This window comes from Dromiciops gliroides, chromosome 4 (genome assembly GCF_019393635.1).
Source record: "Dromiciops gliroides isolate mDroGli1 chromosome 4, mDroGli1.pri, whole genome shotgun sequence".
In the NCBI taxonomy this organism is placed as follows: domain Eukaryota; kingdom Metazoa; phylum Chordata; class Mammalia; order Microbiotheria; family Microbiotheriidae; genus Dromiciops; species Dromiciops gliroides.
The window spans coordinates 162,645,482-163,157,358 of record NC_057864.1 but is presented as its reverse complement, the minus strand read 5'-3'; the positions used below and the strand labels follow the sequence as shown (position 1 = coordinate 163,157,358).

General features: G+C 40.4%; 8 protein-coding genes, 1 long non-coding RNA gene, 1 other non-coding gene and 2 pseudogenes across 20 annotated transcripts; 6 read left to right on the top strand and 6 right to left on the bottom strand.

The window, feature by feature from the left end:
• Nucleotides 1-18,441: 18,441 nt before the first annotated feature.
• On the top strand, nucleotides 18,442-38,853 carry C4H17orf78 (chromosome 4 C17orf78 homolog). The gene is made up of 7 exons (XM_043964647.1): nucleotides 18,442-18,499; nucleotides 21,120-21,206; nucleotides 23,568-23,819; nucleotides 30,523-30,651; nucleotides 35,171-35,295; nucleotides 35,523-35,646; nucleotides 38,601-38,853. Exons 1-7 carry the CDS (start codon nucleotides 18,442-18,444, stop codon nucleotides 38,687-38,689), a joined length of 864 nt encoding a protein of 287 aa, XP_043820582.1. The 3' UTR covers nucleotides 38,690-38,853.
• Nucleotides 38,854-75,527: 36,674 nt separating this feature from the next.
• Nucleotides 75,528-77,495, bottom strand: LOC122725545. Its single transcript, XR_006352745.1, has 3 exons — nucleotides 77,383-77,495; nucleotides 75,747-75,876; nucleotides 75,528-75,625 (listed from the first exon to the last, which is right to left on the bottom strand). It is a non-coding gene; the product is annotated as an uncharacterized LOC122725545 (long non-coding RNA).
• On the top strand, nucleotides 77,455-141,828 carry TADA2A (transcriptional adaptor 2A). Of its 4 annotated transcripts, none has more exons than XR_006352744.1 (17): nucleotides 77,455-77,515; nucleotides 79,973-80,102; nucleotides 93,228-93,334; nucleotides 96,149-96,208; nucleotides 104,832-104,923; nucleotides 107,322-107,479; nucleotides 109,067-109,155; nucleotides 111,070-111,142; nucleotides 123,532-123,595; nucleotides 126,616-126,659; nucleotides 129,845-129,955; nucleotides 131,244-131,315; nucleotides 132,636-132,768; nucleotides 133,645-133,688; nucleotides 134,312-134,391; nucleotides 138,590-138,663; nucleotides 140,945-141,082. XR_006352744.1 is itself a non-coding variant. In XM_043962713.1 (17 exons), exons 2-17 carry the CDS (start codon nucleotides 80,078-80,080, stop codon nucleotides 141,128-141,130), a joined length of 1,386 nt encoding a protein of 461 aa, XP_043818648.1. In that variant the 5' UTR covers nucleotides 77,455-77,515; nucleotides 79,973-80,077; the 3' UTR covers nucleotides 141,131-141,828. The 4 variants fall into 4 exon arrangements, 3 of the variants coding, with proteins under 3 accessions (XP_043818648.1, XP_043818650.1, XP_043818649.1); XM_043962713.1 differs by having other exon boundaries at nucleotides 134,312-134,365; nucleotides 140,945-141,828; XM_043962714.1 differs by having other exon boundaries at nucleotides 77,467-77,535; nucleotides 134,312-134,365; nucleotides 140,945-141,828.
• Nucleotides 141,829-165,710: 23,882 nt separating this feature from the next.
• DUSP14 (dual specificity phosphatase 14) lies at nucleotides 165,711-203,083 on the top strand. The gene is made up of 3 exons (XM_044005516.1): nucleotides 165,711-165,901; nucleotides 199,007-199,099; nucleotides 201,480-203,083. Exon 3 carries the CDS (start codon nucleotides 201,571-201,573, stop codon nucleotides 202,165-202,167), a length of 597 nt encoding a protein of 198 aa, XP_043861451.1. The 5' UTR covers nucleotides 165,711-165,901; nucleotides 199,007-199,099; nucleotides 201,480-201,570; the 3' UTR covers nucleotides 202,168-203,083.
• Nucleotides 203,084-205,673: 2,590 nt separating this feature from the next.
• SYNRG (synergin gamma) lies at nucleotides 205,674-302,404 on the bottom strand. Of its 6 annotated transcripts, XM_044005509.1 has the most exons (23): nucleotides 302,239-302,404; nucleotides 297,900-297,940; nucleotides 291,408-291,526; nucleotides 271,329-271,459; nucleotides 267,440-267,545; nucleotides 266,163-266,274; nucleotides 262,257-262,559; nucleotides 261,508-261,741; nucleotides 260,474-260,551; nucleotides 255,322-255,518; nucleotides 254,367-254,615; nucleotides 253,538-253,671; nucleotides 247,552-247,667; nucleotides 247,293-247,355; nucleotides 241,686-242,642; nucleotides 233,263-233,850; nucleotides 231,888-232,051; nucleotides 228,676-228,729; nucleotides 226,814-226,910; nucleotides 226,147-226,295; nucleotides 208,809-208,919; nucleotides 208,379-208,414; nucleotides 205,674-207,166 (listed from the first exon to the last, which is right to left on the bottom strand). In XM_044005509.1, the coding sequence occupies exons 1-23, from the start codon at nucleotides 302,331-302,333 to the stop codon at nucleotides 207,035-207,037; spliced, it is 4,266 nt and encodes a 1,421-aa protein (XP_043861444.1). In that variant the 5' UTR covers nucleotides 302,334-302,404; the 3' UTR covers nucleotides 205,674-207,034. The 6 variants fall into 6 exon arrangements, with proteins under 6 accessions (XP_043861444.1, XP_043861445.1, XP_043861446.1 ...); XM_044005510.1 differs by lacking the exon at nucleotides 208,379-208,414; XM_044005511.1 differs by lacking the exon at nucleotides 261,508-261,741.
• On the bottom strand, nucleotides 249,583-249,684 carry LOC122727035. The gene has a single exon (XR_006353012.1). It is a non-coding gene; the product is annotated as a U6 spliceosomal RNA (small nuclear RNA).
• Nucleotides 302,405-305,450: 3,046 nt separating the features above from the next.
• Nucleotides 305,451-332,878, bottom strand: DDX52 (DExD-box helicase 52). 3 transcript variants are annotated; one of them, XM_043963467.1, is made up of 15 exons: nucleotides 332,710-332,878; nucleotides 331,283-331,499; nucleotides 330,592-330,731; nucleotides 326,123-326,308; nucleotides 323,413-323,556; nucleotides 322,524-322,635; nucleotides 322,030-322,102; nucleotides 320,647-320,850; nucleotides 319,966-320,056; nucleotides 315,392-315,514; nucleotides 315,075-315,225; nucleotides 314,820-314,895; nucleotides 311,744-311,815; nucleotides 311,052-311,144; nucleotides 305,451-306,493 (listed from the first exon to the last, which is right to left on the bottom strand). In XM_043963467.1, exons 1-15 carry the CDS (start codon nucleotides 332,794-332,796, stop codon nucleotides 306,400-306,402), a joined length of 1,863 nt encoding a protein of 620 aa, XP_043819402.1. In that variant the 5' UTR covers nucleotides 332,797-332,878; the 3' UTR covers nucleotides 305,451-306,399. The 3 variants fall into 3 exon arrangements, with proteins under 3 accessions (XP_043819402.1, XP_043819404.1, XP_043819403.1); XM_043963469.1 differs by having other exon boundaries at nucleotides 331,283-331,465; nucleotides 332,710-332,846; XM_043963468.1 differs by lacking the exons at nucleotides 305,451-306,493; nucleotides 311,052-311,144; nucleotides 311,744-311,815 and adding an exon at nucleotides 314,005-314,066.
• Nucleotides 332,879-361,018: 28,140 nt separating this feature from the next.
• Nucleotides 361,019-361,972, top strand: C4H1orf68 (chromosome 4 C1orf68 homolog). The gene has a single exon (XM_044000208.1). The coding sequence runs from the start codon at nucleotides 361,019-361,021 to the stop codon at nucleotides 361,970-361,972; it is 954 nt and encodes a 317-aa protein (XP_043856143.1).
• Nucleotides 361,973-401,608: 39,636 nt separating this feature from the next.
• LOC122753006 (keratinocyte proline rich protein) lies at nucleotides 401,609-403,744 on the top strand. The gene is made up of 4 exons (XM_044000071.1): nucleotides 401,609-401,725; nucleotides 401,813-402,561; nucleotides 402,604-403,151; nucleotides 403,446-403,744. The coding sequence occupies exons 1-4, from the start codon at nucleotides 401,609-401,611 to the stop codon at nucleotides 403,742-403,744; spliced, it is 1,713 nt and encodes a 570-aa protein (XP_043856006.1).
• Nucleotides 403,745-405,295: 1,551 nt separating this feature from the next.
• LOC122754767 lies at nucleotides 405,296-414,578 on the bottom strand (annotated as a pseudogene).
• A 61,771-nt stretch (nucleotides 414,579-476,349) lies between these two features.
• Nucleotides 476,350-476,872, bottom strand: LOC122725829 (annotated as a pseudogene).
• Nucleotides 476,873-480,144: 3,272 nt separating this feature from the next.
• On the top strand, nucleotides 480,145-510,425 carry IVL (involucrin). The gene is made up of 5 exons (XM_044003228.1): nucleotides 480,145-480,149; nucleotides 486,329-486,584; nucleotides 486,768-486,880; nucleotides 506,810-506,859; nucleotides 508,447-510,425. Exons 1-5 carry the CDS (start codon nucleotides 480,145-480,147, stop codon nucleotides 510,141-510,143), a joined length of 2,121 nt encoding a protein of 706 aa, XP_043859163.1. The 3' UTR covers nucleotides 510,144-510,425.
• Nucleotides 510,426-511,877: the final 1,452 nt, after the last annotated feature.

Sequence of the window (511,877 nt, the reverse complement as noted above, 5' to 3'; positions counted from 1 at the left end):
CTGCTGAGGTTGTCTTCTACCTAGGCTGTCCTTATCTTGACTGCATTAATTTATGCAGATGTTGTGTCCCCCTCGGCCCAGGAACTGTTCCTGCTGCTTTTCTGTTTCATCCCTTGGGCCTGGAACAATTTCACAAGTGCCCTCTATCTCAGCTTTATACTTCTCCTCCTGTACTTGAGCAAGTAGGTGGAAATCCACATCCCAAGTAAACCTCTTGCCCATCAACAGCAGAGCTTGTCACAGAAAAAAAGAAGATGAAAGGACAAAGCATAAAGGAAGACAAACAGAAATTGAAGCAAAACCAGGACTAAGGTCAGGGAGTGAAATAGGGATACACAGAATACTCAGCCAGATCATGTTCTCTTAGGTAATAGCCTGGACCAGTTGTTTATTCTGTAAATTGTCTGTCTTGGCATAGAGGAAAATTTGCTGGACTGGGAGCCAGGAAAGACATGGGTTCAAACCTGGCTGACCTCTGATAACTTACTTGCCATGAGATCATGGGCAAATCATTCTGAGTCTCTTCTCTCAGCAAAATAAGAATAATATAGGGGCAGCTAGGTGGCGCAGTGGATAGAGCATCAGCCCTGGATTCAGGAGGACCTGAGTTCAAATTTGACCTCAGACACTTGACACTTACTAGCTGTGTGACCCTGGGCAAGTCACTTAACCCCAATTTCCTCATTCAAAAAAAAAAAAATAAGGATAATATTAGCAGGGCTGTTGTGAGGATCAAATGAGATAATTCATGTGTAATGGCAGGGCTGACCAATGAGGGCCCAGGCCTTTCAAGCATGATTTGATTTGCCCTTCTTTGGGGGGGATCTAGACCACCCAATATTCTCTGCCTGCTTCCAATCCATCATGAGGAAGTTCAGAAGCCCATTTCGTCCAGGCAGAATTGAGGTTGTTACTATGTGATGATGAAGTCTTCTGGTTGCTTGAGGAGAGAGAAATAGTAATGACCTTGTAGAGGATGAGATACAGATAAGGATGCATATAAATGAGTCCAGTGGATAATCTCTTCCTCTCCTTCCCGGCAGGTTTCAGATAAGGAGGGTTGTTTTGAGCAGCTGGGTAGGGTGAGGGGAGGCAAGAGCTGGCTGGCTATTTCTCCCCACCACATTGCTCTGTGGGGAGAAATAGCCAGTCAGCTCTTCCTGGTTCTGTTACTTTACTTCTATTTTTTCCTGATCTTAGGTCAATAAGTATCCTAAAATAGACGCACCCAGGCAAGTGGTAATATAGGAAGTAGCATCAAAGCTATTCAAGATACAATCTGGGGGGCAGCTAGGTGGCACAGTAGATAGAGCACCAGTCCTGAAGTCAGGAATACCTGAGTTCAAATCCAGCCTCAGACACTTAACACTTACCAGCTGTGTGACCCTGGGCAAGTCACTTAACCCCAATTGCCTCACTAAAAAAAAAAGATACAATCTGCCAGAAACCAAAGCCCATAGTAGAGTCTGCTGGTAAAGAAGCCGAAACCGTTGAAGAAGCTTGATCTGTTTGATGCAGCCCCACATTAGATTGATCCATTAGTGAAGACAAGGACTCAGTCATGGCAAACAAGCCCAAAGAGAACTTGGTGAGGACTGTGAAAGAAAAAAGGATTTCCATGACAAGCAGGGTGATCCCAGAAAAACCTGGAAAGACTCATATGAACTGATGTATAGTGAAGTGAGCAGAACTGGGAGGACATTGTGCAGGATTATTCAATGAGCAATTGTAAATGATTTAACTGCTCTCAGCAATACAATGATCCGAGACAATCCATCCACCCCCATAGAAAGAACTGATAAAAAGAGCACTCGTGGATTGTGCATATATAACCTATATCAGATTGGTTGCGGTCTTGTGGAGTTGATGTCTTGGGGGGAGGAAAGAGAGGGAGGGAGAAAAATTTCAAACTCTGAATCTTACGAAAATGAATGTTGAAAACTACCCTTACATGTAACTGGAAAAATAAAATTAAATTAAAAAGAAAAGGGGATTTCCATGGCTAGGAGTCTTTAGGTAACCTACATCCCCATACATCCCCCACATATGTGCCTGACTTTATACCTCAAATTTGAGCACAATCTCTCCTTGTATATGTCCAAAGAAGGGGGAGGTGATAGTGATGTGGTGATTGAGTCGTGTCTGATTCTTCATGATCCTGTGAGTGCCAAAATCAGATATACTGAGAGCTATTTGGGTGGCTCGCCTTAATATTGGGGTCCCGGAAATATGAGGGACCTTTTTTTAGGTTTAATCTCCCCTCTGAATTATTCTTTTTAGATACTTCTCCCAGGCCTATCAGAAAGGAGACTCTAAGCTTTAGTTCACAAAAGGATCAGATTTTATTACTTGGGAATTGATTAAACAACAAAGATGAAACTAATAAAAAAATCAAAGATAAGGAAATGGGAAAATAGAACTACAGATGGATGCTCTTAACTCTAAACTTAGGGGCAGCTAGGTGGCGCAGTGGATAAAGCACCGGCCCTGGATTCAGGAGGACCTCAGTTCAAATCCGGCCTCAGACACTTGACACTTACTAGCTGTATGACCCTGGGCAAGTCACTTAACCCCAATTGCCCCGCAAAAAACAAACAAACAAACAAAAAACTCTAAACTTAGCCTAAGCTGGTCCAAAGGAATTTAGGGTTTTCTGTGAGTAACTCACCTAAGCCTGAATAGTCAGCCAGTCTAAGGTTGCTCACGCAGAGACAGCCGTTGCCAGACACAGAGCACAGTCCTGCCAGCCTTCTCTTCCTCCTTCATGTTCCCCTCCCAGAAATGGGAGGTTCCTCAAATTGATTGGCTGGTAGCCTTGATAGACAGTACCCACGAGCAAATGTCACTTCCTGATGCCAAGGACCTCGACCACATGGCTTGCCCTCAGAGGCCTTCTCCTCATGGCAGAGCTTTTCTACAGTAAGTCTCCAGCAGATGGCATCATTCTAATTGTTACATCGCATTTGGAGTTTTCTTAATAATTTTTTTTTTTTGGTGAGGCAATTGGGGTTAAGTGACTTGCCCAGGGTCACACAGCTAGTAAGTGTCAAGTGTCTGAGGTCGGATTTGAACTCAGGTCCTCCTGACTCCAGAGCCAGTGCTCTATCCACTGTGCCACCTAGCTGCCCCTCTTTGGGGTTTTCTTGGCAGAGATACTAGAGTGGTTTACCATTTCCTTCTCCAGTTCATTTTACAGATAAGGAAACCAAGGCAAACAGTGTTAAGTGACTTAGCCAGGGTCACACAGCTAGTAAGTATCTGAGGCCAAATTTGAAATCAGGTCTTCTTGACTCTAGCCCCAGTGCTCTATCCTGTGACCACTGTTCTTACTAAACCTCAATAAATACCTTTTTGTAAAAGCTAATTGATGTCTACTAGTATATTGGTAAGAGCATACCACATGAAACAAGAGTGTTGGATACCCCAAGCCCTCAAGGCTACTCCTAGAAACCTGAGGGTTAGTTCAGTGGGAGCTGGGGAAGTGAAATCAGAACTTGCTATCGACATGATATACTTTTCAGACCTTAAAGTACTATATAAAAGTTAGTTGTTCTTATTATTACTTTTCTCTGAAAGTTTCTCAGAAGCAGGGATCCCCATTATCTCAGAAGAATCCAATATGCAGCTCAATGTATATTCATTTGTCATATTTATGATGGATTACAGAAAGATATAGTAGGGAATGTGTCCAAAGGCCCAATAATAACTTGAATTTTTATATTTCTCTTTGATCCTTAGTTTCTTCATCTGGAAAACCAGAATTAATATTACCGTACCTACCTCACAGGCTTATTATGGGAGGATCAAATGAGATAATAGATGTAATATGTTTTGTAAGCCTTTAAGTGCTGCATGTCAGTTATGTGTATATATTTTTAGTGAGGATGAAGAGTAAGGAGAAACAACAGTGTCTTGACCCCCTGGAAATTGTCCAACGGCTCCATTGTTATGTAGATTTGCCTGACCTGTTTTGGGGGAAACTAATAGAATCATAGATTCTATTATGTAATATTATAGAATCGTAGAATCATAGGCTGGAAGGATGCTTAGAGTTCATGAAGTCTAGCCCCCTCATTTAATTAAAAATTTTTTTTTTTTAGTGAGGCAATTGGGGTTAAGTGACTTGCCCAGGGTCACACAGCTAGTAAGTGTTAAGTGTCTAAGGCCGGATTTGAACTCAGGTACTCCTGACTCAAGGGCCGGTGCTCTATCCACTGCGCCACCTAGCTGCCCCCAGCCCCCTCATTTAAAAAAAAAATTTACATCACCTTCATTTCTGAATGCATCCTTCCCTACTTTCTATAAGCTATTCCTCATAACCTCTCAAAATTATTTTAAACAAAGAAGTTCAGCAAAGCAAACCCACACATAGAAAAAAATCTGGCATTATTTGCAGCATCCCACACTAACAGTATACCACCTTCTCAAGGAAATGAGGGAGATGCCTTTTCATATCTCTTCTTTGTGGTCATTATAATTTCAAGGCATTCAATTTTAGTAGTTGTTATTGTTCTTTCCATTTACATTGTTGTAGTCACTGTGTATATTATTTTCCTGTTTCTGTTTACTTCACTTTGCAAAACTTCATAAACGTCTCCCCATGCCTCTCTGAATTAATGGATTCTTCTTCTTTTTTTTTGCTGGGCTATGAGGGTTAAGTGACTTGCCCAGAGTCACACAGCTGGTAAGAGTCAATTGTCAAGTGTTAAGTGTCTGAGGTCAGATTTGAACTCAGGTCTTCCTGAATCCAGGCTCAATGCTTTATCTACTACGCCACCTAGCTGCCTCAAATTCATTGATTCTTATAGCAGTCATATTCCATTACATTCCTGTACCACATTTCATTTAGTCATTCCCATTTCCACAGACATTTTTCAGTTCTTTGCTACAACAAAAAGCCCTGCTATAAATATTTTGGTGTATTTAGGGCCTTTCTTTTTATCACTGGGCTTCTTAGAACATATTCCTATCAATCAGATTGCTGAATCAAAGTATATGAACATTTTAATCAATTTCTTTGAAAACATGAATGAACCAATTCATAGCTCCATCAATAATGAATTAAAGTGCTTATCTTTTTCACAATTTCCCTAACATTAAAAGTTGTCCTATTTACCACTTGATGTGTGTGAGGTGAAACTTCAGGGTTTTGATTTGCATTTCTCTTATCCATGATTTGGAACAGTGTTTCATATACCTGTTAATAGTTTGAGAATTTTCTTTGGGAAATTGTTTATTTATATCCTATGACTACTTAACCTATTGAGGAATGAGAATGGATCATCAATTTAGAGCTGGATGGGACCTTAGAAGCCACATAGTCTAATTGATTTGCCCTCAGTTGAGAAAACCAAGCTCCAGAGGTGAAGTAACCAGCCCAAGGCCACTCATCTAGTGAGTAGCAGAGTTAAGTTTCGTGCCTTACTACCAACTCCCTTATTTGAGTTGATAACATATCATATCAAGGGTCTCTTTGACCTCTTACATTAAAATACCATATGCAGGGGGCAGCTAGGTGGCGCAGTAGATAGAGCACCGGCCCTGGATTCAGGAGGACCTGAGTTCAAATCTAGCCTCAGACCCTTGACACTTACTAGCTGTGTGACCCTGGGCAAGTCACTTAACCCCAATTGCCTCACACACACACAAAAAATCCATATGCAAACAAAAACAGAATTAAATCAAGTGATATAAAGAGAACCGGATATATGCATGATAATAAATAAATAAAACAAATAAACAAATAAAACATAATAAACAAATTAAAAAAGCACTTATTAAACCCTTAAAATATACCAAGTACTATGCCGTGTGGAGGATATAAATAGAAAAAAGGAGATAGTTTATTCTCTCAAGAAACTCATACTCTAATTGGGAGACACAAGAAAAAAGTTTGGCAGCAGGGAAAGATGGAAAGGAGGGAAGGAAGAAAAAAGAAGGAAAGAAAGAGGGAAGAAAGGAGAAAGGAAGGAAGGAAAGAAGGAAGGAAAGGGAGGGAAGGAAGGAAAGGAGGGAGGAAGAAAAGAAGAAGAAAAAAGAAGGAAAGGAGGGAAGGAAGGAGGAAGGAAGGAAGGAAAGAAGGAAGAAAGGGAAAAGGTAAAGAAAGAAAGAAAAGGAAGGATTTATTTCCCCTGACTGTGAATTCAGTCTAGGAGCTGGCCTCTGTTAGGATAATGAACTATTCTTAAAATTCCATATGTAATTGAAGTTCATGGTTTCATTCATATACCATTCTTTTTTTTGTTCTTTGTATATTGATATGTCTGTGTTTGTTGATGATGACTGTTCATGATTTTAAAAAGATGAAGAAAACACGTTTTCTGCCACCCTGTGTCATAGATGAGGAATAGCAAGAACTCAGACACTTCTCTCTCTTTCCCTGCCCCTGCAGGATCCAAATGGCAATACCTGAGTGCCAGGATACCCAGGAACTAGAACAGTTCTAGAGGCCAATCACAGAGAAAGGAGCTAGGGTCAAAAGAGCAATGACAAGAAAATATGTCAATAATAGGCTCTCTACCAGTTGTGAGGGAGAGAACTCTTGGCTGACCCCCACCCTCCTTAGGTGGAACCCCTCATTCCAAGCTACTCTCAAGAGGCTTTCTTTCTAGTCCCCATCCTCAACTCCTTGTCTGGGAAAGGTGTTTGAATTAACCTTCCTGGGTTCAACAAAAGAATGGAAAGTTACCTGAGGCAACTGACCTCAGATGGGACAGATTTGAACTCAAGGAGATTAGTCTTCCTGACTTCAGACCAGGCACTCTAACCACTATGCCAACTAGCTGCCTTTCAATCTAGTTAAAAGCCTCCATATTTTTGCTAGAGAATACTCTTTCAGCTTTAATCACATATAATCTTTCTCTCTAGATATCTCCACAATCACTTCAATCTCTGTTGTGTTTAAACTCAACAGGACACACACATACATACACACAGATTTTAACACACTAGTGAACACATTAATTTGAAGAAACTAGTTTCCTTAAACATTAATAGCAAATAAACAACAAAACCCTTTTAAAAAAAAACTCTTAAAAAACAAAGAATAGGAATACCACTCACCTCTCTCCCAGGATGGCACAACAGTGAAAGCAAGGATATTTGTATATACCACCAGTTTTGTTCCTGGCAACAGAGATGGTTAATGACCACTCAACATGGGCTTCATAGTCTTCCCTTTTTGAACTCTCTATTTTCTTTTATGTCAGTTTCCTGGTGGCCACAGTTGATACTCCTAGCAGTGGTGGCTTAAGTGAGGCATCCTCTCCTCCTCTTCTCAAAGGCAGTCATCATATCTGTACTAAGATTCCTCTTCTACCTCCTCCCTTGGAAATAAAGAAAGGCTAAGTCATCCCAGATTCAATAGGTTAACACTGAATACCGGGCTCCAATATTTGTGAAGTATCTGGGGAGTATGTGGGGATAAATTTTACAGTCCCTTGCAGAATCAAATGTGGTACATTTGATATCTGGAATTATATGTCATGGTATCAAAATAAGTACTTATCACAACAAGGATCATTAACACAACATCCCAGGTAATCATCTCAGGGTCCTATTTATAGCAATATCCTATAGCTCAACACTAAATGCTGTGGACATAGAAGTATATAAATCATTTTAAAGGATGCTTTAGGTACTATAAATCAAAATTACATGCAGAATATATTATATACACATGTCACTGCAGTTCATGCATGTCCAGAAAAAATCAGCAAATATTCATAACAGCAAAATAAAAATAAAGCTATAATAACATCAGTAGGCCCCAAAAGCAACAAAATATGCTGAAATAACGGTGTGTATATTTATATATATATATATATATATACAACAAATAGTAATGCTATGGATGGTAACTATAGTATGGTCATTATATTCATGATACACAAGCAAATAAAACATATAGAACAAAATAGCAAAACAAAAGCATAGTCAAAATGTAGTAACAGTAATTAATATGTGCACCAATGACTATGCAATTGCATGCAAGACATATATTGCATGGGTAAATATTAGCCTTATCATATGGATACACATGTAACCATTTCTCTAGTTTTCCTTGTTGAAGAAAAAATATTAACAGTAATACTGCACCCTCCAGTTCAGACCCAAGTCTGTTAGAAATAATTTTCTTAAATTTAACATTAATCTTTATCCAAAAGCAAGATCTGACTCCATAATGGTGAACCTATAAAGAAGAACCAGTTCCCTATCCATCCCTTCTCCCCACCTGGGGTCACTTGCAAGCCTTCCCCAGAGCATCCCAAAAGGGGATGAAGTCACTATCAAGTTTCCCTCTTTTAACAAAGAAGAAGAAAAAATTCCAACTCATTCCCTCAAATCTATATGCAAGCCATTTTTTTTTCCTTGGAGAGAGAGAGATTCCAAACTGGCACAGTCCTCTATGCGCTCCAGTGTGATTCTTTGGCTCAAGAAGAGTTCAGGTAGGGGCAGCTAGGTGGCGTGGGGCAGCTAGGTGGCACAGTGGATAGAGCACCAGCCCTGGAGTCAGGAGTACCTGAGTTCAAATCCGGCCTCAGACATTTAACACTTACTAGCTGTGTGGCCCTGGCAAGTCACTTAACCCCAATTGCCTCACTAAAAACAAAAACAAAAAGAAGAGTTCAGGTAATCTTTATAGGAATGAGAGAGAGAGAGAGAGAGAGAGAGAGGTCTCATATATATGTATATATATATATATACATATAAAATCTTAAAACAGTCTGTGTTAACATTTAAGAATTGAGCAACGGGGCAGTTAGGTGGCGCAGTGGATAAAGCACCAGCCCTGGATTCAGGAAGACCTGAGTTCAAATCCGGCCTCAGACACTTGACACTTACTAGCTGTGTGACCCTGGGCAAGTCACTTAACCCCCGTTGCCCCACAAAAACAAACAAACAAAAAGAATTGAGCAACCAAATCATTACCCCATTCTTCCTGAACCCTCACTCCTGGAGTTAAACAAAAGGACCTTGTCTTTTGCCTTAATATCTTAATCCTTTCTCATTGGAGAAGGGTGGATCCTAAGGCCAATCTTGACTGAAGAGCTAAATTTCATTATCTACCTTCATCCATTTTCCTACTTCAGGGTCTTTTTTTCCCTTTTGTCCTGAAATATGAACAACCCACCATTTCAAGGAACCTTTCCTAGGAATCTGGAAAGGGCTTTAAAAAAGGATACTTCTTAATATTTTCAGTTTTAATATAAATATGGTTTTAAATATGCTTTTACACCCTTGTAACATTATAAATTAGTATGTTCACCAGTCAAATAGACCTGGCTCTTTTGTGACCTCCTCTTCTATCTGCTACTATACCTGAGCTAGTTGACTTTCTTGGCTAACTGTGATTCTCATTGGAATAAGAGTTTTGTATCCCTGAATTGGAACTTAGGAAAGTCCCAGCTGGCTAGCTCTGTCAGATATATCTTTAAGGCTGAAATTCAAAGTAGGAAAAGTGCTGTCTCTGTATTCAGTCTTTTCCTGTTGTTTGAATTCACACAGTAGATAGACTTAACTTGAAACATCTCCTTCAGAAGGTCTTTGCTCAAATGGCAGACTTTTACTCTGAGTCCACTGAGGTAGAAATACATATTACCTTACCAGTTCATCAGGGAGTCTGATCAACTCACTTATACATAATAATAATAATAGTGAATTGTCTTTTAATTTTTTTTTTTTTTGTGGGGCAATGGGGATTGTGACTTGCCCAGGGTCACACAGCTAGTAAGTGTAAAGTGTCTGAGGCTGGATTTGAATTCAGGAACTCCTGAAGCCAGGGCCGGTGCTTTATCCACTGCACCACCTAGCTGCCCCATGAATTGTCTTTTACAGAACTCCCTCTAATGTCTGAGACTGTTTTGTAAATAGGCAAATTTCTCATTCTTTCCACAACCAGATATAGAATGTTGTTTGTCCTTCATTTACTAAGTGGATCAATGACCTCATGAGGTGATGTCTTGACTCCTGTGTAAATTGTATTTAAATGAGTCAGAGTTGCACAAAGTTATCAGTTTCACTCTCTTCCAGAGTTATTGAAGTTCAGTGGCAAAACTAAAGTCAAGATGACTGGCCATGTCCCAGAATACAGTGGATAACCTTGGTCTCTTCAATGTCTGACCAAGCTCTAAGCACTCCACAATGCCTGCTTCATCCACCTTCTTGGCCATTGGAACAAATTGTTCTCATCTGCCCATTCTGCCAAGGGAAGTCTTTACATGCTTGGGATAGACATCTCCCTAACTCACCAATAGGTTTGACGCCTGTTGGTTACCTTCAACCTGGTTTAGTCTGTCTGCCAAGAAGGTTTTACCAGGGTGTAGCCACTGTACATGCTATACAGGTGAGAGTTGAATGCCTGGTGGACACCAAAGGTGGATGAGCAGCTCTGAAAAGGGCTTAGCAAGTCCTCTCACCAGAGGTGATAGTCCTCCCTGAACACCCCATACTTATACCCCAGGTATAAAATAGCTTTCCATTGATCGCCTATCTTGTGTGTTCTGTGAACACCAAGATTTCTCAGCAAAACACCATGTGTGTTGGACAACCAGACAGTAAATTTCAAAAAACCTATCTGGGGCAACTAGGTGGCGCAGTGTGGATAAAACACAGACTCTGGATTCAGGAGGACCTGAGTTCAAATGCGGCCTCAGGCACCTGACACTTACCAGCTGTGTGACCCCGGGCAAGTCACTTAACCCTCATTGCCCTGCCCCCCCCCAAAAAGAAAGAATCTATCATCATTTGTTTCTTTTAAGTCAATAAGCATTTATTACATGTATATGTTGTGACTGGCACTGTACTAAGCATGGGGAATACAAATCCAAGTAGAAAGGAAGACAGTCTCTGCTCTCTAGGAGCTTAGGTTCTGTTGGGGAAAGACAACACAAAAAAAGCTGAAAAACCAGAGGGAAGGAAAGGAGGTCAAGGTACCAGGCAAGGAAACATGATAAAGTACTAAGAGTGCAGCCTGGAGAGAAATGAAGAGATGGAAATCATCTTTAAAATAGAGACTCTGGGGCAGCTAGGTGGCACAGTGGATAAAGCACCAGTCCTGGATTCAGGAGGTCCTGAGTTCAAATCCAGTCTCAGACACTTGACACTTACTAGCTGTGTGACTCTGGGCAAATTACTTAACCCTCATTGCCCTGCCCCCCCCCCCCAATGGAGACTCTGCAGGGAACCAACCAATCAGAGGCAAGGCTAGGGATGGTGAGTACTTCCAATATGAGAAATCTAGGGGTAAAATTAGCTTCCAGGGTGAAGACATTTCTTTTTTTTTCCTTTTCTTTTTTTTTTTTTTTTGCGGGGCAATGGGGGTTAAGTGACTTGCCCAGGGTCACACAGCTAGTAAGTGTCAAATGTCTGAGGCTGGATTTGAACCCAGGTACTCCTGAATCCAGGACTGGTGCTTTATCTACTGCGCCACCTAGCCGCCCCCAGTGAAGACATTTCTAAGGCATATTAGATAGAGTCCTAAGAGGTGGGAGAGAAATGAAAGTAGTTTTCTGAGCTGATATTGGAGCGGAGTGGTAGGCTTCCAATAGCTTTTCTCTCAACTGGGAGATATATCCATCAGGAATATCTGTGGTCTATCCAGCCTCAGAACATCCAAAGCATAAGTCAATAGTTAAGAATGGCTCTTGTTTTTGGTTTTTTTTCCTTTTTTCTTTTCTTTTCTTTTCTTTTTTTTTGTGGGGCAATGAGGATTAAGTGACTTTCCCAGGGTCACATAGCTAGTGTCAAGTATCTGAGGCTTGATTTGAACTCAGGTCCTCCTGAATCCAGGGCCAGTGCTTTATCCACTGTGCCACCTAGCTGTCCCCATGGATCTTGTTTTAACATCAGCAACAATGTGAGAAGCCTATTGTATCCTTCCTGGTGGAGGAATGCCTAATGTGATTTTTGTTCTGGTCTCAATGTCCCTAACATATATTCAATAATAGGTGGCTAAAGTACTTAGATTGTGGATACCCTTGAGGTTGGGAAGGTATAGTCCTAGACTTCTTAATGTCAGCCAAAGTTAACATGGGTTTTCAAAGTCTCGGCCTTGGTCTGTAGACCAAGTCTTTGAATGCTTGTTCACATTTGTCCATTCATCAGTCTCTAAAGGGGAGGGGAAAGGAAGGGAATAAGCATTTATATAGCACCCACTAGGTGCCAGGAACTATGCTAAGAGCTTTTATATGTATCTCATATGAGGGCTTTGTAGATTTTAATACAACTTTGCATTTCTTGCCCTTCTGTTTCTCAGTCTCTTAATCATATATACGTGAATGTGGTCATTCAGTCGTTTAGTCACGGAAGCCTCGTTCTAAACAGATGTGTGATAATAACTACCAAATCCTAGAAAAGTCCTTAGACCTTGAAAGTTCTATAGACTCATTATTTTATTTATTTATTTTTTTTGCGGGGCAATGGGGGTTAAGTGACTTGCCCAGGGTCACACAGCTAGTAAGTGTCAAGTGTCTGAGGCCGGATTTGAACTCAGGGACTCCTGATTCCAGGGCCAGTGCTCCATCCACTGTGCCACCTAGCCGCCCCCCTATAGACTCATTATTCACAAGTATTTCTATATTCTCTGGGCCAGTGCTCACACCTTGCTGAGATACTATGTGAGTCACATACTTGACAGAGGTTCTTCAGAACTGGCACTTGCCTAGTGAAAGCATCAGAGCATGTTCCTCTAGCCAAGCCAATACTTTCCTCAGTGTTGCCTCATATTCTTCCAGAGAGTTCCCAAAGATAATAATCTCATTAAAGTATACCAACATTTGTGGATAATTCATATTTATTTCTACTTTCTCCATCACTCTTTTTTTTTTTTTGTGAGGCAACTGGGGTTAAGTGACTTGCCCAGGGTCACACAGCTAGTTGTGTCAAGTGTCTGAGGCCAGATTTGAACTCAGGTCTTCCTGAATCCAGGGCTGGTGCTTTACCCACTGCAACACCTAGCTGCCCCCTCTCCATCACTCTTAGCAGGGACCTCCAAGAAGCTTTGGGACCAGGGGTGTGCTAGTGTACCATGGCTCTTTCTAGTATAGTACTCCAGGAATCTGTGTTTGGCCCTGGGCCTTTTAACTTTTTTTATCAATGACTTGGATAAAGACATAGGAGAGATTACTAGGAACCAGCTCAAAATGACCCATGAGAACTGATTGTTAAATTTACAGTGTTGGGGGAACTAGGTGGCGCAGTGGATAAAGTACCGGCCCTGGATTCAGGAGTACCTGAGTTCAAATCTGGCCTCAGACACTTGACACTTACTAGCTGTGTGACCCTGGGCAAGTCACTTAACCCCCACTGCCTTGCAAAAATAAAAAAAAAATTCACAGTGTTAGCATTTACATCTCAGAAATGAACAAATACTACAAATCAGGGCTTGACATATTGTTTTGCTGTCTAGACTTTAGAAAGTGATGGGAGAAAAATGTTAATAATGCAAATTAAACTGAAAATCGGGCCATGTATGCTTTTTCTGGAAAATCAATTGTTAATTATTTTCAATCACACCCCTGGTTGGGATATTACCTCAAACTGGCAAAAGACAACAAGAAATATGAAAGCATTCTTCTCCCTATCTTTTTCTGCCATAAGAATGAAGTAGTAGCCCCTGCTTAAGACTAATACCAAGAACTTCACGACAGTCCAGGGTGTCTGTCTTGAACTTGGCATGATGGTCCACTTCATTTCTTTTTTCAAGGCTGGTAGTCTACATACATTCATAACCCTTCATTTTTCTTTGGTACCAGCACGATAACTAATGTGCTAGATTCTCTGAAGATGCTGTTAAATGAGCAGATCTTTTAGATGGTTTCAGAGGTCTCCCATGACAGAAAAAGGAATTTTTCTAGGTCATTCCTAGGTCATTTTCTAGACCATTTCTAGATCAATGGTCAGGAATTGGTGAATTGTACCTCCTTTAGGCACATTCTATATCTCACTTATGCAGTTAGAACATGCCTGTACTCTTGCTGTGTTTCTGCCTCAATTGATCCTTTCATTCTTTTGGACCTATAGAATCACCAAAGTCAAATTTATCAGGACTAATTCTTTGCTTCAAGAACTAGCAACTCAGTGATGTTCTCTTTCACCACCATCTTCTCTTTTCATCATGCTGCTCTCTCTCTCCTGCCACAGCACATATGGTTTTTCAGTGACACTAGCAAGTCTCATTGACTTCATTATCTCTCTCATGAGACCTTCTTTCTTCCTCCTCAGTAATGGAGAAGGGCTAAGTGTATTACATCATCCCCAGTAGAATGTAAGCTTGGGGCAGCTAGGTGGCACAGTGGATAAAGCACCGGCCCTGGATTCAGGAGGACCTGAGTTCAAATCCGACCTCAGACAGTTTACACTAGCTGTGTGACCCTGGGCAAGTCACTTTACCCTCATTGCCCTGCAAAAAAAAAAAAGAAGAAGAAGAATGTAAGCTCACTGAGGGCAGGACAATGGACAATTCATCATTATTTTTTATCCCCAGTACCTGGCACATAGCTTTGCACATAGTAGATATTTAATAAAATACTTATTAAATTAAATTAGGTTGAATTAAACCTACTAAATGTGCATTCCCAGTGCCTTCTTCCAAATAAATACTGGACAAAAGATCTGATTTAATCCTGACTGGGATGGCTGTGGAGGCCTTGGACTTGGGCAAAGGAACTGAGTGGCACATTTGCTCCCATCTATGTCTATGTGTTGCTCCCATTGAGTCTATTGGACAAGGTGTTATAGCATGTACATTCCAATCTTTACACTTTAAGGCAGATGAAAGTCTTAGAGTAATCAAGAGACAAGATAGATGCATTAATAAAGATAGTTATCTAGTCAGAGATTGTCATAGAAGCAGCTAGGTGGCACCATGTATAGAATACCAGGCTTGAAGGTGGTAAGATCTGATTTGAAATTTGGCCTCAGGTTTTCTCTCACAACCTAGCTAATGTGGGAATGTTTTCCATGACTACTCATGTATGACTTATTTTGAAATGCTTGAGCTCTAGTGGGTGGGGGGTGGAAATGGAGGAGGAAGAGAAGTTGGAACACAAAGTTTTTAAAAATTGATGTTAAAATTTGGTTTTACATATATTTTGGAAAATAAAATTCTATTCAAGAGCAAAATAAAAAAATTTGGCCTCAGACATTTACCGCTGTATGACCCCAGGTAAGTCATTTAACCCCTGACTGCCTCAGTTTCCACAACTGTAAAGTGGGTCTAATAAATAGCACCTACCTCTCAGGGTTGTTGTGAGGCTCAATGGAGATATTTGTGAAGCATCTAACAAAGTGTCTGGCACATGATAGATGACTGATAAATGCTTATTTCCTTCCTTCATCCAAGATAACCTGTCAATACTTCCCTGAATTCTAGACAGTATAACTTCCACTCTGTAAGCTGGTCCTATCAGCCAGCATCCAGGGGAATTAGTAGTAGTAGTACTACTCTGATGCTCTGCAGAAATACCTATCATATGAAAGATAATTTAATCCATCAATAAACCAACAAACATATATTTAAATGCCTTCTATTTGCCAGGAATCGTACTAGGCACTGGGAATACAAAACCAAAAATGAAACAGTACCTGTCCTCAAGGAGCTTACATACTATCAAGGGAGACAACATGTATATATGCAAAATAGATGTAAGATGATTGGAGGAAGGACAACAGCCATTGGAAGGATCAGGCAAAGCTGAGAGTAGAATGTGATCCTGGAACTTTTCTTTCTTTCTTTCTTTCTTTCTTTCTTTCTTTCTTTCTTTCTTTCTTTCTTTCTTTCTTTCTTTCTTTCTTTCTTTCGCAGGGCAATGAGGGTTAAGTGACTTGTCCAGGGTCACACAGCTAGTTAAGTGTCAAGTGTCCGAGGCTGGATTTGAACTCAGGTACTCCTGAATCCAAGGCCAGTGCTTTATCCACAGCACCACCTAGCTGCCCCACTGGAACTAAGTTTTAAAGGAAACTCGGAATTCTTAGAACAGGAGGTAAAGACTGAGTACATGGGGGATAGTTGGTACAAAAATGTCAATCAATAAACCAACCTTTCTTAAACAACTACAATGTACTAGGCCTTGCACTAGTTACTAGGGATGCAAAGACAAAAGTGAGACAGTCCCTGCCCTCAAGATGGTTGCATTCTATAGAAGGGACACAACATGTTCACAGTTAACTGTAATACAGGTTCTCAACAAAATAAATGTAGCTATTTCAGGAGGAAATGTGGGGATTAGGAAAGGCCTCTTGAAGGAGGCGACCCTTGAGTTGAGCTTTGAAGGGAACTAGACATTCCAAGAGTTGAAAGTGAGGAAGGAGAGCCTTGCAGGTATGTCAGGTAGTCAGTGCAAAGGCATGGAGATGAAAGCATGTTATGTAGGAGGAATAGCTGGCAGGCCAGTTTAACAGGACTGTAGAATTCATGAAGAGAAGGAAGGTCTAAGAAACCTGAAAAGGTAGATTGGAATCTGGTTGTAAAGGACTTGAAAGGCAAAACAGAGGATTCTGTATTTTCTGTTAAAGGTAATAATGGGCCACTGGAGTTTATTGGGTAGAAGGTGACATGGTCAGACCCATACTTTAGTAAAATGTATGGAGAATAAAATGGAGGGAGAAACTTGAGGCAAGGAGACCAGTTAGTCCAGGAGAGAGATGATAAGGGACAACATCAGAGAAATAGCCTGTTGTGGTAGTAACAAAGTTGATAGGGAAAAGAGGAGGGAAGTTACATATGTGACTCTTTAGAGATAACAGATCCGAATTTTTGAGGGTGTACATGACTATATCACTATGTATAATCTTGGTTTTGCATATCTCAGCAAAGATTGTATTGATATAGTTGATACATATCTCAGTCTCTATCTATGTATGCCCTCTATATTTCTGTCCATCAGTCAACAAGCACTTATTAAGTGCCTATAACATGCTGGGAACTGTGTTAAGCATTGCTAATGTATGGGTCTTAAGTGAGAGACAGCTCAGCTTAATGGATACAAGGGTAGTATTAGAATCTGGAAGACCTGGGTTCAAGTCCTACATCTGACTCATACTCACTGTGTGATCACAGAAAAATAACTTCTTAGTGCCCCAGGCACTAAGAACTTAAAATCAAAATGACTTGCTGATCCCTATCAGTAGAAGGCATTTCCACAGTAGAAGTTCCTTGTACCAATAAGTCATAGGTAGGACCATAGATTTAAAGCTTTAGAAGTCAGTCCAGGGGCAGCTAGGTGGCGCAGTGGATATAGCACCGGCCCTGGATTCAGGAGGACCTGAGTTCAAATCCGGTCTCAGACCCTTGACACTTACTAGCTGTGTGACCCTAGGCAAGTCACTTAACCCCCATTGCCCTGCAATAAAAAAAAGTCCAATCTCATTTTACAGATGAGGAAACTGAGGCCCAGAGAGAGGTTAAGTGACTTGACCAAATCACACAGGTAGTAAGTGGCAGAGCTGGATTCTCTGACTCCTAATACACTTCTTTTCCCACTGCACACAGACACACACACATATATGTAAAAAATTTTTAAAATAAATACATTCTTAAATTATATTAAAATTTAAAATTCTATAGATGTATATATCTCTGGTACATAGCACAGTGCCTGCCACCTACAAGGTGCTTAATAAATTATTGTTAGGTCTTTTTTTTTCTTTTTTAATTTTTACAGGACAATGAGGGTTAAGTGACTTACCCAGGGTCACACAACTAGTACGTGTCAAATGTCTGGGGCCAAATTTGAACTCAGATCCTCCTGAAACCAAGGCTGGTGCTTTATCCACTGTACCACCTAACTGCCCCTTAATAAATCACTGTTAATTTGATTTGATTTAGTCTTTTGTGTCTTTGGGTATAAGTTTCTCTATGGTATTTTCTCTGTTAATGCCAATGAGAGCCCTTCCATTCATTCTCATTCTGTGTGTCCCTTGTCCAATTCCTCTGTTTGTCTGCATTGTATGTGTCTACGTGTGTCTATGCACAGGGCTCTGGTGCTTAATAGCAGTATGACCTGGGCAAGTAAGTCACTTAACCTCTCTACCAGTACCTTTCTTCCCCTATCAAATGAGGAGGTTGGACTAAATGATCATTAAGCTCTCCTCCAGATCTAAATCTTATGGGCAATGATGTATGCCTCTGTATACATGGGTGTATGTGTGCCCTCTCAGCCTGGGAAAACCTCCCCATGGTACAATTCCCTTTGTCAGCAATCTTGAGGAAGTTAGGGGAAGACCTCTTGAGTCAATCATTAATAAATTATTCTGCCTGTTCTCATATCAGCTCAAAGTCTTGATCATTGAGAAATGAAGCACATTTCTCTGGGTTCAACGAAACTCTCCTGAGATCAGACCTATCTCAACGGCAGTGGATATAGCTCAGCAACCCAGTTGAACTCCCAAAGCAGCCTTGGCAGATCAACTACCCAAAGGGGAACATGTGCTGTTGTGAATATGGATACAATTCTGTTCTTTAGTCTAATTCTTGCAGCTTATGATGCCAATCAGAAAGGTAAGGATGGCTCTTATCTTATTCCCCATAGAATTCAATGTTAAAGAGTTAAAATTAGTCTATAAAACCTCCTTTCTTACCACAGTGGAAACAAAGAGAACATGGAAGTCAAAATACCTCATAGATTATCCATCCCCTTCCTTTGGATAGGATTGTGTTAACCTGACCCAGAGAGATAGGAATTTCTTCTGTGATAGAAGCTTTTTGGCAAATACAATACCATCATCTTCCTTGGTCTTGTTGTCATGAATATGAGGCTCTACATCTATTACTCATCATGCACTTGTTCTGTAACCCATATATTTGTCATTCCCAAACCCCTCCCCCCCTTAATTCTAGTTCCTTCCTTCTGTTCATTCTACAGCTTGGTTGTTTGCACAGCTAAGCAAAGATTCATTGATACATCTGTATGCAAGTGAGCTGTATGCATGTGAGAGTATGAGTTCCTTGGGAGCAGGGACTGTCTTTTTACCTTTCACTGTACCCCCAGTGCTTTAAACCCTGCCTGACACATAGAAGGAGCTTAATATATATCGATTGACTGACCGGCTGAATGACAGCATCACTACTGGTTTCTGGGAACGGTTTGTCTCCAGGATTTTGAAAGCATTCTGAAAAGGATCTCCCAAGGACGCTAGTCCAGCCTGAGGCCAAGGGGCAGCAGGGATAGCTGTTACCAATATAACAGATGAAAAAACCCACAACTCCTTTGTGAGTCATGTAGAGTCATATTCGTTATGACTTACATAGAGGCATCCTATCCAGAGCTCTGCCCAAGAAGCTATCCAAAGTTCTCTTTATTAAAATAGGTCAGGTAGGGAACAGAAGGAAAAGGAAGCAAGGTTAGAACAAACAGGAGTGGGGGAATAGGGGACAGGCCTTCCTTCACCTCCTAACTCACGGAATTACAAAACTTCAGAGTAGAAGGGGACCTTGGCAATCAGTGTATACGTGAAAAATAATTCTTGCTTCGATATCCCCAACAAGGGGTCATTCTGTCTTTGCTTGAAGGACTTAGATGAGGGGTCACAGCCAACCCCATCTTTTAATTGCTCTTTTTCTTAGAAAAATTCTCCTGGCACCAAGCCTAAAGGTGCCTCTTTGACACTCCCATCTAGCTCGGCCCTCTGGTCATAAATAGTACAGATCTAATCTCTATCCTAGGAGGTTATCACATTCCACCTGAGCTCTCTCTTATCCAGTTGAAATATCCCCCATTCCTTTGATCAGTCCTCATATGCTCTGACGGCTCTTTCACTTTCTTCCCTCCTCCTCCCCCCCCACCCCGCCCCCAGTATTTGCATTGTACTAGATTAATTCATGTTTATTTGTTGTGATGTAAGTGTTCATTCTTCTTTTTATAAATTTTTGTTTTGAGTTCCCTGTTGGTCTCCCCAGCTAGACTGTAAATTCTCTGGGGGCAGAGACCACTGGCAGAAAACCCAGCTGTTTAATAGCCACATTTCCTTGAGTAAGTCATCTAACCTGTCAGAACCTCAGCTTCTCCAACTATAAAATGAGGACAATGCCTGGCCTATCTACCTGTGTAGTTAATATTCTTCCTCTCTCTCCACCTCTAAACCACATGAAAATAGGATCTATTAGTTTATTACCTAATCTGGGTCCCATCCTGGCATGGATTCGCTCAGTGGAGTTGAAGTAGTGTTAGATTTCAAGTCAGAATACCTGGGTTAGAATCCGGGCTCCGTCCCTTATGACCTGAGTGACCTTAGACAATTCACTCATCCTCTCTGTGCCTTAGTCTCTTCAGCTAAAACGAGGGGTTTGGACAAGATGACTTCTAAGGTCCCCTTCCACTTCTAAATCTATGATATTAAGTTTGCTTGATTCAAAGAAATGCAATTTGAAATTTATTAAATGGCTGTTTATACAGATCACCATGCTAGAAGAGGGGAGATACAAAGTGCACTGAAGATATTCCCCATGCCCTCATGGAACATAGTGTCTAGCAGATATAGTGTCCTGAACAGACTCAGATAAGTGTGATCCAAAGTAAAATAATCCCAGGATGAAAAGATCTCAGATCTAGAGCAGAAAGGGACTTCAGAAGCCATTTAATCCAACTCACTTTACAGATAAGGAAACTGAGGTACAAAGAAATTAAGTGACTTGTTAAGAGAGTCAAATGAGATGGTATATAATAGTCTAGATAGATAGATCGAGCAATAATGTAATAATGGCAATAACTTACCATATGCCATTCACTGTGCTATGTGCTAGAGATATAAATATAAGTTAGCAACATAGCCCTGACCTCCAAAAGTTTACATTCTAATAAGAGAAGACAACACATAAAAGAGTCTTTACATGGCTCCAATTGAAAATTGGTGGGAGGCAGGTGAAGGGAGGGAAGAGGAGGGTACCCACATGATGGGACATGGTGAGGAAATAGCCTGGGAGTGTGCTGGAGGCCTGGGCCCTGTCAGGATGTGGCAAAAGTTTGTCTATCAAACTCAGAGGAGTCCAAGATTCCAGTGGGATGGAGACGGTCATAGCATAGGATAACCCCTACTCTTATGATTAAAACCCTCAGAGCATCCAGGCACCTACTGAGTGGCCCTTCAATAAACACTGATTTTCTTCTCTCCACATTTCTCAGAACTCAAAGGCAGTAGCTGTCACATAGAGCAGTCTCCTGGACCATTCCCAAGGGACACTAGAGGCATCAAAGTGCTGCTGATACAAGGTAGGGGGACTTACCTTGGGCATTCACATCCCTATTCTGGAGCATTGTTCCTTCAGAAGGGGCCTTCTCTTTGCCTGAATCCTGAAGATTATGTGGAAGGTCTGCTTCTCTAAACCCTTTGTAAGATAATTACATAGCAAGCATAATGCTGGGGAGGTCTGAAGCTCCATGCCTACCACATGGGGGAGGCCAGAGCACAAACATGGAGAAGAACCAAACACCAGACACACTTGAGGAGGGGAGGGGGGCAGCATCAGAGAGCAGATGACCTTTCTCCAATGGAGAGTCTAGCCTCAAGATTCGTGACTGAAAGAAGTGAGGGTTAAAAGGGTGTCTTGGGAAGCATAAAAAACTCATTTCATAATTTAAAAAACAATCTGAGTTTTTAAAAATTAGGAGCATACTGAAACCCACCTTCTCCCTTGGTCCTCAGCCCCAGAGCCATATATGAACTAGGGATGAAGAAGGATACAATGGAAAGAGTGCTGATTTGGGGGAGGGAGAAGGTGCCACTTAGTACCTGTGTGACTCTTGGCCAAGTGACCTCACTTCTGGCCTCAGTTTCTTCATTTGTTAATTGATGGGATTTAGATTACATGACTTCTGAGATCCCTTGTAACTCTCTATGAGCTATGATCCTAAAAACCAGCCCAGGAGTACAGAGAGGGAATAGTGAACTCATCATTCAAATCATCACTTACTTGTATTTCTGTGAAGTCCTGGGCCATCCACACCACACCTCTGGGACCTCCTCACCCACCTGCTTTCTGCCCCCTGCTCTCAGGCTGCACAATTTTGGCCAAGTCACAGGCCTTCCTAGGCCTTAATGTCCCCACACTCATCATGGGGGAAGAAGGCCTTGACCAACAAGATAATAAAGGGATTCATGATAGCAAGACAGCAGAAAAGGAAGGGGAGGAAACCAGGGGTGACAAGCACATCACACACAATCACAACACGGAAGTATCCATCTGCTTTACCAGGCAGAGTGCCAGCCCCAGCTATTAGTCTCTTCCTCCAGGGAACTGCCAGGATGGCCATCTATTAAAACCTAAAAGAGGGAAGATTAGGTTAAAAACTACGCTGTTCTGAGTTGCTTGCTGAGTGGGCATGCGTCTATGTCTTTAAAAAAAAGGGGCATGGGGGGCGGCTAGGTGGTGCAGTGGATAAAGCACCGGCCCTGGATTCAGGAGTACCTGAGTTCAAATCCGGCCTCAGACACTTGACACTTACTAGCTGTGTGACCCTGGGCAAGTCACTTAACCCCCATTGCCCCACAAAAAAAAAAAATAATAAAAATAAATAAATAAAGGGGCATGCTGTAGAGGGAAGGGAGAAAGGAGGCAATCCAAAAGGTGGGGAAGAGGGGAAGGGAAGAGTAGAGAAAGGAGGAGAGGAGAGAGAAGGAAAGGGGAAGGGAGGGAAGGAAAGGGAAAGGGAGGAAGGAGAGAGGAGGAGAGGGGAGGGGATGAGAAGAGGAAGAGAAAGAGAATAGGAAAGGAGAACAGGGGAGGAAAGGGGAGGAGAAGAAGAGGAGAGGAGAGGGGAGAAGAAGAGAGGAAGAGGGAAGGGAAGAAGGGGAAGAGGAAAGGAGAAGAGGAGAAGGGAGGATAGGAGAGGAAAGGAGGAGAAAGAGAAGAAGGAATAGGGAAGAAAGGGAAGCAGAGGTGAGGAAAGGAGAGAAGGACAGGGGAAGGGAGGGCAAGAAAGGGAAGGGGAGGAAGAAGAGTGGAGGAGAAACAAAGAGATGAGAAGAGGAGGAGAAGGAGAATAGGAGAGGAGAGTGGGGAGAAAAGCGGAGGAAAGGAAGAGAAGGGGAAAAGAGGAAGAGGAGAGGTGAGAAGAAGAGAGGAGAAAGAAGGAGAGGAAAGGAGAAGAGAGAGGAGTAGAGAAGAAGGGAAGACGAGGGGAGGAAAAGAGAGAAGGGGAGGGGAGAGGAGAGGAGGAATGGGGAAGGAAGGTGAAAACAGTAAAAGAAAGGGGAAGAGAGGGAATCTAGGTGGCGCAATGGATAGAGCACCGGCCCTGGATTCAGGAAGACCTGAGTTCAAATCCAGCCTCAGACACTTGACATATACTATCTGTGTGACTCTGGGCAAGTCACTTAACCCCAATTGCCTCACCAAAAAAAAAAAAAAAAAAAAAGAAAGAAAGAAAGAAAAAAGAAAGGGGAAGAGAAGGGAGGAAGGATGGGAAGATGAAAGAAAAGAAGAAACAAGCAGAGTTTACGTTTGATTTGCAAGCTGCAGGTGAGGTTAGTGGTCCTTCAAAGGGCTTTGAGCCAGCCTTTTAATAAGTCCTCCCACTGCTCAGACTAAGACCTGACTTCCTTCTCTCACCTTTGCCCACCTCCCCTTCCAGAAGCCCAGGGAGAAATCAAAAGGGAAGCACCAAGCCAAAACCAGACAGTGGCCTCCCTTCAATGCCTTGGCTCCGGGAGCAAAGTGACAGTAGATCTTCGGGACCCAGAGAAAAGGCCAAAGGCCAGGTACACCCTGGAAAGCCTGAGTGTCATCACTGCCCCACTCCAGGACAGCCTCACTGGGCCGCGCTGCTACTTATCTACAGCACCCAAATTGTGGTCCCAGGACGGACTCCATCTTACAGTCCAAGGTGAGACGGAGGGCCCGTGGTTTGGAGGAAGCCCTTCTGACTAGGGATAGAAAGAAAAGCAGAAACAATCCCTGCCCTCAAGGACCTTGCTTTCTAACAGTTGAAGATCACATATGACACAGCTCTGAAGGGTGCCTTTTCCAGGGGGATGGGACCAAAGTCTAGAGCAAAGCTTCTTAAACTGTGGGTCCTGACCCCATATGGGGTCACATAACTGATTGTGGGAGTTGGGAAAAATTTGGTAACAATAAAAGGTTATATAGGCTCATTTTATATGCCTATATACCCAGTCATGTAAAACTTTCTTGGGCAAAATTGGGTTGTGAGTGGAAAAGTTTAAGAAGCCCTGCTCTAGAGAGTCAGAAGCATGGCCAGGGACTGGAATTAAGTATGGCTGGCCTGGGTAGTCTCCACAACGGAGGCCCTGAAAGCAGCTCACCAATGGGAGACGAGGGCCAGCATGGCAGAGCGGTATTAAGGGTGAGAAGGTCCCAGGTCCATGGTGAAAAAGCAACAGGTAGCAAAATCTGGGAGAGTTAAGAGCATATTGACTATGTCTTGTTAGAAGCAGCTAGGTAGCCAGGCCCTGGCTGGGAGTCTGAAAGACCTGAGTTCAAATCCAGCCTCAGATACTTGCTTGCTATATGACCCTGGGCAAATCGCTTAACCTCTATTTGCCTCAATTTCCTCATTCGTAAAATGGGATAATAATAGTACTTACCTGCCAGGATTGTTGTAATGCTCAAACAAGATAATAGTTGTAAAGCATCTGGCACATAGTAGGTCCTCTATAAATGTTAGCTATTATTATTATGTCCAAAAATGTGCCTCTTATTTTGGATTAACTTGTACATGTTTATATGAAACATTGTTGCTTCATGTTATTCATAAGCCTTAGGTTCTTCATTAAGTTTGTGTGTGTGCATGCACGCATGTATTGTCTCCTCAACTAGACTGAAATTTCTTAGAGCCTAGCTTCTTCTTCTTCTTCTTCTTCTTCTTCTTTTTTGGTGAGGCAGTTGGGGTTAAGTGACTTGTCCAGGGTCACACAGCTAGTAAGTGTTAAGTGTCTGAGGCCAGATTTGAACTCAGGTCTTCCTGACTCCAGGGCTGGTGCTCTATCCACTGTGCTACCTAGCTGCCCCTGAGCCTAACTTCTTAAACTATGAGTCACAACCCCATATGGGGTCATGTAACTGAATGTGGGGGTTGCAAAAAATTTGGCAACAGTAAAAGGCTATGTATACCTATTTTATATACCTATATACCCGGGGTTGTGTAAAAATTTCTCAGGCAAAAAGGGGTCACGAGTTGAAAAAGTTTAAGAAGTTCTGTCTTTGAGGACAAAGGACCCCTGGACTAGAGTCAGTAGGTCTGGCAAATTTTTTTCCCTCTCTTCCATAAAATGAAAGGATTGGCCTGATCTCCAAATGCTCTTCCAATTCTAACATTCTGTAATTCTGATTTGTGCTATTAGCTGATTTTCAAGGTATAAATGCTCATGCTGAAAATTTAACAATCGGCTCTCCAGAAGCCACTGGGGCTGGCTCCAGCACAGCCCTGCATCCCTCCTCGAATTGTGTCATGTTTATCCAAATTACTGATACAAATGTTAAGTAGCCCAGAGCCTGGCACAGTCCTTGGGGCACTCTACTGGAAAGGGCCATAGTTATGTTGTAAAGAAATATTTAATCAAGTGTATTGTAACTAACTAGAGAAAAGGAGATGGACCCCAAAGAAGGCGACAATCGGGTGGGCATTACAAAGTAAGGAAAAGTGAGATAGACAGACAAGGCCAAGTGCATGCCCTCTGGAAGGGACAAGAACCTCTGAACCTCTATAGGGCATGTGAAAATGCTGGGAAAGGATCACATGCCTTCTTCTTTTATTAAGTCTTTTTTTTGGGGGGGGGGAGGGCGGTGAGGCAATTGGAGTTAAGTGACTTGCCCAGGGTCACACAGCTAGTGTTAAATGTCTGAGTACAGATTTGAACGCAGGTCCTCCTGAATCCAGGGCTGGTGCTCTATCCACTGCACCACCTAGCTGCCCTACTTGCCCTCTTCTTTTGAGTCCCATCACCAGCTGGTTGAGCTGTCAGTCAAAACTCGGCCAGTCAGCAATGGCCTAACAAGCCAACTAAAATCATGGCACCAGTTTGAAGATGTCACTCTCCTCCCTAAGAAGCTTCCCTGACCCCCTGTGACCTCCAGGATCAAACACAAGCTCCTTTGTTTGAGATATGGAGCACAATGTGACTCCAGACTTTGGTGGTAGTGTTTTTTCCCCAGCTAATGACCCATTACTCCCTCTCAGCTCCCTCTCTTCTCCAGCCTTTGCACACCAGAAGCTGAGGGGGAAGCCAGAGGGTTCACACTCAGCTAAAGCCGGCCAGTGGTTCCCTGCCAGGGCCTTGGCGCACTTACTGTTCTCTATTCGTGTCCTTGTATCACCTGCCTCAGTTCCTTTCCACAGGCTCTCTGGATGCTCTCCCTCCTTACCTCTGCCCCTAGAAACCCTCTCAACTCAAGGGCCACCTTCGCCAACAGGCTTTTCTTGACCCCCCCGCCAGGTAGCAGTGCCACAACCACCCCCCCCTCCTAGGGAAATAATTTTGCCCTTATGCTAAATATATTTTGTATTTATTACTTTGATTGCAGATGCCCATTTCATCTTTGGTTTTATATTGTCGGCAGCCAGCACAGGGCTTGGCACACAACAGATACCTAATAAATCCTTGTTGAATCAAATGGAAGAGTTGGTCAGCCTGATGCTGATTGATGGCTCAGCCCACCAGAGAGGGAAAGATTGATTCAATAGAAAGATGTGACTGGTCCTGACCAGTAGCCCAAAGACGCAGATGCTTCAAGTCCCCTCTCCCCACCCCATAATTAGCTGGGGACAACTAGAGGGTACAGTGGATAGAGTGTTAGACCTGGAGTCAGGAAAACCCGAGTTCAAATGTGGTCTCAGACACTTCCTAGCTATGTGACTCTGGGTAAGTCACTGAACATCTGCCTGCCTCAGTTTCTTCATCTGTAAAATAAGGATAATAACATCACCCACTTCCCAGGATTATTGTGAGGTTCAGATGAGATGATATCTGTAAAGTTCTTTGCAAAACTCAAAGCACTTTAGAAATGCAATTATTATTTTTTTGCTATTATGAATAAGATTGGATATAATATCCTTGTACACACAGGCATGATGTAATGGAGGAACTCTCAGTCTGTGGTGAGATGACCTAATTTCATAAGATCATAGATTTAGAACTAAAAGGGATCTTAAAGGCCATCGAGTCCAACTCTCTCATTTTACAGATAGGAAACTGAGGCACAGAAAGATTACTCAGGATCATACAGTTTATAAGTAAGTGTCTGAGGGAGGATTCAAATTCAGGTCTTCCTGACATTCTATCCACCATGTCGTCAAGCTGCCTCTTGTTCTGCCGCTTATTACCTGTGTGACCTTGGGGAAGGCTTTTACTTCTCTGAGGCCCAGTTTCCAAAACTAAGAAAGGAGAGGGTTGGACTAAGCCTTTGAGATCCCTTCAAGCTCTAAGCCTACAATCCCATGATCCTTAGGGTATAGTCCTTGTAGTGAGATCACTGACTGGGTCAAAGGGTAAGAACAGTTTTATGGCTCACATTATATATGAGCAGATTGTAAGAAAGCCAAACCTCAATGAAGAGTGATAAATTTACAACTAGCAAATATGCTCTTGCTATATTAAACATGACAGGCAGGGTTGTGGATGGAAACAGAAGTGGGGACTTGTGTGCGTGTGTGAGAGAGAGCATGCCCAGGAAGCTGTGTGAAAGATTAAGCCAGTGAGTGGCTAAACATTAATTAAAGAATCTATATTCTGCAAGCGTAATTTTATGTTTTAGGTGATTGGCTTTTCCTTCAGTTTCCTGGCAAAAGTTCTATTTGCAAAATTCAAACCCTATGGTGGCGGAAGTTAGGAAGAACACATTTAGGTTGAGAGAATTCAGTGGCTCAATGGACCCCCAAGAAACCTGATGTTGGGGTAGGGCCTGCCCCAGCTTGAAACCCTAGGAATAACCAGCAGAACTGGGCCACTGAAGGACTGATTCTGAGAAAACTGTAATTAGGTCTGCACCAGGAAGGTATGACTCTTTAATCCACATAAGAGATATGATCTCCATTGTAAATCAATAAATTGGCACTTATTAATCAGACTTCTATGAGTTTGGTTATCAAGAATCAACCCCCAGGACAAACTAAAAAGGAGAGGGGTCTCCTGCCCCTGCAGGTCACATTAGACAAGTCACCCTCCCTCTCTGACCTCAGTTTTCTCTTTTTGAAGAGTTAGATTGGACCAATGGTTCTCAAAGTGAGGTCCTACAACTCCTTGGTCTCCCACAAAGTCAAAACCATCTGTATAATAACAATAAGTTCCTATCGTAGTAAATACTGACAGATCTAACCCATATAAACAAAAGGTTTTTTGTTTTGTTTTGTTTGTTTGTTTTTTGCAGGCAATGGGGGTTCTGACTTGCCCAGGGTCACACAGCTAGTAAGTGTCAAGTGTCTGAGGCCGGATTTGAACTCAGGTCCTCCTGAATCCAGGGCCGGTGCTTTAACCACTGCGCCATCTAGCTGCCCCTTGTTTTGTTTTTAAAGAATATAAAGGGTGGGGCAGCTAGATGCCCTAGTGGATAAAGCACCGGCCCTGGATTCAGGAGGAACTGAGTTCAAATCCGGCCTCAGACACTTGACACTTACTAGCTGTGTGACCCTGGGCAAGTCACTTAAGCCTCATTGCCCAGCCCCTCCAAAATAAATAAATATATATTTTTAAAAGGAATATAAAGGGGCCTTAATACTAGGGATTATGCATGGGATCCTTTTCAGCCCTAATAGTCCATGAATGAAATAGAAATTCTGAGCCAACAAAGCTGAGGATCCAGACCCTACAGGACAGAGGTAATCTTAACACACTTAAATTTCCCCTATCAACCTTATTCCCCAGTGACTAGGCAGGCTTACCATTCAAATGAACCTAAAATTCAGTAAACTGAATAACAACTCTTTTGTCAATGGAGCTTTTGGTGGAGGGGAGGTTCTGAAAGTGAAGCTCATTTTCTAGTTTTAGTTGATAAAATACTTTCCACATAATCCTGTGAAACAGACAGTACAGATTAATAATAATAATAATAATAATATTTACATAGTACTTTAAGGTTTGCAAAATGCCTTACAATTATTATCTTGTTTGATACGACAACCCCAGGAGGTAAGTTTATCCTGTTTTACAGATGAGAAAACTGAGGTTTAAAGTTATTAAGTGACTTGCCCACTTCTCTGATATTTTTAGTCTTTCAATTTTTAAATTTTATTTTTATTGATATCTTGCTTCTATATAATATTCAGCTAGAATTTGTATAAGTGCTTTAAGTTTTGCAAAGTGCTGTAAAATGTTATATAATTTGGCCCTCGCAGCAATCCTGTGAGGTAGATCTAATTTGTTGTTGTTTAGTCATTTTCATTCATGTCTGGCTCGTTGTGACCCCATTTGGGTTTTTCTTGGCAAAGATACTAGAGTATTTGCCATTTCCTTCTCCAGCTCATTTTACAGATGAAGAAACTAAGGCACTACATGCAATATTCCATGCCCATAGTACCCTACCTCTGGAAAGTAGGAATGGAGGCATCTTTTCCTCTACTCTTCTTCCAGATTTTACATTTGACAGATGGTTGTTACTCATAATTCATCTAGGTAGGGAGTATGTGTATTATCTTATTATTTTAATTAAAAGAACGGAGGCACTTGAGGCTTAGAGAGTTTATTGTTTTCCCCTGGCACACAGTAGGCACTTGCACTTGCACTTGCACTCACAAAGGGGGTTTAAGTCCTGGTTCTGCTCTTTCCCTGTATGACCTTGGGAATTCACATCACCATTCTGGACTTCGTAAGACCCTATGGTTTAGAGCTAGAAGGACTTCAGTGCAAGCTCCTTATTTTACATATGAAAACTGAGGCTCAGACTGGCTTCAGATCCAGTACTCCTGCTACTCTCTGGCCCGGTGTGAAATGAAGGAGCTGAATCAGATGACATCTAAGGTCTTTCCCAGTCCTAGATCCTACAATCAAGGAATTTCATGGCATCATTAAGGATAGAATGGGTTTTCGTGGTCCAACTGGGTTGGTCCTGTCCCTGTTGGAAGGCAGAGGGCATGGAGTGAGCTGAGCTCTGGAGGCCCCTTCTGCCTTGCTTTGCTTGCCATGATGAACCACTGCTTCTCCCTCCCCTTACCTACATATCCTGTACTCTTCCAAGTCCTTTCCGAAGCATTTGCTTGAATTCAGTCCAGCAGAGTGGGGTGGCAGATTTACTTGAACTTCAGAGTCCTTCATTAAGGAAAAAAAAGAAACCATTCCCCAGGTTAACTCCCAATAATGACATTATTACTATGACCCCGAGAGTGATAATGGAAGCCAGATACCATCATTCCTGCTGCCTAATCTTCCTGCAAACATTGGCCTCCTTTGACTATTTACTTAATATTGCTGCCCTCATTCACCCTGGCACTGCCTTCTGCCCATACCCTGTACCTGTGGGCTGGGGCAATGAGGTCATGGTGTAGCTCACTGTGTGCTACCTAGGGTGTTACTGGGTGACAAGAGAAACAGAGCAGAACACTCTCAAATGTTTGACTTCCAATGTTTCTTGATCTCTAGTGCTCTTACCTAATATCTCCAACTGTAAGTTCTACCCCCTGATTGAGGCTTCATCAGAAGGACTATCTACAACCACTATCATCACTACCATTGCAGAGGACAGAGAAGAGGAGAAGCCACCTATTACTGGTAACTATTGTCACTCTGTGGGACAGCAAGGCAGAGCATGAAGCTGGGTCAAGGGAAGAATGACAAGGATGAGAAATAAGGGGAATCCAGCAACAGCCTGGGCCTCTTTGTGAAAACTCTTTGAAAGTTTTCTGGAAGCTTGTGATAAACACAAAGTTTACATTTAATCATAATTAGAAGAATAACTGACGAGGGCAGCTAGATGGCGCAGTGGTAAAGCACTGGTCTTGGATTCAAGAGTACCTGAGTTCAAATCCGGCCTCAGACACTTGACACTTACTAGCTGTGTGACCCTGGGCAAGTCACTTAACCCTTGTTGCCCTGCAAAAACCAAACCAAAACAAAACCCCAAAACCAGAAGAATAACTGACTTTCATTTATTTACTTACCCATCATCCACACCTTCAATTTCATGATGATAGGGAACTCTGGGTATTGAAATATGTCTCACCAATGTAAATCAGCAACTCATTGACAGCTTTATAATTTTAGAAAGGGGCTGGGAGCAGTGAGGAATTAACAACAGGTAATATGTGTCAGAGGTAGAATTTGAACCCAAGTTTTCCTGACTCTAGGACAGACTTGCTATACATGAGTACTTCAAACTTTAAAAATCACTTTACATACATTACCTTATTTGAGTCTCCCAACAAGCCAATAAGATGAGTACTAGGATGACCATTTTATGCTTGATAAAACTAAGACTTGGAGAGAAGGTGATTTGCCCTGTCAAATAGTTTGCATCAGAAGTGAGTTTCAAAAAAAAATTTTTTTTAATTAAAAATTTTTTTAAATTGTTTAGAAGTGAGTTTCAAACCTAGCTCTCATCTGACTTTTTTTTAACTTTTACATTTGTGTCTCCAGGGTCTAACATGTATTAAGCACTTAATGCATTTTTGATTTGTTAATTGATTGAATCTATGACCTATCTACTATGCCACTTGGGAAAATTAGCTTGACTAAACATAAACATAGGTCCTTTGAACTTTGCACAATTATAACGATGACAGCCAAAGACACTGTCCTCAATGCAGGTGAAGTTGAGTTGTAAGATGCAGCATGGCACAGGGGATAAACTGCAATAAACATCTATTAAGCACCTACTATGTGCCAAGCACTTTGCACATGTTATCTCATTTTATCCCTACAAACATCCTGGGAAGTGGGTACTATTATAATTCCCATTTTACAGTTGAGGGAACTGAGATAGACAGAAAGTAAATGACTTTTCCCCAGGGCCACACAACTGATAATGTTTAAGGCTGGATTTGAACTCAGGTCTTATTGACTCCAGGCACAAGCTCTGTCAACTCTGCCACCTAGCTGCCTCTGAAATACTCCACTTACACTTAGGAAGCCCTGTGTTCAAATCCTGTTCTGACACTCCCTAGCTCTATATCCCATTGGCAAGATATCTCACTACTTTGAGCCTCAGTTTTCACATACATAAAATGAAGCCATTGGATTTGATCCTCCTAACCCCAGCTAAGATAGGTAACCTAACCTGTAGGTCCTAGCTTCTTAAACTGTGAGTCACAGGGCAGCTAGGTGGCGCAGTGGATAAAGCACCAGCCCTGGATTCAGGAGGACATGAGTTCAAATCCAGCCTCAGACACTTGATACTAGCTGTGTGACCCTGGGCAAGTCACGTAACCCTCATTGCCCCACCTCACAAAAAATTGCTTTAACTGTGGGTCACAGCCGCATATGGGGTTAACTGAATGTGGGGGTCACAAAAAATCTGGCAACAATAAAAGGTTATATATACTTATTTTATATACCTATATATTAATATGTCATATAATATAATGCTATGTGTTATATATTATATGTCACATAAACATTTCTCAGGCAAAAATGTATCGTGAGTGGAAAAAGTTTAAGAAGGCCTGCTGTAGGTAATGGAGTGCCACTGGAATTTACTGGGGGGATGTGGGAGGATTACATGATTGGATCTGTGCTTTAAGAAGATCACTGTGACAGCTGAGTGGAGGATGGAGTGTAATGGGGAGACTTGAGGTAGGGAGACCAACCAGCAGATTATTTTTTTAAATTTTATTTTGCGGGGCAATGGGGGTTAAGTGACTTGCCTAGTGTCACACAGCTAGTAAGTGTCAAGTGTCTGAGGCCAAATCTGCACTCAGGTCCTCCTGAATTTAGGGGCGGTGCTTTATCCACTACGCCACCTAGCTGCCCCCAACCAGCAGATTATTACTGTACTACAGGCATGAAATGATGAGGGCCTGACCTAAGGTGCTAGCAAAATCAGAGGAGAGATGCTAAAAGACAGAATTGACAGGACTCAATAATTGACTGGATATGGGGCAGGGTAGAAGGGGCAGTGGGAGTAAGGAATAGAGGATTTGAAACTGAATAAAATATCCAACCTCTCAGAGAAGCTCAAGTCCAAGCCAGGAGACCCCTCGAGTTTATAGAAAAGCAGCTGGGGCCTAGTGGAAAGTATATAGGATCTGGGGCCACAGAGGTCTGGTTTGGCATAAGGTCTCTGAGATATAGCTATAGACAGCCAGATGGATACATGAATGGATATATAGAGACAGACAGATGGAAAGAAAGATATAGATAGATAAATAGATATAAAAAGATAAATGTATGTGTGCATATACACAAATGTAGATAAATATACCAATATATGTATATTTGTGATATATATGTATGTTTATACAGATATATGTATATATATATACATATATACCAACTACCTGCTGTGCATGTATATATATGTGTGTATATACATATACATACACACACACACACACACACACACACACACACACACACATATAAATGTAGGCCTCAGTTTCCTCACATTCTCTAAGTTCCCATCCAGTTTTAAATATAGGAGCCTATGATCGGGGACTCCTCTGGGTCACAGTTTCCTCCTTTGTATAATGAGTGGGTGAGAGGCAGCATGGTATAATAGATAGAGAACCAGAGTTGGGAATGCCTGGGTTCAAAACCCACCCCTGACACACACTGCTTGTATGACTCTGGCAGGGCTGTGCTGAACCTTAGAGAACCTAGTGTTAAATTTCCAGTGCGAACATTTATTTACACCTTGAAAATCAACCAGTGCTACAAATCAGGGTTTGATTTCTTATTTTGTTGATTGTCTAGACTGAAGAAAGTGATGGAGAATATGTTAATGACTCAAATTAAACTTAAAAGTATGGCCTGTGTACATTGGGGGGGGGGGCAATGAAGGTTAAGTGACTTGCCCAGGGTCACACAGACAGTAAATTGTCAAGTGTCTGAGGCCGGATTTGAACTCAGGTCCTCTTGAATCCAAGGCTGGTGCTTTATTTACTGCACCACCTAGCTGCCCCCTTACTTTTTTTTTTTAAGAGAACCATTACACACATACACATACACACACTCCTGGACCATGGGCAAGTACCCAATCCCCTAAGTCCCACCAAAACCCCCCAATTCTCTAAGACTCTCAGCTGCTGAACTGACCTCCTCTGGGAGAAGGTGTTTGCTTATGTGATATTCCCTGTAGCAATAAAATCACATCCAGATCAAAAAGAAAAAGAAATAGTTTGACCCAATGGCCTTTAAAGTCCCTCCTATCTCTAAAATAAATGTTCCTATCACTATCTTTTCTGGGTCACTTCAGGCAAGTTCTGTACCTCTCTGGCCTCCAATTTCCTCTTTTATAAAACAAGGAGATTAGATTAATCCTTTTTTATTTTTACAAGTATTTATTATTTCTCCCTTCTACTGTCCCTGTGCCAATTGAACAATTTTTTAAAAATGGAAGTTAAAGCCCTCATGACAAATATATATATGGTCCAGTTTTTTTCCTTCTTTTTTGAGGTTTTCCTCTTGTGCTCTGATTCTTCTTTCACAAGATTACTAATGTAGAAATATATTTAATGTGATTGTACATATACAACCTATATCAGACTGCTTTCCATCTTGGGGAGGTGGGGGGGAAGGGAGGGTAGGAGAAAAAAAATTTGGAACTAAAAATCGTGTTGGAAACAAATGTTGAAAACTATCCTTATATGTAACTGGAAAATAATAAAATACTTAAAAAAAAAACCAACCCAAATATATATAGTCCAGCAAAACAAATTCCTACATGGGCCCTGTCCAAAAATACAGTATTCATTCTGCTTCTCAAGTTCATCATCTCTCTGTCAGGAGGTGGATGGTATTTTTCACCTTATAGAATAGAGTGGATTCCCAGGCAGCTAAATGGGGTAGTAGATAGAGATTCTTGGACTTGAACTCCTCAGACACATTACTACCTGTTTGACCTTGGACAAGTCACTTAATTTCCTCAGCCTTAGTTTCCTGAACTATAAAATGAAGATAACAAAAACATCATCTTCACAAGGTTGTTGTGAGGATCCAAGATAAGGCACGTACAACACTTTGCAAATGTTAAATCTATATATCAATGCCAGCTATTGTTACCAGATAACCACCAAAGTCCTTTCCAATTCTGATCAACCTTTGTCTTTCTTCTCCCCTTTTCTTGCCCACTCAGACACAGATGAGGACCTACTTCTGAGGAAGAAATGGAGCATTGTGGTCAAGGCCCTGATTGCTGTCACCCTGTTGATCAGTGGAATAGCAATAACAGTGTTTGTCATTTTTGAAGTCCCTTGCCCAGTAAGTTTGCTTCTCATAATGGAACCCTTGTCCACTGGGTCTAGGGAGACTATCTTTTGCCCATCAAACTCCCACAACCCCAGGGACATTACTCTGGAAAGAAGGGGTCTCAAGGAATCCTTTTGAGGACATACACCAGTTGGCTCATTCTTTTTGAGGGGAAAGAGGGGCTGAGGCATTGATGTTAAAATCAGTATCCTTAACTGCTGCTTCTATTCTGCCTTCAGCGTGAATGTCCTGGAGCAAGGAACTTGTGCCATTGTCAACTGTGGAGAAGAGAGAAGGTAGATGGTATCAGGGGAGAGCCCCAACCTGGGGCAACTGACAGCGCAATAACAGGAAAGCCTGAGAAGGAAAGTTGCTTGTTTTTCATAATGTTCCTAATTTGCATGGAAAGGACATCTCACTAGCTAACTATGTTTGGAGGGCTGTGGGAGGTGATGAGTCAGACTGCTTACCCTTTGCCCCAGAGGGCTGAACTAGGATCAATGGGCGGAAGCACAGAGATAGCTTGTAAGGAAAATTTCCCAACAAGGAGAGCAGTCCAGAAGAGGAGTAGGCTGCCTTAGGGAGGTAAACCCAGAGGTCTTTAAGCAAAGGCTAGTTGACTCTGTTGGAGATGTAAGAGAGGAGATTCTTAGCCAAGTACATAGGTACAGGTTGGACTCAGGTTCTGTGATTCTGCCATTGTAGATGGCATACAGCTTTGAGAGTGGAGGACAGACACCAGTAAGAGCACTGACTTGGACCCAAGATCAAAATTCAAATCACGTCCCCTACCGTTCACTTAATTGTGAAGTGGCCAGGGATACAGTGGCTAGTGCGCTGGACCTGGAATCTGGAAAGACCTGAATTCAAACACTGCCTCAGACACTTGAAAGCAGCATGACCCTGAACAAGTCACTTTCAGCCTCAATTTCTCCATGTGTAAAATGGAGAAAATAATGGCACCTTCCACATGAATCAAATGAGATAACACATTTAAAGTGTTTTGCAAACCTCAAAAACTAGCATGTGATCATGGGCAAGTTATTGAACCACTCTGGGACTCAGTTTTCTCCTAAATGACCTCTATATCATTTAGAACTTCGAGTTCTTGGTCTATGGTGCCATGACAAGACAGTGCCTAAGGCACTTCAAACCCTTCTTCCCAAAGCAGCTTCCTTATTCCTGGTCCTTTCCCAACCATACATGGGGCTGTGTGTACTACAGGCTCCCTCTGGTGTCTGACACAAGTACTGCAACCAGGCTCACTTTTTTATATCACAGGTAGACCCCACCTTGACTACAAGGAAGATTTGAGAGAAAGACCAGGCTCCTCTCCCTTCCATAAAGCACTGTCAGTATCACTCAGGAGTGGAAATATCAGGGTGTCTAATTCTAAAGCTTAAACAAATTGTGGATTCATTTGTTCCTTTATTAATTAATTTAACAAGCCATTATTAAGCTTCAACTATGTGCGCCTAGATATACAAAGACAAGAAAGAGATAGTCCTGTCTTCAAAGAGCTAACATGGGGGGGGGGGAATGCTACATATATACAAACAAATATGTATACGATAAATACAATAATTTCAGGAACCCTTAAGCTCTTACAAGGGGCAGGGGCGAATTAAGAAAGGTCTTGAATAGGAGGTAGCACCTGGGTTGAGTCTTCAAGGATTTCCAAGAGAAATAGTGGGGCAGCTAGGTGGCGCAGTGGATAGGGCACCGGCCCTGGATTCAGGAGGACCTGAGTTCAAATCCAGCCTCAGACACTTTACACACTTACTAGCTGTGTGACCCTAGGCAAGTCACTTAACCCCAATTGCCTCACCAAAAAAAAAAAAAAAAGAGAGAGAGAGAGAGAGAAATAGTAAAGGTAAAAAAAAGTTCTATTCAACTTATGCAAATAAAGGAATGAAAGCTCGAGATGGAATGCCACATGGAATGTAGTGTGTGTGATGAAGAGTCATCCTACACTTTGGTCTTCCTGAGTTTTCTCAGGTGACCTGTTGGTGGCCAGGTGGTGATGGTGACTGCTGCTGCCTGCCCTAGAAGCTACTCTGAGCTTTGCATTGTGGTGGATACCCAACAGGAAGACCTGGGTTTGAATCCTGCCTTGGACCTTTATGAGCTGTGTGACCACAGACAAGTCATCTAATGTCTCATATTCTTCATCTTTGAAATGAGTATAAACATAACTGTGGTCCCTCACCTCTCACCTCACAAGGCTGTTGTATGGCTCAAATGAGATCATGTGTATAAAACCCTTTGCAAACCTTCATGGACTATCTCAGTCAACAGCCAGTCTACAAACATTTATTAAGTACCTGCTGTATGCCAGACACTGCGCTAAGCCCCAGGGATATAGAGAGAAGCAAAAACTGACCCAAGGAGTACAGTCCAATGGGAAAGACAACATACAAGCTATCATAATGAAGTTTCTGGGAGCATGATGGAAAAAATCCTAAGAAATGCAGCCAGGTGGAATTCCCATATGTATGGGAATCAGAGAATGGTTGGCCCACGGGGCTTAAAATCTATACCTCTTTTGATAATGTAGCTGGTTTGACCTAGGTCTTGATGAAGAAAATAAATAAGGTCCTCATGGCTCAGCATTTGATTCTTAGTGTAGTTGCAGATGGAGGGGTCCTTTCTGTACATTACAGAGAGGGTCAGCCAGAGGTGGACCTTTGGGCTATAGGATCTATCTGGTCTATACCTACACCATTCAAACACTTTTTTTTTTTTTGGGTGAGGCAATTGGGGTTAAGTGACTTGCCCAGGGTCACACAGCTAGTAAGTGTTAAGTGTCTGAGGTCGGATTTGAACTCAGGTGCTCCTGATTCCAGGGCCGGTGCTCTATCCACTGTGCCACCTAGCTGCCCCCAAACACTTTCTTAAAAGAGGCGGCCGAAGCATTGCATACATTTTTTTTTTACCAGACTTGTGATTTCATTGGTGTAAGAAGTCCTTTCAACCAATACAAATCAGTGTCTGTTCTGCAACTTATAGTCTTAGAGAGCTAACTGGGGCATTGAGAAGGTCAATAACTTCCTCAGGGCCACATAGCCAGTATGAATCAGAGGTAGACCTTGAACTCAGGTCTTCTTGGCTCTAAGGGCAGTGCTCTATGCAATATGCTACTCTTCTTCTTACCAAGATCAATGGGTCACAAAGGGGTGGAATGAAATGACCTCAGAAATATAGGAGAGATAATGTTCCCTGTTAATAACCCTACTGTGGGCCATTTTGGGACCAATTGTGGGCCCATAGAACAGTCTGTTTGTATCCATTATTTTGTGTATTTCTTCTTGCTCTCTAGGTTGGACCCAGAAGTACAGAAGCTCCCAACTCATCTTCTCCCAAAATGGCATCTGACATCTTTGTTATTTACCAGACATACTTCTGAAAAACTCTTTTTCTAGGCACAGACAGATTACTGTTTCACATTGCCTTGTACACTGACCATCAGTGGTCAATTTTGTGTTCTATATTCCTATTCTGTCTTCACCCCACCATTCACAAGAGATAGCTGTTTCTTCTATAGCATATGCACTGCCAGCTGATATTAAAATCAAACTTTAAACACCAGTGAAAAGTTTGAATTCAGGATTCAAAGTGACCTTTGTGTACCCACAGCCTTGGCTTATATGACTCTGTTCATCTGTTAAGTACATATCCATTGGCACTCTTCTAATGAAAATCATGGATACATGGGGGTATCCTTTGATTGTAGCTCATTAGTGCCAAGATCAGTCATTACAATTTATTTTATTTTCTTAAGTTTTATCGGTGCCCTACATCTTCAATTTAGTGTTTAAATGGTCATAGTTACTTTGTCTATTGTTGCCCTGGTTCTGTTTGCTGACACCCTGCATTGGTTCATACAAATCTTCCCATCCTACGTTCCTCTGAATTGCATTTATGGTCATTATAATATCCCATTATATTTATATTCATATACCACAATTTGTTCAACCATTTCCCAATTAACCATCAAGCATTTATTATGTACCCACAATGTGCCAAGCATTGTGTTAAGCACTAGGCCCACAAAGACAACAACACAACAAAATGAAACAATTCTTGCTCTCAAGGAGCACAACTAAGGGAAATAGGAATATAAGGTCAGTTGGAAGGGATAGTGGTCATTAGAAAAGACACCGACTTTGTTTCTTTGCTACTACTACACACACAAAAAGACTGATATGAATATTTTAGTATCTTTAAGCCTCTCTGTCTTTGACCTCTCTGGAGGCACATGGCCATCCATGGGTTTCTGGATCAACGGGTATGAATGGTTTTGTGACTTTCTTCTCACAATTTGAAGTTATTTTCCAGAACAGTTGTGCTGTCCAGCTAACAACTCCAACAGCATGAGACCAGTATGTCATTTTTGAAGGACAATCTTAACTGCACAATTGTAGTCAATGAAAGTGACAAAAACAAAATACATCTTCTAGCCAGTGCGATGATCTTGTGTAACCTCCAGTCACATAAGTCTGTCAACAGTGTTCAAAGGAATCTCCTCAGGGGTGTTCCTCCCAGCCTTCCTTAATGCCACCTACAAATATATTTTTCATGGTTACATCTGGTCTTTGAGATTCCTTTCTGAAGACAGCCATCTTTGGCTTAGCAGCTCTGCCATCAACCTCTGGAGGTTTTGCATTCATGACCTATCTTCTCCACTGGGACATAGGTGACAAAAACCAAAACTCCTGACACTCTTGGTATTTGAGAACCCAGATACCATACTGTCTGTGACCATACCTTATTGCCCCAAATGGATCCTTAGACTCTCAGGCATCATCTTTCTACCCTCGAATTAGTAATCCGACTCCCCACTCTTTTCAGGTGATCCACAGTCTCATGTTCCATAGCTGTTGGCAACACCCTCTAAAGTATATATGGGAAGAAGGCAAGAGATGAAGCACAGAAGACTGGTAGGATGGGAGTACATAGGCAAACCTCATGCTCTGGGGCACGATCAGAGAAAAAGGAATCCAATACAAGAGTAGGGTTATGATCCTATGATAGTAGGATCATAAATCCAAAATGGAAGAGACCTCAGAAGTTATCTAGTTTAATCCTTTATTTTACAGATGAGGAAACTGAGGCACTAGGAAGTTAAGTAATTAGTCCAAGGTCATAGAGATAGTAAGCATCAGGGGCAGGATATGAATTCATGTTCCTTGATTACAAAGTCAGCACCCTTGCTGCATGCAATATTTTTTCTTAACCCGAGAGCCCTGGATTTTGACTACAATATTCCTGGGTGTTTTCATTTTGGAGTTTCTTTTTTTTTTCTTTTTTTAGGCAATTGGGGTTAAGTGACTTGCCCAGGGTCACACAGCTAGTAAGTGTCAATTATCTGAGGCCGGATTTGAACTCAGGTACTCCTGACTCCAGGGCCGGTCCTCTACCCACTGCACCACCTAACTGCCCATTTTGGAGTTTCTTTCAGAAAGTGAATGGTAGGGGCAGTTAGGTGGCACAGTGGATACAGCACCGGCCCTGGAGTCAGGAGTATCTGGGTTCAAATCCAGCCTCAGATAATTTATACTTACTAGCTGTGTGACCCTGGGCAAGTCACTTAACCCCAATTGCCTCACTTAAAAAAACAAACAGAAAAGAAAGTGAATGGTGGATTCTTTTGAATTTTCCTTTGTCTTCTGGTTCCAAGAAATCTGGACAGTTTTCTTTTATGATTTCTTGAAATATGATTTATAGGCTCTTTGTTGTTGTTGTTGTTCATACTTTCAGATAATTCAATGATTCTTACATTATCTCTCCTTGATCTATTTTCCAGGTTAATTTTTTTCTATGAAATATTTCATGTTTTCTTTATTTCTAAGTCTTTGGACTTTGTTTTTATTCTTTTTTTGATATCTCATGGAGTCATTAGTTTCCATTTGGCCAATTCCAATTTTTAAGGAGTTTTCTTCAGTGTGGTTTTATACTTCTTTAACTAAGCTGTTAATTCCCTTTTCATATCTTTCCTTCATAGCTCTCATTTATTTTTCCTTCTACCTCTCTACTCTGGTTTTTAATTTTTTTCCTTTTTAAGTCTTCCAGGAATTCTTGTTGGGTCTATGTCTTGTCTGAATTTTTTGTTGAGTCTTTGCTATTTCCTGGTAGCTCTTTATGATCATCTTTTTTTGGTTTGCTCATTCTTCTAGCCTCCTTCTTAACTTTGGACTTTATGTTAGTGCCATGTTCTAAATACTTCTGGTGGAGGAAGGGGAATATCTGGCCTGAGTTTTTATCCTTTTATGTCCTTTTACTGCTTTCACATACAGTCTGGTGGTCTGCAAGTTTTCAGGGTTCTCAAATTGGTGTGTGATCCAGGAAGATGTCTGTTCACTACTCCCCCTAATCTGAGCTCTTCAAGTTCCTGACCAGGTTTGGGACTATTGGTTTGTACATGGATGAATTTCAATACACTGTTGCTAGACTCAGTTACTATTAGCCCACTGAGAGGTTCAGGACTTCCAGGTGACTGAACTCCTGGCTCCCCTTTGGTCTGGAACTACTGCCCTGGTTAGTCCACAGGCTAAGGCTACCACACTGCCTCCCTAAAATCTAGTCCCTTTTTAAAAAATGTGTGGGACTCAATGTGTTAATGTAATGTGAACTAGACCTGTGATTTTATTGGTATGGGAAACGCCTGGATAAACTCATTCTACAAAGGCAGGCCAGTTTTAGAAAGTTTTCTAGAGAACTGAAGATTAAGTGATTTGCCCTGGATCACTCCGTAAGTATTTTGTCAGAGATGGAACTTGAACCCAGGTCTTTCTGGCCCTGAGGCAACTACACCATTCTACCCCTCTTGGTGGTAATGCAAGTGGTGATAGTGATGGTGAATAAATTGTATAGGTTTAAGGGAAAATTATGAATAGACCTTTGGATTGTCTTGGAGATTAGAGAAAACTATGGGAACTGTGAGAAAGAAAATAGTCATGTGGACTTGGCTATGCAAAAGTAACACAATTTATAGTTACTTATATGAATTGCTCAGCACTCAGTTTTAGATACCAACTAGCACAACAGCATTTATGTATATAGTAGAGAGATTTAGGGTTGACCCTTATAGGTAGCCTATGTGGGGCAATCTATACCCGCTACTAGCTCATTTTCCTCATTCATTCTCATTTTAGTTTCTTTTTCTTTTTCTTTTTTTTTTTGGTGAGGCAATTGGGGTTAAGTGACTTGCCCAGGATCACACAGCTAGTAAGTGTTAAGCATCTGAGGCCAGATTTGAACTCAGGTACTCCTGAATCCAGGGCCAGTGCCTTATCCACTGCGCCATCTAGCTGCCCCTCATTTTAGTTTCTAAGACATAAGTTTCTAAGTATGCTTTGCTATGTTGATGCTAATTACTAAAATAACAACATTTTTCATTAATTAATCAATTGGCTTTGAATTCCTATTCCAGTTTATTAAACTGGAAAAACCTCTTTTCTCATATGAATTTGTTCCTATAGACATGTATAAATGATATGGGTACATATATGTGTATATATGTATATGTATACACACATTGTGATCCCCTAATCTCCTAGCCTTAAACAAACATCTGAGTTACTGACTATGCTATTTATTTACAGTGTAACAAACAATAAAGCAAAGATGTAAATAATTATTTCCAATGTTGTCTATGAGAATGCTCACAACCAAAATCCTCTTTAACCATCATTACAACTGCTGACTTCTCAATTCTAGAAACACAGTTCCCAATATTTAGCTCTCTCATGATACCATTTAGATATCAAATATTTTAGTCTTTTCTCCAGAATTAAAAAAAAAAATTCTTCACAAGGTAAGTTTTAGATAGTTCTCTCAGGACATAAGTTCTCTTAGTCTTTTCCCCACTCTGTCCTCTCTTAAAACATCACAGTCTCTCCAGACTGTCAGTCAAGCCCTTGGTCTCCTCAGAGGTCCCCTCAAAGAATGACAGTTAAATTACCATTATCCAAAATTCCATTGCCTCTTAACAATACATTAACAGTATCTACACTCTCTTTAGAAAAGCCCTTTAAAACTGGTGTTAAATGTATATCATTAAGTATAATTTAAATTTTGACTATAATAGTAAACATTACACACCATGTTGGATCATTATAATATGTTCCTCGGGCAATATAATCATCTGCTCAAAAATTTTAAAAAATAAATAATTTTTCCATTTATATTATTTTTTTCCACTTACATTTTTTTTTTTGGCGGGGCAACAGGGGTTAAGTGACTTGGCCAGGGTCACATAGTTAGTAAGTGTCAAGTGTCTGAAGCCGGATTTGAACTCAGTTCTTCCTGAATCCAGGGCTGGTGCTTTATTCACTGTGCCACCTAGCTGCCCCCACTTACATTCTTTTTAGGAATTTTGAGTTCTAACTCCTTTCCCTTCCTCCACTCCTCTCCTTAAGAAGGCAACTTATTTGATGTAGATTATTCATGTACCATCATGCAAAATATATTTTCATATTAGTCAAGTTGTGAAAGAAAACACCAACCTCCCCAAAATAAAGAAAAAAATAAAGTTAAAAAAGTATGCTTCAATCTGCATTCATAGTCCATCAGTTCTTTCTCTGGAAGTGTATACCATTTTTTATCATGTCTTTCAGAATTGTCTTGGACCATTGTATTCCTGAGAATAGCTAAGTCATTCACAGTTGAGCATTGTACAATGTTGTTATTGTTGTGTACACTGTTTTTCTGAGGCAGTGTTCACTTTATTTTGCATCATTTCACATAAGTCTTTCCAGGTTTTTGTGAAATTATCCTGTTTGCCGTTTCTTATAGCACAATAGTATTCCATCACAATCAAAGACCATAATTTGTTCAGTTATTCCCTAAGTGATAGGAATTCCATCAATTTCTAATTTTTTTTTGCCACCACAAAAAGAGCTGTTATAAATATTTTTGTATACATAGGTCCTTTTCCTTTTTCCTTTCTTTTTTAAAAATCTCTTTGGGATATAGATCTAGTAGTGGTATTTCTGGGTCAAAGGATATGTGTGGTTTTATAGCCTTTTTAGCATAGTTCCAAATTGCTTTCCAGAATGGTTGGATCAGTTTACAACTCCACCAATAGTGCATCAGTGTCCCAATTTTTCCGCATGCCCTCCAACATTTATCATTTTCCTTTTCTGTCATATTAGCCAATCTAATACATATGAGGTGGTACCTCAAAGTTGTTTTAATTTCCATTTTTCTAATCAATAGTGATTTAGAGCAATTTTTCATGCAACTATCAATAGCTTTAATTTCTTCTTCTGAAAACTGCCCATTCATATATCATTTATAAATTAGAAAATGACTTGTATTCTTATAAATTTGACTCATTTCTCTGCAAATCTTTTTTCACAATTATAATTAATGTGTATTTCCTTCCATTCTATTTTTCCTTTGTTTATCCTTCTATTTCTCTTTTTATCCTGTTACTCCTCAAAAATGTTTTACTTCTGACTACTGTCTCCCCCAAACTGCCCTCCCTTCTATCAGCTGCCCCCTTTTTCTTTTCTCCTTTCCTCCTATTTCCCTGTAGGGTAAGATAGATGTCTCTACCAATTTAAGAGTCTATGTTTTTCTCTTTTTGAGCCAATTTCAATGAAAATAAAGTTAAAGCATTGTTTGTCACCCCCATGTGCCCCTCCACGTAAAATCTCTTTTGTGCCTCTTTTGTGAGATAATTTACCCTTTTCCTACATCTCCCTTCCTCCTTCTCCCAGTACATCCCTCTTTCTCACCTCTTTTTTAAATATCATTCCATCATAATTATCCCTCTTTCTCACTCCTTAATTTTTTAAAAGATATCATCCCATTATAGTTAACTCATACCCATACCCTCTATGTACACTCCTAACTGCTCTAATAATGATAAAGTTCTTAAAAGTTACAAGTATTATCTTCCCATGCAGGAATGTAAACAGTTTAAACTTATTGAATCCCTTATGATTTCTTTCCCATTTACTGTCTTTTTTTTTTTTTTTGCAGGGCAATGAGGGTTAAGTGACTTGCCCAGGGTCACACAGCTAGTAAGTATCAAGTGTCTGAGGCTGGATTTGAATTCAGATCCTCCTGAATCCAGGGCCAGTGCTTTATCCACTGTGCCACCTAGCTGCCCCCCCCCCCATTTACTGTCTTTATGCTTCACTTGAGTCTCATATTTTAAAGTCAAATTTTCTATTCAGCTCTGGTCTTTTGATCAGGAATGCTTGAAACCCCTCAATTTCATTAAATATCCATTTTTTCCCCTGAAGGATTATTTTAAGTTTTGATGGGTAGGTGATTCTTGGTTGAAAATTATCACCTTTGATTTCCAGAATATGATATTCCAAGTCCTCTGATTCTTTAATGTAGAAGCTACTAAATATTGTGTTATCCTGAGTGTGACTCCACGATATTCAAATTGTTTCTTTCTAGTTTGTAATATTTTCCTCCTTGACTTGTGAGCTCTGGAATTTGGCTATGATATTCCTGGGAGTTTTCTTTTTGAGATCTCTTTCAGGAGGTGTTCAGAAGATTCTTTCAATTTTTATTTGACCATCTGGTTCTAGGACATCAAGACAGTTTTATTTCATAATTTCTTGAAAGAGATGTTTGGGTTCTTTTTTTTATCATGGCTTTTAGGTAGTTCCATAATTCAAATTATCCCTCCTATATGTATTTTCCAGGTCACTTATTCCAGTGAAATATTTTCTTTTTTCCATTATTTTGATTTTGTTTTATTGTTTCTTAATATCTCATGGAGTCATTAGCTTCCACTTGCTCAATTATAGTTTTTGAGGAATTGTTTTCTTTGTTGACCTTTCATATCTCCTTTTCTATCTTGCCAATTCTGCTTTTTAAGGAGTTCTCTTCAGTGAATTATTATACACATTTTTCCATTTGGCCAATTTTACTTCTTAAGGGGTTCTACTCTTCAGAGGATTTTTATGCTTCTTTTACTATTTGGCCTATTCTGGGTTTCTTAGGTGTTATTTTCTTCAATACTTTTTGTGCCTTCTTTACCAAGCTGGTGATGCTTTTTTCATTATTTCCTTGCATCATTCTCATTTCTTTCCCCAATTTTTCCTCTACCTCTCTTATTTGGTTTTTAAATCCCCCCCTTTTTTTTTAGCTCTTCCAGAAATTATTTGGGGGGGGGGCTGAGACCAATTCACATTTTACTTTGAGGCTTTGGATGTAGCTGTTTTGACTTTTTCTTTTTCTGAGTTTGTGTTTTGAGCTCCCCTGTCACCAGAGTAATGTTCTATGGTCAAATTCTTTTGTTGGTGTTGTTATTTACTCATTTTTATAGCCAATTTCTTGACTTTATGTTAAAGTTGGGATTTGCTCCAAGAGTGGAAAGAGTAATTTCTCAAGTTTCAGATTTTTATGCTGTTTTCAGAGCTAGTTTTAGGGGTCTATAAGTTTTCAGTTTTTCCAAGGTGGTATGCTCTAAGAAGAGATGTAGTCATTGCTCTCCTAACCTGTGCTCTGGTATGTTAGTGACCACAAGCTCTCTCTCTACCTTGAAACAATGACCAGGGCCCTCACTACTCTGCAGCCTAGTGTTCTTGTACTCCTCCTAGCCTTGGGCTTACAACCAGAAACCTTGTATGGGCAATGCAATAGAATCCTTCACCCAGTGTCAGCAAATGGATCCCTATAATCTCCTTCTGAGCAGGAAATAATCAGACTAGGACCTAGGCATGCCATGTCCAACCCAAAAGACCAGGAAGTCCAATCTGAACCACAGAAGGAAACAAAGTTAGAACAACACCTGGACAACACATCATCCAGATAGACTTGTGCAGGAGCAGCTAGGTGGTGCCTCCTGAATTCAGGAGGACCTGAGTTCAAATATGGCCTCAGACACTTGACACTAGCTGGGTGACCCTGGGCAAGTCACTTAACCCTCATTGCCCCTCAAAAAACAAAACAAAACAGATAGACTTGTGCACAAACCACAGAGGAGATACAGTAAGAGAAAGGGCCAGGGCAAAAACTGGCAAGGAAAGCACCAGCTTTGGAATCTTATGGGAGTCCTGCTGCCAGTGCAATTAACATTTGGTTGGGGTCTGGAAGGATCTCAGCAAGAGACAGGGCCAACTCTTCTTTCATGATTGTGCAAGGAGACAGAGGAGCCAGGATCAAAATCTAAGCCCAGCCACCAAGAGAGTGAACTGAAACTTGGGAATTCCTGAAGGAGATAGGCCTGGTCTTAGCCATTATAACCAGGCCTAAGCAGAATCTGTCCACACCATGCATGAGTATGAGGTAGCGGAGTCTGAGCCAAACACAAGACCCCAATCCAGAAACTGAGGGTGGAAATAGGAGTAAACAGAAGAGAGTGTAGAGTACATTGAAGAAAGAACTTCTGAAAGAAGTCCAAGTAGTAAGCCCAGAATAAAAGAGTAACTCCACATTAAGACCAAGTAGAGTAGAAAAGAAAAGAATCACCTGGCTACAAGGACAATAAGAGTACCCAGAAGAAATGGAATAAGAGACACAAAAATAATGAAGGAAATGACATCAAGGGAGGAAAAAATGATGAGAAATAACACCTTAGAACATTTGGTGATAAACCTTACCCAAGAATTGAACTCCCTGAAAATTAGAATGAGAAAATTAGAAAAAAATATATGATTTGATAACAAGGAATATTAAAACAAAATCAAAAGATTAAAAAACTAGAAGAAATTGTAAGGCATCTACTATCAAATCCACCTAATTTCTTCCAACTAAGCAGATAGGTGGTATGGTAGATAGAATCCTGGGTCTGGAGTTGGGAAGACCTGAATTTAAATCTGGCCTCAGACACTGGCTATGTGATCCTGGACAAGCCATTTAACCTCTGTTTACTTCAGTTTCCTCAACTGTAAAATGGGGATAATAATAACATCTATCTCTCAGGGTTGTGAGGATCAAATAAGATCATACTGGGCAGCTAGGTGGTACAGTGGATAGAGCACCGGCCCTGGAGTCAGGAGTACCTGAGTTCAGATCCGGCCTCAGACACTTAACACTTACTAGCTGTGTGACCTTGGGCAAGTCATTTAACCCCAATTGCCTCACTAAAAAAAAAAAAAAAAGATCATACTAGGACAGTGCTTGGCACATAATAGGTGCCATGTAAATGAATGCTTATTCTATTCCATTCCACCTAGTATTCTGGATTCCTCAAAACTCTAGCAGCCCAAATAATTCTTTCTGGCAAGAAATTCCTGAGCCTGGCACAAAGGAATTTCAAGTACCATATAATCAATTAGAAATAAAGCAACATTTTCTAATGATTTTTAACAACTTATGTAGCCATTCAATCATGAGATATCTGTTGGGATCTCAAACTCAACATGGCCAAAATGGATCTTATTATCATTTCTCCTACAACCTGCCCTTCCTCCAAGCCACTCTTATTTCCTCACTTTTTTTGAGAGAGAGAGAGAGAGAGAGAGAATACATAAACATACACGTACACACACATTTTGATCAGGAAAAAGCTACTTTATCTGCCTCCTACTATACCCCCAATTAAGAAAGAAAGAAAGAAATACAAAACCCTCGTTGCAAATGTGTATAATCAAGCAAAACAAATTGCTATATTGGCCACATGGGGGAAAACAAAAGCCTCTGCACTCAGTCTTTCACCTCTCTCTCAGGAGGTGGGTAGCATTTTCATTATTAGTCCTCTAGAATCATGGTTGGTTATTATACTATAAGAGCTCCTAATTCTTTCAGACTTGTTTATCTTTACCATATTGCTATCACCGTATAAATTGTTCTAGTTCTGCCCACTTTACTTTGCAACAATTCATACTAGTCTTCTCAAGATGAAGAAATCATGCACGTATCCTTTTCATCATTTCTTACATAACATTAGTATTCTATTACATTTATATACCCTAATTTGTTCAGCCATTCTCTAATTGATGGTTACCTCTTCAGTTTCTATTGAAGGCACTTTCATCTCGCCAATCACAGTTAGTAGCTTCTGAGTCACAATTAGTTCTTCCCTCTCCCTCACCCCCACATCTAATCATTGACCTAGTCTCGCCAATTATTCCCCCATGATGTAACTAGCATCTGTCCCCCTTCACTCCACTTAGAGAATGACTCCCTTCACGCAGACTCTCATCACCTCTCACCTGGACTATTACAATAGTTCCTAATTGCTCTTCCTGCTACTGAGCTCTGAACTCTCCAATCTACTAAAACAATCTTCTGAAATTACAGGTTTGGACAGTTAAAAATTTTCAATGGTTCCTATGGTCTTTAGGATCAACTACAAATTCCTCGACCTAGTACTTAAGGCCCTTCACATTCTGGCTTGAACCCACCTTTCCAGACTTCCTTTCATATTATTCCCCTTCACACATCCCATGTTCTAGCCCATCTGGACTAGTAGTTATTCCTTCAACTTGACATTCTATCTCTAATTTTCACAAAGTCACACAAGCTGTCTCTCATGCCTGGAGTGGACTTTCCCCATCAATTTAGACTCTCAGAATCTTAATCTTCCTTCAGTTGACACCTCCACCACAGAGCCTTCCCTGATCTACCCCTCCACCCTACCAATGTGAGTACTTCCTCTGTCCTCATATTAACTTGCATTTACTGATCTTTGTAGATGTTATAGCCTTCTCCCCACCCCACACTGCTATAGAATATAGGCTCCTTGAGGAGAACTATTTTGTTCTCATTTTAGTATAAGTGGCAAGCATGCACTCCCACAAAGACACATACATACACAGACACACCCACGTACACACAGACACAAAAACACACACAGAGGCTTCCAGTCAACCACTTTGTGTATGACACATTTTTGTAACCCTCCCTTACTTTCCTCCTTCCTTCCCATATGGGGCCACTCAGGGTTAACCACAGCGGACCCAAACTCCCCATTCTTGAGTCACCACATGGCCCAAAGCAGCAAGTGCCCAAAGGTTAATTCATGCCTGTGGTTAGCTGGAAGCAGGCAGGGAATATATGTACCCATTTATTTGGAGGCATGTGTGTCTGTGTGTCCCCAGTGCCTTGCATGTGGTAGGGATTTCATAATGTTTGTTGAATTGAATTGAATGTGAGACCAGAGGAGTGTGGCAGGCAGGATTCTAAGGCAGCCAAGAAATGATGTGGGTTAATATAAATAAACGTTCCTGCGGAGAAGTAAGCTCCGGAGCTGCTTGTTCTCTTCCCTACTACAACAGTTTATTTAGAAGGTAAGGAGCTCATGTCAGTACTGGCCAATTTTGTCCTGCCCTCCTGCCTGCTGATGCTACAGAGTATCCAGAAGTTTCCACACTCAGCTGGGCCTGAGAATATTAAGTCTGGGCTGACAGCCAGCCTTTAGCAGAGCTCGTCCAAGCACTCACTGTAAACATTAAGAATGTAAACCTCATGGTTTGCTGGAGTTTAGGGGGCAGGGCAAATAGGAAATGTTTTTAAAGAGCCAATCCATGCCAGCTGAGGGTCTTTTCCATCTGTTGATTAGTGCTGTCAAATTATCAAATCTCCCCTGGCAAAAGTAAAGATTTCAGGGCTTAAGAGCTATGAAATATGTGAAATACTTATTTTTTAGTACCCTTTACAGATGTCAAGTCATTTTGTTAAGTAAATGTGCATAAAAATATATTACATATAACTAAAATGGCTCCTAAAATGATGGTGTTTTGTGCATTATATTTGAAAGCATCATTTATTTGAGCAATAAACTATATATTCTCCAAGTGAATTTGATTATAGAGTATTTGAATGATTAAATCCCAGTTCTGTCACTTGTTAGCAGGCAGCATGGTATAGCAGACTGAGTGCTGGGCTTAAAGCCAGGAAGACCTGGGTTCAAATCCTACCCCTTACACTGACCCCTGAGTCAGTCCCTTAATCTTTCTGGGCCTCCATTTCTTTCTTTTTTTTTTTGTGAGGCAATTGGGGTTAAGTGACTTGCCCAGGGTCACACAGCTAGTAAGTGTTAAGTGTCTGAGGCTGGATTTGAACTCAGGTCTTCCTGACTCCAGGGCAGGTGCTCTATCCACTGCACCACCTAGCTGCCCCGGGGGCCTCCATTTCTTTATCCGTAAAATGAAGAGATTGGATTAAATGGCCTGTACAATTCCTTCTAGCTATAAGTCTAGTGACTCATGATACATATGAACCGTCATGGTGCCAAGAGGAGGCTGGTTCCAACTTCCTGGGAAAGTTCACCAGGGACCTAAATTCCATAGGGTCCCTATTAAATTGACACTCTAACTAGAATCTTTGGGTTAATTCATTCTTACAACCTTTTCCTTGAATTCACAACTCTGTACAGGCAAACCTTACTTTATCGCTTCACATAAATTGTATTTTTTACAAATTGAAGGTTCATGGTAAAACTGAATTGAGTAAATCTACCAGTGCCATTTTTCCCACAGTGTGTGCTCACATCATGTCTGTGTCACATTTTGGCAATTCTTGCAATATTTCAAACTTTTAATTATTATTCTGTTATGATGATCTGTGATTAGTGATCTTTGATGTTACTATTATGGTTTTTTGTTTTGTTTTGTGGGGCAATGGGGGTTAAGTGACTTGCCCAGGGTCACACAGCTAGTAAGTGTCAAGTGTCTGAGGTCACATTTGAACTCAGGTCCTTCTGAATCCAGGGCTTGTGCTTTATCCACTACGCCACCTAGCTGCCCCTTGATGTTACTATTATGTAACTGTTTTGGGCTCCACAAACCGTGCCTATAAAAGGCAGAGAAGGCAAAGCATAAATGTTGTGTGTGTTCTGACTCCTCCACCAACAGGCTGATCCTGTCTCTCTCCCCCTCTCCTTGGGCTTCCCTATTCCCTGAGACACAACAATATTGAAATTAGGGCAACTGATAACCCTACAATGGCCTCTAACTCTTTTTTTTTTTGGTGAGGCAATTGGGGTTAAGTGACTTGCCCAGGGTCACACAGCTAGTAAGTGTCAAGTGTCTAAGGCCGGATTTGAACCCAGGTCCTCCTGAATCCAGGGCTGATGCTTTATCCACTGTGCCACCTAGCTGCCCCCTCTAACTCTTTTAAGTAAAAGGAAGAGTCAATCCATGAGGCAAACTTCATTGACTTATTTTAAGAAATTGCCCCAGCCACCCCAACCTTCAGCAACCACCACCCTGATCAATCAGCAGCTATCAACATTAGACAAGTTCCTCCACCAGCAAAAATATTATGAGTCGCTGAAAGCTCTGATGATAGTTAGCATTTTTTGCAATAAAGTATTTTTTAAAATTAAGGTATGTACATTGGGTTTTTTTAGACATAATATTATTGTACACTCAATACATTACTGTGAGGCAAACATAACTTTTACATACACTGGGAAACCAAAAAATTCATGTGACTCACTTTATTGCAGTATTTGTTTTATTACAGTGATCTGAAAGCAAACCTGCAGTATCTCCAAGGTATGCCTCTACTCCTTAGGGCCATTAATCCTTCCAAATTGCTTAGGACAGAAGGATCTATGATTTAGAGCTAAAAGAAAATTCAGTCATCTAATCCAACTTCCTCATTTTAGAGAAGAGAAAACTGAAACACACAGAAGTTAAATGACTTGCCCAGAGAGGGCAGCTAGGTGGCACAGTGGATAAAGCACCAGCCCTGGATTCAGGAGGACCTGAGTTCAAATTCAGCCTCAGACACTTGATACTTACCAGCTGTATGACCCTGGGCAAGTCACTTAACCCTCATTGCCCTGCAAAAAATAAACAAACAAACAAATAAATGAATGAATGACTTTCCAGGGTTGCACAGGTAATAAAGAGGTGGATCTAGGATTTGAACCTAAGACCTCTAACTCCAAATAGAACTCTTTTTATAATACCAGGATAATTCTTACCTCCTCCTCTAATCCCTGTCATTTATGTCAGATTATAGATCTAGAGCTAGAAGATACCTTCTCATTTTATCAATGAGGAAATGGAGGACCAAGGAGGTTAACTAATGTACCCAAGGTCACACAGGTAGTAAGCATCAGAGGTAGGACTGGAATCTAGGTCTTCTGTCTAGGACCAGTGCTCATTCTACTGAACCCAGCTTCCTCCTTTCATGACAAATGGTCAGAAATTCCTTTCTGTAGCTTCTCTATCACTTACCAACAGCCCCAGCCAGCTCAAGCTTCAAAAGTGCTCTTTGGTTATCCCTTTCTACTGTAAACAAACTCTTCTTCATCCTCAAACCCCCACCCCTTTTTTTTGTGGGGCAATGAGGGTTAAGTGACTTGCCCAGGGTCACACAGCTAGTAAATGTCAAGTGTCTGAGGCTGGATTTGAACTCAGGTACTCCTGAATCCAGGGCCGGTGCTCTATCCACTGTGCCACCTAGCTGCCCCAAACCCCTTCTTAATAGTAAGGTCTCCATTCTCCTATATTAACTAGAATGAGATTTTCTCCTGAAATCACTTTATTCCACTCTAATGGTTAGTCATAAGCTCTTAAGATCATAGATTTAGAACATGGTAGAGGCAGCCACCCTGCTGAAGTCTCTCAACATTTCTCTCTAAACAACTTTAAAACACCTCAAATAAAATTTTGGAGTGCCAGAGCCAACAAAAATTAGGCAAACCTTAAGAGGGAGGCAGGAGAATTCTATAATACTGGGGTGGATATGCCTCAGTGGCAACAGCAGCAGAAGCTTCAGAATCTCTTCTACAACTGCTCAGAAAGAAATTATAGCAGACCCTTTTTTGGCACTGGGTATAGCTGGTCTTAACTGTCAGCTCTGTTGCCCATAAACAGTTCTAGGTTCCAGGATAGAGAGGAGAACTGGTGGTCAGTCACAAGGGAATAGGGGACCTGGTCATAGTACCAAAACAGAGAGCAGCATTAGGGCATGCAGCTACAGGGGAGAAGGGGCCCTTCCTTGGTAATGACTAGAGTGTAGACCAAGAGAGTAGTGACTATATCTCTCCCAGGATTACACCACCTTGGAAGCACCAAAAGCTTGTAGACCCCAAGAACTAGCTCTGAAAACAATAGCACACACACACACACACAAAAGTCCTAAAGATTGGGACCTCCCCCTGAGTGAGCAGAGCCCAACTTTATAAAGATCAAAGTCAAGAAATAGGCTGGGGATGGAAGCGGGGGTGGGGTGGGGTGGGGGTGGGGCAGAGCCAAGATGGCAGAGGAAAGGCATTAAGAGCTCAGAGCTCCTGACACAATTACTCCAAAAAGCTCCAAACACAGTCATAAGACAACTCCTGGAGTAGAAGACTCACAAAAAGGTGGGCTGAGATTATTTTCCAGCCAAAGATGTCTTTGAAGTTAGCCAGGATGGGGTGCTGGGCTGGTAGTGGAGTCCAACCCCTCAATTGTGATCGTGTCAACACAGATCCAGCCCCAGGCAGGCTGCCCCAGAGAAACTTACCCCTGAGCCTCCAAATCAGCTGCAGCACCAGCGTCTTCTGGAACTAAGTTCACGATTGGGTGAGAGGGCTGAATGGCTGGCCAGGGGGGAAATACAGGGGTGTCTGTGGGAGCTGAGGAGGAATTTGGTAGTTCTAACACATCAGGGAACCAGGAAGAAAGCTTGAGTGGCAGAGGCCCCAGTGGGGGAAGGACACAGGCTAGAACCACAGCATACAAAGTTTTGCTGCCTGGTTAATTAGCAAGTGAGCCTGTGGTTATCTAAGGACCAGAGAACAGTGCAGGCAAGGGAAGAACCTGCCCTTGCTTAAATGGCAACACCTGGGACCCCCTGCAGCTTGGGAAAGTGTAGCTTAGAAGAAGAGCCCCACTGTAAGAAGGAGTTAAAAGTCAAGTAAAAGATGGGCAAGATGAGCAAGCAGAGGGGCAGCTAGGTGGTGCAGTGGATAAAGCACCAGTCTTGGATTCAGGAGGACCTGAGTTCAAATCCAGCCTCAGACACTTGACACTTGCTAGTTGCGTGACCCTGGGCAAGTCACTTAACCCTCATTGCCCAGCAAAAAAACAAACAAACAAACAAACAAAAAAAGATGAGCAAGCAGGAAAGTTGTGAACCATAGAAAGTTTCTTTAGTGACAAGGAAGATCAAGGTGCACCCTCAGAAGAGGATAGCAGGGCTCCTACACCCAAAGCTTCCAAGAAAAATATGAATTGGTCTCAGGCAATAGAGGCGCTCAAAACGAACTTTGAAGATAAAGTAAGAGAGGTAGAGGAAAAAATGGAAAGAGAAATGAGAGTGATGCAGGAAAGTCATGAGAAAAAAAAAGTCAACAGTTTGAAAAGCCAAATGGAAAAAAGGAGATACAAAAGCTCTCTGAAGAAAATAATTGCCTAAGAATTAGGATTGAACAAATGGAAGCTAGTGACTTTATGAGAAACCAAGACACAGTAAAGCAAATACAATTGAATGAAAAAATAGAGGGCAATATGAAATATCGCCTTGGAAAAACAGCTGACCTGGAAAATAGATCCAGGAGAGATAATTGGAAAATCATTGATCTACCTGAAAACCATGACCAAAATAAGAGCCTAGACATCATCTTCCAAGAAATTGTAAGGGAAAATTGCCCTGATATTCTAGACACAGAGGGTAAAATAGAAATTGAAAGAATCCACCAATCACCTCCAAAAAGAGATCCCAAAAGGAAAACTTCCAGGAATATTACAGCCACATTCCAGAGATCCCAGGTCATGGAGAAAATATTACAAGCAGATAGAAAAAAGGAATTCAAATACTGTGAAGCCATAGTTAGCATAACACAGGATTTAGCAGCTTCTACATTAAAGGATCAGAGGGCATGGAATATGATATTCCAGAGGGCAAAGGAACTGGGACTACAACCTAAAATAACCTACAAATAAATAACCCAGCAAAACTGTGTATAATGTTTCAGAGGGAAAATGGGACTTCAATGAAAAAGAGGACTTCCAGGCATTTGTGATGAAAAGACCCGAGCTGAATAGAAAATTTGACTTTCAAATACAAGACCCTAGAGAAGCGTAAAAAAGTAAATGGGGGGGGGGGGCTAGGTAGCACAGTGGATAAAGCACCAGCCCTGGAGTCAGGAGGACCTGAGTTCAAATCCAGCCTCAGACACTTGACACTTACTAGCTGTGTGACCCTGGGCAAGTCACTTAACCCTCATTGCCCTGCCAAAAAAACCCCGAAAAACAAAAAACAAAAACAAACAAACAAAAAAGTGTTATTGATGTCTTGGGGGCAGCTAGGTAGTACAGTGGATGGAGCACTGGCCCTGGAGTCAGGAAGACCTGAGTTCAAATCTGGCTTCAGACACTTAACACTTACTAGCTGTGTGACCCTGGGCAAGTGACTTAACCCCAATTGCCTCACCAAAAAAACCCAAAACAAAACAAAAAAAGGGGGCAGCTAGGTGGCACAGTGGATAGAGCACCGGCCCTGGAGTCAGGAGTACCTGAGTTCAAATCTGGCCTCAGACACTTAACACTTATTAGCTGTGTGACCCTGGGCAAGTCACTTAACCCCAATTGCCTCACTAAAAAAAAAAAAAGTAAATAGGAAAAAGAAATCATGAAGGACATTAAAAGGTTAAACTGTTTACATTCTTACTTGAGAAGATAATACTTCCAACTCATAACAACTCTCTCAGTATTAGGGCAGCTGAAAGGAATATGTATAGAAAGAGGGCACAGGTGTGAAATGAATATGAAATGATATCTGTAAAGCATTTGTCCATGTTTTTTGTGGGGCAGGCAAGATGGGGTGGCTTATGTCTGGGGCTGGATTTGGGCTTGAGGCCTCCTGGATACAGGGCTGGTGCTTTCTCCACTGTATCACCTCGCAGACCCATGATGACATCTTTAAAATAAAGTTAAGGGGTAAGAGAAATGCACTGGAAGAAAAGGAAAGGGAAAGGTGGAAGCGTGTAAAAAAGCTCACATAAAAGAAACAAGAAAAAGTTTATGGAGTGGAGGGGAAAATGGGGAAGGAGTGGGGGAGTGAGTGAGCCTTACTTTCATCATAATTGCTTCAAAGAGGGAATAATATAAACACTCAAGTGGGGATAGTAATATATTTTGCCTTGAGGGAAAGTGGGAGGGTAAGGGGAAAAGGGAGGGGGGAGATGAAGGAAGGGAGGGCAGATTGGAGCAGGGGGCAGTAAAAAGCAAAACACTTTTGAGGATGGATAGGGTGAAAGAAGATAGAAAATGGAGTAAATATCAAGGGGAAGGAATAGGATGGAGGGTAATACAATTAGCAATAGTAAGTGTGAAAGAAATGATGAGCAAGATGATATCAGAAGGACATATGAAAACTGTAAACCATCAACAGAGGAAGAACTGATGGTATTTGAATACAGATAGAAGTATAATTTTATTTGTTAGTCCCTCTTTCTAAAGTTATTCTATTTTCTTTCACAACTTGATTAATGTGAAGATGCTTGGCATAACTGTAGATGTATGACTTATATTGAATTGCTTGATTCCATAGGGAGGGTTGAGGAGGGAGGGAGGAAGAAAATTTAGAACACAAAGTTTTTAAAAAATCAATGTGGGGGCAGCTAGGTGGCACAGAGGATAGAGCACCGGCCCTGGAATCAGGAGTACCTGAGTTCAAATCCGGCCTCAGACACTTAACACTTACTAGCTGTGTGACCCTGGGCAAGTCACTTAACCCCAATTGCCTCACTAAAAAAAAAAAAAAATCAATGTGAAGAAGTGATGAGCAAGTAGATTTAAGAGAAATCTGGAAGGACTCACATGAACTGATGCTTAGTGAGATGATCAGAACCAGAAGAACATTGTATATAGTATCAACAACATTGTGTGTTGATCAACTGTGATAGTGGTAGGCCAGGGTGAAGTGGAGGCAGTATCTGCTGGAGTTGGGGTGAAGCGCCCTGGGTCTGAACCAGTGGACTGAATCAAGTAGTGGTGGCCCAGTGGGGGAGGGGCACAGGCATGCCAAGCTTCTGACCATAGAGAATCAGAGTTCAATCATACTTCTGTTTCTGAGTCAAAGAGAAAGTGGCTGTGGTTACTCACAGGCCAGGCAGGCTGAGAAGAAGCCCAATCACCCACTGGGACACACTGTAGCTCAAATAGTGTGTCCTGGAAGCAGTGCTACACTTTAAGAAGGAGTTAAAAGCCAAGAAATAGGAAGCCAAGATGAGTAGGGAGAGAAAGCAGCAGACCATCGAAAACTACTTTGGGGGAAAGGTAGACCACAATACACCCTCAGAAGAAAAAGATAATAACAAAGTCAAAGCTCCAACATTCAAAGCTTTCAATAAAAAATATGAATTGGTCTCAGGCCATGGAAGGACTCAAAAGGGACTTTGAAGAGAAAGTAGGAGAGATAGAAGGAAGATTTAGAGAGATGGAGGAAAGAATGGAAAGAGAAATAAGAGCAATGCAAGAAAGTCATGAGAAAAAAGTCAACAGTTTGAAAAGCCAAATGGGAAAAGAAATAGAAAAGCTCTCTCAAGAAAATAATTGCCTAAGAATTAGGATTGAACAAATGGAAGCTAGTGAGTGACCTTATGCAAAACCAAGACACAGTAAAGTAAATCCAACTGAACAAAAAATAGAGGGCGATATGAAATATCTCCTTGGAAAAACAGCTGACCTGGAAAACAGATCCAGGAGAGATAATTTGAAAATCATTGGACTATCTGAAAATCATGACCAAAATAAGAGCTTAGAATACATCCTCCAAGAGATTGTCAGGGGAAATTGCCCTGATATTCTAGAAGCAGAAGACAAAATAGAAATCGAAAGAATCCACTGATCACCTTCTGAAAGAGATCACAAAAGGAAAACCTCCAGGAATATTATAGCCAAATTCCAGAGTTCCCAGGTCAAGGAGAAAATATTGCAAGCAGCTAGAAAAAAGAATTCAAATACTGTGGAGGTCCAATAAGGCTAAAACAGGATCTAGCAGCATGTACATTAAAGGACCAGAGGGCATGGAATATGATATTCCAGAGGGCAAAGGAACTGGGACTACAGCCAAGAATCATGTACCCATCAAAACCTTCCAGAGGAAAAAATGGGACTTCAATGAAGAAGAGGACTTTCAGGCATTTGTGATGAAAAGACTTGAACTGAATAGAAAACTTGACTTTCAAATACAAGACCCTGGAGAAGCATAAAAAGGTAAACAGGTGGGGCAGCTAGGTGGCACAGTGGATAGAGCACTGGCCCTGGAGTCAGGAGTACCTGAGTTCAAATCTGGCCTCAGACACTTAAAACACACTTACTAACTGTGTGACTCTGGGCAAGTGACTTAACCCCAATTGCCTCACTAAAAAAAATTTTTTTAATTTTTAAAAAAAGGTAAACAGGAAAAAGACTTCATAAGGGATATTAAAAGATCAAACTGTTTACATTCCTACATGAGAAGACAATACTTTGAACTCATAAGAACTTTCTCAGTAATGAATTCACAGAAGACACAGGTCTGAACTGAATATGAAGGGATGATATCTGTAGTTTTGTTCTTTGTGAGGCAAACAGGGTGGGGTGTCTTATGTCTGGGGCCAGATTTGGGCTTGCGGCCTCCTGGGTTCAGGACTGGTGCTTTGTCCACTGTGCCACCTAGCTGCCCCATGATGACTTCTTTAGTATAAAATTAAAGGGGGAGAGGAATTCACTGGAGGAGGGGAAAGGGGAGAGATGGTCTGGGGAGAGGTAGTTCACATGAAGGAAACAAGAAAAAAGCTTATGGAGGGGAAGGGAAGAGGGGGAAGGAGTTGGGGAGTGAGTGAACCTTAATATCATCAGAATTGGTTCAAAGAGGGACTAACATACATACTCAAGTAGGTATAGTAATATATTTTTGCCCTGAGGGAGGGGAGGGAGATGGCGGGGGGGGGGGGGGGAGGAGAAGAAGGGAAGGAGGGAAGGGCAGTTTGGGGGAGAGAGCGGTAAAAAGCAAAACACTTTTTTTTTTTTTTTACATATAAGGTATTTTATTTTTTCCGTTACATGTAAAGATAGTTCTCAACTTTTGTTTATACAAGCTTTACAATTTCAGATTTTTCTCCCTCCCCCCTCCCCTAGACAGCAGGTAATCTGATATAGGTTATATCTATATATCTATATATCTATATACATCAAAACACTTTTTTTAAAAAAATTTTTTTGAGAGGCAATGGGGGTTAAGTGACTTGCCCAGAGTCATACAGCTAGTAAGTGTTAAGTGTCTAAGGTTGGCTTTGAACCCAGGTCTTCCTGAATCCAGGGCCAATGCTCTATCCACTGCACCACCTAGCTGCCCCAAAGCAAAACACTTTTGAGGAAGGTGAAGGTGTTCTGCATTACTGAACAAGTATGACATAATGAATTGCTTCATTTCATAGGGAGGGTTGAGGAGGGAGGGAGGAAGAAAAATTTGGAACACAGAATTAGCTCAAAGACCTTAATCTCATCAGAGTAGGTTCAAGGAGGGAATAACATTCATACCCAACTGGGAGGAGTAATCTATTTAACCCTATAGGAAGGTAGGAGGGGAAGAGGATAAGGAGGGAAGGGTGAAAAAAGGGAGTGCAGAGCAGGGGAGGGGACAGTCAGAAGTAAAACACTTTTGAGGAAGAATAGGTTAAAAGAAGATAGAAAATAGAGTAAATATCATGGGAAGGTAACAGGATGGAGGGAAATAGTTATGATGATTGATTATAATGGCAAAACATATGGTACCTATTTTGTTGGGCTACTATGAAGAAAATTCTTTGTCAAGTTTAAGGTACCATATACACGTTATGATGAACAGGATACTATCAGAAAAACCTAGAAAGACCTACATGAACTGAAGCAGAGTGAAATGTACTATATAAAAAATAACAGCAATAGTGTAAAATGATCTTCTGGGAAGCATGTGGTTATTTTGAGCAAGGCAATGATCCAATATAACCCTGAAGGACTGTGAGATTTAAATTGGATATTAGATCATAAATCTCCCTTCTTTAACCTTTCCCTTAATTTATCTCCCAGACTAGTAAATGGAAGAAGCTTCTGGTTTTCTAGTTAGAGCTTTTATTGTATGGTAGTTACAAGGTGATGTTGATTAGAGGGATAGGAAAGTAGAAATACAATACAAATTGTCTTAAGTCTAAGCTTAGTCTATATTCCGTATAAAACTCACCAAAAGCCCAAGGCCACTTTTGGGGAGAGAGAGACCGTGTCAAGCGCATGCTGCTGCTAACTGCGAGCCAGGCCGAGTCGAACTCCAGTCAGCATCTGTCTGTGCAGCGCAGTCAGGAGACCAGCAGAGCAGGAAAAAGAAAAATTGCAACCCATCTACAGAGAAAGAACTAATAGTATCTGAAAACAGATGGAAAGACATTTAAAAAAAATTTTTTTCTTCGACAATTCCTTATTCTGAAGTTTTGTTTTTTTAACTGTTTTCTCTCACAATCTAGCTAATGTGGGAATGTTTTCCATGACTACTCATATATAACTTATTTTGAATTGCTTGAGTTCTTGTGGGTGGGGGGTGGGAAGGGAGGAAGAGAAGTTGGAACACAAAGTTTTAAAAAATTGATGTCAAAATTTGTTTTTACATATATTTTAGAAAATAAAATTCTATTAAATTTTGATAAAAAGAATCCACAGTTCTTTTTTCTGTATGTAGAGAACATTTTCTTCATTGAGTTCTTTGAAATTGTTTTGGATCACTGCACTGCTGAGAAGAGCCAAGTCTATCACAGTTGATCATCACACAATGTTGTTGTTACTGTGTTCTCCTGGTTCTGCTCATCTTGCTCAGCATCAATTCATGTAAGTTCTTCCAGGTTTCTCTGAAATTGCCTGCTCATAGTTTCTTACAGCACAATAGTATTCCATTCTATTCATATACCACAACTTGTTCAGCCATTCCCCAAATGATAGGCATTCCCTCGATTTCCAATTCTTTCCCACCACAAAGAGAGCTGCTATAAATATTTGTGTACATGTGGGTCCTTTTCCCTCTTCTATGATGTCTTTGGGATCACAGTTCTTCATCAAACAATATTGCTGTCACTGTGCACAGCATTCTCCTGGTTCTGCTCACTTCACTATACATCAGTTCATCTAAGTCTTTCTGGGCCTTTCTGAAATTATCCTGGTTGTCATTTCTTATTGAGGTGTTTAATTTCAAAATAAATAATTTTTATCATCTAAGCCAACTCCTTGATATCACAGATGAGGTACCTAAGGTTGATATAGGTTAGGTGACTTGCCCATGGTTCTACAAGTAGAAAGTGGCAAAGTCTGGATTTGAGCTTGGCTCTTCCAACTCTGAGTCTAGTACTATTTCCATTATACCAGGCTTCCTCTTCCCTCAGGATCTGTCCTTCCAGCATTCCAGCTCTGTTAATCCCCAATCCTGGGTAACCAACATCATCTATCTTCTTCACCTTTAACCCCTAGTGGACAATGCCAGTAGATACTTAATGCTTTTTTCCTTCCTTCTTCTTGGCATGACATACTGGTCCACTTTAATTTTCTTGGGTTTTTTTTTCTTTTTCTTTTTTTGAGGGGCAATGAGGGTGAAGTGACTTGCCCAGGGTCACACAGCTAGTAAGTGTCAAGTGTTTGAGGCCGAATTTGAACTCAGGTCCTCTTGAATCCAGGGCCGGTGCTTTATCTACTGTGTCACCTAGCTGCCCCCCTAATTTTCTTGTTCAGTGAAAAGTAGATTACAAAAAAAAATGTTTTTTCCAATTACACGTAAAGATATTTTTTGAGTTCCAAATTTCTCTCCCTCTCTCTCTTCCCTCCCCCTTCCCAAAGCCAGCAAGCAATCTGATATAGGTTATATATTACAATCATGTTAAACATATTTCCACATTAGTTATATTGTAACAAATGGGGCAGCTAGGTGGCGCAGTGGATAAAGCATTGGTCTTGGATTCAGGAGGACCTGAGTTCAAATCCAGCCCCAGACACTTGACACTTACTAGCTGTGTGACCCTGGGCAAGTCACTTAACCCTCATTGCCCTTCCAAAAAAAAGAAAAAGAAAGAAATTAATCGGAACAAAAGGAAAAAAACACAAGAAAGAATAAACAGCAACAAAAATGCATCCACAAAAATGAAAATAGTATGCTTCAATCTGCATTCAGACTCCATAGTTCTTTTTCTGAATGTGGAGACCATTTTTGACCATGAGTCTTTTGTCATTGTTCATTGTATTGCCAAAAAGAGTTAAGTCTATCACAGTTAATCATCACACAATGTTGTTGATACTTTGTACAATGTTCTTTTGGTTCTTTTTATTTCACTCAGCATCAATTCATGCCTTTCCAGGTTTTTCTGAAATCCATCTGCTTATCATTTCTTACAACATAATAGTATTCCATTACATTCATATACCATAACTTGTTTAGCCATTCCCCAATTGATGGGCATCCCTTCAATTTCTAATTCTTTGCCACTACAAAAATAGCAGCTATAAATATTTTTGTACATGTGGGTCCTTTTCCCCTTTTTTATGATATCTTTGGGATATAGACCTAGTAATGGTATTGCTGGGTCAAAGGGTATGCACAGTTTTAGACTTATGGGCATGGTTCTGTTATGGGCCCATAGCACCCCAGAAGTTCTCTGGGGCACATCAAAGAACCTTCTTCTTGAGAAACTAAACCAGAGGACAGACACATCTAGAGAGATAAGTGGAACCAGATCTGACTGAGCTATCTCTGCAACCCCTACCCTTCATTCTAGTCTCCTTCAACCCTGGGGCGATGGGATTGGGTGTGGCTGCTTCCTTTGTGTCAGAAGGAGATGGCTTGAGAGATATGCAGCCACCCCTCACCCTATTCCTCCAGCTACCACCAGTGGGGGATGGTCCTCCCTCACTAAGGGAACTTTCCACAGTCAGATGGTCACCCCCATCAGTCCTCTATAAAAGTACCTGCCTGTCTCCTGCTTAACAAGATTGGTATCTCAGAGCCACTCTCTCTTTGCTATGCCTTTCTCCCCATGAGAAGTCCAAGGACTTCTTTTATGGTTTCCCTTCCCTTCCTCAGCCCAGAAATAAACTATTCTAACTGCTTTTGTGTGCAAGAGGGTGTAATTCTTTAAAGAGGAATTCCTAAGGAACCCAAACCCCTACCCCTATCCCCTACCCTTACCCCTTACCCCATTTTCCTCATGACAGTTCCAAATTGCTCTCTAGAATGGTTGGATAAGTTCACAGCTCCACCAAAAGTACATTAGTGTTCCAAATTTCCCACAACTCCTACAATATTTATTATTTTCCTTTTTTTTTTTTTGGTCATATTAGCCAATTGGATAGATGTGAGGTAGTACCTCACAGTGGTTTTGATTTGCATTTCTCTAATCAGTAGTGATTGATAATTTTTTTTTATATGGGTTTAGATAGCTTTAATTTCTTTATCTGAAAACTGCCTGTTCATATCCTTTCACCATTTCTCAACTTGTATTCTTATATATTTGATTCAGTTCTCTATATATTTTAGATATGAGGCCTTTATCAGAAACATTGGCTGTAAAAATTGTTTCCCAGCTTTCTGCTTTTCTTCTAATCTTGTTGGCCTTGGTTTTGTTTGTGCAAAACCTTTTTCATTTAATGTAGTCAAAATGATCCACTCTGCAATTCATAATGTTCTCTATTTCATCTTTGGTCATAAATTCTCCTCTCCAAAGATCTGACAAGTGAACTATTTCTTCCTTTTCTAATTTGCCTATGGTATCACCCTTTATGTCTAGATCATGAACCCATTTTGACTTGACTTTGGTGAACAGAATAAGATATTGGTCTATGCCTAGTTTCTGCCATACTGTTTTCCAGTTTTCCCAGCACTTTTTGTCAAATAGTGAATTCTTAGCCTGGAGGCTAGAATCTTTGAGTTTATCAAACAGGAGATTGCTATATCCACTTACTGCTGTGTTTTATGTGCCTAACCTATTCCACTGATCCACCTCTCTATTTCTTAGCCAGTACCAAATAGTTTTGATGATTGCTGCTTTATAATATAGTTTTAGATCTGGTACTGCTGGGCCACCTTCCTTTGCATTTTTCCCCCCATTAATTCCTTTGATATGCTTGACCTTTTGTTCTTTCATATGACTTTTATTATTTTTTTTCTAGCTCTATGAAATAATTTTTGGTGGTTTGATTGGTATGGCACTGAATAAGTAAATTAATTTAGGTAGAATTGTCATTTTTATTGTATTAGCATGGCCTACCCATGAGCAATTAATATTTTTCCATTTGTTTAGATCTGATTTTGTGTGAAAAGTGTTTTGTAATTGTGTTCATATAGTTCCTGGGTTTGCCTTTGTGGTGTTTAAAAATTTATGGGGTACCCTATCTATGTCCCAAGTGTTAGGGAACTTAGCTGGGATTTCTAATATATTGCTACTTAGAAATTAGAGGCTAAAGCACCAGTTTGGGGCATTAAGCATTTATTAAAGTATATTAAATATTAGTAAAGATAGAGCACATGGCTCAGAATGTTAAGAAGACCTATCTAGGATAGAGAGTGAGTAAAAGCACTTCTGCTCCCTCCAGTATTCCAGAGCCAAGAGAGACTCCAGCAGCATAAGCTCACTGAGGTCAGGAGGAGAGCCAGACCTTCCACACTGCTCAAAGCTAATTGGCTAGCATCATTCAAATCTATTGGTTTACTGAATCTGAGAGTGGTCCGGTGCAGTACGTGCTGATGTCAGAGTATGGAGAGCAGACCCTCTGAGGGGAAAAGCTTTCAGGTAGGTGTGCTTTTGAATGAGGTAACTTCCTGTAGGTAGTCAGCAAGGTCATTCTACATTTCCCTTTGTGATGTTTAAAATCTAAATGTGTTGTCTAAAAAAGCTAATGTGTGGTTGACTTAAATTAGAAGCTTTAGGGGCAGCTAGATGGTACAGTGGATAAAGCATTGGCCCTGGATTCAGGAGGACCTTACTTCAAATACAACCTCAGACACTTGACATTTACTGTGTGACCCTGGGCAAGTCACTTAACCCCAATTGCCTCACCTAAAAAAAAAATTAGAAGCTATAGCACCAGTCTTTGGGCATTAAGCATTTATTAAAGCATACCAGGTATTAGAAAAAAGAGAACATGTGTAGTTAAGAAAAGGCCTATCTAGCCTAGAGTTCCAGCTTGGTCTGGTTCTTCCTCAAGTCCTCCACCACAAGCCTGCTTCAATCACGAACTCCCTTCAAACTGAGTGTGGAAGCTTTTTATAGGTCTGGAGCAGAGGCGGTCCTTACACACTGCTTCAAGCTGATTGGTAGGCATCATCCAAATCCAATTGTTCACTGGTGTAGAAATTTATTTTGATTTGGGGACCCTACCTTTGGGCTGAGATTAGAAAGCCTCAGGCCCTCAGGGTCTCTTCTGTGTGGGAGGTGCTGGTGCCCCTCCTCCTCTGCTTCAGCTGAGTGAAAAAGCCCTGTGGGCTGTACAAGACGCCAGGTCAGACAGCTGGGGGGAAAAAAAGCCCCCAGCTCCCTCCGCCCTGAGTGTAGCTATCCGAAAGATCCTGGATAGCCTGTGCTGAGGCACAGGATGCTTAAGCATGCCCCCAGCCACAGCCACAGCCCTGGCTGGCGGATTAGCTTGGTGTGTGGGTGCAAAAAGCCCTGAGATTTGAGTGGAGAGAAGAAAAGGTATATATAGACCTGGGAGTTAGACAGCAATGGGGTGACGAGGGACAAGAGAGGCTGAGAAGGGGTTCGGATCGGACTAGAGATGGGGCTACAAGGACACAGGAGAAGACGAGAAGGACTAGGAGCAGGGAAAAGAGAGGCCAAAGGGCAGACTGACAGAGCAGACAGACAGAAGGTCAGTGAGAGAGAAACACAGGGGTTCAGCGGTGGCAGTTAGGAGGAAAGTTAGAAGCAGGGGGATTTACAAAGTGAAAGGGTACAGGCGGAGTTAGAAGAAAGTAGCTGAGTAGGGAAAGTGTAACATGCCCTGAGGCCAGAGGCAGCTAAGGCCCTTATTGTATTAAAAAAGTTCGAGGCACAGCAGATGGGAAAGAGACTCAGTGGAAAGAGATGCACAGCAACCAGTCAGGTTGTACATTTTATTTCCCTGTATTCTTAATTTTAAATAGTATCTCATAAATAAACTCTGCTTTGATTATTTAGTTAAGAGCCTTCTTAATCTTTAGTTAATCAATTTGGGAGTAGAGCAGTGTGGTGGAACTTTATAAATGGCCCATGCTAAGTTAATAGCAGTCAGATAGCCAGTTAGTCAACAGTCCCAGATTAAGTATCCCAGTCAGATTAGCCCTCAAAATTAGCCCTAGTCAGTAAAAATATTTTTACATTTGAATGGTAACCATGAAGGGACTTATGGCCCAAATTATAATTTTTCTAAACCTATAATTTTTCATTTAGTTATAATTTTTCATAAATCCAATTATATATAATTTTTCCAGATTAGATATACTTATTAATAATTAATTTTTTTACACTGGACTTAAAGGTGGTCTCGAGTTGAGTTCAAAGTCCTTAGCTGCTAAGAACAATACCTTCTTTTTTTTTTTTTTAGTGAGGCAATTGGGGTTAAGTGACTTGCCCAGGGTCACACAGCTAGTAAGTGTTAAGTGTCTGAGGCCCGATTTGAACTCAGGTACTCCTGATTCCAGGGCCGGTGCTCTATCCACTGTACCACCTAGCTTCCCCAGAACAATACCTTCTTAAGGGTTAGCCAGGTGTGGTTACAATCTAGTTAACTTGAAGTAGGCTAATCAGCAGTCAATCACTCTCACTTAATTCAATCAGTTTAGATTAATCTCCATGTGGGCCTTTGAGTATCTGCCAAATTCCATTATTTTCTCACACCTTGGCAGGTAGACTCCCAAATATGTTATATTGTCTATGATTATTTTAAATGGAATTTCTCTTTCTCTCTCTTGCTGCTGGACTTTATTGTTCATATATAGAAATGCTGATGATTTATGTGGGCTTATTTTATATCCTGCAACTTTGCTGAAGTTGTTAATTATTTCATGTAGTTTTTCAGCTGGTTCTTTAGGATTCTCTAAATGTACCATCTTATCATCTGCAAAGAGTGATAGTTCTGTTTCTTCCTTGTCTATTCTAATTCCTTTGATTTCTTTTTCTTCTCTTATTGCTATGGCTAACATTTCTAGTACAATATTGAACAATAGAAGTGATAATGGACATCCTTGTTTCACCCCTGATCTTATTGGGAATGCCCCTAACTTATACCCATTACATATAATACTTGCTGATGGTTTAAGATAGATACTATTTATCATCTTATGGAAAGCTCCATTTATTCCTGTGCTCTCTATGGTTTTAAAAGGAATGGGTGCTGTATTGTCAAAAGCTTTTTCTGCATCTATTGAGATAATCATATGATTTGGGCTAGTTTTGTTACTGATGTGGTTGATTATGTTGATAGTTTTCCTAATATTGAACCAGCCCTGCATTCCTGGTATAAATTCCACTTGGTAATAGTGTATTGTCCTGGTGAGAAATCACTGTAATCTCTTTGATAATATTCTATTTAGAATTTTTGCATCAATATTCATTAGGGAGATTGGTCAATAATTTCCTCTCTCTGTTTTTGTTCTTTCTGGTTTAGGTATCAGCACCATATTTATCTCATAAAAGGAATTTTTGGTAGGATTCCTTCTTCACCTATTTTCCCAAATAGTTTGTATGGTATTGGAATTGTTCTTTAAATGTTTGTTAGAATTCATTTGATTTCTTTTTTTGCAGGGCAATAAGGGTTAAGTGACTTGCCCAGGGTCACACAGCTAGTAAATGCCAAGTGTCTGAGGCTGATCTCAGGTCCTCCTGAATCCAAGGCTAGTGCTTTATCCACTGCACCACCTAGCTGCCCCTAGAAGTCATTTGTAAACCCTGGCCCTGGAGATTTTTTCTTAGGGAATTTATTGATGGCTTGTTAAATTTCTTTTTCTAAAATGGGCTCATTTAAGGATTTCATTTCCTTTTCTGATCACCTGGGCAATTAATATTTTTGTAGATATTCATCCAATTCATTTAGATTGTCAAATTTATTAGCATATATTTGGGCAAAATAGTTCCTAATTATTGCTTTAATTTCCTCTATGTTGGTGATGAGTTCACCCTTTTAATTTTTAATGCTGGTAATTTGGTTTTCTTCTTGCTTTTTTAAAAATCAAATTAACCAAAGGTTCACTTATTTTATTGGTTTTTTTATAGAACCAGCTCTTAGTTTTATTTATGAATTCTATAGTCTCCTTACCTTCAATTTTATTAATCTCTCCTTTAATTTTCAGAATTTTTCATTTGGTATTTAATTGAGGATTTTTAATTTGTTCTTTTTCTAGCTTTTTTAGTTGCATGCTCAATTCACTGGCCTCCTCTTTCTCTATTTTATTCATGTAGGCATCTAGAGAGACAAAATTTCCCCTAAGAACTGCTTTGGCTGCATCCCATAAGTTTTGGTATGTTGTCTCATTACTGTCATTCTTTTGGATGAAGTTATTGTTTCTATGATTTGTTGTTTGACCCACTCATTCTTTTTTTTTTTTTTGGTGAGGCAATGGGGGTTAAGTGACTTGCCCAGGATCACACAGCTAGTAAGTGTTAAGTGTCTGAGGCCACACTTGAACTCAGGTCCTCCTGACTCCAGGGCAGGTGCTCTATCCACTACGCCACCTAGCTGCCCCCCACTCATTCTTTAGGATGAGATTATTTAGTTTCCAATTAATTTTCAGTTTATCTTTCCATGGCTCTTTATTACATGTAATTTTTATTGCATCATAATCTGAAATAGATGCATTTAAAATTTCTGCCTTTCTACATTTGACTGTAAGGTTTTTATGCCCTAATACATGGTCAATTTTTGTGTACCACTGAGAAAAAGGTATATTCTTTTCTGTCTGCATTCAGTTTCCTCCAGAGATCTATTATATTTAATTTTTCTAAAATTCTATTCACCTCAACTTCTCTTATTAATTTTGTGGTTAGATTTATCTAGTTCTTAGAGGGGGAGGTTGAGGTCCCCCACTAATATACTTTTGCTATCTATTTCTTCCTGTAACTCACTTAACTTCTTCTCTAAGAATTTGGATGCTGTACCACTTGGTGCATATATGTTCAGCATTGATATTACTTCATTTTCTATGGTACCTTTTAGCAAGATGTAGTTTCCTTCCTTATCTCTTTTAAGTAGGTCAATTTTTGCTTTTGCTTTGTCTAAGGATTGCTACCCCTGCTTTTTTTTTTACTTCAGCTGAAGCTTAACATATTCTGCTCCAACCTTTTACTTTTACTCTTTGTGTATCTCTCTTTCAAATGTGTTTCTTGTAAACAACATAGTATAGAATTCTGATTTTTAATCCACTCTGCTATCTGCTTCTGTTTTATAGGAGAGTTCATCCCATTCACATTCACAGTTATAATTACTAACTATATTTCTTTGCATCCTATTTTCCCCCTTGTTTGTACTTTTCTCTTTCCTTCCTCCCTGCTCCTTCCATCCCTTCTCACTTGGATTTTGATTCTGGCTACCACCTCCTTCTATCAGCCCCACCTCCTTTTTGTCCCCTTCCCCTCCTAGTTTTCCCTTCCATTCTATCAGCACCCCACCCTTTTCTTTCCCCTTTCCCCTTTTAGTTCCCTATAGGGTGAGATAAAATTCTATACCCAATTGAGTGTTTATGTTATTCCCTCTTTGAGCCAAATCAGATGAGAGTAAGGTCAAAACAATGCTCACCCCTCCTTTCCCTCTACTGTAATAGGTCTTTTGTGCCTCTCCAAGTGATGTGACTTACCCCATTCTGCCTTCCCTTTCCTTTTCTCCCAGTATAATCCTTTTTGTTACCCCTTAAGGTTTTTTTTTTAATATCATCACATCAGAATCAACTTATACCCACCACACCTTCTGCCTATGTGTACTCCTCCTACCTTAATAAAGATACAGTTTTCAAGAGTTACAAATATCTTCTTCCCATGTAGGGAATCAAACATTTTAACCTTATTGAGTAACATGTTATGGTTTTTTCCTCTTTACCTTTTCATGCATCTCTTGAGTCTTGTATTTGTAGAGTGAATTTTCTGTTCAGTTCTGGGCTTTTCATTAGAAAAGTTTTAATGTCCTGCTTTTCATTGAATGGCCATCTTTTCCCCTGAAAGATTATAATTAATTTTGCTGGGTAGTACATTCTTGGTTGTAATCCCAGTTTCTTTGCCCTCTAGAATATCATATTCCAAGCCCTCCTATCCTTTAATGTTGAAGCTGCCAGGTCCTATGTTATTCTGATTGTTGCTCCTTGATATTTAAATTGTTTCTTTCTGGCTGCTTGTAGTATTTTCTCTTTTACTTGATAATTCTGGAATTTGGCTACAGTATTCCTTGGAGTTTTCCTTTTGGGGTCTCTTTCAGGAGGTGATTGGTAGATTCTTTCAATGATGATTTTTTCCTCTGGTTCTAAGATATTGGGGCATTTTTCCTTGATAATGTCATGAAATATACTGTCTAAGCTCTTTTCTTGATCATGGTCCTCAGGTAGTCCAATTATTCATAGGTTGTCCCTCCTGGACCTATTTTCCAAGTCTGTTGCTTTTCTAAAAAGGTATTTTGGAGACAGCTAGATGGCGCAGTGGATAGAGCACCGGCCCTGGATTCAGGAGTACCTGAGTTCAAATCTGGCCTCAGACCCTTAACACTTACTAGCTGTGTGACCCTGGGCAAGTCACTTAACCCCAATTGCCTTACTAAAAAAAAAAAAGATATTTTACATTTTCTTCTACTTTTATATTCTTTTGATTCTCCTTTATTTCTTCCTGTTGTCTCAGTGACTCATTAGCTTCCATTTGCCCAATTCTGATTCTTAAGGAATTATTTTTCCCAGTCAGTTTTAGCACTTCCTTTTCCATTTGGCCAATTTCAGTAGAATTAGAAACTTATTCTATTACCAAAGTTAAAATTTTAAACATAAGGGACAGATAGGTGGCACAGTGGATTAAAGCACCAGCCCTGGATTCAGGTGGACCTGAGTTCAAATCTGACCTCAACCACTTGATACTTGCTAGTTGTGTGACCCTGGGCGAGTCACTTAACCCCTGTTGCCCTGCAAAAATAAAAAAAATAATAATAAATTTGTAAACATAACTTTATGTTTAAGTTACCCAACAAAAGGAATAGTGAGGGCAGCAGTTTTTCATACCCACCAAAGAAAATTATCCCAGGTTCTTCTTCTGACTCTAGTATAAGAAGAGGCAGTAGCATTCTTTATTTATTTTTTATTTTCAGCAACAAACATTTATTTTATTTCCAGTTACATGTAAGGGTACTTTTCAACATTCATTTTCATAAGATTTAGAGTTCCAAATTTTTCTCCCTCCCTCCCTTTCCTCCCCTGCCCCCCCCAGATTGCAACCAGGTTATATATGTACAATCCACAAGTGTTCTTTTTATCAGTTCTTTCTATAGGGGTGCATAGTAAGCTTCCTCATTAGTTCTTTGGGATTGTCTTGGATCATTGCATTGCTGAGAATAGTTAAGTCATTCACAATTGCTCACTGAACAATACTGCTGTCACTATGCACAATGTCCTCCCAGCTCTGCTCACTTCATTACACATCAATGTTCATTAGTCTTTCCAGGTTTTTTGGGGATCATCCTGTTTGTCATTTCGTGCAGCACAAGACCATCCCACTACAATCATATAGCACAGTTTTTTCCATCATTCCTCAATTGATGGACATTTCCTTGATTCTCCATTCTTAACCTCGACCAAGAGTTGCTCTAAATATTTTTTGTACAATTTTTCCCCCTTTTCTCTTTTTCATGATTACTATTGTTTACTGTTTCCCTTCCATCCCATTCCCTTCCCCATGATATTTATTCTATTATCCATCTTCTTTCATCCTATCACCTTTCAAAAGGGATTTGCTTCTGTCTGTTCCCTCCCCCACTCTGCCCTTCCTTCTTTTGCCCCTCTCTTTTTATCCCCTTCCCCTCCTATTTTCCTGCAGGGTAAGAGAGATTACTCTACCCAATTGAGTGTGTACATTAGTCCTTCCTTGAGCCAATTCTAATGAGATTGAGGTCTTTGAGCCAATTTTAATGAGTGTTAGGCTCAATTACTACCCAGATTAAATAGATTACTCCACCCAGTTGGGTGTGTCTATTAGTCCCACCTTGAGGCAGCTCGGATGAGTTTAAGATCTTTGAGCCTTTTCTGATGAGTGTAAAATTCATTTACTGCCCTGCTCCTCTCCCATCTCTTCCCCCACCCTCCTCTGAGGGTGCCCCTCGGTCTTCCTTCTTATTGAAGAAACTTTCTATGGTCCTCACCCTTCTCTGTCTGCTCATCTTGCCTTTCTTTTACTTGACTTTTAGCTCCTTAAAGTGGGGCACTGTTTCCAGGCTGCAATATCCCAAGCTTAAGAAGTCCCAGGTGGTATGATTTAAGGAGAATCAGGTTCTTCCCTCGCCAGGCCTGTTCCCTGGTCCTTAGATGATCCCAGACCAACTTGCTAATCAACCAGCTTTGTGTGTTGTGGTTGTTAGCTCCAAGGAGCCTGTGCCCCTTCCCCACCTGGGCCACTGCTACTCAAGCCTACCTCCTGGTTCTCAGCAGGGGTGTAAAAATCCAAGTTCTGCCTTAGCACCAGCATAGACCCCTGTAGTCTCCCCCCTGCCCAGGGCTTAGCCCACTCACCAGACTGTGAGCATAGTTCCAGATGACACTGGTGCTTCAGCTGATTCAGAGGCTCTGGGGGTCTCCTTCTCTGGTGAGGCCTTCCTGGGACTGGATCTGTGTCAGGGTGATTGTGGGGTTGGGCTCGACTCCTGTATTAGCACAGTAGCTCCCTCCTTCTGACCTTCCAAGCCATTCTTGGTTAGAAGATGATTTCAGCACATTCTTTTGTGAGTTTTGCTGCTCTGGGCATTTTCCTATGGCGTTATTTGGATGTTTTTTGGAGCAATTGGTGCTCACTGCCTTTTTTCCCAGCAGTAGCATTCTTACTCTATAATCCAAATAGCCCAAGATAAGATATGGGTTTAAGCAAGTGGTAGTTAACACTAAAGATTTATAATCTCCACCTTGGTTTAGGAAGGGGAAATACCTTTGGGGCACAGTAGGGTGCAAGGGGACCAGGGCTAGGTTGAACAAGTGAATGGACTTAATAGTTAATCTAGCAGCAAGGTCTGCTCTGAGATTCCCTTGTACTATGTAGTTGGTAGCTTGGTGCCCTTGGCAGTACATAACCGAGATCTGACTGGGCAGATTTATGATAAAACCACAAAATAGCATTGTTTGTTATGAGGAAACAAAAATTTCCCCAATATGTACAGGTATAAACCAAAGATGCCCCCTCTATTCAATATCATCTGATTTTATGCTACAAATACTAGAAAACTAAGGATGAAAGAAAAAAATGAATTGCATAAACATAAGTGAAGAAGGAAATAAAAATATACCTTTGCAAACAGCATTATGGTTTTTTGAAATGTAATATTTACAGCACTTAAGGTTTATAAAGCAAACATTAGGGGGCAGCTAGGTGGCACAGTGGATAAGGCACTGGCCTTGGATTCAGGAGGACCTGAGTTCAAATCTGGCCACAGACACTTGACACTTATTAGCTGTGTGACCCTGGGCAAGTCATTTAACTCTCATTGCCCCACCCAAAAAAACAAAACAAAACAAAAAAATAAAGCAAACATTACAGATATTGCATTTCATCCTCATAATAACCCTTGGAGATAGGTACTATTATTGTCTTCATTTTATAGATCAAGAAACTGAGGCAAGCAGAGGTTAAATGACTTGTTCAGGATCACAGAGCTTAATAAGGCGCTGATGTTATTTTAGGAACTCATCAGGTCTTCCTAACCCCAAGTCCAGTACTCTGCCCCCTGTTCCCCTTAGCTGCCTCTGATAGCAGAGAATCAGCTAAGACACTTAAGCTAAGGGATGTAGTCAGTCTGTCTGTGAGAACCCATAAGCTAAGATTTAGTCAAGCAGCAGTGTGCAAAAGGAATCCATATAATCACCTGTATTATTTGGAAACTCTTGATGCTAGACTTACCCACATGGTAATCCACAAGGCTGGAAATGTCCATTCTTATGATTTCTGGTCTCTGACTTGTCCTCAGAAAAGAACACAGGAAGGCAGACAATGGTATCCAAGAACTGTACCTCTGAGAACTTCCCACTCAAGCTCACTTGGGCAAACACAGGCCTCTCACCATGAGCTTTTCCTGCAAGTTACCATTTTTTTGGGTTACTGTCAGAGAAATCTCTTCACCCCTTCTCCCACCTTGCTACACTTCAATATGGTAACTACCTTGTATTTATTGTTTCATTTTTTTGTCTTTATATTCTTACCATGTCTGGTATACAGTAGGTGCTGAATAAATGCTTTTTGATGGATTAATTACATTTATATTTATATTTGTCCATGTTTTCTCTCCCGATAGAAAGTAAACTCCTAGAAGACAGAGATTTCTTTTGTTTTCATCTTTGTATCCCCAGTATTTAGTATAGTACCTAAACACATAAAGGCACTTAACAAATGTTTGCTGATTGATTGCTTTACAAGATTTACTGACCTCCTTTTCCAATTTCCTTGATGATCTTCTTGGTAATATAAGACAGCCTACTCAGGTCTGTTGCATCTTTCTTCATTGTCCTTTGAGGGGCCTGTCTGATTCTTCTGAAATTTCTGTGTCCCATAATTTGCTATCATATGGCATAGAGGGGAGAATATTATTGTTAACAAGTAATGGGTTGGGGGCAGCTAGGTGGCACAGTGGATAAAGCACCAGCCCTGGATTCGGGAGGACCTGAGTTCAAAGCTGGCCTCAGACACTGGGCAAGTCACTTAACCCTCATTGCCTTGCAAAAAAAAAAAGTATGGGTCAGCTCTCAGTAAATGTCTGATGAGTGAATTAATTAATGAAGTACTAATTCACACAGAGGGTCATAAACATGACATTCATTAGTCCAATATGTACAAACAATAGAAAAAATATTTTCTTAATGTAATAAACATTTTTATTTATAGTTTGGGTTTCAATTTTTATCCATCCTTCCCTCCTCCCTCCCTGAGGAGCCAATCACTCAGATATGGGTCGGTTATACATGCATAATTATGTGAAACATTACCATATTTATCAGAAAAAAATATTTTTTTAAGGAAATGAACAAATTTGTGACATAAAGACCTAGGTTTGATGGAAAAGTGTAAACTTTAGTCAATATTCATCTTCCAATTCTGTATCTTATGAATGTGACTTGGGGTATCCCCTTCCTTCTGCTTTGATTTTCTTAGATCAGGTGATAGCTAGAGTCACTTTCCAGCTTTAAATCCCCTGGTCCATAAATAATTAAGAAAAGTTGGGAAAGACCTATCTTTAGGGTTGATTTCCAGGAAGACTTTCTCCTACATATCCCTTTTTAGGTTTCTGTTAATAATAATCAGAACACCAGTAACACCCATTTGTCTATCATTTTAAGGATAGAATATTCCCTATGTGATAGATGATGTATTACTATCTCTGGTTTACCAATGAAAAAACTGAGGCCAGGAGAGGAAAAATAAATGACTCAGGACTTATAGAATGTGAGATTTGGAAGGGACCTGGGAAACCAGCCAGTTGTGTCCAAAGTCACAAAGCTAATCAGTGATGAGGATGGAAGCGCTTAGCACAGTACCTAGCACATAGTAGGTGCTTAATGAATGGAACTGAAGCAGACTTCTATTTCAGGGAGCTGGACTGGCCATTCCTTATTCCCCCTGCAAACTATGTATAAACAAGATTCGGTCGAGATACATCGGAGTTAATCAAGAGCAGACTGATTTAAAAGATTCAACGTAAAACCTTACGTGGAAGATAATTAACATAAGATTAAAGAACACTGGGAAAGGCTTCTTGCGGACGATTGGTCTTTAAGGTGAGGCTTAAAAAACCCACAAGATAAAAGAAGAGCGAGCATTCTTGGCACGGGGAAGCCCGGTCTGGGGCTGGAGGTACTTGTCTTTACTTCTTTAGCGCCTAGCACAATGCTTGCTCGACGCACAGTAAGTGCTTAATAAATGCTTGTTGGATGTTATGCAAGAGCCGCCCGTGGAAAGTTATTTCTTCCTGATGCGCGGGACGAGCCAGATTTAAAACGCCAGTCTAGGTGTTTTTATCTAGGTAGCTGACGGCCGCTGAAAAAGCAAAATCAGGCCCAAGAACGTACCAAAGGCCGCGGAAGCGCGCATGCTCGGCGGGGCGGCGAGGGGAAGGGCCATAGGCGCGCGCGCACACTCCCCGTCTGCGTGCGCGCGAACGGCTCGGGGCTTCCTGGGTCTGGCGGAGGGGGACTCGGCGAGGTGAGGCGCGAGGACTCAGGGTGAGGGGCAGGGGGTGGGGCGCGGGAGGGGGGGTGGGCAAGAGCTGGGGGGGAGGAGGGAAGAGGGGAGGGAGTTGCCGGTCTTCGGCGGGAGGGTGCGCGGGGTCCCGGGCCGAGGCGGGCGTCGAGGCCGACGTAGCGGAGTGAGCGGAGAGGCACGCGTGGTCACGCAGCTACTGCGCCGGCGGGAGCAGAGCGGAGGGGGGCGGGGCGGGGCGGGGCAGGTGGGAGCGAGCCTGCGCTGGGGCCGCGCTCGCGACCCCCTCTGACCTCCAGCCCGTCTCCTCTGCTGAGAGCCCCTCCCTGCTCAAGCTCAGCTCCTGCCCCTCCCCCGCAGCCTCAGTTTTTCCATCTGTGCAATGGGAGCAGTTTATTCTTCCTTGACCCTGTAGCGATCAAAAAAATCCCTCACCCCAAAACTGTTTCCTGGGTGACCCTGGGCAAGTCATTTAATCTCTTCATCTGTAAAATGAGAAAGTTGGGCTACTTGGCCTCCTTCCTGTTCTAAATCTATGGCCTTATAACTTTGATAGTTAATAATAACTTTATATATATGTGTGTGTATACATATATATACACATATCTATATCATTTATCTTTCTATCTATCATCTAATTATCATCCATCTATCTAGTGCTTTCTGATTTGTAAAAACACTTTACCAATATTTTTTCATTTGATCCTCACAACCCTGGGAGGTAGGTGCTATTTTTTTTACATTTTACAGATGAGGAAACTGAGGCAAACGGGTTAAGTGATTTGTCTAGGGACGTAGCTAGGACAGGTTCGTTATTAACTACACTTTCCCACCTAGCTCCCTCTATAGTAGTAATTGCTGACCCTTATGTAGGCAGCTAGGCGGTGTAGTGGATTGAGTACTAGGCCTGGAATCAGGAAGATGGGTATCACCTGCCTATACAACAGATGCATGTGCTACATGCCTACTATGTTTGGAGCTAGGACAGAAGGTTAAAACAAACAAAAAATCCTCATCTTCAAGGATATTACATTCTATTGGGTGTAGGTCTTTACACAGATAAGAAAATATTTTTAATTGGGGAGGGGGGAAAGCAGTGACCAATGAAATGAAGGGGATGAGAAAAGGTTTCTTGTAGGAGATGGGGACTTTGAGTTGAGTCTTGAAGGAAGCATAGGTTCCTAAGAGCTGAGAGTGGGGAGGAAATGCATTCCAAGAGTGAAGGATACAGTCTATGCTAAGGCTCAGAGGTGGGAGATGGTTAGTAAATGGTTAGGCCTGGAACAAGGAAGTAGGCTACTCTGGCTGGAATAGAGAGTGCATGAAGCCGGGCAGCTATGTGGTGCAGCGGATAAAACACTGGCCCTGGATTCAGGAGGACCTGAGTTCAAATGTGACCTCAGACACTTGACACTTACTAGCTGTGTGACCCTGGGGAAGTCACTTAACCCTCATTGCCCCACAAAACAACAACAAAACACAATCAGAGAGTGCATGAAGGGGTCCAGTGTGATAGAAATATGAAAGAACAGGCTGGGACCTGTGCTGCTAGATTATGCAAAGGAATTTGCATTTCTCTTCCTCCTTTTCCCCCCTCTGATGGTTTGCTCCCCACTTAGTTCAATCTCAGTGGAATTATGCAGGTGTTAGCTGTATTTCCTGGTGAATAATGCCCTTCCATCAAACAGGTGATCCCAGGAGCCTAACAGCCAGTCTACTGTCAGTAGAGAGTGAAATCTGGCCTTCAAAGAACCAAGCTCTGAGTAATCACAGCTCATACTTACCTAGCATTTTTCAGAATGAGCTTTTCTCAGAACAGCCCAGTGAACAGTGAAAGCAGTTATTACCCGCATTTGACTGGGACTGAAACTGAGGCTGAGAAAGAGATGTCAATCAAATCAACCAGCTAACACTTATTAGGGCCGCTAGGTGGCCCAGTGAATAGAGCACTGGGCTTGGAATCAGACTCCTCATTAGTTCAAATCTGGCCTCAGACACTTACCAGCTGTGTGACCCTGGGCAATTAAATCACTTAACCCTGTTTGCCTCAGTTTCCTCATCTATAAAATGAGCTGGAGAAGGAAATGGCAAACCACTCGAGTACCTTTGCCAAGAAAACCCCAAAAGGGGTCACAAACAGAAACAACTCAACAACATTTATTAAGCACCTGCTGTATGCTAGGTAGTTGACTAGGTGCTCAGAATACAAAACTGAAAGTTAAATAGTTCCTACCCTCAAGGAATTTATATTAAGTGTGGAGAGACTGCTGTAACAAGATCTAAGTACACACAAAATAAATTAGAGTGACTTGCTAATAATCATTGGCAGGCCTGGGATTGGCACTAGGGTCTGCTGGTTCTTAAGTCCTTCCTTATTTCCATTCCCCCTGGCACTTCTTCATCCTTGCCCTTCTTTCCCCTCACCTGTGTGCCTCCTTCATTGACTTTGTCCGTTTGTAGGGATCACCACGTTCCCAGGGATTTGTTGGTGGTACTAGGATCCAGCCTTGAGGGAGACTTCCCACGTGGAGGGAGACCAGGGCTGCAGCCTCTGTCAGTGTGGGAATGGACAGATTGGGCTCCTTCAGTAGTAAGTATGACCTCAGGTGATTCTCGGTGGCATCTGGGGCAGAAACAGGAGGGCAGGGATGGAAACATTGTGGGTCTACCCATCAAGGTCTTTTGTGCATCTGATTGTGAAATTGCTTGAAATGCATCAAATCAGATTAAAATCATACATGTTTCTGTTCACTGTGCAGTGCCTGTAAGGCAGTGATTAGACATCCTTGTTCTGAAATTAGTGGAAAATTATGCAGAAAAGTGCTGGAGGATGAAGCTAGGAAGGTCATCCTAAAGCTTGATATTTTTTCCCCCTTTTAATAGCAATTTTCTCATTTTTATTGGTATCTTTTGTTTTTATATCACATTTCTAAAATGATTTCTCCCCCACCTTTACCCAACCAGTAACCTTGTAACAAAGATGTTAAAAGAATGGAAAAGACCATGGGTTAGTAAAACCAAGCAACACATCAACACAGACAGTATATGCACTATTCCATATCCATAGTCCCCCACCTCTGCAACAAAGGGATAAAGGTGTATTTTCTTAATTCTTCTCTGCAGCCAACCTTGGTCATTAGAATTATGCAGTATTCATTTCTTTTGTTCCTATTTCAGGTTCTTAGGTGTTTGTTGTTTTTTTTAAATCTTCCTAAACTTGATTTTAAAAAAATTTCCCCCAATTACATGTAAAAACATTTTTTAACATTCATTTTTTTTTAAATTTTGAGTTCCAAATTCTCTCTCTCTTTCCTTTCCCTCCCCCCTCTCTGAAATGGTAAGCAATTTGATAGAGGTTATATATGTGCAGTCATGCAAAACATATTTCTATAAGTCATATTATAAAAGAAGAAAAGAAAAAAAAACCCACAAAAAAGGAAATAAAGTAAAAAATAGTATGCTTTGATCTGCATTCAGATGCCATCAGTTCTTTATCTGGATGTGGATAGCATCTTTCATTATGAGTCCTTTGGGACTGTCTTAGATCATTGTATTGCTGAGAAGAGCTAAGTCATTCACAGTTGATCATCATACAATATTGCTTACTGTGTACAGTGTTCTCTTGGTTCTGCTCATTTCACTTTGCATCATTTTGTGTCTTTCCAGACTAAACTTTGATTTTATTTGTATTTATTTGTTTATTTTGATAATAAACATTTTTATTTAAAATTTTGAGTTCCAAATTCCATTCCTCTTTCCCTCCTCCCTCCCCGAGGCGTAAGCAATCACATATAGGTTATACATGTGCAATTATGTAAAACCTAACTATATTAGTCATTTTGTATAAGAAAACTCAAATAAAAGAAAAAAATTAAAGAAAGTGAAAAGTAGTATGCTTCAGTCTGTGTTCAATCAATATCAGTTATTTCTTTGGAGGTGGATAGTATGCTTCATTATTAGTCCTTTGGGATTGTCTTAGATCGTTATATTGCTGAGAATAGCTAAGTCATTCACAGTTGTGTGCACAACATTCTCCTGGTTCTTTCCACTTCATTATACATCAGTTCATACAAGTCTTTCCAAGGCTTTCTGATACCCTGCTTATCATTTCTTATAGGACAATAATATTCCATTACAATCATATACCACATCTTCTAAACCTTGATTTTAAAAAACAATAGGGTTTCTTTGCTGACTGTGAAGAATGTAGAGAAGCATGGGAAGGTTTAGAGTTCCAGGACTTGACAAAGAGTGAAGTTTACAGAATCAGAAAAACAATATATACTCAGTAACTACAGAAGTATAAATGAAAACATCAACAGCAATGAAAATAAGCACTGTATAATTATAAGGCCCAAACTTTTCCTCAAAGAAGAGATAAGAAAATATGTCTCCCTTCCTTTTTTGTTGAGTTAAGGGACTATGAATATGGAACATTTTATATGCTGTCAGGTTAGGTTTATGTATTGGTTGGTTTTACTGAAATAATTTTTGTGTTTTTTTTCTCTTTTGTTCTTTCTTCTTTGTCCTTTGAAGGAATAGCTTGTCCTGTGGTGGAGGGAAGAGGGATATGTTTTGAAATTAAGGTGATTTTTTTTTTTTTTTTGCGGGGCAATGGGGGATAAGTGACTTGCCCAGGGTCACACAGCTAGTAAGTGGCAAGTGTCTGAGGCTGGATTTGAACTCAGGTACTCCTGAATCCAGGGCCAGTGCTTTATCCACTGCGCCACCTAGCCGCCCCCTAAGGTGATATTTTTAAAAAGAGAGAACAATACAATTTTAACAATAGAATCTCTCAAGACACAGCCGGAGTGATGTGCTCATAACCAGAGATTGTAACATGCCAATGGAAGGAAAAAGAAAATGCCCCTTTTAGGTAGAATTTATCTTTTTAGAATATAACCTGAACAACAACAATAATAACAATATAAATCATTATTTTAAGAATCTGCTTTGGGACAGCTAGGTGGTGCAGTGGATGGAACACCAGCCCTGGATTCAGGAAGACCTGAGTTCAAATCCAGCCTCAGACACTTGACACTTACTAGCTGTGTGACCCTGGGCAAGTGACTTAACCCCAATTGCCTCGCCAAAAAAAAAAAAAAAAAAAAGAATCTGCTTTAATCAATATGGGTCCAACTTCTAGACCCCAATTCTTCCATGTCTTGAAATATAGTTTGATGAATTTCTGTGGCTAGAAAAAATTTATTAGCTGTCAGACAGCCTTCTAGTGAGGAGACTCTGAATTTCACTAGACTAGTCATCAGATCACTACACCATCCAGTACTTCTAGGTTGGGAGGCCTTTTTCAGAGATGGAACTTTGCTAGTGTAGCCTTTAAGAATCTAGGGTCAAGGGCAGCTAGGTGGTGCAGTGGATAAAGCACTGGCCCTGGATTCAGGAGGATCTGAGTTCAAATCCTATCTCAGACACTTGACACTTGCTAGCTGTGTGACCCTGGGCAAGTCACTCAACCCTCATTACCTTGCCCCCCCCAAACAAACAAACAAACAAAGCTTATGGGGCAGCTAGGTGGTGCAGTGGATAGAGCACCGGCCCTGGAGTCAGGAGTACCTGAGTTCAAATCCGGCCTTAGACACTTAACACTTACTAGCTGTGTGACCCTGGGCAAGTCACTTGACCCCAATTGCCTCACTAAAAAAAATCTAGGGTCATTATCTGTACCACAGTGGAGCATTGAAATAGGACTTTAGTTAAGGAATCAAGAATTATTAGCAGGGCCAGCTAGGTGGCTTAGTGGATAAAGCACTGACCCTGGATTCAGGAGGACCTGAGTTCAAATCCAGCCTCAGATGCTTGACATTTAATAGCTGTGTGACCCCAGGGCAAGTCACTTAATCCTCATTGCCCTGCAAAAAAAAGAAAGAAAGAAAAAAGAAATAATTATTATTGGATAAAGGAAAGAAATCTGTAAGAAGATTTCTATTTCCTTATCTCTCTTTCCCTATCCTCTTCACTCCCAGTTTCACCATAATGTATTCATGGCCTTTGAAATACAAAATTCTGTTATAGGGTTTGGGGGATTCATTGGACCAAGGATTGGAAAAAGGCTTTATGAATTATCATTTCTATTCCCCTGGTAGTATTTTTTCAAGGAAATACCCATTCAGCTTCTTTCCAATTCTGTCTTTCTCCTTCTGAGGGTTTTTCTGCTTTCTTTTTTTTTTTTTTTTGCGGGGCAATGGGGGTTAAGTGACTTGCCCAGGGTCACACAGCTAGTAAGTGTCTGAGGCAGGATTTGAACTCAGGTACTCCTGAATCCAGAGACAGTGCTTTATCCACTGCACCACCTAGCCGCCCCGTTATTCTACTTTCTTAAATGACTTTAAAATTGAAAACTCATAGAAAAAGCATCTGGTCTTGGGTTCAAATCCTGACTGCCACTCACCACCTGTATGACTTGGAGCAAATTGCTTTACCTCCCTGAGCCTTAGTTTTCCCATCTGTAAAATGAGGGAGTTGAGCTAAATGGCCTCTGAGGTCCCTTCTAGCTCTAAATTTGTGACCCCGTGATTCTAGAATCTGACTTAGGAAGGTTAAGTAACCTTAGAGAGGGAAGGTATAAGGGACCAAGGAGTCAGATTATCTTGAGTTTAGTAAAAACTGGCCTTCTTTAGTAAAAAGGTGGCCTCTGCCATGTAGTATAAAATATTCAATGTGTTGTCCATCCTTAAATTAAATTTAAAATGAGGAGAAATTGGGCACAATGTTGTCTCATTAATTAGTAAGTTCTGTCATTGGAAGCATGCTCAGATGGAGGCTGTATTACTGGTTAGGATGTTGTGAGAGGGGGTGCGGCTAGGTGGCGCAGTGGATAAAGCACCGGCCCTGGATTCAGGAGTTCCTGAGTTCAAATCCGGCCTCAGACACTTGACACTTACTGGCTGTGTGACCCTGGGCAAGTCACTTAACCCCATTGCCCCATTAAAAAAAAAAAAAAAGGATGTTGTGAGAGGGGATCTCGACATCCAGTGGAAAGTTTATTGAATAGAACTTGGCCTAGCTAAGCCCCCAGGTCCCTTCTCTGATTCCATCCCATTATGTTTTTATCCATGGAATTCAGGGCCCATGTCAGAAAGGACACATTTCTTTCCCAGTCATTTTTTTCTAGATCCCCATTTAGAAAAAAATATAAAGAATAAAAATCACCATGGCTGGTTGGGTAGTGAGCAGTGTTTTCTGGGCTTCGGGTGGTAAATGCTATTATAATACATTAAAAAATCCCACAAAACCCTGCCCTGCATTATACAGATTCATGTACCTTAAGAGCTTATGTTTTCTCAAACTTTTATCCTGCATCACAGAAAACAACCTTGCTAGGACAGCTCACACTACATTGGAAGCTAAGTTTAGGGGACCACAGCTCTGTGCCTCTGAATTTTTAGAGTCTCAGATGTTTTGGATTTCAGTCACATCACTAGTATTTCTGAATATGTTGTCATTGAAAGTCAGGAATGAGTTTCATTCCTTTTTAAATTTTTTTTTAATTTAAAGAAAAATATATATTTTTTTTATATTGCTATCATTTCCCATGATGCCCTCCTCCTCTGGGCAACCCCTCTTCCCCAACAGAATATTGTCTTACCATTAAATAACAAATCAGCACGTTGGCCATGTCTAAAGAATATAAATCACCTCCTGCACCCACAGGTCACCAACTTTCCTCTGAGGGGAGGGAGGTTTGTTTCATTGCAGTGAGAGGAGATAGTTTAGTCACTTTGTTTTCTTTTTGCATAATTCTAAATTGCTTTCCAAAATGGCTTTAAGTCAAGATTGGATACCCAAATGATTTGAGTTTTAAAGCTCCTCAGTGGCATTTGCCTTTTACATGATTGTCATCACATAAATTGTCCTAATTCTGCTTGCTTCCGTCCATATCAGTTCATACAAGGTGACTCTGGTTTCTTTAAATTCTTCATATTCATAATTTCTTATGGTGCAGTGATCTTCTATCATCCCACTCACATAATTGGTCTTGCCATTAAAAGGGGTTCATTTTTGGGACTAGCAAAGAGCAAGGGACCAATGTTCCTGTATTTGCAACCCAACTTTAGTATGTGTATACAATTCTTCATATCTGTGCATGTATGTATGTGCATATATACATATATACATAATATAAAACATATACAGATATGTGTACGTGTGTGCACACAGTGCAACACAGATATATGTGAATATACATGCACACATATCCACACACCTACATGAAGGTATCATACACAGGTGGATATGTGCAATCGACATGTGCACACGTGTGTACATGCCTGTATATGTGCGCACACATGTGTGTTTGTGCATATCCCCAAAGTTACACTTAAAAGCACACTTAAGAAAAAAACTAATTTTATTGATGTCTTTTGTTTTTACATCACAGTCATTTGTGGAAATTCCCTTTCTCCCTAAATTGAACCCTCGCTTATAATGAAGAGAAATAATCATGCAAAAATCCTTCATATAGTAACTACCTCTGCCAGTTTCTCCAGTCCCCTTCCATCAGATTTGTGTCTGGAAGCTTCTTGAGGGTAGGAACTCTGTTTTTTCTTGGTAAGTTATAGAACTCGACACATGGTGGAACCTGCATCAACACTAGAAAGTGAAGTGGGGGGTTTTTTTGAGGGGGGCAGGGCAGTGAGGGTTAAATGACTTGCCCAGGGTCACAGTTAAGTGTCAAGTGTTTGAGACCAGATTTGAACTCAGATCCTCCTGAAAGCCAGGCTGGTGCTTTATCCACTCTACCACCTAGCTGCCCCTGACGTGGTTATTTTTTTAAATTACTGGCAATCCTATGATGTATTTGTCATAGAACTGTCAATCTGGACAGTACCTTGGAGAGTAGCATTTTTGTATGTTTGAGCTCATCCTCTCCTTGGTGAACCTATGTATACTGGGTCACTGGGTTGTCACTATGAAATTCTCAGGTTTTCAATGAACCTAAAGTGCTCTTTTTGCTTATCATGACTGCAGGGAGGATATGTTATAGAGCCAGACAAACCAATAACAACACCCATTTGCAGGAACAAAAAGCCTTGGATCTCAGAAGGGGGATGGAGTGTGGCTGGCATGCCCAGATATCCAATTACCCTTTGGAAAAGTAATCTTTAGAACTGTTTGGTACTGATTATTAAAAAGATATAAAAGTAGATCAATGGAACAGACTAGATAAGAAAGAATCAGAAACAATCAAACTCAATAAATAACTCACTGTTTGATTAAACCTGCCAACATAAATTACTTGAGAAAGCTCTCTCTATTGGATAAGAACTTCCAGGAAAACTATAAGGCAGTTTGGGAGAAATTATTTTTAGATTAACTTCTTATAGTAAATACCACAGTAAAATCAAAAGCAACTATGTGATCTGAATATTAAAGGTCATGCCATAAAAGGAGAATTAGAAGAGAACCAGAACAAGTAGCTGTTACAGCCATGACTCAAGGAGAGATTAAATCAACAAGGGAGAACAACTGTTACCAAAGATAAAATAGATAATTTTAGTTACATGAAATTGCAAAGCTTTTTCCAGGAACAAAATCAATGCTATTAGGATCTCTACAATGAGTATGATATTCAAGATATATATGGAGGGGGCAACTAGGTGGCTTGGTGGATAAAGCACCAGCCCTGGATTCAGGAGGACCTGAGTTCAAATCCAGCCTTAGACACTTGATACTAGATGCGTGACCCTGGGCAAGTCACTTAACCCTCATTGCCCGGCACCAAAAAAACCCCCCCAAAACCACACACACACAAAACAAACAAACAAACAAAACAAGATATATATGGAACTGGGGCAGCTAGGTGGTACAGTGGATAGAGCACTGGCCCTGGATTCAGGAGGACCTGAGTTCAAATCCAGCCTCACACACTTGACAGTTACTAGATGTGTGACCCTGGGCAAGTCACTTAACAACAATTGCCTCACCCCCCCAAAAAAAGGATATATATGGAACTACACAAATATAGAAGACTAAGAACCATTTACCACAGAGAACAAACAGGTTGGTTTTTTTCCCCCTTAATAGTATTTTTTTTTCCAGTTACATGTAAGGACAGTTTTCAACATTCGTTTTTATAAGATTTTGAGTTTCAAATTTTCCTTCATTCTCTTCCCCTTCCCCAAGACAACAAGCAATCTGATATAGGTTATATATGGACAATCACATTAAACATATTTCCACATTAGTCATGTTGTGAAAAAAGAATCAGAACAAAAGGGAAAAACCTCAAAGAAGAAAAAAAACAAAAGAAAAAGTAAAAATAGCATGATTCAATCTGCATCCAGATTCCACAGTTCTTTTTCTGGATGTGGAGAGCATTTCCCATCATGAGTCCTTTGGAAATTTCTTGGATCATTGTATTGCTGAGAAAAGTCTATCACAGCTGATCATCATACAATGTTGCTGTTACTATGTACGTTGTTTTCCTGGTTCTGCTCACTTCACTCATTTAAGTCTTCTCAGGTTTTTCTGAAATCTACCTGCTCATCATTTCCTATAGCACAATAGTATTCTGTTACATTCATATAACGCAACTTGTTCAGCTATTCCCCAGTTGATGGGCAACCCCTCGATTTCCAATTCTTTGCCACCACAAAGAGAGCTGCTGTAAATATTTTTGTACATGTGGGTCCTTTTCCCTTTTTTATGTTCTCTTTGGGATACAGACCTAGTAGTGGTATTATGGGTCAAAGCGTATGCACAGCCCCATAGCACTTTAGACGTACTTTCAAATTGGTCTCCAGAATGGTTGGATCATTTCATAACTCCATTAGCAATGCATTAAGTGTTCCAATTTTCCCACATCTTCGACATTTATTATTTTCCTTTTTTGTCATATTAGCCAGTCTGCTAGGTGTAAGGTGTTATTTCAGAATTGTTTTCATTTGCATTTCTCTAATCAATAGTGATTTAGAACATTTTTTTCATATGACAATAGATAGCTTTAATTTCTTCATGTGAAAACTGCCAAACAAACAGATTTTAAGAGAATTGCAAAATTAAAACAACCATGTGAAAGAGTATTCCACATCACTTAGCAGTAAGAGGAAGGGAAATCAAAACAGCTCTTGAGATTTTCATCCCGTGCTCAACAAATTGGCAAAGATGAGAAAAAGCAGGAAAATCTATGATGTTGGAGGGGTTTTGGAAATACTCATACACTCATAATTATAGTGGTGGAGCTATGAATTCGTCTGACCATTTTGGAAAACAATTGAGAATTATCTCCCCCCCAGGTCCCCAAAATGACTAAAATATCTACTATATCCTTTGTCCCAAAGATCCCTCTGCTAGATATTTACATTAGGGGGTAAAGATAGAAAGAAGGGCCCCATATACATTAAAATATTTATAGCAGCACTTTTTATAGTAGCAAATAACTAGAAACAAAGTAGATACCAATCATTTGGAGAATGGCTAAAATATGTTGTTTTACATGTAATGTAATCAAGTACTATCATACCACTAAAAAAACTATGAGGACTACAGAGATTTATGGGAAGACTAGTTTTTTCCTTAATTTTCTTTTTTAAGGAACTTGATAAACATCATTTCCATTAACAGAAAAAGATTTCAACTAACTAGTACATGTTACTCTTTTACATGTTTGTATCAAGTACTAAGACTTGCTTTGTACTTTCTTTTTTTTAATTAGAAAAGTATTTTATTATTATCTAGTTACATGTAGAGATAGTTTTCAATATTTATTTTTATAAGATTTCTAGTTTCAAATTTTTCTCCCTTCCTCCCCTCCCTACCCCCTCCCCAAGACAGCAAGTAATCTGATATAGGTAATATATGTACAATCACATTAAATATATTTCTGTATTAGTCATATTGTGAAAGAAGAATCAGAGCAAAAGGGAAAAACCTCAAAAAAGAAAAACAAAGTAGAAATGGTATAGTTCAATCTGCATCTAGATTCCATAGTTCTTTTTTTTTCTGGATTTGGAGAGCATTTTCCATCATGAGTCCTTTGGAACTATCTTGGACCATTGTATTGCTGAGAAGTGTCAAGTCTATCACAGCTGATCAACACACAAAGTTGTTGATACTGTGTACAATGTTCTCCTGGTTCTGCTCATCTCACTCAGCATCAGTTTATGTAAGTCCTTCCAGGTTTCTCTGAAATCCACCTGCTCATCATTTCTTACAGCACAATAGTATTCCATTACATTCATATACCACAATTTGTTCAGCCATTCCCCAATTGATGGGCATCCCCCCAATTTCCAATTCCTTGTCACCACAAAAAGAGCAGCTATAAATATTTTTGTACATGTGGGTCCTTTTCCCTTTTTTATGATCTCTTTGGGTAAAAGACCTAATAGTGGTTGTTTTGTACTTTCTAGTATCTATCTAGTTAATATTTGCTGTCTCATAAGAAAGTACTTGGTACTTGCTAATCTGTTCTCTTTAAATGTTCCATCGATTCTCCTTTTTTTGCAGGGCAATTGGGGTTAAGTGACTTGCCGAGGGTCACACAGCTAGTAAGTGTCAAGTGTCTGAGGCCGGATTTGAACTCAGGTACTCCTGACTCCAGGGCCGGTACTTTAACCACTGCGCCACCTAGCTGCCCCTGAGATTTTTTTTTAAAAAAGGAGAATGGGGGCAGCTAAGTGGCACAGTTGGATAAAGCACCGGCCCTGGAGTCAGGAGTACCTGAGTTCAAATCCGGCCTCAGACACTTGACACTTACTAGCTGTGTGACCCTGGGCAAGTCACTTAACCCCAATTGCCTCACTAAAAAAAAACAAAAACAAAAACAAAACTCTATTCAACCTCCTTCCTCAAATCTCTCTCCCAAAATAAGAGAAGGGAAGGAGAAGGGAACAAGCATTTATTAAGCATCTATGATGTGCCAGGTACTGCAATCAGCACTTTCCAAATATTATCTCATTTGATCCTCGCCACATCTCCATTTCATAGTTCAAGAAACTGAGGCAGAGAAAAGTTACATGATTTGCCTAGGTTCACACAGCTAGTAAGTGTCTGAGACTGGATTTGAACACAGGTAGGTCTTCCTGATTCCATACCTAGCACTATATCATCTGCATTACCTAGTTGCTCTTCTTTATAATACATAACTCAAAACAGTCAATTAAAACAAAGTGACACGTTGGTCCTGTCTGAAAATATGTCTTCTTCATCTGCAATCCTTTTCCTTTCTGACAAAAGGTAGAAACCATGCTTCATCATCAGTCTTCTACAGTTACAATTGTTCATGACATTGATCAGTTTTTAGATCTTTTAAAATTGTCTTCCTTTACAATATTGTTATAATCATTGTGTATGTTCTTTCTGCTTCATTTCATATTTGTCTTCCCAGGTTTCTTGGAGATGTAGTACTGCTAACTCCCCTTTCCTCATTTCTTATAGCACAATAATTTTCTATTGTGTTCTTATACCATAATTTGTTTAGTTGGCCATTCCCAATTTATAGGCACCCACTTTATTTGAAGCTCTTTGTTTTAATAAAAAATGCTGCTATAAATATTTTTGTACATGTATGTCTTTGATCTCTTTGTAGTATATACTTAGTAGTGCTACTACTTAGTGGTGAGTTAGTGAGTCAAAAGGTGTGTAGAGTTTGATGCTTTTTTGGAAATAATTCCAAATTGCTTCCAAAATGGTTAGACTAATTTACAGCTTGATCAACAATGCCTTGTAGTGTGCCTGCCCTCCCACAGCCCTCCAGCAAATTGATATTTTCCTATTTCATCATTCTTGTGGTTTGAGATGGAACCTTAGAGTTGTTTTCATTTGCATTACTCTTTTTTTTTTTTTTTTTGGCGGTGCAATGAGGGTTAAGTGACTTGCCCAGGGTCACACAGCTAGTAAGTGTTAAGTGTCTGAGGCCGGATTTGAACTCAGGTACTCCTGACTCCAGGGCTGGTGCTCTATCCACTGCGCCACCTAGCTGCCCCCTGTATTACTCTTATTATTAGTGGATTGAAGTATTTTCTCATTTGATCATTGATAGCTGACTTTTCCTTTTTAACATTTATCTACTGGGGAATTTTTCTTATTCTTATATATCAATTTCCTGTATATGTCTTGAATATTAGAACTTTATTATTGACATTTGATAGAAACCATTTCTATTCTCATTCTAACTATATTGATTTTGTTTTGCTAAACCTTTTAAAATTTATTTAAAATTGTCATTTAAACTTTTTATCATTTTATCCATTTTTAGTTAAAATTTCTCTTATTAATAGTTGCAAAAATGTCTCTCTTCTTTCTCCTCTAATTTGTTTATGACATGATCTTTATATCTAAGCCACGTATCCATTAAATTTATTGTAATATATGGTGTGCAGTATTGCTCTAAACCTAATTTCTGCCAGACTACTTTCCAATTTTGGGGAGGGGTAGGGCAATGAGGGTTCAGTGACTTGCCCAGGGTCACACAGCTAGTAAGTGTCAAGTGTCTGAGATCAGATTTGAACTCAGGTCCTCCTGAATCCAGGGCTGGTGCTTTATCTACTGTGCCACCTAGCTGCCCCTACGAACTAGTTTTGATACTGCTTTGTAGTGTAGTTTTTGATCTGGTACTGTGGGGTACCCCTTCTTCCCACTTTTTTTTCATTATTTCCTTTGGGGTTCTTTACCATTTGTTGTTGTAGGTTACTTTTGTTATTATTTGGTTCATTCTATAAAGTAACTCTTTGGGAATTTGATTAGCAAGGCACTGTATTTGCAAATTAATTTAGGTAGTATTGTCATTTTTATTGTATTGGTTCAGCCCAGTCATGAGCAATAACTATCTCTCCAATTATTTAAGTCTCTATTTCTTTGAAGAATATTTTGAGTTGTATTCATTTAATTCCTATGTTTTTTTGGTGTGTAGATGACCAGATATTTTATATGTTCTATAATTATTTTCATTGTAATTTTTTCCTTTCTCTTTATGACAAATTTTGTTGCTTTCTTCATATATTCCTTTTCCTGTCCTTTTCATTCCTCTTTTAAAAACAACACAAGAGAGCAAAACCACACCCTACGCCTGTGTTCCTCTTTCTTAACTCTTTTTGTAACCCCTTACTAGAATGAGATTCTTAAGGGACACTCTTTTCTCCCCCATTAGAGTTTAAACACTTAATCCTCATTTAACACTTTCTAGTTTTTCCTATGTATTCACCTTCCTAGGTTTCTCTTGTCTCCTGTGGGTTTTTTTCAAAAATTCTATCCAGCACTGGTTTATTTGTCAGGAATGCTTGAAAGTCTTCTATTAATGTTCCATTTCTTCCCATGGGAAGAGTTTAATGAACTAAAGCAAAGTGAAATAAGCTGAACCATAAGAACAATTTATACAATAATTATAATCATGTATATAATTGAAATAGAAAAATATGATGAAAAGATAGCCCACAAAACCCTGAATACTATGTAATTAATGATGACCCTTGGCCATAAAGAAAATGGGAGAAAATACACCTTCCCACTTCTTTGTAGAAGTGGGGGAGTCTGTGGAATGGAATGTTTCATATCTTGTCGGATTTACTTGATATGTTGGTTAATTTTACTGAGCTGCTTTTTTTCTTTTGGGGGTGGCGTTATAAAAGATGACTCTCTTTAGAAGGGAATCACTGGGATGTATTTAGAAAAGAAGAGTGTAAAAAACCCAAAGTATCAATAAATTAAGACCAAAAATAATCATATCTTTTTTTTATCTTTTTTTCCTCTTTTCTAGATGATCCCTCCGATAAGCCTCCCTGCCGGGGTTGCTCTTCCTATCTCATGGAGCCCTATATCAAATGTGCTGAATGTGGACCTCCTCCATTCCTTCTCTGCTTGCAGGTAACTCACCAAGTAGCCCAAATATTTGCATCTCTCTCTCTCTTTCTCTTTTTTTTTTTTTACAACATTTTATTGATGTCCTTTTCTTTTTTTATTAATTTTATCACTGTCACTTCCCAATGACCCCCCCCTCCCAAATCACCCTTCTTTGTAACAAGGACAGTCAAACAAAACAAATAAACACACTCTCTAAAAATGTGTGTCTCACTTTATACTATAGTATAAAATGTGTGTCTCACTTTATACTATAGTTCACTACCTCTGTACTTAGAGGCAGGAGATATGTTTACCATTAGTCCTCTGAAGTCATGACTAAGCACTGCATTGATCAAAATTCTGAGCACTTGTTTTTCCTACCCTAGATCTATTGTCATAGCATAGAAGGAGATTAATGCTGGTTGTTCTGGTGGAACTTCATCTCTCCCATCCACACTGCCCAGCACAATAAAAGTATAGACCCTTAGTGTCGATGAAGATGACTATAGAGATCAACTAGTCCAGTATAACCACAGATCCAAGAATTCCATCTAAAACATCCCTGACAGGGGCAATACAGCCCTTGCTTGAAAACCACTAGCAAGAGGATATTCCTGTTTCCTGAGGCAACTATCTTATTGCTGGAAAACTCTAATTGTTAGGGAGTCCTTCCTTATCTTGAAGTGAAACCTGCTTCCCCTGAAGTTATTGTTCAGTCATTTCAGTTGTTTCCAGTTCTTCATGACCCCATTTGGGGTTTTCTTTGCAAAGATACTGGAGGGGTTTGCCATGTTCTTCTCTAGCTAATTTTACAGATGTGGAGACTGAGGCAGACAGGGTTAAATGACTTGCCCAGGGTCACATAGCTAGGAAGTGTCTGAGACTGGATTTGAACTCATGAAGATGAGTCTTCCTGTCTCTAGGCCTGGCACTCTATCTGCTCTACCACCTAATTCTCTGGAGTCAAGAAGCAAATCTCATCTCCCTTCTACATGAAAGCTATTTGAAGACAGATATCATGTCCCCCATAAATTATCTCATTTGATCCTCACAACAACCCTGGGAGGTAGATGCTATTATTATTCCCATTTTACAGATGAAGAAACAGAGAAAGGCAGAGGTTAAGTTGCTTGCCCAGGGTCACAGAGCTAGAAAGTGTCTGAGGTTATATTAGAACTCAGTTCTTCCTTGAGATTCTGTTCTTTTGGCTCATATTTTGGAAGCAGATCTGGCAGGTGTTGGTCTCCCTTTTACTTTAATACTTGTCCCTTTCCCTTCTTCCTTATTTATTAATTTTAAATACTAAGTTTTATTGATGTGATTTATTTTCACATCATGATCTTTTCTAGATATATTCTCTATCCAAGGAACCCTTCTTTATATAAGGAAAAAATTTAAGCACAGCCAACCTACGGAGTGACCGTGTCCAATAGGGCATGCGACATTCTACCCTGTAGACCCCCATTCCTCCAGAGAAAGAGGAATGGTACATTTCCTCATTTCTTCTTCAGGGCTGGTATTGACCATTGCAAAGTATTTTGAATTTGGCTTTTTTTTAAAGTGTTCTTTTCATTTACCTCTTAGTTATAGTGTATTTTTTCCTTGCTTGTTTTACTCTGCATTGAATTAGAGAAACTTTTCCAGGTTCTCTGAATTTCTTCCATTAGTATGTTCTAATGATTGAATCATGTTCCATTGCATTAATGTACTACAGTTTATTCGGCATCTCCGCTATCACAGTTTCTGCTTTCTTCCCCTATATCAAAGGCTGTATGGAAAACAGATAGAGAACTGGCCTTGAAGTCAGAAATATCCAAGTTCAGGTCCTACCCATGAAACCTACTAGCTGTGTGAACCTGGATAACCTCTCTGCTCTCAGCCAATCTCTAAGACTTTGAGTTGCAGAGAAAGTTCTGACCTGTATTGGTAGAAGGGAATTCCCTATACTAATGACACCATGGGTCAAGTACCTATCTCTATTTTTATTGCACCCAAAAGCTCTGCCATGAATATTTTGGTCCAAACAAACCCTTTCTTTCTGTGCCTTGGCACTCTTCACACTGCTTTGGTTGGGAAAACTAAAATACTGAGATAGTAAGTACACCCCAGGGGGAAGGATTGCTGCCCTTGATATAACCCAAGATATTGCTTTCTATCTTAACCTGATAGCAGTGAAACTTGTATAACAGACATGACAGTACATGACTGGGTTAGTCCAGACGGCCAGAAGGAGTCAGACCAGTCTGTGGAGATGCAGACAAAAGCCCCAATGTTAAGGCCATTGGCTTTGTCTTTCTATCTGACAGCCATTCTATCAATGGCTGTGGTGGCCAGTACCCTGTTTGATTGAAGCTTCAAACAAAAGACTTTGAAAACATTTTTTTTTTTTTTTTGCAGGGCAATGGGGATTAAGTGACTTGCCCAGGGTCACACAGCTAGTAAGTGTTAAGTGTCTGAGGCCGGATTTGAACTCAGGTCCTCCTGAATCCAGGGCTGGTGCTCTATCCACTGTGCCATCTAGCTGCCCCTGAAAACATTTTTAATGACAAGAACTGGGAATTCAAGTCTTTCCTCTAACACATACCTGGGTATGGGTCACTCAGGACTAGCTACTTAACTGCCATTGCTCTAGTGTTGCAAAGAAGGTGCCTACCTACAATGGTAGAGCACGTTTCCTTTCATGAGAATTCCTTACATCCAGTGAATTCACAGGTTCAGACCCCCCTGCCCTGTCCTATCCTAAGAACCCAAATATGAAAAAAAAATGATCTTTCTCTAACTTGTAAAGCAGCATTTGGAAAAGCTTGTGAGTCACCTGTTGTTTTCTCTGTTTGACAGTGCTTCACTCGAGGATTTGAATACAAGAAGCATCAAAGTGATCACACTTACGAAATAATGGTAAGAACATACATTACCAGATATCTTACAAGTCCTCAGTAATGTTAGAAAAGGGGGCTTTAGGGGCTCACTAGGCTACCACACTCATTTTGGAAATCAGGAAACTGAGGGCCAAGGAAGTGATTGGCCCAAGGTCACCCATTTAGTGGATAATAGAGTCAATGAGACACCAATCTGGGTCAGGAGACTCCTAGTCCATTGGTCTTTAGACCAGTTTTTGGTTTTGTTTTTTTTTGGTGAAATAATTGAGGTTAAGTGACTTGCCCAGGGTCACACAGCTAGTAAGTATTAAGTGTCTGCGGCCGGATTTGAACTCAAGTCCTCCTGAATCCAGGGTTGGTGCTCTATCCACTGTGCCACTTAGCTGCCCCAAGGCCAGTTTTTTGATATTCAGTTTCCTTGTTTATAAAATGAAGCTGCTAATACTTATCCTAAACACCTTATAGGGCTGTGGGAAAGATCAAAGGAGAAAGTACCTACACATCATTTTCAGTCACAGAGGGCCAAAGAGATATCAGCTGTCCTCATCTTTGGTTTCATCACCATCCATCTTGCCACTTTATTATTCCTTCCACATTTGCTTTTCTGGGCATCTTTTCCCCTGTATTCTTCCTTTTCTGACTTCAATAATAGTTGCATAGTAAGTTTTTTTGAAACTTCTTAGTCTACCAGGATATCTTGGCTCACAACTTTTACTTCACCACATATCATTGTGCAGCCCTTCAAAGCCTCCAGGACCCTGGAAGAGCTTCAAAGAGGTTCAGATCTTAAAGAACTCTATAAGAGGTCATTTTAATATTTATTTATTTATTAATTAACAAACATTTATTCTCTCCTTTCCACTGCCCCCCCTTCAAATAAACAAAGGAAAAAAATACCATCACAACAAATATGCACAGTCCAGTCAAGCAAATTTTTTCATTGGCCATGTCCAATAATGCATAGATTTTTTTCTGCATTTTGAGTCCATCATTTTTTCTCTCAGGAGGTGCTTCATTATCAGACATCTAGAATTATTGTTTGTCATTGATCAGAGTTCTTAAGTCTTATAGTGTTATCATTGTATAAATTGTTGTCGTGATTCTGCTCACTTCATTCTGCATCAGTTCACATAGCCTTCCCAGGTATCTCTCAAACTGTCTATTTTATAATTTCTTATGACACAGTAGCATTCCTTCACATTCATACACCATCATTTGTTTAGCAATGGGCACCCCTTTAGTTTCTAGTTTGGGGCTACTGTGAAAAAAACTATTATACATTTTTGTACATATGGGTCCTTTTCTTCTTCCTTTCATCTCTTTGGGATATATGCTCAGTAGTGGTATCACTGGGTCAAAGGGTATATACAGTTTAATGGCAGTAGGGGCATAATTCCAAATTGGCAGCACCAATTCTCAACTCTACCAACAGTGCATTCGTGTGTTTACCTGTATAGTGTATATCATTTTCTAAAAGGTCATTTTTTAAATAAATAAAAGTATTTTATTGTTTTCCAGTTACATATAAGGATAGTTTTCATAGTATTTTTAGTTCCAAATTTTTCTCCCACTCTCCCTTCCCTCTCTCCCCCCGAAAGACAGAAAGCAGTCTGATATAGGTTATATATGTATAATCACATTAAACATATTTCTGCACTAGTCATCTTGCAAAAGAAGAATCAGAGCACAAGGGAAAAACCTCAAAAAAGAAGAAAAAAATTAGCCCAAAAGTAGAAACAGTATGGTTCAATCTGCATTCATAATCCACAGTTCTTTTTTTCTGGATGTTGAGAACATTTTCTATCATTAGTTCTTTGAAACTGTTCTGGATTGTTCCACTGCTAAGAAAAGCCAAGTCTATCACCATTGTTCATCACACAATGTTGCTGTTACTGTGTACAATGTTCTCCTGGTTGTGCTTCTCTCAGTCTGCATCAGTTCATGTAAGTCCTTCTGGACTTCTCTGAACTCCTCCTGTTCATCATTTCTTACAGCACAATAGTATTCCATTACATTCATGTACCACAACTTGTTCAGCCATTTCCAAATTGATGGGCAACACCTCAGTTTACAATTCTTTGCCACCACAAAGAGAACTGCTATAAATATTTTTGTACATGTGGGTCTAAAAGGTCATTTTTTAAGTTTACTGATATACAGATGAGTTCTGGGTTTGTTTGTTTGTTTTTAAGTGTACAGATCAGTAATCACATCTATCTTGTGATCTCTCCAAAACACTACTCATCCATCCTGGCCCATCCGGTTCACCTCTTATTCATGGCCTCTCAAAAGTCTGCTGTGGGTGTCTGCCATGGGTGGTTCACCCAACATGATGGAGGCTTTCTTTACTTTTCCTGAACATCTTGAGGGTAGTTCTTCACCATACCTCACTCTTGCCATATGACCAGCCCATCTTCTCTTTCTATCATACAAATTCCTTCACTCTTGTTCTTTGAAATTTCTTGTTGGTAATGTATTACAACCTGCTCACACCCACCATATACTTTTCTTTCTTTAATTTTTTTTTTAGTGAGGCATTTGGGGTTAAGTGACTTGCCCAGGGTCACACAGCTAGTCAGTGTTAAGTGTCTGAGGCCGGATTTGAACTCAGGTAGTCCTGAATCCAGGGCTGGTGCTCTATCCACTGTGCCACCTAGCTGCCCCCACCATATACCTTTCTATGGTCTTCTATATGATCCTTATTTCTTCAGTTCTTCAGAAGCAAAGGTGTTCAAGGTCTCACTGCTATACATCAACACCAGGAAGAGTTTTGTATTGAATAGATGAGCTTTGGTGTTATGAGAACCTTGGTGTTGGTAAAAGTCCTTTGTAATTTCCCCTTAAGACTTTTTCAAGTTTAGGTATCATATTGTCTATCCCAGATATCCATACTGCTGGATAAGCTCTATAGGGTGTCCATTCAGGTATGCATGTTGAGATTTGGGTAGTAGACATTCTTCATTTGCTTGGTATGTCCTGTGTGGATAGACAGACCAAACTCCTTTGAATGATTATAGAGCTCTTCCAGGAAGCTCTGCAGTGTCTTGGGGCTCGATACATTCAGCCCAATGTCTGTCATCTGCAGCAGGAGTAGCTGAAGTATCTCACCATCCACAGGGAATCCTTCCTTGACCTGAGCTCTATGCTAGATCTTTCTCATCACAGTAGAGAAGACTTTAGGCATTCTCCCAATATATCTTCCTGGGTTTTCACCTCCCCTTATGTTTATTATCAGATCACTGAGCAAGATTATTTCTGTTCTTATGTGTTCTAAAGAATCTCAAGGGACTTTCATGTATGGATAGGAAGTACTTTGTTGTAAAATAGCTTACATGGTAGCATTTCTTTCTTTTTTTAAATTGGTAACCAACAACCAGTAAGCACAATGGCATCTTATATTCTGTATGTCTTTCATTTGGCTGTGAGGTGGTAAAGATGTGTCCCGTTGTTGAATCTTTTTGAAAGCCTACTTGTTGACTACATATACCCTCATCCATTCACTTATAGATGAGAACATAGGCACGCAGGTTGATGATTGTTTATATTCTCTTGATCGACTTTTTTTGGTATCAGTAAGATCTGAAATTTTTTCTCATTCCTTTGCTGTCTTCCCCTTCTTTAAATAGAACCCTCACAGTTGTATCACCTCCAGCATCAAGGCCCTCTAAATATACTTGATCTAATTTAGTTGCATTTCTGGTCTTCATTCTCTTGAGTGTTATTTGTTTTCTCTGTAAGCACTTTAGGGCTTGTGATAGGTGGTGGTTTCACTGTCCTCAACGGAGAAAAACAGTAGGAAACTATTTTTTATAATATGGTTTGAAATCGTGATTTTTATTGTCTTTTTTTTTTTTTAGTGAGGCAATTGGTATTAAGTGACTTGCCCAGGGTCACACAGCTAGTAAGTGTTAAGTGTCTGAGGCCGGATTTGAACTCAGGTACTCCTGACTCCAGGGCTGGTGCTCTATCCACTGAGCCACCTAGCTGCCCCCAAGGTTCTTTTTTTTTTTTTTGCAGGGCAATGGGGGTTAAGTGACTTGCCCAGGGTCACACAGCTAGTAAGTGTCAAGTGTCTGAGGCTGGATTTGAACTCAGGTACTCCTGAATCCAGGGCCGGTGCTTAATCCACTGAGCCACCTAGCCGCCCCTATTGTCTTTTTTTTTTAAGTAATTTTAAGGGTATTAAAAGAGGACTTTTCTGTAGTCCAGGAGTTTTTAACCTAGGGTCTTTGGGCTTGTTTTTTAAAATATTTTGATAACTGTTTCTGTATAATTTGTTTTCTCTGTAACCCTAAATGTTTTGTTTTATACATTCAAAAACATTATACTGAGAAGGGGCTAGTAGGCATCACCAGACTGTTCAAGGGGTCCATGAGAAAAATGAAATTAAGAACTCTTCCCATAGGGGAAGCTAGGTGGCACAGTGGATGGAGCACGGGCCCTGGAGTCAGGAGTACCTGAGTTCAAATCCGGCCTCAGACACTTAACACTTACTAGCTGTGTGACCCTGGGCAAGTCACTTAACCCCGATTGCCTCACTAAAAAAAAAAAACAACTCTTCCCATAAAATTATTTTTGTTCATTACTCTTTGTGTTCTCCAGGGTCTGGCATTTTACTATCCAACTTAGAGTTGCACAGGCTCAGGGGAAACTAGCTCATGCTTTCCAAACTCACAAAAGATCAACTGGCACTAGAATGCGAATTTATTCATTTAAAATTAGGAATATAAAATGTGAAGTGGCCCAAATATTCATTCTTAACATTTACAAACTGCTTTTTCCCAGTAGGAAAATCTCTTTGAGCAACTGAATTAAGATTTAAAAAATCATTTGGTGGGTATACAGAATGAGATCAGAGAAGGGTGAAGATCTTAAGGGATGATTCACTCAAGCTTGCTTGGCCTGATGAGTCACATTTCTCCACTATAAGGATGTATCTGCTAAAGTGGCCAGATTCTCTTGTTAGCCAGTTTGGTTCCCATCTCCCTTGGAAACCAAATTTCTCTGCAAGTTTAACTTTTTCCTTATTTAGTTTTTCCAATTAGATCATCTCTCTCTCTCTCTCTTTCTCTCATACACACAGAACACATTTACAGTGACAAATTGCTACTGTATATGTATGTGTGTGTGTGTGTATTTTAAATTTTCTCTGTTCCCTTTGGGGAGAGGATGAGTAGGGATGATGGGATCATAATACAGGCCTTTAGTATATAGACATCAGTTACTCCTTAAGAGTTCATACACTCCAGGCCTCTTCATTCAGATGGGGAATTTTCCCATTGACTTTCTCACCTTTTTCTAAATTTTATTTTCTACAGTAATAAAGATTATTGATTTTCCATATAGGAAACTTCAGATCATGTAAAAAAAAATTCTGGAAGGGGAGAGAGTCTAAATCATATCTTAGCTTCATATTAACAAGGTATTTTTGCTGTGGCAGGTGGAGCATGAATCAGAAACCCCGCAGGCTATATACCTTTTTGTCATTTGATTATTACATCTTTGAGTAGCTCCTTCCACAACTAGCCTTATGTTCATTACTTCCTGTTTGCCTTATTTTGTAGTTGGTGAGGATTGTTGGATTAATCTAAGGCCTTTGGGATGCACCGTGATATGGTGAAAAGAGTAGGCTGTTAGGTGGAATCAGTCAAGGACCTGGGTTTGAATCCCAGCTCAGATACTTTCTAGTCATGTGACATGAAGCAAGGCAAGAATCTCTGAACCTTAGTTTCCTCATCTGTAAAATGAGGGTAATAATGCTTGCAAGCATCACCTGCTTCCCAAGGTGGTTGTAAGGAAACCACTTTGCAAACTTTTTTTTCCTTAATAGTATTTTATTTTTTTCCAATTACATGTAAAGATAGTTTTCAACATTCACTTGTGTAAGATTGAGTTCCAAATTTTTCTCTCTCCCTCCCTTCCTTCTCCCCTGCTCAAGACAGAAAGCAATCTGATATAGGTTATATATGTATAATCACATTAAACATATTTCCATATTAGTCATATTGTGAAAGAAGAATCAGAACAAAATGGAAAACCACAAGAAAGAAAAAAATTAAAAAACAACAAATAAAGTGAAAATAGTATACCTGGATCTGTATTCAGACTCCATAGTTCTTTTTCTGGATGTGGAGAGCATTTTTCATCATGAGTCTTTTGGAATTGTTTTGGATCATTGTATTGCTGAGAAGAGCTAAGTTTATCATTGCATAATGTTGCTGTTACTGTACAATGTTCTCCTGGTTTTGCTCACTTCATTCAGCATCAGTTCATGTAAGTCTTTCCAAGTTTTTCTGAAATCTGACTGCTCATCATTTCTTGTAGCACAATAGTATTCTGTTACACTCATATAACATAACTTGTTCAGCCATTCCCTAATTGATGGGCATCTCTTCAATTTCCAATTCTTTGCCACCATAAAAATTGCTGCTATAAATATTTTTTGTATATGTTGGTCCTTTTCCTTTTTTATGATCTCTTTGGGATACAGACCTAGTGGTATATTGCTGGGTCAAAGGGTGTGCACAGTTTTATTAGAATAGTTCCAAATTAATCTCCAGAATGGTTGGATCAGTTCACAATTCTACCAACAATGCATTAGTGTTCCAACTTTCCCACATCTTCTGTAGCATTTATTATTTTCCTTTTTTGTCATATTAGCCAATCTGATAGGTGTGAGGTGGTACCACAAAGAAGTTTTAATTTCTATTTCTCTAGTTAATAGTGATTCAGAACTTTTTTTCATATGACTTCAGATAGCTTTAATTTCTTCATCTGAAAACTGCCTGTTAATATCCTTTGAACATTTCTCAATTGGGGAATGACTTGTATTCTTATAAATTTGATTCAGGGGCAGCTAGGTGGCGCAGTGGATAGAGCACCGGCCCTGGAGTCAGGAGGATCTAAGTTCAAATCCGGCCTCAGACACTTAACACTTACTAGCTGTGTGACCCTGGACAAGTCACTTAACCCCAATTGCCTCACTTAAAAAAAAAAATTGATTCAGTTCTCTATACATGTGAGAAATTAGGCCTTTATCAGAAGCACTGGTTGTAAAAATTGCTTCCCATCTTTCTGCTTTCCTTGGTTGTACTGATTTTTATTTGTTCAAAACCTTTCTAATGGAATCAAAATGATCCATCTTACTTTGCAAGCTTTTAAAGCCCTCTGTATATGATTTTCTGTTGTTCTCAAAGGTTGACAGGGATAAAAACACTTTTCATTGTTTTCAGGACCTTTCAGTAGGTGTATGACTTGCTGGATTTCAGAGTCCTATTCCTAGTCCTCCTGATTGGTAGTAGTTACTTTTGGGCTCCTTGTGTGCAGAGACTATGTCATGTTTCTCTAGTATTGACTAGTTTCTTTTTTTTTTTTTTTTGTGAGGCAATTGGGGTTAAGTGACTTGCCCAGGGTCACACAGCTAGGAAGTGTTAAGTGTCTGAGGTCGGATTTGAACTCAGGTCCCCTTGACTCCAGGGCCAGTGCTCTATCCACTGCGCCCCCTAGCTGCCCTAGTATTGACTAGTTTCTAACAATGCTAGTCCTCTAGGAAGACCTCACTAAATTTGGTGTAATGGCAATAAATTCTCAAAGGAATATTTATTATGAAAAGCACATACATATGTATGCCTAGATACCCAGAAGGTTTCTTGTGACAGGTATTTTAATGTTTCTTTTTGTTCCTTACCCAACAATGGTGGCTGATGGTTTTTTTACATTTTAAAATAATTTTATTGATACTTTTTTATCCCCTGCATTTTTTATCCCCTGCACAGCTCTTCCCTGCCTGCCCCAGAGAGCCATCCCTTCTAACAAGGAAGAAAAATAAGAAAAAAAAAATCAACAAAAATAACCAACACATTGACCAAGTATAACTTAGAATGTTGTGTAGAAGTGTTCCATACCTATAGTTGCTCACCTCTTCAATGAAGGAACAGAGATACATTTTCTCATCTCTTCTTTAGGACCAAGCTTGGTCATTATCATTTTAAAGGGCTTAATTTCAGTTGTTTTATTGTTATTCTTTCCACTTATACTATTGTAGTCATTGTACATATTGTTTTCCTGGTTCCCTTTATTTCACCTTGCATCAGTTCATCTAAGTCTTTTCAGGCTTCTCTGTGGCCCTTATAATAATCATTTTCTACAGCAAAGTTATATTAATTATATTTATTGGTTTAGCTATTCCGTGATTGATAGGTATCTACTTTGTTTCAGTTCTTTGCTACTTCAAAAAATGCTTATGTAAATATTTTGTTGTGTATCAGAATTTCTTCAGATTGATGACCTCCTTGAGGCATATATCGCAGTAGTAGGATCTCTGGGTCTCACAGAATGAACATTTTAGTCCCTTTTTTTGCATAAGGCCAGATTGAATTCCATTATGGCCAGACCAATTTATAGCTCCTCTCCACACTCCCTATTTCCATCTTTTGTCAGGTAGTGATATTTCCTAAAGAAGCTTTTATGTTGGGGGGAAATGGAGATGAGAGGCTGACGACTTATAGGAATTTAGTTCAGAAACCCCTTGGCACCATAATGATGCAGATTATTCAGCAAGACCAGAAACAATGATCAAAGATACCAGGACCCATTTCTACTATTTTGTAGTTAATTGATTTTTGTAAAATCACTTCCTTCAGACCTCAGACTTTCCTGTCCTTGATCCCAGCTGGACTGCTCAAGAGGAAATGGCCCTTCTGGAAGCTGTGATGGACTGTGGCTTTGGAAACTGGTGAGAGGTTTTTTATCCCTTTTTTTCTCTCTTTTTTTTTTAAGGTTATATATGTACAATCTACAAGTACTCTTTTTTTTCTTTTTAGTCTGTGTTCAATCAATGTCAGTTCTTTCTCTGGAGGTGGATAGTATGCTTTATCATTAGCCCTTTGGGATTGTCTTAGATCATCGCATTGCTGAGAATAGTTAAGTCATCCACAATTGCTCATAGAACAATACTGCTGTCACTGTGCACAATGTCCTTCTGGTTCTGCTCATTTCACTATATATCAGTTCATATGAGTTTTTCTGAAATAATCCTGCTTGTCATTTCTTATAGCACAATAATATTCCATTACAATCATATACCACAGCTTCTTCAGTCAAACTGGTGAGAGTTTTACCACTGCCCTACCCTGCCCTGCCCTGCTTGTTATTTTCCTAATCATGTCCCAGGAGAGGAGTTGCCACTGGATAAACAGGGCCTTCAAAAGGAGGAGTCCCAGAGCTCTGCTCTGGCCTGTGTGCTTGAGGCAGCTAGGTGGTGTAGTGGAGAGAGCACTAGATTGGGAGTCAGGAAGACCCCAGTTCAAATATTGCCTTAGATACTTACAAGCTGTGTGAGTCTAGGCAGTCAATTAACCTCTCTCACCCTCAGTTTTCTCATCTTTAACATAGGGGTAATGATAGTACCTACTTAGCTATGTGACCCTGGATAAGTCACTTAATCTCTGCTTGCCATAATCCACTGGAGAAAGAAATGGCAAACCACTCCAGTATCTGCCCAGAAAACCACACGGACAATATGGTCCACAGGGTCGCAAAGAGACATGACCGAACAACAACAACCACCTCATGGGTTGTTTTGAGGATGAAATGAGATGACGTATGTAAAGTGCTTTGCAAACCTTCAAATTCTATATGAATGATAGGTATTTTTGTTGTTGTTGTTGTCGTTACTACCACCCCTACTATTCTAGTTTCCTTCTGTGCCTTGATGATGGGTGAACTCATAAAGTTCACTGGGACGCTATGGGGATCTACACAAAATCTCCTTGGTTCCATCCTCACCAAAAGCATTGGTTTTTCCTTTCTGAACATAAGTGAAGTTTCATTTTCTCAAGCAGGTCATTTTTTTCTGTCTGCTTTTACAACTCCTTCTGTGCTATGCAAGGCTGAATCTCATTTCAGGGAGTCAGGCCCTTGGGGGTAGATATTTCTCACTTTTTGGTGATTCAATTTCTACAAATTCCATACTTGAATTTAAATTCTTCCCCCACTCTCAAGCTGTGGCCCTGGGCTGTGATGGGCAGAACTGTCCAGCATGCAAGGTCTTTGTTTTGAGACAATAAGTACAGACTTGTAGCTGGCCTAGAGTTTCATGCTTTTTCAAAGTACTTTTCTATACATAGTTTCATTCTGTCCTCATGATACCCCTGAGAAGTAGGTAGGGAGGTGTATTATGGTCCCAATTTACCAGTGAAGGAATGGAGGTCGATGAGAGAAATAAGTCGGCCAAGGTCTTATAACTGTTTGTCAGTAAATCCTGGTCTCCTGACTTCTATTTCTTCTACATTGTCCTCCTTTGTAATGTTTAAAGGATGGAAGTAGGATGCTGAACACTTGACAATAGTTCCCAGCTTCTTCTTTTTTCTAAGATTAATTTATTCCACAATTTTTTTTATCAAGTGCCCATTCAATTCAATAAGAATTTATTAAAGTTGAGTGTGAACCAGACAGTGTTCTAGGAAGTGCTGGGGATATAAAGACAAAAGTGGAAATGCCCCTGTCCTCAAAGAACTTACATTCTAATGGGCTGCCATTGTGGGCCTAGTATTGTACTAGGAACAGTGGGAGAAACAAAGTGATGTCTGTTCTTGAGAATATTACTAGCTGGCTTCCATCTGGTCCTTTACATTTTCTCTCCTTCAGAATAGGTTTGGGTTAATCCTCTCTTCATCTCCTTCCCTTTCCCCCTACCTCAATGTTGTGGGTGGGGGTGACATCCCCTTCCTCCCAATGCAGTAAAAAAACAAAGCTGAGACAATAGAGCTGTCCATGTTTGAGGAGTGATCCTTTCCTTAATGGAAAACCATCAGTCACAGATTTTTAGGGCCAGGGATAGTAACGTCCTATAACAGGTGGTAAAGTGAGAACTTCTAGTCCTCTGCTTGTATTTCTCAGACTGGCTGAATTTCAGAGGTCAGGTTGGATTCAGACCAGGTGTATACCTGTCTCATTCGTCTGCTGCTGCCTCTTTGATGCCAGTTTGGAGCTGCTGGTGTCAGATGTCAGACCTCTGATGGGTATGACCTTAAATAAGGCAAGAGCAGACTGTGTTTCTTAAAGTTACCCATAAATGAAAGCCTCTCCCACCCCCATCCCCCCAATACACTTTTTGCTCCTTCTCCCTCTAGGCAGGATGTGGCCAATCAGATGTGCACCAAGACCAAGGAAGAGTGTGAGAAACACTACATGAAACATTTCATCAACAACCCTCTTTTTGCTTCTACCCTGCTCAACCTCAAGCAAGCAGAGGAGGCAAAAACTGCCGACACAGCCATTCCATTCCAGTGTAAGTGCCTGCCTGCTGTTGTAAAGGACACTGGGCTTGTCCCAGAGCCTGCTTTTTGACGATTGAAGATAATAATGGCCAGGTGACTGGCTGCTCTAGGACTAGGGAGAGCCTGGTGAAAGAGAGAGGTGGAGTTGGCCAGGGCAGCTGCTGACAACCGATACCATGAGGTGGCAGGGAGGGGACCCATCCCTGTGGACAGAATGCAGGGTTGGGAGTCAGGGAGCCTAGGTCCTGTTTGCCCTTCTGTACCTACTCACTGAATCCCTTCAGGTGTATCAATTAACTTCAGTGCCTGCATCTGTAAGGTGAGACCTGAAAAAAAAAGTGACCCACCTCACTGGGCTGTCATGAGGACAAGACTGTTGGTGTGTCCCCTGCAGAGTTTCTGTGGAGAGACACATTATAGAAGTGCACTGTGTTTGATTATTAATCATCCAGTATTAAAGCTACATGGCAATGCATTGCTGTTGTCAGTACCAATAATGGTGGCTCTTCTTTAAAATGTATTTTTAGTTCATTGTGGCTTGAGGGACTCCCGGGCCCCTTTATAAGCATAACTAAAAACATGATGAATTATGAATGGGCATTGCTTCTGAATGGCTCGAAGCACAGGAGTAATGAGATACCAGTGCGTTTCTCTTCCCCGCCACACCCCCACTCCTAGCCTCAAATTGCCCCAGCCACAGCTTTATAGCTGTCTGATTCAGAGCTTTATAATCAATTGAGAACTAAAAGGAAATCCACTAATATTCTTCTGAGATCAGTATATTGAGAATTGTTCCAGGGAGTGAGGGATATGAGGAAGAGTGGATATTTGGGTCTGGGGAATAGTATGGAAACCTTCCTCACATTCAGTATTTAAATGAAAAATTGATAGGGACTCCCCAGGTTTCCTAAGGAGATTCTCTAAAGAATGTTTCAAATGTGTTAAATTAAAATAACATTACTGTGTTGAAGTAGGAGTGAGGAGAAACATACAGATTCTTTATTCTCTTGTTTATTGATCCTATCTGTTGTACATCCCTTTGTGGTATTATGTTACTATTTGTGTTGCTTTCTTGTATCACTGTTTTGTTAAGTCATCAAGTAAAACCCTAAATTCTGACTGGGTTTGAGTTCCCCTCTGACATATAATGACTGTGTGACCCTGGGCTCTTGGTAACTGTAAGACTATACATTTTGGAAAAGGTGCAATTTGCATTGGTAGAGGGAATTTCCTTGTCCAGGAGTTCCCTTTGCTAATGAAATCACAGGTCTAGTCCCAGTCCCTATTAATTATACAATTAACAGTCATAAGTTTTTTGATATACATAGAAAAACTCAAAAAGAAGATAGTATCTTGCCTTTTAAATATGTGGAAAAGGAGGTAGAAGAAGAGAAAGAATTTGGCACTGAAAAAAAAATTTTTTTTTAATTTAAGAGCATTGTAGAGGAAATTATAAATTCATCTTATGTAGTTGGTTTTTTTAAAATTGTGTATTAAATTTAACAAAATAATAACAAAATTCTCCTTTGTGTCCCCTTCTGAATTTCTTTTCGTTTTCATGTGTGTGTGTTTTAATATGAAACTCCAAACTCTTTCAGCTACAGATGATCCTCCAAGGCCTACCTTTGATTCACTGCTTTCCCGGGACATGGCAGGGTACATGCCAGCCCGAGCCGACTTCATTGAGGTAGGGAAACTTGATTCTTTCCTTGGGCACAATGGTAGAGTTTGCTTCTGTTGAGGATTCTGACTTCAGACCTGGGAGTTGGGCAGGATGGAGAGTGCAATGTCATCAAGGAGCCCAGGGGGATGCATTTTTCTATATATATATTGAAAGTTCAGTGGACCAAAAGGCCCCTTGGTAAGTGTAGGCTTCCCATCCTCTGACTGCCCTTTAATCACACATGACGTCTCATCTATGTGGTAGTAGGAGCACTTGTTAGTGTCTTCACACTAATTCAGTTCAATGAGCATTTCCCCATTGCCTATATATGCTAGGCAGGGACAGAATGGCAGATAGATGGAGACCTGGATAGGAAGGTTTAAGTTTCTGGTCCACTTTTGATACTGCTGGCTATGTTATTTTGGGAAAGTCACTTCTCAGTGGCCTTGGCAATTTTCTGAGACAATAAATGGCAAAGGAAGTGATGATCTGAATTGTATGAAGGAGTTCTTCATTGAGAGTTCCCCATACCAATTAAATCACAGGCCTGGTCCAAAAAGAAAAAAAAAAAGACCATATATAAAAACCATATTTACTTCCAAGAATGAATTTAACATAACTCAAGGAACATGAGGGTAATAGGGGTCCAGCAGCTCATAATGTTGCCATTTTGCTAATTTACCTAGATGCTAACTTTGCATTACTTTAGGGTTCATGATATCATCAGTGCGAACACTCCTTCCACCAGTACAGATTGCAATCCTTTTCTCCTTAGAGGATATTTTTATATATGTCATCAAAAAGATTCACCACCCAATGGCCAAACAACCAAATGCAGTCACCTGGATGGTGATGGGGCCAGCCACCGTGAACTTAGCCTGGATGATTCTTGGTTCATTCTCCCTCTCCCTCTCCCTCTCCCTCTCCCTCTCCCTCTCCCTCTCCCTCTCCCTCTCCCTCTCCCTCTCCCTCTCCCTCTCCCTCTCCCTCTCCCTCTCCCTCTCCCTCTCCCTCTCCCTCTCCCTCTCCCTCTCCCTCTCCTCTCCCTCTCCCTCTCCCTCTCCCTCTCCCTCTCCCTCTCCCTCTCCCTCTCCCTCTCCCTCTCCCTCTCCCTCTCCCTCTCCCTCTCCCTCTCCCTCTCCCTCTCCCTCTCCCTCTCCCTCTCCCTCTCTCTCTCTCTCTCTCTCTCTCTCTTTCTCTCTCTTCTGCTAGACCTGTACTTGAAGTTTTTCCAGCATGATGAGTCCTGCCAGAATGAAAGTTCCCCTGACATAGCCTTTGAGACTTCAGGGTCCCCTCTAAGCCCTGCCGAGACCTCCTCATAGGACTTTCATATGGAAAAACCTTATAGATTCCCTCATAACATTTCTTGACCTGCCACAAAGTGGCCCTGGTCTCGGGAGTTGCCATTACATCTGTGGCTTATAATGATACTTAACCACACTTACCATTCATGTGTATTCATCTTATGAACCAGCTCATCAACACAGTCAGTGCTGCCTTTTATGTCCATTGTCAACACGTAGTATTACAGAGGAACACAGCTTTCAGGGAATGACTCGAAGCTGACATTTTTGCCTTGGCATTTAATACCCTGAGGGGTGTGGGCTTCAGTTTTGTTTTTGAAACTAAACTGGCCTGTGTTTGGTTTCTTTTGATTGTTTCCTTTGGAATTCTCAGAAGTACTCACTTTTATGCTACCATTGCTAAGTGTTTTTCTACTGAGTAACTCCTCCACCTCACCCCACCCCACCTACCAGGTTCCCTCCACTTTACCATTAATTACTTAAAAGAAGGGTATCCTGGCTTCTTGTCATGTAGAGTGTCTTGTAATAGGTGTCCCACTGGATACTATTTCCTTTGGGATCATGTCCAAACTTAAGTAATTAAACTCAAGTGGATGGGGTTGGGCTGGGGGATTTGTGTCTCTTTTCTCAGGAGTTTGACAACTACGCAGAATGGGATTTGAGAGATATTGATTTTGTCGAGGACGATTCAGACATTTTACACGGTGAGTTTGAGAACCCTCTGATCAAAATCCTGAGATTATAGATTTAGATCCAAAAGGGACCTTAGAGATCAGATGATCTGACCTCCCATACTTTACAGATGAGGAAACTGAGACCCACAGTAGGCCTCTCTTGCTAGTTCAACTAAATTTGCATGTATTACTTTAGGGATTCATAATTTTATCAGTGTGAGCCCTACCTTCACTAACACTGATTGCAATCTTGTCCTCCTCAGTGTAAAATCTTTATGAGTATCTGTGATCAGAAGGATTCCCCACCCAATGGCCAAATGGTCACCTGGATGGTGATGGGGCCCCCCACTGTGAACTTGTCCAGGCTGATTCTCTAAAATGACTTTCCTAAAGTCATACAGGTAGGAAGACAGAGAGTTGAGATTCAAACCCAGGTGCTTCCTTTTCAGATCCAGGATTCTTTGGGCTGCCTTATGTTGACTGAAGTGAGAGAGTTAGGCCTCAATGAAGGTGGGGCTAGTCATCCTGGGGAGGAGGTTTGAAATCCCTTGCATCTCCAATCGTGTGCTCTTCCTCTTGGCTGAGAGGAGCCACCAGGGGAACAGACCTGTCTATATGATTTGGCCTTTACAGCCTTTCTGAGGACAAAGAACAGCGTCAAGACGTTAAGATTTTAATGATGACAGCCTCTGGCAGATTTGAGCTTGATCAGCCTACAATTTGCCAGAACAAAGAGCAGGAAAGTTAGAATCGACAGGAGTGGAATGTGTAGGGAGGAATATTTTGGCTTTCTCTTTGCTTAACACTGTTGAATTTTCTATGTTCCTGTGCTTGCATCTCTAGAATTCTTGCCCTAATTATCTATGATTCATTTCTACCCTCCCTTGGTAACTTAAACTATGAATGCCAAAGGGCTCTTGAGTGGGAGATACTGTCCCTTTTCTTTCCCTGCCCATCCACGATTAATTGCCTGTTCAAAAAAACTGCAAAAGTCAGTGTGTTCTTCCCCAGCAGTCTAGAGTCTAACAGGATACAACTGATAAATAACAAGGAGGACCTGAATTCCACAGTCCCCTGATGCTTAACTTTTTATCAGTGTTCTTTTACCTATTTAATTCAAAGCCACTGCTTAAGTGGAAAGGTGCAACAGGGTAGGAGGATGGATTTGGAATCATGATTCCCATTACTGACTATCCAAGTGACCTTGGGCATAAGCATGCCAGTCCTTGGTTTTCTTACATCTAGAAGGAGTTCGATACCCAAGGCACCATGCTAGATGTCAGGGACACAAGGATCCCTGATCTCAAGATATGTCCTCTTGAAGGAGACGACACCACTCCATCCATCCATGAACAAGCTCTTATTGAAGGCCTACTCTTTGCCTGGCACAATACTAAGTGGTAGAGAACCAAGGACAACAATCTTTGCTTCTGTTCTAATTAGGAGGGAGGGGCAAAGCTTACAACATAAACACAGATGGGAAAACACAAGATCTACACAAGGTAAATACACAGTTGCGCTCAATGACCGGCTCTACCCCTGGGATCCTTTTTGAATGCTAAATCACTGTTTCATTTTGAATTAAGGCCGACCCTGTTACTGGGGGGGGGGGTGGGGGGTGGAGACTGGATTCTGTTCATTCCCGTAGAGCGGCCTAGGCATTTGATAGACTCTACCAGTGACCCAGAGAGCCTTCATGAAAATTTTAACTTAAAAAAAAAATTCTCTCTACATATCATCTTAGAGGTTTTCTTTGCAAATTTCTTTCCCTCCTCTTCCCTCCTACACGACTTTGCAGAAAGACAAAGTGAGTCAGTTTCTACTAAAAGAGGAAAGCTTAACAGCCAGTCATTTTGGGCTCATCAGCTTCCTTATATTTGTTCTGTCTTATCCATCAGTAGCTTTTTCTTTTCAGTCCCAGTGATTCATGACGTTGCTCTTTCTCACCTCCTGTGGGGTTCCTTCATATTTCTCCCCCTCTTCCAAATCACCTTTAATTAAAGCCTCCAGTACCTCCTGGTTCTTAGCCCCTTTTGCTGGAGCCTTAGGCTGCCACATCACAAGAAAGGCAGCCTTGTAGAAAGCCATCTCCTGGGAGATCCTCTTCAGGAATTTGAACCTCTGCAAGGCACAAGTCTGATGTTATGATGTGGTGTTGGGTGGGGTGGGGTAGATGGAGCACTGGACTCAGGAGACCTGGGTTCAAATTCTTCTCTACTAGCTGTCTCACTGCAGACAAGTGGTTTAATCTCTCTGAGCCTCTGTATAGTGGGGTTTATGATCCCTGAATCTTCCCCTTTATAGAATTATTATGAGGGAAATTACAGACTTTAAAACATGACATGAATGGGAGTTTAGTGAGAGTGGGGTTTGCTACCAAGTTTGGATCATAGACTCAGAGCTGGAAAGAACCTGAGAAGCCATCAAGTTCAACCTCTTCATTTTACAGATGAGCAGACTGAGGCATGTAGAGGTTAATTGACTTGCCCAGGGTCACACAGCTAGTAAGTATCTTAAGTAAATTTGAACCCTTGTCTTCGTGACTCTGAGCCTAATGGTTATACCTTGATGAAACTTACTTTCATTTCTCAGCAGTACCACAGTAGCAGTGGGGGTGTGTTTGTTCATTTGATTTACCATTCTCAGTACCCATAGGATGTGCTTTTAGACCTATTTTGGGCACAGTATTGACAGAACTGCAGTTAACAGGTTAAAAAGAGTAAGGTTTAAAAATCCTAACTCATTCCCAATCCATATTCCAGGAAGGAGGGTCCTGCCATCTCATACCTCACTAATTTTCATTCAACCTGGGTTAGTGCTCCACACAGTGTCTGACACATAGTGGGATTGGGGTAGGAGCTGGACTTGGGATTTCATTGGTAAAGGAAACTCAAGTGAAGAAACTTCCTCTACCAATGTAGGTCAGTACATAGTAGACTTTTTTTTTTTTTTTTTGCAAGGGAAGGGTGGACGACAATCAGGGTTAAGTCACTTGCCCAGGGTTACATAGCTCATAAGTATCTGAGGCTGGATTTGACTTCAGGTCCTCCTGACTCCAGGGCCAGTGCTCTATTCACTGGGCCACCTAACTGCCCCACACAGTAGACCCTCAATAAATGTTTGTGGACTGATCAATAGGGCATCAGTTATTAATCCCGGCCAGTGTGTTGGTTTCAAGTGAATTGTCCAGGGTTGCACAGCCAGTAAATGTCTGAGGCAGGAGCTGAGCTTGTGTCTTCTGGACTCCTAAGTGAGCCCATTGTCCCTTTCCTATACCCTCCATGATGGTCTCCAAGTGACTTGGGAGACTGTAGGCCATTCAGCTGAGGCACTTTTGAAGGATGCTCAGACTTTAAAGAAGATGAGAGGCAGCAGAGTATGGTCCTTGCTTTAGGGCTTGGTGGGTTTAGAATGGCTCCTCCCTTGGCACAGTTTGAGAACTACCCCTGTGCAGTTCCTCCCCTCCCAGCACAGGAGATGAAGAGAAACACAAGATTGAGGAGAGGGAAGAGAAGATGAGGAAGGTTTCCAAAGATAGTTATCAAAGAATATGAAGTGAGAGCCACAATGGCCCTGTGGCTACAATGGAAGTAGAGACACTGTGACCTTGCCCTAGGTTTGCCTCTGACTCATTGGGTGATCTTAGGCCAGCCATTGGAACCTCCCTTTTGTCCCTTTGCTGCTAATAAAAAGGAGGTGACATTGATTAGTCAGCTATGTGTTTTGGACAGAAAGAAGGTGCATAAAGTAGCATTATTACCATTATGCAATCTTAGTTAGTATTAAGTGCATCCCTTTTAGATTTCCCCACTCATCAGTACTTAGAAGGAATAACTTGGTGGCATGTGGCAAAATGGCTGATGCCTCCAAACCCAGCCACCCCTTGGTATGCCCCAACAAAGACTGCGATTCATGCAATTTTTTTGACTCATGGAGTTTATTGTAGACCGGCAGTCCCTAGTGGAAGGAATGATGGACTTAGGAAAGTCCAAGTTCATTTCCTGACCCTTAGTAGGTATATGATCCCGGGCAAGTCTCTTTACCTCTCTGATACTCAGTTTCCTCATCTGTAAAAATGGAGAGAGCAATGCTGCTAATACATACTTCATAGGGTTGTGATCAGCTTCTGATAAGACAACATATACAGAGTGCTTGGCAGACATTAAGAAGCATGTCAGATGCTATTATTTCATTAAAAAATGGACTTTATGTTCCATTGTGGAGGTCTGGGTCACAATGGAGGGACGATTAATTGGATCTCAGTCCCTTGGGAAGGACTTTCAGAAAGGACTAATGAGGGAATGTGTGCTGTAATAGAAAAGGTGCTGGCTTTGGAGTGAAACAGGAGGCTGAGTTCAAACCCTAATTCTCATGTTTACTGCCTTTATGACCTTGGGCTTAATTTCCTTGGGGCTCAGTCAGTTTCTTTATCTGTAAAATGATGAGACTGAACCAAATGGCCTCTGTGTCTCTAATGCTTGTTGTGTTTGGTTATTTCAGTCATGTCCTACTCTTCATGGCAAAGATACTGACATGGTTTGCCAGTCCTTCTCCAGCTCCTTTTTACAGATGAGGAGCTAAGGCAAATAGGGTTGTGACTTGCCTAGGGTCATACAGTTAAATGTCTAAGGCCAGAGTTGAATTCAGGAAGATGAGCCTTCCTGATTCCAAGCCCAGTGCTCTATCCAAAGTACCACCTAGCTGCCCCCTCTAATCCTTACCTTCTCCCTTTGTGTGGCACAAAGAGATCCATCCTGGGCTTCTTTGGTCCACTCACCCATTCGCCTATTGATAATTTGTCCGTTTTATGTCTGAAGCATTATAGGCATATCATACATTCCTTGGATTTTGGGGGCTCTTCCAAAGAGCTCTCTTATATTAGTTGCCTCATATAACCTTACAACGTTCCTGGGGTGTAGGATTAGGTATTTAAAAAAACATTTTATAGAAGGTGAGACACACACACAGAAGCAAGTGATTTGCCTAAGGTCCTATTGTCAGGGAATGAACCAAGACCAGAGCTTTTATCCACTTAGTTGTACCATTGGCTCCCATCAGATTAATGGCAAGAAGGGAGGTCATGAAGAAAAAGACTAAAGAAACTTTGCCCATTTCTTCCAGGGAATACCTGACCCACAGGTTTCTACTGCTGTGATTGCAATAGGGATTGTAATTGGCCTGGCTCCTCTGGGGGACCATCAAGTCAGTATTTTTTCCCAGTCAAGCAGCAAGTGCCTTCTTTCAAAAAAATAGAAACATGTTGTCTGCTATTTTGAACAGTCTCGGAAATATATTGTGGTGGGTAGGAGTGCCTCGACTTCTGCCCACCTCTTAAAATATTTTAGGGCCAGCAATTTAAAAGCTTCACCATTGGTCCCCCATGTGATCAGAGAGAGACTGCTCCTTTCCCAAAGTGTGGATTTCAGCTGCCTTGCATCAGTGTGTATGTGGCTTGTTGGGTTTTGGTGTTTGTTTTTTTCAGTGGTCTCTCCGTCTGGTCTTTTGCTTTCTCTCCCTGTCTCCCAGCTGTTTTAAGTAAATCACGAACCAACCATTCTTATCCCTGTTATGTCTCCCTTCTCATTCCTATTCTGCTTGCATTACTGTGGTAGTCCCAGAGTTATTCACGCATTCAAGATATTGTAATCAGTCGCCTCTCTCTGAATGTGCTTTATAAAGAAAAGAGATGGCTTTGAATATGAATTTTACTCTGGGTGGATTCCAGTTTTCTCCTCCTCCCATTTGTTTCTAGCCCTGTGTGTTCCTTTCCCTCTCTTTTGTTTTTTTTCCCCAAAGCCAGTTGTACAAGTTTCAACTTTACTGAGAGGATCAAACAACAGGGGCGATTATCAGCAGTATTTATAGAATTTTTCCAACACAATCTCTTCATGTTTTTTCATTAAGTCCTTCCCACACAGATCACAGAAAATAACATGGTAGGTTAGTGTCTTGGAAGTTAAAAGAGTAAAGAAAAGAATTTGTCAGACGACTGAACTCATTACCCTCATTCTTCTTTCTGTCCTAAGCTGTGAGTTTCCTAAGTATGCCCAGCCTTATGGGAGACACAGTAAAATGCCATTAAAAACACCTTGGGGTTATATAAATCTGGCTTTGCTTTAGGTCACCACGTATCCCCATGTGTATAATGAGAATATGTGTGTTTGTACAGTGGAAAGACCATGTGTGTGGTAAAATGTAACAAGGATCTAACTAACCTAAGGTTGAATCCTACCTCCAATACTAACTCCATGACCATGACCAAGTCACTTAATATCTCTGAGCCTCAGTTTCCCCATCTGTGAAATAGGGATGATAAAATCTGAATTAATGAACCCTTTATTAGGCCCTTAACTGTGCAAAACACTGCTAAGTGCTGGGAATACAAATAGAGCCAAATAAAAAATACAAATGGGAACCCTACTCTCAGGGAGCTCACATTCTGGTGCATATGAAGAAGGTTTCAGCCTCAAGATAGATGGAAAAGGCATATGGTCCTTAGGATGCATCTGTTGTGAGGCTTAAATGAGATCATTTTATATAAAGCACTTTGAAAACTTTAAAGTACTAGAAAAATGTGAGTCATTATTATTATTATTATTATTATTATTATTATTATTATTATTAATTTCTGTCAGTATAACATAGAAAGTGACCATGGAGGTATTATTCTTTTTTTTTTTTTTTGCAGGGCAATGGGGGTTAAGTGACTTGCCCAGGGTCACACAACTAGTAAGTGTCAAGTGTCTGAGGCCGGATTTGAACTCAGGTACTCCTGAATCCAGAGCCGGTGCTTTATCCACTGTGCCATCTAGCCGCCCCTGGAGGTATTATTCTTGTTCGCCAACACTATTATTTTGAGGGGGTTCCAATTTATCTGCATTTTGGGATAAAATGGTCACGTTTAACATCTTTCCTAAAATATACTTAAACCATAATATTTAGGAAGAGAAATAAGAATAATGCTTTAGGGGACAGCTAGGTGGCTCAGTGGATAAAGCATCAGCCCTGGATTCAGGAGGACCTGAGTTCAAATCCGGCTTCAGACACTTGACACTTACTAGTTGTGTGACCCTGGGCAAGTCACTTAACCCTCATTGCCCCGCAAAAAAAAAGAAATGAAAAGAAAAGAAAAGAACAATGCTTTTTCAGGCTTTCATGATGTCTAGAGAAAGGCCAAGCATTGGGACCACTTTGAGGAATGGGGGTGGTCACCACTTGTCACAGCAGCACAGGCAAACATGAGTTTGTCCAAGAAGAGGGTCATCCCAGAACAAAAAGCCTAGGGAAGAGTGGCCTGTCAGTAAGAAAGAGTGAGACATAAATGAAATCTTCTTTTGTTTAATTCATGCATAATGGTCATTATAATTCTCATTGACTAACACCTTGAGGTTTACAAAGTGTTTTCCTCAGTAGATTCCTTAGAAATGGTGAGTGCGTGTACCATACCCATGAGGAAATGGAGGCTTCTAGAGATGAAATGATTTCCTTTGAAATACATCGCTAGGAAAGATTTGACCCAAGAATGGAACCCGGGCCTACTTCTAAGTCCCAGCCCAGGGTTCTTTCCAGTCAGGTTCCCAGAGTCACCTACCTGGGAAGTGTGATAGCTGGGCTTGGAAACCCAGGTCTTCTTCTTTCTTCAAACCTTGTGCTCTTTTTTTAAAAAAAATTATTAAAGGATTTTTACCCCTTTTTATAAATGAGGAAACTGAGACTCAGAGGAGACCAACAACTGACATCTAATGTCACAAAACTAAAAAAAATGGAAAAGCTGGGCCTGGAGCCCAGATCTGGCCCTGAGTCCAGTGTTTTCTCTACAAAATGCAATTTTGCTTATTGAAATATTATTTAACTCTGAGACAAGCTTAAAATTACAACTCCAGATGCCTTTTGTGGTAACTCAAGCTGTTTTTCTTTTTGGACCAGAACAGAGGAGGGTGTTCTGGATAGAGTAGCCCTTCTTCACGGCTGAGGATCTGAATCTCAGGCTTTGCTGCCCATTTAGCCCTGAGCTAGTTTCTGTTATAATTCTACAGATCTCCTGAGGATGAAGTGATGGGAGAGATGTGCTGCTTTATATTCCCAAACAGTTTTTCCTTCCTTGTTTGCCATCTCCAGGAAGGTTTCTCTGATGTGCTTAGGCAGGGTGGTATAATAAAGTGTCCTGGACTTGGCATTGGAAGAACCCTGGCTTCCAGCTCTGCCTCTGCTTACTTGATATGGAACCATGAGTGAGTCACTTAACCTCCACTGAGTCTCTTTTTCCTCCTATATAAAAGGGAAATATGATATTTCTACTACCTACTTTATAGGATTGTTGTGAGGCTCACAGGAGAAAATGCTTTGTAAATCTCAAAGAGTTTTGTAAATGCCAGCTATTATGGCTATTTCCTGGCAGCTTAGTTTTAAGATTACACGTTGGCTCCAAATTGGTGAATCTGATGAGATGATCTGGTCTTGGTTTTTCTCTTTGGATCACTCTATTTTTTTTTCTACCATAAAATCTAATACTAAAGGAGAGTACAGATTGAGTGCTGACTCATTCCTGTCATGGACTAGGCTGGTACCACCTTAACTTGAGCTTGCCTCTCAACTTCCTTAGAAGAGAAATCAAAGGGATTATGATTTGAATTTACCAGAGTTCTCGAGGCCCTAGGGAGAGGACCATGACAGGTTGTGTCATTGAACTAGGACAGCTCCCTCAGAAGAAATGATTCCAGTGTTGGGAAGAAAAGGGAAAAAACATAGACACAACTGAAGGTTTTGCCTTACATCCAAGCTGGTATATTGTTTGTTAATTCTGATAACATTTTCTAGGTGCATAATGCAGCACTCAAGATAGGCCATCTGCCCAGGCCTGTTTCTTTTGGGAATACATTGGCACTTAATAATGGCGAAAAAAATCTCTGTTGGCTCCCTTCAAGCCAAAAGAAGGGGGGAAAAAATCCCACCAGCCCACACAAAACTTATTTAAGGATATACCAATTCATCAAGATATTTCTAGGACCTACCCAGAAAATGTAACCTTAGGATGCCTTCAGAATCCATGGAAATCTAAATGAGAAGAATGATTCAGAGTAGCGTGGATTGGTTACATGATCACCCCCCCCCCACACCAACCCCAGCTCCCCACGTTTTTTCTAGAGTTGGCAAGAGTTTGTCTTTCTTTACCAACTGCTTTCTTCCTCTCTAGACTAGAGACTTGCTGACTTAAAAATCTGAGACTTTGAGGGCATTTCAAATACAAACCTTCTTTCAAAATAAGTATTTCATTCTCAATTAACCATGGTAATAGGAAACAGTGAAATTGAGTCCATAGATAATGAAAAATAAGTACCTGTTGGACAATATTATTGACATCTCTCCTACCCAGGCTTTTTTTTTTCCCCAGAGCTGTGAATAAATAACAAAATCGGCTTTTGTCTTTGATCATTCATTCAGCAAGTATTTATGGAGGACCCACGATGTAAAAAATAGTATTGGGTTAGACACCATGTAGGTACATTTGTCCTATCCTCAATGAGCTTTGTGATCCAATCAGAGAGATAACTAACTTTGCCACAAAACAAAGTATGGCTAAACTTCTAGTAGAAATAATAATAACTACAAGAGCAGCCAGCTTTTATCAAGATAGCTCTTTAAAGTTGGCAAAGTGCTTTACAAATATCTCTTTTGATTCTCACAACCACCCTATAAGATGGGTGCTATTATTATTTTCATTTTACAGAAGAGGAAACTGAGGCAGATAATAGTTTAATTGACTTACTCAGGGTCATATAGCAAGAAAGTATCTGAGGCAGGATTTGAACTCAGCTCCTCCTGACACCAAGCCTAGTGTTCTATCCACTATACTACCTAAATGCCTCTAAATAAATGTTAGGGGCTCTGAGAAGAAAAAGGTTCTAGTGGGTTTGAGTGATCAGGGAAGCTAACATGGAGGAATCAGAAAACTCACAGTTGGAAGGGACCTTAGAGGTCTTCTAAATCCAATTTGAATTGGAATCCTTTCCGTATCCCTCCTGACAAATGATGGTCCAACCTCTGCTTGAAGACCTACAATGATGGAGATCTTATAGCATCTGGAGACAGTCTATCTCACTTATGGGCAGCTCTAATTGTTTATTTTTATTTATTTATTGGCAGTTCTGGTTGTTAAGAAGTTTTTTCTTTCCTCTAAGGCTGTCTCTCTACAATTTCCATTCACTGGCCCTCTAAGGCCAACCAAATTAAAATTAATCCCTCTTCCTCCTGGTAGCCCTTCAGATATTTGAACATAATTTTCATGTTTTCCTGAAGTCTAGATGAAGTGGCCTTAATATAAGTTGGCAAAGTTCAATAGGGAGCAATAGCTAGAGCAAAGGAATCTTCAGAAGCAAGGATAAAGAGATTCTGGGAAGGGGAGGAAGGCAATTCTACCTGGAGCAAAGGATTTTTGGGGGGAGAATGATAGGAAATAAATTGAAACAGTAGGTTATGTTCATATTGTGAGGTGCTTTGAATGACAGACTAAAGAGGTTTGACTTTATCCTTCAAGTAATAGGAAGCTCCTGAAGGTATTGAATAAGGGAATGATGGAAAATCTCTCTCTCTCTCTCTCTCTCTCTCTCTCTTTATCTCTCTGGTGGGGCAATGAGGGTTAAGTGACTTGCCCAGAGTCACGCAGCTAGTGAGTGTCAAGTTTCTGAGTCCAAATTTGAACTCAGGTCCTCCTGAATCCAGGCCTGGTGCTTTATCCACTGTGCCACCTAGCTGCCTTGGAAACTCTTTTAGGATACTGAGAGACTGGAGGAAAGGAGACCCAGTATCGAGACTACTTCAGTAATTGAGGTATGTAGTCTAGGATGGTGGTCATGGGAGTGTCAAGGAGGAGGCATGAGTGAGTTACATTGAAAAGGAAGAAGCAAGAGGCCATAGTAGCTACATAAGTAGAGGGAAAGGGAGCAGTCAAAGATGACAAGTTTTGATTTTAGGTTACTGGACAAAGAAGGATCCTTTTGACAGAAACGGGGATATTGAGAGAAGGGTGAGTTCAGCTTTAGATGAAGGTAGATGACCAGGAATCTGAGGGGAGATGTCCAGTAGGTAGATGTAAAAATATGACTAGATTTGAGAAAAAATGATGAGTGCTAGAGTCAGTGAATGCAGTGGCCCTGCTATAGGGAGGAGAAGAAAAAGCTATGGAAAGTCTCCCTCAAAATAATCTGTAGATGACCATAACCCCATGTTCTGCAGTCCCCCATATTGCACTAGCACCCAGTACAAGCAGTCTGTGCTAATGCCTAGACAAATTCCAACTGCAGCCTTTCTTTTTCTTGCTTCCCTTTGTCTTCCCTTTTCCCCATGGCTTCGCAGAAGATCTTGGCCAGGAAAGGGTTGAGGTGAGCAAGATCAGGAGCGAGGTTCGGATGACTAGAAGCAGCTTTTAGTCTGGGAGCAATGGAGCTTTTCACAAAAGAGATGCAAAGCTTCACCCCTAAAATATTTCCTTGCTTCTCCACCCCCCCCCCAGCAAAAAACCCCCAACAAACCACACATCAAGCCAACTACATCCCTGTCCAAATGTAAATGCTGGTCCCTGGTTCCATGATCCCCCCCTCCAATTTGTCTCATGACTTCCCCTCGCCCCAGTCTATGTCAGTCCCCTTTTCACATCACCTCTTGATTTCATTGTCCCCCTTTCCACGTGGGTCTTCCACATTTCTTCCTGGTCAGTTGGGTTTACAATTGATATTAATTTTCTTGACTACATTTGTAAGAGCATCAGCTACAGAGTAAAAGGACCTGGGTTCGAATCCTACATTTGACACTTGACTGTGTGTGTAACCTTTAACTTCCCCTGTACGGCTCTGGGTCCCCCCATGTAAAATGAGAGAGCTGGGAGAGATTGTCTCTGACATCTCTCCCAGCTCTAGGTCTGTGGTCCTCTTACAAGCAGGGATTGCTTCATGCATTGTGTTTGTATCCCTGGCACCTAGTACAGTGCCTGACATGGAGAAGGCATTTGATGTACACTCGTCGATTTATCAGAATGCGAATGATGATACAGTAGATGTAGCTTCCCTCTGTGTGTCACTTTCAGGTAGCCAGGCCTCACATCTGTCTTGTATGTGAACAGCCAGATTATTTACTCTTGCCTTAGAGAGAGAACCAGAGAGATTACAGTGATGATGCCATCGTTATTTTCTCTGTATAACATGACCAAGTCTGCACCTGTGTGGACGAAGGAAAGAAGAAAGGCCTGGGATCCTGAGTTAGAATGTGCTTCTAGAGAACTTTATTGAGGGACTTAGGGTACATTTTCATCTTTTCAGAGCTAAACTGTTTAGCAACCAAGCAGGCATCATTTGGCCACGTGGACTTCAAGGACCAGGGGAGCTTGAATAACAGATTTATTTTTGTCATGGCTTTTGTGTTTGTAGCCCTGAAGATCGCTGTGGTAGACATCTATCACTCCAGGTTAAAGGAGAGGCAGAGGCGGAAAAAGTAAGTTTACTCAACTGACTCTCATCTTCCGACACTGAAATGTTGACTGCATGGGGAACGTCAGAGTTGCGTGGCTGATGACTAACACTGTGACCTTGGGCAAGTCCCTGTGCCTCAATTTTTCTGTCTGTCAAAGAGGGATAATAATCCTTGTTCCATTTTTACTCCCTCCTAACCTCATAGGAATGTTACGATGACAGATGAGATGATGCAGGTGTGCAGTTTTGCTCTCCCAGGAAGAGAGAGGCATGAGCTAAATTCAAGGAGTTTTTCTATTGCTAGGATTATTGCTTTGGGGTTTTTTGTTTTTTTGTTGTTTTTCTTATTTGTCTTTCTTTCTAAATGCTCTTATTTATGACCAATTGCTTTTATAATGAACCTTTCATTCAAAAGAATGTCAGAGACCTTGGATAATTTTCAGGAAGATTCCTGGGGATATCCTGGGTTATATTGTAGTATGCCTAAAATACGGACTCAGGACTTAAAGTTGCTGGAGCCCAGTTTGGTCACAGAGACAGAGCAGTGTAGTGGAAAGAGTACTGGGACTGGAGTTAGGGGACCCGGGTTTGAGTCCTAGTTCTGTCCCTTTACTAGCAATGTCACTGATGGTAAGTTACTTAATACTTCCAAACCTCAGTCTCCTTTTCTGTAAAATGGGGAAAATACTTGTCCTGACTAGAGGGCAGGGAATGTTTGGTTTTTAGCTTTGTTTACCTAATGCCTAGCATGGTATGTGGCACACAAAGGATGTTTCATAAATGATTGTTGATTGATTGATAATGCTTTTGTATTGAAACCTTAGACTTATTTCTCCTCTCTGGGCCCCAGCTCCCACAACTCTGTACAATGATGGATTTAGATTTGATGATCTAAATAGTAAGGAGTGTGTGTCTGTTTAAGGAAGAAGTTTATGAGAGAGACAGACAGACAGACAGAGATAGTGGTCCCGTGGCATTAAGGTATTTGCTAGCATTGGAGCTCAGGAAACAATAATGAAGGAACAGAGCACCCATGCAGGGGCCTCTGAGCCTCTCAGAGTTGCCCTCCCCTCTAGAAGTGTGGGTCTCATCCACCCAGTGCCCCTGGTGGGAATGGAAGGCTCTCTGTGTTAGAAAGCCCTAAAATAGCAAACAGCTACTCATTGTTCCTGAGAATACAAGCTTTTGTTCTGCCTGAAACACAATTAGGGACAAAGAGTAATAGAAACTGGGGATTAGAGCAGAGGCTCAGATGTTGGTGTTAGCCTCATTTAGCACTGACATTAATTAACCTCTGATGGTTCACTTGCAGACTGTGTGCCATACACAACTCTGCTCTCTCCATTAAACAAGGATTATACAGTCATCTACTTGCTGGCTTTCTCCTCTCCACATTATCACAAATTGTCTCATATACCTAGGGCCTAAGAACACAGGTTTAGGGCAGGAAGGGGTCTTGGAGATTGTCTGGTCCCATCCTCTCACTTTACACAGGGGACTGAAGCCCTACATCTTACTCCAAGGACACATACAACTACAGAGTGTTAGGGGCCAGCTTTGAACCCAGGGCCTGTGGTTCCAAATCCAGTGCCCCTTTCACTCCACCAAGCTGCCTTTTAAATGCACTTTTTCATCATCCCCACCTGTCCAAACCCTTCAAGGCCCAGTCAGGTACCGCCTGCCTCCTTCTGGAAGCTCAGCTTTTCTTGGGTTAACTTGTCTTGGTTTCGCCTTTGCTCCCATCACACTCTGTCTTGTATTATACTTATTTCTGGTGTGCGATACTTCCTTAGCAGCATGCAAGCTCCTTGAGGGCAGGAAATGGCTCATTGTTCATTTTTGCACCCACAGTGCCTTTCATGTAGCAGGAATTACATCATGTCTGCTGAATGGAGTTCTAAAAAGTTGTGAAGCATCATATGAAAGAATTGTTGCTAATCACACCCTGTCACCATTTATGTGGCATAGCCACAGTGTCTTAGGTAGTTCTCCCAGCTCTCACTTAGCATGGTGTTTCCTGGTCTGGAATGTGTCCTTGTAAGTAGCAGGCAAACATCCTGTATCCCATGAAGCCCTAGATTAATTATTCATTTGGCAAGTATTTGTTTAGCAACAGGAAAAAATATGCAATACAGTCAATATTTATCAAACAATTTGTGCAGAGCACTGTACTGGGGTTAGGGAAGATTCAGGAATAAGAGCCTGTTCTTGCCCCCAATTTGCTGACAGTCTAGTAGAAGATAAAGAGAAGATAAAGCATGTCCACAAAGGAGTAAAATACAAAATGATTAAATTCAGCAGAAAGGTGCAAAGCCTTGTGAAATTTTGCATGGAGGAGAGATCACATCCAGATTTGGGAGGTGGGGCAGGAATCAAGGAAGACTTCATGGATGAAGTGGCATTTCTGTTGGGCCTTGAAAAACGGGTAAAATTTTAACAAGTAAGGATGAGAGTGATTTCAGGAGTACAGAGGCAGGACAGTGAAAAAAGTGTTCATGGAGCAATTGAGTTATCAGAGACTTAAGAATCTGGATGTTCTTAATTCACTGGCTCAGAGAGCCATGGAGAGAGTAGCTTCACTTTTTTGGGCCTCAGTTTCCCTATTTGCCTCTTCATGTAGACACTGTATTAAAAGTACTGCTGTACATTAAATTAAATACAATTAAATAAAAACATTTATTGGATCTGTTATTTTATCTGGTGGGCACTCCTGGTATCAATGCATATCACAGCTGCCCTGTTAGAAGTTGGTTTTCTTTTTTGTTTTGTTTTTTGTTTGTTTGTTTTTGTGGGGCAGTGGGGGTTAAGTGACTTGCCCCGGGTCACACAGCTAGTAAGTGTCAAGTGTCTGAGGCCAGATTTGAACTCAGGTACTCCTGAATCCAGGGCCAGTGCTTTATCCACTGCGTCAGCTAGCCGCCCCCGACTAGACCCATTCTTGACTGAGACCAGCTCTCTACCCATTACCCTTTCCTGCTGCTCTTAGTGGAGGATACAGTACATTAATTATCATGTGTAAATATTGTGTTTTTTTAATTCTAGGATCATACGAGATCATGGCTTAATCAACCTTAAAAAATTTCAGTGTAAGTACTATTAATATTTTCATTTTAAAATATATTCCAGAAAGAATGACTAGATTAAAACTAATCATATACCCTCTCTGGTTTGGAGCAAAGTAATTAATTTCTTAAATTAAGAGAGCACAGGTCTGAAATACTAATAGAAGAGCTTTTTTTGTTTGTTTTGTTTTGTTTTGCAGGGCAATGATGGTTAAGTGACTTGTTCAGGGTCACACAGCTAGTAAGTGTCAAGTGTCTGAGTCTGGATTTGAGCTCAGGTCCTCCTGAATCCAGGGCCGGTGCTTTATCCACTGTGCCACCTAGCTGCCCCCTAGATCACTTTCTAAAAGTACATCGTGAAATGTTTTTGGATCACCTATTAAATAATAATAATAATAGGACAAACTCATTGACCTTTGTGGGTTTGGTTTTTTTTGGTGACCTTTGTGTTTTATCAAAAATCAACAGGAACTGATGCTCTTTCTTAATTGTATGTTGTGAAACAGAAGGGACTTAACACAAGGAAATGCTAAACACTATTGGCTAGTGATGCTAAAGCCATAATATATAATCATCATGGCCCCTAACTTGTAGTATCCAGGTTTTCAAATGAGTTGGAAGGGGCCTCAGCAACTGTCTAGTCCAACCCATTCCTCCAAAATTCCTCCCCCCAGATCTCCGCCACAACACACTCAGTGAGTCTTCAGCCTTTTCATGAAGACCTTCACCAAAGAGGAATCCAGTATCTCCTCAGATGATCCATTCTACCGAGAGATTGCTCTAATTGTCAGGAAGCTTTTCTTGACATTAAGTCTGCATTTTATTTCTTGCAAGTCCCATGTGTTGTTTCTTGTTGTACCCTCTGGGGCCAAGCAGAGAAAGTCTGATCTCTCATCCAAGGGATCGCCTTCCAGATCCTTGAGAATGGCTGTGATGATGTTTCTCCTTAGTCTTCTCAAGGCTTAGCATCCTCAGTTCCTTTACCAGTTTTCTTATGGCACGTATTCAAGGCCACAGTGTTGACACTGGGGATCAATAGGGAGTATGTCTGATAGCCAGGCTAGACTAGAACTCGGTGCTATCTTTATCAGCAAAGTATAATTTGTTCAGCAAAATAAGAGGAGGATCTAATAATGCTACTAATAGTGGTTGGCTCCGTATTAACACTGTAAATAACAAATTCACTCTTGGCACATCTTATGTTCGTTTTGTCACCCAGAACATAAGCTAGCATTCACCTTGAGGGAACTACCTCCTCGGTAAAACTGATTTCATGATGTCTTTTTGGTTCCACAGTATTCAAGTCAAAGCATTTAGTAAGTGCCTACTATGTGCAAGGCACAGTGCTAAAGCACTGGACATACAAAGAAAGACAAAAACATGGTCCTCACCCTTAAGAAGCTCATGGTCTAATGGGGAAAACAAAACTTTTAACAGCCATGTGCAAACAAGATATATGTACACACACACACACACACACACACACATTAACATACAGGATAAATTAGAGATAATCAACAGAGAGAAGGCACTACCATTGAGGAGGATTGGATAAAGGCTTCCTGAAGAGGGTGGAATTTTACCTGAGACTTGAGGGGATCGGAGGAAGTTAGAGTTAGAGTTTCCCTGCCTATTGCAGGGTATGACAACCAAGCACCTAAGTCAGCTGTGTTTTTGACCTTTATTCACCATAGAGATTGCCTGGTCATCCCTGTTTTGGTTACCATCACATGGGAAGCTATGTCCCCATCCCTATTGCTTCATTAGCAACAGCTTTATGCTACAAGCACTTGGGAGTTTTGTCGCTGCCGAAAGCCAGGGAGGGTGTGAAGGGCTCAGCTGCCAGGATACTGAGTACATAAATGGACACCTTTTAAGTCGCCATATACAGTCAGCCTCCTTGGACGAAGTCCAAAACAGTCTGATCTTATGCCAGATTCCACCCTCCCATGTAGTGAGATTTCCAAAGAATCAATAAATTCTCCGTCTAGTTTTAGAGGGTTCTTCCTTGTTGGATGATGGACATTTCATCAGACTATAGACTATTAACAGGAACCAAATGTCTTCTGCCTGGGAAGTGATTTACCATAAAGGGGGATTTTCTCTTAATCTCAGGCAAAAACAGAGGATTCCTCCCAAATCTATAACATTTATTTCAGCAGTTGAGAAAACAAATGACTCCAGGAGTGCCTAGATAACAGTGTCAGGCTTACTTGCCTAGGTGTGCCCTTTCTTTACCTCTGTACCACCCCCCCCCATTCCCCACCCCCTTCACCCCACTGCTGCAGATAGTTGGTGGAAAGGAAGTGACTTCTGAGTCTGTTGGCTTTGACTGCTTTGGATGGGGACCTACCTGGAGGGTGAGGCAGTAAAATGTCACTCTTAGTAGTTGTAGCTGCCAAGTTCCACGCCTTTATTCGGGGTTCAAAATGCCCTATGTACACAGTGAAGAAGTGTGCCCCTTACCTGAGGGCAGGTGGAGAGGGATAATTTAATATCAGGGGTGTATGTGTCAGAGATAAGACAACAGCTTTAGCTTGGCTGTTGGGTTTTCTGGGGAAGTAAACAAAGCAATGAATTGGAGTGGGTCCAATGCAACATACAACATCAGAAAGTGTGACTCAGGCTGCCAGGTGTCGCCCCTCAATTGTATCTCCCGTTAGCTTTTGCAGGTGCCCTGACCAGGTAAAACAAGTATCTGTAGTGACCCTGGTGCTCTTTGAAGATGCTCTTGTGTGATAACATCACTACGTGGTAGTTACAAGCTGGCTCTTCTCATTATAATTAATATTTTGCATTCTTAGCTTTTCCTGTTTGCTTCCTGGTCATGGGTGAATGTGTCACATGCAGTTTGAAGCTGTTCCCTTCCATCAAATGAGATATTTGTAAAGTGCATAGCACAGTGCCTGGCACATATAAGATACTTAATAAATTATTTTTCCTATTCCCTCCCCTTCTCTCTCTCTCTCTCTCTCTCTCTCTCTCTTTTTTTTTTTAGTGAGGCAATTGGGGTTAAGTGACTTGCCCAGGGTCACACAACTAGTAAATGTTAAGTGTCTGAGGTTGGATTTGAACTCAGGTACTCCTGACTCCAGGGCCAGTGCTCTATCCACTGCGCCACCTAGCTGACCCCCCCTTCCCTCTTGGGAAACACAGACTGCTCTCCTTTCAGTGTGGTATCAATGGTCATGTCTTCTTATTTCTTGTAGTGATGGAGCGGCGTTATCCTAAAGAGGTCCAAGATCTTTATGAGACAATGCGGCGGTTCGCAAGGATTGTGGGACCAGTTGAACATGACAAATTCATCGAAAGCTATGCATGTAGGGAATCAGAGAACTTCAATATTTGTGTGTGTGTGTGTGTGTGTGTGTGTGTGTGTGTTTGCACAAAGAGGAGAGGTGCTCTAGATTGTATTGTTGTTAACATATACTTTTGTTTAATAGATGGGTATTTCTGTCTTGGCTCTTCTATTATGACCCCGGAGATAATTTTATGGCTCAGGGGGTGGAAGAAGAGTGAGTAACAAGAAGTTTCTTTCTAAGGGGCCTCTCTGAGGAAGCACAAGGTGTGTTAGTGGCACTAGAGCTTAATGAGTCATCCAGATGGCATGACCAGTATTCACTTCCCTTTATGTGAAGTTTCTGAGAGAACAGCTTCCCTCATCTGATTTCCATCATCACATAAAGCCCCAGGTAACCTAGACAGTAAGATGCAGGTTTTAAACCAGCACAGACTCTATGGGCTTTGTGTATGTGGCGATTACACTGTCCAGGATTACCACAATGAGGATTCTGGGAAAGCACCTTACCAGCATACTTATCCAATGTCTCATCACTCAAATATTTGCTTGCACGAGAATTGTGTGCATCAGTCTGAGCCAATTCTTCGGCCCTGTTTGGCTGTCTATCCACGTGCAGTTTGTCCTGATGAGTGATTCTCTACTTCCTGCCCCAACTCGTGCTGAACCCTGTTCATGTGTCACCCCTAAGGAGCTGGGCTCTCCCAACTGACTGAGCCATTCCTTTGTCAGAACTCAATTTCTAAAACTCTTCCAGGCTCAGAGTGCTCCATTGCTTAACATCCCCACCTATGCAATCCGATCTATCTGTTGAGGGCAGACAAAAACCTTGGGTTTGTGGAAAACAAACTGCTCTTTTGTCCCTTTATGAGAAATGCTGCAAAGAAATCCTATCTGGGGCCTTTGTGCTTTTCCTGAAGAAGGGACATATCAGCTAATCTCAGAAACAGACCTCACAGGTGAAAGGATTTGGTCTCCAGGGCCTGAACTTTTCAGAGGTAGAATTTGGGTTTTTGTAGGAGAATTAGTTGAAGCCAGTTTGCTCTCAGCTCCCCTCGGAGAAAACAGTTCTGTAAGCATCTGGGCACAACAGCTGGGGAACATCTGTAATGGTTCTTTATCAGCTTCTGGTTGAAGCTGCCAGTAGGGAGAAGTTTTTAAATAAGCCTCCCCAAATAGAATCTCCCCAACCTGCTCTTGGTGTCATGATGACTCAAATTGTGGAAATGCCAATGGAAGTGCTTACTGACTTGTCACTTCTTATCTTTCTATTGTTTGTCCTTCCTCATTCTTTTTTTGGGGGGAGACAGTAGAATTTGAGCTTCGAAGGGAAATCAAGCGGCTTCAGGAGTACAGGACAGCAGGAATCACCAATTTTTGTAGTAAGTACACTCAGGTTGACCTCCATGCCCCTATATCAGAAGGGTTAGGGTTGTCCAGAATGTGTGGGACAGGTCTGCTTTGTTTCAAGCTTTCGTGGTGCAGATTGAGTTCTTTCTCTTAACTTCCTGTGCAGCCTCATGCATTCAGAAGTTCTTAACCTTCATTTGGGTCATGGAACCTTAGAGCAGTCTGATAAAGCCTAAGGACGCCTCCTCACAAGACTGCCTTTAAATACAGAAAATAAGATACAAAAATTACAAAGTGAATCAATTCTATTGAAATATACTTATCAGAATCTTTTGTAAAAACAAGTTCATGAACCCCAAGTTAAAACTTCCTGACTTAGGTCTGTACTTTAATACTAGCATGTCCTTCAGTGTCAGAGAGAGAAAGGGAGGGAGGGAGGGAGGGAGGGAGGGAGGGAGAGAGAGAGAGAGAGAGAGAGAGAGAGAGAGAGAGAGAGAGAGAGAGAGAATATGGATGTGAGAAAATGTTGAGCTGGGGTTCTTAACGTAGAGTCTGTGAGCTTGCTTTTTAAACTGTTTTGATAACTATTTCCATTACTGGTTTCCTTTTTCATCTCATGCATTTTATTTTATGCATTTAAAAACCTGATTCTGAGAAAGGGTCTATATATAGGTTCACCAGACTTCTCCCAAAGGGATCTGGAACCCAAACAAGGTCAAGAGCATCACCAGATCTAAAGTCAGGGTTCTCCTTTAAGACCTTAACCTGTGATTAAGCTCTTGGTTCCAGGTTCCAGCTTGTATCTTCTTTGTTTCAGAGATGGAGAATCTGGTCCTTCCCTATTCACCAAGTTTTCAAGAATTTGAGGTGTCTTCAGTTAAGTTTATTTGGAATAGGAAAGGTTGGGGAGCATTAGGAAAAAAACAAACAAGCAAATCAAAAAAAGGAGGGAGAGATCTTTGATCAGATCAGTGCTTCCCCTCCTCTTTTCCTTGCTTGTCATCTCTGTGGTCCTTGAAAGCTACCCCCTCTTCCCCTCCCCCCTCCCTAGGTATCTGCTCTACTATAGCCCTGGAGGAATAGAGTCAGCCTTTGGGAATCTTTCCATATCAGAGGTTCTAATAAACTGGTGAAAAGGAAAACCCTCTGGCAAGTTTCAAATAACCAGTGCTTAGGGGAAGTTTTATACTTTTCATCCAGTGTTAAGAAAAATTTTAGACTTTCCTCCAATTAATGGAAGTAACTTTATTAAAGAAAATGGTAGCAACGCAGCCATTGACTGAGGCTAGGCGGAGGATCCAGGCAGCACGCCTGGGCAGGTTTGGGTTTCATGATCTTGGCCTCTTCTTCAGGTGCCAGAGCTTATGATCACCTCAAGAAGACCCGAGAGGAGGAGCGCCTGAAGCGCACCATGTTGTCGGAGGTCCTTCAGTACATTCAGGACAGCAGCGCCTGCCAACAGTGGCTCCGTCGGCAAGCTGACATGTATGGCCACAGCCCATGGCAATGGGAATTTGGTGCCTATAGAGCCTAGTGTCATAGGATTTAGAGCTGGGAGGCATCAGATGATCAAAGACTTAGAGCTGGAAGGATCCTAGGGGCTATTTAGTCCAACACCCACATTTTATAAATAAGGACACTTAGGGACTTGCCCAGGGGTCACACAGCTAATTAGTATCTGGGGTTGGATTTGAACTCGGGCCTTTTGACTTCAAATCTACCTCCTTTTCTCCTGTACCCCATTGTCTCCCTTAGAGATCATCCTAATGCCTTCAGGAAACTAAGGCCTATCAATATGGAGACTTGCCTGAGGTCACACAGATAGTAAATAGTAGAGTCAGATCCTGCCACTTCAAATCCTGTGGTCTTCCCACTATACCATGCTAACTCTAACCCCTCCACCTCCAGGGCAGTTGCCATGGCTGGTAGTGACTATGTCCCTCCAGATGGGAGAAAATAAACCCCAAGAATTTTCTCAAATTCTAAACACTCTGTCCTGGGAACAGTGATTTGTTCCCAGTTTGGGGAAATATGATTGTCCTCTCTTATCCCACTTGGTCTTGGTCATTTTGATCCCATCCTAGTGAAGTCTTGGGACTTCCATTCACTTCCCTGAGGGCGAGCTCAAAGTGTGCACAGTTCCCCCCAGAGCAGGTCAGTATTTCCCCCAGGAGAGTTTCCCTGCTTGGTGGATAAATGCAGTCAAATGCCCACTGAGGGATAGTTCATTCAAAGTGACTATTAGAAAATAGGTGTGTGTTATCATCATTGGAACCACAGAAGATCCCCAAGGGCCATATTGTGACCATCGCCTTCTTTATTTGATGTGACATAAGCTCGAGTTTTTCTTCTTCATTATAGTGATTCAGGCTTGAGTCCTTCAGTTCCGGTGGCTTCAAATTCAGGTAATTATTTCTCAATCCGGAGTGACTGTGGAAATGAGGCTGCCTATCTGTGCAGTCCTTGAGGGCGAGAGTGGCAGGAGGAGCACCAGCTCAGTCTATCTTCTGGGCTGTGGCCACAGTCTCTGTGTTCCAGTGTGACCCATGTGTCCAAACACTACCATATCTCCTTGGTTCTTATCACCAGGTGTGCAGGGTTCCCCTTTCCTCCCCTCTCCCCAGCTATGCAGAGACTGGGGAAGGAAGAACTCAAGGTGGGGGAGATTTTGTTTGTTCGACAGTTGACTCTTTCTTTACGTGTAATTTGTTTACTTATGGTTATTACTACAGATTGTGAGGATTATCCCGCCAAGATCAATAGCAGAAATAAAAAATTGTAGACCACTTTATGGGGGACAAAACACTTGACACACATTCTCTTCATAGATCCTCATGACAGCCCTGGGGAGGTAAAGAGTAAAAATATTATCATTCCCATTTTGCAGAAGAAGAAACAGGTTCAAAGAGGTTATGACTTGCTCAAGGTCATTCAACTAGTAAATAACTGAGCCAGGACTAGAAGCCAGGTCTTCTGACTCCCAAGTCCAGTGCTCTAGCCATTACACCACACTGCCTCTTAATTGTAGGTGATACAGCCTATTTGCCAACCAAGAAGAATGTCCCTTGCCAGAAACCCAAGGGTGATGTAATACTTCGTAAATGTAGTGTGTGTGCATTTCTTGTCTTTTCCCTCTTCAGTATGGGACAGCCTGGAGAGCGAACCCAGCATACTTTATCCATGATATCTGGTGATTACATCAGATATTGGTTAGGAGAAGATATAATACATACACAACAGTGCTTTTTTTACATAATTCTATCTCTATTCCCCTTGGTTGCATGGAGTTGAGTAATTGTTTTCTTAGTCAGCCAAGGCAGATCACTCCATGTATTATAGGGGTAATTATGCACTGAGAAATTCCACCCTAGGATCTAGTGATGACTTTTGTTTCTGATTACTATGGACATTTCCAAATATGCCCACCTCCCATTAAACCTTCCCTAGTAACAAAGAAAAAGAATTAAGAAAAACCAATCAACCCAGTCACCATATCTGATAGCATATGCAACATTATGTACCCCTAATAGCTTTCCTTCTCTCTTTGAGAGGTGGGAAGTATATTTCATCATCCATTTTCCTGGACTAAATTGGGTCATTAAAATCAACCAGAGTCTGGCTTCTTTTCAGTGTTGTTTTTATTTGTATTACTGTGGTATTGTTCTCCTGGCTCTACTTACTTCAACCTGCAACAGTTCTTACAGGTCTTCCCATGATTCTCTGAATTCCTTAGTTTGTTATCTCTGATATTCACATTCATAGACCATACTTTGTTGAGCCTTTCTCCAGGCAATGAGTCACTCACTTGTTTCCAGTTTTTTGCTACCATAAAAGGTACTGCAATGAATATTATACATATTCATGTAATATTCATATAGACATATAATGCTTATGCATATAATATTCATATATCTATTCCACCCTAAGTTTTTTGTTTGTTTGTTTGGTTTTTTAGTGAGGCAATTGGGGTTAAGTGACTTGCCCAGGGTCACACAGCTAGTAAGTGTTAAGTGTCTGAGGCCGAATTTGAACTCAGGTACTCCTGACTCCAGGGCCGGTGCTCTATCCACTGCGCCACCTAGCTGCCCCTCCACCCTAAGTTTTACCAGTGTTTCGAAGACCTGAATGAGAAGCTGTTGCCATTTCACTCACAATCAGTCATAGGGGCATAATTCTAGAGCTGGAAAGGACCTGGGAGGCCACTGGGTCTCCAGCCCCTTTGTTGTACTCAGATGAGGTCCCATAGGTTATGTGACTTGCCCTAAGTCACAAAGGTCTCTCTAATTCAGATGAACCACTCAAAGGACATTCCACAGCTGGGAAAGAGAAATGTCTTTCTTTTTTTTCTCCCTAGTATCTCTTGTATTTTCTCCCTTCTATTTGTTGTACATTTTCCAATTTTCCTCTAAAAATGGGCATATGATCTTAGCTTTATACTCTTCTTGCACCAAACTTTCTACAGATTCATTTTCTCCTAATTGTTTTTTTTCCCTTTAATTCTAAAAGGGGAAGGGTGAACATTTTAGGGAGTTGCTGAATCAGTCAGATCTAGTTGGCTTATTTGCTGTCAATGGGGGTAAAAAAAAAAAAACTTAAGTGGAAAAGTTCAGAAAGACACATATCCCAGAATTAGTTAAAACAAATGGACTGGCTAATTTGGGCCTGAATCTTGAAGCACTGATACCCTAAATTTGACCTTTGTTTTTTAACTCTCTTCATTGGCTCTTCCCAGAGGCTTCCTGGGCTAGGCCCAACATGCTCATGAAGTCTTTCTCCCCTGACCTCTCTGGATTTCCTTCCATAACCTCAAACCTGCTACCCTAGATCAGGACTTCTTAATTTTAACCACTCGTGACCCCCTTTCACCTGAGAAATTTTTATGTGATCCTGGGTACATGGGTATATAAAATAGATATATATAACCTTTTACTGTTGCCAAAATTTTTGTGACCCCCCCCCTTCAGTTACTTGACCCATAGTTTAAGAAGCTTTGTCCTAGACTTCCTCTGCCTTTTAGTAGTCTTTCTCTAATTGTTATCTCCCCTCCAGACCATGTTTGGTTAGGCCCTTTGGCTGGAAAGGGGCCCTCATCCCCTCTGATTGATTACATTACAGAAGGGCCTGTTTTCTAACAGACTGGCCTTTGATGACAGTCTCTTTGCCTCAGCTTGGTATGTCAGCTGCCTAAGTATGCAGAGGTTAAACAAACTTCTTGCACCCTTGCTTCCCCTTCCCTCTTCTCCCCTTCTCTGTTTCTGAGTCAAAATCCCAGACCCAAATGAAAAGCCTTACTTGGGACAGCATTTTTCCCAGGGACCTATTGCTCTGATTCCCTGCTCCGGTATTTGAGGTAACCCCAGGCTGTACCCTGTGTCATAAATGCCTCATTGTCTCCTGGGTGGATCTCTCAGGTAAACAGGGCAGGTCTAGAAAGAGCAGCTATTCCCTCACATAGTAAATAAGCAAACCTAACAGTCTCCCTTTGATCTAAAGTCAAATAGTGCTTGGATAATTACCCTTTTAGCCCTGTGCTGCTGGCCAGGTAGTTGACAAGTGTGTTGGGGGACCAATGTCTCAGGCTGGCAGCTTAGAGTTGGCAGCTGGGAAGAACTGGCTCTTGGTCTCCCAGCTGGGCTAAGGAGACTGGGCTTCAGCACTTTTCGTGGCAGCAAAAAATTGGAAACAGGGTACCCCATGAGCTGGGGAATGGCTAAACAAATGGTAACAGACCTTACTGTGCCTTGAGAAATGACAACTGTGAAAAACTCGGAGTAAAGTAAGGAAAAACAGGAAAACAAGATACCCAGTGACCACAGCAGCCATGCAAAGAGAAAGAACAGAAACCCAAACCTGAATGCTGCTTAATTCTACTGCTTAGGCTCAGCCCTGGGCCAAGAGAGGAGGAAAATGCTGGGGAGTGGTGGCTCAAGACCTGGCTTTGGAGTCAGGAAGATCTAGGTTCAAGGCCTGTCTCTGTCACGTTCTGGCTGGGTGACCCTGGGCAAATCACTTAGCCTCCTAGTGTCCCCAGGCCAGAAAAAGTTGCTGTGCAGATTCAGTTCTGCCTTGGTAATGGGAAGTTTCTCACTGGTGGTTCTCTACACCAGTGAAATCACAGGTCTGGGGTGGGGGGAACAAAACAACATTTCCCTGCCATCTTTGCAGGGGTGGGGGACTATGGATGTGGGACACTGCATAGACTGGCAGACTCCGTTGATAGGTTGGTTAGTTTTGCTTAACTTTTTTTCCCTCTTATTCTGCATTTACAAGGGATGGCCTACTAGGCAGGGGTGGAGGGGATGGTGCTATTTGGAAATGAAAGTGGCCTAAAAGCAAAAGATATCAATAAAGTTTGTTTTTAAAATGATGTACGGGGTTTCCTGCTTCATTGGTAGAAGTTGCAGTAGTAAACAGGTGACATACTCGGACCTCCAGCAGCTAACTATATTGCTGATTGTTTTGAGTTTAGGACAGGAACCGAAAATGTTTAACTGGGTATTAGAGTAAGGGGAATGGGCAAGCATCTTTGCCTCAAGTGGGTACTTTATTAAGTAGGAGGCTGTGGGGGCCTCACCTGGCTGCTCCCTTTCCTTATTATTGTGTGAATTTCATGAAGTGTCTGTATGTGTGTATGGGACTGGGACAGGGGGGTGCCCAAGAGGCATGGAAATGTCTCAGTTCCATCTTTGGTTTTCTGGTCACCATCCCCAAAGCATTGTGTATAGCACCTTTGCTGACAGAGGCCCAAGGGTCCAGGCCCAACATTTTCTAGAGATATTACTCTTTTCTTTTGCCAGTCTGGCTACATCATCTCCGCCTTTTAGACTCCCTCATTTGCTCCAGAACGCCATTCAATCACCACCTCCCACATAAAGCCTTTTCTCATTCTCCCTCTAGCTGCTAGTGCCATTCTTCAAACCCATCCTGTCTGTATTTTGTATGGACTCATATGTGTATAGGCTCCTTGAGAACAAGGGCTTTCATTTTTGTCTGTGTCCCCAGCCCTAGCACAGTGGCTGACTGGCATTTAGTAGGTCCTCAATATTGTTTGTTGATTGGTTCATTGATTTAGAATCAGAAAGGACCTTACATGTCATCTTTTTCAACGCTCTCATTTTATATGCTCTTAGACTTACCCAAAGTCAAACAGCTAGTAAATAGCAGAGCCACTTGGGATCTGAACCCATGTCCTCTGCCTCCAAATTTAGCTTTCTTTTTTCATTGTGTTCTGTGGCCCCAGTGTTGCATGCACTCCTAAGCAAATTGCCAAGTGTGCTAAATATCTCTTTCTTTCTTTGGACTGTAGGTAGACGGAGTGCACCTCCCTTGAATCTCACTGGCCTCCCGGGTACCGAGAAGCTAAATGAGAAGGAAAAAGAGGTAACAAAAGGAGGAGGGACCTTAGGATGGGCTGGTTTTGCACTGAAATAAGCTCTCCCAAGAGCCAATTACAGGGTCCAGACATAGCAGAGACCTGACCCAGCCAGGGAGGAATGGGAGGCAGAGAGCTGTGTCAGAGCATTCTCAGTGTTTCTGGGCAGAGAAGAACACAAGAATACATTTCCATGCCTCTGTTTCATCTTTTCTCTGACCCATGATATTTGTGAGGGTAGAAGAAGGACGCTCCTGTATCCATTTCTTTGGTAACACATAACTAGAAAGTGCTTATTTTTTTAAACAAAACAGACCTTTCACATCTAAATGAGTATTGTCCTTTAAAGGAAGCCATCTGGAGTGGCTATCGACTTACTCTAGGGTGAACTTGGTTGCATCACCTCTCTTTTAAATTGCTTAGATGCAGTGACTTGGAGACACTTAGGAAAATCAGTCTGAGTTATGGTCACACCTTAGTCTTTTTCATTTGTTTTTCTTTCTTTCTTTTTTTTTCTTTGGTGAGGCAATTGGGGTTAAGTGATTTACCCAGGGTCACACAGCCAGTAAGTGTCAAATGTCTGAGGCCGGATTTGAACTCAGGCCCTCCTGACTCCAGGGCTGGTGCTCTATCCACTGCACCACCTAGCTGCCCTTTTCGTTTGTTTTGATTGAAAATGGTATGGCTCACCTTGATCACTCAATTTATTTACCATTTTATTTGACTTTTCTTTTGACTGTTTCCAGAAACAATATACCCCCAAAGAGTCTGAAAAAGTTATAATTCCTTTTGTGTTTTCCAAAGTATTCCTCTTAAAATCCCAGAGGATTTCCCTGAGGGTTAGCTCTTCCTTCACCAGCCCTCAGTTTGGTTCAGTTCAACAGATATTCGATGACAGATGTTAATAAATATCTGAGTTGCTAGTTTAGTTCTGCATTGCTGAAGTACCTGCCATGTGCCAGGCATTGTGCTATGAACTGTGGATACCTGAGACAAAAATGAAACAGCCCTTGTCCTTTAAGAGCTCAACTTCTACTAGGGTAGTGGTGGGGTCGAGTGATGTTTAATCAATCAGCACGTATGTATGTGCTTAGTATTGTGCTAGACACGAGGGATACAATACAAAGGATGAAACAATCTCTACTTGTAATGCATTTACCTGCTCGTGTTCAGAGGATCTAGCTGGTCTTCAAGATATCTATCAAAATCAAACTTCCAGGGCAGCTAGATGGCGCAGTGGATAGAGCACCAGCCCTGGAGTCAGGAGGACCTGAGTTCAAATCCAGCCTCAGATGCTTGACACTTACTAGCTGTGTGACCCTGGGCAAGTCACTTAACCCCCATTGTCCTCCCCAAAAAAAAAAGAAAGAAAGAAAGAAAGAAAGAAAATCAAACTTCCCAGGCTAGTGAGAGACCTTCTGCCTCATTCCAGGTCAGATTAGGAGCTGGGGGAGGGAGGGGTCATGGGGAGTGGGAGGGTCTCATAGAATGTCTTTATATTCCCAGCACCTAGCACAATGCCTGGCTCTTAATAAGCAGTTAATAAATGCTGGCTTGATTAATGTTTGAGGGTTTGGGGTTTGGTTTGGGTTTTTTTGCCCCTGCTAGGGATAGTAGAAACCTAGTTTTTGGTTCTTAAGAAAAGGGGAGGTTTTGGCTGGTTTGAGGAGCCCAGACCACATTGCCTTCAGTGCAGAGTGGCTTAGGGAGTTTGTCAGACAGGCCAGTGAACTGACATAGGTCTGTGGTGCTATATTTATTGGAGCCCCCTTTCTCTTAGTATCTGTTCACCCCCCAACCTCACTGACAGGACATTTTTGCCAAAAAGCAAGAGAGTGTCAAAGTGTTTTTTCTTTTGGTTGAGACTTTAAGAAGCCCCTTGGCTTCAGAAATAAGCATGTCTTTTCCCTCTTTACTACCACATTTGGCCATCTTCACCAAGAGATGAGGATGAGTGGAGCGTGGTCTCTCCTCAGGTGCTCAGTATCTGCCTGCTGAGGGGAGAGCCATCAGAACCCTGAAAAAGTCCTTGGGGTCTGCTCTGACAAGCCAGCCTCCTCCCTGAGCTCTCTGAGCATCCTACCCTGGCTTTCTCTCCTGGGTTGCTCTCTTCCCTTAGGGCTTGTTCTAAAGCAGAAGCCACCTGGTGGAATGTGGCCCAGCCAGCCAGTGGCTCCTCTATAAATACCTATGGGCTGAAGTAACTCTCTGTCCTTTTGGTGATACCTGTTGGGTAGAATTATGAGAGTGACAGATGTTAATGTTTATTAAATTTGCCATGTCTTCCAGCTCTGTCAGATGGTGAGGTTGGTCCCTGGAGCTTATTTAGAATACAAATCAGCTCTAGTGAATGAGTGCAACAAACAGGGGAGCTTGAGGCTGGCACAGGCTCGAGCACTCATCAAGATAGATGTGAACAAGACCCGGAAAATCTATGACTTCCTCATTCGAGAAGGCTACATCACCAAAGCCTGAGGCCTGGAGGACCTGGCACCGGACCGGAATGAAATTGCTTGGAATGTCGTGATGGAAGGACAGCCAGGGGAATTCCAGCAAGTCTGGTTGGGGGATGAGGGCATTTTGTCAGTTTTGTATCAAAGTGTCTACTTTCTCTTCCCCCACCCTGCTCCCGTCGTCATCATCAGTGTTGTGCTACAGAGTTGTGTGCCAGCCAAGCTGTTACTTAACATGAGTGGGCATCCATTCCTCACGCCTCTTGGTGACTAAAATGAGAATCGTAGGACCTTGCATCTCAGTGCTGGTTGAAATAGCACCAAACTATGGGCCCAGAGGCCCAGCTCATTTGCCTGGTAGCTGAGACACAGGCTTTTTGAATGAATGCCTCCTTTGCCCTTAGATCTTTCAGTCAGAGAGGGTAGTGTCTTGAAGACAAGGAAACATTTTTAGAGATCATGAGGAAGCTTGGCCCACCCCTCTAAGTTTATTTTTTTAAGCCAACAACTGGAAGCTCCCTTGATCCTGGTGAAAGAGGGGCTGCCAGTCTCCCCACGTTGTCTTGTCCTCACCTATCTTTTAGTCCACTGGGTTTAGCCTGGTACTTACTGCAGTCGAGCTAGCTCCATAATCAGTCTGTGGTAGAGTGTGGCACCCACCGAATGGAAGCTGTCTCTTTTATTTTTAGAACTAATGGATTAAAATGTTTTGCTATTTAATTTGTGGGTGTGTCAAATGCTGGTGCAACTTGAGAGCTCTGAGCCAGGCACTGGCTCTTTCCCCCCATCTCCTCAACTCTTAACTACCAGTAAGTCAACAAGCATTTATTAAGTATGTACTGGCACTGTGCTAATCCCTGGGGGATACGAATTAAAGCAGAAACTCGATCTGAGCCCTCCAGGGAATGAATGCTCAGCAAATATGGCCGACCTATGGCTTCTCTGCCTATCTCAACCTGGGACCTAGGGACCCTGATGGATAGAAATGATGTTCCTACCTTGTGAGATTTGAACCCTATCTCTCAGTGATAAAAGGCAAGAAGTGTGCTCCTCTATGGGGGGAGGGGGCAGGACGGAGCTGAGCCTATGCTGTTATTCTTGTGTTCCCAGTGTAGAAACTCCCTCCACAAATTCAAATCAGCAACTGATCTATAATTTATTGTCTTAGGAAGTTTGCCAGGGCAGTGAGAGGTTAAGGGACTTGGGTGGAGTCACAGAGCTAGGATGTTGAAGACTGGCCAGGAACCCAAGTCTTCCTCATTCCAAGTCCAGCGCTCCCCCCATTCCAAACTTCTACCAGGATACAAATGCAGTAGGTGAAGGAGGCAGAAAACCAGAGCACATGCGAGTAAGTCTGAGCAGTGGCACATTCAGACAAGTCCCTTCACAGGTCTAAGGAAGAGAAGTTTGACTAAACCTGAAACCGAGACCTGAGGCTACCTTCCTAGGACGAAAGAAGGACCAGCCAGTTCTCAGAACCAGACTGCCTCCTGGACCCTCCACCCTGCACCGGGCAGCAGCTTTCTTCAGGCCAAACCCTTTGTGGCTGAAACTCAAACTCCTATTTACCATCCAAGCTCCCCCTGGGAGCCAGACTCAGACCTCTAGACCTCTGTTGTATTTACATAAAGTCCAAGGGGTGTGTAAACTGAGCACATGGATCACATTTCCCCAAGAGATTGAAAGGACGGAAGGAGGATCTCCTGGGATATGAAAAAAACTACAATAGAGAACTCCTTAAAGACACAAGTACAACTGGAGGAAGTTTCCCGAGAATCCTAGAGTGCGTGGAAAGGGGAACCCTGCTGATTTGATTACTCTATAGGTAGTCAAGCATTTATTAGTGCCTACTGTGTGCCAAGCTCAGTGCAAGGCACAGAAATAAAGGAAGGAATGAGGAAACAATCCCTGCTCCAAATGCGATTTTGAATATTATTTCATAGGATCAGAGACTTAGAGCTAGAAGGGATCTCAGAGGCTCAACCTCCTCATTTTATAGATAAGGAAACTGAAACTCAGAAAGCTCAAGAGGGGACAGCTAGGTGGCACAGTGGATAAAGCACCAGCCCTGGATTCAGGAGGACCTGAGTTCAAATCCAGCCTCAGACACTTGACACTTACTAGCTGTGTGACCCTAGGCAAGTCACTTAACCCTCATTGCCCTGCCACAAAAAAAAAAAAAAAAAGAAAGAAAGAAAGCTCAAGAGATTTGCCCAAAGTTAACACAGTCAGTAGGGTGGCAGACATGAGATTTGTACACAGGACCTCACACTCTAGAATTGGTGCTCTTTCTGTTGTCCTAGAATGAGTCAAGAAAACTAATATCCAATGTAAACACACTTTCCCAGGAGCAAGGTCAGCAAAAAATGTGAAGACTCGATAGAGGAGTGGGTGTAGTGAACTAAGTAGAAGTAGGGTGTATGTGGATTGGGATAAAGTGAAGATAATTTGGAGATAAGATTCATTTGGGAAGGAGTTCAGACCCAGGTCCAGGTCCCCAGACTCGAGGAAGGACTCACATTAGGGAATTCCTCAAGCCCAGAGTTCCTAAGATTCTTCTAGAGGTGTCATTCCCCCCACCTTTGTCAGTTTGACTGGAGGGCTATAAATCTAGAGGCAAGCTTGGAAGAGAAAAAGTTTCACGAGTCAGTTGATGGGCAGTTACCAGGGGGCTATAGTAACTCCAAAGAACAAGGAAAGATGCACACACGTGCCTGACATTTCAGGCAGCCAAAGGAGATGGTTGGCTGAGGCTGCTCAGTCACTTTCCTTATTGGGGAAGTTGAGTAAAAGGGACTGGAGGATGTGGCTGATTTGGAGGGAGAATAGGTCAAGGCTGGCTTAGAGTAGTGAATCTTGGAAGTTCCTGGAGTTTCCAAAGATCAGGTTTACTCTTATCAAATATTCTGGCAGGGAGGGAGTTTCTATAATAATGCTAGCCTTTTTCAAGTTAGACTCAGTGGGCCTATTCTACTATTTAATAAAATACAGATGGGATTGGGGGGTGGGGTGGGGGGATGTCTGTCTCCATTTATACAGCCCTGTAGCTCAGTTTCTTTGACCTCTAAGGTGACTTTTTCTGGAGTGAAAATATTCTGCCCTGTCCTCCACAAATTCACTTTCTCTATACTTAGATCCATCAGCCATGCCTAAATTATTCCTAAGACCTTGCTGCCTCCCTTTTGGTCATCCTTTGCATTCCTCCCACAAATCTTTTACTTTACCCAAGGGGGCTGTGGATTCTGATAGGTGAACTTTCATTTTCATTTTCACATTCCTTCCTGGCAATTTCCACACCATCCTACCAGAGTCCCCAGCTCTTTTTTTTTTTTTTTTTAGTGAGGCAATTGGGGTTAAGTGACTTGCCCAGGGTCACACAGCTAGTAAGTGTTAAGTGTCTGAGGCCGGATTTGAACTCAGGTACTCCTGACTCCAGGGCCGGTGCTCTATCCACTGCGCGACCTAGCCGCCCCAGCTCTTTTTTTTTTTAACCTATCAACATTGATTGAGCGCCTACTATGTGCTAGACACTATGCTTGGATCTTAGATCTTCCCTTAGATCATAAGCTACTTACAGCTTCCTTACTTATATTTTCATCCCCATCACTTGGTCCAATGCCTAACACATAGTAAGTGCCTAATAAATGCTTTTTCATCCACCCATTCATCCAAATGCAGTTTTCTTTCCACCATGCCACAACTACCTTTCCATGAGATTATTGATTGGCCCCAAAGTACTTGGAAAAAGGATATTCTATTGAAACTGGGTAGATCCCAGGGAACCTCGTGTGTGTGTGTGTGTGTGTGTGTGTGTGTGTGTGTGTGTGTGTGTGTGTGTTTGTGTGTGTGATGGTAGTAGGGGTGCATGTTTTCTTCCTGCTTTCAAGTTTAATTTGCAATCTATTCCATCCTACCCTATCCTATCCACTGAGGAAGGCTCCCTGGAGGAGGTGGATTTTGAGATGATAATGGTGAATGAGAGGAGAGGGATGGCTTGGCAGATGGAAGTGGGAAGACGTTTTAGACATAGTGGGTGGAAGATGTGGAGGCAGTAGTGGGAGGGAAAGAAGTGCCTAGTGATTTGTTTGGCTGGAACAGAAGGGGCAGCTGGGGTACTTAGGAGTGGGAGGAAAGTGGGATAATCTGGAAGCCTTTAAACCAGATTGGGTTTTGTAGATCTGATGAGGAATCAGTAGAGTTACAAGAAGAGAAGTGGAATGGTTGAAACAACTAATTAGGGTGCAAAAGGCTGCTTTGGGGGCTGTTGGAGAAGGGGCAAGGTCCCTCTTTTGGGTAAAGTTGAGAACAACCATATTTTGCCAGCTCTGGTGAAAAACAGACCTTTACAGGAGCCACCAAGTTATTACCAATTTGCATATTTAGCAGGAAAAAAGCAATTGCCTGTGTCTGTTGTGGCCATCTTTTCTATATCATTTCCTCCCACATTATTGTTACCTAGTGAAGACTGTCTTTTTATGTCACAGAATCTACTCTGTAAATCTAGGGCTAGCAGGATCTACCCAAAACAGCTCAAATCCTTTTCCTCTTAACCTTACATGTAATTGGCAAAAAAAAAATTCTTTTCCCCTCACTTGCCATCTGGTAAACCTATTCCTAACCCAACCTGTTCTAGCGTAGTTTCCTCTTAATCTTTTTTTTTTTGGTGAGGCAATTGGGGTTAAGTGACTTACCCAGAGTCACGCAGCTAGTAAGTGTCAAGTGTCTGAGGCCACTTTTGAAGTCAGGTCCTCCTGAATCCAGGGCCAGTGCTTTATCCACTATTCCCTCTTAATCTCAAAGAGTTTGGGGAGGGAGATTCCTTATCTCTGTAACTCAATCAACTGTTTGGAGATTTTTTTTTTTTTTAAGTGAGGCAATTGGGGTTAAGTGACTTGCCCAGGGTCACACAGCTAGTAAGTGTTAAGTGTCTAAGGCCGGATTTGAACTCAGGTACTCCTGAATCCAGGGCCAGTGCTCTATCCACTGCACCACCTAGCTGCCCCTGGAGATTCTTAATACATGTCTAACCTTAATCATTCTTACTTTTGGACCTCCATGTAATAACCCTCCCTTCTAATTAATGACTTCGGCAATCTCTTCTCTTGGATCAGTTCTTTTCCATTGCCCCCTTTCCTAGGTCCCATTTCCCAACCCTACTTTTGTTTACTAGGCGGTGAGATGGCACAATGCACTAGAGTGCCTGGCCAGAAGTCAGGAAGACTCCTCTTACTGCGTTCAAATCTGGCCTCAGACACTTACTAGCTGTGTGACCCTGGGCAAGTCACTTAACACTGTTTACCTCAGGTAACAAGTGAGTACTCCCAAGCAACTGCAAGAGCCCATTATTACCACAACACAAGGAAAATAGGATAATTTGGAAGCCTGGAAACCAGATTGGGTTTTGTAGATCTGATGAAGAAATTAGTAAAGTTATAAGAAAAGAAGCATCTAATAGGACAGGAGCAATAGGTTGAAGTGTCTACTAGGATAGGAGCAAAAGGGCTGCCTTTGGGATTGAGTGTTTTGATTTATAAGGAACTTGTTCTGAAATCCTGGCTTCTCTCTCATTCCCTCCCCAGGCAGCTGGCTCTTTCTTCTGCCGGAAGAGCTCCCCTTTGGTCCAGTGAGACAATGCCATTGTCCTTCACAAGCTAACCCTCTCCTACCTTTCCAGGCTTCATACATTTTGTTCCCCTTTATACACTCTGTAATCCAGCTGTGTAGACACCGGGCTTCCTCACACAGGGCACCCTGTCTCCTATGTCAATGTCTTTGTCCCTTCATACCTGCAATGTGCTCTTTCTTCATCTTCAACTCTTGGAATCCTTGGCTTCCCTTCAGGACCCTGTTTAAGAGTCACTTTCTACAGGAGAGGCTTTCTAAAGTTACCTCTCCCTTACTTTATATGCACCCATTTCCTTTGCATGTCGCATCCCCCACTGCAATGGAAGTGTCAATGAAGGCAGGGACTGGCACACAGTAGGCACTTAATACTTGCTTGTTGCCTTGTTGACAGCAGCACTTGCTGCCAAGTATAGAGGGAGAGGGAGCAGTCAGAAGGCACAGTGGATAGAGTGCTGGGCCTAGAGTAAGGAAGACTCATCTTCCTAAATTCAAATCTGGCCTCAGACACCTACTAGCTGTGTGATCCTGAGCAAGTCACTTACCCCTGTTTGCTTCAGTTTCCTTGTCTCTAAAATGAACAGGGAAAGGAAATGACAAACTATTCCAGTAGCTTTGCCAAGAAAACCTCAAATGGGGTCAAGAAAAATCAGAGGTGACTGAAAAATGATTGAACGATAATGACAATAATGAGGGATGGGGTATACACTGGATTAGACCCCCTCTAAGGATGACCTTTCCATCTCTAAGATTTAAGAAATTTGTGAAAGGGCCTCCCGGGCAAGTCTGGTTAAGGAGGAACTTCCCCTTCAGTTTCATAATTCCAGCAGTCATGACAAAAGGCTTTCTTATGAAAGGAGCCTCTTTCCTCAGGATAGCCCCCAGAACTGATACTCTTTGGGCGCAAAAGTCAAATAGAAATACCTGTGTTCTCCAGCATCTATTTCTAAGCAATCGCCTGAGGCTGCATGCAGAATGTGGGATTTGCTTTGTCATCATGCTGTCATTGAGGAGAGAACAGGCGAATAACTAAGGATCAGCATTTTTTTTTTCAGGCCAACCTATAATTTCATCCATGTAGACAGACAACTAGGTAGTGCAGTGGATAGAATGCTAGACTTCGAGCTAGGAAAACCTGAGTTCAAGTGTGACCTCAGACACATATTAGGTCTGTGATCCCGGGCAAGTCACTTCATCTCTACCTTAGTTTCCCCATAGGTAAAATGAGTATCATAATTGCACCTGCCTCACAAGGTTGTAGTGAGGTTCAAAAGAGATAACATATGGTAAATACTTTGTTGCAAACTGTACATTCTATCTGTTGTTGTTGTTAGAGAGGTTTTGTGAGGAACTTGTTCCACCCTGGAGGCTGGTACTTTCTCTGCAATTTATAATCCTACAGACTTGCTTGAAGCACTGAGAGATTCAGGGTGACTTGCCTGGGGTCCCCCAGGCAGGATGTGTCAGAGGCTGGACTTAAATCCATGTTTTCCTGACCCTGGGGCCAGATCTTAGCCTCTATTATTCCAGAATGCTTAATTATGAGTTTCAGCTTTTCCAAAAAGAGCAGACACCAAGGGGCCAGGGAGGGAAGGAAGGCAAAGATTACTTAACTCCCCCCATTAGACTGTGAGCTCCTTGAAGGCAGGCACCATCTTTTGCCTTTCTTTGTATCCCCAGTGCTTTTTGTGGGGAGAGGGATTCTTTGTCTACTTTTTTTTTGACCATTACTTTGGCGGCATGGATAGTGACTAGAAGGCCGAATGAGGAATCAGGAAGTCTTGGGTTCAAATTCCCCTCCCCCACCCACCCCCAATCTTGGATCCTGGGCAAGTCGCAACCTGTCTTGGTTTCGGTACCTGTACAATGGAGATAATAGAACCTACCTCTCGGGTTGTGGTGAGGATCAAATGAGATAATGTATGTAAAGGGCTTTGAAAACCTTCAGGTACTGTATAAATGTCAGTTATTTTTATGGAGGGGGTGTTAACTACCTTCTGAGCTACCTTACTAAGCTTGTAAATGTGAGATGCTTACATTTGGAAGAGGGTTGAGAGCTCAGTCAACTGCAGTTGATATTTAAAAAAAAAAAACCCAACAAATTCCTATGTCATCTTTGCTCACTTGTCATGGGAAGCAGAGAGATCTAATGAAGAGTGACAGGACCTGGCTTGGAATTCCAGCCCTTTCAACGTGACTTTGTCATTTCATCTTTCCAGGCCTCAGTTTCCTCGTCTGTCATGTCACAGGGTCAGATGAGATGCCGTCTGACACCCCTTCCATCTCTAAATCTATGAGCCTATCACTTTTACAGAGTCCCTTTCTTGCTCCACTCCTGGCTTAGGAAAAAGGGGGAGAGATGAATGCAGATAGTGCCAGGTAAGTAGGTACAATTGAGAAGCTTAAGAATCACAGACTGAAGGCTGTATGAAAATAGAGAAATAAGCGCTGCTTCAAAGACAGGACTCCTCACTTCTGTGTATGTGCCTCACCTCCTTCAGCCAGGAGAACCCTCAGGAGGTCCCTGGGTAGCAAGCACATGCCTTGCTTTTGTTTTAAGGCTGATTGCTTGTGTGCGATAGCTGTTTTCTGCTCCAGAGCCCAAGGGATGGATTTCTGTGGTCTCAAACTGTTCATCAGGCTGGATTAATCTCCCGTTTTACCCAACCAATAATTTTTCTAACTCAGCTTTGGCCTCGGGGACTAAAAGCCTTACTAAGCAGAAAGCTCCCAGGCTATCTTTTGGGATGTGCAAACATACCTGGAACCCACTGGGGAGAAAGAGAAAGAGAAAGACTCAGAGTTGTCTTCCTTTCCTAAGTTCTAGTTCATCCAAACAGAGATGCTAAAAATGCTGTCATCTTAACACCCTTCTTCAGGGAGGGAACTGACAGCTAAGTACCAACTCCTGATGCCTCTTAATGCATCTCTCCTCCTCTTCCTTCTCCTCTCCTCCCCCTCCCCTTCCCTCCCCTCCTCTTCCTCTCCTCTCCTCCTCCTCCTCCTCCTCCTCTCCCCTCCCCTTCCCCTCCTCCTCCTCTCCCTTCCCCTACCCTTCCCTCCCCTCCTCTTCCTCTCCTCTCCTCCTCTCCCTTCCTCTCCCCCCCTTCCTTCTTCCCCCCAACAAGAACTCTGCCAGCCTATATTCACTTATTATGTTATATCAGGAGACCTGAGCTTCAGCTTTCTTCCATTAAGCTCCAGACAACGACTTCTTTGGAATTTTCCCTCCTGGTGTCAGCCAGCATTTAAATGGAACCTATAAATCCCCCACTTAACATCCCCTCCTAAGATTGTATCACTCAATAAGCAAGTCCATGTCCACCTTCTTCCCTTCCTGCTTCCTATGCCAATGCCCCCCAGCCTGGAGGCTTAAGGGATTTGAGGGTGTGGAAGAAGAATATTTTTAAAGTCAGAGAGGCAGCTGGGTGGGATAGACTTGAACATGGAAAGACCTGGGTTCAAATGCAGCTTCAGAGATTAGCTGTGTGAGTCTGGACAAGTCATGTCATCTCTCTGAGCCTCACTTAACTCATCTGCAAAATGGGGTTGTTAGTAGCACTTCTGTCACCAGGCTGTTATGAGGATCCAGAGACATGGCATGTAGTCAAGTATTCTGCAGACCTTAAACCCCCATACCTATGTGAACTGTTGCTCAAATTGGGGTTTCCTGGCAGTAACCAGTGAGACCTTGTTTTAGCTTCCAATTTTGGGGAGCTGCCTGGCTAAAAAGGACAATTTTCAATGTGAGTGTGGTTGCCTTTCCCCACAAAGTGATGGAAATGAATGAAAAAGTGATGTAGCCAGGAGAAGGAAACTGAGAGCTAGCCTCAGTGAGGAACAGCTGGGCTCCACCTCTGGCACTCCCCTTGGGGCTCAGCGTCCCCAGGCAACTCTCTGAGACTGGGAATTGTAAATCTAGGTTGCTAAAGGAAGTTTCTCTACATGTGAATGATGGTGGAGACGGTGGCTCTATGTGTGGCTGTCCTGGACTTTCTTCAAGAGGGATGGGCAGGATTGAATACTCAGACCAAGGACTTACTATCATAGGCCATAGTCCTAACACTATCCATGGGTAAACTAAGAGACCCTTTAAAGGACTGATTAAGCCAGAACAGGGTCAGCATCTTTGCTGGAGATAGAACTCTGGAGGCCTGATACCTCTGCCTAAGAGTAAGAATTATGCTTTTGATCTGTTTGGCCAAAATATATTTTCTAAAAACCCAGCCGCTGAGAGGTAACCCCATCAACTCAACCTTGCTCCTATAGCAATAGAGTCTGCAACTTGGAGTCAGAAAGACCTAGGTTCAACTCCTTCCTCAGATCCTTAGTAGCCCGTGTGACCTTGTGCCAATCATTTAACCTCGCTGGGCCTTGGTTTCCACGTCTGTAAAATGAAAGGGTTGAACCTATGGCCTGTCAGGGCCTTTCCAACCTCTAGACTTATAACCCTATGACTATGACCCATTCAGACACTTATAGCTTCAAATACCAGAAGGTACTATAGGGCATAGCTTTAACTTTATGAGGAAGAATTACACAAGGGAGAAAAATCTCTGAGAAGTGCCTGCTTCCCTCTTCCGCCCACCCCCATCCCTGAGTGCAGAAAGGAAGGAGTCTGTGGGAGAAAAGGGTGGATATGAACGTCATTGCATCATCCAGATCCCAGCTGTGACCTGGCTCAGAGTTTTGTGTTTCAAAAATAACCATGGCTTACAGTTGGGGAAAAAGTAAACTGTTGCGTCTCCATGGAAACTAGAAGAGAGAGAAAAAGCTCTTAGGCAAGGCTGCTGGATTCCAGCATATGTGGTAACATGGGATGGATGCCAGGAGGGAATGGGAGCTGTGTAACCTGGGGGTTTCTAGAAGGGTGGGGATTCTCTGGAGAAGCCCAACAGCCCAATCAGCCCATCAGGGCAGACAGACAGCAAACACCCTTGGTCTGATCCAAATGTGCAAAAGAAGGCCCTGTGAGTCTAAATAAATATTTATTGCAAAAATGCTTGGGTTCTCTCACTGTCTTGATTTAGATCTTGCTAATTCCTAGGTCATTGATACCTTGATCCTTAGGTAGTTGGCAAAGAAAAGGTAAATCACTTTAGAAAGTCCTGGTTCAGCCCCTTATCACCTCAAGCCTGGACTATTACAATAGTGTCCTACTAATTCTCTCTACCTCTAGTCCTTCCCTTCTCCAATCCATCAATTCATATAGCTGTGAGAGGAATCTTCTCCACACACTGGTCAGACCATGCCACTCCACTGTTCAAAAGCCTTATTATTTCCCTAGGATAAAATATGAACTCCTTAGCCTAGCTTTCAGGGTTCTCCACAATTTCACTAATACATACTTTCCCAGCTTTATTTCCATATTACATCCTCATATACACTCCCAGTTTAGCCAAATTGGACATTAATTTGCTGCATTTGACATCTTGTCTTTTGTCTTTATGCAGTTTCGCAAACTGCTTCCTATCCCTGGAATGCAATTCCTCCTTTCAAAATGTTTATCTTCTGAGTAGAACCAGGAGAACATTGTACATTGCGTGTTGATCAACTGTGATAGACTTGATTCTTCTCAGCAATACAATGGTCCAAGATAGTTCCAAAGGATTCATGATGGAAAATGCTCTCCAAATTCAGAAAAAAAAAACAAAACTGTTGAATCTGGATACAGATCGAACCATACTATTTCTATTGTTTTTGTTGTTGTTTTTCTTTTTTTGAGGTTTTTCCTTTTTGCTCTGATTCTTCTCTCATTACATGACTAATACAGAAATATGTTTAATGTGATTGTACATATATAACCTATATCAGATTACTTGCTGCCTTGAGGAGGGGGAAGGGAGGGAGAAAAATTTGAAACTAGAAATCTTATAAAAACAAATGTTGAAAATTATCTCTAAATGTAACTGGAAAATAATAAAATATTTATATGAAAAAACAAACAAACAAAAAACCGAACAAACCAAAAAAAATGTTTATCTTCCTTCAGAATTCAGTTCAAGTACCACCATGAAGTGTTACCTGAAGCCCCCAGTTCTCTTTTTGTTCAAATTACCTTTTGTTATACTTATATAGCACACCCCAAGTTTCAGGACAGGTTCTGTAGAGAATGGTGACCTCAGGTTCAAGGAATTCTGTGGTACTGCATTTCTAACAGTGTTGCTTACTAGCTCCAACCAACATGTTTTCTTTTTAGTAATCAGCTAGAAGACACAATTAGCTGAAAGAAATGCATTGACTGAAATGACGAAGTAAGAAAAGAAGCAACAAAACATCTTCCCCATAAATGGGTGCATTCTCCTACAGGAAAACCCAGAATCATCTGGAAAAGCAGAGACACACTGAAGTCCCAAGTAGCGAGGCTCACACATAGAAAACATGTGGCTAAGGCACATCTACATAGATATGGTCAAGGAGCAGACAGCTTCTTTGATGCTGAAAAACTACAAGAGTTATTCATGTCTTCATGCAGCTCCTGCTAACTTTGGTCTCCTAGTTTCTACAATATGCTGCTATGCCGGTCTTTTGGATACTGCTCTGCTAGTCACTCCTTGGCCATAGATTTTGTCTCTAGCTTCTGGCTCAGCTGGAATTCATGGCTAGTGTACTGTTATGCTCTTTCAGAAAGATCTGGAACCCTTGCCCTAGGCAGAAGAAACTTTCTTTGTTTTGCTCCCTCACAGTCTTGGCTTAGAGTCCTCCTATCTCCGGAGCATGAAGACTCTTAGCCCTTGGAATCAAGCCCTATGGAACAAAGAACTGGGTCTTCTCAGCAAGCTATCATCCTTGGGATTAGCCTTTCTTTCAGCAACTCTTGCCATTACAGAACTGTGTCTTCCCCTTCATCAGAGGCCTCACTCTAGCCTGTGGTGATCTCACAATAAGGCAAGCAATCTAGGTCTGTTTAAATGCAAAAAGAAAAAAAAAATGAACATTTCTCAATTACATACCAGCATTCTACTGATGTAAACTCCACATTTCTCCCCATTAGATTTAATATTAGTATTTATACAGGATTCAATAATACAGCACACCACTCAAGTAATCAAAAAAGTCAAAGTCTAAAAAGTTAACCTCAATGTAACTAAATTAGGGAGAGAAAGACTCTGAAAAGGGGCATGGAAGAAGACTATATAATTACATCCCATTTTGGGGGCTTATTTCTCTAGGATCCTTCAAACTGGAGTACCAAAAATTAAAGTTTTGAGTAGCAAATCTCTCTAAGAACCTCCAATTTTAGGAGTCCAATTTCATCCTGGATGAGACCCTGCATATAACATGATTAGTTCTAGCCCTACTTTCTGAGGGCCAGACTTGTTACATCTTCCCCCTTGGGGTTCTAGGCCCAGGGCCCTTTGCCCTACATACAATATGGTTCTCTCACTAGAAGCCCTCAGAGAGGAATCATCTAGATCCCAAAGATAGGAATGTTATAAAAGGTTTGGTAGGTTCTGTTTTCATTTTTTGGGGGGGCAATGGGGGTTAAGTAACTTGCCCAGGGTAACACAGCTAGCAAGTGTCAGGTGTCTGAGGCCGGACTTGAACTCAGATCCTCCTGAATCAAGGGCCGGTGCTTTATCCACTGCCCCACCTAGCTGTCCTGGTTTGGTAGGTTCTGATTCAGGCCCTTTCAAAGTCTAAGATTCAGGCCCTTTCAAAGTCTGCCTACCCAGCCAATGGAAAAAAGTTCTTTTCCACTTTGTAGTAGGCCAACCAAAAACAAATGCAGAATGTTCATATGCTATTGAACAAAAGTGGGGAAAATCACTTAATGGCCTTCGTTGTTGCCAGGCAATCCTTTTACGACTGTATAGTTAACTCATCACAATAGCTCTTCCAAACCTTTGCATCCCTCCTCAAACTTCTCAAGGATCTTCCTTGACCCCCTTAGCTTTGCCTTATATTTTACAGAAAAAATGGAGCCCATTTGTTGAGAGCTCTCTCTTTTCCCCTTCTCATCTCACATCACCCACATACCTGCTGCCTCTATTTCCTCCAGCCCTATCTCACACACAGAGTTGGTCCTACTCCTTGCCAAGGCAAACCCCTGCACTTGTACAAGTGATCCCATTCTATCCCATCTTCTCCAGCAGATTGTCTCTATTATCCCCATTCTCTTATCTTCCATCTCTCCCTGTCCATTGTCTATTTCCCTACTGCCTATGAACATGTTCATGTCTCCCTCATCCTCTAAGAACCCTCATTCGATCCTTCCATCCTTGCCAGCTACGGTCTTTTATCTCTTCTGCCCTTTGTGGCTAAACTCCTTGAGAAGGCCATCTAGAATAGGTGCTTCCACTTCCTCTCCTCTTTCTCTCTTCTTAAGTCTCTACAATCTGGCTTCCAACCTCATCATTCAACTGAAATTATTCTCTCCAAAGTCACCTCATATTTCTTGACCTCTCTGCAGCCTTTGACACTGTCACTCACCCTCTTCCCTTTGATACTCTCTTGTTTCTAGGTTTTTATGACATTGCTCTCTCCTGGTTCTCCTACCTATCTGACCGTTCCTTCTCAGTCTCCTTCATCCAGGTCATGCCTACTAACCTTAGATGTCCTACAGGGCTCTGTCATGGGCCATCTCCTCCCTTTATACGGCTTTACTGGGTGATCATATTGGCTCCCAAGGATTCAATTATTGGACTCATGAACTGAATTCACCATATCAAATATACACATGCATACATACACACATACACATATATACATATTGTAATGATTGGAATGACACCACCTGCTGGAGACTTACTGTAGAAGAGTTCTGCCCATGAAGCGAAGGTCTTTGAGGGCAAGACCAGGAGTCTTTTCTTTGGCGTCAGGAAGTGATGCGGGCTAGTGGGGGGAGGAAGGAAGAGACTGACGCTCGCTCTCATGCTCTTTCCTTTGGACTCTGGTGGAGAGCGGAGCTAGAAATGTGCTCTCCCTTTAATAGATAGAGGAATCTAGGCCTTTCTTCTCTCTTTACCAAATTCTTATTCTCCTTAATAAATGCTTAAAAGTCTAACTCTTGCTAAAGCTTATAATTTATTGGCGACCACTCATTAGATATTTTAGACAGACTAGCTAGAATTTTAGCCCTTAACAATATATATATATATATGTATATATAATTCTCAAATGTACTTATCCAGCCCTAACCTCTCTGCTGACTTCCAGTCTCACATCTTGAATTGCTTATTAGCTATCTTGAACTGGATATCCTATAAACATTTTAAACTCAATATGTCCAAAATGAAATTCATTATCTTTCCTCCCAAAGCCTCTCCCTTCCAAAATTCCCTGTTACTGCACCACCAACTTCTCTATCACTCTCATTTGAAATCTAGGTTCTCTCTTACCCCGACCACATCCAAGCTGTTGCCAAGGACCATTAAAGCTTTGTAATATTTCCCTCATGTGTCCCCTTCTCTCCTTTAACACTGCCACCGTCCTAATACAGGTCCTTATCACCTCACACCTGGACTATTGCCATAGCCTTCTGATGGGTCTCCCTACTTCAAGTCTCTCTCCACTCAGGTCCACTCAGTTGCCAAAGTGATCTTCCTAAAGAGCAGGTCACTCTGCTACTCAATAAACTATAATGGCTCCCTATCACCTCCAGGATCAAATATAAAATCCTCTGTTTGGCTTTTAAAGTCCTTCAGGCAAATGAGGCTAAATTGAAAGGGAGCAGACCCTTATACTTTGTTGTCTCAATTACTTGCCCCTTGTTGTTCAGTTGTATTTCTTCATGCTCCTTACCTTTTATAAAAACCACCACTCAATGTTCCTTACAAACTGAATCAATTCTCCTTAGAATGAAAACATTTTGAAGGCAGGGATCAGGTCCTATTGTTGCTGTTTTTTTCTGGTCATCCCACTGACTTTCAGCATACTCCCTCCACTCCCAGCTCTGCTTCCTATTTAGATTCCAAAGCTGGGAGTGGATGATGTAACTTGCTCCACACTACATAAGTCAGCAAAAATAGCCAGACTAGAAAGGTTCCTGGACTCTGTTCATCATACTATCCACTCATTCAGACAATGTTGTTTCTCTTTGGCAGTGGTTAAACGAAACAAAGATGCACAGCAGTTCACCAGCTTGGGTCTCTTTAAATGTTCTTCATCGCTCTTTCAATATTGGCCATTTAAAAATGAAAAAACAACAACCCACAGTTCTTAGAAAGAGGTGGCTGAGGTTTTGCTTAAAGTAGCTCTTTTCAGGGGAATACACTCTGTGGGGAACTTTAGGTGTTTGCTGGGAAACATGTTATGCTAAAACATATATTAATTTTTTTACTCCTGAACTCAGGCCATCGTTCCCATTTCCCTCACCCCTTGCTTGGAACCAGTGCTCATTGGACCTCCTACCCTTCCAGCTCCCATTTATGTGCTGTCTTCCCCCATTGTATTATAAACTCCACAGTGTCTTCCAATAGGGATTGTCTTATTATTCTTGTAGTCCAAGATTTTAGCACATTTCCTGACACATAGAGCCTAATGAATGATGTAGGAGGCAAAAAAAAAGGGGTTAATAAGACCCACGCTCTAATTTAGATCTGAGCTTTAAGAGGGATTCAGACCCCAGTTAATGGATAACTTAAAAACTTGGGAAACAAGTCAGGGCCTGGGTTCTTGCTACCCACATAAATCAGCACCCATAACAAGAACATAAAGAGGCAGGTCAGAGAGACCTTACACTGACAGGTTATAGAAATTCAAACTGATAAATGAAGATATTTTGAAAACTGAACATGGGAATCAAAAAGTGACATGCACAGAAAAGGCCAAATTTGTCCCCCAAAACACACCTTTCATGGAAAAAGGTACCTGCCTTGGGGCTTGGCTTAAGCCCCCAGGAATTCCAAATTAGGATAAACCCTCCCCTGTACCTCCCTAAGGTAGAGATTATTATATTGAAACTGATAATCAATATATCCATACTATAAATATAAGTATCTTTTCTTTCCCTGTTCAAGGGATAGATACCTTTCCACTCTTCTGATTCTCTCCCTGTGTTCAATCACAGTATTGCAATAAAACTTGGGAAACTGAGTCACTGAGTCTTGTAATTCTTTTGGGACAACTCACGATCAATTTGACCCTAATTGCATCCCACATCAATGAAGGCTTTAAAGAAAGAAATAGGGGCAGCTAGGTGATGCAGTGGATGTAGCACTGGCCCTGGGTTCGGGAGGACCTGAGTTCAAATCTGACCTCAGACACTTGACACTTACTACCTGTGTGACCCTGGGCAAGTCACTTAACTCCAATTGCCTCACCAGAAAAAGAAAGAAAGAAAGAAATAGCTGACTGGCCAACAGAGAATTTTTTAAAATACCATATCTATCTATTGATATATTTCTCCTCCTTCAATACCCAGTTCGGGTGCTACCTTCTTCATGATCCCTTCCATGATCCTTCCACCTACATGTGGACCCTCACCTTCTTTTTGACTGTCTCTCTCTTTACATCTCCCTCCTTGAAGCTCCAACTTCTTCCTATGCACTTAATTTTTTTTTTAACATCCTAACATAGAGAAATATGAAATTTCAGGGGATAGATTTCTGAACTTGGATTTAGGAACACTTGGCTTCATACTTGCCTGCATCATTACTAGCTTTGTGACCATAAACAAGTAAGTCAATTAACCTCAATGAGCCTTGGGCTACACTTTAAAAATTTAACTTATAGTTATGTTGTTTATAGTCTTTGCACTGCAGCATACTGATTAATTAAATTGAATTGAATTCATCCTCTTTGTACAAGTTTCTAATTGAAGGGTCATTCCTTATAGAAACTGGGAACCATTGATATTACTTACTAGTCTCACCTTGATAAATTCCTCCCTGATCATTCATAAATATGCTATAGCAATTATAGCCCAAACCAGCCTTCATCCTTTCACATCAAGGCTTAACTGTGAGGCTTCTCCCTGCCCCCACCTCCACAATTTAACAAACATTGAGCAGTTACTGGGAGAGGGAGCATGATTCAGTCAACATCCAAGCTGGCCTTGGACTCAGGGTGCCCTACATTCCAATCCCACCTCTACCTACACTGCCTGTGTGACCTTGGACAAGTCATACTCTCTTAGAGCCTCAGGCAATACAAGTATGAGTTTGTGATGTTTTCTTTTATGTCTTTGGTTAAGGTGTCTCTTTGAGGGTCAATAAGATCTAAAAGGCACCTAGAACAGACACATGTCCATTTGTGTGTGAATGTCACAGTTTCCATCATCTCAGATAGATGCCATATCTTAATTTCAATTTACTTTAATTCAAGGAGCCTGATAATGGGTTAAGTCCTCCCTGGCGATCCAAAACAAACCACAACAGTCCCACTCTTGAAGATCTTATATTCTATTTGAGGGGAAACAACGTATTCACATAAAAGTATATACAAAATATTAACACAGTAATTTCCTTGGTGAAGGCAAAGGTCAAATCAGGGCAACTTGTTAACAATAGAACAAGGTTCCAGAAGACACAAAGTAAGGAAAGGAAACCAATCAACAAGTATTCTTTTTCACTCCCCAGCATTCCCCCAGCTCTAATAGGCAAGCCTCCAGCAGGGGCCCAGGCTTCCATGCCACTTTTTTGGTCTCCCCATAATTCTTCCAAGGGAGTATTCTCTCCCTTTCCAGCATCCCTCTAAGGTGTCTTCTCCCATTATAATATAAGCTTTATGAGGGCTGGGATTGCTTTGCTTGCTTGTATTTTGTATCTTCAGCACTTAGCATTGCACCTGACAGGAAGTAAGTCGTTCATAAATGCTTGCTCTATCTATCTATCTATCTATCTATCTATCTATCTATCTATCTATCTATCTATCTATCCATCCATCCATCTATCTATCTATCTATTATCTATCATCTATCTATTTGGTATCTACTATGTGCCAGGTATTGTGTCAGGTGCTGAAGACATAAATACAAGGAATGAAAAGAGTGAGACTGGGAGACCAGAGGGCTGGGGCTCTCATGGATGGAAATGAAAGAATAGGGAGTGCTCTTCAGGGAAGAGCTCTTTGCACCAGGCAGCCACACAACTCATGATTTTGAGAACAGTCATAAGACAGCAGATGGTCAGATCCTTTATAATACAGTGAAGGTAAGATAGGGTTTGTTGTTTGTTTTTTTTGGTGAGGGAGAGGCAATTTGGGTTAAGTGACTTGCCCAGCATCTCGCAGCTAATAAGTGTCTGAGGCTGGATTTGAACTCAGGTCCTCCCGACTCCAGGGCTGGTGCTCTAGGTAATATAGGTTTGATGATCAATTCCTTAGAAAGAGGTGAAAAACAGGAGATTATCTCCCGCAGAGCGGAGGCTCATGAAAGAGTCTTTGTTCTTAAGAGTGCCAGCGAGTGTGGAATTGGAAGGGCAGCAGAGCAGATGCCCAGTCCCTGGTCCTACTGGAAGGTCAAGGCAGGAGTGGTTGGTGGAGTTCTGGGGTTAGACTGATTATCTAGGAATAGGGAAAGTTTGAGGTACTCACTCTTAGCCAAGTCAACTCTGCCTCAGGACTTCAGGGTTTGAACAAGGGCACAAGGTTTCAAGGTACAGAAGAGACTGTGTAGTGTGGTGGAAAAGACCCAGGATTTGGAGTCAGGGGACCTGGGTTTGAATTCTACCTTTGCTTCTTACCATCCTTCTAATTTTAGGGAAACCACTTAACCTCTCTGGGTCTTACTTTCCTCTGTAAAATGAGAGGGTTGAACCAGATGACCTCTACTTCTGCCTTTCTATCTTTAAATATAGGGTCCTGGTGTCTTCCCATACAATACCTATCTTAAGAATTGTAAAGTGCTTTGCAGTATTTCCTTGGATCCATAATCTCTTTGGTGTGGGCAGTTTCCCTATCCCTTAATCCCTCAGATGGCCACCGATTCATGCCTGCTAGTTCTATGTGGGTTTTTTGGCCCATTTTTCTGCAGCTCTTTAGAGGATCCACCCAGTATCTAAAAGGGTTTCTTTTAGTTCTAATAATTTTCTGGGCAAATCCTTAGGCTAAGTAAATTCTATGTGAGTGGCTTAACGTCTGCATTTAAAAGCAATTAAATTAATTCCAGCGACAAACAGGGGACTTGCTGAACTGGATCTAGAATCAAGATGATCTGAGTTCATATTCAACCTCAGATACTTACTATCTATGTGACACTGGGCAAGTCACGTCACCTCTGTCTGCTCCAGTTTCCTTACTCATAAAATGGGGATAATAATAGCACCTACCTTCCAAGATTATTGTGAAGATCAAATGAGATACTATTTGTAAAGTCTTTTGCAAACCTTAAAGTATTGTAGCTCTTATTATTATAATTATTGTTATTAAGAAAATTATGACAGATGAAGTTTGCCTTCAGTGACTCCAACCTCCAAGCTCATAGCAACCTTTCCTTGGGCAGTTTTCTCTCTCTCTCTCTCTCTCTCTCTCTCTCTCTCTCTCTCTCTCTCTCTCTCTCTCTCTCTCTCTCTCTTTCTCTCTCTTTCCTCAGCTGTTTACTGTCCACTCTTCCTATTAAAACCTGCTTTTCAGGAAAGGAACCAGATATCAAGAAGAGCTCAGTAACTGATAACATGACTCCTTTTCAGGCATTTAAAAAAAAAAAAAAGAGGGGATCAGAATGTCCAGCTGAGATGAGGCTTGTGGGGATGTGCGGTTTCAAGCCTCCAGAAATATTTTGGGGGAATGCTGAAATGAGGCCGATATAGGCAAGCTTTGTTTTAAGGAGGCACAAAGCCCAAGTGACATCCCTCCTGTGAATCAGCCAGGTGTGTCTATGTTATTGTCAGTGTGTTAGAAAAGGTAGCAATACAAGGGAAGGACACAACTCTTCTTTGTCTGGACCTATAAATGCATGATTTGTCCTATGGACAGTCATCCCTAAAGTATTCAGGAGAATATTTTTGGCACTGAAGACATCAAAAGGCAAGCAGAACAAAGGCTCCCACCCTCTACTTATTGAGATTAATCAGATTAGGGTTTTGGTTGTTTTGTTTTGTTTTTTTCCCTGCACAGAAACTGCCCGGATCTCAAAGTACTACTTATTTATTGCCTGTTGGGTCAAAGAAATCCATTCCCAGAAAGACATACATGGGCACAGAAAAAGAAACAGCAGATAGAGCAGACTGTGACCTGTCCCCCTGTCTTATAAATTGAAATACACACAAGATGGCTTTTTATCCACATGCTGCATGCCTACAAATCTGGTACTTAGTAGGTACTTTAAAATGCTTGTTCTTTCCCCCCTCTTCCCCAACACTGTTTGAAATGTGAGCTTTCACTGTAGTCTCAGCCCTCTTGTTTTAGGAAGTGCCCAGGTCCTTGTCTTCAGCCAGAATGCTTTAATTTTTTTTCCCTCTTGTGCAACATATTTGGTTCTGACCAGGGGATGTATCCATCTGTGCTGCTGAGTCATAGAATCAGCTTAAGGAAGGAAGGAGTAAGAACCAAGGGAATGAAATTGCACATCACCTAGCTATTAGTGATTCTGCTGTTTTGGTTTTTGCAAGTGAAAAATCTGTAAATGAATTGATAAGCTGGAGCTCCTTGGTACTGGGAGGTGCTGCATTACCCTGTACCCAGCATATCCCCTGCTAACACCCCCTTTCCTAATACACTGACAATAGCATTAACATGCTTGGGGGATTCCTGAAGGGATGCAACTTGGGCTTTCCTCCTCCTAGGACAGAGAGCCCTGACAGGATCTGAGACCTTAAACACATTTTTACCGTGAGTTTTTCTGCACATATTTATTTATTTATTTATTTTGCAGGGCAATGAGGGGTAAGTGACTTGCCCAGGGTCACACAGCTAGTAAATGTCAGAGGCCGGATTTGAACTCAGGTACTCATGAATCCAAGGCTGGTGCTTTATCCACTTCGACACCTAGCTGCCCCCTCCCACCATGAGTTTTTAAACTCACAGTGAGTTGAGCAGTGCCCTATTTCAAATGATTCTGACACCCCCCCCCCCAGCTAAATAAACGAACTCTTCCTGCTAGCCCTTTTAAAATCCCTTAGGCATTTTTGGAATCCTCTTTTTGTGGGGGAAATGAACTGTTTTCTTTTCTTTCTTTTTTTTTTTTTGCAGGGCAATGAGGGTTAAGTGACTTGCCCAGGGTCACACAGCTAGTAAGTGTCAAGTGTCTGAGGCCAAATTTGAACTCAGGTACTCCTGAATCCAGGGCCAGTGCTTTATCCACTGAGCCACCTAGCTGCCCCCAGAAATGAACTCTTTTTTTATTTTTTACATATAAGGTATTTTATTTTTTCCATTACATGTAAAGATAGTTCTCAACTTTTGTTTATACAAGCTTTACAATTTCAGATTTTTCTCCCTCCCTCCCCTCCCTCCCCCCTCCCCTAGACAGCAGGTAATCTGATATAGGTTATATCTATCTATATATCTATATAGATATAGATATATAGATATAGATATATACACACATATATATACACATAATAACATTAATCCTATTTCTGCATTAATCCTGTTACAAGAGAAAAAATCAGAGTAGTAATGCAAAACCTCAAAATAGAAAAAAAAAACAACAGCACCCAAAACAAAAGAAATAATATGATTCAATCAGCATCTATACTCCACAGTTCTTTTTTTTTCCCTTGGATTTGGAGATCCTTTTCTATCACGAGTTCCCTGGAACTCTTCTGTACCATTGCATTGGTGAGAAGAATATAGTCCATCACAGTAGGTCAACACTCAATGTTGATGATACTGTGTACAATGTTCTTCTGGTTCTGCTCATCTCACTCATCATCAGCTCACGTAAGACCCTCCAGGTTTCTCTGAACTCCTCCTGCTCATCATTTCTTACAGCACAATAGTATTCCATTGTATTCATATACCACAACTTGTCTAGCCATTCCCCAATTGATGGGCACCCCCTCAACTTCCAATTCCTCGCTACCACGTAAAGAGCAGCTATAAATATTTTTGTACATGTGGGTCCCTTTCCCCCTTCCATGATTTCTTTGGGAAAAAGACCTAAAAGTGGAATTGCTGGGTCAAAGGGTATGCACAGCTTTCAGAAATGAACTCTTAAAGATGCTGGTATCCAGAAGTCTTAACCGGCAGAAGAAAATGAGAAAGGACATCGATGAAGCTATGAATGCAAGGAAATCAATAAATGATGTGTGTCTTTCTGGTTCCCTTCATCTCAGTCCCACTGTTCAGCATTTCTTATGCTGGTGATTTACAACGGTGAGGAGTTTGGTCTGGTGAGTAAAACACACTGGGCATGGAGTCAGGACTCCAAGTGGCTGAGTCACTGAGGAGTCTTAGGGAAGTCCATCCCTTCTCTTCCCTTTCCTTCATCTTAGCCTTCCCCATGCCACAGAGGTCATGGTGGTGGTAGTGGGTAGGGGTGTGTGTGTGTGTATGTATGTGATAAGGAGGGTGTGAGCTGGAGGTGAAGAATCCTCCACATATCTTCTCCTTTGAAATAAACAAATACAGGTGGAAAAACTTGAGAGCCCAAAGTGACATAAGTCCAGTTTCCTTCTTTGAGAACTGGAAGGTTTGGGATAAATGATATTGGAGTTGTTCTCCAGCTCTGACATTCTACTATCCCTTGACTTTTTTTTTTTTGGTGAGGCAATTGGGGTTGTGACTTGCCCAGGGTCACACAAAGAGTGGCAAATGTCTGAGGTCACATTTGAACTCAGGTCCTCCTAACTCCACTACGTCACCTAGCTGCCCCATCCCTTGACTTTTACTACTGATGTACTATATACCCCTATTTGAGAGCTCCTTGAGAGCAAGGACTCTCTCTCTTGCATTTCTTTTGCCTTGGAGAAGGGTTTGGGACCCTCTTTTGCATTTCTCACAGCTTAGCACAGTGCTTGGCACACATAAAGCTCTCAAAAATGCTTCGATCACACATTATCCCCCTAGTTTAAAACTAGGATGTGTGTCTGAAGTGGTTATTGAAACTCGGATGAGGATCTGAAGTTCTGTGCTACTGAGCTGAAGTCGGTGGAGGTAACCTTGAATTTCGGGTACTAGGCAACCTCCTATAATTAGTCCCGACCCCATCGAACTTTTCTCTGGAATACCTACCCATATAAAATTCCTCTGGGAGTCAGAAAGAAAAAAAAAAGAGGTCTATTCTGCCTTGCTGATTCTCTATTCCAGACTTGGGCTGCTGCCGGTATCTCCCCTGCCTTCCCTAGAGACTGGTCAAGACAAGTAGGCATTAGCCTCCCTTGTGAGTCAGGGGCAAATTGAATAACAAGGACCGCAACTACTTTATTTCCTTTCCGATTTTCCTCTTTCTCTGGCTGTGAAGTCAGAGGGCCTGTGTTCAAATTCTGCCATTGATGCTAAGTCATTTGATTTCTCTGCGCTTTGTAAAAAGAGGGGTTTGGACTAGATGGCTTCTGATGTCCCTTCCACTTCTCTACCTTATAATTTTATGATTCTCTAGTGAGGCTCCAAACATTTCTCTCCCCCCCCCCCCGACCCCGAACCCCCACCAAACAAAAAAACCAAAATGAAACAAAATAAAACCAACTAATCAGATCTAGAACCACTGTGTTTACTTTGCAATTTTCCTCTCATCTTTACAGCTTTTAAGAGACTCTGAGGGATGTTTCAAGTATACAAGTAAAAATCTTGGTATGGTGAGGTTTGTGGCAGGGCGTGTGTGTTCGCTGGGAGTCCAGAACGGGGCTTGGAATTAGTTGATGGGGAGGGGTCTCTCTGTCTTGCCTTTCTATTTGCCTCTGTACTTCAGTCTGTCTCTCTCCCTCACCTTCCCCCGTTTCTGTCCGCCAATTCTCGGGCTCACTCTAGCCCCTCCTTTCCCTCCCTCTGCACGTCTAGGGTAGGGGAGAAGGGGAGCCGCTGGTAAGTGGGGGAGGCGCGCGCACGCGCAGCCACCCCGTGTTTTGCGCGTGCTCCCCTCCTCTGCCCTTCTCCCCCACCCCCGGGACCTGGCGGCCGGCGTAAGGAGCGTGCGCGCGGCCCGCCCCGGGCGCGGGCGGAGGAGAGAAGGAGGGGCGCGCGGCGGCTCCAGCCCGCAGACGCTAGAAGCCGCGCAGGAGGACGGACGGACGCGGAGCGCAGGCAGTGGGGCGCAGAGCCGCGCAGCGAAGCGGACGGGACGGACCGTACATCCAGCCCAGCCCAGTGGAACCAAGCGGAGGAGCACAGCCAGGCGAGCGCTGAGCTGGTAAGAAAGCGCTCAGGAGGCAGAAGCCGGGCAGGTCAGCTCGCAGCTCCTCTCCGTCCCGCGGGGCTGCTTCCCGGGGCTGCCTCGGGCCCGCGGGCCACAGGCCATCACCGACCCCGGCGTCCGGGAAACCCGCTGCCCGCGTGGGACCGCGGCGCGAGTTGGAGCGAGCGGCGTGCAGGCCCGTCCGGGGTGTTCGTGGGCAGGCAGGGGCCGGGGTTCCTGCGCCCCCCAGGTTCGGTCTACTCCATCCCCAGAGCCCGGAGCGCCCACTTTTTGTATCACCTCCTCTTCACCCCCTTGTCCATTCTTTTCCCTTCCCTGCCCCATCTCCCTTGACGCCTCCGTCTCTTCCACCCCCCCCCCCCCAATCCCTCTCCTCATCCCTCCTCGCCCCCGTCTGTTTTCTTACCCCTCCTCCTTGTAGCTCTCTTGTTGCGCTGTCTGCTTTCTCACTTTTTGGACACCCCTCCTTTCCATTCCCCTCTCCTTTTCCTCTCCCCTCCTCACTCTTACTCCCTTCTTTTCCTCTCGTCGCTTGTCGCTCCCTCTCTGCTCCATCGTTTCCCTCCTTCGCCACCTCTTCCTTTGCTATTCACTCCTTTTCCCCAGTTTCTCCCCTTCCACTCCCGCTCACCCCCTTGTCTTTGCTTTTTTCTTACTCTTGTTACCTTTCTCTTCCCTTTTTTCCCCCCTATTTCTTGTCAACCCTCTTCTCACTCCTTGTCACTCCTTCAACTCTTCGGCCCTTTCTTCCGCCTCCTTTTTCTTTCAACTCTTGTCACCCCTCCCCGTTTTCTTTTTTTCCAAATATCACCCCAGTCAGTCCTCCTTTGCTCTCTTCCTCTCCACCCGATGATCTCCTCATCTTGTCATCCTCCTTAAAGTGCGGCATCCCCCTTCCTCCCCCGTTGTCCAATCCATCCTTTCCTTCCCACCTTTGCCCTGACTTGACTTTTTCATCTCTCTTCCTTTCCCTTTGGACCTCCTTTCTCCGTACCTCCTCCCTGCTCTTTGCTTCTCCCCTGCTGCTTTTTTGGCCCTATCTTTCCCTCTTATCTCCCGTTCTTGGTTTCCTTTTTTTTTCCCCCTGCCAGCTTACCCTTCATCACCCAACACTTCTAAGTGGGTTGCAGCTGCTTACGTATTCAAGATTTGTATGTTTGGATATCTCGGGAAACAATTTGAATTTCATGTCGTCAGTGTTAAGTTTGACTATTTGTGTTTTTAAATCACTACGTATAGTATCAATTCCCTATTATTTCCGTCTATTTACTCCTTTTCTGAGCTCCAAACTCCTGTTGTTACTACAGTTGTGGGTGAGTTTGTTTTTGTGGGGTAGGGGTTTGTACTAATAATATAACTATTTTGCTTAAGTTAATGTTACCAGTGTTGCCACTTAAAGGTGCTATGGTTTTATGGGTAACTGAGCAACCAAATGACAAAGAGAGTACTTTACAAAAGCAGTTTTATTGTGTAGGTACAATAATGATCAGTACTTGTAATCCAGGGACCTTGAGACACTTTCTGAATATTAATTCATTAGTTTTGACAGTAGCCATATACTACGGATAGGTGGAGAACATTACTTCCATTTTACAGGTGTGGAAATTGAGGCCAAGAGACTGCTTTTGTTTTATTTTTTTGCCTGAGATAATAAGGTGAGTTATAACTCCATATAGGAAGAGAAACCAGCAGATTTGACCCATAAGTTTCCTGCAGTTTTTAATTAGAAGTTTTCCGGAAGTCATAAAATACTAGAATATCCATCCTGAGATTGATTATACATCTACTGAAAAGGCAAAGAGCCCTGGGGCTGGACTAAGATGCAGATTCTTTGGGTCCTGGGTCTTGCCTTTGCCAGAGTTCAGTTATAGGGACAGGCTATTTGGCCACTCTAAAAGTATTTCTTTATCTGTGAAATGGGGGAAGGCACCGACTCCCTGGTTCCCTCTGTCTAAAATGGTTTTTAGGCTGGATTATTAAACAATGCTTTGTAAATTTCCTGCCTTGGAGCTTCTGCTTTGCCTTTGGTTGCTATTTTGATCTTTGATCACATGAATCCCTTCAGTTGGAGTGCCCCCATAGCAGATGGTTATGCTCTTCCTTACTGTTTAAAGTACTTGAGAATTAATGATCTAGAAGCAGTTGCAGTGATGGAAGAGGTGATTGATGTGGGGACAGTGCTGCTTAGTGGTTATCCTGACCTCTCCACACCAGGAGTCCTGCCTGATACATGGACTCTAGTCCTTCCTGGAGCACTGACTCATCTTGTGATGCTATGTGCCTGAGGTTCTTTAATATTTTTGGCAAAGAACATTTTCCTCATTCTGAGACTTTTGAACATCAGTGTTGGGTATTTAGGATCAATAATAAAAGTTTCTCTACTTAAGTGCCTTTTAAGAGAATTTATCATTCATGTCTGCATATTGCACAATTACATTACAGAATATTCTAAAATGCAGCTATGGGCTCATAATGCCTACAGTTAAAACCCTCTTTTTAGAAAAATCCAGATTAATCAGGCATTTATAAAGGTAAGGTTTAAGGTATCTTTATTTTAATGATTACTGCCTACATTTTTGATTTTAAGCAGAAGAGGATGTTTAACTGGGATTAATTATTTTAAAATTGGTATTGTTCACAGATAACAAACTTTGTGAAGCTTTTGAATAGGGCAAGTAATAAAGCCATTGTTTTAAATATGATGCTTATAAAGTTTCCCTGAACAGAAGATCTTGATGTTTGGGACACAAGCACATAGGGCAGTTACGCTCTTTCTAGTGAATGTAATCCCCGTGGCCTTCCAGGCTCACTATCAACTACAAATGAAAGCTTTCCCATTCTTTGTTGCATAGCTTCTGGCTTAGTCACTCACTTTTGTCTGTTGTGGAGAAGGGGAAAGAGGTTACTTAGAAGGGGAAGGAAGGTTACTTAGAAATAAATGAGGAGTTAAAAGTAAGAGACTATTAACTACAGTCAAAATGTGAATTAACTCTTTCAGAAAATGAGTGAACAAAAAGACAATTAAGGCCAAAAGAATTTTAAAGTGGCTCAGTATTCTTTATATTATTAATGTGTTATAGTTTGGAATGCTTAATTCCTGAGGTGGGCTTTATAATCGGAATTTCTCCTCAGGCAGAGTAATATTTCAAAAAATCAAATTCCATCCCCATTGATACTGCAGTCCAACTATATCTTCATTGTTTCTGGATCCAAAAAATTTATCTCTTGGTAGTCATCTGATGATGAGCCCCTGTGTACACAGCCTTAGACCATTTCTAAGGCAAACAGAACCATACTGAATGAATCTGGGAGGATCTACCAGAGCTTTCAAATTGTTGACATAGCTATTGAGAAACCGTACTTCATTGTGGAATGGGAAGATAGAACTTTGAAAGACTAAACTAAAGAGTAATACAGAATGGAATTTAGCATTTACCTTGTATTCATTTAACTGCATATCTCAACATTATAATCAATAAATTAAAAGCAACTGAAAATATAGTAGCTCGACCTACTACTTTTGCAAAGGGTGCTACTATAAAAATATTTTGGTGGATGTAGAACCTTTTTTTAAATCAGTGATTTCTTTGGATCAAATGTCTGGCAATGGAATGCCCATCTGAGACAAAGTGCACCCATATTTTAGCCACTTTATTTGCTTCATTCCAAATTGCTTTCCAGGACGGCCGAAGCAATTCACTGTTCCACCAATAATGTACCTCTTTTCCACTGCCACACCAACATTGACCCAGTCTAGTCTCTTGTCATCTTTGTCAGTTAGCTGGGTATGAGGTGAAACCTCAGGGTCATTTGACTTTGCTTTCCTTTTTTAATATTAGTGATTGGTAGTATTCTTTGGTAGTTAAGTTTGCAGTTCTTCCTTTGAAAACTTTTTTTCATATACTTTGACCACTTATCTGTTTGAGAATGGCTTGAGATCTTTGTTGTTTTTTTTTCTTCTGCTGTCTCTGTATCTTGGATACCAAACTCTTATCTTATAGAGATGGCTTTTCCCCCTCCACAGTGCATTTATTTGAAACATGACTAATATCTCCATTTGTCAGCCTGTTTATAGGATCAGACTTAGGACTGGAAGAAACCATGAAAATAACTGAGTTCAATCCCTTCATTTTCCAGATGAGAAATTTTTGAAGATTAGTGAGGTTAAGTGTCTTGCCTGTTAACCTGTGTGATGTTTAAAATCTAAATGTGTGGGGGCAGCTAGGTGGCTCAGTGGATAGAACACTGGCCCTGGAGTCAGGAGGACCTGAGTTCAAATCTGGCCTCAGACACTTAGCACTTACTAAGCTGTGTGACCTTGGGCAAGTCACTTAACCTCAATTGCCCCCCCCCCCCAAAAAAAAAGATCTAAATGTGTGGTCGCCTTAAATTAGAAGCTTTAGCATCAGTCTTTGGGCATTAAACATTTATTAAAGCATACAGTTATTCAGGTGGAGTTTAGAAAGTTAAGAAAAGGCTTATCTAGCCTAGAGTTTGCTTCAACCATGAACTCCCCTTTGCCATGAGTCTGCTTCAACCATGAACTCCCCCAAACTGAGTGTGGAAGCTTTTTTTTTTTTAATAGATCCAGAGCATAGGAGGTCCTTACACACTGCTTCAAAGCTGATTGGCTAGTGTCATCCAAATTCATTGGTTCACTGGACTTGAAGGTGGTCTTGAGTTAAGTTCAAAATTAAGCTTCTGAGAACAATACCTTCTTAAGGGCTAGCCTGATATGCTTACAATCTAGTTAACTTGAAGTATGCTAATCAGTAGTCAATCACTCACTTAATTCAATCAGTTTAGAGTAATCTCCAGGTGGGCCTTTGAGTATCTGACAAATCCCCTTATTTTATCACATGTGTAAATTAAGGAAACACAAAGGTATCACAAAGCCAAAGCTAGGAATACCCAAAGATTGGAACCTAGGACAGGGTTTTTATGGGGTAACAGAACAAAAGAGAACCAAAACCAAAAAAAAAAACCTGCTCCAGAGTCAGGTACAGGAACTACTAACTACTTAATGTAAATGAACCTTTGTCAAAAGACACAATAGAGCTGATCCTGAGTTAAGTATAGATGCTACTTAACTCTATATAGAAACTACTTAATGTAGATGGACTCTTTTACATAATAAAGTCCAGGGAGTAAAGAGGGGGAAACCTGGGGTGGGGATAAGTTGCTTGGGAAGGGGGGAAGGTGGGGAGATGGTCCATAAGTCCTTCAAGAATCCGAAAATGACAAAGATTGGTTAGCCCCAGGCAATTCATTTGCCTGGGAAGGGGGAGTGGATGGGGATCAGTCTGTTCTCAGTAAATTGGTAGTTATCATGCCTAAGGTCCCAGAGCTTGTAAGTAAATGAGGTAGGATTTGAACCCAGTCTTCCTTATTCCAAGTCCAGTACTTTACACATGCTGCCTCTTAAAATGTTGAATGGGGGACACAGATTTCAAACAGGGATCTCTTCTTGTGTAGTCAAATGTCCTGCCACTAAGCTGGATAGAATAGAGGTGTATGAATAGGGAAAGTAGGACAGATAAAGAGTTTGTTGCACCTTGAAATATTTTGAAGTCACAATTAAGGTTTTCAGTAAAATACTTAATGGTTTGGTTTGGCCTACTGAGATATGCCTACCTTGAGCAAATGACATTCTTTGTATTTGGACCTCATGTCCAGATAGACAGAAGGTCCTGGGCTTCAGTCTGTGATGTTTATAATTACCCAGTAACATCTTTGTTAAATTAACCTCCTGAGGGCTCGATACTCACATGCTTGTGTAAAGATGCCTATTCCCTTGGCTCTCTGGAGCTGGCAGAGACTATGGCTTAGCACAGTGCCTGGCACATAGGCATTGCTTAATTAACTCAGTGACTGGCTGGCTAGTTTTCTAATTCCTAAGGAACCACAATATATAGAACCTCAATGTATTTTCTACAGGAATGAATGGCTTCCTTATGACTTTCCTTTAATACTAGATTGTAATATAGTATTACTTTTGGTGGGCAGGTCAGTGGAGCAGAAGTAGGAAGTGGAATTGCTAGATATCACCATTGCTGTGGTGGTACAGTGGGTAGAGTGCTGTGTCTCGAGTCAGGAAGATCTGAGTTCAGTTTGATGTGGGATGCATTTAGGGTCAAATTGATCGTGAGTCATACCAAAAGGATGACAAGACTTAGTGACTTAGTTTCCCAGTTTTATTGCAGTACTGTGAGTGAACACAGGGAGAGAACCAGAAAAGTGGAAAGGTGTAACAATTGGAATGACGCCACCTGCTGGAGAGTTACTGTAGGAAAGCTCTGCCATGAGGAGAAGGTGTCTGAGGGCAAGCCATGTGGCTTTCCTTGGTGTCAGGAAGTGACGTTTGCACTTGGGTACTATCTATCAAACTTACCAGCCAATCAACTTGAGGAGCCTCCCACTTCTGGAAGGAGAATACAGAGTAGGAAACGGAAGCTGGCACAGAGGTTCAAGACATCAGTTTGGTGGCAGGACTTCAGGTGGGAGTTTAGGAAGACTAGGATTTCCATGCTATAAGAAATCTGTTCTGAATCTTTCTCTCTCTTTACTATCTTATATCTTTTTGTTTGTTTGTTTTGGTGAGGCAAATGGGGTTAAGTGACTTGCCCAGGATCATACAGCTAGTAAGTGTCAAATGTCTGAGGCCGGTTTTGAATTCAGGTCCTCCTGAATTCAGGGCCAGTGCTCTATCCACTGTGCCACCTAGCTGCCCCCTATCTTATATCTTTTAATAAACCCTTAAAAGCCTAAACTCTTGGTGAATTTATCAGTGATTTTAGCCAGTTTCCCCCCAAAACTGGGGGAGACAAATTAGAACCCACATTTAGATTTTTTAAAGGAATGTTTTTGTTTTTGTTTTTTTTTTGGTGGGGCAATGGGGTTTAAGTGACTTGCTCAGGGTCACACAGCTAATAAGTGTCAAGTGTCTGAGGCTGGATTTGAACTCAGGTCCTCCTGAATCCAGGGTGGGTGCTTTATCCACTGTGCCACCTAGCTGCCCCACCATGTTTAGATTTTTAAACAACATAAAGATATCTCTTGAACAGGGAAAGAAAAGATAGTTATATTTATAGTATGGATAAATTGATTATTAGTCTTATTGTAATAATCACCTTTGGGAGGTACAGGGGAGGGCCTGTCCTAATTTGGAGTTCCTGGGGTCCTAAGACTACACCCCCCCCTCCATGGGTACCTTTTTCTGTGGAGGTGTGTTTTTGGGGTTTACACATTATAAGGTGAATCAGGGGACAAGTTTGGCCTTTTCTGTACATGTCACCTTTTGATTCCCATGTCTAGTTTCAAAATATTTTCATTTATCATTTTGAATTTCTATACCCTGTGTATCATTGTTATCGTTAAAGTCTCTATGACCTGCCTCTTTATATTCTTGTTATGGATGCTGATTAATGTGGGACTTGTATTAATGAAGACTCAAGTCTTAAGTTATCCATTAACTGGGGTCTGAATCCCTCTGAGAGCTCAGATCTAAATTAGAGCTCTGTTTGTAGGTTTTTCTGTTTAACCCCCTTTTTGCCTCCTACATCAAATTCTGGCCTCAGATACTTAACTAGCTGTGTAATCCCTGGGCACAAGTCACTTAACCCTGTTTGCATCAGTTTCCTTATCTGTAAAATGGGGATAACAACTTCTATCCCAGGTTTTTTATGAGAATCAAATGAGACATTAATTGTAAAGCATTTAGCACACTGCCTGGTATATAGTAGGCATTATATGTAAGTTAGTTGTTATCCTTAGTAATAGTATTTAAGTTGCCTTTGTACCATGAGTATCATGAGCTAGAGTATGTCCAGGGTAATATGACCTTGATAAGGGAGGGTACTCAACAAATAAGGATTAGTTGAAAGAGCTGTCTCTTCCCCTCAACTGAGTCTGTTTCTTCATAGATTAAGATCCCTTCCAGCTCCAGGTCTGTGGCCAAATTATTTATGTTTAGCCTGAAAGGAATTAAGTTTAGAGATGACATGGTTGTACTCAGTTATTTAAAGGGATGTCCAAAGCAGAAGAGGCTTGTTTTATTTGCCAGGCAGGCAGAGCTGTGGGCAATTGGTGGAAGTGACAGAGGATGACTTTAGAACGACAGAAGAAAAAACTTGGAGAAGGATTTGTGCTTTGGAAGAGAGCTTGCATTAGGTGATTCTTCCAGTTTGCAGTCTGGTTCAGTCTCACTAGCAGAATCTAGAGCTTTGTATAGGATTTTTAGAATTTTTTATTTTGTTACAAAGACACACAGTTAACAACAGTAACTGTCCAACGCTGTGTATGACATTTCTCACCAGGCTGTAATGCTAGACTTTTCCATCATGCCTCTGACCTTATATCACCTATCTGCCCTCCCCCCCTTTCTGATTCCTTTTATGTGTTTTCTCTCCCTTTAAATATTAAGCTTCTGAGGGCTAGGTATTTTTCTTTGTTTTTGTCTCCTTTGTAAGTGCTTAAAAATGGCCTCTAGACCCTTATTTGTATGCAGATGAGGAGGAGGAAGAATGCATTTATTATCTATCCTTTTTGGGCTTTATTGGGTTTCTATTGTTTTTTACCTTCTTGCATAACAGGGAAATCCATTTGCTGCATTTTGAACATCACTTTTGGTGTTAGAGCCTTTTTAGTTCACTCAGTGTCTATTCATTCATACAAGTGTTCTCACTTTTCTCTAAATTTCTCATCCATTTCTTAAAGCACAATATTCTATTATGTGTGAATTGTTAACCTGGAAATTAAGGAAACAATCAATATAGGAGAAATAGTCTTTAATCTAATGGGGCAGAGCTCAGAAGCTAGGAATACCCAAAGATGGGAACAGAGGACAGGGTTTTTAATGGGGTAACAGAACAAAAAGGGAACCAAAAGATTGCTCCAGAATGACAAATAGCTAATTAATGTCAATGAACCTTTGACAAAAGAAATAATAGAACTGCTCCTAAATTAAATATAGGTGTTACTGACTCTGAATAAAAACTACTTAATGTAGGTGGACCCTTTTTACATAATAACATAAAGTCCAGGGAATAAGGTGGGGAACATTGGGAGGGGATAAGTTGCTTGGGGGAAGGTCAGTAAGTCCAATAAGAGTCTGGAAATGACAAAGGCAGTCAGCCCCAGGCAATTCACTTGCCTGGGAAAGAGGGGACTGGGTGGGGAATCAGTTCTCAGTAAATTTTGCAGTTCTCAGAATATATATCTCACTATTTGTTAATTCTCTACCCATGTATTTCTAGTTTTTCAATTGTTTTAAAAATATTCATAAAACTTAGTTATAGGCATAAATAAGAGAATTATGACTTGTCAGGATATCTCAGTTTTTAAAAAAGTATTTTATTATTTTCCAGTTACATGTAAAGATAGTTTTCAACTTTTGTATGTGTGTGTGTGGGGCAATGAGGGCTAAGTGACTTGCCCAGGGTCACACAGCTAGTAAGTATCAAGTGTCTGAGGCCGATTTGAACACGTCTTCCTGAATCCAGGGCCAGTGCTTTATCCACTGCACCACCTAGCTGCTCGAGGATTTCTCAATTTGAGAAACTGAGGGGGTGCGAGATATTTGAACAGGTTGATTCTGAGAATCTATTTGTAACTTTTAGCTTTACATTTGGTCATGAAAAAGTAGTTAAATAGAATAGACTCCCCCCCCCCACCCCCATCTATGTTCTGAAGTATTTTAGCTACAATCTATAGACATTTTTTTGACGTTATAAGGATTAGGCTCAGAGAGAGTCTGACAGAATTTCTTCTGCCAATCCAGATCCTAGAATCCTAGCAATTTCCAACATACATTTCATGGAAATTGAAACTAAAGATGAAATCTCACAATAAGACACAGGTGATAATACAAGTTTTGGAGGTCTAGACTCTATCTTGAATAGGTAGTAAATGTTCATGCAAAAGTGTTTTTCCCTTCTTTGGTAAAGTGGTAAAAATACAACTTTTTTTAAGGCCTCTGAAAAACTATGGGGGCACACCCTTTCTCAATTAGTCAAGTCAATAAACATTTATTAAGTGCCTACTCAGTCCCTGGCACTGTACTAAGCTCTAGGGATACAAGAAGAAGCAAAAGACAGCCTCAAGGAGCTTACAGTCTAATGGGGGAGGTTAGCAATCAAACAAATACATACAAACAAGCTATATAAGGGATAAATAGGAAACAAGAGCGGGAAGACACTAGGATTAAGAGGGGTTGGATTGGGAAAGCCTTTCTGTAGAAGAGGGGATTTTAATTGAGACTTAAAGGAAGCCAGAGAAGTCGGTTGGTAGAGATAAAAAACGGACATGCCAGGCATGGGGGGCAGTCTTGAGAAAATCCCTGGAGTGGAGAAATGGAGTGTCTTTGTTCTCAGAACAGCAAGGAGGCCAGAGTCAATGAATTGAATTAGGTTAGTAAAATATTCCTTTTATTAACTGTGAGATTTAAAATTGGATGCTAGAGCATTAACCTCCCTTTGTAACTTTTCCCTTATTTATCTCCCAGACTAGTAAATGGAAGAAGCCTCTGGTCTATAGTTAGAGCTTTTATTGTTTGGAAATTACAAGGTGATGTTGATTAGAGGGATAGGAAAGTAGCAATACAAAACAAATAGTCTTAAGTCTAAGCTTAGTCTATATTCTGTATAAAACACACCAAAAGCAGAAGGCCACCTTTGGGGGAAGAGAGCTGCGTCAAGCATGTGCTGCTACTGCAAGCCGGACCAAGTCGAACTCCAGTCAGCGTCTGTCTGTGCAGCACAGCCAGTGAACCAGGAGAGCCGAAAAGATCTCCCACTTCCGTTCTCTCCTTGCCTTTTAAGCTCGCACCCCGGAAGTGGAGTGCTTAGCAGCCGGGCTGGCGTGCGTAGCCCATGCACGGCCATTGGTCTCCTCCCAGAAAGGGTGGTCCTTCAAAAACTGGCGTACTTTTTACCACATAATCTAATCACCAATGAACTAGCTAAAGAATCTTACCTGAAACTGATTACTTATGCTATTAAAAGGAGGACTGATTTGGCCTTCTGTTCTATGGAGACCTAAGACTTCAGACCAGCTGAATTATAATATTAAAGCTTAATTTTTGCTGTTAACTTTCACAATAAGAAGCCTACTTTTTCTAATTTCATAAATTTAATATGGTATGTTATAACCTAAGTATGGAATTGCCATCGTCTTTGCTCTGCTTGTTCAACTTCGTGTCCGTTGTCTTGAGCTGGTTTGCTCAGCTGACATGATCTTAGTTTATCTCACCTTTACTCAGAAAGCAAATCATTTGTCCACTGTTGTCAGTATTTCCACTCTCTCTGCCATCTCAAAGGCTAAGTAACTAAGGGCCTTTTAAAATCCATGTGTCATGCTAGATTTTTCATCCTCCTGTAAGAGGATTTAACTGCGCATGGTGAATTTTTTTACATCCTTACCTCATTCATTCTTAAAATTATAACATGTATTAATCCATAAAGTGTGTGCTGTGCAACTAATATAAACCAGTTAAAGCATCATATATGGTGAATATAAAACACACAAGTGCCAGGTTTTGCTAACTAGAAGAAAAGAGAATATAAGTTAGATTTGCATGTCTACAATTTTGTGGAGTATTACTAAAAATATGATGCAAAAGTAAAGGAGCTGAGAGTACTGACTGCAAGTGAGTTGACTACAAGTTCTAAATCAAGATTTAAAAGTATGAATTAATTTTGATAATATCGATATTATGCTATAATGGTCTTCTCGTTGATTTCTCTAATTACATTTGATGTTGGCTGTTGTTGGGACTTGAGCTTTACTGCCTGAGTATATGTGGCAAAGAATTGAAGGTGTGTTGGGGTTCCCAGTTATTTATTTTAATTAAAATTACATTTTTAATTAAAACTAAAATTAGGTGAGCATGAAGAATATCTATTTCCCACTTTACAAAGAGACATAACTCTTTCAGAGGGATTGTCTTTTCATCTTGAGTACCTAATTCACTTGATGTTTTGTGTTTCTTGCTCATTTTTGTGTATGCTTTTTTAAAATGGTGATTTTATTTAGTCTCTCACATTGTAGCTTCCCTCAATGCCCACACAGACACCCATGGCATTTTTTTTTAAACTGGAAAACTTTTTATGGAAGGTGGAGTGGGATAGCTGGATTGTTCAGATAATTCCAATTTTGTTGCCAACATCCATAGTATCATAGTCTGGAGCATGTTGGACATAGGCCTTTTTTTCTTCAGGCTGGATCAGGGTATTGACCTTGACCATATTGATGTCATCTGATGCTTGTTCACCTTGATGTCCATAATGAAGACGAGGGTGGTGTTGTCCTCAATTATCTTCATAGCCGACATAATGGTGGTCATGGGAAACTTGTTTCTCTGAGGAGCACTTTTCTGAGGGTATTTGGGCTCCCTTCAAAGTCAGTGTTGCCAGAATGTTAATGTTCAGATCTTCTTTTTGTGACTGTGGACAGACACCCTTCAACACTGCCGTTTTGGCCGTGGCTTTATCTTGAGGGGACAGTCATTTCCTTCTTTGCCTTTGCTACTATCTTGGGGAAAAGTCTGGCCTTATTTTATTTAAAAATATTTTTCTTTATACATTGCCTGTAATTTTCCCCATACTCCTTTCCAGAGAACAATCCTAAGACTTTGAAGAGAAAAAACCAACACAATCAATCAGTGGATTGGAAAAAAATTCTGAAGATAGATGCTATGCTCCATATTTGTGAACCCCTTCCCCCTACATTTGCAAAGAAGTTGGGAGGGGGCAGATCTCTTCTCATATCTCTTCTTTGGGATCATGCTTGTTCTTTGTAATTTCCAGCATTTATTTAAAATTGCCGGTTTTTTCCATGAAGATTGTTGTTATTGTGTGTGTATAGATAGATAGATAGATAGATAAGATAGTTTTGGGGTGGGGCGGCAATGAGGGTTAAGTGACTTGTCCAGGGTCACACAGCTAGTAAGTGTCAAGTGTCTGAAGTCACATTTGAACTCAGGTCCTCCTGAATCCAGGGCCAGTGCCTTATCCACTGCACCACCTAGCTGCTCTCTATTGTATATATTTTCTTTCCTCTTCCATCAGACTTCCCTTGCTTCTCTGTATTCATCATACTTGTTTCTTCTAATACATTCATATTCCATTACATCCAATTATTACTATTTGTTTATGCATCCCCTAATTGATGGGCAATGCTTTTTTCAGTTTTTTTGCTACCACATAAATATTTTGGCGTGTATGGAACTTTTTTATTAGTGTCTTTAATAAAAGGGATTCATTTTTTTATTGGTGACCTCTTTGGGATATATACCAAGCAGTGGAATATTTATCTGAGTCAAAAAGTATGGACATTTTGACCAAATTTTTGTTTTTAAATTAATTCTTATTGATTTGTACCATTCTTTTATATAGTTGTTAAAAGTTTACAGTTCTTCACAGCCTAGCTAATGTGGCAATGTTTTCCATGGCTATTCATGTATAACTTATTTTGAAATGCTTGAGTTCTAGTGGGTAGGAGGTGGGAATGGAGGAGGAAGAGAAGTTGGAACACAAAGTTTTAAAAAATTGATGTTAAAATTTGTTTTTACATATATTTTGGAAAATAAAATTCTATTCAAGAAAAAAAAATTTACAGTTCTTTTGCAGAGTTTTTCATATCTTTTGACCTCATCCACAGGGGGAATGGCTTTTGGTATTATACTTCCATTGTCTTGTAACAATTGGAATGATGCCACCTGCTGGAGAGTTACTGTAGGAAAGCTCTGCCATGAGGAGAAGGTGTCTGAGGGCAAGCCATGCGGCTTTCCTTGGTGTCAGGAAGTGACGTTTCCTCATGGGTACTGTCAGTCAAGGCTACCAGCCAATTAGCTTGGAGATGTGTGTGCACGTGGATGGGATGTTCCCGGTTTCACAGGACTCTCCTGGAGAGTGGAGTTAAAATGCGCGTTCCCTTTGATAGATGAATCTAGGCCTCTTTCTCTTCTCACCAAATTCTTATTCTCCTTAATAAATGCTTAAAAGTTTAACTCCTTTTTTTTTCTTTTGGGTGAGGCAATAAGGGTTAAGTGACTTGCCCAGGGTCACACAGCCAGTAAGTATTAAGTGTCTGAGGCCAGATTTGAACTCAGGTCCTCCTGACTCCAGGGCAGGTGCTCTATCCACTGTGCCACCTAGCTTCCCCAAAGTCTAACTCTTGCTAAAGCTTATAATTTATTGGTGACCACTCATTAGATATTTTAGACAGTATAGCTAGAATTTTAGCCACTTACAGTCTGATATTTCTTATTAATTAAAAAAAGATTGAAATGTGTTTTTGGGACTTTATAAAGCTTAAATTACAATACTTTTTGGATTCCATACTCTAATGTTTATTATTTTAATAAACTTAACAGTGCCACTGTATAGTATGGAGGTCAGACTGTCTGAAGAGCTAGCTATTCTCTAAACATTGCTCTTACCCAAAGATGTGAGTAATGCTTTGGGAATATTTTAGTAACTAGTAGGATATTCTCTTTCAAATATATTGAAGTATGTTGAAAGTCAGATAGATGAAAGGAACTTCATGCATCATCTCATTTTGATTAACCACTAAGTTTACAGGTCAAAGAAATCATGGGGATAGGATAGCTTGTAGTATGTTTTCTATTTTTTGATTCTTTGTTGACAAAGTTCATTACATAAATTGACATAGTTTATAGTTTTTAGGAACACCACATTTGTAGAGCTACCTGTTCTTCATCAAGGAGGAGTCTTTCTGGGGCAGAGAGCTAAAGTAGTCTTCATCAAGTCAGTGGTTTGAATTCCTTTTCACCCCATGAGAGGAAATTTGGCCAAGAATTCTTTGGGGTTTTTTTTTTTGTTTGTTTGTTTGTTTGTTTTTGCACGGGGCAATTGGGGTTAAGTGATTTGCCCAGGGTCACACAGCTAGTAAGTGTTAAGTGTCTGAGGCCGGATTTGAACTCAGGTCCTCCTGACTCCAGGGCCGGTGCTCTATCCACTGTGCCATCTAGCTGCCCCAGGGTTTCTTTTAATGGGATAAAGGTAGGTTAATTGTCATTTGAGCTATACTGCTGACTTTTCATAACACTATAGTACCTATAATAAACAATATTTTCATCTTTTAGGAGACCTGAAGTAGATGCTCTTGGTTTTAAGAATTTTGATAAAGGATAATTATATTAGCTATTGCCTATAAACTTTTAAATTCTGCGGACTATTTTCTTATACAGAGATGCCCTTTTTGGCCTCCATTTAAAATAAATAAGAATATATATTTGGAGAAGTGAGCTCCTGAAAACATAATGTAGTTCTTTAATGATTTTATAGGCTTCCATAATCCAACAGTTATGACCTATTCTGCTTCAAACTCAAAATCTGATTGTGTTTTATTACTTACAAATTTTTTTTTCACCTTTACACTTCTCCTGGTAGTCCTGACCAATATAAATCAAAGTTCATCATGTAATTCAGCATTCAGGTCTGTGAATCATATTATAATTTTACAGTCTACTCCTCGAACATTTTAAAACAAGATTTATAGACTCTTGCACAAATTGGTTTCCAGTTACTACCAAACAGGTTTAGACTTATGTAATTGTGGAACCTTGCAAGTATTTTCTGGGTTTATCAGATTTCCACACCCAAAGGAGGATATCTCATTTAGCAGCTAGTGACTTTTAAAATTAGATTAATATTCAGGTTATGGATAAAGAATAGTTGGAACATATTTGTATTAACTCCTTTTTCTTTTAAATTTATCATTACCCCATACCTTTATTGATTCATGTTTTTCATTTGCATATAAATTTTGTTAAGGCTGTAGATTAGTTGTCACTAATCTTGTAGTGTAATCAAACTGGAAACTCAAGGAGTTAAGTTTTCTTTTGGCTTGGCTAGTCCACTGACTAACTTACTCAGAATCTGGGAAGGATCGAATAATCTTTTGTCTATGATTTATTAACTGAAAAGGGAGATTAATAGAACAACATCCCTGATGATAAAGCGTGTTTGTATAGGAGCAGATCAAGACAAGTTACATTTTGCAAAATCTAGTAAGAACAGTCAGAAGGAATGAGGAAAATGAATGAAACCTAAACACCGAGTCCTTGAAGGATAAGGTTCAGTGGAACAGAAGCAGCATCCAGAGTATCTTAACAGATGCAATAGGGCAGGACCCTAAAATCAAGTTAGTTTTTTAGCTTCAGCAACCATACTAATTTCCCCTTTCTTTGAGAAGAAATTTTTGTAAACATTTAAGGGTCAGTAGTTCTTAGAGTGGGGTATATTTGCTCCTGTAATATAAGTCAATAGGGAAAAGGTTGATTCAGAGTCATTCATTTTGTCATACTTTAAACCCAAAGTCATTTTGCAGCACACTTTCCCTGCCTACATTTATTTCACTGTTCTCCCTTTATAGTATGTGCTCATCATAACCACTCGTTTTGGTACTTAATTGTTTACTATTTTGTGGTGGTAGATGATTTGTCTCTTCGGTAAGATTGTAAGCACTTTGAGGTCAGGTATCATGTTCCTATACTTGTTTTCTTTTCCTAACAGGACCTAGCAGAAGGTTGAACACAGAGTGAATGCTTAATATGCTAATTGGATGAATGAATGAATGAAGAATTAGTATTTATGAGTAGGAATGGGATTAAGCTGTAAACCTCCTGTTCCTCAACATAAACTTATAACCATGTGAATGCCCAAAAGGCATTTCCTTCACCCTGCTCATGGAATTAGTTAATTGTTGTTATTCTATACTCCTTTGCCCTTTGGTGGAAGGCAACATAGCCTAAATTAGATAGGTGCTTGTTTTGACTTGACACGTTCATATTGAATACGTGAACGAAAATGAGCTTCATTCTGATTGTGAATCAGCATTTCAGTAAACATTTATTAAGCACCTGTTATGTTCAAGGCACTGCGCTGGGACTGCAAAGACAAAACAAACAACAGGCAGGAGCCTTTGAGAAACTAGCATCCTATTAGAAGGATGCAACATTTATATAGTTATAAATTGAGGAGTGTGAAAACTGGAGAGGCTTCCCATAGATAGTACCACTGGTGTGGGACCTCTAAGGAAGGGGTATATTCCAGATATGTGGAGCAGTCTCTGCAGAGGGATGCAGCAGGGGGTAGGATGCTGTGTTTAGGGAATAACAATAGGATAATTAAGCTGGAATAGAGAATGTGAAAGAGGAATAATGTTAAGTAAATTTGGAAAGGTGAGGAGGGTTTAAATGAGAACATTAGAATGGTCAGTATTCATTTTTTTCCCTTTGACCACATTTTTATTGGACAAATTAAAAACACTCTCTTAGTGTTTTGCAGTGCCACCTGGATCCTGGTCAGTATTCATTTTGTTGGTGTCAAATGTGTTCCAGCAGACTAGGGTGAGCCTTCTTTAATAAACAAGAATTGGGTATTTCAGGCTTTAGTTTTATGGCTCAGTATATTCTCATGTCCAAGTGTACTTTAATATGCCATACGGATATTTTCAGAATAGAAATGTTTGGAAATAAGTCAGTTCAAGTGATGGGGGAAAGTACAGAAAGAAAGAAAAAAGTAAGATGATTACTTTATTTGTAAATTAAATTAAATTTTTTTTTGGTGTAGGCAATGAGGTTTTAGTGACTTGCCCAGGGTCACACAGCTAGTGTCAAGTGTCTGAGTGTGGATTTGAACTCAGGTCCTCCTGAATCCAGGGCCAGTGCTTTATCCACTGCACCACCTAGCTGTCCACAATGATTACTTTAAATGTGTAGAAAGTTTGAGGTTTTAGAGTTATTTAAAACTAGTGTATTTAAACAGATATAGATTCCATGTGTGTTTATACATATGTTTGTATGTATATATACAAATATATGTGTATGTGTATTTGTTAAACTGCTAAAGCTTTGAGGATTGCCACAATTTGTTTGAGAACAGTTTGTGGGACTGAGTGTCCTGCCAGAGTGTCTGGTACTGTACTGTAATTTTATTTTCAGCATTTAATCTTAGTGTTCGTTTAGTTATTTATTTTTTTAGTAATAAACATTTTTATTTATATTTTTGGGTTCCAAAAGTGGTAAGCAATCAGATATAGGTTATACATGTATGATTATGTAAAACATTACCATATTAGTCATTTTGTATATGAAAACTTTAATAAAAGAAAAACATGAAAGTGAAAAATAGCATGCTTTAGTCTGTGTTTATTTTAATATAGTTGAGCATTTATTATCTTGAGTACTATTTCTATTATTTTATCAGATACCATTTTCTTAGGATTTCAGGTTTGTTAAATTGTGTTAATTTAACATGGACAAGACAACATTTCTAGTGCAACACATTTCTGATTTTTAAAAATGCAAGTCAGAAGAGAAAATGGATTTATTTAATTGAAATTCACTTTATGGAAAACTTAACTGTGCTACATCTGAGTCACTAAGTGGATTATAGTAATAAAAACAGCTGAGATTTATATAGCACTTTAAAGTGGGCAAAGTGCTTTACATATATTATCTCATTTGAGCTTCACAACAACCTATGAGGTAGGTACCATAAGTATAATAGAGCTAGCATTTATATATGTTATTATATGTTAGTATTACATGTTATCTCATTGAATACTCATTTTATAGGTGAGGATCCTGAAGCTCTGAAAGGTTGATTTTACATAACTAATAAGCATCAGGACTCATGCTAAGTCATTTGCCTCACAGTATAGCTCTGTCCATTATGCCATGGTCCCTTTTCAGGGATGCTCATAGGTATTTTCTTGAAGAGCTAGAGAACATTGAGAAATTTAATTGAGAGTAAAGAAGATTGGGGCAGCTAGACGGTATGCAGTGGCTACAACACAGGTCCTGGAGTCAGGAAGACCTGAATTCACATTTGGTTTCTCTTTTTTTTGGGGGGGGGACGGGCAGAGCAATGGGGGTTAGGTGACTTGTCCAGGGTCATACAGCTAGTAAGTGTCAAGTGTCTAAGGTCAGATTTAAACTCAGGTCCTCCTGAATCCAGGGCCAGTGCTTTATCTGCTGCACCACCTAGGTGCCCCCCAAATTTGGTCTCAAGATACTTACTAGCTGTATGACCCTGGACAAGTCAGTTAACTCCAGTTTTTTTTTTTTGGGGGGGAGACGCACACAGAGACACTAGCATTTTCAGTGTGTAAAATATAGGGTAGACTCCATTATACATTGTGTATCATTGAAATTTGCAAAACTGAGAATTTGTGATCTTTTATATATTTATCTATTTTACCACCATAGTTTCTGCTTATTAGATCTGAGGAGAGAGTTCCATTGTTGCTGATCTGATTGCTTAGTTGTCATGACAAAAAAAAGATTAGCCTTCGTTGGTAGCATGACTGCTTTAATCATTAGTTCTGAATTGTGGTCATTGCTTCAAGAATGTAAACTTTTCCTTTCTTCCCTAGGAGCCATTCTAGTTTATCAGTGTTAAACACTAGGCTTGTTAGAATATCCCAGAAGCTCTGTTATTCATTTAGCTATTATAGCAATTGTTTCTGGCTTATACACTATTTAGATTGCCCAGTGGAAACACTCACTTTTGTATTTTGTTTAGCACTTAGTGCTTTGATGTTTATTGTTAAAAGTTATCAGCATTATTCTTGGCTGAACAGTCTTTCCTAAGGATCTGGTTAAAATAAGTGTGTGGGATTGGTTCAAGACAGTTTTCCATGTCACTCTTCCTCCCACCTGGAAACATTTTTTGAACCAAAATTGCATTCTGCCTTCAGTATGTAATGGAAGTTGGAGAGGGCCCAATTCTGTTTGTCTGGAGCACCATGGACAGCGACAGTGAACTCTCCCTGATCTTGGTGATTTAATGCTCAATTAAGGGACTTGTCCTCTACAAGGAGTGTTCAATCAGCAAGAACTGATTATAGTAACAGGTAAGATTTCTATTTCCAGTACGTATCTTGTCTGTCATTATGTACAAACTGAAATGGATTTGTTGTGCTTATATGACAGATACTGTGATCTATTTTTAAATCTTAGCTGCCTTTCTTTTTAAAAATTAGGTTACATTATGAAACCTAAGCACAGTTGGCAAAACAGGTGGGCAAAATGGCCTCTCACTCTCCTGTTTCAGCAAGTTTGGGAAGAAATAACTGTTGAAGGTCCCTATTTGAATGCTCCTTTGGTAGTGTGACGGTTTTTCACCAGTCTTTGACAATATTTAAATTCTTGAACAATTGCAGTAATCTGGAGCATCTGCATCTGGCTTAGCTCATTCAAGCTCAGGCATTTTTGAAGGAAATTCTATCCTTTTTTTTCCTTCTGCATTTAAGGGACTGGCACCATTAAACAGTGCTGCTATGAGACAAATAATGACAACATAACCACATTCCTCAGTCACATAAAGAAGCAGCTTACCAAGCCTTCAGACTGTGTGGTCGTTTCCAATTTCTATTGTTTACCATGAAAGCAAGTGATCTTACTGCCCAGAACTTTGGGTTTGCTCTCTTAAAAAGGTAGCCTGTGGGGGGCAGCTAGATGGCGCAGTGGATAGAGTACAGGCCTTGGAGTCAGGAGTATCTGAGTTCAAATCTGGCCTCAGACACTTAACACTTACTAGCTGTGTGACCCTGGGCAAGTCACTTAACCCCAATTGCCTCACTAAAAAAACAAACCAAAACAAAAAAGGTAGCCAGTAATGTTTATACAAAGGAGGGGAAATTACTACATCTATGCTCCCTGGAAGTTTTTTCTTTTCTTTTCCTTTTCTTTTCCTTTTCTTTTCCTTTCTCTTCTCTTCTCTTCTCTTCTCTTCTCTTCTCTTCTCTTCTCTTCTCTTCTCTTCTCTTCTCTTCTCTTCTCTTCTCTTCTCTTCTCTTCTCTTCTTTCTTTTCACCTTTGGACCACATTAGCATTTTATTCTGGTTTGTTGGCACTATATACTAGACAGAAGATCACCAGCAGGAATAAGGCATTCTGACTGTCTAACTTGGATTCTGCCCTCAGGATTCACAGTCTGTTTTCTTTTCAGTTTCCTGATGCACAAAATACTTTTCAGAGCTCAACAAATTAGTTATTAGAATAAATTGAGCTTGGTTTACACTTTAAATAAACTTTGTAAATGACAGAAGCATTTATGCTGAATAGTCCAGTGAGCATGGGGCCTCTCTTTACCCAGGGTTAGCTTTCTCACTAGTGTCATCCGCATGGGATACCAGTAAAAGGGCTGCAAAGTTGTCTTGATTACAAATTTAGCTAGTAATTTGATTAACATCTTTTGTTTTCCCAGAATGACAAAGAAGCCTCATTAGAATAGGTTTATCCTGTTTAACAAATATTGGGTTGACACAAATTATAGTTAATTTGTTGTTTGACAAAATTGAAATATAAAAATCTGTCAGCAGACTAGGGCAAAAGCTGAATCTAATAAGGTGAAATTTAATAGGGATAAATAGAAAGTCTTTCACTTAGATTCAAAAGTCAGCTACACAAACACAGGTAAGAAGATCTATGGCCAGACAACAGTTCCTGTAAAAAGCACCTTGTAGTTTTAGTGGATTGCCATGTCAATCTGAATCAACACTGTCATGGGGCATCCCCATCGGCACTCCTCAGTTCCCCCCATACCTCCAAAAAAACCTTTCGTGACTTTGGACTGAATGGTAGAATAGAGTCCAAAATGAGGGAGAGGAATGTTATAGTCTAGCTATACTATGCTCTGCTCAGATCATGTCTGTTTAATTCTCTGTACCATATTTTAGAATGGGCATTGGCAAAATGGACTATTTCCAGAAGATGGTTACCAGCATAAAAAGTGGATTTGAAACTGCCATGCCAGGACTGCTTGGAGGCACCAGACATCTTTAGCTGGAAGAAGCTGAGATAGCTATCTTCAAGTATTAAATCTGTCTTGTGGTAAAAGGATTAGGCTTCTGTTACTTGTTCCTAGCAGTCAGAATTAGGAAAAATGAGTAGAAATTACCTGTGGGGCAAGTTCAGGCATGGTAGAAAGGTGAACTTATGCCAATTAAAATGATCTAAAAGGAAAGTGAGCTGTGGCAGGAGGTTACAGGAGGCAGGCTGCTACTATTCTAGCTACCTAGTTTTTGCAATCTCAAGAATTGTTCTTGGTGTTTGGACTGGAGTCCACTGAGTTACCAAATGTTGTTCCTCCCTTCATGATGTCTCCCATATTGATTCTGTCTTCTCCTTTCACCTAGTTGTTCACCACCTTAGTTCAGATTCTCATCAACCATTCTTGGACTCTTACAATAGCTTCTTCATGATTACTATTGTTAACTGTTTCCCTTCCATCCTATCTCCTTCCCCATGATATTTATTCTATTATCCATCTTCTTACATTCTCTCTCTCTTCAGAAGGGATTTGCTTCTGTCTGTCCCCTCCCCCAATCTGCCCTTCCTTCTTTTGCCCCTCTCTCTTACAGTAGCTTCTTCTTCTTTTCTTTTCTTTTCTTTTTTTTTTGCAGGGCAATGAGGGTTAAATGACTTGCCCAGGGTCACACAGCTAGTAAGTGTCAAGTGTCTGAGGCCAGATTTGAACTCAGGTCCTCCTGAATCCAGGGCCGGTACTTTATCCACTGTGCCACCTAGCTGCCCCCTCTTACAATAGCTTCTTAACTGTATCCAGTATCACCTTCTCAGTGTATCCTCTACCCAGTTATCACAATAAGTGCAGCTCTGACCATGTCAGCTACCTTACTTTTTACTGGAGGATTGAGTATAGAATCCTCAGACTGGTATTTCAAGCCCTCCACATTGTGGCTCCAACCTACCTTTCCAGAATTATTAATGCTCATTCATGCACTCTCTTCCAGACAAACTGGCCTATCTTGCTGTTCTTAGTAACTCAGCATTTCATCTGCTGTCTCTGTGCCTTTCAGTCTGTCATCAGTGCCTGATTGTCACTTAAAGTGGTTTTAAAAAGTTTTAAAAGCCAGCCACATTATATGGTAGTTTCTTTTTTGTATGTACATGGGGAAAGCCATTTGCTACCTACTTCAGGAAGAGTTTTCACATTGAGTTCTAAATTCATAATTTTATGATATCCCAGATCTCTCTTCCTCTGTCCAGTCCTCAGATTACATTGCATTTAATTATCTGTGTATATGCTGAATCTCTTGAGTAGATTGTAAGCTCCTTCAAGGCACAGATTCGTTTTCCTTTTATATCCAAGGCCTAGAAAAATGCTTTGGTCATAATAGCAACTTTATTAAATGTTGAATTGAAGTTATTAGGTGATTTATGTTTCTGGCATGGATTAGAGTTGATGAATTTTAACCCCTTTGTCCTAGCCATGGAATTTTTTTCTATGACTAGGACAAAGGAGTTAAAAAATTACCTTGACAGGGGACTTGTGATGGGGATTCCATCTGTCTTCCATTACGATAGTGACTTTGCTTTTTATAATAGGAGTTTTTAGGAGTGCTAGGAGTGGGCCTCCAAACTGCAGTGGCTGTAAGTAAGTATTCTGCTCTATTACATTGGTAAAGAACTTGTTCTTATAGAAATTCCTGCCCACACCTAAGTTTAATTGCTGAGAAGATCCAAATATTCCCATGTGACAACTTATGTTTGTTATGAGATGTGGAAAAATTACCCTCACTTTAATCCTCCCTTGTGTATTGATGTCAATTTTCTAGCCAGTTAAATACTATATGTGCTTATTGTACAATTGAAATTTGAAATAATTTAAGAATTATTTTTAGCATTTCAGATTTAAATTTTTTATTCAGAGTAGGTATTATCTAATGCTGTGAAGAGTACTGATAAGAAGGGGGTAAACTGAATTGCAGACCTTTTATAAAATTAAATTTTATTTTCAAATAAAGATCTAAACTAGATAAGCCTTTGAGTAAAAAGAAAAGGAAGAAGCCAACCAAATTGCCAGTATCAAAAATGAAAAGGCTGAATTCACCACCAATACAAATGAAATTAAAGAAATTATTAGGAACTATCTTGCCCACTTATATGCCAATAAACCTAACAATCTAAGCGAAATGGATGAATATTTACAAAAATATAAATTGCTCGGGTTAACAGAAGAGGAAATAAAATACTTAAATAACCCTGGCTTAGGAAAAAAAAAGTTGAACAAACCATCAGTGAACTCCCAAAGAAAAAAATCCCCAGGGCGAGATGGATTCACAAGTGAAATTCTACCAAACCTTTAAAGAACAATTATTTTTAATATTATATAAACTATTTGAAAAAATGGACAAAGGAGGAGTCCTAGTAAATTCTTTTTATTACAAATCTGTGGTGATACCTAAACCAGAAAGTGTAGAAATGGAAGAGAAAACTATAGAATAATTTCCCTAGTGAATATTGTTGCAAAATTTTAAAATAAAACACAGCAATATATCACACAGGTCATATGCTATGACCAGGTGGGATTTATATCCTGAATGCAGAGCTGGTTCCATATTAGGAAAATTGTCAGCATAATTAACAACATCAACAACCAACAGGAATTGTATGGTTTGGTTTGTTTGTGGGCTTTTGGTTTTGTGTTTTTTTTTTGTGATTATTTCAATAGACATAGAAAAGGCTTTTGAAAAAATACAACTCTCATTGCTATTAAAATACTAGAAAACATAGAAATAAATGGAGCTTTCTTTAAAATTATAAGGAGTATCTATTTCTTTTTCTTTCTTTCTTTCTTTCTTTTTTTTTTGGGGTGGGGCAATTAGGGTTAAGTGACTTGCCCAGGGTCACACAACTAGTAAGTGTTAAGTGTCTGAGGCCAGATTTGAACTCAGGTCCTCCTGACTCCAGGGCCGGTGCTCTATCCACTGTGCCACCTAGCTGCCCCTAGTAGTATCTATTTCAAACCATCAGAAAGCATTATTTGTAATAGGTATAAGCTAGAAGCCTTTCCAAAATATGGTCAGGGGTGAAGCAGGGATATCCATTATCATCACTATTATTCAGTGTTGTACTAGAAATATATTTATTATTATTATTGCTATAGCAATAAGAGAAAAAAGAAATTGAAGGAATTAGAATAGGCAGCGAGGAAACAAAAAACTATCATTCTTTGCATATAGAATCCTAGACAATTAAAAAAGCTAGTTGAAATAATTAACAACCTTAGAAAAGTTGTAGGTAGAAAATAAACCCACATAAATCATCAGCATTTCTGTATATTACCAACAAAGTCCAGCAGGAAGAGATAGAGAAATTCTATTTAAAATAACTGTAGACAATACAAAATACTTGGGAGTCTACCTGCCAAGAAAAACCTAGGAATGAACACAATTACAAACTAGTTTTAAGATAAAGTCATATCTAAACAACTGGAAAAATATTAATTGCTCATGAATAGGCTGAGCCAATATAATAAAAATGACAATTCTACCTACATTTATTCAGTGCTATACCAAACTACCAAAAATTATTTTATAGAGCTAGAAAAACTAATGACAAAATTAATCTTGAAGAACAAAAGGTCAAGAATATCAATGGCTTAATGGAAAAAAAATGCGAAAGAAGGTGGCTTAGCCTTACCAGATCTCAAATTATATTCCAAAGCAGTAGTTACGAAAATGATCTGGTACTGGCTAAGAAACAGAGTGGTGGATCAGTGCAATAGATTAGGTACACAATACACAATAGTAAATGACTATAGAAAGCTAGTATTTGATAAATGTAAAGATCCAAGCTTTTGGGACAAGAACTTGGTATTTGACAAAAACTACTGAGAAAATTGGAAAGCATTGGGAGAAACTAAGTCTAGACCAGTATCTCACACTGTATACCAAGATAAGGTTAAAATGGATACTTGATTTAGACATAAAGGGTGATTCCATAAGCAAATTAGGGGAGCGTGGAGTAGGTTACCTGTGTATCTATGGATAAGGGAAGAATTTATGACCAAGCAAGAGTTAGAGAGTATTATGGGAGGTAAAATGGACAATTTTGATTGTATTTATGTAATCAAGATTAGAAGGAAAGCAGAAAACTGGGAATTTTTTTTTTTTATATAGCAACTCTATGATAAAGGCCTCATTTCTCAAATACATAGAGAATGGAGTCCAATTTATAAAATGAATCATTCCCCAGTTGAAAAATGGTCAAAGGCTATAAACAGGCAATTTTCAGAAAAAGAAATCAAAGTTATCATTGGTCATACGAAAAAATGCTCTAAACTGCCATGGATCAAAGAAATGCAAATTAAAACACCTCTGAGGTACCACCCCATGCCTATCAGATTGACTAACATGTCAGAAATGGAAAATGACAAAATCTTGCAGTGGATGCAAGAAAAATAGGAACACTAATGCACTGCTGGTGGGGCTGTGAGCCAATCTAACCATTCTGGAGAGCAATTTGGAACTCTGCCCAAAGGGCTACAAAATTGTACGTACTCGTTGATTCAGCAGTAGGTACTACTGGATCTGTATCCCAGAGAGATTTTTTAAAAAGAAAGGAAAAGGACCTATATGTACAAAAATATTTCCAGCAGCTCTTTTTTTTTTTTTTTTTTTTTTTTTTTAGTGAGGCAATTGGGGTTAAGTGACTTGCCCAGGGTCACACAGCTAGTAAGTGTTAAGTGTCTGAGGCCGGATTTGAACTCAGGTCCTCCTGACTCCAGGGCCGGTGCTCTATCCACTGCGCCATCTAGCTGCCCCCAGCTCTTTTTGTAGTAGCTAAAAAATTGGACATTGTGGACATAACCATATCCTGAGGAATGACTGAGCAAGTTGTGGTATCTAAATGTGATGGAATACTATTGTACTGTAAGAATTGATGAGCCAGGATGCTTTCAGAAAAACCTGTAAAGACTTATATGAACTGATACAAAGGGAAGTGAGCAGAACTAGAACATTGTGCCCAGTGAACAGCAATATTATACTGTGAAGAATGAATTTGCTATTCTCAGCAATACAGTAACAAGACAATTTCAAAGGATTCATGATGAAAAATGCTATCCATCTTCAGAGAAAGAAGAGATCTAGTCTGAATGCAGATTAAAGCATGTTATTTTCTTAATTTTTGTTTTTGTCTGTTTTCTTTTTTTAATCATAAAAGTATTTTTATTATTTTCTAGTTACATGTAAAATAGTTTTCAATATTTGTTTTCACAAGATTTTTAGTTCCAAATTTTTCTCCCTTCCTCCTTTCTCTCCCCAAGACAGAAAGCAGTCTGATGTAGGTAATATATATTTTTGTGTGTTTTCTTTTGCAACCTGGCTAATATGGAAATATATTTTGTATGACTGTACATATATAACCTATATTAAAATGCTCACTCTCAGGGATGGTAGAGGGGAGGGTGGGAGAGAATTAGAACTGAAAATTTAAAAAAGAATGAAAATTTTTTTAACATGTAATTGGAAAAAAATCTTTGAGGAAATAGGAAAAAAGCCATTGCACTTGGCTTGTGTGAGGGGGGAAAAAAAGATATACTTTCTTGCCCTACCTCCACTTTTTATCTCCCCACTGAAAAAACAAGAAAAGAAATTTTTCTAAAAAATGTCTCAACCTGCATTCTGAATCTATCAAATTCTCTGACAGGAGGTGGACAGTTTGTTTTGTCATGAGTCCTGGAATTGTGGTTGTTGTGTATTAAAGTTCCCAAGACTGTACAATTTGTTAGTCTTTACAGTATTGTTGTTACTGCATAAATTGTCGTGAGTCTGGTTGAAGACCTTTTGAAAGAAAATTACTAAAAGCTATCATGGTATAAATAAATAGGTCATTCCAGAGTATCTTAATTTATTTTTTGAAAGATATTTTAGTCTGTTAAGATTAGGTGAGTGTTGTAGACACTATATACACCTATGTTTCAGCAATAGTTTTTGAAAGTCTTTCATACTATTCTTTTGGATGAGATGGAGAAATAGTGAATTCAGAATTTGACAAATGATCAGAGTTGTCATTAATATGTTAATGTTAGGTTGGATGGAGATTTTTAGTAGAGTAGCTCAGGGGGAAAGTTCTGGTCCTGTGCCATTTGGCATTTTCCTCCATTAGTAGGGCAAAGGCATTTGACCTGTTTTGTCAAACTTGCAGTTGACATGAACTAGGAGGGATTTTATAAACAAGGCCAGAATACAAAATGAACTTGGCAGGGGGTGGGGGTGGGTGGGTTAAGGAAAGATTGACTTTTAACTAAGTTGAAATTTAAAAGGGATTAATGTATAACTAATTATACTGGATTCAAAGAATCAGCTTCCCAAAAACAATGGTGGGGGGGGGGAGGCGTGGTTAGACAGCATTTTGTGTGAAAGAGATCTGTGAATATTAGTGTATTGAAAGCTCAAAATGAGACAGTTGTGTGAATGGCAACCAAAATAGCCATACTCAGAAGCTGTGGTGTCCATAACTACGTTCCCATTGTAGTCTGAACTGATTAGACCATATCTGAGATATTTTTGACTTAAGTTCTGAATGCTGTTATTTTAGGGAAAGCATTAACAAACTGGAGCTTGAAATTGAATTTAAGCATTTATACCTTCCAGGTACTGCATCAAGTAGTACTACACAAGAAGTTTTCAAGGAATTTGCATTCTCTACAATCCACTGGGAAAAACCAAGTGGGTGGAGAATGCCTATTCATACTGTGGATGGAGAGCCCTTTCAGATGGTCCATTAGTATTAGACCACCTCTTCAGATGAATGTTGAATTGAACCCAGAATCAAATAGTAGGAGTAACAGAAAGGGCCAGATTATATTTGAGAAATTATGCAGGGCTTTCAATAAACTTAGACTTCTCTTTGAAGCAAAAAGATGATTACAATTATTAAATTTTTATTGATATCTTTTGTTTTATATCACCTACATTTCCTACTGTATCACTTCACCTGACCAGCTCTCCCAGAGAGCCATTATAACAAAGAATTTTAAAAGAGGTGAGACAAGGTTTCAGCAAAATTAACTTAAAAAAAAAAAAAAGCCTGACATTATAAAGTGTTTACATACCTACAGTCTCCAACCTTTTCATAGAAACTGGGCAAGTGTTTTCTTAAATTTATTTTTGGTTATCATAAGCTTGGTCATTATAATTTGACAGAATTCTGTTTTGGTTATTTTTGTTGTTGTAGGGGCCAAATTTAATATGGGGAGAGTTAATTGGGTGGCTCGCCATAATATTGGGGTTCAGAAAATAATGAAGTGGGGGGGACAGCTAGATGGTGTAGTGGATAGAGCACTGGCCCTGGATTCAGGAGGGCCTGAGTTCAAATCTGGCCTCAGGCACATGACACTTACTAGCTGTGTGACTCTGGGCAAGTCACTTAACCCTCATTGCCCCACAAAAAGAAAAAAAAAAAAAGAAAATAACGAGGGACTTCTAGGTCCAAAGCTTCCTCCCCTCTGAACTGCCCTTTTTAGTTATTTCTCCCAGGTCAATAAGAAAGGAGTTCAACAGCTTCTTTTCCACAAACAAATCAGGCTTTTATTGAAAGTCAAGGACAAGGGAATAGAGAAAGAGGAAAATGGATAATCTCCCTGGTTTGGGGTTTTATTTATTTTATTTTGTTTTTTAAACATAATCCCATAAACAAATTCATTAAACCCATGGTTCGTGTGATCATTGTACTTTTTTCTCATTTTACTTTGTGTTCATGCTCTGTTCTTTGCATTCTTCATGTTTGTTTTCTTACAATATAATTTTAAAAATATTTTCAAAATACAATTTTATTATCTTTTTTTAACATGACTAAAATTTACCTCAGTATCCCTCCTCCTTCCCATCCCTGAGAGCTATGTCATATAACAAGTAATAATTTTATGGAAAAAAATCCAGCAAAACTTGTCAGTGCATGAGAATAGTCTGAAAACATGTGTGGTGTACTATTGCCTGTTGGTATCCCACCTCTACAAAGGGATGTGGATGGATGTCTTCTCATTTCCTTTTTGGAGCCATGCTTGTTCTTTGTGCTTTTCTTTTTTGTTGTTGCTGTCATTTGTGTGTTGTTTTCTTGGCTTTCCTTTATATCAGTTCATGCAGATCTTTCCTTGCTTTTCTGTATCCATCACACATCATTTCTTATAGCACAGCCATATTCCATTACATTCGTACACCATTAGCCATTCCACAGTCAATGGATATCCACTGTTTCCAGTTTGTTGCTACTACAAAAAGCACTGGTATAAATATTTTGGTGTATATGGTGAGTTTCTTATTAATGACTTCCTTGGGGTATAAGTCTAATAGTGGGTTCACTGGGTCAAAAAGTGTGGACATTTTAGTCACTTTAATTGCTTAATTCAAAATTGCTTTGGAAATGATTGTACCAATTTATAGCTCCATCCACCATGCACTAGTGTGCCTACTTATCTTCTCATGCTGTCTTCAACATTGATTATTTCCATCTCTTGTCTTCTTGGTCAGTTTGTAGGCTGTTTGGTGAAGCCTCAGTTTTTAAATTTGCATTTCTCTTAATTGGTGATTTGGAGCATTCCTTTATGTTACAGTTTGCAATTCTTTTTCAGAACTTTTTCACTTTGATCCTTTGACCACTTATCTCTTAGGGAGCGAAAAGACTATTCTTCACAATAGTAATCTTCCAATTTTTTTTTAACTGTGAATTAGGAATTATTAAGTCTCTGTAGAATCAGAATAATGGGTCACCCGAAGGCAAGAGCCTTTGATGCTCATTTATCTGTGAATAAGCTTCAGATTATCAGAGGCAAATTGTGCACATGAAACCGTAAAAACGTTTTCAAAGATAGGCAAAGACACGGCAGAGTCACAGAAGTCCAAGGGATAAGTTTGGAAAGCCTGAATACTGTATTGATCCCTTGGTTAAGTTAAGAGATCAATAAGAAGGCCATCTTGTGGACCATTTTAGGAGGAAACACAGACCATAGTCTAAGATTACATGGAGTAAAACTAAAAAAAAAACTAAGCTCCAGAAAGAGGAAATGATTTTCCTTTGCATTAAGATCTGTGTTGGTAGGGGGCAGCTAGGTGGCGCAGTGGATAAAGCATCGGCCCTGGATTCAGGAGTACCTGAGTTCAAATCCAGCCTCAGACACTTGACACTTACTAGCTGTGTGACCCTGGGCAAGTCACAAAACCCCCATTGCCTCGACAAAAAAAGAAAAAGATATGTGTTGGTAACTGCATTGTTCTTTCTTATGAGGAGGAAAGACCTCCTGGAAGAAATGGGCCCTACAAAAAAACCTCAAAAACTTGGGGACAATCTTAGGAGTTTGCACTATCCAGTATTTGGTTATAGAAAAAGATGCTTCTTATGGTAGTGCTCAAATAAGTAGGAATGTTCCATTGGCTTCAGCAAAGAAGCTAAATACATAATAAATAGTTCATGGCCACACAACTATTCAGAAATGGAAGTTGCATGGTTTTTAATTTTTTTCATGAATCATACATCTTTTTGGGACAGCTTTAATTAACTTTCTTTTTTTTTTTTTGTTTTGTTTTTTAGTGAGGCAATTGGGGTTAAGTGACTTGCCCAGGGTCACACAGCTAGTAAGTGTTAAGTGTCTGAGGCTGGATTTGAACTCAGGTACTCCTGAATCCAGGGCCGGTGCTCTATCCACTGTGCCACCTAGCTGCCCTTTAATTAACTTTCTATTGAAGAGGAAGCATAATTTGCTTCCAAAATGTGTGGCATTGTTCATCTTGAAAAAGTGCTGCTGGCAGGAAAGGAAGAGGAGCTGCTCATGTAGTATTTTAAAACTTTACAAGCTTCAACCTACTTTTAACACTTCAACAAAAAAGACAGTGCCATTCATTATATGCAAAGCACTTAGGATGGAAAATCAAAAAATGAAGCAGCCCCTTCTCTCAAGGAGCTTACCTTCTGCTTGGGGAATGGTTAAATACCATTTTGTCCATTGATATAAGGGGATATGATAATTCGGTTAGGACCCAGTGTATGAGGTCTACACAAAGGAGCCTGGAAATACCATTAATACAATAATACAAAGTAAAATGAGTTGCCCCCCCAAAATGGAGCACACACTAATGGGCCATGTGAGAGAGAAAAACAAGGAGAAGAATCCTGATGAGCACTTGTGGGGGAAGGGGAAAGATTGGGAAATTGATATTTTGTATTTAAGTATAAACAGTTATTAACTTTGTCAGTTGAAATGATCAGTGTTTGATGTTTAACAAAACATTGTTAAAAAATACAAACTCCTAAAAGATTTCAGCAACACCCATGACATCTGTTGTGTCCTAAATGAACCATATACTCTTTTCTACTTTAGGAATTCACAGATGTAAAACTTAGCACTACATTTGAACCCCTGTTTAGGATTTTGCTATGCTTAATTTTTTGAATTAACAGGATTTTTCTTTCAGCATTATGTTATTTGATCAATGACTCTTCCCCTTCAATGACATAATCTCAAACACTGTATTAGAACATTCTTGTTACACCATAGTATATGTTTTGTTGCAGAAAAGTTGAGCATTAAAAGCTGGTACTCTTCAGGAGTACCTGAGTTCAAATCCGGCCTCAGACACTTAACACTTACTAGCTATGTGACCCTGGGCAAGTCACTTAACCCCAATTGCCTTACTTTAAAAAAAAAAAAAGCTGGTACTCTTCACAGTATTTTTTTGGTTGCATCTAGAAAACTGTTGCGCTTTGTCAGGTTAATCCAAGCCAGCTCATGTTTGACATATAGTTTGTCTATTAGGTGTTCTTTTTTGTTTTGTTTTGTTTTGTTTTGTTTTGTTTTGTTTTGTTTTGTTTTGTTTTGTGGGGCAATGAGGGTTAAGTGACTTGCCCAGGGTCACACAGCTAGTGTCAAGTGTCTGAGGCTGGATTTGAACTTTTGAACTCAGGTCCTCCCGAATCCAAGGCCAGTGCTTTATCCACTGTGCCACCTTGCTGCTCCTTTAGGTGTTCTTTTTTTTTGGGGGGGGAGGGTTCTTTTTGCGGGACAGTGGAGGTTAAGTGACTTGCCCAGGGTCACACAGCTATTTAAGTGTCAAGTGTCTGAGGCCGGATTTGAACTCAGGTACTCCTGAATCCAGGGCCTGTGCTTTATCCATTGTGCCACCTAGCTGCCCCCAGGTATTCTTTTTAACTTGAAAATAGATGATCTCCAATGTCTGGTCTCCACCAGCTTGAAAATCTTATGATTTCTATGAAATTCTTCATTTGTCTACAAAAACAAGTCACATTTCTGCATTGCTGTCTTTATATAGCTCCAGTTTGTAGCCTCTGTGATCAACGCTGCTTACCTGGGATTTTCCATATACAAAGAAGGGCTCCTGAGCACACCAGAGCTTTTATTGCAAGTGAGTGGGCTGTTCATTGTTAATTCTAAGGGTGTTTTGGTTTTACCTTGGGTATGGATAGTTTTTGTTCTTTATATTCCCTTCCTATCCTAAGCCAGGTGACAGGATCTTTTTGAAGTATGAGACGAGTTAATATATCTAATATTACATAATGAAAGACTAGTCTGTCAAATCCATGTCCCCATGTTTATCTGAGGAATTTCCACAGGGTTTTTTGAGATTGGCAGAGGAAGGTATAGATTTTCATGTAGAGCAGGCTAGATAGAATGAATACCTTATACATGAAACCACTGGTAGCCAAAAATGCCTGGGGTTTAATAGTCTTTATAACTTTTTCTGGAAAAGTTTTATCTTTTAAGCTGAGTAAAATGCCTATACTATACAAAATGCTAGACTAAGTGGATCTCAAAAAATGTTTGTATTCAGTAAAAAAAAAAGTATGGCATAGTTTAATACTGACTAAAAGAAAAGTGGTTCTTTTTTTAAAGGCTTTTTTCCTCTTTTTACCCTTCAATTACAAGTAAACATTTTCTTAACATAAGTTTCTTTTTTTGGTGAGGCAATTGGGGTTAAGTGACTTGCCCAGGGTCACACAGCTAGCAAGTGTTGAGTGTCTGAGGCCAAATTTGAACTCGGGTGCTCCTGACTGACTCCAGGGCCGGTGCTCCATCCACTGCGCCACCTAGCTGCCCCCAACATAACTTGGAATTCAAAATTTTTTATCTTCCTCCCTTCCCTCCCCCTCCTTGAGAAGGCTGGCAGTTTGATATAGGTTATACCTGTGAAGTTATGCAAAACATATTTCCACATTAGCTATGTTGTAAAAAAGAAAGCAGAAAAAAACAACCAAGAATAAAGTAAAAATAATATGCTTTGATCTTCATTCAGACTCCATCATTTCTTTCTCTGAAGGTGGATAGCATTTTTCATCATGAGTCTTTAGCATAGCAAAGTCATTCACAGTAGATCATTGTCTTATTGTTGTTAGAAAGATAGATATACACATCTTTCTGTGTGTACAATGTTCTAGTTCTGCTCACTTCCCTTTGCATCAGTTCATGTAAGTCTTTACAGGTTTTTCTGAAAGCATCCTGCTCATCACTTCTTATAGCACAATAGTATTCTATCACATTTAGATACCACATTCCTCAGGATATGGGTATGTCCTCAATGTCTAATTTTTGGCTACTACAGAAAGAGCTGCTGGAAATATTTTTGTACATACAGGCCCTTTTCCTTTCTTTTTTAAAAATCTCTTTGGGATACAGACTGAGTAGTACTATTGCTGAATCAAAGGGCATGTTGTTTTGTAGCTCTTTGGGCAGAGTTCCAAATTGCTCTCCAGTATGGTTAGATCGGCTCGCAGCCCTACCAACAGTGCATTAGTGTCCCAATTTTCTCACATCCACTGCAAGATTTTGTCATTTTCCATTTCTGTTATGTTAGTCAATCTGATAGACATGAGGTGGTACCTCACAGTTGTTTTAATTTGCATCTCTAATCAGTAGTGATTGAGCATTTTTTCATATTACTAGTGATAGCTTTCATTTGTTTTTCTGAGAATTGCCTGTTCATATTCTTGGAGCAAAAGTTGTTTTTAAAAAAAAGTCCCAAGAACTTATTTTCATAAGGGACTGTTAAAGTCATTGTTCTTGTTAACTTTGTGGATGCCATCCTCACAACATAAAGTAGAAAGAATGCTGGATTTGGAGTCAGCTGATTTGGGTTTGAGTAAAATCTTAGTTCTGCCATCTATGTGATTTTTGATAAGTCACATAATCTACAGGCTCAAGTTTTCTTATTCCTAAAGTGAGGGGATTAAGACTGGATCACTGGAGGGGCAACTAGGTGGCACAGTGGATAGAGCACCAGCCCTGGATTCAGGAGTACCTGAGTTCAAATCCGGCCTCAGACACTTAACACTAGCTGTGTGATTCTGGGCAAGTCACTTACCCCTCATTGCCCTGCCATAAAAAAAAAAAACAAAAACAAAAAAGACTGGATCACTGGATCATCACTCTAGAGTGCCTTCAATGTCTCTGTGTTTCTATGATCTTAAGCTATATTCTGTTATTGAGTAGTTTTTTTGAAAGTTGGGGGTTCATCATCTTTATGCTCTCTTCCTTATTTTGTCTATTGACAAGGTATAGTCCACAGGAGCTTTTTCTATGCATTCATCTGTCTGCATTTGAATTTAATGTTCAAATATTACAAATAATACTCATTCAATGCTTAGGGTTTTTCTTTTTTAGAAAACGATTTGTGTATATAGTTGGGAAAGAGGAGAGATCAGTGATGTAAGTTTTCTTATATTTCTCAAAGCCACAGGCTTTTTAGAGTTAATATTTTTATTGTACTGATAATTATTTGTGTTTTGCAGGAACGAGATTGTGATACTTTCTGGTTTCTTGGTGGAAGGAAAAAGAAGTGGGCTTCCTCCCAATGATGAAAGTGTGATTGCTATTGTCTTCATGAGCTCCAGAGGTCATAGCACACTACCACGAACTCTGATGGCCCCTCGAATGATTTCCGAGGGAGAACTGGGAGGCATCGCCCAGATCACTTCTTCTTTATACCTGGGCAGAGGCAGTGTTGCCTCCAACCGCCATCTCCTCCAGGCTCGAGGGATCACCTGCATTGTCAATGCCACCATTGAGATTCCTAATTTCAACTGGCCTCAGTTTGAATATGTCAAAGTGCCTTTGGCTGACATGCCCCATGCCCCCATTGGGCTGTACTTTGACACTGTAGCCGACAAGATCCACAGTGTGAGCCGCAAGCACGGAGCAACTCTGGTGCACTGTGCAGCTGGTGTGAGCCGTTCCGCTACCCTCTGCCTCGCTTACCTGATGAAGTACCACAGTGTGTGCCTGCTGGAAGCATACAACTGGGTCAAAGCCAGGAGGCCTGTAATTAGGCCCAATGTAGGTTTCTGGAGGCAGCTGATAGACTATGAACGTCAACTCTTTGGGAAGTCAACAGTTAAAATGGTACAGACGCCTTATGGTATTGTCCCAGACGTTTATGAGAAAGAGTCTCGACACCTGATGCCTTACTGGGGGATTTAATGCCACCACAGCCTGCATCAGCAGCTCCATTGAGCAGTACCAGCATCTGCTACACACAGTCTGCTACCCTCTACACCTTTCTTTTCAAATGATGGACTTTTGGTTTTCCCTCAAGTGTTTTTTACACTGGGTGTTCAAGTCTATTTTAAGAGGTGGGGAGGGTGGGGGAAGGGACACATTGCATTGCTAGTGACATTTTTAAAAGTAACCTTTTGAAATAGTGTTTACAAAAATCTTTATCCAGCTTTTAATCATTTTTAAACAATTTGAAAGTTAAATAATTTGATGACATGTTTTGCTCTTCCTCACCTTAAATCTTATGCCTTTTGACACCATTGCAGGTATCTGAGCTCAATTCAAAGTGACAATCACTTTGTGCTAGGATCAATCCTTCAGACACGGGCTTTTTACTTAAGGCTGCCAACTAAAACAGCTGCTTAGAAAAAATTGATATAATGCTTCATTCTTTAGTGGGTCACCTATATTATTTCTCATTCACTCAACCTGCAACTTCAAATAAGTAAACTTTTATTTAACTGTAAGTAACGACAATGAAATTTGCTGCAGAGATCATCTTGGAATCACTTTATGTGATCCTAGATTATATTAGTATTTTTAGTAAACTTGTAATCCTCTTAAAACTTTTATTAGGCAGATTTTTGTTTTCCTGATAACAATTCACTTTTATGTTTCTTGTAAGGATAAAAGAAAGACATGGTAAAATATGGTCCTTCTCACAAAATTATGAACATTACCTAAAATAGGCTTCCCAGCTGAGTCATGTATACCCATTCCCACCATTGCAGATGGGCAGATATTAATATCACAGACAAGCACTGCTGGAACAGTGAGAATAATGTGTTTGCTCAAAAAAAAAAAAAAGTCTTCTTATCAGCCCATTGTTAAGTGGAGTGGAGTGCTCTAAAGCATTAGGTCCTCCATTATAGGTATGTTTAAAAGAAGAAGAAGAAGAAGAGTGCCTCTACTTATATTTAAAAAACAACAACACAAAACCAGAACCATTAAAAAAAGTCAATAAAGATTATAAAACTGAACAGCAATGGCTTTTCTTGACTGCATTTGATTTAAACTTCAGAAATGTCATGTGACACGCTGAATGACTAGTACCTTGGATAGCACAGCCTTACAGGGACTTTGTGGAACTTTCAACACCTGTCATTTTAAATGAACTCTTACCCATAATCCTAGGAAGTAGTTGTATTGTCAGACTAACCCTAATCTACCTAGTCTCAAATATTTCCATATTTGATAGTACTTCTGGGTATAAGATGACAACTGTGTTTTCCAGACTTTTTGTTCATTCACTCCTATCAATAAAGCATTTTCCCCCTACCTGGTGAGTCTTCTGGAGGGAAATGGCCTTTTGTCATAGCACTTATTCTGTTTTGAGGCTCTGTCATGCCTGCTGAAGGGAAAGTTGGGAACCTGCACTACAGCAGGAACAGAGAACCAGAGAGGAGTGTTGGGTGGTAACAGATCTTGCTTCTGCACATGGATATGAAAGTATGCTTGGTAACTTGTGACTGAAAACTCCAAATGGTCATCCTTCTACACTGAAAAATTTGGAAGATTCTTCTTGATTTTAAGTTACCTTAAAATCTTTTAGTGAAAAGGAAACTGTTTCAAAGAAACCCTGGTGAAGAAATTTGAGAAGTAGAGCTAATACTGTTTTGTTAAAAGATTTATATTTTTTGAGTTCCTGTGCATTCTGTGTCTCAACTTTTTTTTGGTGGAGCAATGAGGGTTAAATCTCTTGCCCAGGGTCACACAACTAATAAGTGTTAAGTGTCTGAGGCCACATTTGAACTCAGGTCCTCCTGAATCCAGGGCCAGTGCTTTATCCACTTCATCACCCTAGCTGCCCCTCTATGTCTCATCTTAACCCTAAATATAAAAAGGCTGTAAACTGAAGGGTGTGCTGTTCTTTAGGATTACTCACTTGAGTTTTCAAAGGTTTGCATTTTAAAACAGCAAATGTTTTCTCATTTTCCTGAAGAAAAAAGCTTCACATGAAATGCAAGACAATCATTAACATAAAAGCCACTTTATAATTGATAATACAAACTACTTCCAACACAGCCCAAGCCAATCTATTATCAGTTTTTTATTATTTTCCATCAACTTCAGTTGGTTTGTGGATGCCTAAACTCATAGTATCAGGGTCTATTACATTGTCATCAGAAAGCTCCTACTAAATAGGTTGGTTTTTAACCATATAGGTTACTCGTAATAGAATGGGAATATTGGGATTGTCAGGTAAAATTTCAACTACTGGCAAAAGTTATAGCACTTGTGAACTTATTTGCCATAGATAGTATTATAAGGGAAGTTTTGTTTCTTTGATCTCTCATTGGTGACCCAAAATTTTAAGGGGCAAGTTAGATGGTCTTTAATAAGAAAATGAAACTAAATTTTTACAAAACTTATAGATGCTGCTGTGTTTAAAACCGCGAACAGTGATTAAAAGGCAAGTGGAAGACATCTTTAAAAAGTTTAAACAGTCACGGAACATTACTTTCAATATGCAACCCGCATGCAATGTTGACTGGTAAGTACTTGGTGAAAAGATCCTTTTAGAGATGACATCAACAGTATCACCAGTGTGGAGAGAAATTCACTTAGCAGTAAAATCAGAGTCTAACATGCAGTAACAAAATTTTAAAAGCATAATTTTCAATCTTCATGCCAGTAGTCAAGTGAAGCTGTCTTGACAACGCATGCTATCGAAATCAGTCACCTTGGTTACAGTTTCCAAGGACACAGGCCTGGGCTAACCATAGAAATCACTGAGATGAAAGTAAACACAGCAGTACTGAGTCATTTCATGAAGGGGGTATGTGTAAGCAGCAAAACAAATGGAATGGTATTCTTCTGACATTCTTGATGGGAAAGGAGACATTCAGAACTCATTGCTCTTCATGTCAAAGGGCATCTTGTTGATACTGTGTATTGGTTTCTGTTTCTGCACTTCTCAAAGTGGTAGTGTGTCATGTCATTCAAGTTAGTTGTCATTATCCTTGGAGATCTCATAGCATTCTGGGATATGTCTTAAGATTTAGAAACATCTGCTTAATAGGTTAACAGAAGCAAAAAGAATGAAATTACTCACTATGGGCTGCTGTCACATAATAAACACCACAGGAATTATAAGCTTTGTCAACTGGTATTTTCTACTATCAATGATAATCAGAAGTGGACTCAAATTCAAGTGTTAAAATGACATACATAGCGTGTTTCCAGGTTCATTGTGAGACTGTCAGGAAATCTACTTACGAAACCTATGGAAACCTATGGAAATTATGGCTTAATACTAATTAGGTAGAAGTCCTTAATCAGTGTTGGCCATCTAAGTCATCCTAGCTGATACTGATTTGGTTTGGGACAAAATTAGTAGTTCCACTCCAATTTATGTTACACTCTTCTCTTTCCATTCTTTTGTTCACTGGAGTCAAAACCACAGCCCCATGAACTCAACAAACACTGATTACACGTGTAAAGTAAAATAGAATTTCCCTTATGGTTTGTCATGGGGAAGGGGAAAATAATTATATAAACAATTACAGGCAATGCTATGCACTCTTGGAAATCCAAGTTAAGTATGGGGCAGTGAGATAATGAGAAATATATGGTACTTCGGTTTGATTTAAAATAAACTTTTTAATAAAAATCTGTAGATCAGAGAAACTGTTCCAGTATTGGTATATTTTCCATTGGATTGATGTTTCTTCAGCAGTCTTTATTTTCCTACACACTCCTTTCAGTTACAACTGTCTCAGTTTACAAGGCAAAGAAAATTCACACAGCACACGAACCTTGTCCTTCTAGATTTTAATTCGTCTGAATTTCCACAGCTTAGAAGTCAGTAACTTTTGCCACAAATGCTGTTCTTCAACAGCGTTAAGAAAGATATATCTACAACTATGTACTGTAAAGTCAAGGAGTATTGATCCTCATATAGCCATCTTCAGGAAGGGCCACTCATTGCAAATAAACACCATGCAGCTGTATAAACAGTCCTTCTAATACAAATTTTCTCAGCAAAGTATCACGGTCCTGGGCCTGGTACAGGGGTTGGATTCAGAACAGGGACATCATTAAGGAAAGGATTTACAAACTGATGTACAAGATTTGGGGTATTCATGCTACTGTTAACATCCTTCCCTATGAAAATACCCCTGGACATTTTTTGAGATAATGGTTCTCTTTAGCAGATTCAGCTCTAGAAACTAGGGAAGAGGAGAGATTTTAAAACAATGGGATACTGTAAAACTTACTGGGACTCACAACACCCACAAACACTATCTACAAGTCTAACCATCAGCCCAAACATTTTTAAGTTCTTTATTTAAACAATAAGTAAACAAATGCATTTTTATCCCACAGGACAAAGATCATTTCCATATCTAAGCAGACATAGTATCTTCATAATTTCTAGTCCTATAATGGTATTTCTTCTGTCAGTTATTCACAGTTTTGAAATTGTAGCAGCAAATGCTTCCTTAGAGAAAAATAATCATCTGTATATTAAAACACATAGGAGAACGAGAGATTTACAAACCTGTGGTGTCCAATACAGACTGGGCAGGGCTAAGATGAGACTGATACAGAAGGGTAATAATCTCTCTTACAGTAGCTCTGCATCATGGGGTGACTCTGAGTGTTAATTACTTCATCTCAGATCCTAAGTGGGATCAACAGTCAGAGGTTACCAGTATTGGCTTGGACTTTCCATCCTTTTGTGCCTCTTGGGAAGTTCCTCATGTAGACTCCTGAAGGAATTACTCATTTATTGGTCCCCTCAATACCTGGGGTCTGGCAGGAAAAAGCTGATGCCTGGTGGAAGGCCTTAGAGCAGATCTGGCAGGATGAGTCCCGGAGGTTTGGGCTCTACACAGTTGATCCAGAAGTTGGCACAGCTTGCATGATACTGATGTCCTCCATATGCCAGTTTGAAACTGTCTGTCTCAGAATTGAATGCCTATGAAAACAAGATTGAGGTAGAAGGGAAGAAAGGTCAGGCTTTGTAGAGTAACTTGGGGAGACTGACACTTTCCTTGAGAGAAAACTCTGAGTCCCCAAACTTAGACTGAGGTTTGTAGAAGGGCTGCGGCCATAATAGTAAGATCAAAGCTCTTTGGTCTATAAAGGTTGAAGTGACAGCACCTTTTCTGCTCAGAAAGAACAGATTCTTGCCAATAAACTGGCTTTTAGCAAAAGATGCAAATGTCTGTGTAGAAAACCTGCACAGTGACCAGATCAATCTCCTGTGCTGCTGAAAATTCCTGCTTTCACCAAGTCGGAAGGTCCTCTTTTTCAATGTTAATAATTTTTTTTGAGTGGGGCAATGAGAGTTAAGTGACTTGCCCAGGGTCACACAGCCAGTAACTGTCAAGTATCTGGGGTGGGATTTAAACTCAGATCCTCCTGAATCCAGGGCTGATGCTTTATCCGCTGTGCCACCTAGCTGCTCCTAATGTTAACAATTTGACTTACACATAATCTAATAACTTCTATTCATTTACATTTGGTTAATTTCAATATATTAAAAACTCAAATGAGCCAAAACAGAATTTGTATGCTATCAAGAGCAGATATAGTGATGTCTGAATCAACTTAAGTGTAAAGTAATTACCATTACAGCATTCACTGTTATCAAAAATGACAACCCTCAGATGAATGAGTTGTTAAAGATGTTGAAAGATAACATTAGTGACGAGAATAAAAAATATTGTCTTGTCTTCTGTCACTTGCTGTGATTATTTAATATTTTTGGAAAGATTAATGGAAATTTACTTAAGGTACTAAAAAAATCCCACTCCAAACCTAAAAATCCAAATTATTTTGATCCTGGAGTTTGATGGGCTCTAGATAAATCCCAAAGTACTCTAGCTTTGTAGTCTAATTTGGTCACTACAACTTCCATGGCTTCTCCATAAATTGGCCACAATGTTGTCCTGCACACCATAGGAGGAAGAAATAAGTGAAAAACCAATCATGAGATACAAGCATGCAAAACAAGACAGAAAGGAAGTCACAAAGACACATTAATTGATTTAACATTACAGCAACAAAAATGACTCTGAAGGATTCATGATAGGAACAATTCAGAAAGGCAGTGGGATTATCCAATATGCCTTCCACACTCATAATTAAGATGATGAAGCTAAGAAAATATGTGACTGGTTCATACTTTTTTAGGATGCTCTTCTGCAGGTTTCTCTTCATTCTGAAATAATGTCGAAACCAAAAGGTCAACAAGACTCTCGCCATGTTTGCCTACCTCCAAACTGTTTCATGTTTTGACCCTTCTTCACAGCCCCACTGTGCTTTGTACCTTAGCTACACACACTGAAAACAGTAAGTTCATTAATTCAAAACCAAAAACAAACTGAACTCCCCTCCCCCCCAACCAAACCAATATTTAACACATGCTTCCCTGGTTGCCCTTTACAAAGAAAGTAAATATTAGCTCCCTTGGAGCTTTGTAAAAATTCTAGTCTTTAGTGACACCACACTGCATGTGAGGAAGACACTACAAAAAAGACTGACTAGAGCTTTTCTCAAGAGACCTTGAAAACAGTACTTCTGAGTTAGTCTGGGTGGGCATGCCTGGAACTTACTCGGCTCCTTGAATCCACATTCAGTAGGCATACCCCACAGGCAAGTTCCTGAGCATTTTTAATCCCAGGACGCAGCATACAGGAGGAGAAATCCAAGGAGTTTTCATCTGGCTATAAAGACAATGAGACAGAGTTAAGTAAGAGCCCAACAATTACAAATGCTGTTTGTTTGGTTCACCCTCTGATTACTCATTTCTAGTAGTGGGGCTAGCAACAAAATAAACAATCTCATAATTACTAACACTTGTCAGGAAGTTCAAGGCAGTGTGCATGTCCTCTGATTTCTGCTTGAAATTATTTTCAAAACAATTATTTTCAGTTTCAATAATAGGTAGTTAATTATCTGTGAGCAATAAGGCAAAATTATGTTCATTTTGTTTTTTGTAATGCAAGTTTCCTTATCTTCCATTCTTACCCTCCCACCCAACAAAAAATGCACATCTATTTCCTCTCTTTTCAATGTGGAGACTTAAAATGGGTACTGTAGTTTCTTGAAGCAACCATCCCCTTAATTTAAGTTGTACTTTCCAGACCAGGAGCAAAGGGAAGGGAAATCATTTTCACAGAATTTTAGCATTGGAAAGGGCTTTAGAAATCACCCAAGTTCAACCCATACCTGAAACATAAAATCATTGCATGGCATATCCAACAAGTGGTCTATCATGTTCAGGTGTGCTTATGACCACTTTGACCAAAAGCATTTGGTGTACAGGTTTCTCTTCTGTAAAAATTTGGGATAAAACTTGCTCTAGTTTCCAAATAGAGTTTAGGAGGATCAATATATATATATATATATATAAAATATAATAATATTATAATAATATGATTTTCAGCAGCAATACTTTAGGTGGGAGTAAATGGGAAGTTTAATGTGTTAGAACAGACCCACTTGAGAAATGGAAGTGAAACATATTTGAACTTTATATCAGTCAATAAATGTACTCCAATAGTTATTTATCAAGGGCGTAAAAGAAATGAGGTCATACCACATTCAGTAAAAAAACCACATGCCTTTTGCATAAATTACCTTGTAGACAAATTACTCTTAAATAAAAGGAACTTTTTCAAATTTAAATTTGTGATTTTGTGTAAATCATGTGCATGCCAATCAGAGTGCCTATTTTAGAAAGTACTTTGTCTATATTGAGACTATTATGTGCTAGTCCGCGTTTTAAAGGACATATACACTATTATACTACTTGTACACAAAAATGCTAGGCACAGAATCCTATGTCTAACAACAAATGGCTATACTACCTTCCAAGAAAACATAAAACATGATATAAGCACAAGATCTGTGAGGACACCTAAACTGCTTACCTTTATTACAGATTCCTTTACCATCTCTCTCTCCAGCTGGGGCTATCATTAGTCATATACATGTATAATGAGGAATCTGAGGGCTTCCTGGAGACTATAGGTTTATGGAGGAATATTAATAAAAAATTAAACTTTTGTCGGCTGTGTCTCTAACTGTATTAAGTGAAAAGTCCATAGCATACTATTCACTGCATGTCAAAAGCAGCTGTAAAAGTGTTTGGACTGAATTTAGGATGAAATATGATTTTCATTACCTAAGGAGAAGTCAGAATTCTGTTCTCTAGGCTCTACCTGTTTGGCAGAAACCGTCTGGCTTTCCTTGTTTTCCAGAGCCTGTAGTCTTCCTCCTCTTCTACACTTAAAAGACCACTGGGTGGGGGTAACAAAGGTGAAACCTGTGATACTCCATCCCATATGGGGCAGGCTCCTCAAAGCTCATCACCATTGACTGAGTATGTCAATAAATTATTGCAGATGCTATTCTACTACCCTCAAGAAGTTTAGAATCATCAGTTTATGTCTTTCTACCCAATCCTACCACAGGAGGGAGACTTTGTTTAGCAATACAAAGAACTGTGGTTATTACAATGAAATGAACAAGATGGGGCCCTGCCAACAGAGTGTATATTCTCAGAATCTCTGCTAGCACTAAGTAAATACTAAATGGTCAAAATTTGGATTTTCTACAGGTATTTCACCTGCAATATCCTAGGTAACAATGCTCTGATGTTCTATGTAATGGTGGCTTTTTTTTGGGGGGGGGGTGAGGCAGTTGGGGTTAAATGACTTGCCCAGGGTCATACAGCTAGTAAGTGTCAAGTGTTTGAGGTCGGATTTGAACTCAGGACCTCCTGAATCCAGGGCTGGTGCTTTATCCATTGTGCCACCTAGCTGGCACTAATGGTGGCTTCTTTTGAAGAAAAAAGCATTATAGACAATTTCAGAGGATCACAGACTTAAGAGGTAGAAGGAACCTTCCTGGTAATAAACCCCATCTTTTACAGATGGGGAAAGAGAGGTTAAGCATCCTTGGATGATTTAGGATAAGGTCACACTAGTAATAAGCAGCAGAGCTAGGATTTGAACCCAAGTCCTAACTCCAAATTCAATGCTCTTTCCAAAGTACCATGTGGTACTCTCCTGATACATCATCTCCGTGTCATCCCAAAAAGAAGAAAATGAACCTCTAAGAATCTTAGAGAACAAAAATCAGACTGAGTCCATGGATCGCAATGATCCAACACAAGAAAACTCAAACGCCTGAAACTGAACAAGCTTGGGAATATGCTCTAACCCTCCTATCACTGTCTCTATTTAAGCTATCCCTCTCCTATGTGTTTCCTACTCCCAAGATCACACAGCAAGTGTGGGGATCAGGCAGAACATATTCTTGCAATTGAGTTTATATGCTCCTCTGTCCCTCTAGTCTGAAAACTTTGTTCTCTCTTGTACTTTAACTCCTCAATGAATGTAATATTCAATTTAATTCAACAACTATTGTATCTACTATATGCTAAGCACTAGGGAAACAAGGACAACCCCCGCCCCCCTAGTCTCTGCAGTTAAGGAGTTTACATCACTCCCCATGTAATTTCATGGGGACATGAAAAGATAATGGGGACAAGAAAACATAAAACATGATATAAGCACAAGATCTGTGAGGACACCTAAACTGCTTACCTTTATTACAGATTCCTTTACCATCTCTCTCTCCAGCTGGGGCTATCATTAGTCATATACATGTATAATGAGGAATCTGAGGGCTTCCTGGAGACTATAGGTCTGCATTCCTTTCCCCTGCCCTTCCAATCTTCTTTTCAGATTATCTGTACATAACAGAATCACACCCAGGCCCTGTGTCTAATTTCAGGAGACAAAGATGGCACTACCACCTGGGGGGTAAGGGAAGGCTTTGTGGAAAGGGTGGCACCTGAACTGAGCCTTTAAAAATATTAAAAAAAATGTTTCTCTATTTTCTCCTTTGAATCATCTATTTTTTAGGATTAAGTTATTTATAGTTTCCAATGAATTTTTAATCTTTCCTTCACAGGCCGTTTACTCAATGTAATTTTTATTGCATTGTGGTTGGTAAAAGATTAATTTAAAATTTCTGCTTTTCTTCATTTATCTGCAAGGTGTTTATGTCCTAATACATGATCAATTTTTGGTGAAGGTACCAGGCACAGAAGAGAAATAGCTTTGCTTTTTGTTCCCATTCAATATTCTCCAGAGGTCTAGCATATTTAATTTTTCTAAAAGGTCCTTGGCTTCTTTATTTTTTGATTTTTAATTGCACATTTAAGAAAAAGGGCCACTAGGTGACATTTTAATTTACAAATTGGCATCATTTTGGTCAACAGATATCCAAATGCTGTTTTCTTTTATCACAACAAAGCAGCTGTACAGAAAAAAACCAGCATAACTTGTTTTGATTTTTAAGACTTCTTTATTCTTTGGTTCAATTTATCTAGTTGTGAGAGGGTTTGAGTCCCCTTCCCACCATTATAGGTGGACTGTTTCTTCCTGTAACTTATTTGACTTTGTCCTTAAAGAATTTAAATGCTGTGGATGGGGTCCATATAGATTTAGTACTGATATTAATTCACTGTACCTTTTAGCAAAATGCAGTTTTCTTGCTTATCTCTTTTAATTAGATGCTTTTGATTTGTCTGAGATCATCACTGCTACCCATTTTTTTAAACTTCAGCTCAATTAAAATAGATTCTGCTCCAGTCCCTTATTTTAATTCCATGTGTATTTTTCTTTTTCAAGTGTTCCTTGTAAACACTTTATTGTTGGATTCTAATTTCTAATCTATTTTGCCATACTATTCTGTTTTGTGAATGGGTTCATCCCATTCCCATTTACAGTTATGATCGCTGTGTATTCCCCATCATCCCACTTTCTTTTCTGCTTTTCTTCTGACTACTGCCTCCTTTAATCCACCCTCCTTATTCCCCACTCCTCCTTTCTATTCTACTTTACTGTTAGGGAAATGAATTTTTATACCCAAATGTGTATGTGTATTCTTCCCTTCTTTAACCAGTTCAGATAAGACTGAGGTTCAGATTTCTCCCACTCCACTGCCCCCTCTGTTGTATCAATTCTTCTTTGCATATCCCTTTTATGTGAGATAATTTCCCCCATTCTTCCTCTTCCTCCCCCTCTCTTCCAGTGCATTCCTTTCCCCTGCCCTTCCAATCTTCTTTTCAGATTATCTGTACATAACAGAATCACACCCGGGCCCTGTGTCTAATTAGACTGTAAAACCTCCGGTGATGATAAGGTGCCACATGTATAATTTCCCCATATAAAAATGCAAACAACTTGTGTCTTTTTATACTTCTCTTGGTTCCTGTGTTTGTATGTCAGACTTTTCAGTCAATTCTGGTCTTTTTTATCAGGAATGCTTAGAAATCCGCTATTTTATACTCAGTTTTGCTGACTAGGTTATTCTTAGTTGTAAGCCTAGATTCTTTGGCCTTCTGAAGTATTATACTCTAAGCTCTCCACTCCTTTAGTATAGTGACTAGTAAATCTTGTGTGATCCTGACTATGCCTCCTCAAATTCTTTCCTTCTGGCTTTTTGTAGTGTTTTTTCTTTGATCTGGGAACTCCAGATTTTGGCTATCATATTCCTGTGAGCTTTCATCTTGTGGTTTGGAGGTGACATATATTTTTCTAATTTCTATTTTCCTTCTGATCCTAAGAAATTGAGGATGTTTTCTTTTATGTTTTAAAATAATGTCTACTCTCTTTTTTTGGTGGCTTTTAGGTAGTCAATGATTCTCAAATTATCTTTCCTTTACCTGTTTTCCATGTCAGTTTTTCCTATGAGGTAGTTCACATTTTCTTCTATTACTACTCCCCCTCCCAATGCCCCAAACACTTTTGTCTTTGTTTTATTATGGCTTATTGTCATTAGAAACCATTTGGCCAATTCTAATTTTTAAGGAATAAGTTTTTTGTATCTCTCTTTTTTTTTTCTGGGTGGGGCAAAGGGGGATAAGTGACTTGTCCAGGGTCACACAGATAGTGTCAAGTGTCTGAGGCCACATTTGAATTCAGGTCTTCCTGAATCCAGGGCTGGTGCTTTATCCACTGCATCACCTAGCTGCCCTTTTAAAATTTTTTCTTTATTTTGTATCTCTTTTACCATGTTTTTCTTGCATATTTGTCATTTCTTTTCTCATTTTCCCCTTATGCTACTCCTATTTGGTTTTAAAAATCATTAAAAAAAATCTTTTAAAAAGTTTTGTCTTTAACTCTTCTAGGAATTCTTCTTTTTTTTTTTTACAGGGCAATGAGGGTTAAGTGACTTGCCCAAGGTCACACAGCTAGTAAGTGTCAAGTGTCTGAGGCCAGATTTGAACTCAGGTCCTCCTGAATCCAGGGCCGGTGCTTTATCCACTGCGCCACCTAGCTTCCCCCTCTTCTAGGAATTCTTGTTGCATTTGTGTCCAAGCTGTATTTTTCTTTGAGGCTTTGCTTGTAAGTTTTTGAGTTATTCTCTTCTGTGTTTGTGTATATTGAGTTTCCCTGTCTCCATAATAGCTCTTTATAGTCGGATTCTTTTTTTGTTTGCTCATTCTTCCAGCCTACATTTTGACTCTGGACTTTGTGTTGGGCTCTGCATGCTTTGGGGGTGGGTCTGGTCTGAGCTTCTGTCCTCTTATGATCTGCTGCTGTTTTCACAGCTTAGTCTGGGGGCAAGCTTTCAGTACTCTCAAAGTGGTATGATCCCCAGGGGAGGTCTGTTCTTTGGCCTTCTGGTTTGAGTTCTGCAAATTCCTTGACTGAGGTTTGGGTCTAATGGCTTGTTCCTGGTTGGGAGTTTTAGCAGCCTGTTCTGGACTCAGCCACGATTAGCCAGTTCATTTGGGAGGCTCTGTAGGTTCACAGGAACTGAACTGCAGGCTCTCTTTTCGTCTGGGATACTATACTCTGTTCTTGGGATCAGTGCCAAATAGCTATCATTTGCTTGCTGGAAATTTGTTCCTTGCTCAGTATAGAGCACGGACCCATGGTTGGACTCCTCTCTGCCCTGTATTTGTGATGCCGAACTGAACTGGGTAATGGGTGACAGAGCAGTCATATGGCACTCATTCCTATAACCAACTGCTAGTTCAGGAATCCCCTCCCTGGTATCTCTTTCTGCCCTTTGTGCTTCCTGCCCCCTAAAGTGAGTCTGATAAGAAGCTGGAGATTCTGAGAAAAATATGTAGTAGGGAGTTTAGTTTAAGTATTTTGGGTGATAGCCTATACAAAGGTATGGAAGTGGGAGTGGAAAACCAAATTTGAAGCAAAGTAGTTTGGTTTGGCTGAAATAAATGAGTACATAATATTGGAAACAGAGGTGAAGGCAAGATGGAGGACTTTAAATGCCAGGACAAGTAGTTAGTATATTTATCCTAGAGCAGAAGTTCTTAGCCATTTTTGTGACATGGACACATTTGGCAGTCAGAAGCTTTATGGACCCCTTCTTAGCATTTTAAAAAAACACGATGTATACACCTAGGTTCTAAGTATAAGCATGGGAGCTTTGAGCTGCATGATTTCCAACCTGGTACCATTTACCCCTCCTTAGGCAGCCTGGTAACTCCCTCTGCTCCTGGAGGCTCACCATATTAATGCAGAATTAGTTTAAATACCTGATTCATTTTATTCCACTCAGAACTCCTGAGCTCAAGAGATTCATCAGCCTCAGCCTCCCAGTTTGCAAGGATTATAAGTGTGTGCATGCTACCATGCTCAGTACAAAAAAAGTTTAAAGAATAATATAAAATACATAGGCATACAAAGGAGACCAGTTATACTGAAAAGTGACCAAAATATATATTATTTATTTATTTTTGCAGGGGTAATGAGGGTTAAGTGACTTGCCCAAGGTCACACAGCTAGCGTCCAGTGTCTGAGGCCAAATTTGAACTCAGGTCCTCCTGAATTCAGGGCTGGTGCTTTATCCACTGCGCCACTAGCTACCCCCAAATATAATTTTAAAAAAAGTTTAAAGAAAGACCCCAGGTTAAGACTGTTCTAAAGGCAACAGGGAATTTTTTTTGACATGATGAGACCTGTAATTTATTATTTAAAATTTAAATTAATTTAAAAAATGTACATCTGTATTATCTCCTATCCTTTCCCCCTCCTCCCAAATCAAGGAAGCAAAAAACCCAAAACCTCTTTTGTAAACATGTATAAAGTTGAGCAAAACAAATTATCACACTGGACATGTCCAAAAAAAAATGCCCTGAGTCCAGCATCTATTTGTAGGTGGGGAGTATGTTTCATCATGAGTTCCTAAATCTTTTAAAATTTTGTCTTTACAATATTGAAGTTATTATATTCTCCTTATTCTGCCCACTTTATTCTGCATCAGTTCATACAAATCTTCCCAAGGTTCTCTGAAATTGCTCCTTTTGTAATTCCTTTAGCACAGTATCATTCTATCACATACATATACCATAACCTGTTCAGTCATTTCTCAAGTGATGGGCACCCCATACAGTTTTCAGTTCTTTGCCACCAAAAAGAGCTGGTCTGAATATTTTTTGTACATACAGGTCTTTCTCTTTTTTCATGAGTCTCTGGGAAACAGGTGTAATTAGTGGTATTGGGTCAAAAGGCATTATGTAGTTTAGCAGCTTTTTGGGAATAGTTCCAAATTGCTTTTCAGAAAAGGAGCTCACAGCTATTAATGTACCTGTTTTCCCAATCCTTCATTATTTATTTTCCTTTTTTTGTTAACTTAGCCAATCTGATGGATGTGAGATAGAACCTCAGGGCTTAAAAAATTTGAATTTCTTTTATTATTACTGATTTAGATCATTTTTTCCCATATGGCTATTGATAGCTTGGTTTTCTTCCTCTGAAAGCTGCCTATTTGCATCAACTGGGGAAATTTCTGAGCAAAGTCAGTGGTATAATTGAACCTGTGTTTCAAGAACATTCATTTAGAAGCTACAATAGAGGACAGACTGGAGAGGAAGGGCATAAGTCTTTATATAACTCCTGCTATGTGCCAAGCACTGTGTTAAGTGCTTTTTACAAATATTATCTCATTTGAGCATCATAACAACCCTTCGAGGTAGTTGCTTTATTACCCCCACTTTATAGTTGAGAAAACTAAAGAAAACAGAGGTTAAGTGACTTGTCCAGAGTCACATAGCCAGTAAGTGAGGTAAGATTTGAACTCAGATCTTCCTGACTCCAGACCCAGCGTTCTATCCACTGCACCACCATGCCTTAGAGGACAGACACTGAAAACAGGAAGATCAGTTAGGAGGCTACTATAATAGTTTAGGTGAGAGGTGAGAACCTCTACTAAAGTGGTATTAATGATAGGTATGTTATATAGATTAATTTTACCTAGCTAAGGATCTTTGCATTGTTAAGGAGAAATGATTTGGTTACAACCTGGCAAAGTATCTGAGCAAAGAAAGCCTACTGTTTTGCCAAAGCAAACTTGGAGAAAAAGTAATTAAAATTATAAGAGTATGAGTAATTTGATATATGAATATTCTGTAGGCTTCACAGTACAATTTGAAACATATTACTGTGTAATGAAATTGCATGCTAATAAAGACAGCTCACTTCATTTATGTGCTGACTCAATTCAGTTCCTGAGAAAATGGAGTAAATCTGAAAGGAAGGAAAGGGAACACCCATTTATTAAGTATCTACCTGGTCACTGTGCTAATAAGCACTTCACAAATATCTCACAGCTTGGCAGGTAAGCTATCATCAGCCCCGTTTTACAAATGAGGAAACTGAGGCAGACAGAGGTTAAGTGACTTGACAATGATGAAGTACTTGAGGCCAGATTTGAACTTGACCTTCCTTACAGAATCTAGTGCTCTGTCTATCCTGTTACCACAGCACAATCTCTGGCTCCTTTACCTCCACTTCACTCTCATCATGACCTTGGGTTTCTTAATCTCTACAGAAATCCTCATCCCTTACAGGTTTCTCAGTCCCTTATTCATACTCTAGTGTCACTTCTCCTTTGTTTTGACCCTATTGTTAATGTTAACCATTTCAGTACTGGATTGTCCTCTGTCCTTGAATCCTTTCAGCCTTTCTACATTGCTCCTCCTAAACTTAGGATTACTCCTATCACCAGTTCCTCTTTTATTCCTTTCTGCTAGACTCCACACAAGAGTTATTCTAAACCTTTTCTCCTTAGAGCCAACTCTGCCCCTAGGCTCCCACTCTCAAAATTTGATTTTCACTCCCAATTTACCAAGAAGAGAAAGGTCATTATCCTTTGTGATTCCCCTCATCTTCCCTCCTTCACGCCTTTTTAGGTCTTCACTCATCTTCTCTGCTTTTTTCTTCTGGGTCTCCTCCTTGACAATACGAACAGCCCCCATTGTGCTCATTTCCTCCTGCTTCCTCTGAGCTTGAGCTCCACTCATTTCCTTTCTCGATTTTCAGTCTCTCTTTCTCTTCAGGCTCCTTTCCCTTTGTCCACCAGACAACCTTCTCTTGATCACTTCTTTTTCTTTTCCCTTTCACGGGCGAACTTAATAGAAAGCACGTGTTTACTGTTTGTCACCACCATTCTACTGAAATTACTCCTTAACAAAGTCACCAGGGACCTTTCAACTGCATGTCCAATGGCCCTTTTCTCAGTCCTCATCCTCTTGGATCTTTCTGCAGGATCAGTCTTTTGACTACACTCTGCTTTATGGATGCTCTCTTTCTCCTTGACTTCCATAACCTTATTCTTTCCTGGTTCTCAACCCTGCTTACTATTTTAATGACTCGTCTTATCCTCTTATGGCTTAAGATTGTCCCCAAGGTTCTGACTTTACCCCTTCTCCTCTTTTTCCTGTGGTAATTTCATGTATGCCCATAGGTTCGATTACCATCTGGGCAAAAGACTCTCAGCCCTACCTAGTACCACTTTTCCCTTTGAGTTTCAGTCCTGTATTTTCAGCTGGCTGCTGAACATCTCTGCCTGGATGTCCCGCCAGGACCAAACATCCAACCTGTCCAAAACTTAACTTGTTCTCTTTCCCCAAAGATAATGCCCAAATTATCTCTCAATTATCCTGATTCTGTTTATGGCACTCACCCTCATGGTCACTCAGACTTAAAAGCAAGGCTTTCTGGGTCAGTTAAGGGGTGTAGTGGATAAGGCACTGGGCCTTGAGTTCAAATCCAGCCTCAGAAGCTTACTGTGTGACCTTGACCAAATCAATTAATCTCTATGCCTTAGTTTCCATATCTGTAAAATGAGAATAATAATAGCATCTACCTTGAAGGGCTGTTGTGAGGATCAAACGTTTACAAAAGCACTTAGCACAGTTCCTGTCACATAGTAAGTGCTATATAAGCTATTACAATTATTATCTTTGGACTTCCTTCTGTCTAAATCCAAACATCGGACAAGTCCCGTTGATTCTATTTCCACAATATAAATCCCATCATCACTCCCTTCTTCTTTAATCTAGGCCCTTGTTCCTCTCTCCTAGAGTACCATAATAATCTCTTAACTAGTCTTCTGCATCTCTCCCTTTTCTAGCCCACCCTCTAACTCAACTCTCCAAATCTTTGTGATGCTATTTCAAATAGAGGGTACAAATTTCTGCCATATACAAACTATCCTTAGGTAGACTGATGAACTTATAGTCAACATTAAGTAAACTGAGTAAAAACTTTCCAGTTAGAGGATCCTAAGCCTAAAACTTCCTTCAAAATGACAAAAACAACAAAATTCCATTTCTTTTTGTGAAAGGGCTGCAGGGCTACAACCAGTTGACTACAGTTCTGCTGCTCTTGGTATAGAACAAGATCTTGGAATTTTTTTGATTTAGAAGAAACCCAATTCCCTTTAAACATGGGACACTTGAATTTCAGGAGCCCCAAGAGAGCTTGGCACCGGATCCTACCTCACTAGCTGTGTGACCTTAGGCAAGTCACAACCCCAATTGCCTCACTAAAAAAACAAAAACCAAAACCCACTGGAGAACATAGGAATAAATGGAGCTTACCTTAAAATGATAAGGAATATACAGCTACAACTATCAGTGAGCATTATCTGTAATGGGGATAAGCTAGAAGCCCTTCCCATACAATCAGGGTTGAAGCAAGGGTGCCCATTATCACCTCTATTATTTAATATTGTACTAGAAATGTTAGCTATAGCAATAAGAGAAGAAAAAGAAATTAAAGGGATTAGAATAGGTAATGAGAAAACAAAACTATCATTCTTTACAGCTGATATGATATTATACTTAGGAAATCCTAGAGAATCAACTAAAAAACTACTTGAGATTATTAACAACTTTAGAAAAGTTGTAGGATACAAAATAAATCCACAGAAATTATCAGCATTTCTATATATTACGAACAAAGTCCAGCAACAACAGATAGAAGGAAGAATTCCATTTAAAATAACTGTAGACAATATAAAATACTTGGGTGTCTACCTGCCAAGAGAAACCCAGGAACTAAATGAACAGAACTATAAAACAGTTTTCACACAAATAAAGTCAGATCTAAACAACTGGAAAAATATTAATTGTTCTTGGGTAGTCTGAGCCAATGTGATAAAAATGATCATCTTACCTAAGTTAATTGATTTATTTAGTGCCATACCAATCAAACTATGAAAAAAATATAGATATAAAAAAAGAATAACAAAATTCATCTGGAGGAACAAAAGCTCAAGGATATCAAAGGAATTAGGGGCAGCTAGGTAGCACAGTGGATAGAGCAACGGCCCTGGATTCAGGAGAACCTGAGTTCAAATCCAAGCTCAGACACTTGACACTTAGTAGCTGTGTGATCCTGGGCAAATCACTTAACCGCAACTGCCTCACCAAAAACAAACAAACAAAAAACCAAAAAGGATATCAAAGGAATCAATGAAAAGAAATGTGAAAGAAGGTGATCCAGCAGGACAAATCTTAAACTGCATTATAAAGCAGTAATTATCAAAACAATCTGGTTACTGGCTAAGAAATAGAGAAGTGGAAGTGGATCAGTGGAAAAGAATAGGTACAAATTACACTATAGTAAACGACTATAGTAATCTAATATATGATAAACCCAAAGATCCAAGCTTTTGGAACAAAAAATCATTATTTGACAAAAATTGCTGGGAAAACTGGAAAACAGTATGGTAGAAACTAGGTATAGACCAACATCTCACACTGTAAACTAAAATAAGGTCAAAATGGGTACATGATTTACACATAAAGGGTGATACCATAAGCAAATCAAGAGAACATGGAATAGTTTATCTGTCAGATTTATGAACTGAGGAAGAATTTAGGACCAAAGAAGATATAGAGAGCAATGCAAAATGTAAAATAATTTTGATTATATAGAATTAAAAAGCTTTTGCACAAATAAAACTAATGTAACCAAGATTATAAGGAAATTGGAAAACTGAGAAAGAATTTTTGAAACAAGTATCTCTGATAAAGGCTTCATTTCTCAAATATATAGAGAAAACTGAGTCATATTTATAAAAATACAAGCCATTCCCCAATTGATAAATGGTCAAAAGATATGGCCAGGCAGTTTTCAGACAAAGAAATCAAAGCTATCTATAGTTATATGAAAAAATGCTCTAAATCACTATTGATAAGAGAAATGCAAATTAAAACAACTCTGAGGTATCTCCTCACACTTACTGGAGTAGCAAATATAATAAAAAAGGAAAATGTTGGATGTTGGAACACTGGGATGCTAATCCACTGTTGGTGGAATTGTGGACAAATCCAACCATTCTGGAGAGGAATTTGGAACCATGATCAAATGGCAATACAACTGTGCATATTCTTTGATCCAGCAATACCACTACCAGGTTTATATACCAAAGACATCCCCAACAAGAGAAAAAAGACCTATTTGTACAAAAATGTTTCCAGCAGCTCTTTTTGTGGTGACTAAGAATTAGAAATCAGGGGGCAGCTAGATGGTGCAGTGGATAAAGCACCGGCCCTGGATTCAGGAGTACCTGAGTTCAAATCTGGCTTCAGATACTTGACACTTGCTAGCTATGTGACCCTGGGCAAGTTACTTAATCCCCATTGCCCCACAAAAAAAAAACCCAAAACAAAGAAATCAAAGGAATGCCCATCAACTGGGGAATGGCTAAACAAGCTGTGGTATATGTTTGTGATGGAATATTACTGTGCTATAAGAAATGACAAACATGATGATTTCAGAGAGGCTTGGAAAGACTTATATGAACTGTTGTATAGTGAAGTAAGCAGAACCAGGAGAACATTGTGCACAGTGACAGCAATATTGTTCAATGAAGAACTGTGAATGACTTAACTATTCTTAGCAATACAATGATCCAAGACAGTCCCAAAGGACTAATGATAAAGCATACTATCCACCTCCAAAGAAAGAACTGATACGGATTGAACACAGACTGAAGCATGTTATTTTTCACTTTCATTTTTCTCTTTTATTCAAGTTTTCTGATGCAAAATGACTAAAATGGTAATGTTTTACGTAATTTCACATGCATAACCTGAATCTCAGGGAGGGGAAAGGGGAAGGAGGAAAAGGATTTAGAACTCAAAACTTTAAATAATTGATGTTTATTATAATAAAAAAAGTCAGTCCCTGGCTTCTAGGAGTTCCTAGTCTAATAGGGGAGACAACAGGCAAACAGCTGTTAAGGGCTAAAATTCTAGCTAAACTGTCTAAAATATCTAATGAGTGGTCACCAATAAATTATAAGCTTTAGCAAGAGTTAGACTTTTAAGCATTTATTAAGAAGAATAAGAGTTTGGTAAAGAGAGAAGAAAAGGCCTAGATTTCTATCTACTAAAGGGAGAGCGCATGTCTAGCTCCCTTCTCCACCAGCATCCTCAGGAAAGAGAGTGAGTCAGAGCGCCTGGCTCTTCCTTCTTCTTCCCACTAGCAAATGTTACTTCCTGATGCCAAAGAAAAGACGCATGTTCTTGCCCTCAAAGACCTTCCTTTCATGGCAGAACTTTTCTACAGTAAGTCTCCAGCAGGTGGCATCATTCCAATCGTTACACAGCTATGTACAAACAAGCTAGATATAAGATAAACAGGAAGTAGTTAACAGAGGGAAGGTGCTAAAATTAAAGAATTTGGAAGCTTCCTTTAGGTGATATTTTAGTTGGGCCTTGAAGGAAGCCAATGAAACCAGAAGGCAGAGGTGAAGAGGGAGCACATTCCAGGCATGGGGGACAGCCAGAAAAATTTCTGGAGTTGGGAGATCGAGTGTCTCGTTTAAGGAATAGCAAACAGGTCAGTGTCACTGGATCAAATAGTATTTAGGGGTGTGTGTGTGTGTGTGTGTGTGTGTGTGTGTGTGTGTGTGTGTGTGTGTAACCTAGAAAGTGGGGGAGGGGTAAAGCAGGGGTGCTAGGTTACAAAGCACTTTGAATGCCAAAGGATCATATATTTGATCCCGGTGGTCATAGGGAGCCACTGGTTTATTGGGTACGGGAGGTGACATGGTCAGACTAACAGTTTAGGAAGACCTCTTTGACAACTGAGTGGAGAACAGATTAGAGTTGGGAGAGATTTGAGAAAGCAGAGCAGGCTGCTGCAATAGGCCAAGTGTGAGGTGATGAGCACCAGCACTAAGGGGTGGCAGTGTCAAGAAAGAAGGGGATACATATGATAGATGTTGCAAAGATGAAATTAGCAGCCATGGCAACTGATTGGATGTAGGGGCTAAAACGCAGTGAAGAGATTGACACCTGGTTTGGGAGCCTGGAGGACTGGGACGATGGTGTTGTCCTCTACAGTAATAGGAAGGAAGGAGCGGGGAGAGGTTAGAGGGAAAGATGAGTTCAGTTTTGGATAACTTGAGTTTAAGATGTTTACCTCCAGTTCAAGATAACAGGCAACTCCAACTAATAGCAGTTGGAGATGCTAGACCAGAGGTGAGTAGAGAGATGTTAGGGCTAGATAAGTAGATTTGAGAATCATCAGCATTGAGATGATAATTGAATCCATGGGAGCTGATAAGATCACCTCTGAAGTGGTCTGTAGGAAGAAGAGAAGAGCAAGCAAGCAGGACAGAACTCTGGGGGATATCAAAGTTGGTGTGCATAACCCAGATGAAGATTAAGCAAAGGAGACAATTTACTCATTTTCCATGACTTGTTCTTCTACCCCACTAGCTCAGCCATACACTAAGATGGTCATATCCTTGATCACGCTGTCACCCATACATGCACCAGTTTCTTGTTCATGAACTCTGGAATTCCTTTATCTGATCACAATCTACAGGATTTCAGTCCACCTCCCTGCTTTCTGATACCAAATTGTATTCTCTGCCCACTGTAACTTTCTTGTTTTTTTTTTTTGTTTTGTTTTGTTTTATTTTTGCAGGGCAATGGGGGTTAAGTGACTTGCCCAGGGTCACACAGCTAGTAATTGTCAAGTGTCTGAGGCCGGATTTGAACTCAGGTACTCCTGAATCCAGGGCCGGTGCTCCATCCACTGCTCCACCTAGCTGCCCCCCAACTGTGACTTTCAATCCCCCAACCCCTCAATTCTCTCTCAGGCCAGCACCCCTGGACTAGCTATACTCTCCTTCCTTCCTTATCCTGACCCCTTTGTGAATAGTTTAACTCCATACTTTCCATACTGCTGATTTTTGCCTCAGCCTTGGATCACTCCCACCATTTGCCATCTTCCCTACTTACACACGTTGCTGAACAAAGGTGGAGAAAATCACAAAACCATGCTGACTGGATTGACTACAAATGTATTTTATATAACCTCAACTGGACCCTCACAGCTGCTAGGCAACCCTCTACACAACCCTAAATAACTCACTATCCTACTCTTCAAAGTGGCTCTTCCAAACCTTTTCATCCCATCTCAAACTTTCCATGCTTCCCCTTCCTTCTATCCTCTCAGATGAGACCGCTGCCTCATATTTTAAAGAAAAAATTGAGGGCATCTGCCGAGAACTCCCTCTCCTTTTCTCATATCACTCAGATACCTTCTGCCACTATCTCCATCTATATGCTGCTGGCCCTTCACGTGGTCAAGCACTACCTGTTCATGTGATCCCATTCCATCTGTCTCTTCCAAAAGATTTGCTCCCTCTGTTAACCCTACTCTTTCACTTATTTTCGTTTTTTTTTTTTTTTTTTTTGGTGAGGCAATTGGGGTTAAGTGACTTGCCCAGGGTCACACAGCTAGTACTTGTTAAGTTTCTGAGGCCGGATTTGAACTCAGATCCTCCTGAATCCAGGGCTGGTCCTCTATTCACTGCACCACCTAACTGCCCTTTTCACTTTTTTTCAATCTCTCCTTGTCTACTGGCTGTTTCCCTCCTGCCTAAAAATATGCCTATGTCTCCCTTATCCTTAAAAAAGCCCCTGGGGCAGCTACGTGGTGCAGTGGATAAAGCACTGTCCCTGGATTCAGGAGGACCTGAGTTCAAAATCTGACCTCAGACACTCAACACTAGCTGTGTGACCCTGGGCAAGTCACTTAACCCTCATTGCCCTGAAAAAAAAAAGCCTCACTTGGTCATTCCATTCCCACTATTATTCCATATCTCTCCTGAATAGAATGTGGGACCTGAGTCACTACACCAACTCTGAGAGCCCCTGATTAATTAGGTAATCATAGATTATGGCTACTTTCAAGAGAGATCTTTTAAATATAAATTGGGGACTGAAGGGCATTAAGTTTTCTGTTTTCTCTCTCTCTTTTTCTCTCTCACCTTGCATTCATTTTGTCTTCTTGTTGGAACAATGAATAAATCAGATTTGCCCACGGGCCAGAATACTTCTCTGGTAGTTTGGATGAAGTCTTGCCCTTCCAATTGCTATCATAAAAACCGATTTTCCATTTTTTCCCCATGTTATATCCTTAGAGCCATTCAGGAGCCAAGCCACCTACCAAAAAAATGTCACCACTTTCCTGTTATAAAGATGATAAAGCATGTATCACACCTACTCCTAATAGTATATGAAAAGAAAGCCCCTCCCTACTTTAAGAACAAGGCTTCTGGGGAAGAGAGCTTTGGATGGGATGGTCTTACCGTGACTGTGGCAAGTGACATGAACCCTATCAGGTTGTTCCACGTCTTATCAATGTCCTTCAGCAGCTGCTGGAGATTTTCGCTGCACACTGCGGTAGCCTTGATACCTAGCTCCACACGTTTGGTTACCCTGTATACCTCAACAACACCTATCAACAGGAGAGAGTAAAGGTTTGAAATGCCAGATGACGAGGCAAGCAGCATCACACCTGGGTAATACCTTTGTTGGAACAAAGAAATGATCACAAGAGTCAAAAGTTTCTCTGTGCCTTCCTTATAAAACCCCACAATTCAAGGATCTCCACAAGGGCACCGTGCAACCTGGATACTTCATGGGCCCTTCTTACCATCTTTTAGGATTCATTGTTGGCATTCAGGGAACTGTATAAACCTGACTGAAGGAGGAACACAAAGTCTAGTAAGGATAAGAAACTCAGGTTACACAGGAAGAATCCGGAAACTACGATTTCTGATTCAACTCCCATTTTATCACCATCCTGGGATGCTTTTGTGTCCTCATTTTCTCCATTTGCAAATGTCACTCTAACATGACTTATATTTGGCTTGAGGTTTTGTTTAATTAAAAATGTTTCACAGCATATATGAAACAGACAATGAAAAGTTAAAGCACCATGATTTTCAATAAGCAAAACATAAAGTTACATACCTAATAAATACTCCATGCCCTGTGCTGACTGAATTACTTCTGTGCAAACAGATGAACTACTGATTCCATTTAGAGTGTCATTTGCCTTCTTAATGATCTGAAAGACAATGACATGACAATGTCACTAGATTATCTTTAAGAAAAAAGTGATCAATGACAATCAAAAGTGAACACTGCAAAAATTATAATGAAGTGCAGCCCCAAGGAAGAGATATGAGAAGATACCTTCCCTTACTCTTTTGCAGAGGTGAGAAGTCCATAAGTATGAAACACTGAATATATTTTCAGTTTGTCTGATATATAAATTAGTTTTGTTGGTTGTTTATCTTATAGTTTTCTTATTTTTTTCTTTAAAAATATTCTTTGTTATATGGGATGACTTTCTGTTGGAGGGGGAAGGGAATGGTTCTAGTTGGAAATTTAAGTGATGTAAAAAGATATCAATAAAATGTATTCAAAAATGGTTAATAGTAACAAAAATAAATTTACTATTATTATCCAACCAAACTGAAATAGCCAGAAGCTAAGAGTATAAGCCTGGCAGTCAATGTATTTTTCTTTTTTCGTTTCTTGCAGGGCAATGAGGATTAAGTGACTTGCTCAGGGTCACACAGCTAGTATCAAGTGTCTGAGGCCGGATTTGAACTCAGGTTCTCCTGAATCCAGGGGTGTTGCTTTATCCACTGAGCCACCTAGCTACCCCAGCCAATGTATTTTTACATAATTTTCTATTGAAATACAGACCTGTGGGGCAGCTAGATGGTGCAGTGGATAGAGCACCAGCCCTGGAGTCAGAAGTACCTGAGTTCAAATCAGGCCTCAGACACTTAATACTTACTAGCTGTGTGACCCTGGGCAAGTCACTTAACCCCAACTGCCTCACTAAAAACCAACCAACCAAACAAACAAACCCCAAAACAACAAAACAACAACAACAAACTTGGCTTGAAAAAGAGAACTGTGTGATTCATAACTTACAAAGAAGTTTATAAAGATCATAAGATTTAGAGCTGGAAGAGTCCTTTAGAGACTGCTGCCTCATATTTTACAGAAAAAATTGAGGGCATCTGCCGAGAACTCCCTCTCCTTTTCTCATATCACTTGGATACTTTTGCTGGGAGGATCCTTTAGAGATTATCTAATCCATTTCCCTTATTTTACATACTGAGGCTCTCAGAGTTTACTTTTTTTGGGGGGGGGCAATGAGGGTTAAGTGATTTGCCCAGGGTCACACAGCTAGTAAGTGTCAAGTGTCTGAGGCCAGATTTTTGAACTCAGGTCCTCCTGAATCCAGGGCCAGTGTTTTATCCATTGTGCCACCTAGCTGCCCCTTCTCAGAGAGCTTAAAAGCTTTGCCCAAGGTCACACAGGTAGGCAGTATCTGAATTTGTTCTCTTCAAACGGAGAGCTCTTTTGTAGTACCCCCTTCCCCCCACTACCCTCCGAATTTATTTAAATCATAAAGAAATCATCCTGCTGCTCTAGTCTTCCTGCCAATGTCTTCTCCTCTCCACCCTCTCATCTTCTCTCTCTGGAGTAATAAGGGTTGTGTTTTGCTCACAAAATCTCCAACTCATAGATTATTTTACTTTAGGAAATAAAGTTAAAGACAGATCACCATCTCAAACACAGTCACAGGTACTTAAAGGAATACTGGTTTGGTAAACCAAATGTACTTGTAAGAAGTCTCATTTAGATGGGTGAATTTTCAAAGAATTTCATTTTGGGATAGGGTATCTGACACCAATAATGTTATACTAATCATTGTTCTTAAGGTGTTACTCCAGTTCTCTCCTCTAAACATCCTTACTCAATTCTATGGAGGTTAAAATGTGGCCATAGGGAAAAAACTATATACTCACATGTAAAGCACTTCCCAAACACCTCTGCCATTCATAAGCATATCTTTCATTCTCCTGTTAAAAAAAAGAAAGGACTACATTAAAAGGGCAATGGGCAAGCCTGACACCCTGATTTCTACTTTTGCTTAAGTATTAATTCAAAGGACATAAGGAAGTTTCCTCGTTTGCTCATGATCATTACAGATCAAACACGACTCTTAATGGATTGACCTCTGGAGACTTTTATTTTCTTACAAATAAAACCAACCTCAGAACATCTAAATACATTTAAGTGCTTTCTATGTACAAAGCATTGGACTAAGTACTGAGGGAGATATAGTTTGCCTAAGTCAAAGTACTTAATCTCAAGGAGGGAACAATTTAACAAGGAACTTGAAATGCAGGTAAAGAAGTTGGAACTTGACTCTGGGCACACAGCAAGGTTTGAGGAAAGGTCTGACATGACAAGAGTTTGACATATGAGAGGACCATTCAGGCAGAGATCATTTGTAGGAGGATGGAGATGGGGATTTAGAACTCAGAAGAAAGGTCAAGACTATGGAAATCAAGTTGGGACTTTGTTAGCATAGAGTTGGAGAGCTGAGACTGTTAGAGTGAATGAGACTGCCAAGGGAGAAAAAAAGGTCAAGGACCAACTGTTGGGGAAATCCTTTAAATGATCTAAAAAAGCATTTGAAGGGTAAGAGGGGACAATGTAGCATAATAAAAAAAAAATGCTGAATCTGGAACCCAGTCAACACGGGTCTTGAATTGAATCTTGGCTCTGCATGACCTTAAGCAAATCACTTAACCTTTTGGCTTTAGTTTTCTCATCAGTAAAATAAAGGGCCTGGAGTAGATAACCTCTAAGTTCCTAGTAGCTTTAGACCTATGATCTTAGGAGAAGCTGGGGAGTAAGATATCTTTGAAGCCAAGTGAAGAGAGAATACCCATTATTGGTTTTGGGGAGGTCAATAGTATCAAAAATAGCAAAGACAGATACTGAGGACAGAATAAAGCTATTGAATTTGGTGATCAGATCATCAGTGGTGACCTTTGAGAAAACAATTTCAAGAGATGGTGAGAATGCAAATCCTGATGCAGCTGTAGAAGAGAATGTGTATAATTGCAGGTAGAAGCATGGGTTTTAAGGGTCAGGAGAAGGCTTTTTTAGGCTGGGGAGGCCTACACGTTTGTGGACAGATGTGGAAGAGCCATGTTGAAGATGCCTAAAAGAGTGGGACTAGATTAGAGTTGAGGGAGGAATGACAGCAGCAAGGAATGGGATCAAGGGTACTGGTTGGCAGTAGGAAAAGCTAGTCTGTGATGGGTGGGCAGGAGGAGAGGTAGTATAAAATAATGCTGAGATGTGAATGGGATGAATTAAGGCCACACTGGATGGCCTCAATCTCATCAAAGTAAGAGGCTTCTTTACCTGCTATTCATTATAGTATTCTACATTCATTGTGGGGCTATGGGCATGTTTAGCATCAAGAAGAAAGAAGAGGGGGTGGCTAGATGGTGCAATGGATAAAGCACCGGCCCTGGATTCAGGAGTTCCTGAGTTCAAATCCGGCCTCAGACACCTGACACTTACTGGCTGTGTGACCCTGGGCAAGTCACTTAACCCCCATTGCCCTGCAAAAAAAAAAAAAAGAAGAAGAAGAAGAAAAGATTTGAAGCAGTCATTGAAAGGTATGAGACAGTAAGTCAGGAAGGGAGAATCTGTTTTGCCTGACTATAAGTATTTGTTGCAAAGGTTTTCGTTTTTCTTTTTTTCTCAATGGAGGTGGTAGGAAAGAAAATAAATGTTCAACTGAAAGGAAGAAAGGAAAAAAAGGGCAAGTACAATAGGCTTGTCAAACAACCAGAAGGGCCTGGCTGTGGTGTGGGTGAAATTAGCTCAGTTTCACTTTCTCTGGTGATGTTCAAGAATGGAGAAATCAAAAGGTCATGATAAGAACTAAAAGTAGGTTTCAGTATGAGTAGAAGTGGGAAAGGAGGCTATGGTCAGAAAGTATAATTTCTAAGCTCCCGATCTCAGAGGGGGCACAACTCTAAGAGTTGGTCAGGTATTAGGTTTGCCCATGTCTGTGTAAGGCTGAAATAGGGCAGAGGATGAGGCCACTGGGATTGAGAAGGTGGAGGAATTCTGTGGTCAAGTTGTAATGGCTGATCTACTGGTTTAAACCTGGGGAGAGTTAAACATTTTAATAATGCAATGGAGGAGCATTTCCACATTTTCTTCCTGTTGCTCACGATCAGGATATTAACATTAAGAGTTCATGTTAGTATGGAACGTTAAAGTTTGCTTAGCTTGATTTTAAATATTATCTTAATTTGATCCTCACAACAACTCTGTGAGATAGATGCTCTTATAATTCTCATTTTACAAATAAGGAAACTGAAAGTTAGAAAGCTTAAGTGATTAGCTTACCATATTTTGACCAGCTGCTATGAAAATATTTGTTGAAAGAAAAACCATAGTCTGTCCACAGACTAAGGCATGATGATTCTCACTTATAATAAAGGCTAGGTGACTAGCACATGATTCTGACTGGATTGTGGGGTTTAGAGCTAGAAAGGGTTTTAGAGATCATCTAATACAACTTCAACTTACAGACTAAGGGAAACAGATCTAAAAATGTTCCCTCCCCCACCCCTCCCCTGCCAAGGTCACACAGATAGTAAAGTAGGAGAAATGGAATTTGAATACATTACAAATCCAGTGCTCCTGCCATGATACCGTATCGATAAAAATACAAGCATCATATCATCTCTGTGCTTCAAAGTTAAAATGACTATAAAACTATTAACTATAGTGGCTATGCTGCAACAAACACAGTTAACTCAAGAACCCAGGCAGGACTCTTTCCCTCCTGTCCTGTCCCCACCTTCCAATAAATTTAACTCCTGGCAGAAATGTTAAGATTTGAGCATTCAGAAACAAAGGCACAACTGCCCATCCTAAGAAATGCAATCTGAGCCTCACACTGACTCCATTCACAGGATGCTTTTCTTGAGGAATAGGTTCACAAATGGATGAACATTTTCATTACATCATATTCACTGCAGGTGATGCTTCCTTGAGTGAGATCACAGTAATAAAGACATTTTTCTTAAGTTCATCAAGAAACACTTTTTTTTTTTAATGTGAAATTATAAAAGTGCTCCCTCCTAGGAGCAAAGCCTAGGCAATCTACATGTCTCTTGTATCAAGTAACCATACTTACTTCCACCTCCCCAGTTAGATCCTTGTATTTATCCCGGATAACAGGCAGGGCAGGCTTTTCACTTAGAGTGTTGGAACGATCTCTGAAAGGTTGCTCCAGAGCCGGAGATGGAGAGGAACGGCTTATTTCTTTATCACCAAGGCTCAAGCTTCTCTTGTGAGACCCTAAGAATATTGAAAGTGCAGTCAAAGGGTTTCTATTAATGTTTCATGACTTTAGGCTACTGAAAGGGGAATCTTAGACAAATTTTTTTTTTCTTCCAAGTATTTCTATCTTTCAGTATTTTGAAACACAACTTTCCATATGCCATTCATTCTGTCTGGGAAGCTACATACCTCAATTCTAGGGGCCATGGTTCCTTTTCCATTATCAGTAGGACATATGCCTCTGATTGTGGGGGTTTTTTAAACCAGAAATACTGAATTTACTATGGATTCATTTCTCCCAATCTCCCAAAAGTATTTGTTTGCAAGATGGGGTTAAGAGGTATGACCCACATAAGAATCAAAGCTATCACACTTTCATTTCCTTAGCAGTGCTCTAACCAAGTGAACTAACAGTTTATCTCACCATATTTGTCCTACTGGCCTCAGTTTAGTCCTAAAGAAACTCATTCAATCTTTTCCTGTAGATACTAATGGTTAGAAAATATTTCTTTATAGATATAACCTATATCAGATTACCTGCTGTCTAGGGGAGGGGGGAGGGGAGGGAGGGAGAAAAATCTGAAATTGTAAAGCTTGTATAAACAAAAGTTGAGAACTATCTTTACATGTAACGGAAAAAATAAAATACCTTATACATTAAAAAAAAAAAAAGAAAAAAAAGAAAATATTTCTTTCACTTAGTAACTGTGATCAACACAATGATCAACCCACAATTCTAATGGACTCATGATGAAACATGCTATTCACCTCCAGAGAGAAAATCGCTGACTCAGAGCACAGACTGAAGCATACTTTCTTCTATTTCTTTTCTTTTCTTTTTTTTTTTTGGGGGGGGGGCATGTTTAATGTGGAAATTTGTAATGGGTTTTGTTTTTCTTGCCTTCTCAGTGGGTGGGAGAGGTAGGAGGGAGAGAATTTGGAACTGGAAATAAAATTGATTTTAAAAATGTTTCTTTCATTGGTAACAGGAAACAATATTTATAATTAAGAAAGACTGTCTAGGGGCAGCTAGGTGGCACAGTGGATAAAGCACCGGCCCTGGATTCAGGAGTACCTGAGTTCAAATCCGGCCTCAGACACTTGACACTTACTAGCTGTGTGACCCTGGGCAAGTCACTTAACTCTCATTGCCTCACTTAAAAAAAAAGAAAAAGAAAGAAGAAAGACTGTCTAACAACAAGAGCAAAATCTGACATTAATTTGCTCACCTTGAACAGAGAGGTCAAAAGTAGCCAGTTCATTTTTGATCATTTCTTCGCTCGATTTCATCTTGCTTTGTGTATTAGCCACTAGAAAATCAAATTTACTGATTTTGGGTTTTTCACTTTGAAACTCTCCAAAGTCATCAGGGCATTCTTTTGGAGTTTCCTGAGACATGCCACTGGCGACTGACACTGAATACATGGTTTCTTGGTTCTGTTCACTTGCAGGTAAGTCCTGTGTTTTTATGAAATCCCCACTCTCAATGTCTCTTTGATCTATGGACTGGAAAATACCATTTTTAAAATTTTCAAAAGCTGAAAATGTAGCCTCTGGAAGAGTATCATCACTTGGAAAGGTCGTCACTTTGGAAACTGTTGTCATGGTAATGTTTTCCGAACTGCCAAATGAAGTCTCTTTCTTCTGAAGAACTGAAGTAGCTGAAGAGGAACCACTTCCTGCTGAGAGGACAAATGGAGAGAGCATTCTGCCCGGAGAAGCATCATCCCTGTCCGACCAGTCACAGCTTGCAAGGGCACTCACTGCAGAATTGCTACCATAAGTGCCCAAAGTTGCATACTTTAAGTCATCAATATCTGAAAGGAAAATAAGACCCCCAAATTAGAGAAGTGCTCATTTTCTAAGTAGAATACCCTAAACTATGCGCAAGTGAAATGTATGAAACATCAGTTTTGGAATTTTATGTTATATTGGAATAAACTTAATTTAAGGTTTATATGTATACCTCAGGTCAACATGGGATTGAGGTTTACATTCAACTATATGAAACCATTTTGGGGGGTATGAAAAAGAAAAGGCCATCACATATAGGAGGACTATTACTTATGTTTTGTATATAATAAAAGTTTTAGGTCTCTTGTAAGCTAGTGTATGTGTAACTATGTATATAAAATAAATCACATTAATAACACACTACTTGGTTGGGGGGGGAAAAAACCAAACAACAAACCAAACTTGTCACTTTAGCGATTTACCTTTGTCCTGACTTTGCCCAGAAAATGCTCCTCAGTGAATACAAGTGTAAGAGAAAGAAGAAAAGCATGTCTATGTACAGGGTAATTAAAAAAGGAAAACAAAAGATTTCCAACATGAAAATTAAGGTGAAAATGGCAATATAAGTCCCTAGCTTTTAATTAGTAGGGACTTTGTTTCAGACTAAACCAAAAATGTTCTAAGTGGGGCTTCAATTAGGCAGTTACTTACCCAGTCATTATTTGGGCCACTGTGTGCTTCCCACTGTTGTGACGGGGTGTGAGGAAGGAAACAATCCGATCATCTATTTTAGCCCATAACACTGCTATTAATAACCAGAGGTCTGGTTCTTATCAAGCTGCCTGCTTCTCATTCAATTTTTTCTTCCTCTTCTTCTTCTTCCTCCTCCTCTCTTTTCTTTCTTTTTTTAAGTGAAACCCCCAAGCCAGAAAACATATTACAAAGGATCTAAAATCCAAGTATGTGCTTGGTATGTTTTTGCTGGCACTAACAAGTGAGAGCTTAGACAGGGCTACTAAAAACATGAAGGGGATGTTTGTGAATGAAGTGAAGCTAACTTTCTGCTTAGTGTCTAAAATAAAGAGGCTTCGAAGTCAAACAAACAAACTGTTTAAGATGCTCCTCTTTTCACCTGAGTACTACCTAGGTGAGGCAGACAAGTAACATGCCAACTTCTCAGACCCATATTTATTATCCACAGCTGCCTACCATCCCACTTTGCCAGGCCTGCACACAAGGTCATTTTTTCTTCACAGAAACACAGGGTAGCCAAAGGTAGCTAAAGAATGTCTGACATCTTCACAGCCCTCTGCACAGAATGCCCCAAATCCCTCTCTCTCTCTCAGTTCAGTTAGGGAAAGGGAATTGAGAGCAAAATTTCCAAAAAACCCTGCATGTTCAGTATGAATGCTTTTGCTTCTCCTTCTTAAAGGTAACAACAACAGGTACATTGTCTCAAATAACGTGAAATTTAAATACAAGGCCTTCAAGTGATAGATTGAGGAGAATGTTTTATAAAGGGGATATTTTTATTACTGGAATATAGCAGAATGATGGTTTATGAAGCTATGTTAAGAATTGGTTCTTATTATCCCATCTATTAAAAAAACCTGTAAATTTCCTAGATGCTGGAAATCAACTTAATGAAAAATTAGCTTCAGTTAAAAACTGCAAACCAGTTTCCATGGAAATAAAAAGCTCCCTTGTGCAATTATGACAATAATTAAAAAACCCAGAGATGATTGTATATAATTATAAAAATAGCATTTTAACTAAAATTAGTTAAGCTGGCAAGATTGAAATTATTTATATAACTGCACACCCGAATCTTCAACAAATTTCAATTCATATTGGAAAATGAGACCAGCAAAAGCTTATGTTTTGGAATAAATCACAGAAATATCTCAAATAAGATACATGCTGAGAGTTAGAAAATCTTTTAAGAATTTTAAAATAATGAGCAGTTAACCTACTTAAAAAATGATCTTAAAAATAAAAGTTGATTTTCAAGTGTCTAACTTTTACTTTTTCTAAACTGGTTTGCAAATGTAAAGTATGGGGAAAAAACACCTGCTAGAATTGTTTTAAAAAGTAAAAAATTTTCACTGACATCATTAAGAATGCCGTTGTAATTGCTAAAATCTTGACATTGTTAAGGAGTACAACATCTCTGTGACATCTGTGTGACATTTCCTTCCAGGTAAACTTCATAAACACTTCATTCTTCCCCCACTTCACCCTATATGTACACTATATTTGTCTAAGAGTACAATGATCTTCATCATACTGAAGAGATTGCCAAGCTGAGACTCTCTGTAAGAAATATGGTATAAATGATAAGAGAATTGTCTGGCAAACTAAGGCTACACCTACTACTTTATATTGCATAATCACTGAAGCTACTATAGCTCAGTTGACATGTACACCCAACAAATTATGATAGAAAAAGGAAAGAAAAACAAGGAGGGTCTGAAACACAATAAAACGAACCAGAAACAATAACCACATTTCAAATTTTAGAATATTCTTGGATTGTGCTAAGTAGGCTCATAATTGAACTCAAGAGAATGCACCTCTAATTGTGTGCTTTAAATATACATATTTATGTTGGATCCCAGGCATGTCCTACAATGTCAACTTCTTCAGTGTGCCTAGAAGATGGAACAAAGTAAAGAACTATACAATCTGTTTTTTCACCATGGATCACAAATCACATATGGATTCCTTGCTCATGCTATAGCAGTAACATTAGCGATTCCCACCATAACCTATATTTACATTCCCTTGAACAAATATGTTGGTTGAAACATTTGTTCTTTTCACTGCATGCACAAAAAATTCAATACTTTCAGAAGCCATTTTCAAGATGAGACTTCCAAAACATCCACAGTATATTTTTAAAATTAATTTTGAATTTTGGATCAATGTCGGCAAGAGGTATGCTCTAAACAAAAATATATGAATTCATAGTATTACCACTTTTACTGTAGGAAGCACAGAACTTGGCAGTCATTTCCATATAGATCTTTTCTAAAACACCAGGCACATGTCCAGATAATTAAGACAAGTGTTCTGGATTGGGGACAGAGAATAAATTCTGTTATCCCAGGGACAGTCTCATGGAGTAACAAAAATGTCTACTGGGTCAGAGAAGAATGATCCTTTGAATCTCAATATTAATCTGAACCTTATTGAGCATAACCTACTGTGTATTGTTAATTTTCAGTTTCTCTCCTCCCCTAGTTTCATACTGCTCAGAGTAGTCAAAAGTCTGGTGTTCTCTAGTAATTATAAATCTAGTCTGACACCAGTCTATGAAAAGTCACAAACTTGCTGGGATTGGATTGTGCTGTTGAAGAAAACAAGACTGACAGATCGTAGCAGATTTCTGACAGGCTATTAAATGGTGATGCATAACTGCCTTCCAGGATTATTTATATACATAAAATCTGCCATTTTCCATTTGAACTGACTAGTATAAATTTAATTACATATAACTTATTTTATATCTACACAATCCAAAAGCAAGTTAGAGAGTTTCTATATCCTTGCATTAAGTTTGATAGTGTTAAGTGACTACCTAAAAAAAAAAAAAGTAGAGGATGAAGGATTGCTAACATTTTTCACCTTCGTGCCACCAACTCAGGAGAGTGGCGAAGACCAGCAGCTAAGGGGTTATCATTAGGCAACTGATCAGAACTCCAGATGCTGTCCCATTCACCACCACATTGAATAGGATGGCAATGCCAACAGAGACACAAACTGTCCTTGAGGGAAACATGATGGAGTCCTCCCAACTACAGAGAGAGAGCAATTCCACATGGTCCAAGGTTGACTTCTTCCAGTAACACATTTTCTACTCTTAAAAGTTCCACTGCATATTTATAGCATTTGCAGAAGAACTAATGTAATGCACTCAATTGAGAAAAATAAAGATTCCAAGTCATCCCTTAGGAAATACAAAATAATTTGATCTCTATACAGGTGAGAATTCAGCATCCTTCCTTGTGATTCTCTTTCACTTCAGTTGTCTTTTGGGCCCTGTTGATTTTTAGAAATCTGCAGGACCTTTAAGATGAACTTATCAATTTGTAATAGTGAACAATTCTTTAATTTACCAAGAAGCAAGTTATAAATTACATACTAAAGATGGCTTGTGGGTCACTGTGCTATACACATGCAAGAGTTTTCCATAATGGTGCTTCTGCTTTTTTTTCCTTTAGATGTGGTTGCATCAAATAATCTGAATTTTTTCCCCACCCCTAGAAATTCATTTCAGTATCACAGTAGACTCCCTTCTCCAGCTATCTTGTTATAACTTCTTGCCTTGGTTAAATTTTCTTTATTTTTCCATCAAGAATGAAGTTGTCTGATTTAAAATTTAGCCTAGAATTTTTACCTCCCTCCACAAGGTTTTTAAAGGTTTCCATGGTTTTTACTTAAAAGATAGGTTTTTTCTCCATTCTGCTCTAAAATGGAAAAAACAGCTAGCATATATACATTTGACCAACCCAGACCTCTAAGTTGTACTGGTAGCTATAGAATTGGTTTTAAAATATGGATTTTGACTGGCACATCCAAAGTCATTTTTTGGGAGTGGGGGGGGGGAGGATGTGTCTCACAGATTATTAGTAATAAATGAAAACTTAACCAGACTTCAAACTCAACTCTGATGCTTGAAAAAAAAGGTGCTCTGAAATACCACAGGACACAGGAGCTAATTCTGCATCCAGCTCACATTTAGGCCGGAAGTCCTCCAGGGATTAGCAGTAAACAGTTTTCACTGCAGGATCATCAATTTAAATTCAGAGCAGGTCTATGGTGACCAAAAGTCACGTCAAAATCATTTGATGAGCTATTTTGAAATGAATTTGTAGATATCTAATTTTCAATGGCTCTCTGTTAATTCTTTTCTCTACCCCATAACATTAAAATCACCACATCTTGTATGATATTTATTAAACAATGAAACCCACTTACTTATTTTCTCCAGAAAAAGTCAGGGGAAGCTTCCTTTAAAAAGGTAGGGGGTTTCTCTAATATTTAAAAGGAACAGTACAAGTTCAGTATCTACAAAAAGTATGTGAAAGGACTTGCATCAATGGAATTTTAAAAAAGATCTAAAATGCCCTCTTCCCAAACAACCACACTATTTCTGTAGGAAACTGGATTTGGAACAATCCAAAACAAAGAACAAGCAGCTCCGGGGATACTACTGACTGATCATAGGCATGGCTCAAGTTCTTTCTCTCTGTTTTAATCCTTCCCAGGTACAAATTACACACACCCCCACACTTTCAAAATATGCCAAGGTATTATTTATTAACACAGGACTTACAGATCACAAAAAGATAGTGATACAGAAGAGCTCAAAAGGGAGTCATCAGAATAAGCATGCAGGTCAGTATTTGCAGAGGAATATACTAACGCAAGTTTGAGAAGGCACAGTCACACAGAAAATGTTTAAATTGAAAAAAGACACCAGAAAAGCAGCAAAAAACCAGGTATTGATTAAAATACAAAGATTTTTAATGTCAAAGAAGAGCTACTACACAAGTAGGCAGATGCAGCTGGTTTGCTAACCCTTCGATAATGTTACACATGAGGGTGAGCTCCTGCTGCAATTAAAATAGAATTAAGAGGGTCTTAATTTGACTGAACATTAATCAAAACGTTTAAAGGAAGAGGTTAAATTTAGAAGGGAAAAATATCAAAGCAGTCTAGTCAAAACTATATGTAGCAAGTACTCAAAGTGTTAACTTGAATATATGCAAGAAATCAGGCAAAGTTATTAGTATTATCTATCTTCCATACAAAGAATTATAGCAAAGTTTAAAGAGACAGTATCCTTTTACAGAGTTAACTTAGGTCACTCCATCGGATTATGGTCCTCAGAAATTGAACTTTATTCTCTCTTCACCAGCTCTAGTGAAGTCCATTGCTTATTTCTTTACTAAGGAATTTGTGCAACCTACTCTGAGGGTAGGATACTCTGATGTTCATGGGTAAAGCCAAATCAGCTTTTAGAATCACTGCCACTGAACCCCTTTAACACTTAAATACAGCAATTTTGTGCAATTCTAATGTAACACAGTGGTCAGACAACAACCCCTGCTAACCACTCTAAAGGGATACTGCTCCTTTCTGACATGAAATTTACAGATCAAAGGGAAGAAGAAACAATATGCTTTTAAGAATATATGCAAACTGAAGAGACTTGGCTTGAACATTACAGGTTCAAAGCTGGAAATGTTCCAAACATACATAAAAGAACACAAGCACAGGAGGTTATTTTAACAAATAAATCAGAGCAAGCTCAGTGAGAAGACTAAAACAGAAAAGGGCTGGAGTAATTCTCCTTGTGAAAACACTTAGCTTGGCATTGTGAAAGAATACAGACTTACTTTCAGAAAAATAGCTTCTAATTAATAACTTCAGTGTCCAAAAGACTAGTACCCAGGTTACAAGCTATTATTTTTAGGTATAAATGAAGACAATTTTCACAAAACAGAGCAGTCTGCAATTAACTGCCATGGCCCCAAAGCAGCTAGCTTGTTAAAAAAAAAAAAAAGCCAAATCACTGTATCGAACAAAAAAGGAAAAAAAAAGATAGAAAAATATTTGAGAAAAAGCACATAAAAAGTAAGTAAACATTCAAGAGCATGAGGTGCTATTTGGATAGCCTGCTGTGTTTAGAACACTTTACCAAGTAGCAACATGAAATATGAATGTCTTGGCTAATTGCTGTTGCTCCTGGTTTCAGTACCCTTCTCAGGAACATGTCCTGTCCACACTTAAGGAGCCAAGAGAAAGATCCAGGTTTGTTGTCTGACATAAAAATATCATATGATGCAAAACTACAGAACTATATAATTTGTAGTCCAGATCTGTAAACTTGGAAGAAATTTCTCTTATGGAAATAATTGATCCTTACAGTAATAATTCTTACAGTTAACAGTGTGCCCCCTCCCATTCAAAAAACTTTCAACTGCATAATACTTTCTTTATAATAATACAGTAATACTGAGATATTTCTCATTATTAAAGGCCACAAAATAGGTTTAACTGTCTCTCTATGTACATATCAAAAGGAAAAAAAAACTAGGACACTTGGGAAATTAGTTTTTATGCTATGAAGTAAGACTGGAGATACACTTGTTTCATATGCTGTTCTATCATCTAACTTCATAGAGAGTCTAAAGAGGGCCACTTAATAAGATACATTCAGCTAACTTTGATTTTCCCCAAACAGCTAGCTAGTGCTCATCTATCCTAGCACTGATAGATGATATAATTAAATGATACCAATATTAGTGTTAACACTGAAAACTGTGATTTCACTGACAGTAACAATGCATAACCTCCTTTGCCAGTACCACAGGGCATCAATATAGTCTTTTTTTCTCTTCCTTTTTTTTTAAAAGGGCATATTACAATGCTGGGTTATTTAGTTAGAAGCTTTTACTCCTGGTATAGAGTATGCTTCTGTAAACGTAATTAGAACACTAAGTTGATCACTTTTGGCAGCTGTAGAATTTACCCACAATACAAGAGAAAAGCAAGAGAGGTACACTGACCTCACAGGCAGAACTGGAGGAGCACTGCTAACACTGACAATGTTTGTTCAAATCCCTGCCAATGCTGGGTTTCTCTAATTTGTTAAGTGTTAATGTGCCTTAGTGACACCAAGTTGGTGTAAGATCTCAAAAGCAAAAGTATTTTAACTATCCAATCTCAGCAAGTGGTCAAAAAAGTCAACAATTACAGTGTTTTAGTGGGATATTGGCAACTAAGGGGTTTGCTATGAAGGAACCTTTCACAATGGTAAAGGGTCAGAGCATTAATACTGTAAATCAGCAACACAGAATCATCTTTGAAATCTACGACTATCACCAGAGCAATCGCACCAATTCCTCACCTGCTGCAGGCGGATGCTGGCCACTAACTGTGGGCAAATCCAAAGAGCTATCAGACATGACATGCTTAAGATCTCCTCCTACATCAGCCAGTTTCATGTCAAACTGAACAGAGAGTGCATCTTCAGAGTCCTCCTTGCCAACACTGCTACCACCAATGGAAGGCAGGTCCAAAGACTTCACTGAAGCAGAGTCTTCTTTGGCATGCCTGAAAGCTACCACTTTTTCCACCAGAGATTTGTCTGAATTACCACAGAGAGATGAAAATTTGTTTGAATGGAAGTCAGCAAAATCGTCATCACTTTTCCCCGGAGGGGTACTATCTTTCAACTCCTCAACACCTATTCCAGAGCCCTCCAGAGAAAGCTGTTTGAAGACATCATATTTGGTTGAAGCAGAAGTTGAAGAGTTTTGCCCATTTCTCATTGTGCTGCCTATGCTGCTAGTCAGAGGAACAGTGTTAGCTTCTTCTTTAAGAAGATCGTATTTATCATCTGCCTTTTGCTCGGATAAGCCAGCGCTATTATTGAAAGCCATAAAATCTGCAAAGTCATCCTGTCCCCCAACAGAGGCTGAACCAGAATATCCCCCAAAAAGGCTGAATTCTCCAAAGTCATCAGCTAAGCTAGAATTTTTAGTTGGTGCTGATGTCGTAGTGGTCGTGGCAGCAGTTGTTGGTAGTGACCGAATGGACAATGATTTTGATGAGTTAAATGCATCTGGAAAAGAAAGTGGTTTTTCACCAGGGGCACCAACAGAGGAAAACATATCTAGGTCTGCTAAGTTCAGATGATTTTTTGCTTGTGTTTGTTGTTTCTGTTGTACAGTTAAAGAGGGGAAGGGTATTGGAAACATTTTGTCTTTTGTTGGTGGTTCTAGTGGTGATAGGCTGTCGGCTGTTTTAAAATCTGTGAAACCATCATCTGTTCCTGTGGCTCTGAATTCTGCAAGGCTATCTCCTGGAATAAAGAAGGGAACAAGGATGTTCAGCTTAAAACCACATAATGTACACTAAGTCTAACTTCCTGCAAAGTGTCAAATATATTTATTAAAGCCTAAGGATACAATACATATTTAACAACCATCTGATTTTCTTTTTTTGTATTCACCCTTCTCTGTACTCCCAATTTGGAAACCACATATTATTCCCATATTGAAATCTATGGATAGGGAAAGAAAGAAAAATCCTGCTGATGTTTTATGGTCCATTTCATTCCTCAAATGCTTTTTTGTGTGTGTGTGTGTGGGGCAATGAGGGTTAAGTGACTTGCCCAGGGTCATACAGCTAGTAAGTGTCAAGTGTCTGAGGCTGGATTTGAACTCAGGTACTCCTGAATCCAGGGCCAGTGCTTTATCCACTGTGCCACCTAGCTGTCCCCTCAAATGCTTTTTAATTAGTTATTTCCATAAATGCTTTCATGTTCAATATTGATAATTACAATTATTCCATTGTCAGGGTCAGGGCTTCATGATTTTCTATCCCTGTTGATGGCCAATTGAGCATGCAGTGAAATGAGAAGTGGAAACTCTGTGGCCCATCTAAGGCATTTTTGGGAAGGGAGAATCTGGTACCCTTATTTTTCTCCTTCTAATGAAGTTTTCTTTTAAATTAATGCCCATGTAATTCAGGAATATCGGCTTATATCTAGTCCTGGATTTAAAATGCACACACAATTAGGCAAAATGTTGTATTCCTTGGGTATTAACATTCCAATGTGTAGGTCTCCAGTAATGCTCAGACCCTTCTTCTCATTTCACTGCATGCTCAATTGGCCATCAATTGGACTTGTTATTGCTGCTTACAAAGGGCACTCCAATTCCAGGTTCTGAGCCCTTTGTACTGGCTACTTATTTCCCATGGCTGGGATTCACTGCTTCCTTACATTGCTTCTTAGAATCCCTAGTTTCCTTCAAGTTTTGGCTCAAGCATCACCTTCTACACAGAACTTTTCATAATTCTACTCTCCCCTCACCCCCCCCCCCCCGCCAGTGCCTTCTCCTTAAAATTTTCTTATGTCTGTTTTGTATATACCTATACATGTATGTACATGTTATGACCTTTGATAGATGTAAGCCTCTTGAGGGTAGGGATTGCTTACTTGTTTTTTTTTTTTAAAGTGAGGCAGTTGGGGTTAAGTGACTTGCCCAGGGTCACACAGCTAGTAAGTGTTAAGTGCCTGAGGTTGGATTTGAACTCAGGTATTCCTGACTCCAGGGCCGGTGCTCTATCCACTGCGCCACCTAGCTGCCTGGGATTGCTTACTTCTGTTTTGGTATTATAGCACAGTGCCTGGCACATAGCTAAGTGTTTAATAAATGCTTACTGATTGTCTAAAAGTCATGTCTAGATAATCCCAAAATGTTCACTATAATGTTCTCATCAATTGTTAAAGAAAACTATTTTTTCTGTCTAAGGAAAACAACAGTGGATGAACTACCCATATAAACATATCTCAACTCTAAGCCACAAAGTATGGTCTTTAATACTTGAAATTACAATTTAATAATAATAGATTTTCTGATATTTAATAGCAGTTTTGATTACATACATTTTAAGAAGTTTTTACACAAATAATTCCAATAGAGCTAAGATTAAAGGAGAATCATTTGGGAAAAATTTTTGCAAAAGTTTCTCTGCTAAAGGCCTCATTATCAAGATATGTAAGGAACTGATTCAAATTTATAAAACTAAATGCCATTCCCCCATTCATAAATGCTCAGTCAAAGGAAATTAATATGCAGTTCTCAAGGGAAGAAAACTCAGCTATCTATAGCCACATAAAAAAATACTCCAAATCTTTAGTAATTAAAGAAAATTTAAAGCTATTCTGAGATTCCACCTCATACTCATCAGATTGGCAAAGATGACAAAAAAGGAAAATTACAAATTCTGGAGGGGATATAGAAAAACAGGTACTGTTTGCACTGTTGGCAGTCCTGTCAATTGGTACAACCATTCTAGAGAGCAATTTGGAATTAGACAGAAAGGTTACTAAATTTAACCTTTTACCCAGATAAACCACTGCTTAGGTCTATACCCAAAAGTGATCAAAGAACTAGGAAAAGATCGATTATGTACAAAAATATTTATAGCTGCGCCTTTTCTGGTAGCAAAAACCTGGAAACTAGTGACATACCTGCCCATCAATTGAGGAACAGCTGAGTAAATTGTGGTTTATGAATGTGATAGAGTACAAAAAAAATGAAGTTGCAAAGAGACATGAACTAATAGTGAATTAAATAGAACAAGAACAATTTATATTATAATTTCATTAAAAAATGAACAATTTAAAAAACTTTTATAAACTGATAAAGAATGAAAAGGGCAGAACCAAGAGAACAATTTCTACAATGACATTGTAAAGATGACTATTAATACCCTTACTATCTGTCATTCACACTATCTCCTAACAGAGGGAACAGATTCAGGGTACAGAATGAGGCACATTTTTGTATACAGCCAATGAGGGAATTTCTTTTGCTTGATGATGAATATCTGTTATAAGAAATTTGTTTTTTCTCTTTTTTTTTTTGGATGGGGTTGGGAATAAGAGTGAGAAAAAACAAACTTTTGTTAATTAAAAAAGAGAAGTGGGAGGGTGTTGGTTGTGGAAATGTTGCATGCATTTTCAGATGAGATCACTATATTGTGGGTTTTGCTTAATTATTTTACTTAGTTATGACATCTTTCACAGAATGAGGGTAATCTGTAAATGCTTTACGATGTAAAAACAAATCACATCAATAAAACTTTAAAAATATGATGGATACAGAAAAGCATGGGTTTACACGATCTGATGCAGAGTTCAGTAAACAGAGTCAAGGAAACAATATACAGTAACTACAACAACGAGAATGGAAAAAGCACAAAACAATCAAAAGTGAATGATGCAAAAATTACAAAGAATAAGCATGGTCCCAAGAAGAGATATAACAAACTCTCTCAATCCTACTTTTTTGCAAAGATTGGAGGTCCATGAGTTTGGAACATTGCATATATTTTCTGACTTTTTCTAATTACTGATCACTTTTGCTCTCTTTTCTCTAAAAATATAATTTGCTACATATGAGATGGCTCTCAGCAAAGAGAGACTAGGGAGAGAGACAGAGAAATTACTGTGATGTAAAAAAACAAAAGCTATAAATACAAATTTATTTTAAAATTTTAATTCTGAAAAAAAAAAAAATTAATTCTGGGAAGAAGCATGGCAAATAGAGGAAGAAGTAGAGCTTCTCCATTAATCTAGAATATGTAACCAGTTCACCAGCATAACAAAGACATTTTCATTTAATACCCTATTTTTTGTACCATGTATAAAATTGCACTCAGATTTCCTTGAATCTATTGTTAAGACATACTACTAACAAGAATGCAGTCAACTTCACAAATGGACAGACATGTTAAATATTCTTAAAATAACTCAGGCTTTTTGGTAATTCTATTCATGGTTATATCAGAAAACATGTTGTTATTTCATATGAATGAAGTAACAATTGACATTTAAAATTTGATTGCTATTTTAAAATAATCTGTGAAATTGACAACTTTTTTGTTTTATTTTTAAAAATGAAACCACCACAGCAAACTAAACTTACTGATGAACTGTAAACTTTTCCATTAGTGAGGTAAGCTGGTGAAAGGGTTAAAAAGAAATCAGCAATGGGGAGTTTACAAGTTGACAGCTACTTACAAAATAGTCACAGCAAATGTAAACCTTCATATCTAAACCTATCATAGCATGATATCTTAAGCATATTATTCCATGAGTACCTGTTGGTCTACATGTTTCCAGTGAACAAACACCCTTTGCCTCAAGAGTCTATCTCTATCTTGTCACATTCTGTCAAAAACACTGCAAAAGATAATTTCTGACCCAGCTCTCCAAAACACTCTCTTCTTTCTACTGTTTTAAAATAAAATTGTCATTATCTTCCAAAGAAAGATAGCTGGTTTATATTTACTGTATACCACCCTGAGGAGAAAGAAAGCCAGATTAGTAAAAAAGAGCCCGGCCAACCTATTCTTTGGAATGTAGGCGACCCCAAAAGCAGGAATCCTAAAATGGCATCTCTAACTCTGTTGACACTAGGTCTTTGTGTTTCTAATCACTGTTGATGTGATATATTTCTATTAAAAGGAACATGACTAAACCAATGACAAAGCTGGCCAACAGCTCAGTGAAATACTGGAATGTAAGCCAGGCAGGCAGCAGTGTCCATACCTGTATCTCCCTGTTAGGTTCTGCCCATGACAAGTGTTTAGTAGATGGTCAGGAGGGAAAGAGAAGATGGGAAGAGAGAAAAGGAGGGAGGGGATGAGGGAGAAAGAGAAGGAGAGACAGAGAGGAGAGAGAGAGAGAGAGAGAGAGAGAGAGAGAAACCACAATTTGCTGCTCTAGCATAAAGTAGCTAGAGCTCTGCAGCTCAAGTCTTGATGGCCCCAGTTAATTCTGCAATAGTCTACAGGAGGAAACCTAAATCCCTAGCTTTTATTATATATTTTTCCTAAATAAATCTCACTGACATGTCTATGGACAGAGAAAGGCATCCCAAGTTTTTACTAAAAATAAAAGAATTAATATATTTATAGCATATTGCCAAAAACTCACCCAGAGACTTATTTTCCGCGGGCTGTTCTAATTCTCTGAAAGCACTGTATTTGTCTCCATGTTCTACAATGTATATAAAAAAGGAAAAAGCTTCATTAAGGTTATGGTGAAAGCACACTACAGCTAAGTAAAATTTAGAACCTTTTCCTAAAAAACCTGATAAATGTTTTGCATAGACAGCATAAAATCACTACTTACATCACAGAAACATGAAAATTAAATGTTTTATATTTTATAAATCAACAAATTTTGTTTTTACCTCCAAATGGAGCTGCATTTTCAGATGTTTTATCTACAGCAATTCCTTTAAATACAGAATATTTATCTGATGAAGGTGGTGCTTTTGATCCTGGAAGCGGTATCAAAGAAGGAGCACTGGAAAGGGAAGAAAATCCTTTAAATGTTTAACACATTAAACTCCTCAGTATTACCACAAATTATATAAGAGCTTGATTTCCAAAACAGAAATTATGTATTTCCTATAAAAATTATTTGCATGCCAAAGGTCACAGAAACATTTTGATACTAATACAATTATGATAATCCTTTTATTATACTATTTTAGCTTAAAAACTAAGACTTAAAAGCAGCAGTAACCTTTTTATGAATATGAGAGAGGTCAGTCACATATTAATTCTAATCATCTCTTTAAGCCAAAATAAAAGATAAGGGGTGGGGTGGGGTGAGAGGGGCAAGCAGAAGTAGGGGTGTGATTATGACTAAAAAGTGCCTTTGATACAAAAGCAATAGAAGTGAACGGCTCCAAACATGCACAGAAACTAGATTTCTCTGAGAAACTAGATTTTTAAAATGTATTATGTTAACCTTATTATAAGTCATATGCTTTAAAATGGGTTTAGAGTAGAGAGGTAGACTGGGAATGATAAGAATCAGAAGTTATGAAATGTTGTTCAAGTCAAGCTTGAAATTCTCTGCTTTTGATTGCCACTGGCAGAAGTTAACCCATCTGATATGAAATAGTAGCATTAATGTAATTTGCATTTTCACAAGAAACACATCAGTGGATTCTAGGAGTTATCTTCATGGCAAAACAACAATCATTTCACAATTAGATTAAAAGACTTTCAGTGAGAATATATTTCTTACTGCATAAGGAAAGTGGTACAAAAGAAGCAATATCTGCGTTGGCAATTTTTGGAAGGCTCAAATACACATGACAACTGCTTTTTTTTCCCCTTCCCTTATCATACAGTGGCAAGCTCCCAGGAAGAACAACCTTTACATATGAATGACTGTATTCTAACTCCAGTTTAAGTCATTCAATACCACACACAAACTATATAAATGAATTTCTATTGAGTCCTGTGCCCCAGAGCAAGAATCTTTCCTTAGTCATTTAAATCTTATCAGTGGCCTACAAGCAAGATACAAACCCAGCTCTTACACATGCATGCTAATGGTAGCCCATAGTGCTTCAGGACTAAGTGTGGTTGCATCAAACTATAGTTGAGATATAATTTAATTCCACAGTGCTGTTAGATAGACAACACACGTCTACTTTGCAAATGAAATGCGTAATCATATATACACCATAGATGGACTTTAAAGCAAAGCCCTAAAGACTAGGGCTCATTGTATAAAATGTTATGTTGGATGTTTTAACAACTGAATAGAAAGAATTAATGCAGTAGAAAAAACACACAGCTGCATGATATATTTTGTCTTTTGTGACCCTCTAAGCAAGGATAGTTTGTTAAAGTGCTATGATTACAAGTTGGTAAAATCTTTCTGCTAAATCTGACATTTAACTAAATAATATTAATTTTAAAATTATGTTCACCACAGAATAAGGTAGTTGGAAAAATAGAGCATCTCCGGGGTAATGAAGTGTTGCTGATTAAAACCAATGAAATGAAATCTCATTCAAGAAAAGCTATGACTCAGTCTGCAATTTTATGCATATTGCGACTGAACAATTCATTCCAGTCTTTTCTTCTGAACTCATTATAAAAAAATAACTGGTAATCACCATGAAAGTGTTTATACCATTTACATATAAACAGATTCATTCCCCCATCCAAATAGGAAAACAGTTAACTTTTGTTCTACAGTACTGATGAAAAGTACCCAAGTGTATAAGCATAGTATTTAAAATTTCAAAAACCATGAACCTTTTCACATATACTAAAGGCTTCTTAAGAGAAGGGATCTAGACTAAACCTTCAAAACTTGATTTTCTCCTCACTACCATCTCTACTGAAACAAAAACACATCCCACTACATGGTGGTTATTGCGCAATCCCATCTTTCTTTTTGATATCTCTGGAGAAGTGGACACTGATGCTTCACGAATTTGCATGTCATCCTTGTGCAGGGGTCAATCTTCTCTGTATCATTCCAATTTTCGTATAAGTGAGCGCGAAGTGGCCATAGATGACCACCTCCATTCTATTAGATACTTTTTTCCTCCCTTGACTTCATGGTTGCCATATTCTTTTGGTTCCCTTCCTACTTCTGTCCCTCTGGCAAACTTATCCTTTTCCTTACTCCTAAAGGTGAGAGTTGTCAAAGTTTTGTCCTTTCTCTTTGGTTCTTTATTTCTCCCTTGGCATTCTCATTCACTTCCATGGCTTCAACACCCACTGAAAAACAAATGATTCCCAAATTTCTATCTCTAGATTCAACTTCTCTTGACAAACCAAGACCCACACCTCCAACTCCTTCACCAGCACCTCCAACTTAACATGTCCAAAATTCAGGCTCAGTTCATCATCTTTTTTCTCCAACTCTGTTCCTCTTTTTGATGTCACTGTTTGTGAGTGGTACAATTTCGTTCAGTCTGACAGACCTGGAGTCTTGGTGTTGTATGACTCTTCTTTTTCCCTCACCTCTCATTTCCAGTTACCAAATGATATTCATTTTACCTGTGAAATATCATTTACTTCCATCCCCTCCTCTCTATTTCATCATTAGCCTAGGAAAAGCTCTTTCATTTTGGTTACTACAATAGCATAATAGGTCTTCTAGTCATTATTCTCTCTTCATTTTCATTTCATCCTTCATTCACTACCAGACGTTTTTCTTATGCATATCTTGTCATGTTATTCTGTTCAAAACTCTTCAATGGATTCCTATTGCATTTTAGACAAAGTTGAAACTCTTTAGCCTGGCATTAAAGACCTTTAAAATCTGGCAACAATTTATCTTTTCCGTTTTCTATGACTCACTTCCACCTGGATTACTTATTCTCCATACATGCCCTATGCTTTTCTGATTCCATGCCTTTGCTCAAGCTGTTCCCTAAGCCTAGCAAATGCTTACCCACTCACCCCTCTTTACCTAAATTCCTACCCAATTTGATAAGATAGTCTCTTCCCCTCTTAAACAATGGTTGCATTTTCACTCATTCCCCTGGACTTACAGGTTGATGTGGGGGTTTTGGAATACTCCTTGCTCCCCAGTGCCATTTCCAGGCTCTCCTTCTACCACCATCACTCAGTAACTGCTCTTCCTTTGTTGTTCACTCAATGTATATCTACAGCCCAATCAAAATTCTGGTAGCTGTTGTCTACTGAGCTGCAATTAGTTTAGTGCATGGCTTACAGATTTTCTTTTCTCTCCCCTTTGAATCCTGTCCTCATACTAGGGAACTTCAACATATATACTGATACTCCTTCAAACACCCTAACCCCATAGTTCAACATAATCACTTCATATGACCTACTCCTCCACTGCACTGGCTCAGTCACACACAAGTGGTTGATTTTGCCTTTATCTACAAAAGCGCCACTTCCATGTTTATAAACTCTGAAATTCCTTTATCTGATTACAATCTGCCTTGTAGATCCTATTTCTTGTCTACACCATGACCACCAATCCCCCACCCCTTCGTTCTTTCCCAGGCCATCACCCCTGCACTTGCCACATTCTCTCTTCTTCCTTATTTTGATCCACCGGTGAACCAGTTCAGTTCTATAATGTCTTCTTGAGTCCCTTGCCCCATTATCATACCACTGATTGTGTCCTTTCAAACTCCAGTCACCATTGCCTTTCCTACTAACACATGTGCTTCTGAAGCTGGAAAAAAAAAAATCACAAAACCATGCTGACTGGGTCAACTACAAATATATTCTATGTAATCTCAACTGGGCCCTCACTGCTGCTAGGCAATTCTTTTTTATCTCCCTAATTAACTCACTATCCCGCTTATCAAGTGCCCCTGAATAAATCACAAGTTTTATCTTTTAAAAATATGACTCGGGGGCAGCTAGGTGGTGCAGTGGATAAGCACTGGCCCTGGATTCAGAAGAACCTGAGTTCAAATCTGACCTCAGACACTTGACCCTTGCTGGCTGTGTGACCCTGGGCAAATCACTTCACCTTCATTGCCCCACCAAAAAAAAAAAAAAAAAAAGACATCTAAAAATATGACTCAAGGTTCTTATGTCTTCCATACAGACTTAATCAGATCAGCTTAAAGACTTATTGGACCATTCAGTTCCAGTCAATCTAACCATTATTCTGAATATATTCTTGTTTTAAGTGAACTAGATTAGCAGAATTAAAAATTTATAGTATTTATAAAGTAGGGTACTAATTGATTTTACATTTCTTGAGGTAACAAAACTAAGGAATTTTCAGATCATATATTATTATCCAGGAAAAGTGAGGACACTGCAGACCAGGGAAACAAAAAAGGTAGGAAAAAAAAGGTAGGTTTTGGGAGCTTTCAGTATACATGTCAAGAGAATTTTAGTTATGGAAAAATTTCTGTGGCATAGAGCAGGCATGGAAGTAGTCAAAATCAGGTATATAACATGATACTGATATAAGGAAGGGAAAGTTGTAAAATACTGATGTAAAGGGAAATAAAATGAAGTGGAAACTAAAACTCCCATCAGGCATAGATTGCTGATATATGCCCAGCATCTTAAATGCTCCAAATTAAAGACAAATGAAAAACAAACCCCCTAAAGAAGTAATGTTCCATGGGAATTTGTCTACTGTTTTATTGTGGAAATCAGTGGGGAAAAACAGAATTCACTTTATAGAAATTCATCGTCATAGTTAATTTGCTGTAAACATTATTTGATACAGTCCTAACTTGTATATAACCCTTTAAAGTAATAAGACTTGTTGATACAATGTTTGAGAAGCTAGGTTAACTACTTTATGGACATGCTATATGTGTACTCTGTATATCTTCTCATGTGTTTTCATTTGGTTTGACCTGTCCTTCCCATAAAATTACAAAGCTCTTCAAAAGAAAAAGAAATCATATATTACTTAATTTGTACGTCCTCATACTGCCTACAACTCTTCTCTTCATATAGCATATAAATAGTAAGTATTGAGTAATCGATAAATCACTATCCAAAAGAAATGATGGATGATGATGCTGATCAATATAAACACACATAAAAGTTGGATATACATGCTGACAAAACAACAGTTCTAAGAGTTAGTTAAGGAAAAACATTAAAATGTGTTAAAATATTATACTTCAGTGTCTTATGTGTTCTTCATCACTGTGTGAAACAGGTAGCCATTTTAACAAGAAAATAGGATAACTAGACGTTAGGATAAATCAATGTACAAAAAGACTTAGACTGCTATTAAAATACTGAGATGACGATTATTGCTAGTGGAGAAAGTTGAAAGTCTACCATCTCTTTCTCTCTCTCTCTCTGCTGCTGCTGCTGCTGCTGCTGCTGCGGGGCAATGAGGGTTAAGTGACTTGCCCAAGGTCACACAGCTGGTAAGTGTCAAGTGTCTGAGGCAGGATTTAAACTGAGGTCATCCTGAATCCAGGGCTGGTGCTTTATCCATACCATTTATCTCAAACAGGAGATGAGAGACATATGTGAGTAGCTATATTTAAAAATTTAAGTCCTGCTTTTTTATGATAAACTATAAAATGGGGATGTCTTATATACTAGAAATTTAAAAAAACCCCAAAAACCAAACCCTCTCCCCAAAAGGCATTTACAATTCCCAATATATAAGAATTTGAAGCCATTTCTTTAACTGAAAAGGTACATTCACCTGCATTAAATGAAAAGAAGCATCTCAAAAGCAGCCAAAACAAGCAGCATGGGAAGATGGCAGGACCAGAAATTTCAGGCAGAAAAGGTGGAGCAAAGTGTGAAGGCCGGGAGTATATGAGGGCCAAGAAGGGATAAGGAGGGGCATTATATAAGTAAGGAATCAGATTCTTTCTGAAATCTGAGATACACATTTTATGCCATTAAATACAAAGCTGAATATATCCAACTTTCTTCTACCTGCTCCCATGTTGGGAATTTGTTGTTTTTGAAGAAGCAGGCATCTCTTGGAAATCAGTAAATGAGTCATCAAGTGATCCTGACTTTGAAGCATCTTGAAAATCTTGGAAATCATCTTCTTCCGGTTTTACTACCTAGATTATAGAAGATGCTAAGTAAAAAGGCACCAGAATAATAAAGGTAAGCCCAAATCATAAACTATATGCCCCAAAGCATTAACTGATGAAGGAGGCTTTATAACTATTTTTCCATTCTTAGATGCTCTTTGATCAATGAAAATAGTAAAGTTGGTTTGAAAATTAAGACTCCATCTTTAAAATTAACATGTTGACCTTTGAGTAGTTTACTAAAAATTCTACCATTCTTGAACAAGGAAGAGGAATTCTAAATAATAGTTGCTGTGAAATGATCTCCTATTCTAAAGATTATCAAAAGAAATGGGTATAATAATTAGGATCCAGGAAAAACAACCCAATACATACTAGTATTTTAATTCAATTCAACTTAAGTAGTATTAAGTATTTAGTTTTTATATAGTATTAATGTTAATATCTGGGGAAAATATTTTACTATAACAAAGTTTAGAAGAAATGAAGAGCAAAAGTTTCTGTTTACCACAAAGAATTAAGCCTCTTTTTAGGCCATCAAAATTTCTTACTTAAGGAAGAAAACTGTATTTGCCTCTTTTTATAATACTGAAAAGCCAAACTCTGATGTATGCTGCCACAACTACTGGTGCTTTACTTTTTAAACTTCAGTGCTCCTTTCTGTAAAGAAATTCAGTTTTATTTATTGCTTGGATTGTGCAAAATACAGTAACTCTACTGACCTGATTTGCTGGGTAAGTTGGCACAAAGCTACTGGAACTCTGGGCTGGAGCTCCACCCACTGGTGCAACTAGGTTAATACCCATGACTGGCTGGCCAATGTTAAGAGGCATAGAGACCGTAGGAACAGAAGGCATCATAGTCTGTTGACTCACTGGGGTAGGGAGAGTCATAGGAAAGCCACTCAGATTTGGGACAGGAGCAGTTGGGAACTGGTTTAATGTATCAGGACTGATTGCAGGCACCCCCCTCTAAACAGAACAAGGGGAAAAAATGCAAACATCTTAATTTAGACTTAGATTTCAAGCTAAAATAATAAAAACTTGAAAATACAGTGAAACAAAGTCTCATTTAAAATCTTATTTGTTCTATAAACAAAACCCAGATATTTGATGAGAAAATATATTAAATAAAAACTATATGAATTCTATCTTGAAATTATATTTTTAAAGTATTTTATTTTTCCTAATTACATGTAAAAACAATTTTAACATCTATTTTTAAAACTTTTGAGTTCCAAATTTTCTCCCTTCTTCCCCCTCTCTCCGCTTTGAGAAGGCAAGCAATTTCATATAGGTTATATATGTGTAGTCATGCAAAACACTGAAATAATGTTAATGATGTTACTAATGATGTTCTACCTAGTTAGGCCATTTGACCTATATCCAAGGATGCAGGATAAAAATCTGTCAAATTGATTTTTTAAAAAAATCTGTATTTTACTATAGTTCTGACAGACATGCATACCTCCTAAACTGTACGATATGGAAATCTTTGTATTCATATGTAATATAATGAAAACTATAATGCATGAGTAATTATACAATGTTATATAAGAAATACACACATGTAAGTATATATAATATAATGTAATACAAAATATACAAATTGTAAGATACAACATCTCTCTTCCTACCTATATTGGTTTTATAGCTAATTTAGGAAAAATATATATACCTGAGTCAGAGCTATCATAGCTAGAACAGTATACAGTTCTTCTTTAGTAAGTTTTCCAGGGGTGGTACGATTGGCTAAGGCCCAAATTTGCCCAAGGGTTTCCCTGGGAAGCCCAGATGACATCAGGATGGGATAAAGTTTAGCGGTATCTATTCCAGTTGGAGTCATAGTGCTTTCTAAAATCTTCTTATATGCATCTAGTAAAGAAAAGAGCAGACTGCATAATTACAAGTGTAAAAACACTACAGATGACTGGGCACTTTGTGGTTTGTCATGCTATGCAACAGAGGTTACTCAGCTACCTACCACCTGCCAGTTGGTCTGCTGGTTGGCTCACTGCTGCCTAAGAGCGAAGAATGTTTTTAAGTTATTAAACAAAGTTTTATTCTATTAAAAATATGAAAACCATTCTTTTTTAATTAAAACAATTTTTTGCAGGGCAATGAGGGTTAAGTGGAAAACCATTCTTAGCTCACAGACAGGTAATACAGAAACAAGCCTGAACTTGGCCCTGGAGTGTATTGGCTGATCCCTACTATATAAGTATGGGACAGCTAGAGGGCTCAGTGGATAGAGTGCTGGGCTTAAAATGGGGAAGACAGTTCAAATCTGACCTCAGACACTAGCTGTGTGATGTTGGGCCCAGTTACTTAACCTCTGTTTGCCTTAATCCACTGGAAAAGGAAATGTCAAATTACTCCAGTATCTTCACCAAGAAAACCCTATGGACAGCATGGTTCACAGGTCACACAAAGTGTCGGACACAACCGAACAACAACTACATAGTAGTAAAACATTTCTAATGGGGTGACACTACAAATTTTATAATTTAACATTTATGCTGTGATTTTGTCTGACTTGTTGAGCTTAAAATGGATAAACTCTCATAGCACTCCAAATTTTGGGGGTTTGTTTTTGACATGAGTGCAGAAACAGTTTTCTTTTGTCTGGCATGGAACAAAGGATAATTTAGCATTTTTTAATATAATACTGAAGTGTCCCATGCTATGCCATTAGACTTACTTTGAGAACATGGTGTAAGCTAAACATGGACAGTCTCTTCCCAAAACAAATTCATCTAAGGGAGTCCTTCCCAGGATTTCATTAACTGGATAGGAAACAATTTTAACATATGACAGCTATGAAAATTTTCTGAAGAGTTAGTAAATGTTTCAAGGGGATAACAAAACACATAAAACTAAACAATGATACAAATTTCAACCAAAGTTCAAATTAAATGCTTTATGCTATGGTGATACTATTCAGTGCCTCTATATGTTTTGATTAAAATATTGTTATTCCTTTTACTTAAACAAGTAATCAGAAAATGTTATGGAACTGGATTTTAGAGGGGTACCATAAACTTAATGTACATCATTCTAACATGAACAAAGAGATCTCTCCAAATAAAAAATAATGGATCAAAATAAAATGTATATAAAAGAGCATTTTTAACTAGACACTAAAAGATTAGACAGTCTTAAAATAAAATAAATTCGTGAACATTTCAAGAAACTAACATATATGTGCATATTGTAATATTATATAAAAATATATAACTTAACCTTAATAAGTTTCACTTCAGTCCTCAAAAACAAATTAAGAATAATCTCTTATATAATAGAATTAAGTCCAAGAAAGCATTTAGAAATAAATGTACAATACAGAGAGTAAAAAAAACCAAACCCAACCCAAACACTAAAAAGATACCAAACCCCTAATGGCATTATAACACATCTACGTTATAGGCATTCCACACTGGAGTTGTCTTAATATATTTGCATAATTTAAAATTTTTGCATATTTTTGGAGAGAAGTTTCCATTTTTGGCATATATTTAGTCATTTTTGTTATTGAATGCAGCTAGAGGATCAGACACACCTTTGGAAATATTTATCTTTTAAGTTTGCTCATCTGAAAATGTATAAGGGTAATTTAGATTATTTTTATTCACTTGTGCTTTTCCATGAACTACCTATGAAGTACTCAGGGGAAAAAAAATCACGTGGTACAATTTATAACATTATTGGCTATGAAAAGAAAACTTCAAAAAATTGGCCAGTGATGTGAACAACAAACAGTACCATTATGAACATGCATTTGTTTCCAACATCCAAACCATATACTAAGCCCTGGGGATACAAATGGAAAGGTGAGACAGCACCTGCTCTGAGGGAGCTCACATTCAGATTGTGTCATAAAGGAGCTTTCCAGCTACAAGTCAGACAGAAAGGCCCCATGCTTCTTAGCAGCAAAACAGATGGTAACGTATCTTCTTTAAGGCCCATACTATTAATGAAACCTTACTGTGTTCTGCAGGAACCAGTTGACAATGCTAAGGTCTTTTGTGCTGAGAATTTTATTTTCTTGGACTTCAGAAGCTGTGGAGGATGAGGACAGTATTTCACCAATGGAGGAAGTTACCAGACTGCATCTACAAGTGCTGCCTCTTAAGTAATGCCACGAGTTTGCAGGGTGCTGATGTTGCCAGGCCTCTTAGGCTTATCTGCTTGGTGGGAGCAGTGAGATCAGCAGATGGTATTGGTGGTGGTAGGGATGGTGGGTTCCTTTCCCCATGATGATTGCTCCTCTATCAAGTGGGGAACAGGCTGGGAGCAGGGGTGGCGGCCTGTGGCACACTGCTTTTCCCAGGGTTCTGGGTTTAGTGCCCTGGGTTGTCTCTTTTAGGTTCTCAAGTGGAGGCAGTGGTCAAGGTGGTCTGACCTGTCTCACATATGCCACCTTCTATTTTTCTCTCCAGATTCCTTCCTGTTTCAGCTAGGCTGACTTGATTGCCTCTTTAGTAGCAATTCATTGGTAGCTGATAAGGATAGAGGGCTCCTTCTCCCTTGAAAGTAGGGTTTCAAGTTTTTTGGGGGGGGAAACTACTATTCCTGGGGCTCTTGGTTTCAGAATTCTTCAGAAAATAGAGTAGGAAGCACCTCTCTGAATGGTACATGTAGTATTTGTTAAAGGAATATATGCAATGTAACCATATACATATAATTTTTATACTTCTAGCACCAAGCATAGTATATTGCAGAGTAGGCATTTAATGTTTATTGAATACATGCATATAAATTGGTTGGGATTGTGCAAAAATCTGGATCTAGGAAAATCTGGATGGTATGGCAATGCTTTTGTTTTTGTATCTATAGCACCCCCACACCCCAGTACCCTGGGCATGGTAGGTCCTTAATAAATAGCTATTGAGTTGAAAAATAATGAGCTAAAACATACTTCATGACCCATTCTGTATAGTATAAGTCAAGAAAGGTCTGGAATGGTACCAACTGCCCAAGAAACCTCCCCAAAGTTTAATTTTTGAAGTCAGAATGAGAAGGAAAAGACACTTTGGGATGGCACCATTAGCTTTGTTAATTTAACTGTTCCGTTAATTATGTACTAGAGAAAATTATCTGGCAACTCAAATAAGGTTCCATGATACACAAAATTTACATATAAAATTCTCTTGTAGGAAAAATAGACCCAAGAGGGCTGTTTTGAGGAAAAAACAAAAACTATATAGAACACATATTCAGATGAACAGAAGCTGGATAAACAAAGCTGTACTTTTTTTGGAGTAGAAAAACATATGGAATCATATAGCACCAGAGCTTGAACAGTCTAAAAACCAGTTTCAAAAGATGCTTCAATGTGTGTCTATTCATAATATGAAAAGGGAAGTTAGAGACAGTCCAATCACAATTATAATAGACCTTTAAGTGCCCTATCACGGAAGACAACAACAACAAAATGTTCTTTGTTATTACTGTCAGGATCAGAGCGCTAATCTAGATGAGATATATGATGCACAAAACTAGAGTCCTCACTGGTCACTCCTTCTGTCAAAGGCATGCTCTTTTGAAACTACCTGGTTAATAGTAAGCTTGGGGACATAAGCTAAAGCCAAAGTTAAGGAGAATAAAAACATTTCTTCTAAAAGAAGTTGGTAAATTTGAAATATAGTTGTTTTTAATCTTCCAATTTTGTGATCCATTTGGAAAAATGCAACTTATGGAATAAAGCAGAATAGGAATATAGCATGCTAATTATAACTACCTAAAAATAGCAATAAGAAAAATACAAAGAAAATTATCAGAGGGGATATAGAAGCAAGCAAGAGAACTTTGCATTTCTTAAATGAGCCATATACTTTAGAAAAGCTCCAAACTATAAATATTTTGAAGTTAAAAAAAAAACCAGATATGATTTCTTTTTCTTTTCTTCTTCTTTTTTTTTTTTTTGCAGGGCAATGAGGGTTAAGTGACTTGCCCAGGGTCACACAGCTAGTGGCAAGTGTCTGAGGCTGGATCTCAACTCAGGTCCTCCTGAATCCAGGGCTGGTGCTTTAATCCACTGCGCCACCTAGCTGCCCCCCAGATATGATTTCTTAGGTACAGAGAACTCCCAAAGAGGAAACCTGGCAACAAATCAGCACCTATTTTGCAATTTAAAGAGTTGTCCAGGGGCACTGACAGGTTGAGTGATAAGCCCAGGGTCACGAAACCTGTGTGTAAGAAGCAGTATTTGATTTTTTTTTTTTGGCGGGGCAATGGGGGTTAAATGACTTGCCCAGGGTCACACAGCTAGTAAGTGTCAAGTGTCTGAGGCCAGATTTGAACTCAGGTACTCCTGAATCCAGGGCCAGCGCTTTATCCACTGTGCCACCTAGCTGCCCCAAGAAGCAGTATTTGAACTCAAGGAGGTCTTCCTGACTCTGGGTAGCATTCTATTTATTGCCTGTATAAATATCGCCATTAAAAATTTAATTTACAGGGGCAGCTAGGTGGCGCAGTGGATAAAGCACCAGTCCTGGATTCAGGAGGACCTGAGTTCAAATCCAGTCCCAGACATTTGACACTTACTAGCTAGTAACCCTAGTGACCCTGGGCAAGTCACTTAACCCTCATTGCCCTACCTCCCCGCCCCCCCCCAAATTAATTTAAAATGGTTTATTTGAATGTTGCTGTTGTTTTATAATTTTTATACTATCAATAGGGAAAATACAATTTATGTGCTCTTAAGATGTGTAAATAAAATCTTACTATAGTTAGGCTGCATGCCATTTTAACAGATGCTGGGGGGAAAAGATTTTGAAAGTGATTTATAGAAGGGACTTTAAAAAAAAATATTTAAAAAAATTTTTTACCTGGGACTAAGCTCTCATTGTAAATCCAAGAAGGTATCATAGGCTGGATTGGATCTTGTGAAGGGAATACACCCACACCTAGGAAATACAGAAATAGCATCTAAAACAGAGTAATTAAAAAAAAAAAGGTGAGAAATTCCTCTCAAACATTAAAAACACACCACAATGTTTTTACTAAAAAAAGTCACCAACACACCAAGAATATAACCAAGAGAATTTTTCAAGCAACCTCAAATATGTCTTAAGAAATATGACTAAAAAGAAAATCTAAAATGTACTCGATTAATACTTTGAACTACATAAGGCTTGCATCATCCTTCGTGTATTATAAACCTGAAAAAAAAAACACTAGCCAATAATGATACTTTTAAATAACACATGTAAAACCAACGGCATAAAATTTTGCTTGCAGCACTTTTTCATACTAGAAAATGATTTTTTAACCCTGAATTTGCCACTATTACAAAATTACATGTTTTCAGTTCAAACAAATAATTCTATTACAGCAGCATGCCTTTGATGTCTACTTGAAATCTAGGAATCCAGCAAAACATCCTCCAAAGGACTGCTTCATGAGTTATTCATGTTCTGTTTCTGAAATTTATCTGCGCAAGCTTTGTTTATAAATGTATTTCGTGGAAAGAAAAACATGAAATTCTCATTGGTGACTTTTACAGGCTTTACATATTTAATCTCCCACCCTCCCCTGAGGAACAAAGATTGTTGAGGGAAAAACCAAAGAGGATATGGCTTTTGTAAAGTTAGAGAAAAGGATTTTTAAAAAGGAATGACTTTGATTATGGAAACTGGTTATCGATTTTTTAAAGGTAGAAGAGCATGTTGAAAGAATTCAGAGCAAAATCTTAAAACTGCTGATTAGAAAAGGGAATAAAGTATATCACATATATTTTAAGCAAGATTTTAACAAGCAAAATCAAGCAGCATTCACTTCAGGATTAATGTTTAAGGTGTTAGCTTTCAAGCAACAATTGGTTAAAGTGCATTCATTTTTTGTCAATGTTTCATGAGCTCACCACTCTCTTCAACTGACAGGTTTTGGTCTGAAGTCTTTTCTGCCTCTGCAATGATGGCACCATTTACACGTCCACCTACAGCACCCCCGTTATTGGCTGTTAAATTGGGATGGCTCTTACTGGCAGCTGAGCCTGAGGTTTTGTGCCCAGCTTCAGAAGTATTTAATTTAATTTGCACCTGCCCAGACGTACTTAAATCACAAGATATTAGGAACTTCTCCTCCAGGGAAGGGCCTAAACAAACAGCATGAAGTATTATTCATATGTGTAATTTTATTTTTATTCAAACCCATTTCCATCCCCTCAATTCTTTAAAAAAAACAACCATATTTCTTTTATCCTAAAAATGCCAAACACCCACAGCACAACCAGGTCACTAGATCTCTGATGGTTTTCCTGTAATAGCCTCCCATGGCCCACTACCTTGGGGGAGTGAATGGTGAAAGGCTGCTTTGGTTTTATCAAACAGAAGGTAAGCAATATTTTCATAATAGACTAATGATGTGAAAATAACTCCTGAAATCAGAAACTGATACTATAAAAGTCCTTTAAATCACAACTTTCCTAGTATCTTGGGCCACTAAGTTGGATATTTATTTTGATGGATGGCAGAACTTCTTCCACATTTATCTACAAACCAAATGTACATTGATTTGCCTACATTCCTATTATCCTCTTTAAACATGAATAAAATTTTATATCATCTATATAAAATATAGGCATCTTTGATAATGCTATCTATGAATTACCTGTTTTCTGTGTACTGTGTGAGGCTGAAGCAGTAGAAAAATAAGGAACCTGGCCTGGGGCACCATGTAAGGCAGAAGACACTGGAATCTGTGCTGGAGGGAGAGGCTGGGCCACAGCCTTCTCTGAAAGTAACTGGCCAACTGGGGTGGTGGAATGGAAAGACTGAAAAGGCTGGGAAGAGGATGAAGAGCCAAATATGGGAATTTCAACAGGCCCTTGCATAAAGTCACTGAATTCTTCTTCATCAAGAAAGGCAGAGGATTGGGAGACAGTTACAGTAGAATGGGATGGTGTGGGACAATCTGTAAAATGGAAAATGGCAATGAAACATACAGAAATGGAAATCAATGGAGAAAAAGAAATAAGGATGGGGTATATAGTTCCAAAAGAGAAATACTGAAACATGAATAGTGGGAGTGGAGAAAGAAAAAATTCAGGTAACAATAGTCAAATGAAATTATATGAGTCCATAAAAAAAATATCCCAAAGGTATACTTGTACAATTCAGTTGTGTCAGGTTTTTTTAAAAATGAAAATGGACAACTGCTATTTTGCATCTGTGTCAAAGGAAACACAAATGTAAAATTATGTAAAATTCAAAATGTCTCTCCTTTTCATAAAGATCTAGTGAAGTACATTTTTTCTGAATGAAATTAAGTTGTCCTAGTCAGCAGCACTTGAGACAAGAAATACTACAAGAAGTAGTATTTCTGATGAAACCAAAAAAATTTACTTACCTGGTCATTAGTCTTTGTAGAGTTATAATGCAAATCGGAGACTATAATCTAAGTACATTTAGGATAATCACACACTGTCCTCTGATGATTCAGTTTTTTCAGGATACTCGGGAATACAAAATCCACATAAACTTACAAACATCTAATTTTGGGTCAATTATGCCTAGCCTTCCTCTTAACCACCTCCTTTTAGGTAAGACCTGTGATTTCAATATGAAACTAACACAGACCAGGTACTATTAGGTCTTCAACTTATGATCATTGAGGGTTCCTTGGGGGTACTGGTCTTCCAGCCAACATGTATCAAAGGCAGGACAAGATTGATCCTCTATCAACCATATCACACTGCCTTTCAAGGTGTCACAACCATTACAAAATGCTGTTTGCTTTTGATAAAATAAAGAAACCTTAAAATCCACGAAAGCGTCTAAAACCAATTTTTCAACAATAAATTCAGCAGAGTGAAGATTGAGTACCAAGCTTAAAAGATTACCTGCTTTAAAAGGAGAGATACTTAGCAGCTACAAGGGACAGGGATTGCAAGCCAGATCATAAGTATCATTATTGATTTTATACTGCTTAAATGTGAGGTTAATTTAAATTGTAAACCCATTCTACAGGAATTACATTTGCATCAATAGCCATTAAAAATGCCTAGTTATTTTTAAAGAAACATTTTAACTATACTTTGAATTATGTGAATCCTAAAGACACAGAGGAGAATTTAAAGAAATTTTAAGTGTCTCACTGTCTGATGCCTTTGGGCAAATAATAATAATCACATCTTGCTAAAAATTTCTGCTTCTGAAAACAGAGACACCAGTTGCTTTTTTCTCCTCCTTTACCATTAAGGGGATAATTGCTGTTAAGCATTAGAGGTGTATGGAAGAAAGGTACAATTATTGAATAAATGTTCTATATAAAACATTTTTAAAAAGAGACAATATCACATTGTACTTCCTTCTACTCTACCAAAAGGGAGAATTTACTATTCTAACCTCTATTTAAACCCCAAACTGGACAAGGCCTAAAAACTTTAGTCTCTGTCATAAAACTACATTGCCAACAATTACCAGATTGTTCCCAATGTAAAGCTGTTTAAGAATTGGAGTGAGAACACTCATTGTGGACAAATTCCTTGTCCTTTGTTCTTGGATTAGCACAGTGCCTGGCACATAGTAAGTGCTTAATAAATGCTTGCTGACTGCCTGGCCAGATGGGAAGGGAATAAGAATTTATATATCCTAGGCACTATGCTAAGAACTCTTTACAAATACTCTCTCATTTAATCAGTATTAGTTTATGTGATTTTGGAAGGGATGCTTGGCCTACTTCTTTGCCTTGTTCTTCCCCCCTCCCCCCAGGCAATGAGGATTAAGTGACTTGCCCAAGGTCACATAGCTAGTAAGTGCCAAGTGTCTGAGGCCAGATTTGAACTCAGGTCCTCCTGAATCCAGGGCCAGTGCTTTATCCATTGTGCCACCTAGCTGCCCCTTTTGCCTTGTTCTTTATGCTTAGACCCAGAGTGGCCTGTAGTTTAAGAAAGGGATTTTTTTCTCCCTGTTCTTTTGTTGGATAATGAAGCTTTCAATATAAAAGGAGGCACTCTGGTAGTAGGTTCTATGGGAATATACATATTTTACTCTTACAGGGGACTTCACAACTACTACAAAGTGTTAATTTCATCATCCTATTGAATTCATAAGGCTCAACAATTTGGTAAAAGCTGTTTAAACATACAAGAAACTTTGACTGCCAATTTGTTTAGGATGGGAGGTGAGTATCTTTCACAGGATAAAAGAACTGTATTACTGTTTGGAGAAGAGGATGAGGGCTCTAAACACTTTTTTAGCTTCCAGACCCAAAGCAGAAAGCAGGATTCTGAACATTAGAAATCAGGCAAAGATTAGGAAGAAAACACTGCCTGAATGAAATCATCAAGAACTATGAATGAGTATTTTGCTCCTAATGGGCAAATCTAGACACTGTCCCAAGGCAAAAGACATACTTTTTTTTAAACAATGTTTAGACTGACACTGACCATCATTCTCTACTTCTTTTTCTAGGTATCTTGTTGGAATACTGCAAATTTCTTTTGATTCCTAATTACTTCATGTATTCGATTACTGGTATATGATTTCATTCAAAAAAATTTTTTCTTTCTGATCTTTACTTGATTTTAATGTTTACAATTTTGCTGTCCACTTTGAGTCTCATTGCTAAAACGTGTTTGAACACTTATCCTCTTCCTCAAATAATAAAACAATTCTCTAATCAGTGCAGGATATTTTCACCCCAATACATCTTATATTAGGCCTGGTATCTTTGTATTTTCAGTCTATCATAATTTGTTCACTTTCTACATATAAAGATGGAACTTTGTAACCCTGATGTTATTATGAGAGGACACAATTAGTTGGATGCCCAAATGACCAAAAATGCTTACCTTATCAGGACATATTATTCTTGAATGAATTGAATCAAATGCCAAAATATCAAGGAATTAAAATTACAGGATGGATGTTATCCAAAGATGAGAATTATTTTCATTTCCAAAATGACAAAGGAAATATTATGCCAATACAGGTGGGATGTTTGGGTTTGGGTTTTTTTTGGACCATATGAATGATAAGGACTATAAAGAAACATCTATTCTTAAAATTTCAGTTCCTTTAAGGAATTTTACTAATGCTATAGTTCTTATTTTAGTGTATCTTAAGAGCAAGTCCAATCACATTCAGATAATGAACTCTGAGGTAGCTCATTAAAAAAAAAACAACCAAAACCCTATATAATTATTTTACAAAACAATGAAAATGAAATGACAAACTCCTTCATTTCACTCAGATAAGTTAATGATCTATAATAGCTGAGTTAACACACTCATTTACATACCAAAGACTTAAAATTAAAGTTGTCATACTGGTATTTAAGCAGATGATTAAAAGCCTTCCTCCAAATAGTGTGCCAGACCAGAGTTTTTTTTACTTCATGTAAATTTCAATGCATTCAATTCTGCGTTTAGCTTGAAGAAAGAGCTCAGCCCTGAATCCTATTACACTTAATGGTCAATTAACTGACACAAGAACTACAAATTGCCATATAAGAAAAATGCAAAATTCAGCAGTTACTTGTTTTCATTTCTGTGCTTCTTAAAAATAAAGCTACCTGGTTTCTTGGGGTGCGATGCTGGAGTGGGGTGCATCTTAGCATCTCTGGAAAATCCATCTAAGTTTCCTTTTATGGCTTCCAAAGCATCATCTCTGCTCTTCTCTCCTGTCTAAGAGGTGAAAAATACTTATGGGTCTTCCACCACACAACTACTTTCTTCCTTCACCTTTTAAGTCTTACCCTATCAATATCTCTGCCCCCCTCCCCCACCCCATTTCTCTTTGATTTCTCTCCTCTCCCTCACTTTTTACTATATATTTCTTAGGTGATGTTCTCAAAGGAAGACAGACACTGATGGTGATTCAAAGGCAGTGAGGAGATATGGCACAATAGTCAATTAGCCAGTAAAAACTAAGAAAGGAATCCAACAAATCCTACCTTCTACTCCCATACTCTAAACAAAATGACAGAGAGGGCTTACTATAGTTATTTTAGAAGTGACTTGCTAGACATCAGTATACTAAACAAGGACAATAAATCTAATCTCAGGAATAAAGAGTTTAGAATGTTTTCAAAGAGAGAAAAAAAAAGCACAAATTAATAGTTATTGTAATAATTTCAAGAGCCTATAGAAAAACAGTAACTATTAAGGGAAAGAGAACCAACTTATATTGATCTTTTCCCTACTAATGAATATTTTTTTTAAAAACATGGCAATGAGGGTTAAGTGACTTGCCCAAGGTCACAGAGCTAGTAAGTGGCAAGTTTCTGAGGCTGGATTTGAACTCAGGTCCTCCTGAATCCAGGGTCAGTGCTTTATCTACTGCGCCACCTAGCTGCCCCTTACTAATGAGTATTTTACAAATAATCACAAGCTCTATTGTCATAGAAGAGAATTTATGGATCTTTGTAAGGAAACAGGGAAAAAAAAACCCACAAGAGACGTTAGTGGGTAAATAATATGAATAAATCCAGGTATCAGATAATTCAAACTTGAAGGCAGGGCTTCTGAACCATTTTTGTGTCATGGATCTCTTTGGCATTAGTGTCATGAAGTCTATGGACCCCTTTCTCAGGATATTTTTAAATGCACAAAATAAAATACATAAGACTAAAAAGGAAACTAATTCTATTATTAAAGTACAGTTATAAAAATATTTTCTAAAAAACAAACCAAGTTTGTTTTTCTAAAATACAAACCAAGTTCATGGACTCCAGATAAGAATCCCTGCTTTAGGGTAGTAGTCTCTGCCTCAGGTTCAGAATTTGGTACCCCTTGGGTATAGTGAATCTAGAGGAGAAGGTTAGATAGAGAAGATTCCAAGTTGATATACCTTGGGTTTCACACTGCTTAGAAGTCTGAGTTTTTGTTTCTGCTCTTCAAACTGGCGTCGTTTTCTTTCTTCTTCTAAGAGTTTTTGCTGCTGTTCAAATCGTTTTCTAAAGGAAATATGATACCAATGAATAACCACATCAGCTATGCCATATACATGAACACATAAGATCACTTACTAACAAACTGAGTAATATAATTCTACTACCACCTTGTATGCTAACACAATTGTAACTCTAACATGTCTGATTTTTTCCTCGACATTTCCATCTTCCTTCCTTTAACATAAATTTTAAACCTATTTCAAACTACTTTTCTTCTCTCCCATCTTTCCTCTCCCTATTGAAAAAGAAAGGAAAACCCAAACTCTCATATAACAAATAAGCCTAGCCTAATTCCCATATTGGCCATGTCCAGAACTGTGTTTCCATCTGCATATTAGCCCATCACCTCCCTGTCACGAGGTAGGTAGCATACTTCATTATATTCCTATGCCATAATTAGCTCAGCCATTCTCCATCTGATGGGCATCCTCTTCGTTTCCAGTTCTTGGCCATCACAAAAAGAGCTGCTATAAATATTTTTGTACATTGTTAATCCTTTTTCTTTGATCTCTTTGTGAAATAGGTCTAGTAGCGTTATTGCTAGGTCAAAGGAAATGTATAGTTTAATAACTTATTTTGGCATGGTTCCATAAAATGGCCAATCCAAAGCACCACCAACAGTATACTCTTGTCAACCCTACCTCCCTATTCCCAACTCCACCCCCTTCCCAGCCCCATGCTCTATCAACATTTGTTGGTTTTTTTTTTTGGGGGGGGGGGTTGTGGGGCAATGGGGGTTAAGTGACTTGCCCAGGGTCACACAGCTAGTAAGTGTCAAGTGTCTGAGGCTGGATTTGAACTCAGGTCCACTGTGCCACCTAGTTGCCCCCACTCTATCAACATTTGCCATTTTCCTTTCTTACTAACTTTGCCAATATGATGAGTGTGAGGTGGAACCTCTTTCATTTTCTTTTTTTTTTTTCTGGCAGGGCAAAGAGGGTTAACTGACTTGCCCAGGGTCACACAGCTAGTAAGTGTCAAGTGTCTGATCCTGGATTTGAACTCAGGTCCTCCTGAATCCAGGGCCAGTGCTTTAAGCACTGCACCACCTAGTGGTCCCAGAACCTCTTTCATTTTGCATTTTTCAAATTATCAGTGATTTGGAACATTTTTTTATATGGCTACAGATGGCTTACGTTACTTTCCTTGAGAACTGCCCAATTGGCTATTCTTTTTTTTTTTTTTTTTGGTGAGGCAATTGGGGTTACGTGACTTGCCCAGGGTCACACAGCTATTAAGTGTCAAGTGTCTGAGGCCGAATCTGAACTTGGGTCTTCCTGAATCCAAGGCCTGTGCTTTATCCACTGCACCACCTAGCTGCCCCTGGCTCTTATTCTTATAAAATTGAATCAGTTCCTGACATATCTTGGAAATGAGACCTTTATTGGAGAACAATGCTGCAAATATTTTTTCTCTAGTTAATTGTTTCTTTTTTCATCTTAGCTGCACTGGATTTATTTGTGCAAAAACTTATAAATTTTATGTAATCAAAATTATTCAGTTTATCTTCTGTAATCCTCTTTCTCATTTGGTCATAAACTCTTACCAATCCACTGATCTGAAAGATAATGTATTCCTTGTTCTTCTAATTTATTATTTGACCTAAAAATTAGGTAATATATTCATTTGGAGTTTATCTTGGCATATGGTATAAAGAAGTAGTTTAAAACTAATTTCTGCCAGACTGTTATTCAGTTTTCCCGGCAGGTTTTGTCAAATCAGTGAGTACTTAACCTAGTAGCTGGGGTCTTTAGGTTTATCAAACACAAAACTGTTAGGTTTGTTCTCATGAGTATTTTATGTTTTATGTTATGTTCCAATCTGTTCCACTGATCACCCATTCAATTTTTTTAAAAGAAGTATCAAATTGTTCTGATGCACTGCTTTTGTAGTAGGGTTTGATATATGGTATTGCCAGCCCTCTTTCTTATCTCTTTTTTCCCATTATTTCCCTTGAGATTCTAAACCTTACGTTGCCCAAGATGACGATGATTTTTTTAGTACTATAAAACCTTTTCCGGTTTGATCGTTAAGGCACTAAATAAGTAAATTAATTTAGGTAGTATTAGAATTTTTATTATAATGTCTTAGTTCACCCAGGAGAAATTAGTATTTCTCCAATTATTTAGATTTATCTTTCTTTCTTTTTTTTGGGGGGGGGGCAGGGCAATGGGAATTAAGTGACTTGCCCAGGGTCACACAGCTAGTAAGTGTCAAGTGTCTGAGGCCGGATTTGAACTCACGTCCTCCTGAATCCAGGGCCGGTGCTTTATCCACTGTGCCACCTAGCTGTCCCCTCTTTATTTCTTTAAACAGTGAATTGTAGTTGTATTTATATATTCCAGTGTATAACTTGGTAGGTAGACTCTCAAGTATTTTATACACTCTGTGGTGTTTTTTTGTTTTGTTTTGTTTTGTTTTGTTTTTGGTGAGGCAATTGGGGTTAAGTGACTTGCCCAGGGTCACACAGCTAGTACGTGTCAAGTGTCTGAGGCCGAATTTGAACTCAGGTCCTCCTGAATCCAGGGCCGGTGCTCTATCCACTGTGCCACCTAGCTGCCCCACACTCTGTAGTGTTTTAAAATGGAATTTCTTTTTTCTCCTCTCTTCCTGATGGCTTTTATTTGAAATATAGAGAAATGTTGGTGATTTATGTGGATTTATTTTATATTCTACAACTTCACTGAAATTATTGTTTTTATTAATTTTTAGCTAGCTCTCTAAGTATATACCATTATGCCATTTTAAAACAGCAATAATTCTGTTTCTTCTTTACCTGTGCTTTATTTCTTTTTCTTGCCTTGGCTTAATTTTTTTTAATTGATTTGCTGGTAAAGGTTGGAAAGGAAGGGTTAAAGAAGCGCCTACATCCTTTTACCCATTAAAAGTAAATGTATAAGAAACTAGTACTGGTTTTGACTAGAATAAAACCATTGTTTGGGATTGTAGTAGAAGAGCACAGGTCTAGGAGTCAACCAATTTGGGGTTCTGGTTCAGACTGTCCAATAATAAACTGTCCAAACTTTGACAAATCGTTTCACTACTCTTAGCTCTTTCCTCATCTATTAAAATGAGTTGGACTAGATAACTTCTAAGTTTCTATTCAGCTTTAAAAGTCTGTCATTCTAATAAGAGTTTTGAAGGAACATGACTTTAAAAAGAAAAAGTTTCCTGATTAGAATTAGAGATACCTCTAGAAAATATTTTAAGCTAGGTGGGAGTTTTAATAAAGGACAAATTTAAGCTTCCACACAATATGAGTATCCCAAAGTGGGAGGTGGTGGCTTCCCCTTCTCTGCATATCTTCAACAAGCAGAGGCTGGATGACCATCTGTCTGTAATGCTCCAATGGGGATTCTTTTTGTACTCTTTTTTTTTTTTTAGGTGAGGCAATTGGGGTAAAGTGACTTGCCTAGGGTCACACAGCTAGTAATTGTTAAGTGTCTGAGGCCGGATTTGAATTCAGGTCCTCCTGAATCCAGGGCCGGTGCTCCATCCACTGCACCACCTAGCTGCCCCCTTCTTTTTGTACTCTTAAATTTTTTTAATTTGATTTTTTTTCTCTTAGTAAGATTCCACCTTTTATCCATCCAATCCCTGCTCCTCCCCCTTTCCCCTCCTCACAAAGAAAGAACAACAAATGGGATTCCTGGACTCCTTTTGGGTATGGCCTGCATCAGCTGCTGCAGTTGCTTCCAAGTCAAATCCTATGATTCTCTAATAAATTTGAGGCACTTGTTTCTGCTGTATAACTCTTTTTATCCATGACTGATAAAGGTCACTTACTGTTGCTCTTCTGCAAACTGCTTCTGCATGTCAGGAGTATATTGTGGACCTGGGGGACGCATCCCTAAAAAGGGAGCTTGTCCCATGTAAGGCATTCCTGCTGCTGTCATTGGGCCCATTGTTAGCCCTCCCTAGAAGAAAAAGAATCTGCATTAAGAAACACATACATAATGGGGCTTATGTTAAAGATATTTTTTTTGTGGGGCAATGGGGGTTAAGTGACTTGCCCAGGGTCACACAGCTAGTAAGTGTCAAGTGCCTGAGGTCAAATTTGAACTCAGGTCCTCCTGAATCCAGGGCCAGTGCTTTATCCATTGCACCACCTAACTGCCCCCCTTTAGCATAGCATTTGATTCACAAAATATTCTTATACAATTCTTGAGGGCAGCTAGGAGGTAGCACAGTAGATAAAGCTCTAGGTCTGGGGTCAGGAAGACCTGAGTTCAAATGTGGCTTCAGATACTTATTAGTTGTGTGGACCCTGGACAAGTCACTTAATTTTGTTTGCTATTGTTTCCTCATCTGTAAAACCAGCTGGAGAAAGAAATGGCAGACCACTCCAATATCTTTGCTAAGAAAACCCCAAATGGGGTTACAGACATAACTGAAACAACTGAAGAACAACAAACAATTCTTGTAGAAAATATGGAGATGTTTTGGTTAGATAAGTGGTGTCAACTCAAACAGATACAAGGACCATACATTAAGGATCACTGTGGGCTGCACGTTAAAAAAACCCCCAAAAACCAAACCCAAAAAGGGGCAGCTAGGTGGTGCAATGGATAAAGTACTGGCCCTGGATTCAGGGGGACCTGAGTTCAAATGTGACTTCAGACACTTGACACTTACTAGCTGTGTGACCCTGGGCAAGTCACTTAACCCCAATTGCCTCACCAAAAAAATAAAACAAAACAACCCACCACATCAAAAACCAAAAACCAAAACCCCCACATAATTACCTATGTTCTATTATGTTTTTATTTATTTTGTTAAATATCTTCCAATTAAAGTACATTTTAATTTGGTTTCAGCCTCACTAGGAATGTTGCTGCTTGACACCTTTCAGCTAGATGATAGTATAATTAAATGCATTCAGAAATAGTTGAAATGCAAAATTGGAGAATAGTCACTAGTGGTTCAATATCAACTTGGCAGGAGGTTGCCAATAGGGTGCCCAAGGGATCTGAGGTTGGCCTCCGGCTATTTAACATTTTTGTTAATGATTTGGATAAACGGAGAGAGGATGTACTTATGAAATTTGCAGATGACCCAAAACTGGGAGGCACAGTTACCATCATGGATGAAAGTCAGAATACAAAAAGATATTCAAAGGCTAGAGTACTAGGTGGAACCACTTAGGATGAAATTCAATAGGGATAAATACCAAGTCTTACACTTAGGTTAAAAAAATTAACTTCACAAGTATAAGAAGGAGAAAGACAAGGTAAATACAGAAACCAAAAAAACCCTTAAAACCAGGTTGTATAAAAAACCGGGGGGTGAACTGCAGGTTAGCTGTATTCACTTCTGTGCATCACAGTTTAGGAAGGACACTGATAAACTGGCTAGTATACAGTGTAGGGCAACCAAGATGGTGAAAGAGCTTGGGTTTATGTTGTATGAGAATTGTTTGGCCTTGAGATTACATTCAGGGAAAAAACAGGCGAGCTGTGTTAAAGCATCTGGAAGGCTAGCACAGTGAAGAGAGACTGGGTTTGTTCTTTTTGGACTAAGAGATGCAATGAGTACAAACTGTAAAGAAGCCAATTTAAACAAACTTCTTAACAATCAGAACTGTGGGGTGCAATGCTCTGGGAAGTGGTAGGCTTCCTCATATTGGAGATGCTCACTTGTCAGGTATATTACAGCGGAGATTCTTTTTTGGTATAGACTCGTCTAGATGGAAACCTAAGGCTCTTCCACCTCTAAAATGTTGTCGTTCTTCACTGTCCCCTACCTATTTCATGATTATTTGCACCTTCCCTTGTGCTGTTCTTCCTCTAGCCTTTTACTAAAAGGTCCTCCTCCTCCCTTCTCTACAACTATCCCAGATGGTCTCTTGTACAACCTCTGACACAAATTGTCATACTAGCTGACATACTTGTTTAGCAAGTCACTTAACCTATCAGTGCTCCAGGCAACTTCTTAAGACTAAGTAGTAGAGAAGGTGCTAACCTGCGTTGGTAGAGGCAGGTTCCTCACCTAGAAGTTCCCTCTACAAATGATTGCGGAGGTCCATCCTCATCCCCTACTGAAATCTTCTCGTTTAAGGCTGACTTCAAAAGTCCTTACCTTATTCATAAAGCCTTCCTTGACTGATTTTTAAACTCCTCTGAAGTTCTAAAACTTCTTTAAAATTCTATAGTAAAATCATAAAAATGAATGTATTCTCTGAGGCAGAGCATACAGAGCAGTCTCTGACTATGTCTGCCTGATACATATACTCTTTGTATACAAGAGACCTAATAGCAGCCCCAACTCTGCCAGTGACTGTGATAAGTCTTTTGGCTATTGGCTAAGTCATGTCACCTCAACAAACTTTAGTGTCCTTCTCTGTTAAATTAACTAGACTAGATTATCATCAGTAAATTAATCAGCAAGCATTTATCTTAGTTCCCCCAAGCTCTAACATGCTATGAGTCTATGAACTACTCTGCTATTTCACTCTGTGGCAGAGGTGCCCCTTGCTTTTCAAAGGCTGTGCCAGGGGATTTCTAGCCCTGGTAGGTCTAACATCCAGATTGAAGGGCTTCAAATATGAATATGAACCTGGTAATGGGTGATATATTTTTCATCCATTGACCAGGTGCCATCTCCACTCAAACCCTGATGGACACTTTCAGGACACAAAAACCCAAGCTACTTGAGAACTGTAGTGATTTATCACCTCATACTCCCGCTCACCAGACCTGCTTCTAGCCCAATCCCTATAGCTTCCAGGGGAAAAATCATCGTGGAGAAGAGGGTCAAGCTTCCTTCTCACAGCCAACAACTGTTCACCAACTACCACTAACCAGCAGGTAGGCAGACAAAAATCCTGGGAGTGGCAGTCCTCTCCCTTAAACCCCTGTCCCCATCCCTGCCACTGATTCTGCTTCCAGGCTACCCTTCACAGTGTGTATGAGTGTGTGTGTGTGTGTGTGCATGTGTGCACAAGTATAAGAAGGAGAAAGACAAGGTAAATACAGAAACCAAAAAAACCCTTAAAACCAGGTTGTATAAAAAACCAGGGGGTGAACTGCAGGTTAGCTGTATTCACTTCTGTGCATCACAGTTTAGGAAGGACACTGATAAATTGGCTAGTATACAGTGTAGGGCAACCAAGATGGTGAAAGAGCTTGGGTTTATGTTGTATGAGAATTGTTTGGCCTTGAGATTACATTCAGGGAAAAAACAGGCGAGCTGTGTTAAAGCATCTGGAAGGCTAGCACAGTGAAGAGAGACTGGGGGTGGGGGGAGACACACATGCATATGCACACACACATGGACACACTCCTATGGAGAAGGGACCAATCACCCCCACCCCCACCCCCACCAAGTGCTATCCACAGAGAAGGCTAGCCAGTCCTACTGAAGCAATAAAGCCCCCTTAAAGATGGGAGGTACCATGGGCCAGGCAAATCAAAGCATTACCATCACCCTGACTACCACTTCTACCCAGGCCCCAATGGAGACAGCCATCCTGAACCAAGAGCCTTGGGATAGGCATTACTCCCAGTCCACTGCCTTCAGTCACCAACCTGGGAAGCAACCATGGTGGAGATCTAGCCTGGCAAATGTTCTTGCAAGTGCTCTAGCCATAGTTACTGAAGACCCAGAAAAAAATAAAAAAAGAAAGAAGAGAAGAGAAAAGAAAGGCCAAAGTCATCATATCAGAAACTGATAGGATTTTATCAGTGGAAATCACATTAAAGAACATTTGCTTTGCTGTTACACCCTAAGGACAGTGGGGCCTTTCTATCTGACTTAAAGCTGAAACCTTTCCTATGTGTATTCTGCCTCATTAGAATGTAAACTCTTTGGGATTAGGGACTGTCTAACTTTTCTATTTGTATCCCCAGAGCTTGGCGAAGTGCTTTCCACACAGTTAATTGTTTAGTAAATGCTTCATTCATTCCCTCAAACCCAGCATGAGACTTGTAGTCTGGGTATAATAGTTCCTATTTATCCTCCAGAATCCTTGTCACAGTTTCTGGGAGATTAAGTCTCCTTAATATGGTTTCCTGAAATACAGATGCATCTTACTTCAGCTTTCTGTGTACCTAAAGATCCACCACTAGCATCTATGTAACTCTGTATTTCAATAATAAAACTCTAAAAAGGTAATGAGGGGGCAGCTAGGTGGCGCAATGGATAAAGCGCCGGTCCTGGATTCAAGAGGACCTGACCTGAGTTCAAATCTGACCTCAGACACTTGACATTTACTAGCTGTGTGACCTTGGGCAAGTCAATTAACCCTCATTGCCCCACCAAAAAAAAAAAAAGAAAACCCTACAAAAAAAAACCACACAACCAACCAAACAAAAGGCAATGAAAGGGATTCAAAAGATAAAGGAGGGAGAATTTTTATTCTCAATGTTTCCATAATGAAAATCCCTGAAAATAAAAACAAACCAATCCAAAGGGGCTATTTTCTTGCTTCCAGGATAGGGAGGTGGTGGGGTGGGGGAGAAAGGAAGTTGTGGGACAGTATGTTATTCAGCAAAGGAGAGAAACTCTCATCAGAAACAAAAGGTAGAAAAAATGGAAAGAGAAAGGGATCAAGCCATAGAAAAAAGGAACCAGGCTAGATGGTGAAGCATATTGAAGGTTTACACCAGTAGGAGATTCTAACCACAGGGTTCCTTACCCCTGGACCTTATGTCTATTGGTGCCCATGCCCCAGGCCAGGAGAACAGATACCAATGGCTTCAGCAGATATCAGTGGCTTCAACAGAGGAAGTTCAATGTCCACTGCTAAGGTTACAGCTGGAGAGGGGTATACTCCTCGATGGGACAAACTGGTGCTTTGAAGGTATTTTTCATCATTGTTACAAAGCAGATAATGTCTAAGTTATATAGCATTACACTAGAAGGTGCACTGTGGGTTAAACAGGTGTTACTGTAGGTTAGTCTGGGAATCTGATCTTGTTTCCAAGGGAAAATATGTTCTATATCCTAGTCTACAACAACCAATGTGCAAGTTAACTTTTGGAAAATAAGCTATTTATAAGCTGAGAACTGCATGCAGAGAGCCAAAATGTTGAGTTTTATGGAGTGGTTAAAAGGAAGGAAGCCTCTGAAGGGAATAGAGCAGGGAACTTTATAAGAGAGGTAGGAAAACCAAGATAGTGTTCAGTAGCCAATTCAGAGGCTAGCGCTAAAATGAGAAAACCAACAAATGTCCTTTATAGTCTCTAATTTTGAGCTGAATTTGCAGAGTGAATGATTTTTGTGAACGTTTAGTGTTTGCACTTAAAGGGGGTTATACTTCTAGTCAAAAGTACATAAATGAGACCTAATTTTTCTCATTTTAAAAAAGGGATGGGGCAGCTAGGTGGTGCAGTGGATAGAGCACTGGCCCTGGATTCAGGAGGACCTGAGTTAAGGTCTGGCCTCAGACACTTGACAATTCCTAGCTGTGTGACCCTGGGCAAGTCACTTAACCCTCATTACCCTGCCAAAAAAGGGGGGGGATGTAATACATTGCATTCCTGACTAAAAGCCTAACACCCAACTTTTTATAGAAATGAACAAGAAGAAAACATTTTATTAACTATAAGTAATGCATCTTTAACAAAACATTCTGTACTCTGGTTAAACAGCGGTGCAACCCCAATTCTATTTAATAGAATACAGTAAAATATGCATACATGGTTCTCATTTTCCTATATCATAATTCTTGACTTCATTTTTTATAGAAATAATGAAAATGGTAGAGTGCAGTTAGGAAATTCAGTTAGGCTTTCTTAGTTGAGATTTGGGATGAGGTATCTTTTGTAGTTCTATCCCCTTCATTTATTTATGTCTCTCCCTCCTCCCCTATCCTTTGGAGAGATTTTCACTAGCAACTTTGAGAAATAGAAGCTTGCACAAGAAGGGTGGGAAGCTCTCAAGAATGAAATTCTGAAGACAAACGTTCAATTAGGAAGAAATAGAACAATTGTCTAAAGAGGTGAATATGACTCATTAGAATTGACTGAAGGACTTAAAAAGATATACAGAAGATATAAGTAGGGGTACATAACTATATAACTAGTAAGTGTCAGGAACATTAAAGCTCAGAATGAGCTTTTTCAGTATGTTGGGAACTAAGGATAACCAAAAAAAGGGATAGGGTTATTGAATGGAATGGATAGGATGACAGCAGAAATATTCAGTCCATTTTGCTTCTATCTCTAGCTGGGATAGAAATCTAGGAGGGACAGAATAAAAGTGACACCAAAGATTAAGTAAGAAAGTTCCTAGCTACCCTCAACAAATTCAAGTCATTAGGCCTACAGTGTATCCCAAGGAACAGAAAGAAGACCAGTGCCAGTGGATCCCAGAATACATGGCGGGGAGTATCATGTGTTAGAAGACTGGAAAGGCAAGAAGGGGAGAGGCTATAAAATGCTTTAAAAGTCAAAGAGGATTTTTTAATTCGATCTTAGAGGTCATAAGAAGCCACTGGAGTTTACTGGAGTTTAGGGGGACGAGATATCGTCAGACCTATAATTTAGGAAGATCACTTTGATAGCTGAGTGGAAGACAGACTGCTCTCCAGACTTGAGGTGGGGAGATAAACCAGAAAGCTATTGAGATAGTCCAGGTAATGAGGGTGTGCCCTATGATGATGGCAGTGTCAGAGGAGAGAAGGGATGTTGTGCAAAGTGTTGTGAAGGACTGGATATGGAGAGGTTAGAGTGAGGAGTTAAGAATGGCACTAAGGTTGCCAGCCTGGGTGACTAGGAGGTGGGTGGTCCCCTCAAGGGTTTGGGGGGAAGGACAATGAGTTCAGTTTTCGACATGATGAATTTAAGATGTCTATAGGATACTCAGTTTGAGATGTCCAAAAGACAACTGGAGATATGAGGTCAGAGGTTACAGCTGGATCTACAGATCTAAGAAACATCTGAACCCATGAGAGCAGATAAGATCACCAAGCCAAATAATAGAGGGGACTCAGTACAGATCCTCGGGGGATACATACAGTTAACAGGTGCAGCCTAGACAAAAATATGGCAAAAGATACTGATGAGTGATCAGACAGGTAATAAAAAGTCCAGGATAGAGCCTTGGGAAACACCCATGGTTAGCAGGAGCAACCTGGATGGGGACACTGAAAGGGAGTGGGTCAAACAGGTAGGAAAACCAGAAAAGTAGTGTCATGAAAACCTAGAAAGAAGGTATCAAGGAGAAAAGAATGACTGACAATTATCAAAAGCTGCAGAGATCTAAGAAGGATGGCTGACCAGATAATGAGTAGACCCAAAAAGTAGTCATTAATGGAACAATGAGAACTGTTGGGAAGACTCAAAGGGAGTATCGCAAGGATCTGTACTTGGTCCGATATGAATCAGTTTTAGAACTTTTGGGAGTTATTAAATCTATTAACCATTGGAAGTTATTAAAGGAGAGGTGATTAATAGAAATCATCAACATTTTAATTCAAATTCAAGGTCTTCCACCCTCTGGCACCAATTTATTGCTTCAAAAATTCTTAAAAAATATATTGACTCAACTTGTTTTTGATATATAACACGAAACTTTCAAATGCCCACGCAAATAACCTTTCCTACAAAGTACATACTGAAAAGCTTATCAATTATTAAATGAAAGGAGGGATATATGTCCTTTAACTGACATTATGATACCAATTCCAACCTATCTTTCCATCTTTCTTTTTTAACATTAGCCAAGCTGAACTCTCATTGTCTCCTGCTTTCCACATCAATTCAACAAATATTAAATGTTTATTCTGTGTATGCTATGCAGTAGAAGATAAAAAATTTAGATAAGCTGGTCTTACAGTCTAATAGGGAGATGATACATATCCTAATAGCAATAATGAAAAATAAAATATACGTATATGATAGGCAGACACAAAGTACTTGGTGACCCCACTTTTGTCATTTTCCTTCCTTCATAGTTTCTGACCCTATAGTTAGCCAGTTGAATAATCCTCTCCTCTTTAATCCCTTGCCCTTCTACTGAGCTACATAATAAAGGTGAAGCTACAGGGGCTTTTCCCCTCAGGGTGCTAACATCTTGGGGGACACAAGTCTCTCCCCCAGGGTAGTCTAGAGACTATCATTCCTGCATCTCACAAGTCCTCTGCTGGCCTTCAAAACCTTGCTCTCTCATCCAGTCCCAGCTCAGCATCCTAAGGTTCCTATTGCCATAATGCCTCTCTCCCAGGATTTTTCCTAACTATCCCCATCCCACTTCCTTACAACTTCCCTCTACAGGGCCTTCTGAGGGGACAGATTCTTCTCCCCAGGCTAGTTTAACTACATGAGCATTGTTTGGGCTGTTCTCTCATCCTGTGCTGTCACCACTCCCCAAATCATCTTCTCTGTTTCCACCATTGCCCATACTCCTCTGTTTTTTGCTCCTAGTGAAAGAACCACTAGCTATGAGTTTTGTCCTTCAGCTGTCCATAACCTACTAATCTTCCACCTTGAGTCACTTCTACTAATGATCTTTGCTATGCCAATTCCCAAGCCACTGAACACTTCTAGAGGCAGTCATTAAATCATGTTGATTGCATTCAATAGAGTTCATATGACCTCATCGATACATAGCAGTCCTTTTATTCCTATCTTATTCTCTATTATATTCCTATATATGCTGTTGCAAACCTTTCACTATCTCCTCAAGCTTCTCTTTTCCTACTTCCCTGGATGATCCTGCTTACTACTTTACTAAAAAGATTGAGACCATCTGATCTCAGCTCCCAAATCTTCATAGGTGTAATCCCTCCTGTGAGATTCAATTTAGTTGCTCCATTCCCTAGAGACCTCTCCTGAATTTCATAGTTGAAAGTCTCTTTTTTTCATATTTCTCACATTTAGTCTGGACTTTTTTTCCACTTAAGCACAATCTGCCCTGTAGAACAGTTGTTTCTAAACATGTCATATCACACTGATTAGATTGTAAACTCCTTGAGGGCAGGATCTATATCTTATCTGCTCTTTATCGCTGTTGCTGGCATAGTGTCAAACACATAACTTGATAAGTTACTGCTGAACTGAATTGTTCACTTTTCCCCATGAATTCAAAATGTTGTATTTTTTTCTTTTAGAACTACCAAAATTTTTTTTTCTAATTCTCCTTGCCCTTGCTCCCAAAATGCAGTACCCTTAAAAGCAGGAATACAAAGAAAATCAGTTTATTTAGAGAAACAAGTTATGGTTAGATTTCCCAGGGTTTTTAGAAATAAGGCAGATGAATAGTCAGAAAGGATCTTATGAATAACAACAACAAAAAAAATCACTCCTCAAGCATTATTTCCTTACATTTTGTCATTCAACAGAATCATAGTAGAGGAAAGGTTGCTAGGAATGTCAATAAAAATTAATTAGAATTATGAAATGGTGTCAGTTGCAATACCATAATATTTAGCAAGGTTTTCTTGGCTTGAGGATGACAAATTTCAGACTGGCATATCATGCCTGTATGTACACCTATTAATTAATATCTAACTTGGTTAATTTTACCTTTCCATGGGGCAGCTAGGTGGCGCAGTGAATAGAGCACCGGCCCTGGAGTCAGGAGTACTTGAGTTCAAATCCGGCCTCAGATACTTAACACTTACTAGCTGTGTGACCCTGGGCAAGTCAGTTAACCCCAATTGCCTCACTAAAAAAAAAAAAAAAATTCCTTTCCAATGGTTAAGAACAAGAATCAGAAGTGCTTACAATGGTATCAACATTAGCATCACCAGTTAATAATAAACACCTAGGAGCTTTTTGTTTCTCAGGTATGTATTTTATGGTGCTTATACAATACCTACTCCACCCCTGCCTATCCATGCATGTGTGCTCACATGGGCACCCCTCCCCCCCCACCTGCTAGCATAGTCTGGTTCTCCATCAAGTCTGGAGTCTGGAAAATTGCCCCTAGGACTCCACAGCTGGCACAATACAAGCAGAGAGCTCTGACTAGGAGCAATCTGTTTTCTAAATCAAGGATGTATGACTGCCAATATTGCCAAGCCTAGCCTGTGGCTTATTTAACAACAGTTTGGCTCTCCAACTAAATGCTGGCAGTTAAGTGAATAACAGTGCTAAATGAATGTAGCTTTTAAAAAAATACTGACATCTACTTAGAGGGTACATAAAATTAAAAAAAGAAACCCCCAAAACCTTAAAAGCTGAAAAATAATAGAAAGTACATGGTAAAGAAACAAGGGAGATCATGTGGTGCCCTACAGAGCAAAGGGAAACATTCTTTCCCTTTTATAAGACTCTTCAAAGAAGCTGTAAAGACCTTCCCCAAGAAGTGTGTGTAGTCCCTTATTTTCCCTCCATTTAAAGTCTAAGGGAACGGAGGTCAAACATTAAGGCTGCTCATGACCTCTGACCTGCCAAATCTAACGGCCATTTTTCAGCCTTTATCCTTGAACTTTCAGAAGCCTTTGACACTACTGATGATCCCTGTTTCCTGGCTACTCTCCCCACTGCTTCTGATCTATTACACTCTTGGAATATGGTTTGTCTTATAGAAGCATGGTGGAAAATTGGGGCAAAAAGGGATTCAGTACAACTCTGTCACCATTACTAGAAATATAGCTCAAAACACATTCACTATAAATGGTGGATCAGTAAAATTATTTTCATATATAAAGGATGGCACCAATTATAGTCACTTAAGAAACAACTATAAGTTAACTTTAAGCTTTACACTATAGCCAACATCTCTTTTCTTCACCCCATGTTTTGAAATGACATCTTGATCTACTCCTCTACCATTTATACAAGGACATAACAATCATTTCACTGGCCAAATGAAGAGCTCTACATGGTACACAAAATCCCATTTCACATCTTCAGCTTGCTTTATCTTTTTTCTCAAGGTTCCTAGTTTTTTTTATTTTAATTTTTTTTATTTTAATTTTTTTATTTTTAGAACTTTTCATCCTGTATCAGCAAGTCCCCCCAAAATCTGATGAACTGTTTAAATCCCCAGTTTTTCAGGAAAACGTCCTGCTTTTGCCAAGAAAATTCTTCTGCAAAAACACTGTAATCCAAATCTTCCCTCTATTCCAAATGGAAAAGAACTGGGATTATAAAGCTGGCTGTTTAACATATATACTCTTCCTTTCCACTCCCCTCAAAACTCACTCTCTCTCAAATGGGAAAAAAAAAAAAGTCCACACCCTCAAGGAACTTACAATTTAATGGGGGAAGACAACACACAAAAGCAAACTGAAAATGGGAAGAGGAGGCCATGAGAGAGGAACCCAGCATGGAGCGTGTTGAAATCAAGCAGAGCTGCTGCTGCAAAATGGAGTGTTACCTGGAAAGTTCTGAGCCCTCTATAAAGGAAGGCTTTGGGAGGAGTTTATTGCTCCAACCACCCAAATATAGGGAAGAGGTAACTGAGGGATTTGAAGGGATTTGAGAAGGTGAGTGTCAAAAACTAAGTCAGTTGGCCTGGTGATGAGATTTCAGGTGATCAATTTATCCTAGTGGAGACATGATAATCCCTAGAGTCAAAACCAAGCAGGGCTGGGGGCAGCTAGATGGCGCAGTGGATAAGGCACTGGCCCTGAATTCAGGAGTACCTGAGTTCAAATCCAGCCTCTGACACTTAACACTTACTAGCTGTCACTTAACCCCAATTGCCTCACCAAAAAAACCCCACCAAAACCAAAACCAACAAAAAACCAAGCAGGGCTGCCAATAGAAAGTTGCCTGCAAAGTTATATCTTCTTTTTTTTTTTTTTAAGTGAGGCAATTGGGGTTAAGTGACTTGCCCAGGGTCACACAGCTAGTAAATGTTAAGTGTCTGAAGTCAGATTTGAACTCAGGTCCTCCTGACTCCAGGGCTGGTGCTCTATCCACTGCACTACCTAGCTGCCCCCAAAGTTATATCTTCTAATGAAGTTATTGACAGATATTATTTTCAGCTAGTAGAGGTGTTAGGAAGGTTAGAGATCAGAGAAGACGTTCCTCAGGTCTTTTGAATTGTGTCTCCAATAGTTACTTGGGCAGTCCAGAGGCCTGAAAACTCAGATCAACTAGTGGGGGAAAGGGTGGGAAGTTTCCCATGGCCAGTGGGCGGCAGGAAGTTTGCAGCACCATAGATCAATCTGGTGATAGTACACAATATATGAGTGAGATTTTTTTCTCTCATTCACAGTACCCAACTTCATTTGTTGTCTGGGCAGAGTAGAATCTTTCAAGCTCATATCGGGGGTAGGTGGCTACTACTAAATGTCACCACATGTCAACTGAAGCACCAAAGAAGGCTCACTATGTTTCCCTTTTTATATGGGAAAGTTTTCTGAAGCCTGGCCATGAGATACTTGTTTTCTAGTTCTTAGGGATTCTAGGCCAGGATTGCCTAAAAGTCTTATATTTCTTAATCTCTGCTTAGGGTGCAGAAATTTGTTACTTCTAAGAACCAGGATGCTGCAGAAAACCACTTCGTTTGGACTGAGATTTGGCAGTTAGTATTTATTTTATTTTTTTGCAGGGCAATTGGGGTTAAGTGACTTGCCCAGGGTCACACAGCCAGTAAGTGTCAAGTGTCTGAAGCCGGATTTGAACTCAGGAACTCTTGAATCCAGGGCCGGTGCTTTATCCACTGCACCGCCTAGTTGCCCCGACAGTAAGTATTTATTAAGCACCTACTATATGCTAGGCACAATGCTAAACTCTGGGGATACAAAGAAATGCAAAAACAGACCCTACCCTCAGAGAGTTCGCAATATAATGGGCATTATTGTGATTTTGAAAATAGGGACTCATCTTTCCAGGAATTTAGGGGTACAAAGGAAAAATTGTAAAATAGCAAAAGAAAAAACAATTAGGGGGAGCTGTTTTATCTCTAAGTAGCCGGAGGAAGTATTACCACAAAGGCCTTGAAACATGTTATTTTTGAAAAGATAATAGGGCCTTAGATTTAAGTAATTACAGCCTTTGGTCAGCATATTTCTAGCAAACATGTCAATTCACTGAAAGGAAGGATAGCACTTGAAGTTTTAAAAGTTCTAAAAAACAGACATCACCTCATATTAAAGGAAAAGAGTTATTTAAACTGGACTTCACGGAATACACTGTAGCAATCCTATGATAGTTGGCAGCATCTTCATTTCATTCCTGTATTACTCTAGTACCATCTCGGTTGCCTGTGCTTCTACTTCCTTCTTCCTAGTCCGTCCTAAAAAATACACCCAAATTAAATTCCTTAAATGCTACTTTCATGTCAGTCCTTGTTTAAACACCTAAAGCAGTGCTCTATGACCTACCATATTTAGTCCAAATTATGCAGTCTAGTTTTCAGGATCCTTCATCATCTGGTCTCAGCCTACTTTTCCAAACTACTCTCCAACTACTCTCTACTCTGTGCCATCACCATCATACAAGCCATTCTGTAGGGATGTCCTGCCTTATCCCATTTCTGTGTCTTTGGTGTGTTCCCCATGTGGCATTTTTTTCTCCTCCACACTCTAGCCAAATCTTAGCTACTCTTTCATGTTTTAGTAAAAATCTTACTTCTCTGGATATGTCTCTTATTTCTTTTTTACTTTTTCTTTTTTTTATTTTTTAGTGAGGCAATTGGGGTTAAGTGACTTGCCCAGGGTCACACAGCTAGTAAGTGTTAAGTGTCTGAAGCCGGATTTGAACTCAGGTACTCCTGACTCCAGGGCTGGTGCTCTATCCACTGTGGCACCTAGCTGCCCCTATGTCTCTTATTTCTTTAGCCCCCAGTGACTTCTTTGTGTGTGTGTGTGTGTGGGGGGGGGAAATGAGGGTTAAGTGGCTTACCCAGGGTCACACAGCTAGTAAGTGTCAAGTGTCTGAGGCTGTATTTGAACTCAGGTCCTCCTGAATCCAGGGCCAGTGCTTTATCCACTTTGCCGTCTAGCTGCCGAGCACCGCCCCCCCCCCTTCTTAATTAGACTCCTGCTTTTCCAGTCAGTGCTTAATGAATAGGGCATTGGACTTGGAGTCAGGAAGACCTTGGTTCAAATCCTGTCTCAGTTCTGTGACTCTAGGCAAGTCATAATTTCTGTTCCTTAGTTTTCTCAGTTGTAAAATAAGGAGAATGGGTTCTACTGCCTCTTAGCTCTCTTCAGACTCTAAATCTAGGATCTCATGAATTTGTTTCCTCAACCACACATAGTGGAGAGTGGATGTGAATCTACATTTGCAATAATCTTGGTAATGCTGAATTGTGTTGGCCAGGTTCTCCATCTGATTTGATGGTTTCTTGTTTTTGCCTTGTTCTATGGTTAACAAAAAGCACCAATATTGAGAAGGGAGGAGGAAAAGGAAGAGGAATGGTAGCTCCACCATTTTCTTGCTCTTCACTTTGTATTTTTAATATTAGCAGTCACCAGCTGTTTAAAGCTACTTGCCTACTCGTTGGTGTACTTAAACCTATGTAACAGAATTTGTGAATCCATAACTGGTTATACCTAAATTGCAGTGTATTACCAGACACTAAAAATCAATAAATGATTAAAGGTACCACTCACTGCCCATTCTTCCACCTTGTTGAATCCTCTCTTGAGATTCCAATGATACTGCATATAATACAGTGAATGAAGACATGCATCACTGTTAATTCTTATTTTAAATATCAGTAAAGTTTAACCTTTTTAAATATAAAAATAAACAGAAATACTGTACTAGTTCCTTTCTGCATCCTCCATAGATTATCTTGCACTTCTCTGGGGTGTTGGTGGGGTAAGGGTGTACCACACTTTAGAAAGCACTGATTTGAGGACAATTGCAACTAAATGCCCAAAGGAATACAGATAAAAGAATATGATCAATTCTCCTGTCAATTCTTTCCTCATTATTATAGGTAATAAGAGTAGGCTGGTAGGGCATATGACTATATGGAGCCACGATTTAGTTGGTGTGGCTATTTCCCTCATTAGTGCATCAGTGCAAATCACAACCCATTGAAGATTTCTCCCCCTCTGCCATTCTTGTCCATGTTCTTCCAAATATCCTACAAGGATGATCTAGTTAGATGAGTCAGAAGCATTCCTCTGTCTTATATACTTTGTTAGCATAAGTACATCACTGCAGCTCTCTATTATCTCTTTCCACATAATCAGTCCGCTTCCCTTTCTTTCTTTTTTTTTTTTTAATTTTTTTTTTTTTAGTGAGGCAATTGGGGTTAAGTGACTTGCCCAGGGTCACACAGCTAGTAAGTGTTAAGTGTCTGAGGCCGGATTTGAACTCAGGTACTCCTGACTCCAGGGCCGGTGCTCTATCCACTGCGCCACCTAGCCGCCCCCCCTTTCTTTTTAAAATAAGTTTTATTGTTTTTGTTTTTACGTGGCAGTCATTTCTGCATATAACTTTTCCTTCCTTTTCTCTTAACTCTCGGAATAAAGGAAAACAGTTAAGGAAAACCAAACAACACAGTGACTGATTTGACTACACATATAATATTTCATGCTTATAGTTCTCCACCTTTCTATCGAAAGGTGTATTTCAACATGTTTTATGTGATCAAGAAAACTATAATAAAAATAAATTAGAAAAACTGAAGTGAAAGGTCACTGGATTTGGCCAAAAAGAGGTCAGTTATAACCTTTGAGATCGTTTTCAATAAAACTGTGGCAGCATAAACCAGACAGCTGGAAGTGACTGAAGGTATAGGAATAAAAGTTGTAAGAATAGATCACATATGTGAGAAGTCTGGCAGTAAAGAGAAATTATATGAAAGCAGAAAAGAAAGCAAAGTCAATCATCAATCATTAGGCATTTTTAAGTGATGACTACATGCCAGATACTGTTCTAAGTGTTTGAGATATAAAAAAAGGCGAAACACTATCCCCTGTCCTTGAGGAGCACTAAGATTCTAAAAAGGGAGACAACATGTAAATTAGGACATGCAAGGTGTAGAGGAGATGGAAGTACTCTGTGTGTGTGTGTGTGTGTGTGGGTGGGTGGGTGGGGGGGAGATGGCCAGTCCAAACGCACAATATATCATGGGTGAAGATCATCAAGAAGGCTAGTGTAGCTGGGTTGCAGAGTATGTGGAGAGGAGGAAAGTGTAAGAGTAGAAAGGTAGGAAGGTGTCAGGTTATAAAGGGATTCAAATGCCAAACACAGGAATCTGTATTTGATCTTGAAGGTGATTAGGGAGCCACTGGAGTTTACTGAATACAACTAGTCTGACATGATCAGGCCGGTGCTTTAGGAAAATCACTATGATTTTGTCAGCTAAATGGAGGGTGGGAGTGGGTAGAGACTTGGGGCAGGGATTCTAATTAAAAAGTTAATGCAACAGTCTAGGTGAGATATGATGGGGGCCCTGTACAGTGGTGGTGGCTGTGCGAGTAGAGAGAAGGAGATGTAAATGAGAGATGCTTTGAAGGCAGAAACAACAAGCTCTGGCAATAGACTGGATATGTGGGGTGAGTTCAAGTAAGGAGTTGAGAATGACACCAAAGTTGAAAGCCTGGGTAACTGAAAGAATGGTAATACTTTCAAGAATAATGGGAAAGTTGAAAAGAGCAGAGTGTTTGAGGAAAAGGTTCTGTTTTGGACATGCTGAATATGAGATGCTTATAGGACATGCAATTGGAGATGTCCAAAAGGGTGTTGGTGAATAAGGAATAGAGCACAATAGACTGAGGCTGGACACACATCTAAGAATCATCTGCATAGAGATGATAATTGAACCATGGGAGCTTATAACATCACCAAGAGAGAGAATACAGAGGGAGAAAAGGGTCCAGGACAGAACTTTGAGGGAAATGGGTTAATGGGTGATCCAGAAGACTCCAACGAATATCCAGGAGTTTAAGAAGCAACAATCAGACAGGTAGGAGGAGAACCAAGAGAGAAGAATGTTAGAAAACAAAACAAAACCTAGAGAGTAAAAAGTTTCTAGTAGATGGTCAACAGTGTCAAAAGTGCAGAGTTGTCAAGAAGGATGAAGACTGAAAAAAGGTCATAGCTTTGGTAATTAAGATCACTGCTAACGTGGATAGAGCACTGGCCCTGGAGTCAGGAGTACCTGAGTTCAAATCCAGCCTCAGACACTTAACACTTACTAGCTGTGTGACCTTGGGCAAGTCACTTAACCCCAATTGCCTCACTAAAAAAAAAAAAAAAAAAGAAAAAGATCACTGCTAACTTTGGAGAGGGCAGTTTCAGTTGAATGAAGTTGGAAGCCAGAGTTAAGAGAGAGGAAAGAAAGTGGAGGCATCAACTGTAGACAGTCTTCTCAAAGAGTTTAGCCACAAAAAAGAGACAATATACAGAACGATAGCTAATGGAGATGGGCAGATTAAGTGAGAGTTTTTTTTAAAGGATAAGAGAGACAAGAGAATGTTAATAGTTAGCACAGGAATTAGATAGAGAGAGACCAGAAGATTAGTGAAGGAGTGGTGATGCTTGTAGGGGCAATCTGCTAGAAAAGGGAGGGGACAGGATAGAGAATTCATGTAGAAAGGTTTACCCAACTCATTTGTCGGTAGATAAGAAGTAGATGGTGATGGAGTGATATGAATTTGTGAGATGAGGAAGAGAGAAGAGGAAGCTTTTGGCAAATGGCTTCAATAAAGTGATGTCTGAAAGGACAGGAAGGGCGAGAAGAGGGGCTCATGTGGGGGGAGGAGAAAGATGGTGTGACATGAAGTTTGAAGAGGGATGAAAAGATATGGGATAACTGTTGCGATGAGTGGGATAATGGATTAAGGAAGTATAAAACTATTGCCAAACTGAGGATCTAGTTGAGATTATGAAATATTAATTTGTATGTGGATCTAATCCACGGTTGCATGATTTTCTACAACTCGTCCAGTAGCATATGGATAGGAGTGAAGAAAGTAGGAGTAATCTAGGGCTGAAGTTTGGCAAAGTATGACTGATGATGATAAGGACAATGGGGTAAGGATTCCAGAGTAGAGGATGATATATATATATTTGAAGTAGTTCACCAAGGGGTCAAGTAAAGGCTTTAAGGACAGAACAGACCAAAGCATGGTTACATGTTTTTCTAGGGGGAAGGTCAGACCTGTGATTTCATAAGGGCAAGAATTCTTGGAGAAGAAAGAACTGACAATGGTGTAAGGAGTTAAGGGATAATTATGGAAGCAGTGTTTCAGAGGAGGTAAGAGGAATCCTCAGTGCATGTAGAAGGCTTGGCTCTAGAAGGGAGGAGGTAATCTTATTTCTCTGTCACTAGAGAGGTAACTGAGAGGACAGATACAAAGATAGTGATATGCTGAGGTAAAGATGAAGGTAAATGAGGCGACTCATTCCAGAAGGAAGTGAAATCAACTGCTATGACAGTATGTGTATGCTGGGAGTGGGCATAAAGTTAAGCAACTTAAGGAATAAAGAAAAAATGTGGAATAATTGTAGTGGTGAGTGTGACAGAGAATTCATGAAAGTTAAGTATTAGTGAATAGCAAGTAAGGGCCAGCCTGACATCTGGCAACATGACTTTGTGTAAGTCCACCTTTGGATGTGCATCTTTTAGAAGTTCTCTGTGGGGGTGGCTAGGTGGCGTAGTGGATAAAGCACTGGCCCTGGATTCAGGAAGACCTGAGTTCAAATCCGACCTCAGACACTTGACACTAGCTGTGTGACTCTGGGCAAGTCACTTAACCCCCATTGCCCTCCAAAAAAAAAACACACACACAAAAAAACAAAAAACAAACAAAAAAAGAAGTTCTCTGTGACCTGGGAGGAGGGAAGAAAGCTAAAGTTGGAGACTCTTACCATTTGACGTAGGGGGCCGGTTAAATAAAGAGGCAGAAAAGAAGGCATTTGAAGGATTTGATCAGGAAGCTTAAGATAGGGAGGATTTCAAAGGGGTAGCAGTCTCAGTAAAGTAGGAGTGACCAAGTGAATGGATGCCTTAATGGAGGCTGAAAACAGTCTTAAGAGGCATGGTAGAGTGAAACAAAGGAAGCAAGGAGGTTCTAGTCAGAGAGAGAGTATTGATTCAGAATTCAGTAAAAATGACAAAACCTGTCTTCTTGCTCTCCCTTCCCCTTTGTTGTTTCTTCAGACTCTCATTCTAACTAGATTTTATCTCTTTCAAAAGGAAGTTTCTCAAGGACAGATATTGTTTCCTTCTATATGTCTAGTCTTACTGTGTTATATGTGATTGATAAAATGTTGGATCACAACACACTGAAGTCTATCTTTTTTTTTTCTCTAGACTTTTAAAAACCCCACAAACCTAAGGTTTGTTTTGTTTTGTTTTTTGGGGCAATGAGGATGAAGTGACTTGCGCAAAGTCACACAGCTAGTACGTGTCAAGTGTATGAGGCCAGATTTGAACTCAGGTTGTCTTGAATCCAGGGCTGGTGCTTTATCCACTGTGCCACCTAGCTGCCTCCCAAACCTAAGGTTTTTTAACCTTCCAAAATAGAATTAATTTTTGCATCTAAATCATCTCTAAACTTAAAGTCCAACAAAAATAAGCAAAGCAATTAGTATTGTCCCTTTCAAAAGGCTTGTGCTTCTCTAATCCTTCAAATGCATATTTTGATTCCTTTTTTCCCCTCATTATTTGCAAGTGCTTGTGCCTTACTTAGATAATAAAAATAGCTAACATTTATGTAGCTATTACTATGTGCCAGGTACTATGCTAAATGTTTTGTAGTTATTTTGTTTGGTTTTGCTATTATTATTATTATTATTACAGATGAGGAAACTGAGGCAAACAGAGGGTAAGTGACTTGTCCAGGATCACACAGCTAGTAAGTGTCTAAGGCCATACTTGAACTCAGGTCTTTTTGATCCCAGGGCCATTGTTCTACTGTGCCCCCAAGCTGCTCTCCTTAGATTATAAATCATCTAAGGGAATCCATAACCTAGACATTAATAGTCCGTAGAACACAGAAGTGTAAGAACAACAGAAATTGTACCTTTGGAAACAATAGGTTAATAAGACAAGTACCTGCATGGCAATAGGTCCTGGAGACATTTGAGAACTGTAATTCATTCCCATCATGCCCTGCATATTAGGCTGCATAACAGAAACCATTGGAAATCCTTGTTGCTGAATTGGCATCAGACCTATTTGAAAACATAAGAGCATTATTCAAGTTAATAACTTTTAAAGTCTACTCTTAAAACTCTGTTAAATAATCCTTAGGGGTATACTAGTAATTAAGCATTCAGTACACAAACAGCAATTAGCATGCAAAGTATACTGTGTAATACTTTAATAGAGATTATATTGAAAATATGAAAGGCAATAAGAAACCGATATTGGTATGTCAGAGAGAGTCCAAATAAGTTTTGTATTTCATCCTCCCCTTTCTCTTTGCTTTTAAAATTTAAGAGGTCTAAACTTAGCCTCTCTGAAAAAGAGACAAAAATGTACCTCCCTCCTTTCTTTGCAGAATTAGGGGAATTATGGTCATGGAACACTGTATAAACAGTCAGACTTGGTCATGTATTGGTTATTTTGTTGAATTTTTTTCCCTCCTTTTTAATCCTTTGTTACAAGAAATGGCTCGATGGATAAAGGAAAGGGATAAGTTTGGAAATAAAGGTTATTTAAAAATATAAATAAAAATATTTTAAAATTAGGTAGTCAAATATTCTCCTTGAGTTATATAATTGTAAATTTCCTCTTCCCTCTTTCTTGCTCTCTTTTTTTAAGACTATCTCTATCTTGCTCAAGCTGAAGTGTAAGGACTGATTACAGACCTGATTCCACTGACTCATACAGGTGCTCTGTCTCCGACCTGGGCCAGTTTAACCTTCCTTAGGCAACCTCCTCTTTCCCTCACTCCTCCCCACTCTCTCTGCAGCTCAGAACTCTCTTGTTCATTCATTCTCAGTAGATGGGGAGCAGAGTTTACTGGTGTGTACCATTACACTTGCCTATGCTCAAGTTCTAGCATTCTTTGTGGAAAAGCCTTAAAAAATTTCAAGGTATCATTGATACATTCTCCTTTTGGAATACGATGAGTAATTAAGGCAGTATTTTGGGGTTTCCTTCTCCCCCATGTGTAGCTTTTACTTAAAATGATAAAAGCAGGAAATAAGTTAAAATAATGCAGCTATAATAATAACCATGTAATTTTGTAATTCCTTCTTAAAGAAATTTAAGAAAAACTCACAAGACTTCTGGGAGCCAAGATGGCAGACTTTTCAGGAAATCTACTGAACTCTCCTATATTCACCTCCAAAAAACTATGAAATAGTGCCCCCAAAAGAATTCTGGAATGGCAGAACCAGGAAAAAGGCAGGGTGAAACAATCTTCTAGTCAAAGAAACTTGGAAGGTCAGTAGGAAAGGTGTGTCTCACCTGAGTAAAAGGGGAGCACAGTCCAGGATGGGAAGCATCCTGGCAAGCCAGAAGCAGGTCCTATCTCAGCAAGAAGCAGGAGGTCGTCCTGAGTCTGAGTGCAATGCCAGTAGAATACCAGGACCCCCATGTGTCTCAGCATAGTTCTAGGCTAATGGGTAGATGCCAATGCCCAGACCCCTCCCAATGTGGTTTGGTGCAGCCCCAGGTGATGCCAGAGTAGGGACAGATGCCCCCAAAATGTCAGGCCACTGGTAGGACTCCCATTTGCCTCAGGGTAGTGCTGGGGGGAAGGGGCAGATGCCAGTACTGGGACTCCCCACAGGCCTCAGTGTAGCACCAAGTGAGCTGACACACCTAAGTGGTCTCCAGCAACGCCAGCCACACCCCCTCCAACTGAGACCCTCAGTGCAGCACCAGGCAGGAAGGTTCTCCTGTGGGCCTCAGGGCAGCACCACTGCAGCACCAGAAAAACAGCCACCCTGCAGCCCCCAGCACAAGAAACTTGGGATGGTGCCCCTTCCATCCCAGAAACAAACCTCAAATTTAAAAGTAAGGGAAAAGTCTGGAAAAAATAAGCAAAAAACAACAAACAAAAAGAACCTGACCATATAAAGTTATTATGGTGAGAGGGAAGATCGAGACACAAACTCAGGAGAGGACATGTCAAAATGCCTATGGGCAAAGCCCTAAAGAAAAATGGGAATTAGACTTAAGCCCAGAAAGAACTCATGGAAGAGCTCAAAAAGGAGTTTTAAAATGAAATGAGAGAAGAAAAGCTGAGAAAATAAATGAGGGTGATACAAGAGAATCATGAAAACAGTCAACAGCTTGAAAAAAGAAAACAACTTCTTAATAAGTAGAACTGGCCAAATGTTAAAGGAGGTACAAAAGCTAACTGAAGCAAAATATTCCTTAAAAATCAGAATTGGGCAAATGGAAACTAATGACTCTATGAGACATCAAGAATCAATCAAACAGGAGCAGCTAGATGGCTCAGTGGATAGAGCACTGACCCTGGAGTCAGGAGTACCTGAGTTCAAATCTGGCCTCAGACACTTAACACTTACTAGCTGTGTGACCCTGGGCAAGTCACTTAACCCCAACTGCCTCACTTAAAAAAAAAAAAAAGAATCAAACAAAATTTTTTTAAAAAATGAAAAAAAAATAGAAGAAAATGTAAAATACCTCATTGGAAAAACAACTAACTTGGAAAACATATCCAGGAAAGATAATTTAGAAAGCACTGGACTATCTGAAAGCCATAATCAAAAGGAGGAACTGAAACATCATACTTCAAGAAATTATCAAAGAAAACTGCCCTGATATCCTAGAAGTAGAAGGTAAAATAGACATTGAAAGAATTCATCAATCACCTCTGGAAAGAGATCCCAAAACGAAAACTCCCATGAACATTATAGCCAAATTCCAGAACTCCCAGGTCAAGGAAAAAATATTGCTAGTAGATAGAAAGAAACAATTCAAATATATGGTAGGCACAGTCAAAATTACAAAGGACTTAGCAGCTGCAGCATTAAAGAATTGGAGGACATGGAATATTATATTCCAGAAGGAAAAGGAGCCAGGACTACAACCAAGAATCACCTACCTGGCAAAATTGAGCATAATTTTTCAAGGGGAAAAAAATGGTCATTCAAGCTTTCCTGAGAAGACCAGAACTGAACAAAAAATTTGATTTTCAATATCAAGAGAAGCATAAAAGGTAAAAAGGAAAGAAAAAACATAAGGGATTCAATATGGTTAAACTGACTACATCATGGAAAGATACTTTTTATTCTTAAGAACTATATCACTAATAGTTCATTCACTTAGAAGGCATATACAAAGTGCAGATATAAGGTGATCTGAGGGGATGACATCAAGGGGTGAGAAAGAAAATTATATTGAGAGCAGAAGGAAGGGAGAGGTTGAATGGAGTAAATTATCTCACATGAAGAGGCATGAGCGACCCACTACAGTTGAGGGGAAAATGGAAAGGTAGGTGGTGGGCATCACTTGAACCTTACTCTCATTGAAATTGGCTCAAAGAGGGAATAACACATACAAGCAATTGGGTAGAGTAATATATTTTACCCTGGGGGAGGAGATTAAGTAAGACAGAAGAGAGGGCAAACTGGGGGAGGCAGCGGTCAGAAGCTAAACACTGGTGACAAGGAAAAGGTGAAAGGAGAAAGGACAAACAGGACAAAAAATAGGATGGAGGAAAATATACAGTAATCATAACTGTGAGTGTGAATGGGATGAACTCTCTCATAAAACAGAAGTGGACAAGAAACATACTTGAAGCAGAGAAACATACAGAGAGTAAAGGTAAGGGGCTAGAGCAGAATCTATTATGCTGCACCTGAAGTTAAAAAAAGAAGCAGTGGTAGCAATCACGATCTCAAATAAAGCAAAAGCAAAAAGATCTAATTAAAAGATAAGGAAGGAAACTACATCTTACTAAAAGGTACCATAGATAATGAAGTAATATCAATACTAAACATATAACCACTAAGTGTTATTGCATCCAAATTATTATTTTTTAATTTAAAAAAAAATTTTTTTAGCAGGACAATGGGGCTTAAGTGATTTGCCCAGGGTCACACAGCTAGTGTCAAGTGTCTGAGGCTGGATTTGAACTCAGGTACTCCTGAATCCAGGGCCAGTGCTTTATCCACTGTGCCACCTAGCTGCCCTGCATCCAAATTCTTAAAGGAGATTAAGTGAGTTACAGGAGGAAATAGACTGTAAAACTATACCAGTGGGGGGGACCTCAACTGTCCCATCTCAGAACTAGATAAATCCAACCAAAAAATAAACAAAAAGGAAATTAAGGAGGTGAACAGAATTTTAGAAAGGTTAGAAATTAGAGACATCTGGAGAAAACTGAATAGGAATAGAAAAGAATATACCTTTTTCTCATCAGTACATGGCACCTACACAAAAACTGACCACGTATTAGTGCATAAAACCCTCAAAATTAAATGTAGAAAGGTAGAAATATTAAATGCACCCTTTTTGGATCATAATGCAACAAAAATTACATTCAACAAAGGGCAGTGGAAAGACAGATTAAAAATTAATTGGAGACTAAATAATCTAATTCTACAGAATAGAACAAATCATATTGTCAAAGAACAAATAGAAATAATCAATAATTTAATGGAAGAGAATGACAATGAGACAATAAATTTATGGGATGCAGTGGTACTTAGGGGAAAATTTATTTCTCTAAATTCGTATATAAGGAAATAGAGAAAGAATGGTCAATGAATTGGGAATGCAACTAAAAAAACAAAACAAAACACAAAACTAGAAAAAGAACAAATTAGAACCCCCTCCAATTCAGCACCAAATTGGAAATCCTGAAAACCAAAGGTGAGATCAATAAAACTGAAATTAAAAAAACCCCACTATTAAATTAATAAATAAAACTTGGAGCTGGTTTTGTGAAAAACAAAAACAAACAAACCTATGATAGGTGAACCATTGGCTAATATGACTTTTAAAAAGAAGAAAGCCAAGAAAATTTTAATAATGCCACATTTTCTGCATTATCACTCTAAAGAAATGTTCATATCTTAAATAATATATGCAAGTACAAGGAAAGGATATGAGTTTTTTGAAAACTCTAAAACTCAACCTGGATCACTGGTTATGAGTGAAAAAAGAGTCGAGATGAATCACCCCCTAACTTTCACTGAGCCCTTTTGTTTCTCTTGATATCCCAACTAGTGACCTATCATTCTGTTTCTCTCCTGTGACAACCAGTTAACAATGGGTTTGGGTCAGGGGGAGAGGAGGGAGTATTCTCATAAAATTAAACCTTCAGACAAAGGGGAAAAAATAGTAGGGAAGGACATCCAGACCAATTTCACCCAAGTGAGGAACTTCCACTGTGGAAACTTCCTCTGCTAATTCCAAACAGCAATTCACTGCCTAGTGTACTGGCAGAATATACATGACTTGCCCAGCAATGAAAAGACATCCTTTTCAAAACATGGCCCTAAATGGCACAGTCCTTTTAGGCTATTCCTAAAAGTTATGACTCTTAATGCAACCCAAGATCACATGGACTTTTTTGAATATCATTTCAAACTGCTGACTTATAATGAGTTTCCAGTCCACTAACACCACAATATCATTTTCACACAAACTATCTAACCATGTTTCACCCCATGCTGTACTTGTGAATACTTGATTTTGTACTTAAATACTGAAGTTAGACTGAACTGCCTAGTAACTCAATGAGGCATGCACCTGGGTAGGCAGATTTCTTGAAATAAACCACTTAAAATATCTGAAATTTAGATAAGTTTGAATAATATTAGAAGATATCTTACAGTAATGAAACCTAATGTGGGTTTTGGTAAAAAAACAAAACAAAAAACCTCCCAACACCAAAAAACCATTGCTGTTGTTGAAGCTGGACTACCAGGTGAATTTTAACTTCAACATGTCATCTTCTACCTCCCTGTATTTATACAAGTGGTCCTCCATTCTCAGAATGGCCTCTGCATTCATCCATGAAATCTTTCCTGATTTCCCCAGTTATTAGTGTTCTCTTTTTTCTCAATTTTTCATAAATCATTTTGATCTCTTTCTTGTTCCCTTTACTTCTCCACCTTGCACTTATTCCTTTGAACAAGATAAGAATTCCTCTAGGATCTATAATCCCCTTAAGGTCAGGGATTGCTTTGTTTTTCCTTTCAATCCCCATGTGCTGCTTTGTACATTGTATGCATTTAATAAATGAACTGAAGAAAACATACAAAATTCACAAAGAAAAAGTAGACAGCTTAGAAAAAGAGCCTGGAAGAAGAGACTTTTCAACTTCCTGAAAGAAAGAATTGTAGTTACCTCATTCTGATCTTACTCCTGAATTTTCTTTTTCTCTACGAATTTATACAAAAATCTGTTTATTATAGATTGTTCAGCACTTAAGGAGAAATGAGGAGTGATACTAACCACTTCATCCCCAAGCCCATTATGAGTAACTTTAAAGGTAAATGTCAAATATGTTTTAGGCAGCAGGAAAATTCTATTTTATTTACTGGTGAGATGACCTTCAAACTCAAAAAAATTATTTATGAAATAAGGAAACATTCAAAATAAACTCTCACATACCTTGAGGGGGTCCTATTCCACCCGCAACAGGAAATAAGAAGCTGAAATATATAACAAAGAAATGTCATGGTCAAAGGTTTTTCTCCCTACCATCAAATATTTATTGAGTCCCCTTTGTGGACTTATTAAACTTCTACTGCTCCCACATAGACTGATCTTGAAACGAGTCTTTTCCCCCCCATATTTCAGTTTTCAGTGATACTGGTGATAATTACGGAAGTAATTTAAAATGCTATAAAATACTTTGAAGAAATAAGACAAATCTACTTTGTAGACAGATTTTTACACTGAACAAGATTTTTAGTTTAGGGTTTTATTTTTAAAAATTCTCTTAAGACCAAAATACTGTTTTTTATATAGGACAATTTTCTATGAGTAAGGCCTTGGAGTTTCTTTTGCCATATATGTAAGTATAATCACTAGTGCTGATTGTGAGTCTGTGGGATGTATGACAGGGAGGTAATGTGGAAAAAACAATGGATTTGTTGTTAAGAAAATGGTATTCTATTCTGATTCTGCTACTAGTTATCTGACTGATTATAAGTCACTTAACATTTCTGGGTTTGTATATACTATATATAAAATAATTAGATTCAATGATCTAAGAATCCATTTAGTTTTAAAATTCAATGATTCTGACACTATAAAAAGGCTTGAATAGTATTAGCTATACTGACTATGTCTTCATGACTCAGCTGATCTAGGCCTCTGAAACTGGGATCACGCTATCTACAAGCTTGCAGCTCTGCACCATTAATTTACACTGAATTGGTAATGAAACCTAAGTGAAAAGTAACCAACCACTCATTTCTATTACTTAGATGGGAGAGAATGGCATTCAAAGAATCAGCTTAAGAGATTTTTTTTTCAAGTCAATATTAAAAATTAAAACAATTAACCATCTATATCAGGGGCTGAGTGGGAAAAAAATTATTTTAAAAAGGAAGCTCTATTGTCTTCCTATAGCTAACTGACACTTTCTTAGCATCTCTGTCGAAAGAAATAGCAAGACTGCCAAAGTCCCACCTGTAATGAAATTCACCCTATCAGTACATCCATACAAAAAAACCCAAACTACCAAGGCACCATGTGAAAGAGCATTAGGCTTTAGTCACTGCTCTATCACTGACTAGAAGTCACAATGCCCACGGTGCTGCATCTACCAAATGAGGAAGTTGGGCTTAATGATGTGTCTCTACTTCCTGCTCAAAAATTCTGTGATTCTAACTTAAAGACATTGCTAAACAGAAACTCTCAGAGGTACCTATAATGATTTAACAATTACCTATTTTTGCCTTTTCTTTGTAGCCCCAGAAGTCCTTCATATTAGACAAGTAGTTTACTAAGCAGTAAGGAAAGGATGACACAGCAAAGAATCATGGAAAATACTGGCCAAAAATTGGATTAATATCAATCAGTGTTGTAGTGATTCCAGACACACAACTTCTACAAATTAGAAATCTCTAGCATTTATCCCTTCTTTCCCACTCTTACTCTGGTTCAGAACAGTTTCTCATGCCAAACCAACTTCCAAACTTCTTCCAGACTTACTGGGTTACAGTTTAAAAACTACCACCCGGTCAATTTTCCTCAGACACAAAGACTTTGATAATGTCACTCACTTTTCCCAAAAATCTTCTTTGGTTCCCCATTACTAAGAGAATTGGCTTTATCTGAGAACTGGCATAATTGAAAGAGCACTGGCTCCACAGTCAGAGGACCTAGACTTAAATATCAGTTTTACCACTTATTCTCTCTATACCTCAGTTTCCTCTTCCATAAAATGAGGGTTGGATCTTTGAGGTTCTTTGCAGCTCTAATCAATGAGCCTATGATCTTCCTTAGCTTCTCATCTTCTTCTCCAGCCCATTCTCTTCTGCTTCTCCCTTATATAAACCCCGAGGTTGGGCAAATCTCTCTATATGGGCCTCAGCTTCCTCAACTGTAAAATGAAAGGCAGGTCTAGGAAATCTCAGAATCCTTTCAGTTTTAAAGTTTTAGCCAAATAGGATACTCACTATCCCTGTCCATTCATTCCATTCTCCCCCTCTTCTGCCACTCCCTACCTCTTATGAAAGCCTTCAAAGCCTAGTTCAAATACAACTTCTTCCGTGGTGCTATCTATCAAAGCAGAAGTGAATCTTCTCCCTGCATTTCTTTAGCACGTAAAGTGTATCATTCCTATGGCATATCATCTATGCAGAAGATATAACATACGATTAGAACATAGCTATCGGGATAAATGTACTTTAGTTCTCTGTATACATCTTATTTCCCCTTAAGGTATTTTGAGTCCCTTAAGGGCAGGGACCATGTCTTGGACATCTTTGTATCCTTCCCAAAATACTCAATGAATATCTGCTGAAGCAATGAATTTTAAAAAATAGGCCTCTCTAGGACTAACTTGGGATTTTCTATTTCCTTTTCTTTTTGCTGTTCTAAGTGTACTCAATAACTTCCAATGGATTGTCTTCAGGCTTACCTACTATAATAATCTATTACTTAAAGTACTATATATATGATACTAATCAATAGTTAGTTAATAAGCAAACCAAACTTTGCACTTGTTTACTGAAACAAATTAACAAGTTTCCCTATTCTGATAAATTCCCCATTAACTGATGGCACTTCAGAGGCTTAGCAGACAGGACAAAAGTTCAAAAGATGGGGATTATAAAGATACAGAATTTTTTCCTTCAAGAATCCAGTCTATGTTCAGAATTTTTTCAAACCTCTGCCCAGAGTAACAAATTCTTCTAAATGAATTATCAGAATTCACTACCAAGGATAATTTAACAGAGTAAAATTAAAATGTGATTAAAAAATCTAGAAAGTTTCAAAAACAATTATATACTTTAAGAAAATATTTAGATCATTAACTATTCATGCCTTTCAACTTGAAGGTGAATTAAAATCTTTAATAAGAGCTCTATTTGAACTGTGGTAACAGAACACAAAAGCGAAAACTAAGTTTTAAAATTTAAACCGTTATTTCAAAATTACTACATAGATTTGAATCCTTTCTCATAAAAAAATAAAGCTGTGTAAAGAGCTATAATGATGATACTACCAAACATACTCTCAATTTAGTCTATGAAAGTATAATTGAGTAGAAAGGTATAAAAACAGGGTCATATACTACAGCAGTTTATTAAAACAGCGACTTGTTTCCCAGTTAACACCGTTCCTTGGATTGTTTGATGTCATGAGTCAACTATAAAGTTTGGGTTCTTAAAAACATCTTCACAGAAGAAAAAGGCGTATTTTCCAAAAATATGGACAGTTGGACACAGAAACTAAAGCGTTCTTTATCTCCACAAATCTTGTTCATAGGAACATGGATCTAGGAATGAAGAGGACCCCAGAGGCCACGGGTTCTTAAAATTACATTGTGTTATAGTCTCCTTAAGCAGTTTGATGGAAGCCGATGAATCTCTTCTCAGAATGCTTTTAAGGACATAAGATTACAAAGGAAACCAATTCTATTGAAATAGTTATCAAAACAGTTACAACCTCCCCATTTTATAGATGAGGAAACCAAGGGAAAGAAAGTGACTTGCGAAGGTGATGCAAATAGTAAGGCAGGATTTGCAGCCTGGTTCCCCGACTCCCGAGCCAGGGCTGGGGACCCTGTGTATGCCACTGGCCATAGGGGAGGCTCAGGGTACTGCCCATACTGATTTTCTGGTATAAATCGATAGCTCCTTTTGGAGTCCAGTAACAACTCCACTTGGTATGATTTACTAGGGGCTCCCGACGTGCCGGGCCCAGAAGAGGGGCACAAAGGCAAAGAGCAGTCTCTACCCTAAGGGAGCTTTGTTCTTTTTACTAGTTCCGCTAACCAGCCGAGCTTGCCCGGCAGAGGGCTCTGGGCACGGACCCGCGCCTCGGTTTCCCTTTAGCGGCGGCAGGGCTTTTCTCGAGTAGCTGGGGTAGGAGACAAGACAAGGGGCCAGGGGCAGGATCAAGGGTGAAGAAGGGGGTCTCCCAAGAGCACCAAGGAACAAGCAAGAGCCGCCGCACCCCAGCGGATACCTGCCTAGCACAAACTCCTCCGGGAACAGGTGGCTGGACGACCGGAGGAGCGAGGGCTAATGAGGCTGGGGGTCAAACCGGCACCAGTCCAACCCCCCCACCCCCGCCCCTCAAGGGTCCCGCGCAGCCGCAGTCAAGAGCTTCCCCGCCTCAACCGTCGCCCCCCGTCACCAGGGCAACGACCCTCCCACCTCACCCCACCCCACCCCACCCCACCCCACCCCACCCCCAGGCCCCGGCTCAGCTACAGCCGGCAACCTCCCCATCCGGCGTCCACGCCTCCGCGCGGGCGCACCACACACACCTGCCTCCCCCGGCAGCGCCGCCGCTGGCCCCGGCTGCTCCTCCGCCAGCGCCAGCGCCGCCGCCGCCGGCTCCCGTTCCCGGCCGCAGCGCCATCTTCCCCGGAATCTGCCGCCGCTGCCGCTACCACCTTAGGAGGCTCTGTCAGCTGAGAGCAGCCACTTCCGGGGCAGCGGGAGGCACCGCCTCAACCCCAGCCCCATCCCCCGGCTTGGTGTGCAGGGGCGGGGTCTGGATGGACACGTGACCCGCAGCGGCGTGGGAAGAGCCCCGCCCTCACCACGTGACCTCTGGCTCTCTTCAAGTACCTGTGGGTCTGAGGTGCGGCTTGTGATTCGCCCCGCTCATCCTCGCTTAGGTCGAGCAGGGTTGATCCACTCTCCCCAGCTGAGGCTCCACTGTGCTTAGGGGAAGCCTTGCATTCGAGTTCTGCCCCAGACCTTTACTAGCTTTGTTACCCCGAGCAAGTCAATAATAGTAGCTAACATAATTTAGCGCTAAACACTTTACGGGTGACACTGGCTCCTCGCAACCACCTTGCGAGGTGGGTGCTGTTAATTGTTCTCAGTTCACAGGCGGGCACTGAGGCAGAAGTTTATGGACTTGTTCGGGGTCACACAAGTGTCCGAGGCCACATGCGAAGTCAGGTCTTCCTGACTCCAAGCTTAGTGTTCTTTCCACTTCTACCTGCTTCCTGAACCGCTTAACAGCTCCGGGCCTCAGTTTCCTTATCTGTGAAATAGGGGATAAAATATCTGTAGTACTCTTTCAGTTATTTTTCTGTCACGTCCAACTCTTTGTGATCCCATTTGGAATTTTCTTGGCAAAGATGCTGGAGTGGTTGGCTATTTCTCCAGCTCCCATTTTACAGATGAGGAAACTGAGGCAAACATGGTGAAAGGACTTGCCCCAGGGTCACTGACTCCGGGCCCAGCACTTTGCCACTTAGCAGCTCTCACAGAATTGTTGTGAGATTCGGCTTCCAATTCGAGGAGAGTTATACACATTACTAACACATGACAAACACAAAATAACATTTAATAAAGCTCCCACCATACATCCGACATTGTGGGAGGCACTGAGGATAAAAAGATAAAAATGAAAACCTACCAGGTTTTCAGGGGAAAGTAAATACACAAAGTAATTTGGTTGGGGGGGGGGGTATCAAGAGATGTCTCCAGTAGGAGGTGACCACTGACCTGTCAGTTTTAGACACTTCATGTCCCTGAGGATGTGCTCTCCTTTCATAGCTACTTTTCTCTGGTGACATTTATTTATTTTTTGGGGGGGGCAATGGGGGTTAAGTGACTTGCCCAAGGTCACACAGCTAGTAAGTGTCAAGTGTCTGAGGCCGGATTTGAACTCAGGTACTCCTGAATCCAGGGCTGGTGCTTTATCCACTGCGCCACCTATCCACCCCCTCTCTGGTGACATTTAAAAAATTATTTATTGGACCAGCTGAAAGCACATAATCTCTATCCCACATTTTGAAAGCTCCTAAATCTATGCTTTCCATTTCCTACAATTAGGCCACCTGCTTCCCCTCCACCTTCTCTTAGTCTCCGATTACCTGAACAACCTTTTTTGCTTTCTTAAGGTCAGTATAAGTGAGGAGAGGCGGCCTTTTCAGAGTGCACCCACATAATTATTCTGTCTTTTGAGCTGCAGTGCTTAGTTTTGTACTCTTCAGTAAGGAAAGGGCCTAGTTATCAAGACAGAAATGTAAACAATACTTATTGTGGAATGAAGTGCTTTAGAAGTATTCAGTCCAACTATTCTATTTATTTACAAATAGTTGTTGGGTATTATCATTCTTGTCCATCTGTTATCTCTACAAAATCTTCGCATCCCCTTGGGGTAAGGCAAAGGATAATTTCCATCTACACTAGAGGATTTATTGTGTTTGCTAGGGATCTCCAACAGATAAGCAAAAAAGTTTTCAGGAAGATAGTGTGTTTTCATAGCTTAAAACTGCACTAAGACTTCTGGGACGTGGTGTTATCAAGTAATAGGCACATTCATGCCTATCTGAATAAGCTTTTGAAGAGAGTAACCTCAGGACAGCTATGGGGATGGGGATACAGACAACGTGAGAAGCTTAAGTGATGAAGGGGAAGGAGAGATATGGCAGTAGCTGAATGGGTTACACTTTTTAAGGGAAGACTTATTTTAGGATTGAGGAAACCAGAATGTCACAGAACAGACGGCAAGGAGCCACCTGATGGGAAGCCTTGAAGGCTTAGCTGAAGTTAACAGATTTGTAGTGGGTGATCTCTTCATGGTTTTTTTTTCCTCCTGAGAAAACAATGGTGAGGGTTGGGTAAATCAGGGATAGATAAGGATTTCCAATCCATTCCACATACGATATTCCTAAAACACCGGCCGGGCTGTCACTTTCCTACTCACCCTTGGCTTCCTATTATCTTTAGGATAAAATACTTTCTCCCATTGGGCATTTAAAGCCTTTCACAGTGTGGCTCTAGCTGACCTCTCCAGGCTTACTATGATTCTTCCCCCTCCCCAGTTTTGGTCAAACTGGCTGCTTCTTGCTCTTAACATTCATTTTTTTTTTTTTTAGTGAGGCAATTGGGGTTAAGTGACTTGCCCAGGGTCACACAGCTAGTAAGTGTTAAGTGTTTGAGGCCGGATTTGAACTCAGGTACTCCTGACTCCAGGGCCGGTGCTTTATCCACTGCACCACCTAGCCGCCCCTGCTTCTTGCTCTTTACTCCTATGTTCCATCTCTGTCCAAGCCTGAGCATTCACATGCCTGTAATGGACTTTCTTCACATCTGGCTCTCCCCAGCTCCCTCAAGCACCTCTAGCTTTCTTCAAAGCTAAGCTTATGTGCGACTTTCTACAGGAGGCTTTTTCTAATCCCCTCCTACCAAAATCACTCCTTTTGCATATCTATTTGGAATTTTACAGCTATCTTTGCAAGTTTTCCTGATAGAATGAGAGCAGGAACTTTATCTTTTTCATTTTGGGGTGCCTGAAACATAATCTCTATCTAATAGATTGCTAACTGATTTGAAATTTGGGAAGAGTGTAAAGGAGGCATAAGTATTCTATAATTATATCTTTTCATAATGTTAACTATGGTCCCATCTCCCATTAGTCCACATTAGCGAGCCTTCCCTTTAACACACGGTATAAATGTTCTAAATGAGTAAATGGTATGAACTGAGGAGTCAATTTCTGTGAGTCACATTCTTGAGATTGAGGCTTTTATTCTATAGTACAAAACCATCATTTACAAAAATGCCAAGCCCACATGTGCCAAAGAGTAATTTCCATCTCCCTATGTATTCAGCAAGGGTTAGCTTACTAGATGAAATGAGGGCAAAAACCCGTTAGGGATGCAGACATATGAGAGTGGTGCCAAAAGACTATCAAGTAATAGGAACATTCATTCCTATCAGGATAAACCACAGATCAGTTTTCAACTAAAACCAATGGGTATGGAAAAGATGGGATGGGACAATGTGGTTAAGTGGTGGAAAATGAGGCACCACCAGCAGTGATCTAATTGCAGCAACAAGATGGTCAGAGGAGGAGTTTGGTGCTTCCCTGATAGTATGAAAATAGTAACTAAAAGAGCTGGTGCTCATTTCCAGGGGCTTAAATTACTCCAGTCAGGAGCTACAGAATGGGAGGCCCTTTGCTATGTCCACTTCACAAAGGCATTCCCAAGCTATTTAAGGAATGTTAAATAAGCAAACATGTTCTGTGTGGCTTCCTGATGCATTATTCCAGACACATCTTGAAAAGATGTTCTCAAATTCTCAAGTGACACCTGAAGCTCTACTTTGTCTTCTGGTGCTATGTAGCAGTGATCACACTCTCTACCTGTAGAGGAAACTTTCAGAGACGACCAACCATCTCTGGGTGTTTCTTGGCCCATCTGTACTTTAAGGTCTTCTATAAGAAGTATTCCCGTGGATTCAAGTCACAAACATTTCAGAAAACAGTTTTCCTTTCACAGTATTATCCCTAAAGTCACCTCTAAATTGAAACTTGATAAGAAACAGTGATAGCACCTGATCATGTATCACCTTCTGTGCCAACAGCTTCCTGGAGTTTTATTTCAGCCTAGGAGACAGGTGACTCAAAGTGCTCCATGAAAACAGCACTTCTCCTTGGGATACTTAAGGTAATGGAATTATATTTCTGGAATAGTCTTTGAAGGAATTTGATTATTACTTTTGGTTTTAGTAGGTGCTGTCTTCTTTCCAGTATTCTGATGAGTACTTTTTCTGTGAAAAGGAAAATCAGGGAGCAATTGAAATCAGAGGCAGCCCCTCCAATCCCTCCCAACCCAAATTCCCTTTTTTTTCTTGGGACCCTGAATTGCACCCTGCACCTCTCTCAGAGGAAAACACACTTCTATGTGTTTCTACTGAGAGTATGACTTCCATGATGGCAAGGATCATGCCCTATTTCTCTCTGCACCTGTCCCAGGCCCAGGCAGTGTGCAAAATGGTGCTTAATAACTGGTTAGAGATCAGAGATCCAGAGCTGGAACGAAGGGCCTCAGGGGAACCCTTATTTTAGATACGAGGAAACTTCCTCAGACTGCAGAACTACCAGCTTGCCTTCCAAGTAGATACACGCCTTAGTACTACTCACAATTATTCGGTGCTTTATTGTTTATGAAAGATTCAGAATGGCCTACTTTTCATTATACTTCCTCATTTTTATTTTTTTTTGTGGGGCAATGGGAGTTAAGTGACTTGCCCAGGGTCACACAGCTAGTTAAGTGTCAAATGTCTGAGGCTGGATTTGAACTCAGGTATTCATGAATCCAGGGCCAGTGCTTTATCCACTTCGCCACCTAGCGACCCTATACTTCCTCATTTTAACTTTACAGTATTGTATAAAGCAACGTGCTTACAACAAGCCTGTCAGTGATGCTCAAGTATGACTCCCCAGAGACCCTGGGGGATCCCATGGTGTTTCAACTCTTTGTACAGACTTGGCAGATTGTGTCCTGACATCATAGCTATACTCCTGACAAGTTGTGTAGTCTATCTAATATAAATGATTACTTGTCACCACATGGGGGAGACCATAAACCAGGTGTCAACAGCCTGAACCAGATTAAAGTGTAATTGGGAAATACTTAATGAAATTAATAAAAACAGATAAAACATAGATAACATTACATTTTAAACTAAATCTGTAAAAGGCCCACAGGATCCTTATGGACTGATTAGAAGTCCCTGTCTCTATCTGAGTTTGACAGCCCAGCTACAACCTATTCCAAAGGCTCTGAAGATGCTCCCCAGGCACTCTCAGGTTCTTCTAATCTATCTTCTTCAATTACTTCCAATATGTGAAGTTTCACGGCATTCTCAAACAATGATTTCCAGAGCCTCATGTGGACAAATGAGTGCTTGGCAGCAAAGAACAAGATACCATGTGGCTGACTCTGCTCCATGGCCTTCACTCCCTTACACTCCTTGTGTGAGCCTCCTTCTCCTGCTGACTTTCTCCTTGGTGCCCCAGGTACTCAGCCTCTCTAATCCTAATGCCTGAACTCATCCCTCAGGGGAGGTACCTCTTAGTCTTCACTGTCACTTAATACTATAACAACTCTATAGTCCTGAACTGACTCAAATCTTCTCTCCTTTTATTTCTTCCTCCAAATAGGCTCTTCAGCCTATCAGGACATGAATTCCTAGCTCCCTCCCCAATCTCCCTAAACTGTGCCCATATCTGTACACCTCAGTGTCATCTTTGCCCCCTCACTTCCCTTCCTCGGTGACGTCTCCCCGTGTCTCTTCTCTCCCACTCCTACTGCTCGCCAACCCATGCTGGGTGTGCTCAGAACTTTTCACCTGGTTTATCCTAAAAGCCCCCTAACCAGTCTCCCTCCTTCCAGGCCCAAGAATCTTCTCTACAGGTCATTCATTCTTCACAAAGTTGCAAAACTCATTTTCCTAATGGCTATGATTTGGGCATGTTCTTCCCTTGCTCCAAAACCTTCAAGAGTTTCCTGTTGCTTACAGAATATGATACAAATTCCTGAGCCTCCAGACTGATTTCACTCTACCCCACTGGCTCCACCTTCCAATTATACAGGACAACCTGCCCACCCAGGGATGCCCCATTCTAGGGCAGCTGGTGGTGCAAGAGAGAGAGTGCAGGGCCTGGAGTCAGGAAGATCTGAGTTCAAACCCAGCCTTACACACTTACTAGCTGTGGGACTGAGGGAAGTGAACTTCTGTTTGCCTCAACTTCCTCAACCATAAAGTGGGGGTAATAGCAGCACCTACCTCCCAGGATTATTGTAAGGAGCATCTGTAAGAAGTGCTCAGCACAGTGCCTAACACATAGTAAGTGCTATATAAAAGCTATTATTATTTCCTTGTGTCTTTTTGTTCACCTTCTTCAAAGTCCCTGAGACCAAGGGCAGAACTTTTGAGAATATTACCCACGGGGCAGCTAGGTGGCGCAGTGGATAGAGCACTGGCCTGGATTCAGGAGGACCTGAGTTCAAATTTGACCTCAGATACTTAACACTTACTAGCTGTGTGACCCTGGGCAAGTTACTTAACCCCAATTGCCTCACAAAAAAAGAAAAAAAAAACCCAATGCTTTTGGGGCGGCTAGGTGGCGCAGTGGATAAAGCACCGGCCCTGGATTCAGGAGGACCTGAGTTCAAATCCAGCCTCAGACACTTGACACTTACTAGCTGTGTGACCCTGGGCAAGTCACTTAACCCCAATTGCCTCACTAAAAAAAAAAAAAGAGAGAGAATATTACCCAGGTCTTTGAGAGCAAGAGTAAGGGTTCCCTCAGCCCCACCTTAATGGCAGAGAAAGGCCCCATTGTGGACATGAACAGCACTGATCCAGCCAAGGACACCTCATCTTTCGCACTCTAAAATCCTACCTCCATCACACCTCTTCCAGTCTCCCAACGTGGAAAAACATCTCTCTGAGGTGGGGGGCCCTCATCAGGATATCTATAACCCAGGACTGTTTTTGATTGCTGCTACTGTTTCTTTTTCACCTTACTCCATGAACACTAAGATGAACCTAGTGTTGGAGTCAACACAGCTTCACTGGCTTTTAAACATTTAATATCTTGGACACTGTCTACACTCTGCTAACTAGAGATCAGGTGAAACTGCCCTCATTTCTGGAGGGATTGGCTCCTTGGCACATGTGCCAACCTTTGTCACCATTTCCTTGGCTTCTAATGATGATTCACTGAGGTACCTAGGAATCAGAAGAGTGGGTGTAATAACTCTCATCCCAATAATTAGAGTTATTTCAGTAGTATGTACAAGTTAGGGGTAGGAAAAAAGGTTGGGGACCAAATAAGAGAGCATCTTCCTCACTTTTTTTTTTTTTTACAACTACAGAGTGCATTAACTTGAGTTTTATTTATTTTCTCTGCTGGTTTTATTTCATAAATATTTATTTTTTTAGTATAAAAAGAATTGCACAAAATAATGAATTGTTGAGGGCAAAAGAGAGAAAGAAGGGAAAAAGTATAAATTTATTTAAGGGAAAAGTTAAAAGGGGAAGTTTAATGCTCGTATATCCAATTTTGAATCTCACAGTGCCAATATGTAGAACAATTTCACAAAATAATCTCTCTAGTTTAATTAGAAGGCCCTCCACATCTCTACCTATTGTAATCTTTCTTTTCCTCCAAGGCCCAGCTCAGCTACCACTTTCTCCATGAATCCTTCCCTAATCTCTCCTTATCCTTGATTTTTTCCCCCACCTATTTGTTGAGTTTTTCCTTTCATCACATTTGAATTTTCCCTGCACATGGAAGGCATTTAAAGTTTACTGAATTCAAGATTCGCAAATTGAGAATCCAGACCTCTCTATATTATTTTCAAAAGCTCCACAATTTTTCTCCACCCTACCTACCTGTCCTTATTCTCCCACTATTCCCAAATGTAAAATCTGCAGCTGGGCACCTCATTATTCTCAGTATGTCATGTTCATTGGGGCTTGCATGTAAATGGGAAATACCTACATGATGTCCTTTTAACTTAGCCACATCAAAGTATGCAAGTTTTTCCAGTTCATGGTATTCCCTCTGCTTATACTTTTCCTGCTCCCTTTCTACCTGTCCTTAAGAGGTTAGCTATTCCAATTCCCAATGACTTCTGTCTTTGAGTTTCTGTTATTTAGTACTTATTTTTTAAAAAATCATTTCATTTTACTGTATTTTGCATCAAATTGACAATAAACAACTTTTGGATACCTATTTTGCTATCAAATGCCTATTGTGACCTGTAAGATCTTTGTATCACCTGTGGCACTTAAAGAACTGAGTCCACAGTAGGGCTCAATATTTGTTCACTGAATGAAAGAATATCTATTCCAGGGCTTCTTAAACTTTTTCTACTTGTGACCCCTTTTCATCTGAGAAATTTTTACATAACCCTGGGCATATAGGTATATAACTGCCAAATTTTTTGTGACCCCCACATTCTGTTATGCGACCCCACATGGGGTTTAAGAAGCTCTGATCTATCTTGTGTTGTTTCTCAATTCCAAAAGCAGAAATCTGTGACTTCTGGAAAAGAGCTACTGCTGGTCATACAGTGGATGGTAGATGGTGCATATTTTGACTGACGCTAATGTCAGATCTCATTTTCAAAAGGTAGAAATTGAGAACATTGAGGGTATGTTGAGCAAAATACTCCAGGACTCAACTCCTGGGCAAACAAAGCTGCAGAGTCACCAGCAGTTGGAGTATTTAAAACTTTTCATAGTTCAAAATAAGATTGTCATACTACCTTCACAGATTGGTACAGTAGCTATTTCTAAATCACATACTTACTGTTCATTCTCAGCATTTTCTAAGAAATACTTCGGGGTTGTACTAATACTCTCCCTTTCCAACGGTTTCTTAATCACCTTCTTCTTTTGTTTGCTGAGAAATACAAAGCAGGCGGGGCAAGAGTGAGATTAAGTGCAATGAAACAAAAAATCTGCCTCTGGCTCTACACCAAAAGCAATTTTCCCACCCACTGATTTAAACTGAAACTGTTTTAATTGCACATATCACCACCCAGCATGAAGAGCTAGGTGGTACCCATAAGATGCTGCAGAGTTCAATTAGTTTCAAAACATTCTAACCTGATGAAAATAGTATTTTGTCCAACTTAATGAAACAAGCACTATATCTGGATCCTGTCTCTTGGGGCTGCTGCTCCCTTCTTCAAGCTTAATGAACTAAAAATTCCCCAAAACAATTAGGACTATCTTAGTTGCACTTAGAAAGTAAGAAAAAAAAATCCCAAATGTAAACTTGCTAGGAGGGAGTCAGGCAGATTGAAAATGTGCAAAAAGCTTACAAAGCTTTTGAGACAAATACTTTCATTTTAAAGACTCAAAAAGATAATTTTCTAAAAAAAAAAAAAATTCACAGAATTATCAAGAGAATGAGTCAATTTATTCACTCTGTTGGAAACAAAACTGGATACATTTGTTGCACATGACAAGAAGTCTAGTTAGACAATGGGACATTACCTTGTAAGCTTGTGGAAGCTTCTGATATACTCTGGCACAGGGCATCCTGCTTGCTGGATCACATTGGCAACACTGAAACAGAAGCCCATGGTCATAAATTGGTATCCAGTCACTGTCAGTATCATCAAACCCACTGAACAACCTAACAAACTCTTGGTAAAATAGCACAAGGTTCTGTATATTAACAATTATCTGATATTTTGCTGCACTAAAGTGATATAATCACACCCACATTAACCATGGAGGGCTTGTTGAGTGGCTTGATAGGGGAACTAATAAACTAATAAACAGTGACCTGATGGAAGAACTTAGAACAAGAACCAGCAGTTAAAAAACAGATGCTATTGGTACTTAACCTTTATCAAGCACTGACGACAAAGGGACCTATATATTTGATGCAGACAGGGGCCTTATCTTCTAGATGTTGATCAAACACAGTCAAGCCTGCAAAATCAAATTTACACTAAAGCTAGATTTCCCCTAAAACTACTACACTGCTTAAAATACAAAATCCACAAGATCCCACTGCCTGCCTCTCCCCAAGCTTTTAAAATTTTGATATTGTTTCGCTGTCTCCCCACCAAAACTCTTCCAAATCCCACAAAACAGTTAAAGCATTGTTTTGACTATACTGTCTTCAGACATTGACTACATTTGAAATATGCTTCATTCTACACCTATAATCTACCATCTCTCTAAGATGGGAGGCATCTGAGCTTTATCCTTCACACAGAAGCAACACAAAGGTTGAAAAAAATTCAAATTAAATTTGATAAATAACTATTGAGGTGCTGTGGTAGATGCTGGCATTACAAAGACAATGCCAAAATTATTTCCTAATTTCAAAGATCTTGCATTCTATTTGGGCAGAGAAGGTGGATGGGGGTGGGAGTGGGAATGCACCATAATGGGCACATAGATAATAAGTACAGAAGAAAATGCACTCTAACCATAGAAGATGGTTTGTGTTAATATAGAGGTGAGAGATGGAATGCCAAAACAAAGCTTCCAGAATAAACATTACTATAAGATATTCATTATAAGGAATAGGGTCTGGATTTGTGATTTCCTTGGTATAGGGAACTCCTAAAGTATAGAAACTTCCTCTACAATTTATAGTATTATAATTGCCTGGTGCACTGAGAAATTAGGTGACTTACCCAGAGTCACAAAGCTAGCATTAGTGAGAGGTGGAATTTGTACACAGGTCATGCCAGCTTCTAGGCCATCTTTCTATTCCCTATGCTAAGCTGTCTTTAATTATATTGAGGGTACAAAATAGAGTCTAAGAGCCTGGATTCTGAAAATGTTTCCTATATATAAAAGGCCTCACCAAAGTAAGTGCTACAAACAAATAATATTGTGTTCTTTTATTTATAAATAGAGATGATGATGCAACCCATCATCAGGCTTATTGTCTATCAAATAACTAATAATTTTATTTCTCTTGTTAAACCTAAAAATAAAAGCCTGTTCTCAGCACAAAACAGGCTAGCATGCCTAATAGTTTAACAGCTGAAACAAAGTACAGCTTATTCTTGGACATATATTACACAAAGATTGCACTGTTTTTAACAGAATCCAGAATTTGGTGACTGTGTGAAAGAGCTTTCATTCCTATAAATAAGCTTGCAAAGCTGTTAAAATGACCTGGGTTCAGTGTCCTACTTAATATTACTGGCTTAACTGTGTGATTAGGCATAGATAGATCTGAGCAAAATTTTAGAACAAATTATGCTGTGGAAACTCCTGCAAGATAAGAAAGACTCTTTGTTGCTAAACTAATTCTGACCATAAGGGAAGAGCAAAGAACTGTGTATTATGGCTCCCCTTGGAAAAGTGAAGTTAGCTTTTCTTGAAATCCAAACTACTGATGTTACTATCAGGCTTCTCCTATGAATGGGCTTCTGATTTAAAGGGACGACCCCAAAAACTATATGAAGATGGTCCTACCAGGAAATCCCTCAAGGACCACAATGTGGTTAAAGCAAAATCAAGAACATATTTCTTTTCATAAATCCTTGGCTTTTAATGGACTATGGATTACTGTACTATGCCTGTGTCGTTAATGCAAAATTTCCTGAAGGCAACAAAGTATCAGTGAACCACTGTTTTTCTAAGGACAGCCTGGGGAATTAAGATTAAAATTTGGGGATACCTGCATTAGCAATTCCACAGGGCTTTTGTGAGGAAAGGGTGCCACATAAATGTGAGCTAGTATTACCTTCCTCTGCTTTTCACCTTCAAGGAAAGGATGACCCGGTCTGTTTTTTCTTTTAAGCCTATGCAGTATTAGAACTGCTGTGCTAGCACAGCTACAGGGCTGAAAGTCAAGAGAAAAAGATTCTAGTCCCAGCTCTGCTCTAAGGATGGGTTATGTGACCTTGGGCAAAAGGAAACCTCTGAGCCCTATGAGGACATAAACATCGAGGGAGTTGGTAATGTCTACTTCTCTGATTCCAGGATTCCATGACAAAACATTCTTTCCTAAAGGAAAAAGAGGTCTTCTAACTAAATATACTCTGCTATCTTAAAAGGATGCTATTGTGAGGAGATCTGCAACAGACTGTAATTGAGAGCTGAAAGGGCTGCCAAATGTAATTGGGGGTGGGGGAGGCAGGGCAATGAGGGTTAAGTGACTTGCCCACGGTCACACAGCTAGTAAGTGTCATGTGTCTGAGGTCACATTTGAACTCAAGTCTTCTCGAATCCAGGGCTGGTGCTTTATTCACTGTGCCACCTAGCTGCCCCCCAAATGTAATTCTAATGATGATTATGTACAGCTTGGAATTATAATAGATCAACCGTAGGGCTCCCAGAGAGTCTTGAAGAACAGAATTATAAGCACTGAATTGTCTATCCTGACATGAACATCTCCTTTTGTTGAATTTTCCTATTCCTTGAGTAAAATCTGGGAGATCATTCTGTGGTAGGTAAGCAGATTCTGGGACCTAGAAATGTCTCTGGTAACAAAATAAAATGCTGAATAAAAATCTGACATTGGAAACATAAGAATGTTCCCATTAGGCATATCTTCCAACAAAAAAAAATTGTCAAACCATATTTCATCGTTTACCTTCGTAATAACGGCTTATCATCTTCAGTGAAGAAGGTAACAGCTTTTCCTTTATGTCCTGCTCTTCCAGTTCGACCTAAAAAGTCATAACCAAATGATTATGGATGAGGTCTTGCTCCAGCTCAGATACCATAATTCATGGATTTCTAAGTCATGAAGAGGTCAGCATGGTCAAAGAGAAGAATGGCCAAGGTGTACTGAGAGCGTCATGAGAGAAAGGATCCTTTTTTGTTGAAATAAGAAAGCCACACTCACCTATCCTGTGGATATATTCCACTGCACTGGTTGGAAAGTCATAGTTGATGACTAAGTTCACACCTTTAAAGTCAATTCCTCTTGCTAGCAAGGCTGTGCAAATCAGGACCCAGATTTTTCCTGCTCTGAAACTATGGACTGTGTTATCTCTCTGATTAATAGGAAACAGATTAAATATTAGATGTCAGCTAACCTCCAAATTCCATTTAAGGAATGGAAAAATGTACTATATTAATTTGATATAAAAACCATCCCATTTTTTAAAAATCCAGCAAAGACAAATTTCAGAGAGTTTCTATATAATATGTTGCTCTCACCTGCTGCTGGGTTCTCTCTGCATGGATTACATCCACATTAATACCTTCATAAATGAGTTCATGGAAAAGTTCTTTAGCTCTTTCAATGGACTGAACAAAAACAAGGACAGGTGGGTGGAAACCCTGAAAGAGAAAAAGGGAAATCAGCAAGCACAACAATAATTCTAATTAGTTTCACATTTCTGATGAGGGGGTGAAGTGGGGGAGGCAATTGGGATTATATAACTTGCCCAGTGCTACGTAGTTGAGAAGATAATGGGTATTGGAATGCCCAAACACCCCAGCTGGGGGGATTGATTATATTAAGATTGATTGGATTGACTGACTTAGTTGATTAACTCACTTAAAGTTAATTAAATTAAAACCACACCCGCCTGGTTCTCAAAGGATGTGAACTCTGACCTCAACACTGACTACCCTCAAGTCCAGGGAACCAATAGATTTGGGTGATGCTAGCTTGAAGCAGTGTGTTAGGACCACCTCTAGTCCAGATGCAGAGGAAGCTTCTTCTCTCAGTTTGGCTCCCAGACAGGCTCGTGGTGGAGGACTTGGAGGAAGAAGCAGGCCAGGCTGGAGCTCTAAGCTAGATAGCCTTTTTCTTAACTTTCTGAGTGAGGTGTTCTCTTTTTACTAATACTTGGTATGCTTTAATAAATGCCTAATGCCCCAAATTGGTGCTAAAGCTTCTAATTTATAAGTAACAAATATATTAGAAACCCTAGCTAATTTTCCCTACACTTGGGACAGGAATAAGGCGAACACATTAAATTTTACATGCCACAGTTTCTAGTAAGCGTCTGAGGTCGAATTTGAACTCAGGTCCTCCCAATGCCATGGCTGGTACTCTCTCCATTGTGCCACCTAGTTGTCATGATTTTGCATTTCTTTACAAAAATATACTCTCCATAATCAAGTGTGTTCAGTCATTTTTCAATCATTTTCAGTTCTTTATGACCCTATCTGGGGTTTTCTTGGCAAAGATACTGGAATGGTTTGCCATTTCCTTCTCCAGCTCATTTGACAGATGAGGAAATTGAGGCAAACAGGGTTAAGTGACTTGCCCAGGGTCATACAGCTATTAAGTGTCTGAAGCCAGATGTGAACTCAGGAAGATGAGTCTTCCTGACTCCAGGCTCAGCCTCAATCCAACCGCACTATGTAAACTCCCCATAATTCAGTGTATAATTTGTCAATGTCACAATGTGAAACTACCACAACACACTTTTAATAATTTAATTTGGCAAACCTCCTTTCATTGTCACACTTTTCTAACAAATGTTCTATACCCACTATGCCATCATTCTTTACCTTCTGTTCTCTTATAAAAACAAAAACCATCCTTTCAACTTTACATGGAACCAGAGTTGCACCACCATAAGGACAAGGCCCTAGGAGCCCAGAAATCAGCTTACACAACAAATATTTTATCTCTAAGCCAGGTGGATAGAGATAGCAGCTAAGGGCAACACTGGTTTATAAAAACATTGTGGAGGAATATGGCAGTTTACAACAAAATTACTGCATTAAGCAGAAAGCAATGGAAATAAAACAAGTCTAAAGAAGCTTGGTGTGTACCGACTGAGGAACATCTTAATAACAGCACTTACAGACAAAACCAGCAAAGAGGACAACAAATGAACACAAATGGAACAAATTTGTCAGTATTTCTTTAAAGGTCAAGCTGTATCATCAGCGAAAAGAGACCACCACATTTGGACACTAAAATCTGGACATACTTAATGTACTGTAAAAAGTAGGAATGACACTAGAAGATAAAGCTGGGAAGGCTGGACTAGACCAAGCAAACACAGAGGAAATTTGTGTTGGAGGCAACATAATCTTGAAATCATTTTTCAGGGAAGGGAAAGATATATCAAGAATGGAAGGGAAACTCAGATGACAACACCACTTCCCTCCCAAAAGATGACTAAAAACTCCTGACTAATGTTCTATTTTCCTATCTTAATATAATCTTTATGAGAATGGCCTATACATATATCAAGAATATCCTTGATGAAAACATGACGAGGAAACAGGAAGACTTTCTCAAATGATTCTCTACTGCAGACCAATCATTACAGAAGAATCAGAGGATAGAGAATCTCACTGTGTATTACATTTTAAGAAGAATTTGACTTATGAAAAGGTTCTCCATCGATAGTCTCTCTCACTCAAATGTTAAGATCATACAAGATTCCTTGATAAATTTAACCCAGAGAAAACACCGTTCAACCATACTTTGGTTACTGCCAAATGAGGCATGAGAGAGGGAAATGAACACCCACCAAAGGTGTTTACCACTCTCACAGAGGATGTAACCTCAAACAGAAGAGGGACTTCCTGTGGATGGTGGGGCCTCTGGGGACTCCTTTTTGCACATAGCATCATGGTAATTACATTAAATCCCACAATATCACAGGGCTGCCTAAATGACCATTCAAATGAGTGAGATTTGAAACCAGGTTTTCTGCCTTCAAGTCTAGCCCTCTATCCAGCAGACTACCTGCTTCTTGGAGGCCTCTTTCCATTTCACTTAGTCAATCAGTTACTATATCTTTTTTTTTTTTAAGTGAGGCAAATGGGGTTAAGTGACTTGCCCAGGGTCACACAGCTAGTAAGTGTTAAGTGTCTGAAGCCGGATTTGAACTCAGGTACTCCTGACTCCAGGGCCAGTGCTCTATCCACTGCGCCACCTAGCTGCCCCAGTTACTATATCTTATATATTTTTCCTGAGAATGTATCTCTCATAGAATTCATTTCACTCCTTGTGTTAAACCCTAATCCACATGCCTGAAATACAATAGCTTCTAAACTGTTTCTCTCCTTCCTAATTTATCCTACTCACCACTGCTAGGAGCAGTTAGGTGGTGCAGTGGATATAGCACTGGCCCTGAATTCAAATCTGACCTCAAACACTTACTAGCTGTGTGACTCTGGGCAAGTCACTTAACTCCAAATGCCATAAGCATTTGGGATCATCTCCAGTTGTCCCGATATCTATCTACATCTATATCTATCTATATATCTATATCTATATATATCTTCCCACTGGACCCAGATGACTCTGGAGAGTGAGGCCAGTGACTTGTACAGTCCTACCTCACTTAAATCCAATTCACTGCAAGTCAAGACATTGCCCTGATATCACAGTCTTCTTTGAGAACAAAGGACAAATAAAAACAACAACTCACCACTGCCAAACTCATCTTTTAAAAAACCCACTTTCATTATATTCTTTCCCCTACTCAAAAATCTTTAACGATCTCTTGTTTACATGAAATTCTGTATTTAACTCAGTTAACAGAAATTCAGCCTTGGCACACAAGACTCCATAATCTGAGTCCCATCCTTCTTTAGCATTCTCTCTTACTACTAAATGAATGAAACAAGTATTTGTTAAGCATTTACTAAGTGCAATACATTGTGCTGAAGACTCTGCTCTGCCAGATGAGTCTCTACATTATCTTCTGAGGACACCAGTTTCATTACATCTCTTTACAAATACTATTTTCAAAGTGCTTGGCATGGTGTCTGGCATATAGTAAGCACTTAATGCTTACTCCCTTTCCTTCCCCCCCTTACTTAGGCAGTTTCCAAATGGGAAAGCTTTCATCTCTCTTCTGTCCATCCTCCAAGAACTAGATAACTCCAAAAGTTTCATCAATCACTGTAGTCCACAATGACTTCCTACTGCTTTCTTCCAACTCTAAAGCACTTATTGTCTCTATCATTCCTCTAGCCATGTAGTTAGACACTGTCCTGTACTGTTACTTAATTGTTGAACAAACATTCTGTCTAGGCTAAATGCTAAGATCTTGGAAGGCAGGTGCTCTTTCACCTTTTCTTTGCATGCCCTTCAGGGCTAAGGATGTAGTAATCATTACTTGTTGAATGAATGTAAATGAATGGAAAGATCTACTCACTGGCATACACTTTTTTTTTGGGGGGGGGGGGCAGGGCAATGAGGATTAAGTGACTTGCCCAGGGTCACACAGCTAGTAAGTATCAAGTGGCTGAGTCCAGATTTGAATTCAGGTCCTCCTGAATCCAGGGCTGGTGCTTTATCCACTGTGCTACCTAGCTGTCCCCTGATATATACTCTTGACAAGGATTTGGGCTCCTCTATAAAAAAGGTGAGGGAAAACTGATCATGAGGCAGAATATTGTACCAGACCAAAAATTAGCCTGGGCCGCTTTAATGCTTATTAAGTACTGGAACTAGACACATCTGTAACTACTCTAGGCTTCACTCTCCTCTTCAGTAAAGTAATAACACTTGTATAAATTACATGCCTTATAGAGTAGCTGAGAGGACCAAATGAGGTAATGCATGCCAAAGTGATTTCAAAATGCAAAGTTATATAAACATGTACAATTATTACTTTTGTTACCATCAACTTCTGAACTACCAATCTCTCCCTGGAGGCCAAGTTAGGCCCAAAGGGCTTCTGCCAACAGAACCCTGGATTATGGAATAGGAAATGACGAAAAAAAAAAAAAAGCTTATGCTTCTCCTCTTAGGGTCCATGGCTTGGTGACTCTGACCCAGGTTCAGCAAGAGGCTCCAGAAATACCTTCTTAACAAGGTCTCTCATGGCTAGAAGTTTGCCCGTCTCTGATCCAACAAACAGGAGTTCTTGCTCCACAGTCTCTGCCGCAGAATTCCTAAAAACAGAAATCGTCTCTCAGGGAAGATATACTGATCTGAAAGAGCTGAAAACTTTACTGAACAACTATTTGATGCAAAGTAGCTTCTAACTGCTTATACATCTGCCCCCTGCCTATTCATGCAATATATCAGTAGTGAGACAGTATAAAATCAACCTAAATGAAATTTAAAAGGGGAAAACAGAGACAAGTAGATCACTGATAGATGAGTTTCCCACATTGTGACCCTTCTACTCTTAGTTTAGCCATCAATAAACTAAACTGGCAACAAGGAACCACATTTTCACAGCCTGCTGTGATGGGGCCCTAGAATTGGAACCCTCCCCCCACTCCCAGAGATGAATAATATATAATATAAAAACCCAGCAATATTAAAAAAATACAATCTATCTGTGTGTATGGATGGATGGATGTGCGTGCGTGTGTGTGTGTGTGTGTGTGTGTGTGTGTGTGTGTGTGTGTGTATCTAGCTAGCTATCTACTGCTGTAGAAATCTTATTCACTTTAGACCAAGAAACATCTCTCCAATGTGCCTAACATGAACTCTTCTCTATTAAAACCAGACAATATGGCAGTAGGGGAATTACCTTGCTCCAACAGAAACAGAAATAACACTGTCCAGATGGAGGTGACACCACTGCTCCACATCACGTGCAAAAGTTGCACTGAACATAGCTCTCTTGACCTTGTGGGACGTGCATGCCAGAAAAATGAAGGCCAGCTGGTCTCTGAAACCAGTCTTTCCATCTTCAAACAATTTGTCAGATTCATCTACCACCAACCACTCCACACTGTGAAATGACAAAACAGACTTCTTGGTTAGTGAGCTGAGAGATGAAGTCATTTAATCTCAGTTTCCTCCTCTGTAAAATGGGGGTCTTGGATGAGATAATCTCTAAGGTCTCTTTCAGCTATAAACTGGTGGCCCTATGATTCTTTTGTTTGGGGCACTTCAGGCCCTAAATGTGTTTGCCCTCCTTTCAGATGGTACTGAAATAACCAGTTTTGAGTTCTGATTTGCACCCTTAAGCCTTTGTTGTGTGTTCGTAACCATCATAATTCTATTTTGTTCTGTCCTGCTGTCTACTCTCTCCTCTTCCCAAATAGGTCCCAGTTATAATTAACATATTATCTTGTCTTTAATAATGGGAAAAATACTGGCACCTGCTACTGAGAGAACAAAGTAGATCTAAGGAAAAATCAGAGTGAACGGCCACAAATTTATAAGTAAAAGAGGACTTAGAGTTCATCTAGTCTAAGACCTCCATTTTGTAGAGAAGAAAACTGAGATCAAGTGACACATAGGCAGTAAGTGGCAGGGCCAGGATTCAAAGGCATATTCTCTGCCTCCAAACCCAGCATCCTTTCTGCTGCACCACACTGTCCCCCAAATCAACAGAGTCCTTACTATTTTGTCATGCAGGGAGGGTGTGTGGCACAGGGGAAAGAACAAGAAATCTGGAGTCAGAGGACCTGGGTTCAAATCTCAGTTCTGCTACTTCCTACTTGTGTGACCTTGGGCAAGGCCCCTCCTTTCTCTGGGGCTCAGTTTCTTCCTCTGTAAAGGCAGGTTGTACTCGATCTTTAAAGTCTGTTCCTGCTCTAAATTTAAGATCCTTTGAAAAGCAAACCAGAACCTTTCCTATCTTACAGACATTTGCTAGGAAGAGAACAAGTATATGTGGGGGGAAAACAGGGGTAAGTGAACTGTACTTCAGAATCAGTGGCCTCTCCTATGACCAGCTAGCTGGGAAGTATTTGATAATGGGCTTGATGAGATACATCATCCTTAGTAATAACAACATTATAATAACAATTTAAAATGATAAAGGTAACACCAGTACTGACTAAAAGAGAACAGACAGAAAATACCAAATGGCAAGAGGAATAGCTTTGGACAGAAGATAACCCTTTGAACAAGGAATCATACAAAACATCAAAAGGCACTCATCAATACACTGTATACATACTTTTTAAGATCTATTCCTGGAGGATCTTGTTTCAACAAATAAATTAGTCGGTTTGGAGTAGTCACAAGAATATCTACAGGAAAAGCAAATAGAACAAATAGAATTCAATCTCCTCAGACTAAGAAATTCAATCTCCTTTAATTTTTCATGGGGAGCATACAAAAATAACCAACCTGATGAAATTAATGAGACAATAGCCACCAAGTTCCTGTTCCCTAGTGGATCTCTACCTAGGCTGGGTTAACTGTAGCACACATGCACTATCACGATTCCCTAGATCCTCTAGCAAGAACACCCTAAGTGGAAAGGACAAGTTTGGCTGAGACTAGAATCCAGGTCTTTGATTCCTGGTCCAGTACTGTCTTCTAGGCTTCTTCTATAGAAACAAATCAATTGTATACGTAGGACTTTCTTTACTGTTGTTTAACGCAATTTCTTAATAGCAGTTATTAAAAATCCCTTGCCTATTGCACATCCCCAAATGAATCTCTTACCAAATTTCTTAGATGATTTAGGCCCAAACTTCTTGGCTGCCACAGCTGCCTTGTTTATCATATGTATTCTGAATCCTGTGCCCTCAGAGAGTCTTACTAACTCTCTATGAGTCTGAAATAGACAAAAGCAGCACTCAGGCAATAGAATAGACAATTATTTGCTTCATCAAAAAAGTCCCATCAGTCATATTCCTGTGAACCCTTTGGACTAAACCCTAGTTAAATCTATAGGAATCTTAGCATCTGGGAATTACAAAGTCCATTAAGGAAGGACAGGCCATTTTTTCCAGAACAGAAAGCTAGCTTCAAGGAATTAAAGACACAGTACAAAACTAGTACTCTGCAAACATTTGCGTGATGCTGTGCAATTTCTAAGCTGGAGCAATTTGAGCACATACTTCACTTAAACATCAAAACCAGATGGACACCCTATACAATTTTGCTTTTTCAATGTGAAGCAAAAGTTTCACTTTTAGGTAGAAATTTAAAGATGAACTAAAGATTAGGGTAGCCCTTCATCTTACAGAATCTTAAATGCATTTCATAAATAACCTAGCAAAAAAAAAAGATCTTTTAGGAAGAATTACATAGAGTAAAAACTTGTTTTCATGTACCGTGAGTCACTCATATAGAGCAGGAAACACAGCGATCATTAAGTTCTGCAGGAAGTATGGAGCTGACTCTCTAAGTAGCTTGTGTGCCTTTGGGTAAGTCCCTTCCCCTCTCTGGGCTTCAGTTTCCTTCTCTGTAGAGAATGAGGGAGTTGGACGAGATGACAATATGTGATGGATAATCAAACACACACTGCCCTTCTAAGTGTTCTATTTCCCCAATGGAAGACCACTAAGACAGTGGCCAAAGATGTGGTCCTCTAAGAACAAAGTCCTACCTGGCTGGCAAGTTCTCGTGTGGGGGATAATATCAGCGCTCTGAAGCCTTTATTTGTGGGTTGTTTCAGCTGCATTAAAATAGGAATGCTAAAAGCCAGGGTCTTTCCAGATCCAGTAGGAGCAGAAGCCAGCAGTTCACGACCCTAAAGACAGAGAATACACTGAGCACTAGCAAAGTCTTGGATGACATCTTCCCTGATCTGAAGAGATCACTTCCTTCACTTTGTGCTCAAAGACCTTCAGCAGTAGTGGTGGTGGTGGTGGTGGTAGTAGTAGTAGTAACAATGATAATAGCAACTAGCATTTATATTGAACATGCTATGTGCCTGGTACTTTACAAATATTATCTAATTGTGATCATCACAACAACCCTGGGAGATAGGTGCTATTATTGCTTCCATTTTGAAGTTGTGGAAACTGAGGCAGAGGTAGGTGACTTGCCCAAGGTCACCTGGCTAGTAAGTGTCTGAGGTAGGATTTGAGGACCAGAATTTTATCCACTGGGCCATCTCGCTGCCTCTGTACCTCTAGCTGCTTGGTACCCTTCTCTGCACTTGTACCATCATTCTGTATTATAATTATTTTTGTATATGCTAAATTGAAGTTTCTTGAGTTCAGGGCCACATCTTAGACATCTCTGAATTCCCCTCATTGACTATCACAGTTGCTTTGTATATTGTAGGCATTCAATAAATGTCTGTTGAATTGAGTGGAAGCTGACTTTTCAGAATCTGGTCAAATGTTGTCAAAAACCATCACAGAAATAAAACTAAAATTGTAGGTAACACTTTCAATCATTCAAGTTTTTGAAAATGTTTTAGACTGAACCTCAATCTCTCTTCTCCAACCTTGTATTCTCTCATACTGTTTGCTTAATTTTGGTACAACTAGACTTATGAACATCTGTTATTTTCACTTTTTGGCTTAAGGTTATTTTTCTTCCCTCAAAACACACAGTATATAGCACCTAGCGTAATTTATTTTTTTTTAATTTTTAATTTTTTTAGTGAGGCAATTGGGATTAAGTGACTTGCCCAGGGTCACACAGCTAGTAAGTGTTAAGTGTCTGAGGCCGGATTTGAACTCAGGTACTCCTGACTCCAGGGCCGGTACCCTATCCACCATGCCACCTAGTTGCCCCAACCTAACGTAATTTATATTTGGTTAAGCTAAAAAACGAATCAAGAGTTTCTAGCAAAACATCACTGCTAAAGTCATTTTTTGCTAATGGGACAAAATAAGAGGAAAGATCATTGAAATAAATATAATCTGGGGGGCAAAGTGGATAAAACACCAGCCCTGGATTCAGGAAGACCCGAGTTCAAATCTGACCTCAGACACTTGACACTTACTACCTGTGTGATCCTGGTTAAGTTATTTAACTTCCGTTGCCCCACCAAAAAAAAGAAAAAAGAAAAATATAATCTATAAATCTCAATTTGTCCTTCAACTTACATTTTCTATGCCAAACCTTTTCCTATAGCAAAGGAGTAGAACTGATCTATTATTTCTTTTCTTTATTCACCACCTGGTGGAGAACTTAATATATGAGGATAAGCAAAAATTAGGAGGCAAAAGGAAAAGAGAAAAGGGCCTGGGTACTGAGTTTTGATTAATTCAGAGACAGCTATGCATGGTTTTCAGAAAGTCTTTGTATATTTTAATGCTTTAGGGGCAGCTAGGTGGCCCAGTGGATAAAGCACCGGCCCTGGAATCAGGAGTACCTGAGTTCAAATCCAGCCTCAGACACTTGACACTTACTAGTTGTGTGACCCTGGGCAAGTCACTTAACCCTCATTGCCCCACCAAAAAAACCCCCCAAACCCCCAAAACCATCTTAATGCTTTAATAATTTGAGCTGTAAGGGGCAGCTAGATGGCGCAGTGGTTAAAGCACCGGCCCTGGATTCAGGAGTACCTGAGTTCAAATCCGGCCTCAGACACTTAACACTTACTAGCTGTGTGACCCTGGGCAAGTCACTTAACCCCCATTGCCCCGCAAAAAATAAAAAAAAAAATAATTTGAGCTGTAAATAGAAGAGAAACAATCTTTAAATGGCATTTAAAAAACACATTTTTAAGACAACTACCGAACACAATTATACATTATAGTGTACCAGTTAACTGATTTTATTCTCATAACACCCCTGGCAGGCAGGTGCTGTTATTCTTCCCATTTCATAGATGAGGAAACTAAGGCATTTGAGATAACGTAAGTTGCCAAGGGTCATACAACTAGTAGATGTGCAAGGCAGGATTTAAATGCAGGTCTTTCTGATTCCAGATCCAACATTCGCTGGGTCACCTTGTCATCTAATTCAGTGGGAGCAAAAATAGTTACTGTGGACTTGAAGGGAAAACATGTCCTGTGGCTAAATCCACAGTAGCCATAAGAATGCTGTTAGCTTTCATTGTCATTAACTATTCCTTACCAAAAACCTGTATTGCAGAAAACTTTATTTTCTAACAATTAAATAATCAACAGATGAGAAACTGTATAAGGACTTTATGATGACCTTGTGCTTCTGGAATGTTTCTAAGGGAATCGACATAATGATGAGACCAAAAGTAAGACAAAAAGCAAAACAACTTAACTGGTACAACTAGAGATTTCAAGTACAATAAATAAAAAGTTTAAGATCCCCAATTCCAAGCACAGTTCCTCTTAGCCTGAGTTGTGCAGTCATTAAGCCCAGACAAGAAGACTCACATGAAGCATGACAGGAATTGCTTGCATTTGGATTGGTGTAGGGCTCTGGAACCCTGCATCTAAGATGTTCTGGAGTAGTCGAGAGTGGATCTTATATTCCTGGTCAAGTTGCTGAAATGAAGCAATGGGTTCTGGAAGATCTGTTCCTTGGATGTGAATTCTGTGTTCATTTCGGAAACGGTTTATCTGGAAAATGAAGCCAAGTGGTCTCTGTGAACATCAGCCAAAGGTATTTTTAGGAGTAAAACACCTGGAGTGAATCACACTCTGATGGAATTGCTTGCACTGAAACTCAGAGCACATTAAAAGTGAGAAACTCTGAGGTACTACAGCTTATATTTGTTAAGCCCTGTAAGGAGAGTAGGGAGAAGATGCACCTCAAGCCCCTCTCAGAAGTCAAACATCACCGGAGTGGCTAGCACTTGTCCATGTCTTCCTTATATTTATCCTTTTACTTCATACTTTGCCATCTCAAAATGTAAACTCCTGGAGGAAAAGTTTAGACCAATTGATCAATAAACCTTTAGCAAGTGCTAACTATATACCAGCTGTGATGACTGACACTGGGGGGAGAGACAAATATAAAACTGTCCCTACCCTCAGAAAGTTTACATTCTAGAGCTGAGATAGGACAAGCTCAAAGATAACACCACAATCTGGTGGAAAAGTGACACCTACTGAAGAGTATGGCATTTGAGCTGAGGCTGGTGAGGAGGTAGGGGTTCCAGGGTAGAGGCAAGGCACACCACAGGCTTGGGAGACAGAACGGAAAGTTTGCATAGAAATAGATGACAAGATGTCAATGTGTGGGAAAACAGCAAGTAAGCTGCTTTAGATGGAGCACAGAGACTATGAGGGGGTAATGTATAATCAGCCAGAAAAGACAGGCTAGAGATAGATTATGAGGAGAGTTAAATGTCGAATAGAAGATTTTGTGTTTTATCCTAGGAACAATGGGTAGCCACTGGAGGTTTTTGAGCAGAGGAGTGCGGTTGTCAGACTCATGATTTAGGAGTATCCATCTGGCAGGTAGGTGGAAGATGCATTTGTAAGGGGAGATACTGGACACAGAAGACCAACAAGGAGACTATTGTCAAAGTTCAAGTGAGAGATGATGAGGGCCTGAACCACTTTGGTTGTGGTGTAAAGAGTTGTATGTACTGCAGATGCTGAAGTAGACAGATAATAGTTGGCAACTAATTGGCTATAAAAGTTGATTTTGAACCTGAGTGCTGGAAGAATGGTAGTATTCTTATAGAAATAGGGAAATTAGAAGGGAGGGGTATAGGGAGAAAGATAATGAGTTCTCTTTCGGATATGTTGAGATTGAGAGGCCTGTGAGACACTGAGATGGAGATGTAAATCAGACAGTTGGATGTGTGGGATTGGAACTCAGGAGATAATTGGATATGTATATGTGGTAGCAGTATACACAGAAACTGGGGGCAGTTAGGTGGTACAGTGGATAAAGCACTAGCCTTGGATTCAGGAGGACCTGAGTTCAAATCCAGCCTCAGACACATGACACTTACTAGCTGTGTGACCCTGGACAGGTCACTTAACCCTCATTGCCCCCCCCCCCAAAGTATACACAGAAACTATAGTTGAATTAATGAGGTATGATGAGACCACTTAAAGAGGAGAGGGCCCAAGGCATACCTCTGGGTGCATTAATATGTGGGGGAGGGTCATGAATAATGAACTTGCAAAGTAGACTGAAGGGTAGAAAGAACAGTGCTACAAAAACCCAGGGAAGGGAAAGTATCCACAATGTGGAAGTAGTCAACAGTGTCAAATCCTACAAAGAGATCTAGAATGGGGAAAAGAGAAAAGGTCACTGGATTTAAGGGTAAGGAGATAATTGGTGAACTTTCACAGAGCAATGAAGATGAAAGCCAGATCGCAAGTGGTTGCCAATGAATGGATGGTGAAAAAAATAGAGGAAATGAATGTACAGGCCTTTTTCTATATAGAGTTTTGCTGGGAAGAGATAATAGGATAATTTTAGGGGATGATGGGATTAAGTGCTCTCTGATTCTCTCTGTGCTACAATGCCAGGTTCGATATGTAAGTCCTCTATCTTGTCTAACCTCTATCAAAGTCCAAGTGAATCAAAGAACCATTAAGGAATTTGGTACTTCTATTTCAGCTTGTATTCTACCCCTAGTCCAGGGTAAGGCAAACTCTGGTTTATGGGTCAATGAAGCATGAGTTCTTGAGACATTCCACCCCTTGATGACTTGTAGGCTACTCCTAGAAACAAACCAGCCTCTCTACTTCTCTCACTTCAAACCTATCCTGACAAAGCTGGAAATCACAGGCAGCAAAGCAGCTACCACACAAACCCAGCTACATAAGAATGGTAATTTTCTTCTTGTTCTTCCATTTGTGATTTCTCTCTTTCCCCTTTCCTCTTCTTATCCCTTCCCCCATTAAAAAATTGGTAGTTTAAGGAATGGTGAAATGAACAAGTTCTTTAACTTCATCTAATCCTGCCCAAAGCAGCCCCTCTGGATACACTGAATCATTCAGGTAGGAATTTAACCCTCTAGTTAACTTATAGAATCACAAATTTTAGTGATTAAAGAGACTTTAGGGGGCAGCTAGGTGGCGCAGTGAATAAAGCACCAGCCCTGGATTCAGGAGGACCTGAGTTCAAATCTGGACTCAGCCACTTGACACTTACTAGCTGTGTGACCCTGGGCAAGTCACTTAACCCTCACTGCCCCGCAAAAAAAAAAAAAAAAAAGAAGTCACTGAGTCCAACACCCTTCCCTCATTTTGCGGATGAGGAAAGTGAGTCTTGGTGAAGTAACTTAAAAGTAAAATAACTAACCCAGAATTATACAGGTAATATTTGATGTGGGATTCAAACCCAAGTCTTTCTTCATTTTATGTCCAACTTATGCTCTAAAGATGAAGAGAGGTTGAGGTAAATGAGGCAGCAGAATGAAAGGTAAAGGCAGATAGGTGACTTTATGTGGAAGCACTCAGGGGCAATGAATGAGGTTACCACTGATGCTCAGTTGTAAGAAGAGGGGAGGGGAGTTAGGGAGGGAGATGGAAAGGTGTGCTACATTGTTATATGATGCCCATGTCAAAGCAGCATCTTTGTGTATGTGGTGAGGAGCAGGGGTGAGGGTGGAAGAGAGGTTATTATTTGTAGGGTGACATTCTAAAACAGTAGAGTCACTTGCTGTGGAATCAACCAATAAGCATTAAGTGCCTATTATGTGCCAGGTACTTTGCCTAAGAGTCCTTGCCTGTAAGGAGCTTACATCTTATTGCACATACATAAGTATAGGCAAATTTATACAAAATAAATACAAGGTAATTTCTTTGAAGTGGAGGTAACAAGCAGCTGGAAAGATGAGGAAAAACTACATGGCTTTGAGCCTCATTTTAAAGGAGACAGAGGTGAGACATGAGAGACAGCCAGTACAAAGACACAGAGAGGGGAACAGCAGTGAGACCAGGGACTTCATGAAAGGGGAGTATTATAAAATAAGGCTAGCAGGTAGACTGGAGGCCAGCTTGTGAAAGGCCTTAAATGCCAAAAAGGAGTTTATGTTTGATCCTAGAGGCAAGAGGAAGAAGCCATTAGAAATTACTGAGTAGGGGAGTCACATGATCAGATTTGAGGTTTAGGAAAAGGTACTTTGGCAGCTGTATGGAGGAATCGATGGATTTTAGTGGGAAGAGACAAGAATGGAGACCAACTAGAAAGCGATTTTAATAGTCCAGGCAAGAAGTGATAGGGATGAAATAAGGTGGTGGCCTTGTGAGTAAAGGAAACAAATGCAAGAGACCATGTGGAGGTAAAAACAAGATTTGGCATCTGATGGTATGTGTGTAGCATAGATAGGTTTTTCTAGGAAGGGGCAATGGTGGGCTCTAATTTTATCAGAAGATGTGTCTATTAGCAACTTGAAAGCAAAAAGCTAGTAGGGGCTACATGATATACTGATAAGGACATGGTATTTATAGTGAAAAGGACCTGGGTATGAATCTTGGCTCTGCCAATGTTACTTATGTGACCTTGGGAAAGTGTCTTCACCTCTCTGGGCCTCAGTTTTTTCATCCATAAAATGAGACCTTCATGATACAATTTTAGGGAAAGCTGGTTTCAAACCCCAACTCTGATTGACTACTACCAGTGTGATCCTGGCCCAAACATTTAACCTCCCTGAGCCTCAGTTTCCCTATCTGTAAAAGTGAGGAGACTGGATTAGACAGCCTCTGCTCCCTTTCAGGTCTAGCTCCCATGATCCTATGGGATCCTAAGGGACCTTCAAATATCAAATCCATGATTTTCACACTTTAACAGTCTATATTTAACTTTATCCCAACAGAAATTCAAGACTGAAACATGATCCTACCAAGTCAAGTGGGGGAAAACAACAACAAAAACACCAACATGAAATCAAGGACTGATTCTCATGGTTTTTCCTTTAAGAAATCAGCCTAACCTTTTGCTTTCGGAGCCGTTCCAATTTCTCAGCAGTTAGTTTACTTTCTTCTTTTCCTTTTTTATCTTTAATCTTGGCTTCCAGTGAGGACATCCATAGTATAGTTTCTTCTTCCTTGTTGGAACTGACTGAAATTGTTTCTAAGGTTAAAAAGAAAGAAAAAAAAAGATCTTGGGCATAGCATTCATCCGTCCCAGATAGTAAAGTTGTATGTCCGTATCCTCTGAAGGAACAACAATGTCCTCTTTAGTTTATGGATATAATAGATGTTCCTTTTGGTGTAGAGATTCTTAACTTTGTGTGTGTCCTGGGCCCCTTGGACCAGTTTGGTAAAGCCTATGGGTCCCTTCTCAGAATTGTTTTTAAATTATTTAAGAAAAAGGTGAATTTTAGTTAGATATTAATTAATTATAAAATAAAGACGTAACTTTTTTCCCCACTCAAGTTCATGGACTCTCTGAAGTCTATTGGCAGTTCTCCTGAGGATCTGTGGATCCCAGGTTAAGTCCCCCCCCCCCCCAAGGCAATTGGGGTTAAGTGACTTGCCCAGGGTCACACAGCTAGTAAGTGTTAAGTGTCTGAGGCCACATTTGAACTCAGGTACTCCTGAATCCAGGGCCGGTGCTTTATCCACTGCGCCACCTAGCTGCCCCCCAGGTTAAGTTTTAATGCAATAGAAAATAATACTAACCAGAAGCTTGCTTTTTCTTCTTCATGTTCCGTTTCCTCTTTCTTTCAATTCTGTTATCCTCCTCACCTTCAGCTTCTTGCTGTAGTCTCTCCTCTCCCTTGGATAGGCTATTATCCAATGAGACTCCATTTTCAGCTGGGGTAGATTTCTTGCTTCCAAAGAAGTTCAGTTCCTCTACTACCTCTGAGGAATCAAAGTCAAATTTCCTTTTTCCTAGCTGAGAACCAAATTATTTTAAATGAAATTCACTTATTGACTATACATCCACCCCCCCTCCCCCATCAGAACCAGCAGTTGGGAGACGTCCCCAGTATCAACACCAAGTATTTGTGATACTAGGCAGAAGGGGAATAAATATTGAACTGAATGTAAGGAGCAAACATCCTTTTGCTTTGAGGGTGGGTGGAAGCAAGGGTTTAATTCAGTCCCTCTAAATAAAACTTTTAATGACTCTCTTTTGCGGTTTTCATGAAGCATAAGGAAAACAATTTTGTCGCTGTTCCTGAAAAGGGTTGTGTCAATCCATTCACCATCCCTATAACTTCCTAAAACCAAAATACCTCTTTCAATCCATGACTCGCCTATATAAAATGTAAGGGCTGAGGCTGTCTTTTCTTTTGTATCTCTATTCCCAAAACCCTGCCCCGAGTTTGGCACACAGTAAGTACTTAATAAGTGCTTTTTCATTCATTCCCTTACTCATTCATGCTACTCATCTGACATCTGGCAAGTTACCCTGCACTCTACTTATCTTGTGTGTGTGCGCATCTTTTTTTTTTTCTTTCCTAAATCCCTTTCAGGAACTGATTCATTCAACAGTCACTGCTTTCCAGTGTAAAGCAGTACTGATGGCCAGGGTCCACAGGAGGCTACAAAGAAGTCAGAGTCCCTGCTCTTAAGTAGTTTCCTGGAATTGACAAGACACAGACCCAACGTAAAGGATGTCGTGGGAGCTTGTGTTGAAGGGACTTCAGAGACCCTTCGTAGTCATACTCCCTTTTCAATACAGGAACCCCCTCTACCGCGCTCCAGTGACAGGGAACTTCGTCTATGAGACAGACAGCCCGTTCCGCTGCCAGCCCTATTTCTGAACGGTGCCTTCTTTCTAAAACGAGAGTGCAGACCTCTCAATGTGTCAGCCGCTAAATCTACTTCCTTCTGAAGGCCTGGAGGACAAAGCCTGGACGCAAAACTCCAGACGCTGCTTTGACCAAGGCATTGCAGTTGACCAAGGCATTGCAGTGACGCGCAGCATTAAGGAATTAATTCTAAAACCCCGTGCCCGGGGGCGAGTTCAGGGGAGGGGGCCACGCGCTGCCCAGGCCGAACGTGTGCCCTCTACAATCCCCCGAGATCCGGCGCTGACCAAGCGGACGCATGTGTCCCTCGGGGTTCCAGCCCGTCCTCGCTCCCTCCGCCGCCCTCACCTGGAATCGCGCCGCGTCAGCCGGGAAACGTCTAAGGTCGAACTTAGCTCCCGCGCCGAGGCGACGGAACAGATCGTGAGCATCCATTTCTACCCGGCAGGCTCAGCGGTGGCGGACCGCATGCGCATTGCCGCCCCTCTCAGCATGGGGTGTGAGGGAAACTGAGAGGAAGAAGCGGAAAGAAAGAGGGCGGAAATGAAGGAGAGGGACGGAAGTGAAGCAATGATTACGTCATACAACACGCAGAGTCAGCCCTCCCTCTTGGGAGTTGTAGTTTCTTAAAAGGGACCGTAGATTTAGAATTTAATTAAATTAGAATTTAATCCATTTCCAATCTGTTTGTTTTTAATGTATAGGTTAGTTTTAAATCAGCTGAAGCAATAACTTTATGCATGAACATTTTCTCCAGACTTCAAAGAAGCAGTTGAGGTTTATGCAATGGACAGTCATTACAGTTTAAAAAAAATAAAAAGAACACTAAGGATCTTAAGAGGCCATTCTTAAAAAAGTTTTTCAATCAACGAAAATATTCCTTCTCTCCCCCCTCTCTTTCCTCCATTAAGAAAGAAAATAAAAACAAAAATCCCTTTTACAAATATGTATTGTCAAACAAAACTTCCCTCCATTGGCCAATGTCCAAAATCTGCACGCTGAGTATACCACCCTTCTGTCAGTGTTTTTCATCATGAATCCTTTGGAATTTGGTTCTTTATTGCGTTAATCAGAATTCTAAAGCCTTTCAAAGTTGTTATCTTTATAAATAGGGTTATGGTATAAATTGCTTCCCTGGTTTTGTTCACTCTAAATAGGTTCACAGTTTTCTCAGATTGAAACCATCCCTTTCATCATTTGTTACAGCACAATTCCATCATGTTCATTTACAATAACTTGTTTGATCATTCCCCTCAGTTTTCAATTCTTTGTCTTTGCAAACAGAGTTGCTATAAATGTTTTCAACAAATGGGTTCCATTCCTCTTTCTTTAGGTCCTTGGAGTAAGGACCTAATATTGGTTCATGGGATAAAATGGTTGATTTTCATTACTTAAGATTAAAAATTTTTTGCATTTCCACAACCAAAAGAGCTAAAATTAAAAGAATAGCAGAAAACTGGGTGGGGGGAGGGGAAGGGGATCTTTGCAGCAAAAATACATAGAGAAATGAGCCAAATTTATAAGAATAAGAACTATTCTCTGATTGATAAATGGTCAAAGGATATGTATGAATAGTCAATTTTCAGAGGAATCAAAGCTATCATCAGCTATGTGAAAAGTGCTCTAAATAACTAAAATTGGAAAAATTCAAAATAAAACAACTCTGAGGTACCACCTCATACTTATCAGATTGGCTAAGATGACAAAAAAGGAAAGTGACAAATACTGGAGGAGATGTAGAAAAAAAAACCACACTAATACACTGTTGGTAGAGCTGTGAACTAATCCAACCATTCTAGAAACACTTTGGAACTTTGCCCAAAAGGCTATTAAACTGTGCATACCCTTTGACCCAGCTATACTGCTACTAGGGTTATATCACAGGGAAATCAAAGAAAGGAAAAGGATTAACAAGGGCAAAAATATTTTTGGAGCGATCGTGTGAGTTTGAGAGCTCACTCCGGCAAAATATTTTTAACAACTCCTTTCATTGTGGTGGTGGTGATGGTAGTGGTGGCAAAAAATTGAAAAGTGAGGGGATGCCCCAGTCAGTTGTGGAAATAGCTGAACAAATTGTGGTATACAAATATGATGGAATACTATGGTCCCATAAGAAATGATGAGAAGGATAGTTTCAGTAAAAACTGAGACTTGTATGGACTGATATGAAACAAAGAGAGTAGAACCAGGAGAGCAATATTAAGATAATGAGTTCTAAAAGATTGAGTGACTCTGATCAACATAATGACTCATCACAATTTCAAAGGACTCATGATAAAACATACTATGTACTTCAAGATAAAGAATGATGGAGTCAGAGTGAAGATTGTAGGATATTTTTTCTTTCTTTCTCAATGAGGGTTAAGTGACTCGTACAGGGTCACACAGCTAGTAGGTGTCAAGTGTCTGAGGCCAGATTTGAACTCAGGTCTTCCTGAATCCAGGACTGGTGCTTTATCCATTGCACTATCTAGCTGCCCCTCTTTCTTTCTTTCTTTTTTAAACCTAGGTTTAAAAGACATAGCTAGGGGCAGCTAGGTGGCGCAGTAGATAGAGCACCGGCTCTGGATTCAGGAGTACCTGAGCTCAAATCCGGCCTCAGACACTTAAACACTTACTGGCTGTGTGACCCTGGGCAAGTCACTTAACTCCCAATCCCTCACCAAAAAAACAAACAAACAAAAATCCCCAGCTAATATAGAAATGTATTTTGCAGGACTATACATATTTATAATAGATTTTATTTTTTGCCTCCTCATTGGTTTGGGTATGGGACAGGGGAAGGGAGAGAATAAAGAACTGAAACAAAAAGAATAAAATAGTCTCTGTGCTTTAAGAAAATAAACAAATTAAAATAAAATAAGATAATTCAGGTCCAGGCATTTACTAGTCATGTGATCATGAGTTAATCATTTAACCTCTGTAAGCCTCATTTTCCTAATCTGTAAAATTTAGGATAATAATAATAATAATAATACCTACTTTCAGGGCTTTTGTGAGGATCAAATTAGAAAACACTTGGGAACTCTTAAAATGCCAAATAAAAATGCAAACTATTATTATTAGTATCTCTAAGCTTTGGTTTCCTTATCTGTAAAATGGAGATATTACTTATATTTGTATACCTCCCACGTTAATACAGGCAAGTAGTAAATACAACAATATTAGAGGATGTAAGCCTATCTAATAGAATTCAAGCTTGTGAAAGTAGAAACTGTTTCTTTTTTTTTCTTTCTTTCCTTTTCTTTCTTTTTTGGCATTTGTGCCCTTTATGCCGGGTATTGGACCTGGCACATAGTAGGCACTTAATATATGCTTTCTGAATTATAGCTCTTTGTATACTTCGTAAGCTCAGGCCTACCGCAATAATTTGTACTCAGTTATCAGTCTCATTACAGTTTAAAAAAAAAATAAAAAGAACACTAAGGATCTTAAGAGGCCATTCTTATAATGAGACTGATAATCAATTTATCCATACTATAAATATAACTGTCTTTTCTTTCACTATTTGAGAGATACCTTTCCAATATTCTGGTTCTTTCCCTGTGGTCACCTACAGTATTGCAATAAAACTTGGGAAACTGAGTCACTGAGTCTTTTAATTCTTTTGGGACGACTCACAATCAATTTGACCCCAAATTCCAGCCCACATCAGGCAGACCAAGTTGGCTGTGGGAAGTTTGTTGGGCTGTCATCTGCCTATATCCCTCTGGGTCTTGGAGCCTTTTCTTTAAAAAAATTTTTTTTTCTCATTCTGAACTTTACAAACAAACAAACAAAATGTGGGCATTTGCATATGTACTATAAAATAGAAAAGGAGAATTGTATATGAAACTGAAGGTCTCTACATAGCTTGTTTTTCTTTTTAAATAAATAATCAGTTCAACGTGTATCTTTAAAAACTATCCTGTTTGTAAGTTTTTTTGGCTTTTTCCCCTTGTGTCTTTAGGGGGAAAAGTTTCAGTGACCCTCTTTCTTTCTTTTTTTGGCTACTCTTTTCCATTCACCCCACCTTCCACCCCCTACTCTATCCGGGGAAGATGTAATCCCTATCCCAAAGTTCCACTGATAAAAGATTCTTTCTAGGGGGAAGCTAGGTGTTACAGTGGGTAAAGCACCTGCCCTGGATTTAGGAGGACCTAAGTTCAAATCTGACCTCAGACACTTGATACTTACTAGCTGTGTGAACCTGGGCAAGTCACTTAACATTCATGGCCCTGCCACCCCTCCTTCCCCCCCCGACAAAGATAAAAGATTCTCTCCTTATTGGTGGAGATGAATGTCCTGCCCTGACCTGAGTGAGGTTAAGGGGCGAGTTGTCCAGAGGGGAGAGAGTTCTGGCCTTTGCCAGTCTACCCTTATGGGACTCTTCAAGGCCAATCCATTTTGAGACTTATGGAGTGACAATCTTCAGGATTCTTAAAGGAGAGAGTTCTAAGAAGAAAGATGGAAAAGACCAACCTCATTTCAAATGAAAAAGAAAACTTGGATCTTTTAAAAGCACTAATGTAGAAGAGCTTGGGCAGAAGACCAGGACACATAGGCTCTGTCTGGACAGCCCAGAAAAGCAAAACCTTCTTCTTGGATTTGGCATCCTGAGCTCTTCATGGAGAGAGAGGGTTAGGTGGTTCCTAGTAACCACCCCATCTAGGTCTAATTTCAACAATTCAGCCAACATCTGTCAAAACTCTTACTATGTGCCAGGCACTGAGCTAGGCACTGGAAGTCCAAAGATGAGAGATGACCAAGCTCCTGCCCTCAGGGAGCTTATAGCCTACCAGCAACTAGGTAACAGGAATAAAGCAGAGCCAGGGCCCACATCTCCCTGCCTACTTTCAAAGCTTGGGGCTGGGTTGGGGCCATATTTCTTGGTGCTTTGCTCTTCCCTCCTTTTACTCCTCTAGTAAAATAAAGACTGGAAAGGTAAGAGGTGTGGCTCCAATACCTTGACCGTATGTACCCTACTGACTCACTCAATGACTGTTAACTCAGCAAAAACCAAAAATAACAAAAGAACAACTTGCGGGAGGGACACTTTTATTTGCTTCAGTGTCTCTTCACTAGCTTCCCTAGGAAACAATAATAATACAACAAACATTTATTAAGCACCTACTATATTCCAGGTGCTGTGCTAAGTACTAGTGACACGAATACAAAAGAGAGTCCTTTCCCTTAAGGAACTTACAGTATAATGGGGAAGGCAACACCCAAAGAAAGTTGAAAAGAAGGGGAAAAAGGACCTCCCATGGGTGCACTGGTGGAGAAATCAAAGAAGTCCAAATGGGAATCCTGCCCCTGGAGGTTAAATGACTTTTCTCAAGGCCTCACCTGAAGTGTCAGGGGTGAGATTTGAACTCCCATCTAACTCCAGAGTCAGTGAGCTTTCCGCTATACCAGACAATGAACAGCATTAAGTAGTGAAGACCTAAGTTCAAGTCTCACCCCTGGTGCATATTGTCTGTGTGATCCTGAGAAAGGCACTTCACCTCTGAGTATTCCAGATGACTCTCTAGTAAGACTCTAACTTATTGATCAGGTACTGACCTGCATAGGTGAAAGGCATTTCCATATTAGAAGTTCCCTAAATGGAATAATTCCTGTTATTATAAAACAACATATAAAACTTATAAAACTATATATTATAAATTATAAAATTATTATTATAAAACAAAACAAAAAATGGCAAGGATCTATCATCTTACCTACCTGTAACTTAGTAGAAGATAGATATGATAGAGCTGCCTGAAGTAGATAGAGGTTAAGTGGCATAAGTAGTACATGTCAGAGGTGGATTGGGAGCTTAGATTGATTTCAACCCCAGCATGCTGTCTAGACTTCTATAAGAGTGGTATCTTTTGTTTTTTTTTGTGGGACAATGAGGGTTAAGTGACTTGCCCAGGGTCACACAGCTAGTGTAAAGTGTCTGAGGCCACATTTGAACTCAGTTCCTCCTGAATACAGGGCCGGTGCTTTATCCACTGTGCCACCTAGCTACCCCTGATATAGGTTCTTAATATGATAATATGATAAGGTTCTTAATCTTAATATAGTATAAGATCATATTGTTGATAGGGTCCTTCAAGATTCTTTATTCCAGTTTTCTTATTTCACAGAGAGGAAATGAGGCTCAGGGAAATGAGGCCCAGGAAGATGAGTTGTGTACAATCATACAAGTAGTAAATGATGACAGATGCTGAGTTCTATAATCCTGGAGGGGGAGGGACAAGCCACTAATTGCAAATTGAAAGGACCAATTTTGGTCTCAGGGTGGCACTGAAGAGTAACCCTAAAAGCCTCTAGTAATTAGCTGAGCTGAGAAGACCTGAGCAGGAAGCCTTGGAGATAAATAAGGAGCTGAACTAAACTGTGAGGCTCTACGGACACACCTATGTCTTATGGAAATGAATTGCTGAGTCACAGGCTTATAGATTAGGGCTGGAAAGGACCTTAGAAATCATTCTTGTCTAACTTGTTCATCTTAGAGATGATGAAGCTGACACCCAGAGAAGTTAACTGGCTTGCCTAAGATTATACAAGTAGTGTCAGAGAGAGAATTTGGAACCTGGTCTTCTGACTCCAAACCCAATGCCCTTTCCATTGTATCACACTATTGTCTGGTTGACTCCTTCTGCCGACTGGTCCATTCCCACCATTTTAAAGATACTAGGAAGGTGAGACCCAGAGGCATTTGGGCAAGTTTGCTCTTTCTGAGTAGCTTAAGTAGTCAGTTCCTAATTCATCTCAAAAATTCTTTGGATCTGTGAGTTTAGCATAGTCTTGAGTGAAATGGGCCTCAGCTAGACGATATCAATGCCCTTGGTTTGCAGAACCCCACAGTACCAGTGTTTGCAGACACCATGTGAAAAGCTCAAAATGATGATAACGATGATGATTATCATGATGAAGATATTAATCACAATGGTTCCCATTTGTTGTGACAGAGCTCTGTTGGTATTTAGGTAATGTCAAGTGGCAGTTAAGTCAAGGGGAGGCATAGTGACGTAGTATGAAGAGTGCTGGATGTTGGCACTTACTACTCGAGTGATGTTGGGCAAATGACAAGTTTTCTGGGCTTTGATTTACCTCATCTATAAATCGAGGGGGTTAGACTACATGGCCTTCAGCTCCCCTTTCAACAATTCACCAAATATTTGTTAAACTCCTGCTCTCTGTGTCAGGCATCAAGGAGCTTATAGCCTATTAGCTGAGCTGTCTGGTTAAATGAATGCTTTTCAGAAAAGGACCTAGTAAAATCCCTAAGCATGAATATTTCTACATTGTTACCCTCTCCTTTTATCATACTGGGAGCATCCAGACTTCTGCCCTTTTTGGGTAAGTGGGGCAGGAGGTGGGAAGAAACAGAATAAATATGAGAGCAAAGATGGGTGTGGTCAACAACTAATAAGATTCTGTTTTTGGACTCTATCAGAAGCCCCTGTGGCATCAATTATACAGAACTGGAACTATTAAGCTTTAATAGTTCAAAACCACATTAAGACTTTTGGGATACCCTGGATCCTCTGAATGCAAAGATGCAAAATCTTCAAAAGGATCAGTGCATTTGTTTTCATTCGATTTAGAGCTGGAAGGGATATGAGAGATTATCTAGTACAATTCCCTTATTTTAAAAAAACGAGCAAACCGAGGCATGAAAAGATGAAATGTCTTGCCTATGGTCACACAGATTCAGTCATAGAACCAGATCTCTTGATGAGAAGAAATCTTTTGCTGATTCCACTGCAGCATGCTGCTCTTCCCCTAAGGCATGATATCTTTTTTCAGGTGTGAGAGTGGATATGTGTAGCCTTCTAACAAAGAAAAGAAATAACACTGAGTAGAAAGCGTTCTGATCATGTATCACTTTTCTCTAACAACATTTAGGCTTGCACAATTCCCAGAGTTCCTCTGCTCTCAAAAGCCTAGCTCCAAAGACACCCTGTCTCTTGAATAAGCAAATTGGTACCAAAAAAACAGCCCTGGCTTTGTTGTTCTTCTTTGGTCTTTACTGTCTTTTTGTAAATGAGGTTTTTTGTTTTTGTTTTTGTTTTTTGGTGAGGCAATTGGGGTTAAGTGACTTGCCCAGGGTCATACAACTGGTAAGTGTCAAGTGTCTGAGGCTGGATTTGAACTCAGGTTCTCCTGAATCCAGGGCCAGTGCTCTATCACTGTGCCACCTAGCTGCCCCTGGAAATGAGTTTTCATAGCACAGGAATGGTAGATGAGAGCTCCAACATCTGTAGGCATATACTGACTGCTTCCCCCAGTCCCTAACAGTCAGTAGCCACCTGAATATGGGACATCCTGGTTTATATCAGTAGTGGAACTCAAATAGAAATGGATCCTTGTGGGCCACATATTGGCTTAGAAAAACCACAAATTAATATTATTTATGTTTTATTATATTTTCATTTATTTGGTTAAACATTTCCCAGTTACATTTTACTCTGGTTCATTGCACTTGGGATGGCACTGGCCTGTTGTGGCCCATGGACAGAAAGTTTGACACCTCTGGTTTACCTGGCCTACATATAATTTATCTACATGATTTCTCCCTGTAGAAACATTTTCTATAACTTATTTCCCTCAAAAAGTTAATAAAAATAATGATAGCATTTATTTAACATTTTAAAGTTAGCAAAGGACTATACATATGTTATCTTAGTTGATCCTAAGAACAACCTTATGCAGTGGATATCATAATTAATTCCATTTTACAGATGGGGAAATGGAGTCTGATTTGTCCAGGATAGTAAGTATTTGAGGCAAGATTTGAACCCAGGTCTTCCTGACTCCAAGACCTGCACTCTATCCACTGTATCACCTAAATAGATGAGAGTCAAAGAGGATCAGAGAAGATAAAATGAACAATTTTGATTACATAAAATCTTAGAAAAATCCTTGTATAAAATGTTCATAGCAGCTCTCTTTGTGGTGGCAAAGAATTAGAAATTGAGGGGATGCCCATCAACTGGGGAATGGCTGAACAAGTTGTGGTATATAAATGTAATGGAATACTATTGTGCTGTAAGAAATAATGAGTAGGGAACAGCTAGGTGGTGCAGTGGATAAAGCACCAGCTCTGGATTCAGGAGTACCTGAGTTCAAATCCAGCCTCTAACACTTGACACTTACTAGCTGTGTGACCCTGGGAAAGTCACTTAACCCCCATTGCCGTGCAAAAAAAAAAAGAAAAGAAAAGAAAAAAAAGAAATAATGAGTAGGCAGATTTCAGAAAACCTGGAAAGATTTAAGTGGACTGATGGTGAATGAAGTGAGCAGAACCAGGAGAACATTGTACACAGTAACAGCAACATTGTGTGATGTTCAACTGTGATAGACTTGACTCTTCTCAGCAATACAGTGGTCCAAGATAGTTCCAAAGGACTCATGATGGAAAATGTTCTCCACATTCAGAAAAAAGAACTGTGGATTCTGAATGCAGATTGAACCATACTCTTTTTACTTTTTGGCTGTTTTTCCCCCCCTTTTGAGGGTTTTCCCTCATGTTCTTATTCTTCTTTCACAATATGAATAATACAGAAATATGTTTAATGTGAGTGTACATATATAACCTATATCAGATTGCTTTCTGTCTTGGGAAGGGGGGAGGGAAGGGAGGGAGGGAGAAAAACTTGGAACTAAAAATCTTATTAAAACAAATGTTGAAAACTATCTTTACATATAACTGGAAAAATAATAAAATACTTTTATGATAGAAAAGAAAAAAAAGTCTTTGTATAAATAAGTCCAATGTAGCTAAGATTAAATGGGAAATGCCCAACTGGAAAAACAAATCTTTGCAAGTTTATCTGATAAATACCTCATTGGCAAGATATTTAAGTAACTGATTCAAATTTATAAGTCATTATAAATCATTGACTGATAAATTGTCAAAGAATATGAACAGGCAATTTTTTTTTAGTGAGGCAATGGGGGTTAAGTGACTTGCCCAGGGTCACACAGCTAGTAAGTGTTAAGTGTCTGAGGCCAGATTTGAACTCAGGTACTCCTGACTCCAGGGCTGGTGCTCTATCCACTGCCCCATCTAGCTGCCCCAGGCAATTTTCAAAGGATAAAATCTAAGCTGTTAGAATAGCCATATGAAAAGAAAAATGCTAAATAGCTAATAATTAGAGAAGAGAAATTAAAAACAACTCTAAGGTTGTTTCCTACCTCAGCAAATTACTGTGTGATGTAAGTCCCAACCTCTTTGAGCTTGAGTTTGCTCATCTGTAAAATGGGAATAATAGCACCCACCTCACAAGATTGTTATGAGGCTCAAATGAGATAATCTACCCAAAGCTCTATATAAATGTTAATTATTGCTCACAAAATTTGACTGAAATCTTGACCTCATTCAGACAAATAAGGCTGAATATATGCTGAATTATGATCAAGAAATCATAAGATGATAGAATATTAGAGCTAGAAAAGATCTTTCAATCCATCCAGCATAATTACTTCTTGACTATCAGTGTGATAAGCACAAAAGAACCAGATGAAGATTAACAACAAGAAGAAGCATTGATTCAGTGACTATTATATGCCCAGTGACTGTCTTAAGCAATAGGGATCTAAAGAAAGACAAAAGACAGTCCCTGATCTTACAGTCTAATGGGGGAAACAACATGCAAACAACTATGTACAAATAAGATACAGATAGGATAAAATAAAGATAATCACCAGAAGGGAGGCACTAGAATTAAGAGGGATTTAGACAGACTTGCTTTGGAAGATGAGTTTTAACTGGAGTTTGAAGTAAGCCACAGAAGCCAAGAGGCAGAGATAAGAAGAAACAGCATTCTAGTCATGGGGGTCAGCCGATGAAAATTACCAGAGTTGAATCTGAGTCACATGAACAAAAAAATGGAGGATAAGACATTTTCTTTGGTCCTTACAATCTCTCAAATCTCTCAAACAGAAATTATACACAAAAGATAAAGCAACTTTATTTGTCTCTATGGTTTAGGACACCCAGAGTTCACAGAAATGCTAAAAAACAACCAATCAGACAAAAAAACAATCCATGAACTAATGCCTATTTTGTGCTTATTTAGCACCTGTCCCTTCTACCTTCTATGCTACTGGTAGTGAAACTACACTAGTAGACCCAAAGACTCAACACATAGGCTTCCGACAAACCCAACCCATATCCTGGTCTCCTATCTTTCTTTTCAGGGCTGCTCATCCCACCTTTGGTGTCCACCTGATTCACCCAACTCTCATGTATAGCAGCCACACCCCAGTAAACTATCTCAGCAAATGGGCTAAGCCAGGTTGAGGATAATCAACAGGCCTCAAACTTGTTAGTGAGTTAAGGAGATGTCAACCCCAAGAATGTGAAGATTTTCCCCAAAGGATTGGGCAGATGAGAACAATTTGTTCCAATGGACATGAAGGCAGATGAAGCAGGCAATGTGAACTGCTTGGTCAGACATCAAAGATGCCAAGGTCATTCACTGCATAGCACAACATTGCCAGTTGTCCTGACTTTTGTCTTGCCACTGGACTTCTATAACTCAGGAAGAGAGAGTGAGACTGATTACTTTGTGCAACTCTGCCTAACTTAAATCCAATTCATGGACAAGTGAAGATATCACCCTGTGGTGTCATTGCTCTTTTTTAAAAGCCAAAGGACAAACAAAAACAACTACAAGGGGTGGCTAGGTGGCACAGTGGATAAAGCACCGGCCCTGGATTCAGGAGTTCCTGAGTTCAAATCCGGCCTCAGACACTTGACACTTACTGGCTGTGTGACCCTGGGCAAGTCACTTAACCCCCATTGCCCCGCAAAACAAAAACAAAACAAAACAAAACACTTCATCAAAAACAACTACAAGCATTCAAGGGATGGAAGCTTGCTAGGGCCATGACAGGCCATCAACACTATGGAAGCCCTTTAAGAACAGAAGCTTGTTGAGGCCAGGACAGACAGTGCCACAGTGGCTAGTAGGTTGTTATACGAAAGATCTCTGTGGGAGAGCAGAAGGACAGAGGGAGAGGGGCGGAATATCTGGGTATGAAATAGAGCTCAACACCATGCCTCACTTCCCACTCCTTCCAGAGCCTTGGAGACCCAAATTACAGAAATCAACCCTGTAGATCAAGGACAGAAAACTCTGAATTGCTAGTGCTGAGGAACAGAAGAATCCAGACGGGACACCAGGATAAGACGCTATGTATATAAGGGAATGGCAGGGTGGGGGTGGCTATGCAGCACTCCATTAAGCCCAAAGGAAAGAACTCAGCATCCAGATGGGAACAGTTCTATCTACCCAAAAGCCAATTGGGCAGAGACTTAGGCTGGTAAAGCATGAATTACCCAGCATGGGAGGAGGTTGAGATGCTTTGATATCCATCCCCCAAAGAAAATGACATCAGAAGGGAGTGAGTGGAAAATATCAGGTAGGGAGAGAAAAAGACTAAAATTAGCAAAGATCTCAGGAGAAAGAAAACTCAAAGACCTTGCACATAAGTAATTAAATCAACAGATGAAACAGAGGAACATTTGGAATCCAAACTAGTAAACAAATTCAGGCATCTATGAATAAATACTACAAAACAAAGGAAAATGATATAATACTTGATGAAACAGAGGAATAGAATGTGAGGAGATGATGGAATTATAAAATGATGTTTCTGAGTGGTTCAAAAGAGAAATGAGGAATATGAGAACAGAATTTGTGGCCTGCACAGCAAAACTAATGGACAAAATAGAAAAACCAGAATCTGCAAATGAGAAGTCTAATCAAGGAAACAAAAAAGGGAACAATAAATTAGGAGTACAAATATATAAAAATGAAGAACAATCTAGAATCAGAGAAGCAAAAATCAATACCACTAAAAGAAAATATGCTCAATATCTAAGCAAAACATATTGATTTTGAAGACAGGATGTGTAAGGATGATCTAAGTATCCTAAGTCTTCTAAAAGAACATGACAGGACAAAAAATCTTAACACCTCAAATGAAGGAAATAATAGAAGTGGCAGAACTTCTAAACATAAAAAATGAAATTCCAACTGAAAGAATTCAGATTGCCTCCAGGAAAAAACCCAAAGATGCAAACTCTAACATATAAAATATAGTGGTTAAATTCAACAATTTAATTCAGAGACAAATTCTACAAGCCATTAGGAGATTTCCCATTGCAAAGGAAAGGATATCCAAATAACTCAAGACTATTTTACACACAGCAGAAAAAGGAGGCAATGGAATGATGTATTCTAAAGAGCAATGGATTTTAGGATGTAGCCAAGGGTCACCTATCCTGCAAATTTGAGCTTAATCACATGGAACAGAAGATGTACACTGGACAATAAAGAAGAGTTCAAAACATCCTTGGAAAGAAAATAAGAACCAAAGAGATTATTAACCTCTCAAAAACTCCAGACAACAGAAACTCAGGAGGGCTAAATAAATACAGCAGCCAAAGAAAGGAACAGCAACAGAGTGACATCAGTAAGAAACTTCTTTCTAAATGTACAGACAGATTCCCCAATTGATAAATGGTCAAAGGATATGAATAGTCAGTTTTCTGAGGAAGAAATCAAAGCTATCAATGGCTAAAAGAAAAAGATGCTCTATATCACTAATAACTAGAGAAATGCGAATTAAAATAACTCTGAGGTACCACTTCACATCTGTCAGATTGGCAAAAATGACAAAAAAGTTTTTCTTTGCTGGAGGGAATGTGGGAAAAGATAACACTAATGCACTGTTGGTAGGACTGTGAACTAAGCTAGCCATTCTGGAAAGCAATTTAGAACTTTACTCAAAAGGCTATTAAACTGTATATACCCTTTTACTGAGCAATATAATTATTAGGTCTATTTCCCGAAGAGATAAAAGAAAGAAAAAGGGTCCATATGTACAAAAATATTTTTAGCAGCTCTTTTTGTGGTAGCAAAGATTTGGAAATTGAGGGGATGTCCATCAATTGGGGAATGGCTGAACAAGTTGTGGTATATGAATGTAACAGAATACTATTGTGCTGTAAGAAATGATGAAAGGGATGGTTTCAGTAAAACCTGAGAAGACTTGTATGAACTGATGAGAAATTAAGAGTAGAACCAGAACAACTTATATAGTAACAGCAACATTATAAAGTATTATATATATATATACATATATATATATGTATATATATATATAAAGACTTAGTAACTCAAATCAACACAGTGACCAATGATAATTCCAAAGAATTCATGATGAAACATGATATCTGCATCAAGTGGACTTGGAGAGCAGATTTAGTCATATTTTATTTCTTTTTCTTCTCAGAATATAGCTAATGTGGAAATTTATTTTTCATGTTTATAAATAATTGTTATGGATTTTATTTTTCTTGCCTCTTCAATAGGTGGGGGGAAGAGAGGAAGAAGGGAGAGAATTTGGAACTGAAAATAAAACAAAATTGAATTAAAAAAATAAATGTACACAAGGAGATAGGGGTAAAGACAGAACTCCAATGGAGGAAATGGTGAAGAGGCCCAGACATTATGGACAGAATTGGCAATTCATCTGCTTACAGATGAATCAATATTTTTTGTGGGACTATATTATAAAATGGGAGGATACATGAAAACAGAGTAAGGGAGCAGGGGAACAGAGAGGAATGTAGTGTTTCTAGTTCAAATTGTGGGCTAAAACTGAAGATACCATGACCCCCATGGTCTCAGAAAGAGAAGAACCTTCAGGAAAGTAGGTGAAGAATAGGGGGAAAAGCTTTAAAAGGGGAGGGAAAGGATGGAGACATTGCTTTGGTGTTGGGAAAGGGTTCCACTGATGAATACTTCTATGAGGGAAGGAAAGATCTTTTGTGAAAGGTTGAGTGTGGTTTGGGATTGGAGGAGTGTGGTTGGGGGATTTGGTACTTGAAAGATCATTCAGTTGGAACTCCTAGGGGCAATTGGCATTGGGGGAATGGGAAGACATGGATGCAAGGAAGAGATTTTGAGGCAAGTGGGGAAAAAAGCTATCTGCTGGAGGGTGGCGATAGGTGGTGGGCTGCATAATCAGGGGAGTTGGTGATGGGGGTCCTACCATGGGGCATCGTCTTCTCTGAGACCTGTACAATTGCATTGTTCTGAGAATGTTGTATAAGCTCTATAAAGCAGTGGCAGAAACTACATAGTGGGAAGAGCCTAGAATTCATACCTTGGAAATTTTGATTGCATGAGGAATACAAAGAACAGAGAGAAACTAGATTGTAAGAATTGGAATGGTACCCCTGTAGGGAAACTTCACCATGAGGAGAAAGCAGGTGATTTAGAAACCATGTGACTTTAGCGTCCGGAAGTTACATCTATAGAACCACATGTGGGACTTGTCAATCAGAGCTACCAGCCAATTAGCTTGGAGCTGTGTGTGTGTGTACGGCCCTGTTTCCTGTTGGAGAGGAGGTTTCTAGGAGGAGGGAGGAGTGAGGAGATCGTTCTTTTGTCGGGACCTTGTGTAGAGTGGAGCTGAGATGCTGGCTCCCTTAGATAGATGAAGGCATCTTGGCCTCTTTCTCCTCACTAAATTCTTATGCTCCTTAATAAATACTTAATAGTCTAAACTCTTGCTAAAGCTTATAATTTATGGCAATCACTCATTAGATTTTTAGACAGTTTAGCTAGAATTTTAGCCACCTTATAGGTAGCAACTTTACAAGATAATTATAGGGGTCACAAACCAGAGAATGAGAGTCTAGAATAGACAGAAAGAGAGATTGTGTAATGAAGAGAGTGAGAGAAAAAATTTTTGGAAAGGGGTAAAAAAAAGAAATTTGAAAAAATAATGAACTAAAAAATATTAAAGGGGAAGAGAGGAAGAGCAAATCTACCCAACTTAAGAGAAAAAAATAGAGGAAGAATTATATAACCAGATCAAAGTAGGAGAGAATGAACTAATAAGTGAAATCCCCAAAGGAAAGGGATACTTAACAAGAGGGAGGAATCAGGGATGAAGGGAAGAGAGCCAGTAGAAATAGGGCTACCTTTAAATAGATTAAGTTAAAGTAACTGAAGGAAAATAGTACTGTGTTTACAGCAGAATAGGGAAAAATAATAACTTTAAAAAACTCCAATATTAGAGACAAATGGAGGAAAATATAAACCTAATTCTTATAACTTTAAATATGAATGGCTTGGGTAGCTAGGTGGTGCAGTGGATAGAGCACTGGCCCTGGAATCAGGAGGACCTGAGCTGTGTGACCCTGGGCAAGTCACTTAACCCCAATTGCCTCACCAAAAAAACAAACAAACAAACAAATATGAATGGATTAAATAGTCCCACAAAGTGAAAGAGTTACAGAATGGATAAGAAAACAAAATCCTTCAATTATTGCTTATAAGAAACACATTTAAAAAACAAAGATATACCCAAAATAAAACTGAAGAGATGTAAATTTTTTTTACTGTTCATCAAGTGAATCCAAAAAAGGAGGAGTTGTAATCATGCTATTGATAAAGCAAAAGCAAAGATTCAAAGAATTAAAAGTGATAAACAAGGAAACTACATTATGCTGAAAGGACATAGACAATGAGGCAATATCAATAATAAACTTATGTGCTCCAAATGCCTTAGCATCTAAATTCACAAAAGAATCATTATCTGAGCAATAAGAAGACATAGGCAGGAACACAACAGTGACAGGAGACTTCAATATCCCTCTTTCAGTTTTGAATATGTCTAACAGTAAGATAAACAAAAAAGGAAAAATTGGAAATGAGCAGAATGCTAAAGAAACTAGAGTTAGAAGGCTTATGGTGGGGGCAGCTAGGTGGTTCAGTGAATAAAGCACCGGCCCTAGATTCAGGAGGACCTGAGTTCAAATCTGGCCTCAGAAACTTGATACTAGCTGTGTGACCCTGGGCAAGTCACTTAACCCTCATTGCCCTGCCAAAAAAAATCCCAAACAAACAAAAAAAGACTTATGGTATCTTCTAAATGGGACTGCAAAAGAATATACATATTTCTGAGTACCATATGGTACTTTTATAAAATGTACTAGGGCACAAAGATCACAAAGATATTGCAAACATATGTGAAAAGGGAGAAATAGTTAATAGATCCTTTATAGACTTCAATGCAATCAAAACAGTCATTGGTTCAGGGACCTAATACAAAAGATATAGACTTAAATGGTTGTTGTTGTTGTTTGTCCTTCATTCATTTGTTTTTTTCTTTTTTTTGGTGAGTCAATTGGGGTTAAGTGACTTGCCCAGGGTCACACAGCTAGTAAGTGTTAAGTGTCTGAGGCTGGATTTGAACTCAGGTCCTCCTGAATCCAGGGTTGGTGCTCTATCCATGCGCCACCTAGCTGCCCCCCTGTCCTTCATTCTTGAAGAGGACTATGACAAATTTCATGACTTGCAATGAATTGGATTTAAGTGAAGAAAGGCTATGCAAAATCACCAGCCTCATTCTCTCCTCCAGAACCATCTAGGTCCAGTGGCAAGATATACTATCAAGGCAATTGGAGATGGTCCCTGGATGTAGTGGGATGTAGTGCAATGCCCAGTCAGTGATAAAGGCTAGGTAAGAATAGAGGTAATTGCTATTTAGGCCCACCCTGAGCCATCAAGAAACCAAACAATGGCAAAAACCCCCCCTAAACCCCAAAAACCCCAAACAAACAAACAAAAAAACCAAAGGAGTCCTGGGCTGAGATTTATTGTTGGCCAATCAATGAGGGCCAGAGTTATTTAGGTTTGACCAGTGAATAAATCATGGAAACAATAACTATGTAAAAGAAAATGATAATAATTGAAACTGATGTGGGATGGGTTTAATTGATTAGATTGATCATGAGGTGTACCAAAGAATTACAAGACTCAGTGACTCAGTTTCCTAAGTTTTATTGCAATACTGTGAGTGACCACAGGAAGAGCACCATGGAGGTGTCTCTCAAATAGGGAAAGAGAAGACAATTATATTTATAGTACGGATAACTTGATTATCAGTCTCATCATAATAATCTCCACCTTAGTGAGGTACAGGGGAGGGCTTATCCTAATTTGGAGTTCCTGGGGGCTAAAGCCAACCCCCAGGTGGGTACCTTTTTCCAAGGAGGCGTGTTTTGGGGGTTTACACATCATAGGGTGAAATGGGGACAAATTTGGCTTTTTCTGCGCATGTTACCTCAACTTGCCAAGGTCTTAGAATGTCCCTGTGTTTTTCATTCTCAGGCCTAGTTTCTGGGTATTAACATTTATCAATTAGGATTTCTATAACCTGTCTCTTTATGTTTTTGTTGTAGTTAAGGTCCCTATGACCTGCCTCTTTATGTTTTTGTTATGAGTGATGATTAATAGGGATAATTAATAGGAGCCAGACCTCCAGGTACGAGTTAACAAGAATTTAGGCCCTGACTTTGATGAGGGCCCAAGTCTTAAGTTACCCATTAATCCCTATCAGAACTGGGGTCTGTAAGTTATAGCCCCTCTTGGAGCTCAGATCTAAATTAGAGCTCAGGTCTCAGGTTTGTCTGTTAACCCCTTCTTTACCTCCTACATCAAAACAATATATGAAAATATCTGATATGTAACTAAAGCAGTCTTCAGGGGAAAAAATTAATATTCCTAAAAACATACATTAGCAAAATAGAAAAGAGAGAACTAATGAACTGAATATGCATTAAAAATTAGAAAGCCAATGAATAAGCAAAACTAAAATAAGTACAAAAAAGAAGATATTAAAAATAAGAAGGAAAATAGATAAATTAGAAAAACTCTAAATGATAAAATATGACTAATAAAATTGATAAATCATTAATTAATCTGATTAAAAAGATGAGGGCAGAAAATAAAATCAATAAAATAGCAAATGAGGAATTTGGAATAACAATAAAACCAGAAGAAATAAAAAGAATAATCAGAACATATTACTCATGGTTATATGCTAAACTGAGAACCCAAAGGAAATAGAGGAATATTTTGAAGAACAGAAAATACCCACCCTATCAGAAAGTAACCCAATCTCAGTCAAGGAAATAGATCTAGCTATAAAGGAGCTATTAGAGAAAAAACAAAACAATTTAGATGGAGTAACAGGAGAATTCTATTAAACTTAAAAAAAAATAAGTAGTACCCATACTTCCCAAATGATTTTCAAAAATTGAGAAAGCACTCTACCAGAATCCTTTTATGAGATAAATATAGTCCTAATACCTGAACCAGGAGAAAACAAAACACAGAAGGAAAACTATAGGTCAATATCATTAATGAAAGTTAATAAAAATTTTAAAACAAAATTCTGTCAAGCAGATTACAGTGGTTTATCAAAGAAATTATTCATCATGGTCATGTTGAATTTAAGGTTGATTCAATATTAGGAAAACAATCAACATAATTGTTATAAACAGGTAAACTAAGGCATGACTCCCAGTCTGGTGTAAAGAGGGAAGGCCATTTTATTAGGATCTTGCAAGAAAGGGCACACACCCCAAAGAAGTTGTGTGTGCTTTGCCTCAGGAAACTTCCCTTTTTATCCTAGATCTAATGCAAAGTCCCTCCCCTATCCTGGTTCACATTCTTCACAACACTTCTAAACATGTAGACCCCCACCCCCAATGTGGTGCCACTGCTGCCCCCACCTCCTGGGACAACCACACCCTGAGATTTTATGATTCTTTGTTATCTAACTTCAGAAAACCTCTGCTAACTCAGCAGGGAAAGGAAGGGAAATTTTGGGGAGGGGTGATAAGCCTCTAGGGCTTCAATAATGTTGTTTGTTCTTATCTGAGAGGAGCATCCTCTATTGGTTAAGTGTTAACTTAGCAGGAAAAGGAGGGAATGGTGGAGATGGAGGGGAAGACGCCCCCAGGACTTGAATAATGTATTCTGCCTGCTGAGGAGGACACATTATTCCTCTCAATAATCAAACATTCAAAGCTACATGATAATCTCAATAGATTCAGAAAAAAAACTTTGACAAAATACAACAATCCTTTATGCTAAAAACTCTACAAAATATAGGCATAGAGGGACCTTTTTTTAAAAAAAACTAACAAAAAAAGCTTAGAACAGTGCCTGGTACATAATAGGTGCTTAATAAATATATCTTGATTGATGAAATGATAAAAAGCATTCATTTATTTAAAGCCAAAAACAAGCATCATACACAATAGGGATATACTAGAACCTTTCCCAATAAATACAAGAGAAAAGCAAGGATGGCCACTCTCTCTATTATTATTTGATATAGTTCTGAAAATGTTAGCAATAGCAACAAGAAAAGAGAAATTAATTAATGGCATAAAGAAAGGTAAAGAGGAAATAAAACTATATCTATTTTCTGATGGCATGATGAAATACTTAGAAAGTCCTAGGGAATCAGTAAAGATACTAATGAGATAATTAATAACCAGCAAAGTTGTAGTTCACAAAAGAAACCCTCAAAAAGCAATAGTATTTTTATATAGTAGTAAGAAAATCCAAGAAGCAAAAATAGAAAGGGAAATCCTATTCCAAATAACTACCAAACATAAAATATCTGGGGATTAATTTACCAAAGAACAAAAAAGACTTGAATAGATTCAATTACAAAGTGCTTCTTAAAGGAATAAAGAACAACTTAAATAGCTGGAGTAATATTCAGTGCTTGTGGGTAGGCTGTGCCAATAGAATGAAAAAATGACAACAATGCCAAAATTAATGTATAATTTTAATGCTATACCAACCAAATTACCAAGGGGATACTTTATACAACTTGATAAAATAGTAACAAAATTCATACGAAAAACAAAAGACCTAGAATATCAAGGAAAATGATGAAAAGAAGTAGGGATGAAGGGGGAATAGTACTTACAGACCTCAAACTATATTTTAAATTAGTAGTCATCAAGATCATCTGGTATTGGTTTAAAAAAATTAGAGAGGTAGATCAATGGAACAGACTAGATAGACAAGGGAGAAGCACAAATAATGGAACTTAATAGCCCAGTGTTTGATAAAGCAGAAAACATAAGTAGGTAGAAACTCCCTATTTGATAAAGAAAAAAAAATGCTGGGAAAACTGGAAAGCAATCTGTCAGAAACTAGGCTTGGGATCAACAAGATCATATTCCACGTTACATTCTAAATGGACCCATGACCTTAAATCATACTAAAAAACAATTAGAGAAATATGTCATATACCTCTCATGGCTATTGGTGGGAAATTCATTCTTATCCAAACAAGAGACAGAAACAATTACAAAAGATAAAATAGATGACTTGGATTACTTTAAATTGAAAAGCTTCTTTTAAATACAGAATTAATGCATGTAGGATAAAAGGGGAAGTGGAAGAATGATAAAAATACCTTTGTATCAAATTTCTCTGATAAGGGTTTGCTATCTAAGATATATAAACAATTAAGAAACATATACACACAAATATGACTAATAGTCATTCCCTGGTAGATAGGTAGTCCATGGATATAAACATGCAGTTCTCAAAAGAAGTATTGCCAAGTATTCACAAAAACATGAAAAAAAAATTCACAACCAAATCATTAATAGGAAGAGAAAAAAAATCAAAACAACTCTGAGGTTTCACTTCACACCCTGCAAATTGGCAAAAATGTAAAAAAAAAAAATGGCAATAGTTCCTGATGGAAGTGTTGTGGAATGATATGAACACTAATAAATAGTTGGTGGAGCTGTACAATCACTCTGGAAAACAATTTGGAATTATGCAAATGATTGATGAAAATGTCCATATGCTTTGAACTAGAGATACCATTACTTGATTTATACCCCAAGGAAGCCATTGACAAAAAGAAAATCCCCTATACTCCAAAATATTTATTGTAGTAGTTTTTGTGATAGTTGAGAATTGAAAACAAAGTAGAGGCCAATTGATTAAGGAATGGCTAAACAAATTGTGTTACATGAATGTAATGGACTATTACTGTGCTGTAAGAATTAATATGTGTGATAAATTCAGGGAAGCATGGTAAGATATATGTGAACTGAAGCAGAATGAAGTAAGAACCAAGAAAACAATATACACAATAACTACAATAATGTAAATTAAAAGAACAACTACACACCAAAAATTCAAAAGTGAATATAATAGCGTTATAAGAATCAAATGGGGCTTGAATAAAGAGATATGAGAGGATATCCCCAACACATTCCTTTGTGGAGGTAGCAGGTCAATAGGTGGTTATATGTTACATAGGTTTTTGGAGTTTTTCAGTGTGTCAATCAATTGTGCTTATTTTGTTTTCTTTTCCAAAAAGTATTATTTGTTATATGGGATGAATCTTAGGAATGGGGGTGGGGAAGAATACTTGAGATAATTGTGATGATTTAAGAAAGAGAAGACATCAATAAAACCTTTTTAATTAAAAAAAAGGAAAATAGGCTGTCCTGTTTTTTTCTAGATCTGAAGTTCTTTATAAAGGAAATAGGCAACTCTTGGGTTATTTAAAATTTCAGTTGCCTTAAATCAGGAGGCTAGACTAATTTAATTCAATTTAATTTAACAAATATTAAATACATGCCCACATTGTTGGCTGCCTGGCTGCCCAACTGCCTTAAAGGAGCTTATATTCTTCTGTGGGACTACAACATGTACACAGCTAGGTACAAACAAATTAAATTCATGTAATTCAATGTAATTTCAAGAGGGAGAAAGCCCTCATAGCTGGGGCTATCAAAAAAGCATAGTTTAAATGGGGATAGATTTGGCTCTTCTCAGCAGTGCAATGATCCAAAACAGTTTCAAAGAACTCATGATAGAAAATGTTCTCAACCTCCAGAAAAAAAGAACTATTAATTATGAATGTAGATTGAACCATACCGTTTCTACTTTTTTTTTTAAGTGAGGCAATTGGGGTTAAGTGACTTGCCCAGGGTCACACAGCTAGTAAGTGTTAAGTGTCTGAGGTCAGATCTGAACTCAGATACTCCTGACTCCAGGGCCAGTGCTCTATCCACTGCGCCACCTAGCAGCCCCCCTTTCTACTTTTGGACTGTTTTTTCCCCCTTCTTTTTTTGAGATTTTCCCCTTGTGCTCTGATTCTTCTTTTACAAGATGACTAATGTAGAAATATGTTTAATGTGATTATACATATATGACCTATATCAGACTGCTTTCCATCTTAGGGAAGAGGGAGGGAAGGGAGGATAGGAGAAAAAATTTGGAACTAAAAATCCTGTGAAAACAAACGTTGAGAACTATCCTTATATGTAATTGGAAAATAATAAAATACTTAAAAAAAGGCATAGTTTAGAAGATAACATCAGAATTGTGCTTTGAATGATAATCCAAAGTTCTAAGATTCGAATGCCTTTCAGCCCTCTGATTCCAGGAGTTTATCACTCTAGGAATTTGATTATATTACTCTGTAATTGTATGGTTCCACTATTTTGAATCTATGACGCTCTGATTCTCTAAGTCTGAATCCATAAGGATGCGTGGCAATCTTACGACTGTTGTACCTAATTTAGGATGTGTGACTCACCAGGGCCTTACACAAGTCACATGACTTCTTGGTATCTTACTTTCTCAACTTGTAAAATGGGCAGAATGTACCCCACCCATCTCAGTGGAGTGGTATGAACGTTGTCTTACATAGATGCTCTTAATATTCTCTGTAGATGTCAAGACAATGAGTGAGAATGTCAGCAAGTTTCTGCCAAGCTGCTCCAGGAAATGACACAACTAGATTTTTTTGTTCCACCATTTTTCATTGTGGGGCAGAAGTCATACAGAAAACCCTACATAAACTTAAGTATGAGATATAAATGTAAGCAATGATTATGCCTATTGTTATTACAACTACTGCTTTTATTAACACTAATAAATTGCAGCTAAGATGATGAGCAACATTAGGCCATGGAGGGGGATTCTTTTTCCAGGTTGACCCTATTGATAGGCAAATGTACTGGACTACACAATCACATGGGGCTCTCCCAGAAGATACTGGGTAGGATATATGGTAGAACAGTTGCCTAGAGCATGGTGGGAAACACATTTTCTATAATTTCCCTTGGCTTTAGATAAATGACAGAAAGACAGAATGTTAGAATAAGAAGGGACTTTAGAGATAAACTTGTCCGGGGACCAGAAAACTATAGTAGAAGGTTAAATCCAGCCCACAGCCTGCATTTGTGAGGCCTAGCTAACAACATTTTTTACATTTTATAATAAAGTTTCATTGTATTTAAAAATTCAAAAGATGTTCTCAATCAAATTGCTTGCCGTCTCGGGGGGGGGGGGATGTAAGAAGGAAATTTGGAACTCAAAATTTTAAAAAAAGAATGTTAAAAATTGTCTTTACATGTAATTAGGGGAAAATATTATTAAAACATAAAAAAGCCATTGTCAGTTTGCTGGCCATACAAAAACAGGCAGCAGGAAGGTGGATTTGGCCCTCAGATCACAATTTTCTGACCCATGATCCCTGATCCAAGTCTAATCTCCTCATTTTATATATAAGGAAAAAAAAAGCCTCATGAGGCAAAATAACTTTCTGTGAGTATACACTGAGTTAGTTCTATTATCAGGACAGAAATCCAACTCTTAGTCCACCTTTTTTTCCCCCGACTCTGCCCAAACCTTATATTCCCTTTCCTACCTCCAAACATTTGCAGAATCTGAAGCCTCTGCCTGTCAATTCAGCAAACATTAAGCCTCTCCTATGTTCAAAGTACTATGAGAAACACTGAAGATACAAAGACAAAAATTCAGGGGAGATACAGTTTGCATATGAAAAGTAAATGCAAAGTGTGTACAGAGGGATACAGTATAATTTAAGGATGGAGAAATAACTGAGGAATAGGAACAGGTCTTGTAAATATAGGAGGCTACACCAGAGCTGTGCTTTTAAGGAAGCTAGGGATCCTATAAATGGAAGGGAAAAGTAAAAGTAAATAGGGAATAAGCATTAATATTGTGCCTTCTATGTACTAGGCACTATGCTAAGCACTTTTAGAAATATTATTTCATTTGATCTTTACAACAACCCTATGACATTAAGTTACTTGCCCAGAATCATAAAACTAGGGAGTGTCTGAGGCTGGATTTGAACTCAGGTCCTTCTGATTCCAGATCCAGTGCTCCATTCACTGTGCCACTAGCTGCCTCTACAAGATAGAGATTAGGAGGGAATGCATTCTAGACCAGGACTTCTTTTCTTTCTTTCCCCCCACCTTTTTCCTTTTTCCTTTTTTTTGGGTGAGGCAATTGGGGTTAAGTGACTTGCCCAGGGTCACATGGCTAGTAAGTGTCAAGTGTCTGAGGTCGGATTTGAACTCAGGTCCTTCTGACTCCAGGGCTGGTGCTCTAACCACTGTGTCACCTAGCTGCCCCTAGACCAGGACTTCTTAAACTTTTTATACTAGCAACCCCTTTTCTCCAGAGAAATTGTTATTCCACCCTGGGTACATAGATAGATAAAATAGGTAGATATATATAACCTTTTACTGTTGCCAATTTTTTGTGACTGTCATGTAACATGACCACGACTCACAGTTTAAAAAGTTAGACAATGGGGGACCATTTATATAGAGACACAAATTTGGAAGATGGAATACTGTGTATGGGGCATAGCTAGCCAAGTAGTTTTACTAGAATGGAGAATGCATGAGAGCGTATACATAATATGAAATAACATAGCAAAGGGATGTGGGAATCAGGTTTTGGAGGATTTTAATGTTAGTTTGGGGAGTTTGTATTTAATCTTTATCTGTGCCTTTTTACATTTTAATCTCCCATCGAATATGTTTATCATGACTGTAATATTTAACCTATATCAGATTGTTTGCTGGCTTTGGGAGGGGTTAGGGAAGGGAGGGTGGGAGAAAAATTCAGAACTCAAAATCTTGAAGAAATGGGGGCAGCTAGATAGCATAGTGGATAAAGCACTGGCTGTGGATTCAGGAGGACCTGAATTCAAATCCAGCCTCAGACACTTGACACTTACTAGCTGTGTGACCCTGGGCAAGTCACTTAACCCTCATTGGCCCCGCCCCCAATCTTACAGAAATGAGTGATGGAAACTATCTTTATATGTAATGAGACAAATAAAATAAAATCAATCTCACATCGAGGCTCAGTTCAGGTGCTACCTCCTCTGTGAAGGCTACTGATTCCTCCAGTTGTTAGTTCTCCCTTCTCAAATTATTGTTGTTGTTGTTGTTGTTGTTGTTGTTATTGAGACCAAGTCTCTATCTCACTCAGGCTGGAAATATAGTTCTCACTCAAGAACCTGATCCCAATACTCATCAGCAAAGGAGATTTAACCAGCTCCATTTTTCTGACCTAGACTGGTTTGCCCCTCTTTAAGAAGCTTAGTCTCCTTCCACTCCTAGGGACTCACTATTTTGGTGCCACACTTACTCTAGACATCCCAAGAGCTTTAGCCCTACTGAATGCAGCCCAGAACTCCCAGATTCCAGTGATCCATCAGCCTCAGCTTCCCTAGCCAGAAGGGACTAAAGGCAAACACCACCATGCATGACTACCTCAAATTATCTTGTATTTACTTATCTGTTTACATGTTGTCTCTTTCTGCTCCCTCAGGATAATGTGAACTCTTTGAAGACAGGGCTTATTTTGTTTTTATTTTTGCCTTTTATTTATTTATTATTTTAGCCCCAGGTCTAGCAGAGAACAAGCACTTAAATTTTTTTTTTTATTCTTTTCTTTGGAAAGGCATTTGGTTTTCACAGACAGCTTAAGGAATCACTAGTGGGCAATAATGGATTTGGGGCTTCAACCCTGGCCTGGGCTACATGGTGAATTTTCTGAAACATAGCCCTCCCTAGTCTAGGACAGCTTCTTGAAACCCTCTGAGAGGAGCAGTCAGTCCTAGAACCTCAATTATGCCTTAGCTAAAGCTTGAGACTCTTAAGTGACTTGAAAAACTGAGTGATCTGGACCAGTGAAATCAAACTCAAAAAGAAACAGGGGCTACTAAACCATACATAAGGATCCCTATGACCTCCTATTGAATTAGAAAACCTCATATTAAAATTTTCTATGTTCTATGCTATTTTTATTAATTTTGTTAAATATTTCCACTTTGGTTCTGGACACTGGCACATTGCCCACAGCTATATGTTTGACACCTTTGGTCTGGACTCAATTATTCCTAGAGAAATATTCCTTTGAAACATGAGGACTTACAAGCATGAAGAGGAGGTCTATAGGTGAAGAAAAGAATGAGAATCTTTCTATTTTTCTCTCTCATATTCCTGAGGACTCAGCACTGAACAGAGAGACATGCTCTACCTGTGACTGAAGGGACAGCTATATGGAGGAGGAATCTGGCCAATGGAATGCCAGGCTTGGTCACGGGGTGCCTAGCTGTCTTATGAAAGAATTAGATGCCAATAAATTGTCTCATGCCAAGAGTCAGAGCTAAGAACCCCTTATAAAAAGGCCTCCTGCTCCTGTACTCCTCACAGCATCTGTCTTCTCAAAGCCTCATTCCAGTCTACAAAGAGGGTGAGTCTCTAAGGGTTTCAAGAGTAAGGTGAATGGGGGAGGGGCGATGAAGGATTTTGATAACTTGGTGCCAGAATACTCTGGACTAAAGAGTTATTGAGACATCCAGGTGGAGGTGGCAGAAGGGAAAGGTTTAGGTAAGATCTGGTTGAATATACAAAGGCTGTTGAGGTATCCTGTGTAAGTTAAGAATCTTAGGATATCCTGGGTCTTCTTTGTATTTGCAGTCAGGTCTTGAGTCTCTATTTCATGGGATGTAGAGACTCTCAATAATCTAAAGCAGTGGATAATCCAGAAGTTAATATTATTTGGTTTTATGATGTGTTACATGTTTTTCCCCACAAGTGGTAGATTCAGTTTGGAAATTCTTTGGCTCAGATTATTTTCAAAATGAGCTTGCCTTCCCAGGCCACACCCTGGATTAAATGGTGAGAAAAGGAGGCAGAGGAGGTAGAAATTACCCAGGAATTTACCACATTCTAAAGATAATCCAGAAATTAGAAATTAGACAAAGACGATATAGAATAGAAAAGGAAAGGACAAGGAAAAGAAAGAAAAGAACAGAACAGAATAGAATGGAATATCAATAAGCATTTATTAAGCAGGTTACTATGTGCCAGGCACTGTGCTGAGCGTGGTTCTTTCCCTCAGAGAGCTCACAGTCTAATGGGAGAGATAACATGTAAACAACTATGTACCTGTACATACAAGATGTACCATATATATATATGTATATATATATATACATATATATATATATGGATATATGGGGAGGGGGAGGGGAAGAGAGAGAATGGAAAATAATTTCAGAGGAAAGATAATATGTGTGTGTGGCAGGGCATGGGAAAATGGTGAAAGAAGTGCTAATATGGGCTGGGAGTCAGGAGATTTGGGTTCAGTCCTGTTTTCTAGTTAAGTAATCTTTGAAGAGTTCTTGGGCCTATTTTTCAGAATCATAGTTTCCTCAAAACAAGGATGATCTTTAATAGAAAATTAGAGTTGAGAACAATTTTAGAGATCATTTAATCTAATTCCCAGTGGCAGGTGCAGGATTAGAATCCTATTTCCTTATACTGTAATTCTGCCAGATGGGGAAATTTTAAGTGTAATTAATGAAACTCTCCAAATGTTTAATAGATGTTTCAAGAATATGAAAATGTCTCTCTATTTCACTATCTCATTATAATCTCCCCTTTCAGATCCAGCACTTGAAGAAGAAAAAAAAAATGTGTGACCAGCAGAAGCAGCCCCAGTTCCTGCCATGTTGTGTGAAAGGCTCAGCTTCAGGGCCCATCCAAACTAGCCAAGGCCTAGCTCCTTACCAGGCACAAGTTTCCTATGGGAATGGACCAGAGCCATGCCAGTCTAAGACTTCCTTTGTAACAGGCACCTCTTCTTTCTTCCAGAAAGGCCAATCTAAGAGTTCTTGTGTGAAATGTCCACCTCCATGCCAGACTACCTATGTCAAATGCCCCCCTCCATGTCAAACCACCTATGTGAAATGTGCACCTCCATGCCAGACTACCTATGTGAAATGTGTACCTCCATGCCAGACTACCTTTGTGAAATGCCCAGCTCCATGCCAGACTACCTATGTGAAATGTCCAGCTCCATGCCAAACTACCTTTGTGAAATGCCCACCTCCGTGTCAGACTACTGCTGTGAAATGCCCACCTCCGTGTCAGACCACCTCTGTGAAATGCCCACCTCCATGTCAGACCACCTCTGTGAAATGCCCAGCTCCTGCCCAGGCACAGGCTGATGTCAAATGCCCAGCACCCTGCCAGACACAGACTTGCTATGTCCAGAGTACTCCTTGCCAGACGCAGACTTACTACATGCAGGCTCCCTCTGTCCGGTACTTGGCTCCACAGTACATGGTGCCATCTTCCTACTATGCTTCCAATTCCTGTGGTACCACTTGCTGCCCTGCTGCTCCCATGAGCTTTGGGGTGAGGCCTTTGAGGCGCTGGATCCGTGGGCCCCAGTGCCGTGAAGAAATCACGGGCTGTGCAGATTCTGGCTGTTGTAGCTCTGGCTGCGGCAGCTCTGGCTGTGGCAGCTCCGGCGGTTGTAACTCTGGCTGTTGCGAAGGTGGGTGCTGCTGCTTGGGAATCATCCCCATGAGAGCCTGTGGCCCTGCCTGCTGTGCCAACAATGAAGATGACTGCTGCTGTTAGAAGAGCTGACATTCATTCAGCCTTTACCGACTTCTCTTTCTGCTATATCCTTATTCTCTACCAACTGGCTCTTGTTCCATGGGAGTAATCCCAGTCCTCTCATACCCTACCTAGAGATCCTGAAACCACAATGGTTGAGAGGGGGAAGAGGATGAGAAATTCCTAACATGTTCTCTGTGCCCTGCTTGCTTCTTTTTCAAGGCTGCCTGCTAGACTTAGATTCAAATAGCAAAAATCTTGTGAAACAATAAAACTGAGAATGTCATTTATAGCAGTTCTCCATGTGCTTATTTTTTCTCTGACTTCTCTAAGCCCTTACTTCTTTCTGTACCTGAAGTTCAGGGCACAGAGGGATAGGGAATGGACCAAATTTGTTCCAGAAAGAGTTCCCAGTTTATCTTAGAACACACAGAAAATGGTTCCATTTAAAGTTGTTCAGGGGATGGAATGAAGGTCTTTAGCTAAAAACCCTCTCCTGACCACTGACAGAGCAGACTGTAATGAAGGATCATAGGTCATAGATTTAGAGATATATATGACCTCAGGTGGTACAATGGATAGAGTCCTAGACTTGGAGTCAGGAAGACTCATCTTCCCGAGTTCAAATTTGGCTTTGGATACTTACTAGCTGTGTGACCCTGAGCAAGTCACTTAACCTGCTTATCTCAGTTTCCTCATCTGTAAAATGAGTTAGAGAAGGAAATAGCAAACTGCTCCAGCATCTGAGTACCTGCCTACCTATGACCTTAGGAAACATCTGTTCCATTTCCCTTATTTTACAGATGTGAGAATGAGAACTAGAAAGGTTAAGAAGCTTACTAAAAGTCACACAAGTAGTAAACAGAATTGGGATACAAATACCAATTTTTCTGACTCCAAATCCACCCCTTCCTCCATACCCCCAACTATTCATGCCATCATGAAATTGATGCACAGTAATAATGAACTTCTCTGGGTGACCAAATTTTGACATTTTTTCCCATAAGCCCACACAAATGACAGTATCAAAGGCCTTGGTCAGATTGATGAACATTGTGAACAGACCTCTGTTCTGCTTCTGACATTTCTCCTGGAGTTGTCAGGCAGCAAACAGCATACTGACCATTTCCTGACCCTTTCTGAAGCCACACTAGTTCTCAGGTAGATGACCATTTTCCAGGTGAAGGATCAGTCTATTAAAGTCTATTAAATCTATAAGTCTATCAGTCTATAAGTCTATTAGGAATCTTGCCAGCAATGATTAAGAGAGCAACCCCCTCTGTGCTCGTCACAGGACAATCTATTTCCTTTACCTTTATAGAGATGGACAATGGAGGCATCATTGAAATCTTGGGGGATAACCTCCTCTTGCCATATAAACCAGAAAATTTCTGTCAGCTTTTGTATGAGCAGTGGAACCCCTGGCTTGTAAATCTCAGGTGGAATAGAATCGGCACCAGGTGCTTTGTCACATGAGAAGAGCCTAATGGCATCTAGAACCTCTTCTTCAGCTGGAAGTTCAGCTAGAGAGGGATTGCCTTCAACCTGAGTTATATGGTCAATGGCTTCATCATTGATTGATGATGATCTGTTGAGAACACTATGGAAGTGTTCAGCTCATTTCTCCAGAATCATGTCCTTATCGCTAATCAAAGTGGTTCTATCAGTACTGAGTAGCTGAGTTGCACCATAGGTTTTTGGCCCATAAATAGCCTTCAGGGTACCACAAAATGCTTTGAGTTGTTGCTACCAGCATAAAACTGAATTTCATCCACCTTCTTACTAAGCCAAGAATCCTGTGTCTCTCTAAGCTTTGCTTGCACTTTACTTTTGAAGAAGTTAAATGCTTATTTCATAGAGATAGATGATATCCTCCAGATAAACTCTGTGAAGTTCTTGTTTTTTATTTAGCAGCTTCTGCATTTCCCCATCATTGTTATCAAACCGATCTTGATGTTTGCAAGTGTTCTGGCCCAGACAAATAAATGCAGTGCTGTACACCGGATCTCTCAAAGCTGCCCACTCTTTTTCTGCTCCACTGTTGCCAACCATGTGTTGAATCAGCTTTCCCTCCAAGTTAGTAATGAAACTGTTTCCTTGGAGAAGTAAATTGACATTATGTTGACATTAAGTCTTCCGGTAGTTTTCTTATATTGAGTTCACCACTTTTATTGAATTTGAATATTTAGTTTGGAGAAGATAAATTTATGATCAGTTCAGCACTGTACCATACATCATCCTAATCACTTTCACATCCTGTTTGTCTCTTATCTTTACAATGACATAGTCTATTAAATGCCAGTGTTTTCTGTGAGGGTGTGTTCATGAAGTTTTATCATGTTTAGATAAACAGAAGACGATGTTGGTGATGAGAAAGTCATGAACTGCACAACTCTTCAGTAGTTACTATTGCTGTTGTTGTTTGCAACTCCATTCCTTCCAAAAACTCCCTGCCATGTCTGGTAGTCTGTGCCTACTCTTGCATTGAAGTCACCAATAATTATAAGCTTGTCCTCTTTTGGCACATTGATGATAAGGGCCTCCAAGTCTTCACAGAATTTTTCTTTGACCTCATCAGGGTTCGTCATGGTGGGAGCATATGCACTGATGGCAATCACATTGTCATGAGCCTGTCATTCACTCCTTTTGATAGGCATACAAGCTTGTTGACTAGATTTGTTTTGGTTGCAAAACCTACACCAGATTCACAGTGGTCTCCTTCACTATGGCCACTCCAGAAGAACGCGTATCCAGGTTTAACTTCAGTAAGCTGGACTTCATTTGCCAGCCTTGTTTCACTCAGGGCTGCCATTTGGATGAGATACCTGCTGAGTTCTCTCATAAGAGCTGGTTGTCTTTCAGGTGTACTGGATTTCATATTGTCCATAAGTATTCAGGCATTCCATGTACTGATGGTCAGTAGAATCATCTTTGCAAAAATATGTGTACTTTTTTTGTTTTGTTTTATTTTGACCATAGGGTGTGATCCCTACCTGTTCCAGTAAGAAGGCCAGTGTTAGGTAAATCAGACAATTTTTAGGGTACCTTTTCTAGTCCCTTCCTCACACCAGGAAGTGAGCAGTGTGATCCTTAAAAAAGGTTGCTCAGATACCCTGGGGGTTGCTGACTCCCACTGCTACTTCAATCCAGAGAGAAGAGGACCCTGTGTCTTGGGCAGCTTGTGTGCAGGGCTGTGACTACAGCTCCCAGTGTATCCATACTTGCTGCTTTGTCACTTGCATGTTGCCCCAGGACTCTGAGATAGGTAAAATGGGTAAAATGGTATGGGTGATGTCTTCTGATTCATGCATAAATTGGACTTAAGTGAGGCAGAATCACATATTAAGTCTCACTCTTCCAGAGTCATCAAAGTCAAGACAAAGTCAAGACCACTGGTGATGACTTGGAATTTACTGGATGACTTTGGCATCTTTGACGTCTAATCAAGCTCTAAGTGCTTCACAGCACCTGCTTCAGCCGCCTTTGTGGCCGCTGGAACAAATTGTTCTTATTCTCCCATTTCACTGGGGGAAGTCTTCACATGCTTGGGGTAGACACCCTGCCCCCTCCCATCCAGCTCTCTGAAGAGTTTGAAACCCCTTAGTTACCCTCAACCTGGCTTAGCCCATTTGCAGAGACAGTTTACCAAGGTGTGGCTGTCATGCATGCTACAGCTTCTGGGAGCCACAGGTGAGAGTTGGGTAAATCAAGTGGACATCGAAGGTGAGAAGCAGCCCTGAAAAGGGCTTAACAGTCCTCATGCCAGAGGTACTAGTTTTCCCTGAGCACACCCTACACCCCTCAGGTGTTGCTACCCTTGATAGTAATGCAGACTTCTTGGCTACCCTGGTTTTTGAAGGGTTCATGAGGTCACCACCTGAGTGGTTGTAAACACATACTCAAGTTAGAACAGTGGTATAACTACAACTCAAACAGCCCCTTAAAGGGCTGGGTTCCCAGGGGCCAAAAGAGCTCTCAAAGATTAAGTTGGAGATCACATTAGAGAACACATTTTTAGTTCTTTCTCTAGGACCTGCAGATTCAGCTAAGCACATTGAAAGATACTTCTAAGTCCTAAGATATTTAAGCCTCTATAGAACACTTCGTTACCATATACCTGTTAATAATAGGTAAAATAGTAATAATGATGATATTACCTTATGGGTATGATAACAATAATACTATATTAATATGCCTTCTTCTGCTAAAACTCTGAGGTTCTTAGCCTACTGCTCATGAACCTGTTTTTAAAAATATTTTGATAAATGTATTTTCATATAAATGGTTTCCTTTGTAATACTATGTATATTATTTTATGCTTTAAAAATATTATTCTGAGGAGGGGTCCATAGGCTTTACCGATCTGCCAAAGGGGTCTATGACACAACAAGGGTTGGGACTCCTTGGAATAAGCCCTCAAAGCTCATAGGGATTATCCGCTGGCTTTAGATTAGTGTCCTAGCTAATGGAGGACCATTTCCTCATGGCATTCTAGTCTTCTTGCTTCATCAGAGTAAGAGAGAAAAATCCTGCTAACTGCTTCGTTTTCCTCTATTGGTATATTCTGCTCAAAGAGGTATGTACTTACAATCTGCAACCTCTGCACTTAACCAATGATAAAAGCTCACAATCTACATTTGGGGTGATGAGTTTATAGTATTTCAGTTGCGTGGAGGTGGTGCAGTGGTTCCCTTCTTTTATTGGAATGGGTAATGTAGAACTGGTTCAACTCCATGGATAGGGCTTAGAATCTTGTCATATTCTGTTCAAGGAGAAGAAATTTTTGAGGCAGGCAAAACTTGGCCAGGGCAATGATCACTAAGGGTGTGCTCACTGGGTTAAGTTAAACTGGGGTGAGGAAAGGCAGGCCAGAGTGGGTGGGTTTTTTAAGTACTAGAGGATGTTTGCCTCCGTTTCTTTATCTGTAAAATGGGGATAATAATAGCACATACTTCTTTGGTTGTTATGACGATCAAATGAAATAATGTCTCCTGCTACATCTGGGAGTCATCTCCATTTGTCCTGATCTGTTTCTTTCCACTGGACCCAAATGGCTCTGGAGGAGAGAGTGAGACTGGTGACTTTATACAGCCCTGTCTCACTTAAATCTAATTCACTTGCAAGTCATGACATCACCTTCCTGATGTCATGGTCTTCTTTGAGAATGAAGGACAAACAACAAAGGAATGAACAAACAAAAGGAACAAATAGTTATTTTTATTGTTGTTATCTTTTCTGAATCTCCCAGAGGCCCCTAGTCTTCCCCCCTGCCTTAGCAGTTCTTCCTTTCTTTTTTCCTCCCTCCCTCCCTCCTTCCCTCATTTTTCTTTCCTTTCCTCTTTCTCTCCTGCCTTCCTTCTTTCCTTCCTTAACACTTAGTTAATTTTTGTAAAAGTGCCATACATAGATAAAAAATATGTAGACTTCTTTCAGTTCCCATTAAGTAACCATTGGCACTCTATCATATTATTATTATTATTATTATTTGCAGGGCAATGAAGGTTAAGTGACTTGCCCAGGGTCACACAGCTAGTAAGCATCAAGTGTCTGAGGCTGGATTTGAACTCAGGTCCTCCTGAATCCGGGGCCGGTACTTTATTCACTGTGCTACTTAGCTGCCCCTGTATCTTTTCTAAGATTCTATTCAGGTCCTTAACTTCTTTCCTTACGTTTAAAAAAATTATTTGTCTATGTTTAAAAGGAATACATTGAGGTACCTTTCTATTATAATTTTGTCCTTTATTCCTGAAAATTGATTAACTTTTCCTCTAAGTATTTAGATGCTATGTTGTTCAAACATATATATGTATATATACCCATATATAGTATCACTATTGATTCATTACATACATTGACTTTAAGCATAATGAGGTTTCCTCACTTGTCACTTTTTATGTCTATTTTTATTGTTGCCTCATCTGAAATTATGATTGTTTCCTCTGCTTTTCTGAGTTTATCTGAAACATAATGGATCCTCTCCAAGACTCTTATCATCAAACCCACCCTTTCAGTAGAGAAATTTGCATCATATTTCATTGAAAAAATTGTGATAATTTGCCAAGTTTCCCCTTATCCACTCTTGCTCATATCACAACATTCAGAATTGCTTTTTGCCACTATCTTGTCCCTTACCCTAGTCTCACAAGTGGCCCTCTTCTTTGCAAAGGCAAGCCCCTTTACATATACAAATGATCCCATTCCATTTTGTCTTCTCCAGTAGATTATCTCCCCTATCATCTCTACTCTTTTACTAATCTCTAATCACTCCCTGTCTACTGGTTGCTTCCCTAGACTACAAAAACACCCATGTCTCCCATATCCTCAAAAGACTTTAATTGTAGTAAATATAACAAAATAGGAACATATTGGATATTGGAGGGGATGTGGGAAAACTGGCATGATAATCCTGTGTTGGTGGAGTTGTGAACTGATCTAACCATTCTGGAGAGCAATTTGGAACTATTCCCAAAGGGTTATAGAACTGTGCATACCCTTTCATCCAGCAATACCACTGCTAGGTTCATATTCCAAAGACATCCCAAAAAAGAGAAAAAGACATATTTGTATGTTATTGGCCTAGCTAGTGTACCCCAGAATTTCTCTGGGGTACATCAAAGAACCTTCTCCTTGAGAAACTAAACCAAAGGACAGACACACCTAAAGAGATAAGTGGCACTGGATAGGGACTGAGCTAGCTCCAGGACCACCACCCTTCATTCCAGTCTCTCCCACCCCAGGGGAGATAAGATTAGGTGTGGCTGCTGCCTTTGTGGCATGAGGAGGAGAGAGATGGCTTGAGAGCTCCACAGCCACCCCTCACCCAACTCCCCTAGCCACCACCAGTGAGGGATGGTCCTCCTTCAATAAGGGAACTTTCCACAGTCAGATGATCACCCCCATCAGTCCTCTATAAAAGTATCTGCTTGTCTCCTGCTCCAGGAGATAGGTATCTCAGAGCCACACTTCTGTGCCATGCCTTCTCCCCATGAGAAGTCCAAGGATTTCTCTCTTGGTTTCCTTTCCCTAGCACCCTAAATAACCTATTATCTTTTTCTAATTGGATTTGTGTCAAGAGGGTGTAATTCTTTAAAGAGGAACTCCTATGAACCCCTACCTTTACCACTACCCCTATCCCAAACCCCCACTCTATTTCCCTATAATATGTACAAAAATATTTATAACAGCTTCTTGTGGTGGCTAAGAATTGGAAATCAAAGGAATGCCCATCAATTGGGGAATGGCTAAACAAGCTGTGGTATATGATGGTGATGGAATATTATTGTGCTGTAAGAAATGACAAGCAGGATGATTTCAGAAAGGTCTGGAAAGACTTGTATGAACTGAGCAGAACCAAGAGAATGTTGTGCACAGTGACAGCAATATTGTTTGATGAAGAACTGTGAATGGCAACTGTTCTCAGAAATATGATGATCCAAGGCAATACCAAGGGACTAATGATGAAGCATACTATCCACATCCAAAGACAGCACTGATGTTGATTGAACACATACTGAAGCATGCCATTTTTCTCCTTCTTTCATTTTTTCTTTTATTCAATTTTTCTGATACAAAATGACTAATATGGTAATGTTTTACATCACTGCATATGTACAACCTATATCTGGTTGCTTAGTGCCTCAAGGAGGGGAGAGTGGAGGGAGAGGAGGAGGGATGAAATTTGGACCTCAAAACTTTAAATAAAATGTTTATTATTTAAAAAAAGACCTTTGTTATATCTATGTATCCCTTTGTTGTTCAGTTGTTTCAGTCATGCCTGACTCTTTGTGACACCATTTAAGATTTTCTTGGCAAAGATACTGGAGTGGTTTGCCATTTCCTTCGTAAGCTCCTTTTACAGACGAGGAACTGAAGTAAAGAGGGTTAAAGTGACTTGCCCATGGTCACACAGCTAGTAAATGCCTGAGGCCATATTAGGAAGATGAATTTCCTGGCTTCAGGACTGGCACTCTATTTACTGAATTACCCAGCTGCCCCCTGGCTAACTTTCATTTCATCTCTTTCCTCCCTTTTGTGGCTAAACTATTTGAGAAGTTTCTATGATGCTTTCACTTCCTTTCCTTTCTCTTTCTCTTCTTAATACTCTATAGTCTTCCATCTAATTTTATCATTCAACTGAAATTTCCCTTTCTGATGTTACCAGTAATATCTTAATTGCCAAACTAATGGCAGTTGCTCAATTTCCTTCCTTCTCCATCTCTTTGAAACATTTGACACCATTAATAGTTTTCCTGACACTATTCTTTCCTGCTTCTACTCTGACCTATCTGACTCCTCCTCCTCAGTCTCTTTTTTATGTATCTTCTTCTAGGTCATGCCCACTAACTATGGGTGCTCCCCCAAGGCTCTGTTCTGGGTCCCTTTTCTTCTTCCTCTATATTATTTCACTTGGTGATCTTATTAAGTACCATGAATTCAATTATCTTCTCTATGCTGAATCATTCATTCCTGGATTTATTTTAACATTCTTAACCTCTCTCCTAAATTCCAATTTCCCATCTCTAACTGCCTGTTAGACATTTTGAATCGGATGTTTTGTAGACATCTTACACCCAACATGTTCAAAACTGACCTTATTATCTCCCCCCTGCTGAGTCTTCTACTTTTTCTCTTTTTAAACTTTACATTCAGTCTTTGTTTATGCTATTAATGTGTCATTTAGTAGAGGAAAGATAACTTTTAAGGGATTAATTACATTAGTTTTTAATGGAGCCATGATTTTGTTGGTATGAGTACACCCCATTATACCAGTGTACTTTGTTACCTTTCCTCATCCTGTGCAATTTTTATCCAAGTTTTTCAAGAAATTCTCCAATTTGAATTTGAAATTTGAAATCTATCCAATTTGAAGAAGACATTTAAAAAATATTTCATGGTGAATTGAGTCTATTCTGTTACTCTATACATGACCTATTTCCCTATTCAGTCATTTATGTTCTTAATGATTCTTATACTAAAGAATATTAAGATAAAAATTTGTCAAAAAGCGTTCTTTTTAGTGTGTAAAATGAAACGATCTTTGTGCAGAGCAGAATCTATTTATATACTTTTCTAAGAATGAAAGAAAAGATACTCCCAAAGTCTTGAATTGCAGCCAGTCTATTCCAATTTAGATGTTTTTGACATTCTTAAGTCTTTTTTCTACTTTAGTCTGAAGTAGATGATCTGTTTATTTTGAATTTTAAGTTACTATGGATTCCAGAAATTCACCATATGTTCAAAGTAATATTTTCACCAGTTTTATTTGTCAAAATAATACTTTTTTTTTTAAATTTTTTAAGTGAGGCAATTGGGGTTAAGTGACTTGCCCAGGGTCACACAGCTAGTGTTAAGTGTCTGAGGCTGGATTTGAACTCGGGTACTCCTGACTCCAGGGCCGGTGCTCTATCCACTACGCCATCTAGCTGCCCCCAAAATAATACTTTTAAGGGGCAGCTAGGTGGCGCAGTGGATAGAGCACACTGGTCCTGGATTCAGGAGGACCTGAGTTCAAATTTGACCTCAGACTTTTAACATTTACTAGCTGTGTGACCCTGGGCAAATTACTTAACTCCAATTGTCCTGCAAAAAAAAGAAGAAAGAAAAGAAAAAATAATACTTTAAAAATGTTTGACAAATAGTTCCAGAAATATTATAAAGTTATATACATATACGTATACTTGAAGTTCTCTTCTAATCAAACTTCACAGTTCATCCCAAAAGTACATATTCAATAGGCAATATCAGATTAGCATAAATAATGAGGAAACTTAAGATGACAATTCTTTCTGAGGAAATGAGCTTTTAAAAATATATAACTTGGGCAGCTAGGTGGCACAGTGGATAAAGCACTGGCCCTGGATTCCGGAGTACCTGAGTTCAAATCCAGCCTCAGACACTTGATACTTACTAGCTGTGTGACCTTGGGCAAGTCACTTAACCCCTATTCCTCCCCCCCAAAATAAAATAAAATATATAACTTAATAAAGTACTGTAGCCTAGGTCCAGGAAATAGGAAAGATCTGCTTTGAGCTTCTATTGGTATAAAGCCATGCTTTGTTATAAATTGCTGGAAAGTGATATAATGTTGACAATTCAAACAACAAGTAAGGTATATGGAGAAAAGATGATGTTTATTCCAGATGGAGGAAATCTTGAGTTGTAGCTGTCTTCATCTTATATTTCATTCATCTTTCTCATATCCAATTGTTTGTTGACTTAAATGATTTTATCTCTGGAAGCTGGCTTCGGGGTTGAAAAGGAAACCAATTTCTAACTGATTATTTATTAAAAGTTTGTGGACAATGCATGAACTATGAATGTTTTAAGTTAAAAATGTAAAATTTGAGACCAAAAAGTTGTACCCATTCTTTATATTTTGTACTTTTGCTGTTTTTGCTGTTTCTTTTTTTTATTATTCTGAACTTAGTTAAAATCCATGGAAACTCTAGTCATTTTCAAATTTTCTTTATCTTTCATCTTTGAGACTTAGTCCTATTGGATTGTCTTACAAAACTTAACACATTTTGGACTTCTTGTCATTACCAGTACTTCCTATATTTTCTTCAGATTTGAAAGCTGTGGATTATCATGTTAAGGTTATTTTCAATTATTTACACCTTTTGGATCATTGTTACTTTGTTACTTTTCTTTTTCCTTCTTCTTCTTCATCCTTGTGTCATATCTATCATCTTGCGGTTTCCACTCCATCCAGTTTTGTTTTTTGGGGGACTGGGCAATGAGGGTTAAGTGATTTGCCCAGGGTTGCACAGCTAGTGTCAAGTGTCTGAGATTGCATTTGAACTCAGGCCCTCCTGAATCCAGGGCTGGTGCTTTATCCACTGCACCACCTAGCTGACCCCCCACCCAGTTGTTTTGAAGACCATTCGATGTTGGTGTAATTTCTTTGTGAAACTGGGAGAATCCCTTGTATATAAAAGTACACATAAAATTGACGAAGCCAACTTGGAGCTTGGGCGGTTTATCTTCTTTTTGTCTGTCCATCATGGTTCTCACTCCAATACTGTTCTCTTTATGTCTAGACAATGGGAGTCCTGTCTAGTTATTCAGCGTAGAGTGGTTTGTCCATTACAAATTCCTAAAACCAGGCTGCCTCAGCTTCCTTAAGGGGCATGGCAGTAGGCAAAACTTTGTGCATCCTCAGAGGATGGGACTCCCATTGGTCAGTCCTCTGTTAACAGTAACAAAACAGGGGCAGCTAGGTGGCACAGTGGATAGAGCACCGGCCCTGGAGTCAGTAGTACCTGAGTTCAAATCCGACCTCAGACACTTAACACTTACTAGCTGTGTGACCCTGGGCAAGTCACTTAACCCCAATTGCCTCACTAAAAACAAAAACAAAAACAAAAACAAAAAACAGTAACAAAACAAATTGTTTGGGTAGAATCCAAAGTCTCTGGCTCTCTTATCTTCCTAATTTTCCTATTACTGTTGAGAGCACTACCATTCTTCCAGTTACCCAGGCTCAAAACCTATATATCATCTTCAACTTCTCATTCTTGGCCCCCATAGACAATCAGTTGCCATGTCCTGTCAATTCTATTTTTATTACATCTTTCACATAGGCCCCCTTTTCTCCTCTGAGACTGCAATCACCCTGATGTAGGCTTATTACCTCATGTCTGGGGTATTTCAGTAGCCTTCTGGTTAGTCTCTCAGTCTCAAGTCTCACCTCATTCCATTCCATTCTCCACTCAGCTGTTCATTCAATCTTCTTAGACTGCAGATATGACCATATTACTCCGCTATTCAACAAATTCCAGTGACTCCATATTGTATCTAGGATCAAATAAAAACCCTCTGTTTGGCAAAGTCTTTATAACCTGATCACTTAAATTTCTAGTCTTTTTATACTTCTTCCTCTTTATATAATCTGTGATCTGGTAACACTGGGCACCTTACTGTTTGTTTGTTTTTTTGTTTGTTTTTGTTTTTGTTTTTTTTTGCAGGGCAATGAGGGTTAAGTGACTTGCCCAGGGCCACACAGCTAGTAAGTGTCAAGTGTCTGAGGTCAGATTTGAACTCAGGTCCTCCTGAATCCAGGGCCGGTGCTCTATCCACTGCGCCACCTAGCTGCCCCCCACCTTACTGTTCTATGTACAAGGCACTTTATTTTCGCACTTTGAGCATTTTTACTGGCTGTCCCCCCCCCTCTCCCCGCCCATGCTTGGAATGCTCTTCCTTTTCATCTTGGTTTCTCATCTTCCCTGATTTCCTTCAAGTCTCAGCTAAAGTTCTGCCTTCTGTAAAAAGTACTAAAGCTAGTGTCTATTTTGATTATCTATAGTGTATCTTCTCTATATCTTCTTTGTACATAGTTATTTGCATATCGTCTCTCCTCCCTCCATTAGAGTGAGCTCTTCAAGATCAGGGGCTGCTGCATTTTGGTTTTCTTTGTATCCTAGTGCTTAGCATAGTGCCTCTCACACAGTAGATGTTTAATCAATTCTTGTTTACTGACTGAACGACTCATTTTGACAGTGCAAATCTTTATGTTTCAAGTGTTATTATTGTTTAAAAACAACCACTACCATGTTGTTGGATTCTGCTTTCTAATCCATTTGGGTATTGTTTTTGGCTTTATTGCTTTTATTGGTGATTTCATTCCATTCAAATTCATGGTTATAATTGTATATTTCTTTCCATCTTGTCTTTTATTTCTCTTTGTCCCTATTCTTCTCTTTACAAAGAAGAAAGTTAATGAAAGAAGAGTTTGCCTAATGCTTGCAATTTATAAATTACATGATTGGTTTCTTCTCTATTGCCACTCTTCTTTTCTCCATGTCCTTCACCAGACCATGGGTTTTTGCTCTTTCATTCTTTCCTTTTAATACTCTTTTTACACTCATCCTCCTTTTACTGTGGAGTTTGTTTTGCTTATGACTACTCTATACCTATCCTGCCCTCCCTCTTAAGTCCCACTCTTTGCTCTCCCTGTCCCCATCTATTTCTGGGTTGAATTTCTATTCTATAATGGTATGTGCAAGTGCAGGCATGTTTGTTAGTGTATTCTGCCTTCCTTTTTCTGGTTCCAGTGAAAATGAAATTCATCATGAATTCTTATTATATGAGGTACAATTCCCTCTCCTTCCTACTTCTTTCTTCCCTAGTATAGACCTATATTCCTCCCATTTCCTTCTTTTCCCAAGACCATCAAAACAGGACAAAACCACTCCTAGACCCACTGCCTATCTTATTAAAATTTCTCTATGACCCATAAAGATAATCTCATTCTGAGAGAATACTTGTTTATTCATTGTCACATTATCTCTTCCAGTTGAACAAATATATAGGTATTTTCTATTTCTCTTGACTCCTGGATTCTAGTCTTGCTTCTGACACATACTATCTGTGTTGCAATGAGAAAGTCATTTAACCTCTAAGTGTCCACAAGCAAAACACTAAGGCTAAATTACAGAGGAGTTGCTTATCTGGATTGGTGAAAGCAGTTTCCACACTAGGAATTCCCTAGACTGATGAAATCACGGGTCATTGTTCAAAAGAAATCAAAATGTAATTGCTTCAAATGAGTTTGATTAATAACCAAAGGCTTGTTACCAGTTGCAACTTTGCTACTAGGGTCATTGGTTAAAAAGAAGAAGAATGAATGTATTATCTTCTTTACCCAACTCTAGAGTTTCATCCCTAGATAGGAATAGGTTTGAGACTCATGGTATAACTACCTTTCATTCTTTGTCATTGATGCCCATGACACTCCACCCATGCCTACCAGTGACTAAGGTCACAGGTCTATGTCACCTGAAGTGCCAGACCATACCGGTGAGCAAACAAATCAGCCTGAATGGGCAAAGAGAGGGGGTGGATGAGAATGTAGAACAAAAAAAGCTAGGAAGAGTTGGAGCAGGGACTGTACCCTTAAATGGACTGACAGACTACCCTTAGGCCAGACACATGCAAAACTCCCATCTCTAGTGACTCCTCCATATTTTCCTGTTCTCTTTGTCTGTTTGTCATATAGTAGGTGCTTAATAAGTGCTTGCTGATTGATTTTTCTCTTTGTTTCCTGTGAGAGTATTAGACATCTTTTGTTGTTGTTGTTGTTGTTGTTTAGTCATTTCTGACTCTTCATGACTCCTTTTGGGAATTTCTTTGCAAAGATACTGGAGCAGTTTGTCATTTCCTTCTCCAGATAATTTGACAGATGAGGAAACTGAAGCAAACAAGGCAACATGACTTGCCCAGGGTCACACAGCTAGTAAGAGTCTGAGGCTAGATTTGAACTCAGGAAGATGAGTCTTCCTGACTCCAGGCATGACACTCTATCCACTGTACCACCTAGCTGCCCATTAAACATCTTATTGCTATTGTTGTTGATTAAACATATACTATTTCACAAATTGTAACCTTTCACTGAGGAAACCCCTGAGGACAGTCTTGAACTATAAATCTGTGTCCTTCTCAGAATAAGTAAATATTCACTCCATTGTGTTGCCTCTGATTTAGGTGATCCTGGATGGCAGAGATGGGTTCACTTTTGTAGTTCTATTACTGATGCTTGGCATATAATAAGTACTTAATAAATGCTTTTCATTTATTCATTTATTCTGAGGAAGTGAGGATTCACAACTATGGTTGTGAAGTAATGATGTGTTAACAGTTTGCTCCACTTTTGTACCTTGCTTTTGAAAACCTTAAATGTTAGCTATTATTATAATCACTTCACAACTATAGGAGTTACTCTGTTGAACTCCTTGCATAGATCTTAATAATACCTCAAAACATACTCTAACAACAGGTAAACAGCTCCCAATAATACAAAGCCAGTGTTTAATATAGACCTGAATGGACCTCAGATGAAGCCAAATTGCTGTGGCCAAAATAGCAGCCTTGGGGTTTCAAAATTAGTGGTGTAATAGTTTTGTTTGAGACGCTATCTTTTCTACTCAGTAGACAATCTTCCATTTGCAAACCTTAAAGTCCTATGTAAATGCTAGGTATCATCATTATCATCATCATTCTACTTAATCTAGCAGAGAATATAGGATGATCTCAATTCATTAATACTAGAGTGGGATGAATATATTCTTCTTATATTTTTATCTCCATTTCCCAGGAGTTAATTCTCTCATAATTATTCCCTTCTTAGTCTTAAGCAACCTGATTAGTCAAATCAAATCATGCACATGTATTTTAAAAGTGTGAGGGCCAAAATTCGATATACAGAGTATTATTTGGGTGATTTGCCTTAATATTGGGGTCCTGGAAATATGAGGGACTCTTTTAGGTTTAATCTCCCCTTTGAACTTTCCTTTTTATATATTCCTCCCAGGCCAATAAGAAAAGGAGCCTCTGAGCTTTAGTTCATAAAGGATCAGGTTTTATTACTTGGGAATTAATTAAACCACAAAGGTGAAACCAATTAAGGAAATAAAGAAGTAGAAATACAGATAGATAGTCTTAACTCTAAGTTTAGCCTATGCAATCCCAGAGCATTCCCAATTAAGCTGTTCAAAGAAATTTAGGCTTAAACTCACCAACCCGGTCAGTCTACAGTTACTCGTTAGAAACACGGTTGCCCGAAACAGAGCAAAACACATGCCTCCGTTAGGTCCAGGATGCCTCCAGAATGATCCGCCAGGCCGCAAAATCAAGAACTCTTGAACATGCCCCGCCTCCCAGAAGTTGCCTCTCTTCTGGTGGTGTTCAGTTTTTCCTCCCCCAAAAGGGGAAGTCTGGCATTCAGTTTTTCCTTCCCCAAAAGGGGAGGTCCTTCTCAGTACAATACATAATCTCAGGGTGGGCCAGGTGTGGCCCCTCCGAAATGATTCAGCTAAAACTTTCGATATTAATCTTTACCACAAATAATTTTTACCACAAAAGTGTCTACTAAGGACTAAATACCATAAAAAGAGCAAAATGAAAAAGTCTGTGCCCTCAAGAACTTTTCTGTATATTTTATCAGGGAGACAACATATATACCTATGAGTATGTACAAAATTAATTCAGAGTAATCTTTGCAGCTACCAGCATCTGGGAAAGCAGCAAAGGTCTTGTGGAGGAGGTAGTACTTAAGCTGAAAGTTAAAGGAAACTGGGTATTCTAAGAAGTAAAAATAGGAAGGAGGACAAAGACATGGAGATAAGAGATGAAGTGACATGGGAGAAACAGCAAGAAGGCCAGTTTGGCTGGTGAGTAGAAGGTGGGAAAGGACCACTTGTCCCCTTTCCTTTTTCTCTAGTCTTCCCTTTGATAACCCAAACTTCATTAACTTCTATATCATCAGGACCTAGGTCTTAGCTAACTGCAGGGCTGGGAAGCACCTGATAAATGAATGCCTTTTAAGTCTTATAAACTCACCATAGCTTAAAGTGTTTGAGGGAAGAGGCCTTCCCTGCCCTATATTTCTGCCTCCCCTTTAGTAAAATCCTCTATTATAAGGTTGATGAGTGCAGACCTAAAGGATGGAGTTTCTGATGGTCAGTTTCTAGCCCTAGACAGGCCCATGGGGATATTTTGTGGAGATCAGGAATGATAGATATGAGATCTGGGATCACAAATGCATCAATTCAGCCCTGAGGTTCAGGAGGTAAGTAAAGGAGGCCTCAGGCTAGGGAACATAGGGGATGTCAGGGCCACTGGGCAGATTGCCAGAAAGACTGATCTGCATGTAGGCTATTCATGCCTCCTGGTCAAGAAGGGCCTGGACCAGATAAAAAGAACTCAACCCTCTAGTAAGCCTGATCCATGCCTAGTGGTTATCCTCCTTCAGTGAACTGGGTGAGAAATGAACTGGAAATGGGTAGGTGGGTCAATGACTTTGGGTGAACAGTAGCCAGTCCTCAAGGATGCCCATTCCCTTCCTAGTTGTTTTTCAGTTGTGTCTGACTCTTCATGACCCCATCTGGGGTTTTGTTGGCAAAGATGCTGGAGTGGTTTGCCATTTCCTTTTCCAGCTCATTTTACAGATGAAGAAACTGAGGTAAGCAGGGTTAAGTGACTTGCTCAGGGTCACACAACCAGCTCTGAACTCAGAAGATAAGTCTTCCTGATTCCAGGTCTATTGCTCTATCCACTGAGCCACTTACTTGCTCCAGGCCTGGTGTTACAGAAAAAGCAGGAGAAGTAGGGGTATGGAGAAGAGAGAAGAAGGTAGAAGAGAAATTTCCCAAGGATGACCTAAGTTGTGGTGATTTGTGCTTCCTTAGCAATACCTCTTCCCATTCCATGGACATATATGTACAGAGATGCACAGAATCTTCATACAATCAATAAATATTTAAGTTCATATTATATTCCAGGAGCTGTGCTAAGTACTATGGATACAAAGAAAGGCAACCCCCCCCAACCCCAAAACAAAACCCAGAAAACAAACAAAAAAAACCCCAGTTCTTATCTTCAAGGAGCTTACATCCTAATGGGGGAGACAACATGTAAATAAACTAGGTTTGTGTAAGCTATATGCTGAGTAGATTGAAGGTCCTCTCAGACAGAAGCCACTAGAGGGAGAGGGAGAAAGGAAAGGCCTCCCGCAGAAGGGGGAAGCAAAGAGGTGTAAGTAAAAAGGGGGAGCGTTCCAGGCATGGGGGAAGGGGGAGAATGGTGTAGAGTGTTGTGAGAGAAGGACAGAAAGTAGTCCAGTGTAACTGACTATTTTTTACCCAGAAACAATGAGGTTCCACAACCATGTTGAAAATCTTGTTTATCTGGGGTAGGGGATGCAATACTAACAATAGTTAATACTACAAGTGGGCCCAAAACAGATTAAAATATAATTGGGAAGGGGCAGCTAGGTGGCACAGTGGATAGAGCACCGGCCCTGGAGTCAGGAGTACCTGAGTTCAAATCCGGCCTCAGACACTTAACACTTACTAGCTGTGTGACCCTGGGCAAGTCACTTAACCCCCATTGCCTCACTAAAAAAAAAAAAAATTGGGAAATATTAACCAAATACAGGAAGATATAACAAAACATAGATGGTGTCAATATGTAGTTTTCTAAGTCAATATGAGCTTGTAAAGATCCTTATGGATAGTTTAGTGGCCCTGGTTTCTATCTGAGTTTGACACCATAGAACTAGATGATCCTTAAGGCTCCTTCCTTGCTCCTCTTTTACTTCCTGGTGGACAGAGCACTGGGCTGTTAAAATCTGGCCTCTGACACTTCCTAGCTGTGTGACCCTGGGCAAGTCACTTAACCCTGTTTGCCTCAGTTTCCTCATCTGTCAAATGAGCTAGAGAAGAAATTGGGAAACTACTCCAGTATCTTTGCCAAGTAAACTCCAACTGGGGTCACAAAAAGTTGGATATGACTGAACAAATAACACCATGTGTTATTAGAGTGTTACTTTGAGCTATTATTATGAAATATTCAAAGAGATAGGCAAAATAATCCCTAAAGTTGTAAAGTAATAATAATAATAGTAATAACAGCTGATACTTATATAATGCTTTAATGTTCGCAAAGCAAGGTACAAAAGTGGAGCAACCTATTTACATCATTACATTACAGCCAGAGTTGTAAAACTTTACCTGCTCAGAATGAATGAAAATAACTTATTAGTTGTTTACTATGTGCCAAGCATCAGGAATATGGCTATAAAAGTGAGCCAGTCTTAGCTACCCAGGATATATCATGCCAGAGACAGCATGGTAGAGTGAATAAAGTCATAGGCTTAGACAGGAAGATGAACCTGTACTCCAATGGAGCCTCTGACACTAGCTATGCAATCCCCAGCAAGTCAATTAATTTCTATGGGCCTGAGGGAGCTCATTGGATTTATCTATCAAATCATAGATGGTCAGGGGCGGCTAGGTGGCGCAGTGGATAGAGCACTGGCCATGGATTCAGGAGTACCTGAGTTCAAATCTGGCCTCAGACACTTGACACTTACTAGCTGTGTGACCCTGGGCAAGTCACTTAACCCCCATTGCCCCGCAAAAAACAAAAACAAAAACAAATCATAGATGGTCTACACTGGTGGAGTGGGTTATCACTGAAGGAATTCTCCATACTCTTCATCCTTCTTATATCCGCTGTGCCTTTCTTCATTGCCCTTTGTGTCATTCAGGGAGAGCCTTGAGCCCTAGAAGCTTTTACCCAAAAGAATGAGTCCCTGATGGTGAATGTAGACACCATGACAGGTCGGTGGAGGGATATTCGGGGCATGCTGGCTGTCCTAGATACCTTCCAATTGCACCACTTCTGTGCCACCCACACCAACCAACACTGGTTATGTGGCCCTGCTGCCCTACTAGTGATTGAATAAGGCCACTAGGTGGGGAATGTAAAGGCCTGTCACCACTGCTAGAGGTGTGAAAAAAGCCTGCTTCAGATACATAAGCTGTGTCTCATGAGGCTGTGCCTTGGACTTGGATGAAAGAGTCTTCCTGTTAGTAAAGGCTTTGGTCTTTTCACATTACATTGAGATCCATTGTATTAATTGATCTACATAGAATTTACTAGGTGGATGGGGCAGTGGCTATTATCCCCACTTTACAGATGAGAAAACTGAGGACCAGAGAAGATGAAAATTTCATACAGTGAAGCCTATAAAGGATGCTACCAGAGCATAGCAAAAGGATTGGGTCACCAAGGAGAGGGGAGCCCTTGTGCCTGGATATTATCTAGATATGGAAGGTACCTTAGGGAAAATCTAGTCCCACTCCTTCCTTGACAGAAGAGAAAACTTATGAACTGCATCTTTGAGGATGACTTACCTCTGAATGGTGGGAATCTCATATGTTGGGAGAAGCACATGAGGACAGACTCATAGTCAAGAATGAATGTGAGGGGCAGCTAGGTGGCGCAGTGGATAGAGCACCGGCCCTGGAGTCAGGAGGACCTGAGTTCAAATCCGGCCTCAGACACTTAACACTTACTAGCTGTGTGACCTTGGGCAAGTCACTTAACCCCAATTGCCTCACTTAAAAAAAAAAAAAAGAATGAATGTGAAGCCTTTGTGCGATAGTAAGAACAATGACCTGACTGGACCACTGGTCTCTGGTGGGGAATGAGTAAGAAATATGACCTCTCCCAATCCTGGTTCCCCCCACCCCATCCCCCCAAATTATCTTGTTTTTGTATTCATATACTCATATGTATCCATGTTGTCTCCCCCTGTAGAACACCAATGCCTTAAAGGCAGGAACTATTTCATTTTTGTCTTTATATTATCTTGTACAAATGCTGGCTCTGATGTCAAAGGACCTGGATTTGAATTGCATCTTTGATGCTTACTCTCTTTGTGATCTTGGGCGGGTCACTTACTAGCCTCGTGCCTCGGTTGCTCCATTTGTAAAATGAAGGAGTTGGACTAGATGGCCTTTAAGTTCCCTTCCAGCTCTAGAGCTATGATCCTATGCACAATGCCTGGAACAAAGTGAGTGACTAATAAATGCTTGTTAATTGTAAAGAAAACTGGATAAATAACTTTTGGCTAGTTTCCAGAAAGCCTTGAGTACCAACCTGATTTTATCCTTTAGACCAGTGGTGTCAAATAGAAATTGATCCCTGCTACTGCTCCAAATTGACTTAGAGAACTGCAAATTAACATTTTCTATGTTTTATTGTATTTTTATTTATTTTGTAAAACATTTCCAAATTACATTTTTCCTCATTTTGTTTGTTTGTTTTTTGGCTTTGGGGGGGGGGGCAAGAGGGTTAAATGACTTGCCCAGGGTCACACAGCTAGTAAGTGTCAAGTGTCTGGGGCTGGATTTGAACTCAGGTCCTCCTGAATCCAAGGCCAGTGCTTTATCCACTGTACCACCTAGCTGTCCCTCCTAATTACATTTTAACCTGGTTTGGGCACATTTGGTTACAGGTAGCCAGAGTTTTCTGTGAGAACCATTGAAAGAAATATCATGGGGTATAATTTAATACCCTCTACAGGGAAGCTAGATGACACAGTAGATAGGATGCTAGGTCTAGAGTCAGGAAGACTCATTGTCCTGAGTTCAAATCTGGATTCAGACACTTTCTAGTCGTGAAAGTCACAAGTGGATGAGTTACTCAACCCTTTTTGCCACAGTTTTCCCATCTGTCAAATGAGCTGAAGAAGGAAACGGCAAACCACTCCAGTATCTTTGTCAAGAAAACCCGCAATGGTGTCACAAAGAGTCATACACAATAACAACAACAGGCTAGATAGAAGAGGAGAAGATGAGAGGCAAGGAGACCAGTTAGGAAGCTCTTATAAAGTTTTATGTATAATCATCTTTTTAAAAATATTCTACTACATTATGGAAAGGCTTATTTTATTTCTTAAATTCAGAATAAAATAAATAAAATTTAAAAATAATCTGAGTGTGAGATAATGAGTTTCAACTAGGACAGTGGCTGTGTGGATGGTTAGGAAGAAACAGGCAAGGGGCAGCTAGATGGCGCAGTGGATAGAGCACTGGCCCTGGAGTCAGGAGGACCTGAGTTCAAATCCGGCCTCAGACACTTAACATTTACTAGCTGTGTGACCCTGAGCAAGTCACTTAACCCCAATTGCCTCACAAACAAAAACAAAAATGACAAGAAAAAAGGAAAGAAACAGGCATTGAAGACATTTTGAAGGGAAAGTTGGGAGGATTAATAAATTAACTTAGAGGTAATTTAGTCTAATCTTTTTATTTTACAGGTAAGGACATTGAGATCCAAAGAGGTGAGGTCACTTGACAAAGGTTGTACAGCTAATAAGGGACCTACATCATAGGATCATAACTGGAGCTGGGAGTAGGGTTGGGGCTGGGGGAAAACTTTTGAACCTATCTAGCCCAACCCTTTCATTTTATAGATGAGGCAACCAAGGTCCAGAAAGGTTAAGTGTTTTTTTACCCAAGGTCACACAAGTTGTAGGTGGCAGAGTAAGGATTTGAAATCAGGTTCTCCACCTCTAAAGCCAGGATTTTTTCTACCATAACATGATGCTTCCATGTCTAGTTGGACACAGTGAGTTAAAGATTGGAGGAGATGAAGATGACAAGTTTTTTTTGGTATTTAGAATTTTATTTTTTTTTTTGTAAAATTACATGTAAAAACAAATTTTAACATAAATTTTTAAAACTTTCTGTTCCAAATTCTCTTTCTCCTTCCCTTCCCCCCCTTAAGTACTCAAGAAATTCAATATAAGTTATATATGTGACTACAAGTTTTCAGGGCTAGATGTTGAGTGTTGACTCAAGAATCAATGCCTGGCCATATGAACTTCATTCCCATTGTCTGCTCCTTTTAGACTGAGTCTGAAACCATTATCTCAGCTGAAGGGTCCATATCCTGGGCAATGGAAAGAGAATCTTTTTGATTGTATCACCCTTGGCCTGTTGCTGAAATATCTATCATCCCCAACTCATTTCTGAATTACTGATATTCCATAGAAAATTCCTGTTTCCTTAGGCATTATTAAAGGTGTCTTCTAGTCCAAGGGTCCTTAATTTCTTTTGTGTCATGGATCCCTTTAGCAGAATCTGGCAAAGCCTACAGACCTCTTCCCAGAAGAATGTTTTTATAGTAAACTACATTTATATAGTACTTTAAAGAGAGATTTACTTACAATAAACCCATGAGGTTGATTATTGCAACAACAGTAATAGATAACTTTTATATAGTACATTAAACTTGACAAAGAATTTTCTTCACAATAGCCCAGCAAAGTACCATACATTTTGTCATCATCAATCATCAATAAATCATGTATCAATCCTCACCATCATCCTCAGCCAACCCTCATCATTGTCAATCAGTCCTCATCTTCTTCATTCAATCCTCATCATCATTAATCAGTCCTCATCATCAATCTTCCTCAGCTTCTTCCAATCATCATCAATCCACCACCATTATCATCATCAATCATCATTATCATCTTACATTACTCTTGCCTCTGCTTCAAAGATTTTTTCACAATTACTATTGATAACTGTTTCCCTTCATCCTATTCCCTTCCTATATTTACTCTATTTTCTTTTACCCTATCCCTCTTCAAAAGTGTTTTGCTTGTGACTTCCCCCTCTCCCACTCTGCCCTCCCTTCTTTCACCCCTCCCTCCTTATCCCCTTCTCCTCCTACTTTCCTGCAGGGTTAGATAGATTACTCCACCCAATTGAGTGTATATATTGAGTGTTCCCTCCTTGAGCCAACTCTGATGAGATTAAGATATTTGAGCTAATTCTGATGAGCTGAAGGTTCATTCACTTCTCCACTCCTCCCCTTTCTCTCCCCCCACTCCATAAGCCCTTTCTTGCTTCTTTCACGTGAGATTTCACCCTATTCTACCTATCCCCTTTCCCCTTCCCCAGTGCATTCCTTTCCCCCTCAATTTTACCCTAAAGATGTCATCATGGGGCAGCTCGGTGACACAGTGGACAAAGCACTCTCCCTGGACCTAGGAGGACCCAAGCCCAAATCTGGCCTCAGACACAAGACACTCACCAACCCCCCCCCTCAAAAATATAAACAAAAAATAAATGCTTTACAGATATCATCCCTTTGTAATCAATTCCTACCTGTGCCCTCTGTCTAAATTTTTTCCTATCATCTGCCCTAATACTCAGAAAGTTCTTATGAGTTAGACATATCATCTTCCCATGTAGGAATGTAAACAGTTTAACCTTTTAACATCTCCCATGATTTCTTTTTTCTGTTTACCTTTTCATGCTTCTCTAGGGTCTTGCATTTGAAAGTCAAATTTTCTATTCAGTTCAGGTTTTTCATCACAAATACCTGAAAGTCCTCTTTTTCATTGAAGTCCCACTTCCCCCCCCCCGAAAGATTACAATCAGTTTTGCTGGGCAGCTGATTTTTGGTTGTAATCCCAGTTCCTTTGTCCTCCAGAATATCATATTCCATGCCCTCCAGTACTTTAATGTAGAAATTGCTAGATCCTGTGCTATCTTTACTGTGGCTCCACAGTATTTAAATTGTTTCTCTCTGACTGCTTGCAATATTTTCTCCTTGACCTGGAAGCTCTGGAATTTGGCTATAATATTCCTAAAAGTTTTCATTTTGGGATCTCTTTCAGGAGGTGATTGGTGGATTCTTTCAATTTCTATTTTACCTTCTGCTTCTAGAATAGCAGGGCAATTTTCCCTGACAATTTCCTGAAAGATGATGTCTAAGCTCTTATTTTGATCATGGTTTTCAGGTAGTCCAGTAATTTTAAAATTATCTCTCCTGGATCTATTTTTCAAGTCAGCAGTTTTTCCAAGAAGATATTTCACATTGCCTTCTATTTTTTTGATTCATTTGGATTTGCTTTATTGTGTCTTGGTTTTTCATAAAGTCACTAGCTTCAATTTGTTCAATCCTAATTCTTAGGCAATCATTTTCTTCAGAGAGCTTTTGTATCTCCTTTTACATTTGGCTTTTTAAGTTGTTGACTTTTTTCTCATGCCTTTCCTGCATCACTCTCATTTCTCTTTCCTTTTTTGAGCACCTCTATGGCCTGAGACCAATTCATACTTTTCTTGGAAGCTTTGGATATAGGAGCCCTGATATTGCTATCCTCTTCTGAGGGTGCCCCTTGATCTTCCTTCTCACTAAAGAAGCTTTCTATGGTTTACAACTTTCTCTGCTTGCTCATCTTGCCCGTCTTTTACTTGACCTTTAACTCCTTCTTAAAGTGGGGCCCTGCTTCCAGACTACCCTGTGCCAAGCTTCAGGGGGTCTCAGGTAGTACAATTTAAGGAGAGACAGGTTCTTCCCTCGCCTGGCCTATGCTCTGGTCTGTAAATAACCCCAGGCCATTAATTAACCAGGCAACAAAATTTTTTTTGCTGTGGTTGTTAGCTCTGATCAGCCTGCACCCCTCCCCAACCTGGACCACTGCAGCTCAAGGTTTCTTCCTGGTTCCCCACTGGGGTAGGACAATTGAATTCCTCCTCAGCTCCCATAGACACCTCTGTATTCTTCCCCCTGGCCAGTTGTTCAGCCCTCTCACCTGACCATGAGCTTAGTTCCAGAAGATGCTGGTGCTGCAGCTGATTTGGAGGCTTGGGGGTAAATTTCTCTGGTGCAGCCTGCCTGGGGCTGGATCTGTGTAGGTGCAATTGTGGAGTTGGACTCGACTCCCAACTCGGCACAGCAGCCCCTTCCTGCTGAATTTCTAAGCCATATTTGGCCAGAAAATGATCTCAGCTTGCCTTTTTGTGGGTTCTGCTGCTCCAGGAGTTGTCCTATGGCTGTGTTTGGAGATTTCTTGGAGTAATTGTGTCAGGAGCTCTGAGTGCTTAATGCCTTTCCTCCATCATCTTGGCTCTGCCCCCAGAAGCATGTTTTTAAATGCATAAAATAAAACACATAGGATTACAAGGGAAACCACTGATATCAGAATATAATTATTAAATATCTTACAAAACAAGTTTGTAGATATCCAGATTTAGATTCCTTATCTAGGAGGTCAACACATATTGTATGGAACCAAGCTGTGATCTTTCTCTTTTATGTGTTTTCATCTATTTCTAGCTTTCTATATAGAGTATCCCAAAAATCTGGGTGCAGTTTCAAAGCTAAAAACAAACAGTTTAAAGCTTTAATCACTTAAAAACTGAACTAAAATATTTGGGAAATCCTGCAGTTTAACTTGTTTCTAGATCGATTGCAATCATATATCTCGATAATTACTTATCTCTACACCCAGCCATCTCTCTGTCTTTATTACTTCCTGACAACATTAGGAAGATTTGATTCCACCTCTGATACTAGCTTCTTACTATGGCTAAAGCACTACTTTTCAGAGTCTCAGTTACCTCATCTGTAGAACAGGGGTGGTAGGACCTACCCAACAGAGCTGTAATGATGCTCAAGTGAGATTATATCTGTAAAGCACTTTGCAAATTTAAAAATCTAAGTTTTGTACAGGAGGACTGATAGTGTGATAAAAATTATTCCAGGGTTCCATTGATTCAGTACTGCTGCCAAATACCTAATCAACACATAGTCAGTTATCATTAGAATTTATTTATGCTCAGAGTGCAGGCTCATCTGGATGGAAAGTCAGAGGTCTCAGAGCATCAGCTTCAGCCATCTGATATAGAAAGTGACTATGCAAGCATCATGGGTACAATGGAATTTTACTGACAGTAGGAAGGGAAGATAAAGATTCTGCATTTGGGAAGGTCAGGGAACTAGTTCGTCCAGACTAGAGCTTAAGTTTATACCCCGAGCTTGATTTTATGGACTTCAGTAGGATATTTGATTTGTTTGCTTCAAGCAAACAGTGTTAGGAAGTTCAAGACAGAGCCAAGGGCAGAGTGTTTCTTAGCACAGTGGCAGGAAGAATCCTGAGCCAAAGATTCTCATGTCATAATAGAACATTCAAGCTAAAAAGGACATTAGGGCTCATATACTTCAACATTATCTCTTACCTATATATGCCTATTTATAAATTTATATGCCTAACTTGTACACGTACAAGGTGTCCCTCACATAAATGTTTGTTGATTTGATTGGACATTCTGAATGGCAATGCATTTCTACAATGTGTGCCTTTTGTACTCATTCTAATAGTGTTGGTATGTACTATTTTGGAATGTATGTAGATGCTGTTGTGATTAATAAAATATACATTTATCTGAAGACATTTCTGAATTCTTAGTGACTTTAGTCATTATGTATTTCCTTGATAAACAGATACCAATAGTATAACTGCTATCAAATGGGAAGTTGCCAATGAAATTTTTGGATGTTAAAAAATCAATAATGCTAAAAAACCAATGAAAAGGTAGGGGACTTGAGTCAACAGATTCAAGTTTGAATTCTCATTTTGCCATTTACTAGCCATGGGAATATGGACAAATCATTTAATCTCTCTGAGAGTTTTTCTAATTTTTCAAAGAGGTATAATAATCCTGATACTCTATATTTTGCAGGGTTATGAAGAAAGCATGATTCAAATGAAAGCACTGTATAAATGTCATCTATTATATTATCTATATATTCTTTTTTTTTTTTTTTTTTAGTGAGGCAATTGGGGTTAAGCAACTTGCCCAGGGTCACACAGCTAGTAAGTGTTAAGTGTCTGAGGCCGGATTTGAACTCAGGTACTCCTGATTCCAGGGCCGGTGCTCTATCCACTGCGCCACCTAGCTGCCCCTACATATTCTTTAGAAGGTAAGCTCTATGGGAGATCTTTGCCTTTTTAAAAAATATATATATTTTTGGTATCTCTACTCCTTGGCATAATGGTTCTCTCATAGAGTAAATGCTTAATAGGGTAGGTAGGTGGAGCATTGGATAGAGCACTGGGCTTAGAAAGACATCTTCCTGAGTTCAAATCTAGCCTCAGACATATATTAGTTGTGTGACCCTGGGTAAGTCACTTAACTCTGCATCAGTTCCTCATTTGTAAAATGAGCTAGAAAAGGAAATGGCAAACTACTTCAGTATCTCTGTCAAGAAAACTCCAAAATGGGGTCACAGAGAGTCTGAAACAAGAAGTGGTTAATAAATGCTTGTTTATTGGCTGATATGACCAAATATATATATATATATATATATATGTCTTTTGTTCCCCCTCAAGGTATGTACATCTATCTCTTGCTACTTCTGTCTGTCTGTCCATTTCTTCCAGGTGAGACAGTATTGGTAGGCATAGGCAAGATAGTTTAAGGATTGCTTTGGACTCCTTCCACCTACTCTTATAATAGTTTGGTTCCTCCCTTGTGGTAACTCTACATCTTCTCAGTTCCTCATACCCTCTATCATATCAGGGGCCTACCTGGTGTATGACTCTTGCTTCAGAGTATTCCCTCTACTGTCTTCACAATATACCAGCCTGGTCCCAGCCCTCCATTGGGCACTTCCCACTATGCAGGACTGGGGCCTGAACATATGCCTTGCTTCCCCTCCCACTCTACCAAGGCCATGATTAGGAACCTTAGTTATCATTCTGTCCAATGTCCTGACTGATAGAGGAGTGATTTAATCACCAACACTGTTTCTTCATCTATAAAATGACAGGGTAATCCCTAAGGTGTCTTGCAGCTTTAATGTTTGAGAATCCTTTGTCTAAGGCATAGACCAAAGGCATGAGTCTCTGAGAGGAGAATTTAAGGGTCTGGGGCATTCCTGGATACCAGGGACCTGTCCTGTTTTCTGTCCATGACACTGCCAGGCTCCCCCCACCTCTTCCACCAACTATAACCTACAACCTTTAGATCAGGGCCACCCTGCTGGTTTGGAGGTGAGTGATAGAGGCCTGCAGGAGGGGAATGCTTGGGCATGTGTCATCCCCACAGGGCAGGTTGTGAATGAGGCTGCTTGGGATATGTGGGCTGTGCCTCAAAGCCAAGGGAGCAGAGCCAATGATAAGATACAAGGTCTTCCCATTTAGAGTTGTTGGTCTACCTTTCTCCAGTTATTGCCACCGAGTCAGGTGAGAGTTCATGGTGGGAAGGCTGGGGCCCTGGGCTGAGCAATGAAGGGTTCTCAATGATCCCTATTCTTCACGGAGGAGCTGGGAGGAGGCAAAGGTCAATGCAAAGAAGCCATGACAGTAAGCAAGGGCAGGAAGAGGAGAAGAAAGGCCTACTAGCAATCGGTGGAGGGTGGAGAATGGGGAAGAATCGGAATAGGATGGATGGATGGATGAATAACTGAATAAAAAGGCATTTGTTAAACACTTACTATGGGGTTCAGATGTGGCAATTGTCATGATTTAGGCAGTTCCTGACCCTAATAGTCCCTGTCCCTAATGAGGTTGTTGTGAAGATCAAATGAAAGAATGTTTATAAAATGTTTACTGTAGTGACTGACTCATATTAAGTTCTATATAAATGCTTATTCCTTTCCTTTCCTTCCTTCTTTCCCAGCCATAGATCTAGATATATAGAGAGATAGAGATAGAGATGTATAGATATATATTTACTTGTACAGAAATACATGTGATGCAGTTGGTTGGCATAGTGGATATCGTATACCAGGCCTAGAATCAGGAAGACCTGAGTATAGGAATTATCAGTCAACTGGAATCAGTCCAAAGGCAGCTAGGTGGAGCAGTGGATAGAGTGCCAGGCATAGAGTTAGGAAGACTCATCTTTCTGAGTTCAAATCTGACCTCAGACATGGCCTAGCTGTGTGACCCTGGACAAGTCAGTTAACCTTTGGTTGCCTCATCTGTAAAGTGAGGATTTAACAATAGCACCTACCTCTGAGGGTTGTTTTGAGGATCAGATGAGATAATAATTACAAAGCCCTTAGCGGAGGGTCTGGTACAGAGTAAGTACTATTTAAATGTTAGCTGTTTTATATGGCATACTCACATAATTTCTTTGACTCTTCTTTACCATAGATATGATTACCTAATAAGTATGTGTAGAATCTTAATATTTTTTCTGTGACATGGGAAAGAAAGCCTTTTTAAAAGGGGTGGATTTGGAAGCTACCACAGGAAGACATTGTCCAGATGTTTCCTATTCAGAAAGCAAAGAGTTGAGAGAGAGAAAATCTTAGAGCTCGCCAGCAGCCACCTGATTGCAGGATTCCGCCTGGTCACTTTCCATGCTCCAGTTAAAGATTCCAGTTCTGATCCTGGAAGTTTCCATAAGTTTCCATTCTTGGGGGCTGAGTGTTCTATGAAACCAGGGCCTGAAGCCTATGTATTATCTCATGTACTGTTTGATTCTCTATCAGGTTTGGTGAACTTGTGCAGAAATGTCCAGCCAGCAAGACCAGCAGCTGTACCAGCCCCCTCCTAAATGCCTTCCCAAGTGTCCTCCCCAGGCTCCTGCTGCGGGCTCTTCCCACAGTGGCTCTAAGGGAGGATGCTGCGGGTCCAGCTCTGAAGGACCTTACAGCCCATTTTCCCACTGGAGGAGGAGATCCATCCGGCGGCGCCCCCAAAGCTCTGCCTGTGGTGACAGTGGCAGTGGATGGAGTCAGAAGTCTGGGCCACGTGAAGGGTGCAGGGACAGCTATGGGGGCAGCTGCTGACTCTATCCTCCCAGCCCACAAGAGCAGTATTGAAGGAATGAAGCCGAAGACCCTCCCTCCTCCCTTTTTCAGTCCTCTTTCTTTCAACCCTCTTCCTTACCCTTTGGGCTTGAGATGCTAAGAGGTCTCAATGAAGAACCCAAAGCTCTCTCCTAAGGAATTCATTCCACTCTTGGAATCCAAGTCAGCTTCATCCCCCATACCTCTCTGAAATCCTCGTCCTCGAGTACATCTTCCAAACCTACACCTTCCTCTGTGGACCAATAAAATTTCTCCTTAGTACTATCTGCCTCTTCGTTGGTCTTTTGCCCTCCATACAAGCTAGTTCTCTCTGTCGATGAGATAATATTTATAAAGTACCTCGAAAACTTATATAAACACTATATAAATGTTGGTAATAATTATCTTTACCTTCCCAATCTGCTCCCCATTGGCAGACTGCCCTGAGTTAGGTCCTGAGTCTGGAGGTCAAAGAACAGGGCCTATTTTTCTCTAGGCAATATGTATGTCATACTTATTTTCCTTTTTTTGGGGGGGGGGGTGGAGGCAATCAGGCCTGGTTAAGTGACTTGCCCAGGGTTACACAGCTAGTAAGTACCTGAGATAAGATTTGAGCTTAGGACCCGATGACTCCAGGGCTAGTGCTCTATCTACTGCACCACCTAGTTACCCCTCTCTAGGCAATATGTAACCCTCAACTTTTCACTCTCACTTATTCTACAGTCCAACTTGTTGCCAAATCTTGTTGTTTCTACTTTCACAACAGCTCTCATATATATCCCCTTCTCTCCACTCATAAAGTTCACATCCTAGTTCAGTCCCTAATCACCCCACACCTGGACTATTGCTATCGTCTCCCAGGTAATTTTCCCAGTTAATTTTCCTGTCTCCAATTTCTTTCCATTCCAATCTAGCCTCCACGCAGGTTTGAAAAGGATTGTCTAAAAGTATAGGTCTGACCTGTTCACTGACCTCCAGTGACTCCCTATTGCTTTTAGGATGAAATGCAAACTCCTCTGTTTGTTATCTAAAGTTCTATACAAACCCTTTAACCTTTCCACCTTTCATCTTATCTATTTCTTATGTCCATGCATCCTACTCTGGCCTGCTGGCCTTGAATCTGACACTCCATCTCCTGTTTCCATGCCTTTGGTATTGACTATCCCCTATATCTGGAATGGGCAGGTGGCACAGTGGATAGAGCAGTGTGCCTCGATTCAGGAAGACTTATCTTCATGAGTTCAAATCTGGCTTCACATATACTAGCTGTGTGACTCTGGGCAAGTCATTTAACCCGGTTTGCCTCTGTTTCCTCATCTTTAAAATGAGTTGGAGAATGAAATGGCAAACCACTCCAGCATATCGGCCAAGAAAACCCCAAAAGGGGCCACCAAGGGTTGGATGAGACTAAAAAACGACTAAACAGCAACACCTGGAATGTTCTGCCTCCTTACCTTCATCTTGGCTTCCTTCAAGACTCAGGTCAAATTCCCTTCAGCAGGAGTCCTTTCCTACTCCCACCAGGTGCTAGTGGCTTCTCCCAAATCAACATCCATATTCTCTGTGTATGTCTTGTATTTCCTGGTTGTCTCCCCATTAAAATGTATTCTTTTTGAGGCCAGGGCCTGCTTTTGTGTTTTTGCTTTTCTTTGTATACTAAGTTCTTAGCATAGTACCTGTGTTGGAATAAGTACTTAATAAAGGCATGTTGGTTGATTGATTAATTGATTCATTTATGAAATGCCCTTGAGAGCCAGCTAGGCAGTTCAGTGGATAGAGCCCTAGACTTAGATTCAGAGCCTGAGACCTGAGTTCGAATCCAGCCTTAGACACTTAACAGCTGTGTGACCCTAGGCAAGTCACTTAACTTGCCTCCATTTCCTCATCTGCAAAATGGGGATCATAATAGCACCCACCTCCCAGGTTGTTTTGAGATTTAAATGAGATCATATTTGTAATATGTTTTGCAAACCTTAAAGTGCAATATAAATGCTAGCTATTATCATTGCAACATTCCACATCATATTGGATTTAATTGTGTACATGTCTTAATACCTAGATGACTGGACTGTGACTTCTTTGAGGTTGGTGACTGTGTTTTACAAGAGGCAGTGTGACACAGAGAATAAAGCAATGGATTCTGAAAGAATTGGGTTCAAATCCTCTTGTAGACCCTTTTTGACTAGATTATAATCTTAGACAAGTCACTTAACGCTCTCTCTGAACCTTATTTTCCTCATCTATCAGTGGGGATAATAAAAACACCTACTTCATAGGGTTGTTGTAAGTATCATGTGAGATATCATGTTTAACACTCTGCAAACCTTAAGGACAGCTAGGTGTCTCAGTGTTTAAAAGCGGCTTGAAGTCAGGAAGACTTGAGTACAAATTTGGCCTCAGACTGTGTGACCTTGGGGGAGTTACTTAACTCTGTTTACCTCAGTTTCCTCACCTGTAAAATGAGCCGGAGAAGGAAATGGCAAACCACTCCAATATCTCTGCCAAGAAAAGCCCAAATGGGGTCATAGAGAGTCATATCTGACTGAAACAATTTAATAACAACAACAAACCTTAAGGTACTATGTAAGGGTTCACAGTTATCTCAGCCTTGGTTTTCTCATCTGCAGAAGGAGTATACTGATATCTACCCTTTCTTCACAAGGCTGTTGTGAAGATAATATTACATTTTAAAGCTGTTGTGAGGGTCCAATAATGCTTATCATTACTTACAAACTTCAAAGCACTCTACACAAATGTCAGTTATGGTTCATCTTTACATTCCTCTCAGGTGTCTAGTTGAGGGCATCGAACAAATAAGTTCCACTAAATATTTGTTGAATGAATCAATGATAAAGATAACAATGCCTGACATTCGCAAGGTGTCTTATACTTTTACTCTTTTTTGATATATTTTTCCCCTGGATCTGTGTTTTCACTAATACAGGTATACCTTGGAGATATTGTGGGTTTGGTTCCAGACCACAGTAATAAAGCAAATATTGCAATAAAGTGAGACACACGAATCTTTTGGCTTCCCAGTGCATGTAAAAGTTATGTTTACATTATACTGAAGTTTATTAAGTGTGCAATAATATTATGTCTAAAATGTACATACTTTAATTAAAAATACTTTATTGTTAAAAAATGCTTACCATCATCTAAGAATTCAGCAAACCATAATCTTTTTGCTGGCGGAGGGTCTTGCCTCAATGTTGGTGGCTGCTGGTGGTCACTGAAGGTTGGGGTCACTGTGGCAATTTTTTTTGTAGTGGCAATTTCTTAAAATATGACAACACAATAAGGTTGCCTTATTGATTGGCCTTTTCTTTCACTTGAGAACTTAGAGGCTATTGTAGGGTTATTAATTGGCCTAATTTCAATACTGTTGTGTCTAAGGGAAGAGGGAAGCTGGAGGAGAGGGAAAGAGATGGGGAAATGATTGGTCAGTGGAGCAGTTAGAACACATACAACATTTATTGTTTAAGTTCACTGTCTTACATGGGTGTGGTTTGTGGTGCCCCAAAACAATTACAATAGTAATATCAAAGATCACTAATCATAGATCACTATAACAAATATAATAATAAGGAAAAAGTTTGAACTATTGGGGGAATTACCAAAATGTGACACAAGTACAATGTGAGCATATGATGTTGGAAAATGGTGCTGATAGAATTACTTAATGCAAGGTTGACACAAATCTTCAATTTGTAAAACAAATTATCTGTGAAGTGCAATAAAATGAGACATGCCTGTATGAGACTTCCAGAGGAAGAAACTCTCTCTACCAATTCAGATTTGCACCTCTCTGCAACCTATAGTCTTGGAGGGTGGCCTAGAGCAGAGGGGTCAAACACACAGCCACCTACAACACTTCTGAATGCATGAAATTAAAACGTAATAAAACATAGATAATATTACATTTTAAAGCTAAGATAATACGCAGCCAACAAGGATCCTTATGTAGAGTTAAGTTGCCTTAATTTGAGATGAACACCAAACCCTAGAGCACTGAGATTTAAATGATTTGTCTAGTATCACACAGATGATATGTCTCAGAGGTAGGTTTTGAACCCGGGTCTTCTTGGCCTTAAGATCAACTCTGTAGTAACTATGCCATCCTGCCTCTCTCTCTATTTTCATGGAGTGTCATGAAAGGGGACGATGGAGAGGGACACAGAAACAGAGGTGGGGGTGGGAGTTCAAGAAAGACAGGTGTCACCAACTTCATCATTTTGTCAAAGGCCAATCCGAGAGGCCAAAGTAAGATAATAGTATATCAGATCTGGGAGATTCCTCAGAGATCAACCAATCTAATGCCTTTATTTTACAGATGAGAGAACTGAAGGTCAGATATCGGCTCAGGATCACACAGAAAATTGGTGATAGAACTGGATGACCAACCCAGGCTCCATGGTTTCCTGTGTTTCCCCCATTGTGTAGAAGACTGTGTGAACTCGATTCCCTCTGTCCATTGATGTCAGGCTGAGCCTGTAGCCAAGAGACTTGAGTCTTCTCAGGACTCTGACTTCCTGCTCCTGATCATGCCCTGATCCCTTTTCCATTCACACCACTAATGCAAATTCTTTACTTAGGGAGTTCCATGTTCACCAGCGAACATAGTGGAGTGTATAGAAAAAAAATTACCCTCTACAAGGTTTTTGTATGCCTAAAAGAGTATATTCATTCACATATGATTTAACATGCCTAAGCTAATGAAGTATATTCATTCTTCATCACTCATTCATTAATTCATTCATCAATTCTTTCATTCATTCAACTAGTATTTATAATGTGCCTACTTTGTGTAGAAAACTGATAGGCACTAAGATAATTGATACCATCTCTGCCCTGATGGTGCTTACTATCTAACTTTGTGACACACAAATATGTAATGTTCTAGAATAAGTTTAGAATAAATATAATGAGGAATAATAAGAGTATAAAACAGAGTGCTATGTAAGGTCAATGGAAGGCAGACTTATTTAAAATAGCTTACTCACTAATTAGGGTAACACTGTTTCATTTAAAAAATTATAATTTTATACTTAAGTTTGGAGTTGTTGTTTACCCTTTGTTCTCTTTTTTTCCCCTCTTTTTTTGCGGGGGGGGGGGGGGAGCAATGAGGGTTAAGTGATTTGCCCAGGGTCACACAGCTAGAAAGTGTTAAGTGTCTGGGGTCGGATTTGAACTCAGGTCCTCTTGAATCCAGGGCTGGTGCTTTATCCACTGTGCCACCTAGCTGCCCCTGTACCCTTTGTTCTCATAGAGGACCAATGATGTTATGAGGGTGATGTCTTGAGTTGCACATGAATTGGGATTTAAGCGAGGCAGAGTTGGGCAAAGTCTTTAGCCTCACTCTTCCAGAGTCATCTAAGTCTAGTGGCAAGACAAAGGTCAGGATGACTGGAGATGACCCAGGAAGTAGTAGGTCTTTCACAGGTCTCAGTTTGAGAGTTTGGAGTAAATATATAACAAGGAAGTTCTAATACATTCTTCAGCACAACTGTTAAAATTTAGTCTTGGGGTCTCTATCCTTCCTGTGGGAGAACAGCTCTAATTTTATAAGTAATGAAAATCAATAGGAAAATGTAATTTAACTCACAAAAATTCAATTTAAAGAAATGTCCCTACGATTCCATCTATTAAAATATGATAAAGCACACTTGTAGTACTCATCATTGTTGTCTCTATCATCAATTGATGAATCAAGAATCCCTTACCATGTGCCAGGCACTGTCCTAGGTTCTGGGCATGCAAAGATTAAAATAATATTGCCCTCAAAGTCACATCCCCAAAGAGTTCACCCCCCCCCAAAAAAAACCCCACCAAATGTTGAAAACTATCTCTAAAGGTAACTGGAAAATAATAAAATACTTTGATGATAAAAAAAAAGAAAAGCACTGCACAAATGTTATGTCATTTGATCCTTATAACAAATCTGTGTGGTAGGAATTATTATTATCCTCATTTTATAGGTAAGGAAACTAAGGATAGGAAAAATGAAATCTCTTACCCAGGGTCATGTGGCAACTAAATGTCTAAGGCAGGATTCAAACTCAGGTCTTCTCGATTCCAAGTCCAGCTCTTTGTCCACCACAGTTTTCTTAGCTTGCAAACACAGGGTCAGAAAACATGTTGGTAGTTATAGCTGTGGTTCTGGTCCATCTGAGCACTAAAAGAGTCTTTTTTATATAATAGTATCTTATTTTTTCCTAATTACACATAAAGACAATTTTTAAAATTTATTTAAAAATTATTTTTCAGTTCCAAATTTTCTGCCTTCTTCCTGCCTCTCCACTCTCCCTACAGGAGTAAGCAATTTGACATAGGTTATGCATGCATGATCATGTAAAACATATTTTCATATTAGTCATGTTGTGAAAGAATAAACAGACCAAAAGGAAAAAAAAAACATGAGAAAAATAAAGTGAAAATAGTATGCTTCGACTGCATTCAGACTCTATCAGTTCTTTCTCTGGAGGTGCATGCCATTTTTCATCCTCAGTCCTTTGCAACTGTAAGACAGTCTTTTATCTCCCTCCACCCCCACAGAGGTGACACATAGATGATGGCAAATGTAGGCCCCCCCCACCCCCAATGGAGCATTAGCCAGGTCTGAAAAGGTTGTGAGTTTTCTCCATGGGTTCTTTTTATAGGCTAATGTGAATATGAAGGACCATGTCACTAGTTCAAAGCCCAAAGATGTCTCCTTAGATGTTCTATCTGCTACACATGGCCTACTCAGAGCCAAGTAATATGCACAGGCCTGCATGTGGCCTACTGCATGTGCCCAAGTAAGCATAGGCCACAGAGAATCAAGTGTGTCAGTCAACTAACATTTATTAAACACCTACTATGTGCCAGGCACTATGCTAAGCCCTAAGGATCCAAAGAAGGACAATAAAATAAAATAAGATTAAAAGTTCTCAAGAAGCTCAACTCAAAATGGAAACATTGCTCTAATTTGGAATTGTTTCTGTAATCCCTTCTAGAATAAGTGATCACTTCTAGGACTGGAGTTGAAGGCCTTAGCCATAACATCTAGTACACTAGCCTTGCCTATAGTAGGCACTCAGTCATTATTTGGGAGTTGGTTCATTACTAAAGTCTGTTAAATCCCATGGGAGAGAGAATGTGACTTCTGGAGTTATACAAGTTTGTGTCGGAGGAGAGGAAGAACATGGAAAATGGGAGAACTTTGTAATCCCTAACCAGTTTGTAACCTCCTAGGACTTTCAGGAATGAAGGAAACTCATGTAAGATGAAGGATGAGGGAAACAATAGTTGCTCCCTATTCCAGCAGTCTCAGCACTGAGCTCAGACACACCCAGGTGTACACAGGGAGGGAACCAGCCAATGGAATGTCAGTCCTTGTCACCAGGACTTAGGTTGCCACCCTCGTGAGAGGAGAAGATGCCAATCAATTGTCTCATGTCCAAGCCAGACTCTGGAACTCTATAAATCAGTTCCCAGGTCAAGGCTCCTCAGCCAGAGTGATCACATACCACCAAGAAGGGTAAGTCTTTGAGACTGGATGAGGGGCTTGGGTTAGGGCTGGAGGGGTGGATACGGGAGACAAGGAGTCAGAGCAGAAAGACTGTGGGGAGTCATGAGAATGAAGAAAGGAAGGAGACCAAGAAGAGTACCTGTGTTGGGAGGTTGGGGAGAAGAAGGCAGTGCAGAGGAACATGATAGAAGGTGTGTGTATGTGTGGAAGGATCTGTGATATGTGTGGGAAACCAAGGTGGTCTTCAGCAAAGCAATGATGGATTTGATTTCTATTTGAGAATAAATTAGTCCCTCCACTAAAATCTCCCACTGAGGTGTCATCCTCGGGGTGGAGGTGACCCTGGGTTATAATAGGCTATGGCAGGTGAGAACAAGGTGTCAGGAGGGCAGCTGGAATCACGCTGCCTTGTGACAGATTGTCTCTTGTCTGAGGGTTGGCTGTGTTGACTTCGGAGAGACTCATCACCAGACTTGGGCCATGGGACAATAGCCATTGACCATGAGGGGCTATTGAAAATAATCTACCTGATGGTCGAGGGGCTGCTCCCTGCCTTGGTGGAGGATATACTCATACTCAGGAAATCATAGGACCTCCTTGGAGTATTGAGGTGAATTGACTAGTGTGCCATCTCTGTCTGGGGGAACGGCATTTTTTCCAGGAAGGCAAAAGTTTCAGAAATCTGGGAAAAGGTGGGAGGGGGATTTGGCAGATCAATAGACGAAGAGGATTTTCCCAGAGTCTCTAAAATAGATGGCTGCCTTTTCTGCCTCTATGTGACCTATTTTGTTTATTTGCTTGTTTCTGTGAGATGGTTTGAGCTAGGGCAGGCTGGGGCTGGGGAGGTGAGGGCAGGTGGGCAAGGTCTACTCGGATTTAGATCTGGAATGCTTGCCTGTGTAGAACTGTATCCATCATATTTATAAGGTCAAAGAGAAATCTAATAATGGATATGTGTCTGGCATATACATCGGGGCCCCAAAGCTTCCAGTCCATACTTTTTGTTTTGTTTTTTTTGTTTGTTTTTGGTGCGGCAATTGGGGTTAAGTGACTTGCCAAGGGTCACACAGCTAGTAAGTGTCAAGTGTCTGAGGCCGGATTTGAACTCAGGTACTCCTGATTCCAGGACCAGTGCTCTATCCACTGAGCCACCTAGCTGCCCCGAGTCCATACTTTAAAAAAAATTCTCTTAGCCTCATCCCATTGTGGGGGAGCAAGCAAAAAAAAAGAAAGAAAGAAAAAAAGAACTAAGGCTTGTAACCTTTCCTTTGATCCTGGTGCAAACTGGGGTTACTGCAGTAAGGAAAGGGTTATTGGCCAAGTTGATGTATGTGGAGGATTATTCGGCTTGAGCTGGAGGGGACCTTAGAGATTATCTCAACCCTCCTCATTTTATAGACACTGAAGCCAAGACCTTGAGTTGAACTGACTTGCCCAAAGTCAAACAGATACTAAGTGGAAGAGTCAGGATTTGAACTCAGCTCCTTTGACTCCAAAGCAATCCCTCTTTCCACTTTGTGTCTGGATGTATAGGACCATTTGAATTAAATTACATTTTTCTCTTACAAAGGAAAAGATTTGTTTGAAAACAAACCCATCACAATACAAATGTTTTTCTTGGGCAGTAGCCAGCTATTGCATTTATAGTGCCAAATACCTCTGGCTAGATTCTCCACTTCTCAACTGGTGGTTCTGGCATCATGTCAACACAGTTTGTATGTGTGCATGCCTCTGTGTGTGACTTCATCTCTCCATTGTTCACTTGGACAGAGGCGAATCATTCCACAGACAATACAAATTCCAAAGTGCTCTAATTTGGGTCAGCCCAAAGTGCTGTGTACAATAAACAATAATCAAAAAAATTCCTTTTTTAATTGACTTCTGAAAACATATTCGTGAAGTGAGAGGCCTATCTGTAGCCCAGTGCATGACATTTGGCCATAGGTCCCCTTTTAGGAACAGTTTTGTGAGAGGGTAATTGTGTGGTTTTATCTATGTTCCTGCCTCCAACCAGGCCCCAGGAGCTGTATTGTGGTGACCAGAACACCAGAGTTGGATCTAGACAACTGGTGTTCAAATCCCTGCTCTCTGCTATTTGGTAACCCAGTGATCCATATGGGCCATCGCTTAACCTCCCTGGCCTGTCCCTTCCTGTTCTGCATTTTATCTCTGATTCTGGGATTCCTTCTCCTCCCCAACCTTCCAGACTAACCCCTGCTCTCTCTGCCCACAGAGCCCCATCACCTGGAGTCAGAATCATGTGCGACCAGCAACAGAGGCAGCCCTGTCTGCCACCCCCAGACTGCTGCGTGAAAGGGTCTTCTTTTGTCCCCTCCCCATCCTTTGTCCCCATAAAAGGCCAGGCCTCTGGCGAAGTGCAGACTTTTCAGACTTGCTCTGCAAAGGGTCAAGTTGTAAGCCAATCCCAGACTTCATCTACAAAAGGCCAGGTCCTGTGCCAGTCTAATGTAGGCTCAGGAAAGGGTCAAGCCCCAAGTCAGTCCCAGATATGCTATGTTCAGTGCCAGGCCCCATGCCAGGCCCAGGAATCCTATGTAGAATACCAAGTTGCACAGCCTGTCCAGACCGCCTATGTACAATGCTCTCCAGTTTGTTGTGCTGAAACTTACTATGTGCAGTGCCCAGCTGTGTGCCCCGTGGAGACCTATGTACCAGTCCCAGCTCCTCAACCAGTTCAGACTTATGTGGAGTACTACCCTCAATGCCAGACTCAGGGGTATTACAGCAGCAGTGCTCCTCAACGTCAGTCTCAGGGGTACTATACCAGCTGTACCTCTCAACGCCAGTCTCAGTACTATGGCAGTGGTGCCCTTCAGAGTCAATGTCAAGGATCCTACAGCAGCTGTTCCCCTCAAATTCAATATCGCCCCTCTCGGCCTGCCTTTCGTAGCTGCTCTCCTCCACGCCGACCTCAGCCATCCTATGTCAGCTGCACCCCTCCACGCACGTCTCGGCCCGCCTATCGGAGCTGCTCTCCTCCATGTGTCCCTCCGCGATTGTCAAGGCCTGCTTATCAGAGCTGCTCCCCTCCATGTGGCCCTCCAAGCACGTCTCGACCTGCCTATCAGAGCTGCTCCCTTCCTCCATGTACATCTAGGCCAGCCTATCGGAGCTATTCACCTCCATGTAGCCCTCCACCCACGTCTCGGCCTGCCTATCAGAGCTGCTCCCTTCCTCCATGCACATCTAGGCCAGCCTATCGGAGCTATTCACCTCCATGTGGTCCATCTAGGCCCGCCTATCGGAGTTGCTCCCCTCCATTTATCTCCTCACGCAGGTCTAGACCCGCCTATCGGAGCTGCTCCCCTCCATGTGGCCCCCCACGATTGTCAAGGCCCACCTATCGGAGCTGCTCTCCTCCTCGCAGATCTCAGTCTACTTATCCTTACTGTACTCCTCCACGCCAATCTCAGCCTTGCTATAATAGCTGCCCTGCTAGGCGTCCAGCTTCAGGGTCTTCCCAGAGGTGTGGTCCCAAATACCGTGTAGAAATTTCCTCTCCCAACTGCCCTGCTCAGGTCCCCCCAAGGAGGCAGCCTGTCCAGATCCCCCCTATCCGACGCACCTGCCAGGGTTCTAGTACACAATATTCTTGTAGCGCTCCCTGCCCACGTCCACGCCAAGATTCATGGTCACCCCCGGAACGACGGCAGAGGCCATGCCCACTCCCAGCTCCGCGCTCATGCTGGCAACCGCGCCCTGAACCATGCTCTGCACCCCGGCCTGAGCCACGGCCTGTACCACGGCCCGAACCATGCTCTGCACGCCAGCCCGAGCCATGCTCTGCACGCCAGCCCGAGCCATGCTCTGCACGCCAGCACGAGCCATGCTCTGCACGCCAGCCCGAGCCATGCTCTGCACGCCAGCCCGAGCCATGCTCTGCACGCCAGCCCGAGCCATGCTCTGCACGCCAGCCCGAGCCATGCTCTGCACGCCAGCCCGAGCCATGCTCTGCACGCCAACCCGAGCCATGTTTTTCACCCCGGCCCGAGCCATGCTCTGCACCCCGGCCCGAGCCATGTTTTTCACCCCGGCCCGAGCCATGCTCTGCACCCCGGCCCGAGCCACGTTCAGCACCACGGCCCTGTTTGGAGCCCTATCCAGAGCCTTGCCCTCATCCAGAGCCACCACACATAGAATCGCATGGCCCTAGCAGTCCTTGTAACTACTCAGTACCACGTCCGTGCCCACCTTCTTGGCCATGTTCTCCTGGCTGTCATGAATCTGATCCTCATCACCTAGATATCGAGCCACCTCCCTGTGGCCCTGCTGGATACAATGAGGAAGAAGTCTTTGGTCCTGCAGGATGCTCAGGGCAGCAAGATACAGGTGGCTGTGGTACCAAAGGCGGAGTGAAGAGCTGCTATTTCTAATAAGCCCAATAGTGTATATTCTTCTTCTGACTCTGTAGTCAAATACATTTCCTACTCAAAAATTTTCAATGACTCTCAGCAGCTTACAGCATAAACTCTTAAGTTTTCTTACCTGATATTCACAATATAGCCACAACCTGTCTGTCCCTCTCCTCTCTCTCCCTCCCTCATTCTGGCTCCCTCTCTATCTCTGTCTCTGTCTCTCTCCAGCCTTATCTCTAGCCACGCATCAAACACATTTTGCATTTTCTCACCTTTACAGTACCTGCTCAACACCATTCCCTTCTAGTACTGTGAAGCCCTACCTATCTCTTCAAGGCGTGGCTCAAGGTACCTCCTCTATAAACAAAATTCCAGTCTATTCTGATAGGGCTTTGCTCTAAATACCCAGCACCTGGCCCCTATACTGCTGCTATGGGGGTAAAATATTGTCTGCCCTAAGACACCATTTGGAATTTTCCTTTTCCTGGAATTTATGTCCGATTTCCCCCAAAAGTTTGGAAAACCATGAGAGGGAAGGAGTTGTGTCTTAGTTTTCTTTGTATCCTTTCAGGGCACCATGCCTTGAATGTAGTAAGTGACTATATTTGTTGACTAATGGATCCATCCAAGACCTCTCTTGCTCCTTATCACTCTCATACCTCACTGGTGGGTAACTGCTTGGGTCTTCCTCTGCTTATCCTCTCCTCACTGAACCCTGTCCTAAACCACTGAGGGATGGGATTGACAGTAAACTTGCAACAATAAAGACAAGAAGTTAAAGATAAGTATTCCATTTCTTTCTTTCTTTTTTAATCCCGAGTCACTCTGGTTTCAGCAAATGGACTTTAAGAGCAAAAGAATTTTTTTCTTTTCAGAAGGATAAATAGAGATCTTTCAGAGTCTGTTTGGCCTGTTAGATCCTCTCTCCGTGGTGGTCTGTGGTGTGGTTATGCTGTGACCAGGGTTGGTCACTCAGGATTCGTCACCATCCTCTGTGCTCAATCAATTCCTAGGGATGGATGAAATGCATGCCTTGGGGAGAGTGTGCTTCCTTAGGGACCATATGATGTACACAAGCACCAGAGGGTTATGGAGGAACTTGTATTCTTTCTCTGAGGGTATGGCCACAAGAAGCCATGTTCAAAACTCACATCTCCATGGCCAAAACTGAAAGAGAACTATAGGGCGAACTAAGGGACCTTAGTACGTGGCATATTACAGATGGAAGGGACCTTGGAATATAGAATGTTAGTACCTAGAAATCACAGCAACAAAGGGAACATCTTAGTCTTTTGTTTAAAGTTAAGGACCCACTTTTCAGAATAATGTTTTAAAATTCATAATATAAAATATATAGGATTAGGAAGAAAATCAATTATATTGAAATATAGTTATCAAAATATTTTTAAAATAACAAATTGATGGACCTTTTGAAATCTATCCATAGACCCCATAGACCACAGATTAAGAATCCCTGATCTGGTCCAACCCTCTTCATAGAAAATTTATTTATTTATTGCTGGAAAAAATTTTTAGTGTATGTGGAGGAGTGGGAGAGTTGGACACAACTTAGATGATTCCAGTTTTGTTGGCAACATCCAAAGCATCATAGTCTGGAGCAAGTCAGACATAGGCCTTCTTCTCTCCATCAGCTGGATGAGTGTGTTGACCTTGGCCACATTGATATCATACAGCTTCTTTACCACCTGCTTGATCTGGTGCTTGTTGGCCTTGACATCCACAATGAAGACAAGGCTGTTGCTCTTGATCTTCTTCATAGCAGACTCAGTGGTTAAAGGAATCTTAATGAGGGCATAGTGATCAAGCTTGATTCTCCAAGGGAAACTTTTCCAAGGGTATTGGGGCTGCCTTGAAGGCTTAGTGTCTTGGGTGGCTGGAAGGTGGGGGATGTTTGGATCTTCTTTTTGTGGCTATGGACTCTCTTCAACATTGCCTTCTTGGCCGTCAAGGCTTTGGACTTAGCTTCTGTGTTGGGTGGGGTGGGGGGCAACCACTTCCTTCTTCACCTTTGGCACCGTCTTGGGGGAAAGGCAACCATCTTGTTTTTAAAGTGAGAAAATCCATGCTCAGAGAGGGACAGTGACTTGTCCAAGGCCCAAGTAATTAGTGCCAGAACTCAGCGAGAATACCGGTGTCATTTCTGTATATATACATATACATACACACATACACATACATATATGTACACATACACACATGCATGCATATGTATGCACATACACATATACACACATATATGTACACACGTATATGTACACATACACACACTTGTATATGTATACACACATACATCATATGCATATACACACACATGTACACATGTACATGTACACGTACACGTACACACATATTTTTTAAGGCAATTGGGGTTAAGTGACTTGTCCAGAGTCACATAGCTAGCAAGTGCCAGGCTGGATTTGAACACAGGTCCTGACTCCAGAACCAGTGCTCTATCCACTGTGCCATCTAGCTGTCCCTATGTTAAATGCTAAAATTCTAGCTAGTCTGTCTAAAATATCTAGTGAGTGGTCACCAATAAATTATAAGCTTTAGCAAGAGTTAGACTTTTAAGCATTTATTAAGGAGAATAAGAATTTGGTAAAGAGAGACAGAAAGGCCTACATTCATCTATCTATTAAAGGGAGAGCTCATTTCTAGCTCCCCTCTCTGCCAGAGTCCACAGGAAAGAGCCCCAGTCAGAGCGCCAGTCTCCCCCTTCTTCCTCCCACCAGCAAACGTCACTTCCTGATGCCAAAGAAAAGCCGCATGGCCTTGCCCTCAAAGACCTTCACCTCATGGGTGGAGCTCTTCTACAGTAAGTCTCCAGCAGGTGGTGTCATTCCAATGGTTACACCTAAGTGTATGCCCCATTGTATGTTCCAGTACAAGACTTCTTAAACTTTTTGCACTTGCAACCCCTTTTGTACTGAGAAATTTTTACGTGACCCTGGATATATAGGTATACATCACCTTTTACTGTTGCCAAATTTTTTGCAACCCTCACATTCAGTTACATGACCCCATATGGAATTGCAACCCACAGTTTAAGAAGCCCTATTCTAATACACCACAATGCCTTTTAGCTTGGTGTTTGGCCCTTGCCTGTTTCCCCTGTGCGAGACTAACCTCTCTTCCTATGCCCTTGATCCCATTCTCGCTCTCCTCTTGTCCTTAGTTCTTCAATTACCTTTTCTTTCTCTAAAATATTTCTCTACAAACATGGTCATGTCTTCTCAGGCTAAAGGGGAGAAAACCACTTATCCCTGCCAACCCCTCAATCTGCTCCTTCCCTGTACTGCCAAAATGTATAGAACTTGCTTCCTCTACTTCCTTGATAAACATTCATTCTTCAAGCCCCTATGATCTGACTTCAGAACCTGGTGCTGGGCTGAAATTGTTCTCCCCAGAGTCACTGGTGACTTCCTAAATCCAGTGAATGGCCTTTTTTCAGTCTTCATCTTTTTTCACTTCCCTTCAACATTCAGTGAAGTTGATCTTTCCCTTCTGGTCTCTGACATCATGATCCCTTGACTCTGGCTCTTACTTAGGTATCTCCTTCCCTGTTTTTTCTCCTGGCTATATCTCCTACATCTCTTATCTCCTTTCCTTGCCTATTACAATCACCTAATTTAAGACCTAAGATATGACAATAGCTTCCTAATAGACCTCCCTACTTCATTTCTCCTTTCTGTGGTCCATCCTAAAGTGACCACCACATGACTTTTCTTTATGCCCAGTTCTGATCATGTGACTCCCCCAATTGTGGTACAGTCCTTTCATTGGCTCCTCATTGCTTACCAAATAAAATCCATTCTCCACACCCTGGCATTCAGAGAGCTTCATAAAATGACTTGAGCATATTTTCTACCCTTATCTCCCATCATCCCCTTTCCTTTACTTACTTTATGTTGTTGTTAAGTTGTGTCTGACTCTTTGTGACTTCATGGACAATACTGTCATCCTATGGTCCATGGGGTCATGAAACAAATACTGTCCATGAGATTTTCTTGACAAAGATACTAGAGTGGTTCGTCATTTCCTTTTCCGGTGAATTAAAGCAAACACAGCTAGTAAGTGGCTGAGGTTACATTTGAACTCAGGTCTCCCTGATTCCAGGCCCAAGCATTCTATCCACTCAGCACTTACTTTCCTACTGAGCACTGCCTGACTTACTTTCTACTTCACCCAAATTGGCCTAGTTACTATTCCTCAAATATACTCTGTTTTCTTTTTGCTTATGCTGTCCCCTTTATCTGAAATTCTTTCTCCTGTATCTTCATGGGTCAAAAAGTTTCAAGGCTCAACTCAAATACTACATTCTTCATGAAGCCTTCCTTACTGCTTCTAGTCAGATGTGACCATTCACTCTTCTAAACCCCAACACACTTTATTTGTGCCTCTCTTAGGACACTTTTCATATCCTTTCTTCTACTATATTTGCTTCTACTCATCTTATTCTCAGTAAAATATTATAAATAAGGACTGTGAGGAAAGTTAGTCAGTTAACAAGCAGCCAGTCAATCAAAATTATCAAATTATATATATATATAATATATAAAATATATATACATATATAAAATAATATATATAAAATATAATATATATAAAATAATATAATTAAGATATAATATATGATATAATGTAATATAAATATAAAGGTGCTAGCAGCTGGGGAGACCAGGAAAGGCCTCCTGAAGAAGGTAAGATTTGAGCCAAGTCTTGAAAAAAGCCAGCGAAGCCAGAAGGCAGAGATGAGCAGAGAGCATTCCAGGCATGAGATGTTGAGTAAAATGGCAGAGTTGGGAGATGGTGTGTGAAATCATACTGTTGGGTTTGGGAAGCCTGGAATATTACCTATTTTATCTTAGCTGGTTCAGAGTCCTCCCAAGGGGAGCGCCCACAGAGGGCACTGGCTAGGTGTACAAGTGGTAACATAGCATTTTTTTAAATTCAATTTTAACTTTTTTTTTTAATGAACAGAAATCCATTTCCTTTTGTTCCCACTTCCCACTCCATATAGGGGGAAAAAACCCAACAACCTAAATTTCTTGTACTGAATAGCCACAATCAAATGAAATGAATTATCTTATTTGTACCCGAAAATATGTTTCACTTTGTACCTTGAATCCTTCACCTCTCTATCAAGAGGTGGATAGCATGTTGCATAATTGGTCCTGTGCAATCATGGGTGATCATTGCATTGATCCGAGTACTTACCATTTTCGAAGTTGCTTGCTTTTCTTGGTTCTGTTTATTTCATTCTTCATCAGTTTGTGTGAGTTTCCAAGTTCTTAATTATAATATGTATGATATACAATAATATAACATATATAACACATTATATAGTTATATATTATATTACAATTGAATCTTCTGATTCTTCTCCAGTTCTCATAAATCTTTCCACGCTTCTTTGAAATCATCTATTTCTTCATTTCTTACAACACAAAAGTATGCAATTACATTCATAGACCACAATTTATTCAACCTCTCCTCAATAGATGGAAACTTTTCAGTTTTCTTGCCACCAAAAAAAAGAGCTACTATAAATATTTTTGTTCATAAAGGGCCTTTTCCTCTTTCTATGCTCTCTTTTGGGTATAGGTCTAGGTGGGGCATAGTTAGGTATGAGAATAGGATTTGGAAAGGAATTTAGAGATCATCTAGTTAAACCCTCTCATCTTCCAGAAGAAAAGGAACCTCAGGAGGCTGAGTGACTTTCTCAGGGCTAGGACTCAAGATAGCATGGTCCAAGGGGAAAGAATGTTGGCTTCAGAGTCTGAGGACCTAGCTTCTCATTCTAGTTCTGCTACTTATTACCTGCGTGACCATGGTTAGGTCTCTTGACTTAAGTCTTAGCTTCCTTATCTGTGAATTGAGGACGTTGGACTCTTTAACCGTGACGGGCCCTTCCCAGCTATAAATCTACGAACTGCTATAACCTGTTGCTTCAGGTTGGAGGATGGGATTTCATTTTAGATTTGAATCAGTGGCTCATATGGAGAAAGAGCTAGGGAGAGGTGCTGCATAATGAACATGGAATGGGATATACTAGAAAGTGAAAGATAAACTGGAGAAAGATGGATGAGGGCCATAATCTTGACCCAAGAAACACTCATCCCAGCAATTTCAAGTCCTTCCCTCCTTCTAAATCCTGTTTTATATTTCTCTCCCTCAAATTTCACTCACCAGTTTATTTCTTCACCTTGCAACCTCTCTACAGTCATGGACTCAGTTTGCACCTGATTTGGTACATGTCTGGAAACTCAGTGATTCAGCCAACAAAATGTTTATTCAACTCCTAATTTGGGGAAGCACTGTGGAAAGAACTTTGACCTGGATGTCAGGAGACCAGGAGTCCCATCCTGTTGTAGATGCCAGCTGTGCAACCTCAATAAAATAATGGGACAGATAGGTGGCACAGGGCACAGAGCACCAGACTTAGAGTCAGGAGTACCTGAGTTCAAATCTAGTCACAGACACTTACTAACTGTGTGACCCTGGACAAGTCACTTAACCCCAATTGTGTAAAAAAAAAAAAAGAAAATAGTAATTTCTCTTGGTCTCAATTTCTTTATCTGTAAAAGGAGCAGGGAGGACTAAATCACACAAGTCCCTTCTCTCTCTAACATTTTTATGTCCTATGAATGAATGACAGACAATGGAGTCTATGCCCTCAAGGACCCTACAGTCTAGTAAAGAAGATGAGACACATATCCAAAGTTGTACATGGTTGGGGTCATTTAAGACATTGTGCTAGTCATGTTCTGGATTTTAAGGAACAGAAACACAGTGATACTCACCTCTAATATAAAATACCAGGTTTATTAACAGCATGCAAATTGGTGGTGCGAACACTCATCAATAATACATGTGTCCCAAAAGAAAAGCATACATAGTCAAGGCATATGAATAATTTTCAGGAGAAGAAATCATTAATGATAAGAGAAATGCAAATTAAAATAATTCAAAAGTTTCAACTCTTACCCAACAAATTGGTGGAGTTGATAGGAGGAAGCAGTCAAGCAAGTAAATGGTAGCACTTAGCACAGTGCCTGACACAAAGTACCTGCTTAATAATATGTCTTGACTTGGCTTGATGAATACCCTGTTGGGGGTGTGTGTGGGGTAGGATCTATATGGCCTTATACTGAAGAAAATCTGGGTAAGCAGGCTCTTTGAATAGAGCAATCATGAGAAAGCTAGATAAAGATAAACAAAGGGATGATAGAATTCTTTGGGTGCCAGGGTTTATACTTATTCACTTAGACGTGTTTCTGTTTATACCCACTGAACTCTAACTAGATTGCAACAGAGATAATAACAAGTCACCATTTACAATTTTATGCATTTTATGATTTGCTAACCACTTGACAAAAGTGACTTCATTTCATCCTCACAATAATCCTGTAAGGTAACCAGAACAAGTATGTGGGAAGTGGAAAGAGTTTTGAACTTGGAGTCACAGGAACTGATTTCAAATACTAGCTTTAGGCCACTTACTAAAGGAAAACAATTACAGTGAGGAGGAAAAATAGGAATTGTCTGAAGAGACTAATGTGGATGCTTAGGAAACTCACTAACCAATTTTAAATTAATAGCCAATAGGGGCAGCTAGGTAGTACAGTGGATAAAGCACCTGCCCTGGATTCAGGAGGACCTGAGTTCAAATCCAGCTTCAGACACTTGACACTTATTAGCTGTGTGACCCTGGGCAAGTCACTTAACCTTTATTGCCCTGCAAAAAAAATTAATAGCCAAGAGAAGTAAGGGGCTAGTAATAAAATATCTAGCTGCCCTTGGTAAATTCAAGTAGCCTAGCCAGATGAAGAATTAGCAGGTGATTGATGAATAACTCTGAGTAATATTTGAAAGATTATGGGAAACAGGAAAAACACCACAAGATTAAAGGAGGGCAAATGTGATCCTTACTTAACAAAAAGGAGGGGGGGGGGAGGTTGATATAATCTTCAGACTATAAGCCAGTGAACTTGACTTCAATTCCTGAGAAAATTCTAGAATGAATCATTAAAGAGACGATTGACTAACTTCTAGAAAGGGAAATATCATTTACAAAGAACCAGCATGATTTTGTCAACAACAGGCCATTCCATGGCCATCAATTTGGGGAATGGTTAAACATGTTGTGGTATGTGATTGTGATACAATACTATTGTGCTATAAGAAATGATGAACAGGATGGTGTCAGAAAAGTCTGAAAAGACTTATATGAAGTGATGCAAAGTGAAATGAGCAGAAGTAGAACATTTTACAAAGTAACAGCAATGTTGTAAGGATGATCGATCATGAATGACTTAGTTACTCTGATCAAAATGATGTAAGACAATTCTAATGGACCCATGATAAAAAATGCTATCCACCTCCACAGAGAGAAGTGATAAACTCTGAATGCAGATTGAAACAAACTTTTTTAAACTTTATTTTTCTTGTTTGATTTTTTGAGTGTTTTCTTTTGTAATATGGCTAACATGGAAATATGTTTTACATGACTTTTGATGTATAATAAGTATCAAATTGCTTGTCTTTTCAAGGAATGGGGAGGGGCAGAAGGGAAGGAGAGAATTTGAACAAAAAAATTTTAAATGACTGTTAAAATTTTTTATGTGTAATTGGGAAATATTTAACAAAATAAAGAAAAATATATTTAACAAAACACATTATCCCAGACTAACTCCTTTTTTAAAACAAGTTTACAAAACTGATAGATCAGGAGAAGGTGCAAAGTTTTTGATAAAATATCTCATCCTAAGCTTGGAGAAAAGATGGAGATAGATAGACTAGAAGATAATGCAATCAGATGGATTTTGAAATGACCAGTTGGCTGGCCTCAAAGAGAAGTTGTTAAATGACTCAACATTGATGTGGCAGGAGATGCCCAGTGGAGTACCCCAGAGATCTTTGCTTGGCCCTAGGTATTTGATATTTTTATCAGCATAGATGGCATGCTCACCAAATTTACCAATGACACTAAGGTGGGAGGGATAGCTGATACATGGATGACAGGTTCCAAAAAAGATCTTGAGAATTTAGAGGAGGAGTTTCTTAATTTAAGGTCCATCAATTTAAAATTTTTTATTACTGTTTTCCAATATAATTAGTTTTGTTTTGTAATGCTCTGTATTTTATTGCATGTATTTATGTTCACATTTTTTTTTTCTGGGAAATAGGGCATAACACCAAAGGGGTCCATGATAATGAAAAATGGTAAGAACAACTGGTCTAGAGAACTGGGATGACTCTAATAATAATAACAATAAAATGAAATTCAATAGGGAAAAACTTAAATGTAAGTTATATGTGTGTATGTGTATATTTATGTGTATGTGTTCTTGAGCCCTGGGTTACACTTGTGTTAAAAGAATCGAGTTCATAAGTACAGGATAGGAGAGGCGTGGGTGGGTAGCCATTTGACAGAAAGAAATCTGGAGGTCTTAGTGGACAAAAATCTTACTATGAGTCATCAAAGTGATCTGACAGCCCAAAATGCTAATATAGTAAGAGGCTATTATTTCCCTGAATAGGGTGGTGATAATCTCGTTGGGTAGCTAGGTGATGAAGTGGATAGAGTGCCAGCCCTGAAGTCAGGAAGACTCATCTTCCTGAGTTCAAATCTGGCCTCAGACACTTATTAGCTATGTGACCCTGGGCAAGTTACTTCATCCTGTGTGCCTCAGTTTCCTCATAGGCAAAATGGGTTGCAAAAAGAAATGGAAAGCCACTCCAGTATCTTTGCCAAGAAAACCCCAAATGTGGTCATGAAGAGTCCCACACAACTGAAATGACTGAACAGCAACAGCATAGCTAGTCTAGTAAGTATCTGAAGTTAAATTTGACTCCTGGTCCAGTGTTCTATCCACTGTCACCTAGCTTCCTGAAGAAGAATCGTGGTAGACATGATAGCTGTCTTCAAGTATTTGAACAAATGTCCTGGAGAAAAGGTGTCATCTTTGTTTTTCTTTTCTTTTTTTCCTTCCCAGATGGTTGAGAACAATTGTAGAAGTTGCAAAGGCCTGATATGAAGATAAACATTCTGATGATCAGAGTTCTCCAAGAGTAGAATCGACAGCCTCAACAATTGGTAGATTCCCTCTCATTGGAGGTCATCAGGCAAAGGTTGTGAGGGGTTTAGATTAAATTGAAAGAACTTTACCCACTCTATATTTTTGATCCAACCATCATCCCATTTTGTAAATGAGGTTAAAAATTTAGGCTTGCAGCAGTGAAATGACTTGCCTAAAGTCATGCTGCTAATAAATATTTTGTTTGGTCATTTTCAGTTGTGTCTGACTCTTTGTAGCCCCATTTGAGGTTTTCTTGGTAAAGATACTGAAGTGGTTTTCCATTTCCTTCTTTGACTCATTTTATAGATAAGGAAACTGAGGCAAACAGGGTTAAGTGACTTGCTCAGGGTCACACAACTAGTAAGTGTCTGAGGTCAGATTTGAACTCAGGAAGATGAGTCTTCTTGAGTCCAGAGCATATATTTGACTCCAGCATTTATTAGGTACCTACTATGTGACAGGTACTGTGCTAAGCACTAGGGATACAACGAAAGGCAAAAGCAGTCCCTGCCCTCAAGGAACTCACAGAGATATGAGGGAGACAACATGTAAACAATGATGTACAAACAAGATATAGACAGGATAAACTGGAGGGAAGGCATAAGAGAACAAATCAGTGGTGGATAAGAGAATGGATAGGTAATACATAAGAGGATACGCTAGTGATGGATAAGCAAACTGGCAGTGGGTGAAGCACACCTCTTGTAACGTGATGTGATATACTGCAAATCATACATACCTATGGTCATGGTTCGGAGGCCAGAAAGGGAGGAGGGCATGAGGCATCCATCCTTTTTACCACTCCAAAGGCACAGTTGGCTGTAGAAATCTCTACTTCAGGTTGGAACATTTAGAGATTTATCAAGAATTCAAATTGAGATAGCTGTATCCAAAGTGGGTCACATGACCATCTCCCCTCCCCGGTCCATGTCCAAGTCAGTCCTCAGCCAGACAGGGAATAGCTCCTCTTAGCCACTCACTGCATTCGTTATCAACTGAGTACCAGTGATGTTTATCAATCAACCAATCACCTTGTGACATGACTTAAAATAACTCACATTTACGTAATACTTCCTCTGAGTTTGTTGTGACCTGATTAAAGCATCTCACAAATATCTTTGTGAGTAAGATGGCCTTGTGGGTAGGATGACAGTACAGTTAGGTTCACCACTCACCAAAGAGAGAGAATTGATTAATGGTACAATATTTATATTCAATTGACTTCAAAAAGCCTTATTAATTTCCTCTTATGCATCAGAATACAAAGATAGAAATGAGACAGTTCTCAGGGAATTTCCATTCAATCTGTGAGGAAGCAGATAGCAGCATGCCAATAGACTTCATCCTTTTGTGCTATCCTTAATATATATTTCCGCAACTTTGATGAAGACATTTGTGAAAATGGATCCCTTGATTTGCTTGAGTCCCCCACTGATTCAGGTAATCAGAGAAACTTATGAGGCCCGACTGTGTTGGCTAACACGTCAACAATCCTTTGCAGTGACCAAAATCAACCTAGTTGGAAAATTAGTAACTCCGAAGCCAATTAAACTCATACCAGCATTGAAGAGGATTCTGAACTATTTGGTGATGGTGGTTTATGGACCTTCCAGAGACATTCCTATCTTACCTGGCTGCAAGTTATGAGACTATGAATATATTCTGTTTATGGGCTTACTATCTCCAGCTCTCCCCCAACTCTGGTTATGGGACTCTCGAACCATCCTGTTTTTTGAGAGATCTCCTTATCAAGACATCTAATCAAGCCTTGAACTTGCTTATCATCAAGGACACTTTCTGATTTGTTCATCAAAGGCCACCTCCTACACAGCTCGAATTCCTTACGCCCCTTTCCCCTTGAGAATGGAACCCACTGACTAAGCTCACCTTTCCTTCCAAAATTCCTTAACTGCTTTTGTTTAAAATATATATAAATCCGGGGGTGGCTAGATAGCACAGTGGATAAAGCACAGGCCCTGGATTCAGGAGTACCTGAGTTCAAATCCGGCCTCGGACACTTGACACTTACTAGCTGTGTGACTCTGGGCAAGTCACTTAACCCTCATTGCCCCGCAAAAAAAAAATGTATATAAATCCACATAATCTACTAGCTGGTGTCCTATTCAGCACAGGCTGGTTAGTATCCATGCAGCATGCTAAATTTTTATTTTCTTCCCTGCTTAATAAAAACCTTTCTTTAGTTTTACAGGCATTCTATTTCTCTGGTTTTCCTTCCCTTCTGGAAAGGAGGGGATTTAAATCTCAAGAACTGGCCTTTGAATTCTCTGGAGAACTGGCCTTTGCATTCTTAGGTTTCCACTTTAGGGAATGAGAGATCTAAATTCCATTTAAGAGAGATTTGCCTCTGTTTATACATTGAAGGCAAGGTTGCCAGATGTGAAGATAACAGAAAGCTGGGAGGGGAGCTTTGTAGTTATTCTGGTGGCTGGATGGGAAGACTATGTATAACAAGATAAAATCGAAGGATACATCTACACACAAAATCAGTGTCACAAAGAAAACCCGTAGGAAAACAATCTCAATGAGAATCCTCCTGAAAAAGATTTTCTATTTTTAGTGTCCTATAAAGATCAACTTTAATCCAACTCATGGGCAAGTCAAGACAACACTGTGATGTCATTGGTCCTCTTCAAAAACAAAGGAAAAACAACATCAACTTCAATCAAATAGTGTGGTAGTGCCTGGTACCTATTAGATATTTAATTAATGCTTTGAGGATTGAATGATTGGTATATACGGTTGCAAAACACAATACAAGCAAAAACCAAATAAACAAAAAACTCAGGCTGTGTTATTAGAAGTATAATATCTCAAAGGAGAGATTCCCTGTAGTCTGCCCTACTCAGAACACAACTAGTAGTATTGCATTCAATTCTGGGAATCAGAGTTTAAGTAATTAACAAACTAAAATATGGCCGAGAGTGGTACAAGTATTTGAAAGAGAGCTAGGTGGTGCAGTGGAGAGAATGCTAGGTCTGAAGTCAGGACAACCTGAATTCAAATCTAGCCTCAGACATTTCCTAGCTGTATGATTCAGGGCGGGTTACTTAACTGCTGTCTGCTTCAGTTTTTTCAACTGTAAAATGGGGGATAATGATAGCACCTATCACCCAGAGTTATTGTTAGGATCAAAAGGAGATAATATTTATAAATCACCTACGTCAGTACTTGGCACTTAGTAGGCCCTTAATAAATGTTTCTTTCCTTCCTTATGTCAAAAGTGAAATTATTGATAGAACTGGAACAAATCTCTTCCCTCTTCCCAGCATATATTCTTTTTTTTTAATTTAGAATTTTATTTCTCCCCAATTACATATAAAAACAATGTTAATGTCCATTTAAAAAACTTCGTGTTCCAAATTCTCTTCCTCCCTCCCTCCCAACCCCCCCTTAAGAATACAAGCAATTCAATATAAATTATACATGTGTAGTCATGCAAAACATTTGCACATTAGTCAGGTTGTAAAAGAAAGCAGACCAAAAAAACTTAAGAAAAAGAAACTAAAAAAATATGCTTCAATCTCTATTCAGACACTATCAGTTCTTTCTCTGGAGATGGATCACATTTTTTTATGTCCTTCAGAATTGTCTTGGATCATCGCATTGCTGAGAATAGCCAAGTCATTCACATCTTGCTGATCATCTAACAATGTTGCTGTTACTTTGTATACAGTACATTTCACTTGGCATCAGCTCATGTAAATTTTTCCAGGTCTTTCTGAGAACATCCTGCTCATCATTACATAGTTACCATTGCTAACCCCATCATATAGTCTTTTTTTGTGGGGCAATGAGGGTTAAATGACTTGCCTGGGCAAGCTAGTAAGTGTCAAGTGTCTGAGGTCACATTTGAACTCATGTCCTCCTGAATCCAGGGCCGGTGCTTTACCCACTGTGCCACCTAACTGCCCCCTCAAATATTTGAAGATAGCTATCATCAGCCCTAAAGTTTCCTCTTTTCCAAGTAGTGAACCCCCTATTGATGGAAGTGTTCAAGCACATATTGGATGTGGAGATGCTCTAGAGGCTAATTTCTACTTGGCACTGAGAGGTTATATTTCATGAACCCAGCGGTCCTTTCCTACTTTGAGATTCAATGAACTATTTTTGGAATTCCTACTATGTGTTCACTTTTTTTCCTCCAAATAAATATTTTATTATTTTCCAGTTACATTTAGAGATAGTTTTCAACATTTGTTTTTATAAGTTTTCTAGTTTCAAATTTTTCTCTCTCCCTCCTCTCCCTCCCCCCTTCCAAAGACAGCAAGTAATCTGATATAGGTTATATATGTAAAATTACATTAACCATATTTATACATTAGTCATGTAATGAGAGAAGAATCAGAGCAAAAAGGAAAAACCTCAAAAAAGAAAAACAACAGCACCAAAAACAATAGAAATAGTATGGTTCGATCTGCATCCAGATTCAACAGTTCTTTTTTTTTCTGGATTTGGAGAGCATTTTCCATCAAGAGTCCTTTGGAACTATCTTGGACCATTGTATTGCTGAAAAGAATCAAGTCTATCACAGTTGATCATATGTGTTCACTTTTGCCATCGTTTTTGTAGGGGATGATGGGGCCTCAGGCATGGTCCCTACCTTCAAAGATCTTAAAGTCTTTGAAATATGAAATAACAGAAAAAGAAAAGCAAGGGAAACCTGAAGGCAACATTGACTTGTGAAACACAGACACTATACCAGTAGGCTTTCCTATTTCTGATTTTAAAGAAGAGTTTTGATAATAGATGAATGTAGGTTTTAAGATTTCAAGGAAAGAGTGACTTTCCATATGGCTATACCATGCCATGGTGGGCTGATCCAATAGCATGATGGCCTTCAACATTCCCTTAACCACAATAGGTGATCATCTTTGTGTCATTATAACTTTCATTCACATACAATTCAAATAGCCCATAGTTCTTTTTTTTTGCAGGGCTATGGGGGTTAAGTGACTTGCCCAGGGTCACACAGCTAGTAAGTGTCAAGTATCTGAGGCTGGATTTGAACTAAGGTACTCCTGAATCCAGGGCCAGTGAGCCCATAGTTCTTAAAACATCTAAATAATAATTTTAAAAATTAGAGTTAATCCAAGTGTAATAAACATTTAAACACTTACTGGGTACATGGGAAGGGAACAAGAATTTATTAAATGCCTACTATGTGCTAGGCACTGTGCTAAGCATTTTACAAATATTATCTCATTTGTTCACAGTCTGGTGTGGGAGACGACATGCAAACTATATACAAACAAGATATAGACAGGATAAATTGGAAATAATTTCAGATATTGGCATAAACAAATATACTAGTGATGTATAAGAGAACAGATCAGTTTCCTTAGTGAAACGCTGTGCTAGGGGCTATGAATAGAAAGATAAGCAGAAGATAATCTCTGCTCTTAGGGAGCTTACATTACTCTTAATGTGAAATATAAAAATCATACCAGCTGGAGAGGCTAGGGAAGGCTTCTTGTAGTAGGTGGGATTAAAGCTAGGCCTTATGGGATGTGTACAAGTTATATATCTTGTCTCCTCCTATGGAATGTAAACTCCTTGAGGGCAGGGATTGTCTCATGTTAGTGCTTATAGCCTCACAACTTAGCACAGTGCCTGGCACAGAGTAGGTTCTTCATAAATGCTTTCTGATTTTGGATATTATGGAGATATAGCTAATACTGTAGGTAGGTAAGCTCAGAAAGAGTAAGTGACTTGCTTAGGTTCACATAGTAAACTGGGCTGGGATTCAAACTCAGGTTTACTGATTTACTTGTGCTCTGCTCTTTTCCCCACATCATCTCACAAAAGACACTTTGAAGAAATATTGAAATCTGTGGAGAGAACATTGTGGAGAAATGCTGGGCATAAAAGAGAAATACTGAACCTAGAAAATGTAATATAAATGTAATATAAATAGAGGCATGTCGGACAAAAACAAAACGGTCCCTGATGTCTGATCCAATCCCAATGTGAGAATTTTTGACTCAAGCTTTTTTTTTCTGTTACTGTGATAAGAAAAGATTGTAATGGTGAAGAAACCCTGGCTCATACTTCTTGCCACTGTTGTGATAGAAGAAGAATACTGGTCTAGTCACTATTTGGAGCTTTAGATGTTGCTGGAAGCTAAGAGGTTGTGATGACTTCAGAATCAAGGCTGGGGAAGAAGCTGCAGCTCCTGTTTTGACTATCTGGCAGGTGTTGTTATCTTCTCCCTTCTGTTACTTATTTCCAGACATGGATATACCCTTAAATTCCCTTCCTGCTTTCTGTCAGATTCCATCTTTCTATGTTGCTTATGTATTTGCATTCCATATAAGCTGATGCCCTCTTCTCTCTGACTTTTGTATAGAGCTTGTACTCTAAGGGTAAGAAAACACTGTGGGTAATTATCTTGGTGTAGTTGATTCAGTGATTGACAGCAGTGCCACCTAATGAACAGACCTTTGGATAATTTTTATAGTATGTTGTAATATAGTAATTGGGGGAGCTGGGATCTTGAGATAAGTCCAGGGTCTTTTCCACTATATTATGCTCCCTCCCTGACCAAACAAATAACTTCCTGCAACCCCCAAACAAATAAACCAAACCTCACCTAACCAACCAAACAAAAACCTAAGGAGGCCAATCAAAAGAGACTTCCTGGAGAAGAAAACTGTGAAATGGGATTTAGAAGCATGACTGGGTTATGAAATGTCAGGGGAGAGGTTTGGGAAGCCTATTGAGGTGAAATAACCAGGGCAAAAGTTGGCATAGTGGATAGAATGTAAGATTTGTATACCTGAGATTGGATCCTGCCACTGCCACTGACTAGCTTTGTGAGGCTAGGCAAGTCACTTCTCTGTGCTTCAGTTTCCTCATCTGTAAGATGAAGTAGTTAGATAGACCTGATGACAACTGAGGTCCTTTCTAGTACTAAATATATGAACCTGTGATCCTACATGGGAAGAAAGAAGTTGATTTTGTTGTTGTTTTTTCTTTTGGGGGGAAGGAGAACAGCACTACCTCCTAATAGCTAGCATTTATTTATTACTTTAAGATTTACAAATCACTTTACAGGGGGCAGCGAGGTAGTGAAGTGGATAAAGCACCAGCCCTGGGTTCAGGAAGACCTGAGTTCAAATCCGGTCTCAGACCCTTGACACTTACTAGCTGTGTGACCCTGGGCAAGTCACTTAACCCTCATTGCCCCGAAAAAAACCACCACCACCAACAATAAACAAAACAAAACAAAACAAATCACTTTACAAACATCCTATCATTTTGTCCTCACAACAACCGAGTGGTAGGCTCTATTATTGTCCCTGTTTTACAAATGAGAAAATAGAAGTAGACAAAAGTTGAGCAACTCACTAACAGTAATTATCCACTGTACCACCTAGGTGCTTCTATCAAGTACAAGGTTGGAAGGTGAAAATATGCTAAAACAAAATAAGTTTCTGAATGAATATTGGTTCAAGTTTCATTGTGGCTGCTCAATCAATGCCTAAGGCAATCCAGTCCAACTCTGGCTCTCCTCTAGTTGTTAGGAAGTTTTCCCCTTATATCAAGGCTATGGCTATCTTTTTCTACAAGTGCCACTCATTGCTTCTTCAATCTGGGGCCAAGCAGGGCAAGGGTTGACCTTATTCCAATGAACACATGCCATTGTTCACCAAGAATGACAAGATGACCCCACCTGCTACATAATGACAGGGTTCACTGAGGACAGCTGATTAGCTGAGGATTCAGAGGTACAGCAGAAATATTGAGGGTGCTTGGCCTTTGTGCAACCAGAAAGAATTCTCAGCTTCAGAGGAGGGATCGTGCCCTTAATCACTGAAAGAAAACTTGTGACTACCCCAGTTAGAGGGAAGGAGAGGGAAGGGGACAAAGGACAAGAAGGGAAGATAATAAGCATTTATATGCTAGGCACTGTGCTAAGTGCTTTACAAATATTATCTCATTTGATCCTCACAACAACCTTGAGAAGTAGGTGCTATTAATATCTCCATTTTGCATTTGAGAAAACTGGGACAAATTGCTTAATTACTTCATTAACTAATCAGCTATTTCCATAGTATTTGTCCTCACTACCAATAACGTCTTTCAGTACATGCCACTGACTGAAACTGACGTGGCACCCTCTGGGGGAGGTCTGACCTCTGACCTTTCCCCTGTCAAGAGCACCAGAGGTAAAGACAGCAAATAGAGTAAGAACACTATTGAGCTAGACGAGGTCCAGAGAGAGGACTGACCTAATCAGTCAGATGCTGATGATCTTACCCTTGGAGGATCAGTTAAAGAACAAGGATATTGAGACAGCTAGGTGGAGCAGTGGATAAAGCACTGGCCCTGGATTCAGGAAGACCTGAGTTCAAATCCAGCCTCAGACACTTGACACTTACTAGCTGTGTGACTCTGGGCAAGTCACTTAACCCTCTTTGCCCTGCAAAAACAAACAAACAAGAACAAGGATATTTAATATGGAAAAGAGAAAATATATTTATTTGGGGGGGTGAGACCCATGGAAGGAATGAATAAATGACAAATCATTCATTAAATGTGCCCCAAATTGTACTAAGCTCTGTGAATACAAAGAGAAAAGAGAAAAGAGTCCCTGCCCTCATGGAACTTACATTCAAATGAAAGAGATAATACATATAAAGAGGTGGTGGCCAGGCAGCTGGGTGCTTTGGTTTGGAAAGTTACAGGGATGATGAGTGGAGCTATATATGACGACCTTTCTAGGATCAATAATAGCAATGCTGATTTGATTGCAGTACCTTAAATGGCATAGGAGGGGGTAGGGAAGGACAGGTTACATGTGAGGTAGCAAGGCGACAGGAGAGAAGATAGGGGTGGGGAGGGAAGCATAAAGCAAAACAGCCAGAGTAGAAATGACATGTTCACAAATCAGAACCTGGAGTATAGGAGATACCTGCGATGACTCCTTTCAAGTATTTGAAAGACTATCTTTGTGGAAGAGGGATTTTACCTGTTCAACTTTCAATTAGACTGGAGCACTATGAGCAAGGGCTACAAGTTGTGGAAAGGAAGATTTAGGATCGACATGAGGGAAAACTTCTTTACAACTGGAAGGGTCCAGAAATGGAATGGTTGTTTCAGGCAGTAGCAAGTTTCCCCTTACAAGAGATCTTCCAGTGGAGACTGGATGATCACCTCTTAGGGATGCCAAAGCAATATTTAGAAATTATTTTTGGGGGGCAAAACCAGTTTGGAAGGCATCCAATAGCAGCAATAGCAGAAGACACTCTAGCTGTGGATATAGTCAAAACATGAGAGGGAGTGGTTCATGCTGGACCTCTGTCCCAGTCATTGGGGGGTTGTGTGTGTGTGTGTTTGTGGGGAGTGTTGGGGGGTAGGGAACATGTGCCTGGTGAAGTGACAAGGACCTATGGGTGAAAGTTTGAAGTAGGTAAGGGAGTGGAATCATGTGCCATGAGATAGTCCAGTGGAGGATTCAAGATGCAGAGATAGGGGTCCACTGTAGGGAGGAATGATATCCTCTAGATGTCAGTGCCCTGGGGAAAAGTCCCTGTCATTTCTTTTCTTTTTTTTTCTTTTTTGTGGGGCAATGAGGGTTAAGTGATTTGCCCAGGGTCACACAGCTAGTAAGTGTCAAGTGTCTGAGGCCAGATTTGAACTCAGTTCCTCCTGAATTCAGGGCTGGTGCTCTATCTACTATGTCACCTAGTTGTCCCCATCATTTCAATTTAGTTATGGTTCTGGTACTGACCTCCCTGACTTCGTTTAAGTCTAACTAAAATCCCACCTTGTACAAGAATATTCCACAATCTCTCTTAATTCCAGGGCCTTTCCTCTGTTAATTATTTCCTATTTATCCTGTATGTAGCTTGCTTTGTGTTTGTGTATATATATTCTGCTTGCTGTTTCCCCCATTAGACTGTAAGCTCCTTGAAGGCAGGGACTATCTTTTGCCTCTTTTTGTATCTCTAGCACTCAGCACAGTGCCTGACACATAGTAGTAGGTGCTTAAAAATGTTTATTGATTGATTGACAGATGCTATAGAGGGCATTCCTGTTGAGCTATGAATTGGGTTAGAAAACCTCTAAGGTCCTTTCCAATGCTGTCATTCTAAGGAATTAGAGTCATCTCAATTATCACATATATTTTTGTGTGCCATGCAGGTTTCACATGGTCAACATTTCATCCAGGGCCATCTTCTCTATGCAGTCTAGCATTCTCTTACATCAGACTCACGCCACTAACACTACACGCATCCAAAGATTGTGAATTGATTCCAATAAGATTTTTATTTTTTTTTAGTGAGGCAATTGGGGTTAAGTGACTTGCCCAGGGTCACACAGCTAGTAAGTGTTAAGTGTCTGAGGCTGGATTTGAACTCAGGTACTCCTGACTCCAGGGCCGGTGCTCTATCCACTGCGCCATCTAGCTGCCCCCCAATAAGATTTTAATAGAATCAGTTTGGTACAGTGAAAAATGGGTTGGATTTGGACCCAAATTAAAAACCTACCTCTTGCCATTTAATAGCTAGGTGAGTTTGGGCAAGCCACTTAACTTTTCTGTGTCTCAGTATCCTCCTCTGTAAAACTAAGTGACTCATAAGTTCCCTCTGAGGTCTCAATCTATAACCCAATGATCTTCCACCAAAATAAACTTACTTGGGATTCTAATTTAAAATGAATTTAAAAAATTATCTTCTAAGTTTCTTATTTGTTTATTCATCATTTGAGATTATCTATGTATTGTTTCAATCCATGAGTGTGGATGTTTAAAATCTTGTAACTTAGTACAGGTAAGGGCTAGAAGGGATTCTGGAAGACAGAGAATCTGGAACTTCGAGGGATGGTGGTGGGAAGGATGTTACATTTAGACCTTCCAATGGGCTAGGTGAGTTAGTGAGGTGGTGGGGTGAGACTGTGGGGTGGAGGGGTCACAGAACTTGAATGTGGATCAAATAGTCTCAAAGGCAGTCCATGTGGCGTAGATAGTGGAGGTCAAGGATGGGCCCCTCCTTTTCCAAATATTCAGATTCCTTCCTTGATGGCATCTCCCCCTGAACCTGATGATGGAGAAATATGTGAGGAACTGTCAGTCACAGATCCTATGTGGGTGGAAAGTAGCATTCCACAAGCCTAGGTTGTGTCTCACAAGCGAAGGGCAGAACCCAAGAGCAAGATAAAAGGGATACCGGGGCACAGGATACCTCAGTTTACTTGCCTCCTGTGGTGAGAGACTGAGCCCTACTCCAAGAGAGGATCAGGTACGTGAATCCATCTGGGCTTGCGGATAGTTGAGAACCAGGCTCAAGAGGAGAGGAGAGAAGGAATCCTGGAGCCAGATGTGAGGGAAAAAAGCAAGGATGTAGGTTGTAATGAGGGAGATGGAACCAGATGGTTATTATGGTCCCTTCTTGCACTGACATTCTATGTCAACAGTTAAAAAGGATATGGGAGAGGGGGAGCAGTAGAGATGATTAGGGAGCAGAGGAATAATAGAGAGAAAGGCTGTAGGCTGCCTTGGTTTGCTACAAAAGTCCAATTATTTTCTTAAACCAGAGAGGCTTCTATCAAGTTTTAGAAATGCAAGATTTAGACTATCACATTGTTGTGTAATGTGTTGTCCACAGGGAACAGTAGTATAGCTTTAAAAATAGAGCCATACTCCTGGAAAGAGCTCTAGAGACACAGGTTTAAATTCTACCTCTTCAGCTTGACAGCTGTGGGACCTTCAGTAAGTCACTTCATTCTCTGGTCCTTGGTTTCTTTATCTGTGAAATGAAGTGATTGGACTGTGATCTTTAAGGTTCTTTTTCATTCTAACAGTGATTCTGTGACTTATGACCCTTTTGGCTCTGGGGGAAGTTTTATGGTGCAGTGTAATTAATAGGCACTAGGCTGGATGGTGAATAGTAGTAGGTCTTGTCTCTCTTCATCCATGGGCCAGTCAACTGATTTCTTCAGGCTTCTGTTTTCTCATCTGTCCAATGTGAAGGTAGAGTTAGGATAATATCTAAAGTTCTTTCAAGGTTTAACATTCTATGTCCTGACAGCACAGATCTCTGGGGAATGATTCCTGGAGAAAACATATCATGAGCATGTTAAGCTTTTTAAATGCATGTTAATGCAACTCTCAGTTGGTTCCCTGTTTGGATATTTCTTTTAATTTAATTTTAAAAAAATTAAAAAAATTTTTTGGTGGGGCAATGAGGGTTGTGACTTGCCCAGGTTCACACAGCTAGTGTCAAGTGTCTGAGGTCACATTTGAACTCAGGTTGTCCTGAATCCAGGGCCTGTGCTTTATCCACTGCGCCATCTAGCTGCCCCCTGGATAATTCTTCCTTCCTTCCTTCCTTCCTTTCTTTCTTTTTCTTAAAAAGCCTTTTCATTTTCCCTTATCTCACCTGAATTAATCTTTTAAAATCTTGATAGACTAAAAATTGAGACAGTAAAGATTTGGGTCTGCATCTACCCTGCATCTGTTCCTAGGAACAAATCCACATTGAGATAGAAGTATAGCATCCTCATTTGGCTTCCATAACCATAGGGAACACATTTGGATACTATATCTTTTTGGGGGGGAGGGGCTGGGAAGAGAGGGAAGAAAGTCTTATAAAGGAGAGGAGTTGGGAGTTGCCATAGATGTTTCCTGGTAGTAAAGCAAAGTGTGGAGAGGAGGAAGCCTTGGCTCCTAGGATCAGTCATAGGACAATATATTCGTGAGCTCAAGAGCTCAGCAGAAGTCACTGTTGTCAGTTTCCTCTGATCAGTTTCCATTTTCTGTTGCCCATCTTGGGTCGATCACTAGATATTTTCCTCAACTATCAGTCTCAAGGGGGTGTTTTGGGAAATCAAAGATTATCCTAATCTCCTGTTTGCTTCTCTCTCAGATTTACTGAGCTCCCACAAAGATGTCCTGCCAACAAAGCCAACAGAAGTGCCAGCCCCCTCCCAAATGCCAGACCCCCAAGTGCCCACCAAAGTGCCCCCCTAAGGCCCCGGTTTCTTCCTGCTGCGGCTCCAGCTCTGGAGGATGCTGCGGCTCTAGCTGTGGGGGCGGAGGCGGTGGATGCTGCCTGAGTTCCCACCACAGGAGATCCCGAAGACGCCAGCGCCAAAGCTCCGGATGCTGTGGCCATAGCAGCGGCGGCGGCGGCGGTTGCTGCAGCAGCGGCCATAGCAGCGGTGGAGGCGGCGGCTGCTGCAGCAGCGGGGGCGGCGGCGGCGGCGGGGGCTGCTGCAGCATCGGCCATAGCAGCGGTGGAAGCGGCGGCGGAGGCTGCTGCAGCAGCGGCGGCGGCGGTGGTGGGAGCACTCAGCAATCCGGGGGATGCTGTTGAGCTGGTCCCCTCAGTCAACACCAACCGTATTAAAGGAATCCCAAAACCAGTGACCCTGCCCCATCCTGAAGCTTCTCCTCTTTCGTTGCTCGAATGCCTCCCCCCTTCCTTCCTGGGCCCAGAATTCCTAAGATTTTAGAAGCATCCATCCAGACGTTTCCTGGGGAATTCATCCTGCTGAAGTCCTGATTGGCCCCGTCCTAGATACCTGCTTGACCTCTCACCCCAGCTCTACCTCCTGTCTTCTAACCTTCTGGAAAGCACATAGCGCAGGAGAGGGGATCCCAAACCACGAAATGTAATGCACTATTCAGTCTGACCCACAGGGTTTCTTGGTTGAGAAGGAAAAATAAAACGAATTTACTCGGAATCCTGTTTCTGACTTTTTTCCCCCTCTGCATTTTACCTTTCTCCTGCTTTTCTTCCCTGAGTTGCTGTCTATGTCATCACTAAGCTTACCCCACTAAGCCCCAAACTGTAAGGGTGGAGATGAAAGCTTGAATGGGTAACATTGGGAACTCGGAAAACATAATAACTCAATTCAATAAACATTTAAGTACATATTTGGTATTATGGAATGCGTACTGGATTGGGGGGGGCGGGGCAATGAGGATTAAGTGACTTGCCCAGGGTCACACAGCTAGTGTCAAGTGTCTAAGGTCACATTTGAACTCAGGTCCTCCTGAATCCAGGGCCAGTGCTTTATTCACTGTTCCACCTAGGTGCCCCGAGGGGATTTCTTTATTGATGGGGGCGATAAATTGTTGAGGACTGGTGGCTAGGAGAGGGAGTTTTGATGTGGGGAGGTAGAGGGAAAGTGATGAGTGGAGTCCCTCTGTGAGTTGTCACTTGGTTATCTTGTCCTTTCCAGAAAAGATGCTTGTATTGGTTTGATTATTATTTCCAGAGATAGAAAGTAAGGTGAAGAAGGAAGGCCTATGTGTCTGACAGCAGAGAATTGCCATTTTCTTCTCCAGTTTGTTTTACAGATGAAGAAACTGAGGCAAACAGGGTAAAGTGACTTGCCCAGGGTCACACAGCTAGTCAGTGTCTGAGGCCAGATTTGAACTCAGGAAGGTGAGTCTTCCTGATTCCAAGCCCAATGCTCTATCCACTGTGCCACCTAGCTACTCATGTGCTAAATGATAGGAACACAGAAAGATGGTTGGCTTTCAAGGATATTACATTCTAACAAAGGAAGACAAATGAAAGAGAGTTGAGTGGGGGTATGGAGAAAGATAGAGAAAATACAGATAAAGTATCACCTCATTTTACCCTCATAACAACCTTGAGAGATAGGTGCTATCATCACCACCCTCATTTTACAGATGAGGAAACTGAGGCCGACTTCTGTCAGTGAAGTGACTTGCCTAGAGTCATATATCTACTAAGTGTCTCAGGCTGGATTTGACCTAACTAAGGTCTTCCTGACTCTAGGTTCAGTCTGCGATCTACTTTACCATCTAGCTCCCTCTAAGTGCTGAGATTTGATTTAATTCACTTCACTTTATTTTACTGGACTTCAATTCAGCAGAGTCTGGATGGCCACTGTACACTATTGTGTACAGTGAGGGCGGTGTGTGTGGGGTGTGGGAGGGGTGGAGGTGGGGTGAGGAGTGAGGGGAGACACAAGACTCAACATTTAGTTAAGACTCAGTCCCCACCCTCATGAAATATAGAGTTTAGTGATGAGGTACACCAAATATGCAAATACTTAAGACAATAAAATAATGCCTACTGCATGAGAGGCAGGAACAATAATAGCAACAACTAACTTTTTTGGGGGTAATTTTGTATTTTGTTTTGTAAACTTTAAGGTCTATGAACTGATTTCCTTTTCAATAACCCTTGGAAGAAAGTAGTGCTAGCTCCATTTTCCAAATGAGCTTGAGGACCTTGTCCAAGGCTCACCCTGCTAGGATTCAAATCTGTAAGGTCCAAGGAGGGCATCGAAGAAAGATGCATGGAGGAAGGGTCATTGACATGGGATTCCAAGGACAGGTAGTATTTTAACAGACAGAGACAGCAAAGGAGGAGGGGTGGAAAACATTCTTGTTACAGAGGAACCCCCCCCCCCACCAGCCGGTCAATGTAAAGGCTGGAGGTAGGGAATGTAGGAAGTATTTCTGAAAAATCAAGTGATCTATTTTGGTTGGAGAATAACTACTAGAATCTTCAAGCAGAGTCTGGATGGCCACTTTAAAAAATTATTTTTAATTAAAAAAATTTTAAAAATAAAAGTATTTTATTTATTTATTTAATTTACATGTAGAGATAGTTTTCAACATTTGTTTATATAAGATTTTCAATTTCAAATTTTTCTCCCTCCCTCCCCCCATCCCTAGACAGCAGGTAATCTGATATAGGTTTTATATATATATATATATATATATATATATATATATATATATATATATATATATATAACATTAAACATACTTCTTCATTAGTCATGTTATAAGAGAATAATCAGAGCCAAAAGGAAAAACCTCAAAAAAGAAAAACAACAGCACCAAAACCAAAAGAAATAGTATGGTCCAATCAGCATCCATATTTCACTGTTTCTTTTTTTCCCCCTGGATTTGAAGAGCCTTTTCCATCATGCGTCCTTTGGAACTTTCTTGTACTGTTGGATTGGTGAGAAGAATCTAATCTATCACAGTTGATCAACACATAATGTTGATGATACTGTGTATAATGTTCTCCTGGTTCTGCTCATCTCACTCATCATCAGTTCATGCAAGACCTTCCAGATTTCTCTGAACTCCTCCTGCTCATCATTTCTTACAGCACAATAGAATTCCATTACATTCATATACTACAACTTGTTCAGCCATTCCCCAATTGATGGGAAACCTCTCAATTTCCAATTCCTTGCCACCACAAAAAGAGCAGCTATAAATATTTTTATACATGTGGGTCCTTTTCCCTTTTTTATGATCTCTTTGGGAAAAAGACCCCAAAGTGGTATTGCTGGGTCAAAGGGTATGCACAGCTTTATAGCCCTCTGGGCATAATTCCAAATTGCTCTCCAGAATGATTGGATCAGTTCACAGCTCCATCAACAATGCATTAGTGTTCCAATTTTTCCACAGCTTCTCCAACATTTATTATTTTCCTTTTTTGTCATATTAGCCAATCTGATAGGTGTCAGGTGGCACCTCAGAGTTGTTTTAATTTGCATCTCTCTAATCAATAGTAATTTAGAGCGTTTTTTCGTATGGGGATAGCTTTGATCTCTTCATCAGAAAACTGTGGATGGCCATTTTTTAGGCATGGTTTTTTTGGGTGGGGCAATGAGGGTTAAGTGACTTGGCCAGGGTCACACAAGCTAATAATGTCAAGTGTCTGAGGCTGGATATGAACTCAGGTCCTCCTGAATCCAGGGCCGGTGCTTTATCCACTGCGCCACCTAGCTGCCCCACTTGGTAAAACATTTTAATCCTAAACCCTTTCTCTGCTGGATTAATGGTTTTCCTATTATCTGGCCAAAGAGTAAGGACTGGCCTTGTGTTTTCAGGATTGGAGGTTAAAATGGTGTGTGTGGAGAAGGTGGAGAGAGGGTTAAGAGAAATGGTGAAGGAGAGGGAGAGGAAGAAAGAAAGGGAGAAGGGGGAGAGGGAGAGGGAAAGAGAGACAGAAAAAGAGAGACAGACAGAGGGAGAGAGAGAGACAGACAGACAGACAGACACACCCACAGAGAGAGAGAGAGACAAAGACAGAGACAGAGGTGCAGAGGCACAGAGAGAGAGAGACAGAGAGAGACAGAGAGAGACAGAGAGACAGAGGCAGAGACAGAGACAGAAACAGAAAGAGACAGGGAGAGACAGAGAGGGAGATGGAGGGTAGATGGGGGAGAGGACATACATACATACAGAGAATGTCTTGGCTTTGGGGCAAGCTCTTCTCAGACTCCTAGGAATAATCTCTCCCCCTACTTTAGTATTAAATGTCATCCTTCCCCACCCTGTCCCTCAATATTCCTCTGGGATAGAGCTCCACCTGCTTGTTTGTCTGGGGTAATTCATTCTTCTGTTAACCCCATCAGTAGTCCCTTGAAAACTTGTCCCTCATTAAACTGATGATCTGATGTTCCCTACTCTCTCTCTCTCTCTCTCTCTCTCTCTCTCTCTCTCTCTCTCTCTCTCTCTCTCTCTCTCTCTCTCTCCCTCTCCCTCTCCCTCTCCCTCTCCCTCTCTCCTTCCTGCCCTGCCATTTCTGTCTATCTCCCTTGTTTCACTTTCTCCCTGCTTCCTCTCCCTTTCCCTCTCCCCGCAACACATAGTCTCAGGAAGAGGCTGGGCACAATTCCAGGAATACAGACCACTAAATATTAGAATATTTAAGGCTTGAACCATTATTTCCCTGAAGAGAAAGTATAATCAAACCAGACCCCTGAGTTCAAGCTTCCTTAACCTTTAGGGTACATTTCCTGCTTTTTCCTCTCCCCCCCCCTCACCTGGCAATTCCCCCAAGAAGAGGAAAACAATTAATGTAAAAATTAAAAGAAGGCTTCATCCATAGGATTTAGTGATTTTCTACCAATAAAAACTCCGCTTCTGGCAGAGCTGGGACAATGCATTTGTGCCCCTTAGGCAAGGTTTGAGATTCACTTTTTGCTGCACTTTACTGCCTACTTCAAGCCTTTACTTGAGCAGGTTTCTGCTTGATGACTATGCCTTTACAAAGAGGGGAATTTCTTTCCCTAAAATACATGCATTTATAAAAAAGAAACATTCCTGCGCTCCTTGTTTCATGCTCCTTGCCCATTTGCCCTCAGTAGTCTTCTACCTGCCTCAATTATTTATTTTGTCTTTTTTTGTGAGGCAATTGGGGTTAAGTGACTTGCTCAGGGTCACACAGCTAGTAAATGTTAAGTGTCTGAGGCCGAATTTGAACTCAGGTACTCCTGATTCCAGGGCTGGTGCTCTATCCACTGCGCCACCTAGCTACCCCTGCCTCAATTCTTTTATTAGTCCTGGACAAACATATAATATCTTCTGGCTCTCATCCCTCCTCCTCTATTCCCTGTCTGCCCTCCCCATCCATGGGGAGAGTGGCAGCTCCTGTTAACAAGAAGTCCTCAGAAATTCAATTGTTACCATGCTTTATTTACTAGTAAAATTAAAAAATATATACATATTCTCTCTCTCTCTCTCTCTCTCTCTCTCTCTCTCTCTCTCTCTCTCTCTCTCTCTCTCTCTCCATTTATCCATCTCTCTAATCTCTCTCTATTTCTCCTACTAGAATTTCCCCAGGCTGGGAAATCTATTTGCTACAGCAAAGAGAGCAAGGTCCTTGGGACACCAAAACTATTGTTGACTTATTGCAAATATAATTAATTGATGGTTTGGATATGGTCTTGCCTGGAGGCTAGGAATGGACGATGACTTCTGGAGGTCCTTTCTTAGTAGGAGCATCATAGGAAGTGATGAGTTGTGTTAAGAATTCCTTGTGTGTAAGAAGAAATCCATTTCCTGGATCCTCCCCCACAGCTAAGACCTTTGGAACACACTCAGGGTGAGCAGAAGGTACACGGCAGCGGTCACAGAGATGTGGTGGCTGACCTCCTCCACACTTGGCCTCCCATTGATTATGTCCAAGTATGTGATCTCTCATGCCTATGGCTTGTATGTATATAAATTCATCAATAAACAAATATTCGGTGAACCCCTGGGGATACAAAAAATTGTGAAATAGCCCTTGCCTTCAAAGAGTTTCTGGTCAGACAGATAAAAGACTTGCACATAAAAATGAATGTTATAGGGTGATAATTGATAAGCAGCCATGACTGGTTCAGACTAGGTCAGAGGGGTCAGTACAACATAACAGAGAGAACATGGGATTTTGAATCAGAGTTGCTGAGTCCAAGTCTTGCTATTGTCACTAAGTGTAATGAACTTGAATATTCATTCATTCAACAAATATTTCCTGAGCATTATATGCCATCCTCTGTACAAGGCACCTGGCATAAAAGGCCAAAAAACCAAATGGTCCCTGCCCTCAAGGGGCTTACATTCCCTTGGACAAGTCACTTCCCCTCATTTTGGTTTCCTCATTTATAAAACAAGGAGCATTTGAATTAGATAATCAATCTCTACTGTCTCTTCTGGGACAGCTAAATGGCTGCTGAGCTTGGAGTCATGAAGAGTTGAGTTAATATCCAGCCTCAGACACTATTTGTGTGACCCTGGGCAAGACACGTCACCTTGATTTGCCTTAATTCACTGGAGAGGGAAATGGCAAACCCTTCCAGTATCTACCAAGAAAACCCCACAATGGGGTCACAAAGCGTCAGACATGACTGAACTACAATGTCTCTACTGGTTCTCTATGATCCGATGATTCAGTGATCCTTTCCAGGCACTGAGCCCATGTTGAGCTAGAATTATCAAGGCAGACCCCAACAGAGAGGGAAAATGTGATGTAGACCTGAAGGGGTTGATTTCAGGAGGCAGAAAGACTTGGGAAGGACATTCTAAGCAAAGAACAGCCAACCAACCAAAAAACCAAACAAATGTTCAGAATGGAAAAAGTACATGAAGTAGATTGGTGTTTCTCAAGTGGAAGGTTCATGTAGGGGAGTTGTGGGAGATAAAGCAAGGTGAAATAGAGCCTTGAATGCCAGACTGAGAAATTCAGACTTTGTCCTATAAACATCAAGGCATCATTCTGAGTTTTGAACCTCTCAAGTGTGATTTATTCCTAGTGTGGAAATTTATTTTGATTTGGGGACCCTACCTTTAGGCTGAGATTAGAAAGCCTTAGGCCCTCAGGGTCTCTCCCCCTCCTCCTCAGCTTCAGCTGAGCGAAAAAGCCCCGTGGGCTATACAAGATGCCAGGTCAGACAGCTGGGGGTAAAAAAAGCCCCCAGCTCCCTCTGACCTGAGCCGAGCTATCTGAAAGATAGCCTGTGCTGAGGCACGTGAAGTGGGGAGTACACTGCCCCCCCCACCAGCTGCAGCTCTGGCTGGCGGATTAGCTTGGTCTGGGGGGGGGGGCGGCGGGGCGCGCGCGCGTGAAGGAAGCCCCGAGATTTGAGTGGAGAGAAGAAAAGGTATATATAGACCTGGGAGTTAGAAGAAAAAAAAGGAGCGAGGACAGACTAGATAGAGAGACAAGATTAAGGAGAGGGGCTGACTAGAGGAGGACGGACTGGATAGGCTGACTAGAGGGGAGCATGGACAAGGATGGAGGAGAGTTCGGTTCGGAAAAGGAGAGATGGGGCTGACAAGGTTACAGGCCTTAATACAAACCAGGGAAAGTATAACGTGCCCTGAGGCTGGAGGTGGTTAAGGCCCTTATTGTATTCAAGAAGTTCGAGGCGCAGCAGGTGGGAAAGAGACAGTGGAAAGAGACCGCAGGAAAGCAGTCAGGTTGTACTTTATTTCCCTGTATTCCTAATTTGAAATAGTATCTCATAAGTAAACTCTGCTTTGATTATTTGGTTAAGAGGCTTCTTAATCTTTAGTCTATCAGTTTGGGAGTAGTGTGGTGAAACTTTATAAACGGCCCATATTAAATTAACGAAGTCAGATAGCCAAATAGTCAAAAGTCTTAGATTAGTCCTCCAGTCAGATTAGCCCCCCCAAATTAGGCTAGTCAGTAAAGATATTTTTACACTAGGTACACAAAAGAAACCTCTCTGGTTCTACCCAGAGACAGCAAGTGATTCTATATCCCCTCAACACAACAGATCTAAGTGTTCTTGTGCTGGCTCCAGTCTACCTTTGCAAGCTCCTTTCATAATATTCCCCTTCACTCATTCCATGTTTGAATAAACTCACCTACTTACTCTTCCCCATCCCTGTCATTCCATCTCCTACCTGTGGTCCTTTGGACATCCCTGGAATGTATTCCTTCCTCTCCTTTACCTCTTAGCAGCTCAGCTCCTGTGTCATTTCCTGTGGGAAAAATTTACTTTATTCCCCCGATGGTTTCTTTCCCTCCCCAAATAATGATGTATGTAATAGGTATGTGCTTGTACATATATCTGTGAATGGAAATATACACATGCATATAAGAACACATGTAATGATTATGTGTGAAATGTCCACAGGTGTGGATATACACCTTGTACATGTGTGTCTATAATATATATACATCTACAATGTATATTATACATGCATACACATATATGTGCTTACAAATTGTACTCCCCAGGAGAATGTCAGTTCCTTGATGGCTGGATATGTCTTCTGTTTTTTCCTCAGTACTTAGCACAGTGCCTTGTACATACTAATAAATACTTGTTTGTGTTTTTTTCTTGTTTGTTTATTTTCTTAGGTAGGGGACAATTAGAAAGAGTTTGGAAGAGCCTAGGCACCAGCATGTATCGATTGATTATTTAGCCAAGAGTAGACTTGGGATGAGGAGGCGGTTAGGTGGCTCAGTGGATGGAGTGTTGGGTCTGGAGTCAGGAAGACCTGAGTTAAAATCCTGCCTTGGACATTTACTGGCTGTACGACCTTGGTCAAGTCACTTAACCTCTGTTTGCCTTAATCTACTGAAGAAGTAAATGGCAAACCACTTCAATATCTTTCCCAAGAAAACCCCATGGACCACAGGGTCACAAAGGGTAGGACACCAGTGAACCACAACAACAACATACTTGGGTTGAGTAGGGAGATAAAATTTTTTGATGCCCAAGAAAGGATTCAGCCTGGGTGAGGAATAGAAATAGCTCAGAACTGGAAATAGAGAACATAAACTTTCTTGGGGACCAATCAAGGGCTTGGACTGGATAGCTGGATTTGGAGGGAATTGAGGGAAACCAGTAAGATTTGTGGATGAAGATGGTAAATCTATATATCAGGTCCACATCTCTGATTGATAACCTAGACTTGGTTTGCTTCCTCATGATCCCTTGTGCCTTGCTAGGCAATATTAGGTGGTAGAGTAGATAGAGTGCTGGGCCTGGATCTGAGTTCAAAGCTGACTTCAGATATTTTCTAACTGTGTGACCTTGAGTAAGTCACTTACCCTCAGTTTCCTCGTCTGTAAAAACGGGGATAATAATAGTACCAACTTCCCATGGTTATTGTGAGGATCAAATGAGATAATATTTAAAAAGTGCTTAGCACAGTGTCCAGTACATGGTAGGTACTATGTAAATACTAGCCATTATTATATTCATTATTTATCATATTTATATTTATTGCTAAAGTAGCCTTTGTTATGTCTGAGATGAGCCTGAAAGTGTAAGGTAGAAAACTGATTATCTTGTTCTCCTCCCTGCACTATAAGGACAAAAGGAGGCACATCACGTGGGTGTTGATTGTTTGTTTTGTGGTAAAAATTATTAGAATGTGGTAAAAAATTATTTGTGGTAAAAATTATTGGAGTTTTAGCTGACTCATTTAGGAGGGGCCACACCTGGCCCACCCTGAAGTTACGTATGCTACTGAGGTCAGAAGGAGAACTCTCCATAGGCAGTTTTTGAAGGACCTCCCCTTTTGGGGCAGGAAGATTGAACCCTCCATGAGGGGAGGTAGAGGCTTTTCCGGAACACTAGCTCTCTCTCTCTCTCTCTTTTGACTGCCCTTCAGGTGGTGCAAGCAACTGTAGACTTTCCAGGTTTTCGTGAGTGAACACAGAAAACCCCAAATTCCTTTGAATTAGCTTAATTGGAAATGATCTGGGGATTGCATAGGCTGTTTAGAGTTAAGAGAATTTATTTGTATTTCTTTTTCCTATTTCCTTATCTTTGATTTTTATTAGTTTCACCTTTGTTGTTTAATTCACAAGTAATAAAATCTGATCCTTTTGTGAATTAAAACTGTAAGGTTCCTTTCTTATTGGCCAGGGAGAAATATCTAAAGGGCAGTTCAGAGGGGAGGGTGAACCTAAAGGTCCCTCATATTTCCAGGACCCCAATATTTTGGCTAGTCACCCAATTAATGCTCCATATATCAAATTTTGACCCTCACAGTTTCATTGTGCTTTTTTGGTACAAGGAAAGATTCTATTAAACAGAAAGGGGGAAGGGAAGGAGTGTGGCTCATGGGGATAATTGGAATCATGGGCAATACCATGTAAATGAGAGAATATTGATTTTTTAAAAAAGGAAACAAAAATGAAAACTAACTTTAAGAAATGACTACATGGGGGCAGGTAGGTGGCGCAGTGGATAAAACACTGGCCCTAGATTCAGGAGGACCTGAATTCAAATCCATCCTTAGACACTAGACACTTACTAGCTGTGTGACCCTGGGCAAAAAAAAAAAGAAAAAGAAAAAGAAAAAAAAGAAAGGAAGGAAGGAAGGAAGAAAATAAATGACTACAGAAGATGAGAGCTTAAAGGATGTCCCAGGGTCATGTAAAGTCCTTAGCATGAAAGACTAAGCCCTTTGGTATTATCAATGAAGGCCAGGCTGCCAGGATTTTGGGAAGTGCTGAGGGGAGTGAGTACATCTTGCGTGACATCTCAGGAAATGTAGGAGCATTGTTTAAAGTCTCAGGGAGCGTACATAGGTTTCTTCAAATTTAAACTAAGAGCCATTGGCCAACTGATAAATACCCAAAGGATATGTATAGTTCTCAAGGGAAGAAATCTAAGTGATCAATTGTTATATTTAAAAAATGCTCCAAATAACTAATAATTAGAGAAATGCAAATTTAAGGAATCTTGAGGTTCTGACTCATACCTATCTGATCTGGCAAGGTTGAAAAAAAAAGGAAAATGACATGTTGGAGAGATTGTGGGAAAGCAACAACAATAATGATCAGTATAGTTGGCATTTATATATTTATATTTTAAGGTTTAAAACATGCTTTATAAATATTATTTCATTTGATCCTTACAACAACCCTGGGAAGTGGGTGCTATTATTATAGTAATTATCTTAATGCATTGTTGGTGGAATTGTGGATTGGTCCATGTTCTGGAAAGCAATTTGGAACTATGCCCCCAAAGTTACTAGACTATGCATACCCTCTGACCCAGCAATTCTCCCACTAGGTCTAAACCTCAAAGAAAGCAAAGAAAGAAGAAAAAGAACCTTCCCAGCTAAACAGAAATATTTATAGCAGCTCTTTTTGTAGTGGCAAAGAACTAGAAACTAGAGGTGCCTTTTAATTGGGAAATGACTAAATAAATATGAAGGCACCTAGGTGGTACAGTGGATGGAGTTCCATGCCTGAAGTTAGGAACACCTGAGTTCAAATCCTTCCTCAGACATTTGCTAGCTGTGTGACCCTGGGCAAGTCACTTAACCCTGTTTGCCTCAGTTTCCTCATCTGTAAAATGAGCTAGAGAAGGAAATCTTTGCAGAGAAAACTCTAAATGGATTCACAAAGAATTGGACATAACTAAAAATGACTGAACAGCAGCATATCATTGTGATGGAACACTTTTTTGCCATAAAAATATGAAAAAAAATGGACAGTTTCAGAGAAACCTGGAAAGATTTGTTTGAACAAGTGCAGAGGAAGTGAGCAGAACCAGGAGTCAAGTCAACACAGCATATTAAGTACTTACTATATACTAAGTGCTGTGCTAAGGAGTTGAGAATAAAAATAGCAGCAAAAGATAGTCCCTATCCTCAAGGAGCTTACATTCTAATGGGAGATGAGGAAGCTGACAACTGGAGGCGAGGGAGGAGAGAAGGTATCTGGAGCATGGTAGACAAAGAAATCCAGAATGGAGGCCAGAGAGGAATGAAGGAGTGAACATGGCCAGCTTGGACTCTTCCTTAAAATGGGGGTTTGGGTAGGAACTGACCAATCAGTTGAAAGGGCTACAAGGGACCTTCCAGAATGAGAAGGCAGCTGTATTGTTGTGGAGACAAGAGTGAAAAATCCAGATTTTAATAATATAAATTGGGGGCAGGGAGGGAATTGCTTGGAAAGGAAGGGTAATGGGGAAAGACCCTCCACTTGGTGATAGGATTTGCTGCAGAGTTCTTGTAGGACTTATCTCACAAATGGTAAATGTCTGCAGACCCTTTCAGGAGCACACACAAAGGGCTGAGCCACATGACAAAGTGTTGTTTACAATTGTTTTGGGTGAGGAGGAGGATAAGTATGATGAAAGTGAATATATAGGATTAATTTGGAGCTTTCCCCAAAGGGAAAAAGGGTTACATTTAGTTTGCCTCTTGTCTTGGTTCTTTTCCCAAAAGCAGTCACAAGTTGGGTTTAGGAGCACATCTATCCATCAGTCAATCAGTAAGCATTTATCAAGCAACTGTTTGTTATATTTCAGGCACTGTGCTAGGTACTAGAGATACAAAGTTGTTGTTTGCCCTTTGTTTTCAAAGAGGATCAATGGAGATAAAACAAAAACCTTACTGTTTTGTTTACCAGGACTGTTGTGGTCACATTTAAGTAGATACAAAACTAATACAAAGAAGCTTGGTCCTGGTAGCTGGGAGCGGGGAAAGGGGAGTGGGGGGGTGTGTGGAGAATGGGTGCAAATCAAAAAAGGCTTCATGTAGGAGGTGGCATTTGAGTCGATACGAGATGAAGTGCTCCATATGAGGGATAGCAAGAGGACCACTTTGGTTGGACCAAAAAGTTTATGAAGGGAAGTAATGGAGGAGTAGCCTGGTAAGAGAGGTTGGAGGTAGATTGTGAAAGGTTTTAAATACCAAACAGAGGATTTGTATTTGTATTTGATTCTGGAGCTAACAGGGAGCCACTAGAAGCGGAACCTAGAAGAAATAGCCATAGAGTGACCTATGCTTCAGGGCTATGATACCACTTTGAAAGGTGTATAGAAGATGATTTGGAGAGGAGAGAGACCCATAGTCCCTCCTTGCCTGTATTTTTCCTGGGCCTTGGTTCCCTGTCCCCCAAATGGCTCCCAACCCGACTCAACCCCATAGAAGGCAGTCACACTTTATCATTGGCCCCACCCTCCTCACAGCTCATTGCAGAAACCCTTCCACACATTCCCATGGGCATCTTCCTCTGTCTGCAACTATTGGTTGTGCGAGGCTGAGGAATTTCTAGGGATGTCACAAGAGGACAACCCATGGCAGGTGAGACTTATGAAATATCTGGATAAATCACACACATTGCTGCTCTGGCTGCAGCTGTGGCCTGGCCACTGACCAATAACCACAGCTTCTCTGGAAGCCCTAAGGCTTCCACTACAGGAATCTATAAAAGGCTCCCATCCCTTCAGGTGTCAACAGAGGCGCGGACTCCTCCACTCCACATTTTTTTTCCTGTACAACTGACAGGTAAGGAAAGATCTCTGGGCTTCCCTGATCTCTGCCAAAAGGTCCCTGGGCACTTGGCTAGTCTTTCCCTTGGTCCTGCCTGGACTGTAGTTAAACAAGAAGAAAGGGGCTAGGGGAAAAGGGGAAAGAGAGGAGGCATGCAGGAGGGAGCCCACAATGTCAAAGGTGAGAGGGAGTAGTGAGAGCAATAGAGGCCACCAGTGGTGGCATTAATGGCCCAGAATGGGAGAGGTGTGAAAACTAAGCATCAGCTTAGGCAGACCTGGTTCTTCCTACCCCCAAATCTGACCTTCTGCTTTCTTGGCTCTTTAGAAGCAGTTAGGTAGAACAGAGGATAGAGTACTTGGCCTGAAATCAGGAAGACATAGCTTAAATCTGGCCTCAGACACTGGCTGTGTGACCCTGAGTTAGTCACTTAACCACTGTCTGTCTGTTTCCTCTTCTGTAAAATGAGAATAATTTAAAGCATCAGGTTCTTGTGAAGATCAAATGAGATAATATTTGTAGAACAACAACAACAACATCAACAATAATGAACATTTACATAGGATTTACTATGGGCTAGGCACTATGCTTACCCCTTGCAATTATTAGACAGAGATTAAGTGACTTGTCCAGGGTCATATAGCCAGTGTGTAGCTGAGGCTAGATTTGAATTCAGGTCTTCTAGACTCTAGGCCTAGCACTCTAGCCACTCCACCACCTAGCTGTCCGAAACTTAGCAAACCATAAAGTGCTATGCGATGTATGTGTATGTGTATGTGTATGTGTATAATATATATTTGGTGGCAGTTGGGGTTAAGTGACTTGCCCAGGGTCACACGGCTAGTAAGTATCTAAGGCAGAATTTGAACTCAAGTCCTCTTGACTCTAAGGCCAGTGCTTTATCCACTGTGCCACCCAGCTATCTCTGAGATATGTATGTATACATGCATGCATGTGTGCAATGAAAGAATATGTGTATGTATATGCACATTCACATAACATATATGTATTTTATATTTGAACTCTCTATAAAATATGTTTTATATATGTAAATACATAAATGGAATTAAAATTCAGTCTAAAATATGTGTGTACATATATAAATATGTTTTGTATTTGACCTCAGTTTATATATGTATGTATGTATGTATGCATATATTTATATAAAAACTGGTTTAAAACCCAGACTATAAAAATAATGTGTGTATATGTATACATGCGTGTCTATAAGATATTTTATATTTGAACTCTTTATATATACACACATGCATATTTCATATATGTAAATATATAAAGTGAATGAAATGATAAAAGTCTAAAATATGTGCATACATGTTTGTGCATATATACATGCATATATGTTTTGTGTGTGGACTGTTAATATGTATACACATATATTTATACATAAACTGATTTCAAACCCAGCCTATAAAATATGTATCTCTATATACATATATATTTTATATTTGAACTGTTTATGTGACCACATATATTTCTATATAAACTGATTTCAAATTCAACCTATACAAATAACGTGTATATATGTGTACATATGTATGTCCATAAATGTTTTGTTGTGCACACACATATGTACACTATGTCCATAAATGTTTTGTTGTGCACGCACATGTGTACACACACACACACAGAAGTGTTCTTGTGGCCAGTGTCTGAGGAAGAGGTGGGTTGTCTCTCATTTGGTTTTTTGCTGGTGGTGGTTTTAAGAAGAAGGGTGTTCCTTCCCCTGGTGAAGTTGGTCAGACCAAGCTCTAGGTTTGCCATGGGAGGCTGAGGCAGAGAGTTTTTTAAGCTGGTTAAATGGGAGCAACTCTGGGAATTTTAGGCATGATTTGTGACCAAAAACCTTGGGGCTCAGGTTTTCCTCAGGGACTGGGAGTAGTTTCTTAATTTCTGTCCTGAATATTAAACTCTGTACTGCCACAAACAAACACTATACACAAAGACAGTGTCAAGGAAGATAAGTATAAAAGACAATAGAAATCACGTTAGATACAATGTTTATTGTTGAGCTCCAAAGGTTGAGATGAAAATATCTTTTCTTCCTCTCAATTGAGAAATGGTAGATTATGAGAGTGGAAATTGTATGTGCTCTCCATAAAAATTGTATGTGCTCAGGGCAGCTAGATGGCGCAGTGGATAGAACACCAGCCCTGGATTCAGGAGTACCTGAGTTAAAATCTGGCCTCAGATACTTATTAGCTGTGTGACCCTGGGCAAGTCACTTAACCCCAATTGCCCCGCAAAAAAAAATTGTACGTGCTCTACATTGTATGTACTCTGACTTTAGGAGTTGGGTTCAAATTCTATCTGACCCTTTCCACCAGTATGATCTTGGACAAGTCACTCAATATCTCTTGGCCTCAGTTTCCATATCTATACAATGAGAGGGTTGTAGTAGATGGCTTCTCAGGTCCTTCCCACCTCTAGATTTATGGTCTTTTGAATGTTGTTGATTCTCTGCCCCCTGTAGCCCCCTGATATTCTATGGAGGAGGGGGTGTTGTTTATTGGCAAGTGATTGATGTGCCACACTAAAGCATCAATTAAAACAATTCTGCATGTTCATTTTGCAGGGTTCCCCACTGAGGGCCAAGGGACTGGAACCTATAGCCTTGACCTTCTGCTCTGTTCTCTTCCAGGTCCTGTTCATAAACATAATTGATGTCTCAGCAGTGGCAACAGCAACCCTTTCCCAAGAGCCCAGCTCGTCCCTGCCCAGCTCCCTGCCCAGCTCCCTGCCCAACTCCCTGCCCGGCCCCTAGGTCAGGAGGTTGCTGTCTCACAAACCAGAAGCCCAGGACACAGAGCCCCTGCTGCAGGGGGAGTCAAGGGCAGCACCCCAGGGCCACTCGGAGGAAACCCCGGTGCCTTCAGGGGGACACCTACTATCATTGCAAAGAGGAGGAATGCTAGGCATCCTATGTGGCGGGTCCCAAGTCCTGGGGCTTGGGGCTGGGGGCAGATTGTGTTGAACAGCAGTGGATATTAGGGAATCTTCTGCTGTCTCTTCTAAAGAAATTAGATGCTAATTTTTAAAAAGATGTCAGGAAGTCCTTGATTTTCCTCTTCCAGTAAAGAAGAGACCTTCATTGCAAGGATCTTGATGGGAAAAACTGGAGAGAGAACAAATGACTTTCTCTTCCTTGTCCTCTGGCTAAATAACAATAAAATTTCTCTGTTATGAACTCACTGGCCTCCAGGATATCCCCATGATCTTCATTCATATACTTTGTCTCTAATCACACCTACCCGACCTGGTTGTTTTGTCCTAAGGAAACCCTGATGTGTTTTTAAGAGGCAGTTAATTTGTGGGCTCATAGGATTTAAAAGTAGAGGTAGCCTTCCCGATTGCTTTGTCCAACCTCTTCATTTTACAAGTGATGAAACAGAGGCCAGAAAATCCTCGTGGCACAGGGAAAGGAGCATCGACTTTGGAGTCAGAGGCTTTTTGTTGTTTGTTGTTCAGTCGTGTCTGACTCTCCTCTGACTGCTTTTGGGGTTTTCTTGGCAAAGATACTTGGAGTAGTTTGCCATTTCCTTCTCCAATTCATTTGACAGATGAAGAAACTGAGGCAAACAGAATTAAGTGACTTGCCAAAGGTCACATAGCAAGTGTGGATGGATTTTAACTCAGGTCTTCCCGACTCCAGGCTCCAGTGTTTTTTCCATTGCACCATCTAGCTATCCTAACTCTGACTCAGGAGTCAGAGGACCTGAGTTCAAGTTCTAGTTTTTCCACTTCCCACCTGTGTAACCTAAGGAAAGTAACTTAACTTCTTCGGGGGGTGGGGGCGGTGGGGTTGGGGTGGGGTTGTGTTTTAGTTTCCTCTTCTGGAAAATGAAGGGGTTTTTTTTGGGGGGGGGGGAGAGGCTGGGCAGTGAGGCTTAAGTGACTTGCCTAGGGTCACACAGCTAGTAAGAGTCAAGTGTCTGAGGTTGGATTTAAACTTAGGTACTCATGAATGCAGGGCTGGTACTTTACCCACTGCACCACCTAGCTGCCCCCGAAAGGAGTTGTTTTAAATGGCATTTGAGACTCTTTCCACGTTTATCACATACAGTAACTAGCAGAGCTGGGATGTGAACCCAAGTTGTCTGATCTAAATCCAGGTATTACGACTACTCATAGCCAGAAATCACACCTAGTCAGTACTTGGAGGTGTGCAAAGCACTTTCCTTCCAGTAATAACTCATGAGGTTGTTAGATATCATTCAACCCTTCACCAGCCTGTGACTTCATGGGAGGTGCTCCCTCTATTGGCACAGATGGGAATTCTTCCTCCTCTTGTATGTAGCTGGTGGTCTTCAAAGACCAGACTTACTATGGCCAGACTGGTGATTAGCCTCTCCAAGCTTAGTGAGTCTGGATCTTGGAGTCAGACGCATAGCATTGGGCCCATGAGCTAGGACCATAGGTTTATAGCTGGAAATGAAGAGGTTATCTAGACTTTTGTTGTAATTGTTCAGTTGTTTTCAGTTGTATCTGATTCTTCGTGACCCCATTTTGGTTTTCTTGGCAAAGATACTGGAGTGATTTGCCATTTCCCTCTCCAGCTCATTTCACAAATGAGGAGACTGAAGCAAACAGGGGTAAGTGACTTGCCCAGGGTCACACAGCTGGTAAGTGTCTGAGGCCACATTTGAACTTGGTCCTCCTGCATCCGGGACCAGTGCTCTATCCTAGCCTCCCCTCATCTTAGATTAACTCCTTCCTTCTTCTTCTTTTTTTTTTTAGTGAGGCAACTGGGGTTAAGTGACTTGCCCAGGGTCACACAGCTAGTAAGTGTTAAGTGTCTGAGGCCGGATTTGAACTCAGGTACTCCTGACTCCAGGGCCGGTGCTCTATCCACTGCGCCACCTAGCTGCCCCTAACTCCTTCCTTTTACAGATAAAGAAACTGGTGTACAAAGAAGTTATCCATGGTAACATAGATAGCAAGTAACAGGACTGGGATTGGAACCCAGACTCTCTAATTCCAATGCTCTTTCTGCTAAACCATTCTAATTCATAAGGTAGTAGAAGTATTTTTGTTCCCATTTTACAGATGAGAAAACTAAAATTCTAAGAGAAGTAAGTTGCCTTGAGTTGGGGCAGCTAGGTGGCACAATGGATAGACTACTAGGTTTGGGGTCAGAAAGAACTGATTTCAAATCTGGCCACAGGCACTTATAGGCTGTGTGACCCTGGGCAAGTCACTTACCCCTGTTTGCCTCAGTTTCCTCATCTGTAAAATGAGCTAGAGAAGGAAATGGCAACCCCCTCCAATATCTTTGGCAAGAAAACCCCAGATGAGGTCACAGAGAGTCAGAAAGGACTGGAAATGACTGAAAAACAACAATGAAAGCTTGTTACAAGGGACAGCTTTCTGAGATGGGGAAAGGAAGTAATTGGGAAGCCATAGTGATATAAAAAAAGAAAAAGAAAAGAAAATCTTTTAAAAGAAAAAATGGAAGGTATTGTCCTTTCACATTGCTGCAATGTCCTCCATAAACAACTGTTTTATTGGTTGAAAACTATTTTGGCTTTAATAATAATAGATCATATACTTTTTTGGTATTATTTTGATGGGAAGTAAGGGGGGGCAGCTGGGGAAGTAGAAATGGTCTTGAAGCACCAGTGCCTAACAGTTACAATGCCATCATCATGATGATGGTGATGATAAGAATAATTAAAACTTATATTCATACAGCTTGTGTCAGGCACTGTGCTAAGCACTTAATAATTATTATCTCATTTGATCCTCTCTAGGTATTATTATTATCCCCATTTAACAGATGAGGAAACTGAAGCAAGCAGAGGTTAAGTGACTTGCCCAGGATCACACAGCTAGCAAGTGGCTGAGGTCATATTTGAACTCTGATCTTCCTGACTCCAGGTCCAGTGCTCAATTCACTTCACCACCTAGCTGCCCCATGACTGATCTGAAGCTCAAGTCCAGACTATACTCTTATTGTCTGGACTATGGCAATAGGTTGCTGACTGATCTCCCTGCCCTATTCCAGTCTATCTCCACTTAGCCATCAAACTGATTTTCCTAAAATGGAGATCTGACCGTGTTACAAGCATTCCTCCCTTCCTGTCCTGTGCTCCCTGTTACCTCTAGGTTCAAATAGAAAACCCATTTTCTTCCCTACTCCCATCTCTATGTACTTTGTAATCAATCCAGTGATATTGGTCTCCATGTTTTTCAGACACGACACTCCTTCACCTGACTGTGAAGCTTCACTGACTGAAAAGGCTATCTGGACATAAAATACCTATATAGTACTCTCCCTCATCTCCTTCTCCTGACTTTCTTTGTTATTGTTTAGTTGTTTTAGTAACCTCTGACTCTTCATGACCCCATTTGGGGTTTTCTTGGCAGAGATACTAGAGTGGTTTGCCTTTTCTTTCTCCAGCTTATTTTACAGATGAGGAAACTGAAGCACACAGGGTGAAGTGACTTGCCCAGGGTCACACAGCTAGTAAGAGTCTGAGGCCAGATTTGAACTCAGGTCCTCCTGATTCTACCCACTGTGCCACCTGACATCCCAGATGAATCTACAAGACTTCTACAAGAAGTCTTTCCTGGTTCACCTTAAAATGAACAGTTCCCTCTGCTGATTGTCTCCAATTTGTTCTGTGTAACTCTTGTTTGGGTACTTAGGTGGCACAGTGGGTAGAGTTTGGGGCCTAGAGTCAGGAAGATAAGTCTTCCATCTCCTCTCCCTCATTTGACAGATGAGGAAACTAAGGCCAGACTGGCCTCAGACACTTCCTAGCTATGTGATGCTGGGCAAGTCACGTAACCTTGTTTATCTCAGTTTCCTCATCTGTAAAATGAACTGGAGAAGGAAACGGCAGACCACTCTAGTGTCTCTGCCAAGAAAATTCCAAATGGGATTACAAAGAGTCATCTAGGACTGAAACGACTGAACAACAACCATGAATTCTTCTTTGTTCATAGTTATTCTCCTGTCATCTCCCACATTAGATGTGAGCTCCTTGAGAGTAGGGATTGTCTTTTGCCATTTTTTTTTATCACCAGAGCTCAGTGCTTGGAATATGGTAGGTATTTAATAAATGTTCATTGATTGATTGACTGTCTGAGGACCAACCCCCCTATGTTCTGAGAGGTTCATTATCAGAGGACCAGCCACTACTCTATGACTTTTTTTGTGGCTGAATCTATCTGTGAAACAAAGAAATGGAAGGATTATAATCTGTATTGGTGAAAGGAGCACTCGCATGTCTGAAATCATGGATCTTTTGGAATATTTTCTTTTAAGGAGTGTCCAGAATAAAGAAGCTTATAGTATCTGTACACTGCAGTGATCAGACCATATCTGTCACATTCTTTTCAGTATGGGGCATACAGCTCAAGAGGAGCATAGACAAATTGAGGTGTAATCAGGATGGTGAGGAGAATGAGCAAGTCTGAAATCAGCCCCCAATACAAATGATTGAAAGGATTGGGACATCTGGCCTAGAAAAGAGAATTTCAGAATCTTAGCATCATCACTTTAAAGCTTATGGGGAACTCAGAGGTCATGTAGTTCAAGCCCCTCGTTTTACAGATAAGGAAATTGGAGCCCAGGGAGATTAAATGACAGAAGTCTTGGAAGGGACATGATAACTATTCTCAAATATTCAAAAGGCTGTCACATGGGAAAGGGTGTAGACTCATTGTGCATAATTCTAGATTTAAGGCCAATGGGTGGAAATTACAGGGAGTCAGATTTCACCTGGATACAAGGAAGAGCTGCCTAGCAATTAGAGCTGTCCAAAAATGGAATGGGGTGACTCATGAGGTAGTGAGCTCTCTGTCATTGGAAGTGTTGAAGCAGAGGCTGAATGGCAAGCCATCAGGAATGTCACTGAGTGGTGCCTCCAGAGATTATGAGGTTGGACTAGATGGATTTCATTTCTTCAATTTTTAAAGATTTTATGAGTCTAAGGTTTGGCAAATCTATGATGCTGAGATTCCATAAACCAAAGATTCTGTGATCCTGGGTCTGTTGATTATTCTGTGTTTTTATGACCAAGATTCCTTGGTTCTATAATTTTATTTCTGTGTCATTTGAAATATTGGGGGGAAGCCTGTCTCTGTTCTAAGTTACTGGGGAACAGCTGGGGTTTCTAATATACTGTTACTTTTAAATTAGAGGCTATTGTACCAGTTTTGGCATTAAGCATTTATTTATTAATCATATTAAATGTTAGTAAAGAGAGAGCACATGGCTCTAAATTAGAGCTCAGAAGCCCTACATTAACCAGATTTAAGCGGGGGGGGGGGGGGGGGGAAGAGACTCGTGGATGCCTCCTTCAGCATCCCAGCCCAAGAAAGTATAAGCCCCTTGTGGACCAGAGGAGAGGCAGTCCTTACACACTGTTCAAAGATAATTGGCGGGGCAGCTAGGTGGCGCAGTGGATAGAGCACCGTCCTTGAAGTCAGGAGGACCTGGGTTCAAATCCGGCCTCAGACACTTAACACGCACTAGCTGTGTGACCCTGGGCAAGTCACTTAACTGCAATTGCCTCACTTTAAAAAACAAAAAAACAAAACAAAGACAATTGGCTAGCATCATTCTAATCTATTGGTTTACTGGACCTGAGGGTGGTCCATATTAAAATGAATAGTGCTGGGCTGAACTCCAGGTCTAATGAAAAACAGACCCTCTACTGAGGTTGAAGGCTTTCAGGTAGGTGTGGTTTTAATCTCTATTGTCTACTGAGTTAGACCAATCTTTAATTCTACTGACTCTGGGCTGGCTCTGAGAAACCAGCCAGAGTTCCTGAGTGTGTGTGGGGGTTCTCTGGGTCCCCCCAAAACCTATTATTAATAATTATTTTCTCACACTCTAATGTTACAGTCTAGTTCCTGGGGACCACCAAACTTCTAGTGCAGCTTAACCCTAGAAAGAAACAGAGAGTTTTGAATGTGGGTGGATACCTTCACCTTGTTCTTGAAGGGCTGACTGGGTAAGATCTTGTATCTCCAAATCAACCCCAATGCTTGCCATTCTAGTCGTTGTGTCTTTCTTCTTTTGGTTCTTGAAGGCTTTCCCATCATTCCTTCTCATTAGTGATGAGAATTGTACAGATTACTACTCAGCATTTAACCACAAGCTTTCTGGTATTGTTTGGATGTTTATATTGAGTGTTCTCAGCTACATTATAAGTTTTTCATGGGCAAGGGCCATGCCTTCTGTTTTGCTTCTCTTAGGATCATAGGGTCATAGATTTAAATCTGGAAGGGACCTCAGAGACCACTGAGTCCAATCCACTCATTTTTCAGATGAGGAAGCTGAGACCCAAAGAGGTTAAGTGATTTGTCCAGAGACCTGCAGCTAAGCAAGAGTCCAAGGAAGATCTGAATCCGGATTTTCCTATTTCCAAGTCTGGTGTTCTGTCCTCTATACCATACTTCTTTTCTCCCAGAGAACCCAGGACAGTCCCTTGTACATAGAAAGCAATAAAAGTTTATAGATTAGTTGAATGATTCTAGTCCACAGGAAAGTATGTTCCCTTAAGCATTTAGCACCTAACATTTCCAATTATCAGCGAATACTTAGAAGGAAAGGAATTTGAAGAGGTGGGAGAACACAAAGGCAAACTTTGCCTGCTACCCATTTTGACTAAAGACTCTCCCTTGTCCATAGCATAGCAAAGAAATTCAGGCAAGGGGGCCAGGATCAGGAATCGCAGAGTTTGTCATAGAACCCTGCCCCTGCCCCTGCCCCCGCCCCAAGATGGAGTTCAGGAATTAGGTTGTAAGCCTGGGCCAACGAAGGATGTGGAGTCAGAAGGTTTGGAGCTGTAGCCAGGCTTAGCTGGCCCAGCACAGGGACTTTACCTACACTTACTTCATCTTTGGGGCAGCTAAGTGGCACAGTGGATAGAGCCCCGGGCCTGGAGTCAGGGAGACTCAGCTCCCTTAGTTCAAATTCAGACTCAGACATGTAGTGTGACCCTGGGCAAGTCACTTCACCCTGTTTGCCTCAGTTCCTCATCTGTAAAATGAGCTGGAGAAGGAAATGGCAAACCACTTTGGCATCTTTGCCAGGAAAACCCCAAGTGGGTCACAAAGAGTTGGACATGACTGAAATGATTGAACAACAACAAACCCTCTGCTCAGACCCTAACAACCAAGGCACATCTGCCCATTAGCTAGGAAATTGCTTCTTTCTAGGAAGCAGAAATGGAGAGGAAGGAAGCTCAGACCTCATCAGCCCTGCCAGTGATGGCCATGTCTCAGTCTGAGGTTTTCAGTGACAATGGTTTCCAGAATATTAGAGTTGCAAAGGAGTTTGCAGGCCATCTAGTCCAACCAGTGTTTGAATATCAATCCCCTCTGTACCATTGTCATAAAAAGGCCATCCAGACTTTGCTTGAAGACTTGTAGTAAGAAGGAATCTGATTAGCAAAGAGCTGGAAATAAAGTAGATGGCATTTTTTGTGAGGGAGAATGGTTAAACAAAGTGTGGTACATGAACGAAATTAAACATTTCTGTGCCTTAAAAATGACAAAAATCTAGTGTTTGGCACAGTGCATGGCACATAGTAGGTACTTAATAAATGTTTATTGAACTGAATTGAATTCAGAGAAGTATGGGAAGAGTTATATGAATTGATACGAAATAAAATAAGCAGGACCAGGAATAAGATATACACAATGACTACAACTATGTAAAGGGAAGAATAATACAGCAAGCTGGAGGAGAAAAGAACACCTCTCCCCCAGATACCTCATTTTACTTTTGGATAACTCTAATTCTTAGGAAGTTTTCTCTTATAGAGTCAAAATCTGAATCCAGAAATTTTACCCATCAGTCCTAGTTCTTGATTATGGAATCTAGTAGAAAAAAACCTAATCATTGTTCTGCATGATATCCCTTCAAATACTTGGGCAGCTCTGATGCTTCTCTCACAGTCACCCTTCTACTAAACACGTCTTCCCTTCTCCAAATGAAATAATCCCAGTCCCCTTAGCTGATCTTAACATGCCATGATTTTGAGGTCCCTCCCTCCCTCCTTCATCTCTCCATAGGTGAATGTAACTGACCCTCCTTGAGTAGAACATGACCTTTGAGTTGTCTTTTTAGTAGGGGGGGGATGTTTTTCACTGAGTCACCCACACTCTCTTACCAATGACCCCTTGTGACTAATGACATACATTTACAAGATGGCCAGCCAGACTCAAGAGTCAGAGTCCTTAGGAGCACAATACAACTTTTCTTTATAAAAGGGTTGTAAGAGCATCCTGATTGCCATTCTCTGAATAGGTTCCAGTTTATCAATGGACCTTATTAAGAGAGTCACTCAGAATTGAACACAATATTCCAGATGTATTCCAGGTGAGAATACCAACTGATTATCAGGTTCTTTATTCTGGACTCCACGAGTCTCTTAATACAGTCCAAGATCAGAATAGCTGCTGCTGCTTCTTCTTCTTCTTCTTCTTCTTCTTCTTCTTCTTCTTCTTCTTTCTCCTTCTCCTTCTCCTTCTCCTCCTCCTCCTCCTCCTCCTCCTCCTCCTTCTTCTTCTTCTTCTTCTTCTTCTTCTTCTTTTCCTCCTCTTCCTCCAAATATGAAATATATGCAAAAATACATATCCTATGATCACCACCCAAAACCCTCATTAATTTTATTGGGCACCATATTTACACAAAGCTGGTCTCTGCCTACTGGAGACCTTCAAACGACTCCCACATGGCCATGCTTGTGACCAAGGCCTCTGGGACTAGGGAAGAGAGAGTATGAAGCTCATCAATGACAGACTAAGATTTTTTTCTTTTTATTCTTCCCTCCCCCCACCCCAGTAATGGCTGCCATTTATCCTTTCTCCCTCCCTCTCTCCTCCCTCCCTCTTTCCTTCCTTCCTATGGTTGACAATCCTGGGTCCATAGTAAACACTTATTAAATGTTTGTGGAATTGAATTTATGTGGACTCTAGACTGAGTTATGCCCTCCCTATTTCTCTGGTGAAACAGAGAACCATTTGGGGATTTGGCCAGAGAGATAGAAGGAAGGGACATGTTTGCCTCTCTCTCAGCACTGCTCTGAATAATAACCTGGAAACTAATTTGATAAGAATCTCATCAACACCATCAGTGGGCCTGGTAGCACCCCACCCTCCTATTACAGATATATCTAGGGAGTCAAGAATGTGGAGCATCTATCTCTTCATCACGTGGCCAGGCAGAAGGGATGATGAAAGCCCCTGAGGGGCAAGGAAAGAAATTGGAATTCAGGGTGGATAGGAATGTAATAGGTTTAGAAGGCTGGATTGTGTCCACAGGAAGAGCCGTCTCTTCCCACTGGGGCCACTTTAGTGTTTATGTAGTAAAGGGTTTTGGATAGCTAGGTGGCACCATAGTGCACAGAGTGTCAAGCCTGGAGTTAGGAAGACTCATCTTCTTGAGTTCAAATCTGGCCTCAAACATTTACTGGCTGTGTGACCCTGGGCAAGTCACTTAACCCTGCTTGCCTCAGTTTTGGTACCTTTTATCATAATGTAGTTTCCCTGATTAGGGATAATTAGGGATTGCATTAGGTCTATTTTTGCTTTTGCTTTGTCTGAGATCATGATTTGCTCCCCCTGTGGTTTTTTTTTTTAACTTCAGCTGAAGCATATTAGATTTTGCTTCAGCCCTCAATTTTAACTCTGTGTCTTTCTGTTTCAAGTGCGTAAACAACATATTGTTGGATTCTAGTTTCTAGTTTATTCTGCTATCTGTTTTATGGGTGATCTCATCCCATTCCCACTCATAGTTATGATTACTATCTGTGTATTTTCCTCTATCCCATTTTCTTTTGTTTCTTCCTCTTTTTCTTTTTATCCTGTCCCTTCTCAAAAATCTATTTTGCTTCTGGACACTGCTTCCCTTAATCTGTCCTCCTTTTTTAAAATCACACATCCCCACTTTTTTATACCCTTATCCTCCTATTTCCCTATTGGGCAAATTACATTTTTATACACAACTGAATGTGTTTATATAGTCTTCCCTCTTTGAGCCAATTCTGATGATAGTGAAGTTCAAGTGCTGTTTGTCACTCCCCTCTCCCATTTTCTCCTTCATTGCAGCTCTTCCTTGTGTGCCTCTTTTATATAAGAAAAATTCCCCCATTTTACCTATCCCTTCCCTCATCTCTAGGTGCATCCCTCTTTCTCATTCCTTCATTTTTTTGCGGGGGGGGGGGATCATTCTTGTGTTTGACTGTCAAATTTCCTATTCAGGCTCTGGTCTTTTCATCAGGAATGTTTGGAAGTCCTCTATTTCATTAAATATGCACTTCCCCCTGAAGGATTATACTCAGTTTTGCTGGGGTAAGTGGTTTTTGGTTGTAGTGCTAGCTCTTTTGCCTTCTGTAATACCATATTTCAATCCCTCTGATCCTTTAATGTAGAAGCTGCTAAATTTTGTGTTTTCCTAACTGTGGGTCCATGATATTTGAATTGTTTTTTTCTGACTGCTTGTAATATTTTATCCTTGACCTGAGAGCTCTGGAATTTAGCTATAATATAGTTGTTTTAACATGTTATCTTCTTCTATGTCTCAGTTTTCCCTGCCACCATGGCAGCAGTTTTCCAGTGAAGAAATATAAATAATTTATAGTCATATGAAAAAAATGCTCTAAATCATTAAATTGATTAGATAAATGCAAATTAAAACAGCCTTGAGATATCATTTTATACCTATCAGAGTGGCTAAAATGATCGAAGGGGAAAATGACAAATGTTGGAGAGGATGTGGAAAAATTGGGACACTAATCCATTGTTGGTGGAATTATGAACTGATCCAACCATTTTGGAAAGCAATCTGGAATTATGTGCAAAGAGTTATTAAACTGCCTATACCCTTTTACTCAGGTTTATTTCCAAAGATGATTATGGAAAAAGAAAAAGAACCTATATGTTCTAAAATTTTTATAGCAGCTCTCTTTGTGGTGGCAAAGAACTGGCAATTTCACGGAGGCCCATCAATTGGGGAATGGCTGAACAAGTTGTGGTATATTATTGTTATGGAATACCATCGTGCTATAGGAAATGATGACTTCAGGGGCAGCTAGGTGGTACAGTGGATAAAGCACCAGTCCTGGATTTAGGAGGACCTGAGTTCAAATCCAACCTCAGACACTTGACACTTACTAGCTGTGTGATCCTGGGCAAGTCACTTAACGCTCATTGCCCTCCCCCCATAGTTTAAAAAAAGACATGATGAGCTCAATTATTTTAGAAAAACATGGAAAAACTTACACAAAATAATGAAGAGCAAAATGAGCAGAACCAAGAGAACATTGTATATAGTAACAGCAATATGGTTCTAAGAATGACTTTGAGAAAACAAATAATTTTGACTATTACAAATACCCAAATTAATTATAAAGGACATATGAAGAAAGATACTATCTGCATCCAGAGAAAGAACTGATAAATAGAAATATTTATAGAATAAATTTACATATATGTCTATCTATCTATTTGTATCTAATGGTAGCCATCTGGGGAGAGGGAAGAAAAAAAGAAATTTATATGGTAACTATTATATATTTAAAAGGAATAGAAAGTTTTACATAATAGATTTTCAGTTTCATCTGCAATCATCTTTTTTTATTATACTATGTTATGGGAATGCTTATTTTATTCCATAAAGTTTTAAAAATCAAATAAAAAAATCATTAAGTATAAGGTAGTTTGGGAGGGAAGGAACTAGTAGGAGGAGGGATCAGGAAAGGCTTCATGTAGAAGGAGGTGTTTGAGCTGAGTCTTGAAGGAAAAGAGAGATTCTATAAGACAGATATAAAGAAGAGTGGAGGGGCAGGTAGGTGGCAAAGTGGATAGAGCACTGGCCCTAGACTCAGGGGGACTTGAGTTCAAATGTGGCCTCAGACACTTAACACTTACTAGATGTGTGACCCTGAGCAAGTCACTTAACCCTAATTGCCTCACCAAAAAAAAAAAAAAAAAAGAAGAGTGTATTCCACACATAATTGATATCATATTGCTTGCCTTCTCAATAGGTGGGGGAGGGGCTGAGGGAAGGAGAGAATTTGGAGCTCAAAATTTAGAAAAATGAATATTAAAATAAATATTTTTTTAAAAAAGAGGGAGAATAGGGGCAGCTAGGTGGCGCAGTGAATAGAGCACCAGCCCTGGAGTCAGGAGGACCTGAGTTCAAATCTGGCCTCAGACACTTAACACTTACTAGCTGTGTGACCTATTTCATTGTTTTAACTTCAGCATTTAGCACAAGGTCTTGAACATCATAAGTGCTTTTAAAAATATTTACTTTATTTTCAATTCATGGAACAAAGAGCATTTAATACAGTACAGTGGTCTACCTAATTGGGCACCACTCTTCTTTCCAGACTTATTGCATATGCCTTCCCCTGATGTTCTCTGTGCACCAGCCAAACTATACTACTGTCTCTGTTTTCCAAACAAACCTGGTGCTTTTCTCTCCTCCACACCTTTGCTCATGCTCTCTTCTATGCCTGGAATGTTTTTCCTCCCTGACCTTGAATTCACCTTGGATTCCTAACCAGTCTTTAAGATCGGATTCAAATGCCACTTCTTCCAGGAAGCCTTCCTTGATTCTGCTTCAAACCCCACAAATAACCTTGTTTTGCACCTCTTTAATGCAAGTGCTATGTTTCATTGAATTTCATAGTCATCTGTTTATGTTATCCCTATACTCAGCTGAAAGCTCCATTAGAGCAGGGACTGCTCTTGTCTTACTTATTTTTATTTCCTCACACCTAGGATGATGCTTTGCATACATTGATGTTGGTTCAGTCATTTTTCAGTCATGTCCGACTCTTTGTGACCCCATTTGGGGGGTTCTTGGCAAAGATACTGGTGTGGTTTGCCATTTCCTTCTCCAGTTTGGAATCTATTAGACACACAATGGGTGCCTAATAGATTTTGTTAAATAGGACAGGATACTCTAGGATAGCAACGCACAAGACAGGATAGTTTAAGACAGAAGATAGTCGAGGAAAGCATAGCATAGCATTAGATAATGTAGGATGAGATGGGATAGGAAAGCATGGCTTGGCAAAGTGTAGGATAATATAGGACAGAGGGTAGGCTAGGATAGGGTAGGCTAGGCCTTTCTTCTTCACCTCAGCAGAGAAAGTGCCCTTCCTTCCTCTATCATTCCCCAAGCTCCCCAGTGTGTTCTAGAATTCAGGTCAACTTCTAAGCTATTAATCAAAATCAATCAATCAACAAGCATGTGTTAATTGTCTTCTATGGACACTGGACACTGTGATAAATGGGGATACAAAGAGAAGAGTACAAAGAGTCCCTGCCCTCAAGGACTTTACTGCTTAGCTGGGGGAGAGAATATGCACCCATAGCGGCTTATACAAGGTGAGATATATAAGGTAATAACCATTGGCCTTTGCCTCCAGCCCAGGAGTGTGAAAATTTGGGATAACCCTTCAGACAAACCCTTATGCCTAAAACCCAAGCTGGGTGGAGACATTGCAGAAGGGTGGCATTGGGAAGGCCAAAAGGCCTGGAGATGAGCTCCTGAGGAAAAGGCAGTATAGAGCCAGTTAATAATAATAATAATAATAATAATAATAATAATAATAATAATAATAATAATAATAGCATTTATGAAATTCTTTAACATTTGCAAAGTGTTAACATTTTTCTTATATCACCTTATATAACTGTCACAGCAATGCTATGAGGTAGGTGCTATTATTATCACCATTTTACTAATGAGAAAACTGAGGCAAATACAGGTTAAATGACTTACCAGGGTCACATAGCTGTAAGTATCTGAGGTAGGATTTGAACTTGGTTCTTTCTGATTATTCCCACACTGAGTCACCCAACTGTTCAACTAGCTCATAAGCTTCTTCTTCTTTTTTTTTTTAGTGAGGCAATTGGGGTTAAGTGACTTGCCCAGGGTCACACATCTAGTAAGTGTCAAGTGTCTGAGGCCGGATTTGAACTCAGGTACTCCTGATTCCAGGCCTGGTGCTCTATCTGCTGAGCCACCTAGCTGCCCCTCAACTAGCTCATAAGCTTCTAAAGGCCAGGGAGAATATCTTATTTTATCTTCCTCATAAAGCTTTGCACAGTGTTCTATTGACTGATATTCAAGAGTTCTCAGTTCGAATCATAGCATCTTTGGGGTGGCTTGCTGCTATGAGCACAGGTCTTAGAGTCTGGGTGCTACACTTACTAGCTGTATGACCCTGTGTAATTCATTTAACCTCCATTGCTTCAGTTCCCTCATCTGAAAATATGTGTATTCCCTATCTCACAGAGTTGTGGTGAGGAAAGCACATTGTAAATCTTAAATCACTATTATTATGAATAAATCTAAGATGAAGGTGTTTTGATAGAAAAATAAACTAGTCATTGTGGGCTCCAGATTAATTCAATAGAACAAATGTTTTCCAACCTTTGTTCAGACTTTGACATGTTTGTGATATGGAGTCAGTTCAAAGGGTACATGCCCCATCTCACCCTCATTGCTGGAGGTTTATCCATCCATTCATCCATCCATCCATTCATACCCTGCATCCTGAATCACATTAGATAGAGTGAAGTCAAAGTTGTTATCCCACCAAATGCTTCCCCCCCCCCCCAGGGGCAATGTGACTTGCCCAAGATTACACAGCTAGTAAGTGTTAAGTGTCTGAGGCTAGATTTGAACTCAGGTCCTCCTGAATACAGGGCCGGTGCTCTATCCACTGCTGCCACCTAGCTGCCCCTCCCATCAAATGCTTTTGTTAATACAAAGCCAGTGGAAACAGAAACAAAGTCATTTGTTTACTTTACAAATACTTGAATGCAATGTATCATTAGATTCTCCTTCAGTTACATAGTGACTGTCTCATTGTGGGATCTGTATTAAAAACCATGCGATCTGGACTAGGAAAACCCTAAACATTCCTTTCAGCTCTAAAGTTCTAGCATTCTTTATATTTTCATACCTTTTTTTCACACATATCACACATAGGGAAAACCCTATGATATTCCACTTGTCTCCCACACTGAAATCTACAGTGGAAGGAGAGATGAATGTGAACTCAGAAGATTTAAGATTGAAATCCAGCTCAGCCACTGATTAATTATGTCATCTTGGGCAAATCTTCACCTCTAACTAGGCCAGATGAGATGACTTTTAAGGTCTCTTTAAGCTTGAATTCTATGAGCCTATATATAATCCTGATTATTAGGGAAAAAAATGTCCAAGGGAAGTGAAAAACCCAAGTCACAACACATTAAAGACACATTGTTGACACAATTACCTCCAGGACCAAATACGAACTCCTCTGTTTGACATTTAAAGCCCTTCAAAACCTGGCTTCAACCTCCCTTTGCAGCCATATTATACACGACTACTTCTGTCCACTCTACTCCAGCCAAACTGGCCTCTGGTGCTCCCCACATACGATTCTCAATCCCTCACCTCCAGTGTCTTTGTATAGGCTGCCCCCATCCCTGGAATGCACTCCCTCTTCATCTCCTCATTTTAGGATCTCTCACTTTCTTTGAAATTCTATTGGGGACAGCTAGGTGGTGCAGTGGATAAAACATGGGCCCTGGATTCAGGAGGACATGGTTCAAATACGACCTCAGACACTTGACATTTACTAGCTGTGTGACCCTGGGCAAGTCACTTAACCCTCATTGCCCTGCAAAAACCCCCCAAAACAAACAAACAACAACAAAAAAAAAAGAAAAGAAAAGAAAAGAAAAGAAATTCTATTGAAGCACTACTCCCTAATGAGAAATTTCCTGATTTCCTCTTGGCTGCTGTTGCCCTACCTCCATTGCCTTTATTTGGGGTAGACTTTGTGTATACCTTGAAGTGTACATGTTATCTTACTTGACAGTCTATAAGCTCCTTGAAGGCAGGGGTATCTCATTTTTGTATTTTTATCCCCAGCATCTAGCACAGTGCCCTTGCATATATAATAACATTCTTTTTTTTGGTGGGGCAATTGGGGTTAAGTGACTTGCCCAGGGTCACACAGCTAGTAAGTGTCAAGTGTCTAAGGTCAGGTTTGAACTCAGGTCTTCCTGAACCCAGGGCTGGTACGTTACCCATTGCTCCACCTAGCTGCCCCCATAATACTTTTTTTGGGGGTGGGGTAAGACAATTGGGGTTAAGTGATTTGTCCAGGGCCACACAGCTAGTAAGTGTCAAGTGTCTGAGGCCGGATTTGAACTCAGGTCCTCCTGAACTCAGCGCCCGTGCTTTATCCATTGTGCCACCTAGCTGACCCTATAATACATTCTTAATAAATATTTGTTGGCTGGTTGATTGATATATCAAGTTTCTCATACTTCAGTTAGAAATTAACTCTCAAGAATTTCCAGAATTGAGCCCTTGAAAATTCACAAACTGTCCAAAGTTCCAGGGACCTTTAAAAGAGTAGATAAAGAGATCATTCTTAACTCTTAGTCAATATAATCCGCTGAATGTTTTAGTCAACTTTGGGGATGCTCAGCAGGTATGAAAAAATTCTTTATTAATGTTATAGATTAATATAAATCCTTGCTATGCCGTATAAAAATATGGGGAAATCTCTAATTTGGTTGATCCCAAGATTTGTGGGTTTGGAAATCTTCCGGTCCCTTACATTCCTGACATTCCTCTGAGAGCAGGAAATCTAACCCCCAGGTTATTCCATTATAAGCCACACTCTATTCTTAACTTTCAGGAAGCATTATCCTATTTTTATTGAAGGAGGAGATGCATTAGACAGTTACTCATACAGAGTCAGGTAGTGACAGCCCATGCCTGCAAGTGACCAAGGGATGACATCTCTGGAGTTCAAGATGTCATCAGAGCCTCCTGGGGTTGGCCAAGAGCTATCCCATCATGTATGTCTCATCTCTAGAAGGTAGGATCTGTATAAAAGCTTTCACTGCTAGCTGCCCTTCAGTCTCTGCAACTTCTCAGTCACTGGGTCCATTTAGAGGAAAGAGGTGAGTTAATCTTCAGGACGATAGTCCTCTCTTTGCATTTGTTCTAGCTTCTGGGACATCCCAGACAGGTGGCTGGACATTTTACATCAGAGGACTTTGGAAGTGCTGGGAAATCCCTGGAAGCCTGATTTTCTAGAAATCTCTGGGTGGCTAGAGTGGAGAGAGTGGACTGGAGAGATGTCCCGGATGGAGCTCCCTTTGGGTATTTAGGTCTCTCTTGAAGTAGAGGGCAATGTAGACCGAGGACAGGAGTGAGGATGTTAAGGAGAGGTCTGGGGGAGGGGGAAATTCCACATCTCTGAGAGTCTCCATGAAGAAGGAGGGATGACCATTTGTCAGGGATATTACAGAAGGGATTCTTGGTGAGGCTTGGGTTTGCCTGGATCAGTTCTGAATGCCCTTCTGACTGAGCTTCTGTGCTTCTGGAGTGGAAGACACTGGTCAGGAAAAAAGAAGGGAAGAAAGAATAGGAGGACACAAGGAAACAGAGGTTTGAGAATCAGGAGGAACCTGTATCATAGGTTTGGAAGAGGACCACATCTCTCCATTGTGGAGATGCTGGCCTTGAAGCCTCTCACACACAGGCTGCAGGATAACTTACATGGGATCCAAGTGGGGCTCAGAGGTGGTGAAATCTGAGAGTTTTTCAGAGGGCTAGGAAAGAGAGAACTTCTGGACATGGTGCACATTAGTTACAGGCTGGTATGCCTGTAGAATTGGAGATGGGGAGCTTCACCCCGGAATACTGAGGTAAGAGAAGAGAGCAGCCATGATAGAACCTTTGGAGTCTCTGTTCCAAAGCCCCACTTTCTGGGGAATAGGAAAGAGAAATCAGAGAGCGTCCTGACCAAAGAGGGTCCTAACCTGGAAATTCTCCTACTTTGGTAGCTTGAGGCCAGATGTTATCCACTATTTAGGGGGCTTGTGGTCCTTCCTTAAAGCCAAATACTGCAGAAGAACATGGGACAGGAAGGAGCTGAAGAGGGTAGCTCATAGAATTCCATTTGCATAACATGAGGAAAATCTCTGCAATTCTTAGTGAGTTGCCTAGAACACCAAGAGGCTAAGTGACTTGTCCTGGGTCTCATATCTACTGTGTGTTAGAGGCAAGACTTGAACTCAGGTACTCCTGGCTCTGAGATAGGTTCTTTATCCACTCTATCACACAGAGGTTTGTATGAAGAATATAATTCAATTAGCCTGATTTCCTTTCAGTCCAGAGAGGTTGGCTCTTCTGCCATTATTTGTGTGGGGCTTCTGGAGCCAAAAGGCAGTGAGGTGGCACCATAGTGCACAGAGTGACAGGCCTGGAGTCAGGAAGACTCATCTTCCTGAGTTAAAATCTGGCCTCAGATGCTTAGTAGCTTTGTGATCCTGGGCAAGTCACTTAACTTTGTTTGACTCAGTTTCCTCATCTGTAAAATGAGCTGGAGAAGGAAGTGGCAAACCACTCCAGTATCTCTGTCAAGAAAACCCCAAATGGGGTCACAGAGTGCTGGACATGACTGAACAACAGAATCTGGCTCCAAAGAGCCACATGATGACTCCCTGTGTTCATATTTTTTAAAAAGAAGCAAGGTTTATATTTATTAAACACTAAGACTCTCCTATTTTCTTTTAGGTTCACTGAGTTCCTGCAAAGATGAACTTCCAGCAGAGCCAGCAGCAGTGCCAGCCCCCTCCCAAATGCCAGGTCACCAAATGCCCTCCCAAGTGCCCTCCTCAGGTCCCTGCTCCAATCCCTGCTCCAGTCCCTGCTCCATGCCCACCCCCAGAACCTCCCTCCTGTGAATCAAGCTGCGGTCCAAGCTCAGGGGCCTGCTGTGAGCCTAGCTCCGGAGGATGCTGTAATTCTGGTGCTGGCACAGGGGGTGGCTGTTCCCTTTTTTCCCATCGACCCTGGAGATTCCCCCGATTCTGGAACTACGGATCCAGTAGTGATTGCTGTAACAGCGGAGGCAATCAACATGGCTCTGGGGACAGTTGCTAACCTTGTCCCTTTGTCTACCACCCAAGGGGTGGAAGAATCACCTTGGCGGAATCTCCACCATAGAAGAACCAAAGGCCAACAACCCTCCCCCACTTGCAGCTTTCCTTCCCACCTCACTCCTTGGGCTGGAGCTGCTGAGCTGTTCAGGGAAGGGCTCTGGGCTTTATCCATCCTAGAGACCCCAAGGTTTCCCTAGCAACATGTACCTACCTACATTCTGACCTAATATCCCTTTATCTTGGCTCTGCAAACCTGTGCCAGGGAGGACTGGGCTCTGGGATTATCTCAGGCTCCAGCTCCCTCTCTTTGAATGACAATAAAATTCAATGCTCTTTGAATGAGTGAGTAGTTTCTTGTCTTTCCCTCGAATTCATTCCTCAATCCCTAGTTCTGCCTCTGCTCTTTGGGGGGCCTTTAAGAGAGAACAGACACAGAGAGCAAGTCAAGTACTGCTTATATCCTCTGCGAATCATGACAGTCACAGCTGGGGGTCTCCAGAACTGGGTCTGTGGAAGGAGGACTGTGGATCTCCATAGCCAGTCCTGGGACATTAGCACCTTCTCGTTCCAAACTGATGGGAACTTACCTCTTCTCGGTTCTGTTACAGCTGTTTCAGAAGGATGCTCTAAAAGACTTGTCCAGGAGGCCCCTAGGATGTTGGGGCCTCTAGGCCTCACGTTCATAGGGGAGTCGAGGTTTTTTCCCCAGGAGAGACAAAGGCTTGGGACAACATTCAGGGTCCTGTTTTCCTTCCTTCATCCAAACACATAAGTCAAGGGTGGGTGGGTGAACTTTGATGAATGCTGCTTCTAGGTCATGTTCCTTATACTCCAACCCTCCCCCTCCTCTCCCCTCTTCCTTCCCCCACCCCAACATTTATGCACTCTGAACAAGTGATCTCCAGGTCACTTCTCTTTCACCATTTCCCAAGCATGCCCATGTAGTTATATGCTGCCCCCTTCTCCCTTTCACTTTAGGTATTGTGTCCTCCAGTGGGGAAGGGAAGGGAATGAGCATTTATTAAGTGCCTACTATGTGCAATGCATTGTGTTATGTGCTTTACAAATCTCTCTCCCATAGTATAATATCAGTTTGTTGATAGCAGGAATGGTTTTGCTGCTTCTATTTGTATCCCTGGGGCTTAGGGCACAATAAGCTTTTTTTTTTTTTTTTTTGTGAGGCAATTGGGGTTAAGTGATTTGCCAAGGGTCACACAGCTAATTAGTGTCAAATGTCTGAGGCTGGATTTGAACTCAGGTACTCCTGACTCTAGGGCTAGTGCTCTATCTACTGCGACACCTAGGTACCCCGCATAATAAGCTTTTAATCAATGTGCTCTCTCTGTGCACCTCTCTGTGTCTGTGTCTGTCTCTCTCTTTCTCTCTGTCTGTCTTTCTGTCTCTGTATCTCTCTGTCTGTCTCTGTCTGTCTGCCTCTATCTGTCTCTGTCTGTCTCTTTCTCTCTGTTTCTCTGCCTCTGTCTTTCTGCCTCTCTCTGTTTGTCTCTGTCTCTCAAGTTTCTGTTTATATCCACCTACAACACAATCCAAAGATGGGAAATATTGAGGTTAGGCAATAGACTCAATTGAAGAGTTGGAGTTGATTTCATATAGGTACACACACACACACACACACACACACACGTTAGCTCATTTCCAAGGTAACAAATATATTTACCTGTTAAGTTGCTATCTTGAACATAGGGACCACTTTACCCATAGGCAAAATAGTTGACACCTTCTAAGTGAGGCAGCAAGGTGGCCCAGTGAATAGAATGTTAGGCTTGGAGTCAGGAAGGCCTGAGTTCAAATTCTGCTACAGTCACTTACTTAGCTGTATGTCTTAGCTAGTCACTTTACTCCTCTTAGTCTCAGTAAAATGGGATTAATAACAGCACCTACCTCACAGGGTTATTGTGAGAATCAAATGAAACAACATAGGTAAAGTGCAGTAAACTTTGAAGTGCCATAGAAATCCTATTATTTTTTATCATCGTTTCAGAAATATCCCTTACAAAGGATGGCCACACCCCCAGAATATCTTTCCTCCCTGTTCACTGATGCCTAAAAGGTGACAGGATCATAAACTTAGAGCTTGAATGGGCCTTTGAAGTCATCTAATATAATCCCCTCATTTTACAGATGAAGAAATTGAGGCCTTGAGAAGGAAAGTGACTTGCCCATGACTTAGCACAGGGCCTTCACTTAGTAAGCACTTAATAAATATTTATTGAATTGAATCTAATTGAAATTTGAATTGAATTAAGATCACACAGGCAGTATGCAGCATGTAAGATCACAGGTAGTGCGTAGCCAGACTGGGATTTGAACCTAGTTCCTCTGACTCCCAAATCCAGTCCTCTTTCCAAGCCTCTAAAAGCCTACAATTCTTAAGCTGAAGGGAATGGTCACCATTAGAAATGAGATCTTGAAAGAGTGAAGGGTCACATTTAACACTGTTATTTATTTTCTTGGTCACAGAGATAAAGGGAGAATTCAAGACAATAAAGAGCAATGGTCACATAAGTGGGGAGAGGAAGGGTACTTTTTTTTGGGGGGGTCCTTTTAATTTTCTGAAGTTGCGTTTTTATACAAAAAGTGACATAAACTTTCCCTTATTTTAAAATATCAGGTTAAGGGTTTTTTTGTTTTGTTTTGTTTTGTTTTGTTTTGTTTTGTTTTGTTTTGTTTTGTTTTGCAGGGCAGTGAGAGTTAAGTGACTTGCCCAGAGTCACACAGCTAGTAAGTGTCAAGTGTCTGAGGCCGGATTTTTTGAACTCAGGTCCTCCTGAATCCAGAGTCGGTGCTTTTTCCACTGCACCATCTAGCTGCCCCCAAAACACCAGGTTAAGGAAGAGAGAGGAAAACAAAATACACACACACACACACACACACACACACACACACACACACACACTTGCACCCCCCCCTCAAATACTTGCTGATTGTATAACCTTAATTTCCCTATTTTCAAAAAGAGGGAGAAAATGTTCAAACAGCAATGAAAAAGCCAAAGATAAACTTTCTTTCAATAGTTATTTTGCTCCGACTATCTGTTATTATTGTTGTTCAGTTGTGTCTTACCCTTTGTGACCCCATGGACTATGGTCTCCATGCCAGGCCTTTCTGTATTCTCTTATCTCTTGAAGTCTGTCTAAGCTCGTGTTTGTTGGTTCCATGATTCTATCTATCCACCTCATCCTCTGCTGTCCCTTTTCCTTTTACCTTCAATCTTTCCTAACATCAAACCAGTGAGTCCCATCTTTTCATTATGTGGCCAAAGTATTTAAACCTCAGTTTCAGTACTTGACCTTCCAGCAAATAGCCTGAAAGTAAAGTGAAAGCCTTTAAGTATTGGATCTCCTTTGATTTGATCTCCTTTCTGTCCAAGGGACTCTCAAAAGTCCTTTCCAACACCACAATTTGAAAACATCAATTCTGAGCTGCTCAGCTTTCCTTATAGACCAACTCTCATGACCATACTTTACTACTACAAAAACCATAGCTTTGACTATAGAGACCTTTGTCAAGAAGGTGATGTCTCTGCTTTTTAGTATGCTGATCAGATTTGCCATAGTTTCCTTCCAAGGAGCAAGCGTCTTAATTCCATGACTGCATTCACTATCTGTAGTGATCTTTGAGCCCAAGAATATAAAATCTTTCCATTTCTTTTCCCTCTTTTTTCCAGGAAGTAATGGGACCAGTTGCCAAGATTTTAGTTTTTTGGATGTTAATTTTCAATCCAGCTTTTACACTCTTCTCTTTCTTTCCTTCTTTTCTTCTTTCTTTCTTTCTTTCTTTCTTTCTTTCTTTCTTTCTTTCTTTCTTTCTTTCTTTCTTTCTTTCTTCCTTTCTTTCTTTCTTTCTGTGAGGCAATGGGGGTTAAGTGACTTGCCCAGGGTCACACAGCTAGTAAGTGTCAAGTGTCTGAGACTGGATTTGAACTCAGGTCCTCCTGAATCCAGGGCCAGTACTCTATTGTGAGATTTAAAATTGGATACTAGAGCATTAACCTCCCCTTTTAACTGTTTCCCTTGTTTATCTCCCAGACTAGTAAATGGAAGAAGCTTCTGATCTCTAGTTAGAGCTTTTATTGTTTGGAAATTACAAGGTGATGTTGATTAGAGGGATAGGAAAGTAGAAATACAAAACAAATAGTCTTAAGTCTAAGCTTAGTCTATATTCCGTATAAAACTCACCAAAAGCCCAAGGCCACCTTTTCGGTCTTCTCCCCGAAAGGGTGGTCCTTTAAAAACTGGTGTCTTTCCGTATTCACTAACCGACTGTTAAAAACTTTTTACCACATTCCCCCCTTTGATTCCTCAAGAAATGAAATGTTTCCTTGATGGAACAGTAAAAAATAACAGAATATAATAGCTATTGCTAACTAATAATATGTTAACAACAATATAGAAAAGGAAGAAAGGAAAGTTTTGTCCAGAGGGGCGATGTTTTTGTCCTCATGAACCGACACTTTGACATTGGTCTTGCAAAGGGAAAGCCTCTGCAGAGAGTACGTGTTACAGATGGTGTATATTATAACAGAAAGGAGATAGTAAAATCTAACAAAACAAAACTGTTCATATAAAGTTTCTGACTTCTCTTGTCTTCTTGAAGTGGTAAGATGTCATCAGGAGGAAACTGGATTCCAGTATGGAAAACTGGATTCTGGACTCTGGTCTGGAAAGCTGGATTCTCTTCTTTAACTGTTTGAATTGCTGCATTTTTACTAAACCTTAGCATAGCATTGTCAATGATCAAATTAATAAATTCCATTACACTATCCACTACCCCACCTAGTTGCCCCTCACACTCTCCTCTTTCAATTTCAGCAAGAGACTTCTTTTTTTTTTTTTTTCAGGCAACGGGGGTAAAGTGACTTGCCCACGGTCACACAGCTAGTAAGTGTCAAGTGTCTGAGGCCGGATTTGAACTCAGGTACTCCTGAATCCAGGGCCGGTGCTTAACCACTGCGCCATCTAGCTGCCCCCTAGCAAGAGACTTCTTAATTCCTCTTCACTTTCTTCCATAAGAGTAGTATTATCTGCATATATGAGATTGTTGATATTTCTCCTGGCACCTTTAATTTCAGCTTTTGATTTACCTAGCCTGGCATTTCAAATGATGTACTCTGCATATAAGTTAAATAAATAAAGTGACGCTATACAGCCTTGTTGTACTCCTTTTCCATATCTTAAGATAGGTGGTTTAAACCAATCATTTGTTCTGTGTTTGGTTCTAACTGTTGTTTCTTGATCAGCACACAGGTTTCTCAGGAGACAAGTAACATAATCTGGTACTCCCATATTTTTGCCACATTTTGTTGTGATCCACACAAAGGATTTAGTTGTCAATAAAGCAGAAGTAGATTCTTTGGGGGCAGCTAGGTGGCGCAGTGGATAAAGCGTTGGGCCTGGACTCAGGAGGACCTGAGTTCAAATCCAGCCTCAGACACTTGACACTTACTAGCTGTGTGACCCTGGGCAAGTCACTTAACACTCATTACCCCACAAAACAAAACAAACAAACAAACAAAAAATACAAAAAGAAGTAGATTTTTTTCCTGTCACTTCCTTGCTTTTTCTATCATCCAGTGAATGTTGTTAATCTGGTCTCTAGTTCCTCTGCCTCTTTAAAAACCAGGTTATTCTTCTGGTCATTCTCAGTTGACATATTGATAAAACCTAGCTTGAAGAATATTAAGCATAGCCTTGCTGGGTGTGAAACAAGCCCGGTCTTTGGTCATTTGAATGTTCCTTAATATTGTCTTTCTTTGGGAATGGGATGTCAAATGAGCTTTTCCAATCCAGTGTCCACTTTTGTGTTTTCCAAATTTGCTGTCACATGGAGTGCAGTACTTGAACAGCAACATCTTTTAGGGTTTTAAATAGCTCAGCAGAACTTCCATCACTTATACTGGGCTTATTGTTGGCAATGCTTCCCTAAGTCCCGCTGGACTTCATCTTCCAGGATACCTCTCTTTAGATCAGTAACCATACCATCATAGTTATTAGTGATGTTAAAAAATTAGAGAAACAAATTTAAATATAAACTATAGGATGGATAAAACTAATAGCTACTTTACAAGAGTATCAAAATTAATAGGTCACCTAATCTGATCAAGAAATGACCAAGAAATGTTTTGTATGACTACTCACGTATAACTTATATTGAATTGCTTGAGTTCTTGGGGGGGGGGAGGGAGGGAGGAAGAGAAATTGAAACACAAAAGTTTTTTTGAAATGAGGGTTAAGTGACTTGCCCTGGGTCACACAGCTAATAAGTGTCAAGTGTCTGAGGCCGGATTTAAACTCAGGTCCTCCTGAATCCAGGGCCGGTGCTTTATCTACTGTGCCACCTAGCTGCCTCCAGAACACAAAGTTTTAAAAAATTGATGTCAAAATTTATTTTTACATGTAATTTGGAAAATAAAATTCTAAATTAAAAAAAGAAATGATCAAGAAAAAGAGGTAAATCAAATTTTCTGACATATTTCTTCACAACAAAGAAGAAATAAAAAGAATGATCAGAACCTCCTCTTCACAATTACACACTAGCAAACACGAGGACGCAAAAGAAGGTAAATATTCAAAAGTATCTACAAAAATATAAATCTAATGGAACAAGAAATTGAGCTCTTAAACAACTGAAAGAGAAATCAAACAAATCATAAATGATTTGCCAAAAAACTCCAGCTCCCATCTGAGGCCAGATGGATTTATAAATGAATTCTATCAAGAGCTACTGAAGAGCTATTGATACCTGTGCTACACAATTATTCTTAAAAGTAGAGATGGAAACCATTACAACAAATGACTTTTATGAGACAAATATGCTCCTGATGCCCAAATCAAGGAGAGAAAAAGCAAAGAGAACTATAGATCAATCTTACTTGAATGTTCATGTGAAACACTTAAATAAAATCTTTACAAGGAGATACAGCCAGAAAATAACTCCTTATGACAAAGTTTGATTCATCACAGGGACGCAAAAATGATTCAATATCAGGAAAACAATTAGCATTATTAAGCATATGAATAACAAAGATAACAAAACACATGATTATTTAAATGGCTATAGGAAAAGCCTCTGACAAAGGGCTTGTTTGTGTTTAATGAAAAAAAGTAAACTCTTAGAATACAGATAGAAAAAGTGAATCAGCATTGGGTATGACACAAGAATAGGAGTGGGGGCCAGGGCAGAGTGTTTTGGTCAGGAAAGACATAGGGATGCTAAGTGGAGTCATAAAGTAATTGGTTGACATACCCTTTCCAGGAATGATGGTGTTGATTTTATTATCTTTCCCAGAGTTAGAGGTAGAAAGGGGAGGGAGGTGTTGTTCAGTGCCACATAATGTGACAAGGGCAGGAGAAGAGAAGCATGGGAGTCTAGGCTGGGCTATGAATGGGAAGGTTCATCAATCAAAAGCCAAGGCACCTAGGCAATTAGGTGGAGTACTTAGCTACTCATGGAGTCTTTATCTCTCCCATTTCAATGGGAGTTTGTTGTTGTAGGATCATTTCGGTTATGTCCTATTCTCCAGGACCCCATTTGGGGTTTCCCTGGCAAAGAAATTCAAGTGGTTTGCCATTTCCTTCTCCAGCTCATTTTACAAATAAAGAACTGAGACAAACAGGGTTAAGTGACTTTTCCAGGGTCATACAGCTAGTAAGTGTATGACGCTAGATTTGAACTCAGGCCCTTCTGACTCCAGAGCCAGTGCTCTTATCCACTGTGCCAACTTGTTGCCCAGATACTTTAGGGAAAGGCTTCAGAACATAAGATTTCATTTTTTTCCCCCTCAGTACTTGACACGGAGTGAACAATTAATTAAATTCTTGTTGATTAAAATACAGTTTGAGATGAGATAGGGTAATGCTATGTTACCTTCCTTCATACTTTTTTTCATTAAATCTAGGTCCTGATTAGTATGAACAATGAATATTGTGAAATGATCACATTATTCAAATTTGCATGGCATGTTTCCACTGGATTGGAACCAGTTACCACAATTTGTGTAATTATAGCTTGGAATGGAGCTAATTTGAATACATGTAACCACTTAAGAAGATGCATTATTTACAATAATTGAGACCTATTTGGTGGGGCAGGTAGGTGGATAGAACACTGCCCCTAGAGTCAGGAGGATTTGAGTTCAAATTTGGCCTCACATACATATGCACTCAGTAATTTGATGAGGCATAGCAGGAAATCTATTATTTAAGTTAGATAATATGAAAGTTTTTATTATGTTGGCAAAGCCCAACCATAGGCAATGAATAGTTTTTTCAATTGTTTCTTTTAATTCTGTAAAGAATGTTTTTTTTTTAGTTACAGTTAAATAATTTTTATATGTTTATAGATAGGTTAATTCTCAGGTATTTTATTATTTGGTTGTTATTTAGCACATTTCATAGCATATTGTTGATACTTAGTAAATGTTTATTGACTGATTTTAACATATTCCCTTTTTTTTAATCTCTGATTTTTATTAGTAATGTATAGAAGTGTCTCACTATTTTCTGGTCAGGACCACACTCCCAGACCATACTCCTGGGCTCCAAATTCTATCTGTGGTCCCTCACTCCAATGCATCTTTCTAGGCCCTTACAATTCTGCCTCTGTTGCTGTTCCTAGGCATCTTCACCCCATGTTACTGTTTAAGTACTTCACTCTCTGCTCCACCCCATTCTTTCTACCTCTAGCTCTGGGAATCACTTCCATTCCAAAAAAGGAGAAAGGACTCTTCAATCAATTGCTTTATGACTCAACTTACCAACCCTGTGACTTCCCTAAAACACCCAGCTATAGCCACCAGATCTAGTACATGTGTTGTTTCCCCCATTAGAACCAAAGCTTCTATATGGTAGTAACTGTTTTTGCTTTTTCTATTGTATCCCCACTGAGCATGGGGGCTAGCACACAGCAAGTGCTTAATAAGTGCTTTTTAATTCATTTATATAAGTATAGGCAGAACATATACAAAATGAATATAAGGTAGTTTGGAGAAGAAATGCACTAGCAGGTAGAAGATTCTGAAAAGACTTGGCTTTACTTAATAGGTGGCTTTTGAGCTAAGTCTTGAAGGAAACCAGGGATTCTGAAAGGCAGAGGTGAGGAGGGAATTCAATCCAGGCATAGGGAACCCAGGTAGTAGGCTCTTATGGCTGGATCATAGACTTCCTGGGTGGGAGTAATATTAAGAAGACTATGAAACGGTCTAAATGCCAAATTGAATAATTTATAGTTGGTCTTAGGGGGTCATCAAAACTATTTAGTACTGGCTTGAAAAAAAGAAAGAAGAAAAGTAGTTTGGTGGAACAGACTAGATAAGCAAGAAATTGAAGCAATAAAAAACATTAATTCAATGTTTGATAAACCCACAAGTATAAACTATTGAGGAAAGAATCTCTTTTTTGAAGGAACTATTAGAAAAACTGGAAAGCAGTTCAATAGAAATTAGATTTAGGCCAAACCTTATACTACATACTAAAAATACACATAAAGCAGACACTTCACTTGAATATAAAATGTCACATCTGAGGGAAATTAATATTACACTATTATATTAATAACTAATTATGAATTTGTGATCCACCCCTTTCCTTTTATTTCTGTTAAAACCCAACTCCTGAAAAGCAACCTCTGAAGAGCATGAGATTTGCTCCTAACCCTCAAGGCACATGCTCCTTAGTGGGGCAAGACCCCACCAAACTGGGAGACCTAATTTCTGTTTAGAGTAGAAACCTAATCTAGTTTGGGTGAGCCTTTGCCTGGAGTAGGAGCCCCCTGTCCTTGGTCCCCTCCATTAGAGTTTAAGGTAACTTAGCTCATGAAGGGGAAAATGAGCTAGAGAGGTTGGGATGGAAATGGTTTCCCCTTGACCAGATGCTGAGTCTTATGATCAAGCCACATTCTCAGCAGGAGGAACTGAAAACTTTTAGCCTACCTCCTCATTAAATGTTCACTAATCAGGGTTGAGTTTTACTTGTCAGAGAAGTTTCCTTTCAGAAGGGATTTAAGGCATTTCAGGGTCTCCCTTGGTCTCTTTGGTTACAAAGAGAAATCATTGAATATCAATTTATTGATTGCTGGCTAGCCTAATTAGCAAATTGATTACTAATTATCAAGAAACTCTGTCTCTCAGGGTTTTAATTTGTGTCACACCATAAAAAAAAAGAAGAGAACCAAATCTGGTACCTATTATAGCTAAGGCTAGTAGAAGCCTTACTTAAAGAAGGGACAGAGGAGAGAATGTAAGATTTAAGAGCTTTTGTGGAAATAAAAGCTAGAGTTCTAAAGGAAATGTTAAGGTAAAAAAATAGTTTCAGTGAGTATCATTGAGAAAAATCTGTTATCGAGGGATGGCTAGGTGGCATAGTGGATAGAGCACTGGCCCTGGATTCAGGAGTGCCTAAGTTCAAATCTGGCCTCAGACACTTGACACTTATTAGCTGTGTGACCCTGGGCAAGTCACTTAACCCCCATTGCCCCTCAAAAAACAAAAAAACCCCCCAAAAACAAAAAACCCAAGATCTATTATCCAAAATCTGTAGGAAATTAATGTAAATATTTTACACCAAAGGCCATTACTTAGTAAGTGGTCCAAGAATAGAAAGAGTTGTCAAAAGAAATATTGTGGAATGAAGTGACACAAAAATGAACACAAAAACATCAAACCACCAAAAGTTAGAGAAATATAAATGAAAACAATCTTAAAGTTTCATATTACACCATGAAAACTGTAAAATATTACCAAAAAATTAGAATAGTCCAATTAAAGGAGCCATGAAAGACTCCTAATAGTACTAATGTACTATTTATTGGTTGAGCTATGAAGTAATTTAACTATCATGGAGATCAGCTTTTTAATTATGCAATAAAAATGACTAAATTATCTATACCTTGTGACCTAGAGTTAAAAATACTGGACATAGGTCTCAAGAAAGTCAAAGATGGAAACAAATGCCCAATATATACCAAAATATTTATTCAGCTCAGTCATTTTTTTCAATTGTGTTTGACTCTTTGTGACCCCAAGGGGGGTCTTCTTGGTAGAGATACTAGAGTGGTTTGACCTTTCCTTCTCTAGCTCATTTTACAGATAAGGAAACTGACTTAAAAAGAGTTAAGTGACTTGCCCAGGGTCACACAGCTAGTAAGTGTCTGAGGACAGATTTGAATTCAGGAAGGTGAGTCTTCTTCTTCTTCTTCTTTTGCAGGGCAATGGGGGCTTAAGCGACTTTCCAGGGTCACACAGCTAGCAAACGTCAAGTGTCTGTGGCCAGATTTGAACCCAGGCCCTCCTGAATCCAGAGCCAGTGCTCTACCCACTGTGCCACCTAGCTGCCCCCAAGGTGAGTCTTCTTGACTCCAGGCCTAGCACTCAATCCACTGTACCACCTACCTTCCCACCAAAATATTTATAGCAATGTTTTTTTGTGGTAACAAGAACTAGAAATGAAAAGGGTGCCCAGTGATTGGGAGAATAACTTATAAACAAACAAAGAAACAAACAAACTACTATGGTATATTAATGGAATGGAATGTTGTTGTGCTGTAAGAAATAATGAACTTGAGGAATTCAGAGAAACACAAGAAGCTTTGTATGACTCAGTTCTGGGGAGACATAGGCAGAACCAAGAGAACAATGCATGCAATATCTACAACAATGGAAAGATCATCTGAAGCAAAGTCAAATTCTGGATCGTTGAAAAGACAGTAAATGTCTCAGGGGACAGATAATTAAGCATGTCAATTCTCACAGCAGAAAGAAAGGGGACGACTAGGATGGAATATTATGTACATGATCAGTTACGGAGATGTATTAGAGTTGTTTGTTTAGTTATTATGACTTTTTTTAATCACAAGGGAGGGTTCAATCTGGGAGTGGAGTGGGTGGAAATAACTACAATACAAAGGAAAAATCAATCCACAAAATCTTTTTTTTAAAAGAGAAATACTGGAAGAACCCAAATGAATTAATAGGATATAGAAGTTTGAGACTGTCCTTCAAGAACTTATAGTTTGAGGAGGGTGGATTACTTCACAACAATCACCTTTGCTCACCCACAGGGATAGGAACAATTTCTTTCTTTCTTTCTTTCTTTCTTTCTTTCTTTCTTTCTTTTTTTTGGCAGGGCAATGAGGATTAAGTGACTTTCCCAGGGTCACACAGCTAGTAAGTATCAAGTGTTTGAGGCTGGATTTGAACTCATGTCCTCGTGAATCCAGAGCTGGTGCTTTATCCACTGTGCCACCTAGCTGCGCCTAGGAACAACTTCTAGGAACCAGGCTCCTGTTTAGTACAGAAGTGATTGTTGTTGTTGTTGTTGAACCATTTTTCAGTCATGTTTGATTCTTTGTGATCCAATTTGGGGCTTTCTTTGAAAGGATATTGGAATGGTTTGCCATTTCCTTCTCCAGCTCATTTTACAGATGAGGAAACTGAGGCAAATAGAGTTAAGTGACTTGCCCAGGGTCACACAGCTAGCAAGTGTCTGAGACTGGAATTGAATTCAGGAAAATAGAAGAGTCTTCCTGACTGCTGGCCTTTTTCTCTAACCAGGGTCTCACCTAGCTGCCCAGTACATAAGTAGCCTGGGTACCAAGGAGGACAGACTTCTGTATGGAAGATCTGAGAGCACTTAAGATCAACCCCAGTCCATAGAAGGAACACAGAAACATCTCAAAGCAAAAACAAAAACAAGAAAAAAGGTCCTATACAGAAAATCGACTAGATTGAGAAAACTGGAACAGAGGGATCCGAAATAAGGGACGCCAGTTAGATTTGTGTCCAATGTGAGGCAAACTTGGTCCGGCTCTATTTCTTTTTTACATTTTGTCTTACTTGTCAATAGTTTGTACCTGTAGCTATTCTCCCTGAATAGTTATTGTTAAGAGGACTGAAAAAGAAAGGCTTTGGGGTATCTTGCAGTTATGAAGATTTACTACAAGGAGGGTTACAGGAAATAAAGTGGGCTATGCTAAGTTTCTAGGTCCTTGTCTGGGAAGACTTTGATGGTGATTAAGGCACAGAATAGTCAGCTAGACTAAACTAAAGACTGCTGCTAAAAGGAAAAGACAAATAGTAAAGAAGTAGAGGCAACAAGTGCAGACTGTACTTTTTAGTGATTTAATATTTGTAGTCTTTCCCAATTACACATGAAAATTATTTTTAACATTTATTTTTATAAATTTTGAATTGCAAATTCTCTCCCTCCCTCTATCCCTTGCCCTCCTCATTGAGAAGGCAAGAAATTTGATATAGGCTATACATGTGCATAGACTACACTTTTTAGGAGTATAGCAGTGAAGGGAAGGGTAGATAAAATGAGGGCCTGAGGGAATATTTGAACATGATTGTAGGCATGAAGAAGCTAGTAGATTGAGAGAAGAGTGGGAGGGAGGGAAGGAGGGAGAGAGAGAAAGAGAGAGAGAGAGAGAGAGAGAGAGAGAGAGAGAGAGAGAGAGAGAGAGAGAGAGAAGCTTAGAAAGGACAATTATCATTTCACTTCAACTCTAGGAAGAATGTGAAAAGAACCCCAGGATTCAATTCAATTCAATTTAACAAGAAATCTTTACATTTTTATTTATGCTTTTAATGTTGCTACATTACATTCCTTTCCAAACATTACCTTTTCCCTCCCTTGTGAGCCAAGACTGTCACAGATTATTTAAAAGCAAGAGAAACAGCAGTTCAGCAAAACCAACCCAACACATCATCTGAAAGTACAAGCAATGTTCTACACTAATAATCTCCCACCTCTGCAAAAGGAAGGTTTTTTTCTCAACTCTTTTCCAGAATTTTCTTTTCTTTTTTTTTTTTTCCAGTTGGGAGATTTATTTATTTATTTATTTTTTAGTGAGGCAATTGGGGTTAAGTGACTTGCCCAGGGTCACACAGCTAGTAAGTGTTAAGTGTCTGAGGCCGGATTTGAACTCAGGTATTCCTGACTCCAGGGCCGGTGCTCTATCCACTGCGCCACCTAGCTGCCCCGGGAGATTTATTTGAACAGATGAATGCAACATGGGCCTCCTCATTTTTGCACTTAGAAGAAGGTGTTGGGCCTCTTGGTAGTGAAGCGTGGCTTGTGCTGGTGCTGCAGGACTCTATGGGGCAGCGGGAACTTGATTTTGGAGTTGCGGAACTGCTTGACTACAGGCCGGTGGAACTTGCTGGCAGGAATTTCTTCCACTTTCATAATCTGAATGGAGTTAGCCCTGGCACGGTGACGGGCCCCCATATCTCGGTAGCACTGAGTGACAGCACCAGCAGTGGTCGGATCCCTGTACATGTTGTGGGTCCCACTCCTGGAATCGTAGCGCAGCCAGATGCCAAAGTTTTTCACCCGAAGAGGGGTCTTTTCAAAGACCTATCCACAGTACACAATTTCTCCTGGAAGACTTCTTCATCTTTTTCAGTTGGGAAACAAAGTACCAGAATCGGGACTTTGCTACAACATGATTAGGAGCAAAGATCCGCATCCGATAAAGAGGTGGCACTGGACTCTTGGGTGTAGGCAGGCATCTTCCAACTACCTTATACTCTCTCAGGGTGCCCGAGGCCTTCATGGTGCTGCTGCCTCACTCCCCGCCAACCCGGAAAGGCCAGAACTTAATTTTATTATTCTTTCCATTATCATGTCAACAAGCATATATATATTCGGCCCTGACCATGCTAAGCTTCAAGGAGCTTCCAATCTCCAGGATGAGGGGAGTTTGGGTTTTTTTTGTGTGTGTTTTTTTGTGTTTTGTTTTTTGGTGAAGCAATTGGGGTTAAGTGACTTGCCCAGGGTAACACAGCTAGTAAATGTCAAGTGTCTGAGGTCATATTTGAACTCAGGTCCTCCTGAATTCAGGGCCTGTGCTTTATCCACTGTACCACCTACCTGTGGGGGAGTTTGTTGACAAGCGAGTAGTGGATAGTGGTACAAAAGGGGTGGATCAATTGAACCAGTTGAGGATACAGATGTTAGCAGGAGAAAATTAGCTTTTCACTTCTGCAGATAATGATTCTGCATTAGAAGGTCTAGAGGAGTGGAAGGTAGGAATATGTTAAGTATAAGATAAGGGAAATGCAGAGAATCTTTATGAATACCATTCTCCACAGTTCCGCCTTTGCTCTTCTTTAATACTATTTCAATCCCTTAAGGATAGAGATGATACATCTCTTTCCCTTCCTCTGTGCTATTAGATTGGGGTCCCTGAGGCCAAGGTCTATCACTTGACTTGGAACTACCAAGGGGAGAAACAGTGTCTTTTCCCTTGGTTCTTCTGAGCCAGAGAGGCAAGTTCATTGTTCTGCCGCCAGATGGCATAATGGGAAATGTTGTGAAGCGCCTGCCTGGTAATAGGAAACTTTAAATGCGATTTCTGACTCCTGAGTTCCCTCTGGTGATTGGGAAGTGGAAATGAAGACCTTGCTTAATGCTGACTCAAATTAGACTGAGAGGGGCTATAAAGACAGAGAGAAAAAAAAAGCTGTTGAAAAGAGAGGTAGGGGAGAGTAGAGAGAGAGAGGAAGAGAGAAGGGAGAGAATAGAAAGAGAAGAGAAAGGAGAGAGAAGAAAGAGGGGAGGGAAAGAAGAGAAAGAGAGAGAGGAGAGATTATCTTAGAAAGTTAATGTTGTTTTTAATATTCTTAGATTACATTCATTTGTAGACATTACCTCCCACCTTCTCTGTGAGTCAAGACTGTTGCAAAGATTATTTAAAAGCCAGAGAAACAGTGGTTCAACAAAACCAACCAAGCTCATCATCTAAAAGTACATGCAATATTTCAGAATCCCCACCTCTGCAAAAGGAGCTAAGTTTATTTTCTCAACTCCTAACCACAACTTTATTTTTGTAGTAGAAGAGGGAGGGAGGAAGTGGGGGAGAGAGAGAGAGAGAGAGAGAGAGAGAGAGAGAGAGAGAGAGAGAGAGAGAGAGAGAGAGAGAAGAAGAAGAAGAAGAAGAAGAAGAAGAAGAAGAAGAAGAAGACGACGAAGGAGGAGGAGGAGGAGGAGGAGGAGGAGGAGGAGGAGGAGGAGGAGAGGCTCCCACCTTATACCTCATAGTGCTGTGCTTTTTAGCTTATATTTATTTGTGTCTTAGACCCTTTTGACTGGCTGTTGAAGAACATAGAACCCTTTTCAGAATAATATTTTAAAATGCATAAAATAAAATAGAGGTCTACAAAGGAAACAAATGATATTGAAAAAAATAGCTAATAACAATACCTAGCATTTATGTAGCATCTTAAGGTTTGCAAAGTGCTTTACAAATATTATCTCATTTGATTCTCACAACAACCTTGGAAGGTAGGTGGTATTATTATCCCCATTTTACAGATAAGGAAACTGAAGCTGAAAGAGGTTAAATGACTTGCCCAGGGTCACACAGCTAATAAGTGTCTGAGGCCAGATTTGAACTCACAAAGATGCCCAGTACTCTAACCACTGTCCCATAGTTTCTATAGTGCCAAAGGTAAAGACAGACATGGACAGCTAGGTGGCACAGTTTCAGGCTTGAAGTCAGACTCATCTTTGTTTAGTTCAAATCTGGCCTCAGACACTTACTAGCTGTGTGGGATTTATACCAGGAATGCAGGGCTGGTTCAACATTAGGAAAACTATTAACATAATCAACCACATCAATAAGAAAACCAACCAAAATCATATGATTATCTCAATAGATGCAGAGAAAGCTTTTGACAAAGTACAACACCCATTCCTAATAAAAACACTGGAGAGTTTAGGAATAGGGGGAGCTTTCCTTAAAATAATAAATAGTATCTACCTAAAGCCATCAGCAAGTATTATATGCAATGGAGATAAATTAGAGACCTTCCCAATAAGATCAGGAGTGAAACAGGGATGTCCATTATCACCCCTATTATTTAATATTGTCCTAGAAATGTTAGCTTTAGCAATCAGAGAAGAGAAAGGAATTAAAGGAATTAGAGTTCATTCTTTAAAGACCAAGTGAGATTAAAAATTAGCTTTAAATTTTGAGATTTAGTCTTTCTATCTTGCTCGGGGTGGAAATAGAAGTGTAGCAGTCATTCCCAGATCCAATTCCAAGATAGATCGGCAAGGAAGATTTCACCTGCTCCATTTTTTTTCAACTCAAGTTGATTCATTCCTCCTTGTGTAGCTTAGGTGGTTTTCATTGCCATGGGGCTCACTGAATTTGTGCTGGACTTTGTGAGGACCCTGATTGGCTTTTGACCTACTGCAGCTCAGAACTCCTGAACTTAAGTGATCCACCAGCCTCTATCACTCAGTAACAGGGGTGTTCACCATCACACCCAAGAGTTTCATCTTTTTAGATGGCAGTCTTAGTACCAAGCTTGGAATAATCATTGGAAATTGCAGAGGGGAATACTAAGGCTCAATATAAAGAAACTTCCAGAAAAATAGAGATGTTTACTTGTTGTTGTTCAGTCATTTTTCAATTGTGTCTGATTTTCTGTGACCTCGTTTGGGGTTTTCTTGGCAAAAATACTGGAGTGGTTTGCCATTTCCTTCTCCAGCTCATTTGACAGATGAGGAAACTGAGGCAAACAGGGTCAAGTGACTGGACCAGGGCCACACAATTAGTAAGTGTCTGAGGCCTGATTTGAACTTAGGGAGATGTCTTCCTGACTTCAGGGCTAGCACTCTATCCACTGAACCACCCAGCTGCCATGTTTACTTAATAAGTGACTAAGTGGGGACTTAAACTCAAATCTTCTGACACCCGGGTCATCACTCTGAAGCAGTCAGTTCTCCCTTACCAGAGATGTTTAAAAAGAGGCTAGATTACCTCCTGCCTAGGATGCTATAGAGGAGATTCACAAAACAGCTACAGGGATGGGCTAGATGACGTAGGAGTTCCCTCCCAGCACCATGATTCTATTTTTCTAAGATGTTATTCCACCTGGTGCATGTGAGGCAAATACAAGGATGGGGACTTCCCAAATTATTCACATAGATTCCAATTTTAGCCCCAGACAAGCAGGCATAAAGAAATGATGATCCCAAACCAAGCATTTCCTGTATGTGTGATCCTAAACCCATCCCCCTTCTATTCTGTACTAACACAGAAATGTAGGGAGGGGTGAGGGTGGGGGTAGGGGGTGGGGAGGAGGAAGTCCCAGTGTCTAGAACGACCTTGCTCACAAGCCTCTTGAATCTGAAAATCAAAGGATCTGAAATCCTTTGGGCTCTAAGTCCAGGAAAGCAAATAGCACGCTCTTTCATTGCCTTCACTCAAACATCCCTGCCCTGTTCTTCCTCACCCAGGTGATGAAACCCTGTCAATCACACAATGAATCAACAAATAGCCATTAAGGTCCAGACTGGGCACTGTTTGGTGCTGGGAGCACAGAGATAAGAAGTTTACATTCTGTTGGGGGAAGACAATGTGGATGTGGGTATGCATACACATATATACATTATGTACACATGCATGTATAATAATGTATAGTGCATGTATATATGTATATATGTATATATAATGTATTCACACACAGTGCCTGACTTGTAGGAATATACACGTACACATTATACACACATATACAATGTGTGTGTATATATATGTATGTATGAACATACACAAACGCAAACACAATGCCTGGAATACATATACATATACACACACACAATACACATATGCATATGCATATATACACAGATATACTTGCACACACATATGTGTGTATATACATATACACATACATATATATGTATATGTGCTGTTAGGCTAAAATTCTAGCTAGTCTGTCTAAAATATCTAATGAGTGGTCACCAATAAATTATAAGCTTTAGCAAGAGTTAGGCTTTTAAGCATTTATTAAGGAGAATAAGAATTGGTAAAGAGAGAGAGAAAGGCCTACATTCATCTATCTATTAAAGGGAGAGAGAGCATTCCCAGCTCCGCTCTCCGCCAGAGTCCACAGGAAAGAGAGAGAGTCAGAGCGCCAGCTCCCCCCTTCTTCCTCCCACAAGCAAACGTCACTTCCTGACGCCAAAGAAAAGACACATGGTCTGGCCCTCAGAGACCTTCACCTCATGGCAGAGCTTTTCTACAGTAAGTATCCAGCAGGTGGCGTCATTCCAATTGTTACAGTGCATACATGTCACACAGAGGCAGCTGGGTGGTACAGTGGATAGAGCACTGGGCCTCGAGTCAGGAAGACCTCAGTTCAAATCTGCTCTCAGATACTTACTATGTGTGTGATTCTGGGCAAGTGACTTAACCTGTTTGCCTCAGTTTCCTCATCTGTCAAATGGGGATAATAATAGCCCCTATCTTCCAGGGTTGTTGTGAGGATCAGCGGAGAAAGCAATTGCAAAGCCCTTAGCACAGCACCTGGCACATAGTAAATGCTATATAATATTAGCTATTATTATTATTAACAATCAGAAGGGCATTTTAGCTTGACCACAGAGAGCTTAAAGGGAAGTAATGTGTATGAGGGCTGGAAAGAGAAGATGGGGTCAAGCTGTAGGAGGCCTTAAATGCCAAACGTTGAAAGAGCAGTTCCCTTAGAACTGGTGGGGTTAGTGTCTGTGGACCTTTGGGGGTTACTTGCATTCTTCTCAGAAGAAGATACAGCTAGATACATCCCCTGGATCTTCTATCAGTCACCTGGTCTTCTGGTTCTGTATCAGAGGATATTTTTGTCACCTAGGAAGAAACAAAGTGAACTTCATATTGACTATTTACCTGCTAACTTGTAGTGCCTCTTCCCAGGGCAAAGCCCTAGACAAGCTGATGAAGGCATGAAGAAGCCAGAAGAAATGGAGACTCAGTCCTCTGCCTGACTGAGGAGATAGGGTCCTATAGGGAAGCTTACACTGTCCCTCCACTTAGGGAGGCCCCCAGTCTGACGAAAGAGACAAAGTCCTTGCCACAAGAAATCTCTTAGACTGATAATAATAATAATGGCTGGGGAAGCTAGGTGGCGCAGTGGATAGAGCACTGGCCCTGGAGTCAGGAGTACCTGAGTTCAAATCCGGCCTCAGACGCTTAACACTTACTAGCTGTGTGACCCTGGGCAAGTCACTTAACCCCAATTGCCTCACTAAAAAAAAAAATAATAATGGCTAACATGTATATAGGGTTTTGTTGGTTTGAGTTGTTCTTTCAGTTGTGTTTGACTCTTCATGACCCCATCTAGACTTTTCTTGGTAAAGATACTGGAGTAATTTGCCATTTCTTTCTCCAGCTTATTTGACAGAAGAGGAAACTGAGGCAAATAGAGTTAAGTGACTTGACCAGACACTGCTAGTATCTGAAGCCAAATTTGAACTCAGGAAATTATGTCTTCCTGATTTCAGGCCCAGTGCTCTATTGGCTCTGTCCATCTAGCTGTCCCTACTGATTAATCTATCCCACTTAAAAGTAATTGCCTTTGTTAAGTAATACTTCTTGATGGAATCAATCAGAATTGAGTGTAAGCAAGGCCTACATACTTCGAGAATTAATCAAAGCCATTTTGTGGGAGACTTGGTTATGCTCTGACAAATTTCTCCATCAAATTCCAGCTGTAAGGGTCCTGCTAGCTATAACATTCTATGAATCTGAGTGTGAATTTGGAGTAATTTGGCATTTTGACATTGTCTGTCTCTCTTTTCCCCAACACTCAAGAGTAGTTGTATCTTCTTGGGGTCACTGCTGCAAGTGAGACTTGTTTCACTTTGGAAACTCCAAATAAGAGACACTGAATGTCTTATCAGACATGGTGGCTGTGAGGGAAAAATCCATCCTCTTCTCAATAATTCTCAGGAACTCAGCAGCGAGGTGACAAAGGCTTTATTTTCTTCTCATGAGAAGGAGGCACCCTAGTGCGCAGCTAGTGGGTGCCCAGAAAGGAGCCTCGCAGGCCCTGTTTTATACCCTAGTCCCTAATGCAAATGGACCCTCCCCTTTTTCATCAATGGTCCAATTACTCAAGGGTTACAATCTACTTGCAAATACTAGCTAATCAGAACGCAGTATTCCCACCCCTCTTCCTTGTATGGGCATAACCCAGGAGTGGACCTTATACTTCCTTATGTGGACACAACTCTGGAGCGGACCTTATTGAGACCAGGGCTCCTTGAACCATGTGACCTTGCTAACCTGAGAGGGAGGAGGGGATCTGAGACCTTTGTCCTACAAACAGGTCAGGGAGAGTATGACTGACTGTTATATCCACGTTGAAAGGAGACAACTACCCATTTCTCACAGTGACACACATTTATAATCCCAGCTTTTGGGGAGAAGCTGAGGTTGACACATCCCTTGAACTCAGAACTTCTTCTTCTTTTTTTTTTTTTTAGTGAGGCAATTGGGGTTAAGTGACTTGCCCAGGGTCACACAGCTAGTAAGTGTTAAGTGTCTGAGGCCGGATTTGAACTCAGGTACTCCTGAATCCAGGGCTGGTGCTCTATCCACTGCGCCACCTAGCTTCCCCTGGAGAACTATTTTTTTAAATTAAAATTTAAAAATTATAAAGTCAGTTCCTCCCCTCCCTTCCTTCCTTCTCTCTGTATCTCTGTCTCTGTCTCCCTCTCCCTCCCCTCTGTGTCTCTGTCTCTGTGTCTTTCTCTGCTCTCTTTGTCTCTCTGTCTGTCTCTCTCTCTACTCCCCTCTCTTCCTTCTTATTTCCTTCTCTCTGTCTCCCTGTTTCTCTGTCTCTCTCTCACAGACATATTACCTCCCCCTTCCTTTAGCTAGTTAGCTCTCTGCCAGAGAAGCAGCATCTTGACTTAATGGATTCCTTCCTGGGGTAAGGGTCTTGGATAGCATCCCAGACACATTACTAAAGCTGGTTCTCCTAAGGCCATAGAGGAAAATGACTAGAAGAACAGAGGGGCATTGCAACAGCCCCTGCAACAGTAGGAGTAGAAGGCAATACTTCTTTGGTTCCCTGTCTTTGGAGTTATGGAGAATTTATTCTTTGGAGCAGGCTTGGGCTTAGCCATCCATAGCTGCCACCCTCCTACTGCTAAATCCTTCCACCTGGAAAGTGAACCAGTGGCCTCCAGAACCAGGGCTGGGTTAGGATAACAGCAAAGAATGCTTAGAATGTGAATAATGTCTCTCCAGGAGGCTGAGCCTGGGACTGGAAGTTGGAATGCCTTGATCCATCTGCCTTCTTCCTGGTCAGTGATGAGAGTCAGTCATTCAAAACAACATTTATTAACTTCTTCAGAGCCCCTCTCCACGTCCCACCTCCCCCAGTCTGTTTTTTTTTTTTTTCTCATACTCTCATCTACTGGGCACTTCCAGTATAGCTCAAAACCTTTGGCTCTTGTTCCAAAGAAGCTCATTTGACTTTGATGTGCTTAGCCTGTGGGGGATGGGGTGCTGGGGGGAGGAAAAAGAAGGCTTTGTTTTTGCTTTCATAATATAAAATGTTTATAGATTAGGAACTGGAAGGGACCCTAGAGGTTATCTGGTCCTACCTCCTTATTTTACTTTAAAAAAAATTAATTTAAATTAATTTTTTTTTGCGGGGCTATGGGGGTTAAGTGACTTGCCCAGGGTCACACAGCTAGTAAGTGTCAACTGTCTGAGGCTGGATTTGAACTCAGGTACTCCTGAATCCAGGGCCAGTGCTTTATCCACTGTGCCACCTAGCTGCCCCCATCTCCTTATTTTACAAATGAGGAAATCGATACTGCTACTAGGCCTGTATTCCTAAGAGATCATAAAAAGGGAAAAGGACCCGCATGTATGAAAATATTTATAACAGCTCTCTTTGTGGTGGCAAAGAATTGGAAATTGAGGGGATGTCCATCATCTGGGGAGCGGTTGAACAAGTTGTGGTATATGAATGTAATGGAATGTTACTGTGCTGTAAAAAATGATGAGCAGGCAGATTTCAGAAAAACCTGGAAAGACTTAAGTGGACTGATGCTGAGTGAAGTGAGCAGAACCAGGAGAACATTGTACACAGTAACAGCAACATTGTGTGATGATCAACTGTGAATAATTTAGCTCTTTTCAACAATAATCCAAAACAATTCCAAAGAACTCATGATAGAAAAATGCTATTCACACACTGCCTCTGTTTCCTTTGAAAAGGAGTGGGGATAGGAGGAACTGGAGGAATTTGGGAAGGTTTGGCAGGGGGTGACTTTTGAGAGTCCCTTGGACAGCAAGGAGGTCAAATCTGTAAATAATTAAATTCATTCTGGTTAGTCACTGGAAGGTCAAATACTGAAGCTGAAGCCTAAATACTTTGGACAGATATTAGAAGACAAGACTCATTTGAAAAAACCCTGATGTTGGGCAAGACTGAAGGGAAAGAGAAAAGGAAATGGTAGAGGATGAGGTAGATAGCGTCATGGAAACAGTGAACATGAGCTTGGACCGACTTTGAGAGAGTGGAGGAGAGAAGGGCCTGGTGTAATATAGTCGATGGGATCAGAAAGAGCTGGACATGACAACAAAAAGTGGGGGGAATGGTGTGCTTTTCAAAGGGGAAGCACTTATAAGTATAGATGCTCCTGGCTTCTCTTCCCAGTGGCTTTTCTTCATGAGAAACATCAGATTTTCCTCTAGCTAGCAAGGAAAGAAGCATTTATCAAGCACCTACTATGTGCAAGCATTGTGCTAATATTACAACTTACAAATATTATCTCATTTGATCCTCACAGTCTTGGGAATTATCCTGAGGGGCAGGTGCTTTTTTTCACATTTTATTACATTTTATTTATTTATATAAATTTATATAATTTATTTATATAATATATAATATAATATATAACTTATATAATTTATTCACATTTTAGAGGTGAAGAATCAGAGGCAGACAGAGGTTAAATGAGTTGCCCAGGGTCACATGGCCAGTGTGTGAGGCTGGATTTGAACTCAGGTCTTCCTGACTCCAGACCAGGCACTCTATCCACTGTACCACCCAGCTGCCTCTGGGTAATTTGTGCCTGTTTTTGAAAGTTTATCCAGAGACAGAATCCCAAAGTCAGATTCATTGGGTGCTCAGGGAACCCGAGAACAAATGAAGGCTGCCTAACCTTCCACCTGCTAAAATCTCCCTTCTTTTTCTTTCAGGTTCCCTCAAACCACAGATGGTCGATCAATGCCAACAATAATATCAACAAGCCAAGTGTCCCTGGCCAAAATTGTGGCACTCTGGTGTGTGGAGCCTAAGTGTGGGGTGTCCAAGAGCGTGAAGCGTAAGTGCCCAGAGTACCAGATGAACTCCCCAGAGTCCCAAACCAAGACGTCTGTGCCACAGAACACTGGTCACCAGAGTCCTGGGCCTACTAAAAAGGATGACACTGTTCATCAGACCTGTACAACCCAAGTCTGTGAAGCTGGTCCAGCAAGTGTCATACGTCACTTGTGTCATGACAAAGCCAGCAGATAGCTCCAGGAGCTGTATATGTGCCTGGTTCCAACTTTGGTCTTCACAATATAACATGAAGGGCCTGGTACTGCTAGCCTCCTTTTTCCTTCCTCTGACTCCCAACGCTCTTGTTGCTTACAGAGCCTTCTAGAGCTACTGCCTAACTTGGAACTTTTTCTCAAACCCAAGCCCATCCCTAGGAAGGTTCTGGCTGTCACTCTGTCCCACAATGTAGAAAGACTCTTGCTGAACATGTGAGAAGTGAGAATTAAGAGTCATTGCTCTGCCTTAGGGATTTCTAGCCTATCCTGGCCTCTACAAAGACAGATGCCAAAAAAGTGATCAGCTCAAAAAAAAATGTCTCCAGCTCCTCAGGGGACTCCCTCTCATACCTTCCCTTATGATATTAAAAACCCCTTCTTCTCTCAGTCTCCCTTCACTTCCCTCTTCCTGGAGAAAATTGTACAATGAGTCAGGAAAAGTGGTGGGGGTGGGTATCACAGAGTATCTCTGGCCTGGACTAAAAATCTGTCCTACTCAGATGCAATAAAATACTCCAGGTTTTGGGGCAGCTAGGTGGCACAGTGGATAGAGCACCAGCCCTGGATTCAGGAGGACCTGAGTTCAAATCTGGCCTCAGACACTTAACAATTACTAGCTGTATGACCCTGGACAAGTCACTTAACCCCAATTGCCTCACCAAAAAAAAAAAAAAGAGAGAGAGAGAGAGAGAGAAAATACTCCAAGTCTCAAAGGTACTATTAGATAAATGCTTTACTTAAGCTGTGGCACAAAGATAGGTAATGATAGGGCTACCACACACACAGGATTCCATTGTCTTCCACTATGTTCAATAACTCCAGGAGAGGTGGCCTGCCTCGAGGTAGAGATTCATTCCATCAGGTCTGAGGAGCTGGCAGAATAACCCGTATATGTTCCTAGTCATCTCCAGAGAGGCATCCATCCCAGCACCCTTTGCAAGCTGTGCCTCAGATCATTCACTTGAGGGATGGCTTCATTCCTTCATTGGTTAATGGCTTTTAGTATAAATGTGAAGAAACCTGTGGACATTCCCTGAGACTTTAACAATGCTCCTACATTCTCTGAGACCTAACACAAGATGTACTCACTCCTCTTAGCACCCCCCTACCTCCAGGTTGCCTGACTTTCATTGCCAACACCCAAGGGCTTAGACTTTCACACTAATGACCCTGGGAGAGAGCCTCTAATCTCTCATCTTCTGTAGTCTTCCTTTAACATAAATTTTCATTTATTTTTCCCTTAAAAAATGGATATTCTCTTATTTACGTGGTTTTAGCCATGATCTCAATAATCCCTATGATCCCCACTCCTGCCCTTCCCCCTTTCCTCCTAGTAGAACCTCTTTTTGTGCCAAAAAATCACAGTAAAACAAAACAAATCAACATCTCTGGGTCATGTCTGACAACATATCTCTCCTTTTGTACCTATAGTGATCATTATTCTACAGGGAAGAGAGCAGCATTGTCAGTTTTCAACTTCACACTTTCAGGCCCATTTTGACTATAACAAAGGCTACTCTAATTACAACAACAATAACAATGAAAATAATGATGATGGTAATAGCTATAGCATTTATATAGCACCTATGACATGCCAGACATTGTGCTAAGTGCTTTACCAATATTATCTCATTTTGTCCTTGCAATGACCTTGGGAGGTAGATGCTTTCAGTCTCCCATTTTACTGATGAGGAAATTGAGGTTGTGACTCACATAGTGTCACACAGTAAGAGTCTGAGGTTGAATTTGAACTCAGGTCTTCTTAACTTGAGGATTACCTCTTTATCCACTGTAGGAGGTGGAATTTCAGCTGAGTGCTGAAGAAAGTCAGAGAATCTAGGAGGCAGAGATGAGGAGTGAAAGAATTCCAGGCAGAATCAGGGGAAATAAGGATGCTGCAGATTAGACTCTGATAGTTTCTCCAACCCCAGTCTGCTGGTTTGGCCCAGTCTACTCTCTATTCCAGTTTACTTTCATTGGCCCATCCAGAAGTATCACTTCTCATCTAATCTGTACTTCACTGATGCTCCCAGTCTGACCACTTGTCGTTTTTCATGTTCCACCCAGGAATGGCTAGAGCACACGATGTCCTTTTTCCACTCCAGGCTCTTGGGGAAGAACTAGAACCTCGGTGTTACCTTTTCTCCTCCTCTCCATCTTGATGTCATAAATTACTTCTCAGAAGGAAGTTCCTTCTTAGGTCAATGGCCAAGAAGACCTGGGGTACTCCCACATTGCATACATCTGCCAACTCATCAAATCTTCACGGCAGTGCCTGTGGGGAAGGGTACGTGATATTATGTCTCCAACCTGTGTGACCTTGTACATGCTGTCTCCTATGGCCAGAATGTCCCCTCTCTTCAACTCTGCCTCTTGGAATATAATAATAATAATGATGATGATGACGACGATGACGATGGTAATGATGGCAGTTAACATTTATATAGCACTTACTTTGTGCCAAACATTGTGCTAAGTACTTTATAATTATTATCTCATTTTATCCTTACAGCAACCCTAGGAGGTAGATACTATTATTATCCCTATTTTTACAGTTGAGGAAACTAAGGCAAATAGTTGATCGCCACCTCAACAAGAGGTTTTTACAGATCCTCCTTGTTGTTAAAACTCTCTTCCTATTCCAGAAGTCACTTTGTGTTCACTTTGTATATATTTTGTATTTATCTTTTTATAGGTCGTTTTCCCTTAGAGGACTGTGAACTTGGTGAGGGCAGGGACTGTTTTCATTTTTCATGTTTTTTTGTTTGTAGCCTTAGTGACAAGTACGAAGCTTGGAACTCGGAAGGGATCCAGCTTTCGTTGAATAGCATGAGAATTCTGCTGGGACATTACAATTCTTCTGGGGAAAAAAGAGGTGGAGCTATCTTTTCCTTTGTGTCCAGAGAAAAGAAGGGTCCACCCTTCAAGATGCTAAAATTGTTTTAGAAAAAGCAGAAGTTTGTTAAGTTCCTTTTTGGTGACTCCTAGTTCATTTTTCCTTTCTCCAATTGAAATAATTACTATAGAATCATATTATCATAACCATGCTCTAGGGTTAAGTTGTTGTTGTTTCTCAAAGTTGTTGTTGTTCATTCTCAAAGAGGATCATGACATCAGGAGGTGATGTCATGACTTTCAGTGAATTGGATTTAAGTGAGGCAGGGTTGTGCAGTCACCAACCTCACTCTCTCCTCCAGAGCCATCTGGGCCCAGTAGCAAGCTATACATCAGGACAACTAGAGATGTTTGAGGCAATTGGGGTTAAGTGACTTCCTCAGGGTCACACAGCTAGTAAGTATCTGAGATAAGATTTAAATTCAGGTCCTCCTGATGCCAGGGTCAGTGCTCTATCCACTACACCACGTAGCTGCCCCTCTAGGGTTAAATAAGAACTTTAGAGATCACCTAATCCAACTCCTGATACATAATTCCAGTTGACAATATTCTTTTTTTTAAATTAAAAAAAAATTTTTTTAGTTGACAATATTTTTGACAAGGGTTCATCTAGCCAGTACTTCAAGACTACAAATGATGGACAATTCACTATCTCCACCTTCTATCCCCTTCCTCCTCATGATGTAACCTAGGCAATTTTTGTATGGTTCTAATTATTAATTATTCCAATTATTAATAGGGGCAGCTATGTGGTACAGGGGATAGAGAACTGAACAGTCAGGAAGACCTGAGTTTAAATCCAGCAAGTCACTTAACCCCTATTTGTCTCTGTTCCTAAACTATAAAATGAGGATACACTGGGGAAGGAAATGGCAAACTATTCCAGTACCTTTGCCAAGAAAACCTCCATGGACAAGTTCATTGGGTCATGAATAGTTGGACCTAACTTCCTTATGGCAAGAATATGACTGGCTTAGAATCTGAAACATGGTTAGGCCAGCTAGATATAATGGACCATATGGATTTTGGCTGACATACTCACCAATTAGCATGGTCTAGGCTCTAGAGCTGAAGTTCCAAAGCTGAGAGGATTAAGTAATTCCAAGAACATGGCCTCTAGTGGTCTAGTGGTCTAGAGGGTTCAGAGGCAAAGCGGACAGCAAAAGGATAACTGGGGTGACCTAAACATATAAATACTATATCCATGTTCTGTAGTCAGGGTCATAGAAAGTAAGAACCAGAAGAGATCTCAGAAATTATAGCATAAAATGTAGAACTGAACAGGACCATTGTTATTGTTTAGTTGTTTCAGACTCATTGTGACCCCATTTTTTTTTTTTTTTTTTGGCAAGGATACTGGAGGCATTTGCTATTTTCTTCTCCAGCTCATTTGACAGATGAGGGATCTGAGGCAAAGACGGTTAAGTACTTCTCCAGGGTTGCACAGCTACTAAGTGTCGGTTGGCTTTTTTTTTTTCGGGGCAATGAGGGTTAAGTGACTTGCCCAGGGTCACACAGCTATTAAGTGTTAAGTGTCTGAGGCCAGATTTGAACTCAGGTCTTCTTTACTTTGACTCAGTGCTCTATCCACTGAGCCACCCAGCTGCCCCAAAAGGGGACCATAAAGATAATTTAATCCAATGTCTTCATTTGGCAGCTCTGAAATTTGAGGCCTAGAGATGTTAAGTAACTCACCTTAGGTTATAGGTAAAAAAAAAACAGAAAAAAAGGAGCTTTGAACTGAGATGATAGGATCATAGATTTGAAGATGGAAGGGACCTTGGAGGCCACCTAGTTAAATCCCTTGATTATATAGATGAGATTCTCTAATACTAAATTCAGGCTTTATTCCACTGTATCACTCTGCCTCTTCAACGGTTTCATTTTACAGAGAAGAAAACTGAGGCATGTATTCATTAAGTAACTTACCAAGGGTCTCACAGCTGGTTAGTGGGAGAATGGAGGTTAAAGGCTGGGTTTCCTAATTCAAAGAGTCTTCCTATCTTCATCACTCTAACTCCTGCTGATCTACTTTGTGGGTCATCCAACCCATGGGTGTTATGGGCCCGGCCTGACTCAGTCTAGTCCAATAGCTAGGGCTTGGAGTTGGAACAAAATGAGGGACTTACAGACTATAGATCCTTTAACAAAAGGAAATCTACTAAACAATAGCATGGAAAGGATATTCAGCAAAAATACAGCATGGTTTGGGTTGGTTACAGCTCTCTCTAACTACATTTGCCATAGCGGTGTGCCTGGTTAGAAGGTATTTTAGTTCCCGTAATGGCCTGCAGAGTGCTGACTACTTATACACTGGGCTTTTATGACTCAGGTGCGGCAGAAATAACATTGGTGGCACGTAAATTGTTGTTCCATCATATTCAACTCTTCATGACCCCATTGGGGGTTTTCTTGGCAAAGATACTGGGGTGCTTTGCCATTTAATTCTCTAGTTCATTTGATAGATGAGAAAACTAAAGGAAAGAGGATTAGGTGACTTGACCAAGGTCACACAGTTAGTAAGTATCTGAGGTCAGATTTGAACTCATGTTTTCTTGACTCCAGGTGTGCTGCTCTACCCACTGCAGCACCTAGTTGCTCTTGCTTGACTTTATTGCCTTTTTTATTTATTGCCTGATGTGGCAGGTAGTAGCTTTCCAGTCTTACTACCAAGGGTCCTAACAGATTAGTAGTAGACATTGCTTCTACCACAGTGGGTTATTTAATCCTTGCTGTCTCTTCTCCATGGCCCAGGGGGCCAGAGGTTTCCTTGCTTCTTCCTTAACCTCTAGGATCTTCTGATATGATAAAGACAGCAATAAACTAAGAGGTGTTTTAATGTACCAGTCAAGAGTAGGGGAAGGAGTATGGGATAAAGGAGAATGTTGTGATGGAATGAAAGAAATTCAAGGATCACTCCCAGTGAGACTATGTCAGTCAAAGCATCCCTGACTTGAAGTCAGAGGATTTGGATTCAAATAATTCTGCTAATGCATACTACTTCTGACCTTGGCTAAGTCATCTAACAATCCCAGGCCTCAGCTTCCTCTTTTGCAAAATGAGAGGATTAGACATGATCAGGGCTTCTTAAACTTTTTCCACTCTTGACCTCTTTTCACCTGAGAGATTTTTATGTAATACTGGGTATATAGGCATATTAAAATAGGTGTGCAAATCAAACATTTATTACCAAATTTTTCATGATCCCCACATTCAGTTATGTGACCCCGTATGGGGTCATGACACCCAGTTTAAGAAGCTTTGTACTACATAGCCTAATAGAATTAGAAAGCTCTACATCTCTGAGTCTATGATCCTCAGGGACTGGACAAAGGCCCAAACTCTGGACAGAGTCTAGACCTCAGGCCTTGTATGCTTCCACTTCTCTTAGAAAGTTCAAATCCAATACCCCCTCACACCTCCCCACCATGACCTTCATTGTCTCTTACCTGTCCCAACCCAAAGAGAATTATTCCACCAATAGGTGGGTTGAATTTGCTAGGCTGGTTTTCTAGGCTCCACCACACCTGGGATTCCCCTACTGAGCAGAGTTCTTATCTCCCCAAGAGCACAGTTTCTGTAGAAGATTAAAGAAGGCTCAGTAGTAGAACATAGGCCCTTTGAGGTCAGGGACTGTCTTGCTTTTATTTTTGTATAGTGGGCATAGTCCCTGGACCAAAATAGTGGACCCTACAGCTACTGATGACTCAGTAGAGAACATTCTCTCCACCAAAGTCCTTCCCACTGTCAAATGATTCAACATCAGAGACTGGCATGATTTTATCAGTGGAGATGGCATTTAAAAAAATACCTTATAATCTACTCTGCCACTGCATTCCAAGGAGCATGAGAACTTTCCATGTGACTTGCACCTGAAACCTTCCACCTGTGTTGTTGCCCTCATTAATGACAATGGTGAACCCCTCAGGAGCAAAGACTATTTTGGTTTTCCATTGTAAACCCAGAGTTTAGCACCTTGCTTTGAATGTTAAATGCTTAATAAATGCTCGTTTGAATGAATAGTAGTTGACTAATAGATACCTGTTGAATTGAATCTAAGACTCAGGGTTGGGACGGCAGGAAGGATACGACAAACGACAACTGTCTTCAGTTGTCTTTGGCTGTCTTCGAGTATTTGAAGGCCTATGGTGTGGAAGAGGCATTCCATTTGTTGTACTGGGCCCAGTGGACAAAACAAGAAGCCAGAACAGGCAGAAGTTGCAAGGAGGTAGATTTCAGCTTGATATGAAGAAAAGATCCCAGGAAAATAGATCCATCTCCAAGTGGGGCAGGTTACCTGAGGATGCTTCTCATACCTAGAGAGTTTAAGTCACAGTTGGATAATCACTTGTCAGGGATGTGGGAGAGTAGGATTCTGTTGAGGTTTTGGGGGAACCAGGGGCCTTCTAAGGTCCCTTCCATCTCTAGGAGTCTAGGATTCTGACATTTTGGGGTGAACCTTGTGATGGAGCAGAACAGAACACCTTGGACTATGGAATGGGAATGTTTTGGTTTGCTAACTGGCTATATGGAGGGAGGGAGGCGCCTCCTTGGTTCTGAGAGGCTTTGCTTAGCAGGTGTTAAGCCTCAGTCTTCATTATTATTAGTAGTATTAGTATTAGTAGTAGTGGGGCAATGAGGGTTAAGTGACTTATCCAGGGTCACACAGCTAGTAAGTGTCAAGTGTCTGAGGCCAGATTTGAACTCAGGTTCTTCTGCATACAGGGCCAGTGCTTTACCCACTGCTCCACCTAGCTGCCCCCTAAGCCTCAGTCTTCTTACCAAACCTTGCCTTCCCTTGCTATATATTCTGACCTGTTCTCCCTCTTGCTGCTTCCTGTTGAATTCTCCATCTTTTTAGCTAAGTCTGATGAGCAGGGCCTATTTGAGCCTGGGAGATCTGAAAGTCCCTGACATTCCATGGAAAGTGGGGGAGACCAGTCATGCATACTTGTTCAGGCAGACTTCCAAAATAATAGGTAGCCAGGGCAAAGGGCAATTGAATATATAAGTGTTGTAATGTGGATAAAGAATAAAGGAATAGTCAGGCTGAGTCAGGAATGCCTTCCTGAGGGGAGGAAAATTTTGAACTGAATTTGGCAGGATCAGACAGAGGGCAAGTGGGATTATTTCATCAGATGAAAAGGGGAGGGGGGCAGGGAAAACATCTATTAAACACCTACTATGCAGTAGGAACTTGCTAAGCATTTTACAAATATTGTCTCATTTGATTGTCACAACAATCCTGGGAAATGGGTGCTATCGTTATCCTCATTTTATAACTGAGGAAACTGAGGCAGAAAGAGGTTATGTGACTTACCCAGGGTCACACGACTAGTAAGTGTTTGAGACTGGATTTGAACTCAGGTCTTCCTGTTTCCTGGCCCAGCACTCTATCCATTGTACTATCTAAGCTGTTTAGGTAGAAATTCTATTCTTCTCCCCCTGCATAAGGGGATCAAGCTAGGTAGTTGTCCTGGCTCTGTCACTAACCAGCTGTTTGACCTTGGGCTTGAGAGGCAGCATGACTTAGTAGAGAGTCAAAATAAAATAAATGTATGTATGTATGTATTTATGTATTATGCATGTACAGGTCATACATACTTGTTCAGGCAGACTTCCAAAATAATAGGTACCCAGGACAAAGGGCAATATGAATATAAATATTTTAAAAGAGAGTCAAAAAGTCCTGGGTTAAATTCCCACCCTAAGGGGCAGCTAGGTGGCGCAGTAGATAAAGTACCAGCCCTGGATTCAGAAGTACCTGAGTTCAAATCCGGCCTCAGAAACTTGACACTTACTAGCTTTGTGACCCTGGGCAAGTCACTTAACCCCCATTGCTCCACAAAAAACAAACAAAACAAAACAAAACAAAAATTCCCACCCTATCAGTTGTGTGACCTGGAATATGTCCCTTAACCTCTATATACCTCAGTTTCTTTATCTGTAAAGTGAGGAGATTAGATTGAGGGGCTTTCAAGGTCCTTTCCAATTCTAAATCTATGATCCCATGAAATCACTTGTCCTGGTCTTTGTTTTCCACTGTAAAATGTTGGTCAGAAAAGAGGTGGTCTTCGAAATGATGAAGTTATACTTGGTGACTTCTCCCTTCCCCTCTAGTTCCAATAGTCTCCATTAATCTAGGTTGTCTGTATGAATTAGTAAGTGGGGAGAGGGAGGTTTGGAAAGGGAAGGAGGAAGGAAGGAGTTTGAGAGTGAAGACATTGGTTCAGCTGAACCAGAGTTTCAGGAGAGCCTTCAGCAGAGGTGAGATTAGGGGACAGGCAGGAAGGGAAGGGCTTGTTAACAAAAATTAACAAGTATGTACTTGCCTCGGAAAGCCCTGAGCTCACACTTCCCCTTTGTCCACTTCTTTCTTTCCATTTTTGGTTTAGAAAAGAAAGAGCTTCAGTAAAAGGATTTTGCAGCAACAACAGCATACTGGGAACTCATCTTTCTCATGTTCAGTCTCCCATCTTCCTTAAACCAAAACTCAGATCTTAATCTCATCATTATTTGGGCAGTTTAACAGTAAAATCAGCATCTGGATCTTTACAAAGTCCCAGCCTTGGCACTGCCCTACCAAACTCATCTCCTCCAGAAGCCTTGCTCTCAGTATTCTTACTTGTCCTCTCAAGGTTGGTGTTCTTCTATTTAGCTGGTATTCTATAGGTTTCAATCTCTCTGTGCATCCCATCTCTCTTTTCTCATCTGGCTCAAACTTGGGACTCCTTGAAGGCAAAGATTGTGTCCTTCCCATTAGATGGGGGTCTCCCATGGTCAGGGACCATGTCACTCCATCAGATTATGATGTTTCATGGGCAAGCGCTCTATCTCCTTTATCAGATTGCTTCCTCCACTTCCCTCTTAGGGAAGGGACTGTGTCTCCTCTATCAAACTAGGAGCTGCCTGGGGATAGGGACTGGGTCTTCCCCCATCAGATTGGGGTTTTCCAAACATTGGATCTGTGTCTCCATCATACTGGGGGATCCCTAAGGTAGGGACTATGCCTGTTCTATCAGACTAGGAGTTCTCTGAGGCTAAGGGCTGTTCTTTCACCATCAGATTGTATATGCCAGAAACTTCTTCCTTAGTTTCTCTAGTAAATGACAACTGGACATAGTGTTACCATAACTTTGACCTTGCCCTCTGGGGGAACTCAAGGTATTCCCCCACAGCCTTGGGGAGAATTTGTTCTTCCTAAACTTTTATCAAGTATAAAAGGAGTGATTGTGTTCTCTGACTGATTGACCTGACCATGACTGGCTGATATGAGAGGGAATATTTGGCTTGGTATTAAGTCTCTGAATCTCCACTTGGGTGAGCAAGTTACTGCCAGAAGGCATTTGGCTGAACTCTGGGTCCCCACAGGACCAGCTCTGCTAAATCCTACTCTGCCCAGCCCCCCACCTGCTTGGAAAGGTCTTTGAAATTATTCTCATGAGCAAATCAGGAAGCAATAATACCTGTCAAGAGGCAGCTGAGGCAGGGTCAGGTGATCATACCCACACCCCCTCACTCCCTAATTAACTTCAGAGGAAGGGAGAGAGGAGGGAGACATATGGATGATGGGTCTGAGCTTTATGAGCCCAATCTGAATATTCTACTGAAGGTGGGGTACTATATTTCAATAGTTGAGTAAACTCAAAGCACTTTGAGAAGGGAGACAGCATTAACAACCAGAAGGATTAGAAAAGTCAACCACCTCCTCCCATAGAAAGGGACTCAAAGGATTCTAAAGGACATAGGTGAAGAAAGTATATTTAAGGCATAAAGTGGTGAGCCTTTCCAAAGGCATGGAAGTGAAAGATGGAATACTCAGGCTGGGAAACAAGTAGGAGAACATCATAGATTTTCAATCCCTTGAAGAGCTATCATATAGAAGAGAGATCCGACTTGAATCACCTGGCCCCAGAGAGCACAATTAGAAGTGATGAGGGGCAGCTAGGTGGCGCAGTGGATAAAGCACTGGCCCTGGATTCAGGAGGACCCGAGTTCAAATCCGGTCCCAGACACTTGACACTAGCTGTGTGACCCTGGGCAAGTCCCTTAACCCCCATTGCCCTGCAAAAAAAAAAAAAAAAAAGGAAAGAAAAAAAGAAAAGAAAAAAAGAAGGGATGAGAAGTTGCAGAGGCAGATTCAGTCTTGGAGGCAGCTAAGTGGCATAGTAGCTAGGTTTTGGCTTGGAGTCAAGAAGACAAATTCAAAACCTTCCTTGGATACTTATTAGCTGTGTAACACTGGGCAAGTCATAACCTCTCAGCCTCAGTTTCCTCATCCGTAAAATGAGGATAATAATAGCACCTAACTTACAGGATCAAACAAGGTATCACATAAAACATTTTGCAAATCTCAAACGCATTATATAAATGTCAGCTATTATTGTTACCTTGATAAAAGAATGAGAGCTACATAACCCAAAAGGACATGGGTGGTGTTAGTAAATATTAGGCTCCCCATCACTGGAGGATTTTTTAGTGGGGGTTTGTCAGAAATGCTGCAGAAAGGATTCTTTCTGAGATACAGAGTGGGCTAGATCAGGGCTTCTTAAAAATTTCCCACTCAAGACCTCTTTCCACCCAAGAAACTTTTATGTGATCCCCTGGTATATAGGTATACATAACTTTTTTTTATTTAAATTTTTTTTGAGTGTGAGGCAATTGGAGTTAAGTGACTTGCCTAGGGTCACACAGCTAGTTATTGTTAAGTGTCTGAGACCACATTTGAACTCAGGTCCTCCTGAATTCAGGGCCGGTGCTCTATCCACTGCGCCATCTAGCTGTCCCTATACATAACTTTTTATTGTCAAATTTTTGACATTTGACAAATTTTTACAACCCCCACATATAGTTAGTTACACGACCCCATATGGAGCTGAGACCCACAGTTTAAGAAGCTTTGGGCTAGATGACCTCTGAGGTCTCTTCTAATTCTGTGCACAGGGGTGTGCTGGTCCCAATTGATCAGTACGTCTTATTTATTTAATTATCTTTACTTAAGAAAGTCAGGGAGAAAATATTAACGCACAATAAATTTAAAACTGTATCCTGCTTACATTTCCTCCCCTAAAGCTGGTTGCTAAATATTAACCAGCACCATTACTTCACTTGCTGATCTCATCAGCTCCCATAGATCTAATTACCATCTCTATGTTGGTGATTCTCAAATTGATTTTTCTTGCCCCAGTCTCTGCTGACTTTTAGTCTCACATTCCCAATTGCCTTTCAGACAACTTGAATGGGATTTCCAGTAGACATCTTAAACTCAACATGTCCAAAACAGAGCACATTATCTTTTCCCCTAAATCATCCCTCCCTCCTACCTTCTCTATTACTGTAGTGGACAACAGTATTCCCCCAGTCCCTCAGGCTCTCAATTTAGGAGTTATCCTGGATTCCTTGTTATCTCTTACTCTGCCATAGCTACGCTATTGCTGTCAATTTCACCTTTGCAATGATCTCCTGAAAATGCCCCCTTCTCAGTACTGCTTCCCACCCTAGTACAAGCCCTCATCTCCTCACACCTGGATTAATGTAATAGCCCACTGATGGGTCTGCCTGCTTCAAGTCTCTCCCCACTTCAATTAATCCTCCATCAGCCACCAAAGTGATATTTCTAAAGCACAGGTCTGATCATGTTACCTTCCTACTCTATGAACTACAGTAGTTCCCTGTTACCTCCAGAATGAAATACGAAATGTTCTGTTTGGCATTTGTTTGGCATTCAAAGCCCTTCATAACCCAGTCTCCTCTTACTTTTGCAGTCTTCTTATACCTTAGTTCCCAAGATGGACTCTTTGATCCGGTGACACTGGCCTCCTGGCTGTTGCTCAAGACAATCCAATTTTTGGCTCCCGGAATTTTCTCTGGCAGTGCCCCATGCCTGGAAGGCTCTCGCATCTCCACTCCAACTAATGACCTCCCTGGCTTCCTTTAAGTCCCAACAGCCTACCTTCTACAGGAAGCCTTCCCAATCCCTCTTAATTCCAGTGCTTTCCCTCTTTCAATTATTTCCTATTTATCCTTTATAGAGCTTGCTTTGTATTGTAAACTCCTTGAGGGCAGGTATTGTCTGTTGCCTCTTTTTGTGTCCTCAGAGTTTAGCACAGTGCCTAGCACGTGGTAGGTGCTTAATAAATGTTGATTGATCGATTGGGTCAGTCCCCAAGGGATTTGGGAGTTGCTAGCTGTTTTTAAGATCACAGAATGTTAGAGGCAAAATAAATGTTCTAGGCAGGGGCTGAGGATTTCGTACCTTTCTGTGTCTATTCCCTCACAGTAGCAAATCTTAAATCTCAGGTTGCCTTCTTTGAGAAATTGATTTGACCCTGTGATTGGTGATTGGAATTGCATGTAGGTCAGTCGAGGCAACACACACACACACACACACACACACACACACACACTTGTAGTTCTTGTTGTTTTTGGAGGCTGAGGGGATCACTTGAGTCCTGGAGTTCTGAGTTGCAGTAGGGCTAGAGAGGATCAGGTGTCCGCCCTAAATACAGTACTAATATGGTGAGTGAGTCCCTGAGGGTGGAGAACCACTAGACTCCCTAAGGAAGGACAAAGCAGCCCAGGTCAGAAAAACAGAACAGGTTAAAGCTTCTGTACCAATTAGTATTGGGATAGGGATCCATGAGTGGCCACTGCATTTCAAACCCAGATGAGATAGGGAGTCCCAGTCTCAAAAAAAAAAAAAAAAAAAGGAATTCCACGTGCCTAGTGAGGAACCATCTTCTCTTATAGGAATGGCTCTCAGTCTCCTCATCTATAAAGTGGGGATAGTGATAACTAACATTTATATAGCCCTTTAAGGTTTGCAAAGTATTTTACATATATTATCTTATTTGACTGTCCCAACAACCCACATGAAGTAGGTGCTCTTATTATCCTCATCTTACAGATGAGAAAATTGAGGCTATAAGAAGTTGAGTGACTTACACACAGCTAGTCTCGAACTCAGACATTCTTTTTTAAAGTTTATTTTAATTTTTTTCAAAGTCAGGCATTCTTGACTCCAAGTCCAATGCTCTATTCATCATACCACCAAAATGATATGTGTTCTGCCTACCTCACAGGTCATTGTGGTGAGGAAATGGTTGGTAAGCCTTAAAATGTCTTAGAAATGTAAGTTATTAATTGTAATTAGTGCCATAGTTAAAGGGCAGGTGTAATTCCAAGGATTCTTTCACTAGAAGGTGGAGGAGAGTTAGCCAAAAGTTCTTGAGAACAAAAAGGGCAGTTGGACTTAGACATAGGGAAGGAGGGACAGGATACAATTGTATAAAATATGGACTTGTTGACCTCCCCCCCCAAACAACAACAACAACAGCAACAACAACAACAACAACAACAACAGCGGTTCCATTCAGAGTAAAGTGTCAAATCAACAAAGATTTTTTAATAGCTTGTATGTGCTGGGCACTCTGCTAATGTGTGAGAGAGGGCATTAATCCCATCCAATAGCCCAGTGGAAAGTCAGGCCTGGAAATCCCAGATCCTCTATTTCCTGACTTCCCTCCATGCCATACACCCGGATCAGAGAAGAGCCCCAGCCTTTACTCCCTTCTCTCCTCACAGCTGGGGGCAGAAGTTCACTCTGCCCCTGCTGACCTAGCACTTGGGAAAGCCAGGATTAGAGAATGAAAGTGAGTCACTGAAAGTCAAAGAAAATGAAGGTGGCAGGAAGGAGGGAGGAGAAGGGAGGGGAAGCTGATGATGTGACAATCCAGTGAGGCAAACCCAACGTGGGGTAGGGGAGACTGGAGCACTGGGTTCTATAGCTCTGGTCCCTCAGTCTGCCCTTCTCCTGCTCTTGGGGTGTGCTGGGGCCAGCTCAAACTTTCTGTGTGAGCATTTATACCTCAGAAATCAGCAAACTACAAATCAGGGTTTGCTTTGTTTATTGTGTTGATTGTCTAGTGATGGAAATGGAAATTCTAGAAAATGTTATTAATACAGATTAAACTGAAAAGCATGTGCTATGGGCACATTTTTGGGGTTGGGTCAGAGAGCCCACTGTTAAAACACTTATCAGTATGCTTCTTCCCTATCTTTTCCTCTTGGAACCTGTCTATCGTTTTGTTTTTTCATTTAATTAATTAATTTATTTTTGTGGGGGCAATGAGGGTTAAGTGACTTGCCCAGGGTCACACAGCTAGTAAGTGTCAAATGTCTGAGGCCAGATTTGAACTCAGGTCCTCCTGCATCCAGGACTGGTGCTTTATCCATCTAGCTACCCCCTTGGCTATAATTTTTTCTTGGCAACTTGCTAATACGCTTATCATGTTATACCTACCAATATTGTGGTTTGTATACCCTGACCAGACCATCAACTCTACAAGGGATTGGATTGTGTATGTCTTAGACTTTGCATTGGGAATAAATGCAGACATAGCCTGCATGCTGAAGGTGCTTAATGGTTGTTTTCCTTCATTCTTCTTTTTCCTTTTTTTTGCAGGGCAATGGGGGTTAAGTGACTTGCCCAGGGTCACACAGCTAGTAAGTGTTAAGTGTCTGAGGCTGGATTTGAACTCAGGTCCTCCTGACTCCAGGGCCGGTGCTCTATCCACTGTGCCACCTAGCTGCCCCTTTCCTTCATTCTTGAAGAAGACCAAAATGACCTCACTATGTTAGAGTCAAGTTATCGTGTGTCTGTGTCTGATGGGCTGATCGGACCAATAGTAGCTCAGAATGCTGTACCACAGGCAGGCACAAAAAACCCATGTGAACATTGGAGGTGGATTCTCTCAATTCTTAGTCAGTCTGACAATGGACCCTGCATCCTTTCCCTTCTTGCTTCCATTTCTTTTTTTTAAATAATATTTTATTCCCCTCCCTCAATTACATGTAAAAACAATTTTTAACATTATTATTTTTTAAAGTTTCTAGTTCTAGGGGCAGCTAGGTGGCACAGTGGATAGAGCACCGGCCCTGAATTCAGAAGGACCTGAGTTCAAATCCGGTCTCAGACACTTAACACTTACTAGCTGCGTGACCCTGAGCAAGTCACTTAACCCCAATTGCCTTACCAAAAAAAAATGTTTCTAGTTCTAAATTCTAACCCTTTCTCCCTGCCCTTTCTGCTCCCAGACATCATGTATAATCTAGTATAGGTTATACAAGTCTTGCTTCCATTTCTTCTCTTCATTAGGGGCAATGAGCTTAGTTCAAAGGGAAGGATTGGGGAGAAGAGGGAGAAGAGAAGACCCTAGTGAGGCCAATGGGTAGAGATCTAGGTGAGGGGCAGCCTTTATCAGGAAACAAGCCCAAAATCAGGGCAGAGATCTAGTTTGATGTCTTCTCAGGACTAGCTGCCCATGTCAGCATATCTAGATGGTGAGAACATGTTGAAAGCTGTCTCTGCCTCCCCCCTCCTTCCTTCCTGCTCCTCTCCTCTCCCCACCTCAACCTTAACCCTAACCTCAACCTGAGTTGGAAGAAGAAAGCTATTAAGTCTGCTACTCAGATGCTTTTCTTCTCTTCCTCCCTCAACATCAGGTTAAATAGGACCTCACTACAGAGAGAAACCTGCTCCAGAAAGAAAACTACCGATGAACCTCTTAGGCTCCTGGTCCAGACCTCACATTAGCATGGATGGTCTGGGGTAACAAAGGGGAGGGGATCAGAGAAGACTCAGGTGTCATGAGGCATGAGCTCATCTTGGTTATCCAGGGCGGGGGCTGGACAGTTACACTCATCATGTGAACTTGTGGACCTGTGAGATCAACCCCCGAGGCAGACTAGGGGTTAGAGAGAAACCCACTTAAGGGTGGGTTCCCTCAAAGGGCAACCAGAGAAGTGGAGGACCCGGCCCCCAAGGCAGAAGCTGGGGGTATGTCTGACTTTTCGAGCTATCCTTGGATTCTCTAATTTCATCTTCTTCCTCACTCTGCTTCCTCCCCTCCTCTACCCCTTCCCCTCTCCCTCCCCCGCTCCCCTCACCTGTTCTTCCTGATTTTCCTGGAATGATCAAATGCTCACACAGACACTCTCCCCCCCAAGGCCCTCATTATGCTGTGAATCAGAGGGTGGAGAGAAGATCTCTGATACCCAGGCCGAAGAAACCGGTGTGACTTCCTCTTGACAGCTGCCAGCTCCTCTTGGTTGTCACGGACCTGTCAGGGCCATATTTCACTTCTGAGCTCAGTATCCAGAGGTGAAAGGGACAAGTCGTTATGCGTGCCAGTGAGGCAATCCAGGTTCCTAGGAGGAGCCCAGTTTCTTGGCTTCTTCAAGGTCTATGGTTTTGAAACCTGAGAGAGGAGATGAGGATATTCACTGCTCCAACATCCACCACCACCACCACCACCCCCTCAAGTCTTGGGGTTTTGTTCTCACCCCTCAGGAGCTCTTCCTGCTCCCTCTCTCTTACCCTTCTCTCCACCCATCTTCAAAATGGTCTCTGTTAGCTGAAAAGGAAAAAAGTACAGGGTTAACGCGGGGAGGGGGCATGTCTGGGTCCTCTGACCCTCCTCTCCCCAAGGAAGGATTACAAGGGTTTTGGTGTAGGCAGAAGGGACAGGGAGAGAGAAAGGGCATGGGTGAGGTAGGGATGGACTGTCCGTTTCCAGAATTAGAGGGTCAGGAGTCCCTCTTCCCTCTCTTGCTCCACCCCTCCCAAACCCAGAGAGATTTATGTCAGCCTTGGATCACAGGGAAAAGCTAGGGAGGAGAAGAGAAAGCCACAAAGCATGGGGTGTATGGGGTGGGGAGGATGATGCTAGGGGGAGAGGAAAGGAGGGCATATAAGGAAGGTAGCACCTAGAGAAGAAGCGATGGGGTAGGAATTGATGTGAAAGGGGTAAGTGCAAGGGGGAAGGAAGATACCAGTAGAAGAGGGAGGGGGGTTGAGGAAGGCTATGTGGAGAGGCGGGGGGGGGGGGGGGGGGGGAAGAGGAGGCTGGTGGCAGCCACATGAAGCAACACATGCCTCATGTCTCAGAAAAAAAGCTCAGAGCTGAGAAAGAAGAGAACTTTCTGTCCCACTGACCTTTTGGAAGGACACATTTCCATCACTCAGTCAATAAAGCATTTATCATTGGCTTATTATATGACAAGTCCTGTGCTAAGTGCTGGGGATATAAAAATAGGTAAATACAGTCCCTGTCCTCAAGAAGCTTACATTCTAGAGAGGGAGACAACATGAACAAATAAGTAGGTATACACCCACACCTATATGTATATCTATAAAATATATATGCATATACAAATATATGTATATATTTACACACATACACACACAGAAGAGATGTAAGGTAACCTTGGAGGGGAAGGCTACAGGAGCTGTAGTGATGGGAAACCTATCCTGTAGAAGAGGTATCTTGATGGAAGCTGAGGGAACTGAGGCAGGGGTAAAGAGGGAGATCATCCCAGGAATCGTAGACAGTACAGAGGATGTCTCACAGAAATGGGAGAATTAGGCCAGCGTGACCTAATTGTAGTGTATGGAGGGGAATAGAGCACAAGAAGACAGGTGAGGTAGGCAGGGACCAGGTTGTGAAGAGCCTTTAAATGACAGAGGAATTTCTATTTGATCCTATTGGTAATTACAGTGTTCTCACCAATGATACCCCCTTTCAAAGATCTTTTCAGCAATTCTTGCTCCATAGCTTTGATGAAAAAGTTGGAGAAACTGTTGGAGAACAGGGAAACCTCACTGGATCTGCCCCAGATGGGAGAAGCAAAAAATTATATGTCATTGCAGCACACCTGTGTTTATTTTATATTCTATTTTTTTTGGTGAGGGCAATGAGGGTTAAATGACTTGCCAAGGGTCACACAGCTAGTAAGTGTCAAGGTGAAGGTGCTTAATGGTTGTTTTCCTTCATTCTTTTTTTTTTCCTTTTTTTTTGCAGGGCAATGGGGGTTAAGTGACTTGCCCAGGGTCACACAGCTAGTGTCAAGTGTCTGAGGCCGGATTTGAACTCAGGTCCTCCTGAATCCAGGTCCGGAGGTTTAATCCACCGAGCCACCTAGCTGCCCCCTTATTTTATATTCTAAATGGAAAAAAAAAAGAAGCATGATGTACTTCCCATATCTCCCTATAGCACTGTGTGACCAGTGTATACATGAGACCACTTTAGAACAGTGTCAGTTAGGCTGCTTGGATGGGGTGTAAGACAGTGCCCAGAGTGGTTCTGGGAACATATTCATTGTCCAATTTAAAAGGAAATATTCTTGACTTCATGTAAAGATAGATTACCTTTATAAAATTTAGTCTTAGAGTTTGATATTCTTTTATTTGAATTCTATAATTTGAAGTCACATTTTATATGGGGAGGTCCAAGGTTATGTCCTAGATCAGGACTTTTGAAACTTTTTCAATGTGTAACCCCTTTTTACCCAAGAAATTTTTACATGTATATAAGTATAGGTATATGTGTGTATGTACATATGTGTGTATATATATACATATATGTATGTTTTTATGTGTATAGGTATATACAATAGGTATAAATAACCTTTTACTGTTGCCAAATTTTTTGTGACCCCCCCACTTCAGTTACATGATCACATATGGGGTTGCAACCAACAGTTTAAGAAGCTAGGTCCTAGGGGGCAGTTAGGTGGCGCAGTGGATAAAGCACTGGCCCTGGATTCAGGAGTACCTGAGTTCAAATCCGGCCTCAGACCCTTGACACTTACTAGCTGTGTGACCCTGGGCAAGTCACTTAACCCCCATTGCCCCGCCAAAAAAAATAAAGAAGCTAGGTCCTAGCTAGATAAATTCCTGCCTCCTCTTCCCCTTCCTTTGTAAAGGGTTCTGTTCCTTTTACCCTTTTTTTCCAGGTCCTTTGAACTTCCCAAATACCTTCCTCTACATGCTTGAGATTTTTCTCATTCTTTTTTTTTCTTCATACTTCAATATATGTGATTATCCCATTTTACAGATGAGGCCCAGAACCCTGAGCCCATTTTACAGGTGAGGATATGGAGAGGCATGGCTAAGGTCACAAGGGATGAGGATATGGGGCCCAGGACCCCAAGGCTATATGCCTCAGCCAGGAGAGACCCTAGCAAATGCCTCATCAGGTGAGTGTCACGCTGGAGAACACTTTAGTGGCATAGGAGCTGTCCCTGGGAGAAAGAGCCCCCAGGGGGATTTTGCTGCTGGATTTAGTCATGAGTCAGGAAGGGACTGGAGGAAGTTGACCAACCTGGGGTGGTGAAACCAGTCAGTCCCCATCCCGCTCCAGTGCCCCACACGTTGAAGGTTGGGTTATAAAACCTCTCCCACCTCAGTACTCAGCCACTTCTGCAGCCTCCTGTTCAGCTTCCCCTGGTGAACACTGGTAAGTCTTAGCCAACTGATCCCGGGGGCTTCAGGGTGGGGTTCCTTCCATCATGGTCAGTTTCATGGCCATGGAACTCAGGGGAGTCTGGCAGGCAATGGGGGAGAGGGTTGAACAGGTTATGAATGCTCTCCAGCTGGATCCAGATGTGTTTCCCTCTCAGTTGTGTATACTTACTTAGCTTGTGAATCTTTGTCTCCATGCTTAGAGAAAGGAAAGCATGGATAATCCAAATAATGTAATCTATAATAATGTATCTGGCTTAGAAATGGAGTCTAGAATTGGGGTAGCTAGGTGGGAGGAGGTGGTGGGACTAGGTTGCCCAGCATCCTAAGCCTGGGAGCTGGGAAGAAGTGTGTCAGCAGTCCCTTTGTAGGAGTAGAATTTGGGGCATGGGGGATCAGAGTGCTAAGATCACAGGATCATAGATTTAGATCTGAATAGGATCTGAAAGATCATTTTGTTCAAACTCCTCATTTTACAGATGAAGAAACTGAGGCAAAGAGAGATTTGAGTGCATTGCAGAGCCAGAGCCCTAACTCAGTTCCTCCAACTGCAAATTTTAGCAGGCTTTCCACACACAATACTGAATGGATCTTATCCAGTGGAAAGTTGGTTTTGTATAGATTTCAGGTTTAGGAAAGGAAGAACCTCACAGGGTAGGCTCCTTCTTTTTTTCTTATGTTCCCATTTCACCTCTAATGGTAGTGGTATTGGTTATTAAAGAAGGAAGTGTGTTATATGGGGCAGCTAGTTGGCATAGTGGATAGAGTGTTAGGTCTAGAGATGGAGAAATTTATATTAGTGAAGTAAAATATGACTTCAGAAACTAATTAGCTTTGTGACCATAGGCAAGTCACTTAACTGCCTCAGTTTCCTCATTTATAAAATGAGTTGGAGAAGGAAATGGGCCAGTCCAGTACTTTTGCTAAGAAAACCCCAACTGGGGGTCAGGAAGAATTGGACACAACTGAAAAATGACTGAACGATAACAAAAATACATTATATTGGAAATCAGACCTTGGAAAAGTCAGTTATCTCATCTGTAACATGAGGAGACCTGTTCCCAGGCAACTCTTGGAGGACCATTGATGTACTCTGTGGTTAACAAAGACCCAATCCCCAGGGATTGGGCAGCGACAGGGCACAGTGTATAAAGGTGCTAGATTTGGAATCAGAAAGGCTTGAATTCAAATTCCTCCAGAGACACTTAGTAGTTCTGTGATCACTGGCAAATTACTTAACCCTCTCTCATTGTCCCTTGGGGATAATAATAGTCCCTACCTCATATGGCTGTTGTGAGGCTCCAATGAAATAACATGTGTAAAGTGCTTTTGCAAGTCTTAAAGTTTCCAGGGCCCAAGGTGCTGACTTGATACCACCAATAAGCGTTATCACCAAGCTACAGTTGTCCCTCTCCCCACCCCTAAACTACTGGACTCTTCCATTCTCAGCAGAAAGGTACAACTCCTCACTTCACAGTGAGGTGCTTTACAAATGAGAAGTCAGGAGCTGCCTGTTGTTTTTGGCTTTGAACTTCTAAACTAGGTTCTGAGCCCCTATGGTAACTTATTTTTTTTCTTTTAGGTAGAATTAACGTCATCTCCAAGATGTCTCATTATCAGCACAAACAACCTGTGAGCCTTCCTCCTGCCCTCAACCAGGAGCAGTGTAAGCAGCCCCTGCCCCAGATCCCTGTCCCTGTCCCTGTCCCACAGGAACAAGTGAAGCAGCCCACGCCAGTACCTGTGCCATGCCCAGTGCCTGAGCAAGTCCTCTATGGGCAAGAAGAGCACACCATTCCTGTGAAGAGTGTTCCTGTTCTTACTCCACAGCTGGACCAGAAAGGAGAGCATCAACTGGAAGAGCATCTGGAACATAAGCAAGAACAGCATCTGGGAGAGCAGCTGGAACATAAGCAAGTGCAGCAGCTGGAAGAGCAGCTGGGACATAAGGAAGAACAGCAGCTGGGAGAGCAGCTGGAGCATAAGGAAGAGCAGCAGCTAGAACATAAGCAAGTGCAGCAGCTGGAAGAGCAGCTGGGACATAAGCAAGAGCAGCAGCTGGAACATAAGAAAGAACAGCAGCTGGAGCATAAGGGAGAGCAGCAGCTGGAACATAAGGGAGAGCAGCAGCTGGAACATAAGGAAGAACAGCAGCTAGAACATAAGGAAGAACAGCAGCTGGAACATAAGGGAGAGCAGCAGCTGGGAGAGCAGCTGGAGCAACAGGGGGAGCATAAGCAAGAACACCACCTGGTACATAAGCGAGTGCAGCAGCTGGAAGAGCAGCTAGGACATAAGGAAGAACAGCAACTGGAGCATAAACAAGAGCAGCAGCTGGAACATAAGGGAGAGCAGCAGCTGGAACATAAAGAAGAACAGCAGCTGGAACATAAGCAAGAGCAGCAGCTGGAACATAAGGGAGAGCAGCAGCTGGAACATAAAGAAGAACAGCAGCTGGAACATAAGGAAGAACAGCAGCTGGAACATAAAGAAGAACAGCAGCTGGAACATAAGGGAGAGCAGCAGCTGGGAGAGCAGCTGGAGCAACAGCTAGAGCATAAGCAAGAACACCACCTGGTACATAAGCGAGTGCAGCAGCTGGAAGAGCAGCTAGGACATAAGGAAGAACAGCAGCTGGAGCATAAGCAAGAGCAGCAGCTGGAAGAGCAGCTGGAACATAAGCAAGAGCAGCAGCTGGAAGAGCAGCTGGAACATAAGGGAGAGCAGCAGCTGGAACATAAGCAAGAGCAGCAGCTGGAGCATAAGCAAGTACAGCAGTTGGAAGAGCAGCTGGAACACAAGCAAGAACAGCAGCTGGAGCATAAGCAAATGCAGCAGTTGGAAGAGCAGCTGGAACATAAGCAAGAACAGCAGCTGGAACATGAACAAGAGCAGCAGCTGGAAGAGCAGCTGAAACATAAGGGAGAGCAGCAGCTGGAACATAAGGGAGAACAGCAGCTGGAGCATAAGCAAGTGCAGCAGTTGGAAGAGCAGCTGGAACATAAGCAAGAGCAGCAGCTGGGAGAGCAGCTGGAGCAGCAGGAAGGGCAGCGGCTGGAGCAGCAGCTGGAGCAGAAGGAAGAGGAGCTAAAGCAGCAATTGGAGGAGCAGGAAGAACAGCAGCAGCAGCTGGAGCCACAACAGGAGCCTCAAGGGTGCATTGAAGTTCCCATCCCCATCAAAGAACCTGCGCTGGTCCCCCAGGCTCCAGAAGAGCACTTCCCTGCCATGGAGCAGCAACAGCGGAAGCAGCAGGTGCAGTGGCCCTTCAAACAATAATAACTCTCCCCAGCTTTCCTGCCCAGGGACCTCTTCTCCCCATAAAATGAAGAGTTAGAGAGAGACCTGCCCAGGCTTACCTCATGCTTTCCCCAGCCTAGGTGGTCCGCCTCAACCTGTGAACGCCCCGGATTCCCTTCCTCTCTCAGCATATTTCATCCATCTCTAGGACTGGGGGTGGACATTGAAAGAGGGGAGACCATTCTCTCCCTTGTCCTGCCTCCCCCTAACCCATCCGCACCTTGGGAATTGAGCCTCTACTCAGTGGACTGTGTAATCTTTGTGGTGTCATAAATTTCATCCTTAAGTTTTGTGTGACTGTTTCGATGTCAGTGAGCATTTCTGCTCCTACCAATAAATCTTGAAATCCTTGAAACAGTTTCCTCTTCTTTATTCACTAACACAGGATCTGTTCCCAGTATCATCCATATTTGATGTCTGGCTTTCCTTTGGCCAGTTCCTTTGTTACTCAGTTTGATGCACTAGAGATAAGAATGAACTGGGATTCAGTAGACCTGGGTTCAAATCCTATCTCTGCCACTTTTTATGACTTTGGGCAAATTACTTCCCTGAGACTCAGTCTTCCTATCTTTAAAAATAAGACAGTGCAGAGGGTGGGGACAGGGAGTTAAAATAGATGGATGAGATCTGAGGATGCTCAGAAACTTCATGCAGCTCTCACTGATTCTATAGCTGTAACAACTCCTTAAAGTAAAACAGACAGGAACAAGGACAGCGGAACTCCACCAGGTAACTAGCCTCTGAAACATTCTCTGAATGCTCCTCTTACACCCGAACCTAAGATCATTGGTCTAGAGCTAGAAGGGGCCTTAGAGGTCTTTGAATTCAATTTGCCCATTTTCCAGATGAGGAAACTGAGGCTCAGGGATGTTAAGTGATGGGTCCAAGGACACCTAGGTAGCAAGTGAGATTTGAAAACATTTCCTCTCTTTCCAAATCCGTTGCTCCTTCCCCTGCTGTTATGCTGTGTCAGAGATCTGTCATCTCCTTATAAAATTGGGTCAGCTCTACCTATGCCCATGGGTGTGTCTCAGCCTGTCAATGGATCCCCAGGGAGAATCTTGGGGGAGAGGGAGGAGACAGGCATAAGGGTCAACAAGGAGGGGGGTGGGTCTAGATCCTCATCATGGTCTTCATCACCCTCCACCTCCCCTTTTCTCTCCCTCAGTTTCTCTCCCTAGATGTGAGGAATATTTGCTGTTATGCTGGCAGAACATGGACTGGCCAGCAGCTGGGCGTATCTCCCTGAGGACTTTCATCAGTACAGCACTAGGCCAGTGAAGCCTTTCTAAATCAATTATTTTAGTTCCCCTGATCTAAACCAGTCCATTGTGACTCCCTCTATACTGGATAGCCACCAAAAAATGATATCTCCCTCCTCCCATGAACACCCTCACTGATTTGGGGGTATTTAATCTTTCCCTTCTCTCTGCCATGAATCAAATTCATCCTAATTCAGCCAATTAGGAAGCTTTCTGATGACCCAGGTGAGAGAAGGTTTGTGGCTTTTCAACCAAATAACTAGACTGTACACAATCACTTATTTTTTTGGGGGGGGGCAATGAGGGTTAAGTGACTTGCTGGTAAGTGTCATGTGTCTGTCTGAATTCAGATTTGAATTCAGGTCCTCCTGAATCCAGGGCCAGTGCTTTATCTACTGCACCACCTAGCTGCCCCCGCCCCAATCACTTAATAAATAAGTTATTTCCCCTT

Bases quoted from the DNA above. Each gene is read 5' to 3' on its own strand.
- LOC122753006 (XM_044000071.1), top strand. From the start codon at position 401,609: ATGTGCGACCAGCAACAGAGGCAGCCCTGTCTGCCACCCCCAGACTGC. The intron at 401,726-401,812 runs GTGCAGACTTTT...GTCCTGTGCCAG, and splicing joins AAGGCCAGGCCTCTGGCGAA to TCTAATGTAGGCTCAGGAAA. The intron at 402,562-402,603 runs GCCAGCCTATCG...TGGTCCATCTAG, and splicing joins CTTCCTCCATGCACATCTAG to GCCCGCCTATCGGAGTTGCT.
- DDX52 (XM_043963467.1), bottom strand. From the start codon at position 332,796: ATGGATGCTCACGATCTGTTCCGTCGCCTCGGCGCGGGAGCTAAGTTC. The intron at 315,226-315,391 runs GTGAGAGCAACA...CCTATTAATCAG, and splicing joins CAGAGAGAACCCAGCAGCAG to AGAGATAACACAGTCCATAG. The intron at 311,816-314,819 runs GTAAACGATGAA...CTTCTGTTTCAG, and splicing joins GATAAGCCGTTATTACGAAG to TGTTGCCAATGTGATCCAGC.
- C4H17orf78 (XM_043964647.1), top strand. From the start codon at position 18,442: ATGGATACAATTCTGTTCTTTAGTCTAATTCTTGCAGCTTATGATGCC. The intron at 21,207-23,567 runs GTAGGGGGACTT...CTCCCCTTCCAG, and splicing joins CAAAGTGCTGCTGATACAAG to AAGCCCAGGGAGAAATCAAA. The intron at 30,652-35,170 runs GTAACTATTGTC...TTGCCCACTCAG, and splicing joins GGAGAAGCCACCTATTACTG to ACACAGATGAGGACCTACTT.
- TADA2A (XM_043962713.1), top strand. From the start codon at position 80,078: ATGGACAGATTGGGCTCCTTCAGTA. The intron at 123,596-126,615 runs GTAAGTTTACTC...TTTTAATTCTAG, and splicing joins GAGAGGCAGAGGCGGAAAAA to GATCATACGAGATCATGGCT. The intron at 131,316-132,635 runs GTAAGTACACTC...CCTCTTCTTCAG, and splicing joins AGGAATCACCAATTTTTGTA to GTGCCAGAGCTTATGATCAC.
- DUSP14 (XM_044005516.1), top strand. From the start codon at position 201,571: ATGAGCTCCAGAGGTCATAGCACACTACCACGAACTCTGATGGCCCCT.
- IVL (XM_044003228.1), top strand. The intron at 486,585-486,767 runs GTCTGTGAAGCT...TGTTGCTTACAG, and splicing joins ATCAGACCTGTACAACCCAA to AGCCTTCTAGAGCTACTGCC. The intron at 506,860-508,446 runs GTAAGTCTTAGC...TTTTTCTTTTAG, and splicing joins GCTTCCCCTGGTGAACACTG to GTAGAATTAACGTCATCTCC.
- C4H1orf68 (XM_044000208.1), top strand. From the start codon at position 361,019: ATGTGTGACCAGCAGAAGCAGCCCCAGTTCCTGCCATGTTGTGTGAAA.
- SYNRG (XM_044005509.1), bottom strand. From the start codon at position 302,333: ATGGCGCTGCGGCCGGGAACGGGAGCCGGCGGCGGCGGCGCTGGCGCT. The intron at 297,941-302,238 runs GTGTGTGTGGTG...TATATATTTCAG, and splicing joins GGCGCTGCCGGGGGAGGCAG to CTTCTTATTTCCTGTTGCGG. The intron at 260,552-261,507 runs GTGAGCTCATGA...TGTATTTCCTAG, and splicing joins CCTGTCAGTTGAAGAGAGTG to GTGTGGGTGTATTCCCTTCA.